Consider the following 576,716-nt stretch of genomic DNA (forward strand, 5'->3'; position numbering starts at 1 on the left):
TGGCTACCGTTCTGGAGGTCCCAGGTTCGATTGCCAGTGATTTTTTCACTCTTATATTTATTCAATATTGCCCTGGACTGGTGCCTGAGCGCAGGAGTGATCACCTTGCCTTTATGTAAGTAACGAACAAGATAACACTGCGGTAGTACGATACAGTGCCCTATGCACCATTGGGTGCGGATAAGGGGTTAGAAGAAGTCGGTTAAAGTATCACATGGACAAAATTTCGACGTTGTTGTAGTGTAACTTATTTTATTAATTATGACGTATTATAGTTGAATATTCAACGCGCTTGTACGAGTTATTAGCTTGAAGAATGGAGTTCCGCAGAAAGCATATTGTTTACACTGATAAATGTGAGGTTCTGTTGGGGTGATGATCCTAATAATAAGCCCACCCGCGGTGTAGATATGTAAATTAATTCCTCAGTCATTTGCCTTAATCAAGCTAAGACGTATTTATTCCACATGTCAACGATAGCCTACTTACTCTTTTATATGTAATTTAAAATATTAAAAATGTTACAGCTTTCTTAATAAATGAAATAAAAGCTTATTTTTAGATTTTAAGTTTTTTACAATTCTTGAGGGAACTGCATTGTACATAATAAAATAACAACTTTATTTATTTGTGGAAAAAACTATAAAGGAGTTTTGATTATATATATTTTTTATTATATTAATTCAAGTACTAATCAGTCTTGATAAGTAAGCGGTTAGCTTCGAAACCGGTAGACATTATAATAAAATTATAATAAAATATTTATAGTGATTTTAAAACAAATTTACATTTTAATTATAAAATGGAAAATCACAAAGTTAGTGCGTCAAATGTAAATTGAAACTGACATTGATATATTCGGAAAAAGCATAGCTATAATAAAAAAGAGGTTAGTAGAAAGTTGTCATACTCTGTTTACTCTCAACCAATAACCTAGTTATGTTTTGGGTGGGGGGTGAACAATGCATTACATATATATATATATATATATATATATATATATATATATATATATATATATATATATATATATATATATATATATATATATATATATATGTATGTATGTGTATGTATATGTATGTATGTATATTTATAAATATATTTTTAAACTTCTTACCTAGAAAAAAAAATCCTTTAACCACCCTCATTAATTCCTCTCCTTTCCTTCTCCTTCCTGTTTAATCTATTAAAACCCTTTTATTTAATCTCTGAATGTTTTTTAATAGTTTTATAACATAAATGTGGAATTGTTTAATTGGCTTTTTTTAAGTTACTATTTTTTGTTAATGTAATGTAATGTCTATAATTGTTAATGTAACTATTGTTTATTATATATTTTTTATATGTAAGCTGTACAATTCCCGAATAAATAAAATAAAATAAAATAAAAAACAAATCATATTTATAATAATCGTTTATCTTTCGAAGAAATATAAACATATATATATATATATATATATATATATATATATATATATCTATATAAATATATATATATATATATATATATATATATATAAATATAAATATATTCCATAACATATTATACCATAATTCGATTTCGTTGTGTAACCACGACATATTAAACTACTAGTACTGCAGTGGGAACTGGCCCACAATGACGCACTCCATTCATTCGACCGCAAATTAAAACATTTCCCCCAGTAACTAGAAGCAGTAATTGTTTCAATTACCAAATATAAAGTATGTTCAATGTGTACTTTACGCAATATACGACTGTAATAATATATAAGTAATGTGGGTGTACTGTTGATATAATGTTACGCGCGAGATTATGCTGTGCCTTCAATAATTTATCTTATCAAACCGTTTTCTAAATTTGTTAACGTTCCACCAGCTGTTAAGGGTAAACCAAAGTCAACAACAAAAATGTATACTATCTCAAAATTTAATTTCATAACATTCAAAAATGGAATAAAATATTTAAAAAAAAAAAGAAAACGAAGGTTTTTTTCTTAATAATAAAAATATCAAGTTTAAAAAATACACAAACTTACCTAATAAACTCACTAATATGCCATTTACCAACAGGAGAGTTGGTAAAAGAAGGATGAAAGTAAACTAAATGCAGTCGAAATGCGATCTCTCAGACTAATGTGCGACAAAACGATGTACGTTAGATGGTCAAATGATGATGAAAAGGAAAGAATGCAAGGTTGGCATACGCATAATGGATAAAATCGGAAAGGAAATTTTAAGAAACAAGTTTTTAAAAAAGTCTAAATAAGGACTTTCATCACTCAAAAAAAAATATTTAGTTAAATAGTTATGTAAAAACAAAAATGGATGATTAAATTTGCGCCACCATGAACCTGTTTGTATATTACAGCTGTCTAGTTCACAAATCGCTCACTCCTTTCAAGAACGTCATATTTCAAAAATCGTCAGTTTTCAGTTATGCATGTTTTTGGAATGCCCAGAAAATGTACTATATCCCAGCAAAAGAGGCATATTTTTAACTAAATATTTACCCGCAACAGGGCTTCAAATGTTGTTTTTGCATTTTGAAGAAATGGTTTGGTTTAATTATTTTTTTAAATATACTAAATATTTTCAAATGGAGAAAAAAACTTTAGGTTTTTCCTAAAAAGATCTGTTGCACAGTAAAAAGTTCAAACAGTGGCTTGATATTTATTTTTAATATATTGTGTTATATTTTTAAACTTTAAAAACGTTCTCCTGAAAAATCAAGTTTATGATTTATGACGTTCTTGAAAGGAGTGAGCGAAATGTCAAATATGATTGACGTACGACGCCATTTGCAAAAATTATAACATTTCCCCATAGGGTGATTAGTTTTGTGCCACCCTGTAGTATTTGAACACCCACAAAACATTGCCAACAATCTGGTATTTCATTGAGACATATCAAAGTGCAGTTTGCACAAGTAACAGTTATGTAGTTTGGTCGTGCGGCAACATATCGTAATAGAATGTTCTCGAAGTTTTGTGGAGATCGCGAGCTAAATTATTATTTTATTCGTGTAACACGCTGGAGAGTAAGCTGGAACAACTATTTCTATTAAGGGAAACACAATTATTAAGTTTCAGGAACACACTACAATTCACGGTTATGGAGGAGTTATCTAGGAATTATGTAGTGCGATACGTTCTACGAAAGGTTTTTCCATTTACGAGGAAGTTCAGTGAAATATGTTCGATGTTAAGGAAAGGCTTAATACTCACATTCAGGTATATATGTGGAGGTTCTCACCAAAAGGTTTTTTTTTTTATAAACATAAATTTTATACATTTATTTAAATAGCAATTTAAAACATATTTTTAAAAAATATATTTTGCAAAGACCCACCAAACCACCTTAAACCCTTATCCGCACTCAAATGGTGCATAGGGCACTGCATCGTATAAACGCAGTGTTATCAGGGTAATATTGAATAAATATTAGAGTGAAAAAAAAACAGTATATTATATTATTTTTGACATCTCATCAATTATGAAGAAGAATATGGAAGTCTGGGCATTTATGGGGCTGACGACCGTCATAGGAAATACGACGGTCGTCAACCCCGTAAATGCCCAGACTTCCATATTCTTCTTCATCTTTGATGAGATGTCAAAAAATAATATGAAAAGAACTCCTGTAATTGAACATAATCTAGATTTTGTGAATAAGTGGTTGGACACACTTAAAATGTTGTAAAAAACACTTATATTTATTTGACCCCTTCTGGGAATCGAACCCGGGACCTACAGAACGGTAGCCGAGCGTACTGATCATTACACTACGGAGGCGGACAAAACGTTACATTACAATTATAAATTTAAAAAGTAATCAGAAATTCTAGTTTGTAAAATTGTTATGTTTTGGTGCGATTTGTTTCTTATTGTTTTAACACAGGATTGGTCACGTTTTGTCGCAACTTTTATTAAGATTTCGATAGAATGCAGTAAACATAACATATTTGTTTTTAAAGGATTTTTCGTGAAATATTGGAAATGAGACTTTTTGGTGAGGACCTCCACATATCGCTCACTCCTTTCAAGAACGTCATAAATCAAAAATAGTCTATTTTTAGTTGTGAATACCTTCGGAATGCCCATAAAATGCACTATATCCCAGCAAAAGAGGCATATTTTTAACTTAATATTTACCCGCTAGAGGGCAGAAAGTGCTGTTTTTGCATTTTGAATAAAAGGTATTGTTTAATTATTTTTTTAAATATAATAAGTATTTTTCAAATAGAGAAAAAACGTTCAGATTTTACCTAAAAAGATCTGTTGCACAGTAAAAAGTTCAATAAGTGGCTTATTATTTATATTTAATACATTATATTATATTTTTAAACTTTAAAAACGTTCTCCTGAAAAATCAAGTTTTTTGATTTATGACGTTCTTGAAAGGATTGAGCGATATAAATATGTTAATAAAAATATAATTTAAAATGACGAATATATGAATGATATACACCCTAATGTATTGAAATAAAGCGTGGAGTTGGCGAAAGAAGGATGAAAGTAGAGTGAATGCTATCGAAACGCGATTTCTTAGATAGATGTGCGGCAAAACGATGTATGATAGATGTTCGAATGGTGATATAAGGAAAGAATGCAAGGCTGAGATAAGCATTATTGATCAAATTAAAGAAAGTGTGCTGAAATGGTTAGGGCATGTGGAACGAATGACTTAAGAAAGAACAGTAAAACAAATTATGAAAGAAAATAACAACTTGATAGTTTTTCCACATAAATTTTATTTGACCAGCAACCGGATTTCGTCGTCACCCAGATCGTCAAATAAAATGTATGTGAATTAAACTATCAAGTTGTATTCTATAAACTGCAGTCTACCAAGAAATGTCAGTACAAAACATAAATCTTACTAATTTATGGGGCAAATATATGTAGTTACAATAAGTTGGTGTGGCGTTATATTCTCTCTGCCTACCCCCGGGGGGAAGCGGCATGATGGTTATTTCGTTTTCGTTTTAGCAACTTTATTTCTTTACAACATTTTGTATGTCCAAATACTTGTACACAAGTTATAAAAATGAAAATGATATTTTCTGGCGTTTCTCAAGTGTGTGATTATAATCCAGGATTCGGACCTCACATACTAATATAAGAGTTTCTGCTCAATAAAAAGCTTCTTTTCATCTCACCAATAGATGTCTCTAGTGAAGTTCTAGTGATTCAAGAACAATGTTTCTAATTTGGTTCATATATAAAGAACTTCCAAGAATTTGAGTAGTGTGGCTGTCAATAATTGGTAGAGTTGGTGAATGTTACACGTGTATAAAGTGATCAGTTAAACCAGCCTGTGACGGTCGTCGGCCCCGTAAATGCCATTTTTAACTTTAAAAACGTTCTTTGATAAAAAGTTTTTTGATTTATGACGTTCTTGAAAGGAAATAGCGATCTCATCAAAGATGAAGAAGAATATGAAAGTCTGGGCATTTATTTATAAAAAGCTTCTTTTCATCTCACCAATAGATGTCTCTTGTGAAGTTCTTATTATTCAAGAACAACGTTTCGAAATTGGTTCATATATATAGAACTTCCAAGAATTCGAATAGTGTGGTTGTCAATAATGGGTAGAATTGGTGAACATTACACGTGTACAAAGTGATCATTTAAACCAGCCTATGACGGTCGTCGCCCACTTAAATGCCAAAATTTCCATATTCTTCGTCATCTTTGATGAGATATCAAAAATGATATTTATTTCTTTTAGTACCAAATGTTAATACCGTAATTTATTTTTCACAAAGCAAACACTTCAATTAGAAACGTTTTCAGGGCTTTTTGCGTAGCCTACAAACGGCGTAGGTACCCAAAATATTAAAGCCTTTGTCTCTCGCCGAGTTCCGAATTCGGTGAGCGCAAAACGAACAAAAGCAACACTCGCCAGAGACGTCGTGCGAAAAAACGTTTTTCGCCATTCAATTTTTAGTTTCGGCGGCAAATTTAAAGCACTTCCGGTGTGGCAATCGATTTTTTCCCCGTTCGTTAGTCTTCATATTGATGCGCTGACCGCAGGGCCGGCTGTTAAACTCGTGGTATTTATATTATCGTTATTTATTCTTGGTAAACGACATTTAAATTTTTTGATACTTCTAATTGATTAATGCCTGGTCTTAAGTTCTGAGATGCTCAGAATTCTATAATTTTACTTTTAAAATGATAGGTGCTTTGCCTTAAGTTGAGGTTTTTATGTTATAATATCGTAGTTTTTCCGCCTCCGTAGTGTAATGGTCAGCATGCTCGCCTACCGTTCTGGAGGTCCCGGGTTCGATTCCCAGGGGGGTTTAATAAATATAAGCGATTTTTTCACTCTAATATTTATTCAATATTACACTGGACTGGTACCTGAAGTGGAGGGCTGATCACCTTTCCTTCATGTGTAATCGATCGAGATAACACTGCGTTTGTATGAAACAGTGCCCTATGCACCATTGGGGTGCGGTTAGGGATTTATTATTATTAATATCGTAGTTATACTGGCAAAAAACGTTAACTCTTAAATTCCTTTTTGAATAGTCCCTGTAATTCAGAGGGGGATTGCTTTTAGCCTAAATTTTTTTCGAAACCATTCGTATATATAAATAAACCTCATTAAGTGGTATATTCAAGAGTTAATTTTTTTTAAATAATCAACATGTCATTCCACAAATTTAATGCCGAATCAATAAATAATATAAATTACAAATTTGTATAATAGAACTTTTCGAAGGATGTTCCTTGGCACATTATGGCCTGCCGCCGGCCCTACGCACAGTATGTCCCCGTAGGTCTGTATAAAGCTCAGGATGTGTGTTTGTTTTCTAATGGAACGTCAATATCCTGTCAGATAGCAATGCCAGTACCGCTGGTAGTGATTAGATTTATATCTCGTGTACACTTTGCGGTTGGCACACGCGAACACGCTAAGCTCTAGGTGTTGGCTTGACACGTTATTAATAACAATATCGGGGCGGAATTGAAAAAAAGCTGTAAGCTACATTAGCTATGCTAATAAATATTTATCACCTATTTTTTAAAGATTTTTATGTGTAAAAAGAACCTAGTTTTGTGATTCGTTTGCTATAACGCTTCAGCTTTTGTACAAACGTAGAAAATATTGCCTTTTTATTAAAGTAATTATTTTTTAATGTTTTTCGTAGATACTTTGTTAGAACCGGTTGGAAAAAGATACCATTAAAAAGTGGTTACAACAAAGTTGTTTTATTTTATAAAGTTTACAGTAATTGTGCCTATTGTATTGTACTGAATTTTTGCATAATTCTAAAATATTTCTCTAAAAACAACAACAATAAATCTTTGTTTAAAACAACAACTACTTGGATATATAATCTTAGCAATGATCAAATAACAGCATACGCGATAGCTTAATTTCATCAAATAAACAATAAAAATAAAATATTATTAAATAAATTTTGGTATGATAAAAACGTAAATATTTCTTTTTTAACTAAAATTAATATAAAACCTTCTTGGTTTACTTAAAATCGGTGACATATATATAGTTTATAGGCATGTATTGAAGGCGGATGTTTTCTCAAGCATCTGGTTTAAAGTCACCAAATAGCGCTTACATCCTTATTAGCTTTCAACCACGATTACCGTTATTCAATTTATTTACTGTCAAATCGTTCCCACACTTTACCACTAGCGTAAAACGAATGATGAAATAATGTACGTTTAATGGAAATGTTAAAGTTCCGGGACTTTATGCATTACCCTGGTAATATGTGATATTTTATGTGGATTACTTTAATGTGGTTCGGGGGCCATTTGTGGAGTAAATCAAAGCCTGCACAGTTAGCCCCCTAATCAGGTTAAACGGAAGATTTGTTGGTATCTGTCAATAGCCCGGCTTCTTTACAGGTTTTTTCGTTAAAAAGAGAAAATGTATGCAAGTTTCTCTTAAGCTTTAGTCATCTTGAATGATATTTTATTATACGCACCCTATATATATACAAACCCTTATATGTACCCTATATATATACAAACCCTTATACGCACCCTATATATATACAAACCTTTATAACCCTTATACGCACCCTATATATATACACCGATACCTTGATCGTTAACAAATGAAGAAAAGGTGATCAGCCCTCCGATCCAGGTACCAGTCCAGGGTAATATTGAATAAATATTAGAGTGAAAAATACACTTATATTTATTTGCTATTTGTCCCGGGTTCGATTCCCAAGGGGGGTAAAATAAATATAAGTGATTTTTTCACTGTAATATTTATTCAATATTACCCTGGACTGGTACCTGAAGCGGAAGGCTGATCACCTTTCCTTCATGTGTAAACGATCAAGATAACACTGCGTTTATATGACGCAGTGCCCTATGCACCATTGGGTGCGGATAAGGGTTTAAAAAATAAAAGAAAATATAAAATAAAAATAAAATAAAATACTTGCACTCCAAAGCTCTATTTCATGACTAGTGCTAGACAGACTAGTCGTATGTAGAGATTTTGAGTGATATAACATAAAGTAAACGATGAATAATAGGGAAAATGTTATATTATATAATATTTTAATTAAGTTAAACAGTAGACAGATTCTTATATCATGGCATTGACGTCGCTATAATACAATCAAATAGAAACCTCATAATGGACACGCCACTATACCACATAATTAAATTCAGGAATGATAAAAATAAATCCCGTAAATCTCTATGGTAAGCTCAATTCACTTAAAATTTGAATTGATCATAATGTAGAGTATAATTTTACGTTATGCGCGTGTGAAGTGGATGATGACTCTGTCAATCTTGTACTTTTAAACTGCCCCTTACTTCCCACCCTTGAGTTGCGTCAGGACATTCGCTTGGAGGGTTTGTCCCGCTAAATATCGCTAAACTCTCCAAAAATCAATAATGCGACCATAAAGCACTTGAAAAAATATGACAAAAAGTATTTTTTGAACCCTTGTCCACACCCAATGGTGCATAAGGCACTGCACCGTAGCGACGCAGTGTTATCTTGATTGTTAGTTGCATGAAGGTAAGATGATCAGCCCTGCGCTTCTTGTACCTGTCCAGAGTGATATTAAATAAATGAGAGTGTAATTTCCCATATTTATTTTGACCCCCCCCCCTGGGAATCGAACCCGGGACCTCCAGCATGGTGGCCAAACGCACTATGGAGGTAGACCAAATTTAGAGTATTAGTGGTCATTAAAAATTCTTAATTTACAGTATAATAAAAAAATAATGTTTGTGACATATTTTATTCATATTATTTTTTTGACATTTCATCAAAGATGAAGAAGAATATGGAAGTCCAGGCATTTGCGGGGCCTACGACCGTTATAGGCTGGTGTAAGTAATTGCTTTACACATGTGTAACATTCACTAATTCTACTCATTATTAACAACCACACTACTCAAATTCTTGGAAGTATATATATGTAAACCATTTTTGAAACATTGTTCTTGAATCACTAGAACTTCACTAGAGACATCTATTGGTGAGATGAAAAGATTTTGGAAAAGATGTTGGAAGATTTTGTAAACAAGTATTTGGACACACTAAAAATGTGTTCAATTTTGGGTGCTTTGCCAATAAAAAAATGTAGGTAAGAAAAAATATATATTTCAAATAAAATTAAATGAATATGTCTGTAGCGGAATTTCCCATATTTTCTGACATGATTACGGAATAAAAAAACTACTTATACGTTTAGTACGTGCCGATTTAAAATTCACCGACTTAAACCTCTGCATTCCGTTCCGATCGGAAAAGCTTTCACGTACGCGATATTTCCTTTTGTGCCTACGGAAAAACGCCGACAGGTCACGTGATGGCTTACTAGCCCGCCACCTCCCATTGGCTCCCCCCCACCGCCCGCTGGCCACTTCGTGCCCCCCCATTGGCTGCTGGCTGTCGGTCAACTGCGGGCGGAATGCAGCGGGCCGCCAGTATAAGTACGCGCGAGCTTGCAGTTTTTGCCCATTCAACCTAATGGCACGCTAACATGATGTCGTTAGCTTAATTTTTAGATTTTTACTGGTACAAGTTAAAACATTTACTGCCGCATAAAGCACAGAGAAGGTGTCTGCGTTGAAAGTTTTTATTTTAAAAAAGAAAAATATTTGTGTTTTCATTATTTACACAAATATTTCAATGTCATACTATTTCTGTTAGCCTAAGCCGCTCATTATAAGAAATAAGTATCAAATTTTGGTAGAGTGGGTTTGAACCGAGAAACTCTGACTTAAGAGTCCGCGACACTAACCACGGGACCACAACCCGACAAAGTTGAACCGAAGCTAGGTCTGATTTTTTTAAATTTAAAGATAAATTCATTTCTATACTAAAGGAATATTTATGTTTATTTATAATTTATTATTAGATTAAAACCAATATTTTTAGCTTTTCCACTTTTTTATTTGACCAGCGACCGGGTTTCGTCGTTACCGACATCATCAGACTGGTTTTAATCTAATAATAAATTAAAAATGCAATTCCATCACGAAGTGTCAGTGGATAATATAAGTTTATTTATAATTATGTATAAAATAGGAATTTAAATATTTATATTAATTCAAATAGATTCATAAATAATGTACGCATAAAAAAATAAATGTAATGAAAAATCACTTTTGCTTTATGAATCATATTGCTCTTATTTAAAAGCAACAGTTTCAAAAACTAACTAACTAACGAACACCACATCAATCTGCCTTTGCAAACAATCATCGCCTCTTCCACATTTATGCATCTCCTCATACATACCCACCGATTATTCCCACCACCGCGGACATGCACACAATAACTCTTGCAAGTTTCATTGCAATCGGTTGAATGGTTTAGGAGCTCATAGATGATAAAAAAATGCACCTTCTCTAATAACTTTTAAGAAACGTCTGAGACATTATTATTTTATTTATCATTAGAATCCTAACTGTCCATCAAACCTCCTCCCTTAAATTTTCCCTCTACCACCTTCCCTTAACTCCTTTTTTCCTTTGCCCTCCTTATTATCATCTTTGGTAATTTATGTTTTTTAAATGTCAATTTGTAGTCAATGTTTTTTTAAATGTTCAAGTACTATGTACCCTCTGATTGCCAACAGCTATATATGGTATCAAACGTTTTGATCAATATCACTAGTCTGTTTTTGGTTGGTTGGAAGATACTGCTTTTCAGTAATAAGCTGGCCAATGTACGTATTTATTTTATGTAAGTACATGAAGTTTAAATAAATAAGTAAATAAAATGAAAAAATAAACAAACATACATTCAATTTTTGTATAGATTGACGTCATAAAGCTATTGTGTACCTAATCCATCATTAAACTGGAACGCAAAATGAGGAAATCGACATTTTTAATGCAATGCAACACCATACTTTCGCCACGCTTACTTGCAACAAAAACTGCCCCTGTGTAATTTACGGGGTACATTAATTACAAAGCGTTGAAATTGCCAGGTACAGAAATATTATGCAATAATTCACCCGCTCGTGTGGAGCTAGAACCGCTTGGAGTTGAGATCTGCAAGTTGATAAGCAAATCGGTGCAGCGAACAGAATACCAAGTCGGCTGGAATACCTCGCGGAAAGGTAATAATACCTCCGACAAGAGCTCTCGCTATGAGATTAATGACTCTTTATGCAGACTGCAATGTCGACTGTCACAGGCAATCTGTACCTTTTCATACAAGTATGTATTATGTAAGAGGTGTAAAAGCTTTTTACTGTGTACCAATTTATTATGAAGGGAAAATTTATTACCTATGACCAGGGGCGTGCAATCCATAAAGGCAGAAAAGCAGTGCCTATCCTAACTTATCCTATCCCGCGTGACATACAAAAACGCAACCAGTACCTATCTTACCTTACTAAGTAGTATCTAGCTTACGTTACTACCTACCACTACTGCCTACCCTAGTAAGGAGTATCTAGATTACCTTGCTACCTACCTCTACTGCCTAACCGTATTATTTTTATGTGCACGCCACTGCCCATGACAAATGGAAAAACATTTCAACATAAAGATTTTTATATGTTTTCGTATTTCGTTATTATTAATTTAATTTGTCCGCCTTCGTAGTGTAATGGTCAGCACGCTCAGCTACTGTTCAGTTCTGGAGGTACTGTTCTGGAGGTCCCGGGTTCGATTCCCAAGGGGGTAAAAATAAATATAAGTAATTTTTTCACTGTAATATTTATTCAATATTACCATGGACTGGTACCTGAAGCGGAGGGCTGATCACCTTTCCTTCATGTGTAAAACGATCATGATAACACTGCGTTTATAAGACACAGTGCCCTATGCACCATTGGGGTGCGGATAAGGGTTTATTATTATTATTATTAATTTAATTAGTTTTTTATTGAAATGCTGAAATGCGAATGCATAGATTAAGTCTGGGGTGGATGAAGTGAGTGACTGGTTTCTAGGAGAGACAAATCTAGAATGGTCTTCCTCTGCTTCTTTTTCCAATTACATTCGCCTCATAAATTTGTATAACCGTTCTTTCTTCACTCATACGTTCCACATGACCAAACTTTTATATATTCTTTAAGTCAGCTGCTCTTCGACAAGTTGTAACATACGTTACTCTACTTAAAATGAAATCAGCATGCAATAAGATAAGTACTTATAACGAGGAAGCTAGTGTTTATTACGTTCCGTCCTAAGTTATGATTTCCTTATAACTTGCTAAGCTATTAACAGCCCTTTCAATATGTTTCCTTTAGTGTGTAGAGTTCAGAATTATCAATGAACCTCTAAATTTAGCGTAGGTAGGGAATTATTTAATGTGATATACATTATATTATTTATTGATTCGGCATTAACTTTGTGGAATGACATGATTATTTTATTAAAATTAAACACTTGAACAATCCACTTTATCGAGTTTTATTTTTATTTTGGTCAGCACGCTCGGCTAACGTTCTGGAGGTCCCGGGATCGATTCCCAGGAGGGGGTCAAATAAATAAAAGTGATTTTTTTTTTCACTGTAATATTTATTCAATATTACCCTGGACTGGTACCTGAAGCGGAGGGCTGATCACCTTTCCTTCATGTGTAAAACGATCAAGATAACTCTGCGTTTATATGACGCAGTGCCCTATGCACCATTGGGGTGCGGATAAGGGTTTAAAAAAAATATATTTACGACTAGTTTCGAAAACGACAATTGTTTTCATCTTCTGGTAAAAATTAAAACTTAAAAAATAAGTTTTTTTAGTTTTAATTTGTACCTACCAGAAGATGAAAACAACTGTCGCTTTCGAAACTAGTCGTAAATAAAAATAAAACTCGATAAAGTGGATTATTCAAGTGTTTAATTTTAATAAAATGATATACATTCATATTTGTGGAGGTTCTCACCAACAATATATATTTTCAATATTGCTGAAAAAATCCTTTAAATGCTGTTTACATGTAAATTATTTTTATCTTAAAACAGCGTTCTTGCATTGAAAAAATAAAAATAAATTCGAAATATTTATATGGTTTTGAAAATAAAAGAGTTATTGAGAAAAGGGTTTTAAAAATATATAAAAAGATTTTTCCATACAAATTGCAAAAAAACAAAAAAATATTCAATATAAATCCTTCAATAAAAATCGAGCGTAAAGACACTCCGAGCCCTGAGCGCGGCTCTGCACATTCTGATTTGAACGCTTGAGATCTGGACCTGAATGATCTACAAATCTTGTACATAATATGCAAGGTAAATAATAAATGCAACTCCCGTCTAAAAAAATCTAAGACGTTATAGCGAGGTGTCATTCCCCAAGGAAACGTAAATCGAGACACTACTGTATATGAAATCAATCAAATAATAATAATAATAATAAATAAAACACTTTTCCGCACCCCAATGGTGCATAGGGCACTGCGTCATATAAACGCAGTGTTATCTTGATCGTTTACGCATGAAGTAAAGGTGATCAGCCCTCCGCTTCAGGTACCAGTCCAGGGTAATATTGAATAAATATAACAGTGAAAAAATCACTTATATTTATTTTACCCCCCTTGGGAATCGAGCCCGGGACCTACGGAACGGTAGCAGAGCGTGCTGACCATTACACTACGGAGGCGGTAATCAAATACATACATAAATTATATGGCATGGTGAACGGATGAATGAATGATGGGTTCATTAGCTGGAAGGTTGCATCTTGTTCGCCCATTGAGAAATCACGCGAGAGTAATTTCATATTGATGTATTGGGACATTAACCCCTTGAAGGGAGGCTGGCGCCACTCTCAGGGCAAGGGGGGATGATGGCCTAACACATCCCTTTCCGCTCTACTTAGGTACCTACATCATGTATGTTACATATGTAAATACTCGTGCTTCCTAGAACATCTCATTACGACTTTATAGTCGTATATACAGCCATAAAGATACGATTGACAGCGTAGCATCGGCCATTATCAATATATTTAAAAAAATTATCACATACGATGAATTTTTGGAGCTACCTATCTAATTAACCTTCACTTCTTCTTCTTCGCAGGGTTATTAGAAAGTAATACGTCACACTACTATTTTTTGCATTTATTTTTGTATTTTACTTTATTTTCGTATCTGTATTTTGAAACATCATTTCACATTCATGCATCTCCTCATACAAACGTACGTATATTCTCATATGTATTCTAAAATTACTAAAGACTTATTTTGCAAAAATGGTATTTTATTATGTATGTACAAAATCAACAATATTGTTTTGGAATATAATAATATAAATAACTGATTTAAGTATTTCTTTCTGGTACTGGTGGAGAACGTATAAAATACTTATATAAATATATGTGTGCAAACGGTAGAGATATGTTCTTTAAAACAAATTAAAACAACTATTTCATTTTTTCTATCATAATTTTAAATTTCATTTATTGATTCGGCAGTCACTGTCTATCCATTTTCAATTAACGTTTTACTTAGTAAATACTACTATTTCTTAAAATCTACTGTGACATGCGTTTCGATGCATTCCGCATCATTTTGTATTTTCATTTTTATCATTAATTTTCAAACACCGTATACGGTGTTTGAAAATGATGCGGAATGCATCGAAATACGTGTTACAGTAGATTTTAAGAAATAGTGGTATTTACCAAGTAAAACATTAATTAAAATGTATAATTTTATAACTAAATGTACATACCATATTTACAGAAACTCATCCCTATAGTTATATTGACTTAATTTGATGATTATTGACGATAAGAAGGCAAATTAAATTTGTTTACACATCGTAGATACCGCCACTGTAATCAGGGTCAAACATAGAGGAACCCATCTAAAAGTAACTGAAATAACACTATTAATTTATCGTTCACTCCTTTCAACAACGTCATATATCAAAAATCGTCAATTTTCAGCTGTGTGCTTTTAACTTAATATTTACCCGCTACAGGGCAGAAAGTGTTATTTTTTGCATTTTGAAGAAAAGGTATTGTTTATTTTTTTTATATAAACTGGTTATTTTTCAAATCGAGAAAAAACCTTCAGGTTTAACCTAAAAAGATCTGTTGCACAGTAAAAAGTTCAGTAAGTGGATTGATATTTATTTTTAATACATTTCATTAAACTTTAAAAACGATCTCATGAAAAATCTTTTTTTTTTTAATATGACGTTGTTAAAAGGACTTAGCGATATATGGTACTAATAAAGGAGTTTGTTTTTTACCAATAAGAAGGCAAGCTCAATTTATCTACACTTCGTAGAAAACGCCACTGTAATCGAGGTCAAACGCAGAGAAACCGATATTTTTTATAGGCATTGTAAAATGTCGTTTTTTATGGTCCTCCCAATAAATAATACACCTCCCCATACCGCTTGTAAATGAGAATTATTCTGACTCAAAACGGAAAGCATAGCGAACCGTTGAAGAACGCAGAATCCTTATCAATCGGAAATAGGAGACAGTTTTATGACCCCAGGAATTGTGAATTGACCATAATAAAAGGATTTCGCGAAATTTATCGGTTTTGACGAAGAAGTATACCATGCTTCATAAATAAGGCACGCTCGGATCACAGGCTCTATGGGAGAGATCTTTAGTACCTACAAATCTGCGATCGCGCGTTAAGATTTTAATCGGCATTTTATTCGACTCGAGAAATCGTAAAAAATCGTAAAATTCGTTTTTTAATGGTGTCTCTTTTCAGGGTACAGTTTGTCGACAGCAGTTTAATTTTTTATTACTTTTATCTATCTTCGATCTAGATTACCTTAGACTGGTACGTGAAGCGCAGGACTGACCATATAGCCTTCATATAATAAACGTTCGAATTAATATCGCGTTAATTTGATGCAGTGCCCTATGCACCATTGGGTCCAGATAAGGGTCAGTAGTAGAATATATGTATATGAAAACAATGATTTCATTTAATTTTTTCTGACAAAATTAATTTAAGTAATGTATTAAGTGGCGTAATTGTCAGCACGCTGGGCTACCGTACTGTAGGTCCCGGGCTCGATTCCCAGGTGGGGTCAAATAAATATAAGTGTTTTTTTCACTCTAATATTTATTCAATATTACGCTGGACTGTTAACCTGAAGCCGAGGACTGATCACCTTTCCTTCATGTGTTAATGATCAAGAAAATACTGTGTTTATATGATGCAATGCACCATTGGGTGCGGATAAGGATTAGAAGAAGAAGATTATAATGAGAGTGTTTTATTTCGATACCACAAAGTTTTTAATGCTTTTAATATACAAAATATATAATAACACATACATAGGTACTGACATATAAAATACGGTAAGGGTTTTAGCAGAATTTTACATATAAAAATTACCCTCAAGTTTTTCAAAAACTTTATGAAAAATTCTGTTTAAAATTCTTACCATATTTTATATGTATGTATGTAATTATCTTGTCAGCTTTGTTGTATACAAAAAATAGAATTTATCTAGCAATCCATCAGTCTGATGATGTCGGTAACGAGAAACTCGGTCACTGGTAACATAAAATAAAAGTGGCAAAATCTTTATACATAGTACATGTTTTTTATTACATAAAATTTAATTCCTCCAAGAAAATATAAAAAAAAACAATTTCATTATAAAAGTTTTTTACTTACAAATCAGTACAAAATTTTAATCTAACTTTGCCTACACTAACCTAACTTAACCTATTTTGAGTAAATTTAATGTACGGAGAACAATGCTATAGTGCTAGTAAGTAACTCCATCGTTTAATGTTGAACAATAAACAAATTTATTGTGAGGACTATAAAGTTACTGTCTTGGGTTTTACTGGTTGCGGAGTTTAATGTGATTCCTTTCTTTACTTAAATATCAGTTAATGGTTGTATCATTAAAATTATTTCTAAAACACTATCTTAGAGTATTAATTAGTCCTTTCAAATAAAGTTTTGCCTGAATTTGCGTAATTTTATTGATAAGGAAGATGTAAAATCATTTCCATGATATATTTCCAAAGTTGGTTTTTAATGGATCATAGAATCGATTACATGCGGCAATAACATTTTAACTACGAAGCAAAGATAACATTTACTTTAATTCTATTATATATTTGCATTTTTTTATTCGGTAATTTTAACTGACTATCATTACAGAACGACAACCGGGTTTAAAATACCAAAAAAAGACATACATATATGTATTTATACTATTACTATTTCATAGAAGAATGTACTATAAACATTTTCATAGATATGGTATAAGTGTGGATTGAATTATATTTACGTATTTGTGGGTATACGTGTGTATGTGTGTGTGTGCGTGTGTGCGTGTGCGTGTGTGCGTGTGTGCGTGTGTGCGTGTGTGCGTGTGTGTGTGTGTGTGTGTGTGTGTGTGTGTGTGTGTGTGTGTGTGTGTATATATATATACTATATATATATATATATATATATATATATATATATATATATATATATATATATATATATATATATATATATATATATATATATACAATATATATATATATATATATATATATATATATATATACATATATATATATATATATATATATATATATATATATATATATATATATATATATATATATATATACATATATATATATATATATAAATAAAATTTAAACATAAAAAATTATATGCATTTTAAGAGTCAAATAATTATGTAAGTCCCAGGAGTACAGGAATAAAAAGAAGGTGTCGACTCGATAACGACACAATTTCACGCGACTTAACCTAAGGTTCCCTAAGAAAAAACCATGTAACGAATGTGCTTTGTTCGCTTACGATAATGTTTCGTAAATAATCTGTTTAAAAAATGACATATTATAAAAATTAATCTGTTATTATGCTTAAGTATCGTATACGACCTCAAAAACCACAAATATAAAAATTTAGCAAAACAAATTATTTCATCGCATACACATGATGAAATTTATAATTCACGGTATTTAATTGTCGTTTTATTTATTTGTGATGTATTATGTATTGAAATCAATCTGTTATTATGCCTGAGTATCGTATACGAGCTCAAAAACCACAAATATAAAAATTTAACAAAATAAATTATTTGATTGCATACACATGATGCAATTTATAATTCACGGTATTTAATTGTCGTTTTATTTATTTGTGATGTATTATGTATTGAAATCAATCTGTTATTATGCCTGAGTATCGTATACGAGCTCAAAAACCACAAATATAAAAATTTAACAAAATAAATTATTTGATTGCAAATACACATGATGCAATTTATAATTCACGGTATTTAATTGTCGTTTTATTTATTTGTGATGTATTATGTATTGAAATCAATCTGTTATTATGCCTGAGTATCGTATACGACCTCAAAAACCACAAATATAAAAATTTAACAAAAATTATTTGATTGCAAACACAATGAAATTTATAATTCACGGTATTTAATTGTCGTTTTATTTATTTGTGATGTATTATGTATTGAAATCAATCTGTTATTATGTCTGAGTATCGTATACGAGCTCAAAAACCACAAATATAAAAATTTAACAAAACATATTATTCGATTGCATACATGTGATGTAATTTATAGTTCATGTCATGGTATCTAACTGTCGTTTTAATTATTTATGGTGTAATTTTAGAAAACGACATATTTTAGAAAACATCAACAACAAAAAATATGTGATTCCACTTACATTATGATCACAGCAAACCTCAGCAGTTCAGAATTCCAGAAGAGAGCTTATGGACCACGTTGTTCCAAGAATTTCACACGTAAAATACAAGAGTTTATCGCGTAACGCACAAAATAGATACACTAGTTAGATGAAAAAAATAAGAAAACAATTTGAATAAAATTTATCTTATGATATAAATATGTATATGTATATATATATATAACTAGAAATTAAAAATAATAGCACGTAAAACAAAGCGAAATAAACACGATGAACTACAAGACTAAACACAGTGAAAATTTTCTACGTAGATTACATCTACAAAAGAAATATTGCAACAATAATCTTTTTGTCGTCCTATAATGAAACTGCGCCAATTTTCAGTTATAGTTAGGGTTGCCAGATCTCAGAAAAACGAAAAGCGTGGCACTGAGGGGAGGGGCTAACTGCGATTGTTTTTTTTTCCGAAATAAGGTTGATTTGCGTTACGCTTTATTGCCTCGTTATATGTTCGTTATATCTACAATACCTGCTAGAAGTTAACTATAAACTATTCTAATAATACGATACAACCCAGAAATAAAAATAAAACAAATTTATTCGACAGCAAACAAGAAAAAAAAGTAAATTGCATATCAGATTCCGAGCTACCTACATCCAAAATAAAATTTCATATTATATCTTATTTTTAAAGAAAACTTTCTCCGTATTTCAATCTGTTTTTGTTTCATTTTCGATTTGGGAATTACGGAATTGCACAAGCGTTTTTATAAATTTAATTTCCAGCATTTCCTTTCGATCGGATGGAGTGAAATTTACAAGAGAAGTAATCGGAAGTAATTATAGTTCTCGGTTGAATTTAAATCCTCCAAAAGCGGGGCAAATTTGCAATTTTGGTGTGGCAGCTACTGAAAAATCATGGTAAGCGCGCCTAAATTGGGGCGTCTGGCAACTCTAGTTACAGATTATCCAATTATTGTTATAATTTTAATGAATCTGGTTTGGAATGAAGTTGGTTTTATTCAATTTTGATGAATTTAATCAATTTAATTTCAATTAATTTTTATTCAAAATTATCTATATTATTTTTAGTAGAATGAAAATCCTCGAAAAAACAAAAAAAACAAGATATCCGTATAGAAACCGTATCCAGTTACTAAACAAATTAAAAAAATAAAATGTTCTCAATAGTATCTATCAACACAACATTTGTCTTAATATTACTAACTTAATTAATTTGATTTTTTTTTTTAAAACTTGACTCTGCAATGGATTTTTTTAGTATCAGCAGGTAGGTACATTAACGATAATAAATAATTGACTGGTACCTATGGTATATACGGTCCGTGTTTATAAATTTTCCGCACCCTACAGCTAATTTATATGCACTGAGTTTTGTCAGCCTCGGCTTTTTACCTATAATTTGTATGAAACGTGTTTAGACAGGTCCCGACAAGAAAATGTCAATAGATAATCACATTTAAAAAAACAACTATTACTAAAAATATCAGCGTTTCTCATTATTTTTTTTAATTCGGGGCCTTAAAAAACCACATAATGTTAAATTACATAACAAATCAATCATTTTTTAGCTTCTTCATCATTGTAGACATGTTAAAGTATTATAATTTTTGTTCTCAGTTTGACGGGTCGACGCACAGGGCTAGGGTGACCGTGTCGCAGGGCGGCGTGGGTGGGAACATCGCGCGCTGCCTGGCCGGGCTCGGGGCGCGCCCTTACTTCCTGACGGCCCCGGGCTCCGAGGGGCCCGCCAGCTATACGGCCGTGCTGGATACAAAGGGCGACTGCAAGATCGGCTTCGGAGACATGGCCGCGCACGACGAGATCACCCCTGACTTGGTGAGGACTAACCAAATATTGCATTGTTATGTAATGGCTTCTCTCTTAAACATACTATTATTTACAACATTTTGAGTGTGTCCAAATACTTGTTCACAAAATCTGGATTATATCCAATTACAGGAGTTATTTTCATATTATTTTTTGACAGTCTAGATGAATATGGAAGTCTGGGCATTTATTTAAAAAGAGTTTCTGCTCAATAAAAAGTTTTTTTTTCATCTCACCAATAGATATCTCTTGTGAAGTTCTAATGATTCTAAAACAACGTTTCGAATTTGGTTCATATACATGTATATAGAACTTCCAAAAAATTGAATAGTGTGGTTGTCAATAATGGGTAGAATTGGTGAACGTTACACGTGTGTAATCGTCAATTTTCAGTTGTACCTACACATTTTCGGAATGCCCAGAAAATGTGCTATATCCCAGCAAAAGGGGCATATTTTTAACTTAATATTTACTCGCTACAGGGCAGAAAATGTTGTATTTGCATTTTGAAGAAACGGTATTGTTTAATTATTTTTTTAAATATACTTAATATTTTTCAAATGGAGAAAAAACCTTCAGGTTTTACCTAAAAAGATCTGTTGCACATTTTCGGAATGCCCAGAAAATGTGCTATATCCCAGCAAAAGGGGCATATTTTTAACTTAATATTTACTCGCTACAGGGCAGAAAATGTTGTATTTGCATTTTGAAGAAACGGTATTGTTTAATTATTTTTTTAAATATACTTAATATTTTTCAAATGGAGAAAAAACCTTCAGGTTTTACCTAAAAAGATCTGTTGCACAGTAAAAAGCTCAATAAGTGGCTTGATATTTATTTTTAATACATTGTGTTATATTTTTAAACATTAAAAGCGTTCTCCTGAAAAATCAAGTTTTTTTATTCATGACGTTCTTGAAACGAGTGAGCGATATGTCAAACGTTTTATATAGCAGGATTTTATATAGTGTTTATTATATAAATGGATTATATAATTATGTTTCAGGAGTTTTTTGGGCATATTGCGAATATTTTGACCTTAGATACATATGTAATATTACCCTTATACGCGTATTTGCAAATCGAAATTTGATTTTCAAATAAAAAAATAAGGTCTGTGGTAGGCAGCATAAGATATAAGAACAAGGATTCGTGTATTTTAAGAACGATTTCCTTTGAGAGGCTCAATCTGAATACCGCCTCAGGTATCAAAAATTCATTTGCATTTAAGAATCTGTATATAAAAGATGAACGCTTTCAAAGGAGAACTCACTTTCGTATGGATTATTCCTTTTTAAAAATGCGAGTTGTGTTATTTCTTTATCTTGCTCACCAAGTTCATATTTAACAATATTTTGAGTGTGTTTAAATTTTTATACACATATACTGGATATGGGAGCAAAATTTCTCAACCAAAACGATAATGTTATAAAAACTAACTAACTAACCATTACGCCGCTTCCCCACAGGGGTAGGGTATCTTTGCAAACATTCTTCGCCTCTTCCACGTTCATGCATCTACTCATACATACCCGCCGATTGTTACGACTCCTAACCTGACCACTTTCAAGTATTTGGCATACCATGTTTTCTCGGCCTTCCTCTGCTCCTTTTTCCAATTACGTTCGCCTCATAAATTTTTTTAACCGTTCTTTCCTCATTCGTTCGTTCTACATGTCCAAACCATCTCAACACACCTTTCTTAATTTTATCGATAATGCTTATCTCAGCTTTGCATTCCTTCCTTATTTCACTATTCAAACATCTATCATACATCGTTTTGTCGCACATTCTTCTGAGAGATCGCATCATGACTGTATTCGAGTTTATTTTATTCGATTTATAATAACAATAATAATCTAATATCGTACAATCCTCGATGGGACGTACGAAACAAATAAAACAGCAGCGAAATGGACCGGCGGGCTCCGAATGTCCCCAAAGGACCGATGTACAAACCGCCCCTAACGTCGTATACCAAATACCCAAACTAGAGACTTACATATCGCTCACTCCTTTCAACAACGCCATTTAACAAAAAACTTGATTTTTCAGGAGATCGTTTTTAAAGTTTAAAAATAAAATAAGGTTGAAATATTCGCAATATGCCCAAAAAACTCCTGAAACATAATTAAAGTATCCATTTCTATAATAAAGATTATATAAAATCCTGCTTAACACCCTTGACATATCGGTCACTCCTTTCAAGAACGTCATTTAACAAAAAACTAGATTTTTCAGGAGATCGTTTTTAAAGATTAAAAATATAGTAAAATGTATTAAAACTAAATATCAAGCCACTTATTGAACTTTTTACTGTGCAACAGATCTTTTATGATAGACCCTGAATGTTTTTTCTCCATTTGAAAAATATTTAGTTTATTTTAAAAATAAATTTAAAAAATACCTTTTCTTCAAAATGCAAAAACAACACTTTCTGCCCCGTAGCGGGTAAATATAAAGTTAAAAATATGCCGCTTTTGCTGGGACATAGTAGATTTTCTAGGCATTCCGAAAACATGAATAACTGAAAATTGACGATTTTTGATATATGACGTTGTTGAAAGGAGTGAGCGATATCTTAACATACTTGTAGGTACCACTGTACGGAGAACGATTTTTGACAATTTTATCTACAAATATATGGATTTTCTTGAAATTGAATCAATAGGAAGCGATTGATTTAACCTGCGATAGACATGGACGCTATTCTTTTAACCCCCTATCCATACCCATGGTGCATAGGGTATTGGATCGTATAAGACTTGTGTTATTTTAATCGTTTAGTACAGGGTGGCACAAAATTAATCACCCTATGGGGAAATATTATAATTTTTGCAAATGGTATCGTACGTCAATCATATTTAACATTTGTGAACTGGGAGCGGGATTATTCTATACCTTTAGCTATAGTTCTTGCATATATTTTATTTTAATGTATACCCTTTAAAAAAAATAGTTTGTGATGTATATGTTAATTGAAAATTGAAATTGAAGAGAGATTCGCTATTAGCGAGATGTTTGACGTCAGAAAAGAGTCATTCTCAATTGATTTCCCGGGTCGATTTTGATTGCTAGTCCGCCATTAGATACAAGGGCCGTATTTGGCATAGGGCAAAATGAGCTATATGTCGCGAGGCCCAAACTAAGGGGCCTAGGAGTATAAAAAATGATTTAAATACATTTTTCCCTTTCATCCCAATTTGGATTGGATACATTTCCAAACATTGATAGCATTAAGATGTATTCTCAGTAAATTGCCAAGATGATAATAGGTAATAAGTATACATAATGAATCCCAAATTAATAACTGTCTAGTCAATACATTATAACATCTCAACAAAGATGAAAAAGAATACAGAAGTCTGAATATTTACAGGGCTTATAATCTGTCAAAGGCTGAGATGTCAAAAAAAGTAAAAATAACTCCTAAACGGGAAAAATCCGGATTTGTGAACAAGTATTTGTACACACTCAAACTGTTGTGAATAAAAATAACTGGTCAAATTATAAGCTGCACAAAATACCCAGATTTCTACTAAAACCATGTTCTAAAATTTCAACTTTTAAAAAAGATACCAAGTATTTTTTGAAAATAATAAAATATCAAATAAGCTAGCACACTCTTAAAAGGTGGAAATTATCCAATAATAATAAAATATATCCTCTAACTCTTATCCGCACATCCAATTGCGCATAGGGCACTGCATCGTATTGACGCAGTATTTATCTTGATAGTTACTTACGTGAAGGCAAGGTGATCACTCCTGCGCTTCAGGGACCAGTCTAGGGTAATATTAAACACTAACATTTATATTTTGTACATTAAAAGCATTGATAACTTTGTGGTATGGTGATAAAACACTCTCCTTATCATCCATTGTTTACTTTATGTAATACCACTTTTTAAAAAAGTGGTATTACACAAAGTAAACAATGGATGATGAGGAGAGAGTTTCACTAAAATTTCTATTCACCCCCTCCTGGGAATCGAACCCGGGACCTCCAGCATGGTAGCTAAACACGCTAACCACTACACCACGGAGATGACGTAAAATATATAATAATATACGGTGGGCTAGTTTTAATTAGGCTCTACCATTAAATCAATGGATCGAAGAAACAAAAAAAAACGTTCATTTAAAATGTTTTGATTTATTTTTAGTTAATGTTTTACTTATTAAATACCACTATTAATTAAAATCTACTGTGACACGTGTTTCGATGCATTCCGCATCATTTTCAAACACCGTGTTTGAAAAAGATGCGGAATGCATCGAAACACGTGTCACAGTCGATTTTAATAAATAGTGGTATTTACTAAGTATAACATTAATTAAAAATGGATACATTTTACCACAAAGTGACTGCCGAATCAATTAATGAAATGTTTTTATTTATTTATGAGGGCCCCAAAAAGATTTAGCCCGGAGCCCTTTGGCTACTCCGGCCCTGTCTGAATAGATAAAATAAAACATGTGTTTGTAGTCCGTGTTTATGTTATATTCCTGGGGAGAGTTCATGACACCTTCCCATAAACTAAACAGTAAACATTGTCCTGAATTCGAGAGTGGGCTTTATACCGTGAGTCGGGAATTTTATTCACGGAAAACTTTTAGCGAAATGAACGACACGTTGTTACTGTGTTGTTCGCAGCAGATAGAGCTTTTAATTGTACAGTAACATCCCGAGATACGTTAACGTATGTATCTACTATGTAAATCACAAATTTAATGAAACTTTTGAGTACCTACGATCACGTACTAATGTTTTTTTTTTAATATGTACATAAAACGCTATGATTTCTGTTTTAAATACACCATCTTCTATAGCCATAAGGCCCAGTATTTGATAAATCAAAACTTTATTTGTAATTTCGACTCACATACATAATATGTAATTTATTTACAATTCGACAGATAATAAAGTTCAATTGTATTATAGACATTTTCGGAATTTGAGATTTGATTAAAAAGCGCAAACAAAATTTGATTCCTTTCCAAAGCAGGATTACCGAAAGCAAGCATGTCGATATTAAACAACAGCGTCACTTCCCGACGAGTGTCCGAAGACAATAATAGAATTTTGTTTGTATTTTATATTGAAAATTTATGACAGACGCTGTGGCGTAATTGGGTAGACGCTCAAGTGCGAAACTGGCGTTGCGGGTTCGTTTCTCGCAATTGCAAAAATAAATTCAAGAAATATATACATATATATATATATATATATATATATATATATATATATATATATATATATATATATATATATATATATATATATATATATATATATATATATATATATATATATATATATATATATATATATATATATATATATATATATATATATATATATATATATATATATATATATATATATATATATATATATATATATATATATATATATATATATATATATATATATATATATATATATATATATATATATATATATATATATATATATTTATAATTAGTCTGGGTGTTTGTGATGTATTTTTCACATTTACTTTCCCAATTCTTACTATCCTACCTGCAGACAAGCCTCTAAAAGTAGAGGCTTTGTGGGTTATTAGTTAAAGAAATCTAAATACAGTTTTATATTTTAAACAAAAAAGTTTATTTATATTAAACGTATTTTTTTATGACGGACTTTAACGAACACCACCTCCCCCAAAATACTGTTTTTGTAATTTTTACTGTTATTTGATTATCTGGCAAGGTTTTACTGTAATTTGATTATCTGGCATCTCTATTGATCTCGCTGCCTTTACCCTTTATTGATATTTTCAAAGTTTTCCCTATTTTCCAAAAGTTCTCAAAATGTAATACGCAGTGAACAATTATGACTGCAAATAATACCCTCCCGCCTTCGTTTCGTCTCATTACTTATGCCCATTGTTCGAATGTGAAAAGTTTCTCTTTACTTTCAAATATTACGTTCTCTGTCAAGTCCTTTCAGTATTTTCAGGCATTTGAGTATTGTCATTGAAAATAAGCCTACAGAGGACAGGTATTGTTTTGTTTGTCAATACCAGGGGTAGTTAAATTTATAAACTAATATAAATATTTGTGGAGGTCGTCACCAAAACGTTACATTTCCATTATAAATGGTTTTGAGTAATGAGGAATTCTAGCTTGTAAAATTGTTACGTTTTGGTACAATTGATTTCATATTGGTTCAACACAAAATTGGTCACGTTTTGTTGCAACTTTAATTAAGATTTCGATAGAATACAGTAAACAGAACAGATTTGGATTTAAAGGATTTTTGTGCAATATTGGAAATGTAGCTTTTTGGTGAGGACCTCCACATTTATAGTATATTATATATAGGGTGTATTTATAGAGGTTAACAAATTCAAATTTCCCGCGATGAATTGATGGTGGCACCCACTGTGTGACATGTTGCGCCATCTTGTTGAAACCATAGCTCTGTCACATCAATGTCATTCAACTGAGGTACGAAGAAGTCAGTAATCATGGTTCTGTAGCGCTCTTCATTGACTGTAACATTATGGCCGGCATCGTCTTTAAAAAAATTCCACCTGCCTATAAAACACATCAAAGAGTGACTTTTAATGGATGTAACAGCGTCTGGACAAAGGCTTCTGGGTTTTCTTCACTCCAAATTCGATAATTCTGCTTATTGACATAGCCATTTAACCAAAAATGTGCCTGATCGGTGAACAAAATTTTGCGTTAAAAAAGAGGATCAAGCTGAATATTGTTGTATGGCCATTCTAGAACCCACGACGCGCATAATAGTCATTCAGTCTATTCATGGTGAAACGGCAAAACGTGCTGACTACAAATCAACTGTCAACTGTCAAATTGATGATGACAGTAGACTATTTAACAAAATGTATAAGAATTATTTGACTTTTAAAACTTACAGATTATGCAGAATCGTCCCATTCTTGAGAAAGCCCCCATAATTGTCCTGGATGGAAACCTACCTCAAGAGACAGTAGACTGTTTACTGGACTTAGCAGAAGAATTGGATAAGCCAGGTATGTACAATTATTCACCATCTTGTCCCTACAAGCTATATTTGAAAAAATATGTAATCTTACTTCAATTTATTTGTTTCAAAACTCAGCCTAAATTTGAGAGTTGCCCTTGGTACTTTGAAAGATGAGGGGGTAAGAACTGGATCAGGAACATGGGCATAGACAATTTATAAAGAGTTAATAAAAAAAACAGATAGATATCACTTTGTGACTGCCAAATCAATTAATGAAAGTATTATTCGTTGCAAATAACAAGAATGTTAGTTGTGAAAGAAAGTAAATGCTTATTTCCTAAGATAAAATAATGCATTATAGCAAAACATAAAATAACGACATCCTCCAGATTTTAAATTTTTTTTTATCACAAAGATTTTCCATCTAGTATTTCTAGGCAATAACTCCATTATAATCTACTACTACCATCGTTACTTCATTAAAAATCATTTGAGCTATTTCTTTATACCAGGGTACCATGTATGGGCAAATTCGCAAAGCCCTTTTTTCCGTATATCGCTCACTCCTTTCAAGAACGTCATAAATCAAAAATCGTCAATTTTCAGTTGTGCATGCTTTCGGAATACCCAGAAAATGTACTATATCCCATCAAAAGAGGCATATTTTTAACTTAATATTTACCCGCTACAGGGCAGAAAGTGTTGTTTTTGCATTTTGAAGAAAATGTGTTGTTTAATTATTCTAAGAAGAAGAATACTAAATATTTTTCAAATGGAGAAAAAACCTTCAGGTTTTACCTAAAAAGATCTGTTGCACAGTAAAAAGTTCAATAAATGGCTTGATATTTATTTTTAATACATTGTATAATATGTTTATACTTTAAAAACGTTCTCCTGAAAAATCAAGTTTTTTGATTTATGACGTTCTTGAAAGGAGTGAGCGATATGATACTGGCTAATGGGCAAAGGGTTAACCAGACTGAGCCTCGACAACACTAGACTGAATACAGCTTGTTTTTAACCTGTCCGGGAGTATGGTCGTACATGTACGGCCATACCAAACTTTTCTCAAAGGAGTTTAGACGTACATGTACGGCCGATACAAAATATGATTTATGACACGATTTATATCAAAACATGTTAAAAACATGATTTATCGGTATTTCGATAATTTTGATATAAATCATGTTTACTGGGGTAAATATCTTTGTTTATTCAAGAAAACATGTTGCTTATAGCATCGACTATAATATAAAAATTTAAAAGTAAAAAAAAAAACACAAAAACAAATTCACTCCTCAGATACAGTTTTGTCCGGAGAAACTCACACCCAGACAGGTTAATAAAACACAATATATTTTTCTTAAATTTCATTTAATGATGATACAATGTTACAATCAAGTACGTAAAATAAAATATCGTATAAGCTTGGAATATTTCAAAGAAATTCCTGGACGGATACAAAAAGTACAAATAAGTTCCTTAAAATAAACTACTCTCGCTAAGAGATTGTAGAAATAAACTACTCTCGTTAAGAGATTGTAAAAATAAACTACTCTCGTTAAGAGGTTGTAAAAATAAACTACTCTTGTTAAGAGATTGTAAAAATATTTTTTTCTTATTTCGTCAATTTGTTAACATTGTGCTGAAATTACATGATACATAATCATTTAACAATAATATTGGCCAACACGTGATTATAAAAATTCTCTGTATAATTCAAACAGCATGTGCGTAACATTTACATAGGTAAAAAGAGATTCGTAATAATATGCAGTGATTGTACAAGAAATCGAGATATCTATTACTATTTAATTAGGTACTTTAAATAAGGCTGTAAAACTAAGATACTTAGTGCACCAACGGTGTAAACACTGAACAAAAGGTGTCACCAAACTCTTAGCCACACATTAAATCATTATTCCCTAAAAGAACTTTGATATAAGAGATTTAGAAATTGGCAACACTCAAAATGAAAAATTTCAAGGGTTTTAACGATTTTTTGTTTCAAACTTTCTTAACAATATTTGTCTATGTTAAAAAAAATTATGATATCTTGGCGACTATTGTGATCGGACAAAATATATCCTTGCTCCCGCCTCATTACATTATGGTACTTAAGTGCTTATTTATGAGAATGAGAGAGACGCAAAGTAAAAATATTTGCGATAAGGCTATTTTCTTAAATATACAAATATGAGTTTAGTCAGATATAGTCATGCAATAAAAATATAAAAACTGCATTTTAATTACTTCTTAAACACTTGTATATAAAATTGTATTTAAATTCATTAATCAATTGGTCCAAATATACAGATAAAGATTATTACATTTTATCTGAAATATTTTTGAAATAGCTATCCAAAATGGGAACAAACAAACAAATAACGATTTAATAACTAAATAAAACAATCAAATTAATAATGCATTTTTGAGATTGAAATATGAGAAATAAACTAGTGTAAAGGTTGTCAGTTCTTAGTAAAAGTTGTGAAATATCGTAAAAATTAAATAAAATCAGTACGCAATAGTTTGAATAAAATAAAAATCAAACAAATTCATTTTCATATAAGAAAAATAAAATGATAAATCTATTTGACAAAGAAATTCATAAGTTCAACAACTAGAAATAGGTATAAAGATTTAGCTAAAATAAACTTATTTTCCCATACCACTAACCTAATATTTCATCATAGTTATAAAATGGTATGGACGCTATACATGAATTAAAAATATAATTATAATGTAACACATTTTTGTGAATTTTTATATTCAATATAAAACAACAATAGCGTGTTTTCGAGTCAAAATTTACAGTAATTAGGAAAATATGAAAAGGCACATTCACTTAGTCTAGTGCAGGGGTCGGCAACGTGTGGATCGCGAGCCACATGCGGATCTTTAACCCTTACTGGTCCAATGTCGAATCTCATTCAACATCGATTTTTTGCTCTTAGGTCCCATGTCGGATGTTATTCGACACTTTTTTCATCATTAGTATTATTTATTTAAATTCCAAGCTTACATTTTTGTCACTCGTATCTATTACAACAGTATGTGGAGCAGAGGACAACAGATTTTTTTTTAAATTGGAATGTAACTGTCTACCTAGATTTTTATTTTTATTTTGGGGGACCAGAAAGGATTAAGCAATTTGTGTGGCTCTTTCTTTGTCAAATTTAAAATGACATTATTTACATAAATTTTTATTATTTTTTTATATTATTATTCTGTGCACATATGAAATTAGAACTTTTAAATATGCACTCCACTTTTATTCTTTCTTTTTTACTTAATAAATTAAAAATGCATGGTAAAATAGATAAATCGTTGAATGTTAAAAGGTGCCTAAAAAATACTTATAGGCTCCTTTGACCTTCCCCTCCCGGTAATATGTATTTACTACAACTCGATTTTAAAAATAAGAATATCAATATAAAATATAATAGATACGGGCTCAGAATTTTTGTATTCCTCCGTAATACTTTTACGTCTTACATAAAAGTATTATAATATAAAGTTATTCATTTGCAACGACGGAAATCAATAAATTGTGAAAAAATCGGGGATAGAATCACAAATACACAAACGTTTCTCAGAGTATGGGTGCATGCCGGAGTTTACGACACGCGCACGCGGCTCTCTACTGTTTCCGACAATATCATTTTAGTTGCAAACAAGACGTCGTTCAAGATGGTTGTGTCACTACGCTAGCTATGGCAGATACTTACCATGTATTTTTTTTCTTTTTAAGGTACTTACCAGAGCTAACATTACAAAATTAATACACTTCTACTTCAACTATGGTCAATAAAGAAACATTTAGGAATATCCACATTTTTCCCGTATTTAAATCACATTTTCATATGGTGTACAAAATACATATCACCGGAGCACGCGGAAGTTTTTAGCGCCGTAAGGAAAGGGTAAAACATTCAATTAAATCATTGTAAATTAAAAAATTCTATACCGCTTTACTGCTCACGTTTGGCTCTTTTGGTCCAAAAGGTTGCCGACCCCTGGTCTAGTGAAACAAGCATTACATGCCAGCAACTAGAGAGAAGAGAAGTACAGAACACTCAACGCAGCGTAGCGGAATGTGCGTGAAGTGTCTTTATACGTATGGGTGTGTACACATTAGGTTGGGCGAGGGACTATATGTATCCCGAGCGGTGGTGGGGGTACCCGCCCTGCGAGGAGGGGGCCCTCTGGGGCTCCTGCATCTGCATCTGCATGACCAAGTTCTTGGCTTCGCGGCGGCTCTCGTACGATCGCTTGGTTTCCACATACAACAAGAAAGTAGCCCCACCTATAAACAAAGTAAACAATACATATATAATAACTTTATAAAAAAAATTATTACGTCAGTTATAAAATGGAAAATCACAAGTGTACTATATTCTCAATATTATTCATATTTAAAGTACTTACTTTGTGGTTAGTCATTTTTACTTTTTTTTACAAAAATGTTAATAATATTAGTATATAACCACTCACCGGTGAGTGATTATATACTAATATTAAAAACATTTTTGTAAAAAAAAAAAAATAAGTACAAGTGTACTACATCAAATATTGATGATAAAGTTAACATTATTTATTATTTATTAACACATTGTTGTCGGGTAGTTTTTTCATCAACCCCGACCTTAATTAGTATACTATTTAGGATCGTATACTAATCACAAGTAACCGCAAAACCAATTCCGATCTGTACAATGTTTTATTGGTGTCTGGTTATTGTATTGGCATATATTGCTCTACCAAAAGTAAGCAAATAGAACGCTTATAAACGTCTCCCGCTCTCTACCAACAGTATGTAAAAGACGCTTTTAATAGTTTCCCGCAAACAATATGTTAAGGTGAAAAATAGCAATGTACATATAAATCACGTAGGTGTCTGCGTTGAAAGTCGACTCCAATCAAAATGTGATTTATTTTACATAAAAAAGAAATGTTTGTGTTCTTATAAACATTTCAATTTCATACTTTATATACTAATTTCTTTTTACATAAAAGAGAAATATTTGTGTTCTTATATGCATTTCAATTTCATACTATTTTTGTAGGCCTAAGCGGCCAGTTATTTAAACTAGGTTTCAAGCTAGGTAGAATGGGTTCAAACCCAGAAAATCTGACTCAGAGACCACAGCACTAACGATAGCTGGACAGAGATATAGGAATCACAATAAAATGAGTGTATTTCGTACTAACCGAATATCATAAAGGCTACAACAGCGAAAGCGTACGACCAGGAGAGCACGTTGAAAGACGGATACATCAGCCAATCACGGCGGTAGCAGTTGCCTCCAAAGACGGCCACGGCCAGGAAGAGGAAGAAGCTGGCCGCACCCGTGCAGGCGCACGAGAATCCGGTGGCCATCCACTCGTAGCGCAGCACGGCGCGGAGCGGCCACCGGACGAGGACCAGCGCCAGCACCACCTGCGCCGCCAGCGAGCACATGAAGGCCAGCGTGACCAGGGCCTGCACGGCCATCAGCCACCCGGGGAGCAGCCACTCGCGGATGACGTAGAACTCCTGGCTGAAGATGTAGTGGCAGCCGGTGAACAGTTTGGGGAACTGATAGTACGGGTAGCGGAAGTCCTCGAAGCAGTATTCCCAGAGCCCCATATGCTTGAAGGAGGAGAACATCTCCGGGTAGGACTCGATCCAGTACGGGCTGGCGAAGGACATCAGCAGCAGAAGCCCGGCCACATACGACAGCAGGGCTCCGAACACCGTAGCATCTGAAAAAATTGTTTCAAACAATAAAACAAAATACAGTGAAACCTCTATCTATCGTTTTTAATGGGACCTATTAACTATGAATGCGGGAAAACAATGAATGCGGGATTAAGAGGTCTATACGCAAGTATTTTCGGCTTTGTAAATAGTATTTTTTATCGGTTATTGAATGTGCGTTGTAGAAAGATTTCTTTCAAAGAGTGTGCATGCTTCTGGAAATGCAGGTACAAGCAGCGGCTCCTTTTCATCAATATCGACCTCTCCTGCTATTGGTTACACAAGCTTTCGATAGTTTCTATCCCATACGTTGCCGTTGAATGTAACAAAATTGAAAAGAATGTAAAAAACAGACAAAATGTATCAAATATGCAGCTTAATTTGAACGATAAATGCGGTAGAGAAATGATTGATGCGGTTTAGTTTAGTATGAAATTAATTCGGGATAGAAGAAATAAACGACACATCCGGGAAAACGATTATTCGAGAAACGATAGATAGAGGTTTCACTGTAAAACACTTCATACTATAGAATGCACTTTGAGAGAGAAGCCGGCTTGCAAAAATGTGCACTACTATGCCATATTATTCTTTAGAGCAGTGGTTCTAAACCGTGTTGAAGGTACCAAACCCCACCAATTTCATATGCCCAACGCTTAATTGGAAAAATAAAATATGATTTTTTCAATTTCAAAACATAGGTACATATTTATACATAGGTGCACAAAATGAACGAATACATGAGATCTATTGGAATCACTGCTTTAGAGTAAAAGACTTGTGCGAAAAATGACTCCTAACCTGACCACTTTTAAGTATTCGGCATACCTGATCGTGCCATGTTTTTCTCGGTCTTCCTCTGCTCCTTTTTCCAATTACATTCGCCTCATAAATTTGTTTTACCGTTCTTTCCTCACTCATTCGTTCTACATGTCCAAACCATCGCAACACACCTTTCTTATTCAATTCCTGCATCTCCTTATACATATATATCGATTATTCTGAAATTGGGGCTGATTTGCACAAATAGGGTCTACTTAGCATCAAATGTGTTTTGTTTATTTTCATCTGAAGTGTTGTTTACCCTGATGCAGTTTTTCTTTGCATTTTTTGTAAGTAATACATTGTTTACATACAACTTAAAATCACAATAATGTGAAATCAATTCATCCCAAATGTATGACATTGAAAGTAGACACCTTTAGCATATTTTACGCCAAAATGCTACCATCAATGAATAGTCCTAATTCAATTCACCCAAGAAATTTTAATAAAAGAAAATGTTGCATTATCCTCGAAAATTTCACTTGAAAAACTGTGTTTACATAATTACAAATTACAAAAAAAATAAAGAGAATAAAACCTTTGATAATAAATTAGCGTGCATATAATTAAATCTACGTGGTCTTGTGACAGGACGAATTCCCAAAAAGTAGGTTATGTGTAACTAAGATTTTTTGTATGAAACGCAAACGGATTTTTTAAATAATGTAAACGTACATCAACCACAATTTTTATTTTACTGGATTATTCAATCCGATGCTTCGAAATTAAGTATATAAACAGAGGAAATGACTATGTTAGTAAAAGAGGCGTGTCGCCTTTTCTGCATTGTAATAAATTAATGTACTCACTCGTCGCCTTTGGATATTCATTGTCAGTAGCAGCTATCGCCATTTTTATATAATTATATTATTTCGTTTGTCGAATAAATTGTGTTCGAATAGGAAAAATTATATCACAAATCAAAACAAACATGTCCTACTTGACGGTTGACAATCCTCCATCTTTGTTTTTAATTGACACACCTACAAATTAAATATTTTCACGTTGGTAATGGTATGCAATCACAAAATATCAAACTTTTTGTTATTTTTTTATTTAATCCAAAACCCTTTTATTAAGTAGTTTGTAACCCTATAGTTGTACCATGAAAAAAAAAACTTAAATCCATTTAAAACTAAATCCAACGATTTTTAACCAGTTTTAAACCGTTAAAAACCCGACTATGCAAACAAAAATTGGTAATGTTTTTTGCAATTTAATACTACTACTACCATCATGCCGTTTCTCCACAGGGGTAGGCAGAAAGGATGAAACGCCACACTCTTCTGTCCTGGCATACACTCCTCGCCTCCTTCACATCCATACGTCTAGTCATACATGCCCTCCGATCATACAGACTTTAGACACCACCAGATTTTAGGTTTTTGTTCGCAGTTTAAAATATTATTAATTTTTCACACGGTTTGTTAGTGCATCCAATAAAAAAAAAAACAGTTTCTCTCGTTTATTGCTGCTCTGTCACGGACGGAGAGCCGAAATCATAATCTCTTTTTAGACTAAGGATTGATCCGGTCCTTTTGATAATGTATCCCAATATCTACACAAAAAATAGGGGAAGCGATTTGTACTATTTTCATAATTTTTTTTATACATTTTAGATAAACTGTACTGTGCCATTATTGGTCTAATCAAATGCAAAAATTATTAACATGAAAAGTGAACAGATTTTTATTATATTTTAACACACTATGGATGGGAAAGGTATTTTTACACCACCTGTTCGGTCGACTGATGCTTAAGGACGGGAAGAGTATTTTTACCTTCTGCGCCGGCCTCATTTCAAAGTCAGAAATGAAGTAATTATATATTTAATGTTCTCATACGAATATTATATACCGATCTCTTTGTTAAGGTCTTAACTATATGTATATAATTATCAAATCCCGTAGCGAAACGCGGGCGTAAAAAACACTCGTCCTTAGTGTGTTATGGATCATCAAAATTATTGCTTGATGTAACAAACAAAAGAAGAAGAACTAAAAAAATAAGTACTATTATTTTACGTCAAAGTAAATATTTCTTTTGTTTGTTCAAATTAAGAGAAAATAAAACACAAGTTAAGAAGTAAAAAATCTTATTTATTATCAGAAGAATAAAATTGTGCCTGACGTAACAAAACATTCAAAGCGGCATCTAAACACGACTGGCAACACAGATACGTTCCTCTCTATACGCACAACATGTAAATGGACGGACCAAAAAGAAAAAATAATCACTTTTACAATGAGATTCTTTCTTATACATATATCTATTTGGAGTGATATAATTTGTATTCTATGTATTGTCACTCATAACTCAATACCTCATACTACTAAATAAGATATCCTAAGAGAAAATAATTTAAAAATCAATTTAAGATTATGCACCAAACCCAACTAATATTGCTAACATATGTGTACATAAATATTCTATGTATGTATATAATGTATGCATTGACAATACTAAAGGTTGTGAAAATTCCCACATTTATTTTAATTTTATTTACTTTACATATGTCATTCAAATTCAATTTTGCTGTCATTGTTTTGATTAATATGGGCTAAATTTGCATTTAAAAACTGCTAGATGTTAGATGTTACCATAGACAATATTTCAAAAATATATTACTAGGATAACCCATTTTCTATGGTAAAAGCTACCCTTCTATATTCTTGTAGGTTTTCCATCTTTTGTATTGATGACACATTTTTCATTAACATAAATCTTTATTTTCGAGTGGAAAGAGATAACATATAGTATATTACAATAGAATACATATTTTGAGATTATAATATATAGTTGTAATATTTTCTTCTACTGGTTTCAGCAGAAGATATAGTGAATGAAAATAAACATTTATATTTTAAGTTCAACTTTCAAAATATTTTCATAACCTTTTCACATTATGTACTGTCAAAAATGTGCCATTTCATAGTTGTGATGAGGTAGAACCATTTTGAATGACAATACAAATTTAAAAAATTGCACATAAAGAGAAAAAATAACATTTATTTATGTATATCGAATAATCCAGTCTTTAAAAATTTGAGGCACATTTTAATAATGATTGTGTAGATGAGCGCCATCTTACCATACACATTTCAAATAACATATTTTGTATCCTAAGATAGTACGAGCTTACTTTATGGAATGAAAAATGTAAAAGAAAAATATGAAATGCTAACACATTGTTTGCGAAAAATGCTTAAAAGCGTCTTTAATATACTGTCAGTAGAGAGCGGTAGATGCTTACAAGCGTTCTATTCGCTCACTTTTGGTACAGCGCGAGACGCCAAAAAACATTGTTACACATCGGAGTTGGGTTTGCAGTTACTTGTGATTAGTATCCGACCCTAATTAGTTTACTAATTAGGGTCGGGGTTGATGAAAAAACCGCCCGCAAACAATCTGTTAACAAGAACAAAATAATGTTTATAATAAAGTCAGTGTTTAAAGCACTCACTCGAAGTGCTCAAAATAGCATGTAGAGAAAGAATCTATATACCTATGTATAATTAAAATTATTCTTTCCTTATAACAATCAGGTAATTCTTGTTTATCTTCCATAAAGGCACATTGTATACGCTACATTGAGTACAAACTCAACCTAAATCTAAAGACAGTTTATACTATTACATACGTAATACATGGTCAAAATGCAAAACAGTAAACTGCGCTATTTGGATAATAATAATAAAATCAGACCGTAAACAATAATAAATTTCATATAAAACAAGGAATGTCAGATCCATTTTATTCGTCAAATAGAAAAATATCTGCGTAAAAAAACACAATGGGAAAATAATCTTAAAAATAAGGACGGAATATTTAATAAAGTAATGTTAAATAACATCATTGTAAATGCCACACATAAACAATTTTATATTACGTTGTAAAGACACAATCAACATTTCTTAGGAAGCAAAGGAGTTGTAATCAGTATGAATGAATTCTGCACAGTGAGTCATGGAGTGTAATGTATCATGCAGAGAGCCTTACTCATTATACAAGTAATGAGTCATGAATAGAAACCCATCTACTCATTAACATTTTATATAATAAATTACAAAGACACATTCTTTCAGTCAATGCCAAACTGTAAAACCACATTAATTGTCATCATATTCTATGAAAACATTCAATTTTAATATTGTAGAACTATTACAGTTACGTAATAATATTTATACACGTAAACCAATTGCTTCCAAAGTGAATTATTTCACATAAACTACATTTTGTTGGATCAATGAAGAAAAAAACTGCAGCATCAAAATAACACATATTTTAGGATAAATATTTTAAAACCTGTGGAATATTTTAAAACAATTCAGTACTATATCCTGGGTGCACTGGCAAAAATCGCAAACTCGAAAATATGCTATTTTAACTCAACGATGCATATTATGTATAAAGTTTTCAACATTCTATAAACTGTCAAAATACACAAAGTAGTAAATGTCATATATATGTGGTTTTAAAAATAAATTCAACTTTAAGTTTCATAGCGGGTATTTTATTCAGACTAAAAACTTTAGAAACAGGGATTATTCAAACAGGGATTTTAGAGTTAACGTTTTTTGCCCGTATACCCACGATATTATCAGTAAAATCGATTTTAAAATTTTATTAATGGTAATTAATTTTACGTTTGATGTGTGTAATAGTTTCAAATGTAATAGCAGTAAAAAAAACATAATTAAAAAAAAACTCTTGAAATTTTTACTAAAATTCATTCTCACTTGATTATACTTATTTTTAAAGACCATTTGCAAATGATTTCAAATAAGTATGTTATATTTGACTATCGGTCATTTGTTTGAATGATTCTTTGTTTAAAATGGCCAGGCTTTGAGATTGACTCGCGAGATTCGGATGAGACTATCGGACACCCGTAAAGTTATTCGTAATTGTGAAAAGAGAATCCGCCGAGTCTGCGACGGACCGACTAGGCCTTGGTCTCCTGCTCCATTTCGAACCGGGCCTGCGACTCCTTGAGCCTCTCGCGCTTCTTGGTCTGGATGTTGGCCTCCGTCAGGAAGAGGGAAGCCGCGATGATACACGCCGCCGCGCCTACGACCCCCAGACCGAATGACCAACCTGTGGGAAAAAAATATCAATGATTGTAAGAGATGGGAATTATGTTAACAAAACAAACCTTTAAAATGAACAGAATTTTCAAAAACATGCAATATGTCCACTTTTTTGGAAAAGTGACGCATTCTCTGCACATTGTGTTTCCAGTTTCAGATTGTAATAACTCAAAATGTTGAAATATTGGTGATAATATATACAGCGTTCAGTCTTTCCTACAAGGACTCATACACATTAGTTTTCATCTTCAAACCATTATCCGCACCCCAATGGTGCATAGGGCACTGCATCATATAAACGCAGTGTTATCTTGATCGTTGACACATGAAAAAAGGTACATACACATTAGCCATGTACAACTTACACAATCTTGTACGAGTATGTTGTACTTTTTACAGCACAGAATTTCAACTTCAAGGACTCATACACATTAGCCATGTACAACATACACAATCTTGTATGAGTATGTTGTACTTCTTACAGCACAGAATTTTAAGTACAACATACTCGTACAAGATTGTGTAAGTTGTACACGGCTAATGTGTAATGAATCCTTTCGGGAAAGACTGAACGCTAAAATGTAACTGTTGAAAAGTGAACAGATTTTTAAATATATGTAATTTATAAAAATATAATACCAACCTAAATAATTATTGGCATGTCCCGGCATCCATTTATCCCCATTCCCAAAGGAGGCAAAGATAATAACGGCCATTGAGCCACATATACCTAGAAAATATAAAAAAGCGAGCAATGTAAATCAATGTTTCTGGAATAAAATGCATTTGTACAAAATGCACTGAACTTATGATTTCATACAGACTTGTAGCCTCATATTGATGGAACACACTTCCAGTGAACAATGGGAAATCATTATACAAGTAACATTGAGTGCACTCACCAGAGCCAAGCAGCAAAAATCCCATAACTTTGATGAGAAGGAGGAATTTCTCTTGGTCGGGTCCGCAGCACAGGAAGAACAGGAGCACCAAGATGGTGGTGATAAACACTCCAAGGAGGCACAGCGTAAAGAAGAATTGAGTGGCCACCATAAATGCTGTTAACAAACAAAATACAAAAGGCTAATACTCAAATATTGATAAAGACGTACTTCTTCTTCTAACCCTTATCCGCACTCAATGGTGCATAGGGCACTGCATTGTATTGACGCAGTGTTATCTTGACCGTTACTTACACAAACGCAAGGTGATCACTACTGCGCTTCAGGGACCAATATTAGAGTGTAAAATCACTAGTATTTATTTCCCCCCCCTCCTGGGAATTAAACCCGCGACCTCCAGCACGGTAAACACGCTAACGATTATACCACGGAGGCGGACAATAAAGTAATAGTAAAAACCTTTTATTTTTACTTTTATTGTTATTGTTAAATTTTAAAAACTTTAAAATAAACATGATAGGTTTTTAAAAGGTAATCTAATGTTTTGTATTTTTTTTAAATGAATCATAAATATAACATTGGTAAATAAAGAGTTTACAGTAAAGAAAACCCTACCAAAGCACTACCTAGAAAGCATTTTTGTATTATTATATCTGTTTATAAACAAAACATTTGTGCCAGTCTAGTAGTTAATTGAAAAAGATCGTAGTCATTAAAACATTTCATTTACTAAAGAAAACTGAGATATTGTGGAAATCAAATAAAGAATTTTAAAAAGATTTTTACCAGTTGCCTATAATAACAACAAAAAGCAAATTATTAGCCTTACGTGGGAGCAAGAAGCCTCGGATCTTATCATAGCCGGCGGTGAAGGGGTCGTACACCCATCGACATCCGGCGAAGAATCTGTTCTGATAAACATCCTGGGGATCTGCCAGCGAACGGAAACAGTGAGTCCACAGTCCTAACCTGAAAACAGAAACAAATTGAACCTTTGCAATATTGCTAATGTCTCGAGGTCTATAAGATCAACCACTGTTCATCAAATCAGCAAAACACAAGGAAAAAGGCCGGCATTTGCAAGTTTTATGACAGTAATTCCCTTCATCAACAGAGGAAATGCTATAATTATATGTAACCTTAAATGAAATGGCTATGTACGTTGGATCGACAGCTGGGAATCAACATCGCAGGAGGCTAATCCCTCTTGAAAACAGGCCACAAGGAGTACACCTAGCAGAAGAAGAAGAGAGAAGACTATGTAGGTACAGGCAACTCTCCTCCTCAAGATCTCTTTGTTGACAAGATGTATTATAGAACAAAGCTGACAATAAACTACACGCAGATTTATCGTTGAAAATATTCCAAACTCTATGAATTTTACAGGAAGATAATTCAAATGTGGATTACCACACCTCTTCAACATTGATTTATAAACTAGAATACTTATAAACTTTATAAAATAAAACTATGTTTTGAATATTGAAAGCATTAACTTTGTGGATCATATTGATATATTATTTCGAGAAATAAAAATACTTTGTGTTCTGATCCACTCACATTTTTATTAACCAACTAGTTTCGGCAACAACCTGTTGCCCTCTTCAGGGTCAGTAATAAATGTAACCCTGAAGAGGGCAACAGGTTGTTGCCGAAACTAGTTGGTTAATAAAAATGTGAGTGGATCAGAACACAAAGTATTTTTATTTCTCAAAATAATATAAAATAAAACTACTTTGTTTTAACCACTTTTTATTGGTATACTTTTTCAACCGGTTTCAACAAGAACCATGTCATCATCAGGGTTTATGTACTAATTCTAAAACATTGAAATACTCATAGTTAGGTTATAGATAATTACCCTTCCCTTACAATACCAAAAACTTCCACACACTCCGTACACCATATGAAAATGTGATATAAAAATTAAAAAAACGGGGAAAAAAACTAACAATGATTATTTCAATGTTTTAGAATAAATAAATAAACCCTGATGATAACAAGGTTCTTATTGAAACCAGTTGGAAAAAGTGTACCAATAAAAGTGGTTAAAACAAAGTTTTAGTTGTTTTATTTTATAAAGTTTATAAAATGTGCCTGCAAAGTATCTGCAAAAACATTCAAGAAATAGAATACTTATTTTTAAGAAAGAATGCACACAAAATATAATGTACAAAATGTACAGGATATGAATGGATATAAATGTGCAGGATCAAAAAATTAACACAGTGTTTGCGGGAAGTGCTTAAAAGCATCTTTTACATACTGTTGGGAGAGAGTGAAAGACGCTTATAAACATTGTATTTGCTTAATTTTGGTAGAGTGCAAGAGACGCCAAAAAACATTGTACAGATGGGAATCGGGTTTGCGGTTACTTGTGATTAGTATACTGTGGGTCGGGCGGCAGACTGTCTGAGTATAATTAGGGTCGCGGTTGATGAAATAAAACCGTCTGACAACAATGTGTTAATCCTACCACATACGAGGAATATTACCTTTCTAGCTTGGCTCCTGTGATGCGGTAGTCACTCACGAGCCATGAGGGGGTGGAAAACGCGGTCACGACGCACACAAGTGCAATCAGAAACACCCCGATGGCACAGTTACCCGCTAGACTCCGCGGCTTCACGTCCACATCTCGCGCCCTATACAACAGAAAAAAAAAACAAATAAAATAAAAAACTAATTTAACATCATGCCGCCACTCCATGGGGGTAGACAGAGAGAATAGAATGCCACACCAACCGGTTCTTTGCAAACAAGCGCATTTAAAAGTTTGGAAAGTAAAATTCTATAGTAGCGGTTCTAGAACTATTTTGGTGGTAGAACCCTTTGGAAACACTTAATATTTTACGGAGTCCTAAAATAAGAGAAACCTAGTTTTATATTCTGAAACTAACTAATCACCTAAGCAACATGCCGTTTCCGTGAAGGTAGGCAAAAAGAATAAAACGCCACGCTAATCTGTCTTTGCAAGCAATCTTCATCTCTTCTACATTCATGCATCTTCTCATACATACCCGCCGATTATTCCGACTTACCACTTTCAAGTATTTAAAATACTTGATCATACCAAGTTTTCCTCAGTCTTCCTCTGTTTCTATTCCGACCACATTTGCCTTTCAACTTTGTTTTAATATATAATGTTTATAATATTTTCTGATTCCTCATTCCAATCGAACTGTTATCCTTCTAACCCTTATTCCTACCTAATGGTGCGTAGCACACTGCATCATATTGATGCAGTGTTATCTTGGTTGCTTACATGAAGGCAAGGTGATCAATTCTGCGCTTCAGGTACCAATACAGTAATATTAAATAAATCAACAACAGCAAAACAACAGGTTTTTAAAAATGACGCAGATTGCATCAAAACACGTGTCACAATAGATTTTAAGAAATAGTGGTAAGTGCCAAGTAAAACTTAAATTAAAAACAAAAAAACAGACGGAATTGAGCAATACCTAAACTTGAGCATTTCAAAGGAATCACGTCTCGGAAAATGGTCACACACATTGGTTTAACTTGTAAAAGAAGAAAGAAAACAGCCATCAACATTGCGACACAGTCCTACACAGTAAGACCTTAACAGTACCCAATAATTACGGGTACCTACCTGGCGAGGAAACAAAGAACTTACCTGCATTATGTCTCTAAGGTAATGGTACCAATTGAACAATTACACTCGGGATATAATGGGTGCTTGTTAGTAGACATATGCAACTATTATTTCTTAACATTTCATTAGTTCACTGAGATTTTCCCATACATTACTGGCCTTGGAGACCACTCTACAGAGCCCTACACAATATCCATACATTATTTCTTAGAATATTCAATATTCTGCATTTTTTAATGTACAATACTTATATATTGATGTATCTACTTGTGCTATATTATCACTTGAGATGCAATATCGCAGCCGTAACAAAAACCAATTAGTATATATATTTTTCATAAGTACGCTCGTACAATCAGTGACATTTATTATTGTTAACACATTGTTTACGGAAAAACCTTAAAAGTGTGTTTACATACAGTTGGTAGAGAACGGGAGACGCTTATAAGCGTTCTATTTGTTTACTTTTGGTAGAGCGCGAGAAACGCCAAAATCATTGCACATGGGTTTGCGGTTACTTGTAATTAGGTTACTTGTGATTAGTATACAACTATTAGTATACTAATTAGGGTCGGGGTTGATGAAAAAAGCGCCCCAATGTATTAACACATTGTTTACGGCGTGGACATATTTGTGAATTTCAGAAACCTTATGTTGCAGTAGTGTACACATTTTTACAAAATTTACAATAGGGTGATTAATTTTGTGCCACCCTGTATAACTTCAGTAAACATATTATAGGTGTTTTACTGAAAATTGTAATGATAAACCTCAAAAAGTTTCAATCATTTGTAAATTTTTAAGAATTTCAGAGTTTTGTCAGATACCAATTTTTTTTTAAATGTCCAAATAGTTTGTCACATAGTATCAATAGCTCATTTTAGCACTTTCTGCAAATCTTAGTTTATGATAAATACAAATAATAATACATGCTGACAATGAAGTTATCATTGAAAAGAAATCTAGCTAGTGTAGTATTGTTAGTGGCTGATAGCATACAAAAAGCAGAGAATAATGGATTTCTTATAGAACAATGGTAGGTTACAGAGTATGTGGATACATGAGTATGAAGGTACATGCTGATGGAAATACGATAAGTGATATTGTGTGCCGTATTCACATTTGCATTGTAAAATCTATATACTGATATTGTTCTATTACTGGCAATGAATATTATTTATTTATGGAGATAGTTTTAACCAAAAGATTTTTTCTAAACTTAAATTTCTTACATCGGAATGCATGGAAACACGTGTTACAATAGATTTTAAGAAATAGTGGTATTTACTAAGTCCGCCTCTGTAGTGTTATGGTCAGCACGCTCGGCTACCGTTCTGGAGGTCCCGAGTTCGATTCCCAGGGGGGGATCAATTAAATATAGGTGATTTTTTCACTGAAATATTTATTCAATATTACCCTGGACTGGTACCTGAAGTGAAGGGCTGATCACCTTTCCTTCATGTGTTAACGATCAAGAAAACACTGCGTTTATAAGATGCAGTGCCCTATGCACCATTGGGGTGCGGGTAAGGGTTTTTAATTAAAATTTACTAAGTAAGACTTAAATTAAAAATGGATTGATTTTACCACAATGTGACTGCCGAATCATTTAATTAAATTTCTTAATTTATGCCTGTGTGTTTCCTGTATTATTCCTATTCTCATATATAGCTGTGAGACTTGGCACCTTACAGGGGCCCAGAGCAGCCGTATACTTAGCTTTAAGAATAGAGGTTTTTTTTTTAAATTAAGTGTGCGGTGTTTTGACTTAACGGAATTTAAGATTATGTACCAATGAACAATTAAATTTATATTTAAAAAGATAGTTCAGTTCACCAATTATAATTAAAATGGGCCATTATTATCAAATTATTTTGGTGTCATCATTGATACTAAAAACATTCCAAATATTACCAAGTAAAAAATGCATGTAAAAAAAAAAAAAAATGGTACGATCGTTACATTTTTAAGTAGATCTAAAAAAATTAATATAACAGTTTAATTATAAAAGCAACTAAATTCCGTTGACAGATAATGGATTTCATCACTTTACATAAATTTTTTTTTTAACTCTGATGAAAACTGAATGTGACATACTGTCTGATTACCATACTAAAGTGTCATTTTCATCTGCCAAAATTTTACACCCATAATTAGTGGTTCTTAACCTGGGTTCGATCGAACCCCGAGGATTCGGTTAGGGTTCTGCGGAGGTCTCAACATTTTGATGAAAACAAATGGTAACATACCCTGTTATTGGTAAGAAAGCTCTGAAGAATTTCATACCGTTTGTTACAATATATCTTTGCAATTCTTTTCGAGGATGCTGGATATAAAAACGAAGAAAAGGAACAGACTTTGTTGCAAAAACGACATGAGAGTGGCAGTTGCCAAGGTAAAGCCGCCCATTAACATTTTTGATACTAGTATCAATATATGAATAGCTACGTATCTGTTGCGTATGTTTTTTGTTTTAGGTGTTAAGTGGTTTTTTTTACTTATTACTTAGCACTTATTTTTACTTTATTGCTCTTTCAACTTGTACAGCTTTTAACAGTTTTTTTTTTTTTACTGTAGCTCAAAATTAAGTCTGCCTATTAATGTTCTTAACTTTTGCTGTATTTATTTATTTATTCTTGCTGTTTACTTTTAACTCATATAACATTTGCGAAATTTTGTAATTGGAACGTTACAATTACCTGTTTTATTTGTTATTCATTATTGTAAATGTATTTTTGTTAATGTTCTGTTAAATTACTAAATAAATAAATAAATTTCTGAACTGGTCTCTGAAAGACAACAGCAGAAGTCACACTGATTTGCAGTAAATATTCGTTATTTTGTTTTTATGTGATCATGTTATAATGGTTCTGTTCATTTCATGTATAAATATAAACATGTTTTGATTTTTTTAAATCATATTTAAATTTTTCAATTAAGGGTTTGGTAAACGAGGTGAATATGAAACTGGTGAGGTTCGGTACATCCAACACGGTTGAGAACCACTGTTCTAAAAGATCTTGCCAATTTTTTTTATTGGAATATGTAAAATCCGACAACCTCTTATATACAGTTTATAACCTGTGTATCTTATTGGATCCGATGATATCTGTTAAGAAAATCACTAAATAAGATGTCTTAAAAGAGTATTGCAATTTTTTCGAATGGAGATGACACTATTGCACAGCAAGATATGGGATAAAACAACGGTATTTTAATAATTATAAATCCATAATATCAACCCTGAATTAAGTAAAGTAAACATTGAAGAAAAAAATAATCAAAATATTATGTGTTTGTAGACATATGAAAATGGCTAAATTATGTATCTTTGGGTTGCATGACATAAATTGCCAATGGGTAATATTAGGTTTTTTCACTATCGCGAGTGCGATAACCACCGGTCTACTTATAATTTACCTTACATTTAATTATCGTTTTTATAAAGCCGTAAATAGGTCACGTCGAAAGTAAACGCGCGTAAATTTAGCAAAAAAACAGGTAGGTGAATTTAGTGCGTGTAAGGAAAAAAAAAAAAGCTTTTATCGTGCTTAGTGGCAATTATTATAGTAAAACAATTCATTAGAGCAAGCAGACTAATATGATACTGTGAATTAGCGTAAATATCAAAATAAATACCCCATTCCCATTTATGTACAACAGTCGGAGGCACTAGATTCGTAAACACGACAACACACTCTCGGGAACGGCGTCGAAATTGTCATTCGACTTTAAAGGCGAGTAGTCGATAAGGAATTAACATAGAAATAATATAATAATTTAATTTACAACAGCCAAATATTAACGAACATTTTGTTTGTGTCACGCCCAGATATCAATCCACTAGTAGTTTGCATTACCACTCGCACTTGTCAAACAAACAATGTCCACGCCTACCTTCACGCTGCGTAAATGGAATGCAATTTCAATTTAATATTTTCAACGTATGCAAAGATAGTTACTATGCTCTTTATTCGTAAGGACTATTTTTTTATAATCATTTATAATATTGCCAGTATTATGAATTCTATCATGAGAAAAATAATCAATTGTAGCGATTTTAGAAAATTAATAAGGTGCTGACAATTTATTAAAAATATGTATTTATGTGCATACATATCATGGCATAAGCAGAGAGGTTGAAATTCCAGAAGATTCTGTTTTCTGTCTTTTAAAAAAAGAATTCATTTCTTTCATCGAAATTTGTAGCGAATAACAGACTTCGATTTTTGTTTTTAACTATTATGACTTATAGAATCAAAAAGGAAAATACAGATTGTGTGGATTTAGTGTAATTTTGCATGCGCTTTACAAAAAACTGACTTTAGATCAAAATAAACTAATTTTACTTGATAAATTATACATATTTATGTATATATATATATATATATATATATATATATATATATATATATATATATATATATATATATATATATATATATATATATATATATATATATATATATATATATATATATATATATATATTTATATATATATATATATATATATATATATATATATATATATATATATATATATATATATATATATATATATATATATATATATATTTATATATATTTTTTTTATATAAATAAACATATATGTATATTGGTATTGAAATTTTTGAATATGTATAGAGATATGTATACATTTAACTAAAAATATGATCTGAAAATCTAGCGAGTATTTCTTATCTGGCAACTCTAAAACAGGGCAACCAACAATCATAATAAATTTTCGATTACACATAATGATCTCACACCGGCCTCCCACCTTAATTATTTTCCGCTGCTTCTCAAACCTCTGTTTGTGTCGTCATCATCAATCTTTGTAAGGGAATAAAAAAATAATATAAATGTCTGGGCATAATCGGTTCCTATTTTTATAAATGTATCTACTCAAAAACATTTTTATGCATCAAATAGCATTTAATAAGAATAAAGAAAGCATTTTCAACTAACTATCACGCCACTTCCGCGCAGGTGTAGGCAGAGAGAATAGAATGCCACACCACTCTGTCTTTGCAAACATCCTTCGCCTCTTTCACGTTCATGCATCTCCTCATACATACCCGCCGATTATTTCGATTCCTAACCTAATCGTTTTCAAGTATTTGGCATACCTGATAGTCCCAAGTTTTTATTTTTAATAAAATAAAATTAGGCATTTATCCACTGAACTTCTCAAATTAATATCTGATAAAATAATTGATGTTAATCATCTATCCAATTGATATCACAATCATTTTGTAATTCCTTGAAAATGAGCTGTATCCTTATTAGACTTCCTGCAGCCTACAATTGCCCCGCTATCGCCAAAAGTACCTGATTCGGAGTTTGTCAGTGTGTTACAAGTTATGGATTCCATGATTGATTAACATTGGTCGTCAGCATGCATTAAACCTACGGAAAGAGTGCATGCTTATTTCTTTATAACAGAAAAAGATTGGGTCGATAATGACGAATTTTGTTAAAGGGAAATTTTCTTTGATTTAAAACCAATGAGAGGATATTGTTTGGCGCCATGTACAGGAAACTGAGTGAAATACTGAGAAAGAGAAATGACTTTAAGTAATATAACTGACAGCAATAACTTCGACATATACATATATGAATTCAAGAGTTAAAAGCAACATAAATCTTCTTTTGATTATGTTAGACTAAACTGTATGTTTTATTGTAAACCTATTAGCTATTTTATATTTTCTTCTTTCTTTCTTATATAATTTTCTTTAAAATATATGACACAACCACATGTACAAAAAAAGATATTAGTGGAAATTTTCATTTTACTTCACACAAAATTATATTAAATGATTTTCACTTGCATCAATATAAATAAATAAACGCATTTATAAAAATCAATTCACGATTACTCCTAGAGCTGGAATGCTGTGAAAACTCAAAATAAAAACAAAATAAGTATCAAATTATTTTTTTATTATCAAAATAATAAAACATTAAAATTAACAGAAAAAATCAGACAAATGAATAACAAATCAAAATTTAAAACCAAGTTTTAAGAGAATATCACCACTCAGTTTTAATTTTAATAAGAATAGTGAGACATGACAATCTCTGTACATATAGCAATAAAAAATAATAATAAAATTATCTTGAATACCATGTAAATAATTTTAAAGATACATAAAAATTATAGTACACAATACTGCAGTACTAAGGCAAATTGCATTAAATTTGTATTAATCCAATTTTTTTTTTCTAATCTTTGCTGATAAATGTTTTTGAGTTTATAATTAAATTGTAATTTATTTACATACATCTTTGATTATAAGCATTTAAGGTGCTGTAAATCCATTACCAGTAGTTTTACAGTGATTCAAACAAGTTTATCCAATTTACTAAACAATTTACAGCAATTTGTCTCAGTAGGGCAGAATAACTTCACATTTGAAATGTCAGTAATGCTTAACTTATATAAAAAATATTTTGTAGTACTAAAAAAGGCACTTGTTTCACACAAAATACACATTCATTGTGTACAATAGGACGGATTCATTATCATGGGAATGCTAAAACATTATGTATATATTACACCTATCAGATCATGCAAAAATGCAATAAATTCATATAATAAACAAGCCAATAAAATACTTATTGTGAGATATGTTACAATTAGATTCAATTTTAAAATATTAAACAGATTGTATATCTAATGCAGTGTATTTTTTTGATTTTCCTAAATTGAGTATCATCCAACAGATAGGCTATATTGTCAATTGAACAATTGAATGGCAACATGACCAATCTCATTTTTTGGCACATGGGAGAAGAGACTCCCTTTTTGTCAAAAAAAATTAGACGGTTCATTTTGTCACCTAAGGAGTGATATGTTTTATAAGTAAAGAGATTGCGGTAAAAAAATACATGCTGCAGCATTCTGTAACTTATTTAAGACACAATCATTTTTATAAATGTTCTCATTTTCTAACAACTTTTTTCCACTATTTACTTTCCCATATAGTGTCCTTCATCATGAGCTTCTACTGTATCCCATAAAATATATTCCACTCCTACACCCAAAAATCAAGAGCAAAGGACTGATCACGTTGCGTTCGTGTAATTAGCGATCAAGTTAACAAAGCATGTAATTGATGCGTTCCCCTAAGCACCATCTAGGTGAAGAAATGGGTAAAAAAAGAAGAATATCCTATTATACCAGCTTGCTAAGTAAGGCACTTGCAGAATTATTTTTTTTAAGTTCTTTTTTTAAATATCATTATTTAATAATATTAGAGTAGATTTCTTTTATGCAAAAGAGCATCATTTCACATTTTAATGTCGTTTTAAAAGAACAGTTTATATAATATATGTGGGTAAATAATTGAACTTTTTAATTTACAAGTAAATTAGTACTCATGGTAAGTAGTTCTCATATTCGAAATAAATCATACAATGTCATATCAATTCTAAGTTGGTACCTATCTATTCAACAATATTCAATTTGAAAATCAAACTTAATTATAAAATATTGAGATTATTCTCCGCATCAACTTGTGTAAATTTAACAAAATTAGTTTTGAGTTGATGCGAGTCACATGTTGGTGCTATTATCTATTTGTACATTATTAAACCTACATATTTTGTCGACCCCTCAAATGTAAACTATCGTACCTCAAAGCCTCACTTGAAATTGGCCAATGATATTTCATATTTTATTTACATGAAAAAAAACTCCATTTAAAACAATCATTATTCAATTGGTTTTACATGGAGTGGATGCATGCTTATTTTTACTAAGATTTTTTAATATCAATGCCTTAACACACAAACACATAATTACAGTATTTCCAGGAGAAACATTAAAAAGTTTAATGCGAACAAAAAAAAAACTTTTTTTTTTTCACTCATTAATCTTTAGCACTCCTGTGTCTAAATTATTTTTACCTAGTATCAATTAATTGATTTTTTTTAATGGGTTCTCACATTAGTTCTATACATTGTACTAACATTGTAGTGTGTGTAATTTTTATAATTTATAATACTTTAGAGACTGTGCAATATAATGTTGAGCCAAATTCAACGTCAGAGTTGACTTAGTAAATATGATGTCGAGCCACAATTAACACGGAGTGGTAAGCGTATAATGAAAGGATTATTTTAATAGTCAATTATCAAAATAAATCAAAACTTTAAAAATACAAAAACTGAGAAATTAACAAAAATATACACAAAGAGTATTACTCTTATAAGTATATATTTCGCACTAAGGCGTAGATAGATATGTGTAAAATGGCCAGTTTGGGGGTGATGATAATTTACATACGAAGAGTTGGCAAGATAACCAAATATAAATAAATAGTTGTTTAGGTAGTGTAAATATCGGTATGGCCGCCAACATAGCCAACCTTTCGTTCGTCCAGACCGTAAGACGAGTGCTCGCGGCTTTGGATCTCGTGCAAACGCCGATAACGCTGCACGCGGGCTTCCACCAGGAACAGGATCCCAGCAGGAAACAGGAGTAGCACGCCAATGACGCCGAGCGCGTACGCCCAACCCAAGTTGTTGTGCTCCCAGTTGGGCATCCAGTCGCGCCCGTCGCCGCGTGCGCCAAATGTGATGACGGAGATCAAGCCGCTGAGCCCTCCGATGACAAGCTCTGCGCCCAACGTTAGGAGCAGCACGATGTAGCGATCGTCATCTTTGGAACAGCTCCAGTAGAGCCCGGCGCAAGCGAGCGCTGCTAAACACAGCGTAAGGGTGATGGTGAAGAAGAACTGAGTCGCCACGAAGAAGCCAGGCAACAGGATGTTGTGGATAATGTAGTATTCTTCTTCGAATACCCACCAGCAGCCCGTGAAGATTACATCCTTATACCAGTGGCGGGGATCCTCGAATCCATTGAAACACACTTGCCATAGGCCTGGACAAAATGTGTAGAAATTAATCAATTTACATAAAACAAAATTATCTGCTAATACCAATACTAAAAAATCAAAAACGTTATAGCAAGGAATCATTCCCCAAGTAAACGTAAATCGAAACACTACTGTATATGAAATCAATCAACTACTACTACTACTATTACTACCATCATACCGTTTCCTCACAGGGGTAAGCAGAAAGGATAGAATGCCATCTTCTGTCCCGACATACACACCTAGTTTCCTTTACATCCATACATGCCCTCAGATTACGCAGGCAATAAACACCACCAGATTTTAGTTTCTCATTGATCTGAAGTCTTTTTCGGCCGTCCTCGTTCTGTTCTCACGCTCACATTCACCATATATACTTTCTTAGTCATTCTCTCATTACTTACTCGCTCCACATGTCCATAGCCATTTAAATAACTCTTCTTAATCTTTTCAATTTTATTTACAATTTATTGAAGTACCAACAGTTAGCAATCTATTTTAACTAATATAAATTTCCGTCTGATTGGTTCCCAACTAGATTATGAAAACTGTATTTGTTTTTGATGATGTACTGATAAAATGTTTTAAAGCAAAACTCAAAATGTTTAATGGGTTTATTTAGGTTTATAATAACTTTTTTGTAAAGCCTTTTGTTCCCGGACAGGGATGTACAATTCACGTTAGTTGAATAGTTTGTATTTTTATGTTACTCATCGATAACTAGAAAACATTCGGATGTTTCTGTATACAAACTATGTCTTGCAATAAAAAGTTAATTAAATATGAAAAAACATAGTCGCACAAGTTAATAATATTGGTAAATATATGATTAGTTTGATTAGCGTCATGAAATTTGATGAAGTAAAACAATGCCACACCTTCCTGTTAACATGTAAATAAAGGGGTTACTTACCGATTCGTATGAATTTTGGGTTAACCAATTTTCCGTCCGTTTCCAACCAATATGGACTGACAAACGATATTACAACAAAAAGAAATCCAACAGCGAAAAAACCGAGAGCACACAGCCCCGTTTTCGACTTAGAAACCATTCTTACTTTTCGAGGCGTCCACGCCCGTTGACAAGTATTATACAAAAATTTACAGTGATTGACGCTGACACATCATAGAAAAATAATAAAATAGAAAAGGCATCGACAAAAATTAAATATGTGACAAGAATTGTCAATGGTCTAAATAATTTCATGGTCATATTAGGTACCTACTTACCTACTTTACAAATAGATGTCGTTAGGGGTTTTAATTTTATAAAACATGAAAGTAGTGCAGAAAAATTACGGGAAAAAAGACAAATTTACAAGAAAATAAAACTTTACTTAAATAAGAAACAAAGTTTCTGAAAACGGTCAGTTCACGCAAATAGAATCACAAAGAAAATGCTTCATGTATTAATTATACAAACTCAAATACTTGACCCAAAAAGATTTCATGAGTTTTTTCGCCTTGTGTAAATTTTGTTTTATCCACACAATGGTCTCATAAAACCGTCAACGATAAATAACTCATAAGCTTTACAAAAACAAAATTTTCAATAATTTAAATTGAAGTCTAAATATAATTAGTCAGAATTAATTTCTATGTAAAATTTTTAAAAAAAGTTTATTTTTTTACTTTCTTGACCTCTCTTACATTACTCACAATAAATATTTGTAAAATTTTAATCAAATTATATTGATTAGCAGAACTTATCGTATTTTAAAATAATAATAAGAAATTTAATGTGCTTTGGATTCTATGAAAGTAAATGTGTTAATTTTTTTCCTTGTTTCAGTGTTTTATGAGCCAACAGACATTAGGAAGGCGGCAAAACCTTTCGCAAAGAAACACCGGAGGGCTCTTAGTTTTGCATCACCAAATCTTAACGAGCTGGTAGCCATGGCTTCTTATTTGGGACATACTGGCACATTTTCTGTCAACGACATAGATTCGATCCTACAGATGTGTAAGACAGTCATGAAACATGTCGAAAACCTTATTGTAACTATGGGACAGAAAGGTGTACTAATAGTGAGAAGAAAAAACCAAGCGGGTTTTTTTACTCAAGGAAATGAAATGGTTTATATAATGCCAAAAGTAGGAGGAACAGAAATAGAGAGTAGGGTATATAGTGTAGAAAAGGTAGAGAATGTGCGGAGTGTGTCAGGGGCGGGAGACTGCCTGGCTGCAGGGTTCTTGGTTGCGATGCTAAGAGGAACTCCAGAGCCCATATGTGTGTCAGTGGCCCTCCAAGCGGCTCGCATGGCTCTCACTTCTGATCATGCAATTCCTCAACACTTTTTTGATCATCAGCACCCTTGTTGGAACTCTGAAGCTCCTTATTCTAAAATATAACATATTATACCTCTAATATTCTCTTAATTTATATGTTTTACCCATTTAATACTTTACAATTTATATTTTAATATATAAGTCAATTAATTTCAGTTGTAATATGTAGTTTTTTTTATTAAATCATCCCCACACATTGATTGTTTCATTGACTTATAAAATGATACCCAAGGTCCAAAATATATCCACCCATTCCCATAACTCAATATTGGTCCTATCTATTAGTAGCTTACATTATTATACCATATCATTTTACTGAAATTTCTAAGAATGAATTCCACACCACTGCAAGTGCTATTTGCAACATACTTAGTGAAATGAGGCAATTTCTCTTTATAGATGAAGAATTTTACACCAAAATACTGTTTATTGGAAACCATACATCTTATCAATTTTCATATCCGTAGAAAAAAATGAAAGAAAATACATAATATTATTGAAGCAGTTCTAAATTTAATTTTTATTTAAATATATGCCATTGAGATGAAACTGAACACAAATCCATTAAAAGTGTACTCATGTGAGGTTAAAGGACATATACTGTTTTAGTCAGTCCTAGAAATAATTTGCAAGGCAATGTCAGAGACAAAAAGCTATTTTCTAAAGTATTTACAAACACCCTGTGTCACATTCATCTATAATATATTATCATTGATGTATGTACATATGCTTTAAATATTTAAATTAAATCACCTTCTGTAAATTGATAAGAGTTACATTGATAACAGCCATATATTTGATAAAGAAAGTATTATACAATTCCAACATATTTACAAAAATAATTCTAAATAAGTTATATAAAAATGATAAATATTTTATTTTCTATATGAGAAATTCAATACATTTGTTAAATATTTGAGCAATTTTGTAATAAGAGTAGCTCCCCAATGGTTCAAGTGAATGATTAACCAAAACTCGATATGGGTGTGCGTCTTGAAAGCATCCAGATACCATTTCCACTAAAAAAGTTTTCTTTTTCCAATAAATATAAAGTTAAACTTAACATAGCATTATTGGATAACTTGCTGAAATCTAGTCCTTGGGCATATTGACCCAGAGAGACCAAGTCTTCATTCTTCCAATGACCACCGCGGAGACGTAGCAAAGGTTGCAAGTAATGCTCTACACTTTCTAGAGAATATAACACTATTTGGCAGTTAGCGAATATTTCACTCGAGTTGAAATATTTTTGAAGTAATGCAACAACCAAGCTAATATTTTTAGGAGGAACTTTGGTAAAAAAGCGATGTTTTTGTAAACGAGACTGTAGTTCTTGATATGAAAACATGTTTTCTAATAAGCCAACTAGTGTTCGGATCCCATCAAGCCCCTTACTACTGTCTCCTTGTGATTGCGCGAAACTTTCATAATGTTGCGAACAGCTCGCTAGAACATTAAGGGTAATGCACTGTTTGTTTTTCTCTCGGAGAGCGGAGAGTCGTGAGTCCACTTTGGTTTTGTTTAAGGCTAAACGGAGAAATCTAGGGTTATGTATATGGAATTTTAGTTCAGAGTCTTCATTCAGGGCAAGCAATCTATCGCGTAAAGTGACTGGACTGAGGGCGTAGATTTCAAAACAACGGCGCTGGGTTTCCATAGGAATACTAAACTCATTGAGAATGTCTCGAGTTTTCAATATTGAGCTGTAGTTGACTAGCAAGACATTAGGAATAAGTCGGAATACTTCCCGAATGTCCACTTCTGCGAGACTTCCGATTCTTTCTAATACGGTTACGATGTTAGATGGATGAGCTTGCAATATTCCAAAATGCGACCTTATTTTTGAGTCTTTGAATTGGAGACGGTTTTGTAGAATGTGGAGAAGTTCATCTATGACTTTCAGAGGGCGGTGCTTGATGCGAGGATACAAGGCGAGTTTCTTCTGGAACACTTCAGGCGGTAGGTCAACGGAGAGCTCAAGGTAGCGTGCCAGGACTCGCATCCTCACTTTGAGCAGACTGGTTAAGGAGTCAGAAGACCGTTCTGCAACCGATCGCGATGTAGGCCACTTGGACAAGTATTGCACAAGCCGATTTTGAACAGACACATCGCGCCCCACGAGATGCAGATCCTTCAGCTGACCAATCGTTTTTCTGGATACCAAAGGCAAATAACGAGGCAAACCTTCTTGGAGATCTCGGAACCCGCATTCTGATAAGACATCGGCGCGATATTTGAGAGTTACAGGTGTCAAGCTAAAAAGTTTTGGGTTTTCCAACATTTTATCTTTAGAAAAAGAATATTCTGAGAGTAGTTTCGTAATATCAAGTATGTGATCTTTGCTAAAATTATAAAACTGGGAATTCTTGCTGAGAAAGTCTTGAATTTTTTCATCAGTAACTTCAAAATAATCTGCAAAGGATTTAATAAACTTTTCTCGGGATTCAATTTTCCCATTTGTAGTATATCTAGAAAAATATCTTATTATTTGACACACCGAACAGAGGTTATTTTTGCTTTTAAACATTGAAATAGCGTTATAATAAAACTATAATGAAATTTAACACTAAATAAATTAAGGCATACTTTTCAATTTAAAGAATATTTTATTTTTAATGTACTTTTCAAATTAAAAGATAACCTCCAAGATCTAAATCGAAGATTGTCAAAATGTTAAATGTCTTCTTCTTCTTCTTTTTTTGATGGCTTTTCACCCTTCTTGGGTGTTATAGCCAGTGTCGAGTTATTCTTTATTTACACTTTTTACATTTGACTTATAAGTGTTAGTATTCCTGTTAGTAGGGTTAGTTTTATTAGTTATGTTAGTTTGTTTAGTGAGTTATTTTAGTAAGTTATCATACACCTTTACAAATTTTTACAATTAATTTTAAGATATTTACAAATTATTTTATAAACAAGTTTGTTAGGGGAGGTTAGTAAGGTTAAGATGTTGGTAGGAAATGGGACGTTTATGCTGGAGAGGTCTGAAAGGAAGCTCGGGTAGCCGTCATTCAACGGGCACCCAAAGAACATGTGATCTAGATCCTCCTCTTCAAGACGGCATTCACACATGGCAGTATCCCGGACATGTATTCTAAACAAGTGAGCACTGCAACAGCAGTGGCTTATTCGCATTCTGCATAAGGATGTTGTCTCGAACTTGTTTAGAGTTATCCGGGAGAACCAGGGTTTCTCCGTTACCAAAGGACATATATTATACAAATTTTTACCCTTTATTTGGGCAGAGGTATCCCAATGTTCCTGCCATGAGTGAAAAAGTCTTTTCTTTACAATAACGAGGAGGTCATCGATGCTAAGCTCATTCACATATTCTGGGCCCCCGCTAAGGACGGCCTCCTTTGCCAGGGTATCCACCTTCTCATTTCCCTCTATGCCACAGTGGCTAGGAATCCAGGCAATACTAATTTTTTTATTTAACGAGGCCGCCCGTAGTAAGAGGAATCGAGTCTCGATGCAGCATTCATCTTCGGGGTATAGGAAAGGAGGAGACTTCAATTTCTGTAGGACACTCAGAGAATCCGACAGAATTAGGAACTTGTTCTCTTGAGAATTTAATGCATATTTTACAGCCTCTCTAATAGCGATATTTTCTGCAGTAAATATCGATGCTTCCCGGTGAAGCTTAAACAATTTTTGAAATTTATTGTATTCGCAATAAAAGGCCGCTCCCGTGTGGGCCGACGAGTCCGACCGAGATCCATCAGTGAAGATGATTTTCCAACCTGTCCACTTGGAAGCCCGGATTTGGTGGAAATTTCTATTGGGTTGGAGGTGGCTCTGAACTCCGAACGAGAGTAAAACATTTGGGGAAAATATATGGGCACTGAAAGGATAGCGATAAAGGGGAAAAAGGTCTTGAGTGTTTATATTATTTTTAAAGGTAGTGTAGATTTTAAAACTGTTAACTAATGATGGGGGGTTTTTGTTTCTCCAAAAAGAGGAGAAATTCACATATTGGGAGAGATTTTCTATTTTTTTAAAAAGGAGATTATCTTTTTTAATTGAACATTTTAAGAGAAATTTATCTGCCAAGTACTGTCTTCTCATTCCGAGGGGGGGATCAGAGGCCTCCACTTGCAAGGCGTTAATTGGAGAGGACTTCATCGCTCCGACAATCAATCTCAGGCTCTGTGACTGTATCCGGTCAAGTCTCTGAAGATTTTTTTTCGAACAGGGTTCCAGAATGACTGACGCATAGTCGAGATGGCTGCGGATATACGCAGTGTAGAACAGTCTCTGAGTGAACGGATGGCTTCCCCACCACACCCTTGAGACTGCTCTCAACGTGTTCAATCCGGCTTGGCACTTGTTTACTATGTGATTTGTGTATGAGTTCCATGTAAGATGAGAGTCCATTATTACACCTAAGAACTTAATTTGTGTGACAGTTGGGACTGCATCATCTCCGTGCTGAATTTTTAAGGCTGGGATTTTTCGCTGTCTGCAAAAAACTATAGCATTACTTTTGTTCGCTGATAGTTCAAGGCCGTGTTCCACTAACCAATTCCTTATGTTTCTCATACTAGTATTTAAAACAGTTTCCAAAGTCTTAACGTCTCGACCAGACACATAAAGGAAGAAGTCATCCGCGTATTGCAATAAAGCTGAGGGTCTAAGGATTACATTGCTTATATCATGCGTATAGATATTGAAGAGAATTGGGCTCAGGACGGACCCCTGAGGGAGGCCCCTGCTCAACTCTCTTCCTACCGTTGCCTGACCACGTACCTGAATCTCCACTTGCCTGGAAAGAATCAGGTTTGCTACAAATGAAGTTAATTTACGCGGAATGCCTAGACGTAACATTTTACTTTCCAGAATGTGTATTATGACATTGTCATACGCTCCACTAATATCTAGACACACTCCTATTAAAAACTCATTTTTTGAGAATGCCACCCTTATATCGGAAGTCAGGACAGAAACGCTTTCAATAGTGCTCTTCCTTTTCCTGAAGCCAAATTGAGATTCGGGAAGAGTTTTGGAGCTCTCCACAAACCAATCCAGACGATATTTCACCATATGTTCAGCTACTTTTAACAGTGTGGAGGAGAGGGCTATAGGGCGGTAGGATGATCCGGAATTGGGGTTTTTGTTGGGTTTTAGGATTGGGATAATTGATTGGGTTTTCCAGGAGATGGGGATATTACCAGATTCAAAGAAAAGATTGATAATAGATAGGATATAGGAGAGGGAAGGGTCACTGTTATGTTTGATGAAACTGTATAGTATACCGTCTATACCTGGGGATGAGTCACTCAGGCGGCTGAGGACAGACTTCATTTCTTCTAGACTGAATTTTTGGTCCAACCAGCTTCTCTCTCTAAAATTGTATGTGTAAGAGGTTTCATTCCAATTATTCGCGGTTGACGGGGCTAGTTTGTTGGCGAAATCTTCCACCCAAACCGATGTCTCAGGTCGGCTGATTGGCGGACTGAAAGAGCATCTAAATCGGCGGATCATGCTCCAAACCTCCGGAAGAGGTGTATCTCGGGATAAAGAGCAACAAAACTTTTTCCATCCCTGTCTCTTCTTACTTCTCAAGAGATGTTTTGTTTTTCCCTCCACTTGTTTGAAAATTAGGAAATTTTCGAGGCTCATGTTTTTTGAGTAAATTTCAGCCTGTTTTTTTCTTTTCAGGATGGCCTCTGTACATTCTCTATCCCACCATGGGGCTGGGGGAGGTTTTGCTCGGTTGCTTTTTGTTTTTAAAGGAATACATGTGTTAGCAGAAGAGATAATGTGCGATGCTAGGGTCTCGTAACATTCCACCGCACTTTCTCTTGTTGGAGTTGGCATTTCCTTTACCCTATTTTCTACTGATCTCGAGAAGTCCTTCCAATTGGCGCTTGCAGTGATATATCTCGGTCGGTGCAAGCCCCCAGGAGAGCGGTTCAGATTACAATTTTTGTGACTGGACATGAAATCAATAATGATGGGATAGTGATCACTGCCGAGAGGGTCTTTCAATATTTTCCAGTGGAGCGTTGGTGCAATTTCAGCGCTGGAGATTGTTAAGTCTACAGCACTGGGTCGTTGGTTTGGAATTTGGAGGCGTGTCGGTGAACCATCATTAAGGATGCACATATTCAGTTCATCCGAGAGATCAATAATATCTCTTCCTAATCTATCGCATGTCGGAGCACCCCACAGACTGTGGTGGGCATTAAAATCCCCGAGGACTAGGAAAGGAGGGACTAATTGCCGAAAAATAGAAAAAAGAATTGATTTTGAGGGTTTGTTGGATGGAGATATATATATAGATAGGATGGTCAATTCACAGACCCTAACGGCTGTCACTTGGAAAGGGCAACCTTCAGGCCTAACATTGATGGGGAAGAATGGTAAGGAGTTTTTGATGAGAAGGGCGGAACCGCCCTTTCCATCTTCGCGATCGTCTCGGAGACAGTGGTAGCCCCGAAATCCAATATTGGATCCCGGTATCATCCATGTCTCCGAGACGGCCGCAACAGATATAGATTCTTCGTGGAGTGAATTAAGAAGGTCTTCTTTCTTATTTCTAAGGCTATGGCAGTTCCACTGAAGAATCCTCATCGGAGGAGCCATTTTTTGTTAAAAGGGAATTTAACGATTGAACTAGTTGATGGGCAACGTTGGACGGTATTTTGGTGTTTTTTTGTAAGAGTGATAATATGAGGTGTAGGACTGTAGTGATGAGTGTAGAGTTCGTGTCTGGTTTTGGGGGGACTGTGTTGGGGAAAGCACCTCCGTTAGATCCCGATGGAGACTGTCCATTTGGGAAATAAAGAAGTGAGGGGTCGATATGTGTTTGAGGATTAGGAGGCACGCCTCTTGACTTTGACTTTTTTTCCACTGTCTTTTTGAAGGATGTAGAGGGAGTGGGGTGTATGGTCGTTTTTGGTTTGGATGTAAAAGTAGGATTTTTTGATGCCATTTCTGCATAAGAGACTGTGGATTTATTGAACATTTTTGATGCTTCTATATAAGAAATGCTCTTGTCCGCCATCGTATGTTTAATATTTTGTTGCCTGCTAAGTTCCGGGCATGACTTGCTAATGGCAGAGTGCATTCCTGAACAGTTGAGGCATTTGTATACTTCAGCTGCTACATTGCAAGTATCCCCATTGTGTGAGGACCCGCACTTATAGCAGCGTGCGAGGGATCTACATAGAGTTTTTGTGTGTCCAAATCTACAGCACTTGTAGCACTGTATCGTTGGAAACACATAAAGCTCCACGGGAAGGAGTACGTTGAAAATCGAAATATTCGAAGGCAGTGACTTGGAGTCGAAAGTCAAGACGACAGTATTGGAGGGTTTCCATTCGACAGTTTCCCCTGTTCTCGATCGATAATTCAATCGTCGAGCCTTAAGGACCTTACCGAATCCTCGAGGAACCTCAGCATTCTCCACAATGTCCTGTTCAGACCAATGTGAAGGGATGCCTTTGGTAACTCCTAGTTTTGTTATTTGGTAAGACGGAATAAATGCATTATATTTTGCCGTTTTTAGTAAATCTAAATTTAAAAATGTATTGGCTTCGTTCGCCGTCTTAAACTCCACTGAAAGACGGTTGCGGCCGACGGACTTGATTCCGTTCCAGGCCGTCCGAATATTATTTCTGTGAAGGAAGCGACCGAAATCAATATCATAAAGGTTGGTTGCGGTTTCGCTGTCAGCCTGGATTTTTGATACATGTACAATGTATGGAGCACGGTCCATTCCATTGTATAAGCGGGATAATGGGACTTTTGTTTGTGTATTTGTGAGCGTATTTGTAGGTAAGTTCGGTATTGGGTTAGAAATTGGCTGAATAGGTAAATCAGAAACAATATTAGAAACAACATTACGTGGACTTGGACATTTATGAACGAGACGATCCGAGTCGGAACTCGATTTCCTCTCACTACGTTTGGTCATTCTTTGTTTTTTAGGTTTGTTTTGGCATTGAATTGTGATGAAATCTGCCGCATCCGGGACAGACTCCATCGTTGCTTGTGACGAATCTGATTCTCCATCCGGAGGGTCCGGAGGTTTTTCTTTGTCACTCATTTTTTATAAGTGAGTAGTGCGAGAAAGAAACCAAACGTTTGAAATTTAAAAATAATTAAATAAAAAATATTATAAAGTATGAAAAGATTATTGTTACCTTGACTGTGGGTAGAGGAAACACGGGAAATAAACAAACTAATCTAAGAAATGTTATATTAATAATAATAGAAACACTAATTCACCTACAAAACTGATTTTACATTTGTTAAATAAAAGTATGTTAGTTTTAAAGCAATTATTTTCACGAGGATCAAAAACCAAACCGCCACCACTGTATTAGTCCATAGAAAAAAAAGAATGTTAAATGTCAAAAATCATAATAGCTTAGTTACCAGAAAACGAGCGAATGTGCGTCTTCCTCGTTCGGAATTCCGCTTACCGAATGTTTTATTTGGAATTCAGAATTATTATTACTCAGGTGGAATATATAATTTATCGTACTGTAGGTACAAACGAAAGGATTTTATAAAAATTAACTTTATTTAAAGTATAAATGAAAAATCAATTATCTTATTCCTCATGTTCATTTGACAAATCCGCTTATCAACAGCATTTAGTAAGGAGGGACAAAACTAGGACCAAAATTCTAGTCAGAACATCTGAAATAAAGATCTAAAGAGTTATCGCAGAGAGGACGCTTAGAGAAAATGAAGATATCAGATGGACTTGTGAAACTGAAGATATCGTACAATGGAGCAAAAACAGAAAAAGCTTTTGAGGGACCACGTGAATAAAAAGGACATGTCTAGAATCCCGTAAACGTAAACGTCGTGGCAAACGAGATACCATTAGGTCATCGCCTCCCCAAAGACCACCAAAGAGATGTAGGGATAGTTGGACGTCAGCATCCTATTAGAACATCAATAAGGATTCCGATCGGATATTTGTTCATTCAGAAAAGAGAATTACCTATCGATTAAATATAATAAAATGCTATTTTTGCGGTAAGTGATTTCGCACATGAAAATGATAAAAGTGTGTTATTGATTTTAAAAGTATGATAAATTTAAATTCCTCTTGAGTACATTATTCTGATCTTAAAATAAATGAATCCAAAGTCGAAAACGCCGGTGTGCTGCTTTAGTTATTTTTTTTTATCCCATCCCAAAAAAAGGACTATGGCTTGATTGGAAGATTTTATATGGAATTCTGGTATTCAGAATTCAGAACTAGAAAAAAGCCAACCGAAGACGCCGAAGGAAAATATCCGCTTAGGTACTTGCTCCCTTTCAGTTATAGTTTATGGTAGTTTAGAACATGGCTATGGATTTGAAGGGTTGGTCTGGGTTGATCCATGGTTATTCTAATTTTTCGTTGTAAAATTCAATTTGTCAATCAGTAGAAAAAATGGCGACTATCTTGTACCGTGGTGTAGGATTAGCTGAGGCTTTAGTTCTTAAAAATGGTCCAAAAGTGAGTAAAAATTGTTTTAACTTTGTAATAACACCTATATGTCATATTTGAATTTTTACAGTATAACTTCAGTTCAACTTAAAACACTTTTTTTCGATTTCTTATTCATTTCGAAGACTACCAAAATAACCAGGGTCAGATGTTTTATTGACAACTTTAATTTGTACATGTTTCGCAATGAATTGGGGTGGGTAAAATCAACTACAATTTTGATTGAGGTTCGATTTATTATCGATTCAATATATCAATCTTGATATAATGCAGTTCAAATGTCAAGTTTGCGCACATACATGTATTTGTTAACCTTCAGAAACGTCATATTCTCAGTGCCAATTTTTCTAGTTACTCGAGAATGACGTAATTTACCGAGATGATATTTTGCAAGAGATGTTACAAATTATCTTAACAAATTATGTCAATGTCTCAATTGTTCGATGGTCCGAATATCCTATATTTGAACTCCTAAAAGCAAAGTAACTTTGTGTGATACCACTTTAAAAACACTACTTCATGACTACCGGTTTCGGAATAATTATTCCATTATCAGGTCAAATTTAGACTCACCTGAATATGGAATGATTATTCAGAAACCGGTAGGTATGAGGTAGTGTTTTTAAAGTGTATTATACAAGAAGCGCCTTTTTTAGGTAGTATTTTACGAAAATGGCGCTATATAAATTATCCCAATTGATTATTATTATTATACAAAGTGAATAAAGAATAATAATAATGAATGAGTGTTATATTACCATACCACAAAGTTAACAATGCTTTTAATATACGAAATAAGGATTTTTTTTATTATAGATAGAACTAAATCCTGGATACGCCGATAATTCCATAAAAGTGGTATTTTAATGGAGTCTGTGTAATCCGAAAAAATAAAAAAAGCTGGTTCCACATGATCCAATTTATCCCTCCTGTTCCCAACACAGATTAAAATAAAACATCTTTTTTTTTAAACTAAGAAACAAAAATCCACTATACCGTCTATAAACCTTGTATAAGCAAGTAATAAGCAAGGTTATTTTTGACATCTCAACATAGATGAAGAAGAATATGGAAGTCTGGGCATTTACGGGGCCCACGACCGTCTTAGGCTGGTTTAAGTGATCACTTTACACACATGTAGCATTCACCAATTCTACACATGATGCTAACCATGACAACCACACTTCTCAAATTCTTGAGACTTCTAGATATATTGATCAAACTTGAAACACAGTGTGCGAGTCACTAGAGACATCTATGGTGGTATGAGGGAAGCTTTTATTAAGCAGAAACTCTTCATATGTATGTCAAAAATAATGTAAAAAATAACTTCTAATTTGAGATAATCCGGATTTGTGAATAAGTATTGCGAGACACTCATAATGTTGTATAAAAATATATATGTATATATTTTTTTTAATAAAAAGAGAAATATTTGTGTTTTTATTATTCACACAAATATTTCAATTTCATACTATTTCTGTGAGCCTAAGCGGCTCATTATTAGAAATAGGTATCAAACTGTGGTAGAGTGGGTTCGAACCGAGAATCTCTGACTTAAGAGTCCGCGACACTAACCACGGCACCACAACCCGACACTTCTTCACACGACACACTTCTAATCTTCTTCTTCTTCTTCTTATCTGTCTGTGCCGTCGTCTGTCGCTCTTGGGATGTTGACTGCCAGCTATCTCTCCACCTTTTTGGAGGTCTGCCTGGGGGTCTGCGTCCTTCAGGGTTTCCTTGAAGGGCAATACGTGGAAGTCTGTCTTCTGTCATTCTGTTCACATGCTGATTCCAGTATCGCCTTCGTTGTCGTCCCCACCTCATGATATCTTCCATTTTATACATGTCATCGGATATCAGTATTTCTCACGCGGTCTCGCAATGTGTTTCCGGTTATGTATCGGAGTTTTCATCTCAGAGATTCAAAGTCAAGTTTTTCTTCTAGAGATATCTACTCTCGCCTCAATTCCATAAGTAGCTATTGGTCGAACACATGTTTTGTATATCTTCATTTTACTTTCCATTCTCATGTGTTTGTTCCTCCACACTGAATATGTGAGGCATCCGGATATAGCTGCAGCCTTGTTTATCTGTTTTAGAGTCTCACCGTAGAGGTACAACAGATACAACATATCGCTCACTCCTTTCAAGAACATCATAAATCAAAAATCTTCAATTTTTAATTGTGCATGTTTTCGGAATGCCCAGAAAATGTACTATATCCCAGCAAAAGAGGCATATTTTTAACTTAATATTAACCCGCTACAGGGCAGAAAGTGTTGTTTTTGCATCTTGAATAAAAGGTATTGCTTAACTTTTTTTTTTAAATATACTAAATATTTTTCAAACGAAGAAAAAACCTTCAGGTTTTACCTAAAAAGATCTGTTGTACAGTAAAAAGTTCAATAAGTGGCTTGATATTTATTTTTAATATATTAAATTATATTTTTAAACTTTAAAAACGTTCTCCTGAAAAATCAAGTTTTTTGATTTATGACGTTCTCGAAAGCAAAGAGCGATATGTAAAGGTCAAGGTTAATAATAAATGCAATTCCCATCTAAAAAAAATTAAAAAATATCCATATTGTGTTTGCTGATCAGAGTTTGTGTCGTAGGCGCTGTGTGCCTCCCGGTGGCGCGAGGGCGCCGTGCAGCCGGCCCGCAAGCTGAACGTGCACGAGCACGTGTCCTACTCGCTGCTGAGCGAGCACGGCATCCCCGTGCCCGGCTTCCACGTGGCCAGCACGGCCCAGGAGGCCGGGCAGCAGGCGAAGCAGCTCAACACCTCGGACCTGGTGCTCAAGGCGCAGGTGCTCGCCGGGGGCCGCGGCAAGGGGCACTTCAAGGGGGGGCTCAAGGGCGGCGTCCGCATGGTCCACACGTGAGTATTGTGGCTGTTTTTATTCTGGTTCGAGGTCGATAGCGTGAAGGGCTTTTGATGTCACCGTAACTTGTATTAATCTATTATTTTGAGAAATAAAAAGACTTTGTTTTTTGATCCACTCACATTTTTATTAGCCAACTAGTTTCGGCAACAACCTGTTGCCCTCTTCAGGGTTCAATTTATGACTTATTAGTTTATGACTTAGTCATAAATTAAACCCTGAAGAGGGCAACAGGTTGTTGCCGAAACTAGTTAGTTAATAAGAATGTGAGTTGATAAAAAATAGGTCTTTTTATTTCTCAAAATAATATATCAATATGATCCACAAAGTTAATGCTTTCAATATTCAAAACATTGTATTAATCTATTGAAATTATATATGTCCGCCTCCTTGGTGTAATGGTTAGCATGTTTAGCTGCTGGAGGTCCTGGGTTCGATTCCTAGGGGAGGGGGGGTGAAAATAAATATTGGTGATTTTACTCTCTAATATTTATTTAATATTACCCTGGACTAGTCCCCGAAGCGCAGGAGTGATCACCTTGTCTTCATGTAAGTAATGATAAGAATAACACTTTGTCAATATGATGCAGTTCCCTATGCACCACTGGGTACAAATAAAGTTTAGAAGAAGAAGAACTATAAATATACAGTTGAGTATATTTGAATTTTAAACAAAAAAAGAGGTATTTTTTTATCAAAGCGATTTTTTTAATATTCTACATAAGACGTTTGCAATATCACAAATTGTTTGTTATCAACATACAATGCCTTATTTTCTACCTCTAGCGTAGTACAGTGGAACCTCTTAAAATGAGCATAATTCGTTCGAACATCTTACTCATTAAGCGAAACACCCTTTGAGCGAAACATTTTTTCCCATTGAAATCAATGTGAAATACAATAATGCGTTCCATGCCGAAAGAATATTCAATTTTTCATATACTTTTAATTAACATTTATTCAAATAAAATTACTTATAAATTGTTAAGGAGTGTAACAAACAACTTGGAATACAGATTAGAAAAAAAATGTAAAAATAAATATGAATTTATGACAATTATTAATCTTTTTTAACTAGAAAACAGCCTAAAGACATTTATTTTTGCCAAAGCTTCAAAATTTGTCAGAAATGTGTCACAGCATTATCATTGAATATGAAGGTAACCTATTCCCTGCATTCATGAAACATTTTTCAGACTGTCAAGTTATATTCATTACTCAAAGAATCCGTATTATTTCACAGGCCTGAAGAGGCGGCAACACTGTCGGGTCAGATGCTCGGACAGCTGCTGGTCACCAAGCAGACTGGAGAGGCGGGCCGCTTGTGCCAGAAGGTCATGGTGACCGAGAGGAAGTTCCCCCGGCGGGAGTTTTACTTCGCCATCATGATGGAAAGAGCTTTTGCTGTAAGTATCTCTTTTCTTTTCCTTATAAGAGAAATATTAGCAAACATAATATTATCAACAAAAACTATTTTATTAACACACTAAGGACGAGAAAGATATATCGACGTGCCCTACGTAAAGTACTCTAGCTATATTATCCATATTTGGTGTATGATATATTTTTGTTATGTTTGGTTTGACAGGGTCCTGTGATCATCGCCTCCTCAGAAGGTGGAGTGAACATCGAAGACGTAGCCCGTGACAACCCTACAGCCATCTACTACGAGCCCATTGATATCGTTCAAGGCATCACCAAGGCGCAGGCTATTGCCGTAGCTGAAAAGGTACCGCACATATTATCAAAACAATGTTATAAAACTCCAGATTAATTCATTTCGATACTGATCATGTATTTTTAAAACACTGGAAAATGCAAGAATATTAAAATTGTAAAATGATTTTCAAATTTTGCAGTCATTTCAACTCTCTCTCTCTGGTCTCAATCCTGCGGATTGGTCTGTAGCAACGGATGACATCTCTTTCGCCATTCTCGCCTATTTTCGGAAGCCCTCTTCAGCTCCTCATACGTCGAGCAGCCCATGTCTTCGTATAAGTCGCTTAGGTATTCGCGGCGTGGGCTTCCTCTGGCGTTTATTCCCTCGATCGTCCCCTCTATTATTTGGTGCAGGAAACCCTCTTGTCTTGGCACGTGGCCGATCCATTCGGCGCGTCTTTTGGACATTTCAACTATGTATAATAAATGCAAATATCAAAATATCTTCAATTGATATTATTACATAGTTTTCTTTTCAGCATTGTCGAGTATATGAGGGTTATAATAATAGTAATATTTGACCAATTTATATTGCAACATTTTTACAAAATGTCTTCTCAAAGACGCTTTACATTTTTCTCATTTACTATATCTTTTGCCATATACTTCTTCCTCTTCTAGCCCTTATCTACAATGCAGTGCCACAGATGCAGTGCCCTACGCACCATCGGGTGCGAATAAGGGTTGTTAAAAATAAAAATAAAATTGCACAAATAAAAATTATTAATAATTGTTAAATGTTATTTTTCCCTCATACACTTTTATATGATTTTGCATTATCTGCAAAATTAACCATATTTAAATAAATGGTTTTTTTCCCAAAAAATGTTTATTTTCAAAAGTGTTGAATTTATATATTTCTTTGCCTCTTGTTTTATTTAATTTATTATCGCTATTTATTTTTAACCTTATATGTTATGTTAACTCACTGTACTTTTTTATTGTGTGTAATATAAACACCGAATGAACCGTGGCGGCCTTAAGCTTTGGAATAAATATATATATTTATGACAAGTAGACCAAACACTACAGAAACAAACACAGCAATTTCTAGAATCGTATCCCAAGTATCAAATAAGAAAACCATGCAGTTGTAAGAAAAAACTTCTTATAAATGCATATTTTATCTACTCATCAGAGAAAAATCTACTATACTACTATATATATATTTTTTAACATCTCATCAAAGATGAAGAAGAATATGGAATTCTGGGCATTTACGGGGCTGACAGCCGTCATAGGCTGGTTTAATCAGTTTACACACGTGTAACATTCACAAATTCTACCCATTATTGACAACCACACTACTCAAATTCTTGGAAGTTCTATATATATGAATCAATTAAGAAACCTTGTTCTTGAATCACTAGAACTTCACTAGAGGCATCTATTGGTGAGATGAAAAGATGCTTCTTATTGATCAGAAACTCTCATATTAGTATGTGAGGTCCGAATCCTGGATTATAATAACATACAAGAGAAACGCCAGAAAATATCATTTTAATTTTTATTATTTCAGCTTATAATTTGACCAGTTAATTTATTTACAACATTTTGATGGTGTCCAAACACTTGTTCACAAATCTGGATTATCTCCAATTATAAGAGTTATCTTTTTTTTAAATAATAATAATAATATGAAGTTGTAAAAAAAAATCTACTCATTAAAAATCATCTGGGTGTTTTTGGTGAAGTATTTATGTAGTACCTGATGCTTGGTATACATACATATAATGTAATAACTTGTTATCTTATCCCATTTGCCTTTATGCTGCTTCAGCCCTGAGTATTACTACACAATATTATACTATTCATATTGAATCATCCGTAATCATTGTTGATATGTTATTATGAAATAGGAGTTCAATGTCTCGACAGCTGTTGTGTTTAAAGTGCAACTCAGTCAAATGATAAGAGTGACCGCATTCTTTAGACCAGTGGTTCTTAATCAGGGCTCTGCGAGCTTGTTGCAAGTGCTCCGCAAAATTATAAACCCAAATTTTATTACGGTTTTTAACCGCATATCTGTGTGAGCTAGGTTTTTCGATATTAACCAATATTAAAATGAAGAAATGCGAAAGGCTTAGCAATTTGGATGAAGAAATACGAGTAGCTATATCAAATACATATTAGACATAATATCGCTGAAATTGTTAAAGCTGACGAGCTAAGGTGTTGCATAAAAAAATTTTCACCGTAAAAAATTTCAATGGAGTATGTATGTTTTTATGTACTTTTTTAAAAATTAATATAATATTTAACTTGTTTAACCTGTTAACCGGGCGGGACGCCTAAATACGTCAAACGTAAACAATATCAGGTATGGGTAGGATACATGAATACGTCCTTGAAATATATGTTTATTATAATATATATATGGACGTATATTTTTCGAACAACAAAGGTATTAATCATCCATACATGTTTTGACATGAATTTAAGACACGGAGTGAATCAGTATTCGCGCCCGTTACAGGACAGCGGACCTCCCAGGTTAATAAAATAATCAGTTTTATTTTCAATTAAAGTTATCTTTGTTTGTATGTTTTTTTTTAAATCTTTTAGTTTTTATGTAGCGCGAATTTGCCTCATGATCAAAAGTGCTCCTTGACTTCAAAAAGGTTCAGAGCCACTGCTTTAGAGAGATGTAATTCTTTTAATAATCTCATATATGACAAGTTTTTTAGTATGTATCAACAAACATTATTTTAACTCCTCAGGTGGGACTGGGCGAGAGGAAGGAACAGACCGCCGAGATGCTGATTAAGATGTATGATCTATTCGTAAAGAAAGATGCTCTTCTTGTAGAAATCAACCCCTACGCGGAAGATGCCAAGACTGGAGATTGTGAGTGTGCCATCAATGTTTTAATTTAAATCATGCACAATAATTGGCTATATATATATACACACATTTTACTGCTGAAATTTCCAAGTGAAATAATGAGAGCATCATCAAAATTGACATACACTTCCTTATGCATGTAAATGATTGATAATGTAATACATACATATGTAAAATAAAATAAAATCTGTATTTTTTTCCTTATATTTTTTTTGACCAGTAACCGGGTTTCGTCGTTACCGACACCATCAGACTGGTGGGAGGCTGGACAAAATCCTATGTTAAATACAAAACAAGACAGGGGCTGAAAACCATTATTTTGAATATATTTTTTACGACAAAATGATTTTTAAATTGAATATAATTGAAGTAGTGTATTATTATAATAATAATTACATATAAGTTATGGTTTAAAGAAATGGATTTTTGTGAATTATTTCAATTTAAAAACTATGTATATGGTTATTATTTTATTTTACAAAATGCAGTTCAACCAGAAATGTCAGTACCAAACTTAAATCTAATATATATCGCTCACTCCTTTCAAGAACGTCATTAATCAAAAATCGTCAAATTTCAGTTGTGCATGTTTTCGGAATGCCCAGAAAATGTACTATATCCCAGTAAAAGAGGCATATTTGTAACTTAATATTTACCTGCTACAGGGCAGAAAGTGTTGATTTTGCATTTTGAGGAAAAGGTATTGTTTAATTTTTTTTTTAAATAAACTAAATATTTTTCAAATGGAGAAAAAAACCTTCAGGTTTTACCTCAACAGATCTGTTGCATAGTAAAAAGTTTGATAAGTGGCTTGATATTTATTTATAATACATTGTATTTTATTTTCAAACTTTAAAAACGTTCTCCTGAAAAATCAAGTATTTTGATTTATGACGTTCTTGAAAGGAGTGAGCGATATGTATTCTAGAACACTTTGAGGAAGACACTCAGTCCAGTACTTTGCCAGACAAAGCATCTTCCTTAATCTATTAAGCAACACTTTGGTCCTTTATTAAATTAGAGGAACACATCTTTTGAAAGAAATAAGTTATCAGAAATAGAAATTATTAAAAAGGCTATGATGAGGAGTTTTATCGTTTTTCTTTACCCGTGATGAGAGCGACTTTGCCCTGATTTGCCATCTTTTGTTTTGTTTCAGTCTTCAGTCTCGACGCCAAGCTGAGATTCGACGACAACGCCGAGTTCCGGCAGAAGGAGCTGTTTGCCCTCCGCGACACCACGCAGGAGGACCCCAAGGAGGTGGACGCGGCCAAGTTTGACCTGAACTACATCGCGCTGGACGGCAGCATCGGCTGCATGGTCAACGGGGCCGGGCTCGCCATGGCTACCATGGACATCATCTCTCTGCACGGCGGCAAGCCTGCCAACTTCTTGGATGTCGGCGGTGGCGCCTCCACCAAGGCTGTCTACGTGAGTCTGCTCCCCTTCTTCAGATAGACGCTCTCTCTCTCTAACCCTTATCCGCACCCAATAGTGCGTAGGGCACTGCATCATATTGATGCAGTGTTATCTTGTACATTACTTACATGAAGGCAAGGTGACCAGGGTCTTAAATAAATATTAGAGTTAAAAATAACTAATATTTATTTTCACCCCCCTCTGGTAATTGAACCCGGGAGCTCCAGCATGGTAGCTAAAGACGCTAACCATTACACCACGAAGTCGGACAGATAGATTCAGTACTAGCTTTACTCATTAATGTATCTTCTAACCTTTATGCAAAACTTCTTTGCAAGAGAAGGCCTGTCAGGAAACCTAGATGCTTCTGTATCAGATCTGGGAATGCGGTGGGACATATTTCAATTCAATACTCAATGGTGCATTGGGCTCCACATCAAAACGACATGGTGTAACTTGATTGCTACTTACATTAAGCCAAGGTGATCAGGCCTGCAATCTTCAGATTCTTAGATCTAGAAGTGAAATATAATTGTTGGGATACGGATGATGCAAGTTGATACAGTAATGATAGGCTCTGTGGCATAGTTGGGTAGACGCTCATCTGCGAAACTGGCCTTGTGGGTTCGATTTCCGCCAATTGCAAAATAAATTCAAGAAAGATTTATTTTCTATTGGTCTTGATATTTGTGATATATTTTTCGCATTTACCTCACCTATCCTTACTATGCTATCTGCAGACAAGCCTCTAAAATAGAGGCTTTGCAGGTTATTCCTTTAAAAAAATTATTACTGATATATGGGAAAGAAAATAGAGGAATAGATTTAGAATAGTAGTAATGATCAGGGCGCTTGGAGTTGCATCTACACACTCACACTGGCTTGTGTGATATGGACACCGCTAGTGTGTACATGTCCATCGAGGAAAAAGTTATACCAATAACATTAGCTGAAGCTTCGTCTTCTTTTTGTTATGTTAGGTCTGAAGATCTGTTTTTTTTTTCAAGAATGTAACTCTTCTTGTGACAGCTGAAGCGCAATTTAGAATAATAAAAAATAAATAGCAACCACCCACTACATATACAACTAACAAACAAATACAACTTTAGAATTTGAATCCACTCTATATCTCTTGTTTTTTTTTTTAGGAAGCTTTCAAGATCATCAGCTCCGATCCCAAGGTGCAGGCCATCATGGTGAACATATTTGGAGGAATCATGCGCTGCGATGTGATCGCCGAGGGTATCATCCAGGCCACCAAGGAGCTGAACCTCAAGATTCCCATCATCTGCCGTCTGCAGGTTGGTCATACATATTCCCAACTCATGCAGGGAAAGGAAACCCAATTAGTAAACAATTGCTACAATAAATAGCTTGCAGCAATGAAAGTTATCGCCTCGTGGTTTATGCACATTCTTCATTGGAGTCATATCTCCATAATTTTGAGTCCATTATCAATAAAGTCAAAGCCCTATGTTAATTATCCAATTGTTATAAATAAATAAAAATCCATATTGTACATTAGAACTCCAATTATCTTAATCAATTGGGAGCAGACCAGTATAATTTTTTAATTTTTTCTGAAAATAGGGTCTATTTGAATTTTTTCTGTATGTATGTTGCAAATGGTAAAAAAAACTGTTTTGATTGAAAAAGAGCTTTTAATTAATTAAATAAAAGGCAACGATAAAACATGTTTTCACATTGTTTGCGGGCGGTTTTTTCATCAACTCTAACCCTAATTATACTCACAGTCTGCCGCCCGACCCTCAGTATACTAATCACAAGAAACCGTAAAAATATATTAGAATAAATCAGTGATTTCAATAGACCGAGTTCGGATAATTGGAGTTCTATTCTACTCTCTGTAAACATTATATGTTAATTCCTTCTCCGATACCTACTCAGTCTGATTTACAACCTAACCGTACTTAATCTTTTCTCATTTCTGCTTCAGGGAACGATGGTGAACGAAGCCAAGAAGCTGATTGCCGACTCTGGACTGCGTATCCTCCCACGAGATGACCTCGACGAAGCAGCCACTCTAGCTGTGCAACTGTCCGACATAATCACCCTGGCCAAAAAAGCCCATCTCGATGTCAAATTCGAGATTCCCAAATACCATTAAACGGGTTTCTTACCGACCACCTCTCTGTATTTGTGTAATAAATTGTTATTGTTTTGTCCGCAATCCCTATTTATTCAGACATTTCTTTTGTTAATCCATCTTATACGACGAGTACTCAACATTTTGTATTCCGATGTATTTTATTGTATTATACCTTAGTTCCAAACCATTGTTATCGAGCGTAATGTCTCAGTTATTATATTTATGGAATATGTATATATATAATTACTTTTAACTCATGTTAACTCTCATCGTGATCACATATTTATATCATGTACATTGTAGTTTTATTTAAGGAAATTAAAATTTCTAATCTAGTAACATTTTTAGGTACTACAATTTTTTTCACTTCTGACCCCTTTATTCTTTGTTCTGTTACATTGGTCTACTGCCAATAAACTGTTTATTTCATAACTTGACTCGATTGATCAATTGAAATTCTACTCTTGTTATTCTTTAAATCTCGGTCACATTGTTACAATTTTAAATTGATTCCCATGAGGCATAACAAGATTATTTTTTAATTATTATAAATATTTTACAATTATGCACTCTCTAGGTAGTATTATGACACAGTATAGTTATGTGTATGATGAAAAGAGTCACGGTATGGTATTAGACGTTCCTCACTTCCAGGAGTGTCAGCAGATCCGCGGATCTATCTTCAGTAACGTACTAATCGCTATTATATACATGTTTATGTAAATAAACCCCTCATGATTACCGGCAAGTGATACTGAACTGGGTACACTCCAAGAGTGCACAACGATAGAATTATAATACGACTGCGAATAGGATTATGTAAATTACATTTTACAGCTGTTTTGCAATTTATTGCAAATGCCTTGGAAAAAATTATTGGAAAAATTATTAATTGCTAATAAATATTATTCAAAGTGACTTATTTTGTTATTATTATTTCCCTAAATTCCCTCCGGAGTTCACATCATATTTCCAGTGATGGAAAAATTCATATTCAAAATACTTGGAGTTCATGTAAGTATTAAAAATAACCAGTATTTTTTTGTTGAGAAAAACAACACTTGCCATTTTTAACTGAACTTGCATTTTTTTTAAACAATTTAGATGTCTTTTTTTTCTCTTTTACACAACATATATAAAATGCTAGCAGTACGGCATGACCGAGACAATTTTGATGTTGCAAATGATTTTGGTTAATCACTTGATGCTTTTTTTTACAAAAATTAACTAAAAATATGTTATTTTATTTTTTATTTAAAAAGCTTAAGTTAACTTCAAAAACTTGAAGCAATAAAAAAATATGAAAAGAAGGTAAAATTTGGTAATTTATCTAAGAATTTCCTACAAAAAGTGTCAATTGGCAACTGGCAAGTTTTGAAATAATAATGCAATTGTCATCCAACGCTATAAAAGCTAAATCTTCTAGATCAACACAAAAAACTTAAAATCAATCCAATTTCCTCATAATGCTTTATTAACCACTTTATGCTCATGATTTTTTTCACAAAAATATTGTACAATAAAAATTTTGGGTAATTTTATTTTGTGAACTCATCACATAATTTAAAAGTTGTCCAGTTAAAAAAAAAAACAAGACAAAAGCGATAAAAGATGTTAAAAAAACTTAACCTAATATAAAAAAAATTCAAACAAGTAAAAAAAAATTAAAAGATAAAATTTGGTAATCTATCAAAGAATTTCCAATAAATTCAAACAGATTGAAGGCCGTAGGTGGTGGAATTGACATGCACAGTTTGGTTGTTAATCTTATGTAAAGCAAACAAGTAGAAACACACGAGTGGTTGGGCTTGCACGATACGACAAATGCGCCGTCTGCGAACACTGCTTGTTCAAAAGCATTAAGTGGTACATATGTGAGTATTAGGACTTTACCTGTACAAGGATGGTAATCTTTGTAGGGTTTATATAAATGTTTCAGGACTGTGATTGTAAAATATGTCCAAAGCCAGGTTTTTCATTTTCTTTTAGTCATCCAGGTTTCGCTACTATAGAGGGCTATACTCCAGACATACATTCAAATAAATTTCTCATTGACCTATTTTGTTTGGTATTGACAAATGATCTTTTCTTATTATACACATGTACAAACCCTCGTACATATATGCAACAAAAAAAATATATACTGACATATTCATAACATATTCTTCTCTGTCTTATTCCTCATTACTGAGGGTTGTGACCCTTGTGGAAGCAATAACTCTTCTCCAGTTATCCCTTGACTGTGTTTCCACGCGCAGCGTGTCCAAAGAACTGGAGGATCGGTCAGGTACAGACATTGGCCAGAGTAACATCATAACATATACCATAAAGTGCAATAAAAGTAATAGGTATAAATATTATAAGAGATAATGAAATAAGCCAAACAATAATGTAAAGGCAAACCTCTACTTGCAAAATTAAAAAAAAAATGTTTTAATTTTAATGACATATTTATCAGGGATTGTCTTTTTGAGAAAAGGAGTCAAAATGTTAAACTATTCTGAAAAGAATCAATTAAAACATGTTTAACCATAACTATCCTGGTCTTTATTTTACTAGTGTATGTGGAGTTCTCAGTGATTTTACTTCCAAGATACTTGAATCTTTTTACTTGTTCTACACAAGACCTTGATCTATATTTATTTCTATAGGATTATATAATACATAACTGAAACAGTAATCAAAAGATTTTTTTAGGATGTGGAAGTTTTCTAGGTTTTCTGTGTTTGGGTAATTTGCTGAGTTTGCTGTATTATTATTTTCGTTTACTAGAAATAATCAGAACCTTCTAACCTAGAAATAATCAGATACAATATAGTCAATTATAAAATTGGCGCGATATTTAAAAGGTCAGTGGTGCCAACAGCAGCAGGAAGACACACTGACACAAGAAAACGCCAACATTACAAGAAAATGGAGTTAAATTATCGGCATAGAACTTGACAGTTCGTCCGTCATCGAGATTTCGATTTGGATTGGATTTTCGGAACACATACAAATGTCAAAATACAGGAATTGCATTTTATAAAAGTGAATAAACTCAGGCGGACCAGGCCATTCTTCAAAAATGGCTCTCAAGAAAGTTAAAGGAAATTTGGAGAGACTTTTCGACAAGAATTTGACAGATTTAGTGAGAGGAATTAGAAATAATAAAGAGAATGAGGTGAATATCCTTTCGAATTTTAATTAACTTTTAATAAAATAATGTGTAGAAGTCCATATACAATTGAGTTGATAGTTTTGTGTTTACGTAAATAATTTTATTGCAGTTTGCACAATTTTTGCTAATCCAATATTGTTAATTTGTGAAATGTATTATTTTTCAGGCTAAGTATATAGCACAATGTATGGAGGAAATAAAGATAGAATTACGACAAGATAATATAGCTGTGAAAGCGAATGCCGTCGCCAAATTAACCTACGTAAGTTTAAATTTAAAATCTAGCCATCTTTGTTTGGAAAACTTAACCCATATTTCAAGTAATAACTTAATAAATAAACATATTACCCGCCTCAAAGCGTTTATTGTTGTTGTTATTTTTGACATGGACATGGTAAAGTACCCTGCCTTTGTAACTATGTAATCTCAATCTTCACTTCTTCACACTTCAAACCCTTATCTGCACCCCAATGGTGCATAGGGCACTGCATCATATAAACATAGTTGATCGTTAGCACATGAAGGAAAGGTTATCAGCCCTCTGCTTCAGGTGCCAGTCCAGGGTAATATTAAGAGTGCATAACCAGTAATATTTATTTTCGCCCCCCCTGGGAATCAACCCGGTACTTTCAGCACGGTAGCTAAACACGCTAACCATTACACCTCGGATGCCGACAAACAATAAAAAATAAAATAAATAAGCTTAAAAAAATCTAAATTAATAATCTATGAATTTTTTGATCTTCCTCTAGATGTCTTTCGAGGAAGATCTATGGCAATCGCCTGGTTTACAATATGTTCAGGTTCTCTGCGTCCTATGTGCCCATACCATATCATTTGCCTTTCCTCTACCTTACTATTGATGTCTGTTACACCCAGGCTTCCACAAATGCGTGAACTCTATTGTTTCTCTCTAAGAGACTCTCCAGCTAACCATCTAAGCAATCGCATTTCAGCAGTTGTATTTTCTTAAAATGTATAAATATTTTTGTTGTTTTTGTTTTCAGTTACAAATGTTAGGTTATGACATATCATGGGCAGTGTTCAATATTATAGAAGTAATGAGTTCGAATAAGTTCACGTATAAGCGAGTGGGATACCTAGCCGCTAGCCAGTCCTTCCATGCAGACTCTGAGGTAAGCCTTTGCACTAATAACCTTTCATAGAACATATAAAGCAAATCTAAAAACGGCAAAAAAGAAAACTGTAATGTTTAATAATAGTATGCAATAATTTTTATTCCGGCTTGACTAAGCGGTGAGTGCAATACTTAGTCAGCCATATTTTAACAATATTAATATTTACAATTTCATTTTTTTTCCTCTTGTCTACTCTTTATTGAATTAATAATGTCATTTTTGCTACTCGGTTTCTTCATTGTCAGTTTTCACCTTTCGCTTTTGATATTTATTTTGAAATTTTCAAGTTGTTGGATGAGAATGGAGAGGTTGTAACAAACAGAGAAGAACTATTAAATATTGCTTTTAAATTTTACAAGATTCTTTACCAATCAAAAATCCCGAGACCAGCTGAGTCTACCATCTACAGTTATAGGAGAAGAGGTCCAATCTGCAATGTCGGATCGGAGGATCTGCCTAACATAATTGTGGATGAAATAGATAAAGCACTTAAGCAAATGAAAAACAGGAAGAGTCCAGGAGAAGATAACATAATTCCCGAAATGCTCAAATCAACCAGCCCACATTTTAGGGAAATCTTGGCTCTCCTATTCAACAAATGCCTAGAGGAGGGATCTATACCATTAGATTGGTGTAATGCAATAATCATTCTTCTTCATAAGAAAGGCGATGCCAGAAAGTTAGAGAACTATAGGCCTATCAGTCTCCTCTCACATCTTTACAAGCTTTTTACAAAAATCATAGTCAACAGAATCACAGCAAAGCTGGACCTCTACCAACCACGAGAACAAGCTGGGTTTCGCTCGGGATATAGCACAAGTGACCATCTGCAGACCCTTAAACTGGTGATAGAAAGGTATAACGAATACAAAAGACCACTTGTGGTGACTTTTGTTGACTATGAGAAGGCTTTCGATTCTGTAGAGATGTGGGCCATTTTGGACGCTTTGAAAGACAGTAGAATAGATGAGAGATATGCGACCCTCCTGAAAAACATATATGGCAACGCTACGTCAGTAATCCAATTACACGACAATACGGACAAGTTCGCTATTCAGAGAGGCGTAAGACAAGGGGACACAATATCTCCAAAACTCTTTACACTCACTCTAGAAAATGTTTTTAAGCGTCTAGATTGGAACCAAAAAGGCCTGAATATCGATGGGGAGCGGCTTCACCACCTAAGATTCGCAGATGATATTGTCCTTATATCCGAGAGCCTTGATGAGATGACTGGGATGATTGAAGACCTAAAGGTAGAATCTGCCAAAATTGGACTCAAGATGAATATAGCAAAGACTAAATTGATGACAAACGTCAACATCAATGGGAATCTACCTATAGAAAAAGTCGAAAGCTATGTTTATCTTGGTCACAAAATCACCATCGGCAGAGACAACCAGACCAGCGAGGTGGATAGAAGAATAAATCTCTCTTGGGTAGCTTTTGGAAATCTTAATTCCACATTCCGAAGCCCCATTCCCAACTCACTCAAGACAAGAGTGTTTAACCAATGCGTTCTACCCATCCTAACCAATGGCGCGGAAACAATGACTCTGGCCAAGCAATCGTCCCATAAGTTGCAAGTTGCACAGAGGAGCATGGAGCGAATTATGCTTGGAATAACATTAAGAGATAAAAAAAGAAACGATTGGATCCGACGCCAGACACAGGTCTGTGACGTGTTAGAGCGAATTGCTTGGCTGAAGTGGAAATGGGCCGGTCACATAGCCAGAATGACCGACGACAGATGGACGAAACGCGTTCTGGTGTGGAGACCGAGGAACCAGAGGCCTCAAGGACGTCCACCGATGAGATGGGTGGACGACATCAGGAAGTTTGCTGGAAGACAGTGGATGGGGACGGTGCAGGATCGGGAGGAGTGGAGGCGGAAGGGGGAGGCCTTTGTCCAGCAGTGGACCTCAACGGGCTGATATGATGATGATGAATATTTACAACATTTTGAGTGTGTCCAAATACTTGTTCTCAAAATCTGGATTATCTCCAATTACAGGAGTTATTTTTTTATTATTTTTTGATAAAAATGAAAATGATGTTTTCTGGCGTTTCTCGTGTGTGTGATTATAATCCAGGATTTGGACCTCATATACTAATAAAAGAGTTTCTGCTTAGTAAAAAGCTTATTTTCATCTCACCAATAGATGTCTCTAGTGAAGTTCTAGTGATTCAAGAATAATGTTTCAAAATTGGTTCATTTATGTAGAACTTCCGAGAATTTGAGTAGTGTGGTTGTCAATAATGGGTAGAATTGGTGAATGTTACATGTGTGTAAAGTGATCACTTAAACCAGCCTATGACGGTCGTCAGCCTCGTAAATACCCAGACTTCCATATTCTTCTTCATCTTTGATGAGATGTCAAAAAATAATATAACAATATTAATATTATTTATTATATCGGACACTGGATTATTCACCCTACGGATGAGATGTCAATTTTAAGGATGTCTCAACCTGATATGAAACAAGTAATCATTTTTCCCTTTTTTTATCAAAGAAGATGGAAGTCTGAGCATCCCAGGGCTTACGACCTGGCATTTGGCTGGCTTAAGAGTACACTTTATACACTTGTATAGCGTTCACCATTTTGTCCATTATTGAACATCCATATTGCATTATGGTCTTATGCGGAAGGATCTATGACCATCATATATTTTGCTGGTTAAATACCAAAGGGTCACAATGCAAAAAAAAATTAAACTCTTTATTTCAAAAATGGTATCTAAATCGTCAACATTTTCATATTCGAAAAAGACACCCATGATTCTAGCTTTAGAAATGTCCATTTCTACCGCTAAAATCATGGGTATCTTTCATAACGAAAAAAAAAACATAAAAAAGTCTTTATTCCAAGAGTAGTATCTAAATGGTTAACATTTTCACATTCGAAAAAGACACCCATGACTCTAGCTTTAGAAATCGCTCACTCCTTTCAAGAACGTCATAAATCAAAAATCGACAATTTTCAGTTGTGCATGTTTTCAGAATGCCCAGAAAATGTACTATATCCCAGCAAAAGCGCCATATTTTTTACTCAATATATACCCGCTACAGGGCAGAAAGTGTTGTTTTGCATTTTGAAGAAAAGGTATTGTTTAATTATTTTTAAAAAAATACTTAATATTTTTCAAACGGAGAAAAAACCTTCAGGTTTTACCCAAAAACATCTGTTGCACGGTGAAAAGTTCAATAAGTGGCTTGATATTTATTTTTAATACATTGTATTATATTTTTAAACTTTAAAAACGTTCTCCTGAAAAATCAAGTTTTTTGATTTATGACGTTCTTGAAAGGAGTGAGCGAAATGTCCATTTCTAACGCTAGACTCATGGGTGTCTTTCGAATATAAATATGTTGAGGATTTAGATACCATTTTTGGAATAAAGAGTTTAATGTTTTTTTTTGCATTGTGGCCCTTTGGCATTTAACCAGCGATATATACAGGTTTCAAGAATTAATGGATCCCAGCCCAGGAGGCATGATGTTTGTGTTCTGCTTACAGCTGCTCATGTTGACCACCAACATGATCCGTAAAGAGCTGAATTCTTCCAATCAGTACGAGGCGGGATTGGCACTAAGCGGACTCAGCTGCTTCGTGTCCGGGGACCTTGCTCGAGATCTCGCCAACGATATCATGACATTAGTAAGTACCTACCTTCATTTGAGCACTATGGTACTAATCGAAGGTTAGAACAAAGAAGCTAAGCTTTGGGAATTTTTTCTACTGGACTGTTTGCCTCTGTAGTGTAATGGTCCGCATGCTCGGCTACCATTCTGGAGATCCTGGGTTCGATCCCCAGGGAAAGTTAAATAAATATAGTGATTTTTCACACTAATATTTACTAAATATTACCCTGGACTAGTGCCTGAAGCGGAGGGCTGATCAGCTTTCCTTCATGTGTTAACAATCAAGAAAACACTGCGCTTATATGATGCAGTGCCCTATGCACCATTGGGGTGCGGGTGAGGGTTAAAAGAAGAAAAAGGACTGTTTTCTCATTTGAAATCCAACACATTGGTCGGATGGTTTTTCATCAACTCCGACCCTAATTATACTCAGACAGTCTGCCGCCCGACCCTCCATAAACTAATTAATCACAAGTAACTGCAAACCCAATTCCAATCTATACAATATATTTGACGTCTCGCGCTCTATCAAAAGTAAGCAAATAGAACGCTTATAAACATCTCCCGCTCTCTACCAACAGTATGTATGCACGCTTTGCAGCCTTTTCCACTAACAATGTGTTGAAAAGCATTTTTCAATTACTTGCAATATTTTTCACTTATTTTATTGTCGCATGAAATTATTCTGTGAAGCAACGTGTTTGTCATTATTTTGGCCATTTGAGATGATTGAAACAGTGTGTTTATAGTTAGATAAATCCTGTATTATCTCTGTAACCTTGATAACATTTTCAACTTACTTGTATCATGTATTGTTTCAAATAAAAATTAGCACACTATTTTTAATCAGCATGCCATACCTTTTTTCTCAGATAACCCAAAATAAACTTATTTCTTTAAATTTTGTGGAATTTCTCATTCTAACTGAAATATAATTGAATTTTTTCATTCCCATAGAAATTAATTCACAACTTGAAGGATCAAACGACCTTTTTTTCTCCTTTAAAAAGAGTGGCTTATATATTGTCTCATTTTTATAATTTTGAGTTATGCAACTGTGAAAATTATAATTTTTTTTAAATGTTTTATGCTCTACCTACCCAGACTAATTGATAGCCATTCAACACATGATCAACGTCAAACCCTGTCCTTGGTCAATGTTATAAAACTTCAACCGCTTTAAGATACAAACTTTTTTATTGTTTTACTTAAGTAAATAAAAAAATCTAATTTATTATACGTCTCTATCTTAAAACTGTATCTACGAAAATTCTAAATGGATTTTTTTTTATAAAAAGAGAAATATTTGTGAACTTATTATATACACAAATGTTTTAATTTATACAGTTTTTTGTAGGCTATTGAAGATAGGAATCTAGTCATATCGCTCACTCCTTTCAAGAACCTCATAAATCAAAAACTTGATTTTTCAGGAGAACATTTTTAAAGTTTAAAAATATAATACAAAGTGTTAAAAATAAATATCAAGCCACTTATTGAACTTTTTACTGTGCAACAGATCCTTTTAGGTAAAACCTGAAGGTTTTTTCTCCATTTGAAAAATATTTAGTTTATTTGAAAAAATAATCAAACAATACCTTTTCTTCAAAATGCAAAAACAACACTTTCTGCCCTGTAGCAGGTAAATATTAAGTAAAAAAATTGCCGCTTTTGCTGGGATATAGTACATTTTCTGGGCATTCCAAAAACACGCACAACTGAAAATTGACAATTTTTTATTTATGACGTTCTTGAAAGGAGTGAGCGATATGTCAAAGAGCTACTAACCATGGGACCACAATCGAACTCTTTATATTATTAAATAATAAAACTGAAGAAGCTGTAATATTTTATATGTGGTATTGAATTTTAGATGAGTTCCACAAAGCCGTACCTGAGGATGAAAGCCGTCCTGATGATGTATAAAGTCTTCCTTAAGTACCCGGAAGCTCTCCGGCCAGCCTTCCCGCGGTTACGGGAGAAACTAGAAGACCCTGATCCGGGTGAGTAATCATCATATCTGTCACCTCCAACAGGTTAAAGACATAACTGGATTGCTGATGAGGGAACATCCATGAAAATTTGTTTGAGGCAACAAAATGTTCTATACTCCTATAGTTCTAATGCGCTAGGAGACAGATATCCCTTCTATACCTATTTTCCCTTTATATTGGACATACTTTGGCAGCTAGTTGACACTCTTATTGAACTCATTGGTTCCCCTAACCCTTTGGTTACCAAAATCCGATATTTTGGCTTTTGCTACTCTAGCGAGAAATACCGGAGCCGTCGGATCTGACGTCATGAAGATTTATAAAAGTATCAGACATTTATTAATTACTCGTACCCCTACTATATTTCTTTCAACACTGAATGTCCTTCAGTTAGGTCAGGAGTCATTTGAGTTGCAGTGTTATGCTCGGCGTAAAAAAGAGGTGGACATTAAGCGAGCAGCATTTACTTGTTAGTCGCTTTTTTATAATGTTGCATATATTTGTCCGCCTCCGTAGTGTAATGATCAGTACGCTCGGCTACCGCTCTGGAGGTCCCGGGTTCGAATCCCACAGGGGGGTCTAATATATATAAGTGATTTTATCACTTTAATATTTGTTCAATATTACCCTGGACTGGTACCTGAAGTGGAGGGCTGAACGCCATTCCTTCGTGTGTAAACGATCAAGATAACACTGTGTTTATAGGATGCAGTGCCCTATGCACCATTGGGGTGCGGATAAGGGTTCAAATATATTTAGTTAAAACTAAACTCCGAGAGATATTTTCATCACGTCAAAGATAAAACAATGGCATAGATAATTAGATAATTATAAATTATCGAACACATTTTACTAATTGTTTATGTTTAAATCGCAGTATTCTGGCATAATTTTCATTCATTCAAACCCTTATCCGCACCCAATGGTGCATAGGGCACTGCATCATATAAACGCAGTGTTATCTTGATCCTTAACACGAAGGAAAGGTGATCAGCCCTCCGCTTCAGGTACCAGTCCAGGGTTATATTGAATAAATATTACAGTGAAAAAATCACTAATATTTATTTGACCCCCCCCTGGGAATCAAACCCGGGACCTCCAGTATGGTAGCCGAGCGTGCTGACCATTACAATACGGAGGTGGAGAAATAGTATAATAGTAATAATAGTATACTGGCATAATAGTGACTGTATCTATAATAATAGTAACTAATAGTAACTGTGTCTACAAAAGTACTGGTAACCATAGGGCTAAGACCATAAAGCAAATTTTGATCTAATTTTAGGGGTGCAGTCTGCTGCCGTCAACGTGGTGTGTGAGTTGGCTAGAAAGAACCCCAAGAATTACCTGTCCCTTGCCCCCGTCTTCTTCAAGCTGATGACCACTTCCACTAACAACTGGATGCTCATCAAGATCATCAAACTCGTGAGTGTTTTCTGCAATGTTTCAATGCTATTCACAGCAGCCCCCAAAACCGCTGTAATCCATCTCATCTGAATACTAATGAAAACTCTTGATCTCTCAATAAAACAGGCTTTTCTATGTAAGTGCCTCTATGAATAGGGGGTGTTGTTTTGTCAGCTAAATGTGCTACCGGTACTTTCCATGTAAACAAAATGATGAGATAAATCTAAGGTTTAAAACACACATACATATTTGTGCGATGTGCACTTTGACTGTCATATTAGCCTCCAAAATATATCAAAAGTTAAGCTAAAACAGCTATAATGTAATTAATTCTGTAAAAATATGTAAAGTGTAGTTGTGTGCAAATTTAACTGAAATCATGTGTAAAACAAAACAAAATATTTAAAACAAGTGTAATTTATGAAAATACTTTCTATTCAAAATTTAGCAATAATCTTCAATTCAATTCAATTTTCAATTCAATTTATTTAATAAAAAAATAATATATACATTACAAACAATATTCAAGGCGTATATATTATAATAAAAGTAAGCAATAAGACTTAAAGGTGTAGAAGAATCCCGCTTCGGAAAACTCCTTCGGACACATGGAACAGATCAATATCCAATGTGATATTGTTCAACATAGCGGTAGCTCTTCCTACAGGCATAACCATCGGCAGGTTGGTCCTGTGTATAGGAACAATCTATGCCGACGCTGTCTTAGGTAACTATCGGGAACATACAGACCAATGCTCTGGATAATTTCAGGATTATCGATCATACCGCGCAACAATCGATAAAAATGCGTAATCAAATACACATTCCTTCTAGTCTCTAAACTATTGTAGCCAAGCATACCCTGGAGAAACTGGGTCGGGTAGAGCCAAGGATAATAGCCGTACTCTCTCATGTAGAGATACCTCAAAAACCTCTTTTGGACTTTCTCTACCATAAGAGAGTACTTAAGCTCGTGTGGCCCCCAAATCATCGAGCCGCTCTCGAGTCTACTACGTCTATCTTATAAAGATCACATCTGATTTTTTTATTGAAATTTCCATAATGGCATTTAAACATTAATCAGCTGCCAGTTTATCCCGAACGTGACTCGGGCAAAGAGTTTGTGTTGCATTGTGAGTCCGAGTGCTGCTCAGGCAAATCGTATTCCAACTTGGTGCTATTGATTTGCCTGAGCCAAAACTCAACTGTTAAGTGGTTAAGTTTTACAAGTTTGAAAATGAACTAACAAAATATATAATCTCGGAATGTGGAATAGCCCATTTTCAAAGCTGTACTTTACATTTTTAAAGCTATATATTTTGTATAGTTGGGAATCATGACCCACATTGATCCGGAGTTGGGCCGCAGACTGACCCAGCCCCTGGTGACTCTAATCTGCAGGTGTGTGTGTGTGTGCAAGTGTGCGCGCCCCATAATGTGCTAGACCTAGTATCTCTGCGGTAGTGTGGCTAGCCCCCTTCTGTCTGCTTGCAGTTTGGAGCCCTGACCCCCCTGGAGCCCCGCTTGGGAAAGAAACTCATTGAACCGCTCACAAACCTCATTCACAGGTATTTCTATGGAGATTTAATGTATTTAAATACCTTGTGCTTAGGAGGTGCTCGCGCCACATATGAAAAAGACAATAAATTTTGCATTTTGAGATGTGGTAGGTACTGTACCATTAAAAAATATATTTATATTTAAATTAAAAAAAATTATTTTATGTATTTAATAAATTTTCAAAAATGTATCACATACATTTTTGAAAAGAGTTATAGAAAATTTGCATTACTGAAATTAAAAATAAAAACCCTATCGTAAGTATTTTTAGTTATTCTGAATTTTTGTGTTTGTGAAAATAAGTAGAATTTTTCTAAGAGTACAAATTTTCTAGTGTCAAATGAAAAAGAAAATATAATAACGAACTGAAATAAAAGAAACTCTGCAATAATGTAAAATATGTATTCTAAAAAATTTCGTGACACCCAAATACATAGTTGATTTGCTTTTATTTCATTATATTATCCCCATTTTCTCTTATAAATTATTTTTTATAGATCCTGTATATGCTTGCTTTCTGGCTACATTTCCACAATGAATATCAGTGCTATCCATCTTTTTTGAGGTCTTCTGACGCCTCTCTTATTTTCCAAGGTTTCCATCAGATTTAGATCCAAATCCTAATATTTTAACTTGGACATCTAAAAATGATGTTTTAGCAGATTCGCAACTTGGCATTTTATGTTTTGTATAATAATGTTTAGTACTGTGTGCTATGGACAGAAAAGGTCACTAGCATTGTTAACACATTTCGGACGGGTATTTTTTACACTTGCGGACCGCTGGTGACGGGATTTGATAATATAGTTGAGACCTTAACAAAGAGATTGGTTATATTATTACTAGAATTAACAATAAATATGAGAGTCCAACACTGCAATATATCGTTCTGAACATTTTTAATTTGTTGCCGACGGATATTAGAGGTCAAAATAAAATATGGAACAAAGGCAAAATAAAGGAATGGGTTCGAGAGTTAATTTGATGAAAATTGTAAAATGTTTATATTCTTAATTTTTCTCTCTTTTTTAATGTGTATATTAGGTTAAAATGGATAAAAAACAATAAAAAATGTATGAAAAAAGAACTCCACTGACAAGACACACAAGGTGGCTTGGTGGGTCTCTGCAAAAAAAAAATTAGATTTAAATAAATGTATACAAATAAAAAAAAATAAAAAAAATATTCATATGAAAATATAGGATAATTCCTTCTTTTCTGCCTTTAAAATGAGCCCTCCGCAGAAGGTAAAAATACCCTTCCCGTCCTTAAGCATCAATCGACCGAACGGGTAGAAATAAATATAACTTTCCCGTCCAAAGTGTGTTAACTGTGAATTTAAATTACAAAACTGGTATGTACTTTATATTATTATTGTATCATATATGTATAGCACGTCAGCCATGTCACTTCTCTACGAATGCATCAACACGGTGATCGCCGTCCTCATCTCCATCAGCAGCGGTATGCCGCACGACAGCGGGATGCCAATCAACTTGTGTGTGCAGAAGCTGCGTATCCTCATAGAAGACTCGGACCAAAACCGTGAGTCTCCATAAAATATTTAACATAAATTTGTAGAGAGCTCTACCAATTCACACAAGGTTTACACCCCATAACGATTAATATAATAAAAATAATAATAATAAAACCCTTATCCGCACCCCAATGGTGCATAGGCCTCTGATCATTTAAACGCAGTGTTATCTTGATCGTTTTACACATGAAGGAAAGGTGATCAGCCCTCCGCTTCAGGTACCAGTCCAGGGTAATATTGAATAAATATGACAGTGAAAAAATCACTTACATTTATTTTAAATCACTTATATTTATTAAAATCACTTATATTTATTTAAAATTAATCGAACCTGGGACCTCCAGAACGGTAGCCGAGCGTGCTGACCATTACACTATGGAGGCGGACATTAATATACTATATGTATATATATAACGATTAATATACTTATTATTATTACAACCCCGACCCTAATTAGTATACTTATTAGGGTCGTATACTAATCACTAGTAACCGCAAACCCAATTCCGATATGTATGATGTTTTTGGCGTCTCTCGCGCTCTACCAAAAGTAAGCAAATAGAACACTTATAAACAGCGAAGAAATAACTGATTTTACCGTAGTTATGGATTAGAAATACTAGATGGAAAACCTATGTGTATCAGTTTCAAAAGTAGTTAAAAGTTCTCTTAGTTTAAACATTCAATAAAAAACATTGTTATTTAATACATTGCAATGCATTATTTCATTATCAGAAATTTAAAAAACCTGCCTTTTTCCAAATATGTAACAACTTCATTAAACTCATCAGTCAAAGGGTTGATCTTTTAATGTTGTTTTGTTCTTTGAAAGTGTGTAAAAATACCATTTGTTTTTTTAGTTGAAATTGATATTAAATTGTCCGCCTCCGTAGCGTAATGGTCAGCACGCTCGGCTACCGTACTGGAGGTCCCGGGTTCGATTCCCAGGGGGGGTCAAATAAATATAAGTGATTTTTTCACTCTTATATTTATTCAATATTACCTTGGACTGGTACCGGTAGCGGAGGGCTGATCACCTTTCCTTCATGTGTTAACGATCGAGATAACACTGCGTTTATATGATGCAGTGCCCTATGCACCATTGGGGTGCGGATAAGGGTTTGAATGAAAATGAAAAATGATATTAAATTCAAATGTATTAATCTCGCAGTGGTGCATTTTATTAATCCCCGCGTTCAGTCAGCATAGCAGACCATGTAACAAATAGTGTAATACTTAAAAAAACTGCATCTATCCTCAGGGTTCCTACATACTTCATCCCTCATTTGTGTTTTCAGTAAAGTACCTGGGCCTGTTGGCCATGTCCAAGATCCTGAAGACTCATCCCAAGAGTGTGCAAGCACACAAAGACCTCATCCTGCAGTGTTTGGATGATAAGGATGAGTCCATTCGCTTGCGGGCACTCGGCTTGCTGTATGGTATGGTACGTATGTCTGTATGTGTTGCTGACTGTTCCTAGACGTCGAGAATATTGCATCATAATGTTTAATCTTTCACGTACTGAACATCCAAAAATAACACGTGATCCAAAGGGACCCCTAGTTCATATTTGTATGGAAATTGTAGTACGCAGCAAGTACCAAATTGTTGCTAGCTGAGTCATAGGTGCCACATATTTTCCAACGCGCCGTCAAATGCCGACTGAACGCGCTGATCTGATAAGCGAGAGGCCGGAAATCGGATCAAACGAAAGCCGGCTAGTTAGTTGTCTCGCTCTCTCGTAGTACCACATTTATTAAAGTGAAAGAAACAAAATGTCGTAGACAAAAAATTACTGTACCAATATATAAGCACATAGATCTCGCGGGACCAAGTAATTGTGGTTTTCAAAAAAGCGTTTTTTTTTTTAAATATATTTTTAAGAATACAAATAATATGGAGTAAGAAGCTCTTCTAATACTAAAGTTATCAATTAAAATAACATTTGTAGGATTTCAATCCCCCTGTTAGATCTGGCTAGGTTAAGCAATGATTTATATATTCAATATTAAAATGAAACACCGATTTTTCGAGTCTACCAAATTGTATTTTACTGTCAAAAAACACAAAAAAAAAATTTGTGACAATTGTTTCGCCTTGTTATGGCATTTTCAAACAAATGTTAAGATTAAATTAAGTAATGATGATGGTATATCGCTCACTCCTTTCAAAAACGTCATATATCAAAAATCGTTAATTTTCAGTTATGCATGTTTTCGGAATGCCCAGAAAATGTACTATATCCCAGCAAAAGCGGGATATTTTATACTTAATATTTACCCGCTACAGGGCAGAAAGTGTTGTTTTTGCATTTTGAAGAAAAGGTATTATTTTTTTTAAATATACTAAATATTTTTCAAATGGAGAAAAAACATTCAGGTTTTACCAAAAAAGATCAGTTGCACAGTAAAAAGTTCAATAAGTGGCTTGATATTTATTTTTAAAACATTTTATTATATTTTTAAACTTTCAAAACGATCTTCTGAAAAATCAAGTTTTTTGATATATGACGTTGTTAAAAGGAGTGAGCGACATGTATAAACCCTCGTACATATATGCAACTAAAAAAACATATTCTTCTTCTTTTCCGTCTTATTCCTCATTACTGAGGGTTGTGACCCTTGTGGAAGCAATAACTCTTCTCTCTAAGTTTTTTGATTTATGACATTGTTGAAAGGAGTGAGCGATATATCAGACAAAAAGAAAACGTAGGACAAATCTGATTGTATTACTAATGCTCTGTCTGATCCCAACACAGGTATCGCGGAAGAACTTGATGGAGATAGTCAAGAAGCTGATGGTGCATATGGAAGAGGCAGAGGGCACGCTGTACCGAGACGAACTGCTCACCCGGATAGTAGAGATATGTTCCCAGAACAACTACCAGTTCATCAGCAACTTCGAGTGGTATATCACGGTGCTGGTGGAGCTCACACAGCAGGAGACAGCCAGCAAATACGGTGAGAAAATTATTTGATATGATTACAAAAAAAATTAAATTAATTAATTTTCTAGATATTTCTTTTTTTGTCCGCCTCCGTAGTGTAATGGTCAGCACGCTCGGCTGCCGTTCTGGAGGCCCCGGGTTCAATTCCCAGAGGGTCAAACAAATATAAGTGATTTTTTCACTCTTATATTTATTCAATATTACCTTGGACTGGAGGGCTGATCACCTTTCCTTCATGTGTTAACGATCAAGATAACACTGCGTTTATATGATGCAGTGCCCTATGCACCATTGGGGTGCGGATAAGGGTTCAAATGAATGACGTTTCTACTTTAACATTTTTTTTTCTTAAGAGAAATATTTGTGTTTTTATTGTTTACACAAATATTTCAATTTCATACTATTTCCGTGAGCCTGAGCGGCTCATTATTAGAAATAGATATCAAATTGTGGTAGAGTGGGTTCAAAACGAGAAACTCTGACTTAAGAGTCCGCAACACTAACCACGGGACCACAACCCGACTTACAATCTTAAAATCAATGACATGGTTCTCTCAAATAAAGAAACTGAGCTCTTGTGCTTGGGGAGTGACTTATAGTTATTATTTATTGTTTACCACTGTCCACCATTGTCATTTGTCCGCCTCTATAGTGTAATGGTTAGCGCGCTAGGTTACCATGCTGGAGGTCCCGGGTTCAATTTCCAAGAGAGTCAAAATAAGTATTACTGATTTTTCAGTCTAATATTTATTTAATATAATAACCCTTGACTTATACTCGAAGCGGTAGGCTGATAACCTTTGCTTCGCGTATTTAACGATCAAGATGCCCTATGCACTATTGGGTGTGGATAAGGGTTAGAAGAAGAAGTATACCATTTTGTAATGTAGAAAATTGTGTGCGTAAGTTTAAAATAGTTTTTGTTGATTTCTGAGCAATTTTACAAAGAGGTGTTGTTAGGTTTTGAAATTGGGGCACCATACTGCTTTATGCCTCTAGTACTGTCACATAAATTTGAACCCTTATACCTCGGTTCAGGAAACCTGCTGTCAGAGCAGCTGGTGGACGTGTGTGTGCGCGTGCACGCCATCCGCGAGTTCGCCGTGGGCGAGATGGCCTCCCTGCTGGAGGGCTGGGCCAGGGGGACTGGGCGGCCCGCCGGCGGAGCCCTGGCCGCGGTGCTCTGTGCCGCCGCGTACATCGTCGGAGAATACGCCACGTGAGTCTTTCAATCCATCAAATGTGTGTTGATTTAATTATTACGCTGTTACACTAGGTGCTGTGGCGTAGTTGGGTAGACGCTCGACTGCAAAACTGGAGTCGTGGGTTAGATTCCCGCCAGGTTCAAAATAAGTTGAATTGGTAAATTATTCACATTTACCTTCCCTATCCTTACTATCCTACCTGCAGACAAGCCTCTAATATAGGCTTTTCGGTAACACATCGGTTACAGTGAAGTTTGTAAAGGAAATGAAATTTGATGCGGGCGATATTAGATTGCAATGAAAGAATGATGACAGAGAAAATCTGTAATATTTTTGTATTCTAGTGAAACCTATACACTACACAGCAAAGGAAACATGTCCGAAGGAATTACATATTATGTTGTTTTTTTATATATGAAGTTGAAGGTATTCAAAATGTGTAAACGACCGCAATATAAGGTTTGTGAAACACACAGTTTTTGAAACGCACATATATGTGCACACTGCCGTAATATAAGGTTTTTGAATTGCACAAATATGTGCACACCATCACAACATAAGGTTTTTGAAATGCATAAATATGTGCACACTACCACAATATAAGGTTTCTAAAATGCGTAAATATGTGCACACCACTATGACACAAGGTTTCTGAATCACATAAATATGTGCATACAGTATACAATGTGTTAACTAGAGCTGATCTTTAATAATTGAGTTAACTCCGCGTCCATTGGCATCTCATGTACCATCAGCATCTCATGTACCGTTGGCATCTCATGTACCATTGGCATCTCATAAACCATTGGCATCTCATGTACCATTGGTATATCATGTACCATTGGCATCTCATGTACCATTGGCATCTCATGTACCATCAGCATCTCATGTACCATTGGCTACGACATCATTCTTCTGCTGTAGAATCACATTATGGTATTTTCAGAGACACGACTGTAATGCGGGACTCTCTATGCTGGCTACTCGATGAGGGCCCCCTGCCGGGCCCCACGAGGGCTGCCTTCCTGCACAGTGCCCTGAAGCTCGCCGCCCGCCTCCTGCTGGGATACCTGGAGGCCCGGGACCTCACTGCCGCTCGCGATGTAATGTACCTCTCTAAGGCCTGGCCTTGTATACACGATAAAAATAGTGAAGGACATTGGTAATATAAACCAAGCTAGAACACTAAATGCCGAACCCTCTTCTGTTGGAACGGAATGTCTGCTGATGACAGTAAACAGTCCGCCGTCTCCTGAGGAGTGCAACGTGGTTTCCTCCCAGCAATGAGCAAATGCTGAGAAGTTCCTGATTTGCCCACACTACATCATCCCTCCTGTTCCCAACACAGATTCAAATAAAACATATTTATTTAGTTAGAAGAAACAAAAATTCACTAATTGATCTATAAACCTTGTACATAATAAGCAAGGTAAATAATAAATGCAATTCCCATAAATAAAAAAAGGTATAGCCATTTATTCAGTCAGCGGAGGAGGTGGTGCATCATATAAACGCAGTGTTATCTTAATCGTTAACACGTGGGTGATCAGACCTCCGCTCCAGGTACCAGTCCAGGGTGGTAATATTGAATAAATATTAGAGTGAAAAAATCACTTAGATTTATTTGACCCCCCCCCCCTGGGAATCGAACCCGGGACCTCCAGTACAGTAGCCGAGCATGCCGACCATTACACTAGGGAGACGGACTTAATATAGAAGAGGGTTAACATATTTTAAGAATAGGCTTATATAATGTATGTATGTAGTGTTCAACAGCTAGACACTACGTGGCCAGAACCTCAATTTGCGTAGAAGAATGTATCACACATAGCCAATCAGTAATGATTTATGTATTGTAACTGCAGACAGTTGGTAGAATTCCATTTTAAATTGTTGGGTAATATATATATATATATCCAAAATTAAACACAGTTATTGGATTGAATTCTACTTTTATTTACATATATATGATAATATGTGACGCGTTTCGTTTTATTAAAACATCATCAAACACTCAATTGATAATGTCTTAATAAGACGAAACGCGTCACATATTATATGCATCACATGTCACATATCGCTCACTCCTTTCAAGAACGCCATAAATCAAAAACTGTCAATTTTCAGTTGTGCATGTTTTCGGAATGCCCAGAAAATGTACTATATATTAATTTAACTTAATATTTACCCGCTACTACCGCATTTTGAAGAAAAGGTATTTTAATAATTTTTTTAAATACACTAAATATTTTTCAAATGGAGAAAAAACCTTCAGGTTTTACCTAAAAAGATCTGTTGCACAGTCAAAAGTTCAATAAGTGGCTTGATATTTATTTGTAATACATTGTATTATATTTTTAAACTTTAAAAACGTTCTCCTGAAAAATCAAGTTTTTTGATTTATGACTTTCTTGAAAGGAGTGAGCGATATATTACCCAGTAATAATCAGTAATAACCCTGTCCTTTGATTCGCAGCTCTGCGAGATGATGATAGAGAAGCTCCAGCCGCACCTGAGCTCGCCACACATCGAGGTGCAGGAGCGCGCCAGCACGGCGCTGGTGGTCATGCAGCTGGCGGCGGGCGCGGAGGGCGCGCAGCCCCTGGCCGACCTGGGCGAGGCGGGGGGCGAGGGGGACGCGGCGCTCGAGGTGCCGCCACCTGCCGCGCGGGGGCTGGCCCGCGAGCTGGCCGAGCTGTTCAGCGGGGAGCTGAATCCGGTCGCCCCCAAGGCGCAGAAGAAGGTGCCCATCCCCGAAGGGTGAGTTAGACACATTATTTTTCTTTTCTCAAAGTTGCGAATATCGGATACTCCTTGTTTACTAGCTAGGCTACCATGCTGGAGGTCCCGGATTCGATTCCAAAGAGGGTCAAAATAAATATTAGCGATTTTTCAGTCTTATTTAATATGGTACATAATAAACTGGTACCTGAAATGCAAGGCAAATGATCACCTTTCATTCGTGTAGTTTAGACATCCATTGTAAAATATGCTTAATCTTAAGAACATACTCACAATTTTACAGGAAAGCAAAAAATATATATATATTATTCCTTATATATATTTTTGTATTAAGATATTTAGCAAAAGTTTTGTTTTTATATATTCTAAAATAAAATTACTGACACAAAACAATGTTTAGAACCATTAATTTTGTAGTAATTTTAGTAACCTCTAACCGGCTAATTTTTCATCAGTAGAATGGCAGGAATCAATGGATTCTAATGCCCCCTTAGACAATTCCAGCGGTCACCGAGGTGGGATATCACCCACTTAGGTATCACTGCTCTTACTTTTAATAAAGTAACATGAGAAAAGCTGTATTACCATTTCGAATAATAGCCACTTCAGCATTTAACAATCATCATATTACAGGCTGGACTTGGACGAATGGATCAACACGCCGCCGGCCACCAGCGGCAGCGACAGCTCCGCAGAGGAGGGGGAGGGCGCGGCCGGCGGGCACCGCAGCGGGGGCCGGCGCGCCGTATCCTTCCTGCCGCCTGCCTCGCCCCCACGCCCCAAACAGCACGAGGAGCCCACTCCGGAGCAAATACAGAAGGTAAGAACGCAGATATGATACTCAAACAGGACTGAATTAGTATATTGGCAACAAAAAAGCAATTTCCTTGGAAGTGCTGTGTGGTATCAAAATACGGGATACTAACAAGACTGAATTAGTATATTGGCAACAAAAAAGAAATTGCGATGGAAGTACTGTGTGGCATCGAAATACGAAAGCTTCGGTATCTCAGTCACTATGAGATTGGACCAAGGAAATCCTTCAGCATCATAGATAGAAAAGCTCCGAGTACAACTTCCTATTGCATCCAGCAAACGCGGACCAAAAAAGCAATTGACTCTACGACGATTTGACCAATAATGTCAGGAAATCTTCACCAAAAAGTCCAAATAAGACCTTCCACACACCACTACTCGGGTTAGTCAATAAAAGCAAACGTATCGATATATATTTGTCTCGGGCAAATTACTACCGACAAGTCAGAATACGATTTGGAAGGCTCCACAGTTCAATACAAACTCCTTGGCCAACTGGCTTTCGGGCTAGACTAGGAACTGGTTAAACCTATTTTCTGACGTATATTTTTTCAATATCCTTAAAAATACTTCTTCTTCATGAGCCTTCTGTCCTCCACTGCTGGATTAAGGCCTCTTCTTTATCCTTCCATATTTTCCAGTCTGTTGGTCCTTGCAGCCAGTTTCTACCCCCCACAGCCGCTATGTCATCGGACCACCTTTTTTTATATTTTTTATTTATATACATTTATTTAAATCACAATTTATACATACAATTTACAACTTTTTTTTTTGCAGAGACCCACCAAGCCACCTTGTGTGTCTTGTCGGTGGAGTTCATTTTTAATACATTTTTTGTTTTTAATGATTTTAACCTAATATACACACAAAAAAGAGAAAAAAATTAAGAATATAAACATTTTACAATTTTCACAAAATTAACTCTTGATCATTTACCCATTCCTTTATTTTGCCTTTATTCCATATTTTATTTTGACCTCTAACATCCGTCGGCAACAAATTAAAAATGTTCGGAACGATATATTTCAGTGTTCGACTCCCATATTTATTGTTAATTCTTGGGACTATCAAACCTTCGTTGTTTGTAAATTGTGTATCATGGTTGTGTACTAAAGGATTTCGATATTTTTGTCTAGTTTGTTGTTCAACGATGATACTCATCCACAATATTCCACGTACCGGCAGTAATTTTAAATGTTTATATATCAAGATTGGATTATCCCTTTGATTATATATATGACTGGGCCATAAATGCTTTTTTATTCTCCCAAGGTCTCCATCTCAAATTTTAGGGGTCCACCTTGTGGGGTCCTGTCTTGCAACATGTTAAAAATACGAACCCTGGTTTTTTTGATGAAATGAGCCCTTTTGTTGTAGGTACGAGAGGCACGGCAGCAGGCGCAGTTACACAACCCGCACTACCTGAAGGGCGCCTTCTCAACCGCCCCTGACATTTCTTCCATTCCGGTGGCCGAGATCGCTTTGGAAGTGCCCCTTAAAATACACGGTAAGTTCGACTCTGAAGTTCTCAAGGTTTGAGTCGAGTGATTTGAGTGAGGAAATGCGTTATCAATCTTCGTATGATGACAACACGGGCATAGAAATTTAGCATGTTAATAAAACTGGTCTTATCTACTACTACCATCATGGAAGAGTGGGGAACAGGTTATTGCCGAAACTAGTCGGTTGTTAATAAAAATGTGAGTGGATCAAAAAACAATGTCTTTTTATTTCTGAAAATAATAAAACATCTGTAGTTTTCGAAACTAGTTGTGTGAAATCAAACTCAAGTAGTGGTCTAATACAAGTGTTTAATTTTTAATAAAAAACTGTAGTTTGTTTGGATAATCTTAAATTTGTGCTACTCCGTTGACTCTGTGACTGGCGCTCTAATGCCTTGTTTTTTTTTTCCAGAGAAGCGTTCAGACAAGTACTTGCGCTGGAGTGACACGAATAGCGGAAAAGAGAAACGGCGCCGGAAAAGCAAGAGAAGCAAGAAGACGCACTACTCTGAATCCGACAGTGAAAAAGAAGGTCAGAATAATATGAAATTATTCATATACTCAACCGACATTTTGTTGATATCTTTCTAACCTATGAATAAATTCGCAAATCAAAATGGCGGGGCATCCGGTGTGTCTGTGAGTATGCAAAGGTTTGTTATTGCTTTTGTCAGCATTTACCATTTGCGAATTTAATAGCTTGGTATGTGGCAGCAATTTATTTATTTTTATTTCATGATACACGATTACAAATTACAATAATGTGCCCACATTAAATTTTCCCATACATACCAAAGGCACATTTTAGAATATTTATTTATAAAAATTATATGAAAAAAAATAATTGTTTATGACATGCATTCAAACACTTCCATTATCCATTTATGAACCCTTTTATATTTTTAATAACTATGGATAATGGAAGCAGGTTGTGCAACTTTATTGCATAATAATCAAAGTTCTTTAGACCAAAAGTGGCACGTATTTTGTGTTTTGGACCATGTAGTTCTATATAACATATGTTACCATAAAGTGTGTTAATTATTCTTTGTGCGGTTTGCAAGTGCTTTCTTGTGTTATGTGAGAATAATTCTTAAATGGCCGCCTCCATAGTGTAGTGGTTAGCACGCTAGACTACCGTTCTGGAGGTCCCGGGTTTGAATCCCAGGGGGAGGGAGCAAATAAATACAAGTGATTTTTTATCACTCTAATATTTATTCAATATTACCCTGGACTGGCACCTGAAGCGGAGGGCTGATCACCTTTTCCTCATGTATTAAGGATCAACAAAATACTGCGTTTATATGATGCAGTGCCCTATGCACCATTGGGGTTGGAATAAGAGTTTGAAGAAGAAGTTCCATATAACTATGTTACCATAAAGTGTGTTAATTATGATTTGCAGGTGCTTTCTTGTGTTATGTGAGAGTGCTTCTTAAATGCAAACATCAATTTCATACATAGATTAATAAGGTCTTTGTGTACGTGTTGGGTATGTTATAGCTGTGTGTGTTGCAGGGGGAACCGAATACGTAGTGAGCACTACGGCAGAGATGCCCGAGGGGGCCAGTGAAGGGGCCGTAATCTCAGACGGAGAGGGGGGCGCTGACTCAACTGACCCGCACGCCGCTCTCAACATCGACCTGCACATGTGAGCGCCCTGATAATAAACTTTACTATAATAATATCGGTTTGTTTTATAGAGCGCTATTTCTGTAAAATACTATCTAAAGCAGAGGTGTCAAACTCAAAAGGCACCAAGGGCTGCATAAGGTATTTTAGGTACGCCGGCGGGCCGCATCAAAAAACTCAAAAATCTCATTTTCATTTTTATCTAACTTTAAGTGAATAATTTATAATCAAATACAGTTACACGAGGTACAGTAGATCCAACTTAATGATTTTGTAAAATAATATCCTATGTTCCTGTACGAAAAAAATATTTCAATGAAGAATTAAAATAAATGGAAAATGTAACCGCGGGCCGCAAAAAAATACTTGCGGGCTTCATGCGGCCGCTAGTTTGACATGCCTGATCTAAAGAGTCTGTTAACCCAGTGTTTCGCAAACTTTTTCTATTCAAGGTTCACCTACCAAATTAAGAACTTTCAGAGGTACATATTTACCATATTATGGTTACATATTTAACATATTATGTTTAATGCGAAATATGAGCCCACTTAACTGAGCACAGGCAATCAAAATTTAGAGCAATTGTGTTATTTTCACAAAACTAGACTTTTTTCCTCGGCACATCAACTTATCACACGGCACACACTTTGCGGAACAATGTGTTAACCTATCGAGTTGTAAGATATTATTTTACATTATTTGACATTTTAAAACATTATTTGTTCAGTCAGTGGAACATGTAACTAGCCGATAAATGATTTAACCACTTAAGAGTCAAATTTTGGCGAGAAAATTTTCCAGTGCAAGAAATTGTCATCAACAAGTCGAAAGAAGACTGCCCGAACACCGCTTGGGTTAGTCAATAAAAACAAATACACACACAATATATTTGCCTCCAAAAAAAGTTGGAGATGTCAAAAAATAAAACTTTGAATGCCCTCAAAATATCTTCTTCTTCTTCTTCATCTTGTTGTAGGCCTTGTAAACCCAGAAGTTTGTAAGCCTCAAAATCTTGTAAACTAGCTTTATGTTGTAGTTAAATATCTTTAATTACTTCTTGTTGTAGGCCTTGTGGCCTGTTTTTACGAGGGATTAGACTCCTGCGATGCCGATTCCCAGCTATCGACCCATCCCTTTGGTGGTCTGCCCGGGAGTCAGACAAAATATCAATATTTTTTAATGTGGATTTTCAGTCCCCTGAGGGAAGAAGAAGACAGTGGCAGAAAGCGCCGGAAGCAAGAGGAGGCGGCCGCGGTGAGCGTGGGCAAGAGCAAGGCAGAGGGGGGCAAGCGCAAGGAGAAGCACAGGTCGGCCAAGCACAAGGAGCGCGAGAGGGACAGGGACGGGGACGGGGACGGGGACAAGGCCAGGGACAGGAAGCACAAGAAGAGCAAGGAGGACAAGAAGCCCAAGGAGGAGAAGAAGAAGAAGAGCTCTAAGAAAGGTATGTCTGAGGTCGTCGCCTCGGCGCCATATTGCCATCTTGTGTGTTCCTGAATGGAACTCCATACAAAGCAATCGGAATGACTCGAGTTGAGATGATAATATTACAGAGCAGAGATGTGTAAAAGAAACATTGTTTGTCCGTACATATCGCTCACTCCTTTCAACAACGTCATATATCAAAAATCGTCAATTTTCAGTTGTGCATGTTTTCGGAAAGCCCAGAAAATGTACTATATCCCAACAAAAGCGGCATATTTTTAACCTAATATTTACCCGCTACAGGGCAGAAAGTGTTGTTTTTGCATTTTGAAAAAAAAGTATTGTTTAATTATTTTTTTAAAAATACTAAATATTTTTCAAATGGAGAAAAATCTTTCAGGTTTTACCTAAAAAGATCTGTTGCACAGTAAAAAGTTCAAAAAGTGGCTTGATATTTATTTTTAATACATTTTAATATATTCTTAAACTTTAAAAACGATCTCCTGAAAAATCAAGTTTTTTTTATTACGATGTTGTTGAAAGGAGTGAGCGATATGTCATAAATAAAGCTTTTTTTGAGGCATACTAATTACAATTTCCCGCAGTAAATTTATGGTGGCACCCGCCGTGTGGCATGTTGCACCATCTTGTTGAAACCACAGCTTTATCACATCAATCCCATTCAACTGAGGTAGGAAGAAGTCAGTTATCATGGTTCTGTAGCGCTCTTCATTGACCGAAACATTTTGGCCGGCATCGTCTTTTAAAAAATATGGGCTAATGATTCCACCTGCACATAAAGCACACCAAACAGTGACTTTAATTGGATGTAAGGGCGTCTTGACAAAGGCTTCTGGGTTTTCTCCACTCCGAATTCGGCAATTCCACTTATTGACATAGACATTTAACCAAAAATGTGCCTCATCAGTGAACAAAATGTTTGCGTTGAAAAGGAGGATCGAGCTGAATATTGTTGTCGGTCCATTCGCTGAACCTATGACTCGCATAATGGTCACTCAGTCTAAATGGCAAAACGTACTGACTACAAATCAACTGTCAATTGTCAAATTGTCAAATTAACAGTCTGTAAAAACAATGTATGTGTAATAGATAGTTGATTTGTTTTATTAATTGTGTCCTGCATTGGATTTATATGAGCTGAGCTATATGTAATACGGTTATATACCTCTGAGACAAAATAAATTAGGCACTTTCTTAGTAAGTACTTTCTTAGTAAGTAAATAAGTAAGTACTTTTTCTATGGATGAATGGGTAAGAATTAGATACCTAGGTATTTACAAATTTATGCATTATTACAATATTTTTAGATTAACTGTGAAATTTGTTTTAGAAGAAAATTTTCACTATCCATCCTGATGTAAATCGAGAGTCTACTTCATTTTTTGTAGTTTTTTTTTTTAAATTACTTTATTTTTGTGTAAATCTCTTATGTAACCAATACTGGCAACACCTCTCACCTCTCTGCTGCCAAGGTGAAGCTCGCCTCTAGATGTGCTTCACACTCGAGCACTCCATCATGCATTGCAAATTTCTGTTTCCTGATTTCAGAAAAAGTGGAAGCTAAGACTGGCTATGAAGAGGCACTCGGAATATCGACTCCCAGCAAGGAATTAATTTATTGAAATAAAAAATAAATTGTGTAGCGAGAGGTGCAATATGTACTGGCTGGAAGTGAGATCAACCTTCACTATAGGATCAAAGTTTTTATAATTCTGTTACTTTTATGTATGGCATTATTTTAATATCAGAATAAAATTATTTTAAACCACGAGTTAACTAATTATTAAAAAAAAAATACTACACTAGATAGAATAAACAATTTTTATTTGTACATTCGCACATTTGTATTATTATATATCCCATTTATTTTGTTCCACAATTTTGTATTTTTGAAGTGAACTTTTTTAATAGACTCTAATTGAAAAGATAAAAAGTTTTATACAAAAAATATACTTTTTTTCATGGTCACTACTTTGGACTAAACCAGGGGTTTCCAATCCTTTTCAGCCCGCAGCGCACTTACAAGTTAAGTATTTTGTCACGGCGCCCTACTTTAGTAAGCTATTTGGAAAAGCCAATGTGACTATATGAAAGATATGTGTGCATATGTGATACATATATTATAGTCGAAAGAAATAGGTAGGTACCTACAATAATAATAGTTGGGTAGAAAGATGCTAGCTCTCAAAAAAGAAATTGCTGCTTTATGGGTACCCGAGAATATTTGTGGTTTCGGGTAATGATAGAGGATTGACTCACGGCGCCCCTCTTGACTTTCTACGGCGCACCAGGGCACCGCTGCGTTTACTTTGGAAACCCCTGGACTAAACCATTGTTATCTTGATCGGTAATTATACAATATATGAAGGCAAGATAATCAGTCGAATGCTTCTTAACAATAGTCAAATCATTACTACATACATGATACCGTGCTCTTAAAATTTCTTACATCAAAATAAAGAAGTATCACTTTTAGCATACACACTGCATTATACGCACTAATTATGAGTCGGTGCGAGTCAAATGTATCCAAATCCACGTAAGATAAAAATTAACTTTAAATAGTATTTTACAGATTTGAAAAAATATATATTCTTAAAAATGTGAGATACAAATCAAATTTATATATCAATTACATATAAAATCCACCTATGTAGTGTAATACTTAGCGCGTTTGGCTTCTGTGCACAAAGTCTCAGGTTTGATTTTCTTCTAACTTTTTTCCACACGCAATGGTGCGCTGACCACTACATCATTACATTGATATAGTGTTAACTTGAAATTTACTTACATGAAGGCAAGGTAATAAATCCTGCGATTCAAATCCAGGGTAATATTAAATAAATATTAGAATGAGATACCACCAATATTTATTTTGACCCCCTCTGGGATCAAGCCCGGAACCTCCAAAACGGTGGCTAAACGCACTAACCATTACACTACAAGGATAGATGTGCAATCTTTTGATTTTCGCGAGGTCAAAATAAATATAAGTGACTTTTTCGCTGTAAAAAGTGAACAAGAAAGAAAACAATGAATTTGTCATAGTTTCTTTTTGACCATCAGTTACATTTCAGTTATCGGGCTTATTTAATTTTTTGACAATTATTTTACATTTGTCTTTTTTTATTTCAAACATATGGTAAATTATCTGCTTTATATCTTAACATTTTGAGCGTGTCCAAATACTTGTTCACAAATCTGGATTATCTCCAATTATAGGAGTTATTTATCATACAAGAATTTCCTGCTCAATAAAAAGCATCTTCGTCTCACCAATAGATGTCACTAGTAAAAATTCCAGTGATTCTTGTACAATGTTTCAAAATTGATCATATATAAAGAACTTCTAAGAATTTGAGTAGTGTGGCTATCAATCATGGGTAGAATTGGTGAATGTTACACATGTGTAAAGTGATCACTTAAACCAGCCTATGATGGTTGTAAATACCCAGACTTCCATATTCTTCTTTATCTATGTTGATATCGCTCACTCCTTTCAAGAACGTCATAAATCAAAAATTGTCAATTTACAGTTGTGCATGTTTTCGGAATGCCCAGAAGATGTACTATTGTATATCCCAGCAAAAGAGGCATGTTTTTGCGTTTTGAAGAAAAGGTATTGTTTAATTATTTTTCAAATGGAGAAAAAACCTTCAGGTTTTACATAAAAAGATCTGTTGCACAGTAAAAAGTTCAATAAGTGGCTTGATATTTATTTTTAATACACTGTGTTTTATTTTTAAACTTTAAAAACGTTCTCCTGAAGAATCAAGTTTATTGATTTATGACGTTCTTGAAAGGAGTGAGCGGTATGTCAAAAAATAATACGCTATATATCTTGTTTATTCATGATCTTTTTCACGCGGATTTGGCCACATTACATTTGCAGCAGCTCTTCCGTCTGGGAGCCTAATCTGTCCCCGCACTACATGTCTGTATTATTGCAACAGCACAATCACATTAGTCCTCCCAGTCTACTGTTCCAACACTCTCTGCATACGCCGTATGTGGAATGTGCGGGAGTCCCTCAGCGCCCCGTCTAGCGTGGCAGCAAGGTGCACCAGTGTGGGCAAGGAGGCCTGGAGGGGACGCGGCTGAGGAGAAGCCCCCGGGGCACTGAGCTGTAGAGACATCACCACCGATGGCCTGACCTGCTCCGCCACAGAGCGTGAAGCCACCTGTATATACATAATAGTTCATAAAATAATCTTGATTTTAAAATTTATTTATATTATATTAATCATATATTAATCATTTTAGTATTTTAAAATTTATTTATTTATAATTAACATACACATTACAAACTAATATTTAAGGCCTATACATTACCAAAAATCTAAAATAAGCAAGAATACTATTGCTAAAGATGTAGAAGAATCCCGCTTCGGAATACTCCTTCAGACACATGGAACAGATCAGTAGCTCTTCTTACAGGCATAACTATCAGCGGGTTGGTCTAGTATATAGGAATGTGAAACAATCTATGCCGACGCTGTCTTAGGTAACTATTGGGAACATATAGACCAATGCTCCAGATAATTTCAGGATTATCGATCATACCGCGCAACAATCAATAAAAATGCGTAATCAAATACACATTCACTCCATACATTGTACAGGCATCTTTAGTCAAGAGGTAGAATAGTAAAGACTTGAATTAACACTAAGGACGGGAAAGTTATTTCTACCCGTTCGGTCGACTGATGCATAAGGTTATTTTTACCTTCTGCGTCAGCCTCATTTCAAAGGCTGAAAAGAAGGAATTATCCAATGTTTTTACATGAATATTACAAAGTAATCTCTTTATTAAGGTCTTAACTATAGTACATAATTATCAAATTCTATCGCCAGCGGTCCGCAGGCGTAAAAAAATACCCGTCTAAAATGTATTAACAAGACTTTGCCAAGAAGAGATATATCACCAATGTCACAGATATGCATTTTCCAGTTTTGAATTGACTGTATGAATTGTCAAATATAAAAATACTTATTAAGCTTCTTTACTTGAGTATATTCACACACACGGAGCACTCTGAATACTGAATACCATAAGAAACGTGAAGTAAAAGGCCTGTTTGAGCTATAAAATCAGAGTAAATAAACCATCTAGTCTACTACATCCACTCTGCTACATTTACAACACTTTAGAACTCCAAACTCTTGAAAAATAAAATTTACCTGAGTCTGAAGTCTCCAGTGGAGGTCAGCGTAGGAAGAGAGACAGTTGTGTGACGCTATCTCGGTGAGAGCGGAAGTAATCTCTGCTCCTCGCGAGGAATACAAGCGACCCAGAACGGCGCCTGCCTCCTTACCAAACCCGAGACCTCTCGCAGTCTCAATAAAGCCATCTGTACTGAGCTGAAATACACAAACACAATCATTCTAAAGATGTGAAGAGTGTTTAGATATCGCTCACTCCTTTCAAGAACGTCATAAATCAAAAAACTTAATTTTTCAGGAGAACGTTTTTAAAGTTTAAAAATATAATACAATGTATTAAAAATAAATATCAAGCCACTTATTGAACTTTTACTGTGCAACAGATCTTTTTAGAATAAACCTGAAGGTTTTTTCTGCATTTGAAAAATAACTAGCATATTTAAAAAAATAATTAAACAATACCTTTTCTTCAAAATGCAAAAACAACACTTTCTGCCCTGTAGCGGGTGAATATTAAGTTAAAAATGTGCCTCTTTTGCTGGGATATAGTACATTTTCTGGGCATTCCGAAAACATGCACAACTGAAAATTGAAAATTTTTGATTTATGACGTTCTTGAAAGGAGTGAGCGATATGTGTGCGGAATGTTAAATTTTTTTACTCTTTTTTGCACCGTTTTATTTCGAAATTGTATAAAAAGGAAGTTCAGTGTATTTGTAATTTAAAATAAAGGATGTGAAATCTGGAAAAGTCTAGTAATTAGTAGTAGTCTGTAATTCTGAATGCAAAGGGCTATGTGATAAAAATATGGATATTGATAACAGCTAAAAGCGTAATGGTCTTAGTATGACTAGCAATTACTGACTACAGTTTGATGAGGAATGAATGGAGGGAGGGAGAATAGAATCAGGCATTTTTCAAGATCTCTCGTCTCCGTCTTATTCCCAATTACTGATGGTTGTGACCCTTGTGGAAGCAATGACTCTTCTTCAGTTATCCCTTGACTGCGCTGCAAGTAGCGCTCCAACCACTGGGGTGCCTGCTGCTGCCTAAACTTGATCGGTCCATCGTTAGGGAGATCTTCCTCTCCCTCTCTTCCCCTCCAGGCTAACGATCGCAACCAGTTGTTCCAGGCTATCCTTGTTGCCACGCGCTACGTGTCCAAAGAACTGAAGAATCCGTCGTGTACATATATTGGCCAGAGTGAAGCCATCCAAGTGTACTTCCTGGCGAATGGACTTGTTGGTGCTTCTAGCTGTCCATGATATGCGGAGCATGCGCCCCCAACACCATATTTCGAAAACGTCAATTTTCTCCTTTCTGCTGCTTTTATGGTCCATGTTTCAGCAGCATAGAGAAAAATGGAGCATGTTTCAGCCATGAACAAACTTGCGAAGGCGAGATCAGACATTGTATCGCCATCGCCAAAAGTGCCATCTCTAAGCTAGACAAAATCTGGAAAGACCTGGGTTTGAGTAACAACACCAAGATAAAGCTTTACAGGAGTTTGGTCCACTCCATTTTTCTCTATGCTGTTTTTTCAAGTTTGAGACAAGTTTGCAAATTTTACTCACAGAATGCTTGCAACTATCACACAAGAGCTTCAAGAGGGCTGTGACTGCATCTTCTATTGTTTCCACTGTTGTCTCCAATTTTTCTAAACAAATTTAAATATCATTTTTTAATTTATTACGAGTGTTAATTACTATTTATAAATAAATAAAATGCTGCTATGATAGTGACCATAAAAGCTACTAGTTTTTTGCAGGTTTTTATTTCACCACAAGTAATATCAGACGAACTTACGTGCTGCGATTTGATATCGTTTTATATTAGGTCCATTGCGAATATAATCCAGTGCCAGCTTACAGAAATCAACCAAAACTAAAATAAAGAACACAAAATGTAAAAACAAAATAGACTAGGGATAAAAATAATATTATGGTCATCGTTTCTCATTTACCTTGTGGCTGAGCTTCAATTAAAATGGCAAGACGCTTATGTATTTCATCATCGAAGAAAAGAGACATGTTACAAATGGGTAAATTGTTTAAAATACATGAATTAATAAAGTATACGAAAATGATTAATTATAACGTTTTCATAAGATTTTTTTTATAGATTATCGTCACAATAGATTATGCAGTTCGTCGTTACAAGTAATTAATATAACTTAGATAAATGGTTAACAAAATCCGGTAAAATTACTCGATTTCATTTGATTCAAAGACTAACTAATTTGTATAATTTGATTTTCACAAACTGTCATGTGTCAATTGCTACGAAATGTCAAAACTCTGTAATACAGCACAAGCGACCTTTCTGTAATATCGTTAGGTTGGCAATTCTCACTATATCCGATGGTCCGCGAATTCGTCGACAATATGAAAATAGCGTTACCAGGTTGCAATTTAGAATGCCATTAAAGGTTTGCCATCAATTTGTCAGTTCTGTACTCAGCTAGACTACAATTTTATATGGATTTCACCATGCAATTTTAGATTTGTGGACAGTGTTTAAAATGGAAAATCTCTAGAGCATATTAAAACAAACAATACGAACAACTTCGGATGAATTTCATATCGCCATAGTGTGGTTAGGTACACACTTTACTCCGATTCTGGTGTCATGGGTTGGAGTCCCGTTAGTTACAAAAGAAATTCGATTAATATTTTTTCAAATGGTCTGTGTGTTTTGTTGTTTTTCTAACGTTTACGTTCAATAATTCCTTTAATTACATTTTATTTTATCTCCTGATTTTTGTTGTATTTATAAAATTTAATATGTATTTCATCAAATACATGTAACTAGGGTCAGACATGATTATAGTATAACGAAAATGCAATTAATTTTTTCTCAATTTATAACGGAAAGTAAAAAAAAAAGTGTTTCACATTTTTCTAAAAACCTGTAACAATTTGAAAAGTTTTATTTTCTTTCATTTTTAGACTAAGTAGATTCTACTTAGTCCTAAATGAAAAAAAAACGTACTACAAAAATGTCCTGTGTTTTTAGTTTGGAGAGCTGTAATGCCGAAGTGTAAAAATAAAATAATAATGTGACAATGCTTACATTATACTTGAAAGAGGCAAAGGAGAATGAGAATAAATTGTAGAGTTCAAATATTTTATATTTGGTATAAATTTACATAAAGGACAAAGACGTGTAAGTAAGAACTTAACAGATAAAAATATATTTGACGTAATATGATGTTATCTAGTACTAGTGCTAGTATACGTCTTCTTTAGCCGCTCACAGCTGATCGAACGTCAAGAAAATGGAGAATTACATTCAGTCGGGTTGGAATGTACGGAGATAAAATATAACCAAATCGTGTTAGATGTGTCGCGACAGGGTCGCGTTCAGAATATGGACGGGTCCACGCCTTTCCAGCCGTGGACAACTGCCGGGGACAGGTCCCCGCACGACTCGAGAGCGGCGCAGTACGGCGCCTTGGCCGGCCAGCCCGAAGCGCCCGGGCCCCCCGCGGCCCCACACATGGACGCCGCCAGAGTGGAGCGTATGCAGCACATCGTGGAGAACTCTCTCAGGTCAGCCTGCTCTTCCCGACCACCAGTTGTATTCGCAAAGTCCCCCGCATATCTGTAACTTCGTTTGACAGAAACAAACTTTTTAAAAGTTAAATAAGCGTCGCAAAAATCGCTTATTGATTTGTATCGAAATTATATTTAGACGCATTACTCTTTGTAGTATCTTAAAGTGTAAATATCTGCAGTTTGATTCCTGCTGTACAAAAAATATAATTTTAATTGTGCAAATCTGTAACTTCATGAGACAAAAACAAACTTTTTAAAAATTATAAAATCATTGTTAAAATAAGTTTATTCAATAGCATATACATGATATTTAGACAAATTATTCTTTGTATTATCTATTAGTGAAGATATTTTCAGTACGATTCCTGCTGTGCTGAAAAATAATATATTTGCGTATACATATTTGTAACTTTATATGACAAAAACATAATTATAGTTAAAAGTATAAAAAAAAGTTTCGATATTATTTTAAACCATTTCTCTATGTAGTATCTACCTTGTTATACTCAGAAATCTCTTATATTTATGCGTACTGCCTTTGCAAATATGTAACCTTGTATGACAAAAACATAAACTTTTCACAAGTTGAAAAAAATTCTGTAAAATATAATAGATAGTGTTAACATTATAAACATATTAATGTACGCAGCATATTTGTGTATCTAAGGATCTTCCTATTTTAATTTACACAATCTTATAATATTCTTGGCAAATAGCATTTTGTATAAAAAGTGTGCTTTATTTTTTCAGGAAATATTTTTGACATAACTTTAATAACGGTAATAATTACTTTTTAGCTTTTACTAACCCTTTGGTTACCAAAATCCGATATATTGGCTTTCGGTACTCTAGCGAAAAATACCGGATGCGTCAGATCTGACGTCATGATTTATAAAAGTGTCAGATACATTTCGGACAGTATGTTAGGGATTCCTTCGGAATTGTGCAAAAATGTTTGATTCATGTTATGTTTTTTTTTTTCAATAAGTTTAACATCCAAATTAAAAATTATTGATCATTTACATATAACAATTAGTTGTATTTTTATAAAAATTGAAAAAGACAAAAATGAAAAACAAAGCACTTTAAACCAATTTAGTTTATACGTATGGCGTAAAAAAAAAAGATGGACATGGAGTGAGTAGCATTTACATGTTAGTTATTTAGTTAGTGATTTTTTTATAAATATTAAATAAAATCCGAGAGATATTTTCGTCGCGCTAAAGATAAAACAATGGCTTAATTATAAATTATTATTTTATAAATTATCGTACATATTTTTGTTTACTTTTGTTTTTATTTAACATATTTTTCTTTTGAATTATTTATGTTTAAACCTTAAAAGTACTGGTAACCAAAGGGTCGAATGATTTAAACGACAGCAACCATTTGATATGTTTTTTTTTTAAAGTTTTGTTTAGCGCATTCAATAACACAATTTGAACAAAATAATTATTAAAAAAGTCGTTAAATACCACTTTTTAAATAGCGTTTACTACGTAAAAGTTAAATTGATAATAGATAGATTTCACCGCAAAGTAACTGCCGAATCAATTAATGAAAGTATAAATTTATAATTAGAATTAAAACAGAAAAAAATATTTGCATCTTCTACAAGCCTCAAGTGGCAACTTGCGAGCTCGGTTGGGTTGTATATCTTATTGTAAAGGTGGGGACTGACCACCACATTTCATTGTAACGTAACATTCCTGGCGAGCATCCGACTTTGGATGGAGCACTCGGAACGAGCGGCGAGCAGCTCAGCTCGCTCTACTGACTGAAATGCTCGCATCAAAATGACTCCGGCCAGTCCCCACCTTTACGCAAACAAGTAGAAACACCCGAGCAGTCCTCTGGTTGGCGCGATACGACACTCGTGGCATCTGGGAACACTGCTCGTTCGAAAGCATGAAGTAGTTAATGACTAAACTGGTGTTGTGTCTACAGCGGAGAGTCCCGGCACCAGGTGTCCACACTGCTGGGGCAGGTGTCGGCGCTGGGCCCCATGGAGCGCCTGCTGCTGTTCCTGAAGCTGCCGGCCGGAGCGCCTCCCTCCGACCCCCTCAAGCAGCCTCTCAACCCCCTGGGCTCCAGGTAAATGCGGCTTGTCACCCTGTTTCAAACTAGTCACCATTTAGTAATATTCTTCCTGGCTACATCCCAACTTATCGTCTTTGTAGACCTCTGGGGTCAGCTCTCCTCATCCTCAGGTTGTAGGACCTTCTGTCATACAGAACTTCACCTAGCCCATGTCTTCGAACCATGTTTTCTCTTTGCAGCATCCATGAATTTGAAATGCGGGTAACAAATGTACATGTAAACTCACCCGCACTCTCTTTGCAGGAGTGAGATCCAGCAGACTGTCATGTGGATACAGACACATCTGGAGGTGGACCCGGAGATCTCCCTGCCTAAGCAAGACGTGTACGAAGAGTACTCGTAAGTATACGCATACATAGTGGATTTTAAATGAGACCCAGGGCTTTTTTTCATGTAACGCAATGCGGTAGAATGGCGTTCCAGCATATTTTTTTTAATTTTCAAAATCAACTAAACGAAACAGTGCTTGCACTTACGTAATTACACTAATAATTCGTCCAAATGATAAAATATGGTATTGTAATGAAAATTTAAGTACTACTACTACTACTACTACCATCACGCCATTTCCCCGCAGGGGTAGGCAGAGAGGATGGAACGCCACACTCTTCTGTCCTGACATACACTCCTAGCCTCCTTCACATCCATACATCTAGTCATACATGCCCTACGATTACGCAGACTTTTGACACCGCCAGATTTTAGGTTCTGATTGATCTGATCGTGCCAAGTCTTTTTCGGTCGTCCACGTTTTGTTTTCCCTCTCACATTCGCCACATATATTTTCTTAGTCATTCTCTCGCTATCCATTCGCTCCACATGTCCATACCACCGCAAAGAGCTCTTTCTAATCTTTTCAATTATTCCTCGTTCAGCCTTACATTCCTTTCTTATATCGTCGTTTTTAATTCTGTCATACAATGATTTTCCACACATTCGTCTGAGGGAGCGCATTTCAACAGCATTCACTCTGCTTTCATCCTTCCTTTGCCAGTTCCATGTTTCGCTTCCATACATTAGTGTCGGTACTAGCACGCCGTTGTGAACCGCTAGCTTGGCTTCCATGGACATATTCTTATTCCCAATCACTCTGTTAAAAGCACCATTTATTCTATTCCCTGCATTCACTCTTCTCTCAATATCCTTATTTAAAATTTAAGTATATTTTTTGAAAAGTAAAAAGCTTGACAGGAAGTGACTTCCGGGATCGTTTTTGTTTAAAAAAAGTTCTGATGAGACCTATTATGATACCAGTCCACTAAGCTCAAGCTCAGAAAGCATTCTAATCAATGGATTGACTTGAAGGACATTTCGCTTTTTCGGAAAGCCAATTTACAAGAGCCAACTTAAATTGAGTTTCCTGAAAATATACTTTGTGCAAATGCCTCTTTAAACATACATTGTCCTGGAATAAATATTTCTGAAAGAATTAAGATGCTTTAAAAAGAACTTATGTCATTAAAAACAGCAATGCCATCATTTGACACTATTTGCACTAAAAATATCTTTCTTATAGCTTTATTTTAATATTTTAATCTATCCTTTTTGACCAATCAATTCTTTATTCTTTGAATAAATCATTGAATGATAATACGGTGGAACCTCTCATAACTAGCATATTCGTTCCCGAATCTTACTCGCTAAGCGAAATATTTTTCATTTGACTGGTACGGAAGTCCCGGCGCATAAGTGGATGTCGTGAAAACTGGACTTGCCCTTTCTCTGTAACTCATTATGCGAAATTTCGCTTGTTAAGGGAGCAACATTTACACATCCTTTTTGGTCGTAATGCTAATTACTCTTTATGAGAGGTTCCACTGTATTAGTTTAAATGAGGCAATATTTCTTATTTACTTAGGCCAGGATCCATCAAAAAAAGTCCTTCAACCCTTACTGGTCCAATGTCGAATCTCATTAGACATCGATTTTTTCCTCTTAGGTCCCATGTGGGATTTTATTCAACATTTTTTTCATCATTAGTATTATTTATTTAAATTCCAAGCTTACATTTTTGTCACTCGTATCTATTACAACAGTATTTGGAGCAGAGGACAAAAGATTTTTTTTCCAATTGGAATGTAACTGTCTACCTAGATTTTTTTTAATTTTGGGGGACCGGAAAGGGTTAAGAATGTACATTGTACAGTGAGACTTTTGTAATCTCTTTCTTTAGACCTTTTTCATGCATTCAATAAAACGAAATTGCTTAAATTTTATGTTTTGCAGAAATAATAGTAGAAATTGCTCAGTGACTTTGGTAAATATTTGAACACATTCTGTATTGTGCTAACGTGGGAATGGATTGTAGGGCGTATTGCTCCAGTACCAAGATGAAGCCCCTGTCTACGGCAGACTTCGGAAAGGTAATGAAGCAGGTGTATCCGTGTGTGAAACCACGCCGCCTTGGAACACGCGGAAACTCAAGGTAACTGTGCCTTAAATCAACTAACTACAATAACATCCTGCTTAGCGCGGGTAACCCATACCATCAAAAAGAAAAACGAATCAGCGCCAAGCGGGGTCTATTTTTCCATATATAAATGGCAATGGAACGGCAAAATAAAACAGCTAGTAAAAATTTCCTTGCACAAATCTCAGCCAAAAACAAATTCATTTCATAATTAAAATGTAACTTTGTTTTGAGATCACTTTTTTTATATGGATTTTAAAACAAAGTTACATTTCAATTATAAAATGGAAAATCACAAAGTTAGTGCTTCAAATATAAATTAAATTCATTTCAATTTCATATTTACCATTTCAGGTTAACCGTTTCATATCTGAATTTGTAATTTAGAAAAATACAAATGCAGAATTGCTTCTATATACATTTTTTCTGGTAAAATCGTTCATTGGCTAAAAATAAATAATAATATTTATTATTAAGAACAATTTCAGATGAAATTTTATATTGGTATTATAAAAGATGAATCTCAGAAAAAACTTCATAAAATATAAATTTGTTATATAGAAGGGAAAAATTTATGAGACATATTATATATTTTTTATATTTATTTGTTTTATAATTGATTTTTACTGAAATTATTATTATTATTTTTCTTTCTTAGATTAACATCCGTCCGCCTCCGTAGTGTAATGGTCAGCACGCTCGGCTACCGTTCTGGAGGTCCCGGGTTCGATTCCCAAGGGGGGTAAAATAAATAGAAGTGATTTTTTCACTGTCATATTTATTCAATATTATCCTGGACTGGTACCTGAAGCGGAGGGCTGATCACCTTTCCTTCATGTGTAAACGATCAAGATAACACTGCGTTTATATGACGCAGTGCCCTATGCACCATTGGGGTGCGGATAAGGGTTTTATTATTATTATTTATTATTAGATTAACATTTAAAAAAGTCTTCATTTTTTTATGTCTGCAGGAAAGTTGTTGAAGTATTTAGTTCCCAAATATTTAAAGTTCTGTTGGAATTATTTTGTATTGCATTTTGGTATTGTAAAGTCATGTTTATATTCTTATACTACTATATTCTATAAAAATATTTGTAATTGAAAGAACTTTGTGAAATATAGTTGGTCACATGGTTTAAACGTATTTATAAAGATATATTTTTAAAAAAATACTATAAAAGTGATCCTAAAAATAATATAGTAATTTTTTGATATTGTGTCAAATGTTTTGATTACACGATGAAATATTTATAGTATTGTGTTGTATACAGGTATTGTTATGCCGGAATGCGCAAGAGAATCAAGTTAGAGGCCCCGCGTCTTCCAGACCTTGGGAGCTGTTTAAAGGTAATGCCAGAAAAAAAAAGTTAGATAATTACAATTTATACGAAAATCATAGCTATTTTAACGTACATTCATTATTGTTGCATGGTGTTGCTATACTTATTATAATTGCCAAAGAGCTTAACCAACTTGACAACCATAAATAGAATATTTTATCATCTGGCAACATCTGTAGGTCCCACTCTTCGATATTTTTTTTGAGGCGTATGTACTTTCACATTTTTATATGTATTTTTTTTTCTGTTATTTGTCACTTCATAATATTAGACTGATACGAGCGACATACATATCTGTTTTTATCTTTTTCACTATTTTTATTGGGCATGATACTACTTTATTTTGAATGAAGTGTAGATATGAGTAGTCAGTCCACTTTGACACCACGTTATGTTTAAAAAAAATATAGTTTTTTAGCTAATGGCGCCAATTGGTAGAAAATTTAAAATACTAACGTTCATATTTAACATAATCTGTCAAAACTCGTTAAGTTAGGAATAAAATGGAATGGAAAAATCTATACTGTTGCAAAACTCGCCATGCCGAGTGACAGTTCACTTTCTAAAATCTCTCAAAAAAACTCAAATCGGTAGAAGATTTAATCTTCTACCGGTTGGGACCATTGGTAAAAAAAACTAAATTTTTTAAACATAAGGTGGTTATGCAAGTGGACTACTCATATACATATAAGTTTTGTACAGAGTGCTTCTCCCCACTTGGAGTTTCTTTTGATATTGTGACACATTGCAGATGGTGGAGATTCCTGCCATGCAGAATGATCTTCTAATTGCTGCTTCACAACTGATCCGAGAGTGGGCTGAAAAATTACTGGGTATTTTTTGTTTGATTTGGAATAACCCGTAAAGCCTCTATTTTTAGAGGCTTGTCTGCAAGTAGGATAGTAAAGATAGGGAAGGTAGATATGAAAATATATATTCCTCAAACTCATTTTGGAATTGAACCCGCGATGCTAGTTTTGTAAACAAGCATCAACCCATCTACCTGAGATTTTAAATGGAATTGTTCCCTTTTGTTTTCTGTCACAAATTTCATTCAATTGTGCTGGTAATTTTTGGTGACGTAAAATGAATGTTTTCAGTTGTTCAAACATATCATGATAACAATATTTTGTCATTTTCTCAAAATGGCAATAGAAATTTACAGTATTTAAAACTAACTTAAAGTTCATCGTAAAGCTCTCTAAGCTACACTTTTCTCCCATTTTCAACAAACATACAGTAATTAATTCAAATAAACCCGTTTAAAAAAAAAAACAATTATCAATTTTTTTATTATCCGAAGGGGATTATTAAAAATAATCAATAATTAAACAAAAATAATTTTTGTCTTATTGATTTGGATAATTGGAGTTTTACTGTAATTATTTTGAGTGCTTTCACTCAGATATCGTGTAAAGATTACCTAGAGAAAATCTAACTCATTTTAAACCATACATTTTTTTTGTGCATTTTTTCTGCAAAGTATTTAGTGACTTTGAAGCTCTCAGGCTAACATTCCTCCATTAAAAATTCTGTTATTATATAAAAAAAAAACCAATGTATCGAATTTAAAAAAAATTGTGAAGTGCATATGTCTATGTCATAACACGATTTATGTCATGTGCCCCGTAGGTATCCAGTTCAGCAATTTGTGTGACTTGGCACGCCACCTTGTGGACAAGAACTGCGTAGACGGCGGCACAGCTGCGGCTCTGCTACTCACCGACACGCTAGCCGGTAAGTGTGCCCCAAATATTGTTATTTATTTTTTTCTTTTACAATATTCAATTATAAAATTATATAAAAAGTGAATTGTTTGACACTCAATCAATTAAGACATGGCCGGATGTTTAATCAATTTCAGATCTTCATTCTTATTCATTATTTATTAACACACTTAGGACGGGAACGGTATTTCTACCCATTTGGTCAATTGTTGCTTAAGAATGGGAATGGTATTTTTATTTTCTGCACCAGCCTAATTTCAAAGTCAGAAAAGATGGAATTATTTCATGTTTTGATATGAATATTATATACTTATCTCTTTAAGGTCTAAACTATATGTACACAACTATCAAATCCGGTCGCCAGCTATCCGCAGGTGTAAAAAAACACCCATCTGAAATGTATTTTTTTTTTCTCAAATATGAATAGCCTTGTGTAGCACAAAATAATTTAATACCATACGTTTTTTAGTAAATTTCACATCTTTTTTGTTGTCCTTTAATTTATACCCAAATACACGTACCCTTTCTGTACTTATGGTAATATACACATATTTTGACTTGTAATTGTTTTATTCCAGACTGCGGTGAGGCATTTGGGGGTATGGAGGAACACTCGCCGCAGCAACGCGGCGTCATAAAGGAACTCAAGAGAAAGATTCAGGTAGATACTAATCATAACATAGTCATTTTTGCATTTTACTGTAGTCAGTCCTCATTTACAGAACCGCCTCCGTTCTACAAATGGGTCATATTTTTTTCATTTTATTCTACGCCTTGAGGTGAAATGTGCAGGTCCTTAACCCTTACTGATCCAATGTCGAATCTCATTCAACTTTTTGCTCTTAGGTCCCATGTCGGATGTTATTTGACATTTTTTTCATCATTAGTATTATCTATTTAAATTCCAAGCTTACATTTTTGTCCCTCGTATCTATTACAACAGTATGTGGAGCAGAGGACAAAAGATTTTTTACAATTGGAATGTAACTGTCTACCTAGATTTTTTTTTTAATTTTGGAGAACCGGAAAGGGTTAAGGTTCATATGGCATATGCATATGTACCATGCAAAAACCTAATATTAATTGGTGAAAAGAAATAACGTAATTAAAATAAAATGAAATAAAATATATAAATATAAAATAGTAAAAGGCGGTAAGCATGATCTCATCTACTGGGTGTACATCAGAGACCGTATCCACCCTGCTGTGACGATAATGGTGTCATAGACAAATTAAACCAACATCATGTCTTCTATCATTTGTTTATTTGGCGCCAGGGGTGGGTGAAGCGACACATTTTATGGCATTTGTATTTAAAAAAGTCATTAGAAATACTTAATTGTTAATCAAAATATCTTTTCAAGCACTGTATAATGCATATCATCGGTAACTGATTACACAATAGGCATTCACTGCCGTAAAAATGAGGACTGACCTCCACATTTCGCCGTAATGTAACATTTGCGGCGAGCATCCAACTTCGGATGGATCACTCTGAACGCTATTCTGACTATACCAATGTTCACATCTTAACGTGTTACGTTACAACGAAATGACTCCGGTCAGTCCCCATCTTAAGCGCAACAGTTCTTTAAAATGGAATGTTCTCAGTCACAGCCACAAATGTCTCCCGGCAAGGGTCGTCCCGGTAAAAAGAGCAGGAGAGAAGCCGAACAGGAGGAAGAGGCAGACCGGGAGAGGGAAGCGGAGGCGGCGCTGCGCATCAAGAGCGAGCAGCCCGCCTTCCCCCCCTACTCGCCTTACTACCCTCCCCCGCCCCCCGCGCAGACGGCGCCCTACCTGGCCCTGGGGGCGCAGCCCATCAACCTGAGCATCCCGCCCGCCCCGCGCCGCCTGCCCATGCCCGGCAAGAAGATGATCCTGGAGACCTACAACAACGAGCTCAACTACCCGCGCGTCTACTCGCGCCCCCCGCCCGCCGCGCCTCCCTCCCCCGGCAGCGCGCAGTACCTGCCAAAAAAGATGCGAGCCACCGAGAGCTTCGGGGGGAAACTCGCCTCCAGATTCACGATGGAAGTGGATACCCTCAAAAAGGAGCCGGACGCCGATCCTCGCGCGTATCCGGCGGTCTTGCCGATATACAACGCCGAACCTAGCGCTCCTGTCGAAGAACCGCAGCCGATGGAAATCTTTCCGCCGAATCGATCCTACTTTTCTCAGGGTCCCGATGTCACGCCGCCAGCGCAAGTGGTCGAGCGACCTGATCCTGTTATATATCCCGATGAATCGATCGCCCCCAAAAAGACTAAGAAACCGCCTCCGACTGCCGCGGAAGCAGGATCGGCGCCGCGACCAGCGCAGCGCGGACGTCCCAGAAAAAAATCACTCAGTAAGGCAAAGTACACGCGCCGCCGACCCCCTCAAGCCAGCGCGCCGCCTGCTCCCGCCGCTCCGCCCGCCTGCAGCCACGACTCCTGTTCCAGTCTCACCGACACTATCAACAGGACTGGCATTATTTGCGCGGAACAGCACTTGGAAATCGTCACCCGGGAGCGAATGATCAGTATCAGTGGGATAGATAAGCATGCTCTGGACGATTACCTCAATGGAGGCAACAGCCAAGAGCATGAGGAGGAACTCATCAAGTACTTACCGAAAAATGTCAAGAATCCTATAAACCACTCCAATTCCAAGGACACTTTTCAGGCGACAACTCGCCCTTTGGATGATGATAAATCTACCATCGATAATCTTCCCCGAGAATTCCCAGAGATTGGAGAAGTTGCCGCTGAAATGCAACCGACCCTTACGCAGGATAGTAATTTTTTGGATCCAAATTCGAGCATTGCGGATCAAAGTAGCGATGATGTTTCGAAGATGCGCGAATATTTGCAGAAAAATTTGCGGGTTCCATCGTACAACGGCGAGGGAGAGGGAACCCTAGCGGCCCCGCAGCCTTGCGCGAGCGGCGAAGGAAGCCCTCCGCAGCGGTTCAGCTTCGTGCCCATCTCTCCCACGGCCAGCCCCTTTGTGAGTCCGCGCAGCACTCCGCAGCAGGGGCGGCGCCGCCGGAACCCGGGGCTCGAGCTGCGGCGGGATACGGGCAGCTTCGCCGTCCCCTCGGCGGGCTTCTACCCCATGTCGGCGCCTCCTTCGCCGACCATAGCGGCCTCCAAATACCGGCCTAGCTTCGCCGGCGCATCTTCGTACTACTGCGCTGACCGCTGCCCGCCGCTATCGGCCGATCCCCTGTCGCGCGAAGTGAGTCAGTTCTTCCCTGAAGGCGGGCGGTCGCAATCCGTGCCGCTGGCGGAGGGAGCTCCGTACTTCGGGCCGCCGGATCCTTCCCAACCGGTGGCCCCCTTCGCCAGTTACAACAACACTCCGTGCGGCTCCGTTCCCCCCACCCCGACACCCGGAGACTTCTGCGACTTTGGACCCTTTAATGAAGCTTGCGAGCCCATCTCGAGTCGAAACGGATTAGAACAAGAAGATTTCAGGCTCTGTAGCGAATTGTCATTCGAGGAGATGCCTACAACTAGCGAGAGGCGCACCGAGGATGAAATTCTGATAAACAATTTGGGGCTAGAGTTGCTGGGGCCTCGATCCGTTCCCAACACGCCGGCGCCGCGTCGCCCGCCCCCGCTGGCGCTCCGCGAGGGCGAGGGCTCCCGCTCCGTGCCCTGCACACCCGGAGAGCGGGAGTGCTTCACGTACAGCAACCGAGACTTCCTCATCAACGGCAACTCTTTGGGCAGGGACGGCCCCTCGGCTCTCGGGGGCTCTCCGCTGCCGCTGGCCGCTTTTTCGGAAGACTGCGGCCCTGTCCTGCCCCTGTCGGAGCAGGGACTCCCGGAAGGGGACTTGTTGGCGGATTTGAGAAATACAGATTTTTACGATATGTGAGCTTCGGAATGAACTCTGATACCACTCGTGGTTATCCCATGTGATACTTGTTAAATAGTTTTTTTATTGCATTTTTAGCGGATACATTTCATTAAGTCATCACAGTTTATGACCCAAATTTAAATTTAGATATCTTTATATTATGTACATATAACGAGAAAAAAAATCTCCTTCGTTATTTCCTTAAAACAAAGCAATAACATAGATACAAAAATATATTTTCGCCAACTCTTTATACTGCGACCGGTGTTAGAATGTTTCGAGTGATAAAGCCATATAAATTAGTATAGTCTCGTCTCGGGATAGGTAATGAAATGTCCACCTAAAGAAACACTATTTTGTAAAGATTTTAAAAGAGTCACCATACAGCGTGAGGCCAAGGAAAATGGACCTGTACCCTGTACTGCATGGAGCTTTAGTAGAGTTTAGCGATGAGTCGCCAGGCAGCAGAAAAATTTAGAGCATTGGTAACAAAGTATCGTAAAAACGTCCCAGATCCAAGCTTTTTCATGGATAATATGAAAGTGCTTGGATCTGGGACATTTTTACGATTAACATCTTACCCGAAACAGTTTTCCTTGAATGGAAACAAATAATATGGTTTCATCTTAAAAACAATCACTCAATCAAATATCAGTGGAAATCATCGCGATATAAAATACGAAAATCCTATAAAATCTTCAATATTGTTGTGAATTCTTTAGATTTTTTCATACTGTTTGAGGTTAAGTATTATATGAGACCTTGTATGCACATTTACAACTATTCAGCCCGTTCAAAAATGTCATTGTTCACATGGAGACCTGCATTTTTTTGTCGTGCAACAATTGTACATCTAGAGATATGCAGAATTGCCTAGTGGCATTCACGTAAGACATGCGGCAGTCCCTCTGTCATGCATACGGAGGGTTAAAGTACTTACAAACCTGACATTGAAACATCGTCCTGGCTTTGCTTCAGCCTTCTTATTGTGTCCAGTACTGAACAAAGGCCTCCTTGGACTTCCACAGTTCTCTGTTGGACGCGACTCTCTTCCAGTGCAGGCTCAGTCTTTTAATGTCATCGGGTCATCTTGTCTGGGGCCTACCCACGCTTCTGCGTCCTGTTCTAGGCAGGCCTCTGGTCATGTACCTTTTTCGTCCATCTATCTTCAGACATACCGCTCACTCCTTTCAAGAACGTCATTAATCAAAGAACTTCATTTTTCAGGAGAACGTTTTTAAAGTTTAAAAATACCATATAATACAATGTATTAAAAATAAATATCAAGCCACTTATTGAACTTTTTACTATGCAATAACAGGTATTTTTAGGTAAAACCTTAATGTTTTTTCTCCATTTTAAAAATATTAGGTATATTTAAAAAAATAATTAAACAATACCTTTTCTTCAAAATGCAAAAACAACACTTTCTGCCCTGTAGCGGGTAAATATTTAGTTAAAAATATGCCTCTTTTGCTGGGATATAGTACATTTTCTGGGCATTCCGAAAACATGCACAACTGAAAATTGACAATTTTTGATTTATGACGTTCTTGAAAGGAGTCAGCGATATGTGCCACATGACCTACCCAGTTCCACTTAAGTTCCGCGATTCTTTATGCCACATCTGTTACCTTGGTCTTTTCCCTTATCCAAACATTCGTTTTATCAGTAAGGGATATTCATTTTTGTTACCAATGCTCCCAATTTAGTTAAGAATCTTATGTGATATGTCGCTAACTTTGTGTATCAAAGAAAATATGTCTATATTTTGTAAACTCGGTTATATTTTTAATATAAGACAAAGTCATTGTTTACATATTGTAATTTTAATGCAGAGAAAGTTGTGTTTTTGATATTAATGTTAAGTGAATTTGTACAAATAAGTATAAGAGACGAGGGAACGTAGCTTTATTGTTGTCATTCATGTCATCGGGCCGACACTCGCCATGCTTCATATTGAAGACTGACCAATCTTCCTCTAGAAGTGCTCCATTACCCGCCAATGTATTCTATTTTTGTCATTTTACTTGTTCTCCGCTGGCACCCCACACTCTATTCCCTTCCCCTCCCCCTTCCCGTACAGATGTTGCCGTGGTTTATATTATAAATGTTAAATTTTGTGTATATTTTTGTTTCATAAAGTATAACTGTTAAATTTGCTTTCTTTTTATTTTCAAATAAAGTTAATTATTTGTAATTAAATTTTTAATAAAATATTTATTGTTAAACTGTTTTATTTTTCATCATAGATTGATAAGATTGCATTTTTAATCGGAAGCTACTGTTGTTTTTTATTTATATAAGAGGTCAAGGGATCTTGCATCCCTTATGTCACTGCGACCATTGTGACCTCTCTCTGTATCGTAGCTCACTCTCAAGACCTATGTGAGTCATGTAGCTCACAACCTGTCTTGGTGATAGGAGCTTCACCTTCTCGGAGTGTGGTAGTGGTCCTCCAAGGATGTGACTTCGATTGTGAGGGAGTGCGTCACAGTTATAGAGAATGTGGATTGGCGTTTCGCTATCCTTCATATAAAATCTGCAGACTGGGGAATCATACAGTCCAATTTTTCTCATTCAATTCAATTTATTTCAATTTCTATTTATTTTTATTTATAGATAATATACACATTACAAACTTAAATTTAAATCGTATACATTAACATAGATATAGGCAATATAAAATAGAAAATAAGCAAGAATACTATTGCTAAAGGTGTAGAAGAATCCAACTTTGGAAAACTCCTTCAGACACATATGGAACAGATCAATATCCAATGAGATATTATTCAACATAGCGGTAGCTCTTCCTACAGGCATAACCATCGGCAGGTTGGTCCTATGTATAGGAATGTGAAACAATCTATGTTGACGCTGTCTTAGGTAACTATCAGGAACATACAGACCAATGTTCCGGATAATTTCAGGATTATCGATCATACCGCGCAACAATCGATAAAAATGCGTAAGTGTAAAAATGCTCATGTATTTCCTCAGTCTGCAGTGTCCTGGTTAAGATCCTTACTTGTTTCTTGTTAAGCTTTAGAACTTCTGTGGTAAATTTCTGCGAGTACCCCGTGATCAGTTCCTTCGCGTGTTTCATCCCTATGCTATTGGGCCATAGTTATATAGCACACAAATAAAACAATCCAAAATAGATTTAGCTTTTTTATTAAATTAAATACATTTTCCGTATTTAAATGACATTTATCACAATTTTTTCACCGATCGCGGTGTCAGATGCAAGCGTTATGATGTGACTTTTAAAGTTTGTTGTTTCAATATTCCCATACACTTTTTTTCCAAAAATAACACTTGTATTCTGACACTGCGAGATCTGAAAGTACACTATATACGTATTAAAATCATTTATTTTATTACCATTGTTAGCATTTACTTTAACAAATAAATTAATGTCAGACAATTAACGCAATATACATGATAATTCTGCATTATCAATTAGTATAAAATGTAAAAATATAATTACATTGAAAGACATACACATATGGTAATTTGAAAAAATACAGGTAGGCACTATTATTTTCTGTTACATTGATCGGCATTATTCAATGTAATGCGAACTTTAAAAATCCTAGGTAACATTTCACTGTGAAAAGCATAATACATACACATATTATAAAAAGTTTTAAAAATACAATCCTCAATTGTTAAAAAATAAATTAAAAAACTAATAATACTAATGTTTGGCTCTAAATGTGCACCTATTATATTAGAATCAATACATACATTCTTACAGCAGCAGATTTGACCTAACTCATCTTTGACCCATAGGCATTATGGTGTCAACCTTATTCGTTTTGCAGTATGGCATTGTACTTATCTAGAAGGCACTGCATGAGTCTTCTTCTAACCCTTATCTGCACCCAATGTTGCATAGGGCACTGCATCGTATTGTTATTATGACGCGATGTTATCTTGATTGTTATTTACATGAAGGCGAGGTGATCACTCCTGCGCTTCAGGGACCAATTTGGGGTAATATTAAATAAATATTAGAGTGTAAAATCATAAATATTTATTTTTTTCCCCCCCTGGGAATCAAACCCGGGACCTCCAGCACGGTAGCTAAACATGCTGACCATTAATTACACTATGGAGGCGAATGATTACAGCGTAGTAAATAAGAATTCACTTTCTAATGTTTTAATTGGCTCTCAATAAAAAAAAACTTGAATGCAATACATATTCTGATATTGCGCCAAGTATTTGAAAATAGTCATTATAAGTGATCTAGACAAGTACTATTTTTTTTTTAATTAAGCACTTGTATAATACCACTTGATGAGTTTTATTTAATTATACACGCTTAGTTTCGAAAACTACAGATGTTTTCATCTACAGGTGAATAGTTAAACTAATAATAATAAATAATCAACATGTCATTCCAAAAAAGTTAATGCCTAATCAATAAATAAGTACTCATATTGTGAATTATACAACTGATATCAGAGTCCAAAATCAGTTACATAAAATATGATGCCATTACTATTTCTTTTTAAAGATTGAACCCTATGACCTATTTCAGTGTTGGCGAACCTATGGCACGCGAGACGATTTTGCATGGCACGCGAAAAAAGAGAAAAAATAAAAGTGAATTTACATTTTTTTTTAAGATTTACAGACAGAAGTACTACTGCTTGTATTCTATCAAAAGCTACCAGCTATGAACCCGATATTAAAAAATTGGCATCTAGTATCCAACAACAAAAATCCCAATAATAATGAAGTTTTAAGATGGAGACTGACCGGAGCATTTTGTTGTAAGGTAACACGTTACGATGCAAGCATTCAGGCAGTCAGTACACCGAGCCGAGCGCTCCATCCATAGTTTCAGATGCTCGGCACAAGCGATATTACGACGTTATGTTACGACAAAATGCTCCGGTCAGTCACCTTTAAGTATTCAGCATTTTTTTATTAAGTGTATTTTTAATTTATTTTGCCATTTATAAGTACTTAATTATTTCTTTTGGTGTATTCGTGCTTTGTTTATATTAAACATCTGAAGTTACACAAATATTGATATACTGGAAAAAAATATTTGGCACTCAGGCTCAAAAAGGTTCATCATCTCTGACCTAGCTGAACTTGACATTGTCACGCTTGAGTACTCTTAGATATCAAGTTAGATGGATAATTTGCAAGAGTGTGAGGCAAAAAGAAAATGTCACAAGGCATAAGTCATAAAAATGCTCATTTCATCATAGGCTCAAATAATTATTCTTAATATTAACTAAATCTTAATTGAAGCATGTTAAGAGATTAATACATTTGTTACAGGGAATAACAAACAAAAAAATTATAATTTATATTTGAAGCACTAACTTTGTGATTTTCCATTTTATAATTAAAATATAACTTTGTTTTAAAATCACTACAAATTATATATAGTGATTTTAAAACAAAGTTACATTTGAATTATAAAACAAAAAAATTGTTTCCTAAAATAACAAATAGGCAACGTCCATATTGTGTAAACTAATAATCGTTACATTAATAATTTAATCTTAAATTATAGTATTTTTCTGAGAAGTTTTTATAACTTCTGCATATGTAAATATAATTAGTTAAATTGTTTAAAAAAATTAAATCATCAAATATGTTACAGTTTTAACTTCAGGTTTATTATACTCATATAATTTACAAAATAATGATTTTTTTTTTATCAAATTTGATATCTCAACAAAGATGAAAAAAAGCAAGGGAAGTCTGGGTATTTACAGGGCTTACGACCTGTCATAGACTGGTTTAAGTGATCACTTTACACACGTATACAAAATGTAAATGGTATTTTCTGGCGTTTCTCATGCGTGTGATTATAATCCAGGATTTGGACCTCACATACTAATATAAGAATTTCTGCTTAATAAAAAGCTTCTTTACATCTCACCAATAGATGTCTCTAGTGGAGTTCTAGTGATTCAAGAACAAGGTTTCTAAATTGGTTCATATATACAGAACTTCCAAGAATTTGAGTAGTGTGGTTGTCAATAATGGGTAGAATTGGTGAATATTACACGTGTGTAAAGTGATCACTTAAACCAGCCTATGACGGTCGTCAGCCCCGTAAATGCCCAGAATTCCATATTCTTCTTCATCTTTGATGAGATGTCAAAAAATAATATGAAAATAACTCCTGTAATAGGAGATAATCCAGATTTTGTGAACAAGTATTTGGACACACTCAAAATGTTGTTGATAATTTTGTAATGTCAACTTCGGTGAGTATCTGAAAATCTGGTTTAACCCCCATTTTATCACAAATTATTTGTGAATTACTTTATTTTATAATACTTTAATGTAATACGTAATTATACTACTGAGGAATACAAAAATGACCACGAACCCTAACTGTCCATCTCCTCCTCCCCTGACCCCTCCTCTCTTCCTTAAACTTGCTACCTGATTCTACCTATTTATCATTAGAATCCTAACTGTCCATCAAAACCTCCTCCCTTAGTTTTTCCTTCTACTTCCTTCCCTAAACTCCCTTTTTCCTTTTATCATCTTTTGTAATTTATGTTTTTTTTAAATGTTAATTTCTTATTTATGTTTTTTTAAATGTTCAAGTACTATCTACCCTCATATATCGATTGCAAACAGCTTTATATGGTATCAAACGTTTTGATCAATATCACTGGTCTGTTTTTGGTTGGTTGGAAGATATTGCTTTCTAGCAATAAGCCCGCCAATGAACTTATTTATTTTCTGTACATGAAGTTTAAATAAATAAATAAATAAATAAAAATGATGAGCCCGTATCTATTATATTTTATATTGATATTCTCAGTTTTAATGTCGAGTTGTAGTAAATACATATCACCGGGAGGGGAAGGTTAAACTATGTCAACAACCTCATTTGTTTTCCACGATAGATACGTGTTCCAAAACACAGCGACCGTCTGGGCCACGAGAACTTGGTAATGGAAAGGAACAAAATAGAAATTTCCCAACTGTACCCACGGCCAGACGTAGTAGTTAGTTTTCAAGATATCTAGGTAGTTCCGCTCCAAGTCCTCCTTCACCAGCTTGACATCATGGCACTGCGCGTAGCTGAGGGTTCCCACAAGTATCAGCAGGAAACTCGGAGCGAAGAGCAGCTGATCCGCTAGCACTTTTTTAATTGCAACCGTCTTGCCCGAGTTTCCGATATACTTGTTAAGCACGCCGTACCACATGCGCAGACCTGGACCCTAAAATTACATTCAAATATATAAAGCATTACAAAGAACAATTATTTAAGTAATATTAAAACAAAGATCAACATTCTCAACACGAACCCTTTTTGCAAAATTCCCAGTACATAGAATAAAATATATCTACAAATACATCAATTATACAGTTAAATTAAGAAGAATTACTATTTATACAATCTTACTGCAAGACAGAATCCCACTGCTGAAAACCGTGCAGTTCTTTTCCATTCTATTCCATCGAACGAATTTTTCTCCACGTATTTTTGTGCGACCACATCCCCAAAACCCATTAAAAATCCCGTCTGAACGGACTGGACGAGAATCGGGTGTTTCTTCAAAGCGTTTGTATAAAATCTCATAAAACCCGACATACTTAAGCGCACGAGTTATGTTTTAAATTCATACACTTTCGCACCATAAAATTCTATCGAATGTACTAGAGTAGTACCATAACCAAAAAATAATTTTGACAGTTCAAAATGCTGCCAGTATTACTGATTTGAAATAAGTAAGTACTGAGCCTATTTAAATTCTTGGCCAATAATATCATGAACTAAATAGCCATTAACAAGTCTGATCTCATCTACAGTTTGCGTATATTTTGACGTTTCAGCCGTCAGTATTTTCTGACTTTTATAAATGCACAATTAACGTTTAAAAAACTATAAATCGATTGCCTTATACCGACATTGAATTTTCTGAGTATGTCTATTTTTCATTTGTTTTGTTTAACTTCTGTTTAAATGTGACTTTAGTGCCGTAAATCCTTATTGTATTTTACTTCTTTTCCCGAACCATATCGTGTAATATCTTAAAAAATATGTGTTTATGGTGATTCACAGGTGTTAAAATTATCTACAATTGATCCTGCGTTAGGTTTTCTATAAGATTTCAACGTCCGAAACTTTATTATTATTAAGACCTTGAAATGTGCATTTCTTTCTTGTATACCAACACTATTTCTCTGTTTGTGATATTTTAATTAGATTTTTAAATACAAATAAAGATTGACCATTATTCAAGGTGTGTAAGACATCAATTAGGTACTGACCGATCTAATATATCTGGATTATCTGACCAGAAAATATTGCTTTTAATAGCATTTTGAATGTGTTATATATTTTAGTCAATGGATTGTTATGGTTTTTCATTTTTATTTATTAATTTAAAAATATTTTCTACTTATTATTTTACTCTCAAAATTGTGTCAAAATGTCACAAATTAAAATACAAATGTATTAAAAAAAAAACAAGTAAATTTATTGAAACAGTATGTATATATCGTAGTCATACAGAAGAAAATGTAACCAAGTGCATTTTTTATAAAAACGAAATCATTGACTATTTGATATGTTACTAGCTTAATATTGCCCTGAAAAAATCCCAAAGCGATTTTAAACATGGAAGTATCATATATTACTGCATTGATGTTTATTTTATTGCCAAGCAAAAGTGACTTAAATGGCCCTCCTACTACGACTTGAATATACATTTCTAAATCCTTACTTTGTCCATCATTTTATTTTTATGTGTTTCTATTGCTGAAGTAATGTGTACTTTTATATAATTTGGTTTGAACGGACCAATGTATTTTTTCAATATTTTTTTTAAGATTAAAATGGCCACTGGTACAACGCTACAAAAGGCTATTGACCTAGTGACAAAAGCAACGGAGGAAGACAGGAATAAGAACTATGAAGAGGCCAGAAGATTATATGAACACGGAGTGGAATACTTCCTCCACGCTATTAAATGTAATTATAACGTTGATTTCATTAGAAACTATTAACAATCTGTTAATTGGGACACATAAATATGTATTATTCTTCTTCATAATATGGATTTAAAAATATTATTTTTTGACATCTCAACATAGACGAAGAATATAGAAGTCTGGGCATTTACGGGGCTTACGACCGTCATAGGCTGGTTTAAGTGATCACTTAATGTGAAAAGTATTTCCTATAATTGGAGGTAATCCAGATTTGTGAACATGTATTTGGACACACTCAAAATGTTGTACTGTCTTTTTCCGCACAGTGTTATTTGACTAGTGGCTAAAATCTGTCGAGAGACATGAATTTCACTACTATAGCGGTCAAAACCTTGAATGTCCCAAATTTTTGCAATTGTGATTCCTTGTTCAATCATATTTCATGCCAAATGTTGTGCATAGAGAAGGAAAACACCCATCTTTTTTATTACTGATAATGATTTAACAACTAACCCCTGTTTTAGATGAAGCCCAAGGCGACAGGGCCAAGGAAAGTATAAGAGCCAAGTGTCTACAATATCTGGATAGGGCGGAGAAGTTGAAAGAATACCTGAAGAAAGGAAACAAGAAGAAACCTATTAAGGAAGGGGAATCCAAGTACGTTCTACCCGTTTGGCTACCAAAATCCGATATATCGGCTTCCTGATCTCTAGGGAGAAATACCGGAGCTGTCGGAGCTAACGTCATGATTTATAAAAGTATCACATACATTTTGGACATTATGTTAGGGATTCCTTTATGGTTGTGCAAAAATTTTCAATTCATATTATGTTTTTTTCTCTCAATAAGTTAAACATTGTAAAAGTTAGAATTAAATGATCATTTACGTCTTACAATTAGTTATTTTATTACAAAAATTGAATTTACAAAAATACTTAAAGAGAAACAAGAAAAATATAGTACAATAAACCAATTTGTTTCTAAATTGTATAAAGCTTGATATTCTTCAGACAGATTCATTTTTATGTGTCAGGGTTAATCAGTAATATCCAATAAATTGCTACAAATACGAAACTGGCGACACGGGACGATTCCCCCCAACGGCAAATTGAAATCAATAAGTATTAATTTCAATAGGTCTGAATGTTTTTTCATATCTACCTTCCCTATCCTTAGTATCCTACCCGTAGATAAACCTTAAAAAATAAGCCGTGTGAGTTACTCATCCATTGATTTTAATATACATTTTACAGAAATGATGACAAAAAGAATGACAGTGATAGCGATTCCGATGATCCTGAGAAGAAAAAACTTCAAAGTCAGTTGGAAGGCGCTATAGGTACATTATCATCAAACTGTTATTACACCACGAGGAACAAAATTGAAGAGGGAAACGGTTTAATTAATTGATGTATATTTTCTTACAGTTGTTGAAAAACCTCATGTTAAATGGAGCGATGTGGCCGGTCTAGAGTTGGCCAAGGAGGCTTTGAAGGAAGCTGTTATATTACCCATCAAGTTTCCCCATCTGTTCACCGGGAAGCGAATTCCCTGGAAGGGTATTCTCCTATTTGGCGTAAGTATTCTTCTCCGCATGGAAACTTTTCTTTCCTACAGGAACTGTTAGTAATCGCAGTAAGGCACTCCACAACATGCTGAAAAATGATTCTTACTTTGGCCATGTTTTCACAAACAACGAGGAGAGTTTTAAGAAGCTCGTTGTTAATGAAGTCTTATGCACTGTCTTCAACATGGCCTGGGATTCTGAGGAATGCTTATTATACCTGCATGGTACTCACAATCCAGGCTTATCATAGAGCCTTACATCATGTAGATCACAACATTAACCTTTCCCTTACGGCGCTAAAAACTACTGGGTGCAACGGTGATATGTATTCTGTACACCATTTGAAAATGTAATTTAAAAACCAAGAAAATGTGAATATTCATAAATGTTGCTTTTATTGACCATAGGTGAAGTTGAAATGTAACAATTTTGTAATGTTAGCTCTGGTAAGTATTTGAAAACGAGAAAAAAAATACATATCACAAGTAGCCGCAATAGCTGACGTAGCAACACGACTATTGATAGATTGATATTCTCATTTTTAAAGTCCAGCTGTAGTAAATATATATCACCGGGAGGGAAAGGTTGAAATCTCAACCTAATTGATTTGTTTGTTTTTTTTAGCCCCCTGGTACCGGTAAGTCCTATCTAGCCAAGGCAGTGGCCACAGAAGCCAACAACTCCACATTCTTCTCTGTGTCTTCATCTGACCTGGTTTCCAAGTGGCTCGGTGAATCTGAGAAACTTGTCAAAAACTTGTTTGAGCTCGCTCGCCAACACAAACCCAGTATCATATTCATTGATGAGGTAAGCCCCCCAGACACTGTCAATAAAATTGTCAGTTTTAGCATTACTTGGTACATAGTTAATGACTTTTCAAAGACGGTGAAAATTTGTTTTTTTGTATGATATTAACATTGATAACTTTATTGAATGTGTCACTAACGTTATATTCATAAATTATTATACGAATCCCAGATTGGTTATTCTCCTCTTTAATTTGGGATTAACAAACGGAGAAGATTAAAAAAAAAAAATAAAGGTTTTTTTTTACATTCAACCTTTTTTCTGTCTGTATAGAAAAGCTATGTTCTTTTTTCAAATATCACAGTGGTGTTGCGTAAACTGTGTTTTTTATGTTTTTATTTTAACTTGGCACGATCAGATCAATCAAAACCTAAAATCTGGCGGTGTCAAAAGTCTGCGTAATCGGAGGGCATGTATGACTAGATGTATGGATGTGAAGGAGGCGAGGAGTGTATGTCAGGACAGAAGAGTGTGGCGTTCCATCCTCTCTGCCTACCCCTGCGGGGAAACGGCGTGATGGTAGTAGTAGTAGTAGTAGTAGTAGATTTTAACTAAGAAATCTAATACTTTTTCTTTATTATAGGTGGATTCCTTGTGTTCATCTCGTTCAGATAACGAATCAGAATCGGCGAGAAGAATCAAAACAGAATTCCTCGTTCAAATGCAAGGTACATTTTATTTAAAATACATACAGTAAGCTTTCACCAAGTGATATCACAAACATATATGTATAATACCAACTGGTTTCAAAGCAAATAGCTTCTTCCTTGAGACTAATTAACGCTGTAAAAATTAAAACTATCCACCTTTAAAAAAATTGAAAAACATTTGGCAGTTAGTAAGGGTTGGGTTGCTATTTCTTTTATGTGTTGATTGGTAATTATAGACGAAGGAATCAGAGATGGTCAGTAAATGATTTTTAGTCTTTTTATTCGTCTTGAAGAAGAAGCTGTCTGCTTAAAAACCAGTCCACATTATAATTTAGTTATAATAAGCGATAAAATGATTTAAAAAAAGATATATTTTATAAAAAGATCCATTATATTATCACACTTAGGATGGCAACGGTATTTCTACTCCTTTGGTCGATTGATGGTTAAGGACGGTATTTTTAAGGGTATTTTGTCCTTCTGCACCAGCCTCATTTCAATGTCAAAAAATAAGGAATTATTTAATGTTTTTATGTGACAATTATGTACTTATCTCTTTGTTAAGGTTTAAACTGTGTACACAATTATCAAATCCCATCGCCAGCAGTCCACAAGCGTAAAAAGACACCTGTCCGAAATGTGTTATTATGCTTACATTTATGGTTTTTCATTCCAGGTGTGGGAAATGACAATGACGGAATTCTTGTCCTTGGAGCTACCAATATTCCATGGGTATTGGATTCTGCTATCAGGTTCTGTATTTTTTTAAAAACTATTAGACGAGTGTGGCGTTCTATACTCTCTGCCTACCCCTGCTGGAAAACAGCATGATAGTTGTTGTTGTTGTCAAGTTGCTTTATGTTAAAAATGTGTATGTTCATAAATAAATAATTTAAGTACGAAAATTTGCTAATTCAGCGCTGTATCCTTACATTGTGTTATTTGCGCTTATAGGAGAAGGTTTGAAAAACGTATTTACATCCCTCTTCCTGAGGAGCATGCCAGACTGGTGATGTTCAAGCTGCATCTCGGGAACACGGTGCACCAGCTCTCCGAAGATGACCTCAAGCAGCTGGCTGCTAAAACCGAGGGGTGAGTGTGTTAAACAAATTTTGGCTTACATTCAATAGAAGCTAGCATATTCATCGAATGGAGCACATCTGGCAAATAAGATAGTATAAGGAACACCAGGATAAATGCAAGATCCAAGACGTCGTTAGGTGGGGAAGACAATGGCATGCGCATGTGAAGAGAATGGAACCATACAGAATCCCCCACATGGCACTGCACGGCCAACCCCAAGGTAATGAATTCCTAGGCAGACCACCAAAGAGATGGCTGGGAATCAACATGCAGGAGGTTAATTCATCTCAAAAACACGCCACAAGGCCTGTACCGAGCAGAAGAAAAAAGAAGATTCCATGGAATGCTATTTTTTATTCCCTTTCTTACCAAGCAAGATTTTTCCGACCTCTGTCTTTACCCAATAATGTGTTGAACACTGCTCAAGAGTGATAGTAAAATTTAGTTAGCTTCCGGCAATGCATAGACAAATCACTGTCAGACAAGAGACTGTCAGGTCACGCCAATTTTTTTTTATTGAAAAATATTTTTATAATTTTCTTTCAATCCTTACCTTTTCATAACTCTTTGCTTTTCAACACCACATACTTATTTCTTATTTTTCAATACAAAAACGGTGTTTTAAAAATAAATAAAAAAAATTACGTCAAATCGCTCACTCTTAAATCAAAAAACTTGATTTTTCAGGAGATCGTTTTTAAAGTTTAAAAATAAAATATGATACAATGTATTAAAAATAAATATCAAGCCACTTATTGAACTTTTTGCTGTGCAACAGATCTTTTTAGGTAAAACCTGAATGTTTTTAAATATTTAGTTTATTTAAAAAAATAATTAAACAATACCTTTTCTTCAAAATTCAATAAACAACACTTTCTGCCCTGTAGGGTGTAAATATTAAGATAAAAATATGCCGCTTTTGCTGTGTATAGTACATTTTCTGGACATTCCGAAAACATGCACTACTAAAAATTTACGATTTTTGATATAAGACGTTGAAAGGAGTGAGCGAAATGTTACTTGCATTTAAAGAAAATTATGACATATCCTCTTTTTAGTTACTCTGGTGCTGATATCAGCATCGTGGTGCGAGACGCGCTCATGCAGCCCGTGCGCAAAGTCCAGACCGCGACCCACTTCAAAACGGTGTCGGGGAAGAGCCCCACCAACCCCGACTTGATCGTGGACGACCTTGTCACGCCCTGCTCCCCGGGCGAGCCCGGCGCCTTCGAGATGACCTGGATGGAGGTCGCTGGCGATAAGCTCTTCGAACCGCCTGTCACAATGGTGAGTTTGCGACTAACCACTAATAAACTAAAACGAGTGGAGATTCATTGCAGTTAATACGGTACTTTATTTAAATACAATTACGTCAAGTCCGCCTCCGTGGTGTAGTGGTTAGAACGCTTCGCTACCGTTCTGGAGGTCCCGGGTTCAATTCCCATGGTGGGTCACATAAATATAAGTGATTTTTTTACTATAATATTTATTCAATATTACCCTGGACTAGTACCTGAAGCAAAGGGCTGATCGCCTTTCCTTCGTGTGTTAAAGATCAAGATAACACTGTGTTTATATGATGCAGTGCCCTATGCACCATTGGGGTGCGGATAAGGGTTTGAATGAAAAAAAAAAATATTTGAATACATTTTTGACATCTCAACATACACAAAGCAGACTTCCATATTCTTAATTGGAGATAATCCAATTTAAAAAAAAAAGTATTTCTTCATATTTTTCAAACCCTTATCCGCACCCGATGGTGTTCAGGGCACTGCATCATATAAACGCATTATCTTGATCGTTAATACATTAAAGAAATGTGATCAGCCCTCTGCTTCAGGTACCAGTCCAGGGTGATATTGAATAAACTACTACCCATAAACTAAAATGGAGTAGAGGTTCATTCTAGGCAACGCTGTACTCTATAATAATACATTTTTGACATCTCAGCATAGATGAAGAAGAATATGGAAGCGTAAAAATAACTCCTGGGTGGAGGTAATATAGTTTTGTGAACAACTATTTGAACACTCTCAAAATGTTGTCTATAATAATACACTGGAAAGAGACAGATCCCTACTGATTCCATTATTTTTTTTCTTATAATTGGACTTATTTTATCTACCAGTTCGCACGCATGTATAGTATTTTCCCTATTTTCTTTACAACATTTTAAGTGTGTTCAAATACTTGTTCACAAAATCTGGATTATCCAGATTTTGTTAACAAGTATTTGGACACACTCATAATGTTGTAAATAAATTATCTGGTCAAATTATAAGCTTAAATAATGAAAATGAAAATGATATTTTCTGGCGTTTCTTATGTGTGTGATTATAATCCAGATCTCACATACTAATATAAGAGATCTCACATACTAATATAAGAGTTTCTGCTCAACAAAAAGCTTCTTTTCATCTCACCAATAGATGTCTCTAGTGATTCAAGAACAATGTTTCAAAATTGGTTAATATATTCCTTTTCATATATAACTTCCAAGAATTTGAGTAGTGTGCTTGTCAATAATGGCTAGAATTGGTGAATGTTAGCCTATGACGGTCGTCAACCCCGTAAATGCCCAGACTTCCTTATTCTTCTTCATCTTTGATAAGATGTCAAAAAACAATAGTATTACATATCTTGGTATTTATTTAGGATAATGATTTATTTTTAACAGAGTTTTTCAGTTATCAAAGTCCTTTTAACCGTGTTTTACTATTCCAATGTCTCTGTAACTATTTTTCATGTTTGTTTGATTTTAGTCGGATATGTTACGATCACTGGCTACCTCCAAGCCGACCGTCAACGATGAGGACATGGTCAAATTGGATAAATTCAAGGAAGATTTCGGCCAGGAGGGTTGAGCTGCGGATCATAAATTTATCTAGCCTTATCCATTGTTTTATATTTATATTTTCTAAATGTCCACGTCCTATGTCAGCACGGTGATTACTGCCGGTTTACCCGCTTAATTACAGAGTTTATTGGAGAAAACATTCACATCCAACTATTGTATATTGAGATTACTTTTAATTTATTTTTTATTTTATTACTTTATATTCAACAACATAAAACAGTTATATGTGTATGAATTCAATAAGCCTCATCCCTTCATTCTTAACCTTTCCCACCCGGTGATATGTATTTACTACTAATCGACTTTAAAAATGATAATATCAATTTAAAATATAATATATACGGCCTCAGAATTTTTGTATTCTTCCATAATACGATTACGTATTACATAAAAGTATTACAATATAAATTTATTCATTTGCAGCGATGGAAATAAATAGTTTGTGAAAAAATGGGAGATAAAATCACCAATACACAAATGTTTCTCAGTGTGTGCATACGTGCCGCGCTTTATGTATACGCGCAAGTCGTATCGTGTTTGGCAGCGCCAGTAGTGCACAGACCGTTGTACGCGGCGGTCATGTTGCTACGGTAGCTATTGCGGCTACTTGCGATGTATTTTTTTCTCATTTTCAGATACTTACCAGAGCTAACATTACTAAATTGTTACATTTAAACTTCAAGTATGGAGTCAATAAAAGCAACATTTAGGGATATTCACATTTTCCCGTTTTTAAATCACATTTTCATATGGTGTACAAAATACATATCACCGTTGCACGCGGAAGTTTTTTAGCACCATAAGGGAAATGTTAACAGAGGATGTCTACACTATGTGTTGGATATGAATGGAGAATTGTATTCATCTTTATAATTAACTCTCAAGTTACCCGGGTGATTAAAATTTACTTAGCATTCCGGAGGAGCAACTTCAATATTCAAATTGTGTAATTTTTGCTTTACAAAAATGATAAAACACCTTCAAAAAATCAATTAATATAAACTTATTCTACACAACCTAACTTTTTCGAATTCACTAAAAATTGTCATTTCAATTACATATATTTTTAGTATTTCTTTTACCAACTGTTATTGATAATTGATGTACAAAAAAATGTATTCTACATATAAAAGTGTGTTTTGTGTGACAAAAACTATTAAAATCAGTGTTCTTTTTAGAAGTAAGTACATAGTTTCATATTTGAAAACCAACAATATAAAATTTTAGAGCAAAACGTTGATTGAAAGTTTAAGAATATTTTGAAATGTATTAAAAATAAATATCAAGCCACTTATTGAACTTTTTACTGTGTAACAGATCTTTTTAGGTAAAACCTGAAGGTTTTTTCTCCATTCGAAAAATATTTAGTATATTTAAAAAAATAATTAAGCAATACCTTTTCTTCAAAATGCAAACAAAACAATATAAAATTTTAGAGCAAAACGTTAATTGAAAATTTGACTCCTGTTATGGTCATGAAAAATTATAAAAAATTGATTTTTATTGCCAGTTGCTAGCTATGGAATAAAATTGCTGCGTAAATTGTGACCGATGGTGATAACCTTTGCTGTCTAGCCTGAACAAATGTAAAATGCTTATATTTTCATATATTTCATCCATGTGACAGAGTAGATTTGAAATAATTGATAGTTATGGCGTAGAGATGCGTTGTAATCTTATGAATTGTTAACTAAACTGGATTTACTGTAATGCAATGATTTTTATATAATGTAAACATATTTTGTTACGTTATATAAAAACTAAAGCTTAAAGCATGGAATAATATTTTATTAACTACTCAATATTCTTTTTTATGTATAAAAGTTCAAATTAACTTTTTTATTAGCTAAAAATAATGTAGAGATAAAAAAAAATTATGGCGCTTACCACATCTGATTATGGAAATTTCCATGTGTTTTTTTAAAATTATTTCTTTAGCATGACATGGTTAAATACTACATGTTTATGAAGAATTTGCAAATAATTTAGTTTTTTTGTTATTTAGTTTTCATAAAATGTAAGTCAATAAAAGATTATCAACATTATCATATTAATCCCCTGATAAAATAATTGCTACGTATCACCTTAATTACCGGAAATAAATATTATTTAATGATTAAGAATATTAAAAAAATTAGCTGTCTGAATGGAAAACTATTAAACACAAAAAATGGAAGTCTAGGCATTTTCAGTGCTCACCATTGTTAATGCATTTGCACCATTATTATCATTGAACATCCATAATGTTTGATTTTTCAAAAGTTTTATGTATGATATATTTCAACAACCGTTTTCATATATCTGTTGCAACTGCCATCTGTTGAGATCTTTATAAAGTAAATAGGTGATAATTATTTAGAATTAATTTTTCACCTATTAGGAGTAAAAAAAGATAGGTATCATTAATTTTTTACTTCTAATTTGATAACTTAATTTTTTTTCAGTTGATACACACAAATACTGCCCTAAATGAATGAGGGGCAGACGATAGACATAGATGTTTATATTTTGCTGTTACTTTAGATGTCTCAACAGAGACAATGTATCTTTTTATACAAAAGGTTTTTTGATACACAAATACCTTCTTTTATTTAATTTAATTAACAAATTGAGTGTAATCTTTAAAATTCATCACTTAAAATAAAATGTATAGTATTTACTTTTAGCTCTTAAATTGTGTGCTTAAATTATGCAAAACTTTAAGCATTTTCAACCTTTATTGTGAATTCCATACTTTTGCTTTAAACAAAAAAATTAAATGTTACAGTGAATCCAGTATTATATGTACTAAGAATTGATTCGCCAGTAATATTGTGGTAGGATTTATCTCAATTTTAAATATATTAGATTTTTCTTTGTTTAATATCACTATAACCAGATGTCACTGACCCGCTTATCATAAACTTCAAATATATCTTGTCTTATGTTAATATTATAAAAGCATTATTATACAATATTAGTTAATTTGTGGCTGTACTGTCGTAGACTTCTTCCAGAACCAGGATTTGATGCTTTATTCTACCATATTATTTCCCATTTTCTAGTGTAATGCACCTTTTTTAAGATAGTAAAAATGATAATACATTTTGAAAAATTGGTATCAAGTTACTGAGCAAAAAATATATTCTTCAATGGTAGATTGATTCTGAATAAGGATTATTAACAACTTTAAGTATTGAAATAATAGTGGTATCAAACAAAGGTAAATGTTATATTTAAATTTATTAGTTATTGCAGCATTTTCTCACCGTATTTAGTTACTATTCTACTACAATTTCAATATTTTTGTTAGATTTTTTTAATGTTTGTAAGTCATTAATTTCAACCCTCACTTTGATTTATCACTTTATTAATTCCTTGGTGAAAATCTCAGCCTTTTGTTTACATACATACGATATTAAGTACCAGCCTACCAGTATCCAGCTAACTTTTAGCTCCTGGGTAACATTTAATAAAATCAAAATATTGATGTATAACAAAACCCAGAAAGTTAATCAAAACGGGTTGTAGTGACTTCTTTATTTTTTAATCTAACTTATAATTCAAAGACAATTTAAAAAGATTATAGAAGAAAAAAGGTGTAATTGTTTATGCTTCATGAATTGTTTGTGGTCTTTAACTGCTATTCAATACTGCAGAATTTTCCCCTCTTCAGTCTGTTGTGAGGTAAAAACTCTCACCGTCTGGTTTATTTTTAGTTAAAGGGGGCCAAATTATGAAATTATATTAATGGATGTGAATCTATGAGTCCACAAATTAATTTAACTGCTTATTATTGTTCTTTAAGATGTTTAAAGTCAGTCATTTGTTAAAATACAGAGGACAAACTGCAAACAAACAACTTTGTGATTATCAGCGGAATAGTAACTAAATATGGAAAAAATGTTCACAAATATCTGTATACCTGATTAATATTTTCTTTTTTTACGTTTGTGATTGTCGTAGTATAAAATAAAACATATTATGTATTGATAATAACATTTTTTAAATTCTTAAATGCACTAAACAATTTTTTTGTTGTACATAAATTCTATTTTAGTGTTAAAATTTAAACAAATACATAACTACTTTACCATTATTTTGTCTTTTTGTTTTGTTTGTAAATAATAATTCACCATTATTTACATCTTTAGATCATTGATAGATCTCTAATAGAAGAAGAAAGTTTGGAATGAAATATGGAAATCTGGACATTCACTCATTTTTTTTAACTACAATATAAATAATAAAAAGAAACTAACTTCATTTCAACAAATTTTTTAGTCATACATATTTAAAAAATTAAATTATTTTTTTTGCTGCTAAACATCTCTCCTTTCTTTTGTGCACAAGGCACTGCATCAGAATAATACAGTTATCTAAATCGTGAATTACTTAAGTAGTCTTGTGCTTCAAGTACCATTCAGGAAATTGTTCTGGACTACGATAATTGTAAACAACGCTTAATTTGGATTTTTTCAGTTGGAAATCAGACCGTTTAAGTAATCTGGCATGCAAACCACTATGCTACCAATACTATGACTGCACCACAGAACCTTTAATTATTACATAATAGCTCTCAATAGGACACTACATCAAATGATGATAGTGTTAATTCTATTATTAATTGAATTAAGATAGTGACCAGTCCTGCGCTCCAGATTTTTGGATCTGGGAGGTATGTAATTTGATGCATTGACATAAGTGAAGGAGCTTAAGGTAAAGAATATTACTTATATATGGAAGGAAATAGAATGTAACAATGATAATTATAATAAATTTGAATAATTTATATAGCGCCATTTTCGTAAAATACTACCTCAAGGGCGCTTAATGTAAGGTAAATAGGAGGTACTATATGAGAGGAAAGAAGCAATGGCTAGGGCACTTGGAGTTTCATACTCGTATTTAGAATGGGGATAGGTTTGTTATTTTTAATAATACTTTAGTCGTATTTAAAAAGTATAACACCATATGGAAGAATTATAAAAATAAGTATAAGCAGAGATGATATGAGCTACAGAGATTTCAGAATAACAATTTAGTAAGCTGGTCTTTATTACTATGTATATAAGAAAAATAATTGTGTGATGATGATAATGATATAAAATATTATTTTTCACATCTCATCAAAGATGAAGAAGAATATGGAAGTCTGGGTATTTACGGGACTGACGACTGTCATAGGCTGGCAAGTGATCACTTTACACACGTGTAACATTCACCAATCCTACCCATTATTGACAACAACACTACTCAAATTCTCAGCCGTCAGCCCCGTAAATGTCCAGACTTCCACATTCTTCTTCATCTTTGATGAAATGTCAAAAAATAATATGAAAAATAACTTCTATAATTGGAGATAATCCAGATTTGTGAACAAGTATTTAGACACACTCAAAATGTTGCAAATGATATAAAATCGTAAAACATTCATAGTAATATTTTTACCGACAGTGGAATGGTTTATATTTTGTACATTAAAAGCATTGTTAACTTTGTGGTGTGGTAATAAAACACTGTCCTCATCATTCATCGTTCACTTTGTGTAATACCACTTTAAAAAACACTACTTCGTGTCTGACATTTATACAAATATGAAATTTTTAAAAGAGAGAAAGTAGACAAATGAATGGGAATATTTTTTAAAGTGGACTTGTAGTTAAATTTAATTGGTTATTTTTTGTGGGTAAGTCTTTATTAATTGCTTTACTTATTTCTAATTTTTGTAGATTATCCTAAACAAAGACCAGTTTTATTTACATTTAAAATTTCTATACCCGGTGGTTTATTAAAATTATGGTCTTTAGATATAAGGTGATTAGCATATTCAGAAAAATTATTATTACTAAGGCACCTTGGATGTTCTTTAATTCTGATATTGAATATCCGCATATTAATATTTTATATATCAAAGCTCCTGAACCTTCTGAGTCCTTGTTTGATCAATCAAAATGTTTAATGTTCTCTCTAAACAATTTTCCATTAATCTATATATAAAATACTTGCTTTTAAACCGAGTAAATTTTATGCATTGAGTTTATTGGTTTAAAAAGAGATGGGTCGATAGCTGGGAATCCACGTCGCAGGAGGCTAATCCCTCTTAAAAACAGGCCGCAAGGCCTATAATAATAAGAAGAAGAAGAAGAGTTTATTGGTAAATATTTTACTTAAAATGGTGAAAACGCCTCGGAAAAAATCATTTATATTTTTTTCTTAAAAGTGTATTGAACACCTCCGCCTCCGTAGTGAATGGTCAGCACGCTCGGCTACCATTCTGGAGGTCCCGGGTTTGATTCCCAGGGGTGGATTTTTTCACTCTAATATTTATTCAATATTACCCTGGACTGGTACCTAAAGTGGAGGGCTGATCACGTTTCCTTCATATGTTAACGATCAAGATGATACTGCGTTTATATAATGCAATGCCTTTTGCACCACTGGGATAAGGGTTTGAAGAAGAAGTATTGAACAACCAATCACTTAAGTGACCGAGTTTTTTGTGTTATAAACATTAGATAAATCCTTAACACATATACTCTGAGAAATAAATATAATCATAAATATTATAGTACAGTATTTTTTTAAAGATGTTCTTTTATACATATTCCTCTCTTTTATTGATTTGTATCTATGTAATTAAAAAACTACATACTTTAGAAAACAATGTTTTATTTAATTTGTTGTGAAAGTACATAGACTCGTGTATTTATTTATCAAAATATTTAGCTTCAGTACAAGGTAATATTCCTTTTTTTGTATTTTAGAACTCAAATAAACATATTTTTTTATTAAATCATCGAGTATTATATTCAATCAAGATATATATTATATTAATAAAAGGCTTTGTTTGAACTAGAGAAGGCCTTGATTTTCAAATTAATTTTATTGTTCCTTTTCACTGTAACCTCCTTGGATTAAGTGTTTTCAGGGTTACTGAAGTTCTATATAAAAAAATGTATTTGTCCATTCAATTTATGAAATTTGCTCTAATAAATTGTATAAATAAAATTATTTAAACATAAATATCTATTTAATGAAATTTTCCAGATCAAAATAATAAATATTTACAGTGCATCAAAAATTATTGCATTTACTTTCATACATTGCCAACTCATTATCCATACATACATCATAGATTCTCAACACTATTTGTTACAAATCCTCCATGATTCTCTGTCGCTTAAGGGGGGGGATTTAAAACCCCCCTAAAACAATATTTATTGGTGTTTTAATACATAATCCTCTCAATCTACGGTCAAATTCATGGATACCTGATCCAATGGTTGAACGGTTCATGTTGTTGTGTGTTTTTCATGTTTATCCTCATTCATACTTCCCTGTATTGAAATGCCCATAAAATATTATTACCCTTTTTTCACATCACTTTCATCTGTCAGTATTTTTACATCTTGAAAAATTTTCATACTTTCACTCACATCCTTCACATCAATCACATACTTTCAATCACATTATTTGCATTCTTTACCCTTTTTCCAGAAAATTTTACATTTCTTGATTAATGGGTAGACATTTTTATACCTTCTTTCTTCGACAATATTTCCGTTCTTTCACTTCCATTTTTACTTTCCTCGTACATCCTTTATACCGATCTTTATCAAAGTTTTAAATTACAATTGTTCTAACGTGACAATAAAGTAATAAGTTCAATTTTTTAGCTGACTGCAATCCCTTTGCACCTGATTATGATGTTGAGAAACGTTGTGCAAAATAAAGAGAGGGAGAAAGACTGTTCCAAATTATATTTTTTGGCAAAATTTTAGGTAACTTTTAAAATGGGACAAAAAATGCCTATAAAATGAACATAAAACAATATTTGGTATAAGATATAAGAAATAATACTTGGGTAGGTACCTACAAAAATATTATTGTGAACCAAATGCCAAAACAAATTCATGTTAAATATCTCAAAAATCAATATAATGACATGTTCAAAATCTCCCAAATGTCAGACTCATTTTTTATATCGCAAATAAATAGATCGGTGTCGCCTTTATTAAGAGTATTTAATGACAAACGTTAAAAATGTTTTACGCGGATAATATTACTTATACTTATAAATTTCAGACCAAACATTTAAATGAATAATAACATATGATTATTTTTAATTCGTTTTGTGAGTTTTGGAATCAGTAAACCAATATGACGAACTTCAGTGCGTAAATCCACAATCGCGTTTTCCCGAGTCGCTATTGTCGGTCTTGATTGTTACGCCCGTTTATAACATATTTTTCATAAAATAAATTAGTCACGCCCTGAGTAATCGTCCAAAACACCCTCGAAAATGGATAGAAGAAAGTTGTCAACGGCCGGAGACAGCCTGTACCAAATATTGGCTCTCCCGAAGACGGCTAATCAAGACGATGTCAAGAAGACTTATAGGAAACTGGCTTTGAAATATCATCCGGACAAGAATCCAAACAACCCGGAGGCGGCTGAAAAGTTCAAAGATATCAATAGAGCCCACACAATTCTGAGCGATCCCACAAAGCGTAATATATACGATAATTACGGGTCTCTAGGGCTGTACATCGCGGAGCAGTTCGGCGAGGAAAACGTCAACGCGTACTTCGTAGTGACGTCGACGTGGTGCAAGGCCCTGTTTATCTGCTGCGGCATCCTGACGGGCTGCTATTTCTGCTGCTGTCTGTGCTGCTGCTTCAACTGCTGCTGCGGGAAGTGCAAGCCGCGCACGCCGGAGGAAGCCGGCGACTACCACACGCTGGAGAGAGATGACTCGGACGGGGTGGCGGTCACGGCGCAGCCGGGCGGCCAGGCGCGCCCCGCGCCGCCGCCGGACGCCTCCAGCATACCCATCGCCATGCCCCCGCCCGGCGGAGCCTCCGAGAGCACCAGCCTCAAAACAGGTGGGGTCAACTACGGCATACCCCAATAAGTGCCCCCCGCACCCGCCCTACTGCGTTGTAGCTTGTATCTTCTGAATTAGTATTACTTCCTTCAATTTCTCGAGTGAATCGAGTGTGCAAGTGTACATACGTCATGAGTGGACTTAGCGAATGAGTAGTCATGTTTGGGTCGAAAGGTTGATAGAAGTTTATCGTGTCGTATTTATTTTATAATATCCTTCAAAATTTTATAAAATTCTTATTCTTCCCCATAACAGCTGTTCTACAGTAAGTCTTCTGCTTGCAAACAAGATATCAAAATGTCCATGTCTAATTATTTAAATTCATTCGAACAACTAAACTCTAGGTCCATGATGTCAATTATATTGGTTCCAAAAGATTTTTCAAAAGAAGGGAATTTGTGACTCCGCAAATCTCCCTCTGCATAGCTTGCGCAACTTAAAAATGCAAATTTGTTGCGTCGCAAATTTGCAAAAATACAAAAATAAATTGACTGAATTCCATTTGTTCCATCTGATAGCGGTTGAACCATATTGACATTAGTCTTTTATTTTTCCTAATGCACGACACGCAGTTGATAATGACTGTACTCCACCTCCAAGAAAATAAATCAATAAATTAAAATATTACTAACACTCTCCTTATCATTCATCATTCACTTTGTGTAATACCACTTAAAAACTCTACTTCACAACTGTCAGTTCCGGAATAACAATTCGCTTATCTGGTCAACTATAGGCTAAAGTGTTTTTTTTTTTAATTACCTAACGTCCAAGTGCCTCTGAAATCTAGCTACGGCTTATGCAACACCGCTTATCATGACCCTACTCAGGCTTCAACTTTTTAAATTTTATAGCCTATGCCTACTCGTGAGTGGATTTACTCTTTATGTTTAAAGTTACTATAATTTCATGTAATTCATGAGTGAAAATTCTAGGCAAAAACACTCGCTGACTAAAGTGATATTGCTGTGGTGGCCTATTTATATGTAACACAAATTATTATTTTTATTTTTTAAAAGAGAGAGAAAGAGGAAGAGTTTTTAAATGGTATTACATATAGTCGATAATGAATGATAAAGGGAGTGTTATATTATCATACCAAAAAGTTAATAATGCTTTTAAAATACAAAAAAAAAACACATTTATTTTGAAATCTATGAAATTTTTTGCAATTGCTTTGGTAAAGTCGCAACAAACAATTGGCAAACTGGCGCCACGAAGGGTTCTGTGGCAAATGATCTAGACTATTATTTTAAAAATTGTTCACCTAGATCAGAATATAGACCCTCACAAGCGGCAAAGGTAGCAAACGCCAAACTGCTGTCTGATCCTAACAAAATTTCAAAGTTTTCTTCATTCATCGCCTGTCTTATGGATATTTCCTGAAGCAATAGTATTTAAAAAATAGAAACTATAGTTTGCTGTCAAGAAATGGTGATTTTTTAACATAATTTATACTATCAATCAAGGCAGGCGCCGTGGCGTAGTTGGGGAGATGCTCCACTAGGAAACTGGCATTGCGGGTTCGATTCTCGCCAATTGCAAAATGTATTCAAGAAAGATTTATTTTCAATTGGTTTGGTTTATTATGTATTTTTCACATTTACCTTCCGTATCATTACTATCCTACCTGCAGACAAGCATCTAAAATAGACGCTTTGCGGGCTATTTTTTTTTTTTTAAATGCTTTTATTAAAAATAAATATATTTGGGATAAAAGTGACACCTTGTTTGCATAATTGAGTATCTGGCGGGATAACTCAATGTTCAACTGGATACTTGTATATAGAAGACTTTCTGTATTCTATTGTCTAGACCAGTGATTCCCAAAGTGGTCTATATCGACCCCCAGGGGTCTATGACAACTTGCAAGGGGTCTATGTTTTAATTTGAATTTAAAATATAAATGTATCAAACCTAACATGTGTGGTTCAAATTGAGTAACACTACATATACCGGCTGTCAAAAATACATTTGAAGTTAATGAATTTGATAAAAATCAATATCAGGTAAGGCAAGGGGCCTACGAGATAAAATAGTTTAGGAACCTCTGGTCTAGACACACAAACCTTAAATTATATTGACAATATTTCAGAAGACTTGATCCAGTAAATGTTTCATAAACAGATTCTCACAAACTTACATTCTATATTTATCTTAAACCCTACACTCCCACACCCTAACTATTGGCACAAACTTAGGCATATATCTATCTTGCCCGTTAGGATAAAAATATTGACAAATGCTATCTTAATCTTCTTCACCTGATAATACAAAACACTAAAACAAAAGACTATGTTTTTTCCATTTTGAAAATGCCCTTAAATTTATAATAAACTCGTATTTTCAGCAATAATTTTTGTTACTGCTTGCTACGGCTATTCTTTTTTATATTTCACTTATACTTTAAATACCACTATATATTAATAAATCTAATGTGATATTTACTTTTGTTAGTTATGCTTTAGGAACGTTGATGGATGAGGAAAGTGCTCATTCTTCAATGTCCCAACCATACTCTCAAATAATTATATATAATTTTTTAAAGAGAAATATTTGTGTTTTCATTATTTACAAAAACACATCAATTTCATACTATTACTATGAGTCTAAGCGGCTCATTATTAAAAATAGGTATCACATTGTGGTAGAGCGGGTTCGAACCCAGGAACTCTGACTTAAAGAGTCCACGACACTAACCATGAGACCACAACACGACACATTTTATTAGTACAAATGGTGTCACATTAGGTTTATTAATATAGATTTAATGTCTGTACTTAATAAAAATAAGTAAATGGTCCCTACCTCTGAACAGGTATTTTCTTTACCTATAAAGGATAAACAGTGTCTGAAATGTTTGCTGATTATTTTACATAATACATTTATATTAGATGTCCTTTTGACTGTTGCAAACAGCACTTATTGTATTATCTATTGCTGATTTACTGCTAATAAATGGTGATTTTTAGCACTGAATCTAACTGAATATAGTGGTACGTTCACAAAGTATAAGTAAAATTACAAAGTAACTGCTGAAGCAATGAATGAATTTTACTTGAATGGTGATAATATATGTAAATTATATGGGAAACTCTGTCAGTAAAAAAGTTCATAGTATTTTGCCATCAATTGATAATACTTTGAGAATTGTCCATTTGATTTATTTGTCCTTTAGAGATATAAATATAGAATGAACAATGTTCTTAATTTTATATAATTCAATAATATCTTAATTTTTGTTCCCAAAGTACAATGAATCAAATATATGTATTTACTAATACATACTTTCTCCGATAACACCAGAAAAATTAGGTTTGAAGTTGCACACAGATGCTTTCCGTATAATATTGCTGTCTTCATATCAATGATTGAGTTCATTATTCGGCTTATTTAATCCATATACATAGAAGATTTGGGAGTTTATCTCGTAAAAAATAAACATTGGACATCACGTGAGCCTAATGGTGGAGACTGACCGGAGCATTTCGTCATAACGTAACGTCGTAACATGCTCGCCGCGAGCGATGGAGCGGCATTGATGACTGACCGCGATCAGTGCTCGTTTAGAACACAACTACTCACTTGTGGCCTTGTGCTCAGTATTGTGGCCATATGCCAAACCAAAAAATCTGAATTACAGTCTAGAAATCTGTTTTAAATTTGTATTGAATCAATAACTCAAAATCTGTATGAATCTTTGTAACTTTGCATTCGTAGTTAAAATGTCGGGACGACGAAGACGTGATTCTTGGATCTGTGATTTTCATCAATTACAGCTTACTCCGATGAAAAAAAAAGGATTCCCCGCAGTTTGGGGAATTTCCCACAGATTGGCAACCTTGTTACTGACCTAAAATTGCATCCGACTTCGGATGGAGCATTCGGAACGAGCGGCGAGCAGCTCGGCTCGCTGTACTGACTATACGAATGCTCGCATCGTAACGTGTTACGTTACGACGAAATGGCTCCAGTCAGTCACTACCATAAAAGGGTTGATAAATGAATTTATCTGTTAATTGGTATGATCTATAGTCAAACGGGCTTTGTACTATTTATCTATCACTTCATATGTATTTCTTCCCCTTTTTTCAAGTTATTTGATCTAGTGTCGTTAAAAATCAATAGTCAATATTGGTTTATGTAAATCGTTTTAAGTAATAATATTTAATAGTAATTAATTAGAGTTAAGTTAAAAATAATTGTTCTATTAATGTTTAACCTCCTGTTGTTTCTTAAAAACCACGCTTATACCTTCTTCTATTTAACGAGTAACCAAAAATAGATAAGTTTTTAAACATTTAAATAATTATAAGTATTAATAATCAATTATCAATGTATCTTTTTTTTAAAAATTAATGTCTGCTTTTAAGTAATCAATATAAACTTTGCATCGGTCGATTTTAATTGCAAATTCTCAATATTATTAATATTTAAAGCATTTACCTTGTGATTAGTCATTTTTACTTTTATATTTTTTCACAAAAATGTTAGTAATATTAGTATATAACCACTCACCGAAATTTTTATGTCTACCGGATTCGAGAAGTACCCGTCTCTTCGTCAGGACAATCACTACCACAGCACGCAAACAACAGGTGATGGGTAGTATTGAAACAAATACTTGTTTACATGGTGTGGTAGTGATTGTCCTGACAAAGGGTACGTCTCGAAACCGGTAGACATAAAAATCTCTGTGAGTGGTTATATACTAATATTACAAACATTTTTGTAAAAAAATAAAAATGAATTAAATTGCATTTACATTTGTTATAACATATCTGATGTTAAATAAATTTTATTATATTGTTAATCAATTGATTGTGCAATAGGGTTGCCATCCATCCCAATTAGTCAGTACTTGTCAACTTAATTGAAGTGGTTTCCTAACGACCTAGGCGATTTAGTCGGAGGGCAAAGTTTAGAATTTGGAAAGTCCTGTGAAGTCCTGAAAACTAATAATAAATTGATACGGAGATCTCTGGCTGCCGACAAAAAAAATAGTCACCTGAATTCTTTTTTGAGAGTTTATGACATTTTGAAGAAAATGTCACAATGTGATCTCGGGAAAATATGGCAACCCTAAATAATTGCAGTTTTCACGGTAACATTGCACGGCGCTTCAATATCTACAGATATTACAAATTCAGATAATAATTTTAATATTTGAGTATAATCTTAAACTATATACCATATTTTAATAATAATAATCATAATTTCTGTGAAAATTTATTGAACAACTATTATATATTATATAATGTTGTCCGCCTCCGTAGTGTAATGGTCAGCACGCTCGGCTACCGTTCTGGAGGCCCCGGGTTCGATTCCCAAGGGTGGTAAAATAAAGTGATTTTTTCACTGTAATATTTATTCAATATTACCATGGACTGGTAGTAACTGAAGCGGAGGGCTGATCACCTTTCCTTCATGTGTAAACGATCAAGATAACACTGCGTTTATATGACACAGTGCCCTATGCACCATTGGGATGCGGATAAGGGTTTTATTATTATTATTATTATTATATAATGTTTAGGATATCTGTCATGTATTCCATAACCTTTTTTTTTTGCATACTCTATACCAGTGGTTCTTAACCGGTGCTTGTTGCAAGTGCTTTCGAAATTATGAAAACCAAAATTTAATGTTGGCTCATTTACTATATGATTTGAGTTGCAAATATAATGGCTAGATGGCAGCACCCTTACAAAGTGAAGTTGTGTGCGCTCACCTCACAACAGCGGTCAATATATCTTTGATTCTATATCATCATACTTAGAACAATTGAAAATATCATGGGAATTATGTGTAGGAAATTTGTACAGGTGCTCCATCAATGATAGGTTCATTAAAAGGATTTGTGATCCTTGGCTTAGCAATTTGGATGAAGAAATGAGTGTAGTTATATAAAATATTAGATCTAATATTGCCGAAATTTGTAAAAGCCGACAATCTTTGTACGTTTTTTGGATCTTCAGTTTAGGTGAGCTGTGAATTTTCCTTATGATCAAAAGTGCACCCTGACTTCAAAAAGTTTCAGAACCACTACTCTATACAGATAATTTATATTTTATTTCTTATGTGTATTTATTTTTATTATTATTATTTATTTATATTGTAATGCCATTTTTCTAATCTTTTATTATATATATATATATATATATATATATATATATATATATATATATATATATATATATATATATATATATATATATATATATATATATATATAGTACAATATATTTTCCTGACAGATAAATTACTTCACCCTCAAATAACAGCATTTTTACTAACCTTCCTCTGCCTGTCGTTGAATAAAAATTAAAACAATAATTTAATTGCTACAAAGGTGGGGACTGACCGCATTTTGTCATAACATAACGTAATGTCGCTCGCGGCGATCGCTCCGACTAAAGATGGAGCGCTTGGCTCGCTGTACTGAATATACGAATGCTCGTATTGTAACGTGTTGCATTACGACGAAATGACTAAGATAATCACATCAATATTAGTTATTTTAAGAAATTAAACTGACTTAATAGATATCCATGGGTGTTATGAATCTACAGTCTGTTCACAGTTATTTTACCTCCAGTTTTTTATTTATTTATTTATTTATTTTTATTATTTATATTGCCAAATAAATAATTAAAAAAAAAAACTAGAGGTAAAATAACTGTGAACAGATTTTTTATAGTAACCATACAATGACTACAGCCAATGCCTCCTATTATAGTAAATACAATGCTATGATGCAAGACATGATCACAATTCCATACACTTTTTTAAACATTGATATTGATGTTTATCTCACAATATAAGTATATTAAGTATGTGTTTCTTCCAATGTTTTAAACGTTTTTAATCGTAACGGTTATAATTTTATTATTAATTCTCACACTTTGGTCTCATGGTAATGTTGCAAACACTCTGTCCCAATTTTCTAGCACAAATATACAATTTCTTCAAAAGAAGAATCTAACCCTTATCTGCACCCAATGGTGCATTGGGCACTGCATCATATTGGCCGAGTTTTATCTTGATCGTTACTTACATGAAAGCAAGGTCATTCCTGCGCTTCTGGGACTAGTCCAGGGTAATATTAAATAAGTATTAGAGTGTAAATATACGAGAGAAACTCACCAATATTTATTTTCACCCCCCACCTGGGAATCGAACCCAGGACCTCCAGTACAGTAGCTAAACATGCTAACCATTACACCACAAAGGCGGAAGACAATAAATAAATATTCAGTAGATGTAAATGATATTCTTTGTTATTCATATAGAAGGCATTGGTTTATTGATAAAAATATAGGAAATATCACAAATCTCATCTTTGTTTAATAAGTGTCTTTTTCAAAAAATATGAAAGCTAAGATGGATGAATCTAGTATTATAGATCTTTAGCATGCTTCTTTGTATGCAAAGCAGTATAACTTCCCTAGTTTGACGCATGATAAGTAAAATGAATATTTTTAATGCACTTTAAATGTGAGCATTCCAATGTAGTATACTATTGAGAACAACTGAATCTCAAAGTAGGCATTTTTGAGATACTTGAAGATGTACCATCCAAATATAAACATATAAAGCCAATATCATGCCTGGAAAATAACAGACCTTCGTTTGATAATGCCCTAACAAGGCGAAACAATTGTCACAATATAATTTTTTATGTGTTTTTTGTTAATAAAATACAACTTAGTAGACTCAAAAAATCTGTGTTTGATTTAAAATTAATACATAAATTAAAATGGAGTTCTACAAATTAAACGCCAAATCAATAAATAGATTTGTAAATGTAGAATTTTATTAAATGCATGTTTAAAAATGTATATATCATTTAGTTAATGCTTGTAGTCTACATCAGAAAACTCGGGATTCTTGATGTGATGTAGAAACCAATATTCTCCGAAATATTGCCCCCCAAAGTTCTAGAAACTGGTGTCGCGGGTTCGATTCCCACTAATTGCAAGATAAATTCAACAAAGATTTATTTTCAATAGGTCAGGGTGTTTGTGATGTGTTTTTCACATTTAACTTCCCTATCCTTACTATCCTATCTGCAGACAAGCCTCTACAAGTAGAGGCCTTGCGGGTTATACCTTTTAAAAAAAGAATGTGGTGGTTTGTTCAATTTTAAAAAATTTATAATAATACAACATTTTTCATGGTTTTCAATGCATTTTAAACCTGAAATATATATATATATATATATATATATATATATATATATATATATATATATATATACAACATTTTGAGTGTGTCCAAATACTTGTTCACAAAATCTGGATTATCTCTAATTACAGGAGTTATTTTCATATTATTTTTTGACATCTCATCAAAGATAAAGAAGAATATGGAAGTCTGGGCATTTACGGGGCTGACGACCATCATAGGCTGATTTAAGTGATCACTTTACACACGTGTAACATTCACCAATTCTATCCATTATTGACAACCACACTACTCAAATTCTTGGAAGTTCTATATGTATGAACCAATTTAGAAACCTTGTTCTTGAATCACTAGAACTTCACTAGAGACATCTATTGGTGAGTTGTAAAGAAGCTCTTTACTAAGCAGAAACTCTTATATTAGTATGTGAGGTTCGAATCCTGTATTTCAATCACACACATGAGAAACGCCAGAAAATAACATTTTAATTTTTATTACTTAAGCTTATAATTTGACCAGACAATTTATTAATGAATGAAGATGGCAAAAAATAATATGAAAATAACTCCTGTAATTGGAGATAATCCAGATTTTGTGAACAAGTATTTGGACACACTCAAAATGTCGTAAATAAATTGTCTTTACTTAGATGTGACACAAGGCATTTGCAAATGTTTCTATTTTAGTGCTCATGGTCTTCAACTGTTTTTTCTTGCAATTATTATTACTAGGACTGACTACATTTTTTTTTGTAACCATATATTTTTATGGTAATATTAATAGTGTATAGTTACGGAAATTTGTGCGTGTTAAGCACACACATTTTTTGCAAAGTCTGTAGTCAGAAGGCAGTTAACCTCCTCACCATAGTTTTTTTTCTAAGATATTAATTTTTAACAGATTTCTGTTCTCTTTGGTATTGCATAGACTGATCCATTATGTAAAGAAATGAGTACCTTTAAGGGAAGCTAAAGTTTTATATTTATTTTTTACCTTAAGCACGTACAGTACAAATCGAAATATTGTTATTGTACCTATTATTTTGTCACAAATATGTTATACATGCATAGGTTAAAAGTCAAAAAATTTGGTACTAACTGCAGCATTTTGAAAACCTACGGATTGTTATTTGATTAAAAGTACCTCAAAATTAATAGGTTTTGGTGAATTATTAGTGATAGTATTCCTATTATTTATAACAAATCAATTCAGCTTAAGGTAAATAAGATTATTTTAATAGATAAACAAATACAAGATAACGATTTCTTTGTTACTAAGTGATTTCCATGTGAAAAGTATTTATCTTCGAACCTAGCCTATGATTTTCGGTTGGCATTAATTTCAGTTAGTTGTGTTTCTAATTTAATGATTGGCTATGAAATAATAACCCACAAAACTCAGTATTAATTTTATCATTTCGTAAAAAAGTCGCCAACAATATCATCTTGAAATAAGTGCTCAAAAATATATTGCCTTTCTGATCATTTTAAAACATTATCAATAACTATCGTTGGTTTTCCTCGACACTGGCTGAAAAATTATTTATTTTCATACAGTTTTGTGATTGCAATGAATCTTCTTCTAACCCTTATCCGCACCCCATTGGTGCATAGGGCACTGCATCTCATACAAACGCAGTGTTAACTCGTAAATACATGAAGGAAAGGTGATCAGCCCTCCGCTTCAGGTACCAGTCCAGGGTAATATTGAATAAATATTAGAGTGAAAAGATCACTTATATTTATTTGACCCCCCCTGGGAATCGAACCCGGGACCTCCAGAACGGAAGACGAGTGTGCTGACCATTGCACTACGGAGGTGGACAAAAAGATGCAATTTCTATGAATAGAGACATTTTTTTTTATTGAACAATAGTTTATTTAAAAAAATCTGTTTTATCCCTTTTTCTTGCTGATATAGTGATTTATTCAATTTGACAATAATCAATAAGTTTTTTTTATCAATATAAAACATAATTCTTTTTATTGATAAGAAGAGATATTTCAAAATGTAATCATCAGCCGTATAATGTATTTTTTACTTGCAGTACTTTTTCCCCGAAACTTATCTTGTTTAATCAGCAATTCATTCATTAACTTGCTCATGAAGTAATAGTCTAGGTATACAATACGGCATTTTTGTGTAGAACAAAGAATTGATTTCCGTATTGAAGCTTTGACCTCCATTGAAGAGATCATCTTGAAAGTAAAATTGTGCCTAATCACTCCAGGTCATCTAAAGACGTAGCAACTTTGTCATTTTAAAAATAAATCTGGACTTTATTTTAGTTAAGGCTGAGATTCACTATACGGTGACATGATTGATTATTGAATGAGACTTTTTGATTGTTAAAAATTTTTACTTATCGCTCACTCCTTTCAACAATGTCAAATATCAAAAAACTTGATTTTTCGGGAGATCGTTTTCAATGTTTAAGAATATTATGAAATGTGTTAAAAATATATATCAAGCCACTTATTGAACTTTTTACTGTGCAACAGAACTTTTAAGGTAAAACCTGAAGGTTTTTTCTCCATTTGAAAAATATTTAGTATATTTAAAAAATAATTAAATAATACCTTTTCTTCAAAATGCAAAAACAACACTTTCTGCCCTGTAGCGGGTAAATACTATGTTAAAAATACTTTTTCTGGAATATAGTACATTTTGTTGGCATTCCGAAAACATGTATAACTGAAAATTGACAATTTTGGAAATATGACGTTGAAAGGAGTGAGCGATATCTGAATTTTTTTTGTTTTTTGTTTTATTATTTACTGTTGTGTGCAAGCAATTCAAAAATACAAATAATCAGTTCTATGACCTTAAACTTTGTATTATGTATATTTGCCAGCTAAAGGCTACATTTAGTTATCTTATACTTTAATGAAAATCACCAATGTGATACCTGATGTCACAATGCCTTCTATATTTCTTCAGTTATTCATATAAGTAGGCACTACATACATTCATATTTGAACAAATAATAGCATCATTTTTCTCTTTGTAAGGCTGTATTCAAAGGCATTTTTGCCCATTTACTGTTATTATAGATTTGTTGGAATTAAACTCAACTGGTCAGTTTTGTTCCGTGCAGCCATATATGGGTAAAACTAGCTTAATCTGACATGCCTTTGGTCAAATTTAAAAGTATGATATATTTTCAATTAAATTATTCTAAATATTTTTTGCTGATACTCTTTGGCATAAACTTTATAAAAATTAACAAATCACAAACATTGGGTTTGTCCACTTTATTTTTGGTACCATTTTTTCCAACCGGTTTCGATAAACACCTAGTCTTCTTCAGGAATGGATAGGCACCTATACTGTACTGAATCTTTGCTTATTAGATAAATTGGTAAATGAATATCTTAATAATTAAATTCCTTACTAAGTCTTCAATTCTCTTTATCTCCAAATTATTCACACAGACATTTTTCCTGTAAAACATTTCCGTTTCTAAGAACCTTTTGATATCACACTTAAAATGTTTGCAACAAACAAGTTTCTCTTGCATTCCCTGAATAAATAAATACTCAAGCTATTAGCAACAGGCCAAGTGTTTATTTATCCCATTATTTGTTTATTGCTTCTAAAGAATGAATGAGTCTTTTTTTCTATTTTTAGCTCCGACTGTTTTTTCAGCGATTTATAAATGTTTCTTCATTTGCCTTTGGTGTTAAACGCTTATGGCATATATGCTTAGATTATCAATGTAACTTTTAAGTTTTGTACCGACATTTCTTAGTGAAACTCCATTTTATATAGTAAAAGACAAGTATATAGTTTTTTTCACTTTTATTTTATTTAACTTACTAACCGGGGAGTTGACTTTTAATTACGCAACATACAACAGGCGCAAACTCTTTCATTAGGACGTGTCAGTATGTCACGTCCGGTGGACGTGATTTCATATATTTTATGAAAGCTTAATAAATGAAAACAATATGAAATATATATTTGTTTATTTATTTATATATAAATCACAAAGGAAAATATAAAATTACAAACAAATAGAAAATAATTCATGTCGAAACATGTATGGATGACTCATTACCTTTGGTGTCGGAAAATATAGGTCCCGCCCATTCCAGGGCGCAACATATATTTACAGGATGTATTCATATGTCTTACCCGTACCCGATATTGTTTATGTTTGACGTATTTATACGTCCCGCCCGGTTAACAGGTTAACCAGTGACCAGAATTGGTCGGTACGGATATCATCAGACTGGTGGGAAGCTAGACAAAATTGTATGTTATATACACAACAAGGCAGGGGTTGAAACCATGATTTTATATAATTTTTCTGACAAATTGAATTTAGATTGAATTTTATTTTGACACGATTTGCAATACAAATTCCTTGACCGAGTTACACTTAGGCTAGACTGGGAACTGGTTAAATAAATAGTAGAGTGAAAAAATATTTATATTTATTTTGGTACCACTGGGAATCGAACCCAGAACCTCCAGCATGATAGCCAAACGTGCTAATCACCATACTTTGGAAGTGGGCAGGATGAATGCTAAGTATATTTTGGTAAAAATGCAATAAGGTATGATTAATTTCTCAATTAACAGTCAATAAATTAATTAAAATACCATTAAAAATACGTTTTATAGTATTAGATCAAAAAATACTAGTGTTGCTTTAAAAAAAAAAAACAAAGAAACAACATTTCAAGTTTTTCTCAAAACTGACCCAACATCGCCATCTTGTTTTTTCTGTCGCACTCTGTTTTATCAACTGAACACTTTTCAAATAAAAAAAATAAAGGAATTCATTTCTTTACATGTTCTCAATGTATGTACTAGAGTATTATTTGCTAGTGCAAAGTAGTCATATAACTTTGTCTCTTTCACCCGTGGATATTCTCATATCATTACACTGATAAAATTTCGTTGTTAAAGAAATGATCTTGTTTATACAATAAATCCCTGTGGGTTTGGCTAAATAGTTGTTTGAATAGGTTAATAACTATTGTTGTTTTCCCTAGTTTTGTGTTAAGTAATTCTTTTGTAGGACCTATTTATTATACAATTGTGATCTTATATAACTTGCCCTTGTGTATTTCAAATAAAGCCAATCTTAGATCTTTAAATATAACAAATAAAAAATCAGATCCAATAATAATTTTGGCATGGTATACACAAATATTTCACTTATTTTTTTAAATTTATTTTTTACTTTAGTATTCTTAACTTTAATAATACTTTGTTATTAGTTTACAATCGTGTTTGTTTTTCTTACGAAAGTTATAATCGTAATGCTTATGTATGTAAGGATTTTATCGTGAATATTATGAATTCTTAATTTATTATCACTCATCTATAAATCGAGGTAACATTGATCACAATAGTATGTCCAAATAAAGTCTTATAGTTTTTATAATGATATCTTTGAATCGACGAGTTTAATCAATTCTTAATTGTTTTCTATCTAAAGTATTCTTTTTACATTAAGGGAATATAGTAGACTGAACATCCCAGGGCTTACGGCTTGACACTGGCTGGCCTAAATGATCACTTAATACACTACATCGTTCACCATTCTGTTTTGTTTGATGTTACCTGGAGTTAAAGCTACCCGGTTTGGTTGACTGATTTATTTTCTCTTCAATCACATGTTGGTTTTAATTTATAGTCAGATCATTTAAGCAATGCTTCTTCAGCTTTACCTTATAATGCTAATTGATAAGTTAAAAATTATAAAGATTTGATGTTGATAAATCAATTAGCTTATGCAGTTATCTATTTTCTGTGTGATCGTATGTAAGAATAAGTATTTAAACTTCAATTTCATTATATTTTCCCGTTTGATAAATTATTAATGTTGTATTTAAATTTCCTGTAGAAATATATTTAAATACTGATTATACACTGTTCCAAAATACACGTTTTTATTATTTCAATACAACCCTTTCATAATGGTATGGAAGAATGATGGATGTGTGCAGTGGTGTATTATTGCCAATTGAGCAAAATTCACTAGACTTAAAAAAAATACACCCCATGTTTAATTGTCTGATACTAAGATAGCTTGTGTTGCAATATTACTCAAATATATTATATGCCGGCCTCCTTAGTGCAGCGATTAAAACATCTGACATATTTTAAATAATTTTCCAGCGAGGTCAACATTAAAAACATGTTAAACCTGGACTGCTACCTGAATCGTAAACCTGATCCCCTTACTTTTGCCTAATTTATGATCAAGATAATGATGCTGCATCATTCTGATATAGTGCCTTATTATACATTGTCTAATGGTGGATTAGGGAAATATATAGGATACCTCATATATTTAAATAATATTTAATGTTCAATATAAAAACAGCAGCCACCAGCAGACATTTTACAGGTAGGTATACTAAACCTGATAATTGCACTTCTATCACACATCACAAACGCATTCATAAACATTATAACAACGGTCATACATGTACCATACATAAACATAACATTAAACATCAATATTTCAATATTATCTCAATAATAAGATTACCCTATTTAATTCATCGCTAGACATATGCTGTATTTTATAAAAATAAATAAATGCTGCCCACCTCATAACAGGTATTTACTATACCTAATGAGGGTAGACAGTGTCTAATAATAATTTGGTTATCTTAGTTCAAAATATAATAATTTTACCTACCAATATCAGATACCATTCTCACTGTTGTAAAAAAACATATTGTATTATTTACCATAATAAATGTTGATTTTTGGTATTGAACTGAACTGAACTGATGTTACTCATTTCTCACTCACAGTTCTGCTAAGAATGTCGAATAATGGTCTTATTTTACGCACTGCAGCCTGACAGTTTCATCGCAAGTAAGACACCTCTAGTAACGCAACACTCCTTCTGAGGAGTATTGCTTTAAATCGTTCACTCTTGCCAGAGTATATGAAACTATCTCTCATTCAGGGTAGAACCTATTAAATTTATCATCTGGAATGAATGCATTCGGGGAGTGGTGGCCACACAAACTGGCACCTGCAACTTTGCCATGAATAACAAGTTGTTTATAAATTCTAGTCATGGAATGTTCTAGAAATTAGAATATATATTTCTGTGAAGTTTCCATAGTATGGAAGCATTTATGATCCTTCAGCATCCTCCTCCAGCATCACTTCTCCGACGTTATATTTACTGTAATTAAATAAAAATATAATTAGTCATCTTATCAACTCTGTAAAGCAAAAAGGGTTTAAATATTTATAATTATTTTTTAAATTAGCTATTCACATAGCTCAGATTTTTTTCTACCGCTTTAAATGTAGTCTTGTGTTTTTGCCAAATAGTGATGCTTCCGCCATATAAATTATCTTATCATTTCGGTGAAAATTGTACCGGCACTAATACACATCATGATTTTGAAACATCATCATCTTTGAAAATCTCTACTTAATGCATTCATTGTTATAGACACAACTTTAATAACAATGTATTAATAAAACATTAATATTTACTACCTTTTTTAAGGGCACCTCATCATATTCTTTTTATTTGACATTAACTTTGTAAAGTAATATGATTTATTATAAAAATGAAACACTTGTGTAAGACCACATCTGAAGTTCTCGAAACTATTTGTATTATTAATTTATAATATAATAAAATCAAAAGGGCATATTATACAAGTGTTAAATTTGTATATTTAATGTTGTATTTTCAAGCTTATTTCTTTTACTACAAATACGTCTTTACTAATGTATTTATAAAATTAGATTTATTTTAATGTACAAAAAATAATATTACCGCACTTCAAACACAAACATGCTACTTTTAAAAAGCAATAATTTTTCTTTTCAAAATGATTGATATATACAGTATGAAGAAATAAGTAAAATTTCTTTTACTGTCAAATTATGTGTACATTTTTTATATCTAATTTTATAACCTGTAATTTGTAAATAAATAGTTTATCTAAAATAAACATATATGAGAATATTTCGTTTGGATCCCCTTTTAAAAAAATCTATAAATGGTTATTGTGCAAAACATAATGTTATTCAGTGTAATATAATATTTTTTTTAGAATACATCAAATTTAAACAAACTTTTTTTTAAATATACAAGCCTCATCGTTGGCCTTTCAGTAATAAATCAAAATTTAACATAGTATTAATTAAATCTTTTGTAAAATATTTAAAAATGGCACTCGTCACGTAATAATTTAGCTATTCCGGTTGAATTTATAGTGCTTTCATTATTTTCTTGTGCATTTTTTAAACTTTCTTTTGACTGCGGAATAATCATGCTTCTTTTGCTATTTTGTCTGTTATAGGTCGGGCGTGAAGAGGTTCGTAATTGCCATATAGCTCGCATCGACCCATATATTGGCAATACCTCCATGTGAGAAATACACCATTATTAATTTTAATTTTTACGTTACAATAATTTTTTTCTCTCTAGTATTTAAAAAAAAAACACTTTGCTTGATTATTCCTCATTCATTGTACACAATTTGCTTTCATCACTTGTGCCTGTTTTCACCAGTTTATTGTGATTTTGATATAGTACTTATAACATTACTATTTTTTATCATCACTTCTTAATAGAATTAAAGTGCCCCGGGACATTCAATAAAATTAGCAATACATATTTATTTTTACCAAAATTTGCATCATTCCCTGTCATTAAAAAATTGCAAATGGTAATCGCTTCAATTCCCTCTATAAATGATCAATTTGTTGCATCTGTGAGACCCCAATTGTTCATTTTACTGATTGTATTCAAGGCACATAATGTTATTAACTTTTTAACTAATTTACCAGTCCGGGGAAGTCTGTGTTAATAATGTGTGAAAGCACTTATTGGTCTAATAAACAAATGAAAGTATTCCAAATATTTATGTTTAATTTTAAATAAAATATTATTATTATAACATTAAATAAAACACAACTTAAACCAGCATAAAATATTAAGGGGATCAGAAAGTAGTATTTTTATAGATATTTGTTTTTATCATAAATTCGTTACTTACAAATTATATATTAATAAAATGATATCAACAAAAAAATCTTTGAAAACGTTGATCATCTTAAATTTAATTTAATCAACTTTAAAAACGAAGATTAGGAATAGAAAAATAAACAAAAAAACACTATTTGGTACAGATAGAAGGGGATTTATTTATTTATTATTTATGAATGGAACCTATTTATATGGCCATAAGAATGCATGTTTAGCAGTAGTGTTAACCACTATACTACGGAGATAGGCATTAATGTTGATATTGGTTTCAGTTCCCTGTGCATCATTAGTAATAGATTAGGAGGAAAAATATGTATTGGGCTGAGAACATAATTCTTCTTATTATTTAGGTGTCGATATTTTTAGATTTCTCATTGATACCTGGTTCGTCTTTTATCGATTTAGAAAGTTAATATTTAATATAGAACATCCCTATCCATGTTGCCTTACACAATACCAATGAATACAAATAATTGACAAATTATCTGTTCATCTTGTGTACTGATTTGTTACATATTTGTATTTTAAGAAATTCTTAAGAATTTTAATCAATTGAAATTAATATATCATCAATTGAAATCCAAAATGATAAGAATCGCTTTTATAAGTCCTTTTTTTAATAATGTAATTTTTACAAGTAAATATATTAATATATTATATATATATTATTATATTATATTTGTCCGCCTCCGTAGTGTAATGGTCAGCATGCTCGCCTACCGTTCTGGAGGTCCCGGGTTCGATTCCCATGGGGGTTTAATAAATATAAGTGATTTTTTCACTCTAATATTTATTCAATATTACACTGGACTGGTACCTGAAGTGAAGGGCTGATCACCTTTCCTTCATGTGTAATCGATCGAGATAACAGTGCTTTTATATGAAGCAGTGCCCTATGCACCATTGGGGTACGGTAAGGGTTTTATTATTATTTTATTATTAAATATATTAATATATTTTTTTCTATTTTTTCAGGAGAGGGGCTTAAATACACATAACATGATACATAGATAAGGAAATTTAATTAGATAACTTAAACCATTTGAAATAGTCTTATAGGTTATGTAGACATAATTCCTGGATTGATATATGAAATCAAAATTTAAAATGTTTTTGTGTACCAAATATAAAACGATATTGCAACATTTTTAGTAGATACAAATTCTACTAAGTATGCTTATTTATCATATTTATGAGAAATGCTAGCTTTTAATTTATTCCTATATAATAAAAATAATCATTGAACATTTATCGATTAAAATAACCCCAATTCATTGATGCAGTGCCTCCTTTAAAATAAATACAATGCCATTTCAAAGGTATTGCTTTAAACAGGTACTGTTACATTGTGATTTTTCTTTAGTACCTAAACTATTTTTCAAAAATTAATTAATTCTATTCGATACTATCTCAGTTTTTAAATTATTAGTAGTATAGCATTTAATATTTGTTGATTTCAATTTACTTGTTGTCTCCAGTGACAATGTAGCATATAGTAATAAAAATTTTGAACAAATCAATTTAAAACCAAAAGTATTTTTATTAAAATATTTTATTTACATTTTCCTGTACCCTAATTGCAATGGAGGATAATAGAAACATGTGAAAACTATGTGGTATTATTATATTCTATGTAATTAAACAATCTGTGTAGTAAACATTTGAAAATATAAAAACCTAGAATTAAGAGGGTGGTGTTATGCAATAATTAAGTAAACTTTAAAAGCTTTTTGAACAACATTTTCAATAATATTAAGCTTTTGCTAACACAATGAAATCAGGATACATAATAATCAATTTATGTTTTAAAATTGTACTGTTTTTTTTATTATTTATTAGTATTTTATTTCATTAGTATGTTATTTAATTAGTTTATTTGGTAATTATTGTTGCATAACATCTCATTAAGAGGGCTATCAATTAATTATGAAAAGAATATTAAATTATTATTCTAGTCTGTATGGGAGTTTTGTACGTAATATTATTTGAAAAGGTTGTTTTATATTCCATTTACGTTTAGGCAGGCATACCCAAGAGTATTTCCACATCTAAATAGCAATATGTTAAATTTGACTGACATCTCTGCATGATTCGATAGACGTTTGACTAGGAAATTGGTGTCACAGGTTTGATTCCCGCCATTTACAAAATTATTTGAAAAAAGATTTATTTATATCATAGTCGTACAGGAGAAAGTGACTAACCAACAAAACGTAAAATGTTCAGGAGGGACATTTAAGTCACTTTTGCTTGGCAAGAAAATAAACATCAATGCAGTTAGTCATTTTTAACTAGCCAATATATTGTACTTCCAAGTATAAAATCCTTTAGGATTTTTTTCAGGGCAACATAAAGCTAGTAAGATATCAAATAGTCAATGGTCACGTTTTTGTAAAAAATGCACTTGGTCACTTTCTCCTGTATGACTACGATATGTTTGTGATTATTTTTATTTTTCTTATCTTCCTTACCTATTTTCTACCTGTAGACAAGCCTATAAAATGTAGGCTTTGCCAGTTTTTACTTTAAAATAAACTTCTCAAAATAAATCAATTTTATATGACTAATTCAAGAATCTTCCTGGTAATTTTATTAACTATAAAGTTTTTACTTTTACCATTCTTCTTTAATTTTTATATGGCTATACAACCATTCCCACATGTCTCTCTACTTCAATGTAACTCTCTCCTTCCCAGTTAACTGCTGCTTGCTGGCACAGTCCAAACACTTCCATTGATTTTTTTTAATTTCTCGGATATACTTCGATGCCTTGGCACTCATTCGCCCATCTAACTAACGAAGCCTTTCGAAGTGTCTCTATAACTTATAACATAATTATATCGTATATAATATGGACTCTCCATGTTATATATACAAAAGTATGCACCTCTCTATTGCCCTCCTTTTTTGGGCCTTTCTTTATACATCTAGAATTACATGTTTTTGATGACTTAATTGATTCATAATAAAGATTTATCAAAGATTTTATGAATACATACTATCCAATATATATGGAGTATGCCTGTGTAACATCGTATACAGGCATAACCTCATCTTAAGCTTGTCACCTTAACCGAATTTTATTAACAATGTGTTTGATGCGCCGTATATATTATATTCATATTTTAATTAGCGGCAAGTGCCATGCAAGGCTCCTGATATCACTGGATTCATATGTCAGTAACGGTTTAGAAATGTGAACAGTTGAAATGGCTTTGCGCAAGTATTTACTATAATTTTAGAGTCATGTTACTCGGATGTAAGATCACAAATTAATCATAATATAAAGATCATTTCGTTGATAGATTCACGAGTTGCTTTTCGGTTATATGTATCTATTTTTCACTAAAATTTTACTTGGTAAATACCACTATTGCTTATTATTGCAACACATGTTTCCGATGTATTCACCATCATTAATTTTAAGAAATAGTGGTAATTTACATAGTAAAATATAAAATTTCAAAAAATGTGTTTAATGATGATACTGAATGCATCGAAATATGTATCACAATAGATCTTAAGAAATAGTAGTATTTACCAAGTCTAATTTAATTTATAAATGGAAATATAGCTTAGGTTTTAGATGTTGCTAGTTTTTATATTCAATAAATAGTGAAATTACATATAATGTTTACAATATTATTAACAATCTTTAACTCATGTATGTTAATTAATAAATTATAACTTTCTTTGATTAAACTTTGACAATATCAGACATGTTTAATGATCTACATTTTGTATATTTTATTATTATTATGGTATTTTACATCAACAAATGTCATCACGCCCCCTTCTCTCTGCTGGGGTAGAGAGGAATGAATACCAAAAAATTTCAGCGTGTGGTACGGCATTTTATTTGCAATGGGTGGAGTGTGATAGAATAAGAAACTTTTAAAATTTAAAAGAAAGTGTTTCATTTAATTACACTGCAACTTTAATTTAAGCTCAGTTTTTTTTTTATTCCTGTAAAGCTATTTTTTGTTAATAATTTTTCATGCAGACTTATTTTATTTTCCTTCAAAACTGTATTTCATGATTCATGTTTTTTTTAAATCATTCGTTTGCATTTTTAATGGCAAATGCATTACGCTTAATTTTAACTCAAAACCTTTTATTTCTTCTTGATTTTTCTATGAATGTAATCTTCTCCGATCCTTTAAAATGTTTTTTTTTTTACTTCTTTAAATAATATGAATTTCACGCCTCATTTCTCAGTTCCAAACAGGTTGATATTTAGTTATAAATATTTAAAAAATTAATGAACTTTTTTTGTTTATCATGTTTTATGATTTTTGCAAATACTCTGCTTAAGTTTGAGAGCATATTTAAGAATATCACAAAATAAACTTCATATATAAACATATAATTTTTATGTTCATATTCATTTCACAAGAAAATTCTTTGTGTTGTGTTTTTTACATGGATCTTCTTAAATAAGCTGAATCATAGTGTGAATTTAAAAAATAATGGAGTCCAGTCAATTTTTAGGTAACATAAAAAAAACAAGAAATGGAATGAAAACCCCTTAACATAAGTGTTATAATAAATTTTATAATATTAAATGTTGCATTGAAGTTTTCCTCTCAAATTTAATGTCATTCACATTATCTAAATGTCTTTTTGATTATTAATAAATGTTGTAATATAAAAATAATGAATGTTGTTTTTTTTGTTGGGGGCTCTTAGCCCAAACTAGAAGCTTTGTTTCAAGTGTTTGCGTTTGTGAAAAAAAGTAAACTGCATATTTTATTAGACAATTTTAAATCCATTTAATCCTCACTCGGTTAGTGTCACATGTCTAAAATATATTATTTTTAGTTAATCACAGGATTCACTAAAAACTATTTAGCACCACCAGGCATTATCCAAAATTGTGACAATACGGTACGACAACCTGAGTAACATTTTACTGGGTTATTTTATGTTGTGTGTGATTTTAGAACTTCTGTCATTTCTCACCACATTAAAACATCCTGCACCTGAGCAGATATTGATGCCTGATTAATGATTAACTGGCGTCATGCCTACAATAAACACAACAAAGCCATCATCACGCAACTAAATGTAGATTATTACACATGTTGCTCACTCCTTTCAAGAATGTCATAAATAAAAAAACTTGATTTTTCAGGAGAATGTTTTTAAAGTTTAAAAATATAATATAATGTATTAAAAATAAATATCAAGCCACTTATTGAACTTTTTACTGTGCAAAAGATCTTTTTAGGTAAAACTTGAATGTTTTTTCTCCATTTGAAAAATATTTATTACATTTAAAAAAATAATTAAACAATACCTTAATTAAACATTTTTAAAGTTTAAAAATATAATACAATGTATTAAAAATAAATATCAAGCCACTCATGGAACTTTTTACTGTGTAACAGATCATTTTAGGTAAAATCTGAAGGTCATTTCTCCATATGAAAAATATTTAGAATATTTAAAAAAATTATTAAACAATACCTTTTCTTCAAAATGCAAAAACAACACTTTCTGCCCTGTAGCGGGTAAATATCAAGTTAAAAATATGCTTCTTTTGCTGGGATATAGTACATTTTCTAGGCATTCCGAAAACATGCACAACTGAAAATTGACAATTTTTTATTTATGACGTTCTTGAAAGGAATGAGCGATGTGTAACAGCAACCTTGCTGACATATAATATATAATAACATCCAAAGATGTTGACGAAGTAGAACATTTCCTAATCGTTGGGCATTGCTATTGTTATAGATTAACGATTTCAATATCATTATTACTTTAATGTAATCCAAATCTGCTCCCTAACACCAGTTTAAATAAATATTATTGACAGCTAACCAGCTTCTAGCGGAAGCTTCCCTCCTGAGTGAGGTTGATTTAGACAGCCAAACCTTTAGACTTTAGTTTAGTGTGGTTCAACAATTAATTGTTGAACCACACTAAAATGTTATGGTTTTTGTTGATATTTAGTTTTAAATTTAAAAAATAAATTATGAATGATTTTGTCCATTGTTGGAAATGGACAATAGTATAATTTTTTTTAGAGTAACAAAATTTAAACGTTTGATAATTTTATTAAACTTTTATCTGTGTAATTTTCCAAATAGCCTGTATTTATAATATAAAACTATGTAGTTGTTTCGATAAATGTTGAAATTTAGGCATTTTTTGTAAAATTCTTTTCTTATGAAAATACATATTATATACAAGGAAGTTTCATATTTTAGTATTTATTTTGATTGATGCTAAAATCGATTCCACTTGTTTCATAATTGAATTTCTGACAGAATCAAACTCCTTTTTCAGAGCATGGCTCCAAAAAGAGGATTCAATATGAATTCATTATGAAATGAATTTCCGACTTATTTTACATATCTCCCATGATTATTCATTTATCATAAAATTGTAAAATTATTTACTGTTTAGATATTTAGATTATTCTATTGATGTATTCATTTGTGTCTATTCACATCTTTGAATTGATGCAATCCTATAATATAAAGTTTAATAAATAGTATGTGTTTTTTCAATTGATTTCACAAATATTTCAGACATAAAATATCACTTGCATATTGATCACCCACTCCCGTTATTGAAAAACGTTTAAAAAAAGTTTTATGAAGTTGGTTTTTATCTATAAATTTATAAACAACGCTGTAAAATTGTGACTATAACAAAAAAAAGTTAGTTTACAAGTTTAAATTTTAAAGTATTCTATTATAACTTGAGAGTAATGTTAAATAAAACGTAAATTAGATGACCAGGTAACTCATTTGAGAGTCAAAAATGGTTTATAGGTACTTACAGAAATAATTTTTGTAGCATTTGCAGTTTTCATAATGACACCAAATAGTTTACTAACTTGATTGTTCATTTTATGAAGAAAGGTCATCAGTCCTGCACTCTACTTCTAAAATTTGTATTATTAATTTTAATTTAAAAAGGTGTAATCTTTCATCTGCCTCCTCAGTTTAGCGCATTTGGCTACCGTGTTGGAAGTCGTGGGTCAACATCAAAATTTTCAGAGGTGTAAATTTAGGTGAGTTTTTTTCACTCTAATATTTCTTTAATATAACCCTAGACTGGCACCTGAAGCACAAGCCTGGTCGTCTTCCCTTCATGTAATTGACAATCAAGATACACTGCAGTGCCCTATGCAATATTGGGTTTGGATAAGTGTTAAAAAAATAATAATTGATAGGTGTACATTCATCTGAAGATTGATCTGATCTTATTCTGATATTGTAAATTGACCAATGAAATTAGACAATATATATATTAGACATGTACAATGACAAGTACAGTAAAACCTCGGGTTTTAAATGTCCAGGGTGACAAACAAAAAAATACGAACAAAATAAATCCCTTTGCAATCAGAATTTCAAGATATGATAACCTAAAAATTGTGTCTTCAAATCGAGGCATTTTTATTAGTAGCCTGAATTGTTGGTCACCTAGCGTGTTCACAAGCCGAGGTTCCTCTGTATATAGAATATAGATTTTACAATACTAGTATTATAAAATGTCATTCAACTCTCAAGTTATATTGTCATACTGCATACACTTAAAGTAATTAACGAAAATATTAACGATGATAATTACCTATTAAATATAGAAATATATATGTGAATGTACTCATAGTGTTTTCAAAATAAATTATCTTGTACAATGTTAAAAATGGACATTACTTAGCTTCAAATATAGATGTGTATGTCAGGGCTGATATTCAGCAGATACAGCCTGAATGGGTTGTAGAAATATTTAAAAAAAATTACAAGTAAACTTACTTGTAATTTTTTGAAACATTTACAAATGAATTGTGTGTTAAAACATTTATAAATCAGTTGATAAACATTCAAATATTTCAGTGCCAGTTGTTAAATATTATGATATCAGTCCTATATATCAATATTTAATGTTTTTTTGTCAATTTCAATAATGTAAATATGAAATTTAATCATAATCACCCTGTCATAGTAAAATATTCATCAGTCTTGTTTGAACCAGAAATTTTTGTCTTGTGAAAGTGTATTGTTGATGGCGATTACATAAGTAAATCCAAGTAGCTTTTTGATTTAGTATAAAACTTTTCAAATTATTATAATCCTTAGGTATATATTGTAAGTCCACTGTTTGTCATTGAAATAAATAAAATATATTATAAAAAAAAACTTATGAAGTATTTATTGATTTATTTTTTGACATTTCATCAAAGATGAAGAAGAATATGGAAGTCTGGGCATTTACGGGGCTTACGACCGTCATAGGCTGGTTTGAGTGATCACTTTACACACGTGTAACATTCACCAATTCTACCCATTATTGACAACCACACTACTCAAATTCTTCGAAGTTCTATATAAATGAACCAATTTAGAAACTTTGTTCTTGAATCACTAGAACTTCACTAGAGACATCTATTGGTGAGATGTAAAGAAGCTTTTTTATTAAGCAGAAACTCTTATATTAGTATGTGAGATCCGAATCCCGGATTATAATCACACACATGAGAAACGCCAGAAAATACCATTTTCATTTTTATTATTAAGCTTATAATTTGACCAGATAATTTATTTACAACATTTTGAGTGTGTCCAAATACTTGTTCACAAAATCTGGATTATCTCCAATTACAGGAGTTATTTTCATATTATTTTTTGACATTTCATCAAAGATGAAGAAGAATATGGAAGTCTGGGCATTTACGGGGCTTACGACCGTCATAGGCTGGTTTGAGTGATCACTTTACACACGTAAAGTTATTACACGTTTTATTGATTTATGTTTATTGTATTGATACAAACCATTGATTTGTTTACTAATTACTATATATTTATTTTATTTGTCCGCCTCCGTAGTGTAATGGTCAGCACGCTCGGCTATCGTTCTGGAGGTCCCAGGTTCGATTCCCAGGGGGGTCAAATAAATAAAAGTGATTTTTTCACTCTAATGTTTATTCCATATTACCCTGGACTGGTACCTGAAGCGGAGGACTGATCACCTTTCCTTCATGTATTAATGATTGATCGTTTTTATCTTGAGATAACACTGCATTTGTATGATGCAGTGTCCTTTGCGCCATTGGGATGTGGATAAGGGTTTAAATATATTTATTTTATTTTATTTATTTATTAATTCTATATATTTATACAGAATAATAATAATTGCTTTTAATAAAGCAATCTTAGCAGATTTCGGACGGGTATTTTTTACGACTGCGGACCGCTGGCGACGGGATTTGATAATTATATCCATCTATATTAACTATTTAAGACCTCAACAAAGATATTGGTACATAATACTCATGTAAAAACATTAAATATGTAATTCCTTCTTTTCTGACATTGAAATGAAGCCGGCGTAAAAGGTAAAAATACCCATCCATCAATCGACCGAATGGGTAGAAATACGTTTCCCATCCTTAGGGCGCTTGTGCACTACCCGGAATTTTACCATCCGGCAGTCCGGTTTTGAAAAATGAAAGCGACTATGACAGTTTAGCATGATCAAATTTACGTGCAACGTGTTCACACACCAATCCGAAGTAAGATGGACAAAAGCACAAGCCAATTGTCGTTTGAAAACGTTAACTGACGTGCCGGACGGTAAAATTCCGTGTAGTGGACGTGTAGTGTGTTAATTAAGATATTTCTGGACCACTCCGATGTGTTAAATTTTCCATTTAGATATAATTTTTTAATAATTAGCATATATTCAAATAAAAAGAGTTTCAAATTAAAATAAAACGCAATTAGCAAAAAAAAAAATTTTATTTAAATAATAATAACAGCAATTAATTCATTGCACTACGGGTTTCATTCTACGGAAATAATAAATAAATTATTTTAACTATTAAGTTATATTATTACATTATACAATATAATGCCTAAATGAATAATGTAAAATTGAACTAAAATAAAAGTGAAAATTAGACTTCACAAGCCCCACTAGATGTGATGTTCACAGTTCCTCTGACATCAGTGACTTGTTGTCGGTCCAAAATAGAGCCCTAGGAATAAAAAAGCACCTATGAATAACTGATCGATGAAAGTAAGTAATCAAGTATGTGGAATAGAGCCATGACATGAAACTTTCAGTTTTTATTCAAATGGCATCCCTTTTATAAAACTTTAACCAATGCTTAAAGTCTGTTGAAACCAAGTTTTATGTTTTTATCCAATGTGACACTTTTAATGCGTTCCGCATCATTTTCAAACACCGTATGTGAAGCTAAGTCCTAATTTTAAATGGTGTACTTGGAATGTAGGATAAAGAGGGGGTAGAAGCTGTTTCTTATTTTTATTTCTTTATTTTTTATCAGTATAGACAATAGGGGCTTTAGTCATTGTCATATTGTTAATTATATCTATTTTTATGTAATAAATCCTATCTCTTCTCTTTTGCACTATGGGGAAGAAATGAATGACCATTAAAAAAAATAGCTTCAAATCTTCCAAATTTATCGACATTGACTTATTTTATAATACTTTAATATAAACTGATTCATTTCTTTGCCTTGATCCATACAAAAGATAAAAATACAATATTTTGAATCCCCAGCAGTTGAGAAATTGGTTAGATGACTTGGCTTATGCCAAGAAAAAAATAAAACTCACATTGCAATCTTCCTGTCGGCTTTGGCAGTAATACTTCACTTTATCCTTGTTATACCTCATCAGGTCATTTTGGTCACATGGAATACTGTCTCCATCCAATTGGTCACCAAGTCTCGGCAGCAGTCCAGTTTCATTCTTCTTCAGCTGCACCTCCTCGGGTATATCAAACACGAAGGGGTTTTGTTCCCTCCTCAAGAGCTGGACCTTGTCCGCATTCTTCTCCGTAGTGTTGAAGGACTGGTCGAGGTATTTCTGGTAGAAGTCGCTCTCTATCAAAGCTCTCAGTCCTTCGATGGTAATGAAGTCTTCCTCGACATCTGACTGCTGGTCGCTGGTGGGCTTGTTTTTGGACTGGGGTAGATTTTTAAGCTTCAAGTGGTCGGTTGCTGCGTCTGTGTGGTTTACATTCTGTTGGTTTTGATTAAACTCGCGTCCGTGTTTTGTTGAAATACCTGGTGTAAAAAAACAATAATAGAGTTGAAAATAACAATAATAGAGGCTTTTTGCATAAAAACCTTGTTTATTTATTTATTATTGTTAAAAAAGTTACGATGAATATTCATGTACACAATGTTTTTTTTTTAAAAATAACCTAGGCTTTCTTCATTAATCGTTATAAAAATTAAAATCAAGTTGTAGTAGAGTGGTATAAAACCCAGAAACGCACCATTGAAGCTAACTTCATGACCATAACACAATTTTATCCGGTATATGGGAAAGAAACTTGCGACAGTAGCGTTCAATATACAGCTTGCTTGGTACAGTTGCGTTTTTAAACCAAAACAAAAGCCATCTTAGGGAAAAATGATATTAAAATTGTTCAAAAGATATACTATGACACAGGTTCTTACTTTTTATCTTCTGTCCAAGGATCGGGACCAAGTCAGTTGTGACCAATCAATAAGAAAACTTTAGCTATGAAAAATCTGCCTGCATATGTTTTGTATGTGATGCTATAAAATATTCGAGTAGAATTTCAACTCTCCTTCTGTTCGTGTCATGTCAGCTCCCCCTGAAGTCGACTATTACTTAAGAGATTATGATAAATTATATCCTTGTCTTGGGCAGCTCTAAACAGCGCCTCAACGGTCCTGATCCCTGTCCAAATCTTGCATATTTCTGAGCCAGGAGATCTATCTTCTGCCCACACCTCGTCGACCCTCTATTTTTTATGATTATTTTAGAATTTCAACTTAAATATAAAATGGTTTCCTCACCAGTCCCTCCGTAGCTCTGTCGCACTCTCTTAGTGCTGTTGGTAGAGTTGGTGGAGGCACCACTGCTCAGCAAGGGCTGGTCCTCCTCCGGAAGCCGGCTGGCCGAGCCCGCGGGGGAGCTCCAGCTGCCGGGAGCGGAGCCCCCGTCGCTCAGCGACTCGGACTGCCCTCCCGACAACTTGGCCGCCTCCTTCAGGGAGAAGAATGTAAGCGTGACGAGGGCCTAGAACGAAAAAAATCATTAGGAATTTTAAGACACAACCAAGATAATAACATAGAAATATATAAAAAGATAATCAAATTTCTTTACCCTCCACATTTATAAAATATTTATATTTTATATTAGCACTTTTAATGTATTTATATTCTTGATATCTATTGTATTCTTTTTAGTACCCCTTATTATAACCTAAAATAAAATGTATACCCACACACAGGTCATGCCTTTGTGGGATCTGTTTTTGTATCAATATATTAGAAAAATGTTGTTATTATATTATATTGTGAAATGCAAAAAAAAACATTAAATAGAGAAGAAAGAAAAAATCAAGAGTTACCAGCACAAAGGTGAGGGCGGCCATGACGGTGGAGCAGATGGGGAAACCGAAGTTCCGGAGTAGCACTCCTCCAAGGGATGGCCCGATGACTTCGCCCAATGAATACATGCAGCTCCAGACCCCCGCCACGATGCTGTACGTGGCCAGGTTGTCTCCGCAGCCGCCTTCCTCGCTGCAAGCATCACGTTGTATAACATAATCATCTTATTATTTTAAATCTCCATATATGATCTGATCTTCCAGTTATTAGTTTGCCTGGAAATTTCCATGCAACCGGAGATACTGAGATGTCTGTCTTTCATCAATATATTTTAATGAGACTATCTAGAAGAGCGCACCAAATGGATCAATCACGTGTTAAACGGGGGAGGGTTTCCTGCACCTGATAATAGAGGGAATAATCGAGGGAACAAAGGCCAAAGGACGCCCACGTCGCGAATATCTTCGCGATTTATACCCTCGTACCTGAACATGGGCTGTTCAGCATATGAGGAGCTGAAGAGGGTTTCGTAGAATGAACCGCAGAATAAGTATTTCTATGTGTACATGCCAATTTCTAATTTTCTGTCTTCCCCACTTGACAGCATTCTGTATTTTACAAGTGGCACTACTTTGAGTATTCCGTCCTCTGTCCTTATAAATAAATGCATTCTCAAAATTTTAACTACATTCTGAAAACTTAAAAATGAAGTGTTACGTCACGTATCAGTCAAACTCTTATACTTACTAAAAAAAGAAGAAAGATACTTACATGGAGCTAGTGAGCACGCCCTGAAAGGTCGGGAGAAGAGTTAGAGCCACCGAGATTCCAATTATAGAGAGCCCCAACAAATTCAACCACAGAGAACTGAAATTAACATAAAATACATGATAATACATAAAATAATAATAACGTAAAAATAATTTAACAATAATATCAATTAACCATTTGATGCTTGTGTTTTTTCTTTCACAAAAACAGAACTAAAAATATCAGGTTTTTTATAATTTTTTATTTAAAGATTTTACATAATTTAAAAGTTGTCATTTACCTATTTTCTAAGAATAATTTGTAGGACAATAATTATGCTTACAATTTTTACCATATTACTAAATATTTCCCAATAATTCCCATATCTTGTGTGGCCACTAAAATTTATCACAATACTTGAATAAAATGGTGTATTCTTCTTTTTTAAGGTAATAATTTTCAAAGAGTTTTGTAATTTTGTAAAGGATTTTTGTAATTTATCTATGATAATTTTGAAATTTTTACTGATTACAAAATTTTATAATTTTGTAATTTGAATACATTGAAAGATGAATAAAAAAATTCTTATACATCAAAAAAAATGTTGTGCATATAAAAACCTCTTTAAGAAGGGCAGCAAGGGAGACGGCCCCAGGATGAGAAGACCAACAGTGCAAAACAGGAGTCCCCACACCATCATGCACCAGTGTCGGTTTATTCTGAAATAATGGAGAATACTAAATATATTACACACTGCCAAATGTTAATATTGTTTCTCAATAATGTGAACCTACAATCCGCACACACACGCTCACAAACACACACACCAAGGAAATGAAATAGGAAAATCAGGTGGGAACCTTTTCCCACCTGATTTTGGAGAATAGCAGCAATGGCTACAAAAAAAGTTTGTGTATGTTATATTGTCCGCCTCCGTAGTGTAATGGTCAGAACGCTCGGCTACCCTACTATAGGTTTGATTACCAGGGGGGGTCAAATAAATATCAATGATTTTTTTCACTCTAATATTTATTCAATATTACTCTGGACTGGTACCTGAAGCGGAGGGATGATCACTTTCCCTTTATGAGTTAATTTTATTTTTTTTATTTCTTAAGTTAGCGTATATTACATAATATAAACTATTTTATACACTTAATTTACTACATCTACATATATATATTTACATCTTCATACAGTAAACAAAACATTTATTTTTGAATTCTTTCAGACTCTTTTCATTCTTCATACATTCAGGCATCTCATCATCATTTTCAAACCCTTATACATTAAACAATTTTGCGACTGTGTTTTTTTCATAAATAGCAGTCTTATTTTATCCTTTTTTCTAGTCAAATGCTCATGACAAGATAATAATAATAATGATCAAGATAACCCTACATTTATATGGTGCCCTATGCACTGGGTGCGGATGAGGATTACAAGAAGAAGATATACTTCTAATATGTTCTCTTCTTCTTTCTCTGCTAAGTGTAGGCCTTGTGGCCTGTTTTTAAGAGGGATTAGTCTCCTGCGATGTCGATTCCCAGCCGTCAATCCATCGCTTTGGTGGTCTGCCCGGAAGTCGTTTACCTTGGCCGTGCAGTCCAATTAGGGGAGTACATGGTTCCATTCTCCTCACATGCCCATGTGAGAAGAATGAAACCATGTAGACTCCCCTACATTGGACTGTACGGTTAAAGTAGACGACATCCGGGTGGACCACCAAAGCGATGAATTGACAGCTGGGAATCGACATCGCAGGAGACTTATCCCTGCATATATAATTTATATAAGGAGACAATGATATATATAAGGAGACAATGATATATATGAGGAGAGAATGATATCGTAGTCATACAGGAGAAAGTGAAAGTGCATTTTTTTACAAAAACTTGATCATTGACTGTTTGATATCTTACTAGTTTGATGTAACCCTGAAAAAGATTCATAAGGATTTTAAACTTGGAAGTATAATATATTGACTTGTTATAAATGATTTACTGCATTGATGTTTATGATGATTAACTGCATTTCTTGCCAAGCAAAAGTGACTTAAATGGCCCTCCTGAACATTTTACGTTTTGTTAATTGGTCAGTTCCTCCTGTACGACTACGATATGCGCATATCATTCCCCACCTAACGATGTCTTCGATCTTGCATATTTTTCTTATATGTACAAGTACATTCCCACATATACTCGTATATTCTATTGTACAAGTCTAAAATTGGAGACTAGCCCAATTTGGGAGTTACCCACCTGTCAGCCAGGTACCCCCAGATGGGGCTGAATATCCCGTAGAGGCCGGAGAACAGCAGGAAGATGAGGCCGACCTGCTTGGCGTTGAGGTCGAACTGGCGGAGGTGCGGCTCCAGCGTGGGGTCCAGGAAGGCCCACGTGTTGGATACCACCACGATCACGAGCCCCGTGATCACCACCGCCGGCACCTTGACCAATTCCCATAAGGAGCCGCTCTGGGTGGTCACCACGCACTCTAAATACAGTGAGAAAGAAAGACTTTTTTATTGATATCTCAATACAGAAGAAATTAAGACGAACAAGACAAATAAATGAGCTTTGTGACAAATCTTGATTGATAAAAGATATTGAATCCATTGTATCTATTTATTGTTGAATTTTATTGTTGTTCCTTATTAATTTATTATTAACTATGCCATGTGTTTAACAATAAGGATAACACTGCTTCTATATGATGCATAGCACTAATGGGTGCAGATAAGGGTTAAAAGAAGAATGAAGATGTCGCTCACTCCTTTCAACAACGTCATATATCGAAAATCGTCAATTTTCAGTTATGCATGATTTCGGAATGCCCTGAAAATGTACTATATCCCAGCAAAAGCGGCATATTTTAAACTTAATATTTACCCGCTACAGGGCAAAAAGTGTTGTTTTTTGCATTTTGAAGAAAAGGTATTTTTTAATATCCTAAATATTTTTCAAATGGAGAAAAAACATTCAGGTTTTACCTTAAAAGATGTGTTGCACAGTAAAAAATTCAATAAGTGGCTTGATATTTATTTTTAATACATTTCATTATATTCTTAAACTTTAAAAACGGTCTCGTGAAAAATAAAGTTTTTTGATTTATGATGATCTTGAAAGGAGTGAGCGATGTGACATTCACCATTCTATCCAGGATTGTTAATATTACACTGAAAATTCAGGCTTTTTCTCACTTCAATTGAAATACTTCACCACTATATATCTCACCCAAAATGTAATAATACATCATAATTAACTAATTTATTGAATTATTTAGGGTCATTATGCTATATAGGCTAAGTACCTTTCATATTATATTAAAACATGCTATAGGAATAAGTAAATTGTTACTTCTTCCTCTGCTTTTCTGGCCATACCTCAGCTGATATTGGAGACTTTAAGGTTATTTAGAGCCTTAATGAATAAGTTTATGTTACCTTCCTGGTTAGGCAGCAGCATCCAGTTGATGGGCATGGTGATGACCATGGCGATGCCGAGCACATAGAACGGCAGACCAAAGCCCCCTACCTTCCTAAACACAAAACACGTTTCAGGGACATCATTTTACATTTTCGAAAAGCCAGTTCTCGGCTGAACTACGGGACGTGGGCATGTCTTAGAATGACACAAAGGAACTAGCATCAGAAGAGCCAAAAACAGTTTGAAGATTGAATATGCTCCACATATGGAGCAGGTACAGTTTTATTGATAATGTCATACCTGATGATGTTATGGTTTATTTTCGCCATATGAAATATATAAAATTTGGTGCATGTTTTTCCTGGTACATGTTGGTTTTCGGGACGACCAAAATCGCATGTGATCAACATTTAATGTTTTGAATATTGAAAGCATTAACTTTGTGGTCATATTGATATATTATTTTGAGAAATAAAAAACTTTGTTTTTTGATCCACTCACATTTTTATTAACAACCAACTAATTTTGGCAACAACCTGTTGCCGAAACCCTCCTTAAAACACCATTACCCCCACCCCTATCCTTATCGAAACCCAATAACTTGTACACTACTTCTTTTTTATATATATGTTAAGTCATAAATTAAACCCTGAAGAGGGCAACAGGTTGTTGCCGAAACTAGTTGGTTGTTAATAAAAATGTGAGTGGATTAAAAAACAAAGTCTTTTTATTTCTCAAAAGAATATAACATTTAATGTAGTTAGAAGTGTGTGAATAGTGCCATGGTAATGACGTGTAGTATTGTTTGTATGCTGTCATAGTGATTGTCCTGACAAAGAGACGGGTACATCTCCTTATCGAGTGGTTAAATACTAATATTACTTTTTTTTTTAAAGTAAACTAAAATTAAATAATTAAATATCTATTAATTTTTTTTCCAGATTTAAAAAAGAATACCATAGTAGTACCAATTGATTTTTTTTAAACATTAGTTGATTTGCTAATAGTAAAAAGAGTTATAATACTTGATTTATGACTTATATTTAGATGCAAAAAAATTATTTTGACCCAGTTGGGAATTGAACTTGAGACGTTTAGAAATAAAGCATACTTTTCTAACTACTGCACTATGAACTGGATTATTCAATTCATTGGTCATTAAAACTTTATATAAACTTTTTCAAACCAAAACATTTTTTTTTGTGATATATCCAGTGACCTTTCCTCATATTTTTATTCAAATATGAAGATATTGGTATTATTTGCTGAGGATGTTATTGCTTATATAATCACAATATTTAATGCGTTATACTGATAGTCAATAGTAGTCAGAGTGATACGAGAAGCACTCTTCGCACCAGGGTCACGGAGATATTTATTTAGATATGATACGTAATAAATGATTCAACTATTACATAAAACAGTTATTTTATAGCTGTGAATAACACCAAAACAATGAGTAAGGCTCCCAGAAAATAGTATTGAATTAAATTTAATATATTTTTTTAATTAAAGATTCACTTAGTTTACGAAGTGGTATTTATACCACTTAGTAAAATAAGTAAGTAAGTAATTTTGTCCGTCTCCGTGGTGTAATGGTCAGCGTGTTTAGCTACCATGCTGGAGTTCCCGGCTTCGATTCCCAGGGGGGGGTGAAAATAAATATTAGTGATTCAACACTGTAATATTTATTTAATATTACCCTGGACTGGTTCCTGAAGCGCAAGAGTGATCACCTTGCCTTCATGTAAGTAATGACCAAGATAACACTGCGTCAATTTGATGCAGTGCCCTATGCACCATTAGGTGCGGATAAGGGTTATAAGTAGTAATTTATACCACTTTTTCTTGAAATCTACTGTGACACATGATGCGATGCATTCCGCATCATTTTCAAACAATTATGTACAACAACGTATGTTCAGCTAATTCAAAATTTTAGAGTTGGGTCCTTGGAACATTAAATGGTAAGCGAATTCAGAAAAATTATTATTTCTCAAACATAATTCATGTTCCCTGATTCTTGTTTTGAATTTTCTGGAAGTCATATCAATGTACAAACTTCCACAGTCACAGTTTAATTTATATATGCCACTATTGTCTAATATATTTCCATGATAACTTGTGTTTTAAAATTTTAATTTAAATTATTTTTTGTGTAAAATGCTGGTTTTATATTATTAGGAATTTTTTTGGTTATTTTATGTGATGTTTTGTTTTATAATAATAATAATAATAAAACCCTTATCCGCACCCCAGTGGTGCATAGGGCACTGCTTCATATAAACGCAGTGTTATCTTGATCGTTTACACATGAAGGAAAGGCGATCAGCCCTCCACTTCAGGTACCAGTTCAGGGTAATATTGAATAATAAACAAATAAATATTATAGAGAAAAAATCACTTATATTTATTTGACCCCCCCTGGGAATCGAACCTGGGACCTCTAGAACGGTAGCCGAGCGTGGTGACCATTACACTACGGAGGCGGACATGGATGTTTTATTTATGTAAATGATTCTTTTCCAGTTGGTTTTTACATTTGTACTACACATAGCGAGTAATCGAGTTCATTATGAGTCGCAAAACTTACGGAATAGAGTATCCCTCCGATAGCGGGGCCCGCAGACATGCCCAGGCCGATGAAAGTCTCCAGTATGCCAAGAACGGAACCAATGTTGTTGGGGAAGGTGTTGACTACAAAGACATAGCTGGCCGTGGAGTAGGCGCTCGCCCCCACCGCTTCCAGTCCGCGAATCAGGAAACAAAATGTGGTGAAGGTTGTGTAATCGTAGATGTACTCCAAGCACCTTTAAATAGTGAGTCAATTCAATTATTTATTAGAATATAAAGTAATGGTCAAATTTTAATTTAATTTTTGGGGAGTTGGCTGCAATAATTTAAAGCACTTTGTTGAGACTTGCTGAGTCCAAATTTTTATTGCAAATCAATTATTAGTTAATTACCATTTTGGGTATTTTTATGATATGGATACTCAGCTTAAAGGCTTAACACAAAAAGGACTGGAAGTTTATTTCTATCCGTTAGGTCGATTGATGCTTAAGGAGGGGAAGTGTATTTTTACCGTCTGTACCGGCTACACAACTCTCAAATCCCGTAAAAAAACACCCGTCCGAAATGTGTTAATAGATTCTACGAAAAACTATTTATTTTTTATATACATAAGGCTAAATTATACAAATTATAATTTTAGTATAAACTTCTAGTTTCTAAACTATATACTTTGTAATAAGCATGAAAAAGTACACAATAATAGTGACACCCTCAGAATAACAAGGTTCGAACTAAAAAAAGTTTGGTCAAATGAGTTATTGACAATTTCGAAATATTGAAAAGAAGTGGTTAAATTTTTTTTTTACATTTCAATAAGTTTTATCAATTCAGAAGGCATGTCACATAAAAATAACAAAGAATCTCGCTATTTGTCACTTCAAACTCTGGAATGAACGATTTAATATACATATTGTTTTTAAGTCAAGTTGTCGGGATATTAAAAAATATGTGTTAAAAGGTAAACGATACAATAGTATATAAAATGATCACTCAAGCCAGCCGATGACTGGTTGTGAGCCCTGTTAATGCAAGACCTTCATATTCCCCTCGCAAATTGCTTTGTCTTTGTGAGACATCTAAAATAGTTACATTTATAATAAACTATAACATACATATATGTATTTGATCTATCAGTTATACCATATTTGTTGAACACATTTTATCAAAAATTTAATATACTGCATAAAATTTTATATTTTGAAATCAAATATTCTAAAATAGTAACTATATAAATGTTTCCACATTTATTTTATTTGACCAGTGACCAGGTTTTGTCGTTACCAACATCAGACTAACAGCAAATAAAAAAATGTGTAAAAAAACTATTTAGTTGGTATTTTAATATATAAAATGCGGTTTCACGAGGAAAAGTTAGTACAAAAGTTAAATGTAATTAAAATTAAATTGAACTACAATAACAATACTTCAAAGATAATGAAAATAAAAACTTTTCCTGTTGAAATGAAATTATCGCAGAAGTATGGTGAAACAAACTGGAACGTTGTCGTTCTGGGAGTATGAAGGGTATCAATAATAAAATATATAATAAAGGGACCTTACCCAAACAACAAATTGCACGATCCAGCAAGAAAAATGCCAGATAATAATAGGAACTTGGCACCAACTGTGGGTATCTAAAAAAAATTCAAAATAAAATAATAATTTCCAGCACTTAACCATGTAAAATGTTATACATATTGTAGTCGTACAGGAGAAAGTGACCAACTAACAAAACGTAAAATTTTCAGGAGGGCCATTTAAGTCACTTTTGCTTGGCAAGAAAATAAACATCAATGCAGTTGGTCATTTTCAACAAGTTAAGTTTAAAATGCTTTGGGATTTTTTCAGGGCAATATTAAGCTAGTAAGATATAAAATAGTCAATGATCATGTTTTTCTAAAGAAATGCCTTGGTCACTTTCTCCTGTATGACTACGATATACATATTGGTTTTTACAAATTTTGCTTTTTTTAATTGAACACCTTCTAAATTATCTAAACTCTTTCCAAATATGTTCTATTTCTGTGAAAAAAATCCCGGGCATTAAGTGGTTAATTATTCCGTGGTGTATTAGTTAGCGTATTCAGCTACCGTGCTGGAGGTCCCAGGTCTGATTTCCAGGGTGGGGTGAAAATAAATATTGGTGATTTTACACTCTATTTAATACAATTATTTAATATATTTATTTAATACAATTACCCTGGACTGGTCATTGAAGCGCAGGAGTGATCACCTTGCCTTCACGTAAGCAACGATCCAGATAACACTGGGTCAATATGATGCAGTGCCCTATGCAATAGTGTATTGTTCCGCAAAGTGTGTGCCGCGGCACACTGGTGAGCTGTGGTGATTAGTAGGTGTGCCGCGGAAAAAAGTCTAGTTTTGTGAAAATAACACAATTGCTCCATATTTTGATTGTCTGTGCTCAGTTAAGTAGGCTCACATTTTGCATTAAACATAATATATGAAATATGTTACCATAATATGGTAAATATTCACCTCTGAAATTTCTTAATTTGGTAGGTGTACCTTAAATAGAAGGAACACTGCCCTAGTGAGAAGAACCTTTAAGATGTTCCCTATTCCTGATACATAAGTGTAAAAAATAGTTTGCATTAAATGTAATACAAGCCAACTAAAGAAAAAAATAACAATAATCTTCAATATAACATAGACTCACAATCTTGCCGAAGAACGGCGAAGTCAGGAACATGACTAGAGCGTAGAACGAGAACACGAACCCCGACACGGAGTCCGTGAGCCCCTTCTCGCTGGCCTCCCGCGGGAAGAACGGCGCCATGATGGACATCGAGCAGAAGCTCATGAAGTCCACGAGCGCGAGTGACACGAGTGTGGCGCGCTGGGTGCGAGTGAACCCCCGGATTGCAGTCGGCTGCGGGTGGGGCTGGGTCCTTAATAATCTGCGCAGAATAAAACCTAATAAATTGTGGATATAATAATTCTCATATGAAATGCAGTTCCACCAAGTAATGTCAATAAAAAACATAAATATGCTAACTGTGCATCAACCCTCATTCTTTGGTTTTTCCTCTACCTCAGAATAAAAACTAATAAATTGTGGATATAATAATTCTTATACAAAATGTAATTCCATTGAGAAATGTCTATAAAAAACATAAATATCCAAACCGTCTGTCAAACCTCATTCCTTGGTTTTTCTTCTACCTCCTTCCCTAAACTCCCTTCTTCCTTTGCCTTCCTCATTATCGTCAATTTGTAGGTTTCATAACTATTTGATATATGGTATTATTTGACTTCACTAACTCAGCTGTAAATTGTCATTTAGGTATTTTTTTCTCTTTTTCAATTTTACTTTGTCTAAGCACTATCTACCCTCTGATTGCAAACAACTACATATATAAAGTACCAAACGTTTTGACCAATATCACTAGTCTGTTTTTGGTTGGTTGATATATGATATTGCTTCTTAGCAATAAGGCCGCCAATGTACATTTTTTTTCTTTACGTGAAGTTAAAATAAATAAATAAAATGTAATGAATTGTTAACACATTATTGTCAGGCCGTTTTTTCATCAATATCGACCCTAACAGATATATATACTGTATACCCTAATATCGACTCAGACAGTCTGCTGCCTGACTCTCAGTATACTAATCACAATAATCCGCAAACCCAATTCCCATCTGTACAATGTTTTTTGGTGTCTCTCGGCTAGACAAAAGTAAGCAAATAGAACGCTTATAAGCGTCTCCTGTTCTCTACCAACAGTATGTAAAAGACGCTTTTAAGCGTTTCCCGCAAACAATGTGTTAATGTTACTTTGAATCGGGGACAACTTCATCCTACTTATTTCACAGTTTGCTTTCTGAAGATGAATAAAAAGCAAAGATAAATCCTAGTAGAGGCTTAAAAAATAATAATAAAAAAAATTAAATTCTCTAATGGACTTGAAACAAAACTTGGTGTATGTTAAATGGAAAATCCATTTTTTATTTGTGATAATTCAAATACTGACATATTTCATGTAAATATTATTATTTATTGAAATTTTACTTTATCTTACAAATATTTTGTTTACTCAATGTTAGATAATGCGTTATCTAAAATCCTATAGCAATAATTTCCAATATTTGAAAGAAATTGTTTATTGACAGTTTAGACTTTTGTAACATGTTTGAATCAGTTGCTATGTACTCGTATAATATTAATTTGTCCATATTTTTTTAATGAAAATACACCATAAATACAGTGGAACCTCTTATAACGAGTAATTCGTATAACAACAAAAAAAAGGAAAAAGTTCCTCCCTTAACGAGCGACATTTCGCATAACGATTTACAGAGTAAGGGCAAGTTCCTTTTCACAACATTAGCCTGTGAGCCAGGACTTCCGTGCCAGTCCAAAACATTGAATATTTCGCTTTACGAGTGTTTCGCTTAACAAGTAAGATTCTGGAACAAATTATACTCGTTATAAGAGGTTCCACTGTATATTACATATATATCTTACGGTTAGTGTCAGTAAACTTGATTAACAAATTTAAAATTAGGTGAAGATAAGATAAGTTGATACCCAAACAAAATACATAGAACATTTTTATTATTTATTTACTTTTATAATTCATTTGTAGAACTTTGTTTTACATATTTAACGAATCTATTTTTTTGCGGAGATCCACCATGCCACCAGATATGGTTGTCGGTGAAGTTCGTTTTTTCACTAATTTTTATTCTTTTTTACTTATTTTAATGGCTTATTTATGAACTTTTGATAGCTCACACATTCTTTTATTTTGTCTTTGCCGGAAATAAATTAAAAACGGAAAGGACTATATATAGTAGAAGTGTTCTTTTACTATAATTCTAAAATAAGAATACTAAAATTTTACAAATCATTTATGAATGATTTTTTTTTAATACACATTTCTGGGACACGAAAAAAAATTATAAATCCTCAATTCTGTGTAGTGAAACATCAGTGGATGAAAAGAGGGGAATTAAAAATAAAGTAGGCACTTGTATTTGTCTCAGGTGGGATTACCCACCTGACACAATACAATACATAAAATATATATTAATATAATTTTCTTTTTTCCAATTTCGCAAAATGATCATTCTAACTTATATCAAACCAAATGAATAATCGATCAACCGGCCGCGGCGGGTCCGTGACGGGAAACGCCGAACATCTTCGAACTGATTAAAAATGTTGGGCCAAAATCTGGTACTTGATTTTCTACTGTCATTGGATGGGATGTAAAAGTTACAAAATACTGTAAAAAATAAAAAGTTTAAAAATAGCAGCTTACCTCTCTCTTAATAATCGTATATCGGCAACTGACATTCCATCTTCAGCAGATCTGGCGCACCAACTTCTGCTCCGTATGGTGTTCCTTTGCCTCGGTTTGTTCAGCGTCGCGGCGGCCGGCACATTCAACGAATGCAACAATTTAGTAGTTTCATCGTCTTCTTCGTTCTCTTCTCCATTTTCGTTACAATATTCACTATCAAGTACGTCTGATTCTGATTTGCAATGATTTCTAACTACAATGTCGACAGGAAATCCGTCAAAATTCGATCTGCCTTCATTTCGAACTCGAGCGGGAAAATCTAAGTTTTCCCGCTCAACTACAATGTTTGGAATTTGTTTTATTACATGTTTTGGATTGGGAAAACTAATTTCGTCACTATTATCACTGAAAAAACTGTCATTGTTTTCCTTAGTACTTCCAGTCTCACAGTCATTGGAAGAATCATCTATTTTATTATTTTTATTTTGACCGACTTGTGATGCAATCGATTTTTCAATATTTTTCTCATTTCCAGTGTTGTCATCGTAATTATTCACAAAAACGTCTTCGTAATTATTTACAGATGTACGTTTTGACGGAGAATTATCATCTTTATTTACATGAGTTTCCATATAATTTAGAGTATTTTTTCCACTTTCTTCGTCAGCCATTATTTTATGAATAAATATTTAAAAATAATTTTAATAATTTAACGGTAGGTACCACGTAACTATCACAGTTTTTTGGAATTCAATAATTCGATTAAAAATAATATCCAATCAAAATTTTGTGATATTTCTTTTTGTTAACCATATTATGTGGTTTTAATAAATAATTAGAAATCGAAGTCCTTGCACCTGTAAAAAGAAAGAAAAAAAAAACATTATTTTAATGAATGCCTTTTGTATGGTATTAGACGTCTTTCTAAGAAAAAAATATTTCATAGTCTTTATGTATTTCTTTGTATCTTGAAAGGATTGTGAAAAATACGAATAAAGATATTTTTTGTTGTTGTTTGTATTAGGTAAATAGGTAGGCAAGTAAAACAAAGATAAATAAAATTATCATTTAAATTAAACTAACATTTTATCAAGATATTTGTAGCATACTTCCAACCTTAATTGGATAACTTATTTCAAAAGTAAAAAAAAACTTTCTAACCCTTATCCACACCCAATGGTGCATAGAACACTACTTGATTGTTAATTATATGAAGGCAAAGAAAAGGAAGTCCCGCGCTTCAGGTACCAGACCAGGGAGATATTAAATTAAATAAGTTGTGGTCCCGTGGTTAGTGTCGCAGACTCTTAAGTCAGAGATTCTCGGTTCGAACCCACTCTACCACGATTTGATACCTATTTCTAATAATGAGCGTATTAGGCTCACGGAAATATTATTAAATTGAAGTAGGTATTTTTGTAAATAATCTTCACACAATTGAAGATCAAGAAAATACTGCGTCGATGTGATCCAGTTCTCCTTTGAGGGATATAAAAAAAATAATGATTAGTAAATAAATATGAGTTTTAACTTAAATGTCTTTGATTTGATTTCTTGTCACCGGTTGATCCCTCGTTATCAGTAATCTACAACATTTGTGTATCTTATCACTCAATACAATACTGATTAGCGATTTCCAACACCAATAAATAATTTACTTTTTACACTTGAAGATTCCACGAAACATAACATTTTCAATGTGATAAAACTATTTATTTATCGGTAGAAACTAATGTACACAATTGACAGGCGCCGTCGCATAGTTAGGTAGACGATCGACTGCGAAACTGACGTCGCGGGTTTGATTCCCGCCAATTGCAAATTAAATTCAAGAAAGATTTATTTTCAATTGGTCTGGGTTTTTTGATGTATTTTTTTCTTCCCTTTCCTTACCATTATAAATGCAGACAAACATCTAAAAGTTAAGTTAAGGCTTTGCGGGTTATTCCTTAAAAATAAAAATAAATAATTGATTTACAATTTTTGCATTAATTGATTCGGATCGTTACTTTGTTACTATCCATTTTTAATTTAAATTTCACTTGGTAGATACTACTGTTTCTTAAAAATCTATTGTGAGGTGTAACAATGCATTCCGCATCATTTTCAAACATCGTATGTGAAGTTAACTTAAAAAAAAACACCCGAGACTCCTAAATTATTATATTTAGCAGATCTAATCAAAATATGGGCCGCTGGCAGCATAACTTTGAATTTAACTAGTTGCCAGTTTATCCCGAGCGTGACTCGGGCAAGGAGTTTGTGTTGCATTGATAAGTCCGAGTGCTGCTCGGGCAAATCGTATTCCAACTTAGTGGTATTATTTTCCCGAGCCAAATATATTGATGATTTCCTGCACCGACAATTTTCTCGCCAAAATTCGACTGTTAAGTGATTAATTTAAGAAAATGCCGTTACTTTTAAATTTCCACAAGCCCGTAGGCAAATACAATTGTCAAGGTGGCAAAATAAAACAAAGAAAACATTTTTCATTTACCTTGTCGCACAGTCTCTTAATAATAGTATTATACATACATATATGTACAATTAATCCCATGTACAATATATACGATAAGTGACTGTTACTGAAGAGTCGTGTGGTACCAACAATATACTAGAACGTATCGTGTTCCTTTCAGTAAAAAAAAATATGTAAAAAGTAGTATACCTTTTTCAGTCTTATTATATTATTAATTGTAGTCTTATTATTATTATATACAAAACTGTTTAATTTACTTACTATTTTCGTAGGCCTAAGCGGCCCGTTATTAAAAATAGAAACCAAGCTGTGGTGCAGTAGGCTCGAACCTTAAAAACCCTAACTCACTCAGGATTACATGCCAATTTATTGATCATGCCTATAAGAAAAAATTTATTACTCAATTCTAAGTGTTTTATCAAAAAAGTACTTGCGTGTTAAAAGTACTTGCGTTAATAGTACGTAGGTACTTGTACCTTCGTATTATTTACGTAGATTTTCTTATACAGCTTGATTCACGCATTTTTTCTTGGAAATTATCTTTCTTATAAATCGAGAAATATCGGATTTATTGAACTGTGAACAAAATAAGTATGGTGAAGCCATACTGCGAAGTATCACATGGTAACCAGTTAAGTTGGTTACAACCAGTGGCGTCCACAGAGTTTTTAATCAGGCTAGGCAGTTTGGTTGGGTAAGGATAAAGCATAGTAGGCCCTAGTCATGTTTCTATATGGAACGGGAGTAATCCAAAGAAGGCACTGCTTTTCTGCCTACACAGAATGCACGCCTCTGGTTAGAAATATACGAGTGTATTTGGTATGTGGATATAGCAAACAGAAGTTCATTAACACAGAAATTAGTACAGAAATAATCAGGATAACATGATTAAAACACGCGTTTTAAAAGTGTTAAAGACACTAGAATTTTACCTAGTTTAAAACACCCAAAAATTTCACAAAGAAGTTTTTCCCTGTTTTTTTGTATTTTTAATTTATGTTCAATTTAAAAAAAAAACGTTGACTGGCAATGTTTGTGTTTTTTTTTCTCCATATTGTTATAATATTGAAAATATTATAACTCAAACTTATCTTGCAACAGATGGAAAGATGTATGAATAGTTTTTTTTTAATTTATTTTCATTACAAATTCCACACTTATTACTCGATTAATATATCATTTAATTTTTTACAATCAACATTACTAAAGACACATTTATATTTATGTACTGGTACCTCAGATGGTTATATTTATGCAAGATTATCATCTACTGGTACCTAAAGAACAGGATATCATATAGCCTTTATGAGATTAACTTTTAGTGCCCTATGCACGGGTGCGGTGGACGGTAAAAATCTTAATAATAAAGATTAAGATTTTTCGATTTATGAACACATTATAAGAATATTTGCCCGCCTCCGTAGTGGTTGGAACGTTTGGTTACCGTGCGGGAGGTCCCGGGTTCGATTCCTAGGGGGTCTAAACAAATATGTATAAGATATTTTTACAAAGTAAACATCATCTAGGTTTGATGCAATCCCCTATGCACTATTCGATGCGGCTTAGAATCATAAGAATAAAACAATTAATCAAATAAAAACTGATTTTATTTATTTTATTACAAACCTTTAATTATATTTTTATTCTAGTTCGAAATATAATATAATATAGTTCTAGCTGATAAGATGACGATGATCAGTAAAATCAGTTACTATTGTTATCAATATATTACAACATTTATTAACATATACTATTGTTATATATTGGAACTATAATGGGAGTACATGTGCGCGGAAACACGCGTATAATATATAATGCATATTGAAATTAAATTAATTTAGTGGGTAGATAGTTTAAAAAAATAATAATCACATTCTGGAATTGGGGTAAGGGCTATCGATTGTTTTTTTGCAATATAAAATCGATTAACATTGTACGTATAAAATAATTTATGTAACATGCGAAGTAGATTATGCAAAATACTTACATATTTTATAACATGATTCCAGAATCAATCGCACACGTTTCACAATACACCATGATAAACCATCGCACTTAAATTACGTCAAAATAATTGTCACAAATTTAAATTACACAAAACTATAAATAACCCGATGCACTCTTCTGCGTCAAAGACGTTAAGACTATAGCGAGACGTCTAGAAAAACCCATATAAGCAATAAGACGTCTTGTCGTACTGGTGAACTGTCTCGATTTATAATTTAATAATAATAAACCACGCTATTTTTCTGATTGAAACGAGACCGCGCAGACAACGTGCCGACGGACCGACGCATCGGAAATTAATGATGATATAACGGCCGACAAAATGCGAAGAGACACGTTTTTCTATTTTCTGTCACCTTTGACAGATGCGGACTAAATTATCGGAATTTTCACCGATACTAGCGGTATCTATGGAACGCCGGGAAAACTGGAAAACTCCGTAGGTGTTATATTGTTCTTGATTTCAATATACGAAAACATCCGCCAGTCAAATTACTGTCAAAATTAACGATTTTCTTCAAATAATGTCATTAAAATTATAACGCAGGAACCACAGTAACATAAAAATAAAATGTAAATAAATTATTTTATGTTTTACTTGACCGTTAATACAAAAAAATCCATAGTTTTCATGAATAATTTAATGCTAAAAGATGCTGATACTTATGCCACATTTTAAAAACGTTATAAAAATTAATATACGTAATTTATTATCTATGTATACCTAAAGAAAAGGTATTTTTCGAAACCGGTTGGAAAAATAGTACCTTCCAAAAATAAAGTGGGTGCAAGAGCACCCACTTTATTTTACTAACATTCATTTTTAATAACATTCATATTATTAAATAATAATAAAACAAGAGTTTTATTATTATTTAATAACATGAATGTTTAAATATAAAGAGAACAAAAAAGTTATTTTATATTTGAAAAAAATTGCTTTCATATACACGAAGTTTTATTTTTATTGTAATCATTACTGTATTCAAATATTTTTTATATAAATAACTAATGGCTATTTTATATTTTACATTTTTTTTACGTAAATGTTCATATTATTGATCAAATAAACTATAACATCAAAATTTCAGGTCTAAATGTAAATGAAAATGTTAGCTTCCTAAACTAGTCGTCAAATAAACTCAAAAAAAAAACAAGTGTTTTCTTTAATAATTTCAACATGTCTTACCACAAAGTAAATGCCGAAACAATAAATAAAATACATACGACAAGTTGAGACAAAACACTGTAATGTAAATTTCGTCAAGTTAGCTCGGCAAATTAACCCCGTGTATTTGAAAACCGAAAAAGTGGGAAAAAAATAAGAAAATTACTATACATATTAAGTTAGTGCACTTCTGTGTAGAAAATGCATATTTTTATTGAATTAAAATAAAAATAAAAATCCAGCGAAAAATGGTATTAAAAAATTACGCCAATGAAACTGACCCAATGCAAAAAAATATTGATTTTACATATTACAAAAGGGTTACATGATTTAGTAAATTCTAATTATCCCTCCATTCATGGTATGCACCACAATAATTAAAAAATCAAAATGTGTTTGCATTTTATTCAATATGCTGAGACATTGGCAGGAAAATTCAATTTATCACCAGATGTCATTTAGATCACATAAAATACTAAGCTCTTTAGTCTACTAGTACTTTTATAGTCAATTTAAAACAGAAAAAAATTGGACTTTTCAGATAATTTCATTTCGCTAATTTTAAGTACCTCATGTTCAAAAAGAAGGATTGCAGTAAACAGAATTTGAACTTAGGAGTTGTAGTAGAAATATAGAATTCGGGGTTTCATTATCTACTATCTTTTACATTATTTTTATATGCCTAAAAACCAAGTTTCTAGGCATATAAAATAACCAATGATTTATTCTTAGTCGTCTTGCTTAAAACTGAGCATTTTAGTCCCTTGATCTGCTCTATGGCACACATCGTATCTCCACACTTCACAAACCTTGTATATACCCAGACTTTCATATTCCCTTCCTAAGCTATCTCTTGAAATATATCTTTTTCATAAATATATAACCTTTTTGATAACATCCCTAGAGGGTTAAATCCAGTATATGCGAACAAAGATTTGGACATGCTTTAAATATTGTTAGTAATGTAATAATAATAATAAAACCCTTATCCGCACCCCAATGGTGCATAGGGCACTGTGTCATATTAACGCAGTGTTACCTTGATCGTTTACACATAAGGAAAGGTGATCAGCCCTCCGCTTCAGGTACCAGTCCATGGTAATATTGAATAAATATTACAGTGAAAAAATCACTTATATTTATTTTAGCCCCCTTGGGAATCAAACCCGGGACCTCCAGAACGGTAGCCGAGCGTGCTGACCATTACACTACGGAGGCGGACATTGTTAGTAATGACTAATAAAAATAAAATAAAAAACTAATATAAATAAAAAAAAACTAACATAAATAATATTTGGTTTTCCTGTGAATCATTTACCTTCTAGTATTTGAAATGAACATTGATCTTTGGTATTAGACAATTTTGCGATCATTAACCCCTGTGGCTTGTTGTCTGAATCATCCGTAGAATTACATCATTAAAAATTTGTCATTCTTTTCTAACATTTTTAGGTACTTACGTTACATATTTCACATTTAGAATATTGTTAATTGAGTCCAACGCTGAGAGTGTCATACAAATGTGTAATATTAAAACGAGTTATTAACAAAAATGAGCATTTTCACTTAATTATTAACACTGCTCCGTTAATAAATAAGTGAAAATAGCATAGCACCTTGTTTTTAATTGTAATCAGAATAAAAGTTTTATTGCTTTCACAAGGGTCACAACCCTCAGTAATGAGGAATAAGACGGAGAAGAAAAGTATTGTTTTCATTATAATGTGAATACATTATAATTAAAGAACTTTAACAATCTATTTTCTGAAACAAAACTATATTTTTACTATTTTTAAAACATTGTGTTAGTTTAGTTTATCATAGCAGCTATAAATTTTACAAAATTAATTTAAATAACAAAATGATTGTTTCCTTGAATGAATGAATAATGTTTTAAAAAATAAATAATAGTTTGTAAACGCAAGATTAGTTTGTGAAATGAGTATTAATGAGAATGACTAAATTTAGGATTAAATGTTGAAAAAAATTATTGTGTTTTAAATAATTGTAATGACTCAAGGGCAATTTTGTTTCATGTGTGTGTCATAATTTTTTAAAGAATAAAATTATTTTTATCTCAACCAGCGTACAAAATCTCAGTTGCTTATTTTTATTCATGTTTACATCCTCATACATATAAGATCTTTTGATACGTTATTACTTGGTCCTTTATAAAACATTTAGTAGCACGAAGTTGCATTAATCTGCTAAATTGTGTGTGTATGTAATAAGGTAAAACATGGAGAACCAAAGTGAACATTTTTGTCACAATATTTTTTCGTATTAATAGTAACACACCACAAGATCATGAAATGATGATCTGTGTATGGTGATGAAGTCTTAAAAGAACGGCAGTGTCAGAAATGGTCCATCCACTTTTTTGTGTGATTTAACGCACTAAGAACAGGAAAGGTATTCCTACCGGTCGATTAATACTGAAGGACGGGAAGTGTATTTTTACCTTCTGCGGCCTAATTTCAAGATCAGAAAAGAAGGAATTATTTCATGTTTTTATTTGGATATTTTGTACCAATCTCTTTGTTAAAGTCTAAATTATATGTGCGTGTTTATCAAATCCCGTCGCCAGCGTCCGCAAGTGTAAAAAAACATCCGTCCGAAATGTGTTAAAAACAAGGAGGAATATTACTTTAATGAGCGTAGATTGCAGCCCAGAGTAGCCATAGCCACTATTCTCCTTTTCCTTATAGTGATTTCTTCTCCATTTTCTTTTCCCTATAGCAGTATTATCCATTGTCCTGAGCTCCTTCACTTACCTTTGTGTATACAGTCCTCTCTCATATCTGGAGCGCAGGACCGATTACCTTGTTTTCGAGTTATTAATGACTTAGTTAACACCACACCACACAAATTGCAAACTAAATTCAAGAAAGATTTATTTTCAATTAGTCTAGGTGTTTATGATGTTTCACATTTACCTTCCCTATCCTATCTAAAAGTAGAGGCTTTGCGGGGTATTCCTTTAAAAATAAAAATGCTAATCACAGGAAGAGAACAACCATCTGGGTACAGTTGGGATGAAAGAAAAGATGAAGTAGTTCATAGTTGCCCTAAGGGCGTTTGTGCACTACACGGAATTTTATCGTCCGGCATTTCAGTTAGCGTGATAAAACAAATGATTGGCTTGTGCTTTTGTCTATCTTTCTTCGGATCCGTGCGTGATCATGTTGCGCGTAAATTAGATCACGCTAAACTGTCGTAGTCACTTTTATTTTTAAAAACCGGACTGCCAGACAGTTAAATTCATGTAGTGCACAAGCGCCCTTAGCGTGATAAAACAGATGATCGGCTTGTGCTTTTGTCCATTTTTCTTCGGATCGGTGCTCTTGATCGGTGCGTGATCACGTAAATTCGATCACGCTTAACAGTCGCTTTTATTTTTAGAAACCGTACTGCCGGACGGTAAAAGACAGACCGTGTAGTGCACAAGAGCTCTAATAATTGAATGGATTATGTTTGAGGAAAAAATCGTTTTTTCACTTTTTCAAATATCTTACTTAAATATTTTTTTAAATTCTATGTTATGTTATTCTGATTAAAGACAAAAAAAATCATAGTCCTTTGAATGAACACCTGCACCTATTGGTGGATTACTAGAGGAGAATTTCTAAAAAACAACCAATATTTTGAGCCAATATTATTTATTGCACTTAAAGTTTAAGTTTAAAGTTTAAAGCTTAAAGTTTCGTAACATTGTGAAATAGGAAAAAATACCTATCCTTATTCCTTATATTTTAACACATTGTTGGAAACGCTTAAAAGCGTCTTTAACATACTGTTGGTAGAGAGCAGACGCTTATAAGCGTTCTATTTCTAATTGGGTTTGCGGTTCTTGTGATTAGTATACTGAGGGTCGGGCGGCAGACTGTCTTGAGTATAATTAAGGTCGAGGTCGATGAAAAAACTACCCGACAACAATGTGTTAAAAAAAGAAATTTGAGTTGCCAAAGCAAACTATGGATTACAAAAGAAACATTAGTCAAAATAAAGTAACAACAGTAGTAAATGAAATCAGAAATTTAAATCTCAAGTTAATTTTATGTTAAATTTTGGGTATTTTTTTTTAATTTTACCTATTGAACTTCTTTGAATTAACAAATCGCGCACTCCTTTCAAGAACGTCATAAATCAAAAATCGACAATTTTCAGTTGTGCATGTTTTCAGAAAGCCCAGAAAATGTACTATATCCCAGCATAAGACGCATGTTTTTAACTTAATTTCACCCGCTAGAGGGTAGAAAATGTTATTTTTGCTTTTTTAAGAAAAGGTATCGTTTAATTATTTTTTTAAATATACTAAATATTTTTCAAATGGGGAAAAAATCTTCAGGTTTTACCTAAAAAGATCTGTTGCACAGTAAAAAGTTCAATAAGTGACTAAATATTTATTTTTAATACATTGTGTTATATTTTTAAACTTTAAAAACGTTCTCCTGAAAAATCAAGTTTTTTGATTTATGACGTTCTTGAAAGGAGTGAGCGAAATGTTTTAGATAAATAAATCATTGAGGGGACCAGAATTTCAAAATACTTGGTGAGCTTTCACGTTATGATGAAAATTTTTTTTTTTTTAAATATTGATGATCATAGGATGACACTTTATCATACATTTCATTAGCTTTAAAGTAAGTCCAAAAGACTACATGAATATATAAAATTGAGCAATTGCAGAAAATGAAGCATGTTTCATAGAAAAAGAAAGAATGAATATGAATAAGTATTTTAATGACAACTGCCCGTTACAAGTTGTCAACGTATTGCCATCGATATTTTAAATTTTGAAATTCTATAAAAATTTATTAGGATTGATATTCACATTTATCGCTCACTCCTTTCAACAACGAACTGGGTAGGTCATGTGGCACATATCGCTGACTCCTTTCAAGAACGTCATAAATCAAAAATCGTCAATTTTCACCTATGCATATTTTCGGAATGCCCAGAAAATGTACTATATCCCAACAAAAGCAGCATATTTTTAACTTAACATTTACCCGCTATTGGGCAGAAAGTGTTGTTTTTGCATTTTGAAGAAAGGGTATTGTTTAATTATTTTTTTAAATATACTAAATATTTTTGAAATGGAGAAAAAACCTTCCAGTTTTACATATCTAAAAAGATTCGTTGCACAGTAAAAAGTTCAATAAATGGCTTGTTATTTATTTTTAATACATTGTATTATATTATTAAACTTTAAAAACGTTCTCCTGAAAAATCAAGTTTTTTGATTTATGACGTTTTTGAAAGGAGTGAGCGATATGTACCCTCCTTTCCCCTCATTCTCCACCTTTCTTTACAGGGGTTATCTCTAAAGATTGGCCATAGTAGAATCATAAAGTATTATGTCTAAATTATCTCCACTAATTAATTAAAACTTCATTTATATTAAGTAAACACCGTACCAGTTGATAATCCTTGATTACGGGGTCATATATGTGTGGTCAATTGACCTTTCCACCTATACGCAGCTTTTATCAAGAGCAATTTGCATTGATAATTGTTATTGACTAATGTCAATAACAAAATAAAGATCTGAAGAAAATTGCCATATCGGAATTGTGTGTTCAGTCCATTGTTGATGTTTATTTTTCATATTTCTTGAGCTACAACGTTGTCAATCAATGAATGAATTAAAATTGTGGATAACACAAGATCTAATAAAAATATATTTAGTAAACCAGGATTGTATAATTTTTTATCAGCTAAAGATTTATGTAAGTAGTAGGATATTATTTGATGGAGAGCGGGATAAATTAAAATTTTGGATGCCATTAACATTTATGTATTAATTTTAAATCAAACACAGATTTTTTGAGTCTACTAAGTTAAGTAACTTAGACTCAAAAATCTGTGTTTGATTTAAAATTAATACATAAATTAAAATGGAGTTCTACAATTTAAACGCCAAATCAATAAATAAAATGCCATTAGCATATTAAAAATATGGGTATTAAAAAAAATGGATTGGGATAGCAGTGGTTGGTTTCATTTTTGGACAAAAATATTGCAATGTAAAAAAAAGATTTCAAAAGGCGATTTTAAATATTTTCATTTTCAAAAAGCAATTTCATCAAAAATTTGTATGTGAAATTCATACAATCGGTATTTGTATGAACTTTCAATTTAATAATAAAATAAAGCTTCAAATTAAAAAATAAGACAATCGATATTAAACAAAATATGTAAACAAAGATAATATTTACTGCGCATGTCTCATTCTCGAACATGAATGTAACTTATCAATTTATCAAGTTAGTAACGGTGCGAGCAAGATCCAGCTATATTTTATATGTTTACAGCAATCACCATGATTAGCGAAATCGAGTTTTATTATTTAATTGTGCAAAAGAATATTCTTCTTTGGAATTATTATAATTAGAGATATCAAGAGTATGAAGAATAAATTGCGTTTTAAGTAAAAAAAATCACCACAATCTGAATATTTAATCCTGAGAACTAGAGGTTTGAATCACGGATACTGTCCACTTATAAATGCCACGAGCACTGCGAAGTATTGTTGCCTCGGACAAATATTGTCAATTAGTGTTTATTAAAGTGGTATTACACAAAGTAAACAATGAATGATAAGGAGAGAGTTATATTACTATACCACAACGTTAACTATGCTTTAAACTCTTACCACTCTGTAGGCCAGACATTCTGGCCCGTATGATTCTAGTAGGCAGCTCCGTGGGCCACAATGTTTGGCCCGGCGCAGGTATAACTTTAATCACTGATTTCTCTATCACCCAAGTATATTCTACCAAAAAATATTTCAGATAAATACAGTAAATCTTAATTAACACGGTCATACGAATTGTCAGACAGGGTGTCCCAAAATTAGGGAACCAAAATATTTATTTTTCATTTTTTTTTATTTTATTTTTTTTTTATTTTTATTTTATTGGAAGGAAGAACAACAGTTACAATATATGATACATACAGAATACAAAAAATAAAATCATGAGTACCAAGTATAGTTCTTCACAACTATACATAAGAGAGGTCTATATAAAGGAAGAGACATGAGACAAGGATGGGATAAAGAGAAAAGGAGATGGCAGTGATAGGAAAGAAAGAAAAGGAAAGGACAGGGAATAGAATTACTTTTTTAGGTTTATAAGATTTCGAACAATTTAGCTTTAAATTTTAAAAGATTGGAGTAGAACATATCAAGGTCGGTACAACATTCATTAAATTTTCCACAACTTCGATAAATAAAGGAATTTTTTGTATAGTTCTTTGTTGGTGCTGGATTATAAAAGGTATGACTATGCCTATTGATTCTAATTGGACAGTGAAAAGGTATCTGCGCAAGAAGATAAGGGCTCTCAGTCATATTATTTATAACTTTATACAAAAAACATAAATCTGATATATTCCTACGTTTACTAAGTGAAGATAATTTATGGAAGGCTAAAGATTCTTCATAAGAGTTGAAACTTAAATGAAGCTTACCATCCATCATTTTTAGAAATTTATTTTGAATACGATCAAGTTGAGCTATATATATAGCGTACTGAGGGTTCCAAACGACTGAGGCGAATTCGAGGTGACTACGAACATAAGCGTTATATAAAGTTACAAGAGATGATGTATTTTTAAATGGTTTAGTGGTTCGAAAAATAAAACCTAAGTTTCTGTAGGCCTTATTAACGCAGGCTTCAATATGTGAAGAAAACAAAAGTTTCTCGTCCATTATAACACCAAGGTCTCTTAATTCAGTTTTCCTGGTCAGCCGACTATTGTTAATTTCATAATCAAACATAATTTTATTTTTTTTTCTTGTGAACGTAATGCTAAAACATTTATTGACATTCAGAAAAAGCTGATTAAGATTACAATAAGACACTAGATTATCGAGATCGTTTTGCAACATTGAACAATCGTCTAAAGACTTGACTCGTATAAATAACTTGGTATCGTCAGCAAACATGAGAAAATTTTGATTGATATATTTGTTAATATCGTTTATGTATATTAAAAATAATAATGGGCCCAGGTGGGATCCTTGGGGAACCCCAGAAGGAATCATAATGTAATTAGAAGTAAATCCTAGAACCGCTACCGCTTGGCTTCTATTTTCAACATAAGAAATGAGCCATCTAAGAAGATCACCATGAATACCCATTTCGCGAATCTTACGAATCAAGACATTGTGATTTATTTTGTCGAAGGCCTTGGCAAAATCAGTATATATGGCGTCCACCTGGTAGCCCTCTTCCATGGCCGATAGTATGAAATGATTGAACTCAAGCAAATTTGACTCAATCGACCTGCCTCTTAAGAATCCGTGTTGGTTCAATATATTGAATATTGGTTGTTTTTTGATCAGAGTAGCTGATCAGTTATGAAAAAAATGGTCAGAGTGGAAAGGGTTAATATACAAAATATTTTCAGATGAAATTCCTGCATATATGTACCAATTTTGTAATCATCCGAGAATTACAAATCATAACTTTAAATTGTAAATGTAGTTATCAAAAGACACTTTAAAATATGACGCAAAATGATTCATTCCTACTTTGCGTATATTGACAGGAACAATGAGCAGTCTCCAGATGTTGGTAGTAACGGGGACAGTTGAGAAAAAGCAAGCGAGAGATGATCTAGAACTCCTACATGATGCACACACCAAATAAAAGAGTAAACGAAATCCGTTGAAAATGGTTCCTTCAACTTAGTCTAGGATCAGAAGGCGAATGAAGGCGAATCCTGCACCCAGTGTCAGACATCTTGGAAATACAATAACAACTATGTAGTTTTTTCGACATTAATTTTATTTGACCAGCAACCGAGTTCTGTCGTAACCGACATCATCAGACTGGTCATGATGGACAGTAACGTAACCGACATCATCAGACTGGACATGATGTCGTTTACGACGAAACCCGATTGCTGGTCAAATAAAATTCATGGGGAAAAAACTGCATAGTTGTTATTTTATTCTATAAAATGCAGTTCCACCAAGAAATGTCAATATAAAACTTAAATCTTGGTAATATATTATCGTTTGGCGTGCAATACAGCAAATTCGTAATTTTTTCAAAAGTGACTTTTTAAGGCCATTCGATTTGTTATCCTTTTCTCTGTGATTGTGTATACTCAGAATATCCAAATTTTGTATGAATTTTCATGTTTAAGGGCAAAATGTAACACCGCGTACGTTGTCTGAACTGCAACACCGCAAATAACTTTTTTCGCTCTCCGGAACATTTTGTTTATTGTCACATACGCGGTGTTGCATGCCGAACGACGATATACTGTTACAAAGTCATTAGAATGGAGATTTTTTTTAAAAACCAAATAAAGTAAATGACCATCAGAAAGAGAAGACAAGTGTAGGAACTCTGCGTACCATGTTGGTGAATATATATTTTTTTTATATAATGATACTACAGTTTTTTTATCACAAAATTGTTTATATAGAATATACAGACATCATCCAGTGGAATTTGCATTCAATCATTGGGAAATTATAATAATTATTAGACTTGATTCTGCTTCCAAGTGCTCCGGTCCCCGTCCCAGGCGGGCTGTGAGAAAATTAGCCTACATCATATTGGCAACAGGCTCATCATAAGTTCAGTTCCCCCAGCTCCTTGAGTAGATCATTCTCCTTGGCAATCTTGGCCAATTGGTTCAGGTCCAGGGTCTTTCCTTCCAACTTATCAGTTTTTAACTTGGCGATGGCCTCCAATTTCTAAAACAAACAAAAAACAATCAAAATACATAAAGCTAAGTGTGTATTGGTTAAAACCAGAGAATGCGAACAGTGTGTAGTTTTGAAAATAGATGCCTGAGGCGAATACTGGGTATAAAGTGGTATGACTTCGTCAGGAATGACGATGTGAGGAGAAGAACTCAACAGCCCCTCATACTGGAAGTCCTGAAGAGAAGAAGGTGGACATGGTTGGGACATGTCCTTAGAATGCCACCTGAGGGCATCAACCCCTCATGTCTCTTCTTCCAACCCCGAGGATTCCGGCGCCCCGGAAGGCCGCTGACGACCATTCACCGACTATACTCAGCGGAACTTCGAGACGCCGGACTGACCTGGGAGGAAGCCAAGGAGATGGCGCGTGACAGAGTGACTTGGAGACGACTCGTGTTGGCCATATGCTCCACCTAGGGAGCGAACATGGAAAGAAGAAGAAGAAGAAGAAGTGTAGATGGAAGCATCTGTAGCTCCTGAAACTAGTCATTAAATTATAATACTCAAGTGGTAAAAAACAAGGCCTGCCACTTGTATCTCCCAAGAGGGAGGCCTTTCAATACTGGAAAAAAGAGGAAGGCTGAAATAAGTAAGTAAAAAACCAATGCTTTATTTATAATTAAATCGCGTCTTACCAAAAAGTGAATGCCGAAACAATAAATAACAGAAACCAGGGGCTTTGACTGCAATACCTTAATAATGTTTTTGATCTTCTTGTCCTTCTCGGGGTCCTGGTGCTGAGGCGCGCGCTGGCGCTGCTCGTAGGTGCGGCCGCCGCGCGGGCCCGACTCCTCGCCGCTGCTGGCGTCGCCGCCTTCCGTGCCGCCCACCGACTGCTCCTCCGCTTTCTTGGCCTTACGCGCCTCGCGCTTCTTCTTCTGCTTCAGCGCCGCCTTTGATGGTCCTAAAGCGTAACCGTTAGACATTATATTTTACATTAACACATTGTGTGCGGGAAACGCTTAAAAGTGTCTTGTACATACCGTTGGTAGAGAGCGGGAGACGCTTATAAATGTTCTAATTGCTTAGTTTTGATAAAGCGCGAGAGACGCGATAAACATTGTACAGATTGGATTTGGGTTTGCGGTTACTTGTGATTAGTATACTGAGGATTGACCAGCAGACTGTCTGAGTATAATAAGGGTCGGGCTGATGAAAAAACCGCTCGCAATGCATTAACATATTTTTTGTTTTTTTTGGTTTGGTGGTAACATATTTATCAGTTTTTAATTTTACGATTCAATTGAATTTTTAATTGTGGCAGCTGTTTCACCTTTTGATGGCATTGTTAAAGTGAGTAAATAAAACCACAATGACAAACACAATTTACAAAATTAGCAACAGTAATTTTTGTTTTTTATAAAGTTTCTGTAAACATCGGGGTAACTTATACTTATAATAATATAAAGTAATTTATTTTTATTTTTTCATATTTATATTAGCAGTTACCTACGCAGCCTTGTATTAATATGGCTATTTTTAATATACAAAATCTAAATCTGCATGACTTACCATCTCCGAGAGCGTTTTGTCCAGGTTTGTGGGGTAGTTCTACATCGTCATGCAGCTTGAAAGTGTTCTCCGTGCCCCGGGAACTTGGCGGTCTACAATAATCGATGAAACAAAATTAATTACGATGAAATGATAATTTAGCATTGCTTGAAATAAGTCAGTTGTCTACACCTGGCCATAGCAACACTAATTGGGTGCAGTTAGCCATGGCCTGTGTGAAATAATCATGCATCATTTATATTTATATCATCCGTTAAAACAAGTTTTGCGCAAAAAACCTTTTCATTCCTTGCGCCAATGATATTTAATTTGCTGCCCGTAAGCATTAAGAATTCCAGTAGTGATCATGTCTTTAAGAACAGTGTCCGTCGATGGTTGCTTCTCGTTGGTAGGGACAAGGTAGAAAGTGAATTAATTAAAGCCCAGGTGTAATTATTTTATTTTTATTGATAGATGTATTCCATGTTCTTCTTCATCTTTGATGAGATGTCAGAAAATAATATAAGAATAACTCCTGTAATTGGAGATAATCCAGATTTTGTGAACAAGTATTTGGAATTAATTTGGGCCCGGGAGTGGTACCTGTAGGCGGTCTTGCTGGGCAGGGGCCGGGAGGGCTCGGCCGCCTTGGGCTTCTTGGTGGCGAGCGCGCTGGCCGGGAAGGAGCCGGGCTGCCAGCACACCTCGTACATCTCCACGCCCTGCGCCCACCGCACCTCGTGCATCAGCGTGCCCGTGCTGTGCCACACCTTGAACCTGCAATGTGACACAATCGTTAACAACTCCAAATTGACTAGCCTCTTCTTCTTTTGGCTCCATCCTGTGGATTGGTCTGCAGCAACAAATGATGCCACTCCGGTCTATTTTGCAAAACCCTCTGAAGAGGTAAATATAAAAATAATAAAAGTATGAGGAGCTGAAGCTCCTCATACTTTTACTAGCTACTAGCTCAATGAGCATAAAAGTAAATCACGCTTATTTGAATGACTGAAGGTACATTTTTTTTAATTTCTGGGATCTGATACCGAAGTATCTAGGCTCTCTGACAGACCTCTCTTTCAAAGCAAATTTATTTTATGAACTAAGTTTGAAAATTATTACAAAATGTGAAGGAAAATTGTAATCAGATTATACGGTACTATTTCATAGCTTTCGGTGTATCTTTAGTGACAGTGGCCAGTCTAAATAAATACAAGTTTGTAAAACCACCACCAAGTGTCGGGTTGTGGTCCCATGGTTAGTGTCACAGACTCTTAAGTCAGAGTTTCTCGGTTCGAACCCACTCTACCACAATTTGATACCTATTTCTAATTAAGAGGCTCACTGAAATAGTATACAATTGAAGTATTTTTGTAAATAAAAAAAAAAAAAACACAAATATTTCTCTTTTTTAAAATAAAAATAAAATCTAGAAGTGCCCCTGTAGTCAGGAAAAGGCATTACTAGTTATTTGTTCAGTTAGTCAGCTGGAACCGTTGGAATCGGATCTAGCTGACTAACTGAACCACTGTGAGTAAACCTACCCATTGTCGGTCCTAAGGCGAGGGGCCGTGGTGTAGGTGAGGAAGCACTCGGAGCGCGGGTCCCACGTGAGCCCCGTGGAGTCGGGGGCCTCAGCCACCACCAGCTGCCGCTTGCTCTCCGCGTCCCACACCTCGATGCGCCCCTGAATGTTGCCGAACCCGGCCAACAAGAGACGATTCCCGTTGGGACTAAAGTACAGAGAGTTCCTCGGGGCAGTGCCAAACTCGAACACAGGGTTGCATTTCAAGTTGAAAAGGGTCGCCTTGGCCGGCATGGTCCCGTACACGACGCAGAACTCGGCCCCCTTGGGGCTCCAGGCCACGTCGTAGATGGGGCCTTCCTTGGACAGCTGCACCATGCTCGTGTCCCCCTTGGTGCTGGCGTAGTGGAGGGTCTGTCGCCCGTAGTAGTTGGCCCCCGTCTTGTCCACCTCCGTAGAGGTCATGAACAGCACGCTAGTCCCGCGCTCGTTCCAATAAAAGGTGCAAGAATCTCCCTGCAAGACAAATATAACATTACACTAACTAGATATGTGACTAAAGGGTAACTATTGCTTTTTCAGTTACATGATTCATTACTTTTTCTCAGCTTGTATTTTATTACAACTAATGTTTTTATCAATATTAATTTTATTTTTATATCGGATACTGGGTTATTCACCGTACGGGTGAGATGTCAATTTTTAAAGGTGTCTCAACTTAAAACATGTATCATTCTTCCCATTTTATTGAAAGAAGATGGAAGTCTGAGCATCCCAGGGCTTACAACCTGGCATTTGGCTAGCTTAAGCGATCACTTTATACACTTGTATATCATTCACCATCTTGCCTGTTGTTGATGCTTCTTTAATGAAAAAACGAAGAATGATACATGTTTCATATCAAGTTGAGACACCTTTAAAATTAAGTTTTTTTTAATGTCAAATATTTTATATTAGGATCTATAAAACGCAACCAAAGTTGTGCACTGTTTAGCATAATAAGCTTTAAACATTCAAATTCAAGAACCTAATAAGTAAATTTTTTTTTTAAAGTCGTTATTTTATTTCATGAGCCATATCTAACACCAATACTTCACATTCGAGCTTTGATCAGACCAGCTAGTTCCAGTAGTCTATTTGTTTCACATAACAACTGACCATTTTCATCGAAAACTGGGGCATTATTATTGCAGAGAAAAGTTTCAGAAACACTTGTGAGAAATAACAAGATCAACATACCTGGAAGAAACCTTTGCTGGCAAGAGCCTGAGACGACTCAAATTTGGGGTACTGGAAGAGTTTCCCAAAGGATGGCATGCCCGATGCACCTGGAATGAAGTTTACAATTAAGGATTATTTCTAATGGACTGATCTTCAAATCCTATACACCTGATTAGCTGCCGTTACCGGCCACCTTCTGCGGATATATGGTCTGATTTCGCAATCAATCGTGAATTATGAAAAAATTATTTTTAATTTAAATCATTTTATATCTTGTTTCATACAAAACACAAAATTATTATTTATGGTAAATGCATTTTTTATCTTTTATTTAAACTCTAATATACCATGAACCTTATTTTAACTCGACTAAATAATTAATTGTAATCCATAGGAACATATTTATGTATTTGTTTTTATTGACTAACCGAACAGTGTTCGGGTAGTCTTGTTTCGAGTTGGTGATGATTTCCTGCACTGACAAATTTTCTCAACAAAATTCGACTGTTAACCCTTTGATGACAGAATAAAAAATATTTTACTTAACACATTATTATTTCTAGAAATTATTTACAAATAAGTGTATACAGCAACTGAAAATTTACTGAAAATTGTGCACACAGATTGATACAATATTTATTCCTCAACAAAATTAATAATACACATTGTGTGCCTGCTAGTTAGCAACAAAGACCATGTTTTATAGAGTATAAATAAAAGCATTTATTCTTGAAAATATGAGGTAATATATAACATTACTTATTTTTTATATTATTATGACTATAACTCACTTGTCATTTTGTTTATTTCATTTAATAACCTTTCAAAATTGATAAACTAAGATACAGATAACCTATAAATATCTTGACATGTGCACATCGCCACAATAAATAGTCTGAAATAAGCTCCAAGACAATGATACCAACATGAAATCTATACAAGCACTATTTCTGTTACATAGGCAACACATATTGCTCTACGGTTTTGACTAGAAACCTGTAGGCGCTTAGACAATTTATTTTAAATTTGTGGTTAGCAGCAGTAGCCAGTTGTCCTGAAAGGGTTACGTGGTTAATAACGTTCAGGTTTCAAAAAGAATGCTTGCATGAATCGAAGAGCCTTCCGCGGGTATTTGTGCCGAAGCCGCATTTAAAAAGTCAAAGAGCCACGTGAGCCATACTTTACTGACCTATGACTCAAAACGTTATAATATTTATTTATTTTAATTTTAATAAGCAGCATTATGTTTAGCTAGTCAATTAGTTGGTCGGTTCAGTGGGATGAAAATGAACGCGGGCCATTACCCGGCAGATGGCAGATGACATGGCAGCGCTGCGCCGGCGAGGGGGAGATGCTGAAGCCGGCCACCTTGGCGTAGTTGAGCTTGGCGACGGGCTCCTCGTACTTGCCCTCCTCCAGAATGACCACCTCGTTGTTCACCAGACGGCCCAGGATCTTCTCGTCGGAAGACCACGATGGCTGCCTGTAATACAACCCGGAATCAATAAACTAAATAATATCCTGTACGTCTGAGAACGCTTTGTTTGCTAGGCCTTCTATTTATCCATTTTTGATTTAAGTTTTATATAGAAAATACCATTAATATTTATTTAATATTATGAATTTACACTCTAATATTTATTTAATATTACTCTGGACTGGTCCCTGAAGCGCAGGAGTGATCACCTTGCCTTCATATAATGAACGATCAAGATAACATTGCGTCAATACTATGCAGTGCCCTATGCACCATTGGGTGTAGATAAGGGTTAGAGATAGAAAATACCACAATTTCTTAAAATCTACTGTGACTTGTGTTACGGTGCATTCCGCATCATTTTCGAACACCGTATTTAAGAAACAGTGGTATTAAATAAGTAAAACTTTAATCAAAAATGGATAGATTTTATCACAAAGTGACTGCCGAATCAACTAATGAAACTTGTATTTATCTTCTACTTCTTTTATTTGAGGGCTTTTCACTTATCGAATGTTCTTGTCAGTGTATAGTTGTTTTCCGCTAACAATTAATATATTATTGCTTCACCATGTAAATTAAAACTAACAAAACAAAACACCGTAATATACACACATTTCTTTGGTATGAATTACATGATTTCTGTAATCTTTTTATGGCCAATGACTGCAGTCAGTGGTGCACAGGGCACAGCATCAGAAAGTTACACTATTAACTTGGCTGTTACTTATTCTCTTCTAACCCTTATCCGCACCCAATGGTGCATAGGGCACTGCATCATTTTGATACCTACAACATGGTAGCTAAACATGCTAACCATTACACCACGGAGGCGGACATATACGGTTACTTATATGAAGACAAAATTCTTGGGTTAGTGAAGGAGCTTGATGTGAAGTACAGTAAGTATAACTTAATTAAAAAGAAGAAAAGGAGTATAGGAGCAGTGAGTGACAGGGTCGCATACCCGTACTCATACAAGCTTGTATAAGCTAGAGATAGCTAATGTGTACAAATCACTATGATTCACATGCTTTTTAAGTACATGATAATTTAAATGATTTTTTTTTCCTTTATTTACGGTCACAGCCAATTAGTACATAATAAATATAATAATAATAAAACCCTTATCCGCACCCCAATGGTGCATAGGGCACTGCTTCATATAAACGCAGTGTTATCTCGATCGTTTACGCATGAAGGAAAGGTGATCAGCCCTCCGCTTCAGGTACCAACCAGTCCAGGGTAATATTGAATAAATATTACAGTGAAAAAATCTCATTTATTTGACCCCCCCTGGGAATCGAACCCGGGACCTCCAGAACGGTAGCCGAGCATGCTGACCATTACACTACTGAGGCGGACAAAAATAATAAATATACACATGTAATAATTATTGTATAAAATAATAATCTCTTTTAATCGTTTCTGCTTAATAAAAAGCTTCTTTACATCTCACCAATAGATGTCTCTAGTGAAGTTCTAGTGATTCATGAATAAGGTTTCTAAATTGGTTCATATATATAGAACTTCCAAGAATTTGAGTAGTGTGGTTGTCAATAATGGGTAGAATTGGTGAATGTTACACGTGTGTAAAGTGATCACTTAAACCAGCCTATGACGGTCGTAAGCCCCGTAAATGCCCAGACTTCCATATTCTTCTTCATCTTTGATGAGATATCAAAAAATAATAATCTCTTTTAAGTATATTAAACAAGGATGAACATATTAGACAAATACATCAGGCTGAAGTATTGTAATTATTCTTGCTTTATAGTTCATATATATGTTTATATGTTCCAGATATTGGTATGGTCCGCGAAATCATTGCTGAGGCTTTGCATTCGGTGAGTGGGAGTATTAAATCCTGACACTGTTCGGCTCATATTACAGTAATGACGGTTTCTCGTGTTTCTGGTTGGGGAGTAAATATTTATCCTTTGCAATAACATGGGACAGTCTGAAATATTGTTAAAAATTTGACTTACCATCCGATTTGCTTCTTCTGCACAAAGGAATAGACGAGAGATCCGTCGGCTACCTTATGCAGGTGCATGTTGGCAGTTCCCTGTAAACAGACATGAAAAGAATAATCAAAACATCCCCAACAAAGAACTCTTCGTACCAACAAGTCTCAAAACGAAGGAATAATTTAACATTATGCCGATACTCGCAGAAAAAACATGGCGTGAAATATCATTCAGGTACATTTCATTTGTCCGCCTCCGTAGTGTAATGGTCGGCACGCTCGGCTACCATTCTGGAGGTCCCGGGTTCTTTTAAATTTTATATAATCTTAATCGACAAGTTTTTTGCACATTTCATATGCATGCATATCTTACAAGAAAACACAATATTTTACAAACTTTTTCTTTTCTTGTATGCTCAATACAAATGTTTTAATCATTCCTCTGTAAAATTGCATATTGTGGCTTACAATATTTTGAAGGTTCCATATATGGATCTGTTACGTTACCTCGGGGAGGTCCTTGTTGGTGGTGAAGTGCTCCCACACGACGATGTAGTTGCTCTGCGGTGAGAACTGGATGCCCATGGCACGCGGGCGCGGCAGGCTGCACATGGGGGCCCAGTCTGAGCAGCGCACCACATCCACGCTATACAACACAACAGGGTATTGTGGAGTTTGCTCATTGTCAAGTCAAATCAAGCGCAAAAATGTATTCTAACTAACTAACTAACTAACCATCACGCCGCTTCCCCGCAGGGGTAGGCAGAGAGAATCGAACGCAACACCACTCTGTCTTTGCAAACATTCTTCCCCTCTTCTACATTCATGCATCTCCTCATACATACCCGACGATTATTACGACTTCTGACCCGGCCGCTTTCAAGTATTTGACATACCTGATTGTGCCAAGTTTTCCTCGGTCTGTATTCTTACATTTTTTATATTATTTATCAATAAACAGATGTTTTTTTTTCTATTCTTAACCGCCCTGCACATACGATGTACATGATACGCGCGGTTTTTCTTCACCATTACGCACTAACCTGTATGACCTGTGCGCGAGAAAAGATATCTGTTCCAAAAATATTTCATGCGTACTGGATACACTGACAAATTTTTGTCAGGTTTCATACTTGACAATGTGACAACAAATGTGATTTTTTTGCTTGTTTATAAAAAATATGCCTGAAAATAACCCGAAGGTGGTTAAATGAAAAGACAACGGTATTTATCAAAACCTGTAAAAAAAATAATTACATCTAAAGGATGCAACATAGGTGGCTGTTGTGAACTCACATGCACTGTGTCATGAGTTTGATCAATATATCTAGGAGTTGCACAAATTTGAGTATTGTGGTTGTCAATCAAATTTGAGTATGATGGTTGTCAATCAAATTTGAGTACTGTGGTTGTCAATCAAATTTGAGTATTGTGGTTGTCAATCAAATTTGAGTATGATGGTTGTCAATCAAATTTGAGTATTGTGGTTGTCAATCAAATTTGAGTATTGTGGTTGTCAATCAAATTTGAGTATTGTGGTTGTCAATCAAATTTGAGTATTGTGGTTGTCAATCGAATTTGAGGATTGTGGTTGTCAATCAAATTTGAGTATTGTGGTTGTCAATCAAATTTGAGTATTGTGGTTGTCAATCAAATTTGAGTATTGTGGTTGTCAATCAAATTTGAGTATTGTGGTTGTCAATCGAATTTGAGGATTGTGGTTGTCAATCAAATTTGAGTATTGTGGTTGTCAATCAAATTTGAGTATTGTGGTTGTCAATCAAATTTGAGTATGGTGGTTGTCAATCAAATTTGAGTATTGTGGTTGTCAATTAAATTTGAGTATGATGGTTGTCAATCGCGGGTAGAATTGGTGAATGTTACACGAGTGTAAAGTGATCACATAACCAGCCTATGACATGTCGTAAGCCCTGTAAATGCCCAGACTAATTTTATCTTCCAGATTCTTCATCATCTATGTTGAGATGTGAAAAATGTTAAACAAAGAATTTTACTTTGTAAATTTCAAATGGCGGAAACATATTGCAACAGAGCAATCGAAATTATCATTTCATCAAATCCTCTTCATGAACCTTACAGTCAGTACAGTAGCTTACGTAGCCAACTATGATTATTGGTCAGCGTACAACGCGTGAAAAAAAGCAAATATGTTTTCAATATCATTGCAGAAGGTTCCTACTCACATAATAATGCCCTATTGGATGGCTTAATAACAGGTACACAGAAGAACAAAAGAAAACGGCAACCTATTTTTAAAGATAAGTATTTACTTATATATTTTAAATAATATACTAAAGAAGGCCTGCAGGTGCTGGTGTCAAGGGTGTATAATAATTATAATAATTAATTAATTAAATAATATCCGCTTCCTATTTTATTTTATTTATTTTTTATTGGAAGGAAAAACAACAGTTACAATATATCGCTCACTCCTTTCAAGAACGTCATAAATCAAAATACTTGAGTTTTTCTTCTTCTTCTTTTTCCATGTTCGCTCCCTAGGTGGAGCATATGGCCAACACGAGTCGTCTCCAAGTCACTCTGTCACGCGCCATCTCCTTGGCTTCCTCCCAGGTCAGTCCGGCGTCTCGAAGTTCCGCTGAGTATAGTCGGTGAATGGTCGTCAGCGGCCTTCCGGGGCGCCGGAATCCTCGGGGTTGGAAGAAGAGACATGAGGGGTTGATGCCCTCAGGTGGCATTCTAAGGACATGTCCCAACCATGTCCACCTTCTTCTCTTCAGGACTTCCAGTATGAGGGGCTGTTGAGTTCTTCTCCTCACATCGTCATTCCTGACGAAGTCATACCACTTTATACCCAGTATTCGCCTCAGGCATCTATTTTCAAAACTTGCTAGTTTCTTGCTTTGAGCTTTGGTGAGGTGCCACGACTCACATCCGTACAGCAACACTGTTAGGATGCAGGCGTTAAAGAGACGACACTTGGTTTTTGTCGAGTAAAGCAGTGAGTCCCAGACATTGCGCATTTTATTGAATATAGCTCCTGCCATTCCGAGCCGTACATTCAGTTCCTTCTGGACACTACCATCCTCCACCATGAGTGTTCCAAGGTATCTGAAGGTGTCGACTCGAACGAGCGCTCGTCCCTCACAAGTAAGATGTTGATCTCGGTCCGGACAGGCTGAGTTGCACATGACATTGGTCTTTTTGGCGTTCACTCTTAGGCCTAACCGAGCGGAGTTTATTTGGAGGGAGTCAATTATATCTTGCAGGGCTCCGATCGATGTATCTATTAGAACTGCATCGTCCGCATATTCTAAATCGCATAATTTCTGAGCAGGACTCACTGCAATTCCTCGATCCGGTGGAATTGACATTCGTAGGATGAAGTCAAACATGATGATGAAGAGAAATGGGGCTAGTACACAGCCTTGCTTCACCCCAGTAGAGACCTCAAATGGTTCACTGCACACATCATCTATTCTAACGCAGCATTCGCTGTTAGTGTGAAGCGCCCTGATAATGGCCACAATTTTGACAGGAACTCCATATGCTTCTATGATATTCCAAAGAGAAGACCTATGCGGGCTGTCGAAAGCTTTTTCGTAGTCTACAAAACAGCAGGCAAGGGCGCAGTTCCATTCGTTACTTTGCTGTAACAGGCATCGTAAGTTATGTATATGGTCAGCGCACGCCCTACCTGGTAGAAAGCCCGCTTGGTTCTCTCTGAGGACTCGCATTATTGGTTTTTGGATTCTTGCCAAAATTATTTGTGCCAGAATTTTTCCAGGAACGCTTAAAAGAGTAATGCCACGGTAGTTATCACACAACAGCGGATCACCCTTTTTGTGGAGGGCTATAACTTCCCCGTTTACCCAATCCTTCGGGCACCTTTCCTCTTCCCATACCTTTGAAAGTAGGTGATACAGGGGGTCGAGGAGAGCGTCCATGCCACTCTTGACGTATTCCGGATGTATTTCGTCGACACCAGGCGCCTTTCCGTTTTTCAGCTTTTTAATAGCTGATATAATTTCAGTATGCGTTGGAGTGCTTTGCGAAATATCGTGTGCTCGCGGAATGTTCAGTTGGGCAGAGACTGAGGGCACATGGAGGGGGTCTAAGGGGGGTGGACGATTTAGCACGCGGCAGAAGTGATCTCTCCATATGCTTTTCACGCAATCGGGCTCAGACTCGATTTGGCCGCTCGGGCCACGAACTGGGCCTGCGGTCGGGGGCCGCTTACCACAGATTTGGTGCGTAATCTTAAAAAGCTTAGAAGTATCACCTCTACGGGCTGCTTGTTCGGCTGCTGCTATTTGTGTGTCCAGGGAACGGCGTTTATCCCGCCTTGCGGATCTTTTGACAGCCAGGTGCTTCCATTTATATTGCGCTCGGAGACTTTCGAGCTTACCCTGGTCAGTTTCCGCATCTTTTAAGAGTTTTATGTTGGCCCTTTCTTCTATTAATTCCCACGTTTCATCCGACATCCATTTGGGTCGATTTGACGGCTTCATTCCGAGAACCCTTTGAGCTGACGTAACTATGGCTGTTTTGATGTTATGCCATGTGCTTTCGATAGGGTCATTATCATCGGAATGTTGCTGCTCGAGTCCCTCCCTGACGGCGATATCATAGTTAAGCCAGGACATTGTCTCCTTCAGCTTATCAATGTTGACCTGACTCCTCTTCTTTGGCTTGGCAGTGCGGTTTAATTTCAGCCTTATTTTGCCTGTGAGTAGCTCATGATCACTATAGATATCGGCGCCTCTGTATGTGCGGACATCTAGGAGTTCTCTACGATGGGCTGCAGTGTAAAGAAAATGGTCAATCTGCGTTTTTGTATTGCCATCGGGAGAAGTCCAAGTATACTTGTGGATATTTTTGTGAGGAAAAATTGTACCACCTATTAAGAGCTCATTTAAGGTTGCGAGTTCGATGAGCCGCTCACCGTTATCGTTAATGCAACCGAGGCCGTGGCTACCCATCACTGTTGGACCGAGTGCTACGTTGGTGCCGACTCTTGCGTTAAGGTCTCCCATTACAATGACGCGGTCCCTTTTCGGGACCGAGGATATTGCGGAGTGCAGAGAGTCGTAAAAAGCATCTTTAACGTGATCGTCGGCATCTTCTGTATTTCATATATGAGTTTTTAGGAGAGCGTTTTTAATGTTAAATATTATAATACAATTTATTAAACATAAATATGAAGCCACTTTTTTAACTTTTTACTGTGCAACAGATCTTTTTAGGTAAAAGCTGAAGGTTTTTTCACCATTTGAAAAATATTTAGTATATTTGAAAAAAACAATTAAACAATACCTTTTCTTCAAAATGCAAAAACAACACTTTCTGCCCTGTAGCGGGTGAATATTAAGTTAAAAATATGCCGCTTTTGCTGGGATATAGTACATTTTCTGAGCATTCTGAAAACATGTACAACTGAAAATTGTCGATTTTTGATTTATGACGTTTTTGAAAGGAGTGAGCGATATGATAAATCAGAATACAAAAAAAAACATGAGTACCGTTCTTCACAACTATGCATAAGAAAAGTCTATATATAAGAAGAGACATGAGACAAGGATGGGATAAAGAGAAAAGAAAAAAAGAGAAAAGGAGAAAAGGAGTGGAGCTATGTGGAGCATATGGAGTCCACAAACCGCCTCAAGTCTTTTCGAACCAGGAAAACAATTTGCTGATGAATGTTGACAAATCATAGATTTTGAAAGAGGTGAATATAGATTTAGGTGTAAAATAGTAGTAAAAGAGGAAATTTGGGAACAAGTACATGTTTTCGTATACATATTTCGGAAGTATGTTTCTGGAGATGTTGATGAAGATATGGAAAGGAGATTCATTTACCATTTATTAAATAGGTCATTATAAATTATATGTTTAGTTCCATCAGAATCATACACTATCATTAAAAAAGTTTAAATTTATGTTTATGCGTAAAAATTTACATGTTTTTGTCCAAGTTTGTGCAAAGAAAAAGGTAATAAATATTTAGATAAAAATGTTACAGCTACAACAAAAATACAACACAAAAAATATTCTTATTTAATTTTATCATTATCGGATGCGTCAATTTTGCACAAAGTCTAGACAATAAGTATTTATTACATGTATATGTAATAAAGATTTAAAAAAATGATAACCAAATTGAATATTCGCGATACTAGATGTCGAATTTTGCCAAAAAGTACCGTGAACTTATTTACATGAATGTATTTATACATGTAATTATCGCGCGCCGGTGTCACCGGCACAATGACAGATACTCGCGAGGGTAAAATTAATGTTTTATTACTTACGTTGTACCGTTGATCCACGCGAAATATTGCCCCTTGGGGCTGAAAAGCATCCCCCGGCATACTTTGCTAGTATCCTTAGGGGATGGTCTCTCCGCGTAGGACTCGGGACCATCAAGAGTCACGATGCCCCCGCTCGATCTCACTGAAACCACGTGAAGATTTACTCACATAACCTCTAAACCAACTTTTTATTCGATCAGTTTACTTCCCAAACGTAAAACACAATCGCGAATGCTTCATTTTTTATCAATTTTCACATGATTAGGCGGCATTTTTGCTTTACTTACCCGCTATCACAGGCACGGCAGACGTCATTTTAGACATCAACGAAAAAGAAGGAACGAATTATGCCGGACAAATAATATTCATATCACAATTTGTCACGAAGTGTATCGACTACGGTAGTGGTAGAAGGCGGGACTACAAAATTCAAATTTCAAATAAAAAGTCTCTAATATTTTTAGTATTTGACGTGTAAATTTAAAAATAAAAATACAATTTAAGAAAAGGTCGTTTTCTTTTTTTCTAATTTTTGTTATCAATAAATAAAACACGGATTTATATTTAGGAAAATTTCAATATTTTCTATTTTATAAATCTCCGCCCATAAATCTTATACCGTAGTCGACATAATCTTTTTTTGTTACCATATAAAAATACAAACATTTTATTTTATTGTTTTTATTGCTGGAAAAGCTAAGGTACCTACCCTAATCCTAATGTTTTCCTTTTATTATTTAGGTAATTTGCTCAACAATTCAGAATGTTAAATATTTTAATACGAAAAAAATACAGATATTTTGCATAGTTACATTTTGTAAGGGAATGATTGAAAATATTAGGTAGAGTTATTTATGGTGGTATGGACATGTTGAGCGAATGGATAACGAGGACGACCGAAGAAAAAGACTTGGCACGATCAGATCAATCAGAACCTCAAATCTGGCAGTGTCAAATCTCTGCGTAATCGGAGGGCATGTATGACTGGATGTGTGGATGTGAAGGAGGTGAGGAGTGTATGCCGTGGCGTTCCATTCTTTCTGCCTACCCCTGCGGGGAAACGGCGTGATGGTAGTATTTATATATATATTTATATATACACCGCAGGACAAAAAAAATTACGAGTTTACTTGCTACCGCACGCCTTGACTTTACTGAACTCTTTTTCTAAGAAATCCTTTATCGATACCTCTTTCTTTTGTTCAATAAATTAAAGACACTTTGTGTCACCTTTCTACAATATTTACATTTTAAAATGTCTCAACAATTTTGTTTTACCCGCGTTTGAGGGAACATAACACAACAATCATGGAAAGTGCAAAGCAAATGTCGATAGCGATAAAATCCAAAATAATCACACTGTCGCAACAAAACATATCTAATTGTAAAATATCTCGTCGAGTTGGGTATTCAGAAGGTGCAGTGAGGTTTTTATTTAAAAAATTCCAACAAACTGGATCCATAGAACGGAAAAAAGGAAGCGGATGGGGGCGCGCGACATCTGCCCGAGATGATCGCTTAATAAAAAAAATTGTTATGCGCGATCGATTTTTTATGGCACTTAAAATACACGCAGAGGTGCAGTCTACTAGCTAATCAACATTTTAAGTAAAAACAGTGTTCAGGCGGCAGTTGGAGCATGGTTTCCAAGCACGAAGTCCCGCAAAGAAACCATTACTGACGAACAAAATGCAGAAGGCTAGACTGGATTGGGCGAAGGAGCACCAGAATTGGACCTTGGAGGATTGGCAAAATGTTATTTTCTCCGATGAATCAAAATTCAACCTTTTTGGTCCAGACGGCATAAAGATAGTTCGACGAAAACTTGGGGAAAAATACCATCCGTCGTGCGTCCCTCGAACCGTTAAACATTCACCCTACGTCATGATTTGGGGGTGCATGACAGCGTACGGTTTGGGACCTCTAAATTTTATACAGGGTACGATGAATACCATCCAGTACAAAAAAGTGCTGAAAAACCATCTTATTCCAACAATCGAGGACATTACGCAATATACCGCGGACCCGATTTTTCAGGACGATTTGGCGCCGTGCCATAGAGCCCGCACTGTGAGTACAAATATTTATTTTTTAATGCACTTTGTAGACCACTTGATAAATAATTTATTTTTTTTCTTACAGATCATTGAATACAAGGATAAAATTGGCTTAAAATCGTTGACGTGGCCCGGGAATAGTCCTGATTTGAACCCGATAGAAAATTTATGGAAAAGTTGGGAAAAAAAAATAAAAAAACATTGAGGAATTAAAAAAAAACTTGATTCAAGTTTAGGAAGAAGAAATAACATCAGAAATTTAAGATTCGCTTTACGCTTCGTTAAATAATAGAATTTTATATGTTATAAAAAATAAAGGTGAATTCACTAAGTATTAAATATTTTTAAATGTTATAAATATGTTTAAATGTAAAATACCTTAATTTAAAATAAAGCGATTAGAACCTTCTTCTTAAATATGAATAAAAAAATTACATGTCTTTTATTACTCCATCACAAACACTCGACCATAAATGAACCGTTATGGGTCTCTAAGGTTCGGATAATCTGATACCTGGTATATAATGGCAATTTCTAAGTACAATTCATGAGTAAGATCTTTCATTTTAACCTTGAAGTAACGAGTAGTCATCACATATGTAAAACAATACAAAAAAAACTAATTAAATTTCAAGAATAATTCATTATGTGTCAATTTTAGTTTTTTTGAGGACTCGTAAATTTTTTTGTCCAGGGGTGTATATATATATATATATATATATATATATATATATATATATATATATATATATATATATATATATATTTATTGAAAAATAATGTAAAGGGAGAAATATAAAAATTGTATTCATAAAATAATAATAATTACGTTTTAAAAAAATGGAGTCAATATTTTTGGAACAATATTTTACTTAAGCTTTAAATAAAATTGAAACAAAATACATATTATAATTAACAATTTATAAATATAATACCAACCAATCGAAAAAAAATGAACGAGGTAGGTACTATGATTTACTATTTTTGTTTTATTTTATTTTGAAATCACGGGTAGTGGCAATAATCGCGTGAAACGTCAAAATTAGTCCGCCCGGCGGAAAATATTTGCGGACGGCAGCGACAGGTTAGTCTGCAAATAGATTTCCTTGGCTTCTGACACAGTTTTCGACATCAAAAGTGGAACATATTTATCTTATTTTACCCGCATTAACTAAACCATGAAGGAGGATTTGGCTACCTGAATTTGTGCACTAAACAACAAAGCAGCTATCCTGCTAATACATACAAGACAACTAGCCTGACTAGAAGTCACGATGAAACTTCACGAAGGTAATCAAGCTATAAGAAAACGCACTTCGATGGGATCAATGAACAGCGGTAAAAGCAAAATGAAAATTGTAAACAACTTTATGAAAAAGTACGGGACATTCGATTTTATTAAGAGTTTATTCCTGGACCCTGATAAACTGCCTTTTGTAGCAGTTCACGTATTAATTTGGGAGCTGCTGATCAACATCTTTGTTATAGAGCGCGTCCCGTACACGGAGATAGATTGGAAAGCTTACATGCAGGAATGTGAAGGATTTTTAAACGGCACCTTGGATTATTCTCTCCTGCGAGGCGACACGGGACCCCTAGTGTATCCCGCGGGATTTGTGTACGTTTATTCCGCGTTCTATTACTTGACAAGTCACGGAGAGAATATAAGAATTGGTCAATACATTTTCCTCGGAATATATTTACTCCAATTAATGCTTGTCTTGAGAATTTATAGTAAAACTGGGAAAGTTCCCCCGTATGTGCTGGTTATCACCATCTTGACGTCCTACAGAATACACTCCATTTATGTATTGCGACTTTTTAACGATCCTATAGCCGTTCTCCTTCTCTACGCCTCCCTGAACTTATTCCTAAATTCAAAATGGACACTCGGAAGTGTATTCTTCAGTTTGGCTGTCTCTGTCAAGATGAACATTCTACTCTTTGCCCCACCGTTGCTGCTCTTCTACTTGACCAATATTGGCCTCTTTCAAACACTATACCAGCTAACCGTGTGCGCTGTAATTCAACTCATTCTAGGCGCACCATTCTTGTACAGCAACCCATTGGCGTATATAAAAGGAAGCTTCAATTTGGGAAGGGTCTTTGAGCACAAATGGACCGTCAACTATAGATTTCTGGATGTGGACTTTTTTGAGAATAAATTCTTCCATATAGGTTTGTTAGTCCTTCATATACTCCTGCTCGCGCTGTTCTTCCCGCTGGCTAAAACCTATTTCCAAAGCTTCCTAAAGCTGAAGTATGTTCAAGCGCAAATCCAACCGCAAATCGATGCCAAAAATATGGAAAATAAAACAAAGCGGTTGAAGCTTAAACCTAATTCGAAGAAAGGATCGTTAAAACATCGTCAAAATATTGTTGAGAGCACGAAAAATGAGGTCGAAGAAAACGAAGAGACTCTTTCCCCCGAGCAAAAAGAGTTTTTGAAATCTTTTGAAAATACCCTGCAAAAAAGTGCGGGAATTCCCAAAGAGAATCCTGCCCCGAAAAAGAAAGCCGAAGAACCATTTTACAGCATCAACTTTGACAAGACTAACCAGCTCTTCATCTTGCCGATGTTTTTGGCAAATTTCATCGGGGTCGTTTGTGCCAGGAGCCTCCATTACCAGTTCTACTCGTGGTACTTCCACACTTTGCCTTATTTACTCTGGTCCACTTCATACTCCACCATATTGAAGTTTCTAATTCTGGCTTTGATAGAATTCAGTTGGAACACTTACCCCAGCTCTGTGTTCTCCAGTTCTCTGCTTCACGCGTGCCACATAGTTGTTCTTGTAGGAATCTACAGAAACACTCGTTTTACTGCGAGTTAGGATATTTATCAACAAAAAATTAAAGGACTTTTACACTTTTGTACATACATTCACTACAACTGTTTAACTTAAATTGGTTCATTTTTAACCATATCATTATTTTTATATGTAATATTTTGAGAATATTCATTTTACAAATTGTTTCAGTTGAAAATACTTTTATTTTATTTTAAAAATATATACATGTATATTGTGGGTAGTATACCTATGGCAAAAAACCATGCCAGTATGGCAAAAAATGTTAACTCTAAAATTCCTGTTAGGATAATCCCTGTTATTTAAAGCTTTTAGCCCGAATAAAATACCCGCTATTAAACTTAACGTGGAATTTACTTTTAAAACCATACATATATGACATTTCAAACTACGTAGTGTATTTTGTCAGTTTATAGAATGCTGAAAACTTTATAATATGCATAATTAAGTCAACATTGCATATTTTCGAGTTAACGTTTTTTGCCAGTACACCCACGATATATTCTTCAGTACTTAGTATAATTTCTCAGTGCAGTATCAAAACCTTTGTTAAATATAATCTCAAAACTTGTCTGGGTAACAGAGTATAGGAATAGGTTGAGATTTTCTACTGAAATTTCATTATTTTTTTTTAAAATAAGTGGTTGATTTAAAAAAAATGTTTTATTAATTTTAATGAATAGAGAAATGATTAGATTTAAGAATATTTGTTATGTCATTCTTATCGACAATATTTAATATTTACAAAGATTAATTAATTTAATTGACATAGCTTGTAACAAAAAAATCGATAAATAAATATGTGTAAAACCAAATATAGGATTGTGAGTAAAACTTGATGATTGTCAGTTGTGTTCCTCAGGACGGGGACAGATGTAATAGAATAAGTACACCAATATAAATATCTGCACTGTTGACTTGATGACAAGTGGGACCATTCTCAAAAGATAAAAGTCAGAATATGAATGGCAAGAAACTACATCTTAAAAATGCATAACCACTTTAGTGATGAAAACTTCTATCTCAATCTGCCCATGAGAAATGTGCAATTCTGTAACTTTTTAGAGCTTCTTGAAAGCTGGACACTTACCCAAGCCACTAAAAAGAAGATTATTCTAAATATGACGCTATAGAAGAATGATCAAAATATTATGGATCAGAGTTTGAAGGAAAACGTTTTAAGATACATAAAAAAGAGAGATAAGTTATAAACATTGTAAAGAAAATAATGTTGAGTACTTTGGCCATTTTAAGGCAGGAGATAAATACAAAATAATACATGCTATATTACGCGGGAAAGTAGAAGGTAAACGCAGCATATAAAGAAGACACATATCCTGGCTAAAAAACTTGGGAGAGTGGCTCCACTGTATCAGTAAGTCGCTGTTAAGAACAGTTGCAAATAAAGAAGTTGCTATGATATTTGCTAACCTTCAGCATTGAGTAGTGCAATGAGAAGATAGATTGTAAATTATATAAGTCTGCTTTAATTTAATAAAATGTTCATATATTCACAATACCTCTTATTTAAAGCAATATTTGCGTTGAAATTTAAAGTTTAAACAATAAAACTAAACATAATAGGTATTTTATAATGGCTATTCCATGTAATTGCTCAATATTAAAAACAGCCTAAAGCTAGTCCATTAACCTTATACTTGTTAATATATAATAAAAATAATGTTAGATTAGCATTTGTAAACCCAACCATGTCCATTAGTATAGGCATAAATTAAAATAGCAATACATATTAATATTATTTGTTATATCAGACACTGGATTATTCACCCTACGGATGATGTCAATATTAGAGGTATCTCAACTTGATATGAAACATCTATCATTCCTGTTTATATGAAAGAAGATCTAAGTCTGAGCATCCCGGGCTTACGCCCTGGCATTTGGCTGGCTTACGCGATATGTACATAATATGGACGATCAATAATGGGCAGAATGGTGAATGTTACACAAGTATATAAAGTGATCATCTTCTTTCGTATAAAGAGGAAGGATAAATGTTTCATATCAAGTTCAGATACCTATCAAATCAATTAAATTACTAAAATTAAAGTATACCATTCATTTAGTTTATTTTTGCCAATTTAAGGCTTATTTTAAGCTGATTTAAGCTATTTTGAGCTTAATGAGCTGACTGTACCAAGGTTGTGTTTGTATGTTTCACGAGGTTATTATAATACATTTTATCAGATTTCAGTTATTTATTCATTTTACTGATTAAATATCCAACTCCAAAATTAATGCTCAAAAAAGGAAGATTGTGTGTAACAATCATTTTATCATAACTTTTTGATAATTCATACTTTCGTTGTATAAAATCAGCACATTCGGAATATTTTTTTGTTTGAAATCGATTTTTCTGTAAGTATTTGCTAATCAAATATGTAATAGTATAAAACTGAGGAAGTTTTAGTGAAACTTTCTCACAAGACTGTTTACGCTACTACAAAAATTAAAATAATATTTTTTTTCCAAAAATATTTGGATATCTCAGTATTTTTTTTTATTACTATCATGTTAATGTTGTAATCTTTTTTGCAAATACCACATACATAAATGAGAATAGATATATTTTATAGAAATTATGAAATCCCATAAAAATATTATTATGTACTAGCTGTACCTGGTCGCGTGTTGCTAGGGCTCAGTCTGGTAAAATAGAAAATAAAGAAAACATAAAGCACACATTTCCAACTGAAAAATCCCAACGAAACATCATTTCACAATGCTTGACATTTTTATTTATGTAGATTTTATTTGAATCTATTATCTCCCAGGTGTCACTTATTTTATTGTATGAAAGTTCTAGCTGCTCCTAAGAATTTGAGTTTATTTCGTTATTTAATTTTATTATGTTATATAAATGTGTGCTGGGATAGCTTTTAGTAATAAATATATTATATAATTTTAAGACGTGTGCAGTTTTTGTAAATTGAATAGATGTTTTATAGCCAATGGAAAATATAAAATTATGTATGTCTATGAATGTTCTTATTTTTTTTACTTTCCCATCCGTTCATAATGTTCCGTTCATAGCTCCCATCCGTGCATAATGAACTGCATTGTTTGAAAGCAGTGTTATATAAATTTAATTATTTTTCTTATATAACAGTGCAACCTAGAACCTCTTGCACAGTTCAAAACATCCTGACTAAATTATTGACCCTTTCCCGCCAAAACATTGTTAGTAAAAAAATGAGTATTGATAATTTTGTTTAAGGGGATATTCGCAGACAGATCTCATTCGCTGGCCAACCGCCAAAGAGGTAACACGTCGTTTCATGCCCAATTTTTTAAAGAATGTATATTGGATAATTTTTGATTTTTTGATTATTGGTTTGTTTCTTAGAATATATATAGAAAAAAAATCTTTTTCCTCCTCACCTTTCAATAACTCTTTCCTTTTCAAAACCATATAATTATTTCAAAGAAAAACTTATTTTTTCAATACAAAAACGGTGTTTTAAGAAAAAATCAATTACGTAAAATGTTACCTGGGTTTAGAGAAAATTAAGTTGCGACGTATCAAATACTAGGCCTCAAGTACTCGCACGATACACACAATCTGAAAAAAAAAGTACACTATGGAGTGATACTTGGATAGCTTCAAAGTGTACAATTTTTGTGTACTTTCTAGACTGTGTTTAAATAATATTTTGCTGCAAAAGGTTCAATATTACGAGAGTTTTTATGTGAACCTTCTTAAAATCAGATAATAATTTAAAAGATGGTAAAATAACACAACAATATTTATGCGAAATATTTATTTAAAACATAAGTTGCAATATATTCAAATTTGAAACAATTTGACGCAATATAATGGTAAATTTCTTATGTGCACTAGTCAAAAACATATTTTTACAAATACTACAGCCGAAAAAATAACAATCATGAGTAATTCACAAAATAAACATTATTTACACATAATAGCACAGGCGCGCCCTTACAATCTATGTATATTATAAAAAATAAAGAGATTGTTGTACTATTTACAATTATCACCATAATTATTCTATTATCAGACAAGAATTTGGGTGTCACAACCCAAAAACATTTAGGAAAAAGATATTTTATATTGCAATTAACTAAATTATTATATGTAGAATAAAAAACATTACAGGAAGATAAAAACTAAATGTACGCGAGGAAAGTTTATCTGTATTGTAATAATATACATATTTTTGAAATATACTGTATTTACAGTGATAAAAATAGTGATTTGAAGGTATATTCTTCGTTAAGAGAATGTACAAGTTGCTTTGTCCCAGTCTGACAAAATTCAGAATTGTGTGAAATAATTCAAATCAATTATAGAGAAAAACGGTATTATTTTAGGTTATTTTCCTTTATCGTGTTGGTATCATTCATAAAATCAAATAAATACTGTCAACAAGTGAAATACAATTGAGTTTTTTGTTGTAGTTCATTTTCATTTTTAACCAATTTATATCATTTAATATTGCCACAAGCATTATTTTTTATCGACCTAATATTTAAAGCAATCTAAAACATCATGACTCGATATAAAAATTTTATGCATTTTTTTCTTAGTTAATTTACCTATCTTTCTAAGAGCTGGAAACGTGGCAAATTTTTGTTTTTGAAATTTATGAACGTACAAAAGCAGATTACAACATTTTTACGATGTTGTAATAAGTAATGTAGTTTTATTTTCTAACCCTATCCGCACAGGATAGTGCATCATATAGATGCAGTGAAATCTTGATCGTTAATTACATGAAGACAAAGTGATAAGACCTGCGCTTCAGTACCAGTCCTGGGGGAATTTAAAATTAAAATAATTTTGTTATTTTAACCCCATCTGGGAATCAAACCCGGGACTTCCAGCAAAGTAGCCAAAAGCTCTAACCACTATACTACGGAGACGATTTTTTTTAATAGGATCCATTATCAATTACAGATTCTAATTTTAATTATACATGATTTAACAAATCCACAATACTACATTATTTATCGTTTAAAAAGTGTACGATTTGAAATAAGAATGAAAATTTAATTATACTACTGCAGCCATATTTATTTGAATGCAAATATCTATATATTATATTATAGAAAAAATAAAACTTTTTTTACACATAAATTGCAGTACCTTTATCTATTTGCTAAATTTTTATTGCATTCGCAGTATTGGCAAAAATATTAACAATGATGTATATTGATTTTTTTACTCATTTCAAAACTGTTGATACATAACGACTTAAAGTCAACCAAGCAGAATAAACATTTGTTTAAAACAAGGAAAATTATTATTTCTCTTTAATAAAAATCAAGTCAAGTCTATATGTAATTATGTCAAAGGATATGTGTGATGCTTATAGATAAATTCTTTAAAAATAGTAGTTTTATACGCATCAAAATAATACATATTAGTTTTGATTGTCACTGACAAAAACATTTCACTCAATATGAAAATTAAATTCGGAATAATCTGTTTCTTATAGCTACTTCATCTGGAACAATTTGTGTGATTAAAAATACTATAGTATAAAATATAACAGGAGCCATATTCCAAAGTTGATTCACGGAATCAGACTTAATATGTTGTAGTAATATCGCTCATTCCTTTCAACGTCATATATCAAAAATTTTCAATTTTCAGTTGTGCATGTTTTTGGAATGCCCAGAAAATGTACTATATCCCAGCAAAAGCGGCATATTTTAAACTTAATATTTACCCGCTACAGGGCAGAAAGTGTTGTTTTTGCATTTTGAAGAAAAGGTATTGTTTTATTATTTTTTTAAATATCCTAAATATTTTTCAAATGGAGAAAAAACCTTCAGATTTTACCTAAAAAGATCTGTTGCACAGTAAAAAGTTCAATAAGTGGCTTGATATGTATTTTTTATACATTTCATTATATTCTTAAACTTTAAAAACGATCTCCTGAATAATCAAGTTTTTTGATATATGACATTGTTGAAAGGAGTGGGCGATATGTGATGTGTTGAAAGTCATACATATATGAAAGTTAGGAAACATCAAGAGCAGATGTAAGTATTAATTTATGTATTTAGTTTTTGCATAGATTATTTCCTAGTAAAATTGGAATGATTCACTATGATTTAACAATTTATAAAAAATTATTTTATTGTATGCCAATGAATCTTAATTAACATTTTTCTAAAATTCACGCAAATTAAAAGAATAGTTTCATTCATTGCTATGTTTAAAAATATATTTCCAAGATATTGAAATGAGATCTGCACATTTAGAGAATATTCATATTTAACAATATTAGTTATTTTTTCAAATTCCATTAATGATAATAATTACAATAAAAAAAATAGTTTCGATTTATGTTATTTTGTATATTTATATTGTTTGATTGAAATAAACATTATCATATTTATAATTAACAAAAAACATTCAAGATAAAATCAATTTTATCTTTGAACGTGTTATTGTTAGTAAAAATATTTAGTTTACATCATAAAAACTCTCAACTTAAAGTTTTAACCTTCATTTAGCCGCATACTTCATATCAACACTCAAGCATTCCCAAAATTTCAGTCTGAAAGTCAAGCAGCCGCAATAGAGGATAAACTAATGTATCTACACTTTAGCCCATAAAGGTAATGTGTTTAGTTTCATCCTGCAGTTTCAATTATGTAATGCCATTCGCCATATGCTGTAGTTTCAGGCACTGTAACTGTCAATTATATATTGTCTATACTCAAAATGATGTTTTGGTTAAAACCTAACCGGCGGATTCCACGATGAGTAGTGCGAATCAATGCTACTACTAATAAATAGCCAGATTGAATTCCTTGCTGGACTGGAGTCTAACCGCAGAGAAAATTCGCTCATGGCGTGAAAAGGTGTAATAATGACGTTGCACTAATGAAGGTTAAATACAAAACGTAAGATAGTAAACTTGCTTGTTTATTTAACTTATGAATTATTATAGAGGTAAATTTCACACAAAGCAATTACTAAAGTCAGACACTATACTTTCAATAAGAAATATTTAGCAAACGTCACAACCATACGTATAGCTAAAATGACGGAAGACATTCAACCACCACATAAAGCAGTAAATATTACTAGTTATCTTCAAAATCATCAGCACTCCCAAAGAATTAATATTTTTTTTACAGAACAACCCACGAAGCCTCAATTTTAATGGCCCATCTCCCGGTACGAGAGAAAGGACATGGAGGAAGGTACGAAAAATACTTTGAGACACCCATAAATTGGAGAAAAAACTTTTCATATCTAAAAAGAACATTTGTTTTGCTCAATCTAATATATTTCTTGTATCCATAATGCATAATTCAATTCAAAATACAACCCAGTAGCAGATATCAATTGTATTAAGGTCAAAAGGCATAGAAACAGTGATAACATAATTATTTTAAGCCGGGCAAACACACAATAAACCACATTGCAAGTGAAATAGTTACTTTGGGTAACTGATTGTCAAATCATTGACAATAATAAATAAATAAATTCTGCTGGGGATTCTTTTAGAGATTCGGTAACTGATTAAAAAAGTGGACCCTAGCAATCGAAGACATGCCTTATTCATCAATCAAAAATCGCCTAGGTAGGTTCATGAGCCCACAGCCTAGGTAGGTTCATGAGCTATTCAAAATTTGTAATTATTACTTTTATGCCATGTTAAAAGTCCCCAGGTATTCTAGAGATACAGGAGTAAAGATGAATATAGATCGATATTACTTAATATATATATGTATTACTAATATCGATCATTAACAATACATATTACTAAACTGAAGAATTTTAAGAATAGAGAATAAAAAACCAACCACAATGCCTTTCAGCCCAAACTAAACAAGAGAGGCTTAGTTTTCTTAGAAGATTAGTTTATCTTATCGAGGAGGAGGTGACAAAATAATTTTAAAAATCCATCAAAGTTTCACTCAATACCATACGGATAGATTAAAAATACTAATTTATTAATTTAATATGTACTATTTATTTATTTAAACTTCATGTACAGAAAATAAATAAGTACATTGGTGGGATTATTGCTAAAAAGCAATTCCAACCAACCAAAATTACTAGTAATTTAATGAAATACAACATTTTTTAGTGTGTCCAAATACTTGTTCACAAACTCTGGATTATCTCCAATTACAGGAGTTATTTTCATATTATTTTTTTGAAATACATATATTTATGTTTTAAATTTCTCAAGTTTTACGTAAGGAATAAATGTGATAATGAAAGACATTCCTTAATTCATATTACGGTTTTGAATCTTGTCATTCTACGGACTTAAATCAATTTGTGCGCAAATGCAGTGGTATTTACAAAATTTTTGGATTTGATCATTAATTATATTTTTAAACATTTTATTTTTAATTTTCAATTGGAAATTGTGAAGATGCCAATGTAATATCACAAAAATTTGTTTAAGAATCTATGGATAGTAATTAACAGCGTACGTAATATTAAAAGGCAGATAAAAAATACACTATAACTGCGCTAAATTTCAAACATCTAGTTAATTAATTATTATTGTAAAAACTTTAACATTTGCAGCAAATAGGAACATGTTGTGAACAACGTGATCTCCAGCTAAATACATGTAGATAAATGTCTCGGAATTCAGTTTGGTTTTACAACAAACGATACTAAAGAACTACGGAACTACGCATACGTGTACACATGCAAACAGAACAGAATCTTAAGACTTAGGTGCAATACTAGACACAAAATTGGCTTTTGAAATAAAAAACATATAAACTTCACGATTACTAAAATGAAGCGCATTTTGGGAGTTATATTAAGAACTTGCAAATCATTTTGTGATACAAGTACAATTGCAAACCCTGCACTTTTCTTATATTTAAGGCATTCTTGAATATGGATCTCGGGTGTGGAATTTACATACACAAAATTGGGGGTGTACAGATCACCACTAGACATGTATTTAGATTTTAGATATCACAGACCACACTCAAATAGTAAAGATTATGTTATTTTCTTTGAATTGGACTCTTCGGAGCGCCACAGGTCGGCAGATGTAATTTCACATCATACATTTTTAAATTCATTCGAGACTCTAATTCCCGGAATGTGTTTTGAAATTTCCAGTCCCATCGCTAGGTTGACTGACTTTTTAGCGCTTCCCAAGAGTGGAACAAACTCAAACTAAAACTCTTTTATTTATCGCTCACAGAAAATATTAAAGGATATTGACGTGTTCACTTTGTCATTCTAACGGTGGTACTCAAGTTTTTTTATGGGACAGTATTGAAATGGTGATGTGTTTCTACCATTAACTTTTGGTGACTAAAATATTGATCTTCCTTCTATCATTTTTCTCTTGTTTCTGTCTCCATTCTCTTAACACGTTTTTTTCTCTTGAAATGTTTTAGCCGTTAAACTTTCCAACAGTATAAAAAGAGACAAATATAGAAAGCCCCCAGTAGCTCAGCTCTCCTGTAAAATGGCAATTCTGATCTGACATGTTCGACATATGATTTCGCACAAAATCACTGAAATTTATTACACTTCAATTATCAATCAGTAATATTTATATAACGACAACACAAAAGAAAACTTCTTTAAAACAATCCCTATAATAACCGACACTCTTTACGGGAAAAAAAACTCGGCACATGAAAATACAGTTAAAAAAATTTGCCTATCGCAAAAAAAATTGTGCATTTTTTTTAAAATAAGGGAAACATTGGCGATGATCCAGTGTGTAATATTATATCTTATTTACAAATAATATTCTATATCTGATTTAATCGAAATAAAAGGAGAAGAAAACAAGTTTGTTTGTAATAACTAAATATTTACACAGATTAGCACAAAAGTGATGTAAGTACATACAATAAAACTATATTTTACGATATTACTGGCTGGCACATACAATTATTGCTGGCTGACTCGAGCGCCTTCCACACGGCCGATGGATTGCAGTGATCTCTAGCTAAATCCACCCAGCCAGAATGCAACTCATTGATAGCGATGAAACGGCATTCGCTGATCACTCAAAATATTCACAAATATAAGCTATCCAATAACACACTCTCTTGTGTGTAGCGTTGCAGGCCCATTTTGCTAGAACACAGGAGACGTCTTTTTGAGCTTGACTAACTTCTTGGCAACTAGGCATAGAACAACAAAAAGTCTCAAGGTTGTAGAAAGTAAGAAACAAGAATTACCAAAATAAATTAAAACGCGAGAAGTTTTATTCCATATTAAGTCCTCGAGATGAATTTTAAATTCATTCAAAAAATTGGTGCAAGTATTTTTAGCATTTTACTTTTCTATTTATTTACTTTAGAAACTGAAGACCATTACTGTATAACAAAGTGATTTGCCAATAGTACATTGAATAGCGAACAATCACCCCATAAATCTAGTTATTTGTAGGCAAGATAAAAATAAATCAGAATGGACAATAAATCGCAGCAATTGTCACCCATTACAATATTCACTCATCTAGGCATATTTCATTAATTATGTTCCCATATTTCCATCCTCCGGAATATTTGAGATTAGACGGGGATCAGAAGCGTTGAAGTGCTGTTTAGAGCTGCCCAAGACAAGGACAATTAACAATTGATGTGATAAACAGAAGAAGATATTTCCGTCCACAAAATTAATTATCCGTAGATTACTACATACATAGATGGTATCGCCTGATAAATTTAAGTTTGTGGGGAGATAATGTTGCAAAAAACGAATGAGGAACGACGAGCAAATGGCAATCTAGAAACTCGCCCGTTAAGGGTAGCACATGTGCTTCGTTGAGGCTAGCATATGTGTTTCATTGAAGCTAGCACGTTGTACTCCACCCCTACCACGAGGCGAGATAACACGTATGTAGGTTCTAGAGAATAAGATCTAGTTAGAATAAAATCCCGAATGTAATATAGACTAAATAAATTTGCACTTGTACAAAAGTTTCTTTATCATAACCCCTATGATCTACCCCAAGTAAAAGAACTCTAAAGGTTTATTATTAAAAACACTAATCATTAATAATTAAGTGATGGCAAGCTGCTATAAAAACAATTATATTTGATAGATAAATAACAATTAGAAAGAATGTAGTAGATTTTAAGATTACAAATTTAAAACATTTTTGTTTTCAATATCATATACTTATTTTACAGCCTTAATGTTCTCAATTATAATATAACATAACTATCATTTTAAAAAGTTAAGACCAGATGGTACATATGCCTATGTTAGCGAAAGTCCAGTATTACCATATCATATAGTATTTCATATCATTTAACATCTTGTATCACAAGAAGTGTTTTCGACCGTAAATATATTCAGAGTCGAAATCAAACCTTCATTTTTTTTGGCGTTGGCAACATTTCGCTGAGAGTTGCCTGTCTTTTAGTAGCCGTTCTCATGGTGTATCCGCCGGAGATCCCGTAATCGCTTCGGCACATCTGCTTCTGCAACTTTTTGGCCAGCTCGAAGTCTCTCTTCTCTTGAGCAATCATTTCCTCGATCCGCCTCTGCTCCTCTAGCAGCGACGGATTCAACATATCACCGTTTAGAATATCACAATTGTCAGTAGCCACCTTGCCATTCCTCTTGTCAGTCTCGGCGGAGCCATTGCTGACTCTGTCGGTGGTGTAGTCGTGATTATTGTTATTCAGTTTGCCGTCCTCCAGCTGATTGGACATTCTTCGTGTTACGGCGTGGTTTATTTTTCCATTGATGAAACCATTTAGGTTGCCATTTTTCCTTAGCAACCTTGTATTTGGAATACTAATTTTAAAGTTATCATTCTCGATTCTATTTACGGTGGAATCTCCAGTATGCGAGTTCCCATTTAACAATTTACACTTGGATTTATCTATGGAATCCGAGTTAACATGCTTCTTGCTTAAAACATCCGAAGACGAACTCAGGTCTCCGAATGATATGCTCCTCTTGGAACGGGTTAAGACTTGATCGGAGGGAGTGATTCCGTTAGTTCCTAACTTAACGCTGCTTCGTGACGATTTCCGTGGACTAGTCTTCTTAGGAGTAATTTCATTATGAACTAGAGCTATGATTTTCTTAGTACTACTCCTCAAATTATTCCGACTGACTTCCGTATGATTGTCCGAGGCCTTTCTGCTTCCTGGGACCTTCTTGGGTGAGGTAGATTTGGAGATGGGAGATTTGACCAGTGTGACGGGAGCGTATTTATCCGGCGTAACCTTCTTCCTATTAGATTTACTATTAGGTTTAGTAAGAGCCGAAACTTTTGATTTCTCGTCTTCTTCGCGTTGCTAGAAATATAAATTACAAATAAACTTTTGAAATACGATGTAAAATTTAATAAGCTAATACAGATTTACGCTAACTTAGTGAGTTACGCACCTTAATATAGGAGGCAGGAACGCTCAGGAGGCATACAAAAGAAGATGGAGGTCTACTTTGCCAGGAACACAAGTTTCTCAGTTTTTCTAATCCATTTATTATACTCGATATATCGGGAGAACTGAAATATAAAATTATTATTTCTACACATGCTTTGATGCTGCCATTCGAATATGACTTGAATTAACTTATTTAAGTGTTACATACTATGATAAATGATATATAGGCTGAAAATACTGACCTATTGTTGGAAGTCGGAGGAAGCGAGGTATTCTTAGCCCGTGATTTGGTTGGTATACACCTCATTATTCTTCCGCTAAACCTAAAAAGGCATTATAAGTATATATATCATAACCGTAAAAAGCTGAGTAAAATTTTCCACTCCTAACACAAACTAAACAAGCAGGACAAATCCTTTACAATAAAATATACACCTTTACATTATTAAAAATAATACATTATATGCAAGGTAAAACAATAAAAGAATGTTGTCCGCCTCCGTAGTGTAATGGTCAGCACGCTCAAATTAGTCCAATTGGTCAGCCCAGGTTCAAATCAAAATAAAATATAAGAACATATCACAGTCCACAATATTTTTCTCGTTGTAGCAGGCTACAAATTGGGTAGTTTACCTGTTAACGGGGGATGGGTGCAGAGGCTTAAAGTAGCACAGCTCCTGGGCCAGTGAGTCCTCGCTGCAGGTGTCGGGGTCGGGGGGCGAGGGCGTGGGGAAGGGAGAGGCCGCGCCGGCGGGGGAGGCGCGGGCCTCGTGGTGCAGCACCACTCCGGAGCGGACCGACAGCTCGCGCGAGTGCCCGGCGCGCACCTGCTGCGGTTCCCACACCTGGGAACATAGACAATATAAATATTTTTCAATAAAAAAGTTTAATTCACTATGATGCCCCCATGACCACAAAAACTAGTACTACAAAGCATGTATCACTATGTCTCCTTTTTTTGTCCCACCGCATTCACAGATCTGATACAGAAGCATCTATGCTTCCGACACACCTTTCTTGCAAAACAATTTTTGTTTACATTATGAACTATGTTACGAAAATTATAGAAAATGTCAAACTAAATTGTATCCCGATTTAACAGTGAATTTACATTCAAAAACCTATAATATCCCTGTCACGAAAATCTAAATAAGGCAAGAGGTCAAAGACCAACAATATATCGCTGGTTAAATGCCAAAGGGTCACAACGGAAAAAAAAATTTCCAATAATGGTATCTAAATCATCAACATTTTCATATTCAAAGGAAAAACCCATGATTCTTAACGAAATGAACATTTCTAACGCATGGATGTCTTTCGAATATGAAAATGTTGACGATTTTTGGAATAGAGATTAATTTTTTGCGTTGTGGCCTTTTGGCATTTGACCAGCGATATATCTAAGATATCCCCCTTCTGCACTTTGCGCATAGTCATGCCGAGACAGTTTGCTCTGCAGCAGATATTAAGGAACCTCGACACTCGGTAATGACTGAAAAAAATTGTTATTGAGGAAGCACCAACCTTAGGTTCTGTTTTGGAAGTGGACGGATTGCTGGAGGCGGCCCCCCACAGCTTGACGTTGAGGAAGTTCTTCAGGAAGCGGCCGTAGCGCCCCGTGGTGGAGATCAGCTCTGGAGACGGGGCCTGACAAGTGGCGCCCACCGCCCCAACCTCCGTCTTCACCACACTGGATAGCAGCAAAGAAACAAATCAACATAATGTCTTGTTATTTACTCGAGTAAAGACAAGACACAAAAGTAAAAGTGCCAAATTGCAATAATTAATATTTTCATGTCAATGATTGATAATAGTTGTGAAATTGAAACACAAAAGTGAAAACGTTCATTAACCCATTGCACCACTAATAAAGATGACATAATTTGTTCATACAACACATAATTTAATTGTGACACAAAATAAAAATGGTAAAACATAAAAGCATTTTTTTTGTTCGTAAGCTAATATTTTACCGAAATATACTTATTTATGCAATTTTTATGAATAAAGTTTTTGTCATTCAGTTTTAATGAAAAAGTAAACACTTCAAAGACAAACAGACAAATCGCTGGCTTTGTGAGTCAGTGACAAATTGACCTTGGCCGGCAATTCACCAACTTTGTGTTGCAATGGCTTAAATGAATTGGTAATTTTTTTGAATAAATATTCTAGAGGAGAGAAACAAACGTTTAATATTTTTACAAGAGCAATTTTTTTAACTTCTACTTAGTGGACAGCAGATGAGGATCACGGATCGTCTTTCGACTCTTTGCCGAATACGATTTCTCCAGTTCTTCGGCCACATTGCTCGTAGATCACCAGACAACCAGGAAAGGCTTGTCATAACCGGAGGCCTAGAAGGTCGGAGAGCTAGAGGTACATCTCCAACCCGATAGACCGACCAGGTGAAAGAGATCACAGGCCTTTCCGTTGCGGGAGCTCTAAAGGCTGTACAATGCAGGGACCAACGGCGGAGTGTTGTCCAAGGTTCCAGAGGAAGGGGTCACGATCCTCAGCAATGAGGGAATGAATGACTGAAGAAGAAGTGTCTCACCCATTAGTGGACGCCCCTTTGAGCAGGTAAGAGTCCAGCGTGCCGCTCTTGGCCGCCAGGTGTCGGTAGAAGTCGTGGCTGGCGTGAGGGTGGGTGTGCGTGTGCGCGTGCAGGGGGCGCCGCTGCCCGCCGCGCAGGCGACTGCTCTCCTCCAGCTGGCGAGCCAGCTCCTCGTCCCGCCGCAGTTTGGTCTCCGCCTCCTCCTTCTCGCGCTTCTCTTGCTCCTGGAGCTCCCTAAGCCGAAAAGAGGCCAAACGATAACACAACTACCAAATGAGAAACTTCATTTTTCAATTGACGTTTCTATTTTTTACATTTAACAATATAATATGATTACAAGTAAAAAAAATTAAACTTATATTTTTTACAAATATGTTAGTAATATTAGTATATAACCACTACTGATACTAATATTACTAACAATATTGTAAAAAAAATATATATAAAAGTAAAAATGACTAACCACACAGTAAATGCTTTAAATATTAATACTATTGAGATTATTATTATTATATTAAGCATAATATAATATTATATTCATACAATAAAGATCCAAAACAAAGGCATGGCCTGTGTGTGGGTATACATTTTATTTGAGGTTATAATAAAGGGTACTGGAAAGAATTACAATAGATATCAAAAATATAAATATTTAAACATACAAATATTTGATTTTTGTACATAGGCCACTGCATCATATAAACGCAGTGTTATATCGATCGTTAACACATGAAGGAAAGGTGATAAACCCTCCGCTTCAGGTAACAACCAGTCGAGAGTAATATTGAATAAATATTAGTGAAAAAATCACTTACTATTTATTTGACCCCCAATCCGGACTTCCGGAACGGTAGCCTAGCATGCTGACCATTAAACTACGGAGACGAACTAATAAGCATTGCCAATAAAATTAAGTTATCAATTGTATTGAGATAGTTTGGACATGTGGAATGAATGAGTGGGAGAATGGTAAAATAAATATATGAGGCGAATGTAGTTGGAAATAGAAGAAGTGGAAGACTGGGGAAAACTTGGCATGATCAAGTATTTCAAATACTTGGAAGTGGTTAGGTCAGGAGTCGGAATAATCAGCGAGTATGTATGAGGACATTCATGAATGTGGAAGAAGCGCAGAAAGTTGGCAAAGACAGATTGGTGTGGCATTCTATTCTCTCTGTCTACCCCTGCTGCGAAGTGGCATGATGGTTAGTTAGTCAATTAGTTTTAAGTACGACCTTTGTTTCGGACTAAATTAGCATTCGTCTTTGTGATATTCTTTATCTCGAAAAAGATAGTACTATCTCTCGGAAATTGATTATAATGTATTCTTATTTTAAAACAAACAAAATATAACATCACATCGATGATATTATATAAAATATTTACAAAAGTACAGAGATGTTATGGTGGAGACTGACCGGAGCATTTCGTTGTAATGTAACGTCGTAACATCGCACACGGCGAGCACCAGCGAGCATCCGAAACTATGGATGGAGCGCTCGGCTCGCTGTACTGACTATATGAATGCTCGCATTGTAACGTGTTACGTTACGACGATATGGCTCCGGTCAGTCCCCACCCTTATGAGAAGTGTGGGTAAAATTAGGTTTATTAAGTGTTCGTAAACGATCTAAATATATCTGGATAAGACGATCGAGTGACCGAATCCCAATTTAAAGAAAATCATATTAACCTACCCAGACCTAAGAGGGGGATTTGAAATACCTCTAAAACAATGTTTCTCGTTTAAAAATGTAAACTATTTTTCATATAAAATAATTAAATACTAAGCAAATATGTCTTGAATGTTTTTTGCAGATACTTTGTGGCACATTTTATAAACTTTATAAAATAAAACAACTCTGTTTTAACCACTATTTATTGGTACACTTTATCCAACCGGTTTCGACAAGAACCTTGTTTACCAATAAAAAGTGGTTAAAACAAAGTTGTTTTATTTTATAAAGTTTACCTAACTAAGATTTCATTAAGGAATACAAAATTAAGAGAACAAGATTGATTTAAGTTTTTAGATTGAGTTAATAAAAAGATATATACACTCGGGCCTCGTATAACATTGGTTCCACAAAAGCCCGCGTTATACAAGGTTTGAAGTTCATACAAAAATAGGATTTGCGTTCCAAAAAAACAAATTAAGATAGTTTATATGAATATGTACTTAATTTTTTTTTAATAACAAACATATTATTCAATTCATTTATTTTTTCTGAAACCGTGTTAAAAAAAGCGTGTACAATACATGTGTATGTAAAAAATATGCCACAATTTATACATCCGTGTTATATAAAACCGTATTGTATGAGGCCCAAATGTATATACAAAATGAAGTATTCACCAAAGTTCACCAGCACTCAGATCTTGTCCCGAGTTAAAATGAATTAATTTATGGAAACACAATTTACAAATTGATATGAAATGTTATGGACAATGTTCTTTGTCCCAGTTGGTCAACAGAAAATAATAATAATAATTACATGGGGAAGTAATTTATGCACCCTAAAAAAAAGTGAAGCATCAGGGAGAAACCAAAAATATTGAAACTATAAGAAAAAAGCGAACGATTTATCGGTTAAAATATATCGTTGAATAAAAATGTAACGCTAAAAACGTACCTTATGAGTTTTTCAGTCTTTTTCGACTGTTGTTCTTCCAAAAGTATCTTTTCTCTTTTGATTTTCTCAATTTCTGACTCATATTCCTGTCTTATTTCCCCCGGAGCACTAATTTTTCGCTCGATTTCCTCTGAAAATTTATATAATATAATAGATGATAATGGGAAAAAAGTAATCAGTGTTAAGAAAATAAGTTATATTTTGGCAATGCCAGATATGTCAAATTGATAAATATTTTACGAACCCCGAGACAGCGCGATTTCCCCTCCATTCAACTTCGTTTTCACTTCTTCCGGATATTTCCGTTGGATAAAATCCCACAATTTCGTATTTATTAAGTTATTTTGTTTGGAAGCCGTTCTGAGCCAGGAGCCGATTCTTGTTCTACACAGCGGACACGAAAGAGCGTTGTTTTCTATCGTACCGTTAAAACAGGCGAGACAGAAATCATGGTAGCAGGGTAAAGTAACTGGTTCTATGTAGATTGATTGGCAAACTGTACACATAAAATCGAATAGTGTTAATTTATCCAATTTTAATAATTTATTGTCATTTCCCGGCGGCTTCCTCTTGAACCTGGCCGCCATTTTTACTTGAAAACAGCTGAAAACAGCTGAGGAACTTATGCGTTACCAACACACACAAAAAAAAAAACAGTTGTAATTTTGAACAAAATAAATTTAATTTGCTAACGATCATGTATAGGTATATAAATTAACCTCAGCATAGCAACCGTGGCGCGTCATGAGAAAACTAAACTAATATTGAATTATTGATTTGAATTTAAATAATTCAAAGAAAACATAACAAAGATATATATTGATATCGTAAAAATAAAACATGGAACCTTGAGAGAACTGTACTTAGGTAATTACATTGATTTTTTTTGTTGGTATATTTATAGTACCTACATATCTAATGCATCTGAAAGAGCGGTACACAATAATTAATTTTTAATTGTTTTCTAACGCTCTTTGCTGGTTTAATTTTTATTTTAGATTATTTCACATTCAAAGAATGCATTGAAGTTGGCACCTGATATCAACATTTGACTCTTTGAATATAAATGTATTAAAACAGAGTATTTTGATTCGAATAAAAAACTTTAATTTTCATTTGCAAAAATAAAAGTTTATTTTGTTTTGATTCTCAACTGATAACGTGTCAGTGAGTATTGATTTTTAAAATCTCATTAAAAAGCTTTTCGTGGTTGTACTTATGCCAGATGCATACCGTGCGAGCCCGTCAAATGACGGCTATCAGATCTATCCAGTATTGACATTACATCACCACCTCTAATATCTCAATTTTATTAACCTCCCTTTACTAACTTCAATATAAATATAATTGTAAATTTCTTCAAATTAATTGTATAAATTTGTAAAGGTGTATTCTATATATATGTAAGAGAACTCATTCATCAAACTAGCATTTCTAATAAAACTCACCCCACTTAGAGGAATACTAATATTTTAAAAATAAACGTAAAAAAGTATGAATAAAAAATAACTTGACACTGTCCAGAACAGTCAGAAATTTTCAATTCTAGGGAGAAAAGCCATAAAAAAATATGAACAATAATTGTCTATTATCTTTCGTCTATTTAACATGACTGATCTTTGATATAGAAATATAATCTTTGAATTAGAACTGTCATTTGTGTCATCTGATCATTTTTGGGTTATCTACATGTTTTTTGATATTAAAAAAAATATATTGTAATCGAGGCGGCGCGTCTTTTTCACCAAATGAAAATAAAAGTTTGCCTTGCACATGCTGCAAGAATAACATTTTAGTTACTGTTATTACTTATTGCATACTTGCAATGACTATTGAATATTTACAAGTGGCGGAGGAAGAGAACGAGCAGCCTATCGAGCTGCCGCTGGAAAAAGATGGAAGTATGCTTTTAACAACCGTAAAAGGAGTATTTCCCGGAGCCTGCGGAATGAAGTTTCGCAATCCCGAGACCAACTCGTTAAGAGGGATCCGTCTCAGCGACGGCTGCCTCCATCCGCCGACCGACGGCTGGAAGGCCGACGCCGTGTATATTTGTGTTTTTCCCTTAAAGCGAAAAATGGACGAAGAGCAAATGGAGGGACGAGGGTCGGCCAAAACGAAGCGTTTAGAAAAGAAGTTAGCGTGTACGGATCTCATCTGTTTGGGTCTCCCTTGGAAGAGTACGGAAGAGTCGGTAAAAAAATACTTCGAGCAGTTTGGAGAAGTCGTCATGATGCAGCTGAAGAGAGACGCCGCGGGGAAGTTTAAAGGGTTCGGATTCATTCGTTTCGACAGTTATGCTGCTCAGATGCGCGCTCTGGGCAGGAGGCATAACATGGACGGGCGTTGGGTGGACGTCTGCATTCCTAACTCCAAGGGAGGCGTAGTTCCGCAGGTGTCGTCCAAGGTGTTTGTGGGTCGCTGCACGGAGGAAATAACCGCAGAGGACCTCAGAACTTACTTCTCGGAGTTCGGGGAAGTGATCGACGTGTTTGTGCCTCGGCCCTTCAGGGCTTTCGCCTTTGTTACATTTTTAGATCCCGAGGTGGCGCAGAACTTGTGCGGGGAGGATCACGTCATCAAGGGGGCCTCGGTCTTTTTGTCCACCGCCGAGCCCAAGGACCGGAACCGCTACAAGGGAGGGCCCCCGGGCGGTCCCGATGGATGCCCTCCCCATTGGAACAACAACAACTTGGATTCCCTCAATATGCAGAACTTGGGAATTCATCCTAATAATATGACGGAAACTAATGTGACGGTTCCGATGCGTTTAGTAGCCGCGGCTCTGAATGCGGAGCTCATGGGGGGCGGCGGACGGGGCCGTTCCAGGGGCGGAGGCCGCGGGCACAAGAACTGGCCGGGACACGGCCCCTGGCAGAACTACAACTCCAGGCACTACTCCTCTATGTCGTAAAACTTGTAGGATGGTACTTGACGTAAGTTTTCTTTATTTTTTTCCCATACAAACGCAAAAAGTAAATTTGTGCCTGTCTAAAATAAAACTAATAGGCTGGAAAAGTGATGACATAATGTTACATCCGTGGCGATGCATCGGGTTTACATAATATAAATATGGTAGATTTGCCTCTCACTCTACTCTCCTAGAACTGCTCATTTGTGTCAAATATTTTATAAAACATTAAAAACTGTACATATTTTACACATTGAATGCCTAAAGTTAAAATTAAGATAGTATACTCCCATTTCATTGCTTTTCCAGTAATATTCCTTGCTCCGTTATTTTCATTGTCTGAAACTAATCTAATGTTTGATAAAAATAAGATTAAATTTAGTTTGTATTGGTACTAACAAAGAGTGATTTTTCACTTTTGGTAACATATCCTTAAATTCTCTAATTTAACATCTTTATTATGAAGTTTTATTGCTGATAAAAGTGTATATATTATGAAGTAGAAGAGTCTGCCTCGTGTGATTAGTTAGTAGATAATTCTGGTCATTGAATGGAATTCAAATTGAACTTGGGATAAACATTTTTATTTTAAAAAGAATATTGAATAATGAAATTAAATAATTTACTTGTAATTCAGAAATATGGTAAATTATGGGTATTTTGAACGATGACGTTCTTTAATTTTCTGGTACCTAAAGGATTACTTACTTAAATCGTCGGCTTAATCCATACAGTGGATAGAACTCCATCTGAGCTTCCTTTAGTAAAAACATAAAATTTCACCATCAACTGAAATTTGTCAATACATAACAAGAATATACTTTGTTATGTTCTGTGTTATGCAATATTAATAAAGTACATTTCTGGAATTCATAAATCCGTTTGATGGTTATATTATGATTTTTTTACTCTCTTTAATGAGTGGACCCGGATGGAGTTAGCTATTTAACAGATCAAATTGATATTGTATGTCAAAATATAACATACATAATTGATTTGACCTATTTCACAAGTAAATATTTCTAAAAATTTCTAAAGTTATGAATATATATCAGTCTATGAATATATTTTACAACCCGATAGAGTATGAGTAAGATACCGTTCAATATGTTTAAAGATATTTTATTACATAATTTTTTTTAAATCGTGTTAAAACGAGATTCGCACAAATTTTTATAGGATTATATAAAGATCTGCTTTATATTGGAGGATGATTTTGTTTATTGTAATGTTATAGCTTACATGAAACAAACGGAATATGAAAGTTTTCACATACTGCCTGTGTACGAAGGTGGAGATGTTTGTGTTTAATTTTTAAAATTGTTAATTGATATGTTAAGAAAATGTGATGACTGTATGCTGTCTAGACCAAAGTGTTCGCTTACTAATAAAGTCGAATGTGTTTCGAGTACTGAATGTGTGGTTTTATTTCTTTGAACAAAATAATGTTGATATGCTCAAAAGAGAATATATTGCAATATAAATCGAACCATGGAATGTTTTTATTTTTTTTAAACTCATAGATGTTTTATTAACATTTTTAATTAATGTTTTACTTAGAAAATACCACTATTTTATAAAATGTAGATTTTAAGAAATAGTGGTATTTACTAAGTAAAACATTAATTAAAATGGATAGATTTTACCACAAAGTGACTGCCGAATCAATTAATGAAAGTTTTATTAACATTTTAAGGAAACACTTGCCAAACTTTAGGACTTTACGGATCATTCAATTCATAATTTTAAATCCTATGTGCAATTAACAGGATGTTTTCAGTCCAATAAATATATTTTTTTATAAAGTTATATCTTTAAAAACTGTTTTGAAATATTGTTATGTTTTTATTATTGAGGTGCTACATTAATTTACAATGAAAATAAAGGTAAATAATAATATTAGATAATTAATATAGCACTAATTCTGTAAAACCAGAAAATGTTGGCCTCCGTGGTGTAATGGTTAGCGTGTTTAGCTACCGTGCTGGAGGTCCCAGGTTCGATTCCCACGAGGGGTGAAAATAAATATTAGTGATTTTACACTCTAATATTTATTTAATATTACCCTAGACTCGTCCCTAAAGCGCCTTCATCTGAAGAGTGATCACCTTGCCTTCATCTGTTAATGATCAAGATAAGACTGTCAATACAATACCTATAGGATAGTTGTCTATCTTCAAAAGGCTCATTTATGTACATTAACTTATACTTAAGCAAGCTAGTACGTGTACGGGAATACGACCCCAAGTGCCTCAGCTGCTTTCCTCCTAGATACTATCCCTACTCTATATTATTTTTTGTGTAGCAGTAATGTCCTATGCTTTGAGCTCCTCCATTTGTATATATTCCACTCCTATACTCAAGAATCTGAAGCGCAGAATGGATCATCTTGCTTGCCTTCATATAATTAAGGATCAAGGCAATACCATATCAACTGATGCGGTGCCTTGTACATCATGTGGGTGCGTATGGAACAAAGCCGATATAAAAGGTAAAACTTTTTTTTCTGATGTGTGATATTATACTGTCCCATTACTCACGCAGTACATGTATTTTTTTTTTCATTTCTTTCCATTTTGTCCTTTAGCAATTGAAATTTCCACTGACATTATGAATATTAAAAAAGCATTTTCCAGATTTGTGATTTTTATTTTTCCTCTCTTTATTTACTCGATCAAAAAAAGGCTAAAGGTAAATAAAATTATATAATATAATAAAACCCTTATCCGCACCCCAAGAAAGGTGATCAGCCCTCCGCTTCAAGTACCAGTCCAGGGTAATATTGAATAAATATTACAGTGAAAAAAAAAAAAAATCACTCATATTTATTCTTACACCCCCTGGGGATCGAACCCGGGTCCTCCAGAACGGTAGTCGAACGTGCTGACCATTACACTACGGAGGCGGACAAATAAAATTATAGCAGCCTATTGCTTATCCTGGTGGTTGCTCAGGGTTGTCCAATAATCCCCGAGTTGCCGTCACTGTCGAATCTGATGACAGTGATTTTAGTGTCGATTCTGATGATTTTTAATTTTTATAAATCATTGTGTGTGTATGTATACTTTTAAAATTAAACTATCATAAACAATTACATTTGACATAGAATTTAGTTTTCATATTATCCATGACAAATTTTGTGACAACCCTGCACCATGAACAATGAATTTTATTATTATGGATAAATGACTGTACGACTAGCGCGCTTTTCATTTATTTGGTTTTATAAATATGTAAATGTTATTACACTTTCAATAACGATATGTTTGGAAGGTTTTATTTTTGTCGTAAAATTCGCGGCGTGCTGGGTACCGCCATACATGTACCTGCCGGCAGTTAAAAGGTTAATACTCAATATTTTTAAAAAGTTGGTTGTTTACTTTTCAATATGATTAAACTAGAATCATACAAGTACAATCAAATAGTCTCGGAATGTGGTTGAGTTGGCAGTATGCACATACCAAAAAACTTTTGAGTGCAAAGGGTTAATAAATTGAATATAATATTGGAAGTACACAGAGTGCCGCTGCTTGCTTAGCCTGCGGTAAAGGTAATTGATTATTGATAAGTTTAGCTTGTTATAGAGATGAGTATTTTTGTGATTGTATTAAATCATCAACATTATGGACCAGTAAATTTTTTTCTAAATCCAGGTAACATTTTACGTAGTTGATTTTTTTCTTAAAACACCATTTTTGCATTGAAAAAATAAGTTTTTCTTTGAAATAATGATATGCTTTTGAAAAGAAAAGAGTAATGGAAAGGTAAGGAGTCTTACAAAAATATGTTTTTTTTAAATATTATATGTATATATATTAAAAAATATATATATTATATAAGGCCGGAAGGCCTCTGACGACCATTCACCGACTATACTCAGTGGAACTTCGAGACGCCGGACTGCCCTGGGAGGAAACCAAGGAGATGGCGCGTGACAGAGTGACTTGGAGACGTTTCGTGTTGGCCATATGCCTGGGATGCTCCACCTAGGGAGCGAACATGGGCATGGAAAGAAGAATATATTATTTTATATATATATATATATATATATATATATATATATATATATATATATATATATATATATATATATATATATATTCTAAAAAACAAAAGAATATCCACTACACATTTTTTTTTTAACTGGGCGTGGACAGACATGTTACCTCTCAGTCGGTCGGCTGCTGATTGAATTCTGTGTTTGCGAGTAAGGCCTTAAATAATTAAGAAATTTGTGCAACTAGCATTTTGTAAGGAGCTGGGATTTTGTAGGAGGCTTAAATTGGGTGATTTGTAAATGAAAACAAGTGGAATGATACAATGTTTTAATAATAATATATATCTAATCATATACATCTTATTACCTTAATGCTAACTAACAAATAAAAAGACTGCCAATAGTGATATAGGCATGGGTGGCAAGGAAGCGTCTTGCAAAGGAAAGGAGTATAAAGAAAGGTCCCGTTACATTCTGGCCAGAAACCAAATACTAATTCCAACTTCCACTGTGCGACATTATATAACGGGAAATATTTTACAAGATTACTAACTTTAAAATCCAACAAAAATAACTAAATCTTCTCGCCAAAATATAACGGTTTCTGCGGCCACCATCGGAAAGTGTTCATCACCGATTAGCGACTGGCTCAAAGGGGTAGTGAAAAGCGGCATAAAAACTGTCAACATATTTATAAAGTTATGACCGAAGTTGCTAATATGATGTTATCGCAAAGTTCTACAAAATATCTCCGTCATATAGTACGCAGCTCTAGATCGGTTACAGTAACGGCAGTTACTGGCGACGGTCAGGTAGGCGTCAAGTAGGCGGTATAGTGTGGCAGCCTCGGTGAACTTAGTCTAGTAACATGTACAGGAGTAACCCGAGGCGGAAATAAATTAATTATCATTGTCCATTGTTGATGCTCTAGCATATGTAAATGTCACACTAAAACCTAATTTATGCATTATTCTCCGCACGGGATGTCAGCGTCACTTTTCAGCTGATTATTCCAATTTAAAATTACATCTGGGGCCACTTCCAAATGGGCATAACGAGGCGATCGGAGCTCCGGAATCGGATGACCGCCGGAAATGCAAATAAATAAATAACGGTCTTAACAGTGTACATAATATTATTACTCGCGATGCCAATTTGGAAACGGCCGCTTCTCACACACCACGTACTTAGATCATCTAATACAATTTATAATTGCGTGTTTAATAAAGATAATATTTATAAACTTTTAAAAATTTATATCTTATTTTCATACATAAAACATACTTAAAAAACTGCTTCGTAGTCACCATCGACCGAAACAAAGTAATAAAGTTATTTAAAAAAAAAAACCAAGAAAAATTAAAACACATATTCAGACTTAGAACAAAAAAGAAATATTGAAAGGAGAAAAAATGTGGTAATTTTTACAATTGTAGCAACACTGGATCCTAGTTTGTATAAATCGACGCGTCTCACTATGTGTATTAGGGGCCAATAGACAAGTGACATATTGCTTTCAACAATACCGAGACGTTTAACAAACAGGAAGTTATGCAGTAATCACAATTTGCCTTTAAAATTAATTCAATTTAAAAGATAACCTCTCTCGTAGATTCAATCGTATCAATACATATCACTTTCAGAGTTAAATCACACGACATTAATCCTAAAGTAATCATCGCTGAAATATGTTACAGTGAAGTTCTTCAGAAATGTAGAAATTCAAGTCAAACAATAAAGAGAAAACATACCTGACTAGCGCGACGGGCTGCGAGGAAAACTCGCGGGCTATTGCGCAACTATCCTAACTAATCAGTCCTCCGATCATACCATCTTCAGTCCATACAAGAGTCCGCTGATGCTGAGTACGTCTCATTCTTATAGGAAATCAGATATTATCATCCATTACTAACGCATCCCTCCTTTACGTATATAAATAAGCTTTCTACAAGACGCGCTCTGAGAGGGTGGCAGAGTATCGGGAGCGGCGTCGGATGTTAGCGATGTGAACACACACCGAACGCTAGATTTATATTTGCTTTCTATTCTCCAGTGTTGCCGTAACGATAAATGAGACAATCAATTTAATCGAGTCATTTGCAAAAATTGTCATCGCAGCACACTAAAAATAAAAAACAAACTTATAGGAGAATCCCTTAAGTGATTTGGAGTTTATTTCTGTTACACTTAGCGAGAGGGGGTTCACTGTAAGCGTTCAATGTACAAATGTTTCACTTGCGTGACACCTCACTAATTATTGTTGTGAGTTTTTCTCGGGTGAGACTTCACCGTCGGGGAGCTGTCCCTTCCCACCGCGCCCCGGGAAGTCTCCGCAACATCAACCCATCTGCAACAAAATCAAACTATTCACAACGGGATAAGCCAACTTCATACTTCTCTCTAGTTTACCATTGAAACTATGATTGAACCTTGCTGTAGGCCAATAGAGACTGATTAATTAAATGATTTAAAATGTTGAAATATAAATGAATATTCGCGATTATATACTGCTTTCTCACAAATGCCATGTATTTTCCTCAAACGTTCTAGCAGAATACTGTGGTCTACAGTATTAAGAGCGGCATGAATTACATTCGGTCAATCTTATAGTCTCGTGCACAATAAATAAAAATTGTCAAAGGTCCAAATTATCCAAAACCAAAATGGGTTTTAAACAATTTTTAAAATGCACATGGCATAATATTTCAAAAACATTATCAGCATCTAAATGTCCATAAAAATATAAAGAAAAATATGTTATATAACTTTTCATTTTCATTCAAACCCTCATCCGCACCCGATGGATAGGGCACTGCATGAAGGAAAGGCGATCAGCTCTCCACTTCAGGTACCAGTCCAGGGTATATATTGAATACTGAATAAATATTTCAGTGAAAAAATCACTTATACTTATATGAACCTCCTGGGAATCAAACCTGGGACTTCCAGTATGGTAGCCAAGCGTGCTGACCTACGGAGTATATACTACGATGGATACTAAATTTGAACAGCTTTTTGCCTTCTACACCGAAGGCTGTTTCCTTGACAGAGCTCGAAGGGTAAGAGGAATGAGTGATGGGCACCTATACAAAGCCAAAGTTCTTGGCCTTGATGGCGAGCAGCAGCTTGTGGCGCAGCACGGCGCGGGAGCTGTAGAGTGGAACGTAGAGGCGGGAGATGCAGGTGTTGGCCGTGGGCAGGTGCGCATCGTCCGCAGGCCGGATGGTCACCGACGGCATCGGCTGGAAGCCCTCCTCCGAGGCGGGCAGCGCCGGGGAGCCCGTCCAGAAGTATACCTGCGCACCGACAATTCTCACATTCAAAAGACTGAGCATAAAACTGTTTCTTAACGTAGAGATGTACTACATTAACCCTTTCCGGTCCCCCAAAATAAAAATAAAAAAATCTAGGTAGACAGTTACATTCCAATTGAAAAAAAATCTTCGGTCCACTGCTCTACATACTGTTGTAATAGATACGAGTTACAAAAATGTAAACTTGGAATTCACATAAATAACACTAATGATGAAAAAATGTTGAATAACATCGGACATGGGACCTAAGAGGAAAAAATCGATGTCAAATTAGATTCGACATTGGACCAGTAAGGGTTAATAAGTAACTCTTTCATAAGCAATAAAAAAATTGCTCCACTAATAAAAATATGTAATGTATCTAAAATGCTAATCATATCCGGTCAGAGAAGCCACATATACCTGACACCCAAAGTATACAATGTTGCGGCACATTAACTAAAATTATAAATTTTTTTTTTCAAGTGGTTTCTTGATATGGGACGCAAGTTGAGTTGCCTAAAGTTGGTCACCCCACCTAAATAAAGTCAGCTAATCATATTATTATTGTTGCATACTTGTCAATTTATCACTGTACTTATTTTGATAACATTGCTTTATTTTATATTGTATGTTGTAATATATGTAATTTCAAAATAATATTTATTGTATTGTAAATGAACGTCTCACCACGGATTCTGCCTAGTGAGACGTTCATAAAATAAAATAAAAACATGTATTGTAAAAAGCAATAAACAAACAAATTTAAAGAATTGAAAAATAATAAAGGAAAGTATGTGCTACAATATTTTCTTCAAAACCCTTATCCGCACCTCAATGGTGCGTAGGGCACTGCATCAGATAAACGCAGTGTTTCTTGATCGTTAACACATGAAGGAAAGGTGATCAGCCCTCCGCTTCAGATACCAGTCCAGGGTAATATTGAATAAATATTAGAGTGAAAAAATCACATATTTTTATTTGACCCCCCCCCTGGGAATCGAACGTAGCCTAGCGTGCTGACCATTACACTACGGAGGCGGACACTACAATATTTAGCTACCCTAAACACTAATAATGGTATAATTATAATAATATAGTCATAGGCACCAGATCCTGTCGCTCGAGATGGGTCATCTTGTCCACGATGGCCCAGAGCCAGCGCTTGAAGCGGGCGAGGCGGTCGCCGGGCTGGCCCGACTCGTCGGTGAAGGAGGTGTAGGAGATGAGCACGGCCACGTTGATGTCTCCCGCGCCGTTCAGCAGCAGGCGCAGGTCCTCCGCCGTCAGCCCGTCCAGGGCGCCCTCGGGCAGCACGTCCAGCACGCCTTGCCGCATCGCCTGCCCAAACAAAGTGTTCATGAAACCATAAACATCCTTTCATCATTTTACTTTGTTTAGGAATATTCAATAAAAAAAATGAGCAAAACCATTCATAGATATACAGTTGAACATTGCTTTTTACACCAATAAATTAACCGCCCTACACATACGGGCCTACAGGTATATACACGGGTCTACCAAACAATAAAATGACTCGACTGCAATCAGTGTTAAACGCAGCAGCGAGACTAATTTTTGGAATTTCTAAATTCAGTCACATCACCCCACTACTTCACAATCTCCACTGGTTACGCTTTCCCGAAAGGGTTGAGTATAAACTCTGCCTACTCATGTATAAATCAATACACAATATGGCTCCAGAGTATCTTAAGGAGCTGTGTATTCCAGATGAATTGGTTGATAGACATCTCACGCTTCGATCGGCTACAACATCTGCAATGGGCAAAGTTATCTTACCAGCTCGCAACCAACGCACTAAATTTGGCGAGCGTGCCTTTGCTGTTGCAGGACCGACGGCGTGGAATGCTCTTCCACCAATGGTTAGAAATAGTGAGAGTGAGATGATCTTTAGAAAAAGACTAAAAACACATTTGTTTGCTAAATCATTTCCACCATAATATTTTCCCCAATTCATTCACCGTGAAGCGCCCTTGAGGTATTTTTTTACGAAAATGGCGCTATATAAGTTATCCAATTTTATTATTATTATTATTACAGGATACGCGTCTTTTTTTCCGCACCATTGCGCTAACCCTGTGCCAAAAGTATTGAATGAGAGACAGAGAGAGGGAACACGCAATGATGTGAAAAAGTACATCAGTTCCGTCCTAAAAGCACCTATTATGGCAAAAATAAATCAGGTAGAATACAACAAACATTGTTTTCATGATTCTGTAGAAAAAAAGATGATTTTTTTTCTACAGAATTATCTCAGAAAATAACCCGAGAGTAGGGTGGTTATAATCCATTTCCAAAATTTTCACCCCAGTTTTATGCAAAATATTTATAACTGACTAAATATGAGTTCGCTCTTAATACATTTCGGACGGGTATTTTTTACGCCTGCGGACCGCTGGCGACAGGATCTGATAATTATGTACACATAGTTAAGACAAAGATATCGGTATACAATATTCATGTAAAAACATGGGATACTTCCTTCTTTTCTGCCTTAGAAATGAGGCCGGCGCAGAAGGTAAAAATACCCTTCCCATCCTTAAGCATCAATTGACCGAACGGGTAGAAATACCCTTCCCGTCTGAAGTGTTTGAAGTCAACCTGACTTCAAACACTTCAGACGGGAGTTAGTTAGTTAGTTGTTGCAGAAGCGGTACATACCTCGAGGGCTTTTTCTTGAGCGCGCACCATTCTGTAGTGGGCATATTTCCTAACATAGTCGTACACATTCACAGCCGTCACCTCCAGGTCCCTTCCTCCGCTCACCAGCTCCACGCAGCCTCCCCCTTCCTCGGGACACACCTCCAAACTGCAAACACAAATGAAAGAATGCATTCAGGCTAACGCACAAGCAGAAATGAAATATTTTGTCTTTAACGATCACGTTTTACTGACCCCTACACACTCATCGATCCGATGCAGTGTTAATTTGATCATACCAAATGAAGCTAGGGAGATTAGTTCTGCGCTTCAGGTAGTAGATCAATATTTTAGTGAATAAAAAAACACTCACATCCGGGAAACCAAACACGTTAATAACTAAATTACAGAGAATGTTTTGGTATTATCAATAAATGGCTAGTTTTTCATATTCTATATTGATTATATACTTTCATATAATGGACAATCAAGTTAATACTGCAATGATTCAATACAGTGTCCTACGCAGCATTGAGCTGACAATGGTAAAAAAAAAAGATGTAAAAACTATCGAATTTTACAAAAGGGGTTCCTCTCCATCTTAGTCCTCATTACTGAGGGTTGTGACTCTTGTCGAACGAATGACTCTTCTCCAGTTATCCCTTGACTGCGCTGCACGTAGCACTCCAACCATCGAGGTGCCTGCTGCTACTTTAACTAGATCGGTCCATAGTGTGGGGAATCTTCCTCTCACTCTCTTCCCCTCTAGGCTACTGATCACAACCTGTCGTTCCAGGCTATCCTCATGTCCAAAGAACTGAAGGATCCATCGTGTACAGACACTGGCCAGAGTCAAGCCAAAAGGGGGTAAGAAATTACATTTTGGACTGAAGGAAATGGAGTGTATGTTCACCTGAAATTGAGATCTAGTTCCTGGAAGTAGGCATGAGCATCTGGCTTCTCGGCGTCCAGCACGAGCTGGCGGAGGCTCTCGTACACCACGGGGTCGAAGAAGGCCATGTCGTGGAAGCGCACGGGTCGCCCCAGCACCAGCTTCAGAACGTGGCGGTTCAGGAACATGGGACACAGCTCGTTCTGCAGCAGGCACAGCCCTATCACCCTGCAATGCACAACATGTATCACACTCATTACCTGACTTCGTATTGCTCATCTACACTCATGGTGCATTCAAAATTTCCAAAACATTTAGAAGAAATTGTCCCAAAACGACTCTGTAACTGATGAAATACTTTTATGCACTTTAAAAACTCCACCTAGGCACAAATTTCAGACAAAAAATTAAAAATTTATTTGAATTACTGATTTCATTCACTACTTGTTTTCGTACTAATAAAAAAAATACAAATTTATATATGGAAAAAAGGTGAAAAAAAAAGTTATATTTTTTAAATAAGCTAATTGGAATTCTGGTCGCTTTACATTGTTTTTGGGAAACGCTTAAAAGCATCTTTTACATACTGTTGGTAGAGAGTGAAAGACGCTTATAAGCATTCTACTTGCTTACTATTGGTAGAGAGCGAGAGACGCCAAAAAACATTGCATAGATCGGATTTGGGCTTGCATTTTTTTTTAAGGAATAACCTGCTAAGCCTCTTTTTAGAGTCTTGTCTGCAGGTAGGATAGTAAGGATAGGGAAGATAAATGTAAAAACCCATCCAGACATCCAACATCCAGACCATTTGAAAATAAATATTTCTTGAATTTATTTTGCAACTTGGGAATCGAACCCACAACGCCAGTTTTGCAGTCGAGCGTCTACCCAACTAAGCAACAGCTCCTGTCTACTAGTTACTTGTAATTAGTATACAACTGGCGGAAATTTAACCCATGATTCCAGTATCGCAGTCGAGCGTCTACCCTACTATGCAACGGCGCCTGTAATTTACAAAAACACCCTTGTATCTTACCTGCCGACGTTCCTAAAGGCGTTGATCCTCTCGGCGGTGGGCGCGCCCTGGCGCGGGCTGTAGTAGCCGCGCTTGCCGGGCGCGTAGAACAGCGGCGCGGCCTCGTCGCCGGGTGGCGGCGGTGGCGCAGCGCTGCTCTCCTCCTTGCGGACGCCCGACGGCCCCGCTCCGCGTTCCGACAACGTGAACACGTCCAGATCTGTGACATATAACACAAGGCGAATGATTAAGGATCGGATTTAGTTCTAACTTAACCCGAAACACATTTCTCGCTCTTTTTATTATTTTTATGAATTTAATATAGTTCAGTTTTTTTTTATAATTTAATTAATTTTCTAGATATTTCTACTTCACAATCTTAAAATAAATTATGCTATTCTTTCCAATAAAGAGACTAAGTTCTTTATTGTGCTTGGAGTGGAACTTTAAAAAATGGGTTGTTTTTCTCTTCGATTAACATGTATATAATTCATTTTACATAATTATTTATGAGCAATTTAATACCTTTAATTTTTTAATATCTGTAGGAAAGTATCATTATATATAATGTTAAATCCAGACTTACAGAACGTACAAAAATAAATCTTTTTTAGCGCATGTGACTTCTCATTTATTTAGATAAGTAGAAGGTTTAGCGCATGTGTCAAATAAAAAAAGTAGTATTTCACTTTTTCAATATTTTGACGAATTATCACGAATCTGACATCATTTGTAAAATTTTAAAGTATGTACAATCTTTACACTCATCGAATTTATACAAATCATGAAATAATGCTTTCATAATACAGAAAAAAAGGCGCTTAAAAATGGAATTCTTGTAATCAAATGCAAATAGAGAAATAAAAAAAAGTCTAGCATAATATCATTTTTGTTCTCAATTAGTTTGATATTTTGGATTAGATTGTATGCATGCATGTGTGGGTCACTCACCTAAGATAGCATCGGATGGGTGCATGACGATGAGGTCCATGGCCTCGCGCACCTTCTGGCGGAGCGCGTCCTCCGAGGCCAGCAGCATGAGCAGTTGCGCCGGAGACAGCTCCAGCAGCATGCCCGTGATCTTACCCGCAAATGTGGGGTGGATCATGTGGACCTGCACATCAATAACAACATAAATATCATCCATTTCACATTTCGCTTACTCCTTTCAATATCATATACCAAAAAAACTTGATTTTTCAGGAAATCGTTGTTAAAGTTTAAGAATACAATAAAATGTATTAAAAATAAATATCAAGTACTTATTGAACTTTTTACTGTGCAACAGATCTTTTTAGGTAAAACCTGAAGGTTTTTTCTCCATTTGAAAAGCATTTCGTATATTTAAAAAAAAAAAATTAAACAATACCTTTTCTTCAAAATGCAAAAATTTTACTTTTTGCCCTGTGGCGGGTAAATATTAAGTTAAAAATATGCCGCTTTTGCTGGGATATAGTACATTTTCTGGGCATTCCGAAAACATGCACAACTGAAAATTGCCAATTTTTGATAAATGACGTTGTTGAAAGGAGTGAGCGATTTGATACCTACTTACTTATGTCCGACTGTAATAATAACCAATGGCAAGTCTGGAGAGCTAAAAAGCCTCAATCGCTGCCCTTAATCCATTGCACCACTAATAAAGATGACATAATGTGTTCACACGCTATTTAATTTTGACACATGTTTTTACTACAATAACAAAACTAAATCACACACAAAATAAAAATGGTAAAACATAAAAGCATAATTTTGTCTGTTTTTTCGTAAGCTTGATCATTATGATTCATCCCCAGGTAGTTTTGGAAGAGTATGTTCGGTTCAGAGTTGTGAAAGTTATTGTCATTCAGTTTTATAATGTAAAAAAAATCACTTCAAAGACAAACCAGCGAATCGCTGGTTTTGTGAGTCAGTGACAAATCGACCTGGGCCGGCAATTGCCCGGATTTGTGTTGCAATCAATGGGTTAAGGATAATATTCGACAGGAATGTGAAAAGTTATCACCAGAAATCTTGAGTCATGGAAAATGAGATAAAACGGGCACAAATGTGTATCAACACTGGCGGCAGCCACTTGACGGATATTATTTCCACTTAAATATGTCCAAATAAAGATTTCCATAATTTAATTTTTATTCTTTTTTTTATATTTAGTATAAAAGTTACTCAAAAACAAAATTGGATGACTAATTTTGTAAAAAATATAAGCGAAAAAGAATAAGCGAAAAAGAATGGCCGAGTGGGTTTTTACCTTTGGGTAGAGCCGTTCTCCCAGCTGGGACTGATGCAGGGTGAGGTGCTCGTTGTTGTGGAGCGGCGCGGGCGGCTGGGGAGCCCCCCCGGGGCCCGGCTCCCCGCCCAGCGACAGGGGGGACCCGGGCGAGTAGGGCCGCGCATCCACTGACAAACTCCGCCTGAAAAATTTCCACATTACTTTACTGGTTTCATCCTACGTTCATAAGGAATTCATCGAGTAGAAGTTTGGAAAAAACATATTATATCTGCACTTTACATAGATAAATTAACTGCCATTTAAAAAAAAAAACTAAATTGTATTATGTGTTTAAAAAGGGTTTAAAAATGTAAAAATGAAGAATGAAAAGAGTCTGAACGAATTTTAAAAGAAATGCTATGTTTATTGTAAGAAGATGTAAATATGTTCAATGTCAAATTAAATGTAAATATAAGTTTGTATTAAATGTAATATAGGGTCCGCCAAATAACTTTTTTTTTTTGAAAACAGGGCGCAAAACATCGAGTGTAGCTTCGGCTGTGTGGCACGTAGCGCCGTCCTGTTGAAACCAAATGTTGCCAATATCCTCCTCTTCAATTTTTGTGAACAAAAATCCGTTCAACATGGCCCGATAACGATCGCCATTGACTGTAACGGCCACTCCTTGCTCATTTTCAAAGAAAAATGGCCCAATTATGCCTCTGGACCAAAATCCGCACCAAACAGTGACTCGTTTTGGGTGTACCGGCTTTTCAATGTATGCGTGCGGGTTTTCTGTGCCCCAAATACGACAATTTTGCTTGTTTACATACCCGCCAAGATCAAAATGAGCTTCATCCGAAAAGATGATTTTTTTGGCAAAATCGGCATCTTCTGTAAGTCGATCGCAGGCCCACTCAGCGAAGCGAAAACGCATTGGATGGTCAGTTGGCTTCAACTCCTGAACCAATTGGACTTTGTATGGCGTCATACCAAGGTCTTTATGCAAAATTCGTCTCAATGATGTCTCCGAAATGTTCAATTGTTGAGAACGACGGTGAATTGATGTTGATGGCGCTTCACGCACACTTTCTGCCACAACATCGATATTCTCGGGTGTACGCACTGTTTTTGGCTTTTCACGCTTTGGTTTATCGATGAGGATGCCAGTTTCTTTCACTTTTTTCACAAGATAACGAACATACGGAGCTGACGGTGCTTCTCTTCTTCCAAAAACCGTACGCAATTTTCGCACACATTCTGCAACATTACCATGATTTTCAAAGTAATGTCGCAATATTTCCCAGCGTTGTTCAAGCGTATACACAACCATATTCGCTCAGCGGAAGGATAAAACTAATTATCTGTCAAATCAGACATGAGCTAAGTGTTACCATTCACGAAATAAGCACTAGTTGAAAAAAAAAACTTTAGATGGCGGACCCTATATAAGCTAACTAAAAAAAAAATTAACGCTCTCATTCCTTCAAGAAATGTCATCGGCATTGGTGTATATTACAATACATTTATTCACTTTTTTATATTTATGAGAATACGATTTCACCTGTCCAGGAGTATGTTTCTTAACCCTTACTGGTTCAATGTCAAATCTCATTAGACATCGATTTTTTGCTCTTAGGTCCCATGCAGATGTTATTCGACATTTTTTCATCATTAGTATTATTTATTCAAATTCCAAGCTTACATTTTTGTCACTCGTACCTGTTACAACAGTATGTGAAGCAGAGGACAAAATACTTTTTTCCAATTGGAATGTAACAGTCTACCTAAATTTTTTTTTAATTTTGGGGGACCGGAAAGGGAAATTTACACCAGTATCATTTTTACTGGTGTAAATATTTTTTTTATTTAAGAAAATATGTTGCTTATAGCGTCAACTATGATGTATAAAAAAAATAGCAAATATAACTCACTCCCCCAGATACAGTTTTGTCTGCGGAAACTCACTCCCAGACAGGTTAACACGCCGAATACTTTTACAATGACAGATATAATCAAGATAGGTTTTTTGACTTTTGTAGAAAAGAACCAATAAAAAAAACACCATATTTTTTCGAGAGATTTGTCTGTTATCCTTCTGTCTATTCCGTAATAATTTTACCTATCGGACCTTGCGGCGGTTCTGCCGATGGGGCGTGCGGCGACCCGGCGGGCGGCCTCCTTACCGCGCGCGCGGGCCCCGCCGCTCCCGGAGCCGCTGGAGCCCCCGGCGCCGTAACGCCCACCGCTGCCGCTCGCGCTGCCGCCCGGGGCGCCCGATGCGGGCCCCGCGCTGTTGCTGCCGCCGCTGCCGCTGCTACCGCTCGACTCCATCATGGGCAGCTTCTCATTGGCTAGGATGGCCTGGGAAGAACATCACACTCAATATAAATACCGAATATTTTTTGTTAGGTTATTTATCATGCTGTTTGTATTTATTAATGTTCAAAATCAAAAACATTTCACTGTACTCAGTTCTTGTTTGTTGTCCTTAACCTTTCCTTCCCGGTTATATGTATTTATTACAATTCGACTCAAATAACAAAATATCGATATAAAATATAATAGATATTATATTTTATAGAATTATGCTTTTGATAGAATTTTGAATTTTGGAATTCCTAATGGAACCCTATCACCCCTATCCTTATTGAAACCCAATAACTTGTACACTGTTTCTTTTATATATATGTTTAGTCATATAATAAACCCTGAAGAGAGCAACAGGTTGTTGCCAAAACTAGTTGGTTGTTAGTAAAAATGTGAGTGGACCAAAAAACACATTTTATTTCTCAAAATAATGTATCACTATGATCCACAAAGTTAATGCTTTCAATATTCAAAATACTTTAAAAAAAATGTATTGCCCTTGTGTAGCTTAGCTAGTGTAGCTTGTATTAACCAGCTTCATTGTTGGGTAATATATCCAAAATTAAACAAGGTTTATTAGATTTGAATTCTACATTAATTTATGTAGTATATGTTAATTCGTGACGCGTTTCGTCTTATTAAGACATTATCAAACGATCTTGTATTTGATAATGTCTTAATAAGACGAAACGCGTCACGTATTAACATATACATAGATAAATGTAGAATTCTAATCCAATAAACCTTGTTTAATTTTGGATTTATTACCCAACAGTTCAATATGAAATTCTACCAACTGTCTGCAAATAAACCAGCTTCATGTTTGTTTCATAGAATAATACTGTAGAGTTAGTGAAGCCTTGATCTGAAGTGCTCTGTCCGCACCAATTAGAATTAAGGACGGAAGGTTGCAATGACTCACCTCAGCTACGCTGGTGTAGAAGGACCTGGCCACGCCGGAGCCCTCGCCGGGCTCGTCCTTGAAGGTGACCTTGACCCGGTTTACAGCCAGAGGAGGCTGGGCGCCGTGCGCGCGCCTATTGTACCCGCTGTACGCCGAGTTCAACTCCGCAAAGGTCTGCGTCAGCAGCTTTGTACGCTCCCTTTCCATCTAAGGCAAGGGTGAAAGAAGACGTTTGTGAGACTTGGGGAACATCATTTAAATACTTTCATGAGACTTCATTTAAGTACTTGATGTACTTCTTCTTCTTCTTCTAATCCTTATCCGCACCCAATGTTGCATAGGGCACTGCATCATATAAACACAGTGTTATCTTGATTGTTAACACACGAAGGAAAGGTGATCAGCCCTCCGCTTCAGGTACCAGTCCAGGGTAGTATTGAATTAATATTAGAGCGAAAAATCAGTGTTTTTCACTGTATTATTAATTCAATATTACCCTCCCTGGGAATCAAACCTGGGACCACCAGTACGGTAGCCGAGCATACTGACCATTTAACTACTAAAGGCGGACTTTTTCAGTGTAATTTACAGTGTACTGTCAATGTAAATACAATAAAACCTTCATTTTTGAAATTGAAGGGATGAAAATATTTCCAATTAGCAAATCTTTTAATTTTTAATGCAATGTTTCAAAAGATATCCGCATTTTCTTTGACCATATAAGAAAAAGTTTTGTCAGCAGATAGAGTACCTTGTGAAGGGTGAGATCTCGCTGCTGGGCGTTCCTCAGCTTCTCCATGTCGCGCCGGAACTTGGCTTCCTTGATGGGGAAGCCGCCCAACTCGGCCACCACGGAGCCCGGCTCCAGCCCTACGTCCTCGGTGAACACGCGCCCAAACAGGTCGAAGGACAGGCGCCAGCGACCCAGCATCAGGTCGTGGGACACCCACTGACCCAGGGACGGTTGCGCCCTGAAACCACCCATTGTCATTTACCTTATATTATCGGCATTAACTGTGTGTTCAATACAAATATGAACTGGGGTCTTTTGATACCCAGCTTCGGATACCGTGTAATTTTTAGATGATCAGTACGGGAAAGGTTTGTTTTTTTTTTTTTTTTTTTAAACATTTGTAATAAACCATTTTTTTTTTTTTTTTTATAACCCTTATCCGCACCTAATGGTGCATAGGGCACTGAATCAAATTGACGCAGTGTTATCTTGATCATTACTTACATGAAGGCAAGGTGATCACTCTTGCGCTTCAGGAACCAGTCCAGGGTAATATTAAATAAATATTACAGTGTTAAATCACTAATATTTATTTTCACCTCCCCCCCTGGGAATCGAACCCGGGACCTCCAGCACGGTAGCTAAACACGCTGACCATTACACCACGGAGGCGGACACAATAAACCATTTACTGAGTTTTATTTCATTGAACACGACTAATTTAGAAAACTAACAGATGTTTTCGAAACTAACAGTCGCGTAAGAAAATGTGTCGCGTTTAATGAAATAAAACTCTGGTTTATTACAAGTGTTTAATTTGAAAAAAATTGTGATTAACCTTTCCCGTACTGGTCATCCAAAAATTACATGGGATCCGAAGTGGGGTACCAAACGACCTCAGTTCATATTTGTATTAAAATCATATATCGCCGCCATGCGCTTCACAGATCCCACATCCTACCCAACGCATGGCTGGGCCATCCGATAAGTGAGAGGCCGAAAACCAGAGCAAACGAAAGCGGAGTAATCTAATTGTCTCACGCTCTCCTAGTGGTAATACCACATTTATTAGAGCAGTGATTCTTAACCTGGGTTCGGTGAGTCAGTCTCGGTGGAGGTCAAAACACACACCCGACTTATGGTACGATATTATGAAAAATTATACGACACACGATATACTCATTTATCCAATAGATCTACCATATTATTTGAAAGGAATACATATATTAATCTAGCAATAAAAATAATAAAAATAAAACAAATAATGCACCTACTCGGAATCATATTTTTTTTTATACTGGGATTGAATATAGGGCAAATAGGTCATAACAAATGTACTAGATCTATTCGGCTGTCCAAACTAAAACACAGTAAGGGACATTTTTTTGTAGTACGTTTTCTTTGCATTTTTGGACTAAGTAGAACCTACTTAGTCCAAAAATCCAAAAAAAAAACGTACTACAAAAAAATGTCCCTTACTGTGTTTTGAGTTCGGACAGCCGTATTGTCTTAACGTGTCGTCATTGCGAAAAGTGCATTTCTTTGATATGATTTTTATGTGAAACTCATGTTATAATGGTTTTGTTCATTTTGTGCACCTGTATATAAATATATACTCGTTTTGAGTTCGAAAAAAAAAAAAAAAAAAATCCGATTAAGGATTCGGTGAACGCACATATGAAACTGGTGTGGTTAGGTACCTCCGACACGGTTAAGAACCACTGTATTAGAGTGAAAGAAACAACGTATCACCAGCAAACAAAAAATTTAAGACCTTGTATAAAAGCACGTAGAACTCGCAATACCGACAATATTTTGAAACAATTAACGATTTGAAATTATAAAAATAAAAAAGGGAAATTTTTATTTAATATTATTTTAAGATTTAAAAAAAATATGCAGTAAGTAGCTTTCATAACACTAAAGGTATCGAATCAAAATTCATATCTGGGAGATTTCGATGCCCCTGTTCGAGCCGACTAGGTTAACAGACCACTCCTTGATTGCTAGTTGAACGGATGGATTCGGAGAAGAGTATGATGATTGTAAAACACACCTAGGGATGGGATGTACATCTCGGAGTGGCGCAGAAGGCCGCTCCGGTCCACTGGGGCCCGCTGACGTCTCCACTGTGACATGAGCCGATATCTCCTGGTCCGTATGCGCCATTAAATCTCCCTATAAATAATATGTACGGTTTATTCCACAATTGTCAACTCCTCTAAATTAACCATTAAAACACTCTTATCATTCCTCGTTCACTTTGTGTAACTACTAGAGTTGATTTATCTGTTTTATATTAACACACTTGTATGAGAAAGGTATTTTCACCCGTTCAATCGATTGATTCGTAAGGACGGGAAGGATATTTTTACCTTCTGCGCCGGCCTCATTTCAAAGTCAGAAAAGAAGGAATTATCTAATGTTTTATAGGAATATTATGTACCAATCTTTTTGTTAAGGTCTTAACTATATGTACATACTTATCAAATCTGTCGCCAGTGGTCCGCAGGCGTAAAAAACACCCGTCCGAAATATATTAAAATCAATTCAGGGTCGAATAACAGATTTCATTTTATTTTATTTATGACAAATATGAATACATAATTAAATCACACTTCATTATGTAAACTACCTTAAATTGTTATTAACATTTTATATTATTTATTCTTTATGATTTATCTTGATTTACCCTATAACTTTTTTTATGTAATTGCAACAATTACACAGATTGCAAGTTCATTATGACAGGATTTAGTATTTATTACATTACACATGAAAATATAAATAAAGTTGTTTCTGCTCTCAGCTATTTGAATTGTTAATAAATCCGGGCCAAAGGCTGTGAACAATAAATAACAAAAAAAATCTTACCGCTCTGACTATGACGCTTTTCGACGGACTTCTGGATGCGGAGGAGCTGCGTTGGTTTTCCATCTGCGGAATTGAGCTACTTGTGCCTGAAATAAACCAAAACATGGCTTATACCTCTCGCAATTACATTTCCATACGTTTCTACATCAATTTATTTGCATGTCTTTCTGAACAAAAGCGGAAGTGTCCATTTGTTCTACTTGTTTGCATAAACTAATTACACCAAAACCTCATTTTGAGTATTTTTTATTTATTCAGTTATGATTTGATCGCCTCCATAGTGTAGTCGTTATCGCATTTGGATACCGTGCATGAGGTCCCGCGTTTAATTTCCAGGAGAGGGAGGATGGAATAATTTGTTTCCTGTATATAAGGACTTTAACTTTATGAGAATTTTTTTCTTCATACAAGTAATATAAAAAAAAAATATGATTTTGATTCTCAGGGGGTCAAAATAAACATGAGAGATTTTCCAGACTATTATTTATTTATTTTTAATTTAAGTTTTAATGAGTAAATACCACTATTTCTTTAAATCTATTGTGACATGTTGAAACACATTGAAACATGCATTCAGCATGGTTTTCAAACACAGTAAAATGACGCTGAATGCATCAAAACACGTGTCAAAATAGATTTTAAGAAAAAGTGGTATTAACCATTACTAGGTAAAACTTAAATTAAAAATGCATAGATTTTACCACAGAGTGACTGCCGAATAAATTGATGAATTACTATTTACTTAACGTTACCCTGGACTTATCTCCATGCAAGATAAATCTTGCAGGATTAGTCTGCAAGTTATCATTGCGTTGCAAGTAAACCATTGGGTGTGGATACGGGTAGAACTCATTCTTAATGGACACTTCCGTGCTTGTAACGCCCTGTAAAGTTTCAGCTTGGCGATGGATGGATAAAGAGCGGTGGGGGATTATGGTATTGTTAGTATTGAACTCTCACTTGGTAAGACGAGATCTGAGAAGTTAAAAGAGCTGGAGAGCTGAAGGGAGTGGTCGGTGGAGTTATGCCGACTGCTTCCGGCGATGGCGGCTTCTACAGCTGCGGCCATTTTACGCGGTGTCACTATTATTTGTGGTCTGCCAGAATCTGGAACCAAACACCGCCATCAACATTCTACATTCGACTGTGCCCTATCCAGATGACTGCTTCTAAATTGTCTAGCCAAAGTGTCGGGTAGTGTCGCGGACTCTCGAGTCAGAGTTTCTCGGTTCAAACCCTCTCTACCACAATTTGATACCTATTTCAGCTGCTTAGGCTCACAGAAATAGTATGAAATTTAAGTATTTTTGTAAATAATAAAAACAATTTTTTTTTTTCTCTTTTTTTATATGAAAAAATCTTAAGAGCAGAGGAGGCTCCCATTTTAAAAATAATCATTTAACAATTTCTTTCATTAAATAATTAGCATTATTTATTATTGAACTCGCATTAATGCATTGCAGACCAAACCAAACTGATCAGGGAGCAGTATAGCTGACCATTAGGTCAATATTAGGTTGGCCATTAAGCTCAATATTAGGTTGACCATTAGGTTCAATATTAGGCTGACCATTAGGCTGGTCAATATGGGTGTTGGTAATGTTGTATACTTAGGGTATTTTTACAACATGGATTTGCCTGATCAAACAAAATGGTCGTCATAAGAAATTAAACTTTTAGTGATGTCATTCCTTTAAAAAATAGAGAAGAATGAAAAATCACTATAGCAACGAGTTCATCACAGTAAAGAAAATAATTAAAAGCTCCTGGATTTGAATCAAAGTTAATATCCGATATTTAGTCGAGGATCCTATCTATTGAAGTAGATATAAAGTCTAGTAATCTGACAATGATTTTTATAAAATCTCTATTCTAAATATTTTCTACGTAAAAGAATATTACAGTCAAAATGATGGAATGCGAAACAATTATTGATGATTTTGATGACAGTTTTATTTTATATTTAAGCATTAATTATTATTGATATTTATACAATATAATAATACTGAGATTGACACAACCAGAGAAAAAGGTTTGCCATCTCTATGCCGTATTGACATGAGCTTCATTTAAGCTAAAATTTTAAATTATTTTAACATAAATTCATTTATATGAGTTATCATCTGGGATGACAGTTAAATGCCATAAGCCCAGATGATGACAACCCTTATTTTTTTTATAAATTAAATTACAGCTTCTTGAATAAAGAGAAGTTTGATTTAAGGTTTTTTTTATCAGTTTTAGAAATGCTCTTACTTTCAAATAGATTGTTCTCGTGTGGATAAAATAAATATCAAATCATCAAGATAGAATTCAATCCCAGTTCTGGCAGCCATTTTTCCAACTTTCATAGCGCAGACACCTTTGTTATTGAGTTAGTCAAGAGATCAATCAAATTTATTATATTATTTTTTGACATCTCATCAAAGATGAAGAAGAATGTGGAAGTCTGGGCATTTACGGGGCTGACGACCGTCATAGGCTGGTTTAAGTGATCACTTTACACACGTGTAACATTCACCAATTCTACCCATTATTGACAACCACACTACTCAAATTCTTGGAAGTTCTATATATATGAACCAATTTAGAAACCTTGTTCTTGCATCACTAGAACTTCACTAGAGACATCTATTGGTGAGATGTAAAATTTCAAATTTATTATTCCAATCATACAGATACAAAACTTTACTCGCTGTTTGTTTGGTGTTGATAATGTCATGGTCACACTATCAACCATTGTATTTGCAAAAATAAAATGAAAATGGGAATAACCTTCAAAGTTCTACATGTCCTTACCATATTCCCATATATTTTTTTGTCGTGGCAAATAAAATATTTAAATGGTACGCCTCCGTGGCGTAATGGTCGGCGTGTTTAGCTACCGTGCTAGAGGTCCCGGGTTCGATTCCCAGGGGGGATGAAAATAAATATTAGTGATTTTACACTGTAATATTTATTTAATATCACCCTGGACTGGTTCCTGAAGCCCAAGAGTGATCACCTTGCCTTCATGTAAGTAATGATCAAGAAAACACTGCGTCAATTCGATGCAGTGCCCTATGCACCATTGGGTGCGGATTAGGGTTATAAGTAAGTAAGTAAGCAAATATAACACTTGTATTCTGACATAAAAAACAAACAGCAGTCTTTACGTGAACACAAGTCAAGTTTGCTAATATGGTGATAAAAGTTTTGTACACGACAATGAGACTTGAATGTTTCTAAGCGAGATTAAAATATAAACATTGGGTAAACGATCACCAACGAGAAATATTAGATTTATAATATTTGATCTAGTATTGAAAACTCCATACAAAAAATATATTAGCATGGTCACTCCCTATATTTCAGGCTATGCAATAGATGCGGGATATTCTCATTGCTTTTCACTTTAATGACGATTCCGATATTTAAAAAAAAATTGTCATACATAACTTGAAAAATTTACCGATAGTTAAATGCTGTTATATTCTGATTAATTTCTTAATAAGGTGATGGATGGGGTATCTATAGTTACTCCTACTGTCCGCAATAATTGTTGGTTTGTGTAGTTTACCTGAAGGACTGCGGGGCGCGTGGTCGGCACCGGATAACATCCCGTTGCTGGTGACGGGCAGGAGGGGGATTTGATATGTGCTGTTATTGTGGTTTCTGCTGTCATTGTTACTCAATTGTGGTTGTCTGAAAGAAAAACAAAAAGGTCACCTTATTATGTCCAAAAAATATGACTGTTAAGTTGTTAATTAAATTTACAACATTTTGAGTGTGTCCAAATACTTGTTCACGAAATCTGGATTATCTCCAATTACAGGAGTTATTTTCATATTATTTTTTGACATCTCATCAAAGATGAAGAAGAATATGAAAGTCTGGGCATTTTGTCAGCCCTGTAAATGCCCAGACTTCCATATTCTTCTTCATCTTTGATGAGATGTTAAAAAATAATGTTAATTAAATGTTTATTTTGTTTTATTATTTGAAATCTTTAACCTGACCTGACCCTGACTAGCTCAGGCGTGACTCGGGCAAGGAGTTTGTATTGCATTTGACGAGCCCGAGTACTGCTCGGTTAAATCATATTCCGATTCGTCGGTCCCGCTTTGCCCGAGTCAAATATTGACCCATTTGTTTTTATTGAATAAACCAAGCGGTGTTCGGACAGTCTTTTTTTGACTTGTGGGTGGCAATTTCGTGCACTAACAAATTTTCTTGCCAAAATTTAACTGTTAAGTGGTTAAATTTGTTTTATAGCGCAAATAGTGCCGTCTAGTACAGATAAGTGGTTCATTTGCTGATGGTTTGTACACAGACAGCACTAATCGAATGGTCTAGTGTGTATACATAGTTGGCTAATGTACCAATTTGAACAGGAAGATCGTTGCGAGGGAAGGCTTACCTGTGGTGTTTCTTTCTCGGCATGTTTTGCCTCGTGTCATTAGAATCGGAATCAGATATATATTCTCCGTCAGTGTCTACGTCCATTTTGGCAGAGCCGAGGCTAGATGCGCAGGTGCCGTCCTTACTGCATGACAAGTCCTGGAAGATAATTCTTAATGTAAAATCGTATTGCAACATCGATATCATAGTATAGAGTTGCATGGAATGGTAATTGAATTAACACCGGGAGATCAGAAAGATGACGAGGATCGGGGCCAGATAGAAGGTGAGAAGCATGATACCTTTACCTGTGGCTCTTCTCCGATTACGCTGTTGTTGGTGAGGGTCTGCTGATCGTTCCCGTCCAAGGAGTTGGTCAGGGGAGCTCGCTCTATCGGCCTGAACAGTTCGTCCCGGCTCGAAGACTGCAATAAGATAATACTCTCAAAAATTCCATATTTTATCCATTTAATTGAATTGCCACGTAATCCAGTGATCATTTCAGTAATTTGTTTTTTCATATGGGAAAAGGTCTCGTTAGAAAAAAAAAACATGAAATGACATTGATTATGAATAGGTCTTGGGGCAAACTCACCCTTCTGTGCAGGCCGAGTTGGTGATGCAGCGTGCCCGAGGCAATGTCCTCCTCGCTGGTCTGCGTCTCCGCCACCGGCTTGTTGAGCCCCGAGGGTCCCGCCTCGGCTCTCTGCTGGTCCATCGTGCGCACGGACAGGCCGAGGCGCGTTGGCACAACTGGAACAACAAATCACAATTGAGTATTACAACCAGAGTAGGCAATTAATTATTTTCAGTAACATCTGGTAAATTTAAACTGCATCAAATATGATTTTTATTTTTATTTTTTAGGTGTAATAAATCTGCATCCATTTGATGCAGTAGCTTATGGACTGCGGAAAGGGTTAAAGAACAAGGAGAATTCTTCTTCTCAGTCTTGTCCTCATTACTGAGGGTTGTGACCCTTGCGGAACCAATGACTCTAATCCAATTATCCCTCGACTGCGCTGCACGTAGCGCTCCAACCACCGAGGTGCCTGCTGCTGTCTTAACTTAATCGGTCCATCGTGTGGAGGATCATCCTCTCCCTCTCCTGGCTATCGATCTCAACCAGTCGTTCCAGGATATCCTCATTGCCATGCGCGATGTGTCCAAAGAACTGAATCCGTTATGTACAGACATTGGGCATAGTCAAGACATCCAAGTGTCCTCCTCCTGATGAATGAACTCATTGGTGTGTCTAGCTGCTCATAGAATTTGGAGTATGCGCCTCCGACACATTTCAAAAGCGTAAATTTTTCTCCTTTCTGCTACTTTTATGGCCCATGTTTCAGCCGCATAGAGAAAAATGGAGTGGACCTAACTCCTGACAAGCTTTAACTTGTGGGAATCAAACCAAGGAAAATAAAACCACAGTAATATATAATATTCTTATATTATAACCCTTACTGCACCCAATGGTGCATAAAGCACTGCATCATATAGAAGCAGTGCTATCTTGATCGTTAAATACACAAAGGAAAGGTGATCAGCCTTGCGCTTCAGGTACCAGTCCAGGGTGGTATGAATAAATACTAGACTGAAAAATCATTAATATTTATTTTGACCCTCTTGGGAATCGAACCCGGTACCTCCAGCGTGGTAGCCTAGCGTGCTGACCATTACACTACAGAGGCGGAGGATAATATAGTAATATATAATATCAGGAATAGGAGTCTGGTAGCCACTTATGGGATTGAGGCAAGAGCAGATACTTCCAGAAAAAAATCTCGACTTCGAACCTCCGAGATGAAGAATCTCTGATCCATAACCGGAAACACATTGCGAGACCGAGTAATAAATACCAACATTCGAAGCATGTGTAAGACGGAGGATATCGTGAGGTGGGGACGAAGGCGATACTGGAAGGAACATATAAACAGAATGTCAGAAGACAGACTTCCACATATCGCCCTCCAAGGCAACCCTGAAGGACGCAGACGCCCAGGCAGACCTTCGAAAAGATAGAAAGACAGCTGGGAGTCGACATCCCAAGAGCGACATGCGGAGGCACAAACAGATCCCTAGAATCTACAAAAAGAAGAAGAAGAAGAAGAGTCTGGTGTATGTACCTTCCAATGGGTTGTTGACGCCGGGAGGTCCACTTCCGGCGAGGGGCACGGTTATGGGCTGGCGCGGGATGCCAAACAGCTCTTCCCTCCTCACGCTCGGCTGAAGCAGCTGGGGCTGGTCAGCCAGAGGAAGGGCTTCGTGAATAGAACCTGAGGAAAAAAAAAATTGTCATTTAATCATTTTACCAATAATATTTTTGTAAACTATTTCTGTAAACTAGGGGTTTGCACCATTGGGGTGTGGATAAGGGTTTGAATCGAATCAAAGATAATTTAGTTAGTATGCGTTGGAAACCTTACGGTTGGGATAACATTGCAAGATCCGCCCTCATACATGTACATTAAGCATATTAGGGAATACTCACTAGCAAATGGGTCTGGCGGGGGACATCCCAGGCACAGAGTGGAGTCGGATCTCTGGAAGAATGCGTGCCTCCTTCCGGAAGAGCCTGTCCCGCCGGGCAGGCTGTCTTCTGTTTCCATGGGGACGGCCCCGCTGTTGGTGAGGACCAGCTCCTCTTCCGTGTCCTCATTCTCGTTCTCATCCTAAAAGAATTTCACGATTCAAATTTATGAAATGGAAAGTTGTAAAGTAAGTTTCGAAAGATCGTTTCAAACAATTTTAATTTTCAAATTTCATTTCAACGATTTTCCATTTTATAACCTAAAAAAACTTAGTTATAAAATCACCTTATATATTTTTTAAAAATCAACTGGTTTTGAATAATCAGCTTTTTCCTTAAGACTATTTATTTATTTATTGATCAAACGAAATTAAACATTTTGTCAACATACAAACTCATAAATATTTTATTGTTCTTCCTTTAATGATTCATCAATAAAAGGAATAATAAATTTACCGGATCATTCCATGCGGAGGCTCCACCATATGAAGAATCATTCTGGAGACTCGCCGCCAGGGACGCTGTGCTGTTTTCAGTCCCGGATCTGAAGACAAAAAAGTTCCGTCAGTCAAGTTTATCGGTGTTTAAATAACATCAAATCAAATAAATTTATTCAATAATTAACATATATGATTGTCATAACACACTAATATTCGAGATGTATAGTTTAAAAACATTAATTACAAAGTATGTAAAAAGAATCTTGTTAAAGTTGTAAAAGAATCCCGCTTCGGAATACCCTCTCAGACACATGTAAGGGTGAAGACTGACTGGAGCATTTCGTCGTAACGTAACATGTTACGATGCGAGCATTCAGGCAGTCAATACAGCGAACCGAGCGCTCCATCCATAGTTTCGGATGCTCGCTGCGATCTATGTTACGACGTCATGTTACGACGAAATGCTCCGGTCAGTCTCCACCTTAACAGATCAATATCTTGCGTGATATTGTTCAGCATAGCGGTAGCTCTTCGCACAGGCATAACCATCGGCAGGTTAGTCCTGTATATAGGAATGTGAAACAATCTATGCAGACCCAAGTAAAAGAAAATGTGAGAAGTCGAATGGTCAGTTACCTCATGTAGTATATCATGGCGTCCAGTACGTAGGCGATGTGCTTGAGTGCGGACACGTCGAGCACCGGAAGCGAGTCCAGGTGCTCTGCGTTGTGCGCCCTCATGAGGGAGAGGCAGTAGGCGAGGAACTCTCGGCGAGCGCTGTTGGCATCCACACCTGGAATATCATTGAACCAATTTATCAATCACATAATTCCATAGTCATTGAGTCAACAAGGTACTTCTAATAGGGAGGAATATTGGATTAAAAATGGAAGGGAAGGGAATTTTCCCTCATAATATTTGAGCGTGTCCAAATTGTTGTTCACAAATGTTGGATTTGTTCCATTTAGGGAAATAATCTTACATACATTTCACAAAGGTTTCTGGTAAACTTGATAACTTCAACCATAAATGATGCAAATTAAGTTTAGTACTAAAAAAAGTTGTACTTTTAGATTTAAGAATACATACAAATATCCAAAATTTTAGTAATGTGGTTAATAAAATTTATCGCTTAAACCAGCCATCAACAGGTCATAAGCCCTGTAAATGCCCAGACTTCCATATTCCAATTTCAAAAGACTTCTTCGTCCATGTTGAGATACTTAATAAAAATCATGGTAAAGGATTTTTCTAGAAAAATTAATCATTTCATTCTTAGCGTTCAAAGTAGTACAGAAAATATACTACTCTTGTCAGTTTCCAAATCTGGTACTAAATACCCGTAACAGGGTTCGTAAACTCCGCTGTGACAGTACATTACAGACACTAGGTCACAGCTCGATACATAGTAATGTCACACTCAGTAACAATGTGTTAAATTAAATTTTCAAATGAATTTAATCTCCTATTCCTTTGCAGATCTTAAGGTGGAGACTGACAGGAGCATTTCGTCGTAACGTAACACGTTACGATGCGAGCATTCAGGCAGTCAGTACAGCGAGCCGAGCGCTCCATCCATAGTTTTGAATGCTCGCTGATGCTCGCCGCGAGCGATGTTACGGCGTTATGTTACGACAAAATGCTCCGGTCAGTCTCCACCTTGAACACACGTGAACACATCCAATAGTAGCAATCTGAATACGGTGAGTGGTTATATACTATTATTATCAACATTTTTGTAAAAAAATAAATAAGTAAAAAATGACTAACCACAAAGTAAATGCTTTAAATATTAATAATATTGAGAATAGTAGCAATCTACTTGGATATGTAGCGGGTGGGTCAGGAGAGACGGGGTGTAGTGTTACCTTGGTCCCTGTCCCGGGCGCGCGACTGGTCGGCCGAGGTGAAGCCCACGATGCGCGTGCTGGCGGCGCCCGAGGGGGCGAAGCCGCCGGGCGCGGCGGGCAGCTGCGCGCGCCGACCGCCCGCGCGCGCGCCGCCCTCCGCCTCCGCGCTCAGCGAGGCGCCGAACCTGCGTATGCCAGCCCCATAACTGGTTAAGTGAGAGAGGTTCTATACAGACACGTGGGATGCCGACACACCCGTTATCCAACTCCATGCGCTCTCGGAGCATACCGCACACCGAGTCTTAAAACTGTACCTTGCACCCGACTAGCGGAAGCACAAAGTATTATAACAGTAATTGCAATTTAATTAATGAAGTCACTTTGTGGTAAAATCTATCCATTTTTAATTTAAGTTTAACATTCACCACTATTTTTTGTATTTAATAAGTAATACCAAAAATAGTGGTGCAAATTTAACTTAAATTAAAAATGGATAGATTTTACCACAAAGTGACTGCCAAATCAATTAATGAAATAGTGGTATTTACTTAGTAACATGTAAATTAAAAAATATTGAAATTATTAATTTGTTCCAACTGGTTTATTTTATTTTTTATGAATTTTAATAATTAATTAATATACAGCATAAGCTTGCTGATTCATGATTGAAGGGGCCTTTTTTTAATATAAAAACTGATACACAGCAATATATTGAGAAAAAAAGACATAGTAAAGAAAAACATTTTTTTACAATTTAATGATATTTTAATTCTCATATCTGATTAATAATTTAATTTTTGTATGGAATCTGATAATTTTCTCAATAAAAAATTGTCATAAGCTAATATTTTTTTAAAAACATTATTTGGATTGATACATTTACATTTATCTCAAAATGTCATTGTACTTACTATAGTTTAAAACTGAGGGTGCGGTATTGTTCCCGGCAGAAAATTTTATGAGTAAGAGTAAAATATAGTGGAAAATTTCAAATGTAATTTTATTTTCCACAAGTTCACTTTTTTGTACTAAATTGACTCTTTTATGATATTCTGCCGAGACTCGATAAGTTTGGATAGCTTGCACATACAAAATGATTATTACAACATATAACACAAAGGATAGATTGAATGGTTAGCTTAGGTCATGCGAGTCAACACTAATGATATCTTGGATCAATACAAGTCAAATCAGTCACTTCCCTTGGTGGGAAGGGTGAAGGGGGTAGAAGGAGAGTGACTTTTTGCTCGGATTGTATCCGAGTAAACAAATCAGTGCAAAGTTTCGAACCGTACTGTTTTTATGGGCACATTCACAGTGTGCAAAGACAGTATAAATTGTATATAACACCCTGATAAACTTTTCTATAGAATTAGTGGATCTGATGGGTGTCCCTATTTTCAATACAAAAATGATTCTGAACAAATTATACATATATTTTTTTAAATTCTATGAAAAGAAGCTAGTTCCATTTTTTTTTTTTATATTCTACAGAAAGTTTGTCAACTTTGGTTTTATAATCACTCCTATTGCAGCTGTCACCTTTGCTACATGGCTTCATTTAAATGTTGATCCTCTGTTGTGCATAGTGCGAGAATTGAGTAACATATTGTAAATGTGGTTGTTAATAAACTATCTTCTATACTATGCCCAGATTAACACATTGTTTGCGGAAAACGCTTAAAAGCGTTTTTTACATACTGTTAGTAAAGTGCACGAGATGCTTAAAAGCGTTCTATTTGCTTACTGTTAGTAGAGTGCGAGAAACGCCAAAACACATTGTACAGATCGGAATTGGGTTTCCGGTTACTTGTGATTAGTATACTGAGGGTCGGGCAGCAGACTGTCTGGGTATTATAAGGGTAGGGGTTGATGAAAAAACCGACCGCAAACAATGTGTTAAGAAACTCATAGCGGAGGAGTGAAGTTTGTTTGATCCGGTAATATTTTCCCTGCCTAACACTGGACGGCGTGTAACACATTCCGGCCAATCACTGCGTCGGTACCTGAGCTGCGCCTCTGTGGCGTCCATGACGGTGACCACCCAGTCCCAGGTGGGGCGCAGGCGCGCCTCCAGTCGGGCCTGCAGCGCCGCCGCCTCACGCCCTGACATGCCCAGCGGCCGCGGCCCGCCCAGCTGCCCGCGCAGGGTGCTGCCGTTCAGCAGCTCCGCAATCTGACGGAGGACTATGCCTGGAACGTAACCAAACAGAACATCTTGAGACCAACTAATATTTTTACAGCAACCATCTTCCGTGTGATCTCTCTGTGACATTCAGTTCGTTGCACTCTTGACATTTTTCTGGACTCTCTCTTCTAGATTTTTTATAAGAATAATAACGAATCTATCCCTCCCCCCCTCTTCATGTCAGAATGACTCCAGTGCAAGTCTGAGGTGACATTGCCAACGTAACAGTTAACTTGGCAATACCCACATGCATTCACCATTCGAGTCAAGCACACAAACCCCTAACTATAATTGACTACGAGCATATTCAAGTTTGAATATACGGCAGATGGTCATAATTAGTTCCTGAAATATAGATCTTTTTAAGGCAGCTATTTTAATATCTGTTTCGTCCTAATTCAAGTACATACACTACTTGCCAAAGGGATTTTAGTTAAGCAGAACTAAACTATAGAATCTAAAGGAAGCATGAAATTAGAAGCAAACAGCAGTCGGTGTATGCATATTTTTTCAGTAACTTTTTAACCCTTTCCACTCTGACTATTTTTTCTCATAACTGATCAGTTTCTCTGATCACAAAAATGCCACGTTTTTTTTACCATTAAAATAAACATTTTGGTTCCCTAATTTTGGGACACTCTGTCTGGCAATTCGTATGACCATGTTAATTAAGATTAACTGTATTTGTCTGAAATACTTTTTGGTAGAAAATACTTGGGTGAAAGAGAAATCAGTGATTAAAGTTATACCTGCGCCGGGCCAGACATTGTGGCCTACGGAGCTGCCTGCACTAAAATCATACGGAATGCCTGGCCTACAGAATGTCTGGCCTACAGAGTGGTAAGAGTTAATATCTTACTGTGGATAATTTTTGTTTGACATTACACTATTCAAAATTGAGGCGCTGAGGGTCATAGGAGCTTAAGCGACATTAAGATTGGTAAAGAGATGAAGCCCTTACCGAAGGCTCGTGCCAAGCAGCTGGCTGTAGTGGCTGTGGAGTGTGGCTCGTGGGCTGCGGTAGCCGTCCTCCTCAAGGAAGATGGATCGATGAAAACTAGAGATGGTCCTCCGGCAAGCCGCACGCCACCAGATCTGGTCGCCTCTCTGTGATTCCTGGAGACAAATTTACACATTCCAATAATCATTCTAATAATAGTCTGCCTCCTTGGTGTAATGGTTAGCGTGTTTACAAAAACATTTCGTTTTTTAATGAAATTTTTAAATAATCAACATGTCATTCCATAAAGTTAATGCCAAATCAATAAATAAATAAAAATATTTTCTGTCAACGTGCCAATTCTTGATTCAAATTAGTTTTTTGTTTTTAATTTTAGTTTTACTTAGAATGGATAGTTTTTACCACAAAGTGACTGCCGAATCAATTATGATAATATTTTTTGTATTTGAATTTATGTCATGTTTGTATAATGCAAAAGAATTCAAAATAAAGAAAAAAAACAATAAAATTAATGAAATTAGTTTTTTGAGTTTAAGTTTCATCAATTTTTAATAACGGAACTTTTACAGCATACAGAAAACAGTGTATGTGCAAAACAACCACTTTAAATCAAATCCTCATCCACACCCGATGGTGCATAAGGCACTGCATCATTTAAGCATAGTTTTAAGACGAGGGTAAAATTTAGGTTAACGGGATGGAGATGATATCCATAAATTAGTTGGTAACTTAGGCTCGGTTGGATTTGTAAATGATAAAGTAAATAAATATTATTATTTTTTGACATCTCATCAAAGATGAAGAAGAATATGGAAGTCTGGGCATTTACTTATACCAGCCTATGACGGTTGTCAGCCCAAAAAATAATACGAAAATAACTCCTGTAAATGGAGATAATCCAGATTTTGTGAACAAGTGTTTGGACACACTCAAAATGTTGTACATAAGTGAATCTTGCCTGATGGCCCACTGCATGCTCTGTGGGGCGAGGTTGGAGCGCGGGGGCCCGGCGCCGCCGCTGCGCCGGTCGAGCCCCGCCTCCGCGCCGCCCGCGCCGCCGCCGCCCCCGTCCGCCGGCGACATGTCCGCGTCGCGCTCGTGCTCGTCCGTCTCGCCCGCCTCCGAGTCCTCGTCCTCGGGCTGCGTCGAGTCGCCCGACTCCTCCTCGGGGAAGATCAACAGCGACGCGATGCCTGGAAAAAAAACAAATTAGCACCTTGCGTGACCATAGTTTCAGTTTTCCAAAGTGGTATATATCGTTATAATTTTGTAAGTTTTGCCAATTTTGTAACTTTGCAATTGCTTAATTTAATTTAAATAATTTTTTTATTGTTATTTTTTTTTAAAGAGAAATATTTGTGTTTTTATTATTTATACAAATATTTCAATTTCATACTATTTCTGTGAGCCTAAGCGGCTCATTATTAGAAATAGGTATCAAATTGTGGTAGAGTTGGTTCGAACCGAGAAACTCTGACTTGAGAGTCCGCGACACTAACCACGGGACCACAACCCGACACTTTTTCTCATAGAATTCATACACAGTGCACATTACTTTTTCTCGCATTGCCTTCTTTGACCGAAACCCTTGATATCAAATTCATCTCAATCTAAACACTAAATTTGTATGAAAATATTTAAGTTAAACTGATAAAAGTCTTCTCTACTACAGTACTTATATAAAAGAATTTACTCATCTTCATTCGTGAGATTTATTTGTAAATTAAAGAATTTACTCATCTTCATTCGTGAGATTTATTTGTAAATTAAAGAATTTACTCATCTTCATTCGTGAGATTTATTTGTAAATTTGTCACCCGATACTTATAAGTCGTAATTCTAGCATAAGTTTCTTTTTGTCAAGATTTTATTTTTATTTTAAAAAGTATAACCTTAAGATTATAATATGCTCTATTGATAGCACTGTAATTAAAAAAAAAATTACAGTGCTATCAAAAGAGTTTTCAATGTATGCCACATAAAGCTAAGAGGTTTGCACGCATCGCCTCAAGGTTTGGAATAATGATAATTTGAGAGCATGTATAAAAGATGTTTTATGTGTTCTGGAATGTTGCGGAGATAATAAAAGAATAGGTACTGTACCCGTATCAGAGCCCTGAGTAGCACCCGTCTGCACAGATCTCTGCGTAGATTCTGGATTGTCCTGATCATCCGAGTCTGACTCAGTCTCGGCTTCCGCCAGGAGATCCAGCTCAGATTCTGATTCTGCATCGCCGACTATCTCCTGCGTCAGTTCCTCGTGCAGGCTAAAAGAACAAATTTATTTTAAACACCGAGAAACAGAGTGGATCAGAGGCGGTGTTTGTTTAGATTGTGTAGTTTTATAACCTATATTGTTAAAAGTATAAACACTTATTCATAATTTGGCATTTTTAATGTGGAGTTTTTTAATTTGACGGATGGGATCAAATGCAGAGCGGACACCGCAGTGACAAAAAATACACTGAGAAGACTGTAAGGAGCATATCTGGCATGAGTCTATGGGAATAAAGAACACCAGGATATAAGAAATATGCGAGATCGAAGATGTCGTTAGGTGGGGAAGGCAACGAAGAATACAATGGTATCCGCATATGAGGAGAATGGAACCATCCAGACTACCCTACATTGCACCACACGGCTATCCCCTAGGTAGAGACGACTTCCGGGCAGACCACCAAAAAGATGGATTGAAGGCTGGGAATTGACATTGCCAGAGGTTAATCCCTCTTAAAAATAGGCCACAAGGCCTACACCAAGAAGAAGAAGAAGTTCTTTAATAGTCCACCCAATTCACATCTAAAATGGGGCGCTGCCGCCAAACTTGTGCGATAAGGGTACCAATCGGTACCAGTCGTGGCTATGCTGTCAGTTAATTTGAATCCAAATATGAGTCCTGCTCAAGAATCTTCTAGTTTTGTCTCAATCCTGTGGATTGGTCAGCAGCAACAAATGACACCTCCTTCGCCACTGCGGTCTATTTTGCGAAACCCTCTTCAGCTCCTCATACGTCGAACAGCCCATGTCATCGTAAAAGTCGCAAAGATATTCGCGGTGCGGGCGTCTGGCGTTTGTTCCCTCGATCGTCCCCTCTATTACCAGGCGTAGGAAACCCTACTGTCTCAACACGTGACTGATCCATTTGGCGCGTCTCTTCAAGATAGTCACGAGTAGGGACATTCTTTCTTCCATTATTCATAGTACCTCGTCGTTCGAGATGTGGATATTTTGAATGAAATAAACTAACTAACCATCACGCCGGTTCGCCGCAGAGGTAGGCAGAGAGAATCGAACGCCACACCACTCTGTCTTTGCAAACATTCTTCGCCTCTTCTACATTCATGCATCTCCTCATACATACTCGACGATTATTACGACTCCTGTTTATAAACGCGAGACTCATGTTTGTCAGATTCAAAGTCGGATTGACAAGACTACTTGTGAATGAAATAGAGGCTATACATTACGTAGGGACACTATGGTTTCAATTTTATACCTTCTGTCGTTGGCATCGTCCTGCGGTTGTGCGGGCGCCGGGTGGTCCTGCAGCGGCGGGGGGGGCGGCTGCGCAGGCGGGGGCGCGGGGGTCGGGGGCGGGGCCACCTCCCCTTCGCCCTCCCCATCCGACCCTTCTTCCTCTGCGCCTGCTCCCTCCGTAGATCCCGCCTCTTCTAACTCGGGTGCTGACACTAGCAGTGACGGGTCACTGGAATTGTGATTGGTCATTTTAAAATTGAGAAACATTGGTTTTCTATTTTATTTTATTTTCACTCCATAATGGCATACAAGGCACAGCATCAGATGGATGTTATGTCAACTTGATTGTTACTTACTTAGTTAGGAAGGTTAGGTGTCGTAGACCCGTGCCGATTATAAGGATGACACAAGGAAGGGGAGGAATTGAAGTAAAGGACATTACAGAAAAAGCTTGTTAACTCCAGTAAGGATAAGAATTTTCCCATAATCAAGAATTATTCCAATAACTGTTAATCCTTCTGTATCAGGTACCAAGTCAAGTTGATTGAAATTTATAATCCTTTTAATTACCACATTGTTTGCAGGAAATGCTTAACACCGTCGTTTATATCTTTTCAAACTGTGGAAGAGAGCGGGAGACGCTTATAAGTATTCTATTTGCGTACTTTTGATAGAGCGCGGGAGATGCCAAAAAAATTGTACAGATCAGAATAGGGTTTGTGGTTACTTATATTGCGGTATATTAATTAGGGGCGGGGTTGATAAAAACACCGCCGATAACAATGTGTTAAGAATGAATGAACTTTGACCGCATGGAAATGGAAAAGAAATAGATTTAAGCAACAATAGCTTGGGTATTTAAACAAGCTTATATGAGTGTCCCTTGAGGAAAGATTATTATATTTCTTCTTCTTCTTCAAACCATCATCCACACCCAATGGTGCATAGGGCACTGCATCATATAAACGCAGTATTATCGTGATCATGACCACATGAAGGAAAGGTGATCAGCCCTCCGCTTCAGGTAACAGTCCAGGGTAATATTGAATGTTTATTTATGACTCATAAATTAAACCCTGAAGAGGGCAACAGGTTGTTGCCGAAACTAGTTGGTTAATAAAAATGTGAGTGGATCAAAAAACAAAGTCTTTTCATTTCTCAAAATAATACATCAATATGATCCACAAAGTTAATGCTTTCAATATTCAAAACAAAATATTAGAGTGGTAAATCACTAATATTTATTTTCACCCCTCCTGGGGATCGAACTCGGGACCTCCAGTAGGTAGCTGAGTGTGCTGAACATTACACTACGGAGGCGGACAAGCCTACATTATATTTGGCAATAAAAGAGACAAAGTGGTAGATAAGCATTAGGACTGACGCGTATCTCCTGGACTGCAGCGGCTCCACGGAGAAGAGGTCCTCGGTGCCGTTGATGACGTCCACGAAGCTGGAGGCGAGCGTGAAGGGCGCGGTGGGGCGCACCACGCCCAGGCGCACGGGCGCCACCAGCGCGTCCGCCGTCTCGCACAGCTCCTCGGCCGCCAGGCGCGCCAGCGAGCAGAACACCCGCCGGCAGCGCTCCAGCGACTGGGACACCGACAGGGGGCTGGGCGGAAAATAAATTTACAATTTATTAAATAAAGTAAATACAGTTTTTTTTTTAAATTATTTCATTCATTTTCTAGACATATCTATTGTACTTTACAATCTTTAAATTAATTACGCTGTTCTCTCTAAGATATAATAAAGAGACTAAGCTCTTGTGCTTGAAGAGGGACTTACACTTATTATTTATGTTTAAGGATGATATAATTTTATTTATTAATTTTTTTATTTGTGTTTTTTCTTTGATTAACATGTACATATTATGACGTAAAGAAATAGTGGTATTTACTAAGAACAATTATAATAAACAAGAGAACTATTATGACATAAAGAAAAAGTGGTATTTACTAAAGAACAATTATAATAAACAAGAGAAATATTATGACATAAAGAAATAGTGGTATTTACTAAGAACAATTGTAATAAACAAGAGAACTATTATGACATAAAGAAATAGTGGTATTTACTAAGAACAATTATAATAAACAAGAGAACTATTATGACATAAAGAAATAGTGGTATTTACTAAGAACAATTGTAATAAACAAGAGAACTATTATGACATAAAGAAATAGTGGTATTTACTAAGAACAATTATAATAAACAAGAGAACTATTATGACATAAAGAAATAGTGGTATTTACTAAGAACAATTAAAGGAAACTAGAAAGTATATAAATTATTACCCTCTCTTTTTGGCGGCTCCCGGAGCCATCTCAATACTGAATATGACGAAGATGCGAGCGACGGAGCGGACAAAGCGCCGCGCCACCGTCCTGGCCTTCTCCGCCCGCCCGATGATGGAGTCATTCTGCTGCTCCCGAATCAAGGTCATCAGCAATGTGTCCAGCATCTGGCGAGGCAAACAGACAATATTTTCATTTCAATTTTCAATCTGACACCATTATATTACTAAAAAATATTAATTTAAACTAGGAAATATTATTTAAAAAAATTAAAGTAAGATTTTTCTTCTTTGAAGCCGTATACGCACCCGATGGTGCATAGGGCACTGCAAATGCAGTGTTATCTTGATCATTAACACATGAAGGAAAAGTGATAAGCCCTCAGCTTCAGGTAGCAGTCCTGGGTAATATTGAATAAATATTAGTGTTAAATCACTAATATTTATTGACCTCCTTATGAATCGACTCCGCCTCCGTAGTGTAATGGTCAGCACGCTCGGCTACCGTTCTGAAGGTCCCGGGTTCAATTCCCAGGGGGTATCAAATAAATATGGGTGATTTTTTCACTCAAATATTTATTCAATATTACCTTTGGACTGGTACCTGAAGTGGAGGGCTGTTCACCTTTCCTTCATGTGTTGACGATCAAGATAACACTGCATTTATATGATGCAGTGCTCTATGCACCATTGGGGTGCCGGTAAGGGGGGCGATAAGAATCGAGCCCGGAACCTCAGTAAGGTAGCAGTGCGTGCTGACCATTACACTACGGAGGTGGATAAAAAAAAATCTTAAGGAATAATAAAAAAGATCCTTGTTTGACTTCCTAGTGTCATAGAACAGAATCTCTCAAATTGCACCATTTCTATTTTATTATAAAATGCTCGGATTATCTTGCACTTTCCACTGAAAATCCTTTTATCACAAGACAGGGGTGAAGGACCAACTCACCTCATTGGTGCACTTGACAATGAGCGCGTGCGTGAATTTGTCTAGTAGGGTAGTTCCTGACTGGTTGTGTGCAGGACTGTCTGATACATTTCCTTCTCCTTCGCTGGCGCCGCACATCAGTGCCGCTTCCACCGCCGGCCAATCAGCTGCAAATTCACCCATATTTAAAAACAAACTTTACATGTAATCAATAAAAAAAGGGATTTAAAAAAAAATCTGCAACCTAAATCCTTTCCGGTAATGTGTACACTAACGATATGTAACTAGTACACATTGCTTTTTTGATATCTCGATAAAAAATAATAAATAACAAGTTCAGACTTTGGGTATTCCTCGCTTTGCAGACTAGTTATCTTTATTTTTGAAGACGTCTTCACACGATGCATGTCTAAATTTTTATGTTTACTTTCCTGTTCAGCAGATAGCTTTAAAGACATGCTAAAACGATTTTTTAATGATTCATAAACTGAAATTCAATCTTTGCGACTTAAAGTGATCTTTTTTCTGGCAGTTTTGGACAGTTTTCATAAGAAACAGATTGAAAAAATATTTTAAAAAGTTCTCAAGAGCATTAAAATTTTTTAGGTATTTTAACCTGGGTTACCCCTTCTGAATTAAATAAAATTATTTGAGACCGCTCAGTTTCACTCAAATCACGTTTTTTTTCCATTTTAATGTAAAATAATGAAGGCTTAAATAAAAAGTTTTAAAAAAATTAACATTTTTACTGATTAAAATAACTGGAGAGCAATGTTTCACATATAAAACTGTGTTTTTAAAAGAGTGTTTTTAAATAAACCACACCCCTAACTGTCGTAAATAGCAGGTAATAGGTAGTACGTAAAATCCATCAAAATACGATACAATCCGAAAAGATTGCAAGAATTCTAAGAGTTGCAGTATTTTATGATGGAAACCTGTAAAAATTCTGTGCCTAATACATTTGGCCAAGGCAGTATGTGTGGGTGCGTGTGGTGTAATTGTGACCATGCGAATGTATGTGTGTGAGACCGAGGTAGTATCATGGACAAATGGAAAGCCAAGTTACCCAGCATGTATATGAGCGCCTTCCTAGGAAATCTGGGTGGCTGCAAGTCGTGGATTAATGCCAAAATTTGAAAAAAGAGATTTGTCGCTTGGGACCGAGGTAGTACATATCATGGACAAATGGAAAGCCGACGTACCCAGCAGGTGTATGAGCGCCTTCCTGGCGAACCTGGGCGGCTCGAGGTCGTGGTCGGGCGCGTCCCCGTCCTCGCGCTCGTCGTGCGCGGGCGCGGCGCCGGCCGGGTGCGGCTGGTGCGAGGCGCCCGCCGCCGAGGAAGAGGGAGCGCCGGGCGCGGGGCCGGGCGCGGGTGGCTTGCCGGGCTGCGGACCCGCCGGCGGGGCGCCTGCGGGCCGCGCGCCGCGGGGAGCGCGCCACGCCGCGCGGAACTGCCGGTGCTCCACGGCCTGCCGACCTACCGTCTGCACGAGGAACAGCAGGATGCTCTCGCCCCTATGTTTGGACAATGACACAATTCTTAATAACAGGCAAAAAAATATTAAATCATTGAAGAACAATTAAGCTGTCAATATTGTCCAAATTTTGGTTCCCAAATGCTGGTTTTACTGTGAAGATATCTCAACACGGACAGGGAGCTGTGTGGGTCTTATGTATTAACAGGGCTTACTATTGGTTGGCAATTGACCACTTTACACAGTTTAATATTCATCATTCTAATCAAGAATACACTCCTATATAACTAAATTTTCTAAAAATTCTATATGCCTATATTAACACAATTGCCGGTCACGCGTATACGCGTGTTCCTGCCCATCAGCCGATGGCCGAAAAACATTTACATTATGTTAAATCTACATAGATAATATTAAAACTAAATATACAGTTTACAAAATTATATAAGCACAGTTAAAAAGATATAAGCAACTTTAAAGAAAAATAATAATGAGGCCATCATTTGAAATCCAGCTTTTCAGGTCGACAATCAACGTATTAATAGAGATGAACTTATCTAAGAAATATATTCCTTTTGTGAAAAATCATACAAGGCACAATATTGAGTGCCACCAGTAGGTCCGGGTGGAAACCAAGAGTTTCTAAGGGAGTTTTCAGAGTAGGTGCTACTTTTGGCCATCTTCTGAAATCCAGCTTTTCAGGTCGGCAATCAACGTGTTAATAGTGATGAACTTATCTAAGAAAAATATCCCTAATTTATTATTAGATTAAAACCAATATTTTTAGCTTTTCCACTTTTTTATTTGACCAGCGACCGGGTTTCGTCATTACCGACATCATCAGACTGGTCTGATGATGTCGGTAACGACGAAACCCGGTCGCTGGTCAAATAAAAAAAGTGGAAAAGCTAAAAATATTGGTTTTAATCTAATAATAAATTAAAAATGCAATTCCATCACAAAGTGTCAGTGGATAATATAAATCTATTAAAAATATCCCTTTTGTGAAAAATCATATAACTGATGACAAGGCACAATATTGAATGCCACAAGTAGGTCCGGGTGGAAACCAAGAGTTTCTAAGGGATCTTTCACAGTAGGTGCTACCGACCTGGAGTTGAAGTGCGTGGCGAGATGCGTGTCCCTGGTGAGGCGGGCGAGCAGCTCGCAGCGGGCGTTCCAGTTGCCCCCGACCAGCGCCTTGCAGCGGCACTTCTCCCAGCAGTCGCAGTACGCCGTCGGCGACGTGCGCTTCACCTTGCAGTCGTGCCCCTTGTGACAAACCTGCCGACGCATCATTGTTTACAATTAATAAGAGAAACGAGGCGATAAACACTACTTGCGGTTCCAAATACCTCCATTTGAATTGAGTCGGCCTCCAAGTATATTGGTTACCGCGCTAGGCTACCATACTGGAGCTCGCGGGTTTTATTCCCAAGAGGGCAAAAATAAATATTAGTTTTTTCCACGTGAACATTCATGTGGAAAAAAACTACTTAGTTGTTATTTTATTCTATAAAATGCAGTTCCACCAAGAATTGTCAGTACAAATCTTAAATGTAATAATTTCAGTCTAAAGGTGGAGACTGACCGGAGTATTTGGTCGTAACATCGCTCGCGGCGAGCATCACCAAGCATCCGAAACTATGGATGGAGCTCTCGGCTCGGTGTACTGACTGCCTGAATGTTACGACGAAATGCTCCGGTCAGTCTCCACCTTAATATTGATTTAATATGACCCTGGATTGGTACCTAAAAAAAAGGCTAATCACCTTTCCTTTTGTGTATTTAACGATCAAGATAACACTGCTTCTATACAATGCAGTGCTTTATGCACCATTGGGTGCGAATAAGGGTTAGAAGAAGTTTAATGAACAAACCTTGGCACATTCTGTACAGCAGCAAAGCGAACCGGTGAGACCGCATGTTCGGCATTCGAAAATTTCCTGAAAAAATTTGAACAGGTCAGACAACTTTCAATGTTTTGTTGTTTCTCTTAACATTTTTGATAGTTTTTACTATTATGTGTGGTTTCAGTTGTTGCATTATTGCCGCATCATCTCAAATTAAAAACAACAAAAAATGATGCGTGATTCTTCATCAGAGTGAATGAGTTCATCCTTGAGAACCAAACCTAGAAGGTTTTCATTAGAAATTTATTCGTTATTTTATTTTTTCACTGCATCATATCACGAGTTATATAATAACAATTATAATTTTGTAAATGGTAATCAGAATGACTTTGTAAATGGTATGTCCGCCTCTGTAGTGTAATGGTAAGCGCGTTCAGCTACCATGCTGGAGGTCCTGGGTTAGTGATTTTACACTCAAATATTTATTTAATATAACCCTGGAGTGAGCGCAGTGGAGCGCAGGAGTGATCACCTTGCCTTAATATAAGTAACGATCAAGATAGCACTGTGTCAATACAATGTATTTATTTTAATCATGTTGACTGACTAATTAGTATAATCAGTTGTATTTATGATAAATTTACCTGATTGATGTGTTCCTGGCCGGTCCAGGTGAAGCTGCAGGTGTCATTGCAGCATAGCACCAGGAGCGGCGAGTGGTCGGCGGGCGCGTTCCTCGGGAAGATGGCCGCCGCGCGCTGCTCGGCCGACGGGCACCGCGCCGCGGCGTCCAGCAGAGCCAGGGCGGCCCTGTACGCGCGCGAGCTCACCGCCAGCATGAACGGCGTCTGGCCTTGTCCGTCCCTGGAATTAACATCGTTCGTAAAGTCGACTACTTCAGAGATCGGCAAAATTGCGGGATCGTTCTCCTTACTATCCATCCACACGAAACTACACATTTTCTTAAATAACGAATCTCAGCGAGAACCATTCTGGGGTGAGTATGGGTCTCTAACTTGACTGAGAAGTAGCTCAGACAGTGTTACAAATGGGGAATTGTCGCATTGTATAGATTCTTGACTGGTTGTAAGCATCGTCTCTCTATGATGGAATAATATTGTTCCCGTGCTTCCGTAATGGTAACATTATAAAATGCACACCCTGTTTCAATCACCTCTGAGTGTAATTACTGAAACGTGGGCCTGATCATCTTGCATTCACTAGATCAATGTTCTAGTAAACACATTTAAGTCGGGTATTGTTTTACGCCTGTGGACCGCTGGCGACGGGATTTGATAAATGTGTACATATAGTTATGTACATAATTATTAGGTATATAATATTCATGTAAAAACATTGGTTAATTCCTTTTCTTGCCGGCACAGAAGGTAAAAATACCCTTCCTGTCCTTCATCAATCGACCAAACGGGTAGAAATACCTTTCCAGTCTGAAGTGTGTTAACACAGCGTTAATTCGATACAATACCCTATGCCCCGTTAGATGCAGATAGGGATGAGTGAAAGTTTCTTTCAACTTAGTTTTTTGCAGATATTCGGAGGCACATTTTATAAACTTTTGCAATATTGTACTCAAGTACATGTTTAGCCCTGATAATGACAAGGTTCTTGTAAAACCGGTTGGAAAAAAAATGTACCAATAAAGTAGTGGTTAAAAAAATGTTGTTTTATTTTATAAAGTTAAAAAAATGAGAGAAAGTACTTACTTGGCACTGAGAAGGTGTGGCAGATGGGGGGCCAACACGGCGCTCTCGCACATTGCCTTGAGGGCCGCCAGGGCGTTGGTGCGCCTCTCTGTCGGGTCGCAGACGGCAATCAGCCCGCTGCCCCCGGACTTGGATCCACTGCAAAAAAAACATGTTTTTTCAATGAACAGATTCATTTTCTATTTAAAACAAGAATAAAAGTTTTTTGTTCAGAACGAAATGCACTAAAAATTAGGATTTGGCCACTCGATCAGTGTATATGAATAAACAAGCTACATCTAATATTTTGTCCACCTTCATAGTGTGGTGGTTAGCGCATCTGGCTATTGTGCTGGAGGTTCCTAGTTCGATTAGCAAGGGGGTCAAAATAAATACAGGTGGTTTTCACTTTCATACTTATTTAATATCACCCTGGACTGGTAACTGAAGCGCAGGGCTGATCACCTTGCCTTCAAGATAATACTGTGTCGATATAATGCAGTGCGCTATGCACCATTGGGTGTATATAAGGGTTAGAAGAAGAAGAAGACATCTCATATGAGCGGCATTTATGTATTTTTTTACCTCAGAATGAGTTGAAACAAGTCTGTGCATGATGCGACACACTACGTAGACAGGCTCTTTCCAATGTATTGTAACAGAATGTGGAGTGAAAATGTGTGTTAATGCGCTCGTTACCTGTTGCCCGTGAGTCCCATGAGGCTGTCTTCGTCTCCGGAAGTGACATCGAATGACTCCGGCGGCCAGGACAGAGTGGGGATAGGCTCCTCCTGTACTCCGCCACTGCCGACCACTACTGATGAGGACGATCCATCACCTGTACGTGAAAACAAACATCGATCAGCAATGGGAATATTTGAAACGCTCTTAGAGGTAGAGATAAAATACTAGGGGATTACAACATTTTGAGTGTGTCCAAATACTTGTTCAATTAGGAGTACCATTTTTTTTTAAAATTGACATCTTTATAAAGATGAAGAAGAATATGGAATTCTGGCCTTACGATTGCATAGGCTGGTTTAAGTGATGATCTCCGAAACATGATATTTCCTTATCCGACCATATATGCCTCTAGTGAAATTTCGCATACTGTGTTACGAGTTTGATCAACATATCTAGAAGTTTCAAGAATTTGAATAGTGTGGTTGTCAACAATCATTGGTGAATGTTACACATGTCGCTCACTCCTTTCAAGAACGACATAAATAAAAAATCGTCAATTTTCAGTTGTGCATGTTTTCGGAATGCCCAGAAAATTTACTATATCCCAGCAAAAGAGGCATATTTTTAACTTAATATTTACCCATTACAGTGCAGAAAGTGTTGTTTTTGCATTTTGAAGAAAAGGATTTTGTTTATTTTTTTTTAAAATATACTAAATATTTTTCAAACAGAGAAAAAACCTTCAGGTTTTACCTAAAACGATCTGTTGCACAGTAAAAAGTTCTATAAGTGGTTTGATATTTATTTTTAATACATTGTATTATATTTTTAAATTTTAAAAACGTTCTCCTGAAAATGTACTTTTTTGATTTATGACGTTCTTGAAAGGAGTGAGCGATGTGTAAAGTGATCACTTAACTTAGCCTAAGACTGTCGTAAGCCCTGCAAATGCCCAGACTTCCATATTCTTCTTCATCCCTGTTGAGATGTCAAAAAAAAAAATTAGATGATTAGATTACCATTGTTAACGTCGGGTTCCTTGTTTGATGTCGGGGTGCACATGCTGACACATGCGTGGAGCACGTTCCTATTTCCATCGCATCTCTCCGCGAGTACAGCAATCATTTGGTGTTCTGAAACAGTGTTTTAAACATGTTAAGACGTTCATTGCTATATAAATTGTTCGAGTACTTAGCTATTCACAGGTCCATAATATAATCATTGCACAATATTTTTTTATAACTTTTAATTGATTTGTATTGGCAAAAATCTACATTTTTATCCAATACAGTCTTACAAAAATATAATTTTTTATTTTTAGTAATTTATAAATTATTTCATTAATTGATTTGGCAGTCATTTTGTGGTAAAATCTATCCATTTTTATGTTGAAGTTTTACATTTTTACTTAGTAAATATGACCTTTTTCTGAAAACCCATTGTGACATGTGTTTCGATACATTCTGTATAATTTCCAAACACCATATATGAAGCTAATTCTCAATTTTAGAGTTGGGTCCTTGAAACGTCGAAGGTTGAAGAGGGGGTTGGAGCTGTTTCTTATTTTTGTGTCACAATAGATTTTAAGAAATAGTGGTATTTAACAGACGGTTACTCACTCAGTTCTGTGTCTAGTTGGTGTAGCATGTGACGGACTCCCTCCACGTCGCATCTCAAGACGTAGGGCATAAGTATTTGCTGTTCAGCAACTAGCACAACTAAAGCAACTTGTTGCTGTAAAATAAAATAAAAACTTAAATTAGAAAACTGACGAGGGTAATATTAAGGTTTGAAAATTATAAACTTTATAAAATAAAACTACTTTGTTTCCAACCACTTTTTCCAACCGGTTTCCACAAGAACCTTGTCATCATCAGGGTTGAACATGTATATGTGCATGTACATAACAAGGTTCTTGTCGAAACCGGTTGTAGAAAGAGTAAGTAGTTTTATTTTATAAAATGAAGTATCTGCGAAAACCATTCAAGTAATTAAAAATTTTATATTTAAGAGAGCATGTGTCCATGTCTTGGGCAGTTCTAACAACGCCTCAACTGTTCTGATTCCCGTCCAATTTGTATAATCCCGAGCCAGGAGATCTGCCTTCTGCCGAACCTCATCGACCATTTTTTATTTTTATGATTAGATGCAATAGCATATACTTGTCGTCCGCCTTTGTAGTGTAATGGTCAGCACACTCGGCTAACGTTCTGGAGGTCCCAAGTTCGATTCCCAGGGAGGTGTCAAATGATATAAGTGATTTTTTTCACTCTAATATTTATTCAATATTACCCTGGACTGGTACCTGAAGCGGAGTGCTGATCACCTTTCCTTCGTGTGTTAACGATCAAGATAACACTGCGTTTATATGATGTAGTGCCCTATGCACCATTGGGGTGCAGATAAGGGTTCGAAGAAGAAGAAGCATATACTTTTTTCCTCTAAACACATGCCCCAGAAAGGAAACCTTCCGGATGTTGACTTCAATCTTTCTAGCATTCCCAAATTGACCGTACCAGTGTATCTATAGATTTACACGCATTCTGATTAAATTTATGAAAAATTTAATGTACTCACTTGTGACTTGGCCCCCTGGCCCGAGGCGGAAGAGGAGGGCGCGGGGAGGGGCACGGAGTGTGCGGTGGCGCAGCGCAGCGGGGGCAGGTCCAGCGCCGGGGGCTCCCGGATGCAGCCGAGGCAGTCCCGCGCCAGTGGGTACAGGGTGCCGTTGCCGTCGCGTAGCAACACCACACTCTCGGTGCCCTGGGAATATTCCACAACATGAGCAAACTGTAAATTTGTGTGCATACATTTGCGTACAGATCATGGTCTACCACTTCGTTCTTCCCGAGAAAGAACAGTTTCCATTCCTCACCATCACACATTATTAGCACAGCAGTAAATTGTAATTTATGATTCAATCATTTTTCTTTCTCATTTGTACTTTATATTCCAAACGTTTTGACCAATATCAATAGTCTGTATATGGTTGGTTGGAAGATACTGGTTCTAAGCAATAAGCCTGCCAATTTTTTTTTTTTGTTCATGAAGTTTAAATAACTAACTAACTAACCATCACGCCGCTTCCCCGCAGGGGTAGGCAGAGAGAATAGAGCGCCACACCACTCTGTCCTTGCAAACATTCTTCGCCTCTTCCACGTTCATGCATCTCCTCATACTTACCCGCCGATTGTTACGACTCCTACCTGACCACTTTCAAGTATTTGGCATACCTGATTGTGCCATGTTTTTCTCGGTCTTTCTCTGCTTCCTTTCCCGCTAACATTCGCCTCATAAATTTGTTTTACCGTTCTTTCCTCACTCATTCGTTCTACATGTCCAAACCATCTCAACACACCTTTCTTAATTTTATCGATAATGCTTTTCTCAGCTTTGCATTCCTTCCTTATTTCACTATTCGTACATCTATCATACATCGTTTTGTCGCACATTCTTCTGAGAGATCGCATTTCGACTGCATTCAGTCTACTTTCATCCTTTTTTTGCCAACTCCATGTTTCACTTCCATACATTAGAGTTGGAACCAGGACTCCGTTGTGCACTGCCAGTTTAGCTTCCGCTGATAGGTTTTTATTTGCTATAACTGATTTCAGTGCACCATTCAATATAATTTATATTTGAAGCCCATATAATTTATATTTGAAGAAATAACTTTGTGATTTTCCATTTTATAATTAAAACATAACTTTGTTTTAAAATCACTATAAATATTTTACTTTACCTTAATTATATTAAAATATTTATAGTGATTTTAAAACAAAGTTATATTTTAATTATAAAATAAATAAATAGTATCGAGAGCTCTAGGCAGGTGTCGAGTGAAGCACATACCTCTGCAGCGCAGGTAAGCGATATAGATGGAGGATGGTTGCCCAGGAAGGCGGCCGAATCCGTGGGGAAAGTCCCGTCGGTGAGGGGACGCGCCCCGTTGAGCGGCAGCACCATGTAGCCGAGAGCTCCGCCCGCTCGCTTGACTAGGGCGTGGACACCGCGGGCGTCCACCTATAGGGAAGAGTCGCAAATTAATAAACACAATACAGACAAATTCTCTTCTAGACTTATTCAGTTAAAGGTCAACACTTACGGCGAGAGACATAATTGTGACATCAGCGGGAATAGACAGCTTTCTGGGTGTCTTTTGGAAGCAGTCGGGCCCCTTATTACTGGTACTCCACTTCATAACCTGAAAATGTTTCAAAATGTACTTTCAATCAAAAGGATTGACACATACAAAAAGTCAGAATCTATTTTGCAAGTACTTTGAGCTTAGCAATGTCTATAGTGTTAAATTGATAACTAAGTGAAGTTACTGGAGAACTTTCAGAATCAGTACATGTTTTACGGTCCAACACCCAGACTAGCGGATATCATGGATCGCGTAGCAAGACTCAAATGGCAATGGGCAGGACACGTTGCAAGACAGGATCCTTTTTATCTGCAATATTCTTCCTACAAAAGAGCTCCCTGAGAAGAACCATGTGCGGAACAGTGACACCATACCTGCAGTTCATCCCGCCTCAGCAGGCGGCAGTCTTGCAGCAGCATGGCCCAGTCCTCAGGCTGCGCGGGCGTGGCCGGGTCCTTGGGCGCGGCCGGGTTAGGCGCGGAGGCGGCGGCCAGCTCCTTGTCCTTGGCCGTGGGGAAGCGCACCACCGCGTACGCGCCGTCCACCTTGAGCACGCGGCCCAGCACGCTCTTCACGTCCTCCACGAACACCACGTCTTTCAGTGGCCACTCTTCTTCGTCGCGCTTGCCGCCCTCCCCGCTGCCGCCCTCCTCGCCGCGGACGGTCATGCGGCGCGCTCGTTCTGCGGGGTTATTGTAGAGTGAGTAAAGACAGGATGATATAACAAATACATTATTACAAAAAGTCCTCTGTACCGTAGAACTTGAACTTTGATGTGTTACTTGAGTCCAGTACAAAAAAAATATTTAAATCGTGGTATCGATCGAAGTATCGTGACAATAAGTGCACCTGTCAGGGAAACAATGAATCATGTCGATACGTTCATTATTGTAGACCAAATACAGATTTAATTTTTAAATCTGTTCAAGTAGCCCCGCTCTACGGTACCTAACAAAATACCAAATTTTACTACTAAAGAGATTAAAAGAAATGAAAGTAAAAACAAAAAAAACAACAAAAACATTAACACATTTCAAGAAAGGTATTTCTACCCGTTCCGTAGATTGATATTCAAGGTCAGGAAGGGTATTTTTACCTTCTGCACTGGCCTTATTTCAAAGGCAGAAAATAAGGAATCATCCAATGTTTTTATATTAATAATATATACCAACTTCTTTGTTAAGATATTACATATATGTACACAATTATCAAATTACGTCACCAGTGGTCCGCAGACGCAAAAAACACTCCTACGAAATGTGTTAAGTGTAAATAATAGTTTGTATTAAATGTAATGCAAGCTAACTGAAGAAATAAGAGAAGAGAAAAAATAAGGTGAGTGAATAGCGAGTGAGTGGTCTCCTTGCTGTTTGAGTGAGGGGAGAAACTGATTTATCAGGCAAATGTAGTTGGAAAAAGAAGCAGACAAAGACCCGAGGAAAACTTGGCACAATCAGGTATGTCAAATACTTGAAAGCGGCCGGGTCAGGGGTCAGGAGTAGAAATAATTGTCGGGAATGTATGAGGAGATGCATGAATGTGGAGGAGGCAAAGAATGTTTGCAAAGACAGACAAGTGGTGTGGTATTCTATTCTCTCTGCCTGCTCTGCGGTGCGATGGTTAGTTAGTTAGTTAGAGCGACTCACTGTGCGACGTGCTGGTGTCGCTGAAATTTTGAAATGTATTCTCCTGTATTCTACTGCAATTGACATCAAAGTAAAAATTTGACCTAAACTAAATTGACTTAATTAAACCCCTCATCTTTACAACATAGATAAAGAATATAGGTATTTATGTTTAGGTACTGTCATAGGCTAGTTAGTTAGTTAGAGCGACTCACTGTGCGACGTGCTGGTGTCGCTGCAGGTGGAGGAGGCGGGGCTCGGGGGCGGGGGCATGTCGAGGCGGTCGGCCGTCTCCTTGGAGGCGCCCGCTCCCGAGCTGCAGCCCGGCGCGGGCCCGCTGCTGGAGCAGCTCGGCCCGCTCTTGCTACTACCGCTGCCGCTACTACACGCCGCCAGCGCGGCCGACACACTCTGTGGGCGGGAGGAACATTCATTTTTAAAGTCACTTTTTACAGATAAATAACATTGAAAACTACACTTCACATGTTTTTTTAAGTACACATCTTCATATTTATCTAAAAATTGTAATTATAGTACGGCCGTCCAAACTTAAAACACAGTAAGGGATGTTTTTTTGTAGTACGTTTTTTTTGCATTTTTGGACTAAGTAGTCCAAAAATGCAAAAAAAAGGTACTACAAAAAAATGTCCCTTACTGTGTTTTGAGTTTGGACAGCGAAGTACCCCCTATGCCTACTATGTAGATAAATTGTAGAGACGTATAACAAATGTCCACCTCCGCAGTGTAATGGTAAGTACACTTGGCTACCGTACTAGAGATCCCGGGTTCGATTCCCAGGGGGGGTCGAATAAATAAAAGTGATTTTTTCACTCTAATATTTATTTAATATTACCCTGGAATGGTACCTAAAGCAGCGGACTGATCACCTTTCCTTAATGTGTTAACGAACAAGATAACACTGCGTTTATGTGATGCAATGCCCTATGCACCATCGGGTGCGGATGATGGTTTGAAGAAGTTGAAGATAACAGATGTTGCGCTTCTTATACTCAAAACAAAATCCAGCATCATTTTTCAACTATTTCAACTTTTACTTTGAATATGTATAATTTATAGATGTAATATCAAAAAGAATGGTGATCTTGGTATGAAAAATGGTACCTTACTGCAATCTGTTTTATTTTTTTCCTTTTCTTTTAGCAGATTTCAATTATTATTATTACATTTCTTACATTTTCCAATGATTTCTTAAAATGACACAACCTTTCGCCTTGAAACCGTTTTTTAAACCAGTGTTCCCAAAAGTTTTAAAAAATTAGAATGAAATTCAAACAAAAAGCATAAAAACTCGAAATCTAAGGATATTATGTTCCTAAGAAAGAAAAGTGTCCGCCTCTGTAGTGTAATGGTCAGGACGCTCGGCTACCGTTCTGGAGGTCCCGGGTTCGATTCCCAGGGGGATCAAATAAAATATAAGTGATTTTTTCACTGTAATATTTATTCAATATTACCCTGGACTGGTACCTGAAGAGGAGGGCTGATCACCTTTCCTTCGTGTTAACGGTCAAGATAACACTGTGTTTATATAATGCAATGTAATGTGTCCGCCTCCGTGGTGTAATGGCCAGCGTGTTTAGCTACCGTGCTGGAGGTCCCGGGTTCGATTCCCAGGGGGTGAAAATAAATATTAGTGATTTTACACTCTAATATTTATTTAATATTACCCTAGACTGGTTCCTGAAGCGCAAGGGTGATCACCTTGCCTTCTAGTAAGTAATGATCAAGAAAACACTGCGTCAATTCGGTGCAGTGCCCTATGCACCCTATGGGTGCGGATAAGGGTAATAATAAGTTATATAATGCAGTGCCCTATGCACCATTGGGGTCCGGATAAGGGTTTGAATTGAATTGAAATTGAATTAAAGAAAGAAAAAAGACTGACAATGCATCATTGCATCGTTCTAAAAATAGATGATCAATACTCAATGACGAAATATACCTGTTGTTCTCTCTTATCCTTGAAGTCTTGTCTGTCCTGGACGGGAGCCGGCAGCAGCTTGAACCGCCCCGAGTCTGAGAGATTCCACGCCGCATACTGGAGAATGCCCACTTTAGGGACCCCGCACGAAATTGTAAAACCTGCAAACATCATTGGCATTATTAGTCAATGATAAGTTTGACAATACGGTTTAATAAAATCAATAACATTACCTTTTTTCTCCATAAAAAAATACTTTTGTTGCGTGATCAACAATGTCTGCGCCATCACAGGGAAAAATTGTGCAAGAGTCTACAAGTTCGGTGCAAGCTTTACCCTGAGACAAAGTTGCGTTATTTGTTTGATTAAATGCGTCAAATTTCATTGCCCCATATACGGCTAGAGTTATTAATTACGATGAATCGTCAATGCTACATTTGATTTATCGTTTAAAATACGAGTATCACTATGACGTGCAAGGTTAGCAATGCATATAAAATTTTGCACCTAATATTCATGAATGATTTACACCCAAAACGATACAAAATAATTATTTTGTTTTTACTTCAAAACAAACATTTAAAGTTATGCTAAATTTGGCATTTGGCTACCGTGCTTAATATTCTGAGTTCGATTTCCAGGGGGGTTAAAATTAATACAAGCTATTTTACTTTTGATACATACACTTTCATGGCATGTGACAGGCACCATGATGTAGTCGGGTAGATGTTCGACTACGAAACTGGCGTTGCGGATTAGATTTTTGCCAATTGCAAAGTGAATACAAGAAATATTTATTCTCAATCGGTCTGGGTGTTCGTGATGTATTTTCATATCTACCTTTCCTTTACTAACTATCCTACCTGCAGACAAGACTCTAAAATAGAGGCTTTGTTGTTATTCCTATTAAAAAATATATGTTTCTCCGAATTCCAAGACGCTCACCCTTTTATGAGTGAAATCACTCGTATAGTAATGTGAGTGTAAAGGAAAGACACACCAGCACCAGAACCATAAAATCATATCTGACATCCATTTTAAAAGCCATCAACAAAAGTTTATTTCCAGATCAATAGATTCTTAAAAGTTAATAAAATACGAGAACTTTTTCCAACATCAGTCTTAAAGACACAAGTGCATAATATAACCTGCAAGAAAAATTTATTGAGTGTCGGTGATTGTACCCACCTATGGCCCCCGGCTGGTACATGGGGGAGCTCTTCATTGTGACGGTGGCACCCGTGGTGACCTCCTGCGTGGCGGCGCCCCCGGCTGGGCGCTGCTTGCGGGAGCGCGCGCGGTGCTTTTCCCACAGTCGAGCGCGCTGCGCCAACGGTAGCACGCCCCTAAAGCAAAAACATTAAATTTTTAGTCATCACAGGTGGTAGAAAATCAGGGTAAATTATTTTGATTTATATGAAGATGAAACGGGAACATTATTCTATTTGACTGAAACATTTAATATTTCACATACAAATTTCATTACTGCCTTCGTCAACTGGAAATTGCATTCGTCAACAGTAAGCTCTGTAAATTCTCCCAATCTTACATACTTCCACCTTAACACATCGTTTGTGGAAAACGCTTAAAACTGTCTTTAAAACATACTATTGGTAAAGAGCCGGAGACAATTATAAGCATTCTATTTACTTACTTTTAGTAGGGCATGAAAGACCCCAAAAAAACATTGTACAGATCGGAATTGGGTTTGCGGTTACTTGTGATTGGTATACTGAGGGTCGAGCGGCACACTGTCTTAGGTGAGTATAATTTAGGGTTAGGATTGATGAGAAAACTAACCGACAACAATGTGTTGCAACTTATGTCTCTGTGATAACCTAGTGGCATTAAATCTAGTATTGGCATGCAAACATTTTAACGTTATTCTAAAAATCAATTTTCATGTAAAACTTCCGATTCGATCACATAAATAAGTTGAATAAAAACTCTGAATACTGTACATTTTCATCATTTCAAGAGCACTCACCACCAGTAGACGGACCCGTTCTCCATGCGCGCCACGGTGTAGAGCGCGCACACGTGCAGCGAGGTGACGCGCCCGCCGCCCAGCTCGGCGGCCAGGTCGCGCGCAGGGTGCTCAAGGCGGGCGGCCGCGTGCGCGAGCGTCTCGTCCGTGAAGGTGGCCACGCGCGCCGCTTCGCCCGCCACCGAGCAGCGCACGCCCGCGCCCGACAGGTGCACCACGCGCTCTGCGCCCGCGTACCCCATGCCCATCCAGGGCGCGCGCGGGTGGTGCACACCATTATTCTGGACAAAGAAAGGTCACATTATTTTTTAACGCCTACTGTGGGCCAAACACGGCTTATGTGTTCATACAAATATTGCAGCTACGCTTTGATGGGAGTCGTGTTGTATAAAGATAAGGATTCATAACCGGCTTTATGTTTTTAGAAAACACAAAGGAATACACTTTTTTATTTATTTATTTGGTAGTCACCCAGTAAGAAGATATTTCTGCCAGTGTCAAGTCGTATTTTTATTTACAAACAAAATAATAATAACAATTAATGAAAAAAAAATCATAGTAGGAATACACTTATTTATGCTGTTTAAAAAGAAAGTAGATTTTGATTTTTAACAAAGTTATGGGTTTTTATTCGCAAATTTAACTATATTTGTATGATATTGTTTTTTACACAGTGAACGTGTTGAATAATTAATTATGTGTTAGCACAATAGATAGATTAAAGCTTGCTAAAACAAATCTACATCAAAATTATAAAGAAATAATTCAATTTCCTGCCCCTGTAAGGATTAGAAATAGGGAGAATTTGGACTTTTTTTAGATGGCAGTTGCATTTATTATTTACTTTGCTTACGATGTATAAGGTTAAGGAGGTTTTGGACTGGAATAACTTGCCAAGCTTAGATTGTCATAAACAGACAACTAGTCTCAAAACCGCATGGATAATTTTTTATGAAGTAATATAGGCACACCAGCCAAGGCTGCTAAATTATAACCAAACAATAATGAAATGATAGATGCGGATACATTCAAGTGGGAAAATGATGAGAACTAATTGAAAAAGATCCGATATAAACATTAGAAAACTAAAAATAAATCAATACGAAGGTTGAGCAGCACGCCCCATACCTCCGGGTGTCTGTACGGCTGCGAGTCCTGCCATCTCCACTGGTGGAGGTGTCCCGAGTAGGACACGCCCACGAGCTCCGAGTGCAGCGCGGCGATGTGTGTGAATTTCACCCCCTCCCAGTACTCCGCATCCTCGGAAGTCCACAGCGGTGACGCGGCGCAGCCCGCCTCCTTCTTCTTGCTCTCCGCCGTTAGCATTGCTGCTGAATTAAGTTTTTGGTTGTTTGAATACTTGCATACTATATTCAGGGAAATTTTGAAATGTATTCTCCTGTATTCTACTCCAATTGACATGAAAGTAAAAATTTGACCTAAACTAAATTGACTTAACCCCTCGTCTTTACAACATAGATGAAGAATAATGTAGGTATTTATAGGGCTTATGACTGTCATGGGCTGGTTAAGTGATCACTTTGCTCACGTGCAATATTCACCAATGATTGACAACCTACTAAAATTTTTGGAAATCTGATGGCATATGAGTTCACAACAGCCATCTATGTAGAAATAATTCCTGAGTGCAGAAACCCCTGATTTGTGAACAAGTATTTGGACACACTCAAAATGTTGTGAATTTGCAGTACAATTTGCACAAAATAACTATACTGAATACACAAAAATTTAGATTGGCAATTTATTTCCCTTCGCTGTAATTTTTTACTAAGTGGGTTTTACTAAGATGTTTCTCTATAATGAGTGACACGGTCTGTAGATGTTTAGAAATGCTGCATACATTTTTACAAAAATCTAGACTGTTTATTTACTTGTAAAATGAGACTATAGGTACCTGTATCTTTGTCCCAGGCGGTGTCGCGCAGTGCCGACTCGAGCCAGCGGCGCGGGCCGAAGTACTGGCGATCTCGCCAGCGCGAGAAGGACTCTCCCGTGCGGTCGGCGGGCGCCGGGTCCCGCTGGGCCGAGCTGCTGCCCGCTCCGCCCCTGGAACCGCTCGCTCCGCCACTCCTACAGACACAAAACGACGTCTTAAATATGGATCACCAGGCAAAGCTTGAAAAGCAGACCCGTAATTGAATTTAGAAATATGATAAACGATTATGCCTTTTGACTGATGTTATTTTTTCTAGTCTTAAAAAAAAGCTTGCAGGGTGTTACAATGTCAATATAAAATATTAACATATTTCAGACGGATATTTTTTACGCCTGCGGACCGCTGGCGACGGGATTGATAATTATGTACATATAGTTAAGACCCTGACAAAGAGATTGGTATATAATATTAATATAAAAAAGTTGGATAATTCTTTATTTTCCTTTGAAATGACACCAGCGCAGAAGGTAAAAACACCCTTCTGTCCTTAAGCATCAATCGACCCAACGGGTAGAAATACCTTTCTCATCCTAAGTGTGTCAATGGACCATAGCTAGACTAAAAAAGTATGTGAACCAAATAACCGTAGTTAAAAACACAACCAGACATGACGAGTTACCTTCTGATTCCTGAATAGCCGAACATGTCCTCAGAGAACATGGCGTCGGCGTCGATGATCACCGAGTGGTCGGGCGGTGTGGAGTGAAAGCCTCCGTCCAGCAGCGACATGAGGTCCTCGGGCACGTAGCCATCGCCGGCCTCGCCGCCCTCGCCCTCTTCAGCCTCCTCGTCGTCGCGCGATAGGAGATTGTTCACTGCCAGGTTGACGTCCAAATTTGTACGCTGCGCAAGACAAATGTTATTCATATAGTGGTTTGGTAGCCAAATCATCATCTGAGCGCAAGTATGGCCTGTAAACTCTTTAGAATTTTAAAAAAAAAAATCCATTTAAAAAAAAAATGATTCTTTAAAGACAGAAAATAATCAAAATGATACATCCTGACATAAACAGCACAAAGACAAAGACATCGATCAGACTATCATTAGTCTTCTTCTTCTTCTCCGTCTTAATCCTCATTGCTGAGGGTTGTGACCCTTGCAGAAGCAATGACTCTTCTCCAGTTATCCCTTGACTGCGCTGCACGTAGCGCTCCAACCACTGAGGTGCCTGCTGCTGCCTTAATTTGATCGGTCCATCGTGTGGGGGATCTTCCTCCCTCTCTTTCCCTCCAGGCTACCGATCACAACTAGTCGTTCCAGGCTATCCTCGTTGCCACGCGCAACGTGTCCAAAGAACTGGAGAATCCGTCGGGTACAGATATTGGCCAGAGACAAGCCATCCAAGCGTAGTTCCTGGCGAATGGACTCATTGGTGCGTCTAGCTGTCCATGGAATTCGGAGCATGCGCCTCCAACACCACATTTCAAAGGCATCAATTTTTCTCCTTTCTGCTGCTTTTATAGTCCATGTTTCAGCAGCATAGAGAAAAATGGAGTGGACCAAGCTCCTGACAAGCTTCATCTTGGTGTTGTTACTCACACCCCGGTCTTTCCAGATTTTGTCTAGCTTAGACATGGCACTTTTGGCGATGGCGATACGACGTCTAATCTCTCCTTCACAAGTTCCTTCATTGCTGATTTGAGATCCGAGGAACTGGAACTCGTTTATTATCTCTAAACCTTCGAGTGAGTTCCCGAGATCACCAAACTTCTTAGATCGATCTATGATCATGATCTTGGTCTTGCTTTGGTTAATCTCTAGTCCCAGTGCCTTGCTCTCAATCTCTACTCGTTTAAGGAGATCTACCATCTCTTTTGGGTCTTTGGCCAAAAGTGTTGTGTCGTCCGCATATCGTATATTGGACAGCTTTACGCCACCAATGGACACTCCTCCATTCCATTTGTAGAGAGCCCTGCGCATGATGTATTCCCCATAGATGTTAAACAGGTCAGGGGAGAGTATGCATCCCTGTCTTACACCTTTCTCAGTGGGGAAGCTTGCAGTGTTTATGCCATTGATTCTTACGATTGCCTTACTTTGGGCATAAAGTCCATGGATGAGATTTATCAAATGGGATGGGACTCCCATCTCCATGAGTACTTTCCACAGATGTTCCCACTTCACGCAGTCGAAAGCTTTTTTGTAATCGATAAAGCATAAAACTGTTGGCGTCAGGAACTCTCGGCTTTTTTCGATCACTTGGCGGATGTTGAGGATCTGCTCTCTTGTTCCTCTTCCTTTCACAAAACCAGCTTGTTCCTTTGGTATTTGCCATCCAATGTAACTGTGTAATCGTGCTTTTAGAACATATAGCATTATCTTGCTGGTGTGAAAGATAAGTGCTATTGTCCTATAGTTTTCACACTTTTTGGATGAGCCTTTTTTGTGAAGAGGAATGAAAACAGATTCAGCCCATTCCTGAGGCCATGTTCCCGTTCTCCATATGATGTTGCAGAGATCCAGCACTGTTTTTATGCCCTTATCCCCTAGTTCTTTTAGAAGCTCGGCCTGTATGCAGTCATTGCCGGGGGACTTGTTGCATTTTAGTTTTTTCAGTGCATTTCGAATCTCTTCTTCCAAAATGTCGGGTTCCATGGTTTGATTCTCAAAGGAAGGACTTCCTGCTGTTGAGGTCTCGGCATATAGTCCGGAGCAGTAACCTCGCCATCTCTCCAAGACGCTGCCAATGTCCGTCAGAACGCTTCCATTTTGGTCCTCTATTGCCCATGTCTGAGGTTTGAAGGCACGGGTTAAGAGTTTAACCTTTTGGAAAAGATCCTTTGTAGTGACGCTATTCGCTTTATCTTCTATCTCAGCACAGATATCCGAAATTTGTTTATTTTTGTCTCGTCGGCAATGTCTTTGTATATCTTTATATCATTAGTAGCTGCTGGACAAATATCACTTGGCTGGTATTTACCCAGAGAGATACGATTTCTATATCTGTACACATCTGTAATCCTAACGCCCACTGATCCCTTAAATACGTGCCTAGAACGTGCTGACCAAGTGGATATTCCTGTGCCAGAGAAGATGCTTTTACATACATAAAGCGATAAAGCTTTTTACTTGTCATTGAATAAATCTAGACCAACTAAATTCATTAAAAAAGTTTAATAAATTTGTTTAAATTTCACAATACATAGTTATTTTATTTGATAAAAATACCCTACAGATTCTCTGAACGCTCCACTAGTCAGAACAGGGGGTAAATTTTCAGCGTTCGGATTATAGAGGTCCTGGTCCTGCTGTAGTTTGAACGAGGTCATAGAGAAAGGTTCGGCGTCTCTCACCTGCAGCTCTCTGATGATGAGGCTCCGGCTCTTGCCCTGCAGCACGACTTGAGCCTGAGTGATGAGGTCCTCGGGGACGTACTGCGCCGGGACGGACACCACTCGACTGGAGCCCGAGGCCCCTATGATCACACCGGCGGCGCGGCTGCTCGAGCCCGCTATACACAGAGACACATCGTTACTACGCTACTCCGAGACGGTTGGATTGTTACCGCTTCCGTGTATAAGGCGGGCATATGCAGATCAAGGCAGAAAGGATAATGCAGAACATGCAACTCTAATTCGTAGCATCTAACAACAAAATCCACTCTGGCGTTTGTATTACTTTTTTGTCAACTTTATTTTTCATGGAATATGTATTTATTTATAATTTAAAAAAAATGCAAAGGCATGCATTAAATCTTAAATCAAGCTGCATTTTCAATGCAAAGCTTATAAATTGTAAACGATGCTAAAAATATTAAAACACACATCGCTCACTAACTTTCAAGAACATCATTTCGAAAATCGTCAATTTTCAGTTGTGCATGTTTTCAGAATGCCCAGAAAATGTATTATATTCCAGCAAAAGCGGGATATTTTAAATTTACTATTTACCCGCTACAGGACAGAAAGTGTTGTTTTTGCATTTTGAAGAAAAGGTATTGTTTATTTATTTTTATAAATATACTTAATATTTTTCAAATGGAAAAAAAAAAACATTCAGGTTTTACCTAAAAAGATCTGTTGCACAGTAAAAAGTTCAGTAAGTGGCTTGATATTTATTTTTAATACATTGTATTATATGTTTAAACTTTAAAAATGTTCTCCTGAAAAATCAAGTTTTTTGATTTATGACGTTCTTGAAAGGAGTGAGCGATATGTCATTTAAAAATAAAATATGTTTGGATAATTTATAATGTTAATTTAATGCAATAAAAAATTCCCTGCTACAAAATTTGGGGCAAAGTTTTATTTTAAAATACTCACAAAATGAGATGTTTAATTTTTTTTAAATTGTTTTTGATAGAGAATATTACATATATTGTAGTTTATCATTTTATACATATTCATGGCAGTCGATTTGTTGATAAGAAGTTACTGTTTCTTAGCAATAAGTACTGATTAATTGTAGAAAATAGAATTAGAAAAATATCATGCTACTCTTACACTAAATTACCATAATTGTTCACAATACATTTCAAGCATCATACTATGAATACTTTTTTTTTTAATTTTAAATATTCATGCATTAGATGTTGGAAATAAAGAAATAAAATTTAGTACATATATAATTGTTTACATGTGCAGTAATAATTTTTTGAGAGAAGTAACTATTGCATGCAGTTTAAATGCAGAAAAAATTGAAGGCATATAAAAATTGTATATTATACAATGGTTATAAATACATCATTATATTAATTTATATTGCATATATGTCAAGCCTATAATAATATCCATCACCGTTATAAGCTTCAATTTTGTGAAAACATTGAAAAATCTTCATTTACAGGCCAGATTATCCATAAAAATAACAATTAAATATTAAACATAAAAAAAAAAATTACAATAATTGGAAAAGACTATGGAATGGTCGGTGAAATCATATTGAAAAAATAAACTTATTATTATATTAAAACTGCTGAAAAACCCGTTTAATTGCTTAAAGGTTATATTAAATAATGAAAATAGGTTTTACACTCTTACATTCAAATAGTTTCTAAAGATTTTTTAAAAATAAAAATGTTTTTACGATACATACAAATGTTTCGATTCAAAACAATCATGTGGTGCGCCTTAGCAGCCTGTGTTTGAAAATAGGAATCAAGTTATGGCAGATTATTTGCCTACTAAAAATAAAAGTGATAAATTTTAAATATTTGAGGAATTCTAATTGCAATTGAGTAGGGGATTCAACTAATCGGCCAAACAGAATTTTATTATTATTCCACTGAGTTAAAACCCAACAAATAACTAATCAGCTAATAAATATGTAATATAAATGGAATAACCCGATTTAAAAAAAAGGATTGTATAAAAATCCAGATGGTATATCTAATTTGAGATACTTTAGGGTAAAATAAGTAAAAATATCAGCCTAATCTGTAATTAGTGGCCAACTCCATATGAGAGTAAAGATGTTATAATTCATTCAACAAGCAGAATTTAAAAAATTACTGAAGTCATATTTATGCTTCAATTGAAAACATTTTGCAAACACTACTTCTTCAAATGTTGCTTCTAACTATAGTTGAACTTAGTAAGTTTTTTTTCATTAGCAGGACCTGTAATGAAGTGTACGTTAGTCTCTTTCCGAATTGTTTTACATACTAAGAGATAAAACCTGAAAATATTCTGTTCAATTTTTACTAAACTGTGACCAGTTATTTTTTAATCATAATATTTTAAGATGGTGCCGAAGCAGTAGTATACGCAAGATGTCGTCAATCGAAGCATAATTTTGCTTATTACCAATTAAATTTCTCTTCATTACATAGTTAGTGCGTTACTTCATATCGTAATAGCGTCCCCAATGGCGTTGGCCACTACAGATTATCCGACAACGATAATGCTTCCCGCAGACAAATCCCCGAACACTCCGAACACCAGCAGAATGAAGATAAAGTATGCGGCTGGCCGCGATCAATCATTTCTACAAAACTGTCATCACCTGCTGCGGCAAATCTGGAAAGATGCTCAGCAAAGTCCCGCGTGTTTGTGAATACATTACGATTTTTCGTGTCACCTAGTTTTTGGGCAGACAATATTCTCAAATGTAGTGGAGCATTGGCGGCGCGGCCAAACCTCGGAAAAAGGAAGTAATCCAAAATACCAATGTATTTATAATTGTAAACCTCTCAGATCATTTAACCTGTCCGGGAGTGAGTTTCTGCGGACAAAACTGTATCTGGAGAGTAAGTATTTTTTTTGCTATTTTATTTGAACTCTTATTTGACAACGTCATTACGAGGACGTCACACAAACTTTGTTTTAAGAAAAATGGTGTTAGTAAAACATGAAAATGATTTGATTTGTGATTATATTGTTTAAATAGAACCACAGATGGCAGTACAAGTGCCATTTTAGATATAAATGTCACCGTGCTTTGATTACAAGAGCGGCCATACATGTACGGCCATACTTCCAGACAGGTTAAACACTAAAAACTAGCTAAAGGATAAATCGGATCTGCTATTACATATCTGTAACTCTCTCTTTAATCCTCAGCCTCATCCGATAATGTACAGACCACTGGATCGGCCCGGCGCAATGCTAACTTGATTGTTAAATATGTAACAGCAAGGCAATCAGTCCAGGGTGATATTAAATAAGTATTAAAGTGACAAATAATATTCCTCGAGAATCTTACTCAGGACCTAATGCACGGTAGCGAAATATGCTGACCACAACACTACAGAAGCCTGACCTCATAAAGAATTCAAGAATTAAAAATATTTATACACAAATATTTTTATAGATAAAATAAGTTACTTTAGTCAGCAAATATTGAAAAACTAAAATACTATGTATGTCATAATAACAAGTTGATATGAAATATATTTATATATTTGCATAAAAGGAAAGAAAACATTTTTCAATCGATAATACGCATTGTCATGTTATACTTTTCCACAAAAACTTTAAGCAAATGCGATAATATACGCATAAGAAAACTGTCAGCCTGAGAGATTAAAAAAATATATATCAAAAGAGTACATTAGTACATTAGAAGTGATATCCGCTGCATGACAAATGGCTTCATTATTTCGAGGTTTAACCGCAAATTTATTCCTTAGTTTAATGGCCAAATATATTTTGTTTTTGAAATCTCCAACATAACATATAATAAAAAAAATTGATGAGTGTAAATTTAGATGAATGTTTCAGGATTTACTGAGATTCTTTAGAGATTTACAGAAGTCTGTTTCCAGAAGCAGTAACACGTGTAAAATATCACAAGCCTCTCCCATCCATACGATTTGCATGTGACAATATACAAACACGTCGCTGCGGAATTCTAAATAAATAAAAATAAAATAAATAAAACATCCGCAGAAAAGAAAACATCTGAAAAATCATATTGGCAGCGAGGCATCATATCCTACACTTCAAATAGTTAATCCCAATTTCAAACAGGATCTAGAACTAGAGACTATTTCATTAAATTTCATCTATATCAATAAAATGATAAATCGCAATATGTGAAATTGTGCAGCTTCTACGGTCATTATAACATGGATTGGCTGTATCTTCTTCATCATCCCTATCTGCACTTTATGGTGCATTGCAATGCAATTTTATATTGCATAAAGGCAAGACAAATACTTTTGCACTTCAGGTATAGAAGTAAATGATGATGCAAATTAAATAGTAGGAACCAGGGCTTTATTTTCCATGTAATGTGGTGGAACGGGGTTCCGGCACATTTTTTTATTTATTTTAAATTAGACGAAACAATGTTTTCGCTTACGTAATTACAATCTAAATGTGTATAATAAATAATAATAAAACCCTTATCTGCACCCCAATGGTGCATAGGGCACTGCGTCATATAAACGCAGTGTTATCTTGATCGTTTACACATGAAGGAAAGGTGATCAGCCCTCCGCTTCAGGTACCAGTCCAGGGTAATATTGAATAAATATGACAGTGAAAAAATCACTTATATTTATTTTACCCCCCTTGGGAATCGAACCCGGGACCTCCAGAACGGTAGTCGAGCGTGCTGACCATTACACTACGGAGGCGGACGTGTGTATAATTCATCAAAATGATAAAATATAGTATCGAAATGGATATTTAATTAATAAAAAAAAATTAGTAAAAAGCTTGACTTGAGTGAGTTCCGGGACCATTTTTATTTAAAAAGGGCCCCGGTAGGTGCTATTAATTAAGAAAGGGAAAATGACAGCAATTGGCATCAGCTGCATACCTGCACTCGTAATTGTGCAACGTACACGAGTCCCTTGACTATATTTTACTCGTACAAAAACTCCTCGAAACAGACCCCCGACGTGAGAGATACCCTGTGTCTACTGAAGCAATATTGAAGCAAACAACCAACAAGGTATAGTATATACTAAAGAAACTTAGGAAACAAAGTGAAATGTGCAAGAAGAACATGGATGAGTATAAATGAAATTGTTAAAAAAAAAGTACACGTATATCTACACATTAAGGCTGACACAGAAAACAATTACATATTTACACATGATGTCCCAACAAAACATTCAAACATTCTTATGTATTGCAAGTTCGAGCAGTCAATAAAATAACAATTGATTCAACTTAAAATATCAGTCTTCAGTGTTTTATTTGGTTCCTAGCTAAGCTATGAAAAATTGAAGATATATGTATAAAAACATAAATAAAAATAAATTCAAAGACATGAGTGAAAAAATTGGAAACATAATTTTAAAAGACATAAGTCAAAAAATTTCAAGTTCCTGAACATACATTATCAATATGAACAGTAGCTGAAAGCATCCATCATAATGGAAATTCGGTGCAAAACAAATGTGAAAATATCATACTGTTTGCAGTTTAAAAAAATATATATATATTTTCAGATTTGGCATTTCATTTGTAGAACTCCATTCCGTCAGTTTACAACATTCTTTGAAAATGTCACAACTATGCGAAACAATTGTCACAAAATCGATTTTTACGTGTTTTTTGTAAACAATAAAATACAACTTATTGTCTTTATAAGCGCCCTTGAGGTAATATTTTACGAAAATGACGCCATAAAAATTATCCAAATTATTATTATATAACTTAGTAGGCTCAAAAATTCAGTGTTTGATTTAACATTTAATACATAAACTTTCCAAATTCTAGTATTGTCTGAGAATAGCTTCACAATTGTGATATTTTCTAATGCAGTCTGATCTCTGCAAATACCGATCGATTACGGCATAAGAATATAACATTTTAGTGGGACTTCATGATTGGTATTGAAGCTGCGATTGGCTGGTCTGTAATCTAACCCTGAGAGTTGGATGCCGTCCGGATGGAGTTGGTCCTCATGATGCGGGCGCGCGTGCGCGGCTGCTGGCGGGAGGAGCTGCCCCCGCCCCCGGAGCCGCTGGCCGACCCGCCGCTCTTCCCCCCGCCACCGCCGCCCCCTCCGCCGGGGCCACCCCCTCCGCTGAAAATAAACGGGATATTCAGACATTTTAACTAACTAACTAACCATCACGCCGCTTCACCGCAGGGGTAGGCAGAGAGAATAGAACGCCACACCACTCTGTCCTTGCAAACATTCTTCGCCTCTTCCACGTTCATGCATCTCCTCATACATACCCGCCGATTGTTTCGACTCCTAACCTGACCACTTTCAAGTATTTGTTATATATACTACAAGACATTTTACTAGGTAAATAATGCAAATATCCAACAGCTCAGTTATTATAACATGAAAATAGAGACGAAGATATTTATATTCATCTCAATTTTCAATTCAAACCCTTATCCGAACCCAAATGGTGCATAGGCACTGCATTATACAAACACAGTGTTATCTTGATCGTTCAACACACAAAGGAAAGGTGATCAGCCCTCCGCTTCACGTACCAGTCCAGGGTAATATTGAATAAATTAAATTATTAAATTAGAGTGAGAAAATCACTTATATTTATTTGACCCCCCCTGGGAATCGAACCCGGGACCTCCAGAACGGTTCTCTGGTATTCTTGCCAGTGCCCTTTATTATAATATAATGTATACCCACACAAAGGCCATGCCTTTGTGGGATCTTTTTTGTTTTAATATATTTTTTTATCTTAATATATTGTGAAATGCCAAAGATTTTAAAATAAAGACAGAAAAAAAATGGCATTATAACTAATGAGAGAGATAAGCACTAGTCAAATTTAACAAAACTTCTCTCAAATGTTGGAAAAAGTTCACAAAAAATGTGTCAATTATCGGTAATAATAAAAAAAATTAAAACAAAACTATTTAAATTGTATACAACATTTTGAGTGTGTCCAAATAAGCAAAATAATTATACCAGCCTATGACGGTCGTCAGCCCCGTAAATGCCCAGACTTCCATATTCTTCTCATCTTTGATGAGATGTCAAAAAATAATATTTAATTTGTATATTTACCTTTTAGAATTGTCATTTTTGCTGAGGTCGAGGCGCTCGGGGAGTATGGAGAAGGCGACTCTGCAGACCGTGCCGTCCTCCAGCAGGCACGCCACGTGCGAGGGGCCGACCACCACCTGCTTCACCCCGCGCAGCCCCGCTAGCGCCGACGAAACGCCGCTGTGTCCAAACCTGTTCAGCCGCTCCGACACCTCCTTCAATCTGAACAGGACACAACGTTCAAACGTCAACTCTGTATCATCCCAACATACGTAACAGATAATCAACCTTCCCCTCCCGGTGATATGTATTTACTACAACCCAACTTTTCAAATGAGAATATCAATATAAAATGTAATAGATACAGGCTCAGAATTTATGTATTCCTCCGTAGTATAATTATATATTACATGAAAGTATTATAATATAAAGTTATTCATTTACAGCGACGGTGATAAATAATTTGTGAAAAAATTGGGAATAAAATCACCAATACACAAACATTTCTGTGTGTGCGCGTGGCGTGCTTTGTAAGTATACACGCATGTCACTCCTTCAGTTCAGTAGTGCGCAGATCGTCTTACGCGGCGGTCGTGTTGCTACGCTAGCTATTACAATGTCTTTTTTTCTTCGTTTTTAGATAATTATCAGAGCTAACATTACAAAATTGTCACATTTCAACTTCAATTATGGTCAATAAAAGCAATATTTAGGAATATTTGAATTTTTCCCGTTTTTAAACATTTTCATATGGTGTAGAAAATACATATCACGTATCAAATACGTATTTACCAAGTAAAACTTAAATTACAAAATAAATAAAATTGTTAAAACCGGTATAGCGGAGGGAAGACCATTGACTAATTTGCAAAGGCAAATAGCTGCAAGTTAAAAACAGTAGTTTTGAGATAAACAACTTTATAGTGAACATAAAATGATGCTTTTTGCCAACATATGTATAAATTTAATACAATTTTGCGGCTATTTGGATAATGAATATCTCGGTAAAGGAAAGAGAGAGAACAAAAACTGTGATTGTATATGATAGAGGCTAGTTATAAGAATGCTTTGAGCCATGTTATGCCAAACAGCCGCAACTTGAGTTATGGCTAGTTGCCTTTACACATTAGTTGTGTGCAAGGGCTCAACATAACAGAGCAAAGAAAACAATTACATTAAAGCACACATTCCCGGAAGCCCTGGGGATAACGGGGTATAGATACGGTTGGAGTAAGGTCATCATCATCACCATGAGTCATGAGGACTATGACTAGAATATTACGCACAGGTCCATTTTACTCATGAATGTATTGTCCTATCAATTTATGATACAGATTTATATAACCGCTTCATCCTAGAAAGTAAAGTGAGTTCATAAACAATGACTGATCCCTTAGTGACCACTAGAGCACACCGTGTCAATTGTTCTCTGTCAGAGTTTACAATGATTGTTTAATTTAGATAACTGTAGCGAAATTGTCACCTGCGACTGTGCACCGTCACAGCTATAAAATTTTGAGAGCACCTCTATATTATATCAGGTTTATACCATCTCAATAATTAATACAGGACTAAATCTCAGACAATACGAAGATATTTCTAACTGAAAAGAATTACTCAAAATAAACATTAGAATTTTACCTACATTTACAAATATTGCATCCAAAAAATATATATTTCTATCAATCATAATATCTGTATGTACCAGGAAAAAATTGTAAAACCAAAACACTAAATATTTAGGAGAGACAAGTAACTTTTAAAGTAGACATAATATTATTGGATCTATGGTTTTATTTTTAATTTCCTAAATGTGGAAGCTAAATATTCTTTTAAAAACAATGGATTTACAATTATTGGCCTCGTACATACAGATATTATGTAATCAAATCCTGCCTTGAGGCAGGTGCAACAAGCATACTAGGTAATTTGATTCTCATAATATTGATATTGACCTTAACCATTATTGGTTCAAAGACAATTTATTGTTTGAGGCATGCTGGCCAACTTAACACATTTTTTTTAATGTATAGGTGCTTTAGACCAATACTGAATTCTTGCCGCTTGTACACCTTTGCACAGTGCAGAGAAATTTAAAAATAAATTGAGGTTTAAAAGAAATTCACAAGTATTCAATCCATTTTCATTATCTTTCACATTATAATCCTTGAATAATGCCTTCAGTCTTTCAAACCCATGCCACTTTCTAGGTGATGAGCTTTGTCTGCTCAAATTTAGGTAATTTCCGATCGGAAATCGAGCTAACTCCTTCCGCAATCCGAGAATCTAATCTACATTATATAAGGAAGTCTAGCTAACAGTTAACGGACTGTTAATCCTCGGGTGGTTATAGGTTGATTGTTTTAAGAAACCGTGAAATCTGAAATTATGAATGTACCGCAATGACGTGTAATTCCGATTTTATGTCTGACGGACAGTTACTTTGACAACTGTGCAGTTACGGTAAAAGAGTATCACAATGACTTTGTGTGAGTAAATAAACGTCAGAGTACTATAGGGATTTATAATATCAACACATTGTTTGCGGGAAACGCTTGAAAGCGTCTTTTACATACTGTTGGTAGAGAGCAGGAGACGCTTAAAAGCATTCTATTTGCCTACTATTGGTAGAGCGCAAGAGACGCCAACAAATATTGTACAGATCGGAATTAGGTTTGCAGTTACTTGTGATTAGTATACTGAAGGTCGGGCGGTAGACTGAGTATAATTAGGGTCGGGGTTGATGAAAAAACTGCCTGACAACAATGTGTTAATAAATACGGATCGTAAGTTATTTTGAATACAGTTTTGTCTCAATATTTACATTTTTCGCAGTTTTGCAAATGATATTCATTTATTAAATTGTATTATTTACTTCATAATATACATATTTATTCACATTATATCCAATAATTTTTTTTCTCTACTTTAGTAGTTAGTAACTACCAAGTTGTAGCTTTCTACATAACTTATTCAATTGGTTTTCCTTAGAAGTTAGCAATTGTCTTCAACAATAAACCTGCGTTTATTAGTTAACTAACAGTTATTAGTAAAGTGTGCATCAAAAGAACAATATGTTCATGATGCTATTTAATTTTGGTTAGTGCCTAGTCGTCAATTTCTCAATTAAGGAGAGTTCATTAAGGTGGTATGGACATGTGGAGCGAATGGATAACGAAAGAATGTGCAAGAAAGTATATTCGGCGAATGTGAGCGGGAGAACAGAACGAGGACAGCCGAAAAAGACTTGGCACTGTCAAATCAATCAGAACCTAAAATTTGGTTGTATCAAAAGTCTGTGTAATCGGAGGGCATGTACGACTAGATGTATGGATGTGAAGGAAGCCAGGAGTGTGTCAGAACAGAAGAGTGTGGTGTTCCATCCTGTCTGCCTAAGGGCGTTTGTGCACTACACGGAATTACACGGAATTTTACCGTCCGGCACGTTAGTTAGCAAATAAAACGGATGATTGGCTTGGATTAGCTTGTGCTTTTGTCCATCTTTCTTCGGATCGGTGCTCTTAATTGGTGCGTGAGCACGTTGCGCGTAAATTTGATCATGCTTAACTGTCGTAGTCGCTTTCATATTTCAAAACCGGACAGCCGGGCGGTAAAATTCCGTGTAGTGCACAAGCGGCTTAACCCTGCGGAAATCGGGGTGATGGTAGTAGTAGTAGCAGTAGTCAATTTTACCAACAATTTATAATTAAGTCAAATGGGTGTCGAAACGACATTAGAGTGAATAAAAGCTATGTAATTGAATTGTTTTACCATTTTACGCCAACTTTAGTTAGTTTTTACGACAATACAATAGTAAAATTTGCATTGGCATCACCGCTTTGTCATAAAATGGCAACACATTCTAAAATTAAATAGTACAATGTCTAACGAGAAAAGAAACAAACAAAAAAACTGTCGCCATATATAACTTTCAGTAAGAAAAATGCAGACCGATGACCAATTATTCGGGTAGATGCTATTACTGATAAAAGACGCTTTTTAAATACATATATTCACTTATTTAAAGTGATAAATACATTTAGGTATTTACACGAACTTTATTGTACTTGATAAAAAAAGAAGAGGAATAACACATCACTAATTTAAGGTTAGGTATAGCTAAGCTCGAAGAAGTAACATTCAAATATGGCTAATATATTACTAATATTAATTCCAATGCATAAGTATTAGCATAATGCATCTTCAATTCCACTTCCATATTGAGATTGATTACAAAGGAATAAAATATTAGATTTATAGTAAAAATCTCGAGTAATTAGGAAATTTATTTTAAAATATAGATTATCTTATTTTATTTGTATAGCTAAAAATATTTAGCTATTTGTAGCCTTTATGACGGAATAATACCAAAGCATAGCAAGGACAAAGTCAAATGATATTTTATTTAGTGGCCATTTTCTGCTCGAATTTTAATTCATTTTATTTTATTTGCGGAAAAAAATTTAATGTTTCTTATTTTAGACAAAGCGAGCTGTTGGAAAGACGCGTATTTTAGAATATTAACCGTTTGTAATATTTCATATGTTAGGGCACAGCCATCAAATGTCATACGAAATATGCCCCGACCTAGCCTTCAATGACAGCAGTCTACAAACGTTTTTTCCTCGATAATTGATAGCACTATAAATTAGGGGTTATGAATTAAAACATAAAAACACAGTATCTAAAGAAATGTAGCGGAGGATCCTGGATAATTGCGCGTTTGCAGGATCGCGCACTGTTTTGTCATAATGATTAGCAAGTCTACTGTACAGATCAGATGTCCACTGGGTGAGACACCACATGCAGATTCTTAACAGAAATCGTCAGAAATTGAAAAACTAAATTACATCTAAATTATAATACGATATCTGCATTCGGGTAGATATCCGAATCGAGATTCCATAATGGCAGTTGAGCTCGATTACATGCGGAAGACAAATATACACTTTCTGGATCTTTCTTGAGATCCTCCTACCTTATAATTTTTATCTAGAATTCCATAAAACAAGTCGAAACGTGCAACAAAATATGAGAGATCATCACCACGAAACCAAGATATAGCGTGATTACATCTTTCATCAATTCGGGCATTCGTACAATCTGTAATATGAAAGCAATGGAGTCAGTTTTTTTTAAGACGAATTGCATGTTTTACCTATCAATCAACTGATCTTCGGTCCCTGGCAATGGATGGACCACAAAATGCATCGAAGACATTTTCGATGATTTTAAGAATAACTATAAACATAAACTGACACACGAATTACTACTCATCTGGCATTAGTTTTAGTTTTAAAAGCTCACAACAATAATTGGCTAGATACCACCATGTTTTTCAGATTGCATGGCGGTGCTGGATAGTCTATGGTGAGATACATGTGCGAGAGTGGGACAAAAAATAAATAGGTGGTCCGCATTATCTATCCCAATTTTTATATATGAAAAAGGTTCTACACACAAACAGACAATTTATTATAGTTTATAAAATATTGTCAAAATTCAAAGCCGTCTAAAATTATTCTCTTCAAAAAAAAAGTTGTTTTAAAACGTATGTTAGTGAATGTAATAAGAAAGTAACATGGTTGTCTTTGATTCTTTTTACAAGCATTTTAAAAATACGAATTCAAAGTAAACCTCCAGCCCCTTCTAGACCATTATACAAGGAAAGGTAGAGGGTAAAGTTGGTTGGGATGGAAAGGAATGTCTTGACGTACAGTCTTCTTCTTCTTAATTTTATAATATTTACATTTTCTTACTTAGTTTATACCACTCCCGATATGGAGAATATGGAGCCCACAAACTTCCTATAGTCTCTTCTGTTGGCTAATATCTCCGAAACCACCGTAAAACTGAAATTCTTCGTAGATATTTATTCTCAACGCTGTGAATGTATTTTTTTTCTATATATATATATATATATATATATATATATATATATATATATATATATATATATATATATATATATATATATATATATATATATATATATATATATATATATATATATATATATATATATATATATATATATATATATATATATATATATATATATATATATATATATATATATATATATATATATATATATATATATATATATATATATATATATATATATATATATATATATATATATATATATATATATATATATATATATATATATATATATATATATATATATATATATATATTTATATATATATATATAAATATATATTTATATATTTATATATATATATATATATATATATATATATATATATATATATATATATATATATATATATATATATATATATATATATATATATATATATATATATATATATATATATATATATATATATATATATATATATATATGTGTAAATATATATATATATATTTATATAAATATATATACATATATATATATATATATATATATATATATATATATATATATATATAACGTGGTAATATTTTCCTTTTGAAAATTAAGTGTAAATAATATGTAAAGTGGGTGTATAATAATAAAATAAACAATGTGTTGCTTTGTAATTAAAGTTTATTCTTAATTTATCTTTATAATAATTTTTATATCTATCTATCTATCTATCTATCTTATTCTGACAGTAAATAATATTATCGGAAGTCTTTTGTTTTCTTCTGAGTGACGCATGCGACATCTGTTGGTAGAACTGTTTTATGTAGGTACTCTTTGTAGGTACTTAATAAAATGTATGGGTAGGTACCTAGTTATTTTATTACATCTCCCCCCTTGGGGATGAAAATTCATAGTAAAATTTTCACTCGTCCTCCGGATCATCTTCTTGTAGTGAAGGGACTGGTATAAGTTTAGTGATATGATAAAGTTTTTTTTTTTTCTTTCTTTCTTTTTTCCTTCTTTTTTTCTTTCTTTTTTTTTCTTTCTTGTTTTTTTTTCTTTCTTTCTTTTTTTTTCTTTTTTCCGTTCTTTTTTTTCTTTCTTTTTTTGTATTTTTTTTTTCTTGACCCTTTTAAAGTAGACACAGTTTTTTTCAATCCATTTGTTTTTTTTCTTTTGAATTCCTTCATTTTTATTCAGATCTCTTAAAGTATCTTCTAATATAACCAAATGTACAACTTTTAATTGTTCATCTGCATTTTCATTCGATTCTAAAACTGGATTCCTGCTTAGACAATCTACTTCTAAATTCTTCTTTCCTGGAGTATATTTTATTTTATCTTTCGTAGAAGTTTTTTCTACTTTATTTTTATTTTCATTTTTCAAGCACTGTTTCTGTGTTTTTTGTATGTCTTTATTTTTATTCTGATCTTTTAAATTATCTTCTAATTTAACCAAATTTACAACTTTTAATTGTTCATCTGCATTTTCATTCGATTTTAATACTGGATTCCTGCTTAGACAATCTACTTCTAAATTCTTCTTTCCTGGAGTATATTTTATTTTATCTTTCGTAGAAGTTTTTTCTACTTTATTTTTATTTTCATTTTTCAAGCACTGTTTCTGTGTTATTTGTATGTCTTCATTTTTATTCTGATCTTTTAAAATATCTTCTAATTTAACCAAATTTACAACTTTTAATTGTTCATTTGCATTTTCCTTCGATTCTAATACTGGATTCCTGCTCATAAAATCTGCTTCGAAATTCTTCTTTTCTGGAGTATATTTTATTTTATATTTTGTAGAAATTTTTTCCACATTATTTTTATTTTCATTCTTCAAGCACTGTTTCTGTGTAATTTGTAAATCTTCATTTTTATTATTAATCTTATCATCCTCCTTTGTTTTAAACCAGCACGTTGCTTCAGAGTGATATCGAGTTCCCTTATTTAAATTTTCACAAATCTTACATGGACTTTTATCTTTAATTTTATCACTAGTTCTTAGATTTCCACGTCTTCTTTGATTATCTTTTACTCGTTTTCTTTGATCATCTTCTAATTTTTCTCTCTCACTCCGAACATATTGTAGTAATTGTTTTAATACATCTAATGTTTCATAATCCATTTCCATATTAACAAAATTGTCGTTTTATAACGTGGTAATATTTTCCTTTTGAAAATTAAGTGTAAATAATATGTAAAGTGGGTGTATAATAATAAAATAAACAATGTGTTGCTTTGTAATTAAAGTTTATTCTTAATTTATCTTTATAATAATTTTTATATCTATCTATCTATCTATCTATCTTATTCTGACAGTAAATAATATTATCGGAAGTCTTTTGTTTTCTTCTGAGTGACGCATGCGACATCTGTTGGTAGAACTGTTTTATGTAGGTACTCTTTGTAGGTACTTAATAAAATGTATGGGTAGGTACCTAGTTATTTTATTACATATATATATATATATATATATATATATATATATATATATATATATATATATATATATATAGAAAAAAAATTGAGGAGAAATAGAAGAAAAACAGAAATAAGTAGTACACTCAAGTTGTATGCCCGTATCCGTAACAAGCTTATGTTATATTATTGTAGGTAAATTGCTAATGTGGGGACAGAAAAATTTATATTTTTACTTGACTAATTTTGTGCCGTCTGCGTTTTGCGCGTTATGCGTTTTATGCGTAGTATTAATTCTAATGGCTGTCATGGTTCAGAATTTGATTCTAGATCATCTCATTGTATGTTTCACCAAGTTTTTATTTTTACGGGTAATAAAAATTAAAATGTAGTATTCTTGTCTATGGGTTACTTTTTATAAAAAAATGAGATATGTTTTTCTTTGTTTAGATAAAAATGCTAACGTATTGAAATTGCATTGGTAACACAAACCAAGTGGCGGTAAATTTAAAAATATTTTTAATTGTACAATCCCGCATTTACAACTTTAAAATATATGGAGAATATCTAAGACGGCTTTTAAAAATGTAATTTTATCTTAAATATGAAGCGCAATTAATTTTTTACATTTCATAAAGTTATTAATTCATCATATCTCAGAGAGAAGATTAAATGTTACATATTTGTAATTACATGTTAATTTTTTACCTCATTTTTCCTAGCATCTTTTCCTTGTCACTTTTAATTCGGTTGGTCCGGGTTGGCTGTAGTTCTTATTATCTTCAAGTATACTCTGGATACATTACTGAACAAACATCAAAGGATATATTATCAATATACGATAATACTTTTCTATACATCCTCACTGTAATAATTTACAGTGACAATCATGCCTTCATTAATTGTCTCTATTCAGTATGCAATACTATTAATCTCTTCATTAGTTCTTTAGTTCTTCTCTATGCACTATTATGTGTGGATGAAACATATAGAAACAATAGGAATATTATTGGGTTTCCTGTGGCGCATACAAAACTAGAATTATGGATGTTAAGGCTAAAATTATTCACCCCATATATCTATCATCCTCCGTAGTGTAATGGTCAATACGCTAGGCTACCATGCTGGAGGTCCCAGGTTCGATTCCCAAGAGGGACAAAATAAATATGAATGATTTTTCAGTCAAATATTTATTTAATATGACCCTGGACTGGTACCTGAAACGGAAGGCTGATCACCTTTCTTTCGTGTATTTTAAACAATCAAGATAACACTGCTTTTATACGGTGCAGTACCCTATGTACCATTAGGTGCGGATAGTGGTTAGAAGATACATCTTTCAAATAAGATATCATTTTGAAGTCGGTTGTTGATCTTCAATATCAGGAAGTTAATATTACCAATGGTAAAAAAAGATTATTTATTTTCTACTGAACAGAAAATAAATTCAATTTAGAAAGTCAAATTTACATATGGGGTACTTTTATCTACTATCATTTATTTTTCTTCGATCCCTATTCGTAACCAGATGATGCATTGATAGGTCAGTCCATTACACTCCAAAATCCAAATATCCGTGGTGCAGAACTCATCATCGCCTTAATATAATCAACGATTGAGTTAACACCGCATCATTCTGATCCCGATGCCTTATGCATCACTTGGATGAGATTATGAGTAGAAGATGACATGATAAAATTGACATGTACAATTCTGGACATACCATAGGTTCAATAGTACAGACGCCCAGAGGCACTTGCTTAAAAGGAGGGAAGTTGCAATTGAATTGTCACTAATTTGTATATTAGAGTCCCTTTTTTAACAGGCACAAGATCTTATTAGATTCGATGCTACATAAGAATTTTTTTGTGGAGTCGTAATAGATTCATTTGTTTATTTTTCACATTAAATATTTCACTGAGTATATAATTGTCCGCCTCCGTAGTTTAATGGTCAGCCTGCTCGGCTGCCGTACTGGAGGTCCCGAGCAATTTTTTCACTTTAATATTTATTGAAAGCGGAGGGTTGATCATCTTTTCTTCAGGGAGTATAATAAACCTTACCGGGAGTATAATAATTGGTATCCGACTTTCTCTGGGGAGTGGGTGTTTTTAACATTATGTAAAAATAATAAAAAATGTAAACTATGGTGAGTTTTATATTATGACTCTAGGTTTTATATTATGACAAAATTATCTATAAATATCCACAAAAGTCATCGGTATACAATTTACATCATACCAACTGACAGACGGACTTCGAGGTTTATTAATGCCGATACTCCTTTAAGGAAAATTCACACCGACGTTCGTTTACGTCCACACTCCCAGGAAGGGCTATGATCAAGATAACACTACGTTTATATGATACGGTGCCCCTATGCACCATCGGGTACGGATAAGTGTTTGAAGAAGAATATAGTTATAAATGGGTGTATTAGAAAAGTAAGGATGGAGAAGGTTGTTCACTTAACGTTGCCCGAATTAATGCTGTTTCAGTATTATACGATAGTTTTAGGAATCCTCAAACTGCTTGCGGTATTATGCCTGTAAATAAAAAAAAACTAACTAACCATCACGCCGCTTCCGGGTAGGCAGAGAGAAAAGAACGCCACACCACTCTGTCTTTGCAAACATTCTTCGCCTTTTCCACGTTCATGCATCTCCTCATACATACCCGCCGATTGTTACGACTCCTAACCTGACCACTTTCAAGTATTTGGCATACCTGATCGTGCCATGTTTTTCTCGGTCTTACTCTGCTCTTTTTCCACTTACATTCGCCTCATAAATTTGTTGTACCGTTCTTTCCTCACTCATTCGTTCTACATGTCCAAACCATCTCAACACACCTTTCTTAATTTTATCGATAATGCTTATTTCAGCTTTGCATTCCTTCCTTATTTCACTATTCGCACATCTATCATACATCGTTTTGTCCCACTTTCTTCTGAGAGATCGAATTTCGACTGTATTCAGTCTACTTTCATCCTTCTTTTGCCAAATCCATGTTTCACTTCCATACATTAGAGTTGGAACCAGGACTCCGTTGTGCACTGCCAGTTTAGCTTCCGCTGATAGGTTTTTGTTTGCTATAACTGATTTCAGTGCACCATTCATTTTGTTCCCAGCATTCACTCTCCTGCCTGTAAATACAACTGAATAATTACAAATGTTCAATATTTGAGTTCCTCTTTCAGTAAGTAACGGGATCCCATTAGATCAGATCAGTGATGGGATTCTAAATTTTCAAGAACCGGTTCGCCCTTTAGGTACTACCCCTACCCCTCCCCCATTTATTCATTTATTTGTTTTTTATTCTGTACATAAACAGAACATTCACATAGGTACCAACTCAGAATGCTCCAATTACAATAGTAGGTACAGATTTAAAAGTCAATTAAAGGTAATGTAACAATGTTGTGGTTATTATCTATCACATTTTTTTATGGATTAAATGTTTCTATCTCCTTCTGGACCTGTGAGAAACCAGCAAGTAATAGAAAGTAAAACCTTGTTTACTTGTACATTTTTTGAAGCGTACATCTTTCACAATATTCTTTTTACTAAGTGCAATCATTTTTCCACAAATTTTTTTCATCTTTCCAGTATTTTTTCTCTTTGTGAGGTTCAAATATTTTTGCGACGTGGCGGACCAAGTAAATCGAGCGTGCTGCGATACATGATCTCAATCGGAATATTGTGTGACAACAAAGGGTTAAGGACCAGTTTGGTGAACTGTAAAAATTTTAGGCACCGGTTCACTAGAACCGGTGCGAACCGGCTGAATCCCACCACTGTATCCACCATGTTTAACAGGGTCTTTCTATGTGTGAAAATACCAGACAATTGAAAATATATAAATAAAATCTCCAGGAATCACTTTGGAAGTAGCAGGAATTAAATATGTAATCCCTGTTTCTCAGTTATACAACATCTTATAACACCAAAACAATAATTTAGTATCTATTTTTAGTTTTCAGTTACATGTTATCTTTCTTTTATTTTAATAAAAACAAGAAAACTCATTGTCTGTGATTAATATAAAAATAATCTATCATAAAAGATAATGAATAACGATAAAAGATAGATATTGACATAAAATAAATAAATAATTTTGATTTTATTGATTTTCATTTTGTATAAACCTATGAACTGTTATCAATATACCTAATTATATTTATCTTTTTTACAATCAGACAAGTACAATATTGTAATCAGTTGGTGAAATATATTTAAAAAATATCTTCAGTTGATTAGTAGGCTCTGACTAGATATTTTGTTGAATTTGCAGTTTTAAAATGAAGTTTTTAGTGCTATTTTGTTTATTTGTGGCTGTATGTGGAGCTCCAAGTAAAAATGGAGGTAAATAATGAAAATAAATATTATTTATTATTGATAAAACTATTACTTAAATGAGGATTTAAAATCTTTCAATATCACAATATTATTGATATCTCAAAGTAGATGTGTTCTTTTAGTAATAGTTGAAAAAATTATGAAAAACAGTAGTAAATACGAATATGGCAAGTAAACACAGTACAAAATAACTCGTAGTTGACATCCTAGCAAAGAACGCAATCAACTAGTTATCTCGTAGTTGGCAGTCAATGCGTTAAATGAATAAAAAATCTGAATTTCAGCTACAAAACACACAATTATCGATTTTCAACACTTGAACTTTTTTAGCGCCGGAAGGAAGAATCTTGAGTGATGCCTTGATAGAACTTTTGGAAAAGTTCCGAATCACCATGAAGGTGGGGAATGAAGACAAAGGAATCCCAATTCTGGATCCTCTTCAAATGGATTCCTATTCATTTGGAATGGAAGCTGGAAACCTATTAAGGTACAGGACTCCATTGTAAAAAATTAGGAAAGAAAACGCTTTGTGGTCCCGTGATTAGTGTCGCGGACTCATAAGCCAGAGTTTCTCGGTTCGAACCCACTCTGTCACAATTTGATACCTACCTCTAATAATGAGCCGCTTAGGCTCACAGAAATAGTATGAAATTGAAATATTTGTGTAAAATAATAAAAAAGTATAAATTAAAAAAAAAAAACACAAATATTTATCTTGTTTTTAATTAAACTAAAAAATACTATATTTTGGTGTATTTAATGGTATAAGTACCTACTCAGCTGACCTTTACCTTTACCACGATTTGAACTAATCCTCTCTGCCTTCCCATGCGGGAGAAACTTCTTTAACTCCTATTTACACCAAATGGTGCATAGGGCACAACATCGCATTAAAATGATGCTATCTTGGCTGCTAATTATCATGAGGAGTGGAATGCATTTGAAGGGATACAGATGTCTTAAGTAAAAGAGCTCAGGGTGAATGATATCACTGCTATATGAGAAAGGAGGTAGAAAGGAATAGCAAGTAGGAAAAGGAAAATAGCAGCGATGGCTAGGGCACTAGGGGTTGCATATCTGTACTTGAACTAGCTTCTGTAGTTTGGGACATTGCTGATAGAAGAAATCAATTTGGACTTGTGAGAATCAAGCCTGCGACATAATTTTTAAAAGTCTATTCCATAAAACCTGTTAAAATAATATATTCCGAATTTTTATCAACTAATTTTATTTAATAAAAATAATATTTGATATTCCAGCTTTTAGGCTTGTAAATAATGAAATTATAATTATAAAAAAATCATTATAAAACAATTTATAGTTTTAATCATCCTTTTTCTCGTTTGTGTCGTGTTGTAAACTCGAGATAGGATCTGAATATCATCAGTGTAAATCAGGCAAGATTAAACAATCACTGAATGAGTTATCCAGACCCTGTCTCTGTATTATTACAGTTTTGTCATAGCATTGTTTTTCTAATTTTCTATAAACCTTATTATGTAAAATATAATCGTGAAATACTACTTCAGTAGATAATACTTCTTTTTGAAATGTTATTCTATCTATTTGGTGTTAGGCATATCAACGTCATTATGTTCTAAAATTAATTATAAAACACGTACATTCATCAATCACCTTATCACAATCAGCTTATCATTGTCAATCAGTGATTTTAAATTTTATTTATATTTTTTTAAATTGTAATAAATCATAAGCTTCATTATTTAGTACCTATCATTCAATGACAAAAATATTTAGCCTAATCATTCTTCCTTTTAGTTCGATACTCCCTGTCCCTAACTTTTAGAAATATCACAGTTGCAATTTTAAAATATGATTTGTTTGGACCTATTGGTTACTACTTTAAGTCAACGTGGTATTAATATAAAATAAAATATGATCTTCAATTATGATGGCAATGTAACCTATCTTGCCCTTTAGGTGTGCGGATATGAGAGTGGAATATATTTGAAAGGATACAGATGGTGTAAATGAAGGAGCTCAGAGTGAAGCTAGTAAAAGAATGAGTATGCAGCTCTGAGTGCTCTAGCCATCGCTGCTATTTTCGTTTTTCTCTCCTATCTCCGTCATCTGCATCCCATCAAACATATTCCAGTTCTATATTTATGAATTTGTTTTACAAGGATGATATGGTGTCCTATGCACCACTCGGAACTGCATAAATCTATATGTCAATCTTACATATAGGATAATAATTGTTAAGTACTTGATTTTAATATTTAGTTAATTGAATATATTTTTTTTAGTGTATTTACTTAATATTTTTTGGCACGAGGTTCCGGCAGATCCAATTTCAGACTATGGGTCAGTAAAAAAACAGTATCTTGGTGTTTTCATTACATTTTATTTCAGCTTTAACGTGAATGCTGGTAAAATTCACCTGACTGGATTGAGTGATTTTGAAGTTATAGATGTCGACCTAAGCATGTCCCCTCTCGGACTCAAATACGATCTCAACCTTCCAATGAATATTCTGAATACAGGTAAAAAAGTATACATTAATATTATTTGTTATATCAGACACTGAATTATTCCAACGGAACAACCTTAATAAATACTTCAGCAATTCCTCAACTGATGATCCTACTTTAATAGCCATAATTTACAAATGTCTCGAAAACCTCACCCACATGCAGAAGGTTCTAAGACCATTGCATATATACAGGTTTTTAAGAATTAATGCAATATGGATGTTCAATACTGGGCAGAATGGTAAATGTTACACATGTGTATAAGGTGATCACTTTAGCCAGCCAAATGCCAGGTCGTAAGCCCTGGAATGCTCAGACTTCCATCTTCTTTTACATAAAGGGAAGAACGGCAGATGGTTCAGATCAAGTTGAGACACCTATATAAAAGTACATAACTGAATTGATCATTTATTTCAGTGCTCTTTAAAAACTAAAATAGTCTGTTAAATTAAAATAGTCTTACAAAACTGAAACAGAGCTCGGTGTTTGGTCAAACCTTTTATTCTTTTTAATGTCATTCTTTAAATCAATTTAATACTTTGAATTTCTATTTTCTATGCTCGCTTATGTAGTTTAGTGGTTGGCAAGCTTGGGCGTGCCAACCACTAAACAAGCATGTACGAGGTTCCAGTTTCGATTCCTGACAGACACAATATAATTTTTTTTTCAACACTAATATTTGATTTTAAAATGTTAACACTGCTCAAATTTAATATTTTCATATAATTTATATTTGAAGCACTAAATAGTGATTTTAAAACAAAGTTATATTTTAATTGATATTTTTCTTTCAGCTACATACGATTTTAAGGGACTTGTTTTTGGCGCTCTTCCCATTTATGGAAATGGAAAATGCTAGTGAGTACCTACTGTTATCCTATTAAATTTGACTGTTTCTTTTTGATAAACTCAAATACTAAAACGTATTTGAGATGGTCTGGACATGTAGAACGAATGAGTGAGGAAAGAAAGGTAAATTTATGAAGCGAATGTAATTGGAAAAAGGAGCAGAGGAAGACCGAGAAAAACATGGCACGATCAGGTATGCCAAATACTTGAAAGTGGTCAGGTAAGGAGTCATAAGAATCAGCGGGTATGTATGAGGATATGCATAAACGTGGAAGAGGCGAAGAATGTTTGCAAAGACAGAGTGGTGTGGTGTTCTATTTCTCTCTGCCTACCCCTGCGGAAAGCGGCGTGATGGTTAGTTAGTTAGTTCAGTCAAATACTAAAACCTAACCAAACCTAACCTTGATCATATAAATACGATAGTTTACTCTCAACTGAATAAAATCAGTCCAGCATTCTGAAATTCTCCTGTCAGTGCATAGTCTTCATTAGCCCTGAAATCTTCGGGATTGGGAAAAGATACATAAAGGGTATGCTATCAAAAGGCATTCTCAAGTCCCAGCCATGTTTTTTCTCCATTTTAGGACTCTAGATGTGAAGGACTTGCATTATTCACCAATCACTGTAAATATTGGTGTGTAAATATTGTATGTGCAAACATATAGACGTATGAGTTCTCTGCAATGGGCTGCGGTGTAGTAGAAATAGTCCACCTGCGTTTTAGTATTGCCATCAGTAGTCCATGTGTATTTATGAATGTCTTTGATAGGAAAAATCATACTGCCTATTATAAGCTCATTTGAGGTTCTATGAGTTGCTCATCATGTTTACCAAATTACCATTGAACTAAGAGCTGAGGTGAACGACCTCCTATTACTGAAAAAAACTAATCAACTAACAATCACGCCACTTTCCAGCAGGGGTAGGCAGAGAGAAATAATGCCACCGTCTTTGTAAATATTATTTGCTTTTTCCATATTCATGCATTTCCTCACACATACCTCCCAATTATTTCGACTCCCGACATGACTGCCTCCAAGTATTTAAAATACTTGATCATCCCAAGTTTTCCTCGGTCTTCCTCTGCTTCTATTACTAACCACCTTCGCCTGATAAATTTGTTTTACTATTATTTCTTCACTCATTTGATTCACACGCCCAAACCATCTCAACATACCTTTAATAAATTTATCCATAATGCTAATATAATTGAATTTTACATTTAATTCTAATTAATTGCGATTTATCTTTTTTTTTAGTTTTGAAATTGGTAATTTGAAATTCAACGGATTTGCCAGGATGGTTAATGGCGCCAACGGAGTTTCCGTTACTTCTATGGATCTTAAGATTGCTTTGGGATCATTCAAGGTACTTTTTTATCTGACTCCGTTAGCGCAGTGACAATTTGTATACCATGCTGATTCTAAGTTCGATTCACCACCAAGTTATCAATACATACAATCAGTTAGAAATACATACAAACTGTCTGAAATTTAGTCTTGTATTATTGAGATAGTATCAACTTGATAAGAATACATATAATAAAGCTTCGTTTCTTTCTTGCATAGAAAGTTCTTCTACACATGGCTTTAGTCTACAATACATTAATAATGTGTGTTCACTAAAATTTTCATGTTTTAAAGATTGTTTTTTTTTTACAGTCTGAAACAACTGGAATGCTCGGAGGTGGAGATATAGATGATGTTGTGAATGCTATTCTCGGTGACCTTGCTCCCGACTTCTTCAATAGATTCTCTGATGTCATTTCGGCACAAGTTGAGGACTTCCTTGTTGAGGAATCCAACAAGGTCTTGGACGGAGTCACTCTCGATGATTTAATCAACCTCATTAACGGAAGCAAGCCTTAAAAATTCGATTGTCACTGTCGATATATTCAATAGTTCACACCCATTTTGTATGTATTATGAAATATATATTTGATAAAATGATAATGAACATGAAATAAAACTACAATTTCTGCAATCAATTTATTTTTGTATTTATTATATGTAATCATGCAAACATATATTCAAGTATTATTTTCTTCATCAATAACATTTAAGTATTATTTTCTTATAATATGCTTTTGAAAGATATCATAGAGGTACCTTGCTGAAACATTTTCATTTTCAGACCATAAAGTATTGGATATTTTCTGAAAAAAAAAAAAATATATAAAACTAAGCGTATACTAATTAAATGAACATATTTTTTAAAAATGTATATATACATCGGAATCAAAACCAGGACCTTCAGCATGGTAGTCAAATGCTCTGGTCACTATTATCTCTATTTTCACTTACTTTTTACCTCCACCTGATGATGCATTGGACATTACATCAGATTGATGTAGCATCAAAATGGTTATAAAGAAGACATTACATATGTAGCTATTTATATGAATTATGATTACCTGAAAATCACAGCCGTACAGTGATATCCCAATTTTCAGACGTTTAACAATATTTTTCATATCATTTTCCGAAGTAACTGTGACTTTTGAAGCTGACAAACTTTCACAATGTTCACAAGTATTTTTTTTAAACATATTTTCAGTCACGCTCCCAACAGATATGGTGCTTGCGTTAGCACTCTCCGCATTATTATCATTTGGATCAGTAAATAATTCATTCTGATTATTTATGGGAGAATTTGGGTTTTGATTCAAGGATATGATGTTGAAACCATTCAAAATATTTCCTGGGTTGATCGGGAAAAAAACATCATCATTGAAAGTATTCACGTCTGTTGTTTTGAAATTTAAATTATCATTACCATTTGTCACCTCCATTCTTTTATTAGAAATTAATTTATTATGTGTATCGAAAACTTCTTTGACTAATTCGCGAACTCTGAATGATGATGTTGGTATCAAATTATTTATATTTTCACAATTTTGGTTGGTAACATTTGTTTTAAATTCACTAGCATTATTGAATGCTTGTTTTTCATTTCTATTTTTCCATTTAGATATGTAATTCTCAGGTTTTTTAAACACTTCATTCCTCGGTGAATGAAATGGACTCGAAGTGAACTTTGGATAAAAGTTATTATATGATTCATTGTTATGCGTTTTGTTTAAATTATTTTCAATATTTTTATTTGACTCTGAAAATTTGTTTACTTTGTAACTTTTACACCAAACAATATTGGATTTATGATTGTTAAAAAACTCAGAGGTATCATCGTGCAATTTTGGACTAACATTTTCTTTGAAGGAATCGTTCAATCTGGAATTTTGTTCAACTGTGCTCCTTTTATATTGTGACCAATATTCAGAGTCAAAAATAGACCCCGATATTTGTATTTTGGGTGGTACAGGAGGAAGGGTATAGTTGATGGCATCATATTTTGAAACAAATGCACTTCTGCTATTTATGTTATGAGAATCATTCAAATTATTGAACATTTCAAGTTGTGTCCCATTGAAATTTTCCTTAAATCTGTCCAACCTTTTCACCCTTTTGTTGAAAGTTCGCTTAGAAGTTCTTTTCAACATGGTTTTCACTTTTGTTTCTTTTTTTCTCTCCTCTGTAAAAAATAGATCAATCAATAGACAGGCATTAAAAAAGGTTTCTGATTATACTAGCTTTATATTACGTCTTTCTGGCCCCTATCCGCATTCACACATGCAGTGCATATGACACCACTTTGAATTGATTATATGAAGGCGGGTCAATTAACTCTGCATCAGAAATAATATAATCACATTGCCGAAAACTTGCAACAACTTAAAATAAACAGTATATACACACCAAAATGTTTTAAAATCCATAGAGCCAGTGAACACCATTTTAAAATCTGAAAAAATCAAATTAAATAATTAATTAACAATATAACCTAACCTTGATGGAAAGCATCAACCTTAATTAACCTTTCTTATCTGGAGTATCTAAAAACACATGCTTCAAAGGGGGGTATTTGAAAGACATATACATCATACCAACCATCAAGCAGAGAAAGCTAATGTACTTCGGACACGTCATGAGAAATGAAAAATATCGTCTTCTCCACCTTATCATACAAGGAAAGATTGAGGGGCAAAGAACTCAAGGACATCATGGCTGAAAAACCTACGACAATGGTTTGGCAGAAGCACCAAATCTCTGTTCCGAGCTGCAGCATCAAAATTGAAGATAGCCATGATGATCGCCGATCTTCATTAGAAGTGGCACAGAAACAAGAAGAAGATACATTATGGTGGGGACTGACCGGAGCCATTTCATCGTAACGTAACACGTTATGATGCGAGCATTCGTATAGTCAGTACAGCGAGCCGAGCGCTCTATCCATAGCCGGAGCAATTGCCGCGAGCGACGTTACGACGTTACATTACGACAAAATGCTCCGGTCAGTCCCCACCTTTAGAATATTGTATGTAATAATAATAATATGGAACTTGCGACAAATGACATGCCATCAGTAATACGTCTGATGATGATACATCTGACATGAATGATTGAAAGAATGCAGTTCATAAATGCTGTCTCGCTTCCAAGCAGTTGTGGCGCGCTACTACGTACCGCGACATTATATATATTTCACTCTAACTACTGTTAGAGTGAAATAAATAAAATGTCACGGGTAAATATAAATAACACAAGGTTACATGAATGGTGGAATTTACAAATATTTTTCAAAGTAATAAAATAAAGATCACACATTTTGAATATTTTAAAAGAAAAAATGACTGAGTATTATTATCAATATTACAAAAAATATGGATCAAATTGCTTGAATCAAGTTATTGAGTGAACATTGTTTTAGATGGATTTCAAATCCTCCTCTAAGGTTCGGATAGTTTATCAAATAAAGCATATTTTAAACCATATCAAATTTTCGTATTAGAATTAATAAAGTATGATGTGAGATTCACGGAATAATGTCACAAAAATAAAACAAATAAGTACCATTGATTGGTTGAGGGACGGAGAACTGATATCGGTAGCCTTGTAGAGGGTCTCCAGTAATTGTTCCGTATTGTGCATGCGAGCCTCTTCAACTGCAATGGCACAGTTGGTCATACTGACACAGAGTAACTCTAAACCTTTTGGGTTGTCCAGGAAATTTCTGCAAGAATGGACCAAATGAATGACCGTACAATAAAGAAAAAGGTGCCCTTTGCTTTGTAATGTCTACTATTTATGAATGTATATAGAGCGCGTGTCTGACAGATAAAAAAAAGAAGTCAAAATAAAGTATGTAGTGTGAGTCGCTGGTGGCAAAATGTTAAAGAATTGTGTATTTCATATTGTAGTCGTACAGGAGAAAGTGACCAACAACCAAAAAATAAAATGTTCAGGAGGGCCATTTAAGTCACTTTTGCTTGGCAAGAAAATAAACACAAATGCAGTTAGTCATTTTTAACAAGACAATATATTATACTTCCAAGTTTAAAATCCTTGGGATTTTTTCAGGGCAATATTAAGCTAGTAAGATATCAAATAGTCAATGATCACATTTTTGTAAAACAGTGCACTTGGTCACTTTCTCCTGTATGACTACGATATGTTACATTATAATTTCTTATCATTTTGATTACAAATCACTGCTTGGTTGTACAATGTTGGCTTTCGTGATAAATTAATATAATTTAAATAATTATTTTTTTTAATTTTTACCTAACAATGTGTTGAATTCCACCCAGATGGATAAACTTCTCCTGATTTTTGTAGTTGTTGTGAGTCAGTGATATAACCAGATTCACTACATCAAAATGAAAACCTCTCTCCAGTTGTAACAAGCACTGCAAATTGGGAAACAACAACATTTTATGAGAAACTAATATGGAAGTCTTGGCAAGTACAGAACTAAATACCTGTCATTGGCTTGCACACACGATGTTTCAAATATGATGGAAAAAGAAGATATAAAAAATACATTACAAATACTTTTCTTGAAATAATTTTGCTATCAAACCTATAATGCCAATGTCGCGATCAAGTGTTACTCAAACTACATCAGAGCCATGGACAGACAGGTGCCGTGGCATAGTTGGGACGCTGGACTCCGAAACTGGCATTGCGGGTTCCATTCCCACCAATTGCAAAATGTATTCAAGTAAGATTTATTTTCAATTGATCTGGGTGTTTGTAATGAATTTTTCACGTTTACCTTCCCTATCCTTACCATCCAACATGCAAACAAGCCTCTAAAATTAGAGGCTTTGCGGGTTATTCCTTTCTAATAAAAAGAGCAAACGTCAATTGAGCACCATCTTCTCTTCTAACTCTTATCCACTCACAACGGTACATAGGGCACTGCATCATATTGACGCAGTGTTATCTTGAACGTTATTTACATGAAGGCAATGTGATCACTCTTGGGCTTCAGAGATCAGTCCAGGGTAATACTAAATAAATATTGGAGTGTAAAATCAATAATATTTATTTTCATCCCCCCCCTTGGGAATCGAATTCGGGATCTCCAGCACGATAACTAAACACGCTAACCATTGCACCGCGGAGGCGGACAATTTTCTCATAAATGCACCGTTGGGTGCAGATAAGGGTTAAAATAAAAGATGTTATATAAGTACAAAGAGCACATGGGCCAACTACTTCACTGCAAAGTGCATTAATTATATCGACGGCCCCTACGTAAAGTACTCTATCTGCAAATCTGTTACTTTACAGGAGAGAGCTTAGACGATTTTTTCAACCGTATTTTTTTTTATTAATTAACAGTTTTATCTGAAATTCTAAATTAGTATTAAACAATAAAAAACATGATAAAAATAATGTATTTAATCGTTTTAAAACTTTATGCTTTGTAAAAATTAAGAAGTTAGCGTTTCAGGAGTTCAGTTCATTTCGAAAATTCGATGTAGATAGCGCCTTATACGCCTGAAAACTAGGCGTAATTTATTTTGTATATTTTTTTGTTAGTTTATGTTTGTAGATAACGGTCAGTTGATAACGAACACCAAATATGTCAAAATTGACAAAAATGTAGTTAGAGCACTTTACGTAGGGCACGTCGATATAATATTTACATGGATGGAAAATATTTTTTTTTTAAATACCTTTGGCAATATGTGTGATGAACTGTTTTGGTTATTGATTACTCCCATACAACATTCTCCTAAGCATTGACACAGATGTTTCCATACATCGGAATCCTACAATTATTTAAATCACCTTTTTTTCAAAACCCAGCATTTTTTTATGTAGAGATCAAGCAAAATGGTTTATAATATTTAACGATCATAAATCTATTGAAATACATACAATAATTGAATTTTAGCTAAAAACTTACCGGATTACATTTCAAAAATAGCAAGCACATTTGATTCAACACTCCTGATATCCTTATTTTTTCCTTAGTGTTAATTATCAAAGTTTTATCGGGTTTTTTGGTAAAAGTGTCATTGACTTGTTGAAGGATAGCCTTAAATAAACACAAAATTCCTATACTTTTCTGAATGGAGCTTGATGACAATACTTTCATCGCAATGTTGAAAATAGAGGAGTTCATGCACAACTTTCTTCTATAATTTTCCTAAGGAAAGGGGTTGTTTATTAATATTTAATGTTTGATGTAATATATTGGTAAGGAAAATATTTATTTTCATTTCATACATTTAAAACTGACATATGGGACAACAATGTGCAAATTTTATAAACGATATCCGTTTTATCTGCTTCAATAAGACAAATCACTAATCGTTCAACGTCAAGGACTTCTCCGTCTTTAACAATTTTCGATAGATGCTGAAAAGTAAATACAGTAATATTATATTATAAAGTAATATTACGCTATATTCCATTTGCAATACAAACAAAAAAGAGGCAATAAAATAATCACTCCTATAGCAAGTATTTTTTCTTCATAACTGCCGCTTTCAATGATTGAGATTAATATGTTTGGATTAAAAACAGACATTTTAATAAAAGTTTACTACGAAGCAACCGTGCTAAATTATATAACTTTAAATAAAATAATTAAAACTAAATCTGCCGCCATTCATTAACCATAGAAAGCGCCGTAAACGATGACAGACTTTATTTTAAGCGTTTTGGTAGGTACCTAAATCCGTAGTTCAGTTTGTCAAAAAAGAGTAGAAATTTGAGGATGCTGGTGGAGTTTTTATGGCAACTGGCTGGCAGCACTTGAATGTTTATACGATTTTGATGTATTAATTCTTGAATTATACAGTCGGCGGGTATGTATAATGAGATGCATGAATGTGGAAGAGGCGAAGATTGTAAAGACTGAGCGGTGTAACGTTTTATTCTCCCTGTCTACCCCTGCAAGGAAGCAGTAAATGAAGGTAAGAAAGTTTTTCAATTAATTTCTAAATTAAAATTGAAAATCACAAAACAAACTAATTTTATAAAATTGATACGCCACAGTCAAACGGCTTTCCAATTCTAATAGCACCATAATTTAATTTGGTGCTATGGCAACATTGGTTGTTATTCTGATTTCTACTAATTTAATTTTGACAGTGGCGTATTTTTGTTATTTTTGGTTGTTCTGTCCATTTGCGTGTAATTTGTGGTATTCGCTTCCGTTCGTACATCATGGATATTTCAGAATTACTGGCATTTAAGGTTTTACAAAAATATATTTAACGAATCCGTTCACAATGTTCTTCTTTACGCTTAAACCATGTGAAACAAAATTATGGGGTTATAATTCGAAGTATGTCTTGTTTTTCAGCCAGTTCCGACTCCAAAACGTCCAAATGACGACGATTCGGACGAAAACTCAGACGAGGAAGGTACTGTCGCTAAAAGAATGCGTTATATTGCTAACTCAAAGGCAGAAAACGCTGTTAATCATAATGCGTCCAGGCATATACCCAAAACCGAACCTGCTCTAACGGATTTGGAAAGAGAGAATATATTGCAATATGTAGAGAACGAAGAAACTCAGGTATCAATTGACGACATTATTTTTCGTTCATCTGCCATTGCTTGGAAAAATAGATTTCTATAGTTTAATCCTTGTACTGTGATAATTTGTGGCTACAATTAAAAAAGAGGATGTTATTAATAAGTAAAGTGACCATACGTCCCGTTTTGAACGGGACCGTCCCGTTTTTAGATAGTCTGTCCCGATATAAGATAACATTTTTTTCATATTTATATTATTTATTCCTCTTATTTTCTTTATCAAAATTCCTTTTCTTTTTATTAATACATAAAAACTATGAAAAAATACGCGTTTACTTGAATATACATACTATTACGTAAATATTGGTAGATGTCCCGTTTTGAGGACAAAAATAAATGGTCACGTTATTAATAAGTGATGCTACAGAAATTTCCTAGGAGATAATGTGTGGCATTACAAGTTCCTTTCCCATTTCATGGAGGTAAAATCTAATTTTTATATCCTTTGTTTATTGTTATTACAATATGTTTTGTTTTTTAAGAGCTAAAATCATTCGTAAAAGAGTGGAGGCTTACTAAAAAAAAATTTAAAATATCTTCAATTTGATTGAAAGTATTTTGTAATAAAGGTGTTAACTGCTCTTATATATTTATTTATTAATACAGTTGAACCTCTCCTAACGAGCAATTCGCATAACGAGCAAAAAAATGTAAAAAAGTTACTCCCTTAATGAGCGACATTTCGCAGAATGGACAAGTCTCTTTTTCACAACATTCACTTGTGAGCCGGGACTTCCGCGCTTTTCAAAACAAATCGCTTATCGAGTAAGATTCTGGAATGAATTATGCTCGTTATAAGAAGTTCCACTGTATTTTATCACCTATTTGTCTGTCGTTTTTCTGTTTTAATTTTGTATCCCTATTCTTAAAATAGAAAGTGATTTTTACCATTTGTATTTTTTAACATCATTCACACTTTTTTTCCAGGGAGAGGTTATAGATGACACGGCTGTAAAAAGGCTCGTCCTTATGTTTGAGAAAAAGTCATTAAAAAATAGAGAAATGAGAATAAAATTCCCGGAACAGGCAGACAAGTTTATGGAAAGCGAGGTTGAGTTACATCAAGCTTTACAGGTACTAAATTTTTTTTCTATAAATATGAACGACCATTTAAAAAATAAAATGTACTATTTTCTGTATTTCGGTTTTCTTAACAGGATCTCAGTATTGTGGCCACAGTACCTGATTACTACCCCGTTTTGGTTCAAATGAAATGTGTCTCTTCTTTATTGGAACTTTTATCACATGACAACACCGACATATCCACGCAAGTCGTTCATCTTATCCAGGTAGGACTATTAATTTGAAATACTTTTTTTATTTCTGTCTGCCTCAGTAGTATAGCGGTTGGTGTGTTTGGCTACCATGCAGCTTGGTCCAATTCAATTCTTAGATGATTTCTCACTCTCAACACATTGTTGTTGGGCGGTTTTTTCATCAACCCCCACCCTAATTAATATACTAATTAGGGTCGTATACTAATCACAAGTAACCGCGAACTCTATTCCGATCTGTACAATGTTTTTAGGCGTCTCGCACTCTACCAAAAGTAATTAAATAGAATGCTTATATGTGTCTCCCGCTCTCTACCAACAGTATGTAAAATACACTTTCCAGCGTTTCCCGCAATGTGTTAATATTCGTTTAACAGTGCCCTCAAATAAAGTCTGAAGCGCATGTCTGATTACTTTTCTTTTATGTTATTAATGATCAAGGTAACACTGCATAAATATGATACAGTCCTTCATGCATCATGGGTGCGGATAGTAGTTTAAAAAAAATTATATATGGATTTGATTTGTGTATTTTCTGAGAAGGAACGAAACTTTTGGGCACTAACATCTACTAAGTCCATTAATTTCACCTTATTAAGTTTTATGATTTTATTGTTCTACAGGAATTAACAGACGTAGACATTTTGCATGAGAGCTCAGAGGGCGCAGAGACCCTCATAGAAGCCCTACAAGAAGGACAAGCCATTCCGCTGCTGCTTCATAATCTCAACAGGCTAGATGAACAAGTACCTGAAGAGAGAGACGGAGTCCACAACACTTTAGGCAAGTTTTATAAACATTACGTTTAAATGTTTTTCTCTCATCCTGCATCCACCCAATGTTGGTGAAGGTTTCATTAAACGTTCGGTTTTCTTATTTCTCCTTTCTGCCAATATTAGCAATATCATTTCTCCGGGTAACTACACAAACTATGTCTGTAAGTTTTGTTCCCTGAAACTCCACATTTCTGACTTGATCCCAATTTTTTTTAAAATAAATATTTAGAGCATTTACTTACTGTAATTTTAAATTTTATAACTTACAAAACGACATTGTTTTAACCAGTTCCCAGCGATAAATTTTCTCGCCAAAGTTTAAGGTTAATCATTATATATTATATGTGTAATGATTTTAAACAAAATTATTTTTAAGTTGTAGAATTTAAAATATCTATAATATTTTATATTTTGTTATATCTAGAATTTAGAAATTGTAATAACTAAAAAGTTTCTAGTTATTTATACAGGTGATTTAACACATTATGTATTCCATAATTTGTTTAGATTTCATTTAAATTCCAGAATGTTAAATGTACAGGTGTTTATTTTATTGTAGTTATGAATAATTTCAGGCATAATAGAAAACATCACAGAATTCCGCCCCGAGCTCTGTTCTGAAGTAGCCAAACGAGGATTCATGCAATGGCTTTTAAAAAGATTAAAAGTAAGTACTTTTATCTGTTCTTTGTTTGAATTAAGTTGTCGTATAAAAAAGGTTTTGTTAACATTTGTGACATGGCGTGTAATTTCAGATGAAGGCCCCCTTTGACCCCAACAAACTCTATGTCAGTGAAATACTTTCCATATTGGTTCAGGATTGCAATGAAAACAGACTTCTGCTTGGAGACTTGGATGGAATCGATGTGCTGCTCCAACAACTTGCGGTTAGGACTAAATGTGTAATAATTAATAGTGTTAATTTAAGGATGAAGCCACTCAAGATTTCACGAGACGCAATATTGTATTAGTGCGCTTCTTGGTGCGATCAGGCACGATCAGGTATGCCAAATACTTGTGAGTGAGTGAAATGCAAGCAGTCAGGTTAGGAGTCGTAATAATCGGCGGGTATGTATGAGATGCATGAACGTGGAAGAGGCGAAGGATGTTTGCAAAGACAGAGTGGTGTGGCATTCTATTCTCTCTGCCTACCCCTGCGTAAAGCGGCGTGATGGTTAGTTACTTAGTTTTTGGTGCGAAATTGACTTGAGAGTGGCTAAATTTGAAGGCCACATGAGCTTAAATGCTCATGGTAGAGTTAGTCCAAAAGATGTTTATGAGGTATCTCTACATAAGATAGTACAGGTATCATCTATTTATCTGTTCCGTGTGGTTGATGAGGTTCTTCCACTCTTTTGAGAAAACATTTTTCTTTGTCGCAATTTTAATCACATTCGTTTCACTTTTAATATGTACAAACTGATTTATAATGATTGTTTATTTAAATAAATTGAATTGATTTGGTTATTACGTAAATTTGTGGCTTAAACAGTGGAACGTATGGAATCACAGTGGCACTTTTTGTTTGTTCAGTTCTACAAGAGACATGACCCGAGTAGTAGTGAGGAGCAAGAGATGATGGAGAATCTATTTAACTCCCTGTGTTCCGCCCTCATGGCCTCCTGCAACCGAGATCGCTTCCTGCGAGGAGAGGGGTTGCAGCTCATGAATCTGATGCTCAGGTAACCTAGTTATTACTCGAAGAAATATTATCCATCAATCGATGATGTTGGGCATTTTAAAAATTACCAATTTATTGTCCACTTTTTCAATTTGTCTCTTTGCAGGGAGAAGAAGCTCTCCCGAAATGGGTCCCTGAAAGTCCTGGACCACGCCATGGCCGGCCCTGATGGAAAAGACAATTGCAACAAGTTTGTGGACATCCTCGGACTGAGAACCATCTTCCCGCTCTTCATGAAGACTCCCAAAAGGAAGAGAGTCCTTACCACTGATCAGCACGAAGGTTCAATTTTTTTATTTATTGACTTGGCGTTTAATTTGTAGAACTCCATTTTAATTTATGTATTAATTTTAAATCAAACACAGATTTTTTGAGTCTACTAAGTTGTATTTTATTAACAAAAAACACATAAAAAATTATATTGTGACAATTGTTTCGCCTTGTTAGGGCATTATCAAACGAATGTGAAGATCAAATGGACTACGGTCCTTATGTAGCTATACAATTCTATGTGACAGTTTTAACATGTGCAGCAATAATTTATGGGAGACAACAGTCGCTAATGGGGGATGTAGGTATGTAAAAAACAAATATAAGGGTACATACCTACATCCCCCATTAGCGACTGTTGTCTCCCATAAATTATTGCTGCATATGTTAAAACTGTCACATAGAATTGTATAGCTACATAAGGACCGTAGTCCATTTGATCTTCACATTCGTTTGATAATGCCCTAACAAGGCGAAACAATTGTCACAATATAATTTTTTATGTGTTTTTTGTTAATAAAATACAACTTAGTAGACTCAAAAAATCTGTGTTTGATTTAAAATTAATACATCAATTTTTTTAGATGAATAAATTGACTAATTAATTAATAAATTCTTGTCTGGAGGTTTTTTCAGCAACCCCGACTGTAATAAGTAAAATAATTAGGGTTCTATACTAATCACAAGATACCTAATCACTTCTTCTTCATAAGCCCTCTGTCCTTCACTGCTGGATATAGGCCTCTTCCGTATCTTTCCATTTCCTTCAGTCGGTTGTTGTTTGCAGCCAGTTTTAACCCCCCACAGCGACTATATTGTCGGACCATTTCTTTTGGGGTCTTCCGATGCCTCTTTTGCTCTCCCAAGGTCTCCATCTTAAAAAATTTGGGGTCCATCTACATATAACATCAACCTAATCACAAGTAACCACAAACTCAATTTTGATCTGTACAATATTTTTTGGCATTTCCCACTCTAATATAATTAATAATTTCCAGAGCATGTGATCTCCATAATCTCGTCCATGATGCGGAACTGCGGAGGGTCCCAGAGACAGCGGTTGCTCACCAAGTTCACGGAGAATGACTTGGAGAAGGTGGATCGACTCCTGGAGCTGCACTTCAAGTACCTAGATAAAGTAGACAAGGTGGAGCAGGACATAGAGAAGGAGAGACAGGTGCGTGCACTGATGATATGTAACCTTAGAATAACAAAGGCTCACCCGGTTTTTGTATTGCATTTATAAAAATAAATATTATTATTTTTCCCATATTCGCACCCAGTGGCACATGTGGTACTTCACGGTAATGTAGTATCAGTAATCTGTTGGCAGGAATCTTTATAATGAAATGCATAAAAGTCAATGCAATATACATACTGCCGATATAAGGAGAATTGTTGCATCTGCAAACCTGGTAGTTCAGACATTATTAGTGCTTTCTTGATTGTTAGTTAATGAAGGCAAGGTGTTCAGCTTTGCACTTCAGGTATCAATCCAGGGTAATATAAAAGCAAAAAACAACTGATATTTATTTTGATCCCCTGGGAATAGAACCTGAGACTTCTGGTGTGGATGCTCACTGTGCTAATCACCATACTATATAGGCGGACAAATTAGTAGTCAATAACTAACCATCATTAATAATCAATGAAGATTGGTTAGCTTCATTTTCATACAGATTTTTCTTGCCATGAATGTGATCTGACAGAGTAGCTTATTGTTTTTCATGTTTTTAGTATTAACACATTGTTGTCGGACGGTTTTTTCATCAATCCTGACCCTAATTATACTCAGTCTGCCGCCAACCCTCAGTATATTAATCACAAGTAACCGCAAACCCGATTCCGATCTGTAAAATGTTTTTTGGCATCTCTCGCGCTGTACCAAAAGTAAACAAATAGAACGCTTGTAAGCGTCTTCTGCTCTCTACCAACAGTATGTAAAAGACACTTTTAAGCGTTTCAGCAAACAATGTGTTAATTCAATCATGTAAAAATGTTTAAATTAATAAGATGACCCAATTTTTAATCAAGTCATTCTATCCGACCTTTATCCATCTGTGTTACACACGGCAATTTTTATCTATTTTATTAGACTGAGGAAGGCGAGGTGTTGGATTCAGAGGAGGAGTCTCTGTACCTGCGGCGGCTCTCGGGAGGCCTATTCACGCTGCAGCTGGTGGACCACGTGATGCTGGAGGTGTGCGCTGCGGGGCAGCCCATTATCAAGCAGAGGGTTCAGCAGGTGCTCGCGCTGCGCGGGGGCTCTCTCAAGACTGTTCGTCACGTCATGAGAGGTGGGACAATAGTTTAAAAAATATATTATTTCTGAATGTCCAAACCACCCTAAAGAACTTTTTGTAATATTTTCAATGATCCTTAATTATTATTACATTAATATTATAATTATTCTCACATTCCTGTCTGATATCTTCATTTTTAGATCTGCCATATATTCATCTGATTTTTCACACATTCAAAATTCATGTAAAAATAATGTTTATCTATTACTATTCTAATACATACATTACTGTTTTGAAATGTTTTTTTAGGTAATTCCCTGTCTTAGTTTTGTTTACTGAATGTATTGTATTGTTTACAGAATATGCGGGAAATTTGGGAGATGCCGGGAACCCAGAATGGAGACAACAGGAACAACAACACATCCTGCAAATGGTGGACAAATTCTAACCAGCTCTCCCGTACTTCCAAATCTATGAATGTGAATCATTCTAGTGATTCAAAATAATAATTAAAACTCTTAAAATAAATTAAATTGATTTAAAACTTTGTGATGTGTTTATTTATGTATATTTCTTTCACATTCAACTCGTTTGAGAATTTAGTCTTCCAAAACACAGACCAAGGAATATGGAGGACAATGTTATATTAGCACTTGTGATTAAATTATTGTTGTAATATATTTAAGACATACAACTTTAAAATGATATTTGTGGATTTCAACGCAAAGATATTCTTCACAATTTAAATTGTAGTAAAATGGTTTATTCTTTTGGCAACACTGCTAGCTGGTAGTTTGATCATGTGAATTGATTGCAATCGTATTTTTACACAGGGGTATTATAACATAGTGCATATTTCCAGTGGTGTGCACAGAGAATTAATTAGGGTAGGCAGTAGAGGTAGGTAGTAAGGTAAGCTGGTACTACTTAGTGAGGTAGGGTAGGTACTGGTTGTGTTTTTAAAAGTCACGGGGGTAAGTTAGGGTAGGCACTGCTTTTCTGCCTATTTAGAAGGCACGCCCTTGCATATTTCCATAGTATTTCTTGCCAACCTAAGGTACGTATTTATAAAAATAGATCTAAAAAATTAGATTACTGTGAATTAAAATTTACTGCTATTAATGAGCCATCCGCCATGTCCGCCTCCGTAGTGTAATGGTCAGCACGCTCGGCTACCGTACTAGAAGTCCCGGGTTCGATTCCCAGTGGGGGTCAAATAAATATAAGTGATTTTTTCACTCTTATATTTATTCAATATTACCTTGGACTGGTACCGGAAGTGGAGGGCTGATCACCTTCCCTTCATGTGTTAACGATAAAGATAACACTGCGTTTATATGATGCAGTGCCCTATGCACTATTGGGGTGCGGATAAGGGTTTGAATGAATGAAATGAATGAGCCATCATTTTTCTATTAAAAAATTCTTCATTCTGTAAATATGGGAAACTGAGGCCTTATAAGACCATCGGTCTACAAAATGAACTAAAATAATTACAAAGTTTAGAAAGAGAAATAAAAATACATACTATCATCAAAAATGTTTTCTTTTATTCAATTGAAAAATAAAGTTTTCAAGGGTACAATAAAAATCGTAAATCTCTATAAGAAGTATATAAAATAATGCTATTCTTATCTACTTTAACAATCGCACACTGGAGGAATCTACACCCCAAACTACTTGTATTAGCAACAACCCTTAAGTAACTTATATGAACTTTTAGAGTAAAATGTTCTCAAAATTATTAATCCCTGTAAAATACATATCCTATAAGTCCGAATATCCTATAAAGAATTATGTAACAGTTGACAAAATTTTCTAACGTCATCTTGTCAGAAAATTATAGAGAAAATGGATTCATCGGTTACGTTTAGTAAGCTTTTTTTCAACGGTTTGTATCGGGAAAGGTTAGGTTATTACAGTTGATAGTCCAAAAATATTGGTATCTTGAAAGTACACGAGATATGTGCCGTAATATTTTAATAATGTATGTGTCCACACTTTTGGATAAAATTTTATTTAAATATAATATTGTGACTATTTTTGTAATCCTTATGACTTACTTATAATCAACTAAAAATAATTAATATGTGAAGAAATGTACTCCTTTAATTTTTAAATTTAAAAAGCGTTCTGCCGATAAAACAGAGTGTGACAGAGAAAAAACAAACGAAGGTATGTAAGTTTTGAGAGAGGCTTAAATAACTTAAAATGTAGTTTCATTGTTTTTTCAAAGTAATATGAGTATTTTAATAATATTAATAAAAATAATAAAGTAATATGAGTAATGTTATAAAAGTATATTACACTTGTAACAGTACTGTAATTTTAATATATTTAATTTGTAACAGAAACATGAGAATAAAAGTTAAAACTTAATATAAATGTGTGTGTCCAAATTTCTGAACACGTGGTTTACCACCGATGTAAACTGTCACTGAATATATTTATGTAAAAAATTGATCACAAAAAAAATATATAAAACAACATTTTAAGTTATTTAAGTATCTTTGAAAACTGACATAGCTTCGCCATCTTAGTTTTCTTTGTCGGACTCTGTTTTATCAGCGGAACACTTTTTTTAAATAAAAAATTATAGATAGATATTTCTCTACAATATATGTTAAACATAAATGCATTAATCATCATTGCTCAAAAAATACCTCCAGTATCAAATTCAAAAAATAAATGTCAAAAACACAATTTTTTTCTCTGGCAATGACAGAACAATGTTCCAAAAATTTATTTATTCATTAAAGTACATTTAAGTGCTCAAAAAATTTCCCTTTTCCAATAGTAATGCTACATTTATTATATTACTTAAAAAATTGTTCTAGTCAAGCGGTTGATGAAACATATATACATATTAGATTTGCGATATCGGACAAATATTTTAAAATATATCAGAAAAAAATGTACAATGGAGAAAATAATAATATATTCGGACTTATACGATGCGTTTGTATTTTTCTACCACTCATTTTTAATACACAACAAAAACATCAAATAGAATTATAAACTGCAATAAAATTAATTAGCAAAATCTAAAAACAAATGCGGAATTATTTAGACATAGTTAAATGAATAAAGCGTAAAAAATTAAATCACAAAAGTACTGTATCTGCTTTTTGTTTAAGCAGATTACTTTTAAATTAATATTAGTTTGTTTATATAGAGGTACTTTGTGGTAATAAAATTCTATAATAATTCATTTTCATTACTTGATATTGATAAAAGCAATAAAATATTATATGTTCATAATTAATTAAGTAAACTTAAAATTTATTTACAATGCATAATAAACTGTTGAATGTAATAAAAAAACTTAAGTACTAAAAGGAATAAGTAGATTGTAGTGCGTAATATGTTATAAAAGAACGAAAAATGTTATAAATCTAATATTACATGTAATAAAATAAAAACTATATAGTTTTTTTCACATTTATTTAATTTGATCAGTGATCGGGTTTTATTCTTAGGATGTATTGGGTAACCATGAAACTCAGTCACTGGTCATATAAAATAAACGTGTAAAAAAACTATACAGTGTAAAATGCAGTTCTACCAAGAAATGTGGGTACAAAACTTAAATCCAATATTACATGTATATATTTTAATGGTGTAATTGTAATAATAATAAAATTATGAATCTGAAATATTTTTGTCTAAATTAACTGCCCATAATTTGATAATTGTTCAATTAAATGAATTTGATAATTGTTCAATTAAATGAATTTGAACATTAGTAGAAAAAATCTGCTACCTGCAGTTAAGTACTATTTTTCTACGGACGAAATATTCAACCTTTTCCAGGGAAAATATAGTCGATGCGAATAAGGTTGTTTGAGTATATCTACTCCGAATGAATATATGCATGGTCTGGAACAAAATTATACACTTTGGGAGTCATCCTTATATTATTACTCCAAAGTGTACGTTTTCACCCAGATCATGAGTGTATTTATTTTTACCTAGTACAATATTTTGCCGAGAAAGGTTTAATATTACAACTAAATAAAATTGTACATAGTCATGTTACAAATCAATTGATGATAACACAATCGATTATCCTATACCTGGACTGATATAATAATTTAAGTAACAGCTGTTTTAAGTGTGTATTCTATTTCTTACATTTTATATAAAGATTATAAACAATTATTGAAGCGAAATTATTTATTGTAATCCTAATTACAGTAAACTTTTGAGTTATGGGGATTCTTAGGTAAAAATGTCTAGAAATGCGTAATTTAACTGATAAAAAATTCTATAGCTTTTAAATTGTTTTTAATAAATACATGCTCCGCTTTTAAGACAAAATTTTATAAAATATATACTCCAAATATGAAAGTAAAGATTATTATTTTCTTTTGGTGAAATATTTTGATTTTTAAATAAATTATAAACTAAGAAAATCAGCATCTGCATAGTACCTTAATATTTTCTTAAAAATAGTTATTCTGATTTATTCTATGTGTATTTTTAATACATCTACAAGTGCTATCACGTTTATCATCTGTGCTTAACACACGTTGTGACAAATTTAAAAAGTACATACGTATTTCGTTATTCATTCTAAAAACTGTGAAATTAAATATAAAACTATGGAGTTTTGTTCAAAAGCGTTAAACTATAAAATCCCAAACCAACTTCCCACTTTATTATTGGATTGTACAGTTTAATTAGTCTCACAATTCAAATGCCAATCTAGGATAACATCTTCTTCAAACTTTCATCCGGACTCGATGGTGCATAGGGCACTGAATCATATAAACGCAGTGTTATCTTCATCATTAACACATGAAGGCAAATCCTGCACATCAGGTACCAGTCCAGTGTAATATTGAATAAATATTAGAGTGAAAAAATATTTATTTGACCCCCCCGCTGGGAATCGAACCCGGGACCTCCAGAGCGGTAGCTAAACATGCTGACCATTACACCACGGAGGCGGACAACATACATATTACAAAAACATTGATAGCTTGGTTTTAATATTAGGATCATGAGAATAAATATGGAGCTCCTTTATATGGAGGCAACCGGTAATTCCTTGTACAACATAGAATGTATCAAATTTAACCCCGAAACCTAAAAAAACCTCAAATCAGTGAATTTTTAAAATCTGATTACTGAATGTAATTTTATTTCAAGTAAATAAAAAGCCAGCGGCATCCAAATATGTTTGTAAATTACAAGTTCAGACATACCGTTGTCATTTTTCTAGAGATTTTTTTGTAATTGCTTTCAGTAGGTTAAGACTTTTGAATAAAACTTCATTGTATTGTATATTATTATATGCCTACAAATTAAAATGTGTTAAGTAAATCTTTTAATGCAAAGATAAATTACTAAATAGGGGGAAAGAACTTATTTATGAGGAAAGTTAATGGTTCAACAAGAAAAAATCCTGAATTCACCTTAAATGTAACAGAAAATTATTTATTTACGTGATTATTGTTACGTTGAATAATATTAATAGTAAAGCAATAAAAATATTTTATTTCAAAACGAAAGATAACTTTATAGCACACTTTATTCTTGCCATTTTACGAATTCTAAATCACAATTGTAGTATCTCAAGGCCCGAACACAATGAAAATAATAATCCTGAACCAACAAACGTTATGTGTGTCTGTTTATAACCAGTGAACGGTGAAATATCGCCATGTTTTATATTTTAATGGAATAAAAATATTGTGGGTAGGTACTGTGGGAAACAAAATTTCACATTCCCTTTTTTTTTAACAGCTGATTTCAAATGGTATTCCGTTTGGCGGGAAACTCTATTGGCCAAAATAGCAGTTAAACCATGAACAATTTACAGAATTTTTTCAAATATATGATATGTTCCAAACATAGAAAATAATACCGACATTGGGCGACAGATTCCACTACAGTCCATACACGTAGAGCCACCCTGCGAGAATACATTCAAGTAACACATAAAATAATATGACAAATCAGTTTGAGCTATTTCTTTGACTGTACAGGGTAATCCGCAAAGGGTAAACACTAATTGAAGGTGCTAGAATAAGAATTGCACCTATCTTTGTTTCATTACTTTACTGAGATTCATGGTAAATCTGCCAAATGATAAATCTGCCAAATGATAAATTTCTTCTCATTGAGAATATAAAACATTGTCACGGCATAATACACAAGGTTTGCATTATTCAGATATAAAATTGTATTTGGTCCCGTTGATTGGAATAACGGAGTTTTAGTTTATTACTGAAACTGTAATACTGTCAAAGATAAAACAAATTGTATTGGGCCTCGTCTAAAATATAAATTAAACATATTACTAATAACCGTAATGTCTAAAGTGCTGTGCTTTCTTCATAAATACATTACGTGGTACCTGCCAACTTGTATATTTAAACCGTGGTTTTGTATTTTGATGGAATCATTATGCAATTGTTGATAAATAAATGAACCATAGTTGATAATAAATGAACTGTATTATAGAAACAGTTTTTTTTATATATAAATACTATTTGAAGGACTAACTTTGTGAATTTTCATTTTACAGTAGAATCGCGATATAAGTAATCGCGATATATCGAAAAATGACGTATATCGAAAAAGAAAAACAAATTTATTCCCTAAAACTAATTTTTCATACAAAAATGCATTTATATAACGAAATCCCGTTATTATGTATAACAAAATCACTTTTGTCCCGTACGAAAAAGTGCCAATACATTTAAGTAAATTTATAACAAATAAAAAATGTTATGATAAAAATATTTCAAAGCCGCGCCGCCACGGCGCCGCGCGGAAATAAAAAATGTTAAGATAAAATTATTCAAGCCGCGCGGCGATTTTTAAAAGTAATTCATACAATATCCCATCATCTTGAGTAATTAGTAATTAGAGTCAATGAGTCAGTGAAATGATTTACTTTAGCAATAATAATTCTTTAGTTGTGTCGCCTACTTTCAAAATCCGCTAGATCCAGTTTTATAAGATTTCAAAATAAATACTCTATCGGAATGCCAGTTGTGGTTTTTATTATTCAAAATTTTTAAATACTTGAAAACACCGCTAAAAAATACTTAAAAACAGCGTTGTATTTCAAATTCCGATATATTCATGAAACTTGCCTTCTGACCCATATCGGTCAATCAGAGAGCGGAGATAGGTCAAAAGTTAAGATGACGTCATTATCGATTTGTGTCTCGTGTTTTTTTTTTGAGTACTGAAAAACTTTCCAAAAAAATGGGAAAATTCTCTATTTTAAAATATTTTATATAAAGATAGACAAATCTTTGAAACATAAATGTTATCCGGAGAATTTGGATTTTTTTTGTAAAATCGACTTATATGGATCTGGCGGATTTTGAAAGTAGGCGACGTAGTTATAATCTCTCTTCTTATTTCAATGAAATTATTTCTGTATGCCATAAAAATTCTCAAGTATATTCTCTCCCATAATCAGTCCACCTGCTTATCTCAATGGTAGACAATAATAATTCTTAAATTACAATCCATCTTTTTATCTCAATGAAATGATTCTGTTGACAATAATAATCCTCAAATTGCATCCGTCTTTTATCTACATCGTAAGGGCATTTGTCCACTACACGGAATAATTTTACCGTCCGTCCGACACGTCAGTTTGCGTTTTAAAACGACGATTTTACGACCGAATTTACGCGCAACGTGTTCACGCACCGATCAAGAGCTCCAATCCGAAGAAAGATGGACAAAAGCACAAGCCAATCCAAGCCAATCGTCATTTTAAAACGCTAACTGACGTGCCGGACAGTAAAATTACACGGAATTTCGGGTAGTGGACAAGCGCCCTAAGTGGGGCGTAGTGTCGGGTAAGACAATCTGCACACTATTGGACTAGCGGAGTAACGTGTTACGACGTACGACATGCACGCATACTTACAAAGCATGCCACACGCGCAAACACAGAAACGTTTGTGTATTTTTACGATTTTATGTTAGGATTTGATTCCCGATTTTTTTACAAATTATTTATTTCCGTCGCTGCAAATGAATGACATTATGAATAACATTTACCAGACCCAACATTACAAAATTGTTTTATTTCAACTTTAAATATGGCCAATAAAAGCAACTAGGAATATTAAATATGACGGACAAATACGAATTTGTCCGTTTTATACGGATTTTGAAGGAATAAAGAGATCAAACGGAATTTGAAGGATTATAACGGAATTTTAACGGATTTTAGGAAATTTTTAGCGACGGCGAAAAAAAAATCATCGCGTAAATTTTGGAAAAAAATTTTTTTTCGCCGTCTCGTAATTTCGCAATTTCGTAATTTCGCAATCTCAATATCGAAAACTACTCTTTGACGTCTGACAACACTAGCCGTCAGTAGCGCGCAAGCCGTTCTCGTTCTCGGCTTTGGCGGCTACTTGCGATATTATTATTATTTTATTCTCATTTTCAGATACATATTTACCAGACCCAACATTACAAAATTGTTATATTTCAACTTTAAATATGGCCAGTAAAAGCAACTAGGAATATTTACGTTTTTCCGGTTTTAAAATCACATTCTTATATTGTGTACAAAATACATACGAGTATCATCGATTCCCGCGGCGCTTTTATCACCGTAAGGTTAATAAGAAAACTAGTGAAATATGTAGATATTCAGTTCCCTATGGCCCCCTTCCTCCTTTGTTTGCAGAACTTGCGATCTTTTTGAAAAGCCGCGCAACATTTTTTGCAACGGCGCGCAACATATACATACTAAGTATGATTTTAAAAAAATTCGTTATATGTGGGAATTCGTTATTACGAATTAATATTTTTTGGTCCCTTGGATTTCGTTATATCGCGATTCTACTGTATAACTTAAAAAATAACTTAATTATAATGTCAACTGTTCTCAAAGTTTTGGGAAAAAGCTGTTTGTAATAATTTTCACCCCAATTCTAGAGCTTAGTACAATGTTTTAAGATAGCTTTAACTCATTCCTCATGCCTAATCCCATCATAGATGGCCGGCCATTGTGCATAATGTGTTTGATAAATGTATCTAGAAGTTTAAAAAAATTGAGTAGTGTGGTTGTCAACCGTGGGTAGAATTAGTGAATGTTTGTGATCACTTAACCAAGCCTATGACGGTCGTAAGCCCCGTAAATGCCCAGACTTCCATATTATTCTTGCAGAAGACAGAATTGCATAATTTTTCCACCAAAGTAACAATGTAGAATTGTACGAAATACAATATTTTTACAGACACTCCTTGGTGAGTACTTTCCTCAAGGCTTCCGGAATAGTCTCTTTGGTTTTGGTGAAAACGCAGTTACCCAGCAACTCGGGACAGGATATCTCATTGGACTGAATGGCGTGCACAGTCTTCAAGAGGTCGTAGTTGATCTCCTCGGTCACTATGGAGTCTTGTCTGTAAAGACAGAAATAATTTCAATAATATATAATTTATATTTGAAGCACTAACTTTGTAATTCTCCATTTTATAATTAAAATGTAACTTTGTTTTAAAATCACTAATTATAGTGATTTTAAAACAAAGTAACATTGCAATTATAATTTTAATAATGTTATTCGAGCGCATTTGCTCTATTTTCTAAAATAAATATGTTACATATTCAAGGCAATGAGATGGTTCAATTCGAGGTTGCCTCGTAAAAAATAAATAAATCATTATCACATATGGTCACCTTGCATTTCTATCTATAGTATCTCCTTGTGTATAGATCTCTTAATCCCGCATTCATAGTTTATTTGAATAGGTCCCTTTAAAAACGATAGATAGAGGTCTCACTGTAATTGATTAGTAAAGTACAACCATGACAGAAAGTAGGTCTGTTCTGGTTTCTAAGCTGAATAATGAAGATGGCAGTGACAGCATCGTAAGGGGGTGTTAATTACAAATGTGGCCACTCACTTGTACTTAGGGTGGGTGGTGACGAATTTGCGGATATAGGAGGCAGTGGTGAGCAGCTCTCCGGCGGCGCGGCGCTGCATCAGCTTGAGGTACTGCTGGATGGTGCAGTGCGTGTCAGCGTCCACATCCATCCCGCCCAGGTACGACTCTATCAGCGCTATCAGCCCGGGGAACGTCCCTTCCTAATAAGTCACAATAATAACCGTTTTTAACTCTGTACACAGTTTATTTACCCCTAAAATATACCCGTTCTTTATCCTTCATAAAGTGGTTTGAGTGAATTTAAAACAATAAACTAAATTTTAAATTTTTAAATAAAGTAAATTAAATTTCTTAGATATTCACGGCCGTTTATTGCAGGATTATCATCAGGGCTATAATAGCTGACATGTTTACATTAAAATACACAATGGCATAGTATTTTAAAAAACAATAACTAACTAATCAACCATCATGCCGCTTCCTCGCAGGCGTAGGCAGAGAGAATAGAACATCACATCACTCTGTCTTTGCAAACATTATTCGCCCCTTCTACGTTCATGCATCTCTATATAAACCTGTCAATTATTTTGACTACCTGACCACTTACAAGAATTTGGCATACTTTAAAAACTAATTACGATATAATATATTATTAAAATCATAAATTTTTTGAAATTAGTTTTGTCTAAATTCATTGATTTATTTTATTTTTATTCACAATTACAATTTCTCTCTCTAAATTTTGGGTCAAATATCTGTTCTAGTTTAAAATTATTCAACTTTTACAAACTATTTATACGTACAAAAATTAAAATATCTTCGGAGGGACCGGAATTTTGTAATGTTACTCTAATTATTATTGTTAAAATTAACATTTTTTTACTGTGAAAGAAGACTTTTCAGAAAAAAATTATCTCATATTGTGTTGCTCAAAAGTTAAAGAGCTGTCCGAAACAGCACAAGACAGAAGGTTTTGTTGTAGTACTTATAATTCTAAAACTAACTAACTAACCATCACGCCGCTTCCCCAGAGGCAGAGAGAATAGAACGCCACACCACTCTGTCCTTGCAAACATTCTTCGCCTCTTCCACGTTCATGCATCTCCTCATACATACCCGCCGATTGTTTCGACTCCTAACCTGACCACTTTGAAGTATTTGGCATACTTGATTGTGATTTGATAATTCTCAGAATGAATAAGATGGTACGTAATAAAGTGCTGAGGGAATATGAGTGCAAATGATGATGCAAAGTGTTCTCAGTTGATCAGTAAGTAAGTACTTGCTGACCTTCCCGTTGATGATTTCGTTGATGGTCATGAGCTGGAAGTCATCGGCGCAGCAGTTGGCGTCCCCGCGCCTGCACTTGAGCTCAGCCTCGGGAGGAGTGACTCCCGGAGTGGTCACGTTGTTCCTCCACCAGAACTTGCCGGAGCGGCATGCATCCTTCTTCTGAGCGCTCTGCATGTTCTCATCAACCTGACGATCGATAATGTTATATGAGTTGCAAGTAACATTGAATCACACACTCATCGATATGTACGTCTTATGATGGATGCTCCAATCGGAGCGAGATATTTACAAAATCCTGTAGTTAAAAGTCAAACAAGATCAGACCCATGTCTTAAAAACATAACATATTATTCATTTACTTGGCATTAACTTTGTGGAATAACTCGATGATTTAAATATGAAAATAAAACACCTAAACTGGACTAAAACTAGTCAAATAAACAAGACTAGTTTTGAGAGCTGTTTTATTGTCCGCCTCCGTAGTGTAATGGTCAGCACGCTCGGCTACCGTTCTGGAGGTCCCGGGTTCGATTCCCAAGGGGGGTAAAATAAATATAAGTGATTGTTTCACTGTCATATTTATTCAATATTACCCTGGACTGGTACCTGAAGCGGAGGGCTGATCACCTTTCCTTCATGTGTAAACCATCAAGATAACACTGCGTTTATATGAAGCAGTGCCCTATGCACCATTGGGAAGCGGATAAGGGTTTTTTAAGTTTTGAGAACTACAGATGTTCTCATCAACAAGAAAATAAAAACAACTTATTTATTGTCTTTTGAAAAAAAAAATTACTCGAAAATATGCAATTTTCACTTAATGATACATATTATAAAGTTTTGAACATTCTATAAACTGGCAAAATACACTAAGTAGTTTAAAATGTCATATTTATGTGGTTTTAAAAGGAAATTCAAGTTTAATAGCGGTTATTTTATTCAGGCTAAAAGCTTTTGTACGCCTCCGTAGTGTAATGGTCAGCACGCTCGGCTACCGTTCTGGAGGTCCCGGGTTCGATTCCCAAGGGGGGTAAAATAAATATAAGTGATTGTTTCACTGTCATATTTATTCAATATTACCCTGGACTGGTACCTGAAGTGGAGGGCTGATCACCTTTCCTTCATGTGTAAACGATCAAGATAACACTGCGTTTATATGACACAGTGCCCTATGCACCATTGGGGTGCAGATAAGGGTTTTTATCTTATCTTAGTTTTGAGAACTACAGATGTTCTCATCAACAAGAAAATAAAAACAACTTATTTATTGTCTTTTGAAAAAAAAAATTACTCGAAAATATGCAATTTTCACTTAATGATACATATTATAAAGTTTTGAACATTCTTTAAACTGGCAAAATACACTAAGTAGTTTAAAATGTCATATTTATGTGGTTTTAAAAGGAAATTCAAGTTTAATAGCGGTTATTTTATTCAGGCTAAAAGCTTTTGTCCGCCTCCGTAGTGTAATGGTCAGCACGCTCGGCTACCGTTCTGGAGGTCCCGGGTTCGATTCCCAAGGGGGGTAAAATAAATATAAGTTATTGTTTCACTGTCATATTTATTCAATATTACCCTGGACTGGTACCTGAAGCGGAGGGCTGATCACCTTTCCTTCATGTGTAAACGATCAAGATAACACTGCGTTTATATGACACAGTGCCCTATGCACCATTGGGGTGCAGATAAGGGTTTTTATCTTATCTTAGTTTTGAGAACTACAGATGTTCTCATCAACAAGAAAATAAAAACAACTTATATATTGTCTTTTGAAAAAAATATTAACTCGAAAATATGCAATTTTCACTTAATGATGCATATTATAAAGTTTTGGAAGTTCTATAAACTGGCAAAAATACACTAAGTAGTTTGAAATGTCATATTTATGTGGTTTTAAAAGGAAATTCAACTTAAAGTTTAATAGCAGGTATTTTATTCAGGCTAAAAGCTTTAAACAACAGGGGTTATTCAAACGGATATTTTAGAGTAAACGTTTTTTGCCAGTATACCCACGATATATTGGTAATAAGTATGTACAAATAATCAAACATGATAAATCAGAATTTGAAGCTATTTTCAAAATTATAAAGATTTTTTTTTTCTTTTCACTCTTAGGACAGTGACACTATTCTGGACAGTTTCAAAAAACCTATGACAAAAAAGAAAATTCAAAACGACCTACCTTACTAATGGGTATCAGAAAGTTGAGTTGGTAGCTCAGTATGACTCTGGTCAGGAGTACGACGAAACAGACGAAGGCCGCATTTTCAAAGTCCGTCAGTTGGGCCTCGCACGGGCGGAACTCCACGCGCCAACCAATGGGAGACCTCGGTGGCGGCGGCTTGAAGCGCATCGTCTGCCAATTGGTCGACTGAATGTTCTAAAAATTCATATAATTTTAAGCCTACCATATATCTGTAAACACCCGAGGCAACAGCAGTGTGTGGTGGTCAAGAATCAACTTAAATTTCTGGACAGAGTACTCAAATTATATTAATTTTTGGTTAACACATTTCAGATGGGTGTTTTTTACGCCTGCGGACCGCTGGCGACCGGATTTAATAATTATGTACATATAGTAAAGACCTTAACAAAGAGATTGGTATATAATATTCTTATAAAAACATTGGATTATTCCATCTTTTCTGCCTTTATAAATATACTTTCATACAGTTGAATGATAAAATTAGGCTATGGTAATCTCGGCGGCCACCATTATCAGATCTATGTAATATCAAAACAGTCAGAATTTTTTTTTTAATTAAAAAAAGTCAACCAATCATTTCAGTTTATTTAAAGTGGTTAGAGTCATCTATTTACTTCAAAATGGTCAGTGTCTTCTTCATCATTTTGGTTGACCTTCTCAGAGAATACGGAAACTGTATCTCGGATGAAGAGATGGGCAATGTGCTGTGCCAGCGGGTGGTCAATGTCATTGTCCCTCAGTTGCTGGTATATATTCTCATCGTACGTCAGCGGAATGTCATTGAACCTGCAAAATACCCAATAAAATTATAAGTGATATTTTCTTAACAACATAAGGTATTGAGGAATGTCATAACGCTTGCTCTTGTTTTTTACGACAGGGGTATTATATTTTAACAACTAGTTTTGAAAGCTACAGATGCTTCCAACTACAGGTTTAAATATAAACTATACATTTTATATTAAAACCCATAAATAGAAACATAAAAACACATATATTTTATATTAAAACCCATAAATGGAAACATCCGTAGCTTCTGAAACTAGTGGTTAAAATATAATACTCAATTGGTAAAAAACAAGTGTTTTAATTTATAATTTAATCATGTCTTACCACAAAGTGAATGCTGAAACAATAAATGATGGTTGCTTCGCATTGGAAGGGACAAGGTAGAAAGTGATTTAATTAAAGTCCAGGTGTAATTATTTTATTGTAAAACTTTTATACTGTAAATTATTATTGTATCTCCTGTATGTAATGTATATAATAAAAAAATAAAAAATAAATATAAAAATTGTATTAACATGTTAGTATTCGGCGCAACACAGGCCATGCCTAAAGAGCCGTCAATAGTAAATGTATATATGAAATAAATATGTAATCTATGTATTTATGAAATCAATAAATAAAAAAAAATAAAAAAAATAAATTGCTATTTTACGAGTGGTTTTAGGTGTTAAACCATTATGGCGCCCGGAGTATGGGGCCTACATGGTTTTATGGGATAAACCTTATTCATTTATTATTAACTATACACATCCACTGTCATTATTAAGACATACATATAAACTAATTATCTATAAATGCTTGTACATAACAGGCAAGGAGAATTTTGTAAGGCAACTAATAAATATAAAAAAAATAAAACAAACTCACTTATCAGCAAGCGGTGACAGGTACGAGTCGATGGAGTCGTATCTGGACTTGTGTATCCTGAACTTGTCGGTGGGAGCGAGCGGAGTCACCCCCCTCTCTCCGCGAGTGCGGCAGTCCACCGACCCCGAGATGACGTTCCAGCGGCAGTCCACGTCCGTCAGCGTCCCGCGGTATACGGGAGAAGCTGCAGACAGGGCCAACTGCCGAATAAAACAAGTTTAAAAAAAGTCTTAGTAAAATGGAATTTATTTCATACACAAACATACATATAAATGGGTACAACATTATTATTTTTCTTAGGATAGCAATATATCACGATAATGACAACAGTAAAAGTTATAATGTTTATTTTTCCATCATCAAAAAGGAAAATTACTATTTAAAAAAAATGTTCAAGCAAAAAATTAAGAATTTAATAAACATGTGCTTCTCTTTTTTTTGTGTGTATATTAGGATAAAATGGATTAAAACAATAAAAAATGTATGTAAAAACAACTCCACTGACAAGGTGGTTTGGTGGGGTCTCTGCAAAAAATATTTTAAATATGTTTATAATTGTTCTTTTAAATAAATGTAGACAATTTATGTAAAAAAAAAACTGTGAGAAAAGACTATCTCTGAAATTTTTACATATTTAAAAAAAATCCATAAACACCCAAAGAGGTGAGAGTGATTCAAGAACAAGGTTTCTAAATTGGTTCATATATATAGAACTTCCAAGAATTTGAGTAGTGTGGTTGTCAATAATGGGTAGAATTGGTGAATGTTACACGTGTGTAAAGTGATCACTTAAACCAGCCTATGACGGTCGTCAGCCCCGTAAATGCCCAGACTTCCATATTCTTCTTCATCTTTGATGAGATGTCAAAAATAATATCAAATTACACTGTTTCGCTAAATAAATTCTTCATCTTTGATGAGATGTCAAAAATAATATCAAATTACAGTGTTTCGCTAAATAAATATATTATACTTCTGAATATTTTACCATGAAAAAAGATTTTCATGGCTACTATAATTATTTAATACATTTATAATATTACAATTTGTGTTTATTAGAAATGATAAGAATCTTTGTACCTCTCTCCAATAACGCTTGTATCTTTTGATGTCAAATTTAAGAAATTAAATTAGGCTTTATCTCATAAGAGTCTGTTATCACTCAATAACTCACAAATTCTACAATGAGTTGAGATGTGAGTGACATATAGTGAGTAACTGCTTACATAACTCATGCGACCGTAATTACTGACGACTAATAAATTTACCACATGACCCCAACCTTATGTAGATATGAAAATAAATAACAAGAATGACACATTATATTGATTTTTTTTTATATGGACAATTAATCTATATAAAAAAGTAAGCCTTCATTTTTTTAAATCTTAAATCACCTAAAGTTATTCACCAATTACATTGAAATTTTGACAAAACATTGCATTCAAATATCGCTCACTCCTTTCAACAACGCCATACATAAAAAAAAACTTGATTTTTCAGAAGATTATTTTTAAAGTTTAAAAATATAATAAAATGTATTAAAAATAAATATCAAGCCACTTATTGAACATTTTACTGTGCAACAGATCTTTTTAGGTAACACCTGAATGTTTTTTCTACATTTGAAAAATATTTAGTTCATTTAAAAAAATTATTAAACAATACCTTTTCTTCAAAATGCAAAAACAACACTTTCTGCCCTGTAGCGGGTAAACATTAAGTTAAAAATATGCCGCTTTTGCTGGGATATAGTGTATTTTCTGGGCATTTTTGATATATGACGTTGTTTAAAAACATGTTTTTTTTAAAAATGTCTTTGACCGCAATAGCAATACATACTAAGCAGACAGTTGCTAAAAATTGTATACCCACAAGCATTATGAAATTTAACATATTACAAATGTGCACTTTTTCTTTTCCTTCTTTTCCATTAAACAAGACTGAGTTGCTGAGTACAGCTAGCAATAAATATAGGAAAATGTGGAATTAGAAAAGGTAAGATGTACAAAGAATGATTGTCGTTAATTGCGATCACTAAAAACAAATGTGAGAAAATTGATTGTCAAATTAGCTTTTTTCCAAAACTTATACATATTTGGTTTCCAAAATGATTACTCTGCATTTATAGAATTAATACATAAATCTGAGTAGAATTGATATTTCTCTTTTTGTCAATTGATTTTTATTTTTTCTTTCTTTACTTTTAGTTATATTATTGATGTATATAATTATTTTCTCTTAATAGATTGTATATTTAACAATTGATATTCTATGTAATACTTAATATCAAAAATAAGTAACTGTTATATATTAAATCGTGTTTTTAAACTTGATTATTTTGGTATCTGTTTTATTTTGTTACACCACTGACTTACAAATTTAAAAGATTCTCAGATCAAGTAAAGTGAAAGTACTTCTCATTGTTTTATAACGGTAAGTCAATAATGAATGAAATCTGATTGATTACAGCTGAAACGGAAATACACACGAGTTGTCTTCATCAGCACAAAACACACTAACCTTTCCATTGATAACGAGAGAGGTCAGACGTAAGAATAAATCATTCATACCTATATACCGGATATCTGCTCAATTTTATTTTGCACTGGACGTGAGATTTATTATAACTACATGAAGGTAAAAAAACTATCTAACCATCACGCCGCTTTCCAGAGGCAGAGAGAATAGAACGCCACAACACTCTGTATTTGCAAACAATCTTCGCCTCTTCCAACTTCTCATACAAACACCCAATTATTCGGACTCCTGACCTGACTACGCCCAAGTATTTGACAAACTTGATCACTACGTTCGCCCCATAAATTGGTTTTCCAAAACTTTCTTCACTCATTCATTTTACAAATCCTAATTATCTTAATTTTATCAATAACGCACCATCTTAGCCCTGTATTCTTTCCTTATTTCACCATTCGAACATCTATCATACATCATTTTGTCACACATTCATCTGGAATCTGGAAGGATCGCATTTCGACTGTATTCAGTCTATTTTCATCCTTCTTTTGCCAACTCCAATGCTTCACTTCCATACATCAGTTCATGAAGGTAATATCAAATATTTACAGACATTTTATAATAGAATTTGCAATTTAGATTTGTCAAAATATTTTGAGACAAAAAAACATTGTGATATAATATGAAAAAAAATATACGTAAAATGTTCTTAAAATCTATTTGCAATAAAAAAGATTGATTATTGGGAGAACTTTCTCAACGGAATGCTGTTTAACCACTTGACAGTCAAATTTTGGTAAGAAAATTTGCTGGTGGAAGAAATCGTCACCAACAAGTTGAAACAAGACTGCCCGAACTACGCTCAGGTTAGTAAAAAAAAAATAATAAAAAAACACAAATATATTCCAGGAAAATCAATACCGAGAAGTCGGAATAAGATTTTTCCCAGCAGCACTCGGGCTCATCATTACAATGCAAACTCCTTGCCCGAGTCACACTCGGACTAAACTGGGAATTAGTTAATTAGATTGCATATTTGTATTTACCAAGATCGGACATAGCGGAGTGAGCTGATCGTAGAGGGTCCTGGCTTCCTCGATGTTGCAAGCCTGGAACGTGACCTGCAGACAGCAGCAGCCCATCCCGAAGCCCATGGCGTCCATGTACACGTGCCCGGGCAGAGCCCCCTCAGGCTCCTTTGTGCACGAGTCATCAATTGGAAGTTTGGTGTTCGTGTCCATGAATACTAAAATTTGATCACACTTCGGAATTCAGTTTTGAAGAATAGGATTGTGCAGTCTTTAGCTGTTTATATTTTTAAAAAGTGTTTCATTGTAGTTGGGGAGTGTTTATGCAGTAATTCAATAAGAAATTAATTAGTAAATACATAATACGTAAACGTATACCACCAATTTATCGGTGTCTTAACTCTTTCAATTTTTTTTTTTTTTTTTTTTGGAATAAGGAATAGCCTGCAAAAGTCTATTTTAGATGCTTGTCTGCAGGTAGGGTAGTAAGGATATGGAAGGTTAGTGTGAAAATAAATCTTTCTTGAATTCATTTTGCAATTGGCGGGAATTAAACCCGTAACGCCAATGACCACATTTCAGAGTTCAGTTTTGTAGAATAGAATTTTGCAGTCCTTAGTTATTTATATTTAAAAAAACGTTTGTAGTTGGGGAGTGTTTATTTAGTAATTCAATAAGAAATTAAATTAAATACATAATATAATACGTAAATGTATACCACCAATTCAAAGGTATCTTAACTTTTTTTTTTGTAAAAAGGAATAGCCTGCAAAAGTCTATTTTAGATGCTTGCCTGCAAGTAGGATAGTAAGAATAGGGAAGGTAAATGTGAAAATTACATCACAAACGCCCAGACCAATTGAAAATAAATCTTTCTTGAATTCATTTTGCAATTGGCGGGAATTGAACCCGCGACGCCAATGTTTCATATCCGAACTGGATATGAAAAATCTATCGTTCCTCTTTATATAAAAGAAGATGGAAATCAGATCATGTCATTATCAAAACCGTATTTTATTAATGAACAGAAAATGAAAATATAAAAGAAAGAAAAAAAGAAACATGTTTCGTTTATTGTGCAAATTGATAAAAATAACCATTTTAGTGCTGAACAATTTTACCAACAAAAAAGTGTCTTCATTGTTGATAAAAATGTTTTTATTTGTAAATTTATCAATACAATTAATGAAATAAATTGCAATATCCTATACACTGCGAAACAACCTCCAAAGTCAATCACTAAAAACACACTGACCTAAGAGTCGAAAAATTGGACTACAATGTCCAAAGTTTGACTCTTAGTACTTTAACGCCAACAATAACTATGAAGTGCCCTTGAGGTAGTATTTTACGAAAATGGCGCTATATAAATTATCCTAACTAACTAACCATCACGCCAATTCCCCGCAGGGGTAGGGAAAGAGAATAGAACGCCACACCACTCTGTCTTTGCAAACATTCTTCGCCTCTTCAACGTTCATGCATCTCCTCATACATAGCCGCCGATTATTACGACTCCTAACCTGACTACTTTCAAGTATTTGACATACCTGATATAAATTATACAAATTTATTTATTTTTATTATAACGGTTAAAATATGGCTCCAAACACTTTGCGTGTTTCTGAAGTCTACGACAGTAATAGTGTGACTAAAACGGCGAGTGGCAATTTTTTTTTTTGACTGAACGACACTATTCTTGCTTGAGAAATATTTGCTGGCACATCAAGTGTGAAAATTACTTTACATGATTCATTTGGCGGCATGGAAAATGACCCCAAGGGCTAGTAAATTTAAAGGGCTCTGGCATGCGAAGTGTTATGGAGAGGACTGACAGGAGCCATTTCGTCGTAATGTAACACATTACGATGCGAGCATTCTTATAGTCGGTACAGCGAGCCGAGCGCTCCATCCATAGTCGGAGAGTTCATCGCGAGCGATGTTATGACATGCTCAGGTCAGTCTCTACCATTATAATATTTTTTGCTAGTAATAACTTTTATTTATTTTATATATGTGTATATATATATATATATATATATATATATATATATATATATATATATATATATATATATATATATATATATATATATATATATATATATATATATATATATATAAAATAATAATAATAAAACCCTTATCCGCACCCCAGTGGTGCATAGGGCACTGCTTCATATAAACGCAGTGTTATCTCGATCGATTACACATGAAGGAAAGGTGATCAGCCCTCCACTTCAGGTACCAGTCCAGTGTAATGTTGAATAAATATTACAATGAAAAAATCACTTATATTTATTAAACCCCCCTGGGAATCGAACCCGGGACCTCCGGAACGGTAGGCGAGCATGCTGACCATTACACTACGGAGGCGGACAAATATATATATATATATATATATATATATATATATATATATATATATATATATATATATATATATATATATATATATATATATTTTTAACATGCATTTATTGAAGAAAAATAAGTTAATAAAAAAAATCATTTGAAGAAACCTTGAGACTAGATGTAAGATACAAAAAAAATTATGTCACTACAGCGCATGTAAAAATTCCTGATAAAAAAGAGTAAATCAAACAGATAATGGACGTTACGATTACTTCATAAATATGCAAACACAAGTACCATTTATCACACCCATCACTTTAAAATGAAACCTTCAGATAAAGTTTATGGAGCATAAACTAATCAGGTTGATTCTATTCTTAGACAATTTACTGCAGAAATTGTAGATGTTAAATATCATTTGTAACCTGTCTGCTAGTATACTTTACTGATGGAAAATAATATGTCTTGTTGAAAATAATATTCTATTTGTATTTTACTACATCTATTAACAGAATTATTTTACTAATTGAATCAGATGTATTATTTTTTTTAATAAACATTTATTGATTTGGCGTTTAAATTGTAGAACTCCATTTTAATTTATGTATCAATTTTTATATCAAACACAGATTTTTTAGTCTACCATGTTGTATTTTATGAACAAAAACACATAAAAAATTAATATTGTGACAATTGTTTCGCCTAGTTATGGCATTTTCATTTGAAAATGCCATAACTAGGCGAATCGATTGTGACAATATGAATTTTTTATGTGTTTTTGTTACTAAAATACAACTTAGTGGACTCAAAAAATCTGTGTTTGATTTAAAAATTAATACATAAATTTTTGGTAAACATTAGCATTCAAATTAAATAATGACTTCTTTGAAATAAGTCATTACTTAACCCTTTCCGGTCCTAAAATTTGTTTTAAAAATCCAGATACAGTTACATATTCCAATGGGCAAAAATTCAATTGTCCTCTGCTCTACATACTATTGTAATAGATACAAATGCTTGTAGTGTATTTTCTATCTATGATCAATAATCCTGAAATTATCCGGAGCATTGGTCTGTATGTTCTTGATAGTTACCTAAGACAGCGTCAGCATAGATTGTTTCACATTCCTATACACAGGACCAACCTGCCGATGGTTATGCCTGTAGGAAGAGCTACCGCTATGTTGAACAATATCACATTGGATATTGATCTGTTCCATGTGTCCGAAGGAGTTTTCCGAAGCGGGATTCTTCTACACATTCAACAAGAGTCTTCTTGCTTACTTTTTAATTTGTTTTTTAATGTATACGTCTTAAATGTTAGTTTGTAATGTATATATTAATTATTGAATAAATTGAATTGAATTGAATCGAAATGAAAAAAAGTAAGCATGCATTAACTTAATAACACTAATGATAAAAAAAAATATCGAATGACATTCGAAATGGGAACTATGAGGAAAAAATCTATGTCGAATGAGATTTGATTTTGGAACGGTAAGGGTTGATTTTGATTATTGGATTCAATATTTCAAAGCTAATCGCACCAAGTACATATACAAATTTGCTGGCGTGTTATGTTTTTTTAGATTCAATACAGCTATTTGATACAAAAATGCAATATTTGATATAAAAACTTTAGCTGGAAAGAAATATTGACCGAGAAAAAGTAATGAATACCTACCATTCCTATCGGATAATTGAAAAAGTAACAAATGTCTTTTAGTCACACCTCTACACTGGGTGATTAATACACTTGTATATCTATTGTGAAATTGTAAATTTACTCGGTAATTACCACTATTATCGTGGTAATACATACCCATTTTATGTTTATGTTTACTTGGTAAATACCGCTAATTATTAAAATCAATTGAGACCAGGTTTTGATATCTTAAGTACCGTAGAACAGGGCTACTTGAACTTTGATGTGTTACTTGAGCCCAGTACAAAAAAAATATTTAAATCATGGTATGGATCGAAGTATAATAACAATAAGTGTCACCTGTCAGGTAAACAATGAATCATGTCGATACGTTCATTATTGTAGACCAAATACAGGGTTAATCTTTTTTGTACTGGGCGCAAATAACACATCAATGTTCAAGTAGCCCCGTTCTACGGTATATGTCCCTTTTGAGCATTTTGCTTCAGGAAAAGTAGAATTCAGTGACAGAATTAAATAATTTACCTGGTAGATTAATGGCCACTTTTTCACCCCTCCTCATTCTGATATTCCGTGTGAGGTTCTTGAACCTTGGATGACCGGGGAAGATGGCCTCGTCCGGGAAAAACAGGGAGCAGCTGACGCCGGACACCGGGTTCGGCTGAGCCGGCGGCGACGTGAAGTTCGGACAACCCAATCTGGATTTGAATCGTAAGAAAATATTTGTCAATTTCAGAAAAGGGTAAAAATAGTGAAACTACTCTCAATCAGTAACAACTAATATGCATGGATTTTGGAAAATAATAGAAACTAGCATTACTAAACAAAATACGTTTGTATTTTAATTTCAGTATTGTCAACTATTTAGATTTCAAGTAAAACTTTTTTTTTCTCATTTGTCGAGTTAACATTTTAATTTATTTTTATTTTATAACATTTTGAGTGTGTCCAAATACTTGTTCACAAAATTTGTATTTTGACACACTCAAAATGTTGTAAATAAGTTATCTGGTCAAATTATAAGCTTAAATAATAAAAATGAAAATGGTATTTTCTGGCGTTTCTCATGTGTGTAATTATAATCCAGGATTCGGACCTTACATACTAATATAAGAGTTTCTGCTTAGTAAAAAGTTTCTTTACATCTCACCAATAGATGTCTCTAGTTAAGTTCTAGTGATTCAAGAACAAGTTTTCTAAATTGGTTCATATATATAGAACTTCCAAGAATTTGAGTAGTGTGGTTGTCAATAATGGGTAGAATTGGTGAATGTTACACGTGAGTAAAGTGATCACTTAAACCAGCCTATGACGGTCGTCAGCCCCGTAAATGCCCAGACTTCCATATTCTTCTTCATCTTTGATGAGATGTCAAATTTTTTTATTTTTTTTGTTTAATATAAAGTGGTGGTGCGGTGTTTAACATTTTATAATCAAGTAAACTCGAAACAAAACTAAGAGATAATATCATCCGCAAATATACAAAGCCGTGAATAATAAATCCTGAAATACTAAAAGACCACCATACAATCACCAAAAATGATTTAAATTTACCTCGGAAAGTTTGTCAGACTCAAGAGAACTTCTCCAGGTTGAAGTATGGCAGATGCTTCCGCCCTTCTGTACCGCATGTTGGCTTCCACAATGTTAAAGTGCGCCATGAGCCCTCCGTACGGATGGCCCGGAGTTCCTTCTATCATATAGGCCCCATACTCCGGGCGCCATAATGATTTAACACCTAAAACCAATAGTAAAATTATTTTTTATTTATTGTTTCGCCATTCGATTTTGTGGTAAGACATGGTTAAATTCTAAACAAAAACACTTTTTTTTATCACTATAGTTTATATTCAAACCTGCACGGCTGTCCAAACTTAAAACACAGTAAGGGACATTTTTTGTTGTTGTATGTTTTTTTGCATTTTTGGATTAAGTAGAATCTACTTAGTCCAAAAATGCAAAAAAAACATACTACAAAAAAAATGTCCCTTACTGTGTTTTGAGTTTGGACAGCCGCGCAGATGGAAGCATCTGTAGCTTTCGAAACTAGTCGTTAAAAATAAGTATATTACTCAAGTGGTAAAAAAACAAGTGTTTTTATTTACAATTTAAGTAAAATTGAGCATAAACAAAAAAAACAATATTGATGGCGTTGTTGATTAAATAATGTAGACCGTCATGTGATTGCTAATGTCGGCGCCAAGCTAAATTGCATCATATTGATAATAAAAAAATTACTCAAATTAGCTTACATTCTTATTTTGATAAACAATCAATGAACTAGGGCAGGGATGGCGAATCTATGGCACGCGAGACACTTTTACATGGCATGCGAATGACGAGAAAAAAATTAAAGTGGCTATACAGAAAAAAATTTAAGTTAAGACTTGCAGACGAAAGTACTACTGCTTGATTCTATTAAAAGCTACCAGCTATGAACCTGATATAAAAAAATTGCCGTCTAGCATCCAACAACAAAAATCTCAATAATAATGAAGTTTTAAGGGTTCTATATTTTTGTCTGTCTTTTATTTATTTTGATAAAAATAAGAACATAATTATTTATTTCAATTAATTAATGCTTTGTTTATATTAAAAATCTGAAGTTACACAAACATTTGATGCATTTTTATTTCCATGGCATGTGGCACGTGACATATTATTATATTTAAAAAAATAAATTGGCACTCAGGCTCAAAAAGATTCGTCTCGCCATCCCTGAACTAGGCTAGCATAAAATTAAGTGGTCCTTTAAATTAACTGTAATCCATAATTTATTATCATTTTATCAATCACAGGGAACACAAACCTAAAGTTCAACTTAAAATATATATAGCTTCAGCTAAATGGTAGTATATTATAGACATATTTCTTTATTATTACATTATTTCCTACTACCGATGTTCCAGCTACCATTAGGGCCATATTCAGGGTACCTATTTACATTGAAAGCTGTTCCACCACATTGCCAGATCTGATACGGAAGCATCTAGGCATCCTGACAGACCTTCTCTTGAAAAGCATTTTTTTAAATGAACTAAGTTGCAAAATTTACAGAAAATATTCATGGTACTGTGGGTATTGAAATTGTGTAACGTGTAATCGTATATTATATAATTTCAATGCTACAGCACCCTGAAGATGGCTCCTGTAATTGTGGCTGAAACATTAATAGATGGAAAAAATAATACACAGTAAAAATAAGTGTAATTAGGTGTGACTGTATAATCTATGTTCATATTTACTGCAACACGTTTAAAAGTGCATCGCTGAGCAAGAAATATTATTGTTTAGACAGCATTTTCCACATAATTGCTTAATTACTCACTGATTAATATTGTGTTTAACTTGTCTGTTACAATTATGATGACAATAATTCCATTGTTTACTCTACTGGCTATTCTAAGATATTTTACAAAAACAGGGGTAAAACAACATGTGTTTAAGTAACTAAATTAACCTTTCACGTACTGATCATCCAAAAATTACACGTATTCCGAAGCGGGGTACCAAAATACCCCGGTATATATTTGTATGGAAGTTGTATTACGCAACTCGTAACTAAGAGTCATAGAGTCACAGGTTCTACGTCCATTCCAGAGCGCAACCGGGCGCCAACTAAATGAAAGCAAGACGATAAGTGACCGGCTGGAAATCGGATCAAACAAAAGCGGGGTAATCTAATTGTCTCACTCTCTCCTTGTGGTAATACCACATTTATTGAGTGAAAGAAAAAACAAATTGCTAGTACACAAAAAAAATTATGTGTTGATATATAAGTGCGTAGATCTCGCAGTACTGACTGGTAGAGCTTTTTATCAAAAACTATATTTTGAAACATTTAACGACTTGAAAAATTATTTTTGAGATCCCAAAAAATATGGAGTAAGTAGCTCTTATAATACTAAAGTTATAGAATTAAAATTTATATATGGGGGATTTCAATTCCCCTGTTCCAGCCGGATAGGTTAACGTTGAGTCAAGTTGTTGTCCGGTAGTAGTGTCGTGGATTTCTGAAGCTGATAACTGTGTTTCCAACCTTTATACAATGAGAAACAACTGACTCCTGTAATCTAAAACTGTAGCCACACTCAATAACTAAAAAAATAGTTTCGACAAACGAAAAAATGTTTTTGAAAAGTGTCATTAAAATTAATTCACCCTCCGATTCGCTCTCAGAGTCATCGATTACAACTTCATCATTTCATAAGTCACAGAGTTTTCGGGGATAAATGTTATTCATTAGCCGGGAAGTTCATGAAGATAATTAAAGGTGGAGACTGACCGGAGCATTTCGTCATAACATAACGTCGTAACATTGCTTGCGGCGAGCATCACCGAGCATACAAAACTATGGATGGAGCGCTCGGCTCGGTGTACTGACTGCCTGAATGTTTGCATCGTAATGTGTTACCTTACGACGAAATGCTCCGGTCAGTCTCCACCTTAAGAGAAACAGCACAAGGACGCAGCCTTGCCTGACCCCGGTAGAGACCTCAAACTATTCTGTGACAACATTGTCAACTCTAATACAGCATTCGCTATAAAAATTAAGAGTGGAAATAAGTTTAAAACCCACATATTCCTCAATGACTCTTTTGCTCCTTGGGATACAAGTCACATTAAGAACCACTGTTCTACTGTATACATTTCAACTTTATCATGATGATGATCAACAAGTACTCCGCTTGATAAAGGGGCAAGATAATACATGGGTTGAAAACCATGATCAGCACATGAGGTGGCTAAAAGATAACATCAAATGATAAAATACTATAAGTGCCATTATGTAACCATTGTTTTTTGCTTTGGTTTGAATAAATGAGTCATATAAATTATTTATTGCACCATTATTTGTAATGCATTCATCTAATTTAACCCATAAAATTTTTAACAGCCACCTTTCCCCTCGCTACACAATCCTGCTTGACATCGTACCTACTTAGAAAAATGTTTTAAAACTTAACAATATTTAAAATAAACAATAATTTTAGATGTAATTTAAAGATGTGTGCCAATATGTTGTAACATGTTACACTTTAGTCTACTTTGACCTGATGATGATATGGTTATTCCAAAATCGATGCAGTCACAAAGTAGTGTTTTTAAGCGGTATTACACAAAGTGAACGATGATTGATAAGGAGAGTGTTTTTTTCATATGTTGGCGTACAAGTAGCGGTTTGGAAACTCAGAGCAAGCAATAAATCAGCAACTATTAATTTTTATCTGCTCCATATTTATTTTTCAAATGGAAATAATGTCTCATTATGGATTACGCTTTAGTGAGACGTTAACAAAAAAGTATTATAATAGTGTAATCCATAAAAGCGATATATAAAAATAAAAGACCCCTTATTTATGAAAGAATTGTGATTTCTCTAACAAAGAGTGATTTTATATTGAAGTTACTTGTATTACAGATATGGACCAACAGTTTGGCAAGTAAAGAGGAGCGGTTGATTGGCTTTGAAAACAGTATAGATACGACCCTCAAAGGGCGATTGTATTGTTACATATCTTAGGGGATTGTTGTGATGTACATTTATTTACCTTATCGAATAATTCATATCAATTCATTTATAGATGGATACATTTTTTCTTATAAGCCGCTTGAAATGAATTGGATCATTAAGGCTGAGAGCTCAAACGCACAAATACAAAATACGACCCGTCGCGCTAGCGGTTAGTAGTGTGTCCGTGCATAATTTTTTTTAGTATATATACATTGGAATTTGACTTTTTTAGAATATAAATTTAGAAAAAATATACTTGCATTTTTTTTTGTTTAACTCCTTACCTTTCAATAACTATTTTATATTCAAAACCATATATTTATTACAAAGAAAAACTTACTTATTCGATAGATTTATATTATCCACTGACACTTCGTGATGGAATTGCATTTTTAATTTATTATTAGATTAAAACCAATATTTTTAGCTTTTCCACTTTTTTTATTTGACCAGCGACCGGGTTTCGTCGTTACCGACATCATCAGACTGGTCTGTCCAGTGACCAGTGACCAATGACCAGTCTGATGACTGTCCAGTGACCAGTGACCAATGACCAGTCCAGTGACCAATGACCAGTCTGATGATGTCGGTAACGACGAAACCCGGTCGCTGGTCAAATAAAAAAAGTGGAAAAGCTAAAAATATTGGTTTTAATCTAATAATAAATTACTTTTTCGGTACAAAAATATTTTTTTAAGTAAAAAAATTCAACAACGTTGAATGTTACCTGGGTTTAAAGAAAATTAGGTTGGGATTTATCAAGTATTATGTCTTAAGATCGTCGCCATATTTACGCCAACTCACAAAAAATACATTATATACTCAAATATAAATAGATTTATACTATCCACTGACACTTCGTGATGGAATTGCATTTTTAATATATTATTATAATAATAAATAAAACCCTTATCCGCACCCCAATGGTGCATAGGGCACTGCGTCATATAAACGCAGTGTTATCTTGATCGTTTACACATGAAGGAAAGGTGATCAGCCCTCCGCTTCAGGTACCAGTCCAGGGTAATATTGAATAAATATGACAGTGAAAAAATCACTTATATTTATTTTACCCCCCTTGGGAATCGAACCCGGGACCTCCAGAACGGTAGCCGAGCGTGCTGACCATTACACTACGGAGGCGGACGAATATATTATTAGATGTATATTATTACCAGTCTGATGATGTCTGTAACGACGAAACCCGGTCGCTGGTCAAATAAAAAAGTGGAAAAGCTAAAAATATTGGTTTTAATCTAATAATATATCAAATATAAATATTGTAATATTGCACAGGTGAATTGAAAAGTAGGTCACTATAACAAATATTTGTGATAAAGCTAAACAACTGACCTTAAAAGAGTTGATTTCATAATATTGGTATTATAAACTTAAATATGAAAAAAACCTTAAAGGAGCTAGAGAAAACTGTTGCTACCATGCAAAATTATTTTTAAAGACACCAAATGAACGATCGATTTGTATATCGCACACTGAATGGAAGAGCATTTTTTATTTTTTATTTATTTATTTCATAGATACATAATTTTTTTTTAACTATATGTATTACGGCTCTGTAGGCATGGCCTGTATTGAGCCGAAACACTTACATGTTAATACAATTTTTTATTTTATTATTATTTGTTTTTTTTAATTATTAGATTATATACCTTACATACAATAGATACAATAACAATTTATAGTATAAAGGTTTTATAATAAAGTAATTACATCTGGAGTTTAATTGATTCACTTTCTACCTTGTCCCTTGCAACGAGAAGCAACCATCGACGGACACTGTTCTTAAAGACATGATCACTACTGGAACTCTTAATGGTTACGGGCATACATATTTTTGGATTCTAACTAACTAACCATCATACTATTTTATTGGTTTGGCATTAATTTTGTGGAATACATTGATTATTAAAAATTAAAAACTTGTAACAGACCACTAATTGTCTCAATTAGTGGTCTATTACAAATGTTTAATTATCAATAACTAACCATTATTTTTGAACTTCCCCACAGGGATTCAAAGGGCCAAAACGAGATTTTAACAAAATCTTTTTTAAGCATTCATTTTTTATTTGTTAAGGACCTAAGTACTTATTGTTCATTCATTCAAACCCTTATCTGCACCCCAATGGTGCATAGGGCACTGCATCATATAAACACAGTGTTATCTTGATTGTGAACACATGAAGGAAAGGTGATCAGCCCTCCGCTTCAGGTACCAGTCCAGAGTATTATTGAAGAAATATTAGAGTGAAATAATCACTTATATTTATTTGAATCTCCCTAGGAATCGAGTCCGGGACCTCCAGAACGGTAGCCGAGCGTGCTGACCATTAAACTACGGAGGTGGAAATACTCATTATAAATTGAACATTCTCAACAAAGATTTTTTCCCATAATCTTTTGTTCAAAATTATGAATGGTACTTATCACTTCTTATCAGTACTCTAAAAATAAAAATAAAATCATTATAGAGTAATTACCTGTCGGATCTGCCAGCTCTTTTTCATTTAGTTGTGCGAGGATCTCCTGGGCACGGAGACTCACTGTCACTCTTTTGTTTTCATCATCAAACTTCACAATTATGTATTCCACCTCATCTCCCCACATCAACACGTCTCCCTGACGATCCCGCAGCTTCTTGTACAGATTTATAAACTGGTTCACGCCATGTTTCCTCACATGATCGGCCAAAGCCTTGGTCTCTTCCCAAGATAACGGACTGCCTTCGGTTAAAAGCCCCATTTTAATGAATCGAATACCACGAGACACCCAAGTAATAACGCTTTTCCACTTTACGATAACTGTCTTCGATAATATCAAAACACTCCGATTATTAAATAAAAAATATTTACTTTTTGCCAAACAAGGTTATGTTGAAAGCGAGCGGGTATAAATGGTGATAATTATGTAGATACGATTTTATCTATAATACTGTTGGGTGGAAATACCTGTAATGCAACAAAAAAAAGGTTAAAAGTTGTGAAATATCTCGCAAAAACGTATTTCAAAGCCGCGGTCAACTTTCATTTACTAAAAAAAAAACAACGGAAAATACGAACATTCATATTATGTAAAACTCGACATAATACTGTTCAAATTAATTATATCCAACAAATTGTCACATTAATTTATTAATAATGGAATAATTACATCGATTGGTAGTCTTAATAATTTATTGAGATTATCCACCATGCGACCGCGCCAGACTCCCGTGAGCGAGCGTTTGACAGCGGTTTCGGTTTATAACGATAAAATAGATAGCGCAAAGTCATTCCCTCGCGGCTGTGTTATTATTGCGCAACCATCCACTTTATTTGATAAATAGTAAATATTGGGCGATGACACTGTCATTTTTTTCCGGAAAAGGCCTCCGGCAACCCAACCCATACATACATACATGCACAAAAATACGGTCGAAATTACACTGGTGTAAACATGCGCAGGTCATGTACAAAATTCTTCTAACGACAAATGACGTAATATCGACGAGGACCATTCACATGAAAGAAAACGATAGAACCGTTTTGTCAGTTATGACGTATAGGAACTACATGAAGAGTTTTAGCTCGCAAATGAGCATGCCGTGCTTTGGTCAGGCTATGAAGAGATTTGTGTATGTAAATTACGTATTAATACTACCGAAACGCAAGCATATATAAATAACGTATTAATACAACAGATAAAAAATCCAAAATAATTCTTCATATTGAAATGACTTCGTCTTATACCGCAGTATAGAAATTTTGCTCTCGGATCGCGGCAATTACTCTTCAAGAATACCTAAGGATTATACGATCGGGCCGCGGAAACACGTATTGCAAATTTATAATTTCGATGATTTTCCTCATTAACTATTCAATTAATATGTTTCACGTGAATCAACTATTACCAAAAATTTATACGAATTACGTCATTATGGCAACCAAAATTGGAATAAAAAAATAGCTATTTAAACACCTACGGCCACGTAAACAAGCGTTTTATTTAAAAATTAAAGAGTTATTCCGTAAGTATGTACCTGTACTAAAAAATGTATGGGGGTTATTTCAAATAATAATAATAGGTTTTATATTTAAAACAAATCGGTAATCAATACAACCACATTACTATTTCTGAGAGGTTTGGATCAAAGATAGATCGAAGATATATAAATGCTAGAAGTTTGGATTCTAGATAACATTTCACAAAAATTGCCACTAGATGTCATTGCGTTATTTCTTAAATTAAAAATAGTAAATGAAGGGGGCAATTCAAAGAATAAATATTTAAAAAAGATTTTACAAAGGTGAGTATAAAATTTATTATTTTCAGATGGGAGGTGTATCTAATTTAACATGCTCAACCTATTAAATATTGTATTAGACTCGTTTTGTGTTTATAACAGCCGATATAATCAATATTTTCATTCATCATTTTCTTTTGCTAAATTCGCCTTCGTGAAAACGTTTTTTTTGTAAGTTGGCAACAAATGATGTCACATAAACGAATCCACCCTACTACTATTACAGCTCAATAAAGCAGATACATAGAGGGATACGCCCCATAACGCACCCGATGACGTATTAAAATTTGAAAACGGTGTCCGTTTTTCGTTTTATTAAAATATCTCAAATATAAACCTTCATATCTCCTTTATTTATCTACAGATTTCAATAAGAATCTTACTGATAGTTCTGTGATTTTTATAATTATTTATTAGCCAAAGAGAACACAACATAAAAAAATCCTTTTGCTTAATTTATTATTCAAAACTTTTGATAATCAATACGGCTCTTTGAAATTATGATTCTAACTCAGAGTGCAAATTTACAAAGATAACAGATAGATGCACCTAATTTATTTACGAGATCAGGCTCTATAAAATTCCTACTAAATATTTGTATTTTAAAAACAACTGAATATGTATATAAAACGTGAAGTGAAAAATTGAAGTGAAGTGAAGATTGCCATGTTTTTAGTAAAATTAAAAAAATGTAAGTTTTGTAATTATATCGATACCACTACCGACAACTGATGTTAGTGACATCGATTTAATTACAAAGATAGGAAACAAACGTACATAAAAAGCACTGTACGTCGATCTGCATGCATACTTTTAAAATTAAAAGCATTATAAGATATCACTGTTGTATTATTTTTATCACCAAATAAAAATCAATGCAATCTAAGCTAAAAGTATAATGGTTCATTTGTGTGTATTACTTTACAAATAATTTTCTATCATGATCAATGTTCTTTCAAAATATGTAGGTACCTATTTTATTATTCTAGCATTTCGAATTTTTAATGATTGCAACACTCATTTTTCTATGGAGAGACGCTCTTGAATTCCATAGATCGCTCAAATTTTCGAAAGCGAAATTTGGCAAAACCAAAAACAAATTCTAACTGATTTTGTCGCGCGAGGGTGTCTCATGTGTAATTTTATTTGTAAGCTATGTTTGTGTTATTTCAGTTATGTGTTCGTGAAAAAATAAAGAGTGTACGTTTGGTGTTTTATCCCAGTGTATCATAGTTCAAATATGGTTTTTAGTGAAGTGAAGGATTGTCAAATCCGAGGTTGATGTAACGAAGAGTGTTAAAATTATCAAGATGGACGAAGCTGCCGACGGCTCTCTGCAGCCGAATTCGGTGCTGTCTTCCGGGAATACGGAAGATTTGTCAAACAGCGATGGTAATTTATATAATAAATAAATATTTACGTCTTTCGCGTCTCGTTGGTTAGAATGGTTAAAGGTTTCATTGTCAATGTCATTTTTTGCATGGTCCTCATGTGTCTATAAGTCCAATTCATGGGTTGTTTTGATAACCTGTTGCATGCATTTGGCGGTTATTGTATCATCTCTGATGGCAAGACAATAAATGTAGAAAGGTTTTCGTACTTATTCACAGACATTTATTTAAATTTAGCAATATTATTTCAATTGTGTTTTAATTGACATCCTAAACATTCACTTGAAATCTTCGACTAACCCATGTTATTTTTAAAATCTTTTAATGGATCGTTAATCGTTCATATGTGTCAACCTTTCAAGGATTTGTTGTCTTCATTGGATTATATATATTTTAGTTACAATTAATATGAATAAATCAATTTTTATAAATAGATATGAGAAATTGGAATTATGATTCAAATGCATCCTCTAAATAAAACTTCGAATTTTTAGGTTATGGTTTCTTATGTTCTGATTTCTGTCATATATTTGTGCTCAATCGTAATATAAAAATAAGTGTCAAATGCAATGTCATTAAGTGACATTAAGTTATTGTTTAAAGCAGTTTCCATCACTCTGTCCAAAGCCTGTTTTTTTCTTTACTTTGGTTTAGTGTCATTTACTGCTTTTATAAGAAGAAAACACAGTGTAGTGGCTTACCTCTCGCCTTTTTTGCCACAGTACTGTGGTCTCTTCAATTGTTACCTGAGTCGAGCATTGGCTGTAATTTTATCCAAGACAGCATCAGCATAGATTCTTTTACGCTACAATATACAAGATCAACTTGCTGATATTTATACTTGTTGAAAGAGCTACTGTTATGCTAAATAATATCGTTTTGGAGATTGATCTGTACCACGTTTCCAAAGGATTTTTCCTGAGTAAAGTTCTTTGACTCTGATGAAAGGTTTCTTTTTGCAGGAATTTGAGGCATCTTTTCCAAATTTGATTTGTTTTTAGTTTGTACGCATCAAGTTTGAATATATATACCATATTATTTTTTGACATCTCATCAAAGATGAAGAAGAATATGGAAGTCTGGGCATTTACGGGGCTTACGACCGTCATAGGCTGGTTTAAGTGATCACTTTACACACGTGTAACACTCACCAATTCTACCCATTATTGACAACCACACTACTCAAATTCTTGGAAGTTCTATATATATGAACCAATTTAGAAACCTTGTTCATGAATCACTAGAACTTCACTAGAGACATCTATTGGTGAGATACATACCATGTTATTTATCTAAATATATCAAAATTTAGTATATTTTTTTATTGTGTTGTAGTCTTCTTTTCCATTTAGCTCTTTTTTTTCACAATCTTTGGATTTAGATAAAAGTTGAATTTAAAAAAAGATAAGTTTTTGGTGGTGCCGATTAGAAGGATTTTGGTATAAGTAATAGATAACGTTGTCAATAGATACATCCGTCATCCCGAGATTATCGATTATCAATAAAAATATTGTATTTCGTTCTTCCCACAATTGATTCAATATTCGCTCACTCCTTTCAAGAACGTCATAAATCAAAAAACTTGATTTTTCAGGAGAACGTTTTTAAAGTTTGAAAATATAATACAATGTATTAAAAATAAATATCAAGCCACTTACTGAACTTTTTACAGTGAAACAGATCTTTTTAAGTAAAACCTGAAGTTTTTTTCTCCATTTGAAAAATATTAAATATATTTATAAAAATAATTAAAACATACCTTTTCTTCAAAATGCAAAAATAACACTTTCTGCCCTGTAGCGGGTAAATATTAAGTTAAAAATATGCCGCTTTTGCTGGGATATAGTACATTTTCTGGGCATTCCGAAAACATGTACAACTGAAAATTGACGATTTTTGATTCATGACGTTCTTGAAAAGAGTGAGTGTATTACAATGTCTACTCAATTCTCTGTAAAAAAAGTAGGGCGATGTCTTGCTCGTCAGAACCTCCCATGTTCCGGAGGGTGCACCTGTACATTCTCTCCCCTAAACACTTGCTGCGTAGGGACCACCTGTTGTCCAATATATGACATACCTATTGTTATTACAACTACCTACCAGTGGCGTGCAGAGTTTTTAATCACGGTAGGCTGTAGAGGTAGGTGTTAAGGTAGGCACTGCTTTTTGCCTATATGGAATGTACGCCTCTGATACCTATTAAAACCCTTAACCGCACCCAATGGTGCATAGGGCACTGCGTCATATAAACGCAGTGTTATCTTGATCGTTTACACATGAAGGAAAGGTGATCAGCCTTCCGCTTCAGGTACCAGTCCAGGGTAATATTGAATAAATATTACAGTTAAAAAATTACTTATATTTATTTTACCCCCCTTGGAAATCGAACCCGGGACCTCCAGGAGGCGGACAACCTATAGACCTGATACCTATAGACGATACTTAATTTTTTTTCTTTAATTAGCTTAAATTACATTTAGTACTAACTAGTTTTTACACTAAATTTTCATCATATATGTATGTATATATTTATTTAATGTTATCTAGTCGTTGTCCATCGAAAAATCCGTAAAATTGCATGATTTAAATGCATTTTTTTTTCATTATAAGTAGTTGGTGGTCTAAATCCAGATTTTCGGGACCCCAACCTTATTGCGTCAGTCATCGTCTCGATTTATAGCTGGAATGAGGGGGGCGGGTGTAAGAGTACGCATCGAACTTTTAAAAATATCGTTTATTCCAAATGTTCTACAAGGTTATAATAATGATAATAAGACATAAATATAGACATATAATAATGATAATGATAACTAGACAAAAATATCGAAATCTTTTAAACACAACCATGTTACACGATTTACACACAACGAAGGTTTGATAGTCCCAAGAATTAACAGTAAATATGGGAGTCGATCACTGCAATATGTCGTTCCGAACATTTTAAATTTGTTGCCGACGGATGTTAGAGGTCAAAATAAAATATGGAACAAAGGCAAAATAAAGGAATGATCAAGAGTTAATTTTATGGAAATTGTAAAATGTTTATATTCTTAATTTTTCTCTTTTTTTGTTGTATATATTAGGTTAAAATGGTTAAAAACAATGAAAAATGTATTAAAAAAGAACTCCACCGACAAGACACACCAGGTGGCTTTGTGGGTCTGCAGTTTTTTTTTATGTTTAAAATTGTGATTAAAATAAATGTATACAATTAATGTTAGTAAAAAAAAAAAGTCGTTTTAAAAATTCTCTTATCAATTTGTTAAATATTATGTAGTTACGCCTTCTTTTACATTAAAAGATATTTTTTTACCTAACTTGTTTAAAAAATATTATCTTTGAGGTGTGTTTGGCGAAAACGCGAATTGTGAGTGCTGCACCTTTACTGCGAATTTAATCACGTTGTCTATCTATAATAGCAATATCTTATCATGTTTATTTAAAAAAAATATGTATATTCCTTAAGTAAATAAAAAAAGGCTTTTTATAATATTTCTCCGTCTTTAAAGTATTTTCATGGCATTAATCCATTATGTAATATAATTTGTACCAATGTAAGCCGTTTATTTTATTTATTGTTTCGGCATTCATTTGTGGTAAGACACGATGAAATTTTAAATGAGAAGATTTATTTTTTACCATTTGAGTTATATTTTTTTAACTACTAGTTTCGGAAGATACAGATGCTACCATCTTCAGGTTTTAATATAAACAAAAGCATAAATAATTATCTGCACTGTAAGTGAGGCAGGGGGTGAGTTAAGTGGTGAAGTTTAAGAATAAAGGGAACATAGAAAGCGAAGTAAAGATAATTATTTATACTTTATATTTTGTATATTAAAAGCATTGATAACTTTGTGGTACGGTAATAAAACACTCTCCTTACCATCCATTGTTTACTTTGTGTAATACCACTTTACAAAAAAGTGGTATTACACAAAGTAAACACTGGATGGTAAAGAGAGTGATTTATGCTTTAGTTTATATTCGGACCCGAAGATGGAAGCATCTGTAGCGTCCGAAACTAGTCGTTAAAATAAATATAACTCAAGTGGTAAAATAACAAGTGTTCTCAGCTACAATTTTAAACCATTTATTGGTATGTATTTTATAATATTAATTTCCAACATTTTGAGTGTGTCCAAATACTTGTTAACAAAATCTGGATTATCTCCAATTAATAAAAAGCTTCTTTACATCTCACCAATAGATGTCTCTAGTGAAGTTCTAGTGATTCAAGAACAAGGTTTCTAAATTGGTTCATATATACAGAACTTCCAAGAATTTGAGTAGTGTGGTTGCCAATAATGGGTAGAATTGGTGAATGTTACACGTGTGTAAAGTGATCACTTAAACCAGCCTATGACGGTCGTCAGCCCCGTAAATGCCCAGACTTCCATATTCTACTTCATTTTTGATGAGATGTCAAAAATAATATAATATTAATTATATGTTGCACTTCGAAATTTTCATTTTTCCTATGTTCATTACTTAGTAAGTTATTTTTACAAACAAAATGTGAGTGGAAAAAAACCCAGATTTACGAACAGGTATTTTGACACACTCAAGGTGTTGTGAAAATAGAGCTATACTGTAAATGTGTAGTTTCATGTGAGATTTTATCTAATTATTATGAATTCCGCGAAGTTCTTTCTAATCCACAAATCAATCTGTTTTTTTATCGAACGTAAAGTCTAAAGTGACGTCATCGTTATTTTTTATAGTTTGTAGAATGTAGATACCGATTACGTTTAATTTGACGTTATCGACTTGTTATAAATAAGCGTGAAGCAATTAAATAATTGCAATGTAAAATATATTTCACCCTAGATAACTAAACTATATTTGTAGATACATAGTAACTAAACATTCGTCAGGCGGACTACGCAATTAAAAACGAGAAAATTATCAAAAATATTTATTAAAAATATTAACTGGTTACATGACACTTATGTTTGGTTTATTAGGAATGAATGTAAGAGACATTTAACAATAAATCACTATCCGTAAACAAAGCCTGGCAGAGAAGTAAGTGCACTTGACTTTTTCGGAGAAGGGCGTCGTCGCGTGGACGAATGTTTAGTTATCTAGGGTTAAAGGTGTGTTGAGATGGTTTGGATACTTATGTAGAATGAATGGTAAAACAAACGTATGAGACGAATGTATTTGGAAATAGAGGCAGAGAAAGACCGAGGAAAGCTTGACATGATTAAGTATACAGATGACGTAGGTGAAGGACACCGCTGCTTTATTGGAAAGGAAACGGAGGAGATCTGTAGGAAGGAAAGTAGAACGGGCAGAAAAGCAGCAATATTAGGGGACTCAGGGTTGTATACTTGGACTAGTCTGCGTACCTTAATTACCTGTAATTAGCTTTGTGTTAATTGTTTTGCATATTATTTTTTGATATCTCATCAAAGATGTAGAAGACTATGGAAGTCTGGGCATTTACGGGGCTGACGACCGTCATAGGCCGGTTTAAGTGATCACTTTACACACGTGTTACATTCACCAATTCTACCCATTATTGAAAACTACACTACTCAAATAAATAATATTAAAAATATGAAAAATAACTCCTATAATTGGAGATAATCCAGATTTGTGAACAAGTATTTGAACACACTCAAAATGTTGTAAATTGTTTCGCTTATTGTTTTGTATTTGTAGCTGTTGGGTTTCATAAAAAAAAACTTTTTCACTGGTAATTTGTAATGTGTCTCTTGTGGATTCGTTAGTAAAGTAATCGTTTGCTTGTATCGGGGTATCTTGATCCCAGTTTTGAACATCGCTGAAAATAGCGCGAAAAAGAAATATTTTGGCGTACCTATCACGAGCTGCATAAATATTTATAATATATTTTTTCTCTAAAAACTTCGCTATTTGGTTTTAGAACCGGATAACAATAATATGGTAAATGTAGCATCGGCCCGAGAACACAACCGTACGGGCAGTGCATTATGCAACCTCCGTCTACCTGCGTCTAGTGCAGTGGTGGGCAATCTTTTTAGTCAAATATGCAAATTACAGTAAAATCTCGATATAACAGACTAAAGCGGGGTGTCTGCTAAAGCTGAAAGTCCGTTATATGAAAATAGTTTTTTTTGTATTTAGATATAAGTATATAAATGAAAAATACAAATCACAAATAAATTTCTATTTACTGTCTTCGGATACTTTTTTCGTTGTTTAATATCGACGGTTATCTGCTTTAAATTTTTTAAATGTGAAATAGAAATAAGTATGTAATTGTGTTTTTATTATAATGTTTACAAATTGAAAAAAATACTTCAATTTCATACTATTTCTGTGAGCCTGAGCGGATCATTATTACGAATAAGTATCAAATGTGGTAGAGTGGGTTCGAACCTAGAAACTCTGACTTAACAGTCCGCGCCTATAACCACAGGACCACAACCCGACACAAATGTTTTGTATGCACTTATGAAGTTTGCTGTTATTTTTATAATCAACTCTTTAAAATTACGAAAATGCTTATAATATTTATAAATCACAAAAAAAAATTTGAAAGTACCCATAAGAACACACCACTTATTGCAAATAATATCCTTGAATGTTTTTTTTTTTAATTTTAAAAACATTGTTCACTTTGTGGTATGGTATGAAGTATACACAAAGTGAACGATGAATGATAAGGAGAGCGTTTTAATGTCCTTGCACTTCATTTGAAAATTTCACCGAGTCAGGTTTGTATGTCAGGCATTATCGATAAAATTAGGAAAGGTGTGTTGAGATGGTTTGGACATGTGGAACGTACAAACAAATTTATGAGGCGAATGTAGTTGGAAAAAGAAGCAGAGGACGACCGAGGAAGATTTGGCACAATCAGGTATGTCAAATACTGGAAAGCGGCCGGGTCAGGAGCCGTAATAATCGTCGGGTATGTATGAGGAGATCATGAATGTAGAAGAGGCAAAAAATGTTTGCTAAGACAGAGTGGTGTGGCGTTCGATTCTCTCTGCCTACCCCTGCGGGGAAGCGGCGTGATGGTTAGTTAGTTAGGTTTGTATGTCGTTATTTTTAGTACGTTTCCAGGTTCTCGTAAATAAGACGATTTCTCAGTTTGCTTTTGCTCAGAGTCGAACAGTCTTCCCCCGGATATTTGTACCGGAGCCGCACTTAAAGGGTCAAAGCGCCGCATGCGGCTCCGGAGCCACACTTTGCCGACCCATGGTCTAGCGTGAGTCACACTCGATGCCTTCGCGGGCCCGGCGTGCCCGAGTCGCCCGACGGTTGCACGTTCTTGAAGACGCCCAACCATATAGTGGAAAGTAAACATTGCCATTTTATTGTTCCAACAGATTATCAGTTAACATAAATGAACTTTTTCGCGTAATATTTTAAGGAAAAAAATGTTTTTTTACTATTACTGCGTTTTATATGATCATTTTGAAAATAAGAAATGTTTTATTATCTCATCTTTGATGAGATGTCTAAAAATAATACATCCTATACCTCTTCAGATCGATGGTAAAACGATTATGTATGTACCTTAGTTTCTATACATACGAGTATATACAGTTTTGAAACGATTGTTTGGTGTTTATCAATTTGATACTGTATGAATGTAGCGTCGTGCTAACTTCTTTCGACCTTGGAATAGATTTAATTTAATGCTCTTTACGTTGATTAATTTAAAGTGACAAAATAAATACGGCGTTCAAGGAACTATGTACCTACTTTATTGAAAATTATTAGCCGAAAGAATATTTTTCACCAGTTATAATTAAGATGTTTTAAATATTTTGCCGACATTGTACAATATATACCTCTCGTTTGAAGGATACCAACATGTTTTTTTACGAAATGTAATACAATATCCCAGAAACAATATCGTGTTACCGGCAGGCAGCTCAAGTTGGTGCCTACATTCTGAACCGATCTGGCCTGAGATATAGGGTGAATGTAGTATATTTTAATAAAAATAATGAGGTAGTTATGATTCCACATAGGGCTTTCCCAAAGATTTATTCTCCTTGTTGGCCTGTAATACTACTGTGACCAAATGACCGTTATATTGGCTGTGTTTCTCATTGCATGTTTGTCTCCACCATTGTGATGTTCTAGGTCTTTATGATATCGATTGCTTTGAGGACTATTTATCCTCTTATTTTTTTAAATGTTGGATACATTGTTTATTCTCTTAAGCCGCTTGTGCACTGATCACGCATCGATTAAGAGCATCGATCCGAAGAAAGATAGACAAAAGCACAAGCCAATCTAAGTTATGTTTATTACTATACTGACACATTTCTTGTTGGTTCAATGTGTGTTTCCTTCTTACATCTGGTTGTAGTAATGTGTTTTTTTTCATAATTACCCTGATTGTACTCTCTGAATACCTCTGCATTATAAATATTTTTAATACTTACAAAAAAAATCAGTATTACATTCGTTGTTACAAAATTTTTCAATGATTTTTTTCTTCTAATATCTGTATGCGGCCCTTGGGAAAATTTTGGGTCATTGATGCGGCCCGGGGTGCGATTCGCGTTGGCCAGGCCTGATGTAAAGGATGATAAATGTATGAATCTGAATTCAGTACAGAAAATAACATGTCACTATCATTTCGTAAATTTTCATAAAAATTTGATGTGTAAGACAGTGAAAATTATTTCCCTGTGACTGAAGCCTGTATCGAAAAGACTCAAATTATTCGTTGTCATGTTTCGGCAGCTGTTTCAATAAAGCGATCTACGAAACCAAAATGAGATGCTTCATTTAATACACGATATAATACGATGCATGCACGATAAATGGGTGCATATATGACACTACACGAATCAGGCATCGAACGTCAAAAAGTAATGCATAATAATATGTATCGACTTCTTCTTCTTACTGGCTCCATCCCAACGTATCGTCTCTGTAGACTGTTGGGGTCAGCTCTCTCCGTCCTCAGGTTGCAGTTCCTTCTATCATAAGACAAGATTCCAATCCGTTGTAGGATTTGGAAACACCCAACAACGTTGTGAATATAATAATTATTCAAATAATAAGCTACATAAAAAAGTTCAAAACATGTTTTCATGTTCCCAGTATATAAAATAACCAAGAGCTTGCAAAGAGCTTGAGAGAAATTGAAACTGAAATACCTCTAAATAAAAGCTTTCTCAGAGTAACCGTAGATTGCTGACGTGAACTCAAACATGAAGCGTCGTGAGATATGCACCAGATACCCAGACTTCCATATTCCTCTTCATGTATATTGAAATGTAAATAATATAAATACAATATTTTATTTGATCATGAAATAAATCTGAGAATAATAATACCCCATGTACATTATAATGTATTGTATATATGGCGCTAAGTTTATTTGTACATACTTTTATAAATTATGATAATATTGCCAATGATTTGTCCAAATATTATCAATAGATGTTTTACAAACTTATAACTAGGTATGTATGTTCTTCTCTCGTAGCCACTAATGTTTATTAAAAGTTTCAATCGAATTGATGTGTTTTCTAAACAAAACTTCTTCAATGAACGTCGTACTATGATATGCGTAATTCCGTACGTCTCATTATCGTTTGAGGCGAATCTTTTCACACGATTTACAGGAAACATAAATATTGAAAAAAAAATTTGAATGGCCATACTTATATGGTATTTTTCGAATGGTTGTAGGGTATTTATAAATGGCTATATCTATTTTTTTAATATAGTTTTTTTTAATGGCTGTATTGTATTTTAGAATGGCTATATCGTATTTTTGAATGGTTATATCGTATTTTTTGAAACTAAATTGTATTTTTTGAATGCCTTTATCGTATTATTTTATATGGCTATATCGTATTGTTTTGAATAATTTGAAAATTAAAAATCGTCAAGGCCTGTTCTTTATACAATATGGGAAAGCTAGTTTGCAAATAAAAAAAAAAGTTCGATATGTTTTGTGACATGCAAATAAAGTACTGATATATATGACGGACAATATCGCATTTTTATGTCATATGTGCATAAGTGGGTGACCAGGATAGCAAATAAAAAGTACGAGACTGGAAAAGAAGAATACTTTAAAAAAACTCAAAATTTTTCTTCGACAAGAGTTGATGAAGAATACGTATTAAAAATTCTTCTATGATTTTTTGTAAGCAACAAAATGCCAGAGTAAAGGGATACGGCGACTTTGGATATGACCTGCCTCATTTCATCTTATATTTACGACAGCAGTGTTACGTACGCAGTCCGCGAATCTACATAGTATTTTTCTGTCATGTTTAATTCAATAATACATTTTAATGAGTTTGCGTAAGCGAAAGCTTGAATCTTTTATTGTTGTTGCTATGTTTGCTTTGTACTCAACGATGTTTGCATCTACATGTGTCTAATGAGTTTAAAAAATATATTTTAAGCATAACTACGACAGCATAAAAGAATTCTCAGAAAATTACTATGGTACTATGAGCATAAGTGCGCGTCATATCTGTAATATTTAGGTAATATGATTGCGATAACAATCAATACACAAGTGACATTTAAAACGTAAGTTGTACTGTAATTTTTATTTTATAAAAAACAATATTGTTAGTATTCTTAACATTTTGAAGATGCCCAAATACTTATTCACAAATCTGGGTTTCTGCACCTAGTTATTTAACATTTTTGACATGTCAACATAGATGAAAAAGATTTGGAAGTTTGCGTATTTACAGGGTATTGTTAGTATTAATTATGAGGGGAATTTCTGAATACTATTTCGGTCTTCTATCCACGCCTTGATGGTCCTCAAGGCACTGCAACTGAATCGACTCGCTGTTAACTAAATCATTAATTATATGAAGGCAATGTGAACCGTCCAGATTCTCGTACCTAGGAAATATTTTTGGGATTTAAGTGATGTAATAGAATCTAAGTCTAAGGATTTTGCTTCTAAATAGAAAATAAGGTAGGTAGACTGCAGAAAAGGATTAAAAGCAGCAGTGGGTAGGGCACTCGGGTTGCATTCACGTATTTTTACTAGCTTGTGTAACTTAGATACAGCTAATGTGTACCGAGTGCTCATAGGTAATATCTTGCGTCCCTCTATGTTGGAATTATCAAACTTTATCATATTTAAAAAAAAAAGCTATATTTAGTAGCATTATGATAGATAATTAACCGATACCTTAGCATTGAAAACATGATTCTTTTCATGTCCCTTACTCGATATACTATTTTTGCACTAAACGCACGTAATTTTCATGAAAGAAAAACGAGTTTTTTTGGAGCTTTGTTTCAATGATTAGTTAAGTGTATTTTGTGGTTACGTGTGCGCGGTTCGCCAACAGCATTTTCGTATTCGGCTGGTTGAATACGTACGGGCACAATATGTTTTATTATTCAATGACACGTCGGAATACGTATAAATAAAACATGATATTTGCACCGTATGCGAAATTTGCATGTGAATGATGAATATTTCAATTTCACCAACAAGTTTCTAACCGAAATATATAAATTATATATATATATATATATATATATATATATATATATATATATATATATATATATATATATATATATATATATATATATATATATATATATATATATATATATATATATATATATATATATATATATATATATATATCGCTCACTCCTTTCAAGAACGTCATAAATCAAAAAAGGTCAATTTTCAGTTGTGCATGTTTTCGGAATGCCCAGAAAATGTACTATATCCCAGCAAAAGAGGCATGTTTTAAATTTAATATTTACCCGCTACAGGGCAGAAAATGTTGTTTTCGCATTTTGAAGAAAAGGTATTGTTTAATTATTTTTTTAAATATACTAAATATTTTGCAAATGCAGAAAAAACCTTCAGGTTTTACCTAAAAAGATCTGTTGCACAGTAAAAAGTTCAAAAAGTGGCTTGATATTTATTTTTAATACATTGTGTTATATTTTTAAATTTAATAAACGTTCTCCTGAAAAATCAAGTTTTTTGGTTTATGACGTTCTTGAAAGGAGTGAGCGATATATATATATATATATATATATATATATATATATATATATATATATATATATATATATATATATATATATATATATATATATATATATATATATATATATATATATATATATATATATATATATATATATATATTTCGGTTAGAAACTTGTTGTTGGGTAATATATCCAAAATAAAACACGTTTTTTTTTTATTGAATTCTAGATTTATTTATGTATATATTAATACGTGACGCGTTTCGTCTTCTAAGGACATTATCAAACACCGAGTGTTTGATAATGTCCTAAGAAGACGAAACGCGTCACGTATTAATATATACATAAATAAATTTAGAATTCAATCCAAAAAAACCGTGTTTTATTTTGGATATATTACCCAACAATTCAAAATGGAATTCTACCAACTGTCTGCAGTTACAATAAATAGAAACTTGTTGTTCTTCCTCTGCTTCTATTACTAAATATATTTGCCTAGTAAATTTGTTTCACTTTTCTTTCTTCACTCATTCGATTCACACGCCCATCTCAATACAATAACTATATACTTCACTTCCATACGTTAGGGTTGGCACCAGGACTCCATTGTGCACCGCCAGTCTAGCTTTCGCCGAAATGTTAATTAGTTAATTTTTTTTATTTTATTTAACCTACATAATATTGTTTTGACGAAACTCCACCTGATATGTGCATACAGCATACAATGATAAGGAGGATTTATTAAGAAGCGTGTACAGATAATTAATTAGGTTAGGCAGTAAAGGTGGGTAGTAGGGTAAGCTAAGTACTTTGTGCTAGGGTAGGCAGTAGAGGTAGGTAGTAAGGTAAGCTGGTACTACTTAGTAAGGTAGGGTAGGTACTCGTAGCATTTTTATATATCACGCGGGTTAGTAAAGATAGGCACTGCTTTTCTGCCTATATGGAAGGCACGCCCCTGGCTTTATTTTGGCTAAATATCCAATCCCATATATTTTCTCATTTAGCATATGTAAGTACCTATAAACTAAATTGTCAGTGGGTCCTACGATTCCAAGTGCGAATGGTAATTATTATTATTATTATTGGCAATCTATTCGCTATAAATCTGTCAATCTGCGTGGAACTATTTAATCAAAGCGAGCATCTTTTTATTAATCGGTACACACATATTAATGACAAGTATTTCGTACATGTACCAACTCGATCGGGTTGGGACTGGGGACGAAAGTAACATTAGTTACAAACGTCCTTTGTTACAATCATGCCTGACTCCCCTTCTACTACTACTACTACTACTACAGCTTCTGGGCGATACTGCGAATGCAACATGACGGTCTAGCTTGATATTTTACATGATTTTATCGATATTTTCGACAACAAGCCTGCCAGAGCGTGGTGCATCATTTATCCCCACTACATCAGAACCTAATCGCTCGAACCGAAAGAGTTTCGGCCCTGTCTATATTAATAATAATAATAATAATAAAACTGCTTCATATAAACGCAGTGTTATCTTGATCGTTTACACATGAAGGAAAGGTGATCAGCCCTCCGCTTCAGGTACCAGTCCAGGGTAATATTGAATAAATATTACAGTGAAAAAATCACTTATATTTATTTGACCCCCCCTGGGAATCGCACCCGGGACCTCCAGAACGGTAGCCGAGCGTGCTGACCATTACGCTACGGAGGCTGACTAATTGAGTCTTAAAAGTTTAGTCTTGTAAAGCAATCAAGATACATGATTCCGATTTTTGGCTTACTTTCACGGAATCTTCAAATGTTGCTTTTTCGTTTAATGTTTTATTTAGATGTTCGCTGTTGTATTAATGGAAATATTATTTAAAATCTAAACATTCATTAAGTATATGTGTGTACGAATAATATTGAAACGTGCTCTAATGTAATAGGCAGGGTGTGCCAGGTTTATCAAACAGCGTGTCGGGTCGAGATCTTAGCAGGCCAAATAATTACCATTTGTCACTTTTTAAAATGATGTTTTAGCCGTTTTTCTACACAATGAATCCGGCCAACACATTGTGTTTTTTTCTCCATCAGAATTCGTATAAGTGATTTTTTTATCATCATTGTAAGGGGCATTGTATTTTCCGAACCTCCTCGTGTTTTACTAGTCTTTTATATTTTGGTATTAGTTTATCTTGTATAGTAGGTATTTAAAAATAATCTAACTAGATAACCATCACGCCGCTCTTCGCAGTGGTAGGCAGAGAGAATAGAACGCCCCGCTACTCTGTGTTTGCAAAAAATCTTTGCATCTTCTACACTCGTGCACCTCCACGTGAATACCCCACGATTATTCCTGACCTGACCACTTCAAGTATTTGAAATACTTGATCATGCCAAGCTTTCCACGGCCTTCCTCTACTTTTATTACCAACCACATACGCCTCATAATATTTTTAAATAAGAGTTTGGACCCAATAAAATACATGCTGTTATTTTCTTTGGAAAATTATATTCTCATTTTTTTTGTGAAATGTGACACAAAGTGATTGTGTTATGGTTTTTATTTATTATATACTTATGTTAACTCAGTAAATACCACTATATCTAGTGGTATTTACTAAGTAAACTTAAATTTAAAATAAATAAAAACCAAAACACAATAACTTTGTGTGACATTTAACAAAAAATTGAGAATAGAATTTTCCAAGGAAAATGACTGTTTGATTTTTATTGGGTCCAAAATCCTATTAAAAAAACTATGAGAAATAGTGGTATTTACTAAGTAAAACATAAATTAAAAATAGATACATTTTTTTATTTATGTTATGTAAAAATGGTAATTTATAGGAAAAAAAAACATAAATTTGGACAGTTCGTTTATACCGCGGTGATCCCATAGCGCGGGTCTGATACGCAGCTCGCAAATTCGTGTTATAGCCGACTTCCACTGTGTTGTAAACTGTGATGTAGCATTTTGCAGATGTCAGTAGTATCGGATCGCGTTATTATATCGAGTTTATTGGGAAATATTGTATGAATATTGTAATCAGGTGATACGCACCGCGCGCTGCCGAGGTACGATGGTGATAATTACATTCAGAGTGTAAAGAAACATGTCGCAGGAAACGGAGACCTTCGTTTCCCGGCAGATTCTTAGTTTTCACAACGCAACGCACTTCGGCCGTTACAATACATTATATAGGATGTTTTTGGTTTTTAAACTGGCAGCATTGTTTCTACTTCTAACCCTTCCGCACCCAATGGTGCATAGGGCACTGCATCGTATTGACGCAGTGTTATCTTGACCTTTACTTGTATGAAGTCAAGGTAATCACTCCTGCGTTTCAGGGACCAGTTCAGATATTATATTAAATAATTTTAAGAGTGTAAAATCACTAACATTTATTCTCACCCCCCCCCCGAAATCGAACCCTAGACCTTCAGCACGGTATCAAAACACGCTGACCATTAGACTACGGAGGCGGACAAATTTGTATACCTGAATTTGTATACCGAATTTATATACCTAAACAAAATACCCTATACAGCGGTCGATTGATTTACTGGCGATTTCGTGAGATAAGGACAATTTTCCGAGTGATAAATCGACCGTTAAAATTGAAAGTGGACCCTTTCCTCTCCAAAGATACGACTGTCAATAAAAACAGATTATAGGCTCGTAAAAATATAACAATATATCGCTCTAATTACGTCTGTTTTAAGTGAACAGTGGAACGTAGTATAATAAATAGTACATACATTATTACCTGAAGATAACAATTATAGAGAATATTATAAAGAAATGAAGAAACCTTGTATCTTCCTTCCTAAAACAGTTTGTTTTTGTAGTATTAATTTAATTATTTATTAATACTACAAAAAACTGTATTTAAGGCCCACTGAACATCTCCAAAGATACGACTGTCAATAAAAACAGATTATAGACTCGTAAAAATATTACAATATATCGCTCTAATTACGTCTGTTATAAGTGAACAGTGAAACGTAGTATAATAAATAGTACATACATCATTACCTGAAGATAACAATTATAGAGAATATTATAAAGAAATGAAGATACCTCGTATCTTCCTTCCTAAAACAGTTTGTTTTTGTAGTATTAATTTAATTATTTATTAATACTACAAAAAACTGTATTTAAGACCCACTGAACTGTATTCGATAAATCGCAACTTAATTTTCTTTAAACCCAGGTAACATGTAACGTAATTGATTATTTTTTCTTAACCCTTAATAACATTCGTCTGGCGGACTACGCAATTAAAACGTGAAACTTAATCAAAAGTCTTTATTAAAAATAGGAACCGGTTACATGGCGTACAGTTTGGTTTATAAGTATGAATGTAAGAGACATTTAATAATAAATCACTATTCCGCACAGCTACTACATATGTCAATATTGTGCGATTCACAAATGGCATTGTATCTTCAAATATAGTTTAGTAATCTAGGGTTAAACCGCCGTTTTTGTATTGAAAAAATATAATATATATAAAATAAAGGTTTTCTTCGAAATAAATATATGGTCTTAAAAAGAAAATTGAAAGGTAACGAGTTTAATTTTTTTTTAAATATATTTTTAAAAAAAATCAAAAAATCCATTCTAAATAAATTGGGCATGAAATGACCTCCGCGTCTCAGCGTTGCCGGACACTCACTGAATTCTATTATTGCGAGTAAGGCCTTAATTTTTAATTTCATTATTTATTTAATTGAATTATTTTGTTGTATGGAGATGGGGTGTCTAAAATGACAAACAATAAATTATCGAGGGTTGTTTACTATCGAACTTAATGCATATTCTTATATCCAAATATATACTTATATTAAATAATATGAAAGTAAATCTTTAGAAACGCTGTGTTTAATTCATCTAAATAATTAATTGCAGAGGAAGACCGAGAAAAACATGGCACGACCAGGTATGCCAAATACTTGAAAGTGATCAGGTTAGGAGTCGTAACAATCGGCGGTTATGTATGAAGAGATGCATGAACGCGGAAGAGACGAAGAATGTTTGCAAAGACAGAGTGGTGTGGCGCTCTATTCTCTCTGCCTACCCCTGCGGGGAAGCGGCGTGATGGTTAGTTAGTTAATTAACAACATTTTGAGCGTGTCCAAATCCTTGTTCCCGAATCTGGGTTTCTCCAATTAGGTGTTATTCTTACATTGACATCTCAACATAGATCAAGAAGAATATGAAGGTCTGGATGGGCTTATGATCTTTCGTAGGATGGTTTGAGTGTTAGCTTTTTACACGTGTAAATAATAATATTATTTATTTAGATGGATAAAAACACTCACGTATCCCATTGTAACGTTTTAACAAAATTTCAAAGCAATCGGTGAATATCTTGATCAAACGAACATTCATATTTTTATTTATGAAAAGTCTATATATATTTATGAATAGCAGCTTATAGCTTATTGCCGATAAAACGTTCGCCTGACTTTTAACCATTTTACATTTCCCTGTCGATAAAATACACATAAAACATTATACGCACGCTGAAAGTTTTGTTTGTTTCTTTTATACGCGCTCTCTATGATTGATATGGATTCGATGGTTTTTCGTCTTTCGACCGATACCGTTTCGCGGGTAATTCAGCGACCCCCGACAGACTTTACACCTCGCGCCAGACTCCTGTCCAGCTGGCCAATGAAAACGTTTACACGATTGGACCGTGTTATGCAGAAATCATCTAACGCACAATTTGCAAAATTCAACTTTTTGATGAATGGTTCATCATCAATGGTATTTTTTTATTACATCAATTGATTTGGCAGTCACTTTGTGGTAAAATCTATCCATTTTAATTCAAGTTTTACCCAGTAAATACTATTATTTCTGAAAAATCTATTGTGACACTTTGGCTGTCCAAACTCAAAACACAGTAAGAGACATTTTTTTGTCGTACGTTTTTTCTGCATTTTTGACTAAGTAGATTCTACTTAGTCCAAAAATGCAAAAAAAAACGTACTACAAAAAAATGTCCCTTACTGTGTTATAAGTTTGGACAGCCGACGTATTTCGATGCATTCCACATTATTTTCATACATTGTCATTTGTCACAATAGATTTTAAGAAATAGTGGTATTTACTTAGTAAAACTTAAATTAAAAACAGTTGATTTTTAATTTGCTGAAGACAAACAATATTTTTTGGAGAACTTTTTTCTAACCTACTACCAATAAATCCATCAAAGAAATATATTAGAAACATCGATGTGCGTTGCCAGCTTTCAGCATTTTTCACGTTAAAATTATTAACATATTAAAATATTGCAGAAAAAAATCAACATGATATTCAATAGGATATGTTTATTCTATCATTTTTTAAATTTCGGTATACCATCCAACCAGTGAACTGTGACCTTATTGACAAAATAATCAAAATTTTCAATATGACACACGATAAACAATGCTTCTTTTTAGTAATATTTAAACAAACCTAACTTCTACCAAAAACAGTGTGATGCTATTTTTTTTTTAATTCTAAAGACATTCAAATGCCATTATCCCAGCTTGCCAATTTGTAAACAATGCTTCTTTATGGTAATATTGAAACAAACCTAACTTCTAACATTTAATATTATTTTTGACTTCTCATCAAAGATGAAGAAGAATATGGAAGTCTGGGCATTTACGGGGCTGACGACCGTCATAGGCTGGTTTAAGTGATCACTTTACACACGTGTAACATTCACCAATTCTACCCATTATTGACAACCACACTTCTCAAATTCTTAGAAGTTCTATATATATGAACCAATTTAGAAACCTTGTTCTTGAATCACTAGAACTTCACTAGAGACATCTATTGGTGAGATGTATAGAAGCTTTTTACTAAGCAGAAACTCTTATATTAGTATGTGAGGTCCGAATCCTGGATTATAATCACACACATGAGAAACGCCAGAAAATACCATTTTCATTTTTATTATTTAAGCTTATAATTTGACCAGATAATTTATTTGGATATAATCCAGATTTTGTGAACAAGTATTTGGACACACTCAAAATGTTCTAACATTTAACATTGTGAGGTTTTTTTTTAAAGTTCTCCAAGTAATACAGTGTCGATTTTTTTGGGTTGGGTGGGTGTCTTGTTTGGTGTCTGGTTTGAAAAAATACCAAATGAAGTAACATTCACCAAAAAGTTAAATTTTGAAAATTGCGGGTTGGATTGTTCCTCCATAACACGGTCCAATTGTATAAGGCTGTGTTCGCAGTTTTCAGTGTTACATATATTCGCATTCAGTCGTCCCCCGACATCGGCATTGTTTACACCGCGCTGTTGTATTAATCGTTGCTCCTTTCATTCGCGCTGATAACGTGTTAGCCACGGTCTTCGCCGCCTCGCGCACATTACATTGGATTCAGAGTTTTCCAACCTTGGACATATCGGTGCCGGAATATTCAATTTCATTCATACGCGAGTGCGCTTTGGTGCCGATACAGCCGATATTGCACAACACCGCGAATCGACTCGTAGGCATGATGTACTATATCCGTTTCGGCTGGGAAATTATTTAGTTTTTTTATTTTATTTTTATTTTTTGTTATTTACGACCGAGCAGAGTGATTCGTATACCGAATTAATAGACGAAACTCGTCGTTAGTGAGCAAAGAGTGGATATCGGATACACCGTATCAAATTTATCACCAGTAATGATTAATTTCCATATTAAATTAAATTATACCTCGGATCAATATGGAGGTCTACAGCAAAAATACCAATTTCATGAATTAGAGAGTTTTAATATAGAGATGTTAGGTCCGTCTTTACAGTGCAGTGGTAAGAGTGTTAGGCTACAGTGCTGGAGACCCCGAGTTCGATTTCCAGGAATATCAAAATAAATATTAGCGATTTTTCACTAAAATATTTATTTAATACTACCGCAGACTGGTACCTGAAGTGTAAGGTTTATCGCCTTTCCTTCGCGTATTTAATGATCAAGATAACACTGCTTCTAAACGATTCAGTGACCTATGCACATAAGGTGCATATAAGGGTTAAAACAAGAATAAAATAGGTATTATTATTTACTCTCGAAAGAAGGCTTGATAACTTTGGATTGCCATTTGTTTCTCACCATTGTTGATACTGGTATTCCGAGAATTTATTTAGTCTCGGGAAGCTCGAAAAAATAAAACAATAAAAAAAAACCTAAAATAAATTCGACCAAACTTTCCTCTTCCGCAATAATTTTATTGATTCCCCTGGCAAAAAAAAACCGGGAAACCATGTACGGTAGCCAAACACGTTTACCACTACATTAAATAGGGTTTATTTACTGTGTATCAAAATATTGTAATTGTAAAAATTTATTTCAATACGTATATTTTTAGAATCCTTTCTGAATAGAATATTTCTGGATCTAGTAATCTCTGTTTCGGATTTTGAAATAACGAAGAAAACACATTTTATCGATTCTGAAAAATGTAAATTGATACGATAATGATAAAAATTATTTAATTTGTAACTCCATTGTCGTGTATTAACTCATGTTTAAATTATATCTCCCTTTTTGATGATTAAAAAAAAAATCAATTATTATCGTTCAATCAACAAGACTTAAGTATTTATGTATTATATATATTAATAGAATTTATTTTACTTTGTTGTTTGTAGTTGAAAATATGCAATAACTTTCCAGCTTACACCACCTGTGTCAAAAATATTTTGCCTTTTTTCTTACTTTGTTGCGTTTCGGATTCTTCGAGCTGCTCAAAAGTCCCATTTTCAAAGTCTTACACCCAAAAAATGTTTAGTTAAATGAATACAAAAAAAAGTTGTACGATAGAAAGTGGTTCTGTATTGTTTTTGAAATTTAAGCTTTTTATGATCTTAATTTGAAACCATTATAATTATTATATATATTAGTTTTGTACTGACATTTCTTGGTGGAATTGCGTTTTATATAATAAAACAACAACTACCTACTTATATAGTTTTTCCACTTTTATTTTATTTAACTAGTGACCGGGTACATCAGACTGGTGTTGTCGGTAACGACGAAACCCGGTGACTGGTCAAGTAAATTAAATGTGAAAAGAAACATGGTTAATTTATAGATTTGGCGTTTCATTTGTAGAACTCCATTTTAATTTATATATTAAATTTTAAGATTAAACACTGATTTTAAGAGACTGCTTAATTGAATTGTATTGTTAAAAACAAATAAAAATAAAATTGTGACAATTATTTCGCTTTGTTATGGCACTTTCAAACTACTGACTCAGACTCCAATATAAACCACTTTTATGTGTTTTAAAAAAAATATTTATGATATAGTGTACACTCTAAAACTAAAATACACTCTAAAAATCAGTGTTTGATGTTAATATTTCAAATCGGAGTAATACAGGAGAAAGTGACCAAGTGCATTTTTTTTACAAAAACGTGATTATTGACTGTTTGATATCTTGCTAGCTTAATATTGCCCTGAAAAAAATCCCAAAGGATTTTAAACTTGGAAGTATAATGTATTGAATTGTTAAAAATGACTAACTGCATTGATGTTTATTTTCTTCCCAAGCAAAAGTGACTTTAATGGCCCTCCTGAACATTTTACGTTTTGTTAGTTGGTCACTTTCTCCTCTACGACTGTGATATGTATATAAATACAGTGTTTTTTATACGTCTTACGATTCTAAGCTGTACCTCTCCTATTGAACGAGGCATTTAGGTTGATTTTTTCGTTGTTGTTGATGTGTTTTGTGCGAAAGCCATGCGGTGGTCAGTGAAGAGTGCGACGTGTTTGTCCGGGGGCGCCCGCGGCGCGGCGCATGACCCATGAAATGGGGGAACCTCCGGGAACCCCGGCAGATTATGTTTGGAGGGGTTTTTGGATATGCCCAACGGATATTTGGAATCTCGCCGGCGAGCAACAGTAGTAAGTACTACGTAATATAAACAGTTATACTGCGATCGTAATATTTTATCTTTCATTTTATAAAATATGTTTTCATAGTTATATTCTACTTCTAATCCTTATCCGCACCTAATGGTGCATAGGGCACTGCATCGTATAGAAGCAGTGCTTTCTTGATCGTTAGATACACGAAGGAAAGGTGGTCAGCTTTACGCTTCAGGTAACAGTTCTGGTTCATATGGATTTCATGGTTATACATATCAGTAACTACATCGATTAGATTTTCGGCATTGTCGTTATTGTCAGCCCTTCAAATTTTATATACATATTTTTATCGCATTCACAGTACAGATACACATGCCACTAATTAAGCATGTTTATGAGCATTCTCTTTAGCTGCATATATATTTTCGAAATAAGCGTGCTCATAAGCAAACTTGTTCAGACGCGCTCAGCATGCTCGAAATGAGCATGTTTATTTCTAGCAAAGTACGTACACAGATGCTACTATAAGTAGCAATTGCTCAATAATAGCATATAATATAATATATTATATTATATGCTATTATTGAGCAATTGCTACATATAGTAGCATCTGTGTATGTAGCAATTGCTCAATAATAGCTTGCCTTTGTGCTAATAATGAGCATATGTATCTAAACCTTAATTCAGCATTCCAATTAAAATATCAAGTGATTTTATTTTTGTCACTTTGTTTAAAATAAATATTCCAATAATTAACAATAACAACAGGTATAATCAAATTCAATTAATTTTATGTCTTTTTTCAAGAGTACATGTTGCACAAATTAAAATTTCGATTTATTTACTAATACAAAATTTAACATATCGTAATTATGTCTTTGAGGATGCAATATTTTTACTTTCTGTACTGTTGAAAATTGAATTACTCACGAAATCCCGTAACCGTCGTCATAGTATCCTTTTGAACTTCCTGTTAATTCGGAACTTCCTGACTTGTTCCGGATGCATCCTATAAATGATATATTATTTAATTTATTGTCTTTGTATACAATCGCACTGTGTCACTTTCAACGAAATTTATTTGAATGTTAATAAAACGTAACATTTCCATTAAATACATACTATCTCATCGAATTGATATAGCGATTGCGCGTTTTATGTTAAAAATTACTTTTAATTAGTAGTTTCAACGACAAGGAGACAAGGAGTGCTTGTCTACCCCGAAAATGGGTGATTTTCAACTTTGTGTTTCCGTTGAATTATCAATAATAAAAATAAATATTGTAAATTTTGGTTTACGATTATAACGTTGGTTAAAGGCGTCAAAATTTATTTTAAAAAGCTATCCTCTATTCGGTAGCTATTTTTGCTTAAAACCTATAAAATTCTGTATGTGCATCACGAGTAATTCGGCTTTTTGTATGCAATCTGAAAACATCGTCGATATTTATAATAAATAAATTTTCATAATATAAAATGTATTATTTACGTTTAACAGCCGAATTATTTACCACGCTAAGAATTTTAAAGCAATTGTGTTTTTTTTACGCTGTTAAAATGCGCTCCCTCAGACGAATGTGTGGAAAATCATTGTATGACAGAATTAAAAACGACGATATAAGAAAGGAATGTAAGGCTGAACGAGGAATAATTGAAAATATTAGGAAGAGTTCTTTGCGGTGGTATGGACATGTGGAGCGAATGGATAGCGAGAGAATGACTAAGAAAATACATGTGGCGAATGTGAGAGGGAAAACAGAACGTGGACGACCGAAAAAGACTTGGCACGATCAGATCAATCAGAACCTAAAATCTGGCGGTGTCAAAATTCTGCGTAATCGGAGGGCATGTATGTCTAGATGTATGGATGTGAAGGAGGCGAGGAGTGTATGTCAGGACAGAAGAGTGTGGCGTTCCATCCTCTCTGCCTACCCCTGCGGGGAAACGGCGTGATGGTAGTAGTAGTAGTAGTAGTGTTTTTTTTTACTACTCTTTGAATTTTGAACACTCATAATACCAAGATAATACTTTGAAAAATAAGCGCCAGCTTTATTATTAGAATCCTAACTGTCCATCAAACCTCATCCCTTAGTCTTTCCCTCTACCTCCTTCCCTAAACTTCCTTTTTCCTTTGTCTTCCTTATTATCTTCAATTTATTATTTATGTTTTTTTTTTAATGTTCAAGTACTATCTACCCTATGATTGCAAACAGCTATATATGGTATCAAATATTTTGACCAATATTACTAGTCTGTTCTTGGTTGTTCGGAAGATATTGCTTTTTAGCAGTAAGCCCGCCAATGTTCTTATTTATTGTCTGTATATATTGAAAGCTGTCCCACCGCATGTCCAGATCCGATACAGAAGCATCTAGGCTTCCTGACAGATCTGCTCTTGCTAAGCATTTTTTTTTATTGAAAATGTGAAACAATATAAAATTGTATCCCGATTTTACTGTGAATTTACATTTAAAAACTTTCAATAAACCTGTCACTGCCAATCTAAATAAATACAAGATTGTAAGTCCATCACCAAATTTTCTAGAAGTACCCCGGTATAGGCAGTGAAAGGGATTAGTATTTAGTTCAATTAGTCAGCTAGATCCGATTCCGACTCGACGTTGGCCGGTACACAGACGCCCACAACCCCGACCAGCACAGCAGCAGACACGGAACAGTGCAAAGACATTTACAGAGAATTGTCAGTCATCGCAATCTGTACATGAAGTTTAAATAAATAAATAATTAAAAAATCTTTATAGAATTGATAAATATGATATATATTGTTGGAATTGATTTGCCATTATGCGGTTCAACGTCTCGAGCCAAAACACGGTGGAAGTTGAATGACTGGACGCGGGTTGAATTAGCGCATACGTGTAAGAGATCCATGTACGGAAGTGTGAACGGCCAATTGTCGGGTGCGTGTGGCCAATTCGGGATCCGCGACGCTGATAGGACCGAAACAATGGGCCGAGCCCAGCGCCGGCCGCTAACTGCGGCTTCCGGCCTCCAGAGAGGAAGTCCAACTCGCCATTCTTGACCCCCTTGCTGTTGAATTGAACGAATTCACTCTAAAAATAGTATCTCTAAAACTAACTAACTAACTAACTAACCATCACGCCGCTTCCCCGCAGGGGTAGAGAGAGAGAATAGAACGCCACACCACTCTGTCTTTGCACATATTCTTCGCCTCTTCCATGTTCATGCATCTCCTCATACATACCTGCCGATTGTTACGACTCCTAACCTGACCACTTGCAATTATTTAGCATACCTGATCGTGCCATGTTTTTCTCAGTCTTCATCTGCTCCTTTTTCGAATCACATTCGCCTCATAAATTTGGTTTACGGTTTTTTCCTCACTCATTCGTTCTACATGTCCAAACCAGCTCAACGCACCTTTCTTAATTTTATCGAAAGTGCTTATTTAAGCTTTGCATTCCTTCCTTATTTCACTATTCGAACATCTATCATACATCGTTTTGTCGCACATTCTTCTGAGAGATCGCATTTCGACTGTATTCAGTTTACTTTCATCCTTCTTTTGCCAACTCCATGTTTCACTTCCATACATTAGAGTTGGAACCAGGACTCCGTTGTGCACTGCCAGTTGCCTTTGTTGTGAGTTTCATGATATGAAAAAATATTACGAAGCGGGTTAAAATACACGTGTCACGAATTATTCCATTTACAGAAGTTTTATTTCCGGATTACCGTTGGGCTCTCGGCTGTCGAACTTTAATGTGTGCGATAACGACGAAATAAATATGTGAGTAACGAAATTTCCATAATTGCCAAGTCGTTTGGCAAATATTGCGACGTTTCATATTGCCAATTAAAAATTGCTACACGTGTTCTCCGAATACAGATAAATCGTGGAATATAAATCTGCCAGTTTGTTTGTTTTTTAATGTCGTGACCAAAATAGAGATGAAATGTTTGTATTTGTTTACATGATTAAATGTTTTTACGTTTTGTTTACTCTTGTTTTTACGTCTTTCTGATGGGCTTCAGAATATTTTCCTAAGTGGTCGTCTCTTCTCGCTACCAAAAAAGAACGAAATTCCCAGTCACGAAATTCCCTAGAGAATCATGAAAATTGAAAAGATATTGGGCCAAGGACCTTTTTTGGCACTTTTGTTTTTCGACAGAAGGTTTTAATGTACTTAGTATAATAAAATAACAACTAAACATTTTTTACAAATATATTTTATTTTACCAGTGACCGGGTTTTGTCGTAACCGACATTATCAGTCTGGGTATGTCGGTTACGACGAAACCCGGTCACTGTTCAAATAAAATTTGTGTGGAAAAAACTATATAGTTGTTATTTTATTACATGAAATGCATTTCCACCGAAGAATGTCGGTGCAAAACTGAAATCCAAATGGAAATATTAGCATCTAAATAAATTTACTAAGTAGGTACATAATTTTATTTTCAATGATTCTTTAGTATTAAAAAATACACGTCTAATAGTCATTCGCCTCCATAGTGTAACGGTCAGCACGCTGGGCTACCGTACTGGAGGTCCCGGGTTCGATTCCCAGGGGGGGGTTAAATAAATATAAGTGTTTTTTTCACTTTAATACTTATTCAATATTACCCTGGACCGGTACATGAAGCGGAGGGCTGATCACCTTTCCTTCACGTGTTAACGATCAATCGTTTATATAATGCAGTGCCCTATGCACCAAAAACACATTTATTTGCTAAATCATTTCCACCATAATATTTTCCCCAATTCATTCGCAGTGAAGCGCCCTTTAGGTAGTATCTTACGAAAATGGCGCTATATAAGTTATCCAAAATTATTATTATTATTTTTATTATTGGGGTATGGTAAGGAATAGTCATTAAAAATATATTTTACAAAATGGTGCTTAATAGTTGAGCGGAATGTGTGAAGGATTCAGTGAAAAAATATATGTAATAAATAACAAATAACGATAAATTCATAATTAATTGTTTTATTATTAATTACTCTTATCTTATCGCGTTCCGTAGGTCAATGTCGCCGTAGCAAAGGTTCCAACCTTCGCCAGATGTTCCGTTTGGCGACAGTACAAGACTCGACCGCTTTCTCGTTGCGTGCTCAATCCATCTGAATCATGGGTGGCCAACATTTTCAGCCGCCGGGCCAGATTTAAGAAATAACATTTTACACCGGGCCGTAAAATTTCTTCTATTATTCAAAGCAAACATTTGTTAAAAAATCAGAAAACTTCTCAGTTCTTCTGTCACTCTTCTCTTCTTTGGTCCAACGTCTTTACTACTTGACGCCATTATATGGGTCTTGAAATTGTCATGATAGCGAAATACTTCCATATATGGGATATGATACGAACTACGCACGGTGAAATGTTCTTTTGGCGGTTTTATGTACACTTAAAGAAAAAATGAGAAGAGTCATTGCTTCTGCAAGGGTCTCAACCCTCAGGAATGAGGAATAAGACGGAGAAGAGAAAGAAAAAAAATGTGAAATGCTCCGCGGACCGCAAGTAAACACCCGGTGGGCCGCATGAGACCCGCGGGCCGCGGGTTGGCCACCCTTAATCTAAATCAATTAGCTCAGCTATATGTTGATGAATAGATAATAAAACAATAAAATGATACCGTTCTATGCGGCTTATCGCTTATCTTGCAGAAAATTCCAGTGGATTTATCAGAATACGTTAGATGGCTTTTCCGGTATTTCTTTAATAATTTCTGATCCATCAAAAAATTACCTTCTTACGGTTTAGCTATTTTATAACTCGACTCGTAATAAATTATTGAAGTTCGTGGGATTAATAAGGTATTACCATAAAATAATACAGTAAACCATACATTAATTAAAACCTTATATGAGGTTCGCTAATAAAAATTACATGTATAGTTCCCTCTTACGTATTTTATGATTTTATTAAATGTCTGCCTCCGTCGTGTAGTGGTTATTGCGTTTGGCTATCATGCTGAGGTCCCGGGTTCGATTCCCATGAAGGGTCAAAATAGTTCGAAGTAAATATACGTGATTTTTCACTCTAATTATCATCAATTGATTCGGCAGTCACTTAGCAGTAAAATCTATCCATTTTTAATTTAAGTTCTTATTATTTTTTTTTTGACATCCCATCAAAGATGATGAAAATATGGAAGTCTGGGCATTTACGGGGCTGACGACCGTCATAGGCTGGTTTAAGTGAAACCTATACCATAACGTACATGTAATTATTATTATGATACAAAACTTAAACTCATTAAATTTAAATTCATTTTGTCAGAAAAATTATATAAAATCATGGTTTTCAACTCCTGACTTGTGTATATAACATAGAATTTTGTCTAGCTTCACACCAGTCTGATGATGTCGGTTACGATGAAACCCGGTTGCTGGTCTAATAAAATTCATGTGGAAAAAATTACACAGCCGTTATTTTATTCTAGAAAATGTTCAGTCATCGCTTATTCCACTCAACCATTATTTATCGACACTCTATTACGCTAGTTACGATATCTCAGATTGAAATCGGCAAGACGAGAGAATGGAAGGATTTGGACACTCCCAAAATGTTGTTGATATCCATTTTAACTTGATTTCCTCTTCCGCAGGCGGTAGCGCGGCGGCCGAGCCGCAGCCGGCCGGGGGGCGCGCGCGGCTCTGCCTCGTGGGGCGGCTGGCGCGCCACGCGCCCGCGGCCCGCGCGGCCGCCGCCTTCGGGCTGGCCGTGCTGCTGCGCGAGGACGTGCAGGACGCGCTGGCCGCGCAGGACGCGCCGGCCGCGCAGGACGCGCCCAGGACCTACTTCGTGCTGGACGAGTTCGCCGGGCCCGCGTTCGAGGCGCTCTACAAGGCCAAGCAGAGGTGAGTCGGATCATTTTGGATGACGGATATTTGTAGTACTGATAAAATGCCAAAATGAACGGTTTTTAACCCGCTGGCTAGTGTATACTTGAGAACTAAACCGATTTTTAGTTACCGCTTATACATTTTTATTTTATTTATTTACTTAATTATTTATTTTATTTTAACTTCATGTACAGAAAAAAGTACGTTGGCGAGCTTATTGCTACGGGCAATATCTTCCAACCAACCAAAAACAGACTAGTGATAATGGTCTAAACGTTTGTTACCTTATATAGTTGTTTGCAATCAGAGGGTACATAGTGCTTAAACATATTTTTTAAATTTTATTTATATTGTTTGAATTTAACTATGGGAGGGTGGACCATTGACATCAACAAATAGAGCCGCCAATAATTCAGCAATGTTACCAATATTTAAATAAGTCCATCGTTTCTGTGACGTCATTCATTGCCAACTTGCGAAAATAACGTTTTTCGAAGGCGAATTTTCCAAAAGAAAATGACGAATGAAAATATTAATTATATCGGGTGTTATAAACGCAAAACGAGTCTAATACAATCCTTTATAGGTTGAGTATGTTAAATTATATATTCCTCCCGTCTGACAAAGATCCATTATACAATAGGGTTGCATTGTCGGAACAAAACATTATAATGAATTGAACTTTCCCGTATTATATTACTGCGATTGTTTGAATGTACTGTTTGTTTGTTTATTCGCGAGTGTATATTTATCCTGAAGCTATCGTGCCATTGGCGCATTCGCCGTTTATAAAAATGAAATGGGTGATAAATTCTATGAAGTTTGGACGGAATGCTGGGAGTTGAATGCTCAGAAGAAATTTGCCAACTGGTAATAAACACGCCTATCTACTAAACAAATGATAAATAAAACGTGATAATGTACCGGAGGATATTGATGTAATTCACAAAACGCATTTTTATCGGTTGTTGCGCGGTGTGATCGATAATCCTGAATTTCAGCATTGGTCTGTATGTTCCCGATAGTTACCTAAGACAGCGTCGGCATAGATTGTTTCACATTCTTATATACAGGACCAACCTGCCGATGGTTATGCCTGTAGGAACAGCTACCGCAATGTTGAACAACATCACACTGGAAATTTATCTGTTCCATGTGTCTGAAGGAGTATTCCGAAGCGGGATTCTTCTTTAACAAGAGTCTTCTTACTTACTTGTTAATGTTCTTAATTTATACGCCTTAAATATTTTTATTTGCAATGTATACATTCTTTTTTTGAATAATTTGAATTGAATTGAATTGAAAATACGTTTTTCAAAATAATTGCAATATTTTACATTCATCGTGCTATGAAAGGTATGTTGAGATGGTTTGGACATGTGGAACGAATGAGTGAGGAAAGAACGGTAAAACAAATGTATGAGGCGAATGTAGTTGGAAAATGGAGTTAGAAAAGGGCATCGAAACACGTGTCATAGTAGATTTTAAGAAAAATGACTTAGTAAAACTTATATTAAAAAAAAAAACATTATTCCTTTTATATACTATAGCGATTACATATTCTCTTAACTAATTATTACACATAAAATCAGTCAAGGTTCGCATGGCAAAATAAAAATTCTTCTCGGTTATCATTAGTTGATCGATCGAGCAAAAAGCCAGGCACTAAAGTATGGTACCATCCCTAACTTGACCATTAACGATTGATGTTAGATAATCCTCGTATTTTCGCGTTCTAGAGTTCGCTCTGGCTTACTTCGTTATTACCGGCGTTTGATTGTAAATTATACACATCATCGTATAAGTCAGTCAAGGTCTCGCGAAGCGAGGCGTCTTCTTGCTTGACTTCACATGCTGTAGTGATATGAGTAGTCCGATATCTATGCGAGATACTGCTCGAAAACTAGGATTACAGTAAGCTGCAGTAACTTCGTATTCGAGGGTATGATAACTCAAAATTATGTGCGGATTTTATGAAAAATACCGTTATTAAAGGATACACTTTGCTCACTCCTTTCAATGACGTCATATCGCTCCTTTCAAGAACGTCATAAATAATAAAAAACCTTAATTTTTCAGGAGAACGTTTTTTAAAGTTTAAAATATAATACAATGCATTAAAAATAATATCAAGCCACTGATTGAACTTATTATTGTGCAATAGATCTTTTTAGGTAGAACCTGAAAGTTTTTTCTCAATTTGAAAAATATTTAGTAAATTAAAAAAAAATTAAACAATACCTTTTTTTAAAAATGCAAAAACAACATTTTCGGCCCTTTAGCGGGTAAATATTAAGTTAAAAATATACCTCTTTTGCTGGGATATAGTATATTTTCTGGGCATTCCGAAAACATGCACAACTGAAAATTCTTCTTTTGACTCTAGATTTAGATTTTGTATCTTGTTTGGGAGTATCACCATTCAAACTTTCGTGCCTCCGAGATAGCGACAGTTACAAGTTATCGCAGTTTCCCATACGGCGTGATGTGTGTCATTGTGTTATGTATCGCGGACACGCTCTGGGATATGATTTATGTGCGCACAATAGAGAACAGAGGATAATTCTCCCCTTGTTGATTGAGCACTCGGTTGTATTTTTAACGTCTTACGTCCCGGCGTACAATCTACAATACCAGATGACAAAATTAAATTATTGACTACGAATAGTTGTCAACCATTGTCTCTAGATAATTATTGTTTTTCTTAATCCTCAGATTTTTGCATACGAGAGATAATATTATCATTTTCTTTAAATCTTGTACATTCAATTTCATTAAAAAATAAACTTCATAACTGAACCCATATTAATATTTTCAACACATATGTGATCTCAGTTCAATAAGTGCAATCTTTTTATATACTTTATTAAACTATCCGCTCCCTATGTGAAGCATGTAGAGTCCACAAACTGTCTCCAGGACGTTCTGTCAGCTGTTCAATTCAATTTAATTAAATTTACCAAATTATAATTAGCTTATATATTGATAACTAAAATTTAAACCGTATACATTAACGAAAATTTCAAAGTAAGCAAGAACACTCTTGTTAGAGTGATGTAGAAGAATCCCGCTTCGGAATACCCGAATACAGACACATAGAACAGATCAATATCTAGTGTGATATTGTTCAGCATAGCGGTAGCTCTTTCTACAGGCGTGACTATCCGGCAGGTTGGTCCTGAATATAGGAATGTGAAACAATCTATGCCGACGCTGTTTTAGGTAACTATCGGGAACATACAGACCAACGCTCCGGATAATTTCAGGATTATCGATCATACCGCGCAGCAATCGATAAAAATGCGTAATCAAATGCACATTTCTTCTAGTCTCTAAATTATTGTAGCCGAGCGTACACTGAAGAAACTCGGTCGGGTAGAGCTAAGGATGATACAAGGATAACAATACTGTCAGCTCTCTTGCATCCTCCCAAGTCAGGTCCGCATCACGAAGTTCAGACGAGAGCTGCCGACGAATCGTCAGCAGTGGTCGTCCTGGGCGGCGCGAACCTGATCCCTTGTAAAAGAGGCAAGCTAAATTAAGGCTCTTGGGAGCGGCATGCGGAGTACATGGCCTAGCCAACTGAATCGCCTTTTCTTGACGGCAGTTGTGACCAAGATTTGCTGCGTCCTACGCCTTATCTCTTCATTCCTCACAAAGTCAAACCACCGCACGCTTAAAATTCTTCGCAGACACCTATTCTCAAAGCTAAGGACGCGGCTTCTCTGGACCCCTGTGAGGTGCCATGTTTCACAGCCGTATAAGAGAACAGGAGCAATGCAGGCTTTGTATAGGCGGCATTTGGTATTCATCGAGTATATATCCGATCTTCAGACAGCCTTCATACTGTAAAATGCGGACCCTGCGAGTCCTAAACGCACTCCCAGTTCCTTTTGAAGGCTGCCATTTTCAGTTATGTACACTCTCAAGTACTTGAAACTCTCCACCCTTTCGATGACCTGGTTACTCAACGTCAAGGGTTGCCGGGCATCTAGGCATTTTATATTCATTCTTTAACACTATTATTCTAGTTCTGCTTTTAATACCTATACCCTTATACCCTTTTACTATGACTAAATTATATTTGTATACCCACACACAGGCCATGCCTTTGTGGGATCTTTTTTTGTATTCATATTTATATTTTTTTGTATTTGAATTTATGTTATGCAATGCAAAAGAATTTAAAATAAAGAAAAAAAATCGATTCGAACCCTTATCCGCACCACAATGGTGCATAGGGCACTGCATCATATAAACGCAGTGTTATCTTGATCGTTAACACAAGAAGGAAAGATGATCAGCCCTCCGCTTCAGGTACCAGTCCAGGGTAATATTGAATAAATATTAGAGTTAAAATATTATTTATATTTATTTGACCCTCCCCCCTGGGGATCGAATCCGGGACCTCCAGAACGGTAGCCGAGCGTGCTCACCATTACACTACGGAGGCGGACTCAGGCATTTTATATACTTAAATTTAAATCTCTTTTGCTAAGACTGGTTCCTCTTGCTTGTTTTCAGATGACGCTTTCCGTTTATCTTAAAATGAATAATACTTTTCAGGCATACCGCTCTAAATGTTATTTTTTTATGCACGATTCTAATTATTATTGTTTCTCGTTTCGATCGGTCCAAATCCGTGCAGGCCGTTTGATTATTTATATTCGTATAATTTCGCCAGTGTTTATTTTATATCGATCTTATATATGAAAAAAAAATCGACTCGCTGTGTGGTCGAGCGATTAAAAAATCGACACGAATTTACTCTCGACCAGTATTTTAAAAATAATTTATCGACACAACCAAATAAATTAAAGTTACCGATATAAGTATATATGAACTTCAAGACAATATATTTCAAGAGGAAAATAGTATGTTTTATGATTAATTGGTAGCGAAAAATCCAACAAAAAAATCACATTTGCACATATTTTTGGAAGGCGGAACAGCTGTCACATTTTGTAAATTATTGATTTATGAAATACTTTATTTTAAAATAAACGTGGAAAAAAGTCAAAGAAAATAAAAGTGAAAATATAGTGCGTTATTTTAAGTAAATACTTAAATATTTAATATAAATTAAATCAACCATCCATACTCCCCCCACATTGCACTGTACGGCCAACCCCATGGTAGAAGACTCCCGGGCAGACCACCAAAAGATGGATCGAGCTGGGAAACGACATCGCAGGAGGCTTATCGTTCTTAAAAACAGACCACAAAGCCTACACCAAGAAGAAGAAGAATTTAATTAATTTAAAACACTTTTACTTATTAATTTTTTTACAAATATGTTAATAATATTAGTATATAAACACTCACGGTGAGTGGTAATAAACTAATATTATCAACATTAAAAAAATAAATAAGTAAAAATGACTAACCACAAAGTAAATGCTTTAAATATTAATAATATTGAGAATAAAACAGTTTGTTTGTGATATTGTTATATCCGTTGAATTTGTTGACTATTACGTAAACGGTTGTGACATTACAAGTCAAAAATACCTCTTCATACCAAGTTCGCATAACTTAACCGAATTTAACTCGACGAAACATCATAAGTCGGTATTTTGATAACAATCAACAACACTGACCCATTTTTAGACGTGTTGATTCTCACTTTCTCCTCTCTGGTATTGCTTACCACGTTTTTAGGTGCTATAATTTCTTATTCATAATATTTATGCAATCGAGTACGTAATTCAAGGACACGAGTGTGAAAATCGCCGGTCTGAAAATGCCTTTATAAATAATAATAGCTTTAATATTTTTCAACGAAATTTTATAAAATGCTTCTTGTTTTTCTTTCTTTTACCTTTATCCGCACACATTGGTGCATAGCATTGGAGTGTACCGTGTTTTTAATGAGGGTAGGCAGTAGGGTTAGTAATGATAAGGTATTTACAACATTTTGAGTGTGTCCAAATACTTGTTAACAAAATCTGGATTATCTCCAATTACAGGAGTTATTTTCACATTATTTTTTGACATCTCATCAAAGATGAAGAAGAATATGGAAGTCTGGGCATTTACATCTCACCAATAGATGTCTCTAGTGAAGTTCTAGTGATTCAAGAACAAGGTTTCTAAATTGGTTCATATATATTGAACTTCCGAGAATTTGAGTAGTGTGGTTGTCAATAATGGGTAAAATTGGTGAATGTTACACGTGTGCAAAGTGATCACTTAAACCAGCCTATGACGGTCGTCAGCCCCGTAAATGCCCAGACTTCCATATTCTTCTTCATCTTTGATGAGATGTCAAAAAATAATATGATAAGGTGTAGTAGGCACTGGTCGTGTTTCTATACGGAGCGCGAATAATCCACGGTAGGCACTGCTTTTCTGCCTATATAGAATGCGCGCCTCTGTACATAAGGTATTGCATCGTTTGTAAGAAGTCTTGATCGTTAAATTCAAGACGGAAATGTAGCCCTGTTCTTTCTTAAATTTTAAATATTAGAGAGAAAAATCACTCATTTTATTATGACCCCCTTGGGAATCAAACCCGTAGGCAGACATGAAATACAATGATTCGAAATCATTTCGATCTTAACGCATTAGATTTTAAATTTTGGCAGAAAAAAATATAAAGGTATTATATATGTATATTAAGTACTACTTTACAAGGTGAAACAGCTCTTACTGGTAGGTAATCAAATTACCGATAAAAACGTTGATTTTAAATACGTTTTAAAAAAATATTTTAACGAGATACAATCAAAACATAAAGTTAAACAACTATTTACTCGCATATAGCTTTTTCCACATTTTGACATATTTTTCTTTGTTTTCAAAGTGGAAAAAACTAAATAGTTTTAATACATAAAATGCAGTTCCTCCAAGAAATGTTAGTAAAAAATATAAATCTGATAGCAAAAAAATGTTGATTTAATACGTATAAAGACCTTATTCTAAACGCTCGCCTCTTGAAATTAACAGTGTTTAATCGTTAATTAATTGTATTTTATATCGAGCTCATGGTCAGTAATTGCCTTCTTTGTAACGGCTAATATTTGATTAGCTTTATCAGCGCATTTTTTTATTAGTGCAATTATGTCATAAAATCAACTGCTCGACTCGTTGCATATTATGTATCGTACAGATGTAATTTTAAGTTTCTCCAGTAGTTTATTTATATTAGCGTTTAATTTGGCGTGGCTCGCGTCTAATAGAAAATAATAGAAATGGATTATTTTTGATTCCATAAAACACTCTTAGACACGGACGATCGAAATAACCATAAAAAGAAGTCGTTACTGAAACGATACGTGACGACTTCTTAATAGTTATTTCGTATCATATATGGTGAAGGACATTGGTAATATAAACCAAGCTAGGACATAAAATGCCGAAACCTCTTCTAGTGGAACTGAAGGCCTGTTGTACAAGGTTTATAGATCATTAAGTGGATTTTTGTTTCTTCTAGCTAAAAAAACATGTTTTATGTTAATCTGTGTTGGAAACAGGAGGGATAATCTAGTGTGGACGAATCAGGGAGATTGCTGGGAGAAAATAACGAAAAACTCCTTTGGAGAAACCGGACTGTTGACTGTCGTCAACAGACCTTCCGTTCCATTAAAAGAAGGTTTGCCATTTTGTGTCCTAACTTGGTAATTGGTACCAATGTCCTTCACTCTTTAAGGTGGTATGGACATGGTGATGTAAGATAGGCAGATTAGAAGTGTTGGCCTTCCGTTCCACTAGAAGAGGGTTCGGAATTTATGTGTCCTAGCTTGGTTTAGTGTACCAATGCCCTTAGCTATTTTTATCATGTATGATACCGCCTCTCGTGGTTATCATTTAGTTAGTTATTGTATTTAGAGTATATATTTTGCACATTTATTTTCCATAAGATTCTGCAAGCTCCACAATTGCGTGCAGGGTACACAACATTATATTACAAGCATGAGTAAGGTTGGTTGGTGTTGCATAACTATTTTCGACGGTATCGTAACCGCGATGGAACAATGGACCAATTTGTACCTCGGGATCAGAGGTTACCAGCTGACCTATTGTGAGGGTCAACAGCCGTGACCGGATTTCTAATTGGACGTACCGAGAACGATACTGACATACCTCATTTCACACTATTAGACCAGTTTTACTTTCTTCAACTTGTAGCGCGTATAATGAGAAGCTAAAAAACCGAACGAATAGCTAATCGAACGTCCGCGTTCGTGTGACCGCAGACTCGCTGTTAATGTCGGTGAATATTCCGCAGGAGAAAGTCTGATCCGATCGTTGAATTAGAAAAGATCCGCTGAACAATGGCTTACTGCGGACTCGCTAATGAGACATGGGTCATAAATATTAAAACAAACACCAACGGGGAAATTGCACAGCAAAAAAAGTCTCACGCTGATTATACTCGTACATATATCGTATCCGATGAACCGCTATGTGTGCGTACTAATTATTAACCCGCCGTGTGCGTCAATCAATTACAACTTATAGCAGTCAAACAATTATATGCTAAAACTACTCTTACATATGAATTTTAGAATTACTCTCACATAACACAAGAAACCACATTACCGTAATCTGTAAGTTGTACTTATGTAAATGATGATATTGAAAGCTGTCCCACCGCATTCCCAGATCTGATACAGAAGCATCTAGGCTTCCAGACAGATCTGCTCTTGCAGAGCAATTAAAAAAAAACTAAGTTGCGAAATTTATTGAAAATGTGAAACATCATAAAATTGTATCCCGAATTTACATTTAAAAGCTTTCAATATCCCTGTCACTGCCAATCTAAGTTTGTAAATCCATCACCAAATTTTCTAGAAGTACCCCGGTTTATATCCCCGGTTTGTACCCCGATAGTAAACAAATAAATTAATACTATCTCAATTGCCTTTCCTCTACCTTACCTTTGACATCAGTTACACCCAGGCTTCCACGAATGCGCGAACTCTTTAATTTATCTCTAAGGGACGCTCCAGCTGGCCATCTAAGCGTTCGTATGTCATCAGTTTCTAGTTGCCTAGAGTAGGTGTTTTCCGTTGAATTGCGATGTGTGCTTACTAATTATTGACCCGCCGTAACGCGGTGTGTGCTGTCGCATTTGTCACAGGGAAACCGCGAAAGAGTCCATAAAAACATACGAAAATACCCCGTGAATCATACGGCCATCTGCATTGGCAGGCGGAACGGTGTGGCTGTCAGTCAGCCTCCCGATTGTCTCTCCACTCTCGAGATGCGTACTCCCTGTCTCCTCACCTTTTGGCAAGCGTATTTTCCCAGTCGTTAATTATATTATTTCTCTTCCCGTTCGGCGTCGGAAGGCCGTTGCAATTTTCGCCGGTTCCTTTGCGCCGAAGACAATGTTATTTTCAATGCTGATTTATATTATAGTAACAGTGTGTAGGCTCCCCGCGTATTCGCGTCGTTGCTGTATCTTTCGGGCGATCGTATGCCAGATACAAGTCTAATGAGCCGAACATAAACGGATAAACGTACGTACAAAGTATTTGTAAACACCGCACAGAATTGATTAGTCTCGGTGCTTAGCGTATAATTTTTCATTTACTACTAATAAAATAAAACAGGCGTCGGAAGATCCAAAAAAATATGGTCCGACGACATAGCCGCTGTTGGGAGTAGAAGCTGGCCGCATATAGGCAGAAAAAACAGTGCCTATTTACACGTGTTACATATAAAAACGCAACCAGTACCAACCAAACCTTACGAAGTAGTACCAGCTTACCTTACTACCTACCTCTACTGCCTATCCAGAGGCCTATATCCAACAGTGGAAAACAGAAGGCTAGAGAAGAAGTCTAATAAAATCTTTAATTCAATCTTCTTTTTCTTTGGTCTTGTGGTCTGCTTTTAAGAGGGATTAGTCATTAGCCTCCTGCGATGTCGATTCCCAGCTGACAATCCATCTCTTTGGTGATCTGCCCGGGAGTTGGCCGTGCAGTGCAATGTGGGGGATTCTGGATGGTTTCATTCTCCTCACATGCGCATACCATTGCCTTATTCGTTGCCTTCCCCACCTAACGACATCTTCGATCTCGCATATTTCTCTAATCCTGGTGTTCCTTATTCTATCTCGTAGACTCTTGCCAGATATGGTCCTTAGAGTCTTCATTTCTGACAATCTTTTTACTCTAACGAATAATTAAATCTTAGCATATTATCAAAATTTGAGCATATTATTCAAAATGGCATGTAATTTTTCAGAACTTCCGATACATTTAAAAAGCCTCTAATTAAATTTGTAAAAATGTGTGTTTGGGTGAAATTTTTACCTCTTTCCGCAATACATCAATTAACTACACACACTACATACTCACGGAGAGAAGTAGTGTTCTCACACTTTCACATGGTGAATTCTTCGTATTTTTTTGTCTTTGTAACTACAAATAGAGTAATAAATTATTAATTGCTCAATTAATTACCGCCTGCTTAGCGATGAGCACTGAAGAGCGAACAAAGATTGCCACTTCGTTTGGAGCTTGTACGGTTGTGTTTACGTATTTAAATGTTCGGTAACACAGTAAGTCTGGATGTCTACGGACGTTTCCACACTCGGTTTATTTTTATAACTCCTATGAAAGAATTCAAGATAATATGAAAAATGTCTACTCTCGCAAGAATACTAAGAACATCCTTTATATTTTTCACGTTTATTATTTTTTTCCGACTAATATCTCTCTTACTTTTTATCATCCTCTTTAGTATGCCGTACGTTTATAAAGGTGTTTTTTTTAAGGTTTGGTTTTAAAAGTAGCAACATTGCTACAGACTGTCAATTTGACAGTTGACAGTTGATTAGGAGTCAATACGTTTTGCCATTTCACATACGTTTTGCCATTTCACCATGAATAGACTGAATTAGCATTATGCTCGTCGTAGGTTCGGTGAATTGACCGAAAACAATATTCCTCTTTTTCAACGTAAAATTATGTTCACCGATCAGGCAAAATTTTAGTTAAATGGCTATTTCAATATCAAACGTTTGCGTAATCGGAGGGCATGTATGAGTTGATGTATGGATGTGAAGGAGGCGAGGAGTGTATGTCAGGACAGAAGAGTGTGGCGTACCATCCTTTCTGCTAACCCTTTCGGGGAAAAGGCGTGATGGTAGTAGTAGTAGTAGCTATTTCAATAAGCAGAATTGCCGAATTTGGAGTGGAGAAAACCCAGAAGACTCAAGAGATGCCCTTACATCCATTAAAAGTCACTGTTTGGTGTGCTTTATGGGAAGATGGGATCATTGGCCCATATTTTTTAAAAGACGATGTCGGCTAAAATGTTACGGTCAATGGAGAGCGCTACAGAACCATGTTTTCTGACTTCTTCGTACCTCAGTTAAATGACATTGATGTGACAGCTCCAGTTGAGCTGAGGTTTCAACAAGATGGCGCATCATGCTACACGGCAGGTGCCACCATCAATTAATTGCGGGAAATTTAAATTTTTATACCTCTAAAAAAACCTTATACAAGCGCGTCATAAGGTTTATTGGATTTTCAATTACAATGATTAATGAAAACACTTCGTTTTGGATTTTCAATTATTTATTTATTTTAGTTTCGCGCATCTCATCGGTGATCCTATCGCCGCTTGATGTCACGATGAAGTCAGTCGACCTAGGGTCACTGGAATTTACTCCCGCTAAACTGTTTACGTTAGTAATATTTATTTTTGCACATATCGCTCACTCCTTTCAACAACGTCATATATAAAAAAAAACTTGATTTTTCAGGAGACCGTTTTTAAAGTTTCAAAATACAATAAAAGGTATTAAAAATAAATTTCAAGCCACTTATTGAACTTTTTACTGTGCACCAGATCTTTTTAGGTAAAACCTGAATGCGTTTTCTCCATTTGAAAAATGTTAACAATACCTTTTCTTCAAAATGCAAAAACAACACTTTCAGCCCTGTAGCGGGTAAATATTAAGTTAAAAATATGCCGCTTTTGCTGGGATATAGTACATTTTCTGGGCATTCCGAAAACATGCACATCTGAAAATTGACTTTTTTATATATGACGTTCTTGAAAGGAGTGAGCGATATGCGCGCGTGCTAATCACTCAGATCTTTAATGCGACCGTATGCGGAGATTTCTGCTAAATCCAAGTGGTGGATATATACATAGATCTAGACGTACCAACGAGGCCATTCGACAGGAGTTGCACTCGGATTGCTCGGCTCTGGCCAATGTCTCTGTACGCGACGGATTCTTCAGTTCTTTGGACACGTTGCGCGCGGTAATGATTATAATCTGAAACGACTGGTCGTGATTGGAAGCCTGGAGGGGAAGAGATGGCGAAAGAGAGGAAGAACCCCTCACGATGGACCGATCAAGTTAAGACGGCAGCATGCACCTCGGTGGTTAGAGCGCAAAGTGCAGCGCAGTCGAGGGATTATTAAAAAAAAAATAACCCTTGTATATCACTTGAGTTTTATTTCATTACACACGACTAGTTTCGAAATCGATAGTTGTTTTCTTCGACTGGTTAATACTAAAACTAACGAGTAAAAAAAATATGTAGGTATATTGAGGTGGTTGGGGTAATAGATAAAGGGGGGGGGGGTAAGTTGAGGGACTTTTTGCTATGGGAACATAGATAATAATGGTGACGTATTTTGGAAAAGCATATTATTACTTATATTTTATCAGAATTCAAATTTTTATGTATTTCGAAATTTTCTAAACAAGCCATAACTGGAGAAGAGCAATTGCTTAGACAAGGATCGCAATCTTCATTAACACATTAAAGACGGGAAAGGTATTTCTACCCGTTCGCTCGATTGATGCTTAAGGACGGGAAGGGTATTTTTACCTTCTGCGCCGGCCTCATTACAAAGTGATAATAGAAGGAAGTATTTATATATTTAATGTTTTTATATTAATATTATGTACTAATCTCTGTTCATGTCGTAACTATATGTACATAATTATCTTAATGAGGAGTAAGAGGGGGATGAAATGTAGATTTAAGTTTCCAATTCGGCGTCGTCGAGTGTTGTCACTCGGAGTTTCTAGGTTTAGAAGCGGTAGGTACTAACGGAGCCTTGTACTATTTATTGGCAGCGCTTTTTCCCCGGCAGTCGGTCTCTACTTTATGTTACTCTCCGGCCAGTCCGGCCATTCATAAAGCCGACCGCGTGGCCGCGGGCCAAGTGCCATTCCCTGAATCCACGCTCGGCGTTCACAGCCATAGGGCGCTTGTGCACTACACGGAATTTTACCGTCCGGCAGTCCGGTTTTTAAAATAAAAGCGACTACATCAGTTCAGCGTGTTCGAATTTATGCGCTCCGATCCGAAGAAAGACAGCCAAAAGCACAAGCCAATCGTCCGTTTGATCATGCTAACCGGACTGCCGGACAGTAAAATGCTGCGCTCTATGGGCGCTTGTGCACTACACGGAATTTTAGTGTCCGGCCGTCCGGTTAGCACGAAAAAACCGATGCTTGGCTTGTACACTTGTCCGTCTGTCTCTGGATCGGTAGGCGATCACGGTGCGCGTGAATTCGATCACGCTAAACTGTCGTAGTCGCTTGTATTTGAAAATACCGGACTGACGGACAGTAAAATTCCGTGTAGTGTACAAGCGCCCATAGCCCGAATATAAACCGATCTCCTTGTCACTGCGGATTCCTGTCGCCGATTTTCCATGGAATTCCACCTCCGTCTTGGCTGGACCGCGGACCGATTCCATAGAATCGATCTCTCTCGGGTGACGCGGTGCGCTTCCGAAATACGCGCAACAGGTCCGCATACCGCTCGAGGAATTTCCCTCGTTGATGACATATTCCCACTGCGAGTCACCGGGAGTCGTTGCTCATTCCTCTATTTGAGTTTTCCGCCGTGATCGGCTCATCGCAAACGTAAATGGAACTTAAAAACATGCCGCAAATAATGACAATTCATTATCGTTTCATTCTTGATAGCTCAGAAATTAAAGAACCTTACAATGAAACTTACTACAGGCCGACCTCATCTTTCGTACATTTGATTTTCGCACAGTTCGCTATTTCTAACTAACTAACTAACCATCACGCCGCTTCCCCGCAGGGGTAGGCAGAGAGAATAGAAGGCCACACCACTCTGTCTTTGCAAACATTCTTCGCCTCTTCCACGTTCATGCATCTCCTCATACATACCCGCCGATTGTTACGACTCCTAACCTGACCACTTGCAAGTATTTGGCATACTTGATCGTGCCATGTTTTTTTTCGGTCTTCCTCTGCTCTTTTTTCCAATTACATTCGCCTCATAAATCATAAATCTATGAATTTAAACCATTTGAGTAGTGTGGTTGTCAATCATGAGTAGAATGGTGAAAGTTGTACTTGTGCAAAGTGATTGAGTAACCAGCCTATGACAGGTCATAGATCCTGTAAATACCCAGACTTCCGTATTATTCTTCATCTGTAAATTATGTTAATTGAAATATAAATAAATATAAATAGTCGAAATGCGATCCCTCAGACGAATGTGTGGCAAAACGATGTTTGATAGATGTTCGAATGATGAAATAAGGAAAGAATGTATGGCTGAGATGAGCATTATCGATAAAATTAAGAAAGGTGTGTTGAGATGGTTTGGACATGTGGAGCGTATGAGTGAAGAAAGAACGGTTAAACAAATTTATGAGGCGAATGTAGTTGGAAAAAGAAGCAGAGGACGACCGAGGAAAACTTGGCACAATCAGGTATGTCAAATACTTGAAAGCGGCCGGGTCAGAAGTCGTAATAATCGTCGGGTATGTATGAGGAGATGCATGAATGTAGAAGAGGCAAAGAATGTTTGCAAAGACAGAGTGGTGTGGCGTTCGATTCTCTCTGCCTACCCCTGCGGGGAAGCGGCGTGATGGTTAGTTAGTTAGAAATATAAAAATAAAACGCTTGTAGTTATAAGACCACTTTCGAGTTTATTAATGTAAACACCACTTGTTTCGAGAACGTCAGAAAAAAATGTACCGCGTAGATTTGTTTTTGTTTATTACATTGTATTATATTCCTCCTTGTTCTTCTTCATCTATGCTGAGATGTCAAAAGATGTAAAAATAACCTCCAAGTGGAAAAAACCCATATTTGTATATGTGTGTAAGTATTTGGACACACTCGAAATGTTGCAAATTGAAATTTACTTATTTATTTTATTTTATTTATTGATTTCATAGATACATACATTTTTTTTACTATATGTATTACGGCTCTTTAGGCATGGCCTGTGTTGAGCCGAAATACTTACATGTAAATACAATTTTTTTTATTTATTTCTATTTTTTTAATTTTTTTATTATTAGATTATATACATTACATACAATAAATACAAAAATAATTTACAGGATAAAGGTCTTACAATAAAATAATTACACCTGGACTTTAATTAATTCACTTTCTACCTTGTCCCTTCCAACGAGAAGCAACCATCGATGGACACTGTTCTTAAAGACATGATCACTACTGGAATTCTTAATGGTTATTCAAAAGGCCGATTGTATCCGTTTATTTCGTACTTAATCTTCGCAAAGGACTGGCCGATGTATTCCTGTATTCCCGTATTCCCGACCGTCGTCTTTGATCGCGACTCCTCCGTTTGCTTGGCCTATTTTCCCTCACTCAGTACGTTGACAGAAATGGTTAGCGTCTCGCAGGTGTGTGTGTGATCCAACACTTTGTGAAGGTGGAGGGATAGTGGTGTTGCACCGCGCTATCCGATGGGGCGTCCACGCGAGTAGCGTGACGATTGAGCGATAGCGATCGCAGAAGGTCGACTAATAACGTTATATCTATTATTTTGACATTCAACAAGCAGTCACTTCCTCTGAAAGTGAATGGAGCGTGAATAGTTTATGACGCCACAATATAGATGAGGAAGAATATGGAAGTCTAGGCACTTCCAGGGCTTACCACTTGACATTGGCTTAGTTAAGTTATCAGTTTATAAAATTAAACAAATTTGTTTTAACCACGTTTTTTATTATAAGTACACTTTAACCTACCGGTTTAGACAAGAACCTTGTCATCATCAGGGTTCATTAAATTCTAAAACATTAAAAACATTCAAATACTCATAATTAATTATAGTGTGTGGAAGTTTTTGGTAAGGGAATGTAATCAAATTTTGTATTTTTCATGTATCTAATAATTTGACCAGTTATTTTATTTACAATATTATAAAAATGTGTAATGTATGTTTATTATAATGTACTTATATAATTGAGTTTCTACAATTATTTAATCAAATTAGGAAAGGTGTATTGAGATTTGGACATGTGAAACGAACGAGTGAGGAAAGAACGATAAAACAAATTCATGACGCGAATGTAGTTGGAAAAGGGAACAGATTAAGACCGAGGAAAGCTTGGCATGATCAGGTATGTCAAATACTCGAAAGCCGCCGGGTTGTGAGTCCAAATGATCGGCGTGTATGATGAGATGCATGAATTTGGAAGAGGAGATGAATGTATTTAAAGACACAGTGGTGTGGCGTTCTATTCTCTCTGCCTGCCCCTGCGAGGAAGCGGCGTGCAATTATTAAAGATATTCGTGTTACTACGCCGAAGGTAAACACAGGTGCATAACTTATCGCATGTGCACTGATAGGTGACTATATTTGTTCACCTATAATAAGTACGTTTTCGTTTAAATTAAATCCATAAATAGAGGTGAGTTTTATTCGCAATGTTATAAAAGAACGCGACTCCGTTGCCTAGTGACAATTATTTCTTTCGACAAATTTGTGGCACATTATAAACTTTATAAAATAAAACCATCTTGTTTTTTTTAACCACTTTTTATTGGTACTTTTCCCCAACCGGTTGGAGAAAACTTTGGTTTGGTGGTAAAAAAAATTAAAAGTAGTTAAAAACAAGGTAGTTTTATTTGGAAATTTTACAGTTACAGAAACAGTTACATAATTACATTTACAAAATTTCACATTTCGCTCACTCCTTTCAATAACGTCATACATAAAAAAACTCGATTTTTCAGAAGAACGTTTTCAAAGTTTAAAAATATAATACAATGTATTAAAAATAAATATCAAGCCTTTTATTGAACTTTTTACTGTGCAACAGATCTTTTTAGGTAAAACCTGAAGGTTTTTTCTCCATTCGAAAAATATTTAGTATGTTTAAAATAAATAATTAAACTTTTCTTCAAAATTCAAAAACAACACTTTTTGCCCTGTAGCGGGTAAATATTGAGTTAAAAATATTCCTCTTTTTCTGGGATATAGTACATTTTCTGGGCATTCCGAAAACATGCACCACTGAAAATCGATGATTTTTGATATATGACGTTGTTGAAAGGAGTGAGCGATTTGTATTTTAATACAATATAAATACCTGGAAGAGGGGCGGGAGGGAAAAAAGGGGAAAAGGGAACGATCAAAGCTCAAGTCCAAGACAAATTGTGTAAAAATAGGGCACACCGCGATATGAATATCGACTTTATTTGTTTTATCGATGACAAAAAAGATTTTAATTGATGACAAAGATGACAAAGCGTTGTCAAACTGTTAGGTTCCCAAACTTAATTCCTGTAATTCGGCATGGTCCGCCTAGCAACGGGTTGCCTAATTAATCAAGTGTGTTCATGAGTACTCATTACAGTGACACGGGCGAGACGATCGTGTTTGGTGTACCATATAACGTTCCGCTGAAAAATATAGTATTGATAAAATATGTGGAGGTCAAACCAAAACGTTACATCTCCATTATAAATGATTATAAGTAATTAGGAATTCTAGCTAAATTGTTACGTTTTGGTGCGATTTAATGATTTCATATTGATATTATTTTTTGACATCTCATCAAAGATGAAGAAAAATATGGAAGTCTGGGCATTTATGGGGCTGGCGGCCGTCATAGGCTGGTTTAAGTGATCACTTTACACACGTGTAACATTCACCAATTCTACACATATGAAAATAACACACGTGTAACATTCACCGATTCTAACCTTATGAAAATAACTCCTGTAATTGAAGATAATCCAGATTTTGTTAACAAGTATTTGGACACACTCAAAAGTAAAAAAAATATTTCATATTGGTTTAACACAGGATTGGTCACGTTTTGTCGCAACTTTAATTAAGATTTCGATTAGAATACAGTAAACAGAACAGATTTGCATTTGAATGAGTTTTTTTGTGCAATATTGGAAATGTAACTTTCTGGTGAGGACCTCCACATATAGTCTGTAGCGAGTGGCGGGCGGACATTCAGGGGGGATTCACTAGAGCACCTGCCAGCCTGACTCAGCAGTCTAATTCTGAACCCACACAACACCTGTGATTGTTCAAATGTGCATAGAAAGCATACCAACAAAATATACATACGCGCGAGAAATCATATTGACATCGGCGCTTGGATGTTGAAAAGGGCGATGTAATTGCTTTCTTCTTCTTCTTTTTCCATGTTCGCTCCCTAGGTGGAGCATATGGCCAACACGAGACGTCTCCAAGTCACTCCGTCACGCGCCATCTCTTCGGCTTTAACTGTAACTTTTGGTTGTGACTGCTTTACTGGACAGGTATTTATAGTTGAAAATTTCATACAAAATTTGGACTTTGAATAGTTTCACATCCTTGAAAGTTTACGATTTTTATTTTAAATAACTAAATAAGTTGGTATATTGGCATTTAACATATTTTCTTACTCTCCGCCTCCATAGTATAGTGGTGAGCATGTTAAATTACCGTGCTGGAGGTCCCGGGTTCGATTCCCAATATGGTCAAAATAAATATCAGTGATTTTCACTCTATTATTTATTCAATATAACCCTGGACTGGTACCCGAAGCGCGGGGGTGATCATCTTTTCTTCGTTTATTTAACGTTCAAACTAACACTACTTTTAAACGATGAAGTGCCCTATACATCATTGGGTGCAGAAAGGATTAGAAGAAGAAGAATCGTTCCTTACTTTCATCTACCATAATGATTTGTAATTTAAAGCCGAAAGAGTTTTTTTTATGTTCATAATATGTTAAAAAATACATATTGTTTTTTTACAACATTTTGAGTGTGTCCAAATACTTGTTCACAAAATCTGGATTATCTCCAATTACAATCCAGATTATAATCCAGGATTTGGACCTCACATACTAATATAAGAGTTTCTGCTTAATAAAAAGCTTCTTTACATCTCACCAATAGATGTCTCTAGTGAAGTTCTAGTGATTCAAGAACAAGGTTTCTAAATTGTTTCATATATAAAGAACTTCCAAGAATTTGAGTAGTGTGGTTGTCAATAATGGGTAGAATTGGTGAATGTTACACGTGTGTAAAGTGATCACTTAAACCAGCCGATGACGGTCGTCAGCCCCGTAAATGCCCAGACTTCCATATTCTCCTTCATCTTTGATGAGATGTCAAAAAATAATAATTGTTTTTTTAGTTTTAATTTTAAAATAATTAAAAAGATTTCTTTTGAATTATTTTAAAATTATATTAACTAAAAAAATTATTTTGTAATTATTTATTCGGCAGTCACCCAGTGAAAGGATGGAAAAGTTCATATGAATTTTTTAATATTTAAAAAAATATTTATAAATTTAAATTTTGTTTTCGATTTAAAATTGGTTATATTTAACATTACAATTATGTAAAATCAGTTTATATATCCAAACCCGTAGACGGAAGCATCTGTAGTTTCTGAAACTAGTCGTTAAAAAATATAATATTCATGTGGTAAAAATCAAGTGTTTTATTTGATAATTGATGCAAAATGACGTTAAATGCCTATATTATTTCGAGAAATAAAAATACTTTGTGTTCTGATCCACTCACATTTTTATTAACCAACTAGTTTCAGCAACAACCTGTTGCCCTCTTCAGGGTTACATTTATTACTAGTATTAGTAATAAATGTAACCCTGAAGAGGGCAACAGGTTGTTGCCGAAACTAGTTGGTTAATAAAAATGTGAGTGGATCAGAACACAAAGTATTTTTATTTCTCGAAATAATATATCAATATGATCCACAAAGTTAATGCTTTCAATATTCAAAACATTAAATGCCTATATTTATATAAGGGAATTGCGTCTTCTTAAATTCGTTTTCGGTGGTAATTTACCTTTGATTACAATGTAGTCGTTGAATTTCCCGGTGATGCAATGACAGCTCATTGCCGATGCATGATTTATTTGCATTCTTATTAGGAAATTAACGAAAGCCTTTAATGATTTCTTGCTATCGGTATTATTAGCATGAAAATCGTCTGGTTTTTCGCGTGTCTTTACATGCCACGAGCGTCGGTAACGAACTCACACAGCGATTGCCAGATAATCGCAAAATATGTTTCTTTGTTTTAATGATAGGCGCCGTGACGTAGTTCAGTGTACGCTTGACTGCGAACGGCGTTACGGGTTGGATTCCCGCGAATAGCCTCATAAATTAAAATATTTAATTTTCAATTCAAGTTTTACTTGGTTACCACTATTTCTTAAAATTTATTTGAATTTTGTCCGCCTCCGTAGTGTAATGGTCAGCACGCTCGGAGGTCCCGGGTTCGATTCCCAAGGGGGGTAAAATAAATATAAGTGATTTTTTCACAGTCATATTTATTCAATATTACATAAGTGATTTTTTCACTGTCATATTTATTCAATATTACCCTGACTGGTACCTGAAGCGGAGGGCTGATCACCTTTCATTCATGTGTAAACGATCAAGATAACACTGCGTTTATATGATGCTGTGCCCTATGCACCATTGGGGTGCGGATAAGGGTTTTATTATTATTATTATTATTTGAATTGATTTGAAGAAATGGTGGTATCTACCAAGTCAAATTTAAATTATGACAAGCATTTAAACTAAGTTTTGAGGGTTTAAAAAAATTAGCATATGCTGAAACAGAGAACATCGTGTAGCGAGTAAAATATGTAGTTAAAATTAATTCCTCAATTAACTAACGCTATTTTCAATTTTGCAAAAAAATGCTTTGAAAGTTTAGTCTGATATAAAAGACCGCCATGCGCTTTAAAATCAAACGAAGCGAATGTTTTTGCCTAGAATTTTCACTCATGAATTACATGAAATTATAGTAACTTTAAACATAAAGAGTAAATCCACTCACAAGTAGGCATAGGCTATGAAACTTATAAAGTTGAAGCCTGAGTAGGGACATGATAAACGGTGTTGCATAAGCCGTAGATAGATTTCAGAGTCACTTGGACGTTAGGTAATTAAAAAAAATCAAATGAACGGAATAAATCAATCTCTGAAATATTATTTGTTAAGGAAATGATAATAAGTGTCTGAAAATGAATGTTTTTAGCAAAGTTTTCAGAAAAAAATACTTAGCTACTGAATTATGCGAAGTCGTGAATAGGAGGTAATTAGCTAGATAGTAATATATTTTTTAAACAAAAATTTAACATGTAGAAGTCAAAAACATAAATAATATAACATAACTTGATTATTCAGGAGATCGTTTCTAAAGTTTAAGAATAAAATAAAATTTATTAAAAATAAATATGAAACCATTTATTGAACTTTTTACTGTGCAACAGATCTTTTTAGGTAAAACTTGAAGGTTTTTTTGTCCATGTGAAAATTATTTAGTATATTTAAAAAAATAATTAAACTATACCTTTTCTTCAAAATGCAAAAACATCACTTTCTGCCCTGTAGCGGGTAAATACTAAGCTTAAAATATGCCGCTTTTGCTGGGTTATAGTACATATTTTGGGCATTCCGAACACATGCACAGCTGAAAATTGACGATTTTTAATATATGTCGCTGTTGAAAGGAGTGAGCGATATGTGTGCTTCTGGTAATAAAAATAGTAATTGTCGAAAGGCTTACAGATGACACCTCGCTTTGTCTTCCACTGACAACACTTGGCAGCCAGTCCGCGCCGACGGGCGGCCGGTCGGATCGCGGGCCGAATAGCGAAACGAGCCGGTGGTTATGTTGCCGTTTCGAATAATGCACATTACAAAACGTATCGCGCCACCAATTAACGTCGGTTATTCCCTAAATGGACGATATCCGGTTCCGGGGTATCAGGAATAACGGGCGGACAAAAATGCTGTATTAAAAATGTCTAAGAAATCAACCCCCTGTGATATTGAAATAGGTTCTAAGACTGAACTACCTCTGCAACTACTACTATTATGCCATTTCCCGATAGGATAGTCCGAGAGGATGGAACGCCACACTCTTCTGTCCTGACACACTCCTAGCTTCCTAGCCCCCTGTGATATTGAAATGAGTTCTAAGGCTAAATTATCACTACTACTACTATCACGCCGTTTCCCCGAAGTGGTACGCAGAGAGGATGGAACGCCACACTCTTCTGTACTGACATACACTCCTAGCTACCTTCACATCCATAATCTAGTCATATATGCCCTCCGATTGCGCAGACTTTTGAAACCAACAGTTTTTAGATTGTGATTAATCTGATCGTGCCAAGTCTATTTCGGCCGTCCTCGTTCTGTTCTCTCGCTCACATTCGCCATAATGTGGGATATTGCCTTTTTGATTATGAAATTGTCTCAATTCCATTCACCGACATAATACAACGTTCAGTATTTTTTTATCTGTCTTTCCCAGACTTGAGTTGAGTTAGTTACATCTCCACACGAAAAATGCATCATCTCTGACAGCCTATCTATGTATATAGTATATTATCTAATACTTACACGATATTTATATATGTATTTCTATCACTAATTCATATCACAGTATTTTAAATTAGAACTTTTTTCCTAACAGTAGTTTTTTTCCGTTTTGGAAAACCAACCTTATTCCAACCGTGCAAATCGTCGTCAAGTGCAAACTCTAGGAGGGTTTGCAAATTTCCTCTCATACGTCAGAGAGTCGATAGGTCGCGGTTGCTTATTAGGGCGCTTTGTAAAAATGTACAAATTGGACTGTTGGCTTTGAATTAAGCCAAACATATAGATAGCACCCCTTTGATCTCCGTTCACGTGTCCGTCGTGTTGATTTATTTATAATGCCCGGTTCGGTATAGTAGCCGATTCTTACACACGCACAGAATTAGGCACGCAAAATTCAAATGCTGATAACTCCATAAAATTGAATTATTGATGACTCAGACGTATGATGAAACGCGAGTACTTGGCTCAATTTTAAAGCAATTCGCATTCGAAAATTTGACAAAAATTAACGTTTACCAAAAAGGATTTTACAACATTTTGAGTGTGTCCAAATACTTGTTCACAAAATCTGGATTATCTCCAATTAATTAATTAATTGTCTCTAGTGAAGTTCTAGTGATTCAAGAACAAGGTTTCTAAATTGGTTCATATATATGAAACTTCCAAGAATTTGAGTAGTGTGGTTGTCAATAATGGGTGGAATTGGTGAATGTTACACGTGTGTAAAGTGATCACTTAAACCAGCCTATGACGGTCGTCAGCCCCGTAAATGCCCAGACTTCCATATTCTTCTTCATCTTTGATGAGATGTCAAGAAATAATATAAAATTAATATAAGGATTTTGTTGTTGTTGAAAACTCTTAATTCAAGATTGATAATTCCGTATCGAGTGACATGATTGGTCATTTTTTGTCGTTGTTGTACAAAATAGCTCCCGTTTTCTGTACAAAACCACGTCCTGATACAGAGTTGCGCATAATAAAAGTTGATAACTCAAAACCTTGCAACGAAAGTATATGTACCATATACGAGTTTATACTATAATTTAAAGAATTAAATCGCTTTATATCCTAAATCCTTGATTTCTGAAAAGAGTGAACATACAACCAAAAACTGATACCAAACTTCAATATTTTGAGTATGTCCAAATCTTTGTTCACAAATCTGGAGTTATTTTATATTGATATCTCAACGTAGATGGAAGTCTGGGTATATACAGAGCTTACGACCTTGTAAATACCTAGATTTTTATATTCTTCTTCATGTATGTTGATATATCAGTATAAAATAAAACCTAATTCAACACGAATCATCCCTTTCAATCTAGGTACTTTAAAACTTTTTTTTAAAATTAAAGTTTTATTTTAGTTTTACTTAAGTAAATACCACTTTTTCTTAAGATCCATTGTGACACGCGTTTCAATGCATTCCGCGTAATTTTCAAAAACTGCATGCATCAAAACACGTGTCACAATAGATCTTAAGAAATAATAGATAGATTTAGATAAAAAAAAAAATGGATAGATTTTACCACAAAGTGACTATCGAACCAATTTAATGTTTTTTTTTCAATTTGCTTGAAAATGGCAGAAATGGAGTTGCCAGGTTTTGAGATTGGCGAACTCGGTATGGAGTCAGCCGAACACCTAATTGATTGTCGTATCTGGCCAGGGCGTGACTCACGTTCGTGTTGTGAGATGTTCGCGTAAAGATCTCACGGCGATGATGACTATCGTCGTCTATTCTCACTATTGATCGTATTGTATAATCGGATGGGTGGAGCAGACGTCTTTAGCGAATTTTACGAATAATAGGCAACAAATAAATATGCTTTTATTTGTTTTCCCATTCTTCTTCCTGCCTTCTGGCTTCCACTGTTCTTCAAGGTAATAAAATATACACACTTGAATAAAAAGTTTGGTGGGATATTGACAATAAATCGGTAGTGTAAAGGCAAAGGGGTTTATCTGTCTCAGACCAAATATTACAGGAGAGCAGAAACAAACTTGTGAAATTAAATAACTCATTTGTTTTATGTATTTTTATATGTACACATCTAAATAAAACTAAATAAGTATTGCAACTACAGCTTTATCCTTTTGCCAGATTATGGAATACACTATTTTAGACATTTTGTGGAACAAACTTAATACACTATTTTAGACATTTTGTGGAACAAACTTAGAAAATGAAAAATTTGACAGATATACCCCTTTGCCATTATACTACCAAAATAAAACTTTCAAGTATATTTATTATAAACGGTTATAATGAATTTCCTAGCAGTTTTTCCCTGGTACCTTCGTTGCATTTTCTATATATTTTTTTTCTCTAGCATCAGTTAGTTTAAACAACTTGTGTTTCTGTTTTAAACATTGAAAAAGGGTATAATTTTGAATATTAATAGAACTTTTGAACCCATCTTTAATTTATAGGGACGACCATAGACGATTATAACAAATGTCACATGAAATTTTTCTGCATTTATATTTTATTACGTAAGGATATAAATTTCAAAAAATTCATGCATGATACAGAAAGATGTGAATCGAAGGAATTGTAAAAGAAAAACACATATTTTTTACCACTTGAGTTTATTTTATCTTATCGACTAGTTTTGGAAAATGCTTCCATCTTCAGGTCTAAATATAAACTCACATTTATTTGAGTTTATATTTAGACCAGAAGATGGTAGCATAGCTTCTGAAACTAGTAGTTAAGTACAAGTGTTTTTCTTTTACAATTTCATCATGTCTTACCACAAAGTGAATACCGAAACAATAAATAAAATGATTAGAAGACATAACCTAGGTAACGTTGTGTATGATAGAAGGACGTACAACCTGAGGACGAGGAGAGGTGACCCTAACACCCTACAAAGACGATAAGTCGGGATAGAGCAAGGAAGAAGACATAAGACATTATCTTGTTACATTACTCTGTTGTCCTTTAAAACATATGTTTTGACCAATAGAACCGTTTTGTACAATATGGTCATTAAAACAATGCATTCCAAATCAATTGAGATGATTCATCTCCACCAAGACCGGATGTATTAGCAGAAAAGGTCGACGAATTGATGAGGATCTCTCCCCGCTATTCGGCGAGGTCGATTATTTTTAAAATTAGACTCTATTTAAATCTTAATGATTCAGAGGCATTGTGTAACACCTAATTGGTGTTAAGTGGAACATCGTTGGTAAAATGCATTTTCTTGAAATATGTTCATGTTTGGGCAACAATTTTTATTTTTATTCAATATGTTACAAGTTAATTTTTTTTTATGAATTATCTAGACATTTCTATTTTGCAATCTGGAAATTAATTACGCGCTGTTCTCTCCAGTAAAAAGACTGAGCTCTTATGCGTGGAGAGGGACTTACACTTATTATTTATTTTTTATGTTTGTGGGTGATATATTTTATTTTTTATTTTGTGTTTTTTGATTTTATTTGATTAACATGTTTAAAATTTATTTAATTTATTTTTTAGCATTTCAATATATTACTTTTTTAAATAAAGTCTATATTGTTTTATGAATTAAATTAAATATTAAATCAAACCCTGATTTTTTGAGTCTATTAAGTTTTATTTTACTGTTAAAAAAAGACATAAAAATTATGTGATAATTGTTTTGCCTTGTTATGGCATTTTCATACGAATCTATTATATATTGTTGCTCAAACATGAGAATATTTCACCAATGATGTTTCACTTTCCTCCGATATTTTAGAGCATATCTTTATTATAGAGCATCCCTATCCCTGTTCAGAACGCATTCGTCTCCATAGCGATGGTCGGGCATCGGTAGGAACTCGTGACTCGAGTAACGGACAATCACTTAAGCGGACAAGTGAAACGGCCGACCTTATATAACCGCCAGTTCAGCTAAGAATAGGCATTATGGCTACACGGACACTCTTGCTTGCACAATACACACGCACGATGATTCTAGACTCGCACTCTAGCTGGAAGGAAACATTGTCGAGGATGGGCCGAGTCTGATCGTAATTGCAATTATATACGAAAGGCAATCATACGATGGCATCTGTTTGTTATAGCGATTTTATGTTATATTGTTATTTTGAAACGAATGCCATTCACAGGATGCATCAGATTGTGATCTTCAAACTTCAAACAGATTCAATTCAGAAAATCGAAAGGAAAAGCCGTTTAAATACGTTATATTCCGCGCCGGGTGTAATCTGCCTATCTTACATATACACCATGTCCATACCACCTTAAAGAGTGAAGGACATTGGTACCATAAATCAAGCTAGGACACAAAATGCCGAATCCTCTTTTAGTTGAACGGAAGGCCTGTTGATGACAGTCGACAGTCCGTCTTCTCCTGAGGAGTTTTACTTGATTTCCTCCCAGCAATGAGCAAATGCTGACAAGTTCCTGATTGGCCTACAATAGATTATCGCTCCTGTTCTCAACACAGATTTAAATAAAACATCTTTATTTAGTTAGAAGAAACAAAAATCCACTTGATGATCTATAAACCTTGTACATAATAAGTATGGTAAATAATAAATGCAATTCCCATAAAAAAACACCTTAAAGAACTCTTCTTAACTAACTAATTAACTAACCATCACTCCGCTTAGCCCCGGGGGTAGGCAGAGAGAAAACAGCACTACACCACCCTGTCTTTGCAAACATTCTTGGCCTCTTCCACAATCATGCGTCTCATACATAACTGCCGATTATTTCGACTCCTGACCCGGCCGCTTTCAAGTATTTGACGACATACCTGACTGTGCCAAGTTTTCTTCGGTCTTCATACATTTGCCTCATAAATTTGTTTAACCGTTCTTTCCTCACTCATACGATACACATGTCCAAACCATCTCAACACATCTTTCTTAATTTTATCGATAATGCCTATCTCAGCCTTCCATTCTTTCCTTATTTCACCATTCGAACATCTATCATACACTATTATGCCACACTCTTCTTAATTTTTTCAATTATCTTAGTTCAGCCTTTTTTATTTTTTATTATTTATTTGGCAGTCACCCAGTGATAGGATGTTTCTGCCAGTGTCAAGTATTATTTTTTATTTACAAACAAAAAAAGTAATAGAAAATAATAATAACAATTAAAACAAAATTTCATAGTTTAAATGCGTTTAGCTTTATCATTTTAGAAATTATGCCCGCAATTCTAGAATTAGGTTCAGAAAGATGGGTGGATACTTGGGTGGGGAGTTGGATAGTTAAGCCTTTATAATACTTTTACTGGTACAGCTTTCTAATACTCTTCGTTTTAGATTCTGTATGTGTGGATCAAGCACTGGATGATTTGTCCAATCAACGTACCGACATAGTAATAAAATAATAGTTTTAAGACACCGCGCACAAAAACTCAGTTGAATGGTACGTCAGAGTCATTTCTGGCGCAGAAACCACCCACCCATTCCACGTCTTGAAAACGGAAATCATTGTTTATTCAAGACTTTTCCTAGAAATGTTCTCATGTCACTCCTGCAATACGGATTCCCTGGATAATCCCCTTTTCAGGATGTTAGAAAAATACCACCCTCCTTTCCTTCCCACCTTGTTTAATGCCCAGCATTCGTTAAGTCACAAAGTATTTTTTACCAAATCTAGGTAACATTTTACGTAATTGTTTTTCTTTTCTTAAAAAACCGTTTTCGCATTGAAAAAATAAGTTTTTCTTTTAAATAATTATACGGTTTTGAAAAGAAAAGAGTTTTTGAAAGATAGGGAGTTAAAAATAAAATATAACAATATTTTTTCTGTATATATTCTAAAAAACAAAAAAAATATGCAATATACATTCTTTAAAAAAATACCATGTTTGTGTTTGATTTTTAAAAAAATTGTATTATTAATTTCTACGAAATAAATACATGGTTAAATAAAATAATTGAAAATAATTAATAATAATAATAACGAGGAATAATTGAAAAGATTAGAAAGAGCTCTTTGCGGTGGTATGGACATGTGGAGCGAATGGATAGCGAGAGAATGACTAAGAAAATATATGTGGCGAATGTGAGAGGGAAAACAGAACGTGGACGACCGAAAAAGACTTGGCACGATCAGATCAATCAGAACCTAAAATATGGCGGTGTCAAAAGTCTGCGTAATCGGAGGGCATGTATGACTAGATGTATGGATGTGAAGGAGGCTAGGAGTGTATGTCAGGACAGAAGAGTGTGGCGTTCCATCCTCTCTGCCTACCCCTGCGGGGAAACGGCGTGATGGTAGTAGTAGTAGTAGTAGTAGTAGTTAAATAAAAGAAAATAGTTTTAGAAAGGTTAGGAGTTAAAAAAATCTATATACTTATGTATATTCTAAAAAACAAAAAAAAAATACAGTATATACATTCTTAAAAAATATCTTTTTTAGTGTTTCAAATTTATTAATTTTAATTTCAAAAGTTTTTCTTCTAAATGAAAACACGATTTTGAGAAGAAAAGAGGTATTGAAAGGTTCAACAAAAAATAAAAATATATTTTCAATATGTTTTAAATTTTTTTTTACCATATTTCAATATATATTCTATTGTACTCAAAAAAATACATATGAAAATCAAAAGACAGGAATTGCGTAATATGCATAATGAGCGACGAGTACTATAAACCCTAAAAAGCGATACATATTGAAGTAGCACGCATTTTTGCGCATGTACCTCCTGAAGACGCTTCCTCAGTTCGTCACCGCGCGAAGGGACGCACCGAAGTGAGTTTCCTTCAGGCGCTCGCGTCCGGCGCATACCGCATTCCCGGATTGTGACCTAATCCCCGTTATTCTCGGACCGGGAGACACTCGCCACTGCAGCGGCTCGGGACGTCTCGTGGGGTCCAGCGCGGGACCTTCCGCACGTAAATGATAAGCCGACGACTGATCGCTTTGATCCAGATTCCAGGCGCGCTTCAAACGTTTGCCTCGCCCGCAGTTTTTGACGATACTTACCAATTTATAAATATTTTTTTTAAATATAAGAGGTCAAAGGATCTTGCATCCCTTATGCCACTACGACCACATTTCGGTTGTGTAAAGGCAAAGGGGTATATCGGCTGTCAAAATTCAAAACACAATAAGGGACATTTTTTGTACTAAGTAGATTCTACCTAGTCCAAAAATGCAAAAAAAACGTACTACAAAAAACTGTCCCTTACTGTGTTTTAAGTTTGGACAGCCGATATCTGTCTCAGACTACATTTTACAGGAGAGCAAAAACAAACTTGTGAAATTAAACAACTCATTTGTTTTATGTAATTTTATTTGTACATACTTATCTTAATAAAACTAAATGAGTATTGCAACTACAGCTATATCTTTTTGCCAGATTATGGAATACACTATTTTAGACATTTTGTGGAACAAACTGAGAAAATGAATAATTTAACAGATACACCCCTTTCCATTACCCTACAAATTTTCAGTAAGCATAAAAATACATTTTAAAGCTCACTGAAAAAAACATATTTCATATTTTTAAGGCATCTATTTTAAATACGCAGTATGTTCTAGTTCATCTATGTTAAATAAAATAAAAAATACATTTTAAATATTAAAATCAAGCACTGTGTTTTAGGGTCTACTAAGTTGTATATTTTATTTTTAAAAAAATACATGAAAAATAAAAAATAAAAATCGTGACAATTGTTTATTTATTCTTGTTAGGGTGTTATCAAACTAATGTGAAAATCAAATGTTTGATACGAGTTTGATAATGCCCTAACAAGGCGAAACATTGTCACGAATTTTTATTTTTATGTTTTAAAAAATAAAATATGTAACTTAGTAGATCCTAAAAATTGATGTTTGATTTTAATGTTTAAAATATAAATTACAGGGTTCTACAAATTAAACGGGGTTCTACAGAACGACAAATAAAATAAAAATACCTGGAAGTATTCTTGGATATTGAATAATTTACTTTATTAGATGGTATTGTACGTAAATCGACAGAATGGAAAATGGAAAATCTCTCAGTCAATAATTACCCATGTGAACGGCTGGTCGTTCTGGGCTCAGAGTGTCACTTGATTTATGATGCTTTATTTTGGGAATAAATTCTATTTTTATTTTTGATATTTTGCTTGCTGCAGCTTGTCACTGCTTTAAAAATAATGTGTACTACTGGCGTATTCTGACTACTGTATTATTAGAATATAAAAAAATAAACTTTTGATATTCTTAAGACTACCAACTAGATTTTTTTCCTTTTTTGGTTTGTTATTTAAATTTTTTAAATAAGTTACTTTATCCCATATTTCTGCTATTCAGAAACCCTATAAAAATCGATTCAATGCGTCAAAACTGAATGGAAAAAATACATCCTAGATCGTATGACGAATGAACTTTTGTGTTAGTAGAAAAACTTTAAGAATTATCAATTTTTTTTGAATGCTTTTTGCAGATACTTTGTGACACATTTTATAAAACTTTTTAAATATAACAAAAACTTTATTTTTAACCAATTTTATTTTTGGCACTTTTCTCCAATCGGTTTCGACAAGAACCTTGTCATCTTCTGGGATGGACATGTACATGTCATCTTAAAAAAGTCGGGGGTCAACTGCGTTGATCTGCCGCATCCTACAGTTTCAATACAAAAAGTCAGTACAAAACTGAAATATATATAATATTTGTAATATCCGCCTCCGTAGTGGAATGGTCAGCACGCTCAGCTACCGTACCGGAGGTCCCGGGTTCGATTCCCAGGCGGCGGGGTCAAATAAATGTAAGTGATTATTTCTCTCTAATATTATTATATTACTCTGGACTGGTACCTGAAGCCGAGGGCTGATCACCTTTCCTTTATTTGTTAATGATCAAGATAACACTGTTTTTATGATGCAGTGCCCTATGCACCATGTTTGAATGAAAAAATGAATATTTTTATGTTTGTACTTTTATCTTTTATAGATTCCTCCTATATCATTCTACTACTATACTATATTAGTTATAATGAAAGATTTTGCAAAGGCGCTCTTGACTCACGTTCGCGTTTTCGCGATGACGCGTTCGGAAGTCTCGTAAGATTGTTTTGTTACCCAGAATGTGCGTATTTTGATAAAATGCCACCGCGTTAAAAATAAATTGCATATTTCTAGCGCGTAATGGTATTATTAGCCCTCGAAATGTGTCAGCGCCTCGCGGCCAGCGGCCAGCGGGCAGGTCCCTCGGCGGCGACTGTGGACCAATGTCGCGCCGCAGACCTTAGCCCGAATGGCCCTCCGTTCCTGGCTTCTAATTATACGTATATTGCATGTATACGCCGATATCGGCTCGCTGGCGATCCTACGCGACAACTCTGCCTTCTCGCTAACAAAGTGAAATGTATCACTTTTTTTGACATCTCAATATAGATGAAGAAGAATATGGAAATCTGGCCATTTACAGGAGTTAGGACTTGTCATAGGCTGGTTAAGTGCTCACTTTACAGACGTGTAGTTTGTGTTTATAACTTGCAGTGAAAATTTTATAAAAAAATGTCTTTCCTGAACGTTTGACGTTTTAGATTTACGATTGTTTACTCTAACAGGATTATATTATTTTGGATTTTTTCAAATATATTGGCTTAAGGAAAACGTAATTTCGTATTTTCGCTTTATTTCAATTCTATGTTACAATCATTCGATCTAAGTTAAATGTATCAAATCACACTTAAATCCTTTACTTAAATGTAATTATTATTATAATAATAACCATATCCGCTCCCTAGGTGGAGCATATGGAGTCCACAAACTGTCTCCAGGCTTTTCTGTCGGCTGCCAGCTCCCTTGCATCCTCCCAAGTCAGATCCGCGTCCCGAAGTTCTGACGAGAACTGCCGACGAATTGTCAGCAGTGGTCGTCCTGGGCGGCGCGAACCTGATGCCTTGTAGCCTTGTATATTGTTTATTATAATACAATACTTAAATTCATTAAATTTAAATTATTTTTGTCTGAAAATGTGCGGGCTAATATTATACTATAATAACTACTCAGAATGTCGTGATCGAGGATATTTGTCACACATTCCCGTTATGATTTCCTCGTGATGATCCCGTCACCTGAATGTTGGATTTACGAGACCATTATCGGCGGGATCGATTGGTAGAGCGGGTAGCGTGGGCTATTGGCACTCCCGTAGGAAGAATCTAGGAATCCGAGATGTTCCTGGCTTCTACAGACTCCTTAACAAACCTTTCCTAGTATTATATTTATTTCGTAGTAAAGGTTCGTTAAAAAAATTCTGAAAATTTGACATTTTCGATTTTTTCGTTTACAAAATTGGAATGATTAGCCTCAAACGTTAATAGGGCAACTCTCCGGGAAATTTTTAACTTTTTTTTATTGTTTTATTTTTAAATCGTTACATCATCATAAAGCGAATGTGGACAAGATATAGGGGATGCAAACCATACGTTCTTTCAGTGTCCGCTCAAAACAGAGAAGGATAACTTTCTAAATAGTTTTTTTCTTACACAGGCAGGAATCCAACTCACCACCCAAGTATCCACCCTTTTTTCTAAATCTAATTATAGAATTGCGGTCATAATTTCTAAAATGATAAAGCTGAACGGATTTTTAACTTTTCTTTGTTTGTTTTTGAAGTGTACACCCGTACATTTTCCGTTTGACGCTGTATCGCAAAATCCAAAACATTAATTTGGAGACCGAGTAAAATTTACAGGCGATCTTTTTTTGGACGTCGGCTGTCGTCGTCGATATGATTTGTGACCCGACAAACGATTCGTTGTTCAAATGATCCGATCTTTGGTTAACAAATCGCTTTAGTGATTTAGATCTATGGAATCGGATCTTGCCCACCTCTGTTTTTGTAAACAGGTCGTCTTTGAAGTTTTATGATGGCATTTCCGAGCGGGTTTAGTCCTGTTCAAACCGAGTCGGCATTTTTTTTGCTCGCGCTACAATGATGCGTGTAAAACTACATACACGTTTCCGCGTTAAACGGGATAAAACGAATAACCCGTTATTACAAAAATAATTATACTGAGGTAATAATGTATAACTCGCTACACTTGCACTGCCCTTGACCGTCCCACATATTATACGATAATACCATGTTCCAATATATTTCCCGCTTCTTTTATCTCGTTTGGTCGCTTAGCACTCCAGCTCAGCGGTCACCAATATATTTTATTCGTGTAAACTTTCTGGCATTTCAATCCAAATTGGGACTATTTTTGCTTTTGAGCGCGGTAGATTTCCAAGAATCCTATTGTATTATTGAAGATCGCGCGGAACCTTCAAATTCTTGGCCAATTTTTAGGGATATATTTGGGAACCGATGCCCTAACACGAACTTGTTCTACTTTCCGATCGTGTTAGTTTCGCCCAACTAACGTATTCGTTTGTCGGAGATGAAATACTCGGGTACATCATTTTTTTGACAACATAAAGACGAAACGTTAATGGCGAATATTTATTGTTTAAGTTTCTCGAGATTCCCTTATAATAATAAAAATAAAGATTTTTATTGAATTATTTCCCATTTCAGTTGATTTTAAACTACTAAATAAAAGCTTTTAATTGAGACTTTTTTTTATTTCATTGTTTTTGTAGGCTTGACAAATTTCAAAGTGTAATAATGGAAGGCAAAAATATTTTTCCGTTTTTAGTATAGAGTTAATTCGTAGTCCGATTATGTCCGTTAGATGTCCGCTTTCTTGGTGTAATGGTTATCGTGTTAAGCTACCGCGCTGGAGGTCCCGGGTTCGATTCCCAGGGGGGGGGGTGAAAATAAATATTAGTGATTTTGAGTGATCACCTTGCCCTCATGTAAGGAACGATCAAGAAAACACTTCGTTAATACAATGCAGTGCCCTATGCACCATTGGGTGTGGATGAGGGTTAGAAGTATAAGACGTATTTATTCGTTGTGCCTATTTATTTAAAACATAACTCATGACATATTATAACAATATTTAACAAGAAATATAATATATAATTTCGTATTTTACTATTATTTATAATTTTAAGAATACTGGTAACGGAATATTTACGTTGGTAGCCCTGTGTCTAGACGTTTCCATGCATATAATTTTGGAATCGGTTTCTTACAAAATTGAATTGATTCTCACGAAATTTAACTAAAAAAACCATAAAATATTATAATCTTGACTTTCAAATTTGACTCGTGTTAAATTTTGTTGATGGACATTCCGAACGCAGCAGACGGGCCGGCAGCAGGTGTCCGCGTACAAAAAGGACACCGCCATGTACACTTGTGCCACTACGCGGCTCGTGAATAATTTTGCACTTTTTCAAGTGTTGTGAAAACTAGTCGGAGCGGTGGTTTCCCACCGCGGGTAATGCTATTTTCACCTGAATTGACGACTTTCAGCGCATCACTCGAGCCGGTTGGTGCCAGATCAGATAAAGCACGCAGCCTCCCGCGGGGGGCATTTTATTTAGATTATTTATTATGAAACGTGTATATTTCGCGAATACCTCCTGCGTATTCATGTGTCCCTGGAAAGGCAGACGGCGTAACTGATCTTGCCATCGAATGAGTCATGCGACAGTGATTTCAAAAGCGCACCGGATCTCATCACAATGAAAAATATAGTATTTTATGAATACATTAATTTAACATTAAAATAATTAAAACCTAAAATCTGGTGGGGTCGAAAATCTGCGTAATCTGGGGACATGTCGCTCACTCCTTTCAACAACGTCATATATCAAAAATCGACAGAATGCCCAACAAATGTACTTTATCCTAGCAATAGCGGCATATTTTAAACTTAATATTTACCCGCTACAGGGCAGAAAGTGTTGTTTTTGCATTTTGAAGAAAAGGTATTTTTAATTATTTTTTATATACTTATATTAAATATTTTTCAAATCGAGAAAAAACCTTCAGTTTTTCCAAAAAAGTTCTGTTGCACAGTGAAAAGTTCAATAAGTGGCTTGATATTTATTTTTAATACATTGTATTATATTTTAAAACGATCTGAAAAATCAAGATTTTTGATATATGACGTTGTTGAAAGGAGTGAGCGATGTATGACTCTAGTGCATGGATGTGAAGGAAGCGAGGATTGGTACGTCAAGACAGAAGAGTGTGGCGTTCCACATCACTGTCTATCCCTGCAGGACGGCGTGATGATAGTAGTAGTAGTAGAATTATAATAATTATAATTTTTTTTTAATCTCAACATAGACGAAGAAGAATATGAATGATAAGGAGAGTGTTATATTATCATAACACAAAGTTAATAATGCTTTTAAGATACAAAAAAAAACTTAAGGAGATTAAAGATTTTGAATAAACAAATATTTAGATTTTTCATAATATTTTGAGTGTGCCCTAATATTTTTTGACAAATCTGGGTTTTCTACATTTTTTGACATCTCAACATAAATGAAGATGAATATGCAAGTCTGGGTATTTACAGGGCTTATGACCTGTTATAGACTGGTTATGTGATCACTTTACACACAACATTCACCGTGCTACCCATGATTGACAAGCACATACTCAAATTTTTGGAACTCCTAGATTACATAGAAGGTTCCCATTATAGTACCACCATTGTGTGCATATAAGGGTTAGAGGAAAACCCTTGGAATGGTTGTAAGGGTGGCAAATTAGGTAAAATATTTTCAGATTAGTCAGGTACTACCATAATGAGACAATTATTTATTAAAAAAAAACTAACTAACTAACCATCACGCCGGTTCTCCGCAGGGGTAGGCAGAGAGAATCGAACGCCACACCACTGTCTTTGCAAACATTCTTTGCCTCTACTACGTCCATGGATCTCCTTGTACATACCCGACGATTATTACGACTCCTGACCCGGCCGCTTTAAATTATTTGACATACCTGATTGTGCCAAGTTTTCCTCGGTCTTCCTCTGCTTCTTTTTCCAACTACATTCGCCTCATAAATTTGTTTAACCGTTCGTTCTTCACTCATACGTTCCACAAGTCCAAACCATCTCAACCCATCTTTCTTAATTTGATCGATAATGCTTATCTCAGCCTTACATTATTTCCTTATTTCATCATTCGAACATCTATCTAACATCGTTTTGCCACACATTCGTCTGAGGGATCGCATTTCGACGACTGAAATGCCTTAAAAAGATAAATACTGACGTTTTATCTTGTTTGCAGTATCCTGGGACCGACGGCGCTGCTGCAGCTCTCCGCGCAGCCCGAGTGCACCCTGCCGGAGATCAGCCGACCGCTGTACTGCCTCAGCATGAAGTCCGCCGTCATCTGCTTCACCGGCTTCAGGGTCAAGGAGGAACTCGTAAGTTTGTCCTACTCGACAAAATAATAGAATAATGCCCTATTGAAGATGACATTAAAAAAAATATAAATCCATATTTAAAATATTACTGGAGAAAATCAAGACATTGTTCCGTAAAGTGTATGCCGCGGCACACTAGTGTTCTGTGGTGATTAGTTGGTGCGCCACAGACAAAAGTCGTGTTATGTGAAACCAACACAATTGCTCCAAATTTTGATTGCCTGTGCTCAGTTAACACATTGTGTACGGTGTGCACATATTTGTGCGTTTCAGAAACCTTGTGTGGTGGCGGGGTGCACATTTTTGTGCATTTCGGCTATCTTCAATTTAGTATACAAAAAACACGTCATAAACTTCTAATCTCTTGGCCTTTTTGCTTTTGTTGTGTAGTGGATAGATGTCGTTGTAATATAAAAAAATAATACTGATATTTACTGGTTCAAAACATAGCTAATGGTCGTAATCTGTTTTGAAGGAAATGTTACAAATTAACTTTAAACAATGGATACAGACGGTGCGTTTTTTTCTTTGTCCTAAAATGAAATAAAATACACAGATCATTGTCCTTTACTTAAGTCGGCAGTTGGTACTTACAAAGCAATAAACGCGTGTGGGGAAAGCCCATAAATCATTTTTTATTCGCAGATTTCACTGACATATTTTATATTTCCGGACAGCTGTCTAATGTCGCCCGCCTCAAGATACAGTTTTATCAAAACATTGCCGTAATTAATGTGTTAAGTAGGTCCCCATTTCGCATTAAACATAATATGTTAAATATGTTACCATAATATGGTAAAAATGCATCTCTGAAATTTCTTAATTTGGTAGGTGTACCTTAAATAGAAAAAGTTTGCGGAATACTGAAGCAAGACATGGTTTAGAAACAGGATTGTATCGCACAAGTATTGTTATCATAGGTGGGACTTACCAGCAAAAATTCATTCTTCTTCTGTAGCCTTCTGTCCTTCACTGCTGGATATAGGTCTCTTCCGTATCCTTCCATTTTTTCGGTCTGTTGCTGCTTACAGCCAATTTCCACCCCTCACAGCGTCTATGTTGTCAGACTATCTTTTCTTAGGTCTTCCGATGCCTCTTTTATTCTTCCGAGATCTACATCTCAAAATTTTAAGGGTCCTGTCTTGCAACATGTCCCGCCCATTGCTATTTGAGTCTAGCAAAAATCAACCAACCATTATAGTCTTCCACCTCTGTAGTGTAGTGGTCAGCACGTTTGGCTACCGTGCTAGAGGTCCTGGGTTCGATTTCCAGGGGGGTTAAAATAAATATGGGTGTTTTTCACTCTCATATTTATTTAATAATACCTTCGACTGGTAAAATAAGCGCAGGGCTGATCACCTTGCTTTCATGCAATTAATGATCAAGATAACACTGTGTCGCAACGATACAGTGTTGTATGCACCATTGGGTGCGGTTAAGGGTTAAAAGAAAAAATAATAGTCTTAATTCAATCTGCAAAAAAATAAAACAGGAACGGCAAACAAATGAAAACTTGTTAACTAAAACATTTTTTTTACTGTTATAGCGTAAATAAATATTTAATATGTATCTACCTAAATCAGAATATCAATAACTAAAAGAGAAAATAAATTTGAAATGCGATGACAAAATAAAAATATCGAAAAATTTGACCCTAGCTGTGGTTTTCAATGGGGTATAAAAAATAATCTATTATATTTTATGTACAAACAACGGAAAGGATGTGTATCTTCTTTTCTTTATTTGAACAAAATATCAAGTTGATATATTGATGAGACAAATCCATTTGATTACAACAGTACGTGTAAAAAATAAAGACTTCTTTTGTCGCGTTCTGTGCAGCTGATTTTTAATCAATAACAATTTATCATCATTAGGGGCTTCTTTGTCATATATGAAAACAATGTTTTCCGTGTCTTATCTCAATATGTCAGAGTCTGTTTAAATTGGTTCTTATTTGTCTAGGCGTATTAGTTAACTAATAAAAAAAAACATACATATATTTTTTACTTCAAGCAGATAAGGCGTTATTATGTATTAACCATGCATATGATTATACAATGCTTTGTTATTTTATTTATTGTTTCGGCATTAACTTTGTGGTAAGACATGTTACAATGATTAAAGAAAACACTTGTTTTTTACCACTTGAGTTTTATTATAGACTACATGTTTCAGAAGTTAAACTTCCATCATTCAGGTCTGTATAATAACATTGTTATTATACAGACCTGAATGATGGAAGTTTAACTTTTGAAACATGTAGTCTATAATAAAACTCAAGTGGTAAAAAACAAGTGTTTTCTTTAATCAATGCTTTGTTTATTTTTTGACATCTCATCAAAGATGAAGAAGAATATGGAAGTCTGGGCATTTACGGGGCTTACGACCGTCATAGGCTGGTTTAAGTGATCACTTTACACACGTGTAACATTCACCAATTCTACCCATTATTGACAACCACACTACTCAAATTCTTGGAAGTTCCATATATATGAACCAATTTAGAAACCTTGTTCATGAATCACTAGAACTTCACTAGAGACATCTATTGGTGAGATGTAAAGAAGCTTTTTATTAAGCAGAAACTCTTATATTCGTATGTGAGATCCGAATCCTGGATTATAATCACACACATGAGAAACGCCAGAAAATACCATTTTCATTTTTATTATTAAGCTTATAATTTGACCAGATAATTTATTTACAACATTTTGAGTGTGTCCAAATACTTGTTCACAAAATCTGGATTATCTCCAATTACAGGAGTTATATTCATATTATTTTTTGACATCTCATCAAAGATGAAGAAGAATATGGAAGTCTGGGCATTTACGGGGCTTACGACCGTCATAGGCTGGTTTAAATGCTTTGTTAATGATAAATGCATTTAAATTATAACTTGATAGAATTGATGTCTGTAAAATTGATACCTTCCATAGAGTAGGCTGATATTCATTAACACGTTTCAGATGGATATTGTTTTACACCGGCGATGGGATTCCATAATTATGAACATATAGTTTGAGACTCTAACAAAGAGATTGGTATATAAAATAAAACACTTGTTTAGAATACATGTCCGGGATACTGCCATGTGTGAATGTCGTCTTGAAGAGGAAGATATAGATCACATGTTCTTTGGGTGCCCGTTGAATGACGGCTACCCGAGCTTCCTTTCAGACCTCTCCAGCATAAACATTCCATTTCCCACCAACATCTTAACCTTATTAACCTCCCCTAACAAACTTGTTTATAAAATAATTTGTAAATATCTTATAATTAATTGTATAAATTTGTAAAGGTGTATGATAACTTGCTAAAATAACTCACTAAACAAACTAACATTACTAATGAAACTAACCCCACTAACAGGAATACTAACACTTATAAGTCGAATGTAAAAAGTGTAAATAAAAAATAACTCGACACTGGCTATAACACCCAAGATGGGTGAAAAGCCATCAAAAAGAAGAAGAAGAATATAAAATAAAAAAAGGATTATTGCTTCTTTTCTGCCTTTGAAATGAGGCCGGCGCAGAAGATAAAAATACCCTTCCTGTCCTTAAGGGGATACAATGCAAACGGCCGACCACCGGAGAGGTCACGCGTCTCTTCACACCCAATTTTTTTATAGAATACAAATAGAAAAAAATAATTTAAATTTTTTTAACTCCTTTTTTTCAATAACTCTTTTTTTTTTCAAAACCATGTAATTATTTCCAACCAAAACTTATTTTTTATTTGTGAAAACTGTGTTTTAATAAAAAATCATTTACGTAAAATGTTACCTGGATTAAGAGAAAATTAAGTTGCGACTTTACGAATACTGGGCTTTCAGCATCAATTGACCGAATAGGTAGAAATACCTTTCCCGTCCGAAGTGTGTTAACCACGTCTTTATAACCACCCTTGAGGTAGTATTTTATGAAAATGGCGCTTTATAAACTATCCAAAATAATAATAATAATTATTATTTTTAATCTTAAAATACGATTTTCCATTTTCCAGACCCACCTCATCACGCTGATCCATCACATGGGCGGCAGCATCCGGAAGGACATGTCGGCTCGCGTCACGCACCTAATCGCCAACTGCTGCGGGGGGGACAAGTACCGGTACGCGGTGGCCTTCCGGGTGCCCGTGGTCTCCCGCTCCTGGGTGGACCACTGCTGGGAGCAGCGCGCCGTCCCGGAGTGCCGCGCCGCCGACGAGGCCGTCGTCGTGAGTGTCCACTGATTAGCTTATAATTTTTTGTTACAATTTTTGTTTGTTTTAATTTCACTTTTTCTTAAAATCTTTTGTGATACATATTGTGTCCGCCTCCGTAGTGTAATGGTCAGTACGCTCGGCTACCGTTCTGGAGGTCCCGGGTTCGATTCCCAAGGAGGGTAAAATAAATATAAGTGATTTTTTCACTGTAATATTTATTCAATATTACCATGGACTGGTACCTGAAGCGGAGGGCTGATCACCTTTCCTTCATGTGTAAACGATCAAGATAACACTGCGTTTATATGACACAGTGCCCTATGCACCATTGGGGTTAAAAAAAAAAAAAAAAATTGTGTAAAACACTATATGTGAAGCTAAGTCTAAAGCAAAGCTTCACATACGGTGTTTGAAAATGATGCGGAATGCATCGAAAAAAGTGTCACAACAGATTTTAAGAAATAGTGGTATTGAACAGGTAAAACTTAAATTAAAAATTGACAGATATTACCACAAAGTGACTGCTGAATCAATTAATGAAATTATTTGTAATGTTATATTGACTGCTAAGAATAACAGATAAGAATAAGAGAATTATGCGAGATCGAAGACGTTATTAAGGTGGGGAAGGCAACGAAGAAGACAGTGGTATGTGCACGTGAGGAGAATATAACCATCCAGACTCGCCCACGTTGCACTGCATGGCCAACTCCCGGGCAGACCACCAAAGAGATGGATCGACAGCTGGGAATCAACATCGCAGGAGGCGAATCCCTCTTGAAAACAGGCCACAAGGCCTACCCCAAGCAGAAAAAGAAGATTGACTGCAAATCTGAATACATTGTTTAGATTTATGTACTAAATGTTAGATCAAACACTGATTTTTTGAGTGTACTAAGTTGTAGTTTATTGCTAAAAAACACATTAAAATCAATTTTGTGACAATTGTTTTCGTTTGAAAATGCCATAATTAGGCAATGTGTTTTTTTAACAATAAAATACAACTTTGTAGACTCAAAAAATCAGTGTTTGATTTAACATTTAATACAAAAATTAAAATGTAGTTTCACAAATTAAACGCCAAATCTATAAATGCATTGTTTAGAGTTCAAATAATATTTCAGGCTCAGCACAAGTTGAAGGTGTTCTTGGGCGCGAGGGTTTGCTTCTTCGGATTCCCCGAAGAGGAGCACCAGCACATGACGGACATCCTGCTGAAGAACGGCGGAGAGACGGCTTCCTTGGAAGACGTCAACTGCTCGCACGTGGTGAGTATTCACAATCCCTGATTGCCATCTCATACACACCTCTTTGAGGAATCAGTCACCGTAAAATAATATTCACCATTAAAATGACACATATGTTTTGGTTAAAAAAGGCACCAAATTTTATTTTGTTATGTAAATTGTTCTCTAATATTTGTTTAATATTAACCTGGGCTGGTCCCTGAAGCGCAGGAGTGATCACCTTGCCTTCATGTAAGTAGCGACCAAGATGCAACAATGCAGTGCCCTATGCACCATTGGGTGCGGATAAGGGTTAGAATGAATGAAATTGTTAGCTTGCCTAAAAACCTAAGCCCGGATGTCTTTTTGTTGTCGTTTCCCGATCAATTTATTTTTGTCTCTTTTCTTTTTACAGTTAAAAGAAACATAAGTTTTTTTCTGTATTTTAAGTTTTTTTAAACCCTTACCGGCACCTAATAGCGCATAGGGCACTGCATCGTAGCGATGCAGTGTTGGTCGTCAGTTGCATGAAGGCAAGGCGATCAGCCCTGCGCTTCTTGTACCAGTCCAGGGTGATATTAAATAAATATGAGAGTTAAAATCAACCATAATTATTTTGACCTCCCTGGGAATCGAACCCGGTACCTCCAGCACGGCAGCTGAACGCGCCGACTATACACCTTGGAGGTGGACAAATAATGTTTCAGATTACTTTTTAAAGTCTCAAGATAGCATATATTAATTTATTTTCTGTAAATTCTTAAATAGCTATAATTTTAAGTGATTTTTTGATTTTCGTATCACTTTGCTAGAAAATGTTTTATTTTCTGAGGATTTTCTAAATTTTGTACAAAACGTAGACAGGATAAGCAATTGAAAATTTGGTTTCGCGTAATGACATTCTTCAAAGATCTATTTAATTTGCAGATAGATTTGTTTTTTAAAAGTGTTATATGGGAAGAAGTATCACTGTAATCAAATTGGACCCGCAAAACGGTTCAGTTGCTTCCAAAGTATAATGTTAATGTAGTCTTAATTTCCAATACTTAAAGTAATATTTTTGATCAAGTGTCTAGTGTGTATTATTTTGCACGGTGACTAATTTCCATTTATGATTTGCATATTGCTTTTTGTTCAATCTTGTACAGTGTTTTTGTACGGGAGTTTCTTTCATTGCTGACCTTAGCATCTTGCGAGTCTATTAGTTGCTTATCTTCAATTAAACTTATTCTTATTGATGTCCCGCAACCGGCACATTCTGGTAGCCGTTTCCCGACGGAACTGTAGTTTATTGTACTCGAATCTCCCTCATCCGCAAGACATTGCACGGAATATGTAAATACTTGACTATTGTATATTCTCTCCGCTTAATTCTGTTTGGATTTGGGTCTCGGTAGAACTAATATTGGTCCATGCGGTGCTAAGGTTGGCTGAGGGATTTTTGTCACATCTGTCTGTAAATTGTAGAGTGAATGTGTTAACATTAATCAGAGTTTGAGCCGGTTCAAGTTTCTAATTGAATAGTTTTAACTATTTGTAACCGAGGTATTCGTACGTATTAATGTAAGTTCAATCAGCATGCGAACAGTTCGATTCACACGCCTATTGCACCGCTTTGAAATTCACATTTTCGCCTCTCTCGGGTTGTGTGAGGCGAGAAGCTTATCATTATTTACATTTCCATTCTAACATGACATTGTTCATTAATATCACATTTTCTTTCTACTAAACTACAGACAAGCTCGGCTCGATTGAGACTGTAAAAAATTTATATGCAAAGTCCAAAGAATCGATTTTAAATTTTTAAGCGGAATATGTAAAAGTTTACAGTTATTTGTGGCAAAATAATGTAAATTTAAATCACTTGTCAATTGGCACACATTGGTAGCAATTATATTCACTGTTTTTATTACACAAACGAGCAGTTTTGTCCTAGATGTTGCGTGTGTAGTGGTCTGTGTGGATGTGTTGTGTCGGCTGTGTGTTCTCCCCTCACCCTTGTGTATTCCGCACCATGTTTCAGGTTGTGGCCAATGGCGGAATGTACGACCGCTCGCCTCCCTTTTCCCCCACTCCTAACCCCACTCCTAACAATACGGACGTCGGTGATAAAACACTAGGCCGACTTATCAAGTTACTTTCGCCGCAAATGAAGATGCTATCTCGTAAATCAAACGATCTCTCTCCGTCCCTGCAAGGCATGACGCAGCCGGTTGTGATGAGCGTCGACGAATTGGACAATTCCAAATTCAGCTCTTATAAGCTAGAACAGATGAGCCCCGACGGACTCAAACGCCTGAGCGAGAATATGCTTCTCGAGAAATCTGAACATAATGAATCGTACGTCAGCGGGTCCGAAGGGAACCAGAGTGTTCACAACGCATATAACCATCTCAATGGCGAAGATGATATTAACAAATTGAAAAGACGTCCTATTATCGACATGAACGAGTCCTTGTTGAATATGAGCGACAGCGCTATCAGCGCCCACTGCCTGTTGAGACTTTTCCAATCCGAAAAAGACAATCTTAATCTACCGAGCATGGGAAGTGGTACAAATATAAGCGTTTCCACCACCGCTTCTAGCAAGAAAAGATGCAGAAACTCCGCAGAATCCAATTTTGAAGTTGAAATCCTCAACGGAGACTCTTCCAATAAAGCCGTCGAAGAAAATAATTGGAAATCACCATTCAAAAGGTTAAAAATTAAGGACTCGTTCAGGTTTAAGGGAAAAGAAAAACCGGCCATTTGTAAAGCCATCGTTAAGAAGAAGAAAACCAAGAGTGACGAGGGAATCAACGACGAGGACTCGAGCGATTATATCACCTCCACTCCGTCTCCGAGAAAAGACGAAGACAACATTTCCATGTGCTCCGTGAGCAGCACGGCCAAGGGCGACAGATCATTCTTCTCCAGCTCCGGCCTATTCGACATTTCTTTTTGCTCCCTTCGAGGCGGCAAAACCGCCAAATCTGTTTCCAAGATACGCCGCAGCATGAAGTCTCTCACGGCGTCCTTCAGAGGGGAACGCAAGAAGAAATATGAAAAACGAACAAAAGACAGCGAAAGCGACGACGATGACTTCAAACCGACCGACACCGCCAAGAGCTCTCCGCAAGCTCTGGACGATTCGCCCGCCGACAACAAGACTCCGTTGACTCGAATATCGGAATACAACGAACTGGAGAACAGCAACCCTAATTTCGACTCGTCCCCGCTGATATTCAAGACTCCGATGGGCAAACCCAAGAGACCGGCTTCGACGAATTCCCCCTTTGCTACTTGTACCTTCTCGCCCAATCCCTACGGAGCGCGGGCGCTCAAACCCGACCGATCCCAAGCCAGGAAACATCCGGGGAAACAAGAACTCGCCAACAATGCCCTGAATCGCTCGTTGCTATCGGTACTAACACATTTATCATGATTTTATTCCTTTTGCTTTTCTCTGTGCTTTTGTATTCACTGTCTGCATTTCCTTTACTAACTCAAAACTTTCAAACAACATTTTCACAATTGTTCTCCAGGTAATTTATAATCATCTTTTGTATTTAACTCATATTATTAATACTTCATACAGATAATGTTAAAACTGAGAGATTTTTATGTTATTACTTCTTATCTTTTTTTTTCCTGTTCAATTGTTTATCTATTATTTTTTCAATGGTTACCTTCATCCTTAGGTGTAAATAGAAAAAAATAGTCATTTGTATGTAATTTCTTTTTATCATCCATTATTTTGAAATTTTAAAAACAAAATCTCTCCATTGCAATGTGAAATATGTTGCTTTGAAATATATATATAAAAAAATTATACTAACATATTTTTCATGTATTTTAGTTGCATGTTGTATGAATTTTATTTATGTACATATATGTATTTTATTTGTGTATATGTATATGTATTCATATTGTGCTTGATCAATTGGTTATGGTTATATTACAGATTATATTAAAATTATTATTATTTTAACTTCTTGATTTAGGTTTTCTTAAGAAAATAAGATATTGAGGCATATGATTATCCAATTATTTGTTTGATTTGTTCTGACGAACAAAATCTAGAGTTATTTAAAAAATATTTTACTCAGATGAGAAATAAATATATTTGCAGGATTAAAATGCAATTTACGTTTAATTTATTTATTTTTTGTAACATTTTTAAATGAATGTTACAGTCCACCTAAATCTGATTTTTTGAAGTTTTATACCAAATGACCCGGTATCATTTACACATGATGTTTCAGGTGCTACACTATAGCGCTATCTACCATCAAGGCTCAAAATCAAAATGTCCACCAAAACATTTTTCTTCTTATTAAAAGTGAAAATGAAATAATATAAATTGGTATTTATTATTTTGTTCCTATAAATTGAAACATGATGTATTTATTTTGCCGTACTCATAACTATAGAATCAAACATTATATTCAGTTTTACTAATCAATATATAATTTTGGATAATTTATGAATTGCCATTTTTGTAAAATATTTCCTCGAGGACGCTGCGCTGTGAATATGGTTACATATTTAGTTTTTTCAGTACAGTTTTATAATGCCCTTGTGAGGCGAAACAGCTGCCTTAAAAATAAATACACAAATCATGTTTCGATTTATATCAATAATAATAGATTACGAAGTGCTACAAACTAAATGGCAAGTCAACAAATCGCTCACTCCTTTCAACAATGTCAGATATCAAAAAACTTGATTTTTCAGGAGATCGTTTTTGAAGTTTAAGAATATAATCAAAAGTATTAAAAATAAATATCTAGCCACTTTTTTAAACTTTTTACTGTGCAACAGATCTTTTTAGGTAAAACATGAAGGTTTTTTCTCTATTTTGAAAAATATTTAGTATATTTAAAAAAATAATTAAACAATACCATTTCATAAAAATGCAAAAACAACACTTTCTGCCCTGTAGCGGGTAAATATTAAGTTAAACATATGCCGCTTTTGCTGGGATATAGTACATTTTCTGGGCATTCCGAAAATATGCACAACTGAAAATTGACGATTTTTGATATGTGACGTTGAAAAGAGTGAGCGATATATTAGTATATATTTTTATTATTTTAATAATTACATATTTCTTCAATTGCCAAAGGTAGTTTCTGTATAATGGTGTTAAAAGTAATGTAGACTTTTTATATTTGTTATTATAATTTTTCTTGTAGACTTCAGGGAAAATTAAAAAAAAACGGTGAATGAAATAACTATTTTTTACAATATTAAAATTTTTGGTGAAATTCAAGTTTTTCTTCTTCTTTCTTCAAATATTCAAATGCAAAAATTTTGCATTTCCCAATGGGAAATATGTTTAACTGTGGATAGAATTTTCTGGGTTATTATATCTTTTCATATAAGTTGTAAGCAGCATCCATAATCAACCTAGATCAGTGATCGGCAACCAGCTGGTAATTAAATTAACCACTAAGACATTTTGAATTACCTGCCAATAAAATATTAAAATTATTCATTGAAAATGCCAACAATTACAAAAGTAAGGTGAATAAAGAATGTTTTAAAAAAATAAAAAATATTTTTTTTTATTACTTAACCCATTGCACCACAAGTAAAGATGACATAATTTGTTCATAAAACACATTATTTAATTACGAGTATTTTTTTTTATTACAATAATATTAAAACTAAATTACACAAAATAAAAATGGTAAAACAAAAGTTAATTTATTTTGTTGAGTTTATTACATTTTATTATGAAATCAGTAACCGAAATATACTTATTAGGTGATTTTTTTATGAATAAAGATATTGTCATTCAGTTTTAATGTAAAAAAAATCAATTCAAAGACAAACCAGCGAATCGCCGGCTTTGTGAGTCAGTGACAAATTGACCTTGGCTGGCGATTCGTCTGCTTTGTGTTGCAATGGGTTAATAATTTGAAGTATATAACTAGAGGTCAATTTTTTATACTGTTATCATCGAATGTGAACTGGCAGCACTTAAAATATCCTTAATTTTTTATTATTTTTTATGAACTTTATCATTAATTTTTCTTTTTATCCAGTTTCTCAAAAGGTTGCTGACCACTGACCTAGATATTGGATGCTTCAGTGTGGCTCAAATCTGTCACATGAAATAATCTGCCCATTAAAGTAAAATTATATGTGAATTCTTGAAAAATCTTTAAAGGTATTTTACTGTTAGCGAAAGTTTTTACATTACCGATATTTTCTGACCGATTTTTTCACTATTTGAATTCATACAATTCAGGTATTCTATATTTCTTATCCGGGTATAAATGAAAACGAGGTATGTGTCTTTACTGATTTTGATTTTGTCTGATTAGGTGGTTGATGAGCAACACACGCAGACATTACCCGACGCCAACGCAACTGCTCATATTGTGAAGGCGGAGTGGTTCTGGGCCTCTGTGCAGAATGAGGAGGCGCAGGATGAAAAGGACTACCTCTTCGAGGATGTAAGTAAAACGCTGATTTATTTATTTATTGACATAGTAAATTACATATTAAGTGGGGACTGACCAGTCACTCACATTACAATGCGATGATCGTATAGTCAGTGCAGCAAGCCGAGCTGCTCACCGCTTGTTCCGAGTGCTCCATCGGAAGTCGGATGCTCCCCGCGAATGTTACGTTACGATGAAATGTGGAAGTCAATCCCCACCTTTACATACATCGCTCACTCCTTTCAAGAACGTCATAAATCAAAAAACTTGATTTTTCAGGAGAACGTTTTTAAAGTTTAAAAATATAATGCAATGTATCAAAAATAAATATCAAGCCACCTATTAAACTTTTTACTCTGCAACAGATCTTTTTAGGTAAAACCTGAAGGTTTTTTCTCCATTTCAAAAATATTTAGTATATTTAAAAAAATAATTAAACAACACCTTTTTTTCGAAATGCAAAAACAACACTTTCTGCCATGTAGCAGGTAAATATTAAGTTAAAAATATGCTGCTTTTGCTGGGATATAGAACATTTACCGGGCATTCCGAAAACATGCACAACTGCGAATTGACGATTTTTGATAAATGACATTCTTGAAAGGAGTGAGCGACATGTGTATTTTGGCTCTTCAGGCATAGCGAAATACTTGAGCATACAATTATAATACTGGTACAAACCTAACCTAACTGCTGATCCTGTGTCCCTAGTACCTGGAGTCGCAGGCGTCCCCGTCGCGGCGCTCGTCGCGCGGCTCGCTGTCCTCGTCGGCGAGCGGCGCGCGCGGGGTGTCGCCGCCCGCCACGCCCGCGGCCCGCGCGGCGCCCGCCCAGCGCGCCGCGCTCCGCAAGCGCAAGCTGCGCGGACCCGAGGCCGCCCTGCACAAGCGCCGCTCCTCGGTGGGCGACGCCGTGCTGCAGAACCTCAGCGGGAACCTGCTGGACTGCACGCAGAGCCCCGACGGCAAGCAGAGCCTGCTCGACGGTACCCACGCACTCTTACCTTGTTCTTCTATTTGTGTCATGTCATGTCCCCCTGACGTCGAGAGTAGTTGTCTTTGTCTCGTTCATCTCAACACACCTTTCTTAACCTGTTAACCGGGCGGAAAGTATGAATACGTCAAGCGTTAACAATATAGGGTACGGGTAGGACATATTTACTTAAATAATTTATTTATTTCATAGATACATTCATACATATTTATTTCATAGATACATTTACTATATGTATTTGTCCGCCTCTGTAGTGCAATGGTCAGCGCGCTCGGCTACCATACTGGAGGTCCCGGGTTCAATTCCCAGGGGGGGTCAAATAAATATATGTGATTTTTTCACTGTAATAATTATTCAATATTACCCTGGACTGGTACCTGAAGCGGAGGGCTGATCGCCTTTCCTTCATGTGTAAACGATCAAGATAACACTGCGTTTATATGAAGCAGTGCCCTATGCACCATTGGGGTGCGGATAAGGGTTTTATTATTATTATTATTATATGTATTACGGCTCTTTAGGCATGGCCTGTGTTGAGCCGAAATACTAACATGTTAATACAATTTTTTTATTATTTTTTTACTATTATTTGTTTGTTTTTTTTAATTTATAATTATTAGTTTAAATACATTACATACAAGAGATACAATAATAATTTCAGTAATAAAATAATTACACCTGGACTTTAATTAAATCACTTTCTGCCTTGTCCCTTCCATATGAAAGGTCCTGTAAATATATGTTGCGCCCTGCAATGGACGGGACTTATATTTTCAAACAACAAAGGTAATTTAGTCATCCGTACATATTTTGACATGATTTTTTTTTATTTGTAATTTTGTATTTTCCTTTGTGATTTGTATATAAATAAACGAAAAAATATTTTAAGCATAAATAAAATATATGAATTTATGTCTACCGGGCTTGACGTACTGACACGTCCTAGTGAAAGAGTTCGCGCCCGTTCTATGTTTCGTAAATAAAAAGCGAACTGCCCGGTTAACAGGTTAATTATATCAACTGTATTTTATTTGTAAAATTTTGTCTCTAACTTATGCCTAGGATTTGTCTCTCCAAATGATCATTAGATATCCTTGATGTCCGCCTCCGTAGTGTAATGGTCAGCACGCTCGGCTACCGTTCTGGAGGTCCCGGGTTCGATTCCCATGGGGGGATCAAATAAATATAGGTGATTTTTTCACTCTAATATTTATTCAATATTACCCTGGATTGGTACCTGAAGCGGAGGGATGATCACCTTTCCTTCATGTATTAACGATCAAGATAACACTGCGTTTATATGATGCAGTACCCTATGCACCATTTTGGTGCGGATAAGGGTTTGAAGAAGAGAAGAAGAAATGATCATTACCGCTCATTTAATTACGGATCAAGTTACATATTATGAGCAGAGTGCCCAAATTTTTACAATTCATAAAAAAGCCGTTGTTTGCACTTCCCTGACATTATTTTTTTTGTTATTTAGGAGTATCTTACCAAGTTTGTTTGTTGCCCTATATTTCAGAGGTGGAATGCGTGAATGTGAGCGATGCGGCCAGGAAGCTGATGAGCCCCCGCCAGCAAGTGTTCATGGAGCTCGTGCAAACGGAGTCCAACTATGTGGGCATCCTTCACACCATAGTCACTGTAAGTTTCCACATCACTGCCACTGTACTCACATATTGACTTGATATTTAATCTTGTCTCTTGATAAGCTACTTGCGAACATGTTTTCTTCTTTATTTTTGTCGGGTTGAGGTCCAGTGGTTAGGGTCGCAGACTCTAGGTTCAAACCTACTCTACCACAATTTGATACCCATTTTTAATAATGAGCTGCTTAGGCTCACAGTAATAGTATAAAGTATTTTTGTACATAATGAAAAATACAAATATTTATCTTTTTTAAAACAATAATTGTAATTTTATTAATTACTAATGATAGTTAACTTACTAAATTCCCCAATTCCATATTGAAAGGACTAAAATGAAAAATATTTTAAATTTGTTTTTTTTTTCAAAGCTCTAATTTTCCGTATATACAAACTGACACATAGTAATATTTGGAAGAAATCTTTAATTTCTATTATTTAAATGTATAAAAATAAAAAAATAAAGTACTTTTAATAAATTAAAAACAAAATCTTTTGCAAATCATTTTTTCCAATTTCAAATTTCCAAAAGTTTTTTTATGAACAAAAATCACTTTCACTCTAGAATAGAATTTATTTATATCTATAGAATTCTAGAATAGAATTTATTTATATCTTTCAAATTGTGAGGTTATTTTAATTATCGTTGTTCAAATTATTGGACTTAAACTGTATTTAGATAATCTGTGGAAAAATCTTTGTATCGCAGAAAAGTGAAAAGTATTTGTCATAAACTTGTTAGTAATGACGGGGAAAAAGCTTTGCAGCACTGAATAAGGAAATATCTTTTTCTTGGCCCAACTTGATGTAAAGTATGGTATCTTCTCATATTTATCAAGTAACATGTACGGTTATGTAGAATAATTAGTTTCTTCACCTAACCTAACCTTACCTATTATTTTTTGACATCTCATCAAAGATGAAGAAGAATATGAAAGTCTGGGGCATTTACGGGACTCACTGACGATATGAAAAATATCTCCTTCAATTGGAGATAATCCAGATTTGTGAATGTATTTGGACACACTCAAAATGTTGTAACCTTACCTAACCTGAAGAAATATTAACTTGACATTGGCAAAAGCAGTGTATTTCATGTGCAACGCCATTCTATATTTAAAAAAAAACCTAACCTGAAGACTTGATAACAATTTTTAATATTGGTTTATTCTTCACTAGATTTATTTTTGGGTTTCATTTGAGTGTGTATTTTTTCATTACAGATGTTTAAACAACCCCTGGAGGACATGTCTGACGAGAACAGTGGCAATCCCAACCCCTTACTTAATAATACCGAATTAAAAATTATATTTGGAAACTTACCCCCTATATATGAAATTCACAGGTAATGTTAACATTCTTACGTTTTTATTAGTGTTTTGTCTTTGCCAGCTCGCCGCAAAACTGAATTTTGTTAGATGCTATATTTATTTCTAGTATTCTTGCTCCTTGCTGATTTGAAAGACTGTGGCGGGATTATCAAATTTTTTAAGTTATAGAAATAATCAAATTATTAATAAAACATTTGTTTTTTACCACTTGAGTATTATGTCTATTATTACGATTATTTTCGGAAGCTACAGTTGCTTCCATCTACGGGTTGAATATAAAGTTTATATTCAAACCCATAGATGGAAGCATCTGTAGCTTCCGAAAGTAGTTGCAATAAAATAATACTCTAGTGGCAAAAAACAAGTGTTTTATTTATAGAGGTGTTCCTAGTATATCAGTCACAGGTACAAATACTATGATACGTCAAGAGATTATTATATCATGATACTTGTATGGAGCTGTAATACGTACAATATACCAGCCACTAGCCACTAGTCAAATCTCACAAATCTGTTTCAAACTAATATAAACCAGCGATATCATTGTCATTCATAAAACATTAAAATAATTTTAGCTTATCAATGACTTGCCGGTCATTCGTTTTGCATTGTATATTGTAAAGCTATACCTTTCTTAGTCAATTGGATTATTAGATACAAATGATAAAAAGAGACAAATATACATGTCGATGTCAGTCATGTTGATGATTTTTAGTCGACCTGAAGACCAACATGCACTAAAGGTTGCAGCACAAACATGCGCTACGATCCGAGGTTAAACATGCACTGCATGTTTACAATGAATGTCTTTTTTTTCAGACGGATGCTAGAAGAATTGAAATGGGCCTCTTCCCACTGGAGTGAAGAGACCAGCATAGGTCGGATAGTGTTCAAATATGCACCGGACCTCGTCAAAGCCTATCCGCCGTTTGTCAACTTCTTCGAGAATATGAAGGAGATGCTTGTTCAATGTGACAGAGAAAATCCCAGGTAAAAAAACATCTATATAACATATATGTAAATGAATAGTTTTTCACACATAAGTGTTGCTCTTTAAGTTTTTATCATTGTGTATTTGTTGGAAATCACTCATCCACTCTTTTCCTACTTGAATGGTAGTAGTAGAAAAGTTTATTTTCATTTATTTTATTTGTTCGGGAATTGAACAGCTTAACATAAAAAAAAAATAATAAAAAAATAGTTACATTAACAATAATAAATATTATATTACATAAAAAAAATAGATACATTAATAATAATTCAACAAGTTTAAATTTTTTCCAAAGTTTAACTTTTCGTGTATTAAAATTGAGTAGGTTGATGGAAAGTGTTTGTGTAAATGTCATTAGAATATATTTTTCATTTACACTTTTTCTCAACTTTGAAATAAATATCCCAATTTTTATATTGTCATATTTTTTACGGTGACAGTAGATCAAAAATCTTTGAACTTTCTCTTCTTCTTAAGGTAGGCCTTGTGGGCTGTTTTTAAAAGTAATTAGCCTTTCAGCTATCAATCCGTCTCTTTAATGGTCTGCCCGGGAGTCTTCTATCTTGAGATTGGCCGTGCAATGCAATGTGGGGGAGTCTGGATGGTTCTATTCCCCTCATATGCACAAACCATTGTCTTCTTCCTTCCCTTTCCCACCCAACGAATTCTCCGATCTCCCATATTTCTATCATAAGTGATTTTTGTGCGTATAACGACAATGCATATCTATATTTTCATGTAAATGTTGTTCCCGTGTAGATTCCATGCCTTCCTGAAGATTTGCCAGACCAAACCAGAATGCGGAAGGCAGAGTTTACAGGAGCTACTCATACGGCCAGTACAGAGATTACCCAGCATCAGCTTGCTACTAGATGGTATGTTTGTATTATTATAGTCATACTTGCAACTCCTATGAACGCCTATGTGTAAATAACTTGAGAAAAAAGAACTGATACTAACAAGAAGAAAAAAACTGAAATTTAATCCATATATTAACATGATTACCCCTGTCTTCCTATACACCTGAGAACTTATTTGGCGATAATAATACACAGATTAATTATTGCGGTTTTTTGTTGTTACCCAAGATTAAAAGGGCGTTCAGATGCAATAATTTTTAGCTTAAAAAGTTTCTTATTAACACATTTCGGACGGGTGTTTTTTTACACCTGCGGACCGCTGGCGACGGGATTTGATAATTGTATACATATAGTTTAGACTTGAACAAAGAAATTCAAATGAATACATTAAATAATTCCTTCTTTTCTGCCTTTGAAATGAGGTCGACCCTCCCCGTCCATAAGCATCAATCGACCGAATGGGTAGAAATACCTTTCCCTCTTTATACATTATCAGGTCTGAATTTTCATTCTTGTTTTTTTTTTTGCAGATATTTTGAAGCACACGGGGAAGTCCAATCCTGACCATGCTGCTCTGGAAAAGGCGCTGGCTGGCGTACGCGAGGTTATGGCACACGTTAATGAAGACAAGAGAAAAACTGAAGGACAATTGCAGATGTTTGATATCTACAATGAAATAGACAACTGTCCCGTAAGTTTCCACACATTTTTTTAAAATTATTTTACTGCTAGAATTTTAGGCCAATGAAGGTTTCAATTATCTTTCATTGAAACAACAGTTGTGAATTATTTAGGAAGCTTTTGTTATCAATTCTATTAAAAAAGAATTACTAAACAAAACATAAGCTTAAAATCAGTAGTGTAGGCCTTGTGGCCTGTTTTTAAGAGGGATTAGCCTCCTGCGATGTTGATTCCCAGCTATCGACCCTTCTCTTTGGTGGTCTGCCCGGGATTCGTCTACCATGGGGTTGGCCGTACAGTGCGATGTGGGGGAGTCTGGATGGTTCCATTCTCCTCACATGCGCATCCCATTGTCTCCTTCGTTGCCTTCCCCACCTAACGACATCTTCGATCTCGCATATTTCCCTGATTCTGGCATTTCTTATTCTATCTTGAAGACTCTTGCCTGATGTGCTTCTTAGAGTCTTCATTTCTGACACTCTAAGCGCGCTTTTTGTGGCAACGGCGTCCGCTCTACTTTCGATTCGTCATGATGTTTTAAATGTTGTGGTTTTAAATCATATTCTTGGAATAGATTTACATTATCCACTGACACTTCGTGATGGAATTGCATTTTTAATATATTATTAGATTAAAACCAATATTTTTAGCTTTTCCACTTTTTTTATTTGACCAGCGGGTTTCGTCGTTACCGACATCATCAGACTGGTCTGATGATATCACCAGTCTGATAATGTCGGTAACGACGAAATTTGGTCGCTGGTCAAATAAAAAAAGTGGAAAAGCTAAAAATATTGGTTTTAATCTAATAATATATATTCTTGGAAGTTTAATGCCATTTGATTTAGCAAGGGATTGTCTTTCTGGACCGAGACCGTATGATAAAAAGATTACAAGACACACATCAGAGCATGTCTTATTGGTTGAACGCATACACTATTAGTAAAATAGCAAATAAAACCCAATGTTAATTTTTTCAAAATATGAAATAGTTGTAAATATAAATGTTGTTAGATGGTTTATTTTTGATGGAGGAATGAATGTTCATAAATAGTTTTTTCTTTGATCATTAAATAATCTAAGTAATATTTAAATAATAAAGAATTTTTTTAATAAAGAAAAAAAATTGTGCTTTACACAAAAACAAAAAAAAATGCAAAAATTAAAAAAAATGTCATTACCATCATTATTTTTTTAAATCTCATCAAAGATGTAGAAGAATATGGAAGTCTAGGCATTTACGGGGCTGACGACCGTCATAGGCTGGTTTAAGTGATCACTTTACACACGTGTAACATTCACCAATTCTACCCAATAATATGAACATAACTCCTGTAATTGGAGATAATCCAGATTTTGTGAACAAGTATTTGGACACACTCAAAATGTTGTTTTGCCACCATTGTCATTAGTATGTTCGGGTATGGATTTATGTATGTTGGTTTATTCCACCAGGCGCACCTGGTGTCCTCCCATCGAAGTTTCGTGTCTCGCTGCGAGGTGGTGGAGATATCCAAGGATCTCTCTGGGCGCGGAGACCACCTGGTCCTCTTCCTCTTCACCGACGTCATGGAGGTCTGCAAGAAGAGATCCAAGGTTTGTATTTCTTCTCTCTTTCTTTTGTTGTTGACATTTTTACGGAAATCAAGACAAGTTACCCACAAGGCAAAGATTTCTAAATTAATTGTTAAACGTTATTTAAAAATATATTTATATTTAGTGTTGTGTTCTATGCAGCCTATGGTGTTTTGGTAAGTATAATAATTTTATAACATTCAGTATTTCGTATTTCGTATTTCGGGGAAGAGAAAGAAGACGTTTCTGGAGAGATCATTTGAGAAGAGCGAGTTCGGATCGAGTGGTGAGGGTGGCAACGGACAGCAGCATAGGCGGGATCAGACCCCCAGGAAGACCACCTAAACGATGGAAGGATAGCTGGTCTTCCACCTCCCAGGAGCGACCCGAGAATGACAGGACCTAGTCCTATAAGAAGAAGAAGAAGAAGAAGACAGTATTTCGTCTAATAAATTTATATTACAATTTTTTTTGGGGAAATATTTTACCCTTTTTCAACCTAAATACTCTGATATATAAATTTCTCAAATGTTTGATATTGGTATGTATAAAAAAGATGAGTTCAAAATAGAATATAAATGCGAAAAAAAGTTTGATAAATTTTTACAAAACCAAGCCCAAATTATATTGTTTAGTATTATTTTAATTTTTTAGTCATTAGAGCATAGTTTTGTGCAAATAGACTATTTTGCGCAAGCAGTTTGTTTTGTGATCGTTAGTTTGAGTATTTTATTCAGAGAAATTGAATAATCTTATAAAAAATTATTCGTTGCCATTATAAGTACATGCCCTAAATTATTTTGTTATTTTTTTTGACAGGGTGTATAAAACACCTTCTGAATTAGGATAGGATTTCTTTCTGTCTTTTAATACTACCAACTAGGGGCTAGATGCAAAATCTGTGATATAAGTTTAATTAGTGTGATTATGGTAAAATTATTAATGTAATTATTTTACATTGATTTTTCTTAATATGCAATGTACACAATCAGGTATTCAACTCCAAGAGTCCTCCGGTAAATGGTCTGCACCATGCGGCCAGTAAACTAAGTTCCGGAAAACCATACCGCCACGTCCAGCTGATGCCACTCAGTACTGTCAAGAGGGTTATCGACATACGGGAGTCTAATGGTGAGTCTCCATCTCTCAAATCTAATTGCAATATTTTTAAAAATTATAATATTTAGAGACATCTATTAGAAGATCGACAAATACCGAAATATTACCATTTATCCATATTATCAAAGTTACAGTCATCTTTCTTCAAGCTTTCACATTTTTGTTGAAAAAAATCACTGCCTGCTGGGTATGGCCATATTAATACCTACCGGCATTGAAAGGGTTAGTGACACTCCCGATATATACGTACAGTGAAACCTCTATCTATCATTCCTCGAATAATCGTTTTCCCGGATGTGTCGTTTATTTCTTCTACCCCAAATTAATTTCATACAAAAAAGATCGCATCGATCGTTTCTATCTACCATTCTACCGCATTCATCGTTTGAATTATGCTACATATTTGATATAATTTGTCTGTTTTTTTTTTACATTCTTTTAAATTTTCTCAATTTTGTTACATTCGACGACAATTCCTATGTGTGGGATACAGACTATCTAAAGCTTGTGTGATGGATACAGCAGAAGAGGTCTGAAGATCTTTGGGTTCTGTTCAACTTCATATTTTTTTTGTTTAAGAAATACATTTATTAACATCTAAAACTTGTATTCTTAAAATTTCAACCTACCAATGGTTATGCAGATTGGGAGCACGGTATTTACTTGATCGTATGTCCTTGTGTATTGACTTCTTTATCCCGCATTCATTTTTTCCCGCATTCATAGTTTATTTCACTAGGTCCCTTTAAAAACGATAGATAGAGGTTTCTCTGTAAATATTTTTCTGTGCGGTTTCCTATATTCTTGAACACAAGCACTCCAATTCCTTCTGCGATATGTAAATACATAGTCAATTGAACATATGTAACTTTTTCCGGTTGTATTGTTTCCAGAGTGCCACAAGGTGTTTGCCCTCATGTGCCGGAGTAATCAGGAGCTGAAGGAGAAGCTGTACTCCTTCGCCATCACCGACGAGCTGGTGGACAAGACGCACTTCCTCAAGCAGCTCTGCCGGCAGATGGCCAACACCGTCTGCAAGGCCGACGCTGTAAGATGATAACATCACCCTATATCTGACCATTCCACATACGAAAATTCCGCAAAAATAACTTGCTACAATAGTGGCTAGTATATTTGAATGCCATGCATGAGAATATCCAGTTTTACTCGTACGCGCTTTGCAGCATGATGAGTGTTGTGCAAGCGATTTTGGGCATTTCTATTATTATACTCGGTTTGAATTTGATGTTATTTGTATATTTGAGATATCGCTCACTCCTTTCGACAACGTTATATATAAAAAACTTAATTTTTTCAGGATATCGTTTTTAAGTTTAAGAATATAAAAAAATGTATTAAAGATAAATATCAAGCCACTTATTGAACTTTTTACTGTGCAACAGATCTTTATCGCTAAAAACTGAATGGTTTTGCTCCATTTGAAAAATATTTAGCATATTTAAAAAAATAATTAAACAATACCTTTTCTTCAAAATGCAAAAACAACACTTTTTGTCCTGTAGCGGGTAAATATTAGGTTAATAATATGCTGCTTATGCTGGGATATAGTACATTTTCTGGGCATTCTTAAGATATACACAATAGAAAATTGACGATTTTAAGGAGTGAGTGATATGTCATTCCTGTATTGGAATTGTAATAAAACAAATACAAACGTTATGGTAAGCTGTTAAATAAAATTGACAGCAAATTTTGTAGGAGATTTCAACTAGGAAGTACAATACAATGCAATACCGGGAAGTTTTTTTCAGTCCCGTAAATTCCAGAATTAAAATCTTTTAAGCAAAATATGAAGAAAATTTCTCATACTTAACAAATACGAACAAGAAATACCAATGAAATTTCTTATTAACTTATAAAAATAAAACAGGAATGTACTTACTACATATAAGAAAGAAAAAACAAGATTATGCTTTAAATTTTGACAAATTCAATCATGTTTGCAGAAATTTACGAATATTAATATACTGATTGAAATTTTTGTATTTACGCATAGGTTTTGTCATTCCATATATTTTATGAAATATTTTCCGCATTTTTGATACATAGGAAGACGTACTATTAAACTGTCTTTTGCAATTTAATTTTTTTTTCTTAGTTTGTAATTAAAAATAAACAAACAATTGCCGGCTAATCTAATTGTATCTAAACTAAACAAAAGATCTTAACAAACAAAATATATATCAGGCACTTTATGATTTATTTCTTTTCACCTTTTTATAAGTTGGAGTATACGGTACAGGAATCAATCTAGAATTTAGTATTTGATGATATTTTATTTGCGTTATAGGAGAAATTTTTGGCCTGTCTTGATTCACACCAGCTGGACATCGATACGAGTGATATCGCCCTAGGGACCTTATCCAAGGCATTTAAATTTGCATCCCGAACCCGATTAAAGGTAAGAAAAATACCACGAATGTCTCATTTATTTGAAGACATTTTAATTAAAATACATACTGAGCGAACAAAGGATGTCAATTCTCAAGGTGGAATTTCTACAAGGACGCTTATGTACCCTTTTTGCAATGATTTACTCTGATTTATTCGATCCGGCTAAATTAGCAAATGAGAAATATGTAGATCACACTACCTACTTGCGAAAAGCAGTCAGTTGCTGCATAGGAATTTCACCTTTAGATGCATTTAGATCCTTGTCAATTCTGCAATAACGCAAAAATCATTTTTGTTAGTAAGAAACTCTTACATTTTGCAATATCTTATATCGAATGCATTAACTATATTTTTTTCATTCTTTCTCTAAAGTCTAGGTTTCCAACGCATCAAAAAATCATCATTAGTTAGACTTTTAGTTTTCTTATGATGGAACAGTTTTTCCAATTTTCGTAAGCACAATCAATGATATAAGATATTATTTTATGACATCTCATTAAAAATGGAGAAGAATATGGATGTCTGGGCATTTACGGGGCTGACGACCGTCATAGGCTGGTTTAAGTGATCACTTTACACACGTGTGACATTTACCAATTCTACCCATTATTGACAACCACACTACTCAAATTCTCGGAAGTTATATATATATGAACCAATTTAGAAACCTTGTTCTTGAATCACTAGAACTTCACTAGAGCCATATATTGGTGAGATGTAAAGAAGATTTTTATTAAAAATATTCTTCTTCATCTTTGATGAGATGTCAAAAAACAATTTGAATCACTAGAACTTCACTATTGGTGAGATGAAAATAAGCTTTTTATTAAGCAGAAACTCTTTTATTCTTCTTCATCTTTGATGAGATGTCAAAAAATAATATGAAAATAGCTCCTGTAATTGGAGATAATCCAGATCTTGTGAACAAGTATTTGGACACACTCAATTGTTGTAAAATGATAACTGGTTGCAAAAAATAGAAGGTTGGTCGATCTTACCAGCAAAAATGAGTATGTCATGTTGGTTGTCCAAACTCAAAACACAGTAAGGGACATTTTTTTGTAGTAGGTTTTTTTTTCATTTTTGGACTAAGTAGATGGATGCTACTCAGTCCAAAAATGCAAAAAAAAACATACTACAAAAAAAGGTCCCATACTGTGTTTTAAGTTTGGACAGCCGATGTGTTATTGCAGTATGTATTGGTTATTGTATTTTTCTGTAGATAGTGTAATATAAATGAACAATTATAAATACAAGCTGGCCACCGCTAAAATATAGGTTACTTTTTAGGAATAATAGTTTACACACACATTCCTTTTGACCAATGGTTTGGGTCTTTAGATCTCATCCTTTTTAGTTTTTTTTGTTGTTGTTATTTTCGATGTTGTAGAAATGCTTAATCATTCCGCCCTGAGTTGGTCATGCCACTTAACTGGACGCACATACTGGCTTTACTTGTTGTAATATCTACTCAGACTTTGGCTTTTTTGAAGGGACAAGTGCGATGTTTAACCTCAATCATATATCGCTGGTTAAATGCCAAAGGGCCACAACGCAAAAAAAAAATTAATTAAACCTTTATTCCAAAAATGGTATATAAATCATCAACATTTTCATATTCGAAAAAGACACTTAAAATGCTATATGAAATGGACATTTCTCACGCTAGAATCATGGGTGTCTTTTTCGAATATAAAAATGTTGACAATTTTGGAATAAAGAGTTTAATTTTTGTTTTTCCATAGTGGCACTTTGGTATTTAACCATCGATGTGTACATCACTGTTTCACATCACTGTTACATCTAAAATGGTCCATTTTGGTGGTGTGAATATCTGTTGGTACTTTAAAACACCGTGTTATAATTCAGTACCTGATATTTAAAAAGTGACAGAACGAATAGACCACAATTCTGCAGCACCTTGTAAAAATTAGTTGACTTTCATATTGTGGTACAAAGTAAAATGAAAATTGTGAATTGGTAAATTGTAAACACAACAAACTGCAACAGTACATTGAACACAGCTTGAAATATTAGCGAGAAGTGCAAACGTCACATGGCATATCAACCAAAGAAAATCTAAATTACTGTCATTAAATTCTAAATCACTTAGACATTTTTCATCGTACATTTATTTTTGGAAATGTTTAATTGCCTTTGAATTTCTGGTAACCAAAAAGGTTTGGATGGTTTTATGTAGAGATTGCTACTTTGATTCATTGCACATTTTGTTGCAATATTGTAAAAAATAGATATATATCTGTCAATTACTATATACACTAAGACGTCACTTTGCGTCGTAGATACGTTCTAAAATATCACGGCGCGAAATTGAAATAACGCAAAGTGAATTGCTATTTTCCATTGGAAATCATATAAACATCAAAGATAGGTTACCGAATTTTTAAAATGTTAAAAAAAGAAGAAATATTTACATAACAAAACAAAAATAAAACTTTGAAACAATGCAAAGTCAAACGACGCAAAGCGAGGTCTGAGTGGATACATTAAAAGCTCGTTAAATTTATTTTGGATGGAAGATTTGAAAAAATATTACCGATTTTATACTACATAACAAGTTTTTAATGATTTTTTATTGACAAAATATTGAAAGTAGTGAATGAAAATAAGGAGTCTAATTTTCTTACCAATTTCTTAAAAACTTGTATAGTGTTTGATTAAGATTTGCTAAAATGACATAAGAATCTTGCACTGAATCATTTGAAAATCATTTTCATTTGGTACGATATGTCAATATTGATAATAAATACCCGCATAAACCTTTTTGGTAACCATTGTTGTAGCAGTTTGTCTTAAAATGGACGATCAGTATAGGATAATATGGCTCTAGTGAGCTGAATTTGTAAATATGAACATAACAGATCCCGTTTCTATGTAAATAATGAACAGACCTGGTGTAAATAGGCAGGGTACACATGGCACTGCTACTGTTTCATGTTCTTTTCAGCTTGAGGCCATCGCCGCCATTCCTTGGTTTAGGACCAGCGATCCGGATAGACCCAACACATTAGAGACTTGGGTAGTACAATGCACACTTGCAATACTTAGTGACCGATCTTGCGCACGTCAATATCTCTTCATAACACCACTCGCTGTCTCGCCTCCCCGCCTTGCTGTTTCATTCACTTTGTGTTTCATTCACTTGTTATCACTGTCATTTTTGCAAAATTTGTACATGAAAAAATACGCAACAGTTTTGGTGAATTTTAAGTAGAATGATCCATTTTTTTTTATTAAATATTAAAATCAAACACTGATTTTTAGAGTTAATATTTAACATTTAAAACATGAATTATTTTTTTAAGTATATTAATTATTATTTTAATATATAATATATAAATGATCCATTAAAATATTAAATATTAAAATCAAACACTGATTTTTAGAGTATACTAAATTGTATTTTATTATTAAAAACACATTTAAAAAAAATTGGTGACAATCGTTTCACCTTGTTATGGCACTTTCAAACTACAGTAGTTTAAAAATACCATAACAACAAACAAATTGCGAAACAACTGTCACAAATTTAATTTTTATGTGTTTTTAAAAAAATATAAAATACAACTTTGTAGACTCTAAAAATCTGTGTGTGATTTTCGTATTTAATACATAAATTAAAATGGAGTCTTACAAATTAAATGCCAAATCTATAAATCGATAGAATGATCCATCATTATCTTTAATTGAGAGATTGTGATGATCGAATTCTTCATCATATCATCACCGCAGAGCAAAAAACTCACATTTCGGGTGAAAATGAGTCCATTGTGTGAAACATTGAGCTCTACTTATGTCAAAAAAGATAAGAAAGAATGTGACAATTATGTCTCCTTACAATATTTATGTATTTTCAAAGTTTTAACCTTGTGGTCCGACTCCGTTAACCAAATGTTATTATGTACCCACTCACTGATCTACCGATTTCAAGATGTATCCGTCTTTTAGAACAATTACTGCGCCAGCATGCAAACAACACCATACACCGCAATCATAGCATTCACATACTATTACACCTACATAAAATATTAATCACATGTCGCTCACTCCTTTCAAGAACGTCATAAATCAAAAAACTTGATTTTTCAGGATAACGTTTTTAAAGTTTAAAAATATAATACAATGTATTAAAAATAAATATCAAGCCACTTATTGAACTTTTTACTGTGCAACAGATCTTTTTAATGTGCAACAGATCTTTTTAGGTAAAACATGAAGAATTTTTCTCCATTTGAAAAATATTCAGTATATTTAAAAAAAATAATTAAATAATATCTTTCCTTCAAAATGCAAAAACAACACTTTCTGCCCTGTAGCGGGTAAATATTAAGTTAAAAATATGCCGCTTTTTCTGGGATATAGTACATTTTCTGGGCATTCCGAAAACATGCACAACTGAAAATTGGCGATTTTTGATTTATGACGTTCTTGAAAGGAGTGAGCGATGTGTTATTGAGTGACTATGCCATATGCTACGATAGTGGTGTAAAGTGTTCTTTGCATGGTGTAGTGATTATATTGACCAAGAGACAAATACATCTCGAAACTGGTAGAAAAAAGCTCAGTGAGTAGTTATATACATACTAACATAATTAACATTTAAAAATATTTAATTGCAAAAAACAAATTGCTCAAATTTGAGTAATATGTATTCAAATTCTGAATGAAAAAAGAATTCATTTTCGAATTTTGATTATCTCTTTTAATTTTTTTGTTAACACATTTCTACTTTTGAACTTTATTTTTATTATTACATATTGAATTTTGTGATTTCGCAACTGTCGTATTTTTTTCACTTACGAATCTGCATATATACAATAACTTGTTATAAAAAAATATTTTAAAAATAAGATGGCTTCTGTTTCTAACCCGGGTGACTTGGTGTTGATTGTTGTGTGACTATTTGAAAACTAAAAATTAATCAAATTGCTTTTAATAATTTATATATTGGGTCATATATTATGTCTATTTTATAAATTTTAATACACGTTTTTTCTAACACAAAATTAAACATGGTAAATCTTATTATTACATATGTGTGTTTTGAAATATGGTTGAAATAAAAAAAAGCAACAAAGTCAGTCTTACCTTTTCTAAATACATACATTGAGATTTTTTATGTTAAAGTACGTCTTTTTTATAAATTTTAATATATTTTTTCCTTTAACATAAAATTTAACATGGTGGACTTTATTGTTACATATGTGTGTTTCGAAACATGGTTCAGTAACAAAAAAAAAAACAAAGTCAGTATCATCTTTACTAAGTACATTGAGATTTTTCTAATGATATTTTTTGGTAGACCTGCATTTCATTAATATAATTTTTCTTAGCTTTATTCACTTTGCATCAAATAAATAGAAATCTTTTTACCAAACACAGATTTTAATTTTTAAACCACTTTCAAAACAAAAAAAAACTTTACGCAGGCAATATCAAAAATGTTGGGAAACATTGAACATGACTATCAAATATACTATCGAAGATCTATGCTAGTGTCTTATATTTGAATGTGACAAGATGTAATGGATTTTGTCAATGACCTGTCTTGTGATGCTTAAATAGGCTGTCCCCGTTCGTCCTGTATGTAAATGATACACAAGAAAGTTGAAATATTTTCATCTTTTACGCTAAAGTGATTCTCTAGTTCTTAATTTCGGGACTTTTCTAAACATTTTGTCTTCATTAGGATTTTTTTGCATGATTTGGGAATTTTATTACACAAAAGGATTTCTTGTGTTAATTTCTAGTATTATATTCTTAAAATACAATTTTAATAATTTCTGTCTACATTGTTTAGGAAATTTTTAATTTAATTTTATTCAACACATTCCCTTTAATTTTCATTTTCCAACCGACTTGATTTTTCGTTGTTGTATCAACTGTATTATTTCTTTAATGACTTCATATATTTATTTTTTCAAACTCACTCTTTGCCAAATGTCACGTTTCTTGGTGAAACCTCCTGTCGGAGATTTACTGTAATTACACAATTTGATGGTACACTCGGCATGGCTAGTCACTTTGTTAATGCGCAGTTATCAACTTTAGTTACTAGTCTATAACTGATGATAAACACGTATTGATTTCATTGTCAACTATTGGAGGATGTTCTGTATTTGTTCTTGTATGCTTCATGTTATGTGAAATAATGATTTATTTTCCTCATCTAATTTTAAATTTTAAATTTAATTAAAAAAAATTTATCCGCCTCCATTGTGGTCCCGGGTTCGATTCCCAGAGGGATTAAATAAAGAAGTGTTTTTTTACTCTAATATTTATCTAATATTACCCTGGAGTGTAAGACTGATCATCTTGCCCTCATATAATTAACGATCCACTCAACATTGCATCAATTTGATACAGTGCCCTATGCACCACTAGGTGTGACTGAGGGTGAGAAGAATAATTTTGAAGAAATGAAAAATATTTATTAACTGATAAATTTCACTTTTATGGATGTTTTTACGTTTCATACTCACTCCTATATGAGTCGACCATTCTAATTTGAAAGGCATACAAGGTCTCGTTTTACATATTATTTTTTCCATCTAGCTTAAAGAAAATTATCTCAGTCTGTTTAAATTGTTATACATTTAGTTATTTAACGTGATTGATTAGAATTTGCTCTTATTATTAATTATTAAAATATTTAATAATTAATAATATTTTTGATGCATTTAATTATTAAAATATTTGATTTGAATGTATTCTTTTTTCTCCCAGGTTGGTCGAGCGTTCTCCTTCAATAAGACCCCCTCCAAGTTAAAGAGGGCAATGTCCTCGATGATTTCTCCCTTTGGGTCCACTTCCAACCTCACTCCCGCATCGCAGTTGGCCCAGATGCGGCTCGCCAGCTGCAACAACATCAACGTGAGTTATAACCCGCTGACATCTATTTCTAAAATGGCACTTGTACTGCCATCTGTGGGTGTATTCAAACACTACAACCACACTTCAATTTATCTTATTTATATGGACATGGAAGCGAATGGACTAAGAGAGAATGACTAAGAACGTAAATATGGCAAAAGTGAGCAAGTGTGACTTGGCACGATTAGATCAATCAGAACTTAAAATCTGGTGGCGTCATAAGTCTGAATAATCGGAGGGAATGTATGACTAGATATTGGTAGTGTAATGGCAAAGGGGTATATCTGTCAAATTTTTCATTTTCTAAGTTGGTTCCACATATACTAAATACACAAATGTCTAAAATAGTGTATTCCATAATCTGGCAAAAGAATATAGCTGTAGTTGCAATACTTATTGAGTTTTAATAAAAATATATAAAACAAATGAGTTATTTAATTTCACAAGCTTGTTTTTGCTCTCCTGTAAAATTTGGTCTGAGACAGATATACCCCTTTGCCTTTATACTACCGATATATGGATGTGACGGAAACAAGGAGTGTATGTCAGGACAGAATAGTGTAGCGTTCCATCCTCTCTGCCTGCCCCTGCGGTAACGGAGTGATGGTAGTAGTAGAAGTAGTAGTTTAAATTTATAACCCTTTCAGGAACTTGGTGTGACTGAGGGTTCCAACGCCACCGAGGTGCTGGTGGCCCCCCTGTCGGTGCAGCCCACCCGCAAGGCCAAGGCGACCAGCCTGTCCGCGGGGGGCCTGCGGCGCTTGTGACACCCGTTCATGGGGGCCCCGCTACCCCCCATCCTCGACTGGATCCATGAACCGGAACACTAAAACATCACATAGGACTTCCGCCCGACTTGTTGAAGTACGCAATCGCACTAAGCCTGCTTTCAAGTAGCTCAACGCTCGCCAAGGGAAAGAAGGATGTGTGACACATCTTAGTAATCAATTATGTTCTAATGGTTGTGGAATCGCCGATTCTGTCCGGTTCAGAGGAGGAATGAAGCAAGTCTTACCAGACAAGATACAAAATAAGTATTACATTGGGAACGAGTACTTTCAGCGTGACAAAAGACATTTGGAAGTGATGTCAGACTTTATGATGAGGTGGCTTTGTTTCTTTAAGAAGGTAGTTGGTTCTATTTCGATAAATAAAACATTAGTGTATCGCAAACACGCTCCCCGTAATATTAAAAGCATTTAATGATGTCGGTATTTGAGAATAATTTTAAATGTTTCTAGTACCTTTTACACTAATCACCGGCGGTTTTTTGTTGAATAAGAATTATCATTACTCGCAAATGAAAGATCACCCCCGTACCGCATTCAGAGTAAGCCATAAAAGAGACACTTCCGAAACATGTGACATAATCGAGGATGACAATGCGGATAATCAACGAAATTTCTGATGCAAAAACTGCCATCAGTGCGTGAATAAAAATTGGAAGTCCATTTCTTCCGACATGTGCAACGACAAATCGAGGAAAGACGGTTGATTAGTTAGTGCTACGAGGTGCTGGACAATCATTGAAAGGAACATCGATAAATGGTAAAATCAGTGAAAGGAACATCAATCGGATTTAAATGCAAAACGCCCACCATTGTGACTGGAATTCGGGTAATCTTTCATATTTTGCATTTTGAGAATATTGTATGAGAACTGCGCAATGGTGGGTGCATTTTGTAATTGAATGTCTATTGCGTAGACAGTTGTTAAATAAATGTATCTAAACTACTTATTTATTTGTACCGCATCACGTGGATATTGAACAGTATATATATTTTATGGAAATGTAAACAATATTAATGAGTATTTTGTGATTTGTGAAGAGGAATACAACATTTGGTGCGAGAATACTACTTCATATTAGGTAAATGTGTAAATATATAAATAAAATGTTTAGTGACATGTGAAAATTTGCTTACCAGCTGTGTCGTACGGACGTCAACTGATAATTTAAAAGCAAGACCAATGTTGTGTATCGTTTAGGGAGTAGGAGACATTTCCGGCAATTACGGTTAATGCCATTTGTTAAGAATATTATTTGAATTCAACTGAGGAGAATTCCTTTAGTTTCTATTGAATTATCTTACGCTCTCACGCCTTGCAGAGTGAGATAATGTTTCCATCCGCGTAGTGTTGCCAGTTGAAAATATTACCCACTTTTCCTTAACCTTCCCCTCCCGGTGATATGTATTAACTATAACTCGACTTAGAAGAATATGAATATTAAATATAATGGATACGGGCTCAGAATTTTTGTATTCCGGCGTAATATAATTATGTATTATATGAAATTATTATAATATAAAGTTATTTGTTTGCAGCGATGGAAATAAATAGTTTGTGAAAAAATCAGGGATAAAATCATCTATACACAAACTTTTCACAGTGCGCTTCCGTTGCTTTGCATAAACGCATATGTCATTGCAAGTTTAGTAGTGTGCAGATCGTCGTATACGGCGGTCGTGTCGCTACGCTAGCTATTGCGGCTACTTGCGATGTATTTTTTCTCATATTCAGATACTTACCAGAGCTAACATTACATAATTGTCTCATTTCAACTTCAACTATGGTCAATAAAAGCAACATTTAGGAATATTCACATTTTTCCCGTTTTCAAACTACATTTTCATATGGTGTACAAAATACATATCACCGGTGCACGCAGAAGTTTTTAGCACCGTTAGGGAAAGGTTAATGGCTGCTTGTATCGATAATAGATGTGAATAGTACCTGGATTAATGTTATTTTATAGTATAATGTCAGCATTTTACGTGTTTTGTCATCTCTACGGCACCACAATACGAAGCTCAATACCGGTGCTAATGAAGACAATAAGTTTAAACGTTAAAATTGTAAATTTCAAACTGCTCCAATGTAAAACATAACTTTTCTCTTTAAAATTGGCTTCTTTATTCTCACTTTTTAAGTGTGGTATGTCAAATTGTATATATTGAATCGCCTGGCTCATCTTTACCCATGTCTTCAATTTCAAATGATAAAATATACATATTTTTGTACTCGATTTCTATCTTTGAACACAAGCCTTACTAGGATTACTTGAAAATTTTATAAAATTTAAATACTTGTATAGGGTGGCACAAAATTAATCACCCCATTGGAAGATGTTAAAATTTTTGTAAATCGCGTCGTACGTCAATCATATTTGACATTTGTTAACTAGACAGCTGCAGTATACAAACAGATTGATAAAACGGGCACAAATATTTATCAGCATTGGCGGCAGTCACTTGACAGATATCATCTTTTCCACTTAACAAGAAAATTTTTAAAAGTTTCAAATAAAGATCTCCGTCACTCAAAATGTTTTTTTTTGTTAAGTAATGAAGTTATAAAAAACTAAATATATGATTAATTTTGTGTCTCCTTAAATCTGTTTGTATTCTGCAGCTGTCTAGTTCACAAATGTCAAATATTATTGGCGTACTACGCTATTTACAAAAATTGAAACATTTTCTGATATAGTGATTAATTTTGTGCCAACCTGTAAATATCATAAGAGTACCTACAAGTATATATTTTTTTCAGTATTGTTTTATGTTTGAGCATATCCAGCCTTTTTAAATCCTAAAGTATGCAAAAGTTACAAATGTTAAAATACCAAGAGTACGAAATATATTATTTTTAAAACCTTTATGTGAATAATTTCTCCTTATATGATAATGTACCAGATGAGTGTTTTTGAAATGATTATAATTCTTTTGGCATCTATTTTATATAAATTTATTTATTTATTTTGAAGTAATTTTCGCAGATCTCAATATTATAATTTATACGTAATGATATTTGAATTATGTTCTCGCCGCTCCAACTCAAATTTGCTATCAAAAATCAAAAATCAAATAACTAAACTAAAACTATCAAAAACCCATCATTTTATTTTCATAGTTCTCCATAGTGCAAATATCAATGACTTTGATGGATAGGTTTTTAATAATATATAAATGCGTTACAGAAATCTGATTTGTGTAGTATTTATTTGGAATATTTTTTTTACAAATACGTATCATTCGTAAGAGTTTATGATAAAAATACGAATTTTATAAAAATTCAATAAATATTTTTGAAAATTCTAGGGTTCCAATGCTCATTAAAGTAACTAGATAATTTTTTGATTCCGTCATATGAGAAAATAAGCATACGATTCCTTATCTATGGGTACAACATTTCTGTTGACTTTTATTCCTATTTTTTATTTTATTTTTAAAAATTTTATTTGGCCCAGTGAGAGGACATTTTATTATTTTTATTTACAAACAAAATAATAATAAAAAATATTAATAATTAAATTTTTTTTTATTGTTTTAATTATTTGATAGAAGTTTTTGTATTACACACTTTTGAGTTAAAGCGGCGACATTAATAATACACATCACTTTATAATGCATATTTATATACTATGATAATATACTTTTTAAAGTTTACTGAGCTTTACAAGCAGTTATATTATACACAGGAATAGATATTTCTAAATATATGTATAACATGTCCACTTCATATTTTTATTTATAAAATATGCCAAGTTGGATAGCTTTGCTCAATTAGAATTTTGAACCGAACAATAAATATGAATTTTTTGGATTTTTGTCAAACATAGATATACACAATTACAGAAAAATACACAGTCAGTGATACACAAGGGGACAGATTTCACATTTTTCAAGTAATTTTTTTAAAACTACATATATAAATGATGTCAGACCTTTGGAATGACAATTTGTAGCGCTTCATATTTTCAGAAAAAAAAAAAGTTTCGTATTACTTACATATTAGGAATACGGAATATTAAACTTTAAAAAGTTTTCATTTTCCTTTTAAATATTATCTACTTTGGTAATCTTGTATATAATAATAATAATAATAAAAACCCTTATCCGCACCCCAATGGTGCATAGGTCACTGCTTCATATAAACGCAGTGTTATCTCGATCGTTTACACATGAAGAAAAGGTGATCAGCCCTCCGCTTCAGGTACCAGTCCAGGGTAATATTGAATAAATATTATAGTGAAAAAATCACTCGTATTTATTTTACCCCCCTTGGGAATCGAACCCGGGACCTCCAGAATGGTAGCCGAGCGTGCTGACCATTACACTACGGAGGAATCTTGTATATACCCACATTGAATCTTCTTTAGTTGCAACTTTTAAAGTAAAAAAAAACACAGTAAATAAATAAAGATTTGTTCCTCGTACGTTCACAATATTACTATGAAAGCTCATTAATTTGAACTTTGCCAAAGGTTTTGGACTTTTCCCCCCTTTAACAATTATTCGCGCAAAACTTTAATATATTGTTGTCATTGGTAGATCACTCATTTAACTTAACTGGAAAAACATTGAAGGATTATTTACTATGAAAGAAAATGTTTCCAATAAAATATTTATAATTTATGTACATCTACTGGCAAATTTCCAAAAGATTAATGTATTTATAAATTTCTACAAGATAGCTTAAAAAAATACTTAATACGATCTACACAACGCACAATTGTTTTGGTTGTATAGAAAATATTTTTTTCTTTAAAAAACATGTATATAAAGTAATAATTACTAAGAAATAATAAGATCATTTTCACATTTAGCAACATTTGTCATTACTACTCAAGAATGTTTTTTTGTTATTTAATATTTTGGAAACTATAATTGATTTCTATTGTATTGATTTTGATTGCATTTTGAAATTTATAAATAATGTTTTAATTATCTGCATTACTATTGAACGTCATTTCATTTAAATATTTTAAATTTCCAATTATTAATCATTATTATTGTCCAATTATTTGGTTATCAAAAAACTAATTCTTTATAATAATAGTGACATTATTTTGATTTCGTCTATTAAAAATAATTTCTTTAATGTGATAAAAAATATATATATTTTTTTAATATCATCCTTTTTTTAAAGTAATAAAGCCTTTCAAAATGCAGAAAACACATTAAAAAAAAAAGAAATACAATTGTTTATTTAAAAAATATTATTGATTGAATTGTCAGCTTTATTGTCAGCAAATTGTCAGCAAATTTCTTTATTGAAAGTTTAAAAAAAATGTTTTTGAGACTTTTTATTTGAGAAATATAATTTGATTATTAAATCCTTTTCATACAGAGTATATTGGTATGTTTTGGAATTTTCACCTACTATCTATATTATTTTTAAATCTTAAAGTATAAACAGTAAAAACATGAGTTAAAAAGCTAACATTCATAATATACATGAAACAAAACTTACATGGAGTTACATATAAATAAGCTGACAATATTACTTACACATATGTCCAAAACGTTGTAAATATTGTAATAATCCTTATTTTATCTCAAATTCCTCTCCTCTCTTTGTGTATTTCGTACTCTACCATATTCTGTATGTACTGTAATAGTATTGTCCATCGGAAGAAATCGTTGGTCCCATCACAAGACGGAAAGCTCATTAGTTACAAATTGATTGCGGCTCAAATGATAGTCATATTCTTAATTGTATGACATGTTTTTGATAATTACTTTAAAAGAAAATAAAAAAGTATTCTTGCTGATAATTTGATTTTTATTCTTATTTTTCCTCTCCCTTTCGTTCCTCCCTTTCATTTGTGTCAATTTTTTATCTTCTTTATTATCCACATCCATTCATCATTGAAACCTGAAATATTTATTTATTCAATAAACTTTTACTTATTTATCTTTCAACCAACCAAAAACAGATTAGTGATATTGATCAAAATGTTTGATACCATATATAGCTGTTTGCAGTCAGAGGGAAGATAGTACTTGAAGATTAAAAAAAACATAAATTACAAATTAACATAAAACATAAATTACAAAAGATGATAATAAGGAGGGCAAAGGAAAAATGAGTTTAAGGAAGGAGGTAGAAGGAAAAACTAAGGGAGGAGGATTGATGAACAGTTAGGATTCTAATGATAAATAGTAATGTCTCAGATGTTTCTTATAAGTTATTTGAGAAGGTGCATTTTTAACAAGGGGAGGTAATTCATTCCATAGTCTGGCCGCTTGGACAGAAAAGGAATTACTGAAGAATGATGTGTTATGGTGAGGAATGGAAAGTGTTCTTCCTTAAACTTCCTGTACAGAATCGATAAACATTGGCGGGCTTATTGATAAGAAGAAATATCTTCCAACCAGCTGAAAACACACAAGTGATACTGATCAAGGTTTGTACCTTATACCGCTGTTTAAAATTAGCAGCCAGATAGCCCTCATATATAATGCATTTAAAAAAAAAAGTTTGTATAAATTATATAATCAACCCTTTGCACTCACTGGAAAGTAATTTGGTATGTCCATACCGCAAACTCGATCAAATTCTAAGATTTGTTACTAGTTAATTGAACTTATATGCGGTGGCATTTCACATTTAGCTCACTCCTTTCAACAACATCATAAATAAAAAAACTTGATTTTTCAGGAGATCGTTTTTAAAGTTTAAAAATATGATGAAATGTATTGAAAATAAATATCAAGCCACTTATCAAACTTTTTACTGTGTAACAAATCTTTTTAGGTAAAACCTGAAGGTTTTTTCTCCATTTGAAAAATATTAAGTATATTTAAAAAAAAATTAAACAATACCTTTTCTTCAAAATGCAAAAACAATACTTTCTGCCCTGTAGCGGGTAAATATTAAGTTAAAAATATGCCGCTTTTGCTGGGATATACTATATTTTCTGGGCATTCCGAAAACATGCACAACTGAAAATTGACAATTTTTGATTTATGACGTTCTTGAAAGGAGTGAGCGATTTGTATTTCCATTTTTATACACTTAGGTGAGTAATTATAACAATAAGCTGTATACTGTAGGCAGTAGAGGTAGGTATTAAGGTAAGCTGGTACTACTTAGTAAAGTAAGGTTAGTACTGGTTGCGTTTTTATATGTCACGCGGGTAAGTTAGGATAGGCACTGCTTTTTTGCCTATATGGAAGTCACGTCTCTGATACACATCCACACATACATACATAGATACAATTATAAATATATAAAGGTTAGATGGAATTTTTTTACTAAAGTATCTAAAAGGTATACAAAAACAGATTTGATTTGATATCCTGCCTGAACCGACCTTAAAGATTATTTACTATTCTTTGGTAGAATCCATATTAACATATGGAATTAAGTCTTGGGGACATTCGACGCAAACAAATTTAAAAATGGTTCAAAATCTGCAATATTCCATAACCAAAAAAAAATTGTACCAAGTCATATATACATTCAAAGGGACAATCCAATCTTGATATGTAAACATTTAAAATTACTGCCCGTTCGTGGAATATTGTGGATGAGTATCATCATTGAACAAAAAACTGGACAAAAATATTGAAATTTTTTAGTACACAACCTTGATACACAATTTACCATAAATGTAGGTTTGACAGTCCCAAGAATTAACAATAAATATGGGAGTCGAACACTGCAATATATCGTTCTGAACATTTTTAATTTGTTGCCGACGGATGTTAGAGGTCAAAATAAAATATGGAATTAAGGCAAAATAAAATGGGTGAATGATCAAGAGTTAATTTTATGACAATTGTAAAATGTATAAATTCTTAATTTTTCTCTCTTTTTTGTGTGTATATTCAAAAAATGTATTAAAAAAGAACTCCACCGACAAGACACACAAGGTGGCTTGGTGTGTCTCTGCAAAATAAAAAATAAAAGAAATAAATAAATTTCATTAATTGATTCGGCAGTCACTTTGTGGTAAAATCTATCCATTTTTAATTAATGTTTTACTTAGTTTTTAAAATTAATAAATAAATAAATAAATTAATTAATTAATTCACTATTTCTCAAAATCTACTGTGACACGTGTTTTGATGCATTCTGCACACCGTATGTTGTTTGAAAATGATGCCTTATGCATCGAAACACGTGTCACAGTAGATTTTAAGAAATAGTGATATTTACTAAGTAAAACATTAATTAAAAATGAAATAAATAAATGTGAATAAAAATGTAAACGGTTAAAATAAAAGTTATATTGAAAAGTAAAAACCAAAATATTTATTTATTTCATAAATACATAGATACATATTTATTTCATATATACATTTACTATATGTATTACGGCTCTTTAGGCATGGCCTGTGTTGAGCCGAATACTAACATGTTAATACAATTTTTATATTTTATTTTTTATTTTATAATATTATTTGTTTTTTTTTTAATTATTAGACTATATACATTACATACAGGAGATACAATAATAATTTACAGTATAAAGGTTTAAATTATTATATATATTAATTATATATATATTTAAATATATATAATAAATTATATTAAAAGTATTGAGTATTAATACTTATTTTTTTTTTGCTAAATACCGTGACATTTTCTGGGTCTTCGGGACACCATTGTCATAACCGTGAAATGTCCTGATTTTCAGGATGATTGTTCTGCTTGGTGCTCCTAAACGTAGGCAAACTCCATAACTCGTATGTTCAGTTTATATAGAATTAAGGAGTTACTATAAATCATAGACAAGGCCAGGTTGGAATGCTCGTAAGTCTAAACTTCAGAGATTTAATCTAAATAGTAATCAAAAATACCATATCACTCAATTTAAACCCATGATAATACAGCAAACCTCCCATATAACCCTTTTAACTTTAATAAATAATATTTAAATTGTTTTCTTGCATTTTAACCAGCGGAAATGACTGGAATGAGTCATTATTAAATTAAAATACAGTTTAAAAACATTTACCCCCTATAACGTACCCTTTGATGACGCGGTAACTATCTAAACGTTATAGGGGGGTTTACTGTACTGCGAAATTCCAATGCAGTGCCCCATATGCCAAAGGGTATGTAAGAACATGAGAAACTATATGTAATTTCTGACACCGAAAACTTCCCTGAAATTATTTTGTCAAGGTACATTATTGTGATGACAAGGTACATTATTGTGATGACAAGCTAAATAGTGTAATTCTTGCTTCAGTTTAGAAGAGTCGGATAATTTTTCCTCTCGCTTATTACAAGTCCGACATCCTTTACCCTTTGTTGTAATTGTTGCATTTCTGTCTCCCTTTGGCGCGTGCGTTTCCCCTCTTGCGTCTCTCTCCGTCCGCTGGTACCTAGTCCTTTGCGCATTACAGTATAATATTACGAGTATATCCGCTGATGAGTACATATTCCTTTGCGGCGCGAATTCGCATATACGAGTACTTGTATAGGCAGTGCCGTGCGCAAAGCTTATAGCCAGGGTTGGCAGCAAGAAAAAATAATGTTTAATTTTTAAATATCACAGACGACGACCACCTAATAAAGTATTTAAAATTGATTTTTAATTTAAGTTTTACCTAGTAAATACCACTATTTCTTAAAATCTACTGTGACACGTGTTTCGATGCATTCCGCACCATTTTCAAACACCGTAACACGTAAACACGTGTCACAGTAGATTTTGAGAAATAGTGGTATTTACCAAGTAAAACTTTAATTAAAAATAGATAGATTTTTCCACAAAGTGACTGCCGAATCAATTAATGAAATAATTGAAAATTGAGTTGGATGTATAATGCGAAATGTGATTTGTCAGACGAATGTGCGGCAGCACAAATTATAATAGATGTTTTATTTAATTTTTTTAAGTGAAGTATTAGTCTTTTTATTATTTACAAAAATACTTCAATTTCATACTATTCCTGTGAGCCTAAGCGGCTCATTATTAAAAATAGGTATCAAATTGTGGTAGAGTGGGTTTGAACCGAGATACTCTGACTCTTGAGTCCGCGACACTAAGCACGGTACCACAACCCGACACTAAGGATGTTCACACGAATGTTCGAATAGTTAAATAAGGAAATAATGGAAGGCTGAGATAAACATTATTGATTAAATTAAGAAAGATGTCAACACATCTCAACAGATGCTTGCAATTTTTCGTTATTTCAACATTCGAACACCTATCATATATCGCGTTTTGCATTTTACATCTTATTTAATTTTTTAATGCTTACAGAAAGATACATCCACCATTTGTCGAATGAGGATGGGGACATTGTTGTACGAGAGAGCACCTTGCGAAGATTGGTGTCTTTGACTCCCCCATTTGCGAGTGTCGTTTTGAAGAGGAATACCTTAACCATATATTCTTTGTTTTCCCAATAAATGACCAAATGTCAAAATTTTTAAAACTCTGGCCCCGCTTATTCCCCTCCCTACAGATATCCATCTCATCCTGGCAAGCAGAAACCCAATTATCTAAAAACTCTTAGCTTTATTTTTTTTAATTTATAGTTTAATAATAAGTCTATCATATTTTATAATTAAGTACCTAATAATATTTTACTAACTTGACATGGGCAAAAGCAATATATTTTATATGCAACGCCCATTATATATTTAAAAAAATTAGATGGTCGTCTTTGATTATTTTATTAAAATTAAACACTTGAATAATCCACTTTATCGAGTTTTATTTTTATTTACGACTAGTTTCGAAAACGACAATTGTTTTCATCTTCTGGTACAAATTAAAACTAACGAATACAAATATATTTAGGTGTATATATAGGTTAATAAATATAGATAGAGGTTAAGGAACAACATTTTTTGTAAAAGGAAACAGTGATAATAATGGTGACGTATTTTGAAACAGTATATTATTAATTATTGTTCTATCTGAATTTAATATTTCGTCTTTGATATTTTAAAATTTAAAAATTGTTTCCTATTGCCTACCCTGCGTGCGGCACTGAAGACGGTACGAAAGATCCATTGTTTCGGTATTAGAGCGCGGATTCACTGATGCGGATCTTCTAAATGATCGGATCTTACCCCTTATCTATCTCTGAACCAAACAATACTTTGTGGTAATCATACTTTGAAAAAAACATTTTCAAGTGCAAAATCTTTATTTTGAGGTTAGTTATCTCTAGTCGTTTCAACATATATATCCATGAATCAAAATTATACGGGGTTAGAAATAATCTTAAGGAGTAAGATTTTAGAGTTGTCATTAGCAAAAGTCGAGGTGCCATATCGCTCACTCCTTTCAACAACGTCATATATCAAAAAATCTTGATTTTTCAGGAGATCGTTTTTAAAGTTTAAAAATATAATCAAATGTATGAAAAATAAATATCAAGCCAGTTATTGAACTTTTTACTGTGCAACAGATCTTTTTAGATAAAACCTTTATGTTTTATCTCCATTTGAAAAATATTTAGTACAATAAAAAAATAATTAAACAATACCTTTTCTTCAAAATGCAAAAACAACACTTTCTGTCCTGTAGCGCGGAAATATATAGTTGAAAATATGCCACTTTTTCTGGGATATAGTAAATTTTCTGGGCATTCTGAAAACATGCACAAATGAAAATTGACAATTTTTGATATACTGTATGACGTTCTTGAAAGGAGTGAGCGATATGTTTAAATATTGTCCTTCTTCTGACTTTCATTCGCAACCAATGGTAATTAGGCCACTGCATCAAATCGATATCAAATAATGTAAATTAACGTGAAATTAAATTTAGAAAGTCAGTTTAGAAAATAAGATTAACAGCATAGCTAGAGCGATCAGGGTTTCATGCCTATTCTCCTACTAGCTTATGTAATTTGGACATTGGTTCATACGAGTCTAATGAGGTGATACAAATATTACAGTAAAAGACGTATTTTGACTCGCATATTACCCAAATGCGCCAACTACTCCACTTCTAAAAATATATAAATAAAGGAATTGACTGAAAAGCTTTTGACATTATCCTTAATAATTAACTTTGTTGTATGGTAATATAACACTCTCCTTATCATTCATCGTTCACATTGCCTAATACAACTTCAAATAACACAACTTTAATAAAAAATAAACTTAAATAATACAACTTTAAAGTGGTATTACACAAAGTGTGCCATTTTTACGTAGTATACTATTTTAAAGTGGTAAACTATAAAATGGTATTACATGTTAATAAAGTAGTATTACACAAAGTGAAGGTTTTACAGTGTAACACCATCGTAAAGTGGTATTAAAGAAAGTGAACGATGAATGATAATAAGAGTGTTATATTACCGTACCACAACGTTAACAGTACTTTTAATATACAAAATATGAAAGATTTTTATTTTTAGAGGCTTGTCTGTTGGTAGGATAGAAGGATATGAAGGGTAGATGTGTAAAATGGGATAAAAATACATCACAAACGTCTAGACCAATTGAAAATAATTATTACTTTAGTTATTTTGCAATTAGCTTTAATTGAAGCCGGTTTTGCAGTCGAGCGTCTGCCCAACTACGCTACGGGCAGACCGCGTACATTGTAGGTACTGGGTTTGTGTAAAGTGTCCTCATACGTTTAATTTGTCGCTACCGCAGCGTACGCTTGTTAGTTGTACTGCGCCCAACCCTCTCTAGGCAGTGCCATTTCTCACACACACTTAGAAAAAATAAGATCTTCTAGAATATGAGACAATGAGCTACAAATTGAGTTCTGTACTGACGTCCATGGGCGCCGGCAGAAAAAAAATCAAGGGGGGTTGGTAAGATATTTTTAGTAATGTTTTAATTATAAAATGGAAAATCACAAAGTTATTGCTTTAAAAATAAATTAAAGTTTTAATTTTCTGTAGCGTATTTTTATGGTGAACGAAGGGACAGGACACTGTAGTAATGAAGGGCATACTGTAGCAACATTTTTTTTAACACAATTTTTAAACCATATTCTTTTTTTAAAATCTCTGAACGTTTTTTATTAGTTATTATAACATGAATGTGGAATTGTTTAATTGGCTTTATTTTTATTAATGTAACTATTTTTGCTAATGTAATGTAATGTTTATTATTGTTAATGTAACTTTTGTTTATTATATACTTTTTTTATAAGTAAAATATATGTATATAACCAAATTTTGACTATTTTCCATCAATACAGGAGGGGGCAAGTACCCTCCCTTGCGCCCCCCTGCGGGCGCTCATGCTGACGTCTCTTCTTCTTCATGGATTAAAATCTTTGTAATGATTGGTTTGCTTTTTTCATAGTCAGTCTTCACCCATCTCTATCCTCCGCTGGTCTCTTCTACTCGGCGTACTCGCTATATAACGTATGTCTAGATAATTTGGTCCATCTAGGTTAAGCGGTATCGTCCTCTGTAATTTGTGCCTTTGCACATCCCTTCCGCAATCGTAAGAAGCAGGCCAGGGTGTCTTGTATTATGGCCTATCCATTTGGCTCGATGTTATGTTGCTTTATTTAGTAAGCATCAAGACTCTCCAGACCTGCTTAATACCTCGCTGTTCCCTACATGTTCTGACCAATGAATTCACAACATGCGCCTGTAGCACCACATCTCAAACGCCTCCAACTGCCCCCGTTCTGCCTGCCCGATAGTCCACGTTTTGCTTTCATACAACAATATGCTCCAGACTATAGGTTAAACTAAGGTTTTTAAATTTTTTAAACTTATAAGAACCACCGCGAGAGCAAAAAGCCTTCTTAGGACATCCGAAATGAAAACTCTACGACCCATTGCAGGCCTAACACTTCGCGACAGAGTTAGAAACTCTGAAATAAGAAAAATCTGCGATGTTGAAGATGTTGTGCGATGGAAAAGAGAAAGAAGACATTTTTGGAGAAATCATCTGGGAAGAGCGAGTTCGGATCGAGTGGTGAGGATAGCAGCGGACAGCAGAATAAGCGGGATCAGACCACCAGGAAGACCACCTAAACGATGGAGGGATAACTGGTCTTCCACCTCCCAGGAGCGGACCGGAGAATGACAGGACTTAGTCCTAAAAAAAGAAAAAGAATAAGAAGATAAGATTCGAAATTATTATTATGACGTTTCTTGGTGGAACTACATTTTATATAATAAATCAAAAACTTTTTAGGTTTTTTCACTTTTATTTTATTTGACTAGTGACCGGGTTTTGTCGACGAAACCCGGTCACTGGTCAAATAAATAAAAGTGAAAAAAACTGTATAAGAAGTTGTTGTTTTATTTTATACTTATGTATAAATCGTGTTCTTCACTGTACCTCGTTAAGAAACGAATGAAGCTGTCATTTGCAATTGAATAAAAAGTTTTTTAACAGTTGGAATTCGGAATTTTATTTCACTCACTTGCTTCGGTCTTAAGTTTGTTGTAGGTTTTACCGTTTAACAAGTAAATTCAACTTTATAATTCAGGGTTATTTTTTCTATTTATATAGCGCGTGTTTACCCTTACGGCATTATGGTTCAGCAATATTTTTTTTACCTCAACAAAATTAAAATTCTGGAATTTTCGGTCTGGTAGAAAGGAATGTCCTTACATTTTACCTTTCAGCCTAGTTCAGACTAAGTATAATTGAAAATATTAAGAAAAGATCTTTTTTTAAATTTTTTTAAATTTTAAATTTTTTTTATTTATTTATTTTTCATAATACAAATACATACATTCAAATATACATATTCATATATACATTTATTATATTTACTATATTTATTATATTTTACCACTTTAAGGTGGTATGGACAATTCAATTTCAACCTTTATTCGTATCCCAATGGTGCATAGAGCACTGCATTATATAGTGCACATACAGTGTTATCTTGATCGTTAACATACGAAGGAAAGGTGATCAGTCCTCCGCTTCAGCTACCAGTCCAGGGTAATATTGAATAAATATTAGAGTGAAAAAATCACTTATATTTATTTGACCCCCCCCCCTGGGAATCAAACCTGAGACCTCCAAAACAGTAGCCGAGCGTGCTGACTATTACACTACGGAAGTGGACATTACACTATGAAGATGGACATGTAGAGCGAATTGATAACGAGATAATAACTAAGATAGTATATTTGGTAAATGTGAACGGGAGAACAGAACGAAGACGGCCAAAAAAAACTTATCGCAACCAGATCGATCAAAACCTAAAATCTGGTGGTGTCAAAAGTCTACGTAATCGGAGGGTATGTATGACTAGATGTATGGATGTGAATGCAGCCAGGAATGTATATCAGGACAGGAGATGTGGCGTTTTATCCTCTCTGCCTACCCCTGTAGTAAAACAGCGTGATGGTAGTAGTACAAATAAGAAGATAAAGCGGGGGTAACAGTGATTGTTTTTTGTTTTGCCTAAAACATGAGAACGGGCTAGTCATATTATTACTTTTATTTATAATTAAATAATACAAAAATATATACGTATATTAACTTAAAATCAACCTAAAAGCGACCCTTTTAATGAAGGTCTATAAATATTAGAAGCATCTATGACAGTTTTAATAAAAATATTTTATATTGTTTAATAATAAAACAAATTTGTATTTACAACATTTTGAGTGTGTCCAAATACTTGTTGACAAAATCTGGATTATCTCCAATTACAGGAGTTATTTTCATATTATTTTTTGAGATAATCCAGATTTTGTGAATCATGTGTTGTAAATAAATTATCTGGTCAAATTATAAGCTTAATAATAAAAATGAAAATGATATTTTCTGGCGTTTCTCATGTGTGTGATTATAATCCAGGATTCGGACCTCACATACTAATATAAGAGTTTCTGCTTAATAAAAAGCTTCTTTACATCTCACCAATAGATGTCTGTAGTGAAGTTCTAGTGATTCAAGAACAAGGTTTCTAAATTGGTTCATATATATAGAACTTCCAAGAATTTAAGTAGTGTGGTTGTCAATAATGGGTAGAATTGGTGAATGTTACACGTGTGTAAAGTGATCACTTAAACCAGCCTATGACGGTCGTCAGCCCCGTAAATGCCCAGACTTCCATATTCTTCTTCATCTTTGATGAGATGTCAAAAAATAAATTTGTATTTATTTAGATTGGCAGTGACAGGGGCATTGAAAGTTTTTAAATGTAAATTCACAGTAAAATGGGAACAAATTTTAGTTTCACATTTTATAATAATTTCACTACATAGTTAATTTAAAAAATATCTATACTATCTTAGTATTAGATCCGTAAATGCGGTTGGTAGTTTTCAATGTAAATACGAATCAAATTAAAATCTTAATTATTATTTAGACATGTACAGTTTTCAATTTGTTTAAATAATATTATTAAATGGCGGGTTGATACTTTAATACTAAGCGGATTAAAGTATCAACCCATCATTTAATTCAGCTTATTTAAATTGTAAATTACGAAGAACTTCCATGAATTGATAAACTTTCAAGAAATTTAATGAATTAATTTCAACGTGTTAAATTAGTTGTTAGATATATTGCCTGCCCACAGGCGCATTGCTTTACTTTTTGTTGTTATCTAAACTGGATTTATAATTTTCTAATTGACAAGAAAATAAATTTAAACTGTATTTTGTTAAAAATTAAAACTAAAATTTGTGTGTTATTCTTTAAAGGAATTTTCATTATTGTCTTCTTCTTCTTCTTGTAGATCCTAGGGATCTGTTTGTGCCTCCGCATGTCGCTCTTGGGATGTTGACTCCCATCTGTCTTTCCATCTTTTAGGTCTGCCTGGGGGTCTGAGTCCTTAAAAGTTACCTTGAAGGGCGATACGTGGAAGTTTGTCTTCTGACATTCTGTTTATATGTTCATTCTAATATCGCCTTCGTTGTCGTCCCCACCTCACGATACACATGCTCCGGATGTCAGTATTTCTTACTCGGTCGCAATGTGTTTCCGGTTATGGATCGGAGAGCCTTCATCTTGGAGGTTCAAAGTCGAGATTTTGTTCTGGAAGTATCTGCTCTTGCCTCAATCCCATGGGTGGCTATTGGCGAACACATGTTTTGTATATTTTCATTTTACTTTCTATTCTCATGTGTTTGTTCCTCCACACCGAGTTTCTGAGGCATCCGGATATAACTGCAGCCTTATTAATTTGTTTCTGAGTCTCACTATATAGATCACCGAAGTTTCATAATTGAATTGATTTAAAATTGTGCTAAAATAATTCTAACAGTGAAATAATATGATACTCGCGTTAAATGGATGCCTGCCTTAGTTAGGGTAGTAAGAGTACCTACACTATATTTGAGGCTTCAGGATCAATTCCCGAGAGATTCTAGATGTCAAAATAATGTTACCCGGGATCTATTTAAGTTTTGCGGTCAGATAGGGTTATTAATTAAAAAAATTAATTGGTTATTTATTAATGAAAACCAATTAATCCTTTCCGGTCCCCCAAAATTAAAAAAAAATCTAGGTAGCCAGTAACTGGGATGTAATCTAATTGGGAAAAAAACCTTTGGTCCTCTGCTCCACATACTGTTGTAATAGATACGAGTGACAAAAATGTAAGGATAGAATTTAAATAAATAATACTTCTGATCAAAATATGTCGAACAACATCCGACATGGGACCTAAGAGGAAAAAATCGATGTCGAATGAAATTCGACATTGGACCTGTAAGGTTTAAAGTATTTTTATATATTTTAGCATTCATTCAAAGTAATTTTCATTATAATGATCCCATTATGCGAATATATTAAAATACCCAAGACTATAAAATAGTATAAACTTTACAAATTTACAACGAATGTCATACATTTCAATATTTTTATTGCTCTTTTTATTATTTAATTAAAAATCAATATTTCGGTGTCTGCCTCCGTAGTGTAATGGTTGGCACACTCGGCTATCGTACTGGAGGTCATGGATTTGATTCTTATGGGGGTCAAACAAATGTAAGTGATTTTTTCACCCTAATAATTATTCAAAATCCCCCTAGACTGGTACCTGAAGCTTAAAGCTTAAGGTACTTTTCCTTCACGTGTTAGCTATCAAGATAACACTGCGTTTATATGATGTAGAGGCCTATGCACCATTGGGGTACGGGTAAGGGTTTGAAGAAGAAGAAAAAATAATATTTACTCTTCTTTTGTAAAAAAAAATAGTTCAAAGGGAGCGCTTGTAAATGAATAAATCGTCCGTGGGCAGATCCTACAGTGATGCTATTGAGTGATTCACCGTATATTCCGTGAATATACTAAAAAAGCCTCTTTCAATGCAATGAATTGTGTGGAAACATAGCGTTACGTTTACGTCAAAGTATACACAATACAACAAAAAAACATAATTAAAATGAGCGTATTTCAGAAATCAATTACAGATGAAATGTAGGTACAATAAGTTGTATTGTAGTATTGTGTAGAGTGACGTATATTTCAAAACATTTGTTTCGTATGAAAATAAGTATTTCGGCATAACATAGGTTATGCCTAAGAGCCAGAATACTTATATTAAAAGTTAAAATATATTAGCTTTTCTGGTTTTTAAAGGAATATTTGGAGTTATTATTTATTATTTTTTTAAATACCGTCGTTCTTTACTTGGTTCTATGGTTTCAACCTTATTCGCACCCCAATGGTGGGTAGGGCACTGCATCATATAAACGCAGTGTTGTTTTGAGCGTTAACACATGAAGGAAAGGTGATCAGCCCTCCGCTTCCAGTACCAGTCCAAGGTAATATTGAATAAATATAAGAGTGAAAAAATCACTTATATTTATTTGACCCCATTAATATTTTAATAATATTGAAATAATTTTTTACTTTTGGGCCTCTAAAATAAAAACTTTGCGGACTATTACCTTTTTTTTAAAATACCGTCTCTTAAAGTGAGAAATTAGAACAACCTTTTTGGAAATATTATAAATCTCCATATATGTTTATACGAAAATATGTTCAAGTTTATTTTCATTTATTTGTTTATTGATTTGGCGTTTAATTTGTAGAACTCCATTTTAATTTATGAACAGATTTTTTGAGTCTACTAAGTTGTATTTTATTAAAAACACATAAAAATTAATATTGTGACAGTTGTTTTGCCTAGTTATGGCATTTTAAAACGAATTCAAACGAACATTCGTTTGAAAATGCGAAACTCCATAAAATGCGATTTTCCATAAAAAGGCGAAACAATTGTCACAGTATTAATTTTTATGTGTTTTTAATAAAATTCAACTTAGTAGACTCAAAAAATTTGTGTTTTATTTAAAACTTAATTCATGCATTTAATGTGTTTATTTATTTAATTTTTGATATAACAATTGCCTTTAAATTTTGTAAACTCTGCTTTAATTATAGATTCATACATTTATTCACATAGTAAATGAAATATTATTTCAATATCAAATATTTCAACTCAATAGTTGAATTGAAGATCAACATATACAATTTGAATACAATTACATATAATATGATTCGAAGTTGTGAATAATATGACTTTTGCGGTTAATATTGTCAGAACGGCTTATTTCCTCATGCCTCTGTTTATCTAAAAAATGTTGGAGTCAAGTACTTCCAACATATCTGCATTATTTTGCACTTCTGAAATGGTTGTTTAAATAGGGAGTATGTTCCCCAGTATAAACCTGCCACTGTCCTGCGCATGCGCCTCCTCTCTCCCCCCCTCGCAGCATCACAACACGTATCCTTAGATACTCTCAATAAGGGTTGCTTTACACTCGACATTTTCCGCCGACACTTTCAGCGGACATAAATGTCAGAAATTATTTTCATTCTATTCCACAGTTTTGGCTTAACTGGATACTGCATGGTGGTATTGATTATTTTGTTGATGAAGAAAATTAATGATTTCTTAATGACACTACATTAAAAGCGCCTAACAGGGTTCCTGGATTTGATACAGAAACATCTAGGCTTCATGATAGACCTCTTTTGCAAAGGAATTTTATTCCATGAACTAAGTTGCAAAAAAAAATTAGAAAATGTGAAACAAAATTGTATTTTGTGAGTGCGATTGTTTTTTGCCTAGAAATTTCACTCATGAATTAAGAAGAAATTATAGTAACTATAAACATAAAGAGTAAATTCACTCACGAATAGATACGAGCTATAAAACTTGTGAAATTATACCCTTTATAGGCGGTGATAAGCGGTGCCATAGCTAGAATTCAGAGTCACTTGAACATTAGATAATGGACACTTGGAATGTTACAAATACCTGTTTTTTTGTTATTCATTAATGTAAATGTATTTATGTAACTGTACTGTAAAATTTACAAATAGTAAAAAAAAAAAAATCAGAGGCACATTTGAGATTGAGAGTTGGATTCTGGATGCTGCAAGTGTCGCGTATAGAGCCACCCTCCCCTTGGGCGTCTGCGCCAGGCGCCCGCTACATCCCGGCCGCCAGTGCGGTACCGCTTGCCGAGCGGAGCGGTTACATCCGAGCGAGCTCCCGACCTGGCCCGAACCGAACCGAACAGCCGAACGAACAGCCGAAAAGATAAATTAAAAAATAATAATAATCATAGATAATCGTGAGCTAGAGCGCTGGCAAAATGGCGGGAGCCGGTCCAGAATTGGCGCGGATTTGATTGTACACGTAGTCCCCGTTCGGTGACCGCTCTTTGTGTTTGTGTAAAACATGGCGCTTGTGTGTGTGTGACTTTCTACAGGTGCGAACGCTTCGGTTTTTGGATTTTCCCGGCTCCGCGATGCCAAGAACCCATTCCCTGCCCTTTGGACGGCTACCAGGGTAGCAGGAGCGTCTCCAGATAACGGTATGTCGCTATGTTGCACTTATTTCGCCACTCGTGGACGTCACGTGATTCTAGAAGTTAATTGATTGTCGGCGTTGTGATTTGAATACGATCTCTAGCATTCGCTCGGCTTGCGGCCAGTCGAGCTGTTGCTGTGGAAACGCCGAGAAAAATCAGACCGAGATGCAAAAGTATAATCGAATCTTTTCACAATTTCATACACTTCATTCGTAAGAATACGAAAAGGAAAAGTAAAAGTCTGCATACGACCTGACCAAAATAACAGCTGTTGCGATAGTTCCATAAAAAATCCGAATCGGAGTATAAATTTATATCTATGAACATATATTTCAATAAAACGTTAAATATATATTTACTAAACCAATTTCAGGTCAGTCATCCAGTCATAAAAAAAAACAATAAATTCATACATATGAGCACATTATAAAATATTAAAAATTAGGAATCGGGATATAAATTTGTACATAAGAATACATATTTCAACAAAACGTTAAATATTTATTTACTACAACGATTACACGTCAGTCATCGAGTCATAAAAAAACAATAAATTCATTCAAATGAGTAAACTATTAGGTATTTTAAAGTTTGAATTGGATTCAAATTTATGTAGAGTATAAAAATAATTATTTCAAGAAAACATTAAATATATATTAACCACAACGATTTCAGGTCAGTCATCCAGTCATATAAAAAAATATATGAATTAAACGACTGTATTATTAAGTAATTTTTTACTATCAGAAGATGGTTCGTGATTACTTGTAAAAAAATACACAGAAGTTAAATAAACTGTTTAATTTTATCATAAGTTACACGCAAAAACTTAAATAAAGTAACTTTGTGGTAAAATCTATCAATTTTTAATTTAAGTTATACCTTCAACGTCCCAAGGACACAACTCTAAAATTCAGACTTAGCTTCACATGTAGCGCTTGAAAATGATGCGGAATGCATCGAAACACGTGTCACAATAGATTTTAGGAAATAGTTATATTTACCCAGTAAAACTTAAATAAAAAAACGAAATAAAGACGTTTTGTATATGTAATAAATGTAATTGATATATTTAAACAGGGTGCCAAAAAATTATTCACTCTATCAAAAGACATTGTGTGTGTGTATACAAAATGTATATCCACACACAGGCCGTGCCTTTATTTCATTTTTTTTGTATTAATATTATATTTAAATTTTTTGTACGTGTAATTGTAATATATTGTGAAATGCAAAAGAATTTAAAATAAAGAAAAAAATCTGTATTGAGATGTCACAAAAATAATATTTTAATATTTAATATATATTATTTATTAACATAAATTGTATACATTTATTTAAAAGAACAATTATAGACATATTTAAAACATTTTTTGCTGAGACCCACGAAACCACCTTGTGTGTCTTGCCGGTGAGTTCTTTTTACACACATTTTTATTGTTTTTATCCGTTTTTACCTTATATACGCACAAAAAAGAGAGAAAAATTAAGAATATAAACTTTTAATAATATTCATAAATTTAACTCTTGATCATTCACCCATTACTTTATTCTGCCTTTGTTCCATATTTTATTTTGACCTCTAACATCCGTCACCAACAAATTAAAAATGTTCAGAACGATATATTGCAATGTTCGACTCCCATGTTTATTGTTTATTCTTGGGACTATCAAACCTTCGTTGTGAATAAATCGTGCTTCACGGTTGTGTACTAAATTCGTTTTCGTATTGCGATTAATTGTAAATTATGTGTTTTTTTCCGTTTAAACTTACGTTCAAACACTATGTCTTTTACTAATGAAAAAATAGATATTATTTATTTTATGAATTGCATGCAGCCATGGTTCATTTGAGAGAATGATAAAGCCATTGGATCAAGGGTCGAGCTATGATGAGAGGCAATTGAAGTCCTCGAATACGCCGGGAATTCAAGTTATTTCCATACTTGCTCGCGACGGCGCTCCGGGCATTGTGCCTTGCGCTACGCCCGTACTATACGTGCGTACATAATGCCGACCCAACCTATCATCCTGCTGGTTATTAACACTGAAATTTCACTGGAATGTTTCTAATTCGGGAACTGAAAATTCCTGCTAGATTGAGGACCGTAATGTTGAACTAAAATTTAAATAAAATTATTTGCATAATTGTATATATATATATATATATATATATATATATATATATATATATATATATATATATATATATATATATATATATATATATATATATATATATATATATATATATATATATATATATATATATATATATATATATATATATATATATATATATATATATATATATATATATATATATATATATATATATATATATATATATATATATATATATATATATATATATATATATATATATATATATATATATATATATATATATATATATATATATATATATATATATATATATATATATATATATATATATATATATATATATATATATATATATATATATATATATATATATATATATATATATATATATATATATATATATATATATATATATATATATATATATATATATATATATATATATATATATATATATATATATATATAATAAAATACCTAGGTACCTACCTATACATTTTATTCAGTACTTACATATAGTACCTACATAAAACAGATCTACCACCAGATGTCGCATGCGTCGCACTGAATAAAACAAAAGACATCAGATAGAAAAAATATAATATCCTGAACTGTCAGAATCAGAAAGATAGATAGAAAAATATTGTAAAGATTAATTAAGAATAAATTTTAATTATAAACTTTAATTACAAAGTAACACATTACCACGTTATATATATATATATATATACATATATATATATATATATATGTATATATAATTAAATATGGCGCTTCAGAGACCAGCCACGGGTAATATTAAATAAATATTAGGGTATTAAATCACTAATCTTTACTTTCACCTCCTGGGAATCGAACTCGGGACCTCCAGCACGGTGGCGAAACATATTTAAATAATTACCGTTTAAAATGTTAATGGTTAATATTATAACCAGCTTGTAAGCCCGACTTCCGTATTCTTCTTCATCATTTTGATATGTCAAAATGTCACATATTCCTGTCTCGTTTATATCTTTACCCGTGTTGAAATATCAATAAAAATATTGGCAACAACCCCTAGTGGAGCGCTAATGCAAAGAGATTTGCTTGTGCACACACAAAATATTATGAAAATTAATTTGGTTACTGTATAATGAATTATTAAGCATACAAATATTTTCAATACACCGAAAGTCAATTTAGTAAAGTATTAAGCCCGGATCAAAGTCTGTGTAATTGCTTTCTTGTTTATCTTAGCGGAAGCCGTTCTCTGAAACATACTTTTTGCACGCATATAACATGAGGTACCTACGTCACGTTATTTACTAATTATATATCCAAAAATATTCCGCCTCCGTAGTGTAATGGTCAGCACGCTCGGCTACCGTTCTGGAGGTCCCGGATTCGATTCCCAGGGGGGGTCAAATAAATATAAGTGTTTTTTACACTCTAATATTTATTCCATATTACCCTGGACTGGTACCTGAAGCTGAGGGCTGATCACCTTGCCTTCACGTGTTAACGATCAAGATAACACTGCGTTTATATGAAGCAGTGCCCTATGCACCATTGGTGTGCGGTAAGGGATTTATTATTATATATAAAATGTCGATTGTTTGTCAGCTACATTACGTACTTTTAGGTTTACTTATCTGAAAAGTCGATCGGGGGAGAAATAATTGATCATGTTAAAGGCAATACACTTATAAAAGAGAACTGCATCATGTCGGGGGTGCGATTCACTGCCCCCTTATCTCTCCCGGGTTGATTAATGTTTGTAATCTGGTTCGAGATGTTTGCTCGTCATCTAAGTACCATGTAATCCCTAAGACGTTTTCATACTGCAATGTAGTCGATGATCTCTCAATCCTCCTACGCTCCTGGTCGCTAGATCGGAAATAAAACGTATTACACATTGACAAACAAAGATAATTTAAGCAAATACGTTATTGTATGGACGAAAAACATTTAAGGTAATTATTAAAATAACTCACTTTTAGAATAGAACGCCACATCAATATGTGTTTGCAAACAATCTTCACTTTTTCTGCATTCATGTATCTCCTCATACATACCTACCTGCGCATTATTCCGACTCCTGACATGAGCACTTCTAAGTATTTGAAATATTTGGTCTAACCAAGTATTCCTTGGTCTTCATCTGCTTATATTACCAACCAAATTCGCATTTTAAATTTGTTTTAACTATTTTTTCTTCATTCATTCGACTCACCTGCTCAAAACATATCAACACACATTTCTTTATATTATCGATAATGATTGACTCATTCTTAGATTTTCCTTATATTACCAATCAGACATATATCATACATCGTTTTGCCACACATTCGCCTGAAAGATTTTAACTGCATTCAGTCTATTTTGATCCTTCTTTTGCTAACTCCACGCTTCACTTCCATGCATTATTATTAAAATAAAAATATTTATTATATTTCACTAGGCTGGCACCTAAAGCGCAGGTCTGATATTCTTGCTTTTATGGAATTAATTACCTCCCGGTAACTATATCGGTGTGTTATTCACAGTCAAGAACAAATACATTTCAACCAAACGCAATACGGGTGGTACGCAATATATTCGATCGATTCAACCGAAACAAATTGTATTAAAATCGCGATAATTTTTGCCCGTTAATGAAAGAATATTCATTTAGAACGATATAGGATCTGCATAGTTTCAGGGGGTTGTTATTTCCCATTGTTAAGTATGCACATAAAACTAAGAATTACATCATATTGATAGCTTGTTTTATTGCAATGTTTTATGGGATGGGGCTAAATTACTATACTCGTAAAATGTAATTCATTTGCCTATATCGTAGTCATACAGGAGAAAGTGACCAAGTGCATTTTTTACAAAAACGTGATCATTGACTATTTGATATCTTACTAGCTTAATATTGCCCTGAAAAAAATCCCAAAGGATTTTAAACTTGAAAGTATAATATTTTGATTTGTTAAAAATGACTAACTGCATTGAAGTTTATTTTCTTGCCAAGCAAAAGTGACTAGAATGGCCCTCCTGAACATTTTACGTTTTGGTAGTTAGTCACTTTCTCCTGTACGACTACGATATGACTATCCTCAATAAAAAACATTAATAATCTTGTAGACGTAGAATCTCTTTATTAATGTTAATTGTATAACTAAAATTCAGTGGCATATGCACAAACCGGTGTGAATAAAGAATATGTAATCATGTTAGTAATTAACTAACCATCACCCCGCTTCACCGCAGGGGTAGGCAGATAGAATAAAACGCCACACCACTCTGTCTTTGCAAACGTTCTTCGTCTCTTCTACATTCATGCAACTCCTCATACATACCCGACGATTATTTCCACTCCTGACCCGGCTGCTTTCAAGTATTTGACATACCCGATTGAGCCAAGTTTTTCTCGGTAAATCATGTCAAAATAAAATACGGAACAATGGCCTAATAAATGAATGGGAAAATGAGCATGAGTTAATTCTATGAAAATTGTAAAATAGTTTATACTCTTAATTTTTTCTCTCTTTTTTGTGTGTATGTTAGGTTAAAATGGATAAAAACAATAAAAAAATGTATGTAAAAAGAACGAGAATAGCGAGTGTTTTTGCCTAGAATTTTCACTCATGAATTACATGAAATTATAGTAACTTTAAACATAAAGAGTAAATCCACTCACAACTAGGCATAGGCTATGAAACTTTTAAAGTTGAAGCCTGAGTAGGGACATGATAAACGGTGTTGCATAAGCCGTAGCTAGATTTCAGAGTCACTTGGACGTTAGGTAATTCAAAAAAAAAAATGTAAAAAGAACTCCACCGACAAGACACACAAGGTGGCTTGGGTCTCTGCAAACATATTTAGAATTCTTCTTTAAATAAATGTTTATAATTTATGTAAATGTAGAAAAAAAATAGAATACAAAAAAATATATAATAAAGGTATAAACATTTTTTTAAAATGTTAGAAAAATATGTAAACAACAATTATAGAAATCAATAAGCAATGGATTTTAAAAACATATATGTTTTCGTTTTTCTTTTATATAAGAGGTGGTCCTTTAAATAATGTTGTAGATCATGCCAGTTTTTTTTACAAAAATACCATACTCTGTTTAAAATATTTATGTACTAGGAGAAGGTTTCAGCAATATTAGACACCTTGTACAAGCCATCGCTATTAAAATACGCTTGGAAAGATTTGACAATATTATTCTTATTGTCACGTGTCATAGAATAATGCAATACTGAAGGCAATTTACGTAGGTACTATTTTTCATGTCTAAATAATTTTCGAATTTTTGCAACACTTGAGATTTCTTCCGATTGTGAAATTTTTAAATTCTGCAAGAGAACGTATTGTCACAATGCAGTCGCCTCGCTAAGCCAGTTGAAAATTGCCAACTGGCGCGGAGGCTATTTTTTCGCTTCGTGTTTTGAACTTCTCCTCTTATTATTATATTAAAATAATGTATTCATTTCGAAATAAAGATAGATCGGTCTATTTGCGTGTGTGTAATTTGGTAAAGTGTAGATCGAGGATCAAGCTGAAGAGTTTTGCTATGGATACCGGGTGAGTACGATTATTTATTGCTTCTTCATTTGAAAGCTTCCTTGCCACACGTCGGGGAGTCACACGACCGTAATACGTTTTATAGAAAATTATTTTTGATACGGGGTATTTTTAAAATTTATTTTAAGTTCAATACTTGAAATTCGGTCATGTCAAAAACTACATTTTTGTCACTTAATTAAATTAATCAATAAATTTAATTGTACTTCGATTGCAACATTTGTCGTAATAGGTCTCTTTTTATGGAAATTTGAATAGATGAAATCAGTTTTTTTAAAGTTCGACCGTAAAACGTTTTATAGAAATATTATTTTTGATATGGGGTCTTTTTAAATATTACTTTTAGTTCAATACTTGAAATTTTGTCATGAAAAACTAAATTTTTGTCCGTTAAATTAATCAATAAATTTAATTGTACTTCAATTGCAACATTTGTCGTAATAGGTCTCTTTTTATGGAAATTTGAATAGAAGAAATCAGTTTTTTTTAAGTTCGACCGTAAAACGTTTCAAAGAAATATTATTTTTGATATGGGGTCTTTTTAAATATTATTTTGAGTTCAATACTTGAAATTCGGTCATGTCAAAAATTACATTTTTGTCACTAAAATTAATAATTAAATTTAATTGTATTTCGATTGCAACATTTGTCGTAATAGGTCTCTTTATATGGAACTTTGAGTAGATGAAAACAGTTTTTTTTTAAAGTTTTGTACTAACATTTCTTGGTGGAACTGCATTTTATATAATAAAACAACAACTATAAAGTTTTTTCCACTTTTATTTCATTTGGCTAGTGACCGAGTTTCATCGCTACTGATCGTACAAAATTCCATGTCATGTACATAACAAGGAAAAACCATGATTTTATAAAATTTTTCTGACAAAATGAATTTGAATTGAATGAATTTATGTACCAAATTTTTAAATAATACAAACGTGGAGTAGATGGAGCTTTCAACCGATAGTTCCAGATTCACCTTTGTATTATTTAAATTTATATTTAAGAAAATCCATTATTATAATGAAATTATATAAAATCATTGTAATAACCCCTACCCATTACCATGACTTAAGTATATGTATGTAATTTTTAATATACCATAGTATTTAATGTCGGCCTAAATAAAATTGTCCCTGTAATGGTAAGCGTGTTAAGCTACCGTAATGAAGGTCTCGGGTTCGATTCTAGGGGGGGGGGTAAAATAAATATAAGTGATTTATACTATATGATATTTAAAATAAGTGATTTTATACTCTAATACGTATTTAATATTGGACTGGTCCCTGAAGCGTTGGATTAATCACCTTGCCTTCAACGACCGAGATAACACTACGTCAATATAATGCAGTGCCCTATGCACCATTGGATGCGTATAAGGGTGAGAAAAAGAAGAAAATTTAAATTCATAAAATTTAAATACATTTTGTAAGAAAAAATATAAAAAATCATGGTTTCAACCCTTTCCTTGTTGTATATATAAAAAAGAATTTTGTCTACCCTCCTACCAGTCTGATGACGTCGGTAACGACAAAACCCGGTCACTGGTCAAATTTAATAAATATTTCGGATAGAAAAACAACTGAAAAATGATTAATATGAGTAGACTACAAGGCTAACAATGTCTAACAAGAAAAACAATATTAACTATCAGTTCGCTGTCTGCTACGCTGTTTCCGCGTCAAATTACTTATGTATGTATTGCCTCACTTGCCTTTCTCTTTTTCACCGAGCACTCTGTCTGAGGGTTGCTCAAAGTGTATTCTAAACGTATTTTTGAAATTCATTATTCATTTAACATCTCGGGAACAGTTCACATGCGGGCGTTTGGTGATTATTCTGTGACAGGCAGCGCTAGAGAGGCTGTGGTTTATCTGTCACAACAGCCGTTTGTGTTTCTGTATGTGTGTGTGTGTGTTACAAATTCTGACATGTCACAAGGAAAATGTGGTGTGGCGCTGCTCCAACATTTACAAACTCCTATTACATACTACATGACTCTTATTATCGGTAATAAATCGTATATTTATGGCATACTACTACAACTACTAACATTACCTTGTTTGTAATATCTAGAGTCGATTATTGTAACGGTATATACACGGGTCTACCAAACAATAAAATGACTCGACTGCAATCAGTGTTAAACGCAGCAGCGAGACTAATTTTTGGAATTTCTAAATTCAGTCACATTACCCCACTACTTCACAAACTCCACTGGTTACGCTTTCCCGAAAGGGTTGAGTAAGAAACTCTGCCTACTCATGTGAAAAACAATACACAATATGGCTCCAGAGTATCTTAAGGAGCTGTGTATTCCAGATGAATTGGTTGATAGACGTCTCACGCTTCGATCGGCTACAACATCTGCAATGGGCAAAGTGATCTTACCAGCTCGCAACCAACGCACTAAATTTGGCGAGCGTGCCTTTACTGTTGCAAGACCGACGGCGTGGAATGCTCTTCCACCGATGGTTAGAAATAGTGAGAGTGAGATGATCTTTAGAAAAGACTAAAAACACATTTGTTTGCTAAATCATTTCCACCATAATATTTTCCCCAATTCATTAACAGTGAAGCGCCCTTGAGGTATTTTTTTTTTACGAAAATGGCGCTATATAAGTTATCCAAATTTATTATTATGATTATTACCTGTATGCCATTTCCATTCAGCGGTAGGCAGAGAGGATGGAACGCACACACTATTCTGTCCTGACATACACTCCTAACTTCTTTTATATACATACATACGTTTGGTCATACATGTACTCCGACCACGTAGACTTTTGACACCACAAGATTTCAAGTTCTGATTGATCTGGTCATTCCAAGTCTTTTTCGGCCGTTCTCTTTCACATTCTCCCGTTCACATTAGCTAAATATACTTTCTTAGTCATTCTTTCGTTATACATTTGTTCCACATGACCATACCACCTTAATTTAACTTTTCTTAATGGATATATATATATATATGTATATATATATATATATATATATATATATATATATATATATATATATATATATATATATATATATATATATATATATATATATATATATATATATATATATATATATATATATATATATATATATATATATATATATATATATATATATAATAAATAATAAAACCCTTATCCGCACCCCAATGGTGCATAGGGCACTGCGTTATATAAACGCAGTGTTATCTTGATCATTTACACATGAAGGAAAGGTGATCAGCCCTCCGCTTCAGGTACCAGTCCAGGGTAATATTGAATAAATATGACTGTGAAAAAATCACTTATATTTATTTTACCCCCCTTGGGAATCGAACCCGGGACCTCCGGAACGGTAGCCGAGCGTGCTGACCATTACACTACGGAGGCGGACGATATATATATATATATATATATTATATATATATATATATATATATATATATATATATATATATATATTTATATATATATATATATATATATATATATATTTACATAAATATATATATATATATATATATATATATATATATATATATATATATATATATATATATGTATATATATATATGTATATATATATATATATATATATATATATATATATATATATATATATACATATATATATATATTTACATAAATATATATATATATTTGTATGTATATATGTATATTCTCTTTATATTGGTTGAAAACTAACCAAAGTATCTATTTAAAAAGTAAAATTTACTTGAAAATTCTGTTCGAACCCTTTCATGTTTTATACGTAATTACTATAATACACTAATGAAATTCATTCAAAGAATCATAGTTTTTCAATTTTTAATTCATGAAATCATAGTTAACAATGCTTATTACATATTACATAGAATTTTAGCAGTCTGATGGTGTCTATAATAACTATACTATTTAGTTGATGTTTCATTTTTCTTACGTAAGGAAAAAAAAGAAATCTACGTTTTCTATAGAGTACATTACTAAAAAAGCATTAGTGACAAAATTCTCGAGAGAAGATGGTTCAAAATTAAGTTCTTAGCGTCACCACAAAAAAAATCAATTGAGAAATTTCATTCAGCATTATACCCGCACAGCGGAGTACGTTTTCAGCTGACAAGTCTGTCGGCCGGGGCTCGGTTTCCCATTTGTCGCATGAGGGAATCATCTCTGGAGCTCTCGCCATTATTCCTATACTCTCCAGAATCTATCACTATTATCTGCCTTGATCCGCACGGGACACTGAACACCATCGCTGAATATTACGGACGACCCTTTCCGTCTCCGACAACTCGAATGGTAACAGTTGTAAGACTCTATTCCGAGCTTTAATAAAAATTGGGGTAAAACGACCCTTTAGTATGGTTAAAGAAATGTTATTATTTGATCTGAAAAAAATTGGTATTTAATTTTTATTTAAATAATAAATTCATCATTCACAACCCTTATCCGCACCTAATGGTGCATAGGACACTGCATAAAATTGACGCAGTGTTATCTTGATCATTACTTACATAAAGGCAAAATCACTCTTGCGTTTCAGGAACCAGTCCAGGGTAATATTGAATAAATATTACAGTGTTAAATCACTAATATTTATCTTCTCCTCCCCCCCTGGGAATTGAACCCGGGACCTCCAGCACGGTAGCTAAACACGCTGACCATTACACCACGGAGGCGGACAAATAATAAATAATGTATTAAATAAATAAAAATGCAACATTTTGAGTGTGGAAAGATTGGTGAATGTTGCACGTGACTTTTCTTCATTCTTTTTTCATCCATGTTGAGATTTCAGAAATTAAAATACGATTTTTTCTCGTGTGATTTTTTTTTGGATAACTTGGAAATACCTCTTATATGAAACTAAAAAATAGCAGATATTCATCTGTAGAATAATATACAAAATATACCAAATAAAAATATTCTTTTTATTTCCTTGTCTATCCTAAAATTTACCTACAGTGTATTGACAAATGTTGTAGAATAAATCATTAAATCGTTACAATATTGTAAAAAGATTAAAATGTGAATTGATGAAAACAAGGGAGGCAAAGGAATTTATTGATTTATAACCGAAAAAAAACATAATTTGTTTGGAAAACTAAACGTGAACCTTTGGAAAATAGTTCACCTTTTATATGTATATTAATTAATTTTGCAGAACGAATTATTAAATCGTTACGATATTTTACAAATAATATACTGTAAATTGGTGAAAACAAGGGAGGCAAAGGAAGTTATTAATTTATAACCGAAAAAAAACATTATTTGTTTAAAAAACTTAACGTGAAATGAAGCGTTAATCCTTTTGAAAATAGTTCACCTTTTATATGTATATTAATGAATTTTGCAGAATGAATTATTAAATCGTTACGATATTGTAAAAAGATGATAATGTGAATTGATTAAAGAAAATACTTGTTTTTTACCACTTGAGTTTTATTAAAGACTACATGTTTCAGAAGTTAAACTTCTATCATTCAGGTCTGTATAATAACAAGTGTTTTCTTTGATATTTGTAACATGTCTTACCACAAAGTTAATGCCGAAACAATAAATAAAATAATGTGAATTGATGAAAACAAGGAGGCAAAGGAATTTATTGATTTAAAACCGAAAAAAAACATAATATGTTTGGAAAACTAAACGTGAAATGAAGCGTTAATCCTTTTGAAAATAGTTCACCTTTTATATGACATTTCAAACATTAATTTTGCTGGTTTCATTCAAACTGTTTGAATTGTTAATCCCCCGACCGCGGCTCGTCTCACGACCCGAATGTGTCATCTCTATGACTATCGCACTTAAATAAATGATTCGGCGAGACCCGGGATTAAAACTTTAAATTTTCAGAGTGATTATTCAGATGATATAAATTTTAACTTAAAAAAAAGCTTTTCATTTAAATAACGAAGTGATATATTCTAAAAAAAACACTAAACATAAAATATTCTTTTTACTCAGCAGTGATCAGGTGAATTGCATAAAAACTTTGAAAAATCAATTGTTTCATGTTGAAAAAACAAATTCTGACTGTTATAGATATGAAAAAATTAAAAGTTATTCAGAAATAGCTTTGAAATTTTAATAAAACGATGCATATGAGTACATGCGTATTTTTATATGGTGACACGTGTTTTTACCTGGGACAGTTAAAATTGTTTTTAAAACAGATTTTTTGACCGCAATGGCAGCGCCAACTGTTGAACGTAATAGGCAAACATGTAGATGTTCACTAAATTCGTTGAAATTATGACAACGCTGCATTCCAATACGCGCATGTTTTTATAACAGTGTTTTAAAAAAAATCTGGATAGATAAAATTGTGTTTTTTTAGACAGTTTATTTGACCGCAATAGCAGCGCCAACTTTTGAACGTATCAGTAATGCGCGCAATACTGAAAATTGCATGGCGGATAGCATTCTTCTTGACAGGCAGTTTCTGTGGCTTCTGTCATCAATATTTTCAATAGCATTGTTGTTTCATAGAATTCTGTTATTTTCAATATTTCCCGAGCACTGTGAAATTATGCATATTGAAAATGCGTATTTCTCTCTCTTTTATCTTTCTATTTAATCAGAGTGAGCCACAGCACGAGTAATAGGGTTCAGACAATCGTTAATAAATTAGTTATTGGATGGATATTTTATTAAAACGAAACAAAATGCGTAGGTATAATATTTTTTTATTCCCCAACCTTAGTGTAGAGGTTAAACAAACATTTAAACTTAGAACACTAATTTCAGGTCTGGGTCTAAGTGGCTTGCTTTTGATAATAGGAGTCAAGTTGTGGTAGAGTGGGGATCAAACCGCAACATCCCAAAACACTATGTTGATACCAAAAACCCGACGTAATTTCAACGCAACTTTGTGTGATAAGTTGTCCCCTGTTACTTCTTGCAAGATCTTATTGAAACCGCATATAAATTATGTAATTCAAAATATATAAAATATTTATTTAAAAAAATTGTGTTAGAATATAATGTTTTTGAAAATAGAAGCAGATGAATACCGAGGAAAAACTTGACATGATACATTTCTCGCTTAATAGCTCGCATCTACTACGTTGAGAAAGTTGGGGCTTGTGCGCCCGCGTACCTTGCCACCCTCATGGAGTACCTAGCTGCCAAGGTGTTGGAAATGCCCATCAATGCCTCCAGTGACAACAAGAAGACCAGCATTACCTCCGCCATCTGCAGTTGAATATCCACAATGACGGGACCTTAACAAGTTGCTCTCCGGCATTTTCATTGCACAGTGAGGCGTCCTGTCCAACATTTTGGCCATGCTCCAGCCCAAGAAGACCGAGAAGTAAGCGCAACAATACGGCGGCTCCACTCTCCTGCCTTCAGACTCAGCCGATTGACGACGTTTTTCATTAATATATATATATTTTTAATTTTCTCTCATTTTCATTTTCATATCATAATCCATACCTGTATAAGCGCCCTTGAGGTAGTTTTTTTTACGAAAATGGCGCTATATAAATCATCCAAGATTATTATTATTATTATTATTTCAATTATTTGGGCGTGGTCAAGTCAGGAGTATATATAAGGAGATGCATGAATGATTGCTTGCAAAAACCGTTTGATGCGACGTTCTATTCTCTCTGCCCACCCCTGCAGTGAAGCAGCGTGATGGTTAGTCAGTCAGTTAGTTTAAATTGTATTTAAGAATGCTTGCAGTCGCTAAATTTAAAAAGCATCGCGCTAAAGAACATTCCTGAAAATACCGTTTCTAAAATTACTACTATTTTTTGGAGACTAAAATATGATGCAACATTTTATCATTTTCATTATAATGCAGGATTCGAATTTCACATACAATTGAAACAGTTTCTGCTTCATGAAAGCTTCTTTTATCACACAATATTCAATTCAATTCAATTCAATTCATTTATTTATAATTAACATTACATAATAGATGCCTTTGGTGAAGTTTTAGTGATTCAAGAACAATTTTTCGAAATTAATGAAAAAAATATATATATATATATATATATATATATATATATATATATAAATGTATATATACATATATATATACATATATATATATATATATATATATATATATATATATATATATATATATATATATATATATATATATATATATATATATATATATATATATATATATATATATATATATATATATATATATATATATATATATATATATATATATATATATATATATATATATATATATATATATATATATATATATATATATATATATATATATATATATATATATATATATATATATATATATATATATATATATATATTTATATTTATATATATATATTTATATATATATATATATATATATATATATATATATATATATATATATATATATATATATATATATATATATATATATATATATATATATATATATATATATATATATATATGTATATATATATATATATATATATCGACCTTCCGAGAATTTGAGTAGTGTGGTTGTCAATCGTGGGTAGAATCGGTGAATGTTACACGTGTGTGAAGTGATCACTTAAACTAGTCTATGACGGTCGTAAGACCCGTAAATGCCAGACATCAATGCGAAAAATCTTGCTAAGTAAATTTGCTGTCATCACCTTACTCTATTCTCTGTTTTTTCTTGTTTATAACAGAGTAGTAGAATCTCTGGAATTGCTCAGTGAGTAGGGGTAGTAGGAACAGGGGGGGGTGGGGGTAAAGGGATGTTATCTTAGTATAGAAAGATTGATAAGGTAAAACGAGACGAGCCGTACCATAAAGGAATAATTCGACATTGTGAAAGATCTGGAAAAAACTTGCCAAGTAGGGTGACGCGACCAATTATTGACAGTTGGACACAATTTTACTTAAAACTATTGACAAATTAAGGATTACTTCACCAACTGCATTGTTTTTGCTTTCCCGAAAGGGTTAGTATAAACTTTGTCTACTCGTGTATAAATTAATACATAATATGGTTCCAGAGTATCTAAAAGAGCTGTGGATTCCAGATGAATTGGTTGATAGACATCTCAAGCTTTGATCGGCTATAGCAACTGTAAAAAAGTGCGCCAATGAAGTGTATTGAAAAATAGGAATATTGAAGTCTGGGAAATTATAGGGCTCATGATTTCTGTAAATGCTCGGAATTTTTACAAATTCCATCTCAATAGACTTTTTGATCTATTTTCATCAATCAATTCGGCAGTCACTTTGTGGAAATATGTATCCATTTTCAATTTAAGTTTTACGTGGTAATTACTACTTCTTCTTAAAATCTACGTCACGTGTTTCAATGCATTCGCACACCATATTTTAAAATGTAGTGGTAATATTATCAAGAAAAAATAAGTTGTAAAAATATTATCTATAATAAGAAAACAATAAAAATATTGATATTTAAACAACGTTCATATATAAAAAATATATAAACTCATTTATTTTTTACAATTTTTATTTCGCGTTTGCCAGTAAAAAAAAGCGCGAATTATTAATGCGTTTATAGTGCAATGCGAAATAACGTAAAATATTACAAAAAAAAATCTCATTTAAATTTTGACAATGATAGGTAGACTGTCAGTGATCGGTCGTGTCACCCTGTGTCACATATTTTGGATACGTCTGCGTTTGTCAGGTCGTTTACGTATCTCGTGTATGTGTGTATATACACACTTGTAAAATCAAATACCTACTTTGAATCCGGAGGGTCAATTTGAATATTTTTGCGTTCACTTCAAAGGTCTTATTTAAATCAATCTTCAACTTAAAAGACCTTCATTAATTATTCAAGCGGAATACACTTTGAAGAATCTCCGAAAAGGAAATTTCGAATATGATTTTATTTCATTTCATTTTAAGAGGCATGCACGTATACCCGAATCCATTAATAATATATACATAATTCACATGTTTAATAGAAAAGTTCAAAATTTAATATCTAGCTTTTTTTACATTTTTTATTTACAATACGTCATAAATCTATCAAACTACTCGCATGTGAAAGGAATCTAACAACTTTGCATACAAATATATATATAAATATATATGTATATATATATATATATATATATATATACATATACATATACTTATATTTTATTAATAATTTTCAACCTTAAGCATACAAGCATGTTTCAACCGTGACGTATTACATCATCCGTAGGGTAAATAATCCAGTACCTGAAGAAAAAATAATAATAAATGATTAAAAACTTACCTGAAACCAGTCCTTAATGACAGTTTGAACATCCTTTTAAGTTTATTTTGTGTATACAAAGTAATGCCTTCAATTAATGGTAAATCCTGAAAAATACCTGAAGAATCTGTCAGTGCACAGCGAAACAACCTCTTATTGACGACTTTATCATCCGCAGGGTAAATAATCCAATGTCTGAAGAATAAATGATTAAAAACTTACCTAAAAACCAATCCTTAATGACAGTTTGAACATCGTTTCAAATATACTTTGTTTACACAAAGTAATGCCTTTAACTCACGGTAAATCCTGAAAAACACCTGAAGAATCTGTCAGTCTATAGCGAAACGACCTCTCGAGATACCGTCGCCCACTTTCTTACCCTAGCTACCCCGTCTTTGGGTGATTATCTCCGCGCATCGCCGGGACTCGAAGGCGGTCCTTTATGTGGCTGGATGGCCCTCGTCCCTTCGCGAGAGAGCTTATCTGAATTCATTAAAGAAACGTCAATGTTAATTATTATCATTGGCTGATTTTAACTCGGTGGGGAAAGAATATCGTCGAATCAGGAACTTTTTTTCTCTCTTGTGCTTTGCTCTTTTTATTCCGTCTTCAAAAGACAACTTGAGGGATCTTATATTTAAAAGGGGCATCGCAACAAAGTGTGTATTTTTGTATACAATATACCATTAACTCTTTATTTATATAAAAAAATTTATATAAAAGACAAAAATAATAATTACCATAGAACGGGGCTACTTGAACTTTGATGTGTTACTTGAGCCCAGTACAAAGAAATTAATTTAGATCTGTATTTGGTCTACAACAATGAAAATATCGACATCATTCATTGTTTCCCTGACAGGCGACACTTATTGTCACGATACGTTTATTATTGTAGACCAAATACTGATATTTTTTTTTGTACTGGGCTCAAGTAACACATTAAAGTTCAAGTAGCGCCGTTCTACGGTACCGTGACTAATAATGTTTTTTTTTGTGTTTTTTAACAATAAAATACAACTAAGTAGATCAAAAAAATCTGTGTTTGATTTAATAATAAACACATAAATCGAAATTGAGTTCTACAAATTAAACGCCGAATCAATAAATAATTATTTTAAGTACTTATTAAAAACTAATAAGTTAAATAGTTTTTGACTATTAAGTTAATTATTTAATTAAGTTTTGTATAGTATTTTGCAATATGTATCCGTTTTATTTCAATGCGAATGGATGTAATAAACGTGGTCTGCGTGTAAACTGTTGATAATGCGTTAAGATGTGTGAGATCTTTCAAACCAAGGGAGAACGTTTCCTTAGACGGCTTAACGCCTTCGTTAGGGCGTTTGTGCACTACGCGGAATTTTACCGTCCGGCATTTCAGTTAGCATACAAAACGGATGACTGGCTTGATCGGTGCGTGAACACGTTTCGCGTAAATTCGATCACGATAAGTCGCTTTTATTTATCAAAACCTGACTGCCGGTAAAATTCCGTGTAGTGTACAAAGGCTTTAGGGCGTTTGTTCACTATATGGAATTTTACCGTCCGGCTCTTCAGTTAACGTGATAAAACGATGATTGGCTTGTGCTTTTGTCCATCTTTCTTCGGATCGGTGCTCTTGATCGGTGCGTGAACACGTTGCGCGTAAAATCGATCACGCTAAACTGTCGTAGTCGCTTTTATTTTTCAAAACCGGACTGCCGGACAGTAAAATTCCGTATAGTGCACAAGGTGCCTTAAGATCCATGATACCTCAAGGGCATTTCGCGGAACACACATTAGCATAAACCTTCCACACGTGTATCGTACATACCTATTTATGTATAACATATATTGTGATCCGGTAAAACTTCGGTGTGACATACATTAAAAGATATCCTCTTTGAACTCCATTTCAGAATTGAATCAGATGATAAGATTAACAACATTTTGAGTGTGTCCAAATACTTGTTTATAAAATCTGGATTATCTCCAATTATAGGAGTTATTTTTCATATATTTTTTTTTATATCTCAACAAAGATGTAGAAGAATATGGAAGTCTGGTAATTTGCGGGGCTTACGACCGTCACAGGCTGGTTTAAGTTGTCACTTTACACACATGTAACATTCACCGATTCTCCCCATGACTGACAAACACACTACTCAAATTCTTGGGAGTTTTATATATGTGAACCAATTCAGAAACATTGCTATTGAATCACTAGAACTTCACTAGCGACATCCATTGGCGAGATGAAAAGAAGCTTTATATTGAGCAGAAACTCTTACATCAGTATGTGAGGTCTGATATAAATATATATATATATATATATATATATATATATATATATATATATATATATATATATATATATATATATATATATATATATATATATATATATATATATATATATATATATATATATATATATATATATATATATATATATATATATATGTGTGTATGTGTAAATGAGTGCTTGAATCACTAGAATTTCACTAGAGACATCTATTGGTGAAACAAAAGAACCTTTTTATTAAGCAGAAACTCTTTCATTTGTATGTGAGCTCAGAATCCTGGATCATTTTAAATGCCCAGACCTCTATATTCTTATAATATTCTCAATATTATACATATTTAAAGCATTTATTTATTTTGTGGTTAGTCATTTTACTTATATACATACTTTTATTACTTACCGTTGAGTGGTTATATACTAATATTACTAACATTTTCGTAAAAAATAAATAAGTTCCATATTATTCTTCATCTATGTTGAGATGTCAAAAAATTATATTAGATTTACACATTCCTTCATTGGTTTAACATTTAAAACTTTGTAAATTCAATAAATGTGTCGCAAATAATCACTCTATTTTTTTGTTGAACCCAACAAAAAACGTGGAAGAGATTTCTACACTGATCAAGTCTCTTGAAGCGGTAGAAAATCACTCTTTTTTTTGCTTTGCTTCGAGAAACAAATTTAGAAAATATACGAGTATATTCATTCATATTTGAGACGACCGTTTGAAAAATAAAATAGTATTTTTGTAAATAAAAAAAAAAAAAAAAAATTTCAAAAATTAATTCCTAAGAATCAATTAATCGTTAATGTAAAGATGTTTTCTGCTGTTAAAATTGTTTGTATTTACGTTTTTTAATACCTCATATTTCACAATATGTCAATATTAAATCATTGATATTTTAGACAACTGTTTGAAAAATAAAATGCTATTTTTTGTCCCATTTCGTAAACAAGCTATCTTAAATAAGATTTTACACACTTATTTTAAAAATTAATTCCTATGAATCAATAAATCGCAGATTTATAAATGTTTTCTCCTGTTAAAATAGTTTATATTGACGTTTTTTATAACCTCATATTTCACATTATGTCAATATTAAGCCCATAGATAAAAACGATAAACGAATTTTCCCGCTCATTTTTGTTTCGATTCTAAATTTGTAAAATTCCGTTCCATTTCGAATCTCGTATTGCAATATCGCGCTCCGGAAACATTTTACCTTATTCATCAATCCGTACGTAGCTGTGTTGTGTTGATTTGATTTCGGAATCAAAATAGGACGAGTGTTGCCAGCTCCGTACGAAAAGAGCAACCATGTTGTTTTTAAAACTCGATCAGAAATAATACGGAATGCTCGTGTTGCGAGAGTGGGAAATTTGGAATTGCCCATAAACAATTCCGTTGGTGATTCTACTTCGTGTCTCTTATATATTTTTATTTATCTAATAATACATATGTGTCACCTACTTTCGAAATCCGCCAGATCCAATTTTAAAAGATTTAAAAATAAATACTCTATCGGAATGCCTATTGTGGGTTTTATTGTTTAAAATATTTATATACTTGAAAACCCTGCTGAAATATACTTAAAAACAGCGTCGTATTTCAAATTCCGCTATATTCATGGAACTTGTCTTCTGACCTATATCGGCCAATTAGAGAGCGGGGATATGTGAAAAATTAAGATGACGTCATTATCGGCTTGTGTCTCGTGTTTTTTTTAAATTACTGAATAATTTAAAAAAATGGGTAAATTCTCTATTTTATAATATTCTATCTAAAGATAGTCTAATCTTTTAAACATAAATGTTACCCGGAGAATTTTGTATTTTTTGTAAAATAGACTTACATGGATCTGGCGGATTTTGAAAGTAGGCGACACATATTAAATATTTGTACGTATATGTATGTATATATGTAGTTTTATTGTTTTTACTGATTAAAAATGCTATGTCAAGTAATATTTGATATTCATCTTTTTAAAACAAATATAAACATAAAAAGCTCTTATTTTTGCTTCTTAAATAAATGTTATTGGTAGATACGAAGAAAATCGGAGTCAAATATCAAAACTGTGATCGTAGGCTATGTTCACACTGGGAGCAGAAGCGGTGACAGTGGTTCCCAATATCATACCTTTCACATGTTTCTTAAGATGAAAAGTACGCGTATTTTCACTTTCATATATATTAGTAATTGTCTACAAAATACACACAACTTGTTCTTAAAAAAATGTTCGGCAAGTATATATAGGAAGATGTATGAATGTGGAAGAGGTGAAGATTGTGTGCAAAGGCAGATTTGTGTGGCATTCTATTCTCCCTGTTTACTCCTTCGGAGAATCGGTGTAATAGTTTGTTTTTATAAAAAAAAATGAGTCGCAAAATTGTTTAATGTATAAGGGTTGGAAAATGTATCATGATATGCCTGAATGTATGAATGAATGAAAAGATTCTGAAAGAATTTAAAAATTAATGTTTTGTTTACTGTAAGGAGATGTAAATATAAATATGGATAATGTAATTTAATTGTAAATAATAGTTTATATTATTTAAAATGTAAGCCAACTTAAGAAATAATATATATATATATACATGTATATAAAAATATATATAAATATATATATATATATATATATATATATATATATATATATATATATATTTATATATAAAAATATATATAAATATATATATATATATATATATATATATATATATATATATATATATATATATATATATATATATATATATATATATATATATATATATATATATATATATATATATATATATATATATATATATATAAACATACACATAATATCTTGATGGATAGTCAGTTAGTTAGTTCATATATATCTACTTCTTTATTATAGAAAATTGGGATTTATCAGAGGTCACTATTGCTGATTAATTTACGTAGAACGTCGAGTAAAAACTCTTTATCTAGTTAAAGTTCTGGATATTTTTTGATTTTCTTCGGCGAAAAATGAAAGGTTGTTTTTTTTGTAGGCATCCAATCTGAAGAGGCAAGCCTCAAACTCAATTTGGAACAGAATTAAACCATTGCGGGAATATTCGTACATTTTTAATTTTCATTAGCTAAACTTGAAGCAGCCAGTCAGCCAACCTTCGAGAATGTTCCCCATTCTTTTTCCAACAGATCCCCAAGTACACGGGAAAACCTCCACTCCTAATGTCCGCAGAAGGCATAAAATCCCCTGAATTATTTATTTTTCCGTTGTGCCGGCCTTGTCGCATGATTCGAGTTTAATGATCCTTTTGCGGATATTTTTTCTACGGTTAATTAGAAATATTTAATGAAATGTGAGACTTCAATCAAGTTTAAATGGATTCGTAGTATTTTATCATCAAGAACACTTGAGGACGTTTTCAAGGCGAAAATTTAAAAATTATGAGATATTTTCCCCTTTTTGCGCGGTAGATTTGCAGTTACTGGTAACAAAACCTTTAAAACTTCAAAACATTTCGCTCACTCCTTTCAAGAGTGTCATAAATCAAAAAACTTGATTTTTCAGGAGAACTTTTTTAAAGTATGAAAATATAACACAATGTATTGAAAATAAATATTAAGCCATTTATTGAACGTTTTACTGTGCAACAGATTTTTTAGGTAAAACCTGAAGGTTTTTTCTCCATTTGAAAAATATTTAGTTTATTTAAAAAAATAATTATACAATACATTTTCTTAAAAATGCAGAAACAACATTTTTTGCCCTTTAGCGGGTAAATATTAAGTTAAAAATATGCCTCTTTTGCTGGGATATAGTACATTTTCTGGGCATTCCGAAAACATGCACAACTGAAAATTGACGAATTTTGATTTATGACGTTCTTGAAAGGAGTGAGCGATTTGGATGGTCTGTATCGACTACATACGAATAAACGTATTTTTGCGTTATAATTTTTATGGGCAATGAGAGAAATGGACACTTTTTAAGGATGAAAATATTAAAATTGAGATATTTTTTTTCTATTTTCCGCGGAAGATTTGTAGTTACTCGTTACAAAACCTTTAAAATTTCAAAAGGCTGGAAATATTTGGATGGTCTGTATCGACTATACGAATAAAGGTGTTTTTGCTTGTCAACTTGTATGGGCGATGAGAGAAATGGCCATTATCAGGATGAAAATGTAAAAAAATATGAGATATTTTCCCACTTTTGCAGTTAACAAAACCTTTTATTTTAAACCTTCGAAAAGCTGAAAATATATGAATGGTCTGCGTTGGCTACACGAAAAAATGTGTTTTTGTGACGTGATAACTTCTATGGGCGATGAGAGAAATAAGAGATAGTGTAATAATGTGTAAAGGCAACTAGCCGTAACTCAAGTTGCGGTTGTTTGGCGTAACACAGCTAAAAGTATTCTTATAATTAGTTTCTATCATATACAATCACGGATTTTGCTCTATCTCTTTCCTTTACCGAGATATTCATTATCCAAATGATGCAAAGTAAGATAATATTATGTGTGATGCAAAAATTCGAGGATCTCCCTGTCTAATGGGATATTAAAGTTAAATATTGTATTTACTTATAGTAATTGAAAAAAAAATGTCCTCACTATTTTTCCACGAATAGCAATGAATTTTAAAGCTACCTCTGTAAAAGAAAAAATGATTTAAAAATAATGTGCATATAAGTTTGTCCGCCTCTGCAGTGTAGTGATTTTAGTATCTGGCTACCGTGTTGGAAATCCCGGGTTCAATTCCCAAGGAGGGGTCAAATAAATATGGGTAATTTTTTCACTCTAGTATTTATTCAATATAACCCTGAACCTGAAGTGGAGGGCTGATCACCATTCCTTCATGTGTTAACGATCAAGATAACACTGAGTTAATATGATGCAGTGCCCTATGACCATCAGGTGCAGATAAGGGTTTGAAAAAAATCTAATTTAGTTAATAAAATTATATTCCTAATAAAAAAACACAAATAGTCTTTTGGGCTCAAAAATGCAATGTGAAAAAATGCATTATGATATTTTCCCATACTAAAAGCTACACACAAGAGAATAAAATCTGTGGAAAAATGTATGTATAGGTACAAACACACATTTTTCTAAACGCACAAAAAATGTTTTTTGCATGTTCACGCATTTAAAAATATTTAAACGTGTGTGGGAACCTAAATACACGGCTTTGGGCTTTTCGGTTGGTTCTTTGGTACCTACGCGCAGGAATGTTGAAGTCGGCGACCTGGCAACACCACTTTACAACGGCTACAACAATGGCGTCTCTTTTCCAGTTGTTTTACCGTTGTTTGAAGCGTGCCTCCGCATAAATTTTCGCACTCAGTCGATGTGTTTTGTGTATTTAAGCGTTGGTTTTCTCCTTTTGTTATAACGGAAAATTCTCAGCGCAGAATATTATAGAGTCATACCTTTTTAAATAAATATTTATCGGTTTTCTTATGATTAATTTAATCCGCTTACAAACGTAATACATTTTTAATTAATGCTCCCAGTCGTGAAGTAATTCTCTATTTAATGAAAAACGCAAAATTTCCAGGCGAAGAGATTAATTTTGTTCGTTTACTATTTTCGACTATAGCTTTGTACTTTTAATGATTCAATAAAAAATTAAGAGCGACTCGTGAGACTTTTGTTAGCCCGATTGGGTTATTGTATTGGCCGCTAGCATAAAAAAACTTGAGATCTTTTATCGAAAAGTACCTTGTTATAGAGGTCTTGTTATTGTGTTAGATTTTAATGGGAGATTGTTTCGGCAAGTTAAAGTTAACACTCTCCTTATCATTCATCGCTCACATTGTGTAATACCACTTTAATAATAAAATAATAATAAAACCCTTATCCGCACCCCAATGGTGCATAGGACACTGCTTCGAATAAACGCAGTGTCACCTTGATCGTTTGCACATGAAGGAAAGATGATCAGCCCTCCGCTTCAGGTGCCAGTCCACGGTAATATTGAATAAATATTACAGTGAAAAAATCACTTATATTTATTTGACCCTCCTGTGAATCAAACCCAAGTGCAAAAGAAATAATACATACACAATCACACATATATATATATACATATATATATATGTATATATATATATATATATATATATATATATATATATATATATATATATATATATATATATATATATATATATATATATATATATATATATTTTTATATATTTATATATATTTATATATATTTATATATATTTATATATATTTATAAATATTTATATATATTTATATATATTTATATATATTTATATATATTTATATATATTTATATATATTTATATATTATTATATATATTTATATATATTTATATATATTTATATATATTTATATATATAAATATATATATATATATATATATATATATATATATATATATATATATATATATATATATATATATATATATATATATATATATATATATATATATATATATATATATATGTATATATATATGTGTGATTGTGTATGTATTATTTCTTTTGCACTTGGGTTTTATATATATATATATATATATATATATATATATATATATATATATATATATATATATATATATATATATATATATATATATATATATATATATAGATATCTAATAGACTCAACGCAACATCAAACGTTGTCTGGAATTCCGCAGCTGAAGATATTTGGGTTTCATTTGATATTAACTCCAATAAAAAAATCCACATTTGCTGTTCATATCACCCTCAGGGACGTAATTATACCTCAAGTCTTGTAGCGCATCTCAACAGTGTAGAAACTGCACTTTCTGACAAACCTTATGATATTCTTCTTTTGCTAGGTGACTATAACCTACCTAAAATTGACTGGATTTTGGATGAGGGTAGTAATTCACTCTCACCTACAAATTATGATTCGGATACTAGTAGACTACTTGTGGAATTCTTAGCTTTACACGGTTTACTACAATTTAATAATGAACGCAACAGACTTAATAGGATTTTAGATCTCGTTATGACTAATTTTATCCACTGCCTTACATCTCATTGCACGCATCCGATTGTTCCCGAAGACAGCCACCACAAATCTCTAATAATTGACTTTCAACTTTCATTCTTGAATCCCACAAGATGTCTGAAGCCAAACGCAAGAGAAGTCCAGCTATTCCACAAGGCTGATTATTCCAAAATGAAAGAGGACCTCGCTCAAGTAAATTGGGATCTTGAATTCCATGATATGAACGTAAATGATTCTACGGATAAATTCTATAACATTATTTATAATATAATTGAATTACGTGTCCCTAAAAAAATAGTTTTTAGCCCTAATCAATACCCCCCTTGGTACAGCAAAGCCCTAATAAAGATATTGAAAGAAAAATCTAAATTCCATAAAAAATGGAAGAAATTTAAACAAGTTGAAGATTTTCAAACTTTTTCCCTCTTAAGATCTCGTCAAAAAACCGTTCATAAAATATGTTACGAAAAATATATTGAAAGTGTGGAAGAAACCTAGAAAACAAACCCAAAAATTTTGTGGTCATTTTCTAAATACAAAAGATGTAACAACTCTAATCTACCGTCGTCAATGCATTTAAACAATGTATCTTCCTGTGACGGTTTATCCATATCAAATCAATTTAACGATTATTTTAAGTCCGTTTTTGTACCTGACTCTTCTGGCAGTACATCATGTATGGCGCCTCCTCAAACTAATGATAACGAAACAAGCACTTCATTGAATATAATTGACTTTGATCGACCTACTGTCCTTAAATACCTTAGTAATATTGATGTAAATAAGGGTCCTGGTTCAGACAGTATTCACCCTTTGCTTATTAAACATTGTGCTGTGGAACTTTCCATTCCGCTCTCCAAGTTGTATACACAATCTTTTAGAGAGGGATGTTTTCCCTCCGTGTGGAAGAGAGCACTCATTACTCCTATCCACAAGTGGTGACCGATCCGATATCAGTAATTATAGACCGATATCCAAACTTCCACTTTTTGGAAAAACTATGGAAAAAATTGTCACGGATAAAATCAACCCAGTAATAAGAAATGACATTATATTGAACCAACACGGATTCTTAAGAGGCAGATCGATTGAGTCAAATTTGCTTGAGTTCAATCATTTCATACTATCGGCCATGGAAGAGGGCTACCAGGTGGACGCCATATATACTGATTTTGCCAAGGCCTTCGACAAAATAAATCACAATGTCTTGATTCGTAAGATTCGCGAAATGGGTATTCATGGTGATCTTCTTAGATGGCTCATTTCTTATGTTGAAAATAGAAGCCAAGCGGTAGCGGTTCTAGGATTTACTTCTAATTACATTATGATTCCTTCTGGGGTTCCCCAAGGATCCCACCTGGGCCCATTATTATTTTTAATATACACAAACGATATTAACAAATATATCAATCAAAATTTTCTCATGTTTGCTGACGATACCAAGTTATTTATACGAGTCAAGTCTTTAGACGATTGTTCCAGGTTGCAAAACGATCTCGATAATCTAGTGTCTTATTGTAATCTTAATCAGCTTTTTCTGAATGTCAATAAATGTTTTAGCATTACGTTCTCAAGAAAAAAAAATAAAATTATATTTGATTATGAAATTAACAATAGTCGGCTGACCAGGAAAACTGAATTAAGAGACCTTGGTGTCATAATGGACGAGAAACTTTTGTTTTCTTCACATATTGAAGCCTGCGTTAATAAGGCCTACAGAAACTTAGGTTTTATTTTTCGAACCACTAAACCATTTAAAAATACATCATCTCTTGTAACTTTATATAACGCTTATGTTCGTAGTCACCTCGAATTCGCCTCAGTCGTTTGGAACCCTCAGTACGCTATATATATAGCTCAACTTGATCGTATTCAAAATAAATTTCTAAAAATGATGGATGGTAAGCTTCATTTAAGTTTCAACTCTTATGAAGAATCTTTAGCCTTCCATAAATTATCTTCACTTAGTAAACGTAGGAATATATCAGATTTATGTTTTTTGTATAAAGTTATAAATAATATGACTGAGAGCCCTTATCTTCTTGCGCAGATACCTTTTCACTGTCCAATTAGAATCAATAGACATAGTCATACCTTTTATAATCCAGCACCAACAAAGAACTATACAAAAAATTCCTTTATTTATCGAAGTTGTGGAAAATTTAATGAATGTTGTACCGACCTTGATATGTTCTACTCCAATCTTTTAAAATTTAAAGCTAAATTGTTCGAAATCTTATAAACCTAAAAAAGTAATTCTATTCCCTGTCCTTTCCTTTTCTTTCCTTCCTATCACTGCCATCTCCTTTTCTCTTTATCCTATCCTTGTCTCATGTCTCTTCCTTTATATAGACCTCTCTTATGTATAGTTGTGAAGAACTATAATTGGTACTCATGATTTTATTTTTTGTATTCTGTACATATGTATCATATATTGTAACTGTTGTTCTTCCTTCCAATAAAATAAAATAAAAAAAAAAAAAAATATATATATATATATATATATATACATATATTCCGCCTCCGTAGTGTAATGGTCAGCACGCTCGGCTACCGTTCTGGAGGTCCCGGGTTCGATTCCCAAGGAGGGTAAAATAAATAAAAGTGATTTTTTCACTGTAATATTTATTCAATATTACCATGGACTGGTACCTGAAGCGGAGGGCTGATCACCTTTCCTTCATGTGTAAAAACGATCAAGTTAACACTGCGTTTATATGACACAGTGCCCTATGCACCATTCGGGTGCGGATAAGGGTTTTATTATTATTATTATATACATATATATATATATATATATACATATATATATATATATATATATACATATATATTTATATATATATATATTTATATATATATATATATATATATATATATATATATATATATATATATATATATATATATATATATATATATATATATATATATATATATATATAAAAATATAACTCCTAAGTGGACCTGGATTTATGAAAAAGATAAGAATACATTCAAAATATTATAGAAGTATTATCAGAAATATTATAAGAAAGAAAGGTAGCATATTAGTACTGCCGGAAAAAAAATGCTCGTCAAATAATGAATTTTTGTAATATCTTCCGTTTGGCGAGTTTGTTCCCACTCGAAATCACTCACAAATCCACACTTAGCCTAGTTCGAACGGATCGCCGTTGTTTTTGTTACCGGCTCATCAATCTTTCTCCAATCATTTGTGCCAATGTTTGACAAAAAGCTTCTGATTGCCAGACTGCAAAAACCCTACCTTTCCGGTTGAACGCCCAAAAAAAACCAGCCCCTCGTCTCGGAGAATGGATGTCTGCGGAGCCTTCATTCAAGATATCTTCACGCCCTCGTGATTGGCGCAATTCACGGCTATTAAAAGGAATAAGAAAACCCAGACATATTTCTCTTCGTGGATTCTGAAAATCCACATTATGTATGCACCTAATTTAATTTTACTGTTTCACTTTTTTTTGACAAATGGTTAAAACTGAAATGATTAATTGATTCGGTAGTCACATACATATCGCTCACTCCTTTCAAGAACGTCATAAATAAAAAATCGTCAATTTTGAGTTGTGCATGTTTTCGGAATGCCCAGAAAAAATGTACTATACCCCAGCAAAACAGGCATATTTTTAACTTAATATTTATCCGCTACAGGGCTAACAGTGTTGTTTTTGCATTTTGAAGAAAAGCTATTGTTTAATTATTTTTTTAAATAAACTAAATATTTTTCAAATGGATAAAAAACCTTCAGGTTTTACCTAAAAAGATCTGCTGCACAGTAAAAAGTTCAAAAAGTGGCTTGATATTTATTTTTAATACATTTTATTATATTTTTAAACTATAAAAACGATCGAAGAATGTTTGCAAGGACAGAGTGGTGTGGCGTTCTATTCTCTCTGCCTACCCCTGCGGGGAAGCGGCGTGATGGTTAGTTAGTTAGCTAAAAACGATCTCTTCAAAAATCAATTTTTTTGATATATGACGTTGTTGAAAGGAGTGAGCGACATGTTCAAATGGTAAAATAAGGATGGAATGCAAGTTTTATATTTTGTTAAATTTTTTTTCCTGTAAATCAACAAATTGGAACAATATCTAAGAAACTTAATTATTAATTTAAAGATATCTGAACGCTGGGAACAGAGTGAATGGTGCACTAAAATCAGTTTTAGCAAATAAAAATCTATCAGCGGAAGCTAAACTGGCAGTACACAATGGAGTTCTGGTTCCAACCCTTATGTTTCGAAGCGAAGCATTGAGTTGGCAAAAGAAGGATGAAAGCAGACTGAATGTAGTCGAAATGCGATCCCTCAGACGAATGTGTGGCAAAACGATGTTTGATAGATGTTCGAATGATGAAATATGGAAAGAATGTAAGGCTGAGATAAGCATTATCGATAAAATTAAGAAAGGTGTGTTGAGATGGTTTGGACATGTGGAGCGTATGAGTGAAGAAAGAACGGTTAAACAAATTTATGAGGCGAATGTAGTTGGAAAAAGAAGCAGAGGACGACCGAGGAAAACTTGGCACAATCAGGTATGTCAAATACTTGAAAGCGGCCGGGTCACGAATCGTAATAATCGTCGGGTATGTATGAGGAGATGCATGAATGTAGAAGAGGCAAAGAATGTTTGCAAAGACAGAGTGGTGTGGCGTTCGATTTTCTCTGCCTACCCCTGCGGGGAAGCGGCGTGATGGTTAGTTAGTTAGTTAGTTAGATATTTAAATATTCTATTTGTGACATGAAATACGAGTATATTAACTTTCAATAAATAATTAAAAATAATTAAAGGAGAAGGAAGACAATTTATTTTCCACTAAAATGTTACAGTTAAGTACTCGCGATAAATGAATACTTTAGTTTACTCCATTTGACATTTACGTAGGTATTATATTTCCGAATAAAGTAGCTTAAAAGTTGCCCGGGAGATATTGCCATACTTGCTTCCAATAAAGTCGGCTATTAAAATTAATTTGATTAATGAATTCATGTAAATGAAAATGTAAACTTTTATTAGCTGCGAAGCTTGCGATAATTGTATGAATTATTCATGGCCTCTGTAGAATCAACAATGAATTCAACTCGAGTGTTGGAAATTGCACAAAAATGTGTAATTAAGACACTTCTTGGGTCCAGTGCCTCTTCCCAAGTATACTAAATTGTTTGAATTTTCATAAAATTCCGAAATACAAGTTATACAAAACAGAGCTATTAGAAATAAATTTCGTCTACCGTACACCACTCACGTAAAATACATTTATTTGAGCACTAACATAATACCTTTTGACATTCCACCAACTTGTGAGATTACAAATACAATGCTTGAAATAATGTTTAAAACGACTCACAGCTATATCATACTGATTTTTAACAAAGAAATTCATAATCGCAATACACGAAGACATAACAAAATACACGTCGAGCCGATAAACACGACTTAATTTGGAGTAAGGTCCTTAAAATATATTGCCTATACCCAAATTAACCAGCTGCCTGACATATATAAAAAAGAACTCATTCGGGGTTCCAAAATAAATGATCTGAAAAAATACTTTATGGAAAGATATATATATATATATATATATATATATATATATATATATATATATATATATATATATATATATATATATATATATATATATATATATATATATATATATATATATATATATATATATATATATATATATATATATATATATATATATATATGTATGTAGTATTGTCTGCCTCCGTAGTGTAATGGTCAGCACGCTCGGCTACCGTTCTGGAGGTCCCGGGTTCGATTCCCAAGGGGGGTAAAATAAATATGAGTGATTTTTTCACTGTAATATTTATTCAATATTATCATGGACTGGTACCTGAAGCGGAGGGCTGATCACCTTTCCTTCATGTGTAAACGATGAAGATAACACTGCGTTAATATGACACAGTGCCCTATGCACCATTGGGGTGCGGAACAGGGTTTCATGTAGTATTTAGACATATTTTCTCAATTTGTTTTTACCTTTTGTTTTTTATATTTTCTCATTTTTTATATTTTCTCACAAATTTATTTTAAATATGCTTCTTATGCATATTAATTATATCAGTTTTTTGTTTACCTATATTTTTCCATGTATTAGTTTTGGTTATTTAATTTTTTTTTTAACTTTATTATTTGTGTTTCAGTCTTGTTAACCTTAATCTCATGTCCCAAAATGAGAAATAGAAATTAATTGAGACATAGGATTAAAGTTAACAAGACTGGAAGACAAATAATAAAGTAACAAAAAAGGTTTTAAAAAAATAACCAAATCTAATACATGGCAAAATATAAAAACAATAAACAGGTATAATAAATAGGCATAAGAAGCATATTTAAAAGAAATAAATGAGAAAAACATAAGGTAAGAAGCATATTTAAAATAAACAAATGAGAGAATATAAAAAAAATGAAAAAATATAACAAATGAGAAAATATAAAAAAACTCAAGGTAAAAACCAAATAAGAAAATATGACTAATCACTACATATAAATATACCTTTCAATAAAGTATTTTTTTCAGATAATTTATTTTGGATCCCCAAATGGGTTCTATTTTATGTTATTTTATTTTTAATTTTTTAGAAAAGTGTATATTTTTTAATAATGTAAATAAAAGTCTCGTTGCGGGTTCTCCTTAGTGAGGCGTCCATCAAAAAATATAATGATGTATTGTAAAAAGTATTAAATAAATTAAAATTTAATTTGATAGTTGGGATAATGTCGTGGCTAGCGTGGTGGAAGCATGCTACCTACGCCTTTATTAGTTACCCATTGCAAAGTTCCCAGCAGCAGTTTGCGCTGGCAATCAGCTTTGAGTGTGTCTGTTCATCACAGCAGATTGGAGATTGTCTAGTCTTGGAGACTTTTACATATGCGATCGGATTTCAGCCAAGCTTCTAGGAAGTTTAAAACAAGTTTCGCCATGCCGGCAGGTATCAGCGCTTGCTCGGCTGCTCGGAGCTTTATGTTGATGTTGCCAGAACCCGAGAGTGTTGAAAATTATATTTGAATTCTGAAGTGTTTTATTATTTATTCTAGCTACTTTTAGCACAATTTATTAATCAATTTGGCATCAAGTTTTGCGGAGTAACACGGCAAATTAAATATGGAAATAATTTTAAGTTTATATTTTCACATATTTAGTTTATTCATGTAAACACGACTATATAGTTATGAGGACTTTTGTACATACTTATATATTTTTTAAACATCTCATAAGTGATGAAGAAGAATATGGAAGTCTTGTCAGAACGCTTGGCTACCGTACTGGAGGTCCCAGGTGCGATTCGCAAGGGGGGGTCAAATAAATATAGATGATTTTTTAACTATAATATATATTCAATATTACCCTGGACTGACCTGAAGCAAAGGGCCTTTCATTGTGTGTTAACGATCAAGATAACACTGCTTTTATATTTGCAAAGACACAGTGGTGTGGCGTTCGATTCTCTCTGCCTACCCCTGCGGGGAGGCGGCGTGATGGTTAGTTAGATTATCTTAAAAAAGTATCGGAAAAAACTCATCGAATGATAACTCGAAATTTCACTTTTGAATTTTAAATTTAAATTCCTTAAATTAAATTTGGATCCAACCAATGGAACTAAGGTTCCTTTTCTCAATAATTAAGCCAAGCGCCTACTGAAAATTAAGCCGAGGCATTTTGTCGGCATGGCTACGAAAAGCGGGGTTGGTATTCAAGACCATATTATAAATAAGTGATTTCAACAGTGGTTTTTTCTTATTAGCGGTGCAATTCTCAAACGCTGATGTAGTGCATAGAAGTCAGTGTTTCTCAATTAGTGGCGCGCGTAGCTCCAGGGTTGCCAATATGCCAAATTGCATCAAGGGGTACGCACGGCAATCTCTTGACAAAATTTGATTCATTTATTTATTTAAAAAATATAAATTACTGATATTAGTATATTTATTAGCCTAAAAAACTGAGTCATGGACAAGAGCCAAGAAGTCTGGTCCAACAGCATAGGGATGAAACACGCAAAAGAACTGATTACGGGGTTCTCGCGAAAATTCACCACAGAAGCTCTAAAGCTTAACTTATAAATTAAATATAAAGTAATCAGATCAAATAGTCAACAGTGCCTGTATTGCTCCTGTTCTCTTATACGGCTGTGAAACATGGCACCTTACGGGGGCCCAGAGCAACCGCGTACTGAGCTTTGGGAATAGGTATCTGTGGGGAATTTTAGGCGTGCGGTGGTTTTAGTTTGTGAGGAATGAGGAGATAAGGCGTAGGACGCAGCAAATCTTGGTCACAACTGTCGTCAAGAAAAGGCGATTCAGTTGGCTAGGCCATGTACCCCGCATGCCTCCCGAGAGCCTCAATCAAGCTTGCCACTTTTAAAGGCATCAATCAGGTTCGCGCCGCCCAGGACGACCACTGCTGAAAATTCGTAGGCAGTTCTCGTCAGAACTTTGGGAAGCGGATCTGACTTGGGAGGATGCAAAGGAGCCGGCAGCCGACAGAAAAGCCTGGAGACAGTTTGTTGACTCTATATGTGAGGGAGCAGATATGGTTTAATTAATTATTAATTAAATTAAATTCTTAACAAGTATGTTAACAAGTTTGTCCGCCTCGGTGGTGTAATGGTTAGCGTGTTAAGCTACCGTGCTGGAGGCCCCGGGTTCGATTCCCAGGGGGGGGTGAAAATAAATATTAGTGATTTTACACTGTAATATTTATTTAATATTACCCTGGACTGGTTCCTGAAGCGCAAGAGTGGTCACCTTGCCTTCGTGTAAGTAATGATCAAAATAACACTGCGTCAATTAGATGCAGTGCCCTATGCACCACTGGGTGCGGATAAGGGTTATAAGTAAGTTGACAAGTATTAACAGATGTGATTCGGAATACGACCCCGGGTCCGTTCGGCGACATCCAGCGGCCGTTCGGCCAAGTTTAGCGAATTGGCCGGGTAATGTGAGCCGTGCTTTGCATAATCCCGGGGACATTCGGGATTATTCCTTCTTTAGGGACTGTTTCCACTCGCGTTAAGATAGCGGAATGGATCGCGTCCTCACTTAAGAATTAGACAAAACTTTAATTTAACTCTAAAATAACATCGTTTCGGCGACTCGTTCGCTGAATGGGAATAAGTTTGCGAAATGCTAATGGACGCTGAAACGTTTAAAGTATCATAAATATGAAATGTACATTTATTTATTTTTATTTATTTATAATTATTATGATTATTTTTCACATTACTGTAATATTATTTTTTACAAAATTTTTGGGTATGTATGAGGAGATGAATGAACGTGAAAGAGGCGAAGAATGTTTCCAAGGACAGAGTGGTGTGGCGTTCTATTCTGTCTGCCTACCCCTGCAAGGAAGCGGCGTGATGGTTAGTTAGTTAGTTTTTTTTATAAAATTATGTTTTTATAATCTAGATAATGCAAGCAATGCAACATAAAACAAAGTAAACTGATTTATTTATTGATTTGGCGTTTAATTTATAGGATTCCATTTTAATTTATGTACTAATTGTTAAATCAAACACAGATTTTTTGAGTCTTCTAAGTTGCATTTTCTTATTATATTTTGACATCTCACCAAAGATGAAGAAGAATATGGAAGTCTGGGCATTTACGGGGCTGACGATCACTTTACACACGTGTAACATTCACCAATTCTATCCGTAATTGACAACCACACTACTCAAATTCTTGGAAGTTCTATATATATATATATATATATATATATATATATATATATATATATATATATATATATATATATATATATATATATATATATATATATATATATATATATATATATATATATATATATATATATATATATATATATATATATATATATATATATATATATATATATATATATATATATATATGAACTAATTTTGAATCATTATTCTTGAATCACTAGAAATTCACTAGAGACATCTATTGGTGAGATGAAAGGAAGCTTTTTATTGGGCAGAAATGTAAATGCCCAGACTTCCATATTCTAGATTTTGAGATAATCCAGATTTTGTGAACAAGTATTTGGACACATTTAAAATGTTATAAATAGTTATATTTATGCTTCAATCGAAAACATATTCCGCATGCTACTTATTTGGCACCATCTATGGTTGAATATAGAATTTTAAAAACATATGTATTTTTAGCAAAAACCGTTATAAAATGTATGTAAGATTCCTCTTGAATCATTTTTACATATAAGAAGAGCTTGTATGGAAATCATATGAGTAAGTAAAGCTCAAACCATTCTATGACATGGGAACGATTTGAATAGTTTTCTCAAAAGTCTGTGCGCTAAACGGACTATTTTTAGGTGAATCATATTTTCCAGTTGAAAAAATCTGTTGTATTCTCTTTCCTCCTACGTTATGACGTCATGTACGTTATTTGAAAGTAATTTCTAAACATCAGAAACGATTACGGGGCAGAATTTAAAGTTGGATAAAAGTTGTAAACAGGGAAGGGAAGGATATTGGGAAATTAACGAGTTGTTTCATTATTCGCGACTGTTGATTGATGTGTTTAAATAATGATTTAACCCTCTTGACCCATGCGCTTAAAACATCTTATTCAAAGCTGTAACGGCAGCGCTGTGTCTCAGTCTGGTTAAATGGAAAAATAATTAAAATAGGTAAAACATATTTCTAATTTGTTTAATTTCACAATGCTTTGAAGCAAAGCAATAAAAATAATAAAAATTTATTAAACAACAATGTAATCGAAAACATTGAAAATCCTAAGAGACAGCAGTTGCCAAGAAGCACGCTCTCTGCCATGAACAATGTTTAGTATTACGTTTGTTATCGTTACTTTCAACAGAGGGCGCTGCCATTGCCATAAAAAATGTTTTGAAAATCGTGTTAAAAACACAGGTAAAAACAGCTCGGCTGTTCAAACTCAAAACACAGTAAGGGACATTTTTAGTAGTAGGTTTTTTTTTTGCATTGTTGGACTATGCAGAGTCTACTCTAGTTAAAAAATGCAACAAAAAAAAACGTACTACAAAAAATGTCCCTTACTGTGTTTTGAGTTTGGACAGCCGAGCTGACTCACATGTAAAATATAAAACAATATATGATTTATGTAAAAACACGCGTATATCCAAGGGGAACATTGTAACAACAGTTTAAAGCAATCGGTGAATGACTTAATACTATTTACAGGGTAAACGACCTGTCAAGTACTCGTTTTGTAATACCCGTATATGTAACTATTCTTGATGTAACTATTCTGTTAAATTTGCGAATAATAAATAATATATACGTAACTCTCACACAAGCAATGCCTACGTGGATTTTTTGTTAAAATTTAAATATGAATATTTTTATTCATTCTGTATATTGAATATTTATTTATTGAATTACTTATTCTGTATATTGAATATTTAAATATTCATATATACAGAACTTGCAAGAATTTGAATATTGTGGTTGTCAATAATGGGTGGAATTGGTGAATGTTACACGTGTGTAAAGTGATCACTTAAACCAGCCTATGACGGTCGTCAGCCCCGTAAATGCCCAGACTTCCATATTCTTCTTCATCTTTGATGAGATGTCAAAAAATAATATTTAAATATGACATAATAAATGTAAATATCATGAAAAATGTGAACAAAAAATCTTATGATTATAATAAAATAATTTAATTAATTTAAATACTTACCGCTCCAAGCACAAGAGCTCATTCTCTTTTTTAGAAAGGCTCAGCGCAACCAAAATTATAAGATTGTATTGAGTAGAAATGTAAAGACATTGTAAAAGAAATTTAATATACTTAAAAATTGTCGGGTTGTTGTCTCATGGTTAGTGTCGCGGTCTCTAAGTCAGAGTTTCTCGGTTCGAACGCACTCTACCACAATTTGATACCTTTTCCTAATAATGAGCCGCTTAGGCTCACAGAAATAGTATTAAATTGAAATATTTGTGTTAATAATAAAAACGCAACAATTTTTTTCAATAAAAGAAATATGTTTTTTAATCGTTTAGATATTATTTTTTATTAACATAAATTGTATACATTTATTTAAATCACAATTTATAACATATTTAAAAAATATATATGTAATAAAATAACTAGGTACCTACCTATACATTTTATTAAGTACTTACAAATAGTACCTACATATACATTTTATTGAGTACTTACAAATAGTATAATATATAAAACCCTTATCCGCACCCCAATGGTGCATAGGGCACTGTATCATATAAACGCAGTGTTATCTTGATCGTTGATACATGAAGGAAAGGTGATCAGCCCTCCGCTTCAGGTACCAGTCCATGGTAATTTTGAATAAATATTACAGTGAAAAAATCACTTACATTCATTTTACCCCCCTTGGGAATCGAACCCGGGACCTCCAGAACGGTAGCCGAGCGTGTTGACCATTACACTACGGAGGCGGACAAAATACAAATACACTTACAAATAGTACCTACATAAAACAGTTCTACCACCAGATGTCGCATGCGTCGCACTGAATAAAACATCAGATAGACATCAGATAGAAAAAATATAATATTGTGAAGTCAGAATCAGATAGATAGATAGATAGAAAAATATTATAAAGATAAATTAAGAATAAACTTTAATTATAAACTTTAATTACAAAGCAACACATTGTTCATTTTATTATTATACACCCACTTTACATATTATTTACACCCAATTTACGAAGGAAAATATTACCACGTTATATATTTTGCACAGACCCACCAAGCCACCTTGTGTATCTTGTCGATGGAGTTATTTTTTAATATATTTTTTATTGTTTTTAACCATTTCAACCTAATATAGACACAACAAAAGAGAGAAAAAGAGATGGCATATGATAAAAATACAAATACAAATACTGGACTTCTCTCATATTTGTACCCGTACTAATTTTTTCTTCTCAAATAAATCAACGAGATATGTGACGTGCGGGATAACAAAGGGTTAAGTAGGAAGTTGACGTGAACAGATTATCTGGGCAGTACTAGGTGACCCATGTAGCACAGGCTATATGGGATCTGCGGATGACTGCGTACAATTTGGCCACCGTTTAAACTTTGATTATTATCAATACTGGACAATGCGTTTCGTGGGCTCAACACACAATTAATTGATCGTGTAAAGTGAATATCAATCATGAATTTATTTATTCATTATTAATTCATGTTTTACTTAGTAAATACCACTATTTCTTAAAATCTACTTTGACACGTGTTTCGATGCAGTCTGCGTCATTTTCAAACACCGTATCATCGGAATGCATCGAAACACGTGTCACAGTAGATTTGAAGAAATAGTGGTATTTACCAAGTAAAACATTAATTAAAAATGGATAGATTTTACCACAAAGTGACTGCCGAATCAATGAATGAAATTTATTCATTAATTTATATTTTAAAGGAATTTAATTTGAATTTTGTAAATACATTAATCTATTCATCTTAACTCTTCATCAAACTCTTCATCTATGTTGAGATGTCAAAAATGTAAAAAATAACTGCTAGGCGAAGATAATACAGATTTGTGAACAAGTATTTGGACACTTGTAAATAAAATAACTAGTCAAATAATAAGTAACCTAAAAAAACATGAAAATAAATTAATAAATGAAGACTCTACGACCCATTGCAGGCCTAACACTTCGCGACAGAGTTAGAAACTGAGAAATAAGAAAAATCTGCGATGTTGAAGATGTTGTGCGATGGGGAAGAGAAAGAAGACGTTTCTAGAGAAATCATGCGGGAAGAGCGAGTTCGGATCGAGTGGTGAGGATAGCAGCGGACAGCGGCATAAGCGGATCCCCAGGAAGACCACCTAAACGATGGAGGGACAGCTGGTCTTCCACCTCCCAGGAGCAGACCGGAGAATGACAGGACATCATGGTCCTAAAAAAAAAAAGAAGAAAAAAAAAATGTTTTCAGGCGGGTCTCAAGTACGTATGTGAATTGAATCCAGCATTCCTTGCATTTGGCGAATGGAGCGCGAGAACAGAACAAGAACTGTTGAAAGAATCTGGTGACTTAAAAGTCTACGTGATCGGAGGCCATGTATGACTAGATGTATGGACGTGAAGAAGCTAGGAGTGTATGTCAGGATGGAAGATTGTGGCGTTCTATTTATTATCTCTTATTTATTATTAATAGTAGTAGTAGTAGTACTTTATGATATACGAATTCATTCAATCATATCCCCATTGTAATGTCTAATTGGATACAGTAAAAATATCGAGATGAGTTTATCGATCCTGAAAACATGTTTATTTCGGTAATTTCTATGGGGAAGATGATTGTTCTGTTGAATAGGGGTGATTATCTATTCATGAACCTATGAAGAGAGGTAGACCTTTTTTATTTTACGACATCTAGATTTAGGCAATTCTTCTCCTACTACGACATGATATATAAAAAATGTATATACTGTACTTATATACGTATTTGTATATATTTTTTTTTGTCCGCCTCCTTAGTGTAATGGTCAGCGAGTTCGCCTACTGTACCCGAGGTCCCGGTTTCGATTCCCAGGGGGGTCAAATACATTTGAGTGATTTTTTCACTGTAATTTTTTTTCAATCGTACCAGAGGTCCCGGGTTCGATTCCCAGGGGGGTCAAATACATTTAAGTGATTTTTTTCACTGTAATTTTTAACCCTGGACTGGTACCTGAAGCGGAGGGCTGATCACCTTTCCTTCATGTGTTAACGATCAAGACAACACTGCTTTTATATGATGCAGTGCCCTATGCACCACTGAGGTGCGGACAAGGGTTTGTGTATTATTATTTAAAATGGTTTCAATAGTTTAAGAAAATATATTTTCATTCATATTGTAGACATTTCTACTATTACAATCTTAAAATTGATAATAAATAATAATAATAAAATTGGATAACTTATATAGCGCCATTTTCGTAAAAAAATACCTCAAGGGCATAACGGGATAACGCAGTTTTCTCCACTAAAGAGACTAAACTCTTGTGCTTGGAGAGGGATTTTGAGTTGTTATTTACCGTTTATGTTTGTTTTTTATTTTATTATTTATTTTATTTGATTTATTTTTATAATTAACCTTGGATTAACATAATTCATTTGATTTATTTCTTAGTATTTTAATGTCTTAAATTTTTTGAAGAAACAGATATCTTTTCTTGTGCGCCTAGGTCATACGGTTTATCGCGGAATGGTGAAGAAAAACCGCGCGTATCACGTACGTTCGTATATGTGTAGGGCGGTTAAACCCGTAGAGGCTTCCGAAACTTGTTGTTACAAAATATAATTCTCAAGTGGTAAAAAACAAGTGATTTATTTATAATTTCATATAAATTTATATGTATTTTTAAAAATAGATAAAAAAAAGGTACCGTAGAACGGGGCTACTTGAATTTCGATGTGTTACTTGAGCCCAGTACAAAAAAAAAATCTCTATTTGGTCCACAATAATGAACGTATCGACACGATTCATTGTTTCCTTGACAGGTGACACTTGTTGTCACGATATTTTGATCAATAACACGATCTAAATGAAAAAAATGTACTGGGCTCAAGTAACATATCAAAGTTCAAGTATTAAAAAAAATTCATTTTCTTGCGACACTACAAAATAATGATTTAATTCCTGGTCCACCTAATATATAACACCCACTTGTAATATAATACATAAATACAAACTACTAAGTTTGGTCCTCGAGACTGGAAAACGCCGGGGAGGCCAGTCGGCGGCCGGGCGGACGGCCGCGGTCAGAGCGCCGCGCTCGGCCGGCCTGGCGCCTGCCACCCGAGCCGCCCGCAACCGGCGCAGCACGGAGGGATGAACCCGACGGAATTAATGTTTCATAATTTATGATTATGTCTCCGAGATAATTTCACAGCCCGATTTTAGCATAGCGGATCATTGATCCTGAGTGATCAAGAGTTTTTGTTATGTTTTTAATGTTTACGCCTTAAAAATTTATTTGAACTGTATTTATGAATTTTTTGAATAAATTGAATTGAATTGAAAATCCAAAAAGCAGTAAAAATGTCTCTTATTCTCGCACGCTTTTTGTAGACCAAGAGATTTGTTTGCCTCCATAGTGTAGTCGTCTAATGGTTAGCACGCTAGGCTACCTATCATGCTCGAGGTCCCGCTTTCGATTCCCAAGAAGCATAAAAAAATAGTTATTTTTCAGTCTTATATATTTATTTTCAACATTTAAAGTGTGTCGAATACTTGTTCACAAATCTGGATTTTCTCCAATTAGGAGTTATTTTTCATGTTATTTTTTTTGACATCGCAACATAGATGAAGAAGAATATGGAAGTCTGAGCATTTATAGGGCTTACGACCATCATAGGCTGGTTTAATGATCGCTGTACATACGTTCATTTCACCATAGTGACGTCTATAGAGAAATTCTAGGAATTCAAGCGTTTCGTTTAAAATTTGAACTAAACTTATAGAAGTTACAAGAATTTCAGTAGTATGGTTGTCAATCATGGGTAGAATTGGTAAATATTACACGCGTGTAAAGTGATCAGTTAAACCAGGTTTTGACGGTCGTAAGCTACGTAAATCCCCAGACTTCTATATTCTTCTTCATCTATGTTGAGATGTCAAAAATATAATCTGAGATATATTCTACATTGACAAGTATACAATTTTCGTTTAAACCTACTATCGTTGGAGAGTAGCGTCGTGTTAAGTAAAAGGTTCGCTACTGTTGCAATATACAATCTAGAACTTTTGAAACTTATCAAGTTAATGAAAAGCTATCTTCGGATAGAAAATACACTAGGAAATGTATGGAGCAGTCGGCAGGCAGTGCCGGTAGCGTATGGCAAGTAAGTAAGGGTTATTTAATTAGCAATTTCTCCGATTGCGCGTTCAATATCGGATAGAAGTGTCTCCAAAGAGGCGCGGTTTTGCAATGTTAATACGATACACGAACAATTTATTATTTTTTAAAGTAATATTTTAAATGAAAAACACTTGTTTTTTCACCATTTGAGTAGTCAAAAGTTAAAAAACATGTGTTTTTTATTTGAAATTTCATCATTACGTACCACAAAGTGAAGAATGTCGAAACAATGAATAAAAAAGTTTTATTTATTTATAACTAACTAAAAAAAAACTAACTAACCATCACGCCGCTTCCTCGCAAGGGTAGGCAGAGAGAATAGAGCGCCACACCACTCTGTCCTTGCAAACATTCTTCGCCTCTTCCACATTCATGCATCTCCTCATACATACCCGCCGATTGTTACGACTCCTAACCATATTATTATTGTTTTATTTATTTATAAATTGATTTAGATGAGAGTTGCATTAATTATTCACCTTGCTTAAATTCCAGTGATAACGTATGTGTAAGGTACGTTAGTTAATTTTATAATATATGCATCCATACTCAATCACATACATACACAAACATTTATACACACACACACACACACACACACACACACATACACACCTATATACATATAAACCTATGTATGTGTGTGTATGTGTATATACATACATATGTATTAAATGCATACAAAAAACATCGTTTTCATGATTTATTTGATTAATTTCTTAAATATTATGACAAAGTACAGATATCGGATCGACCCTTTCTGAATGGCGTTCATCACTTTCACCCCACCCTACCCACACCACTCTTCCCTCTCCTCCCGCGGGAACTTAGGCCCGTGACGCTCGTAAAGAAGGTATAAAGGATTGGATAATTACTGAATTCTAGAAAAGGGACCCAGAATATAATAAATATTTTTTACTGTCCCATAAAAACGTCCAGAGTTTTTCGTCCACCCCTTAGTTTACTGCGCCAACTATCTACTCATTCAAACTTCCCATATTTTTTTGCACGGTGGTATGTAATTCGTGATAAAAAAATAAATACACATAAAAAGGCTTGATCTTTGAAATTATTTAGCACTTTTTACTTGGTTAATACCACTATTCCTTTAAATCGATTGTGACACGTGTTTCGATGCATTCCGCATCATTTTCAAACACCGTATAGAAGCTAAGTCTAAATTTAAGAAATGTCATTAATTGATTCGGAAGTTAATTTATGGTAATATCTATCAATTTTAAATTTATGTTTAACTTCGTAAATACCAATATTTCTTAAAATTTATTATGATACGTGTTTTGATGAGTTCAGCATTATTTTTTACGGTGTTTGGAAATGGTGTGGAATGTATCGAAACACGCGCCACTATAGATTTTAAGAAATATTGGTATTTACCAAGTAAAACTTCTATCAAAAACCAAATTTTATAGTTGTCTTTGGAATGTTGAAAGGTAAAAAGGAGGTAGGAGCTGTTTCTTATTTTTATGTATTTATTTAATTTTTATAGTATTAACCAAGTTAAACCTAAATTTAAGATCCTTTTTTTAAAGATAAAAGCAATAAAAACTATCATTTTCAGTTTTTTTTTTGAAAGCAGACATAAAAAAGCACAAGTTTATTTAATTTTTATCTCATTTCGAAACGTAAATATTAATATTACCCTTAAAATAATTTGGATTTGATTGGTATTTACTAAGTGAAACTTAAAAAAAAAATATAAAATCAGGAAAATCTCAAATATTTTTTTAGGTAACAGAGATAAAAGAGCACAAGTTTATTCAATTTTTATCTAATTTTGAAGGTAAAATTAATATTACCCCTGAAATAATTAAGATTTAATTTGTTAAGTCGGGGTAGGGTAGCAAGAATAAGGGCGACCGCTGTATAATTTCATGGCAAGCCATAGTCGGGAGAGTTCGCATAGAAGTTGCCCATGTAATAACACCGGTTCGTGATCCCACTGCACAAGTTGGATGATTAGTTTATACCCGCTTCATTTATTATACACCGGTTACAAAAGACATTCGTGTTTCGTGTGTAATCTACTAACTTTGTTATGTAAAAGGTTTATTGGGACGGGGATTACTCCTTAATCCTGTGAAAATAGTGTTTACTCTTGATTATTATTGTACCCCCCTCACTGGATCCTTGGAAAGGCCCTGCATTAAGGAATATTGTTTCTTGAAATACGTAAAATTATTAAGATTTTTATTTTACTCGGTAAAATACCACTATTTCCTAATATCTTATGTGACACTTTTTTTATGCATTTTCTCATTTTCAAACACAGTAAAACTTTAACAGTAAATTAATTTAATTACCTTACTTAACCTTTAGCTACTGAGGTGGATTTAATTTCACGTAACCACTGACGTGGGGGCCGCAGAGGCCCGTATATATATTTGCTTATATTTTAAAATCTTTACGTTTTTTAGGGTTAAGTGTTTAATAATTAGCTTAAGTGGATATATTTAAACAAAATAAAATCATTTTTGTTTAATTTATTTATTTGAAACTAACTATTATATCAAAGTAAAGAAAACAAAGCATTTTTTGGCAAAAATCACATGAGATCATAAATACCGAAGTTAAAAAAAAAATATTTTACAAAATCAACAAATTAACTTAATTTTGAATAGTTTTTCTAGCAAATGGCGTCATTTAGGCCCACGAAAATTTTCAAAATGAATTTACTAACTAACTAACTAACCATCACGCCGCTTCCCCGCAGGGGTAGGCAGAGAGAATCGAACGCCACGCCACTCTGTCTTTGCAAACATTATTTGCCTCTTCTACATTCATGCATCTCCTCATACATACCCGACGATTATTACGACTCCTGACCCGGCCGCTTTCAAGTATTTGACATACCTGATTGTGCCAAGTTTTCCTCGGTCGTCCTCTGCTTCTTTTTCCAACAACATTCGCCTCATAAATTTCTTTAACCGTTCTTTCTTCACTCATACGCTCCACATGTCCAAACCATCTCAACACACCTTTCTTAATTTTATCGATAATGCTTATCTTAGCCTTACATTCTTTCCTTATTTCATCATTAAATGAAAATGAATTTACTTACTGAAATTCCGTACGCAAACACGTGCACAGCCGTTGACAGCCTCAGTGTAACTAAACTCGAAGGTACGAGTGTGTCGCGCGTGCGGGAAGAGTATAATTCAACATTTTTACTTTCTCAAGGCCTAAGCGGCCCCCACCTCAGCAGTCAAAGGTTAAAATAGAAATATTAGAAATTAAAAAAAAATTACAATTAATAAATACACAGGTAAATTATTTTTCTAAGAGTGCGTTTTTAAATATGTTTCCAAAACTCAACATCCCTTTTGGCTGTAACTGCTAATCAACACAAAAAATAAAGCCACTTGAGATCTACCAAGCTCTTTTGCCTAGCGGCCATTTTTTTGCCATTGTTAAGTAGATAGTGTTTTAGTATTAATCAGTCTTGGAAAAGAAGCGGTTAGCTTTGAAACCGGTAGACATTATAATTGAATTATAATAACATATTTATACTGATTTTAAAACAAAGTTATGTTTAACTAAAAAATGAAAAAATACAAAGGTCTTGCTTCAAATATAAATTATAAGTAATACTTAAATTAAAAATGGATGGATAACACAAGATAAAAAGCAAGGTAAATAATAAATGCAACTCCTATCTAAAAAAAGGTATTTTCACAAATTTGCAAATGTGGAATTTTGGTATTGTGACTCGAGTTTCGATTGTTTCCCCTTTTCCTCCTTCCCGTCCCTCTTTTTGGTATTTTCATAAATTTACAAATCGCTCACTCCTTTCAAGAACATCATAAATCCAAAATCGTCAATTTTCAGTTGTGCATGTTTTCAGAATGCCCAGAATATGTACTATATCCCAGCAAAAGCGGCATATGTTTAACTTAATATTTACCCGCTACAGGGCAGAAAGTGTTGTTTTTGCATTTTGAAGAAAAGGTATTGTTTAATTGTTTTTTAAATAAACTAAATATTTTTCGAACGGAGAAAAAACCTTCAGGCTTTACTTAAAAAGATCTGTTGCATAGTAAAAAGTTCAGCAAGTGGCTTGAAATTAATTTTTAATACATTGTATTATATTTTAAACTTTAAAAACGTTTTCCTGAAAAATTAAGTTTTTTGAATTATGACGTTTTTGAAAGGAGTGAGCGAAATGTGAAATTTTGTAACTGGAATAGTAGTTCTCTTGTGACGCTCGTTTATGTGAATGAATGACAAGATGTAACTGTTCTGCAAAAATTCCCAAATAAAATGTGTCGTAGATCCGCGAAAATCCATACAATATTTGTCCAATTGCCTGAGTTTCCGGTTGATTTAGTTTATGTACACCGATCGGGATAAACAAGAGATTTCTTCCCTACAAAAGGGAGCTTGTTTCCCAATTACTGTATCCTTTATTCCCCGCTCGCTCGGAGATTCAATAAGAAAACTTGTAAGCCCTCTTACGCGGTTTCCGTGTCACGGTTTGAGAAGTATTTTGTTTGTCAATTGAACATTGAAGATTGAACGGGGCCTGTTATTGACAGATGCCAGTAGGTACGCACCGTATCTCAAAATTCAGCATCGCATTACAGTTAAACCTCGATATAAAGGACCTCTATTTAACCGTTTCATACTTTTGAACGAATGTGTAAAGGTGGCTGACTGACTGACCGGAGCATTTCGTCGTAACGTAACACGTTACGATGCGAGCATTCAGGCAGTCAGTACAGCGAGTTTCGGATGCTGGGTGATGCTCGCCGCGAGCGATGTTACGACGTTATGTTACGACGAAATGCTCCGGTCAGTCTCTACCTTAAAGGCAACTAGCCGTAACTCAAGTTACGACTGTTTGGCGTAACACGGCTCAAAGCATTCTTATAACTAGCCTCTATCATATATGTACAATCACAGATTTTGATCTCCTTCCTTTACCGAGATTGTCATTATCAAAATTGCAAAATTTTATTTATTTGATACATGTGTTGGCAAAAAGCATCATTTTAAGTTCCGCATTTTCGTAAATATAGAAAGTTGATTATAAAAAAAACCACCAAACTTCAAAAGTTCAAAGAAAACTTGATTCCTTTTTCAATGCAGGATTACCGAAAACAAGCGCGTCGATATCTGACAGCAACGTCACTTCGTGACGTGTGTCCGAAGATGGGAAATATAATTTAGTTCTTTTATCTAAATACAGTGTTTACCTTAAAAAAAATTGTTTTATTTTAAGCTCATTTTTATATAAGAGACTTTAACGGATACCCCCTCCCCCAAATTAGTCCGTTATATCGAAGTTTTACTGTACATCATTTAAAATTCTCGGTAAAGTCTCGATTTTTGGGTGATCGCCCCCGGAGAGGTGCTGTCACGTCAGAATAGTCGGATTTGGTTTTGTGGTTGTGTCATTGACTTTGTACACGGGGCCCGGGATTCAATCCGCACGTGATTTCTGATTCCAAACGGGAGCCGTTTAGGCCCTCCAGAAAATATGATAGTATACTGCTACTGCTGACATTTATCTACACCTGATGGTGTATAGGGCACTGCATACAATTTATGAAATGATAAGTTTATTAATTTTTAATTTAAGTTGTACTTAGTAAGTGTTATTATTTTTTTTATCTACTGTGTCACGTGTTTCGATGCATTCCGCATCATTTTCAAACACCGTATTACGGTGTTTGAAAATAATGCGGAATGCATTGAAACACGTGTCACAGCAGATTTTAAGAAATAATGGTATTCACTAAGTAAAACTTATTATTTTTTGACATCTCATCAAAGATGAAGAAGAATATGGAAGTCTGGGCATTTACGGGGCATTTAGGGAAGGAGGTAGAGAGAAAAACTAAGGGAGGGGGTTTGATGGACAGTAAGGATTCTAATGATAAATAGTAATGTCTCAGACGTTTCTTAAAAGTTATCAGAGAAGGTGCATTTTCTTACAAGGAGAGGTAATTCATTCCGTAGTCTGGCCGCTTGGACAGAGAAGGATAGGTAGTTCATCGCAATTTACTACAACATTTTCACTACGTTTTCTCTTTCGATGTTTGGCCACACCCTTGCGCTCGCCTCATAATCTAATTGCATGTTTTTAGACACCCTATTTATCGACAGACACGTGTTTCGGTCATCATGTAGGCAGGGACGCGATGCCACGTGTAAGCCGATCTCTTATGGGACGCAATAATATTGGTTGAGCGTGTTTACACAGACGTGTTTGCATTTGGTTATGTTTCCGCCAATGTATTTTTGATGATTTGTACTAGTACAGTCGCGGGTAAAAGCAACGGAACCAATTTAAAATGGATCGTACTCTACTGGTAAAAAAAAGTCTTTTGGGACTTAATTACTAACAATTTTTGATAGGTTAAAATGCATGGTGTTGTTGGGTAGACGTTTGACCGCGAAACAAGCGTCGCGGGTTTGATTCCTGTCAATTGCAAAATGAATTCGAGAAAGATTTTTTTTCAATTGTTTTTGGTGTTGGTGATGTATTTTTTTAATTTTTTTACCCTATCCTTACTATCCTACTTGAAGACAAGCCTCTTGTAGTAATAATAATAAAAAAAATTATAATAAAACCCTTATCCGCACCCCAATGGCGCATAGGGTACTGCGTCATATAAACGCAGTGTTATCTTGATCGTTTACACATGAAGGAAGTGTGATCAGCCCTCCGCTTCAGGTACCAGTCCAGGGTAATATTGAATAAATATGACAGTGAAAAAATCACTCATATTTATTTTGCCCCCCTTGGGAATCGAACCTGGGACCTCCAGAACGGTAGCCGAGCGTGCTGACCATTACACTACGGAGGCGAACAGTAATTGTCCCTTGTAGTAAGGTCTTGGTAAACAAAAATACTTCATGCCTTGCTCTCAAAGTAAGGTTTCAAGTCTTTTTTGCAATTAGGGTAAAATAGATAAAGAAAAAAACAATAAAAAAACGTATGTAAAAAGAACTCCACCGACAAGACACATAAGGTGGCTTGGTGGGTCTCTACAATTTTCTTTATTTTTAATAGGTTTAAAACTTAAAAAAAAAATATATATACAGATAACGTCAAAAAATCTATGTTAAAATGTCGAAAAAAAATTCCCTTATTTGTCAATCTAACTAAAATTATTCTTCGTTTTCACGACTTAAGTTGACAGAGTAGAGTTTGTGGTATGACCATTTGGAGAATGAGTCCACATATCTTGGAGAGTGTCTTCTGTTGAACGCAAGCCATTTGACAAAGTCGGTAATATTATGGGACAAAGTTTGGAAAGTCTCATAAATCTGTTCCGGAAAACTTTGTTCCAGAGTGTTTCAGCAAATACCAGACTCTTTTATTAGACCGCGCCTTTTTCATTGTGTCTTTTTGTGCTTTCAAAATGTGTGCTGTGCATTATATCATTTCCTTTATGGTGAATGTGACAATCAATTCAACTAAATCAGTAATTTGATACGATTTCATCGGCGACAATGATTAAAGGTTGTTAAAAGATAGTCTTTAAATAAAACTACGCCATGTCAACGAGCTAAACCGACCTATAAAAGAGTAATTACGAACGTTTCTACATATCGTAGTCGTAAAGGAGAATGTGACCAACTAACAAAACGTAAAATGTTCAGGACAAGTCACTTTTGTTTGGCTAGAAAATAAACATCTATGCAGTTAGTCATTTTTGACAAGTCAATATATTATACTTCCAAGTTTAAAATCCTTTGGGATTTTTCAGGGCAATATTAAGCTAGTAAGATATCAAATAGTGATCACGTTTTTGTAAGAAATGCACTTGGTCACTTTCTCCTGTATGACTACGATATATTCTCCCTCAAATATGGAATTACTAGACTAAATTTACTCACAACATTTTGTGTGGCCCAAATCTGGGTTTCTCCACTTAGTTATTTTACGTTTTTGGCATCTCAACATAGATGAAAAATATTATGGGTCTGAGTATTATAGGGCTTACGATATATCATAGGCTGGTTAGCAGGTAGTCACTTTACACACGTGTAACATTCACCAAGATTGATAACAACAGTACCCAAATTTTTTGGAAGTCATACTTATATGATCCGTCTCATGACGTTCCATGATTGAGTTCACAACAGCAATCGATGATTTCATTTGGAAAGCTTTTATTAAGCAGACCCTTTTGTTTTTATGCAAGATCTGAACCCGGATTATTTTATACACTAGGAAACGCCTGAAAACATGATTTTAATTTTTTTTATGCAGCCTATGATTTGACCAGGTTATTTTATTAACAACATTTTGAGTGTGGCCAAATAGTTTTTCACAAATCTGGGTTTCTCCACTTAGGAGTTATTTTTACGTTTTTGTAATCTCAAAATAGATGAAGAAGAATATGGAAGTCAGGGGCTTATGACCTATCATATTCTGGTTAAGTGATCACATTACACACGCGTAACATTCATCGTTCTGCCTCCGATTGACAACTCAAACAACCACACTGTTCAATTTTTTGGAATTCCTACATACAACGTTAATATCATGATATATCGCTGATTTCTTTCAAGAACGTCATAAATAAAAAATCATCAACTTTCAGTTGTGCATGTTTTCGAAATGCCTAGAAAATGTACTATACATCCCAGCAAAAGAGGCATTTTTTAACTCAATATTTACCCGCTACAGGGCAAAAAGTGTTGTTTTTGCATTTTTAAGAAAAGGTATTGTTTAATTATTTTTTTAAATATACTAAATATTTTTCAAATGGAGAAAAAACCTTCAGGTTTTACCTGCAACTACCAGCTTACCGGCTTGATATTTATTTTTAATACCCTGTATTATATTTTTAAACATTAAAAACGTTTTTTGATTTATGACGTTCTTGAAAGGAGTGAGCGATATGAGTTTAAAAGACCAATCTACGGTTGGATTGTGTTAGCTTTTATTTAGCAGAGAGTTGTCAGAAATGTAAAATAACTAGTTAGTTGAGAGATCCTGAAGTATTTAGACATACCTACCCAAAATGTGTATGTGTGTGTTTTTAAGTATATTCCAAAGCACTAGTTGTAGCAAGTATCAAAGTAGTTGAGCATTTCTTGCATACAGTGCAGTAGTTCATCTCGACTATGGTCGCTCCCGGTTTCCTTTGCACTCTGGTTAGATGAGGCACGAGAAAAAACCCTGCGGGCTACCGCCGTTTGTGTTGAAGTTTGTTCCGAAACTAGTTGTTGGCGCTGCGGTCTTGCGGTCCCCACTCCACGGCCCGGCCGCCATTTTCGAATTGTTTAACAGGTGTACTTAACTCGGGAATAATGTATACATGATTCACATTACTGTGCCTGCTACAAGCCGTCGTGTACGTGTGAACGCGCTCCGGGTTCTAGTAACTATGCCGCAGACAACTTGGTCGTGATGAGCATTGTAAAACGTGGAAATGTCACTCTTGAGTAGGTTTATGTGGCAAGACTTGCCGTTTGTATCCACTTAAAGGAACTATATATATATATATATATATATATATATATATATATATATATATATATATATATATATATATATATATATATATATATATATATATATATATATATATATATATATATATATATATATATATATATATATATATATATATATATATATATATATATATATATATATATATATATATATATATATATATATATATATATATATATATATATATATATATATATATATATATATATATATATATATATATATATATATATATATATATATATATATATATAAGAATTTAATAAACCCTGATGATGACAAGGGTCTTGTCGAAACCGGTAGGTTAAAGTGTACTAATAATAAAAAAGTGGTTAAAACAAAGTTGTTTATTTTATAAAGTTAAAAAAAATAGCTATACGTTCAAAATCACAGGAACCAATGGATAAGGATAACGGAGTATATGTAATATGGTAGAATAAAGAGAAATCGCAAAAAAATCATTAATGGTTGTGATTTTATTACGACACTTATTAAAATAATTGGCTTTGCAAAAAGTCTATTTTTATTGAAAAAGTGCTTGTTTCTTTAGTTACTGAAAAAAGTCCCACCTTTTTTATGTATAAGATTCTAAATACACAATAACCCAACACCATTTAAACAAAATAGCTATACGTTCAAAATCATAGGCACAAATGGATAAGGATAACGGAGAATATGTAATATAGTAGCATAAAGAAAAATCGCAAAAATCATTAATTTGTGTGATTTTATTATGAAATTAACCAAAATAATTGGTGTGGCAACCCACAACAATCTATGGCAACTCGACAATCGAATGAACGAGCATAACCGAACACCCTAACCGAGCTCGCAGCGAGCGGGAACCAGCCCGTCACATTTCGTCACCGCCCGTCCTCCGATCGACACGTCTTTCAACTGTTCTCGCATTAGAATCACGCGATTTTTCTTAAATATTTCTTGATTGTAATTTTCTAGAACTGAATAAATTTGTGTTAAAAGTGATCCGCTTTCATCTTGCTTCCCTTCTGTTAAATTAAGTTGGTGTTCAACTAGAAACCATAATTGGTGACCCCCCAACGTGATTCCGAAACACGTTTTACAAAATTCGAACAATTAGAAGCATTTTTTTTAAAATAAAAGCCGAACCCGAAAACCGAAAAAACAACGCGTAATAATCATCGATCACAGGAGCGCGCGGTGACGAAAAGTCCCAGGGAAACACGTAAGTTAACAAAATTTTAGTATTCTCACATATTTAACGTAAAATCTTTTCTAAAACACTTTTTTAATAAAGAAAAAGAATGAAACACTTTTTTAATAAAAAGGTCTATTTTTATTAAAAAAGTATTTCATTCTTTAGTTAGTTTTTTTCTTCGATATAAATTTGACAAATAATTATTGTCAATAAATTATATTTCATCCCGAAATCTGCTTACTGATAATCTTCGATAAGATGATGACTTAGCATAAATTAAAATCTAAGTACCAAGTACGTTTTCATACTTATAAATAAAAAAGCGTTTTATACAATTTACGAACGGGCTACTTCAGACTGGCCAAATTGTATTATATGTGCGGCTGTAAAAGTTAATATATTATTCCTATTACTTCATTCTCGAACGAATTTCGGATGGAATTTATGAAAAAAAACTTCAAGAACTGTCGAAATAATCTGAACGTAAAATCAATTTTCTCGAGTTGACGACATTTAACGCCATACGCAGATATCCATAAACACCCATAGAGATTTTCAATTCCGCCAATCTCCTCGCCTCCTTGCTCGCCGGGTATGTCTGATCTTTTGCCGGGGCGTTTTAAACATTTTCATTAGAATTTCCTGCCCGTTTAGTTCTGCTGATTTATAGGTAGATGGATTCGCAATCTTATTTCCCGTTATCATCTTCCTTCCACCATTTCTCCCCCATTCAATCCAGCCATGGGAGTTTCAAAGGCTTTCGGCTGGTATAGACTGGGGAATATGCGAGTATGTATAGGACAGGGCAGGGATACACTACCTTTGTGTTCTTTACATATTAATTATGAACCTAACTACTTACTTATATTAAAATATGAGAGTAATTATAAGTCTGCTGTTCGACATGTATTGTAATCGGCATTGATTTTTATATATATCTTTTTTTATTTAGTACAGTTATATTACATTTAATACAAACTATTTTTACACTTAGTAAACATCATACATATATATTTACATCTTCCTACACTACCTATACATTTTTTTTGTCAGTCTCTTTTCATTCTTCATGCATTCAGGCATCTCATCGTACATTTTCAAACCCTTATACTCATACATAATACAATTTTGCGACTCTGTTTTTTTTAATAGCATCCTTAATATGTTTATGATTTTTTTAAATTTAAAACGTCTTTATTCTACAAACATTTAGGCAATTTATCGTTATAACAGTATATTAAAATTAGCAAACTATTTTTTTGTTTCCAGTTAACCAGTTGAGTTCTTCCCTCATTTAATATATTTTTTTCAGTAATATTCTCATAACTTAATTTTGAAGAATCTCCAAGAAATTTTAATGTTCTTAATTGGCCAAAAATAAAACTGTCGAGCAGTAATGTACACGTGAAATAATTATTTTTCTGATGTCGACAGCACTGACTTTCATTACTTCAAGATTTATCTACTTGTACTGAAATTTCTATGCAGAGAACAGACGTATTATTTACTAAAATATGTTAGTAGTTTGTAAGTCTGAATTTAAGAAGAACATTTTGAAAATTCATGAGGATGTTTAGATTTTATTGTGTTTCTGTAACGTTCAACAAAGGGCACTAGTATTTATACCATATATCGCAGTCGTACAGGAGAAAGTGACCAACTAATAAAACGTAAAATGTTCAGGAGGGCCATGTAAGTCACTTTTGCTTCGCAAGAAAGTAGACATCAATGCAGTTAGTCATTTTTAACAAGTCAATGTATATTATACTTCCATGTTTAAAATCCTTTGGGATTATTTTCAGGGCAATATCAAGCTAGTAATATATCATTTAGTCAATGATCACGTTTTCGTAAAAAATGCCATTTTTCCTGCATGACTACTATATGTTAAAAGTAGAAATGTCTAGCAAATGAATAAAATTGTAATATTTTTTTAACTAAAGTACATATTTTTTTATTATACTCCTTAACCCTTAATTACTCGCATGGGGTCAAAGCAATTTCGCATAAAAAAATGAAGCATCTCTGCTTCGCATTTGATATTTAAAAAAAAACCCTTATCTGCACCCCAATGGTGCATAGGGCACTGCTTCATATAAACGCAGTGTTATCTTGATTGTTTACACATGAAGGAAAGGTGATCAGCCCTCCGCTTCAGGTACCAGTCCAGGGTAATATTGAATAAATATTACAGTGAAAAAAATCACTTATATTTATTTGACCCCCCCCTGGGAATCGAACCCGAGACCTCCAGAACGGTACCCGAGCGTGCTGACCATTACACTACGGAGGCGGACATAAATTTGATATTTAGTTTATGTTATTTCTTTTATATTTGATAAAATCAATAAAGCACTTTAATAATGAGCAAGTTTAATATCTTATATATTTAATAAATAATAAGCAGTTATGTATTTTCATCGTGCGAGTAATTAAGGATTTGATTAATTAATTAATTAATTAATTAAGGAGTTAATTTGGGATTTGATTAGACAAAAAATGTGTATTTACCCAATTTATTTTACAGCAAGAAAACTTAGCTTATTACTTGAACTTAAAACTTCGTGTTTACTGTTCATTTGGCTCAAAATACCATAGTAATTTCCCTCGAAACTATGGGTGTGGAATGTATCATGTCGGCCTCCGGTGTGTCGTTATTATGAACAGCACTGAAATGCGTTATTGTTATGATATCGTAGTTTTACGATGGCAAAGTTGGAGAAATAGCTTAAAGGTTTAAAGGCTTAAGGTTTATACAGAGTTTAAATGTTTTCATACGATAATCAGGGTTTTTATAAGCATTTTCTAGGATTAACATCCTTTAGCACAGTTATAAAATGAATTCTAGCGAGAGATGAGTTTAATTTGACTAAGAGGTTGAAACGTTGTTTTGTTACATGCAGTTTTAAACTATTGAGAATCACGTGGAAAATGTAATAATTTGTCAATATTTTTAATTTCTCGCTTTGTGATCCCGTGGTTGGTGTCCTAGACTCTGAGTTTTATTCCTAGGTTTTATTTCATCAGAATTTGATTTTGGTTATAATACAATCTTTCACAACATTTTGAGTGTTTCCAAATACTTGTTCACAAAATCTGGATTATCTCTAGTAAAGTTCTAGTGATTCAAGAACAAGGTTTCTAAATTGGTTCATATATACAGAACTTCCAAGAATTTGAGTAGTGTGGTTGTCAATAATGGGTAGAATTGGTGAATGTTACACGTGTGTAAAGTGATCACTTAAACCAGCCTATGACGGTCGTCAGCCCCGTAAATGCCCAGACTTCTTTATTCTTCTTCATCTTTGATGAGATGTAAAAAAATAATATACAATATTTTGTTGTGTTTCTAGGCCGTTTAGTCCTAGGTACAATAAATACAATAAAAAGTATAAAAATGTTCATATAATAAGCAAAAAACACTTCTTTTTAAAAATACGTAAACAAAATTCAATTGTCCAAGCTTAGTAATACACTTTAACTTCATTTTTCTGGGATAGTATGCCGTGTGTTATAAGTACTTTTTGCGAAGTTTAGCCTTCAGAAAATCATTTTTAATTAATTTCATGAATTTGTAGAGACAATGTGTTATTTAATTATGTATGAGTTCATTTTCTCAGTACATTCTCAGATAGCGCCACTGAAACTAATGATGTTTGATCACTGATAGTACGGTTAAGTTTATCTTAAAGCAGAAAATTTTTAATAACGTAATTTTCTACAATTTTATCAATGTGTCTTGATGGAGAATGTTGCACGTGTGTAAAGTGATCACTTAACCAGCATATGACAGGCCATAAGCCCTGTAAATACCCAGACTTCCACATTCTTCTTATCTATGTCGAGATGTCAAAAAAATGTAAAAAAACAGCTCGAAAGAAAAATGTAAAAATGAAAAATGTAAAAAAACAGCTGGAGAAAACCCAGATTTGTGAACAAGTACACTTGAAATGTTTAAATAAGTAAACTTTTGACTCATTTTAAATTTAAGTTTTACCTAGTAAATACCACTATTTCTCAGTAAATACAATTTTTAACTCTTTAGAAAAAAAAACTCAAGAGTAGCCCAATACACGTCCAAACCGTTATTTCTAACATGCCAGATCACTTCGCCTGTCCAAATTTAAAACACAGTAATGGACATTTTTTTGTAGTGCGTTTTTTTTGCATTTATGGACTAAGTAGACTCTACTTAGTCCAAAAATGCAAAAAAACGTACTACAAAAAAATGTCCCTTACTGTGTTTTAAATTTGGACAGCCGACTTTATGGTGCTATCGGCAAGTTGAGATGTATTGTAAAGTATCGCATGAGCTGAGTTCATCCGTATGTTGGCCAAACCCACAAACGTTCTCCAACATCGCACTGAACATATCCGAGCTCGGAATTCACAGGTTGGCCGCTCCTTCAGACACATATAATATAATAATGCTATAGTACAGAGAGCAGCAGAGCTTCCTTTATGGCCGAACCATACATTATGAAGCATAAAACATAATTTTGTATACCGTTCCCTTGCTCCCGAGTTCCCGTATCGCCGCAACATCACTCCAGCGCAAAGCGAAATGCTAAGCCATAATATTAACCAACAGCGATTTTCGTTCAGTCATCCGGCCTTTGTTCAGATTCTAAAGACAAAATTTAGATCGATACGTCGTAATGTATGTAATCCACGTCGTATAGAAACTAACTAACTAACCATCACACCGCTTCACCGAATGGGCAGGCAGAGAGAAAATAAGTATGTTTTAGCTGTGTAAATAACAAAATATTTAAATAAAACATCCATATTTACTCAGAAGAAACAAAAATCAACTAGATGATCTTGCACATAATAAGCAAGGTAAATAATAAATGCAAATCCCATCTAATAAAAGAACCTTGCTTTGCCGCACAGTCGTTTGAGATGTCGCATTTAGACTGCATTAAGTCTCATTTTTTTTATTTTACATCTCGTCAAAGATGAAGAAGAATATGGTAGTCTGAGCATTTACGGGACTGACGACCGTCATAGGCTGGCTTAAGTGATCAGTTAACACACGTGTAATATTCACCAATTTTAGCCATTATTGACAACCACACTACTCAAATTATTGGAAGCTCTATATATATGAACTAATTTTGAAACATTGTTCTTGAATTACTAGAACTTCACTAGAGACATCTATTGGTGAGATGAGAAGAAGCTTTTTATTTAGCAGAAACTCTTTCCTTAAAATAACTCCTGGAGATATACCAGATTTTGAGAACAAGTATTTGGACACACTCAAAATGTTGTGCATTAAGTCTGTTTTCTGAGCACCCTATGTGTATGTTTTGTATCTCGGCAATCGGTAAATTTACTGAGGGTTCACATTTCATTCAGTGCTGCCGTAAAATCAATACATCATTCAACAAAGCCATTCCAGAACCGATGAATCTGATCGAATCGTTCATTAAAACACAAAGCGAATTACAGCGGCCGTTGAATTAACGAGACTCAGCCGAACAAGAAACTTGTGTAAGAACAAGCACTAAGGGAGAGATTGAGTGTGTTTTGCCCCAATCATTGGTCGATTTGAGCGCACCGCCCTTGGCTCAGCTGAACTTCGATTAGCTCTGGAATGCCTCATCTAAAGTTCAACTCGCTCAAAACGTGGATTGATTGAGGGGTCAAATAAAAATTTGTCTAAGTCATGAACAGAAAGTGGCTACAAAATATATATCGTAGTCATACAGGAGAAAGTGACCAAGTGCATTTTTTACAAAAACGTGTTCATTGACTATTTGATATCGTAGTAGCTTAATATTGCCGTGGAAAAAAATCCCAAAGGATTTTAAACTTATAATATATTGACTTGATTAAAATGACTAACTGCATTGATGTTTATTTTCTTGCGAAGCAAAAGTGACTTAAATGGCCCTCCTGAACATTTTACGTTTTGTTAGTTGGTCACTTTCTCCTCTACGAGTACGATATGCTAGTAGCAAAATTAAGCCGGATTTCTAAGTTGCGAAGTTTATTCAAAATGTGAATCAAAATTGTATCGTGATTTTATTGTGAATTTACATTTAAAAGCTTTCAATATCCCTGTCACTGTCAATCTTTAGAAAAACTAGTTTGTAAAACCACCACCTAATTTTCTATAAATACCCTGGTGTAGGCAGTGAAAGAGATCATTAGTTAGTTTGTTCAGTTAGTCGGCTAGATCCGAATCCGACCCGACGTTGGACGGTACACAGACGCCTCCACAACCCCGACCAACACAGCAGACAGACACGGAACGGTGCAAAGACATTTGCGTAAAATACTTATACTTAACCTGGTCAGTCCTGGGATTATAATCCTCTGTGGGCAACATATCGCTTACTCCTTTCAAGAACGTCATAAATCAAAAATCGTCAATTTTCAGTTGTGCATGTTTTCGAAATGCCCAGAAAATGTACTATATCCCGGCAAATGAGACATTTTTTTAAATTTAATATTTACCCACTACAGGGCAGAAAGTGTTGTTTTTGCATTTTGATGAAATGGTATTGGATAATTATGTTTTTTAGTATTTTCAATATTTTTTAAATGGAGAAAAAACCTTCAGGTTTTACCTAAAAACATCTGTTGCACAGTAAAAAGTTCAATAAGTGGCTTGATTTTTATTTTTAATACATTGGCTTTTTATTTTTAATCTTTAAAAACGTTCTCCTGAAAACTCAAGTTTTTTTGATTTATGACGTTCTTGGAAGGAGTGAGCGATATGTGAAAATGTCAATGTAATATATTTATGTACCGTACCGTACGCCGGTTTGTGTATGTTCATATGTATTTGGGTATTTATAATCTGTACCATACCTTTGTCCACGTCTTCCTAGCTATCCTGTGGTTAATTTATACTCAGGTACTAGGATGATTTTAACCACATTTCAACAACTCCGTTAATATATATTATTGAGATGTTTGTTTATTACTAGACTAGCTTAGTTCCTTAGTCTAGCTTAGTTCCTTTGGTAAATGAAAGGTTTTGGGATGAAAAGAGAAGATTTACAACATTTTGAGTGTGTCCAAATACTTGTTCACAAAATCTGGGTTATCTCCAATTACAGGAGTTATTTTCATATTATTTTTTGACACCTCATCAAAGATGAAGAAGATGTATATGAAAGTCTGGGCATTTGCGGAGCTGACGACCGTCACAGGCTGGTTTAAGTAATCACTTTACACACGTGTAACATTCACCAATTCTACCCATTATTGACAACCACACTACTCAAATTCTCGGAAGTTCTATATATATGAACCAATTTAGAAACATTGTTCTTGAATTACTAGAACTTCACTAGAGACATCTATTGGTAAGATGTAAAGAAGCTTTTTATCAAGCAGAAACTCTTATTTCACACAATGCATTTTCTTCAAAATGCAAAACAACACTTTCTGCCCTGTAGTGGGTAAATATTAAGTTCAAAATATGCCGCTTTTGCTGGGATATAGTACATTTTTTATGCCGAAAATATGCACAACTGAAAATTGACGATTTTTGATAAATGACGTTGTTGAAAGGAGTGAGCGACATGTGTTGGCAAAAATCAATTTAAGTTAACTATAAACTTGTTTATCTCAAAACTACTGATTTTACTTGCGGCTATTTGCCTTTTCACATTAGTAATACTGTATTCGTAAGCCCTGGAATTGCTCAGACTTCCATCTTTCTTCGCGTGAAAACGATAGATGTCTCGTCTCGAGGTGAGACACCTAAAATATATGTTGTAACATTACAAATTGCGGCGCGGAGTGAATTTATTTCGCGGTTCATTAAACAATAACACGTTACGGTGTCATCCACGAGAGAAATGTAGAGTGATGTAAAAAATGACATAATGTACGCTAGTTCTTTACTGACAAAGGTGATACGAGGCAATTTATTCAGTTTCAAGAATTTCGAGCGTAAGAGAAGTCATTCACACATAATATACATTTCATTTTCACCTGATTTCCTATTTCTACGTTCGCAGGGATGAGTTCGCACTGAAGAAAAATTATTGTCGTTTATCATCCCTGTTCCGCTGGTATTAATATCCAATTTGTAAGACCGGAAGCAAATTGATGACACGAGATTTGCGTCCTTTCTTTGCCTTTGTTACAATCATTCCTTTGTTTTCTTGGCCACAGGACGTTCTGGAATCGAATCTGCGATCGACTCCCTCGAGGGATGTTGCCTCTCCCACAACCCGTTCGGGCGCGACGCTTTTCAAATACACTGTTAAATGCACTCCCAGAGCAATCGTGTTCGGCACGTTCCTACGTACTAGCGAAGTGTGAATCGAAATACTCGTACGTTTACTTTTTGTCAAGTGTGCATCGGGTATATCAAATTTTCAAATAAAAGATTCGTTTATGTTAATAGTTAGCAAGTTTACATCAAGCATACCAAATGTTCAAATGAAGGATTAATGTACATACTTTATAATTTAATTTGTGTTTGATGTTTATACCTTTAAAAATAACAAAATATGAATACATAAGTGGTAATTAAATATAATAAAAATTAACAACTTATTTATTTATTTAAGTAACCAACTTACTAACTATCACATGACTGACGACCGTCATGGGCTGGTTTAAGTGATCACTTTACACACGCGTAACATTCACCAATTTTACACATTATTGACAACCACACTACTCACAAAGTACTTTGGAAGTTCTATATATAAGAACCAATTTTGAAACATTATTCTTATATCACTAGAACTTCACTAGAGACTTGGAGATAATTCAGATTTTGTGAACAAGTATTTGGACACACTCAGAATGTTGTAAAGTTTTAAAATTGTTTTATTTATTTATTTTTATTTTATGAGTATACTACTAGATTTAAATAAATAATATATATTTAAAATCCCTAAAATGCACACCAAGTCCTACCAAAATTCATTTTTAATTCGGGCCTACGATATGTGTAATGAAATGCTTAGTGAAATAGACATCAATAATATTTCTTTTAATACGTTTAAAATAAATATTTTTGTTTTTTTTATATTTGACCAGTTGATAAAGAAATGTTCTATATAGTTATACTTTTATGACAGTTTATTTAAATTGTTTTATTTTTAGATTATTTAGGTGGAAACCTATAATTAGAATTGTATTTTTTTGTATTTTATCATATTATGTTATTTTTGACGAAATATTCCGTTCTGAAAAAAATAGATCAGGGCTGTGATTTTATATCCTCTGTTTTACTTTGCCGATATTTGGAAAACAACAAGGCGGAACTGCCGAGTGGATATGGGGTAAGGAAAGTCAGTCTCTAGAGAGTGAATAGTCTCCATTCGTGTCGTATATTCCTACCGTAAATAGCGGCTTTTGCATACGAAACACCGTTAATGCGCTCATTCCGGCTGGTTTCCTGCGGCCGGTCGTCCCATCTACCACTATGTAATAGTGGAAGCGATATCGGCGTTTCATTGTCCCACCCCGTTTATAGAAATGTTCAGAATTTGTTTTTAAACAAAGAAATTCGTATTTTTCTCATGGAGATGTAAAATTGTTGAAACCTTTCTTTGACGGATAGAGACGTGTGTTTTAATTTTTTTATTATTTATTTACACAAATTGTATGTATTTTTTTTTATAAAAGCAAATTAAACATATTTAAAATATTTTTTTTGCAGAGACCCACCAAGCCAAGACACCTTGTGTGTCTTGTCGGTGGAGTTATTTTTACATACATTTTAAATGTTTTTAACCATTTTAACCTAATATACATCCAAAAAAGAGAGATTTTTAAAACTTTATTACAATTCTCATAGAATAAACTCTTGATCATTTACCCATTTCTTTATTCTGCCTTTGTTTCATATTTCACTTTCACCTCTAACCTCCGTCGGCAACAAATGTTTGGAACGATATATTGAAGTATTCAACTCCCATATTTATTGTTAATTCTTGGGACTATCAAGCCTTCGTTGTAAGTACATATATTAATTTTATTTTTAAAAAAATGGGTGGGAATTTTTTTTATTTGTATAATTTATATTAAATTTCAACTCATCTTTTTCCAAAGCCGTATTTTCATATTTTGATATGCTACACAATGTTTGTCTTTTCTTTTATTGCACCACATAGCTCTTAATTCTTCTTACCATCTTAAATTATTTTTTCCTCTCTATTAGGTATATTGGAATATGTCTTATATTTTCTTGAGGTTTTTTCTTTCACTATTGTTAATACCTTGTTGTTTATCAAATTCCATTTATCGATATATATATATATATATATATATATATATATATATATATATATATATATATATATATATATATATATATATATATATATATATATATATATATATATATATATATATATATATATATATATATATATATATATATATATATATATATATATATATATATATATATATATATATATATATATATATATATATATATATATATATATATATATGCAACTATTATTTTTATTTATCATACGAGGGATAGATAAGATGAGCTTTCCAGGGCTAACGACCTAGCATTTGGTTGGCTTAAGTGACCCCTTTATACTCATACTACCATCTTCCTTTAATAAGGGATAGATGTTTTGTCTCAGCTGAGATGCCTGTATTTTGATGCATCATACTTAAGATGAAAACCCCAGTGTCTAATAGAATAAATAGTAAAAAAACTTTGCTTAGATAACTATGTAAAATGATGTGTTTAATTTTGTCGTTTTTGATGTTGTTCTACAGAATTGTATGTAGGACCTAGCCATAGTATTTTTTCTCCATTTTCCATGGTAATCTTAATAATGTGACCATTTAAACAAATGTCAAGACAAAAATAAAGCATTATTTATGATAATGATTCTGAATGCATCGAAACACGTATAAAAGTGGATTTAAAGAAATAGCAGTAGTAAATTTTATATTGAAAATAGACAGATACTAATCTATCATAAATAATGCTATATTTTTGTTTACATTACATTCGTTTCAATAATCACATAAACAACTTATAGTCATATATGTGCAACAAAGTGGTTGTACCATTGTTCTATGACGTCCATAGAAAATTGGTCATTAAAAATGTACTTATCATTTCAAGCAAAATTGCACGCACTTATTTTTTATGTGCGCAGGCACTTCACAAGGAAAATTTGTTTGCTATTGCTGAATCGTGAGGATAATCCACTTTTTAATGTCTCTGTTTGAGACGATTGCAACGCTCCTTAATGGCTGCATAAAACCGTTAGGAAAATACTAAAATATCCGATAATTGAATTTTGCAGCTCGGCTGAAAAAGTGGCGAGACATTGTCGCCGTCGCTCTATTTTTAAAGTAGGGGCATGTTTTATGTTCTCAATTTGCAATGTTGTAAATTATTCCGGAATCCGGCCCTCGTAATGGGAGTGCTTCCTAGATACAATGCCGTTCTGCAAGATAAATTTGGCAACACCGCACTAAATCATCATGTCATATTATGATCCTCTTATATATTTATTCTTCCCGTTTTGCCGAGTATTTACGGTGCCGCAGCGGAAGGTTTGAAAGAAATATATGTATTATATTTTTACTTCCTTGTATCAAATGATATGTGAATATGATATGAAGTGATCACTTTACGCACTTGTAACACTCACATACTAATAAAAGTGTTTCTGGTAATAATGTTTTGTCCGCCTCCGTAGTGTAATGGTCAGCACGCTCGGCTACCGTTCTGGAGGTCCCGGGTTCGATTCCCAAGGGGGGGTAAAATAAATATAAGTGATTTTTTCACTGTAATATTTATTCAATTTTACCCTGGACTGGTACCTGAAGCGGAGGGCTAATCACCATTCCTTCATGTGTAAAACGATCAAGATAACATTGCGTTTATATGACGCAGTGCCCTATGCACCATTGGGGTGCGGATAAGGGTTTTATTATTATTTATTATCAAATGATATGTGGAGGTCTTCACCAAAAAGTTACATTTCCCATATTGCACCAAAAATCATTTAAATGCAGATCTGTTACTTTTACTGTATTCTATCGAAATCTTAATTAAAGTTGCGACAAAACGTGGCCAATCCTGTGTTAAACTGATATGAAATCATTGAATCGCACCAAAACGTAACAATTTTACAAGCTAGAATTCCTGATTACTTTTAAAAGTTATTTTTAAATAATCTAACTTTTTATAAAATATATAACTTGTAATTTGTTTGGTAAAGCCTCCAATTTAATTTGTTTAACGTCCAATTTGATTTGTAAGGTGCACTTTTCGGTTTGTAAAATGTCGAATTTGAAATTAATACCCTGTATTGGAAACTGCACAGGCAACGTCGCTGACTTTAGGCGACGGTCTATTCCCTTGTACAGGAGGCACTGTATGAGGGTCGTTTGCGAGATATTTAAGACAGTTTAAAAAGAAGCCGACACCACGGACGATGAGAGCCGTTAGAACATGCTTTAAATTAATTATTACAGGCGTCAAAGCGAAATTCGCCGAGAAAACTAAAAATTTTAAGATGAGTTTGAATTTTAAACAGCCCCGCGGGGAATAACTCTCGCAAAACTTATAATATACTCATAAATAAAATCGTAAGAATGTGAGAATAGCTTCTGTCTAAGTTTTCCTTTAAAAAAAATCGGAAAATTTTACATAAAAAAATTAGCGCATCAGCGTATTCTACAAAAAATTAAACGATTTTATTTTTAATTTTATATTTTTTTAGGATATGGAAGTCTGAGAATGTACAGGGCTTACAGCCTGTCATAGGCTTGGTTAAGTGATCACTTTACATACGTGTAACATTCACCAATTCTAACCACGATTGACAACCACGCTACTCAATTTTTTGGAACTCTCAGATATATTGATCAATTTCGTGTCCCAGTACATGTGAGTTCACAACGCCATCTTTGTTGGAATGAGGAAAGCTTTTATTAAACACCGACTCTTTTTATTTGTATGAAAGGTTAGAGTCCTGAATTATATTCACATACCTATGACCAATCTGAAAACTTGATTTCATTTTTTTAATGTAGCCTGTAATTTGACTAGTCATTTTATTTATAACATATTGAGTCCAAATTATTGAACCGATTTTTAAAAAAAATAATAAAAACCTAACGTACCGAAAATTGTACCGACATGTGGAAGGTTCTGAGACCATTGTATATATACAAGTTTCAAGAATTAATGCAATATTTATGTTCAATAATGGGCAGAATAGTAACGTTACACAAGTGTATAAGTGATCGCTCAAGTCAGCCAAATGCCAGGTCGTAAGCCCTGGGATGCTCAGACTTCCACCTTCTTTCATATAAAGAGGAACAATAGATGTTTCATATCAAGATAACTGTTAACACGTCACGTGTCTTTGATTTGTCTTGAATTTCAGTTACCCAACGTTACCTTTTATCCGCCTCCGTAGTGTAATGGTCAGTACGCTCGGCTACGGGTTCGACTCCCAGTCAAATAAATACAATTCATTTTTATCACTATATCCTGGACTGATACTTGAAGCGAAGGGCCGATCACCTTTCCTTCATGTGTTAACGATCAAGATAACACTGCGTTCATATGATACGGTGCCCTATGCACCATCAGGTGCGGATAAGGGTTTAAAAAAATCGTCCAAGAGACTCTGATATCTAGCTACGGCTTATGGAACATCGCTTAGTATGTCATTATTTTTTCCTCGGTATTTTACTATGAGGTTTTCACTGCATTCATAAGGGTATCTAAATGATTAATTTTCATCTTGGTTTGGCATCTTTAAGCTTGTAAAACAGGGATGTGTAATGTCACTGTGGCTGTTTAATCAATACACGGAAAATTGCATGAAATAAATGTTTTCCTCGGTCTTGCTCTTATTTAATCTTATTTATCTTATTTCTTATTGGAGAACCAAATAAACCAGAGGACTAAATTCCACCTGACAAATTGTCACAGGCGTAGCGACATGATGTTTACGATATAAACGTTCGCTTAGGAGAATAACAAAAAAGGGTAAAAAATGATTTTTCCGCTTTACGAATCAGAAGCCAATTCCGACCCCGGGGTTAAAAATAATGATGAACGTGGGGTAGAAACAACCCTTCTACATCGTATGTTATCCTATTCACGTACACCGCATAAGGTCAGGGAACATCCCTTTAGGGTGAGAACACAGTCAACGCAGGTAAATCATATGAAACCTCGAGCAACTTTTTTTAATCACTTAAATATACTACTAAATATACTATATCATATTTATAAATCACTTATAAATCTTATCTTTAAGTGATTTATTTATACTTAAATATATATAAATCACTTAAAGATAAGGATTCAATCAAAGGATCGTGATGAACTTGATATTTACAACATTTTTGGTGTGTCCAAATACTTGTTCACAAAATCTGGATTATCTCCAATTACAGGAGTTATTTTCATATTATTTTTTGACATCTCATCAAAGATGAAGAATAATATGGATGTCTGGGCATTTGCGAGGCTGACGACCGACATAGGCTAGTTGAAGTGATCACTCTACGCACATGTAACACTCTCATACTAATAAAAGTGTTTCTGCTTAATAAAAAGGCTTCTTTTCATCTCATCAATAGATGTCTCTAGTGATTCAAGAATAATGTTTCAAAATTGGTTCGTATATCCATATGAAAATATGATTTAAAAATATGATTTGAAAATATGATTTAAAAACTCCTAAATGTTATTTTTATTGTTATATTCCTAAATATTATTTTATTTTTAAATAAAATAAAAAAGTGGTTAAAACAAAGCTGTTTAATTTTATAAAGCTTATTAAATGTGCCACAAAGTATCTGCGAAAAACTATAATAAAAATTAAAATACAAATATTTGTATTAATACTATTATTTTTAGGATATTAAGCATGGTTTTAAATATGTAAATAAGGTGGCGTGTTTCTGTTTCTTGGATCTTGACGTTCTGAATTGAGAATATCTGGATCTCAATTAAATTAAGGGACGACTTTATTTGAATGTGCTCGCGTCGGATGCCGGAAAGCCGGCTGGTTTCTCTCTGGCAGGTCGGTAACGGCACTCTCAGCAGGTCAGTGAAGTGTGAACGTGTTCTCACGGGTCACGTGACGTAACTACGGGCATACGTACATAGCGTGGGGGTAAAACGCGGGGGTGAGATTCGTTTGCAGCCCTCACCTGTGATCCAGACTTACTCCCTGAAAATAGAAAGTCAAAACAAAGGGTCTGGAATATATACATGTAGCTCACTCCGTTTTTGTTAAAAGTCATGTATCTAAAATTGTCATTTTCAATGTCAAAAATGTCAGTTGTGCATGTTTTTGGAATACCCAGAAAATGTACTATGTCCCAGCGAAAACGGCATATTTTTTACTTAATATTTACCCGCTACGGGGCAGAAAGTGTTGTTTTTGTATTTTTAAGAAAAGGTATTATTTAATTATTTTTTTAAATAAACTAAACATTTTTCAAATGGAGAAAAAACTTTCTGGTTTTACCTAAAAAGATCTGTTGCGCAGTAAAAAGTTTAATAAGTAGCTTGATATTTATTTTTAATACATTTATTACAAGTTTAAACTTAGTTAGATAGTTTGTTCGTTAATTTTAGTGTTTCAAATATTGAATCTAGCCAATGCTTTCAAAGTGTATTCAATATAAACTCTGTACCTAGATAAAATTATGTTTGAGATAGCCAGTCTAGTTAGGGATGGTTCGTTTGGACGAACCCCGTCACTGATAATTTCAGCGTTATGTTATTTTATTAATAATTATCAAAATCCATTAACGGCCATTGTTAGCCTAGCGTTAGCGCATTAACACAGGCATACACATATCGCTCACTTCTTTCAACAACGTCATATATAAAAAACTTGATCTTTCAGGAGAACGTTTTTAAAGTTAAAAATAAAATAAAATTTATTAAAAAAAATATCAAGTCACTTATTGAACTTTTTACTGTGCAACAGATCGTTTTAGGTAAAACCTAAATGTTTTTCTCCATTTGAAAAATATTAAGTTAATTTAAAAAAAAATTAACAATTCATTTTCTTCAAAATGCAAAAACAACACTTTCTGCCCTGTAGCAGGTAAATATTAAGTTGAAAATATGCTGGTTTTGCTGGGATATAGTACATTTTCTGGGCATTACGAAAACACGCAAAACTGAAAATTGACGATTTTTGATATATGACGTTGTTGAAAGGAGTGAGCGATATGTTACATACGTTTGATGAGCGCGGACGGTGTATTTATGCAATTAAGGGGCATTCTCTCTTGTATATTTGCAAGATAAATAAATAAATGTTATACTTCTTGTATTAATAAAATAATAATAAATTTATCGTTTTGAGATGGAATGTTATTTTTAAATAAGACATTTTTATTGAGAATTCAATATGAATAAGGTAAATTATAGAAGTCTGGGTATTTACAGAGATAACGACCTGTCACATGCTGGTGTATATATAGCAATAACATTTTATTTATTGTTTCGGCATTGACTTTGTTGGCATGATTAAATTACGAATAAAAACACTTTTTATCTTAGTATCTGTAGTTTCAGAAACAAGTCGTAACAATATAATGTTCAAGTCGTAAAAAACAAGACATTTCTTGAATGTTTTTCCCAGATACTTTGTGGCACAATTAATAAACTTTATAAAATACTACTCTGTTTTTAATAACTGTTTATTGGTATTTTTCTCCAACTGGTTTCAACAAGAACCTTGTCATTATCAGGGTTAAACATGTTCATATTCAACCCTAATAATTACAAGGCTCTTGTCGATACTGGTTGGAGAAAACTACCAATAAAAAGTGGTGCAAAACTAGTAGTTTTATTTTATAAAGTTAAAAAAACGAATTTTATTTACAATTTAGTAATAACGTAGTAAATAAATGAAATTTGTCCGCCTTCATAGTGTAATGGTCAGCACGCTCGGCTACCATTCTGGAGGTCCCGGGTTCGATTCCCAGGGGGGGTAAAATAAATATGAGTGATTTTTTCACTGTAATATTTATTCAACATTACCCTGGACTGGTACCTGAAGCGGAGGGCTGATCACCTTTCCTTCATGTGTAAACGATCAAGATAACACTGCGTTTATATGACGCAGTGCCCTATGCACCATTGGGGTACGGATAAGGGTTTTATTATTATTATAAATAAAAAAATCATTTCTCACCCATAAGAATGCCAATGTCCAATAATTCTGTTCAAGAAGTATAAAAAATAATAAAATAATAAATATAAGAGAATACTTTGTTTTTGGTTAGTATTTTGAAGTATTTTATTTATCTAAAATATATAACAATGATCCACAAAGTTAATGCTTTCAATATTCATAAAAATAAATGAAAAAAAAATAGAAGGTTTTCGTTAAGACTCAGTAAGAAAAATTCAAACGAATTATATAGGTCACCGCAGTGTCTTCTTAGACCCTTTTTTTTTAACTCTTAAGAAAAGCTTGTTCAACCCTCTGAACCTTACATAATTTACCCTCAACCGCAATTTCATACTTAATATAATTACAATCGTGAAATCGTTTCAAGTTTATGTCATTACAAAAATAATTCAAAGTGTGATTCAGGAGAAAGGGGTTATGCTCATTCGAGAACGAAAAAGAAAAAAAAGAAAAATTAATTTCATAATTTCAGGAGAAAAACATTTTCTTTGATGATATTAATTGGACTTTTGAGGTTCTTCAAACGCTTCTTTGTCTGCTTATTTATTTATTTTTTACTATGAACACTTTTCATAGTAAAAAAAAAACCACCTGAAAATGAAAAAAAGCGATAGAAAAGCAATCGTCAAGGATCCAAAGTCTGTTATGATCTTTGATGTTAATATTTTTTTTTATAATACAACAAGAACGATGTAGTTTTTTTCACATTTATTTTATTTGACCAGTGACCGTATTTTGTCGTTCCGACATCACCAGTAAAAAACAAAAAGTAGATTGAATTCAGTCGAAATGCAATCTTTCCCACGAATGTGCAGCAAAAGATGCATTATGGATGTTCAAATGGTGATATAAGGAAAGAATGCAATGCTGAGATAAGCACTGTCGATAAAAAAATTTGAAAAAAGGTGTGTTGAGATGGTTTGAGCGTGTGGAACGAATGAGTGAAGAAAGAAAAGTAAAACGTTAAAAGCACAGGAAGACCTTGAAAAACTTGGCATTAATAGTCGGGTATGTATGAGGAGATAGATGAATGTAGATGAGGCAACATTATATAAACTTTATAAAATAAAACTAAAACTTTCTTACTTACTTACTTTATCGGTTTCTACAAGACTCTTGTCGAAACCGGTTAGAGAAAATAATCAATAAAAAGTGGTTTAAAACAGTTTATTTTATAAAGCGGCAAAGCTTGTTTGCAAAGACAGATCGGTGTGGCATTCTATTCTCTTACTACCCTTGCGGTGAAGCAGTGTGATGGATTGTTTTTTTTAAGTTTAGTTATTGTCTAGTAAAGTAAACTTTTGATTGCAAACGTTGCTGGAATTTATTGGTCCATTTGAATCACGGGTGGCCAACCCGCGGCCCGCGGCCGTGTATGAAGAATATATTTTTAAACCAGTGATATATTTGTGATACACGATTTGATGCATCAACAAAATTTATGCACTCAAGTATTCTATGAGCCAAGTCATGCATGTTGTTATAAAAACAGTGAACAATATCCGTTCGCACGCTCTTCAGCATTGCCAATTTAACGCAATCTCAAAAAATCTCGAAAACCAGGTAAAGTGTGCAACTTCAACTATTGAAATAGATTTAAAAAAAATTAAGTAAGCGAAGAGAAATTCAAATATCAAACTGAGTGGTCATTTATAAAAAAACATTATTTTATCGCTACAAAATGAACGACCAATATCTGATGCGAGCATCGAATGTTAGGGATCTGGGCGTTAGATTTGTGAGCACCCTGACATTTCACGATCATATAGAGGCAGTCAGTGGTAATGCATTGAAAATGCTAGGATTTGTTCTGCGTACTGCCAGGGTTTTCGAAAATACCCGCGTGCTGAGAACTCCTTGGTGCGAAGTAGACTCGAGAGTGGCTCGATGATTTGGGGGCCACACGAGCTTAAGTACTCTCTTATGGTAGAGAAAGTCCAAAATAAGTTTTTGAGGTATCTCTACATGAGAGAGTACGGCTATTATCCTTGGCTCTACCCGACCCAGTTTCTCCAGGGTATGCTTGGCTACAATAGTTTAGAGACTAGAAGGAATGTGTATTTGATTACGCATTTTTATCGATTGTTGCGCGGTATGATCAATAATCCTGAAATTATCCAGAGCATTGGTCTGTATGTTCCCGATAGTTACCTAAGACAGCGTCGGCATAGATTGTTTCACATTCCTATACACAGGACCAACCTGCCGATGGTTATGCCTGTAGGAAGAGCTACCGCTATGTTGAACAATATCACATTGGATATTGATCTGCTCCATGTGTCCGAAGGAGTTTTCCGAAGCGAGATTCTTATACACATTTAACAAGAGTCTTCTTGCGTAATTTTTTATTTGTTTTTTTTTTTAATGTATACGCCTTAAATGTTTGTTTGTAATGTATATATTAATTATTGAATAAATTGAATTGAATTGAATTGAATTGAATTGAAAATTGGTCTTTATTAAAATAATATTATTAATATTGTTTGATTTATGTGCCCTAATTAATAATTTTGATTGTTAAAAAAAAAAATTTTGTTTGTTCATTTTATGTTTTCTACTCACTTCTGGTCGTAGTAATGTTTTCTTTCTTACAATTACCATGATTTTACTTTCTGATTCCGCATTGAAATTATTTATAATATGTACTTACAAAAAATCAATAAGTATGAAATTCATTGTTATAAAAAATTGTAATGTCTGTATGCAGCCCTTGGGAAAATGTTGAGTCATCGATGCGGCCCGGGATGCTATTCGGGTTGGCCAGGCCTGATTTGAATAAAAGCTTGAAATCGCAGAATTCAAGTCCTTTTCCCAAATGTTCAAATTAGGACTTGACAATCAAATCAAGATAAGACTCGTTTAGTACACGCTCACCGCTACAAGTTTTTCCGACCGTGGGTGGGGAAAATAGACAAAGTTTTACAAAAGCTCGCAGAACTGTAATCGGCAGTGCCATCGTTCGGCTAGTCAGCAGGCTGGGGTATGCTTGCAGGCGGAGAACATAGATGGCGATAGTGCACTGCCGGGAGGAGAATTCGTTTAACGGTGCCTTCTTACATACGGAAACGGATGTAATCCAGTCGGATGGAAGAAAATACAGTAAAACATCGATATGACGGACCTTTGTTTAATGAACGAAAAAATTCAGTCCAATTTTAGACTGTTCGTCAGATAACGAAGTTTAACTGTATTATATGCATTTTCATAATGTCCGCCTCCTTAGTGTAATGATAAGCGAGTTTAGCTACCGTGCTGGAGGTCTCGGGTTCAATACCCAGGAAAGGAAGGGGGTGAAAATAAATATAAGTGATTTTTCACTCTAATATTTATCAAATATTACTCTGGACTGGTCCCTAATGCGCACGAATGATCACCTCGCCTTCATGTATGTAACGATCAAGATAACACTGCGTTACTACGATGCAGTGCCCTATGCACCATTGGATGTAGAAAAGGGTAAGAATAAGTGATTGTAATCGGTTAACGTCAAATGTGCAGTCGAAATTTCAAAATTTCATTTTCAAAACAAGATTACGGAAAACAAGCGCGTCGATATCAAACAGTAACGTCACTTTACGAAAAGCGTCCGAAGACAATAAATTTTGTTTGTGTTTTTAATTGTTTATTTATAACTAAATAAAGTGTTTAAATTTGCAATTCTAGAATTAAGTTCAGAAAGAAGGGTGGATTCTTGGGCGGGTAGTCGGATTCCTTGCATAATGCACTTCGAAATTTATTTTTCAAAGCAAGATTACGGAAAACAAGCGCGTCGATATCAAACAGCAACATCACTTTACAAATGTATGAAAACAATTAATTTTTGAATTTTGTTTGTGTTTTGTGTTGTTTATTTATTTCTTAATGAATTAACCTGTTTTTTTTAAGCTGGAACAAAGAGTTATTATTATTATTTTATAATTATTATTATAACGGACTTTCCGCTTTAACGGGAACCCCCTCCCCCTTAGTTAGTCCGTTATATCGAAGTTTTACTGTATGTAGAAGGACAGAAGGAAACAGTATACGTACCTAATTGGATAAAGGGCTTTGGGATACGCACACGTTTTCCGCGCAAGCATACAGATTAGGTTTTTTTGTAATTTGAAAATCTTGCGAACGGTGTTTCGTGTTCAAATATCACGATCTTGAAATATTTAAATGTAATTTAGCGTATCAAGACGGTGAACGTGTATACGCCACATTGAAAAGGCATTTTGTATATCTGCGACGTGGTTACTGACACGTTTCAAAAATACATTCTGACGTTTTTGGGTTCAAGTTTTTATTTTATTTTATTTTTTTATTATTTAATATATTTTTTTTTTAATTTTTTAATTTTTAAATTCATTTTCTAATTATTTCTTTTAACAATAAAAAAATTAAAAAATAACAGTTCTCTCCAATAAAGAGGCTGAGCTCTCGTGGTTGGAGAGGGACTTATAGGTCTTTTTACAACTAGATCCGCATCATTTTCAAACACCGTAAAACGATGCGGAATGCATCGAAATACGTGTCACAGTAGATTTTAAGAAATAGTGGTATTTACTAAGTAAAACATTAATGAAAAATGGATAAATTTTACCACAAAGTAACTGCAAAATCAATTAATGAAAATATATTGTAATATTAATAAAAAGCAAATAATAGGAGGTTGAGAGGAGAAAAAATGAACTGAAATTACTGATACTAAAAAATGAATTTGTTTGATCAACATTAATTAAATGATATTAAAATGTGGACAATGAAAAATATAGTGTTTTCATCTATGTTGAAATATAAAAAAAAAAATTGATATAAATAACTTATAAATAACTGGAGCTAAATCCAGAAGTTGTAAACAAAATGCGGACAAACTAAAAATATTCTGAAATCTATTATGAAACGTTTTACGATATTTTTAAAAAGAATTAAACACTTGAATATACCACTTTAAAGAGTATTATTTATATATACGACTATTTTCGAAAACTTACAGATGTTTTTATCTTCTGGTAAAAATTAAATCTAACGAAAAAAATATATATTTAGGAGTATATATAGGTTATTAATATAGGGAAGGGGGGGGAGGTTAAGGAACAAACTTTTTTGTAAGAGGAACCATTGATAATAATGGTGACGTATTTTAAACAGTATATTATTAATTAACGTTTTATCTGAATTAAAATTTTTATGTATTTCTAAATTTTCTAAATTATTCATGACTTGACCTTTATTTGTAACAGAGTGTAATAATTTAAGTGTATGAGAGTCAAATGAGTGGTTAGTTTACAATACGTTAAAAAAATTACATTGCCTGTTTTTCCCCGAGCGCCGTTAGTTATTTGCGGTCTACGTTAAGTTGTTTAAGGCCCGGACAAGCTAATGTAGCGATCATTGAGTGACTTCCCCACGGCCGAGATAATTGTATCCAGCTTTGGGGCCAAAAAGTTCGACTTTTGCGCCGTGTATTTCCAACTATGGGGCGCTTATGAAAATTGGCAATCATTCACCGAGAAGTGTGCTGTTGGTTTAGTCAGATTGGATTTATTGGCGGTAAGGAGCGGAGAAATATGGCCAAATAATGTGTCGCCTACTTTCAAAATCCGCCAGAACCAATTTTATAAGATGTACCACGTCACAGTTAAACAAATATATGAGGCTAACAAATAGATGTACTTGAAAATAGAAGCAGGGGAAGACCGAGGAAAACTAGGCATGATCGAGTATTTCAAATACTTAAAAGTGATCAGATCAGGAGTCGGAATAATTGGAGGAAATGTACGAGGAGATGCATGTATGTCGAAGAGACGAAAATTATTTATAAAGACAGACTAGTGCAGCGTTCTATTCTCACTGCCTACCCTTGTTTGGAAGAGGCGCGATGATTAGTAAGTTAGTTACTTAAGTAAATAAAATAAAAATATCCTAAATTATGTATTCATATAATGATGTTTTTAAACTCATAAAATCTAACTCAAATTAAATTGTGGGAGATGTATATGAACCTTACGGTCGATGAAACATGGTAAACACTAACTTAAACGAATCCTTTGTTTGAACATTTGATATCGCTCACTCCTTTCAAGAACGTCATAAATCAAAAATTGTCAATTTTCAGTTGTGCATGTTTTCGGAATGCCCAGAAAATGTACTATATCCCAGCAAAAGCGGCATATTTTTAACTTAATATTTACCCGCTACAGGGCAGAAAGTGTTGTTTTTGCATTTTGAAGAAAGGTTATTGTTTAATTTTTTTTAATATACCTAATATTTTTCAAATTGAGAAAAAACCTTCTGGTTTTACCTAATAAGATCTGTTGCACAGTAAAAAGTTTAATAAGTGGCTTGATATGAATTTTTAATACATTGTAATATATTTTGAAACTTTAAAAACGTTCTCCGGAAAAATCAATTTTTTTGATTTATGACGTTCTTGAAAGAAGTGAGTGATATGTGTCGCCTACTTTCAAATTCCGCCAGATCCAATTTTATGAGATTTTAAAAATAAATACCTACCGGAATGCCAATTGTGGGTTTTATTGTTTAAAATATTTAAATACCTGAAAACCCTACTTAAAAATACTATATGAAAACAGCGTTGTATTTCAAATTCTGCTATTTTCATGGAACTTGCTTTCTGACCCATATCAGCCAATCAGAGAGCGGAGATAGGTCAAAAATTAAGATGACATCATTATCGGTTTGCGTTTCGTGTTTTTTTTTTGTACTGAAAAAAATTCCTAAATAATGGGAAAATTCTCTATTTCATAATATTTTATCTAAAGATAGACAAATCTTTGAAACATAAATGTCGGAGAATTTTGATTTTTTTGTAAATTTGACTTACATGGATCTGGCACATTTTGAAAGTAGGTGACACATATAATGTCTTGTGCGTACCGCGACCTTGTTTATGAGGAAAAGTCGATATGAAAATCTTACCTCAGCGTATTGGATGCTAGTTTCATTGTTTAATGTGACCGCCATATTGAGCGCAATATTTATAACATCGTAAGCGTAATTAGAAAAAAAAACAATATAACATGATATACAGTATAAATATTTTGCATATTAAAAGCATTGTTAACTTTGTGGTATAGTTGTATAACACTCTCCTTATTCATCGTTCACTTTGTGTAATACCACTTTAATAAACACTAATTCGTGACCGGTTTCGGAATAAATATTATAGTTATTAAAATAAATTTATTATGGTCTGACATTTAAACAAAAATAAAAATTTTGAAAGAGAAAAAAGACAAATGAATTACAATGGGAATATTTTTAAAAGTAGATTTGAATTAAAATTTTTGAATGTACATATAACTTTCTGTCACTATACATTTCTTTTACCTGCATTAAATGTTTGTTGCATTTTATACCATTTGTACATGACTAGGGACTCGTGCATAAGTTTGTACGAGTTCGAATATGAAACCCCGAGTGTCTTAGTAATTTATTCATTGATTTGCCGTTTAATTTGTAGAACTCCATTCTTCGTATTTTAAATATTAAAATCAAAGACTGACTTAAAGGGTCTATTAGGGTATAATCAGGGTTTAATTTTAAGGGTATAATAAAAAAAACTGAAAAAACATCGTGACGATTGTTTTTCCTTTTTATAGTATTATCAAACGACAGTGGAAATTAAATCTTAATGTCTGGTATTCCCATTTTCTGAAAAAAAATCTTCAGACGACTTTTCTTATAATATTTTGAAAGTATTCTCAATATTTAATATTTAAAGCATTTACTTTGTGGTTAGTCATTTTTCCTTATTTTTTTTTTCAAAAATGCTAAAAATATTAGTATTTAACCACTCACCGAGATTTTTATGTCTACCGGTTTTGAGACGTACCCGTCTCTTCATCAGGATAATTTTATTTTATTTTATTTTATTTGGGATTCTTACAGCCACTACAAAACAATATATTGTACAACATTAATTATCAAAACTATGGCCAATTAAAAAAATCCTCCGATAATGCTATTCTTATGAAAGTTATGTTGGTTGGGGTGAGTGTGTGTGTGTGTGTGTGTGTGTGTGTGTGTGTGTGTGTGTGTGTGTGTGTGTGTGTGTGTGTGTGTGTGTGTGTGTGTGTGTGTGTGTGTGTGTGTGTGTGTGTGTGTGTGTGTGTGTGTGTGTGTGTGTGTGTGTGTGTGTGTGTGTGTGTGTGTGTGTGTGTGTGTGTGTGTGTGTGTGTGTGTGCGTGTGTGCGTGTGTGCGTGTGTGCGTGTGTGCGTGTGTGCGTGTGTGCGTGTGTGCGTGTGTGCGTGTGTGCGTGTGTGCGTGTGTGCGTGTGTGCGTGTGTGCGTGTGTGCGTGCGTGCGTGCGTGCGTGCGTGCGTGCGTGCGTGCGTGCGTGCGTGCGTGCGTGCGTGCGTGCGTGCGTGCGTGCGTGCGTGCGTGCGTGCGTGCGTGAGTGCGTGCGTGCGTGCGTGCGTGCGTGCGTGCGTGCGTGCGTGCGTGCGTGCGTGCGTGCGTGCGTGTGTGTGTGTGTGTGTGTGTGTGTGTGTAGTACCTATTCCATGTCAACATAAATCATCCAACAAACAGGAATTATAAACAGTTGGCTTGTTGAATAATCACTAACGAAGTGAAGGGTGGTATAGTTTGCATGCTGTGTTAGTGATTGTCCTGACGAAGAGAAGGGTACGTCTCGAAACCGGTACACATAAAAATCTCGGTGAGTGGTTTAAAACTTATATTATTAACATTTTTGTAAAAAAATAAGTAATTTTGAAAGTGTTCAAATATTTAGACAGACTTCTTGAAAATCTTCAGAATATATTATATTATACTATGAATAACCTATAAACTTGTTGGTTTTACACATCCATGGAAAATAATGCTGTAAGTCGTAATTCTTATCGAACAAAAGCTAAACTCACATCGTATTGACCATAAAGGTGATTTTCTTACAATTGGATATATTTTCGTATTTGGGACAGGAATGTTCTCCCAGTCTATAAAAATGTCAACTATCTCTAACTTATGCGATATTTCGGAAGGAACTTATAACGGATATTCAGGAAGAGAATATATTAAGTAAAGAACAAAGGATGATTTCACCTTTATGTAACATTATCATGTTATATTTATACGTGGAAATGTAAATAAATATTCTACAAATACACCTACATATGTTTTATATTACACACATCGCTCACTCCTTTCAAGAACGTCATAAATCAAAAAACTTGATTTTTCAGGAGAACGTTTTTAAAATGTAAAAATATAATGCAATGTTTTAAAAATAAATATCAAGCCACTTATTGAACTTTTTACTGCGCTACAGATTTTTTCAGGTAATACCTGAAGGTTTTTTCTCCATTTGAAAAATATTTAGTATTTAAAAAAAATTAAACAATATCTTTTCTTCAAAATGCAAAAACAACACTTTCTGCCCTGTAGCGGGTAAATATTAAGTTAGAAATATACTTCTTTTGCTGGGATATAGTACATTATCTGGGCATTCCGAAAACATGCTTAACTGAAAATTGTCGATTTTTGATTTATGATGTTCTTGAAAGGAGTGAGCGACATGGGAAAGTTTTCGTTTTTTTTACGATTTCTTCATTCAGACTTACTTTTTGTTATTGTTTTTTATTATTACCTAATGTCCAAGTGACTCTGAAATCTAGCTACGGCTTATGCAACACTGTTAATCATGACCCTACTCAGGCTTTAACTTTATAAGTTTTAGAGCCTATGCCTACTCGTATGTGGATTTACTCTTTATGTTTAAAATGACTATCATTTCATGTAATTTATGAGTGAAAATTCTAGGCAAAAACAGTCGCTGTTTTTTTGTTGTTTTCTTCAACATGGAAATAATTTTAAAATAGGCAATGTTTTTATCTGTCTGATTACAAAAGCGTTATTTAAATTTATTTTATTTTATTAAGTTTTTTTTAAAATTTAGTTTATTTAAATTGAAAAAGTTTTATATACTAGTAACTGCCGGCCACGCGTTGCTGTGGCTTAATCCGGTTAAATAATAAAGAAAGAACGTATAAAAACAGGCGCGTATTTGGATACAACGGTGTGTGAAAATTTCGAACCAATCGGCGAATAACTCAACTTACTAACAACCTTAGCATCACTTCTCCTCGTGCAGAGGTTAGCAGACAGAATAGAACGCCACACCACTCTGTCTTTTCAAACATTAGCCTCTAACATATTATTTTTTGACATCTCATCAAAGATGAAGAAAAATATGGAAGTCTGGGCATTTACGGGGCTTACGACCGTCAAAGGCTGGTTTAAGTGATCACTTTACACACGTGTAATATTCACCAATTTTACCCATTATTGACAAACACACTACTCAAATTCTCGGAAGTTCTATATATATATAAATACATACCAAATTATAAAAATTGTTCTTGAATCACTAGAGACATCTATTGATGAGATGTCAAAAATAATAAGAAAAATAACTCATATAATTGGAGATTATTCAGATTTGTGAACAAGTATTCGGACACACTTAAAATATTGTGAGAGAATAGAACGCAACACCACTTTTGTATTTGTCTGTAAACATTGTCTGCCTCTGTCTTCTTACATATTCATGCATCTCCTTCAACCCGTCGATTATTTCGACTCCTGACGTGATCACTTTAAAATATTTGAAATCCTTTATTTAATTATTTTTTCTAAATCTTCCGACTTCTTAGTTGACTGTTCTTTCTTCATTCGTTCGTTCCATATTTCCATTCCTATCTGAATTATTTAACATATAACGAGAATTAAGGAAAATAAAACTCTTATATGGAGCTAAATCCTGAATTTGTGGACATACTCAAAACATTGTGAGAAAAATAATTGGTTGGGTGCATTTTCGTAGAAAAGGTTTTTTTGTAAACCGGGTTAAAACGTGTCCCCTATTTCATCTAGCCCAGCAGTTCCCAAACTGGGAGGCGCTAAAAACATTCTGAAAAATCAAAATTTTATAATATAAATTATTTTGGTTTTTTCTTACATTTGTTTATACTTTTAAATCCTACTTATTAATGTAACACGTCTTTCTACGCCCGATTTTTTAAAATAATGCATATTGGATTTTTTTAGAATATATATGGAAAAAATGTTTTTTTATTTTTTTTTTTTAAATGTTTTTTTAAACTCCTTTCTTTTCAATAATTCTTTTATTTTCAAAACCATATAATTATTTCGAAAAGAAAGTTATTTTTTTCATTGCAATATTTATAATATATATATATATATATATATATATATATATATATATATATATATATATATATATATATATATATATATATATTTTAGGAATACGTGTTAGTTAGCATAAAGTTTGGAAACCGTCGATCTGGTCCCAATTTCCCCTGCCGCGATTCCCCTACTTTTTCCCAAGATTCCGTCAGTTTCCTCTTGAAACGTTGGAAGATGACATTCCCTGAGGGATTAAGTGCGGCGGAATTGAAAGAAGATCGATATATATTTTTCAAACATCGTTACGATTTAATACCGCACCACGTTCTCAGGTGCTTTTCATATCGAAAGTCCATTACGTCACTTAACGTTAGAAAAAGGTCTTTCACACCTATCTTGTATAAAAAATCACAGTTTATTTTTTACTGTGCGTAGTACTTAGCTCTAACAAACAAACTAACTTACCATCATGCCACTTTCCCACAGGGGTAGGAAGAGAGAATATAACGCCACCCACTCTGTCCTTCGTCCACTCTGTCTGCAAACATTCTTCGCCTGTTCCACGTTCATGCATCTCTTCATACATCCCCGCCGATTGTTTCTAACCTGACCACTTTCAAGTATGTGGCATACTTGATCGTGCCAAGTTTTTCTCGGTCTTCCTCTGCTTCTTTTTCCAATTACATTCACCTCATTAATTTGTTTTACCGTTCTTTCCTCACTCATTCGTTCTACATGTCAAAACCATCTCAACACACCTTTCTTAATTTTATCGATAATGCTTGTCCCAGCTTTGCATTCCACTCTTTGCTTTTTATGAATTAAATCATATTTTAATGTGGACAGTAAAAATATGTCAATTTCATTTATGTTGAGGTATCAATAAAAAATATTGTTATAAATGTCTTTTTGCATAAGTTTTGAGACATAATTTGCGATTATCATGACCGATAAAAATTGTTTACATGCGGCGACACTTAATCATGTACATACATATAATATTAAC

The 576,716-nt window shown here is 34.2% G+C and overlaps 22 protein-coding genes, 1 long non-coding RNA gene and 1 pseudogene across 43 annotated transcripts in view; 12 read left to right on the plus strand and 12 right to left on the minus strand.

The window, feature by feature from the left end:
- LOC148303642 (uncharacterized) overlaps positions 1-55,480 on the plus strand; it is a 384,039-nt gene extending 328,559 nt beyond the window's left edge. Inside the window, exons 7-9 of the mRNA XM_088269612.1 lie at positions 20,742-20,960; positions 27,861-27,975; positions 54,788-55,480. Coding sequence (XP_088125738.1) covers positions 20,742-20,960; positions 27,861-27,975; positions 54,788-55,347 — 894 coding nt within the window. The 3' untranslated portion in view covers positions 55,348-55,480. The remainder of the gene's footprint in view (positions 1-20,741; positions 20,961-27,860; positions 27,976-54,787) is intronic.
- On the minus strand, positions 29,439-35,478 carry pck (Claudin superfamily protein pickel). Of its 2 annotated transcripts, XR_015838443.1 has the most exons (4): positions 35,307-35,478; positions 33,144-33,677; positions 31,766-32,238; positions 29,439-31,696 (listed from the first exon to the last, which is right to left on the minus strand). XR_015838443.1 is itself a non-coding variant. In XM_088269618.1 (3 exons), exons 1-3 carry the CDS (start codon positions 35,347-35,349, stop codon positions 32,084-32,086), a joined length of 732 nt encoding a protein of 243 aa, XP_088125744.1. In that variant the 5' UTR covers positions 35,350-35,478; the 3' UTR covers positions 31,093-32,083. The 2 variants fall into 2 exon arrangements, 1 of the variants encoding a protein (XP_088125744.1); XM_088269618.1 differs by having other exon boundaries at positions 31,093-32,238.
- sinu (claudin family member sinuous) lies at positions 36,576-47,993 on the minus strand. 2 transcript variants are annotated; one of them, XM_088269615.1, is made up of 6 exons: positions 47,919-47,993; positions 42,985-43,134; positions 41,319-41,458; positions 40,490-40,645; positions 40,231-40,317; positions 36,576-39,594 (listed from the first exon to the last, which is right to left on the minus strand). In XM_088269615.1, the coding sequence occupies exons 1-6, from the start codon at positions 47,963-47,965 to the stop codon at positions 39,443-39,445; spliced, it is 732 nt and encodes a 243-aa protein (XP_088125741.1). In that variant the 5' UTR covers positions 47,966-47,993; the 3' UTR covers positions 36,576-39,442. The 2 variants fall into 2 exon arrangements, with proteins under 2 accessions (XP_088125741.1, XP_088125742.1); XM_088269616.1 differs by having other exon boundaries at positions 47,748-47,993.
- Positions 50,596-54,103, minus strand: kune (claudin). The gene is made up of 2 exons (XM_088269619.1): positions 53,909-54,103; positions 50,596-53,000 (listed from the first exon to the last, which is right to left on the minus strand). The coding sequence occupies exons 1-2, from the start codon at positions 54,045-54,047 to the stop codon at positions 52,444-52,446; spliced, it is 696 nt and encodes a 231-aa protein (XP_088125745.1). The 5' UTR covers positions 54,048-54,103; the 3' UTR covers positions 50,596-52,443.
- A 582-nt stretch (positions 55,481-56,062) lies between the features above and the next one.
- LOC148303648 (transcription termination factor 5, mitochondrial-like) lies at positions 56,063-57,950 on the minus strand. Its single transcript, XM_088269622.1, has one exon. It carries the CDS (start codon positions 57,809-57,811, stop codon positions 56,249-56,251), a length of 1,563 nt encoding a protein of 520 aa, XP_088125748.1. The 5' UTR covers positions 57,812-57,950; the 3' UTR covers positions 56,063-56,248.
- Positions 57,951-64,674: 6,724 nt separating this feature from the next.
- Positions 64,675-76,642, plus strand: ScsbetaA (Succinyl-coenzyme A synthetase beta subunit, ADP-forming). The gene is made up of 8 exons (XM_088269603.1): positions 64,675-64,750; positions 67,363-67,628; positions 68,876-69,038; positions 69,221-69,361; positions 72,072-72,198; positions 73,355-73,626; positions 74,763-74,915; positions 75,572-76,642. The coding sequence occupies exons 1-8, from the start codon at positions 64,685-64,687 to the stop codon at positions 75,740-75,742; spliced, it is 1,359 nt and encodes a 452-aa protein (XP_088125729.1). The 5' UTR covers positions 64,675-64,684; the 3' UTR covers positions 75,743-76,642.
- A 1,997-nt stretch (positions 76,643-78,639) lies between these two features.
- Positions 78,640-104,293, plus strand: g (adaptor-related protein complex 3, delta 1 subunit-like garnet). Its single transcript, XM_088269584.1, has 19 exons — positions 78,640-78,887; positions 79,051-79,146; positions 79,892-80,020; positions 83,545-83,685; positions 85,543-85,672; positions 86,949-87,088; positions 88,565-88,638; positions 90,024-90,175; positions 91,466-91,611; positions 92,926-93,127; positions 94,153-94,333; positions 95,266-95,422; positions 96,796-97,079; positions 97,695-97,881; positions 99,255-99,384; positions 99,792-99,911; positions 100,898-101,030; positions 102,205-102,455; positions 104,006-104,293. Exons 1-19 carry the CDS (start codon positions 78,792-78,794, stop codon positions 104,077-104,079), a joined length of 2,823 nt encoding a protein of 940 aa, XP_088125710.1. The 5' UTR covers positions 78,640-78,791; the 3' UTR covers positions 104,080-104,293.
- LOC148303651 (COMM domain-containing protein 2) lies at positions 104,261-109,921 on the minus strand. Of its 2 annotated transcripts, XR_015838441.1 has the most exons (6): positions 109,584-109,921; positions 109,427-109,504; positions 109,195-109,277; positions 107,639-107,818; positions 106,269-106,638; positions 104,261-105,889 (listed from the first exon to the last, which is right to left on the minus strand). XR_015838441.1 is itself a non-coding variant. In XM_088269585.1 (5 exons), exons 1-5 carry the CDS (start codon positions 109,648-109,650, stop codon positions 106,435-106,437), a joined length of 612 nt encoding a protein of 203 aa, XP_088125711.1. In that variant the 5' UTR covers positions 109,651-109,921; the 3' UTR covers positions 104,265-106,434. The 2 variants fall into 2 exon arrangements, 1 of the variants encoding a protein (XP_088125711.1); XM_088269585.1 differs by having other exon boundaries at positions 104,265-106,638.
- Positions 109,922-110,768: 847 nt separating this feature from the next.
- LOC148303652 (uncharacterized) lies at positions 110,769-122,790 on the plus strand. 2 transcript variants are annotated; one of them, XM_088269621.1, is made up of 9 exons: positions 110,769-111,171; positions 113,125-113,271; positions 113,521-113,616; positions 115,586-115,702; positions 116,962-117,037; positions 117,782-117,863; positions 118,663-118,767; positions 119,336-119,418; positions 120,375-122,790. In XM_088269621.1, the coding sequence occupies exons 1-9, from the start codon at positions 110,990-110,992 to the stop codon at positions 122,622-122,624; spliced, it is 3,138 nt and encodes a 1,045-aa protein (XP_088125747.1). In that variant the 5' UTR covers positions 110,769-110,989; the 3' UTR covers positions 122,625-122,790. The 2 variants fall into 2 exon arrangements, with proteins under 2 accessions (XP_088125747.1, XP_088125746.1); XM_088269620.1 differs by having other exon boundaries at positions 110,801-111,171; positions 120,369-122,790.
- Positions 122,791-128,912: 6,122 nt separating this feature from the next.
- Positions 128,913-130,272, minus strand: Mpv17 (Mitochondrial inner membrane protein MPV17). Its single transcript, XM_088269601.1, has 2 exons — positions 130,009-130,272; positions 128,913-129,823 (listed from the first exon to the last, which is right to left on the minus strand). Exons 1-2 carry the CDS (start codon positions 130,195-130,197, stop codon positions 129,467-129,469), a joined length of 546 nt encoding a protein of 181 aa, XP_088125727.1. The 5' UTR covers positions 130,198-130,272; the 3' UTR covers positions 128,913-129,466.
- Positions 130,273-130,411: 139 nt separating this feature from the next.
- On the plus strand, positions 130,412-139,937 carry Vps4 (vacuolar protein sorting 4). The gene is made up of 11 exons (XM_088269602.1): positions 130,412-130,528; positions 131,439-131,580; positions 132,065-132,197; positions 132,794-132,879; positions 132,968-133,116; positions 133,732-133,914; positions 134,498-134,582; positions 135,241-135,316; positions 135,519-135,656; positions 136,706-136,934; positions 138,413-139,937. Exons 2-11 carry the CDS (start codon positions 131,445-131,447, stop codon positions 138,512-138,514), a joined length of 1,317 nt encoding a protein of 438 aa, XP_088125728.1. The 5' UTR covers positions 130,412-130,528; positions 131,439-131,444; the 3' UTR covers positions 138,515-139,937.
- A 6,739-nt stretch (positions 139,938-146,676) lies between these two features.
- Csp (Cysteine string protein) lies at positions 146,677-166,705 on the plus strand. Of its 2 annotated transcripts, XM_088269600.1 has the most exons (3): positions 146,677-147,374; positions 163,867-163,934; positions 165,531-166,705. In XM_088269600.1, exons 1-2 carry the CDS (start codon positions 146,792-146,794, stop codon positions 163,875-163,877), a joined length of 594 nt encoding a protein of 197 aa, XP_088125726.1. In that variant the 5' UTR covers positions 146,677-146,791; the 3' UTR covers positions 163,878-163,934; positions 165,531-166,705. The 2 variants fall into 2 exon arrangements, with proteins under 2 accessions (XP_088125726.1, XP_088125725.1); XM_088269599.1 differs by lacking the exon at positions 163,867-163,934.
- Positions 166,706-174,332: 7,627 nt separating this feature from the next.
- Positions 174,333-193,997, minus strand: LOC148303656 (uncharacterized). The gene is made up of 13 exons (XM_088269605.1): positions 193,405-193,997; positions 188,957-189,795; positions 186,346-186,586; positions 185,226-185,299; positions 183,685-183,901; positions 181,109-181,199; positions 179,925-180,159; positions 178,284-178,382; positions 177,685-177,780; positions 176,934-177,105; positions 176,377-176,599; positions 175,160-175,611; positions 174,333-174,552 (listed from the first exon to the last, which is right to left on the minus strand). The coding sequence occupies exons 2-13, from the start codon at positions 189,607-189,609 to the stop codon at positions 174,472-174,474; spliced, it is 2,634 nt and encodes an 877-aa protein (XP_088125731.1). The 5' UTR covers positions 189,610-189,795; positions 193,405-193,997; the 3' UTR covers positions 174,333-174,471.
- Positions 193,998-203,952: 9,955 nt separating this feature from the next.
- Positions 203,953-218,640, minus strand: eIF2A (eukaryotic translation initiation factor 2A). Its single transcript, XM_088269628.1, has 11 exons — positions 218,589-218,640; positions 218,302-218,443; positions 212,516-212,654; positions 212,028-212,107; positions 209,867-210,045; positions 208,581-208,669; positions 207,361-207,857; positions 206,420-206,593; positions 205,838-205,929; positions 205,018-205,229; positions 203,953-204,313 (listed from the first exon to the last, which is right to left on the minus strand). The coding sequence occupies exons 1-11, from the start codon at positions 218,623-218,625 to the stop codon at positions 204,188-204,190; spliced, it is 1,767 nt and encodes a 588-aa protein (XP_088125754.1). The 5' UTR covers positions 218,626-218,640; the 3' UTR covers positions 203,953-204,187.
- A 2,768-nt stretch (positions 218,641-221,408) lies between these two features.
- Alg3 (Alg3, alpha-1,3- mannosyltransferase) lies at positions 221,409-223,340 on the plus strand. Its single transcript, XM_088269588.1, has one exon. The coding sequence runs from the start codon at positions 221,633-221,635 to the stop codon at positions 223,190-223,192; it is 1,560 nt and encodes a 519-aa protein (XP_088125714.1). The 5' UTR covers positions 221,409-221,632; the 3' UTR covers positions 223,193-223,340.
- Positions 223,341-231,489: 8,149 nt separating this feature from the next.
- Positions 231,490-241,347, minus strand: LOC148303659 (uncharacterized). 2 transcript variants are annotated; one of them, XM_088269586.1, is made up of 8 exons: positions 240,954-241,346; positions 240,710-240,839; positions 238,077-238,310; positions 237,047-237,212; positions 236,156-236,367; positions 235,765-235,845; positions 235,524-235,644; positions 231,490-235,432 (listed from the first exon to the last, which is right to left on the minus strand). In XM_088269586.1, exons 1-8 carry the CDS (start codon positions 241,294-241,296, stop codon positions 234,488-234,490), a joined length of 2,232 nt encoding a protein of 743 aa, XP_088125712.1. In that variant the 5' UTR covers positions 241,297-241,346; the 3' UTR covers positions 231,490-234,487. The 2 variants fall into 2 exon arrangements, with proteins under 2 accessions (XP_088125712.1, XP_088125713.1); XM_088269587.1 differs by having other exon boundaries at positions 234,350-235,432; positions 235,765-235,839; positions 240,954-241,347.
- Positions 241,348-242,354: 1,007 nt separating this feature from the next.
- Positions 242,355-245,036, plus strand: LOC148303660 (TAR DNA-binding protein 43 pseudogene; annotated as a pseudogene). The gene has a single exon (XR_015838442.1). The product of XR_015838442.1 is annotated as a TAR DNA-binding protein 43 pseudogene (transcript).
- Positions 245,037-247,931: 2,895 nt separating this feature from the next.
- hyd (E3 ubiquitin-protein ligase hyd) lies at positions 247,932-316,731 on the minus strand. 9 transcript variants are annotated; one of them, XM_088269590.1, is made up of 55 exons: positions 316,522-316,731; positions 311,385-311,585; positions 310,261-310,421; positions 306,942-307,016; positions 304,292-304,449; positions 301,618-301,841; positions 300,957-301,132; positions 300,170-300,369; positions 299,042-299,322; positions 298,243-298,400; positions 297,076-297,215; positions 295,331-295,526; positions 293,865-294,172; positions 293,449-293,547; positions 293,196-293,366; positions 291,921-292,106; positions 290,963-291,077; positions 290,363-290,476; positions 289,359-289,497; positions 288,681-288,818; positions 287,601-287,820; positions 286,984-287,049; positions 286,215-286,387; positions 284,830-285,143; positions 283,646-283,791; positions 282,695-282,861; positions 281,782-282,009; positions 280,417-280,626; positions 279,024-279,187; positions 277,879-278,113; positions 276,921-277,075; positions 275,778-275,964; positions 273,790-273,977; positions 272,558-272,714; positions 271,938-272,025; positions 271,443-271,623; positions 271,078-271,227; positions 269,547-269,704; positions 269,254-269,376; positions 268,971-269,110; positions 268,131-268,255; positions 265,532-265,678; positions 264,572-264,657; positions 263,754-263,875; positions 261,716-261,935; positions 260,983-261,171; positions 259,813-260,054; positions 257,730-257,892; positions 256,430-256,592; positions 255,500-255,698; positions 254,485-254,691; positions 253,593-253,740; positions 252,021-252,251; positions 250,701-250,913; positions 247,932-249,964 (listed from the first exon to the last, which is right to left on the minus strand). In XM_088269590.1, the coding sequence occupies exons 1-54, from the start codon at positions 316,581-316,583 to the stop codon at positions 250,701-250,703; spliced, it is 9,207 nt and encodes a 3,068-aa protein (XP_088125716.1). In that variant the 5' UTR covers positions 316,584-316,731; the 3' UTR covers positions 247,932-249,964. The 9 variants fall into 9 exon arrangements, with proteins under 9 accessions (XP_088125716.1, XP_088125720.1, XP_088125718.1 ...); XM_088269594.1 differs by having other exon boundaries at positions 273,790-273,956; positions 300,170-300,372; XM_088269592.1 differs by having other exon boundaries at positions 269,260-269,376; positions 300,170-300,372.
- Positions 316,732-323,895: 7,164 nt separating this feature from the next.
- LOC148303662 (uncharacterized) lies at positions 323,896-329,337 on the plus strand. Its single transcript, XM_088269624.1, has 6 exons — positions 323,896-324,025; positions 324,350-324,506; positions 326,393-326,523; positions 327,306-327,369; positions 328,620-328,728; positions 329,022-329,337. Exons 1-6 carry the CDS (start codon positions 323,962-323,964, stop codon positions 329,226-329,228), a joined length of 732 nt encoding a protein of 243 aa, XP_088125750.1. The 5' UTR covers positions 323,896-323,961; the 3' UTR covers positions 329,229-329,337.
- Positions 329,335-335,148, minus strand: LOC148303663 (uncharacterized). Its single transcript, XM_088269623.1, has 8 exons — positions 334,941-335,148; positions 334,618-334,860; positions 334,385-334,480; positions 332,982-333,106; positions 332,271-332,430; positions 331,116-331,161; positions 329,774-330,891; positions 329,335-329,515 (listed from the first exon to the last, which is right to left on the minus strand). Exons 1-8 carry the CDS (start codon positions 334,953-334,955, stop codon positions 329,426-329,428), a joined length of 1,893 nt encoding a protein of 630 aa, XP_088125749.1. The 5' UTR covers positions 334,956-335,148; the 3' UTR covers positions 329,335-329,425.
- A 631-nt stretch (positions 335,149-335,779) lies between these two features.
- On the plus strand, positions 335,780-343,051 carry LOC148303664 (beta-catenin-like protein 1). The gene is made up of 12 exons (XM_088269627.1): positions 335,780-335,915; positions 336,025-336,240; positions 337,188-337,334; positions 337,418-337,549; positions 338,158-338,317; positions 338,886-338,977; positions 339,066-339,197; positions 339,844-339,992; positions 340,098-340,273; positions 341,260-341,438; positions 342,357-342,558; positions 342,864-343,051. Exons 1-12 carry the CDS (start codon positions 335,886-335,888, stop codon positions 342,950-342,952), a joined length of 1,704 nt encoding a protein of 567 aa, XP_088125753.1. The 5' UTR covers positions 335,780-335,885; the 3' UTR covers positions 342,953-343,051.
- Positions 343,052-351,342: 8,291 nt separating this feature from the next.
- Positions 351,343-373,552, minus strand: Gclc (glutamate--cysteine ligase). Its single transcript, XM_088269625.1, has 10 exons — positions 373,085-373,552; positions 366,623-366,806; positions 365,594-365,766; positions 361,066-361,265; positions 357,542-357,741; positions 356,500-356,671; positions 355,862-356,059; positions 353,677-353,865; positions 352,405-352,586; positions 351,343-351,900 (listed from the first exon to the last, which is right to left on the minus strand). The coding sequence occupies exons 1-10, from the start codon at positions 373,344-373,346 to the stop codon at positions 351,729-351,731; spliced, it is 1,932 nt and encodes a 643-aa protein (XP_088125751.1). The 5' UTR covers positions 373,347-373,552; the 3' UTR covers positions 351,343-351,728.
- A 2,509-nt stretch (positions 373,553-376,061) lies between these two features.
- Positions 376,062-473,013, plus strand: pbl (epithelial cell transforming 2 pebble). Of its 6 annotated transcripts, none has more exons than XM_088269607.1 (20): positions 376,062-376,278; positions 404,687-404,939; positions 441,663-441,801; positions 445,813-446,025; positions 447,138-447,281; positions 449,263-450,642; positions 453,554-453,685; positions 454,385-454,658; positions 456,192-456,313; positions 457,539-457,660; positions 458,466-458,636; positions 459,397-459,512; positions 460,028-460,188; positions 461,634-461,774; positions 462,746-462,884; positions 463,766-463,920; positions 465,184-465,294; positions 468,256-468,327; positions 472,035-472,181; positions 472,829-473,013. In XM_088269607.1, the coding sequence occupies exons 1-20, from the start codon at positions 376,197-376,199 to the stop codon at positions 472,946-472,948; spliced, it is 4,194 nt and encodes a 1,397-aa protein (XP_088125733.1). In that variant the 5' UTR covers positions 376,062-376,196; the 3' UTR covers positions 472,949-473,013. The 6 variants fall into 6 exon arrangements, with proteins under 6 accessions (XP_088125733.1, XP_088125736.1, XP_088125735.1 ...); XM_088269606.1 differs by lacking the exon at positions 376,062-376,278 and adding an exon at positions 397,922-398,128; XM_088269610.1 differs by lacking the exon at positions 449,263-450,642.
- Positions 473,014-493,492: 20,479 nt separating this feature from the next.
- The window catches only part of LOC148303667 (uncharacterized), a 136,895-nt gene continuing 53,671 nt past the window's right edge, over positions 493,493-576,716 (plus strand). The window contains exon 1 of the long non-coding RNA XR_015838445.1: positions 493,493-493,678. This is a non-coding gene — a long non-coding RNA (uncharacterized LOC148303667). The remainder of the gene's footprint in view (positions 493,679-576,716) is intronic.

This window comes from Brachycentrus maculatus, unplaced genomic scaffold (genome assembly GCF_059751285.1).
Source record: "Brachycentrus maculatus isolate JH-2025_06_01 unplaced genomic scaffold, ASM5975128v1 h1tg000358l, whole genome shotgun sequence".
Classification (NCBI taxonomy): Eukaryota; Metazoa; Arthropoda; class Insecta; order Trichoptera; family Brachycentridae; genus Brachycentrus; species Brachycentrus maculatus.

Coding starts and splice junctions, on each gene's coding strand:
- pck (XM_088269618.1), bottom strand. CDS start 35,349: ATGGCGATAGCTGCTACTGACAATGAATATCCAAAGGCGACGA. Junction 33,678..35,306: donor TGAATATCCAAAGGCGACGA/GTGAGTACATTA, acceptor CAATTTTTTCAG/ATGCTACGGTGTTCGGAGCC. Junction 32,239..33,143: donor TGTAGCCTTTATGATATTCG/GTTAGTACGAAA, acceptor CTTTGTTTATAG/GTGGGGCTACTTTCTTGTTG.
- sinu (XM_088269615.1), bottom strand. CDS start 47,965: ATGCAAACTACTAGTGGATTGATATCTGGGCGTGACACAAACAAAAT. Junction 40,318..40,489: donor ATTTTTGCTGCTTGGCTCTG/GTGAGTGCACTC, acceptor TATATTTTCTAG/GTATATGTGGCTCAATGGCC. Junction 39,595..40,230: donor ACATGCCAATAATTATTTAG/GTTGGTATTATA, acceptor TTTTTCCCACAG/GTTGGTCATTCGGTCTGGGG.
- kune (XM_088269619.1), bottom strand. CDS start 54,047: ATGGTTTCTAAGTCGAAAACGGGGCTGTGTGCTCTCGGTTTTTTCGCT. Junction 53,001..53,908: donor CCCAAAATTCATACGAATCG/GTAAGTAACCCC, acceptor CATTTTGTCCAG/GCCTATGGCAAGTGTGTTTC.
- LOC148303648 (XM_088269622.1), bottom strand. CDS start 57,811: ATGTTTAAAAGCAAAAATAACCTCTGTTCGGTGTGTCAAATAATAAGA.
- ScsbetaA (XM_088269603.1), top strand. CDS start 64,685: ATGGCGACTATCTTGTACCGTGGTGTAGGATTAGCTGAGGCTTTAGTT. Junction 67,629..68,875: donor GGCGTCCGCATGGTCCACAC/GTGAGTATTGTG, acceptor ATTATTTCACAG/GCCTGAAGAGGCGGCAACAC. Junction 72,199..73,354: donor AGATGCCAAGACTGGAGATT/GTGAGTGTGCCA, acceptor GTTTTGTTTCAG/TCTTCAGTCTCGACGCCAAG.
- g (XM_088269584.1), top strand. CDS start 78,792: ATGGCTCTCAAGAAAGTTAAAGGAAATTTGGAGAGACTTTTCGACAAG. Junction 79,147..79,891: donor CCGTCGCCAAATTAACCTAC/GTAAGTTTAAAT, acceptor TTTTGTTTTCAG/TTACAAATGTTAGGTTATGA. Junction 99,912..100,897: donor ATCCGACAGTGAAAAAGAAG/GTCAGAATAATA, acceptor TGTGTGTTGCAG/GGGGAACCGAATACGTAGTG.
- LOC148303651 (XM_088269585.1), bottom strand. CDS start 109,650: ATGTCTCTTTTCTTCGATGATGAAATACATAAGCGTCTTGCCATTTTA. Junction 109,505..109,583: donor AATTGAAGCTCAGCCACAAG/GTAAATGAGAAA, acceptor TCTTTATTTTAG/TTTTGGTTGATTTCTGTAAG. Junction 106,639..107,638: donor ACTGGAGACTTCAGACTCAG/GTAAATTTTATT, acceptor ATGTATATACAG/GTGGCTTCACGCTCTGTGGC.
- LOC148303652 (XM_088269620.1), top strand. CDS start 110,990: ATGGACGGGTCCACGCCTTTCCAGCCGTGGACAACTGCCGGGGACAGG. Junction 113,272..113,520: donor CTCAACCCCCTGGGCTCCAG/GTAAATGCGGCT, acceptor CTCTCTTTGCAG/GAGTGAGATCCAGCAGACTG. Junction 117,864..118,662: donor GTGGGCTGAAAAATTACTGG/GTATTTTTTGTT, acceptor TGTGCCCCGTAG/GTATCCAGTTCAGCAATTTG.
- Mpv17 (XM_088269601.1), bottom strand. CDS start 130,197: ATGTCGGGTTTTATGAGATTTTATACAAACGCTTTGAAGAAACACCCG. Junction 129,824..130,008: donor CAGTGGGATTCTGTCTTGCA/GTAAGATTGTAT, acceptor ATGTAATTTTAG/GGTCCAGGTCTGCGCATGTG.
- Vps4 (XM_088269602.1), top strand. CDS start 131,445: ATGGCCACTGGTACAACGCTACAAAAGGCTATTGACCTAGTGACAAAA. Junction 134,583..135,240: donor ATTCCTCGTTCAAATGCAAG/GTACATTTTATT, acceptor TTTTCATTCCAG/GTGTGGGAAATGACAATGAC. Junction 135,657..136,705: donor CTGGCTGCTAAAACCGAGGG/GTGAGTGTGTTA, acceptor TCCTCTTTTTAG/TTACTCTGGTGCTGATATCA.
- Csp (XM_088269599.1), top strand. CDS start 146,792: ATGGATAGAAGAAAGTTGTCAACGGCCGGAGACAGCCTGTACCAAATA. Junction 147,375..165,530: donor GAGCACCAGCCTCAAAACAG/GTGGGGTCAACT, acceptor CTATTTTTTCAG/GAGAGGGGCTTAAATACACA.
- LOC148303656 (XM_088269605.1), bottom strand. CDS start 189,609: ATGGCTGACGAAGAAAGTGGAAAAAATACTCTAAATTATATGGAAACT. Junction 183,902..185,225: donor TCGTGCAATTTGTTGTTTGG/GTAAGGTCCCTT, acceptor CACTATTTAAAG/GTGCTTGGAGTACATCTACG. Junction 180,160..181,108: donor GCTGCTGCCTAACCAGGAAG/GTAACATAAACT, acceptor CACTGTATTTAG/AGTGCGTGGTGACCACCCAG.
- eIF2A (XM_088269628.1), bottom strand. CDS start 218,625: ATGTCTAAAATGACGTCTGCCGTGCCTGTGATAGCGG. Junction 212,655..218,301: donor GCGTGGATCAACGGTACAAC/GTAAGTAATAAA, acceptor TGTGTTGTATAG/CGTGGATGTGGTGCGCTGCT. Junction 204,314..205,017: donor AGATCAAAAACATTATTAAG/GTATTGCAGTCA, acceptor TGTTTGTTTTAG/AAATTGGAGGCCATCGCCAA.
- Alg3 (XM_088269588.1), top strand. CDS start 221,633: ATGAAACTTCACGAAGGTAATCAAGCTATAAGAAAACGCACTTCGATG.
- LOC148303659 (XM_088269586.1), bottom strand. CDS start 241,296: ATGGCGGCCAGGTTCAAGAGGAAGCCGCCGGGAAATGACAATAAATTA. Junction 238,311..240,709: donor AAGACTGAAAAACTCATAAG/GTACGTTTTTAG, acceptor TTTTCGGCTTAG/GGAGCTCCAGGAGCAAGAGA. Junction 236,368..237,046: donor CTTCCAAAACAGAACCTAAG/GTTGGTGCTTCC, acceptor CTATGTTCCCAG/GTGTGGGAACCGCAGCAGGT.
- hyd (XM_088269589.1), bottom strand. CDS start 316,583: ATGTCTTCGATGCATTTTGTGGTCCATCCATTGCCAGGGACCGAAGAT. Junction 294,173..295,330: donor CGACACCAGCACGTCGCACA/GTGAGTCGCTCT, acceptor ATAACCCCGCAG/AACGAGCGCGCCGCATGACC. Junction 269,705..271,077: donor CGTCAACAACCCATTGGAAG/GTACATACACCA, acceptor TTGTTGTTCCAG/TTGTGCCAACGCGCCTCGGC.
- LOC148303662 (XM_088269624.1), top strand. CDS start 323,962: ATGAAGTTTTTAGTGCTATTTTGTTTATTTGTGGCTGTATGTGGAGCT. Junction 324,026..324,349: donor AGCTCCAAGTAAAAATGGAG/GTAAATAATGAA, acceptor GAACTTTTTTAG/CGCCGGAAGGAAGAATCTTG. Junction 324,507..326,392: donor GAAGCTGGAAACCTATTAAG/GTACAGGACTCC, acceptor ATTTTATTTCAG/CTTTAACGTGAATGCTGGTA.
- LOC148303663 (XM_088269623.1), bottom strand. Junction 334,481..334,617: donor TATTTTTGAAATGTAATCCG/GTAAGTTTTTAG, acceptor AAATAATTGTAG/GATTCCGATGTATGGAAACA. Junction 333,107..334,384: donor CATCACACATATTGCCAAAG/GTATTTAAAAAA, acceptor CCCAATTTGCAG/TGCTTGTTACAACTGGAGAG.
- LOC148303664 (XM_088269627.1), top strand. CDS start 335,886: ATGGATATTTCAGAATTACTGGCATTTAAG. Junction 337,335..337,417: donor AGTTACATCAAGCTTTACAG/GTACTAAATTTT, acceptor TTTTCTTAACAG/GATCTCAGTATTGTGGCCAC. Junction 339,198..339,843: donor TGCTGCTCCAACAACTTGCG/GTTAGGACTAAA, acceptor TTGTTTGTTCAG/TTCTACAAGAGACATGACCC.
- Gclc (XM_088269625.1), bottom strand. CDS start 373,346: ATGGGGCTTTTAACCGAAGGCAGTCCGTTATCTTGGGAAGAGACCAAG. Junction 366,807..373,084: donor AGAGCTGGCAGATCCGACAG/GTAATTACTCTA, acceptor TATTGGTTTTAG/GTGTTAAATCATTATGGCGC. Junction 357,742..361,065: donor CTCCGCTATGTCCGATCTTG/GTAAATACAAAT, acceptor TTTATTCGGCAG/TTGGCCCTGTCTGCAGCTTC.
- pbl (XM_088269606.1), top strand. CDS start 398,029: ATGAAATGGGGGAACCTCCGGGAACCCCGGCAGATTATGTTTGGAGGG. Junction 460,189..461,633: donor ATGAAATAGACAACTGTCCC/GTAAGTTTCCAC, acceptor TTATTCCACCAG/GCGCACCTGGTGTCCTCCCA. Junction 465,295..468,255: donor CATCCCGAACCCGATTAAAG/GTAAGAAAAATA, acceptor TGTTCTTTTCAG/CTTGAGGCCATCGCCGCCAT.